This window comes from Excalfactoria chinensis, chromosome 13 (assembly GCF_039878825.1).
Source record: "Excalfactoria chinensis isolate bCotChi1 chromosome 13, bCotChi1.hap2, whole genome shotgun sequence".
In the NCBI taxonomy this organism is placed as follows: domain Eukaryota; kingdom Metazoa; phylum Chordata; class Aves; order Galliformes; family Phasianidae; genus Excalfactoria; species Excalfactoria chinensis.
The window spans coordinates 3,480,653-3,992,733 of record NC_092837.1 but is presented as its reverse complement, the minus strand read 5'-3'; the positions used below and the strand labels follow the sequence as shown (position 1 = coordinate 3,992,733).

Genomic DNA, 512,081 nt, shown 5'->3' with positions numbered 1-512,081 from the left:
TTCCTATGGCAGCGCTGACAGTTTGGTGCATTTGCTTTCCAGAATGTGGTGCATGAGCTTTAGCTAATGTGTGCGAGAGCAGGCGGCTTCTCTCAGCTCTGGGGGAGCATGAGGAGGAGACCTGCTGCTGCTTTCCTTACACATGCATGTATACATGGCACTGCAGTGTCCCAGCTGCTGCTCAGAGTGTTGGGCTGCCCCATGCTAAATGCTCCTCAGCTCTTCCCCAGGGAGGTATCAGCACTGCCATTGCTTCATGGCAGAGCTTGGGCGTGAAATCCAGTGATGAGGAGGTTTAGCAAGGAGAGGGAGACTGAAGATGGGAGGAGAGGATACAAGAAATCATGTTCATTAATGGGGTGATGTTGGGCTGCACTTCCCCACCTGCCTTCTGGTAACAGGAGAATGCAGAAGTTCTGAGCAGAGCTTTACTTTGCTGTTTGGCAGGTTTGTCTGTATGTAAATACGTACTTTTCCTTGTGGGAACTTCTGGCTGGTGGGGAAAAGCTTTAAGTTGCCAGGTCAGATCTGACAGAGTTAGCAGTGAGCAAAGCTGTTGGGACATGGAGCCTAACGGCCGGGCATTCCATCTTCCTGAGCATCATCCTCCGAGCTACAGCCAGCATCCACATTTCTGCTTGCCTTCTTTCCCTGTATCTCTTGTTCTGGCAGCCTGTTATTTGCAGCCTTCCCCGCTGCTTTGCTCCAGAGCTGTGCTGCTGAGTGAGCTGTGAGCTGTGCTCCCGTGGGCTGCTCCACCAGCACCATCCATCATCTGGGCCCATGTGGGGAAGAGAGTGGCTGCAGATTGGTGTGCAGGGGGATCTGAGTGCCCACGTCCATCAGAGTTTTGTGGGAAATAACAGCTCCAATTCCTGCTGGCATACTTTGGAAATCGTTTTAAATCACATACCAAAAATCAATGTGTTGCAAGACTCCCAGCACGTAGTTTTGAACCCATTAGGAGCAGATTTGTTCTAATTTGGAAAACCTTCCTATTTTAAAAATCTTTTGAGTGCATTTTGAAAACATTTTGAACATGTGTTATCTGCCAGGAGGGGAACAATTAGATCAAAGGGAAGATTACCTGGTGTTACTTTAATTGAGATGGATTGAATCGTTTGCTGAGGGGAGATATCTACAAAGCATATCTAAGAGCAGAAGCCAAAATGAGAACTGGTCTCAGCTGTTCTGCTCCCATTGACAAATGTGTATTTATGCAATGCATTCCTTCTCATATCTTGATCACACTGTGCACACACAGGGCGTGAGTTAATGCTGCTGGGAACTGCGGGGTGGTTATCTGTGAGCCTGTGTAAGCACAGGGATCAGCCTTTACTCTCATGTCCCATATGTGTTCAGGTGTACTTGTGTAGTTTTGTAGCTGTGTGAGGAGGAGAAGCATCCTCAATTGGATGCAGTGTGCCAATGTCTGGGGTAATTTGGGGTTCAGGAGCTGTAACTCAATGTGTGTGTCGCAGAGATGGAGTCTGTCCAAGAGGGACCTGTCGGGTGGGGTGTGATGGGGCACCTGCCGTGGAGATGGGGCCTGGTGGTAGGAAGCAGCACCTGGAAATGAGCACAGGGGAGAGCAGGGCAGAGGAGGGAGGTTTCTGCCTACAGGGTCTGTTGCTGGTGCTTCGTTTCACTATAGGTGGAGGATAGTTTATGTTGATCTGTATGATGTATGAACGGTGCTTTAGTTCATGCTTCCACGGTCAGCAGTTATAATTGTTAATGGCAGGTTCAGTTACAGTGCAGGACTGCACTAATTATAAGTCCTGGCATTTCATGGGTGGCAAACTCCCCATTAGCAGCAGGCTGTGGTTACACAGTGAATGTCTGCAGTGTTATATAGTTGTTATATAGTTGGAATATAGTTGTTTCCCTATTGCTCAGAATGGGAGTCACTTGTGAATGTTGTACAGCTTTCACCTTCATAAAATCAGGCAGTGAGTCATGAATGAATGGTGGGTTTTTTTAATGCTGTCCTTTTTGGAGGTTTAAGCTAAATCTAGTTTGTGTTCTTATAGGACAGGTTCTCTCACCTCAGCTTCTGTGGCTCAGTTTTCCCTGCTGGTGCTGCTATCCCAGCTGCAAGCACACATCACCTCCCGGTAGGGGCAGGTAGGGAAGAAGCATGGTCTGCCTCTAAGCTGTCTGCTGCCACCAGGCTTATCATCAGCTCCCCCCAGGCTGTATCATCTGTCTCTGAGCTGCTCCACTCCTTGTTTCAGCCTGTAAGTCGCTGGCAGCTGTTTGCTGTCATTAGAGCTTCTAACTCGAGCATGGGAGTGGCAGTGCTGAGATGCTGCTGAGTGGCATTTTGTCCAGCACTTGATATTTTGTCATGCGAGAGTTGTATGCACAAAGGTACACCGAGGGCTTTTGCTTCTAATTAAATCCTCACATGGAACCTGCAGAGCTGTTTGGATTGCAGAAACAGAACTGCAAAATATGTTTTTTTTTTAAAGTCTGTGTACTCTGGTAATACAGCCAGAGGCATTTGAGGCTGCATTGGCTGTCAGCTGTCCTTCTCTGATCCTTTCTTGTCTAAGGAAGGTAGTTGTTGAATGAAAACGCATGGGTTTTCAGTTGTGAAATTCATGTTTGCACCACTAATCACTTGAAAAATCTATCTCCAGACCTTCATTTGTTAGGAACAGCTGATTAGCTGCCCCTCTGTACGTTCTCCCTTTTAATAAAACAAGAGAAGGGCTATAATTAAGGAGCACTTACTTTCCTTTCCCTGTGACATTCTGGCAAATACTGCCTGGCAGGAGCAGGGCAGAAATGCCTTTGCACTGCTTGCACAAGCCTGAGCTGCACCTGGGTGGGGGGTGCAGATGCTTTGCCCCTCTTTGCACCAGCACAGACAGATATACTCTTGATTGCTGCTCTGTGGCTTCTGCAGCACGCCCTGTCCATGCTGAGCTGTCCTGGCAGGATATGGTCATCTTTCACCTGTTAGCAAACTGTGACATGAAGGTGACAGCCATGCAGAGCTGGACTCCAGGTTTCCCTGTGCATCTTCCTCCATGGCCTCCTGTTACTCATAGATGATGATGATGAAGGTGACTCAAAGGTCTTTCGTTATCTTTTGCTGTTCTCCTACCTAGCAGAAGGTAACACAGAGGTCAGCAGTTTGTGCTTTGGGGTTTTACCCTGGAGAGTTTTGGCTCGAATAGGAAAAGATTACTCATTTCTGTGGCCTTTCGAGTTTATTAAAATCCTAAAGATTCATCCTTCTCTGTAGTTCCTTCACTGTTCAAAAGTACCAAACACAATTTGGTGAGCAAGGCCATAGGTAGAAGGTTGTTTAGTGAACAAAGTTGAGGGCTTTGTTTTTTTCCTGTCCGTTTGTTCTGCTTTCCAAATAACCACATATCAACCATCTGACTCGGAAAACATTTTTAGCATGAAAAATTAATTAGATACAATCTAAGCATGATATGACCTTGATTTTCTCCAATGCCAAGAATAGTTTGTATGCAGGAGCTGCTGGGAAATATGTCAATAAGGTAATCACTCCTCTTAAAGTTTGTATGGAGTTAATCTTTTTCTCTCCCCCCAAAGCACACCGTACTCCTGAGCTGGAAGCTCTGTGCAGGCAGTGCCTGCATTGCCCAACTGGCACAGCCCAGCGTGTGCTTCAGGTGTCAGCCGTACAGCCTGCTGCCTTGGCCAAACAACGGAGGCTAATGGAGGCAGATTGGGGGGGTAATAGTTTTACAATGTGGACAAATAATTATTAAGAACTGAATCAATTCCATCAAGCCCTGAACTTGTGACTGAGCTGAAACTTTAACCCTGGTCTCTGGAGATAAAGACAAACTGTCAATACAATTAAAGAGGGAGATGTGGAAGGACCTCGGGTCATTTTTAATTCCTTCTTTTCAAAACCAAGAAAAGAACAGAAGTGGTTTTTTAATAAATTCACACTCTCAAAGAATTTTGCAACGTTCCAAGAGCAAATTACTTCCTAGGGAGATCTCTATATTGCAGTGATTTCCCTAAGAAGGATCAAGAATTTTTAAGCAATGTATTGCTGTGCCTCTAACTTAGGACACTTTCGAGACTAATGCATTTCTGTTGTTTTTCCTTTGTTGTTGTTGCTGTTTCCAGATGATGTGAAGGTGTTCAGCTGTACCTGAAAGCACACTGGGTAATGAGGCACGACAAAGCGCTTTAGTTCAGCCCTGCTCTACGCTATTGGATCAGTCGGCCATCTGGCTTGGGAAAGTGGAATCGTCTGGATTACTGAAGTGTGCAGATCTCTCTGGGAGCTGCAGTGGCCGCTGAATGTTTCTGGAGTGCCGTGCTCTACTCACATGTCCTTCACAGCAGCTTGCTGACAACTCTTGACATGAGACAGACACAAATCAATAGCTTGTTGTTAAATGTTAGTGAGATGGAATTTCAGGGAGCCCTCATGTTAATGTCATTTGGCACTTACGTGGAATGAACATCAGAGAAGGCAAAGCAGGCATGAATTTGGCTCCAAGAGTGATACGAAGGCGATCCTGGCGTCCCTGTAACTATCTGAGGTTGGTTGTGTCCCCACTGTGGTCAGTGCTGGGGTATTGCTGCTCCTGGGACTAGTTCCTTCCCAATGCCACACAAGTTATAATTTCTGGAGTCCTCACCATGCCAGAAGCATGGGATATCAAAAACTAAAGTTCTTCATAATGTGTGTGTGAATGGTTGAGTGCTTTCTGTGCAAGTTGGTTTTGATCTGTCCAGGCTGTGAGCTCCCCCTGACCTACTGAGATCAGAGACTTGGGGTGGGAATGCAACACCTTTTTCACTCTAGTTTTGAGCCTCTCTTTACTAATCGTAGCTCTTGGTTGTTGTCAAAACTGCAAGCTGACACTGGCTGTTCTCCTGCGTCTCACAGGTGCTCTCTGGAAAGTGGGTGGCTCTGCAGGAAGAGTAAACTCATCATGTTCCGGGGTCATTGGATTTGTGCGGTTACAGGTGGGTTTACAGTATATGTGTGTCAAGTCTGAGGCTTCCCAGAAGAGATCTGTGCATTGCCAATGGTGAGCACAGACATATGAGCAAAATCTCCAATTCTACCCAGACAAAAACCCCAGGGAGGCAAAGGAGGGGCCCAGTAAAGCCTCAGCTGTTTGGTAGCCTGCTATTTTCACTGGTAAAATCACATGGCTTTCTCAATGGAGACAAAGTTTATCCATTGATTTCCCTTACTTTGTAACTGTTGTTGTTTTTTTTAATTAAAAAATGACTCAAGTGAATGGAAACAAGTTGTTTGACCTAGAGGCTATAGCTGCTGAAAGTCCCTAATTCTCCCCCGTCCTCCTTTGCCTCCCCAATCAAAACTTTAATTTGCATTGTCCTTATTAGTAAACCTAAATTATGAGTTGTTAAGTCCTGGTTCTGGGCCATTGCATCACGTCTGTGTTCTTGCTAAATACTGTGAGAAGCTTCATCTTTGCTCTTTCCCAGTAAGGGAGTGGTGGAAAGAAGGAAGCAGAGGGAAACTGAGGGTCCTTGTAGAGCCAGCGGGGTTCTGAAGGCTGGCTGTGCTGCTCCAGCTAGAAATGGGCAACAAGATTTGAGATGGGACTAATCTGTTTCCTGTGTGTATTTGGGGATCTCAGGCTGGGTAAAACCTTTTTCTGTTCGTAATAGCTCCAGATGATGACATGTTTCCTGCCTTTGATCCTACAAGCCAAGTGCTCTATGCTGTATTCAGTGTGCTGGTGAGTGCAACTTAGGTGAGATTTGTGTCTTACCTACAGCTGTGGAGATTTGAGGCAATTTGTTGCTATACAAAGGAGATGTTCTCTGCATCTCTATCATTGTTCCTGTGAATATTTAAGCCTTTCCAGGCTTTTTGACCAGGGCTGGAAAGCATTTACTTCTGCAGGAGGGTGGCTGCTGTGAAGTTAAAACCAGGTAGTAGATTAATCTATATGCTGAACAGTAAAGAGGATGGTTTTTATATAGCCCCAACCATCTGCTTTGAACCATGTAATCAACCTACCAAAAATCCTCAGAAGCCTATGAAATTCAGCAGTTTATCTAGAAGCTAATGTGTTCAGGTAAGCTGATGTTTTATTTGCAGTGCTGACTGCAGCTGGCACTGGTACGTTGGGGACAGGATGTGGAAGAGTTGCCAGAAGTGGGTTTTTCACCAGCTTTGCTAGCTGTCCATTGTGTGGGACATACCTTTGGGCCGTGAAGAAGCATGTTGTGCTGATGCAGAGAGTCAGGGAGAGGACTTAGTGCAACAAAGGATGAGAGAAAAGGTAGATAAGCAATAAATCCTGCAGCTGTGGTGCAGAGCCTGGAGGCCATATGGAAACTGCTGTAAATATCAGCCAGAGACTGCTGGAAGGGCTGGGAAAGTCATGCCTGGGGAGGTTGTGCCTGGGGGCCACATTCTTTGAGTTCCTGTTCCATGCAAGGCTCATTCGGAGCCATCTGCAGCTTAGGAGCAGTACAGGCACATCAGTGCAGGTTTCCAGTAAGCAGATACCACCTGTCCTGGGGCTCAGCCTGCAGGAGCAGTGGTGTCCAGATGTGTTTCCAGGACAGGGCTCCAGTGTGTCCTTGACATTTCTGTGCCCAGGAATGAGCCTCCTCACCCAGACAAGAGGAGTGTGGAAAACCTCTGTGCTGCCCTTATGCCAGCTCTGTGTACTCGAGTGCTGTCATGCTGGCCCTGTGATGCTGCCTGCAGTACCTGCCCAGCCTGGTGTCCCTCACGTGGGGATGTGATATGCTGACACCCTGCAGAGATGCTCCTTTCTTTGCAGCTCTGCTCCTCTCCATCCCATCTCAGTGTGAGCAGGCGTGGTGCAGAGCAGCTGATAAAGCAGGCAGGGGCCTGTTGTGTCTGGGCAAATGTGTGAGGCCAAAAGCAGATGTTGTGCCTGTTGTCACCAAACAGACCTAATGAAAGTGTATGTATGTCAGTGCCCATGAGTTTCCTACCAGCTGCATCAACTGAATCGTAGTGGATTTGAAGGCTGATGCTACAGTGCATGGTAGAGGTATAGGGGAAAAAAAAGACCAGGAGAGCTTGTTTGGATGATGAGAATCCAGAGATTCTGCAATTTACCGGCATCTATGTTTTATATTTAATAATGTCAGGAGGATGGTTGTCAAATCTCATCTGCAGGAATATGTGTCAACCTTTTACACTGACTTTGTTTTACCTTTAAAGCAATCGAGCTGCTCCTCGAGGCAGGTATTACTTGCGTGCCACCTTTAGCACAATCAGATTAGCACCGTGTTTACTCTAAAAGCTGAAGCCTGGATAAAAGCTTAACGCTGAAATGAGATCGCACGCGTGGTGCACAAAGCCTGACCCTGCTCCCTCGCCCCATCTTGGAGAGGAGTGTGCTCCCCATATGGTGCTCCTGCTACGCCTGCTCTATTTCTGGCTTCAAACGCTGGAATTGCAATGGTCAGATTTTAAAATAAGGCTTTGATCCTACCAAGATGTCTGCTGCCTGCACCATGCATCTCTTTTGCTGGTAGTCCAGCCAGTGCTGTGCCACGCACTCTTCAGGCAATCCCTGCCAGTCCCTCCTAATGCTGCAGGTCCCACACTGGGCTCTTCTTCCTCTCCCTGTTCCACAGACCTATTTCTAACCATGCTGCTTTTCCTCCTCCTCTTCTGACAAGCCTGTGTGCCTGGATCTGCACATGCTTTGAATCTGATGCTGCTTATCCAGCTGGAAAGTGAAGGTGTTTATAGTCCAGGCAGTGAAGTGGGTCTTCACTTCTTGAAGTGCCACCTAGAGTCTGGATGTGGAAGTTGGGGGTCTGATCCACATCTCCTAAGTTTGGTTTGTTCCAGCCCTGCCACCTGCAGCTCTCTGTTCTCCTTGTGCTTTTGGCACTTGAGCCACTTTGATGCAAGTGCCTTTGAGCATTCTCTTGGGTGTCAGTGCCAACTGCAGGACACAGGCACAGGAGTTCTCCCAGTTTCCAGCAGTGGCAGCTGATATTTTTCCCAGACTCCCCAGTAACCAAGGGCAGATCAAACATGTGATAAAAGAAACTAAACAAACAGAAAATGATTCTTTTCCTTTCAATGTTAGAGGAAGGGATTGCAGCTCCTTGGATTCTTCCTTTGAAGTTTTAATTAGGCGTATTTATGATTGTGCACTGAGCACAGAGGGTTAGGAGAGGTGATCTCGAGGGGTCCCCATCCTCATCAGTTCTGTGATCCCACTTGTTTTTAAAGCCTTCTTAAATGAGCAGATTGAGTATTTTTTCATCTTTTCCACGGGTACAAGTCGCTGTTATTTCTTAGCACTAAAGGTTCTGTAACTCTTAATTATATTGACTGCTCATAATATTTCTCTGTTCACAACCTCTTTTGTTCCTAACTTGCTGTTGCTATTCCCAGTGCTTTTTGTACAGCTGCTGCCGATCTCCTCTGTGCAGAAATGTACGGAAAGTGTTTTTTTTCTGTTTAGTTTATTTGCTTTTTTGTTTTAAACACCAGCAGCCCCACTGAGCCTCCTGTCAGATCCCGAGCACCTCTACAACCTTAACAGATCGTGTATTTCCATTTCGGATTGAGGCCAGGAGCCAAACCTTCATGAGAAGAAAGCTAATCAACTCAAAATGAATTAGTCAGCAAAGTAAATGATAGGAACAACAACAACAAAAAAAGGCTTTTCCCTTTGAAATATTTGATTTGTCCTCTATGTCAGTGGAAAAAAGGCTTGAAGTTCAGCGGGGTGCTCAGGCTTACGTGATCGTTGGTGTTTTCTGGTATAAAGCCCCCAGTATCTCCATGCTTGGTCTGTTTGCATGATGGGAATAGGAAAGAAAGAATCTTTTTGTTATCGTTCATCAAAGGCTTCCAGTGCTGCTTTTTTTTTTTTTTTTCTTCTTTTAATTTAGTGTCAGAGCCTGTGTTTCCTGGAACATCGAGCACTAATTATCTCCCAATGTTTGATGACCTTTCAGTCAACTCAGATTTTCCTTTTGGATTCAATACTAATTCCGTGGCCATTTTTTTAGGGGTCTCAGCATGGCCTTTAATTAGAAGCTGCCAGTCCTGTGTTCCCGCTCAGCCCCAGATACTTCAGCTGTAGCACAGACAGACAATTAAATGTAATATCTGATGGGTTTGAATGCACACCTAAAGACAGGCAGAGTTTTAAGTGGTGTTTTACCTTTAAAAAAAAAAAGAGAAGCACTGGGAAGTACGGTGAAGGCCTCACGTGCCTCGTCTGGGGGCTTTCTGCGTTACAGACATGAGGTCTGACTCCAGTTGGCAGCAACTTCTGAGATGCTCAAAGGTTGTGGCTGCCCCTGCAGAATGCGGCCTTAGAATAATGTTTATGGTCACTAAGTCAGATGCCAGCTTTGAGGACTGCTGCAGTGTGACGTCCTGCAGTTCCTCCCTGCCTGACCCTGCAGTGAGCACCACCTCCTGACAAAGAGATGGAGATATTGTGGTGTCTGTGGGACTCACCCTGATGGGAGCCAGTCTAGGGAGAAAGCCTGGGCTGTGGTTTTGTGGGTATTTGGTGGTTGAAATGAATCCCAAGGAGAAGGAGTGCACATCCAAAAGGCAGCTGGAAGGGGGTGAGGGCTGCAGGGTGCTGTTAAATTCCTGCAGAGCCCCTTTAAATTGAAGGGGATGGCGACTAAGTAAGTTTGTTGAGGAGAACTTCAGAAGAATGGGAGAGACTGTTCTAGTTGGTTCCAGAGGGACAAAAGACAGCAGGAGGGCTGCTCTGGGATTTCCTTACTTGTTTCAATCTACAGCAAACTTCTTGAATTTTGTTCTTGTCTACCCTTATTTCTCATGTGTAAGAAAACAGTGGTTGCATTTATAAATCAAACCAAAGCACAGCAAACTCAGAAACCTCACATTTCAACACAACCATCTAACGTGGTTTAAATGGATTCCATTGGACAACTACTCGAGAAAATACGGCAGCATGATCACAAAAACAGCCACGGTGAGGTTTTTTTTACAAATTATGGTGATGTTCTGAGTTGGCTTCCAGGCAGAATTCAAATAAGGGCTCATCTGATAACACTATACCATCCTAAACATTTTATCCCCCAAGTAGTCATTTTGTTGCCTGACAGTGGTAGGTCTGTAGGTCTAGGGGGGGATATCAGTAGGTACCTACGGCAATGTAGCTGGTCTGAAATGAGATGGCAAATTTGGGTAAGCTGTTTCCTATGTGGGAACCCCGAACTTTGTCTGCTTCTTTTGACTGTAGTATCCATTCTTGGTTGGGAGAACAAATTCATGGTTCCTCTGACTGTTACAGCCAAAGCATCTAAATGAGCTAGCAAGTTTTCTGCACTAGGTGTGAGGGTGAAATGAATTCTGCACAGAGAATAGCTCCACAAAGGTGCCACTTCCATCACATTATGTAAATAGCCTGTGACTAATAGAGAAGCCTATGAAATGAAATAAAAGACATCAGTCAGTGCATTTGCATGGAAACCAAGCTGTATGCCAAAGGAACCTTGTTTAAAAATGAGCAATTGTAGACAAGATAATTCTAAGGTTGTCACTGTGGAGCATTTTTAAGTGGCTTATTAGCATGAAAGTGAAAGGACAGTGTCATTCTACATCTATGGAGTTTATGAGGTTCCACTGACTACATCTGCAACCTGTCTGACCTTTTGTTGTGAAGTTACTCAGAGCTTCGTTTTATATTAGCTCTACTATGAGAATATTACTCTAAATACCATTTGAAAATATTCCGTTGGAAGCAGGCTGGGTTCACACCTGAGTTGGAAGCAGGTGTTGTTTCCCTCTGCAGGATGTGCTGTGTTGGGGTTAATGTTTCTTTGATGCTGTTCTTGTCTAATTCCGTATGTTCCATGAAATATTTTGGAGCTGAGTCTAATAAGGGGCCGGGGCAGCCTGATCTAATGGGTGGCATCCAGCCCACAGCTGGGGCTTGGAACTGGGTGGTCTGTAAGGTCGCTTCCAACCCAAGCCATTCTGTGATTCTAATAAGAAGTGTTTCAGGGAAAATTGAACTTATGTTGAGTCTTGCTGATAACTGCAGCTATTTCTGCTTGTCCCTTCTCTGACAGAGTCCCTCTGCTGCTTCTAAAGTTCTCTGAGCTCTTTGTTGCTCAGTCTTCTCCATACATGTGCTGACAGCGTGTCCTGTGTTGATCGTGTCACTTCTGTCTTTGCTCTGAGGTGGGTTTTGCTTTGTTGTGGGGATGTGAATACAAAGGTTTCAATGGCTTTGATACATTTACAGCTGTGTGGAGACATAGCGTGGCAACTTCTTTTGTCATTGTAGCACCCCAGGAGTTTTTATCATTTATGGAAATAAATAGTGATAATGCAGGGAAATGTGGTGTGAAGGTTTTGGCTTAAGCAAGAAAAATCAAAAGACTTTTTCCCTGTTTAGATTCCAGTGAGTTAAAACACAATAATAGAGGCTCCTTTCATAGCAAATATGTACCAGCTGGGCTGCAGTGCAGCACTTGGAAAAGCTCTTGCACTATTTGTTCTGCAGATAATATTTTCTGAGTTACTGAAGGGGAACTTCCACTCTGACAAATTGCAAATCCCTGCAAAACACGTAGAAAAACAGCATTCCAAACACACTGCTGGTACCTGGGCACAAACTGGGAGGTGCCACAGTAAAAAGGTGCTCTGCCCTTGAGTCATGAATCCCTTTGAAACCTTCCTGTTTTGTGATCCCGTCCATCTTCACCACAAGGGATGGCAGTGCCATGAGCCCCAAAGGTGCTCTTTAGCTGTTTGCATTGGTTTTAGTTAAGCATTTATAATGCTGAGAGCTCTCAGTGTTTTAAATTCCTTTTCCCCTGGACAAAGCAAATATCTCACTTGTCACTGGTCTCTGTTCTTCTAATAAGTGAATATATGAAATGCTAAAGCAGTTTCCAGAGCTGTTTGCAAAAGAACTGTCCTACTAATATTATAAGCAATAATATTTAGCAGCTGGGCAATGTGACAGGTGATGTCTATTTGTCAGTAGTCAGGAGGAATCAAAGTATTTAAATAACGCACAGCAGTGGCACTGCTTTTGTACACATATGTCATTATAATCAGAAATCAGCCAAGTTCTTAAGCATGTCCTGATGCAGTTTTTCATTATTTAATCCCACATCACTGCTAAGAATGTCTTAGTACATTTGGATGGTGTTTGAGTTCAGGCACCCCCAGCTAGCTCCTTGTATATGATTCCATGTGTCTGCTCCCCTGCAGAAACTCCCTGTGTGACATTAGGTTACATCAAGTAACAATGGTCTGGCGAGCAAAGCTGTTATCTGATTCTCTTCCTATTAAAGTCAGTTCCCTCCTACTGATTTGTCTGGGAATGAGATATCGGGCTGCATACAAAGTCGGTGGATGTAGTGAGAGAATGTACTGCATGGAGGGTGATACCCTCAGGGCAGTGATGGTGCTCTGTTCAGTTAGCAGTGATTTTTGGAAGCACAGCATTAAAAGATACTTGATAACTGAAAGCTCAGAACTGAAATGGAGCATCAGCACTTGAATCAAATGAAAGTGTAAGGAAGAACAAGAAAGAAATCAAGGCAGAAGTGTTATTATTCACGTTGGGGTCTGAAGCGGTCTCACTGCTCAGAGAGCTTCCACCTGGTAATGAAGAACCTCTTATTCCAAGAATCAGATTGAAAAAATCTGATTGCTTAACCCTGATCAGGATGACAGGAATAGACAATGATGTCACAAAAAGCTATAGCAATCTTTTTTTTTCTTCTTCTTTAACTGTGTTATGTCAGAAATATGAACTGCCTCAGCACTTATGGAGGGACGGTCAGCAGAGCATCCATCAGTCCCGGCCTTATCAGGGTCACAGGAGTTCCTGCTGGCCCTCTGAACATGTAGTTTATACTAGCATTGATTCCACAGCTGTGTTTAAGCCACTAAAAACACTTCTCCTGTGAAGCTAAGCACACTTGGGCATGGCTGTGAGATGGCAACACTGGTATGGGAGACACTTGGGTCAAAATCACAGCTGGGCCTCATTCAAACCGTAAGTACTGAGATGTGTGCTACAGTGAGAAGAGAGAGCGTTCTTAACTCTTGTGTTGAATACTAAAAAAGTGGAGCATATTGTAAATGTCACATGCTGGTGAATCACTTCAGTCAGCAGCCCTGGAGCTGTAAATGGTGTGCTCAGGTCTGAGAAAGACTGTGGTAGAGATGTGTTCCAACCTCAGAGACGACTGGCTGGTCACCCAACCTCTGTTATCTGTGCTGCTGTAACTTGTTAGAGTCCTTTGAACTGTGAATGACTTGAAATGAGATGGTGTTCTGCATGGCACTGGGACCTCCACAAGAAGTGGAATTCCTGAATCAGATTTGCTCTCAGTTAAGCAAGTGAAATGGAGCTAATTAATCATTTCATTGCCTTGGAGTCTCACCCAGCAAAGAACCAATTCTATATCCCCACTTTGACCAGCTGCAAATACACACCAGCCCCTCTATTTCTGCACGACGTGTCTCAGTGTTGCTGGCTGGGTTACTGCTTTCTGCTTGGTTCAATGCCTGTTGTGCTGGGCAAGCAGATGGTGTGTATCAGTAGTGAAAGGAGCCCAGTGATTGAGCTGACTGAAGGTTGGAATTAATGGGAACCATTAATAGTGAGATACTCTCAACAGCTGATTATTAAGCTCATTATTCTACTAAGCATTTAGCCCTCTCCCGATTTTCCTTCTGTAATGCAGAAAGCAGATGTGTTTGAACTGTAGTTGTTTATGTGCTCTACTTCATGTGCTCTGTATTTGATCTAATTAGAAGAGAAGTGCTGTGTTACGCCAAAACTAATTTCTACCTGTCACTCAAATGCTCCATGTCAATAGTTCTGCCTTTCTCACTACTGCAACTATCACTGCTCTTATAACTTCAATGGGATCAGGCCCTAATAGGCTCAGTGGGAATCAGGAAGCAGTCGTCAACCAGGCATTTCTTGAACAAGAGAAAGCAAGTTGATTTCTAGGACACTGGGTTGTTGGACTAAAGTGAATCATTTAAACAACTGAACTGTAGCTGATTTTTGTGTTGGCACTGTCGCATGGGTGAAGAATAGGTGTCATTAATTTTTATGACCACACTGGAAAATGATTTTTTATTATGTTTCAATCTGAGAGAAGCTGAGTTCAATACTGCATCTTTAGGCTTCTATGCATTGCAGAACAGAAGAAGCTTCCAACCCTTCCGACTCTAAGGATTCTATGATTCTATAAGCTCTTTTCAAACACAGCAAACAAAAACAACTGCAAATACCTCAGGTGTGACCTCTTGTTATTGCAGGGATATGGGAAAGGTATTTCAGAAATTAAACAGAAAACTATTTTTCTGTTAAAAGAGAAACCCATAATCTGGATTGGCAGCAGAAACAATTTACTCTGAATTCATAGCATGTCTGTTTCATAATGGAGATTCTAAAAGGTCAGTTTTAGAGGCCAGCAATGATGGTAACGGAGAAAGCAATGATCTGTACTGGTGGTTTTAAGGAGAACGCGATGCTTTTAGGAGAAACACTAAATCCATCTTTGCTCTCGATCAGCAGAGCTCTGATGCAGATTTGCAGTGCAGCAAATAGTGCTTGTTTTAGTGCTCATTTAAAATAAAGGGGGAAAAAAATGGAAATTCCAACTCTGACATTTTCTCATGTGAAGGTACAGTTTGTAGGATGAACCGGTGTGAATGCAAAGCAAACTCCATGCTGGGGCTGAAAGGAAGGTGCTAGCAAAGGCTGAGGGTAACTTGAGGGGCCTTCCTCACAGTACAAACTACTTATAAATTGTTGTGCAAAGTAACCGTGTAGTGGCGATGGGGATGATGCAGGGCTGGAAAATTAAAAGGACGGAAATCAGTTTGTAGGAAGACGATGAAGTTGAGGAGTGATGTTTCACGGTTTACTTGGGGGTAGCCAGGTGTGTAGGAAGGACAGCTGCATCAATGGAAATACTTCTACAGTGATGTGGGAGTTGAGGATTAAAAAATTAAGACATTAATACTGTCGGTATTCACTGTTATTGTTCGTTAAGACTCTTGGAAATGGTTTATTAGCATTAATACCATCATACAGTACTTGTTAGCAGTACGCCTTTGGAAACATGATTCTGTCTGTGCTGAATTAAATAGCAAAGACCACCTCTAACTTCAGTTGGATGAGGTACCAGGATGGAGAGCTACAGGAAAAGGTCATCTGCAGCAAGACACACAACTTGACAAGGTGCTGCTGGGTTACTTTAGGCATTCACAGGAGGGTGGTGATTTAATTTCAGAGATCCCTTAGATACATCAGTTTGCAGATTGGAAAGGGCAATGTTTTCGTACTCCTCTTGTGATGCTGAACATCTGCAGTGACGAACTAGCCCTGTCAAATCCTTCTGAAAATTCTTGTTGAGAAACCCATAAAAGATGGGGTTGATACATGTTGAGATCATGGCCACGAGGTGGCACAGCGTAAATGCTAGGTTATGATTACAGCTCATCAGTGCCTCGTGGTTCCAGTCAAAAACAACATTGAATATATTGAGAGGCAACCAGCAAGCTGCAAAGGTCACAACAATTGATATCAACATCAGGTTAATCCTTTTGATTTCACTCAACCTGCTCTCGTTCTCTCTCATCCTATCTATTTTGCTATGTCTCCGCCGGAGGCATACGAATATCTTGAGATAGCAGATAAGAATAAACCCCAGCGGGAAGCAGTACTGGAAGAGCAGCAGACTTGTGGTGAAAATCAGTCGTTCGGTAATGGAAGGCCAGGCCTCGATGCAGGCGACTTTGTTCTTATAGAAATCGCTGTGGAAGGACAGGTGCTTGAAGGGTTCGTCAGTTAATTGGTGAAATATTAAAAAAGGAATGGATATGGTGAGGGAAAAAACCCAAATGAAAACAATTCCCCAGTAAGCATGTGAGGTATTAGGCTTCCAGCCACGAGGATTTACAATTAACTGGTATCTCTCAATAGCAATCAGTACAAGAGAGAAAATGGAGACTGTGACAGATATACTTTGTATGAAAGAGCTTATTTTACACATAGCTTCCCCAAATATCCAGTAATCCATTAAAGTGTATGCAGCTGTGACAGGAATACACACAATACAGATCAACACATCCGATAAGGAGAGGTTGGCGATCAAAATGTTTGTAACATTTTGAGCTTCTTTCTGTCTCTTTATTATAACCATCAGGCAAAGGTTTCCAAAAAGCCCCACTGTTGTAACTACTATGTAGGCTGTAATAAGCAAGAATACTGCAGGGAAGGAGGGCTGACATGTATCAAAGTTCAGAAACTGAGAATAGCTGCTGTTTGGGACAGTTTGATTAGGTAAAGTCTCTGCAGGATGCTGAATGGCTTTATCCATCGTGAAGCATTTCCCAGACAATGGATAAAACCTGGCTAGGAAGGTTTTGCTGTGTGTGTGTCCATCCCCTTACTACTTAGAAGATGTTTTTCTTGGAGCTCGGCAAGGAGACAGTTACTGTGATTAAATCTTTGTATTTGGTGTCCTTGAAGTTTAAAGCAAGTCTGATGTAATTACTGCACTGATGAGTTCTGAAAAGTAAACGTCCTGGTATTAGTGGGTTTGTGCAGAAAGGTGGGTGGAGGCTGATCCTCCTTTTCTGAGGCTCTGTACTGACTGTTAGAGAGCTGTGACTGCGATGTTTGAGAAACAGCGTGACAGCTCTGTTTAACACTGCATGAGCGTTTTCATACAAATCCTCTTTTACTAACAGTAGATAAATGTTGCTTTTCAAAATTAAATATTTCAAGATCTATCCCAGCCAAAGATTTAGCAAGGTTTGAGGAATTCCAGCGAGAGCAGTCTGTTGTGTTTTTGTTATCAGAAGAATGAAGAACTGGATCCTGCCATCACGTTGCTAGTTCAGACGTCACACGTTTTCTCTGCAACTACAAAGCAATGTGAGTTAATTCACCAAATCCCTCTGGTTTAATCCAGAATGATGTGCCTTGAGATTGAGTGGTGTTCAACACCTCTATGTCTGACATCTTAAAGGGAGTACCTTGTTTTGCTTACCTATTAGAGGTAGTGTGGCCTTTTCCCTCAATCTAATTTGAGGAAAGTGGTAACTATGCAAAGATCACATCTTAGTTACACACCTGATTGTTTCCTGTCTGTAGTTGCCAGAGATTGCTTTTCATTTCCCTGCACTCTTCATTGTTGTCCAATGATACCCATTTTCTGTAGTAAAGATAACACGTACTCCAGAGATACAGAATGGACTCTTTTCTCAGTTTTAACTCTTTTCTCAGTTGTCAGGCAAAGAATGTGATACAGTACAATTCTGTTATGAAACTAATAGTAATGGGAAGAATTAGCTTCAGCAGAAAATCTTGATGGGTCTGAATTTATCACTGAAGTAAAAAGTTAATCTGAAATCAAAGGCTCACCAGCTTTCTAGCCAGAAAAGGACTTTGTTTCCAACCTGGAGAAGGGAAAAAAAGAGGATGTTGAGAGTTAGTTTTGAAATTTGAGGATGGGTTTATATGTGCTATGCATGCAGCTTTCAGAACTCAGCCATTGACTCACCTTAATTCTTTCTTGAAGAAGGAATTATTGGAAAACTTGCTGAAAGAAAGTCAGTCATTATCCCTGGTAGTAAATACCATAGCTTTGTGAGCCCTGAGGAGAGAATGGGATGGAGAAGCACTGGAATATTAGAGGATGCACAAAGAGAGCAAGGGATGGGTGGACGTCTTATTATTATAGAAACAATTTTTATATGTAGAAGTTTCATCAACCTTTTTACAGAAATGATTGCTGCTATTTAACCACCAGGGAATGAAAACTGTTCGGTGCCTTGTGCAACATTAAGCACAAGTCCAAGAGTAAGCTGGAAAATATGATTTTATAACTGTTTCGTTTCCTACAGCTACCCAGAGAACACTGCATGTAAAGTTATATCCAGAACTGCTTTGTTCTTGTTCTTCTACTTGACATTAGTTTGTGTTCTTCACATTAAGAATTTGAAATTATTTGTTTAAAAAACAAACAAATAAGCCTTTGTAGGATCTGTTATCATTGTCTTTCTGATTAAAATGTACCTTAATAGTATATTTTACTGTAGTCATGTGAGAATGAGAAGTGGCTCTAGATCTATGTGCTATGTATGTTGTTTGATGTTCCAAATATGCCTTAATTTATAGTAGGGGTCTAACATTAAATCCAGAGTCATCTTAAACAGGGGGCCAGTTGGCCCTGCTTCTGCTGTAGTAAGGGAATGGCATAAGAGCTCCATCAACAAAGCATTAAGAGCCATTGAAGTCCAGGGGCTCAGTTGGACTCTGTAGTCTCTGGTGTCTGGAGCCCAGTAGGTCAGGAAAAGAGCTACATACCCTAATAGGTGTGTACTGACTTGGAAAAACTCCTGTTACCGAGTTCAGGCAAAAGTGAAGGGATTCTGAAGCTAGCACAAACAGGTGATGTGCCTTGGTAACAGCAGCAACGTATTTCCTGGGATGCACTGCAAACTGCTTCTCCCTAGAATAGCACTAATTACCTGGCTGGATTTATCATAGAGATGAATGCATGTGCTGGAAGGACAAGTAGCCTGTTGCCCTGATGAGCTTTGCTGCCACTTTCAGATGTGTGAGGATCCAAAGCCTGGCTGCTTTGTCCCAGTGGTGATGTTCCTCTTTGCACTGCCTACCGTGTTCACCTGGCTAGCCTGAGTGCTGCTGTTTAAGGAAAGATGAGGTGTTAGCAGGGTCTCTGGCTTTGAAAGAAGATATCCTGAAAGACAAGGTCTGCTCTTTCTTGCTATTTATGTCAGCAGGAGAAGCTGCAGGGACTAGGAGGCCATAAGGCTGAGACTTGTAATATTGTATGTGCTATTTGCTCCTCTCACTTACCCACGACTACAAAAGATAGTTTGGCAGTGAGTGTTGTATGTTCTCTCCCAGTAATTCATTGTGGACGTGGGAGCCCCCTTGGCAATGCCTACCATTAAGGACAAATCCCCATGCTGGCCTTCTGGGCAGCTCACTCAGTAGTTAGCTTTAGGCACTCCCACCATCCACACTGTCATTCTTCCTCAGAAAAAAAAAAAAGATGAATTTCTTTTCACTGTTTGCTTCATATTGTGAGTTAAACAGTGCTCACTTCAGCGCATGTCATTCTGAAAGGCAATTTAAGCATTTCCGTGACAATGAAACAATTATACCTGTCTTGTTTAAACATTTGGAGTATTCATAGTGTTAGAAAACTGAGTTACACCTGAACTCACTGCAGCTTGTTGAACGGCACTGTAATACATACCGGTATTTTTTTAAACTGGTAAATATCAGTGGGAGAAGCATCCCTGAACTGCAGCTGGGGAATCTGTTCTGTCACCTGCTTCAATCCCTAATCCCTGCATTTCAGATAAGATTCCCTCGCACAGACAGTGAGTGCACTGTAAGAAATGATAATGCACTTAGCTTGATTCTTTCATTCCTCTAGATGCAGAAATATTGCTGAAACATGCATAAGGAAAAAGTTAAAGCATTGTCTAAACTAAGAGTTTGTAAAAGACTTTTGAAGTATTTTCTTACCTAAAATGCATAGTTCCATCCCCTCAAAGTGACCAGTTAATATCTTGGTTGCAAACAGCATCTGTCCATTAGATTCCATAGTATTGCAATCTGAATGGAACTTTCCATTCAGTTTTAAATATAGGATGCACAGAATACAATTATGCTTTAGGAGATTTATCTAAGGAGCTTTTCACTCAGGTTTATAGATTCTCTGACTTCTTACCTGATGAAAAATTCAAGTCATATCCACACTGTCGTTAACAAAATTTCTTTTCCCTCTTTGAGTTGATTACAAAGCCAGCAAACACATCTCCTTGGTGTATAAAAGATTCCAAAGCAGAGCCATCTGCTGCTAAAGCTGTACTTAAACTCTCCTTTCTTCTCCTTCTGAAACAAACCACAGTTCCACAATTTCCAACTGTGATCAAATCCGCCAGTCTGCAGAAAGGCTGCTGAGGAGAAAAGCAAGCTCTGGAATCCAAGGAGAGGCAAACAGCAGTGAGCAGGGAGGAGAAAGGACCAGTAGTCATGGGGATGGCTTTTCCTCACTGCGTTGCTTCCCTCCGCCCAAACACCTTATCTTGCAATTTCATTTTCAATCATCTTGTTTGTTCTGTACTGCAAATGTTTTCCCTATGCTGGATTTCATACATAAACATTCACAGATGGTTTCTTGCTTTTTTAACTGAGAGGAGATATCAGTGTCTATTAAGTGCATTATTTGCTCTGTTGCAATTAAATTCATCATATTTTCCACTATAAGGTGCTATTTTAATTTCTACACCTGAGTTGTAACAATCTTCATGAAAAGCAAAGCACAACACTTTATACCAGCATGTACTGAAAAGGGGATTTATTATTACTACACTTCTTATTACTACTACTATTTTCCCAATAGAAGTCCACGATCACTTTATTTTTTAATATATAAGCATTCAGCAGTTGCCTATTACATATTTAGAGTGGACATTTATGGATCAGGAAATGAGCTTATCCTTCTCAGTACGTGGCATTTGGTAAACTGCTTTTTGGACCTGTCAGTTCCTACCTGGCTCCCTCTGCCCCCCAGTCCTGGTCTCTCATACTGAACTATCCAGTGACTCTCCAGAATTGGGAACAGCAGAGGCAGTAGGAAGTGCTCAGCACTTAGCATGTATTTGTGTGGGGACAGATTCATGAAAACTAGTTGAGGAGTCCCTGTTAAATTAGAGAAGTAGAAACTTGCAGATAAAACATTTGAGGATGCTGGTGTCTGTCGCACTGCTGCTGCTTTTAGGAGAGAGTTCTGAAAGCAGCAGGATTTTGGGGTAGGATGGATGCTGTACTAAGAGTTCAGGTTAGAACTGAAAATATTGTCAGTGGTCATGCTGCTGTGATTGTAGAAAGGAGAGCTGGAGGGGGCCCTTGGATCAGCCAGCTGAATCTTGTGTTCCTATTATGATTGTTTCTATTCGTGATGTATTTGCCTAACCTGTCTCGTGATCATCTGTGGTGATCCTAGGTGATGCATTCCAGGGCCTCATTTACTGCTGGGAAGATTCACTTAAAACCTTGCCGTGAAATATCCTTCACTTCAGCCCGTTGCTTTTTATTCCAAGAGTGGTTTCTGAATTCTGAGATTGCAGCCAAACTGCTGTGACTGTGCAATGTGAGTATACTTTTCTAGGACATGTCTAGCACTTGCTGGTTTGGGTTATGTCAAAACCATTACAAAATACTGCTTCTCCAAAGTGCTTTACAACTCCTGCTTCTGGCTGTGGTATAAGCCAGGAAATGAACCAAGACCTAAAAGTGAATTGTGCTAGATGTGTACCAGAACAAGCCATAAAAATGCATTGTTTGTTTATAAGTGATATGAGCCAGTAAAATTAAAAGAGGTTCTGATTCTATTTATAAATTTTAATCAAAAGTCAGATTGCTTATCTACATAGGCATCTGTTTCTAATACTGTGTGCAGCCCTCCATCTGTGGAAGGGCTGGACTGTTAACATGTGAACCCAATTATTATACAGTCGTGTCTATCTGCTACCTTCTGTGGGCTTAATTTGTTGTAACCTGTTGTGAGTTAGGTATGATTCGACATCAGAGGCTCATGGGTGTAGCTGCTCTTGGTTGCTGATGCTTGATGTCAAAGGTCCATACACTGAGCGGAATCTACGGTTGGGTACGAGGGGCCCAAGGTACATTGTTTTCATCCAAGTGCTGTAGCGTCTATTTGCAAACAAGGTTAATGGATAGCAGAATTGTATTTACTTTCTATAAATGATCACGGTATTTCTAAATTGCTCAATAAAAATGACGTGAAAATAGTCATTATCGGTGGACATCGATAGCTAACTGGAAGGCAGGACTGCAGGTAGTGAGTGTAACTTGAGTGAGCTGTAACTTGATAACAAACTACTGCAAATGCGTTGTGCTTGAGACTGTGACTGGGTTGGTAAAGACACAGTCAGGTGTAATTTTGGTTTCTCTGCCTCCATGAATTTTCAGTGGTTCAAGAATCTGGTAGGATTTTCAGTTTGATTTTATGAGTTTTATTGAGGTTTTCAATAACAGTTTGCAAAACAAACAAATGAACAAAAAAAAACCTCTAAAATAATAGTGTACTGAGTCTCGTTATACTGAATGTGAGTCATTACACTGATAACCACCTATCAGAATTATTCCAATTACATGGTATTATTGGAGTAATAATGCCAATTAGAACATCTTTGCAAGCTGCTGGTTATACTGTAGCTCGAGGCATAATCTTGGGTAAATGTTCCTGTGGTAGTTTTAAACCAGGCAGCATTTAACCCTCACAGGCACAGAGCCCAGGGCACTGTCATCTGAACCTGTCAGCCCATAGCTCAGCAGGGGCTCGTGTGTGCAGTGTAGTCTCATCTCGGTTAGAGTGAAGGCATGCTATTGCTATGATGTACAGACCATGAGGAGAATGGAAGATTGGAATCCATAATAAGTAGTATTTCCACCTCTGAGCTTGTGATAATGTCCGCAGTGTTGGTAACAGCCTGTTGCTGAGGAGTTCTTCAGTACGAGTTTGGCTATGAACTGCTTCAGTGACCTGTAATAACTCTGTAATAACAATAAGGATGTTTCTTCCTAGTAAGCATTACTCTTTGTAGAGCTTCAAAGGGGCACAGAGAAATAAACATAATGGGAACTCCTCAGTTCACGTTGCAAAGAATAAGACAGTGTGCTATGATGGAGGAAAGATCCAGGCCTTTCATGGTTTCCTACTTCATGGAGAGACCAAACCCTGAATCGGATCACCTCAGCTGATAGGTTACAATTTGACCAAAAAAGCAACATCTGATAATCAACTAAAAGCGCGCTGTAAATTTTTCTCCAAAGCCCATGCAGATAAAGGAGCACTGATGTATATATATCAGTTGAAACACTGATCCTTTATACGAGTTGTTTTTCCTAATTGGAGAAAAATCGTCACAAGGATTCACTCTCACGTCTATATGGCATTTAGGTTTCACTCCCTTTTGTTGCATAGTTCTAAAGCATAGCTTAGCAGTATCCCCGATTGCTCGTTCTGGTCCTTACCTCTCATTTAGGTCATTCCTAGGAAGAAAAGTCAACCATTTTAAAATCTACTTGATATTTACATGAGTTACTTATCACAGCAGGTCCATTTTAAAACTTGTGTCATGTCATGAACTTTCATCCCATTTCTGGACCTTCTCAGTTGGCGTGCAGCTGAGGCGGAGGTTGGTGCACTCTGCAGCTGAAAGGCTGGCATCTTCATTGTGTGGGTCGGCCATCTTTTCGTACTGAAATAGAGATAGGACATATGAGTAATTGAAAGAGGAGTGTGTGATTGCATTAATTTATATTTTATAATAGCTTCCCCTTTCCAAACTGTTTCAGTCCTTTGTAGCTTTTCAGAACTCCTCCAGCTCATGTTTTCCAAGAGGGATCTCTGCCCAAGGCTGCACTATTGGAATAGCAAGCACATTTGCTCGTTCCCGTTCGACAATCTTTTTATAACAACACTGTGAGCACCAAATCCTGCTGTTCTCATGCCATGAGTGTTTTTACTGTCCTAATTATTAATTAAGAAATACTTTAGTAATCAAAGGGAACTTTTTTCATCTCAGCCCGTTCCTATTTTCCTCTATGTTTCAAGCTGTAAGAACAATGTAGATTTTCTGAATTAAAGAATTGCTATTTGGGGCCTACAAAGCCTTACTTTTTATACACCTCCTCATTTTAAAATTCCTTTAATAGCAGGGTTAGGTACCTTACAGCTGATCTCAGGCAGGTACATATTGAGCTTCATAGTCTAGCTGCCCCTGCTGCTTTCTAACAAAGCTGAACGTCAGTCATGCAATAGAAAGACAAGGAAAGTGCCTGGTAAGGGTTCAGTGGAGCAAGAAAGAGATGCGGCCTAGGAATAGCTCAGGGAAAAAAGAAATCTAGTAGATTTTAACTGAAACACGAAACACAAAACAGAAGGGTTGCAGGTTTAGAAGATCTGAACATGACCAAAATTGCTGTTGGCTCCAGGTTTGATCCTTACTTACACAAAACTTATGATGCTGGTCTATCTTAGTCCAAGACCTAGCGAAGGATCTACCCTTTCACATCAGTCTCAGCATTGCTAGAGACTCTTTGATCCTTGATGCATTTTTTCTGGCTTTTTTCTGTATCTCCCTGATGTACTTTCATCCCATCACTCCAAATTCTGACCAGCTCTTACATAAACTTTTAGGAAAGAGAAGAAAGGAAATCATCCATTCTGACAGAAGAGAGGAAAGATGAAAGGGGAGAAGAGGAGAGGGCAGTAGTTAAAGAAAAATGGTGATGTAAGTCCAAAAACGGGGATCCAAGTACCACAATCTGATGACTTTGCCCTTCACAAAGATGAGTTTCTTTCTTTCAGCACAGTTCCTTTACGAAGTGCTCAGGGAAGGTTCTGTTCAGGAAGATGAACTTTTGGCAGTACTTGCTGAATAAACGGTTCTTGTGGGTTATTCTGTAGTTACCTTTTAATCTTGTTTGGCATTAAGTAATTAAAGCAGGGGGGCAAAGCGTTTTATTCCTCATCTGAATTTGCATGGAGCAGAAACTTCCATCCTAGGGAGTGTCCTGTTCAAACCTTAGATAGGTAAAAGACCCTTTAGTTTCCTCTCAGTGCATTTTAATCAGTCTTTTTCCATGGAAACCCCATTGCGACCAGTGGTAATTCATGACAGCCTCAAAAGAAAGATCACAGTCTTAATGTTTCTGCAGATCAAGGTAGGAAGAGCAGAACGGGATGAAAGACAAATATTTTGTTAAAACAAAAACCTTCTCAAGGAAGGTTGTATCTCTTTTATGAATTTCTTCACACTTGTAGCTTAATCAAAGAGCCAGGATGGGGGAGTTTCTGTTGCTGTTGCATGTCTTATCTAAAATTGCTTCCTATGAGCTGCGAAGGGCGTGCCTGGAGTGCTGATTGAGTGGGAGAGAAGCCTCTAAAAGTCTTACAGTCTCTCTGGCTTGAGCAGTCTAAAAGCCCTTGCCTGAATGTGTGTAGATCTCCAGGTGATCTGGGCAATTACAGCTGAGTCCCCTTGATTCCAGACCATTTCTGCCTATGCACGTTTAGAAGAATTTAGAGTGAGGTTTGTGTACAGCCAGGATATATCAAAATGATGGTCATGTAGTCTTCAAAGAGCACAGTGTCAGTGCAGAACACACTGCACGGAGGAATCCTGTGGGATTCAAAGCGCGTTCTGTCTGCTGAAAGGTGAAACCAGACCTCTGCCTAGAGGACTGCATTGCAATCATAGAAACAGGTATAACAAAGTTCATAACATATCTCATGGATGCGCTTTATTTGTTTTTAATAAGGAATGAACAACACCTTTTGGTTAGGGAAGCCAACAGCACTTCTAAATATGATGTTAAAGGGATTGAAACAACTTAAAGGGTATGAGTTTTATTATTTAATGTCTTATGTTAAAGCGACATTATAACTTGAAAGGCTTAATTAATACTGTTGGACTTAATATTGTTCTATTGCCCATTAAGCTCTTATCCAAAACTTCAGTCTTAGGAATTCGGACCCATGAAACAGAATGGCAGAAATATATTTCGTTAGTGATATAAGATTCTCTAACGGTTCCTTTAGTGGTGTATTTTGTGTCAGCTCTTGCCGAGCTCATGCGGTAACGTGGGAAGCTCAGCGCCTGAAAGGTACTCGGCTCATTCCCGTTTGTGATCTCTTAACCAGCGATGCCCTCTTGTGGTTGTGTGCTTACTGCTGGGATAATGAATGCCCGAAAACAACGTGGTTTTCCTTTCTAATATCCTAATAACTAACATATCAGACTAAACAACTTAAAGGCACAGAGCTCATACGGACATGTGTAGCAAGCAGCCTGGTATGCTGATGGAGGAAAGCATGAGTGCTATGGGAGTTGGAGAGGGCAGGTGGTAGTAACCAAGGTGGCTCAGGAGAACTGGCAGGTATGAAGAGCTGTGTGATGTATGGGCACATGGATGTGCAGCCCTCTGAATGCAGAGACCAACCCTGAAAGGATTGGGGCAAATACATGGGCTGTGTGGAATCACATTCATGGTGGTGCTTTCACAGTGCTCAGGACAGCAGGACGAATGACGTTAGGTTTGTGTGTAGTATCAGAGGAGGCACTTCTACCTGCAAGGGATGGATCTGTTTGTGTTGGTTTTCCTCTTTTGTTTTCATGTCATCAATCGATCAGACAGAAGTGCAAAAGGAGAGGATCGTCTGCATTTCAAGGCTGTCAAACATGGGTATTTAATATTCCTGTGCTGAGAAATAACCTTCTTAACTGGCTGTGCTATTTGGTAGAGCTAATTGGGCCCTTTCACAGAGGACAACGCTCTAGAAAATGATCTTGGTCTGTGGAATTCTTGTTGTAGATGAGGACAGATAGAAAACAGGGATCGGAGTGTGTGTGATATGTGGGGTTTGTGTGCCGCCGAGCAGCTCCTAACGCCTTTCTGGAGCCAAGATGTAGGAGCGAGGAGGCACTGGTGGGTCTGGAAAGAGGGAATGAGGATGGAAACGAGAGGAGAAAGGAAGAAGCCGCTTTAGAGATGGGGTGGCCGGGAACGTGCTGGTGGGAGCAGACACAAACGAGGGGAGGCAGCCAGGGAGCGAGGCTGAGCCGGACGCCCAGAGCGCCGCGGTGCTGCCGGTTCTCCCCTCCGCGCCCGCCCGTCCTGCAGCCCCTCAGAGCGGGGGCGCCCGGCGCGTGCCCAGCAGCCTCCCAACGGTCACGGCGTTTCAAACGCTCCCGCGCGATCCGACCCCTCCGCCCGCTGCTCCCGCCCGAGGGGGGCGGGGCCGCCGGGGAGAAAGCGCGCGCCGGACGCGAGGAGCCCATTGGCTGCCGCCCGCGGGGTTGGCGCTGCGGCGCGGCGCGGTTCGGCCCCTCCTCCTCCCCTCTCTCTGCGCGCGAAGGGGGCGCTCGGCACGCGAGGCCGTCACCGGGCCGCTCCATTGGCCGTCGGCCGCGTCTGTCACCGCCGAGCTGCGGCCTCTTCGCCGCCGCGCGGCAGAGGCCTCTCCTTCCGATTGGTCACCGCGCCCGTCGATCGCGTCCGAGTCTCCGCCCCCACACATAAGTCGCGGGCGGTTCCGGCCGCGCGTTCCTATTGGCCGCGCGGGCGCGGGGGGCGTGCGCGGGGGGCGGGGCTCCCGGCGCCCCCTTTGTGTGGGCACCAGTAGCCGGCCGAGCTCCCGAGCAGCAGCCGCCGCCATTTTGTGCGTGTCCGTGTTTTCCCCCACCCCCGCTCCCCTCTCCGCGGCGGCCGGGACGCCCCGCGCCTTCTGCCGGGCAGGAGAGGCGAAGCCAAGGCCTCGGCCGGGGCCTCGGGAGCCGTCGGGGGAGCCGCGAAGCCGCGCGGCGAGAGAAGGGGGGAAAGAAGCGGCAAAACGGAAAAGGGGGGGAACGAGCCTTCGGCGCTGCCCCCCGACGGGAGGAGGAGTCTCGGCGCCAGGCCCAGGCGCGGCACCGGTATGGAGAACTCGCAGCTCTGCAAGCTGTTCATCGGCGGCCTCAACGTGCAGACCACGGAGGCCGGGCTGCGGGAGCACTTCGCGGCCTACGGCACGCTGACCGACTGCGTGGTGGTGCTCAACCCGCAGACCAAGCGCTCCCGCTGCTTCGGCTTCGTCACGTACTCGGCGGTGGAGGAGGCGGACGCCGCCATGGCCGCCTCTCCTCACGCCGTGGACGGGAACTCGGTGGAGCTGAAGCGCGCCGTGTCCCGGGAGGACTCGGCCAAACCGGGCGCCCACGCCAAGGTGAAGAAGCTCTTCGTGGGCGGCCTGAAAGGGGACGTGGGCGAAGGGGACCTGGTGCAGCACTTCAGCCAGTTCGGCCCGGTGGAGAAGGCCGAGATCATCGCCGACAAGCAGAGCGGCAAGAAGCGCGGCTTCGGTTTCGTCTACTTCCAGAACCACGACGCGGCCGACAAAGCGGCCGTGGTGAAGTTCCACCCGATCCAGGGCCACCGCGTGGAGGTGAAGAAGGCCGTGCCCAAGGAGGACATCCAGGCGGGCGGCGGCGGCTCCGCGCGGCCCTCGCGGGGCGGCCGGGGAGGAGGACGGGGTCGGGGCGGCGGCGGATCCGGTAACCGGGACCACAACGGGCTGTCCAAGGGCGGCGGCGGCTACAACAGCTACGGCGGCTACGGCGGAGGGGGCGGCGGCGGTTACGGCGGCTACGGCGGCGGCTCCTACGGCGGCGGAGGGGGAGGCGACTACGGCAACGGGTACGGCGGGTTCGGCACCTACAGCCAGCACCAGTCCGCCTACGGCCCCATGAAGAGCGGCGGAGGAGGGGGCGGAGGGGGCGGCAACTGGGGGGGCCGCAGTAACAGTGGACCGTACAGAGGAGGTTACGGCGGGGGAGGGTACGGGGGCGGCTCGTTCTGAGCCGGAGCGCCCGAACCCATTGGGGGCGGCGCGCGGAGCCCCTCCCTTTGGGCCGGGGCGGCTTCTCGACGGTTTCTCCCTCGCCCGCCGAAGGGCAGCTCCTTTTAAATGCCTCCCCGCTGCGGGAGCAGCTCCTAAATGCCCCCTGGGGGCCGCCTCTGCCGCCCGTGCCGCTTCTTTCTCTCTGAAGATGGCCCGGGCCCCACACACACACATACTTTGTGTTACAGTCATTGATGGACTCTATTTTTTTATTATTACTTGGACCTCGGTCGTTTTTATACTAGCAACGAAAAATGTCTTGTTTTAATTTGCTTTTCTGGGGGGTTACGGGGTGGGAAGCGTCTTGTCGATCTGGAGTAACAACCGGGGAGGGCTGTGGGGAATTCCTTTGTTGTAAGGACTCGATACCTCCTGGTTACTGCGTTTTTTTCTACAAAGCCTACTCGGATCCCATGACTGAAGTTAACGTTTCTGTAAAGGAGGAGAAAAAAAAAAACACAGCAAAAACAAACAAAAAAAAATGGTTTTTACGTTTTTTATTTTTTAAATAAATCATTGTGTTCATTGATCTTTACATGTCTAATTATTCTTTTTCCTAGGATCCATTCCGTACGGTTTTAAGGCTTTTCTGGGTTTTCAGTGTTGCTCCGCTTTTCAATCTCTGTGTACTTAAAGTCAAGATTTTGATGCCAGTTAAAGGTCCTGACTGACTTGTTTCTTGGTTTCCAACCACTGGGCAGAGAAATTGTTGAAGCATCAGCCCGTGGATGTGCTCTGTTTTTAGCTACTTGTTCTCACTTTGCAGTTTGTGTGCATCCACCACCTTGTACCGGGCGGTTTGACGTACTGACACGGTTGGTCGGGGTTATTTTTTTTTCCTATAGGACTTTTCACATCAACGTCTGTACTGTGTTGCCAAGAAATAGTTTGTGTTACGCATGTGCTTCATTCATATAAAATGTTCCGAATTTCCGACTGCTTAGTTTCAAGTCCTCTTATTGGTTTGTCTCTGTACGGTTCCTTCCAGGAAAGGGTGGGCATTTATCCCTTAATTAAATGCACGCTGTTCTCATAGTTAACGGACTTCTCACTGAACTATTGTCCTACATGAAAGTTCCCCGAGATCTCTGGCAGCTCCACCTACTGGGGGATGGCAGCACGAGGAACGCTTTGCTAACCTTTGTACCAGACCTGAATCGATGCCGTTAGATGGTGTTGAGCGAAATGAAACCTGCATGTGAATAAAGATGGGCTCTGTGAGTATTGACGGGGGGGGGAAAAAAAACAAAGAAACAAAAAGGTTGCAATACTTGGCCTCAGCACATTTCTTTCCTTCATCATTGCAATTGCCCGTAGTATTTCAAAGAGTGATAATCTGGGCAAAGTGCTATGAAAAATGAGCCAGCTAAGTGTACCGGTGACTTAGGTGCCAGTTGTAAAGCAAAATTATTTGTGTAGTCTGCTTGATTAACAAATGTATATTTGTAGCCCTTTCACGCAATAGAATTAAAGTTTGTTGTTTATTAAAAAAAAAAAAAGCATAATGTTTTAGGGGAAAACCGCCTTCCTGCATAGAAATATAGAATAGCAACGTTTATGGGTTTATGGATATCAAATAAAGAATTGAATTCCTTATATGCTTGAGTGAGAGTATGTATGATATGGGACGTGGATTTATAAGTACAAAGTGATTCTGACTTGAGGTTTCTGAGCACTTAGTCTTTAATGCTGATGCTGTGCGGGTCTGTGTCTTACAGGCTGATCTTGATTAGCTCCAGGTGTGTGAGCCAGGTGTGTCATTCCTTGTGCCGCTGGGCTGGAAGGTTGTGCGTGAGAATTCAAGGTACTGTCAGTCTTGAACGTCAGCCTAACCTGACTCTGACTTTAGTTGCAGCATCTTTTGCATTGCTATAAGAAGCAATGCTGTCAGCTAAGCTCATTACCTGCTTAAGCATAAGCGAATAGGGCAACTTTCTGGTGTAGCTGGGATTTATGTGAAGAGCAGCGTTTCCTCTTGATTGAGGCACTTGTGGTTCTTCAGCAGTGCAACTGTTTCTCCTTGGCTTAGGTTCCAAGTAATTTGCTATTTGCTTTTATGTTGTGGGGTTTTCTTTAATGGTGGAAGTTCGTTAGGCTCAGTATTGCTGTTGAAAGTGTGCGACGCTTGAGAGAAGTGTTTGTGAAAGGCTGCAGCTGGTGAAGTGCCGGCTCAGCAGGACAGCTTCAGGTGCTTGGTGCTATTGCAGTTCTCTGTGCAGTCTACAGCCATGTTGGACTGTCATCCTTGAGCCCCCCTGGGAGCACAGCTTTCCTTTCAGCTTCCAAACTGAAGTGCCGTGTTCTGTGTCTTCTGTGAGTCTGGGTGCGTGAGCTGGGCTCTGAGCATGGACTGCCTTATTAACCTGATTTGGGGACCGCCTGCTTTTGAAAGAAGCATTGAATGCACTTCTGTGATGTGGTTTGTCATGTGGTTGGAGGGGTGGAGGTTTGCTCATCGGGCATAGCTTTGCGGTATTTTTCATGTTACGTGTCATAAAAGAACCTGTTGATAGTAGGAAATACATATATTTCAAGTGACAGCTTTGACAAGCAGTGTCCTGACTTAGAGGATTGTGCTGAAGCATGCCCTTTGGTTTTCGGTGTGTAATGCTGCTCTTGGAGGATTGATGTCATAGCATAAAAAGCAGATCCCAGAAGTGGTACCTGTGCTTGGGAGCGTGCAACCCAGTGCGTATCTCCAAGGGCTGTCAGCTGTGTTAGCTGCCATAGGCAGCGCATAGAATGTTGTGTGGTGAGCGAGATGAGGAGCTGGGCCTTGCTGTGCTCTGAGCTCAGCTCAAGGCAGTGAGAACTTCATTGTGAGCAGTGCTGGAACGTTGCAGAGGCTCATGTGAGCAATGGCTTAATAAGGAGCAGTAGTACTGGGGCGTGCCATGGAATGTTAATAGATGGACAGATCTGTGTTGGATAGCATTAAAGAAACGATGACTTAAAAGGGAATATATGGAAAAAGATTTTGAGTACTTTCCCTAGTAAATGTTGGTAAATCTTTGTTATGTATTTAATATTTAGTAGTTACCTGACCTCTAGATGGGCTCCTCTGCACAGAGGTGCATCAAAAACTAAGACAGAATGAAGGTATGTAGCTGGCATGCAAGAAAGCTTTGGACTGCTAAGTCACTCTGGGGTGCTTTTAGGGAAGAAGAAATGGAGTTACCTTCGTTTGCTGTTCCTTAATTAGTTCAGGAGTGCAGGTGTCTGAAATGAACTTGGTCGGTGAACTACAAGGCCACAGAGCGCTGCTGGTTCTGCCTGTGACCAACAGCACGAGAGCAGCATTTCCTGTTGAAGCTGAATGAAGTGTGGTAGTTTGAAGAAAACTTGGATGTTCTTTTTAAAGCCTGGATGAGCAACAAGGAATTCTCCCACACACAGCTGTGCAGGGGCTGCAGTACCGCACTGTGGCTGTGCTGCGATGTGTGCAGCTTTCAGTGCCTGCACAGATCAGTAGCGGTACACCTCTCTGTTCTGTTTGCTGATGGGAAGGTAGCTTAGAATTGAAGCAACAGCTGAGACCGCTTTGATGTGCATGGAACTTCATAGGTCACCAACTGTGCTACGGCTGTGATTGCTGGAAAGAACTCTGCCCTGCCCTTTGGGTTTAGAATGCTTCAGTGGACACTGCGTGCTCTCCAGAGCTGAAGCTTTCAGGTCTGTGTGGTGTCCTTAAGTAGCTGTAGGCATCGGGCTCCCAGCTGTGGGTACTGGGCTGTTTGGGACAAGGACGAGTGCTTAGGAGGTGCAACTGAACTGTATTGGATGCTTTGTGCACCTTGGAATGAATGGAGTTGGAAATACTGACAGTGGTTAAAAATGTGCTTTAAAGTTCTTAAATGCCTTATGGTGTGTTGTTTTTTTCTCCTCACAAAGTTGAATCCCTTCTGTAAAATGAACTTCACTGTCATTTAACATTAAAAGAGCACGGGTCTGCTATCCTGCCTTGCCAGCTGATACTCTTGTTGCAATATAATGCCATTCCTATTGGTGCTGCACAGGGTCTGAGCGGTGTCTGCATCTCCTTAGGATGACTTTTCTGCTTGTTATTATATTTCATTACACTAATCAAACAGTTGCACCTCTGTTTCTGCTTCACAACTCAAGAGCATCAGCAGGAGCTTTGACTCAGCCTGAGCCAGCACTGCTTGCTGCTCTTGATGGGCTTTTTTAGGTATCCTGAAGTATTCCTACTTGTATTATTTCTGGTACACGTGTGCATACAGACATGTACAGAACCTCTACTGCTCACCTTTAATGGGTATTTATTTCCAGTGCAGTGTGAGTGCTACTGCTGGCTGCTGTAAGGTTATGTCTTGCAGCAAAACGAATAAGCTTTTGGCTGTGTATTTTTGCTGAGGTGTTTTCTGACTTGCTCACATACGCGCTCTTAAAAGGAGCCGGCAGCATCGGGTGCTTCCCTCCTTGATGTTCCCTTGACAAATCCTCGTCTTCTCTGCTCCCAGAGCTCTTTCATTTCTGCTGTATGCAAAGGGGAGGAGATATGTACTCATGTTTGAACTGAGACCTCCGTATGGCTCTAGGAGTGCTTTAATCACACCTCTATTCCCCTTAGAAACATCTCACCCATCTCATGGGGTGGTGCGGTGGGAATGCTGTAACAAAGCAATAGTTTGATATAAGAGATGTTCTTCAGGTTCTTTTATTTCCCTAAGATCTTCTTTCTGCTGCATAGACTGAGCCCAGTTCAAAGGCTTAAACACTTCAGGTACATGGTAGAGAAGGGGGAAAAAAAAGAAGGAAAGAAATCAAGGTCTCTGTTCAGTCTTTGCCTGAACTAAGCTAAATGACACAACAGCGTTCTCCCGAGCGTTCCCCAGCACAGCTGATCTTAGCAACCAAGAGAGAAGTTGTGCTGAAAGCCTGTTCGGTGCTGTTGGCCATTGCTATTATAGAGCACATCGAACCTCCAACACTGGCTAGTCTCAGATTATAGCTCTGCAACCAACCAAAGCTCCTTAACTTTGGAAACGAGATGCCGAGCCGTGTCAGGTTAATAGTGCCATCTGTCTGCAGCATCTGGGTATTAACCCTCTTAGCCTGAAACGCAGTTTCATTCCCGAGTGCTTTCACAAATGGAAAACACGCTTCTGGTAAGAAAAGCTCTTCTTTAAAATCCAAACTGTGGTGTGTTCACCATAGATAACTTTGATACATGCTGCATTAATTAAACAGCTTTGGATATCTCATGTGCAATGCAGCAAGGAATCAACACCAGTTTAGAAAGCTAGCTGCACATGCAGCAAGGTGCAAGTTTGCTTACAACCATCAGTGTATCGCTGATGAACACTGCAGGAAAAACTTCCTAGCAGCAGAATAAGCTGATGCACCTGAACACATTTCTATACTTAAGTCTCCCTCCCCCAGCCATGCACCCCGATGAACAGATGATGACAAGGGAGGATGCTGTGCTTAGCTAGCTGCTGAATGAAGGCACTGCACTCTCAGCTGTGTTTGGAAATAGTTTACTCCTGTTTCATCTTCCAGGTCCCCCCTCCTTAAAGAAGCTGCTCCTTGGCTGGGTTGCAGACACCCTGTGTGCTCATCTAATATCCTTTCCAGGTTTTAGCAGCCCTTTAAGCTTACTGGGCTGTTTTGCTGTGTGATTTCATTTGGACTTGTTGAATTCTGTCCACTGTTGCTGGAATAACAATGTTCGTTTGACCTAGGAGCTCTCCTTTGAGTCCTGATGGCAAGTTCAGGGCTTCTCACCTGCAGGGTGGTTGTGGTTACAGTTGCTAATGCCTCTGGCATGGGATATTTTGTTAAGTGCATCCTACCAGGAAAAGTAATGCTAAATTTTCAGTGTTAGAATATTTTCATGGGTATGTATCCTCTTGAAAAAGAGAGCTCCCCATGAGCACAAGGGAGGGCTCAATTCTTCATAGCGAGTGAGCTGCAGCACATCACTGTGCATCTTTCCTTCTAGGCTCACTCATCTCTTATTTTCTTGAATTTAATTATATATATATATATTTTTTTTTTTTTTAATTTTTTTTTTTTTTTTTTCTGTGACTTTTGGGAGTTGTTATTGGGAAGTTTTTCTTCCACTTGCCCAGCACCAGCTGGGATCTGGGCTTCTGCTCTGAGGGATCACATTGGTTTTCAAACCTCTCTTGGCATGAATCAGCACCACGTGTGTTTTGGAAGTGTTGGGTTGGGTTTGTGTGCAGCTGATGGCAACGGGTGCTCTTGTTTACTGTGCACTCAGGAGCTAACAGAGAGCTGGGAACCATTATCTCTGGAAGGAAAGTTAAGAAGGAAGAGTTGGCCTAGAGCAGCTCTAGCACTAAAACATGTGCCAAAAAGTGGCAAGGAGCCGGTGCTCTGTACTATGTTCTCTAAGTGTGTGCTTTTCCTTCCCTGCAGGGTCCACGTCTTGGAGAGAGGATGAGAAGATGGAACCCTGAAAAGCACACCACGAATGTTCAGTAAGCGAACAGAAATCCCAGCAGGATCCCAGCTCCCATCTGGATATGATACAGAGACTGAGCAGAAAGAAAGGAAACATCTCAAGCAGGAGAACTAAGGACAATCTGTTATGTGCCAGGAAGCCACACTGCAGGAGACTGCTTTTTCAGTTCAGGTAAACCAGTGTGCCTGTGGGAAGCAATCTTGCCAGTTTTTTCACCTGTGGTATCTCTGTAGTTCACTCATTCTTACTAACACTGCAGTTTACTGTGTTTGAATACAGGTGTAATAGGCTGCATTTCTTGGCTTTGCAAAGAACAAAAAAGGAGATTTTTGAGCAAAATTCAAGAAGAGGGTGAGTTAATGGGTGTATAAGGAGTGATAAGGAACAGACCTTGATTAGCACAGGGAGCTCCTGAATTAGCATGGGCTCGTTTGTGCCAATCTCTGTGTTACAGTATACAAATATTAATTGAGCTATGTAGCACGTAGTTTCCTCTTATTATTGAAGGTAGTCATGAAGGAAGAAAGGGATATATTAAAAAGAACCACATTAAAACAATCTGTTTGCTTGGACCATAGCTTTAATTTTTGCTCAGGTTCACACGACCGCCCTGTAGTGAAAACAGGACGCTTCAGTTGGAATAGAAATGGGAGGCAAAACCAGTTAAGTGGAAGGACCTGGCAGTATTTTGGCCACCTGAATTCAGGCCTTTACCTTTGTTTGAGTGTCTACAACAGTTGTTTGTACAGCTTTCTTCCTGAATGTTATGTTTTCCCTTTTGTGCGCTCTATTCTAAACCACAGAATCTGTCTGCAAATCTTACAGCCAGTCTCTGACACAGACGTGAGGTGGTACGAGGCAGGAAGCTGGTGCTGCTGCTGACATCAGTGTTTTGTGCTACAGGAAAGAACAAGGAGGTTGTTTTTGCTAATGGTTACTGCTGGGCAGGCTGAGCAATCCAACAACTCCTGCTCCAGAAACGACAGCCTGGGGTGAAGGTGGCCAGTTGTTAACTGTTCTGAAGTTGGCAGCGTTATAATGAAGCTCTTGGAGTAAGAACTCTGTTCTTATAGGAATGGTGATTGAAGGAAAACCTGTTTCGTAAACTCGTATTTTGCTGGCACGTGGCAGACGGGAGCGGGGAAACGGCTCAGCTGCCAGTAGAGGGCTGCAGCGGGAGGAGGCAGCAGGCACAGCACCTGTGCTGGGAGCAGGACGCGGGGCTGGTGTGCGTGCTCTGCTTCTTGCTCACAGCATCCTTCAGGGAACGCTGCTCCGCGGTGACTCTTAAGCTTTCAGAACGCTGGTGATCGCAGCTCGGGGCAGGTCCGTGCCTAGGAGGTCTCCCAGAGCTGCTTCTTGAGCCCTGGGTCCTTCATCCAATTCTATGATCTATTTATTTATCCATCCTTTATAAAGTGAATAAATGACGTAGGCTGAGAAAACCCAACCCTGAAAAACTTACATGACTGCAGTGCTTTACTGCGCCCCTCACAGCTCTTCAGTGCAGAAGCCGTAGTGTTGTAAGGAAGCTGAATAATAACGTGATGGAGTGGATTACACAACTCAAAAGAAGAGCCGTAGTGTTGTAAGGAAGCTGAATAATAACGTGATGGAGTGGATTACACAACTCAAAAGAAGAGCTGCTGAATATAGGATTGGATATAGGGTATATCAGTTTTGGTATGGAACTTTGGAACCTGTGCACTGGTATATACATGGAAATGGGTGCATGGGGGGGGGGGGGGGGGGGGAAGGGCTACTGAATCACTCAGTGTTTGTGCAGTACTGGAACTGTTTGCACCTGTGGTTCATGGCTCCCGTCCTTTGCCTTGCAGAGCCAGAAGGGCTGTAATTTGTTTTACAGCCTTGTTGCAGGGAGAAGCGGAATGCCTTCTGCTGGGTTCTGGGCTGCACAGACCTTCCTGGCTTCTGCTGAAGCTCTGGAGTTTGGGCACTATTTGTGTGTGTGTGCTGGTGCCAGGCACAGAATCACGTTCCCAGAAACACCAGGTGCTTTCCTTACAAACTCGGGGTTAAACAACTTGCCAGGCTTTGGGCTGGGAGAAAGGCTTAGATCAGATTGGCAGGAGCTGTTTTTATTCCCTCCCTTCCTGGCATTTTTACTGAGCAGTTGCTCACCACTGTGGGCTCCCTGGCGATGCTCTGACCTCTCCTCATCTATCCCTGTGGCTCATTAGAGCTGTGGGGTTTGGTCATCTCCTGTAGATATGAAGATCATCACAGGGATCTGGGAAGGTTTTGGTGGGCCGGGGTGCGTGGCACAAACTGGCTGGGTGTTCTATGGACCTTTCAAAACAGTGTTGGTTATACAGGTGGCTGGGAGTAGATTATCCCAGGTAGCACTACATTTCTGCTACTAGGAATCCTTAGGAAATATCCCACGCATTGCATGCAGTTAATGCCTTTGGTTGGTTGTGAAGGGTCTGTGAGGATCTGGGTGCGTTAAATGGATCGACTGGGATCCTGAAAGGGAATCATTCCTTTTACCTGGTGTGTGAGGTGCGGCTTCACGGCCTCGTGCTTATGGGAGAACTGCCAGATGGTGTTTAAACAGCAGGGCTCCAACTCTCCTTCCCCATACGGCTCCGATAAAGTCCTTTGGCCTCCGGATGTTCCAGGTTCTCTTATCTGAAGAATGGGAACAAGGATTTCTAACAGGCTTTTTAACTCTGCGCAGGGTCCATTAGAATCTATGAAATCGTTATTGCTGATAGAACTGAAGATATATGGAATTTAACTTGGTAAGAAGGATGTGATTTGAGGAGAAATGTGAAAAGCTGAGGTGGTATTCATGGGGAGAGAGGTTGGCTTCTTGCAATAGGAATCACTGACACTTCTCCATACTGTTGCACAAGAACATATGGTGAATCCTAAAGTAACAAAGCAAGCAAATATCTCCTTGTCTTTATATCCTTAACTTCTAGGGCCTCGATATAGCACAGTAAGGTGGGTTATTTCACCCAGTGGGCTGCAGGCTTTGTGAGAGGACCAGCTCTCCTGAGAATAAGCCATCACCTGCATTATGGGCAGCGCAGCCGAAGGTGGATTGTAGCACTCCGGAGCTGCTCTTGTAGGAAGGACGGTAGGAAAGAGCAGTTCTGAGGGGAGTCCTGTTGTCGTTTGACTTCTGGCAGCGGGCGAGGAGCGCTGTGACAGGGCTGCTGTCAGTCACAGGAGGGGATCCCAGGTGCGACCGCCGGCTGCTGTACGCCCGCCGTGCGGCTGAGCGCGAGGCCCTTTTGGTGCCTGTCCCGCCCGGCTCGCACCGAACCGCCCTTTACGGCTCGCGAGGCCGCCGGCCGCACGGGGCAGCCCCTCCACGCGCTCCGAGCCGCGGCAGCCCCGAGCCGGGCGGAGCGGCAGGCCGCCCCCGCTGCCGCCGTTGCCCGGAGACGAGCAGCCAGCTCGCGGTGGGAGGAGGCAGCGAGGAGGCGGAGGAGGCCGAGAGGAGGCGGAGGGCGGCGCGGGTTGCGGCGGCAGTCGCTGCGGCGGGGCGCGGCGGGGACGCAACGCTCCGCAGCCGCCCAGAGGAAGCGGCCCCGGGGCGGGGGCGGCCGCTCGCAGCCATGCCGGGCCCGGGGCGCTGAGCCCGCCCCGCTGCCGCACAATGGAGGAGGAGAGGTGGGTGCCGCCGCCGAGCCTTTGTGGCCGGCCGAGCGGAGGGCTCCGGCGACAGCCCCGGGCCGGCCGAGCCGGGGGAAGCGGGTGCCCGGGCACGGAGGGGCGGGCCGGGGGTCGGGCGGATCGCGCTGACGGGAGGCAGCCCGGGGTCGGAGCCGTGGGCGCGGGGCTGCGCGGTGCGCCGTGGGACCCCGGCAGGCGGCTGGGGTCACGTCTGAGCCGTCCCCGCTGCCGGCTGTGCCGCCGGTGGGATGGGCGGCTTTTGGGGAGCCTTGGGGCTCGGCGCACCTTTGTGTACGTGGGAGCCGGCACGGGAGTCGGGCAGGAGCGGATGCTGAGCCGTCCTCGCGCCGCTGCTGGGCCGTGTGTATTCGATCTCTACAAGGTGACGGTGTAGCTCCGAGAGCTGAGCGCAGCGGTGCCCTCCGAGCCGTCCCGGTGCCCGCTGACCGCGTCAGGGGTTCCGCTCGGGGCTCCGAGGTGCTGCAGAGCCGTGCGGTGCTCGCCGTGCTGCGTTCTGCTCCTCCCAACGTCTGGGTGCCTTTCTCACACCAGAACCACACTTGCACGGCTTCAAACTACACGCGAAGCCGTTTCTCTTCTTCTCTTTTGTATTTCTCTTTTAAACAGGACGTGCCGGGTGCCCCTTCTCCAGCCTCCAGCCCTGCTGGTGTCCTTGCAGGGAGTGCGGGATGGGGAGGGGGCTTGGCCGGCTGGCAGGGTTCATCTCCAGGGCTTGGCACCGGTTGTGTTTAAATGTGGTACATTGAGAGACTGAAGTGGGGTCAGCCCCACGTTGTGGGGATTTCCCTCTGTTGAGGTGCAGCTCTGCAGTGTGTCCAAATTGCTCCCCAAGCTCTGGAGGGCGGCCCGGTACCCTTACCTAGCCCCATAACTGCAAGGCTTGGTGTGTTCAGCTGGCAGCACACAGCTCTCACCCGCCTCGTCTCTAAATGGCTTTAAAATGGAGCTCGCATTCCGTGTAAGGGTGTGAATGGTCAGGAATGGTCAGCTATGGATATAAATCCGGACATCGGTATCCAGGTGTTAATTGATTTCCAGTGCCTTGAAATCTTGTTAACTATTAGCCTAACGTTTGAGGGACTGCAGAGTGGTCATCTGGGTGCCCCAGGCCGTGCTCCTCCTTGGTACTACCACATTTTGCCTCTTCCCACGCGACTGCAATGGTCCTGTTGTGTGTGGGGGCCTCTTCTGGTGGTTCAGTGGGGAAGTCACCTGGAAAGCAGCTGGGTGCTTTGTCTTACCCTCTTTTCCAGACTATACAGTTTTAGGAGCATGAAGCATTGATTATCCCTATCGGAATGCTTTGGGAAGTAAAGAAGGATTACCCAAATTGCTGCTTTTAGTTCTGGTTTTTGGGAAGGGGAAGGAGGCAGACCCGAGGAACATGTGTGCAGGTAGCAGTGGGCTTTGCCTTTTGACAGGGATCGCTGGGGATGCTCTGTAGGACCACTCCAAAGCCGCTCTGCCTGCTCAGAACGAGTCCTGGGAGGTTTAAAGAGCTGACCTTGCTTGATGAGTGCCATTGCAGCGAGCGGGCTGGTTCTGCTTCCATTTTTGTACTTTTTGCGTTTCAACTCGAATATATGTCACGCAGATTAGGTCTTAAATTTTACACGCCGTGTCCTTCGTGACAGCAGAATTCCCCCTGGTTTTTAATTTTCCATTTTTGTAGCTCATGAGGAACGTGTTGTTGGTGCTTGTATCACCTCTGACTCTGGTCCCAAGCCGGCCTGGACTCAAACATCCTGCTCATAACTACATCTGGGTAGTACGTGTGCCCACGTCACTGCACATGGGCAGAAGCAGCCATGGGCAAGGGGGATTTAACCTGAAACCTGCACATCTGGCAACAAGTTCTCTCAGACCCCTGATTCTATTTTACTGCGCCGATAAGGGCTTTCATTTGATGGAGGAATTGCGTAATGGTGTCTGATCCAGCAAGGAGGTCTGAATCTAGATGGGAGAGATGTGTCTGAGTAAAGGCTGGATGTTTATTTGTTAGAGAAGTCTTACAACGTGTAATTTCAGATCTCTCTGGAAGTGGTAACCTTTTCATCGAGCTGGAGGCTCTTCATAGTATTTGTCTGAAAAATACCAAGAAAGCACATGGTATTCCTGTCACAGTTGAGTCATTTTGTGCTGCTTCCATTATTGTCAGTGAAGTTTTATTCTCGGTGGTTCCTGAAGTCTGCTTTTCCCCCAAGGTCTCTTTAGATATAAATTACTTTGGGGGGGAGGGTCTCCTGTATGCCTGTCATGTGTTTGTCTAAGCAAACGTCTCCATTCCCTCAAAAGCCATCCAGGTATTTGGACTCCTTCAGTCACGATTTTTACCATCTCTGTGTACACCTAAGGAAAAAACCAGGAATTGAGGTCTTATAAATATGTAACTACAGCACAACCTTTTCTTACCGCCTGTCTGCCTCAGGGGATGACGCTGTTGGCCATCACTGTGTTTGCTCCGTGATTCTGAGATCCATTTAAACTACTTTCCTTAAGAACATATGAATTTCCAGCTCTTCCTTTATCTTAATGGAGGCATTTTAGTTTGGAAGACCAGTAACTGCTGTTGGGTATCCTTCAGATTTTTAGATCAGAGCTATGTGGCACCTGTCAGAAACTTGAGAGTGACATTGCACAGTGATGTTCGTAGTGCATCCTGGAGAGAAAATGTGTAGCTAGCTTGTCACTCATCTTGTAAGACAAAAAGGCAGGAGGAGGGCAGCTCGCTGAGCCTGGAGAAAGCCAAGGTGCCAGCCGGGGGCTGCGGGGATGTGGCAGCACCCAGAGCCCCCCCAGCACTCACAGTGAGGACCCAGCAGGTCTCCAAAGGTTGGTGTCCCTGAGGAGGCCGGGTGCTGGAGCTGTCCTGCAGGAATATTAGCAGGAGCTCATCCTTTCCTGTTCCAAAGGAGAGCTCATTTGGAAACTGCTTCTCCTTTAGGGTGGCTCGACTAAAGCCAGCATTAGAATTGATTTTGGCAGAGGCATGATTTTTGTTCCTGTGGTTTACTAGCTCTCTACATGGCAATAACCTTGCAAGGGGACAGTTTAGCTCTAAGGGAGGCTTTTATTCTTTAGCACAATCTACAAAGACATCTGTAATTACTGCTGGTAACTACGGCAACCCAACTTTACGAGTGATGCCTGCGTGCGGCGGAGCTGTGGGTTATGGGATGTAAGTGCTCTCCGCAGGCTGGGATGTGGCCCAGCTCAGTCAGAGGAGCTGCTGAGCCTGAGCTGAGCCTGCTGAGCTTGGAGAGGAGGAAATGGCCATAAATAGTGCTCTGAGCTTCACTGGCACAGTGTGGGGCTCTGAAATTGGGGTACGTTTGTTCCATTTGGGGATGGCACCGGAAGGCCATGCAGAGGGATGGCAGCACGGTTGGCGTGCTCTGAAAGGAAGGACTGCATCGCTGGGCTCAGTCCTGCTGTGTCCCTAACGAGGGTGTTCATTTGGCTCAGGGAAATTAAATCATCTGTCCATTCACTCACTGCACGGCTTCGGGTGGCCCAGGGTGGGACAAATTGCTCCTGGCACCCGGCCTGCTGTATGCTGGATGGCAGCTCCTCCAGCAGCTTGGGGATGGGCAGGACCTGCATGGCCCGCTCTGCTGCGAGGACGTCGTTCTCTCCTTGGTTTTGCTGCCTTATTGAAATAACAGAGTAATTCTGAAGCGTAACAGCTCTCCGTGTAGTGGGAGAAGCAGGGTTACGTAAATGGGCTCTGTGGTCTCTGCAGCTCAGTCTTTTGAGGCAGGTTGTGTTTGCAGCAGTGTGAGGATCCTTGCGTTTTTGATGCTAGGAATGCGTTGGTGTTATCTGTGAGCTTGTGTGGGGGTGTGAAATCTTTCTCCTCTGTATTAATGGAGCAAAGTTCTGTGGAAGCTGACTCAGTTTCAGAGATGAGTTAAAGGCAATTGGCCATTAATTTTTTTAAACTTTTATTTCACATTAGTCATTTGGGAAGAGCTTTAAATAGCATACATTGATTTTACTTATTTACTTAAGCGAGTTGCTAGCTAGATAAAATGCAGTATTTTCCTATGATGAGCTCTTTGGTAAAATATGAAATTCACCCTTTCTAGTAATCCTGAGAATGTTCATCAGGATGCTTTAGAAAGAGCTGCTTTTCATGTTTTATAGGAAGATCTGGTTGGTCTTTTTCAAAAAGAACAAGGCTTTTGCTTTTAAAATACACAGACCAACGTGGTGCGGTGGAGGCTCGATGGAGGCGTGTTGTTCTGACCTTTACTTTGGTGTTCAGTGGAACTCACTGCGTCCTCTGATCTGCATCTCTTGCCTGCTGGGAAATAATGAATCTTTGGATGCTGGCATCGGAGTGCTAACAAATAAATCTCAGTGGTACGCTTCTCCGGATTAAAGAAGCTGTGTGATTTTTGTGTGCATCGCTTGGTTTGGGATCCTGCAGGGCTGGTCTCTGGCTGAAAGCAGCATCCAATGGGCACAGGTGTCCGCTCACCTCTTTCAGTTTCATTTTCCCTTTATTTGTTTGCTTCCTGAATGTACTTTTGCTTTGGAGACTGAAAGCTTGGAGAAGCCGCTCATGCTTTCACACCCCTGCTTGGCATGGCACAAGGGAAGGCTTGGCTGTTTGAAAAGCAAGGCTGACATTTTAAAGCTATGGTCAAACTTCACTAGGCCAGAGGTTTCAACAGAGGGTTTTGGTCAGTGCAGCTGAACATCCCAGTGGTGCTCAGAGTCTCCTTGCTGCAGTGGAGCTGGATGGGAGCTGAATGCTGTTGTGTGCTGTAGGCACACTGCTTTCCTCAGGGACACAAAACCCGGCTGTATCATTGCTGCCAGCCCTGTGAGTGCTGAATGTTTAACACGGGGTGCCCTCCCTTCTGGTTTGTCATCTGGCCATACTGGGCTACTGGGATGAAAACCACAAGAATGCCATGTTTGGTAAAGGGAACACGTAGCGGGCTGCAAATAGTTATAATTGTGTTTTGTCAGGGAAAAAATCACTGTGTTTGAAGATACGTATAATGTACAGGCATTGGCAGGGGTCAGTAGGCTGTTCTGGGGAATGACCCGACCCTCTTCGCTGGCTTTGTACCCTTCTTCAGAGGCTGTCTGTGGTACAGCCTGGATGTGCAGCTGTTGGTTTAACCTGCTGCAGCATGTTCTGTCCTGAAACAAGCACAGTAAGAAAAGTGACAAGGAGAAGGGTACGAAACCTGGAGCTGATGGGGACTGTCCTTTGGAAGGAAAGCTCCGAGCAGGGCTCCAGGCTGGTGATGGTGATGGGGTTACCTCCCAGGGCCAGCCATTCACTTGGAGCTGATATTCAACAAGGATGACCTTGCTCAGCTTGTTTTATTTGCTTTTGCCTGCCGGAAGGCTCGAGGTATGAGCTGTAGATTTAGTGGAACAGTGATAACTAAAATGCTGCTTTGTTTTACAGGTGGGAACCTTAAGCTGCAAGTGATTTTGTGCATTTTGGAATCATAGAGGTGGTGATATTGACCTTATGTCAATTCTGTGCAAGAGCCAACGCTCAGAACAAAGTAATGAGGACACGTATGTGCCTTAGGCACCTGTTGGCCTGGTTAAACACAACACAGAACTGGGTGCATCTGGTTTTACATTACCTATACAGCCTGTAGTTCTGCCGGGAAAGCCGAGTTTAGTAATTCTTTCTATACATTTCAGTGGCACTAAATAGACCTATTTCTAGAATGGAAATGGAACGTGGCTGCAGAGCTAATGCTTGGAAAATCTGCAGGTAGTTTTAATAGTCCTTTCCTATTTGCCTCTATGGAAGAAGATGTGTTGTATGCGTTGGTTTTTCAGATGAGATGTGAAAAGGTAAACTTCTCTTTCTCTGCAAAGTATGTCCATGGAACTCCTGCAACTCCCAGTGCTGGAGTCTGTTCCGATTCAGTCAGACAGTTATGTTCTGGCTTGGATTCCAGCTTACACTGCTTTCCTGGACTGCAGCCTGTAAGACTGGGCTTTGTCCTCGAGTGTTTGGCACTTCTTTTTCTTCCCTGCTGATTGGGTTGTTTGGCTTTCCACATCAGTGCAGAGGTAGCTGCATTTTGTGATGCTCTTCATATGGCAAGCCTGGTTAGACTAACAAGTGTGCAAGCAACTCCATGGATAATGCTCTGTGCTGCAGTTTTATGATACCTGTTGGTTTTGAAGCATTGCAGAATCAAACTCTGTGCTCTTGTTTTGTTCCTCTTTCCAGCGTTAAGCAGAGTTCCCGATCCTCTGAGGCAGGTGAAGATGAAAAGGACCAGCGCACAGTGACAGTCAACCCCTCACACATGAGAAAGGCATTCAAGGTCATGAATGAACTGCGGAGGTACATTTCTGACTTAATGGGCATCCTCTCTGGTTTAGCAGAAAGGTGATGATTGAAACAGAAGGGTTGCATGGAGGGTATTGATGAGCAAGTGGAAAGAAGCAGCTACAATATAGCTGTATTGTGGTGGGGTGCTGTGCCCATTCTCCCATTGCCTATCTTCCAGTCAGAAGGAAGCCAGCAGCAGCTCAAGTAGTTGAGTGATATCCTTCACTGTAGAGATGATAATTCATGTAGCGTTTTCCATTACTTACAGCAAATTTAGCTGTAAACTATGTTCTTTGCTGGGCTAATGGTCTGAAAACCAGTAACAGAACATTACAGACAGAAAGACACCTACACGTAATTACAGAGCAGGGATTATGAATGTACTGTTCTTATTCCGTTGAACCGGGGCTGTTGCTCAATCTGGGCTGAGCACTTCAAAGTAGGAAAAAAGCCCCACTAACAGCTCAGGTCTCTATGTGGAAATTAAAAAAAGTCCCATTGTCAGTTAAGAAGGAACACCCTGGTGTCTTTAAACAGCTGTGTGGGCATAGGGAGGATGGGGGCTGAGAAGATGTAAGCAAGCACAGTCCTTACCAAGCAGTTGCTGATGTTGCAGTAGTTAAACATGTGCTGGTTTTCAGCTGTTCTCCCATGAACCAGGCAGAGGTTCGGGGAGTATTTCTAACAGCAGATTCATCTGAGCTGTTTGCCATCCCAGCAGTCACAAGCTTTGAAAGAAGTCCTGTGAAAAAATACGTGTGGTACACATGAACGTGTGCTCCCTCTCTCCAGATGGCACGATGAAAGCAGATAACAGCCTTTACTCTTTCTGCGTACTCCAAAGAGGCTGCTGTCACACCTCTCTTCTGTGGATTTAGTAGTTTCCCAATGTCTGTTTTCTCCAGTGCAGAGAAGAGTTAGAAATGTCTCCTTCCACAGATGTCTCATGGGGATTCTCAGTTGCGTAAGGAGCAGAAAATGGAGATGTCCGTCCCTTGTAACAGTTAAATGAAGCAAAGTATGTTTTTTTTCTATTGGCATCCTTCTAGTCGTCTCTTTGTACTGAAAGCTAAAGATCTGAAAATAGAGGTTTGTGTGGCTATATTCAGAAATCTATTGTGCTCCTATTATTCCTTTGTTAATTGAAGCACAGTGGGAATAGCTGGAGACTGACAGTGTTTCTCAGTGCCTGCAGTCAGCTAGGTCCTGTGTGATGGTGAAGGGATGAAACATACAAGATAGAAAGCTGCCCTGAAGAACCTGGTTGACGTTTTCTTTTTCTAGGTACCCTCCTCAGCCCCTGCTGCTGTTCTGGAATATACAGTTCTCATCTCTATTACACTTGTGATCCATTAAGCTGTGGATAATCAGTGTTAATAGCTACCTTGAATAATTGTGCCTTAGGTCAAATGCACGGAGAAATCCCAAGCGGAGGGTCACCAAGAATCTTGCTGAGCCTTTAGCCTATTTGCAATATGTTGCTCACTTGGAATTTTCAGCTTTCAAATGTAAATTGAATTAACTTTAACGAGCGGTGCTTTAAATAACTATAGTCCATAGAGGAACTGAATGGGGCATCTTTTACATAAGTTGAAGGAAACGGAAGCTTCCCTTAAGAGCCGATTAAAAGAGCTCCCATTACTGCCCTCATCCCTTGCAAAGGAGGGTGAAGGTAGAACAAAGGTTGTCAGTTTCTACTTTCTTTCTGTTTTCCATCAGTAACCCTCCATTTCACAAATCATTTTGTTTACTTATTCCATGGAGTAGGAGGAGGAGACATGCCAAGACCATTGGGAGTTTTGTATGTATTTATTTGATATGTAGTTTCCGGGGAGAAAGCATGGCATTTTGATAAGCATTTCTGATGAGAAGGCTCCATCTAGATTTGCAGGCACTAAACTTGGCTTAACGTTTCAAAAGAACGCCTTTATTTTTGCATTTGTATGCTCAAACATCTTAAACCAACTTATTGGGAGGCTGAGCACTCCTCGATGTCTGCATCTCCAATCCTTGTGCAAACATTAACTAATGAATCCTCAAAGGACATACGTGGGGCTGCTAGGAAAGGTCACTGATTAATGAAGTGGCTTTTCTAAAGCCGTACAGTGATTCGGTGGGGAGCACAGAAGTTATTTGGTTGTGTTTGGAACCCGTTGTTTTATTCCTGTGACTCTTAATCCCAGCTAAGTCATGGGGTGGGAAAGTTCTCAGGCCCAGGGGTAAGCTGCAGGCCTGACTGCTGTCCCCTAAGGGCTCAGGTGCCTTGTTCCTGGCGGTAGGTCTTCTTGCTTCTTCAGACATAAAACATAGTTGTGTTTGTTTGTTTGTTTGTTTTCCTTACCAGTTCTGAAACAATCTTTGTCTCTTCTGGTGTTTTTCCAGCAAGCGACTGCTCTGTGATGTAGTGATTGTGGCAGAAACTGTGGAGATGGAAGCCCACCGCGTGGTCCTGGCAGCCTGCAGCCCTTACTTTTGTGCCATGTTTACAGGTACTCTGCAGCAGACCCTGCACTGGGGCACGGTAAATGGGCTTGGGGGTGGCATAAGGCTATGGGGGGGCATGCAGAATATCACTCACAGGAAGGTTCCTGTGGGGCTTGGCTTGCTGTGGGTGGCTTTTTATTCCTCAGCAAATGCTTGGGTCATGAAACCACACATTGTTAACATCAGGCACACGTGTTGTGCCCTGTTCACATCAAAGAAGCTGCTGGCACAGAAGTTGTAGTTTTGAGGCCCAGCCCTGCAGATGCTTATTCGTGGTCACGGATGTTTAATCTCCCATGGCACTTGTTGCTGCTGCCCGAAATAACACTGTGGTTCTCTTGATCCCAGTGTGCATTAGTAGCTCTGTGTTTTTACTTTGTTTTCTTGCAGGGTGCATTGTTACAGCCCAGTGTATTTTGGTAATGGCAGATGCAACCTCAGTGTGAAGGGAAGGAGGGGGCAGAATTCTTGCCCTGATCACCAGATCCCTATAGGCCATGGCTGTCAGTGGGCTGGACAGCAAGGAGAGCTGTGTTGGTCCCAAGGCAGGCACTGGCCAACTTATTTAGGTTCTTCTGGTAACGTTAGCATGATCAGGAGCACCTTAGCTTCCTTTCCTTTTCCTTGTCCTCCTTTCTAGGATAGGAACTGACATAACAAGGAAAATATATGCTGCAGAGAATGGTTGCCATGGTCTCAGAGCTACAGCTCTTTGGGGCGTTTGCATGTGCTTTGTACTCCTTGGTCTGTGGCCATGAAGAGTAGAGAGCCTTTTCCAGAGAGGTCCAAGAGGGTCAGCTGGGCACTGTGGATGCTTCTTGCTTTTACAGACCTTGGGGTTAGGCTTGGTTTTATTTGCCATACTAGAAGCAAAATGTGGAATATCTCAGGAAAAAGCCTCTTGTTTGTGCATCTTCCCTTCCATAATGGAGGGGGGATGAAACTTAACTGTGAACCAATGTCTGAGTTTTAGACAAGAAGTGAGGTTTGCCACGTGGCTTTATCTGTGTGGGAGCAAAGGTACGTGGCACTGCTGCTCTGTGGGGAGCCTTGGACTGGGTTCAGGGAGGGGAGTGTTTGTGATGCTGGTTCCTGAAAGGAAGGTTTAGAAGTAAAAAAATCACTGGAGAACCCTCTGATCCTTAGAGGTCACCTGAGCAGGAATGCAGTGGTGCAGAGCAGGGCTGGGGCTGCTCATGTTTCCACGTAGGAATTCTCCAGAAGTGTAATCCCTCATGCAGCAAGTTAACCAGTAATCAGGCCCCGCAGTCACGCGGTTGCTCAGTGTGCCCTGGGATGGGTGGCAGCCGTGGGGCCCCAGCACAGCCCTGCAGGCAGTGGATCGGGCAAGGACCAGTTGTCCATTCAGTTCTGGTCCCAAATTTCTATGGACTGGATCTTCTTGCAAAGCTGTGTCGGTTCAGTTTCCAAAGGGCAAATGTTTAAACTCTCAGCTTGGCTATTTGTTGGGATTTATTTTTCAGCTTTGTATTGCACATCAGCAGTGTGACTTGGCAGCTGCACCTCTGTGTGTGCATGCTTGCGGAATGGATGCAGGATGCAGGGGTGAGAGCAGCTTGGGTGCACCTAGAGTGCTAGAGTGGTTCAGGCACACAGTCCTTGTTGGCATCACAACTGGGGGTGATTGGTGACAATAATTTCCATCAGTTTGGGAAAACAAAACCACAATAATCATCTCAAGAAGGACTACAGATACTATGGAGGTGGGGCTGTTACTATGAGAAACGTGGGGGGATTTCAGCATTGCTGTGGGAGGAGATATCGATGCATCAATCACAGAATAGCTTGGGTTGGGAGGGACCTTCAAATTTCTCTGCTTCCAAGAACTTAGGGGCTGAAGTTTTGGGCCTTTGTCTTATTTTTTCCATTAGGACACGTGGCTGGAGGGCTCAGGTCCCATTCCCACTGCCCCTGCCCTGGGACACAGTGTGACCTTCTCTGTGGCTGTGGGATGGTATCGGAGCAGAGCCACTAGGAGATGTTAGCATGCAGGGCTGGCAGCTTGCTGGTGGGTGTAGAAGCCCACACAGCCTTTATTTTTGTTGGCTGTGTCATGTGAGTGCACAAAGACAGCCAGTGTTATCAGATCAGTCCCTCTGAGCTATTTCTGCATCAATCCTAGAGGAGAGTGTCCCAGCCCCTCTCCTGTCCCCTGGTCCCAATGGACACTGTCAGTGCAGCTCTGCTTTGCCCCTCACTTGTGGGATTTTGTCTGGGTCCTTCCAGGGAGCTCCAGCTCCACGTGGGCTGAGCTGAGCCCTCTCTTCTCTGGAGAGGTTTATATATATATATATATATATATATATAAATTATTTATTTATTTCACAGCATGGGGGGTAGTTTTAGGGCTGAGAGGTTTATTTCACCAATTAAAAAACCTGAGTTGTGTCCCTTTGTATATTTGTATTCATGGGCTTCTTTTAATAAAGCTGTTATCAATTAATATTAAAAATTGAAGTTGGAGCAAATATTTTTTCAGCACGTGTTTCCCTGGGGATGTTGTTGGCCCTTCTCATGCTTATGGTCTGACCCAGCTCCTGTTTTCTGCCTCCTTGTTGGTGTAAGTGAAGCCCCAAAGGTTTAGTGTCCAGGACCTGGGCTTTGCTCAGGCTCAGCCCCCTGTTTGCACCCTGCTCCATGCTGTGTGCTGTGTACTCAGTGTGCCTGGACACGTCCTGTGCTCCGTATGGAGCTGTAGGCTGTAATTACTTCTCATTTAGGCTGCAGAAACTATTTTTCCTCTTAATCCCACAGCAGTATTGAGTCACCACATTTCTTAGCGTAGTGGTTATTCATGCTCTGGTTTAAGAATTAACATTTCTTCAAGCTCTGTTTTGTTTAGATTTAGTTTTTCGTTTATCGTTTCCTTTCTGCTTTGGCGCTTGCTCTTTCTGTTCTGTGCTTCCTGGAGATCCCGCTGGTTAAGCCTGGGCTGGGTGATGTCATCCAGTGCATGAAGGCTGGAAGGACCCCAGAGGGTCCACTCTCCTTCCTACAGCACGCTTTCTGCACACTGAATGGACACTTGTTTCCTCCAGCAGGTTTCAGGTTATTCATCAAGGAGGGCAACACTACCTTGCCTTTATTTTGTGCAGCATGCCACAAAGTGCCTGAACGTAGCTGTTGCAGCTTTACTTATCTACCTTTATACATGTATTTATCATAAATAGTTGAATAAAATGAGCCCTGCTAAGGCTTGTCCGAAGTCTCTTTGATCCTGTCTCTATGATGAGACACAGCAGAGGGCCGTGTTGCTTTTTCAGTCCCCATCCATGTTTAAATACAGCTGAATTTGGCAGGTTGTTTTCCTGCAAAAAATCAACCTCTTTGTTCTTACTGGTGAGTTTTATCTTATATAGTGTCTTCTAACATTGAGATGCTCTTTAGGTGGCATTAAGAGGCTTCTGAGAATCTCAGTCTTCATCTTTAGATGGTCAGGAATAGTGTCAGGGCAGTCATTAGGTACCAGCAGGATGTGCTGGAGGTGGGGGGAACAATGGCCTGAAAAGAGCTCCTGCACAGCAAACTGACTGTCCTTTTAAAATCCATTTCAGGAGACATGTCTGAAAGCAAAGCTAAGAAGATCGAGATAAAAGACGTAGATGGGCAGACACTGAGGAAGCTGATTGATTACATCTACACAGCTGAGATAGAGGTCACGGAAGAGAACGTGCAGGTGAGTCTGCTTCAGCCACTCTGCTGGAAACCCAAGTCAGAAGCTGGCATCTCAAAGGCCTTTGGGGATGAGTGATCTCTTCAGGCTGTGGAAAGTAAAAGGTTGAACTTGAAAAAAGCTCTTTCCAGCCTTGTTTAGTCTTGAGGCAGTTTGCTGATTTGCCTGCACTTAAGTCTTATTGCATTTAGCTTTTGTATCTAGCTCTTGTAATGAGCTTAGGCATTTGCCTTCCAAGAAGCTGTGCTGCCCTGTGGGTCAGTCTGTCAAAGGTCAAAATACACTCAAACAAGCAGCGAGTCAAATGTGGCTGAAGGTCATGGCAGAGGAATCTGGCTGTTAGTTTTTAAGTTCTTCTGGGGAGTTTGAATAGTTTGGCAGAGCTTTGAGTGGAATATATTGTTAAAATGAGGGCATTCTTCCCTTCTTTGTGTGCATTCTGTCTTGCAGCTCTTTGAGGTAAATATTATTCTGGAAGTGGAAGGAGTAATTGAAAGGCAGCCTACAGACAAAGCAGGATGCTGAGGAAGAGTGTTTTGTTGTCTATGTCACATGGCTGTGGCTACTGGTAAAGCTTTTTCTTTGTGCTAGTATTTATGAGAAGAAAAGGGCTGTGCACTTAGCTGCCGATGTCTGGAGGGGTTGCTGGGAGCTTGTTGCTTGTTCCTCATTCCTCATTTTTGTTTGCAAGTGACAGTTGTAGCCTGGCGTCTTCCTGCTTGTGATTTGAGCATGGGATGGGATATCAGCAGTCATTGTCACTGGAGAGGGAGAGGAGAAATACCACGCTTCTGTTGACCTAATTGAGATAGCAAGGCTAGACTAGTTAGAAACCCGTTACTGCTTGAACGCAAGTTACTGCTGTGGATGGGACATGCTCGTCTGCTCCAGGGGCTGTGCTGTAGCATGTGGCTCTTCCTGCATGAATCTAACAGGTACTGTTAAACCAAGGAAGTCGATGCTCAAACCCGTTGCAGATCCCCTCCTGTATTGCAGTGTGTAGTTGAGCTTGTAGAGATCTGAGATATCGTATAACATCAGTGATTTATAGTGGGAAAGCGAGGTGAAGCTCCTTAGACTTCTGGTGTCCTCCATTGCTGGAGGAAAAATGGGATTTATGCACCATCAAGCTGGCATTTTCCTTGGGAAAATGTGAAGCCCCCATGTGCTTTCTGAAGCATCTGCTTTCCTTCCATACTGCTTGTTGGTAGGTGGCCAGAAGCACCCACTCAGCACATGGAATGGGCTGAGCTCAGGCTGCTGTTTGGTGTGCTGGAGCCATTCAGACTGCTGAATGGAGCTCGCTGCAAGTTACCATGCGTGCTCTAGCTTTTCTCCATGAGAGCATCACAGTGCTGCACAAGCAGCATGGCATCTGGGGCAGGCTGTGGTGCCAGCTCTGTCCTGCTCTGAGTTGGCAGGAGAAACCAGCCTCCTTAGCCCAGGTGTTGTATTTTCTGATCAAACAGAAAACTCAATCTTTTTTTCAGTAAAACCAAACAATATCCTGCCTTGCAGTGGCCTGGGGATGACAAGGAGTTGAAGTAAGAGCTATGCAGGTCTTCATATTCTGGCTCACATCTCTTGGACAGTAAGATCAAAAGTATGTTTAGTGAATACTAATCTTTAGGCATAGAGATTTTCCCAATCTAATAAAACAAGTTTTTTTTCTCTGTGATTTATTTAAATAACCACCTTGTGAGCAACTGTAGGCTAGAGTTAAATTAATTCATGAAGACTAAGAAATGAAGCTGATCTAGGGCAAGATTAACAGACTAATCTGAGTTTTATTATGTGTTAAAAACGTCTGTGCTTAAAATGTTTTATGGCATTTAATATCATTTTGTGAAGAAGCCCATCAACATTTTAAAGAGAAATTTCCATCCTGCCTGTGGGTATTCTGTTGCTGAGCAGATTGCTGTAAGTGGGTTAATGTCCACCCGTGGCCGCAGGAAGGTCAGCAGAAAAGAGTTTTCTGCTATTCCTTGGAAAGGTTCACAGCAGTGAAGGCAAAGCAATGAGAGGAAAATGGAAGAAGCGATTCCTGGATAAATGTGCCAGTTAACTTCATTACAGAAATGACAAGAAAAAAAGATTGCTAAATGGCATGAAAGAAGCAGATGCAGCCAGTGTATCAAACACATGAATAAATGGGAAGACCTTGTCAGTGGGCAAGAATGGCTTGGGTTGGAAAACACCTCAAAGATCATCTAGTTCCAACCCCCTGATTGTGAGCTGGGATGCCAACCACTATATCAGGCTGCCCAGGAGTCCATCAAGGCCTGGCCTTGGACACCTCCAGGGGTGAGGCATCCATAACCTCTCTGGGCAGCTTGTGCCTCACTGCCCTCTGTGAAGAATTTCTTCCTAACATCTAACCTAAACCTCCCCTCTTTCAGTTTAAAACACGGCTGAGAGCCAGCCTGACCAGCTTTATGTATTGGAACCTTATTTTCAGAGAGATCATGAGGTGATACAGGCAGCAGTGGGATGGCTCAGGGATCGCTGACAGTAGAAAGGTTTCTGTACTGAGCGTTTTGTCTCAGAACACATCTGGGATTTAAACTCTCACTTGTTTGGAAGGTGTGGAGCAGAGCAAGAATTTGTCTTCACTGCAGTTGTGCTGTAGGCTGTGGGAAATCCATCCAGGGATTTCTGCTTCTCTTCTGTTGGACCCCACGTAGAGGTTAGATGGAAATAGACCTGTATCATATGGATGACACATACTGTTCATTCGAACGTGCAGCACGATAAATTTGGGGGGAAAAAGCCGTGCAGTTAGTGCAGAAGTGAGGAAAACTGATAGGAGTGGATTAGGGAAATTCACTGATGTTCAGTGAAGCCCTTTTTGGGCTGCAGATGTCCAACAGAGTTGTCCATGGTGAATACTGCCCCTCTTTAGCACGTCATACCCGTTCTTACCGATGACACTTAATTACTTGCAGGCAGCCTGAGAATTACCCTCCCAATTAAGAAAGTCGTTACCATTAGGTTTGTAACGATTCCCTGGGAAAAGTCCTGATTAACCTGATTTCACAATTGAATGTTTACTGATGGAGCACAGAGTGCTGTATGCGTGGTGTGTCCTTGTCTGCTGCCACAGTCTGAGGCATGGCTCAGATGGAAAGGGAAATGAAGAGATGTCTGGAAATCGGTTTACTGGGGGAAATAGATGTTGAAAGTGCCAGCTTTGCAGACACAGCAATCATAATAAAAAATGACTTGAGAAAGGAGGAATAAAGCTTTGCTGGAATCAATAGCACTTCCTATTCAGAAGCGTGCTTCTGCACCTCAGGTTTCCCAAAGGACTTAAAGGCTTCAAAAGAAAGGAAGGAGAGTGTCTGAGGTAGATGCAGTTTCAATACAGTCGCAGTACAGGGGTGCTAAGTGGGTCATTTCATCTCCCTTCCTACTGTGTGCTTCAAAAGCGACAGTAGGTTCAAGCTGAGGGTAAGGCAGGCAGCCTTTCAGCTCAGCTTTAAGAAATGCAATGAACTGGGACTGTTTTCTCTCTGCTGCAAATGCTCCATGCTTGGCATTGCCCTCCCGGAGTGCTGCAGTCCTTCAGCTGCAGGCTGAGCTCTGCTGGCCTGGTGTCCATCCTATGCCTTCGGGATGTCTTTTAGGTTGGATTGTACGTGTGGCACTGGGGGCTGTGCTGGGAGCCCGGCAGGTGTTCCTCTGCTTCCTTATCTCACTTTTTACAGAGAAAAACAGCTCAGATATTCTGTGTGAAGTCAGAGAAGGTAGATCAGGAGGGAAGCTGCAAGCTGCTCCCCGTTTTCCCTCTTACCTTTATATCCCTTCTTATGCCTGTTCCTGGAGGTTTCTGGCTTCCTGATCCCACGTGTGTGCTGCTTTGGCTGTTTCACCCAGGTGGAGCATTTCAGCAGAGCACTGTTGCTCATACTCAGCAATACGTGGTAAAGGCTTGTTGCCTTCCTTACGCTGAAAAGCCATGTGACAGTAATGTCATTTTATCTCCGTGTTCCGTGTGCAGTGCAGAGCTATATGATGAAAACTGAGTGTTTAACCTGCCCTGCAGATGCAAAATCTGCTTGTTTCTCTGCTCATCACTTCCCCTTTGAGCTGTCTCCTGTTTGGACAGATGTGCGATTCCAGCTGTGGCTCGGGATGTGCTGCTGAGGATTACAGCCAGTACCCTTCCTGGCTTCCAATTTGACTAAATTGTCAAAGCAGCTTAAAAGCTTTAATGTCTCCCTTGCCTTGGGGAAGTGCTCCTCTCCCCATCTGCAGAGGAGGAATGTTGTGGGTTGCCTCTTGGCTGAGGTTACTTGCAAGCTAACTTTGGGCTCTGAAGTCCAGCATTAATGCCCTGAATGTTGAAAGAACCTTACAGCAGCACAGATTGCTTTTGATGTCTCTAAACTAGAAACATCTTTCAGCCAAAGGTTTATGAAAGTATTTAATGGCACCGACAGTGTTCTGTAGAATGTGAGGCTGGTGCAGAGTCTGTCGAGAGCACAGCTGGAGAAATAGATGGTTATTGCTGTTCAGTGTCACAGATGAGATTCTGGACATAATGTATTTAGCAAGGAAGTCAGTCTCAGTAGTATAACACACGATTTCGGTACAACTACAAAAGGCAGTTGGATTTGGTAAGGAGGTTGAACAGTATTTGCTCTCAATTGTTTGCAGTGGTTGGCATTCAAATACTAAGAGCTGAATTCAGACCCAAGTGAGTAACTTGCCTGGGTGTTAATGAGGCTGGAGTTGGGTCCTAGTGCATGATTAGGCAGGGCATTTCCTCCTGTTATTTCTAAAGGAAACAGACATTGTGCTAGCGGATATCCTTTGCTTGCTTTTCACCTTCCCTGGTAAAAAAACAAGTAGAGTGGTGAGATCTTCAGCTGGGAAATAAGAAAGAAAATCCACTCATCTGCTGATAATCCTTCATCCTTCAGCACCCCAAACATTTGAGCTCTGCAGCACACCTGCATTTGCATACTTAATAGGCAGAGAGTGTGTGGAGGAATCTTTGGTTGTGGGTAGTTTGTAGGCAGGTCAGGCGCTTGCCTTTCTGCTGATAGGAGATGGTTCAGCCAGATAGAAAGTTGCTCACAGCTAGGTTCCAAAGCCACAAGAGCATTGCTATCTTGATTTAATCAAAACCACAAACTAATCTCCTCCTGGCATCGAGAGGCTTGGGCCAAAATGGGCTCCCAGGTTAATTGTTTTCTTTTTCTATTTACTGTTGCCTGTTGGAGTGGCTGGTGGCAGCACTCAGATAACACAGAGCTGAGCTGGAAAGTGCCAGGGGCTTAAAAAACACCTGGGGCAGCCTATGAGTGTCTTGCCATGATGGGAAATAGGAGTATGGGGGGAGGTGAGCAGGGAGGGCTTCTTCCCTTCTCTGGCACTGAGATCCAGGGAGGTGAATGTTGCTGACCTACTTTTTTGTTGAGCAGCTACTTGATGCAGGGAGTTTTCATGGTGGGGTTTTTGTTGGTTTGTTTTTTGTGTGTGTGTGTGTGTTGGAAACAATTTTCCAGAAATCTGTGCTCAGATGGTGTGCACAGATGCTCAGTTTGAAGGCCACGTGCAAAGCAGAGCTGCGGAAGAGCTGGGATAAGAAATGTCTGCAGTTGCTGTAAGACGTAGGAAAGGAAGTACCTGATGTCACAGGCTACAAGATCTTGACCCACGTTGTTCTCTACTTCCTATCCTTGCTCACTGACCTCCAAGATGGTCTTTCCAGCGGATGTTACATTCTTGATCCATTTTTGTCTTCTTTTTCTGCCTTTGATTTTGTAGGTACAAAGCAGCACCTCATTTACAGATGAGCAGTGCTGAAGCGTCTGCGGCATCTTGTGGAGGGGTGAGATAGGGGCCAAGCTGTTGATTTGAATGGCTGACAACGTTTTTCCTGACAGCTCTGCTGTCACCAAAACCTGCTTGAGCTTGCTGCAATCCCTCTTCATATTGTGGGATAGTTTGGCACCTTGTAATGTCCACAGTGATGCCTCTCTGCCTGGAGAAGGGATTACGTTGAACTTTTGCAAGTTGGGCGTCAAATTTTCTCTGTTGCTAACTCTAGTTTTCCTTTCTTGTTGTTGCAGGTATTGCTGCCAGCTGCTAGTTTATTGCAATTAATGGATGTTAGAAAAAACTGCTGTGACTTTCTTCAGTCCCAGCTGCATCCCACAAACTGCCTTGGAATTCGAGCCTTCGCAGATGTGCATGCATGTACCGAGCTGCTGCAGCAGGCAAATGCTTATGCAGGTGAGCAAAAGGTCATCCCTTTGTCAAGTTAAACCTGCTTGCAGTCACAGCAATTTGTAGCTTGAGCAAGGTGTGCATATTCATCATGCTTCTCCTATCAGACTAAACTCTGTATCCCAGCTCAGAGTAGTTCCTTAGTAGGTTCCTCTTTAGCTCTCTGGCTTCCTGCTGAGCAGAGCTGGTGTCCCGTTACCCTCTCAAAGGGTGTGCTGCCTGTTGAGTGCAGCAAGTTGTGGTTGGGGGATTTGTGTGTTCTGTGAAAAATTGTCAGTGGGCAAAGCTAAATCTTGTGGGTGGGAATGGGGATGCTCATCTGAAACAAACTTGTGCAACTTGAGCCTCTGTTCTGCAGAGCAATGGCAGCTTATGCCGTGGGTAGGTGAACTCTTGTTTCTTTAATTCCTTGTTAGTGGGTGTTTGGTTGCAGTAAGTAGGTGCAGGCAGTGGCTTTCAGCGTTCCTCCTCTACATTGTAAATGTGAATTTGTTTCAAGCAGGCACGTGCTCTCAGCTCCCCTGCACTTTCCAGTCTCCTCTGGGAGAGTTGCCCTTGAATTTTGCTTGGGATTTCTCTGCTCAGTTTGTTTTTCTGCTTTTCTGTCTATTTATATAGGCAAAAATACACCTGCTCTCTCCCAGAGCACCTGCTCTGTCCTGCAACGTTTTCCTTGGTGTGGTTTTTGTCCCTAATTGGGCCATAAGTAGGCTCAGTGGGATAAAAACATGCCTACTGAGTCCTCCCCTATTCTCCTGCAAATAAAAGTAAAATCTTTTCAGCTGCTCTGGCTGTATTATCCCCTAGAGGAAAAGGTACCTTGGAAGGAATGGTTAATTGTGTAAAGGTTTGCTTGTAGTATCTCATTATCCTTGCTTCCAGGCCCTGTTTAATCTTTAATTCAACAAGCAGTGCGTTCACTGTATATTTATTTGGTTGTTTGGCAATTAGAAAGTCTGCTTTGTTGTTTTATTGGCCTTCATAAGTCCCAGTTAGTACAGTAGCCCATGTAATGTTAATGGAACTCCATTAATAAAAATGCCATTAAAATTCTTTTTGCCATGTTGTTTATGCAATGGCCTTAAACCAAGACAGAAGTCTCCAGGCTCCAGAGTCCATGTGTATGTGATCTCAGTTGCTTGGGCAGTGCTTGGTTCTGGCCAAAGGAGAACTTCAGTAGGCAGAGGAGCTGCCTTGATGGAAGCAGGCACGAGTTACTTTATTAAAATATGTAAATATTTTTACTTGCTTCCAACAAATAATAGAGTTCAAATATCTTTCTGCTTCCAGATGCCAATCCAGAATGAATAGTAGTTTGTGTCCAGCAGTCAGAGTGCACACAGATCACTGTGTCGGGAGTGTTTCCTGTTTTTCAAGTATTTAAGGCCAGAAGATCAGTAGATCTTGTATGTGATTTCCAGCATAACACAGAATATTAAGCGTTATCCGGATAGTGATATCTTTAGTCAGAACCTTTGGCTTAGCTGCTGAATTTTAGCGCCCATTGGGTTAAGTGGAGTCTGTGGCTGGGGAAACCAAATGTCCCCTGCAGCACTGGCATTGGGAAGGCGTGGTTTGGGTGAGTTCTGCAAGGAGATCCCCTCTGGAAGTTGTGCCAGCTTGTGTCCCTGTGGAGCTGCTTTTTGGCAGGCAAAGCTCTTTGCAGAGGTGAAAACAAGAAGCAGATCCCACTGCAAAGGGAGCTCTTTGGGTATGTGAGTGTGAGCTGCTCCAAGCTGAAGAGCTGTGTTTCAGTTGAAGGTAAATGGGATGTGGAAATGGCAGGATTAAATCGGTGTAAATTGTAAGAAATCATAGGAAAACTAAAATTGCCTGCAACTGGCTGATGGCCATTTTGACCTAGAAATTCTTTCCTAAAAAATGCCTTTTGGTTAGATGTAAAGCATGACAGATGTGATGATGATCCCTTTTGGATGTGTACTGCAAACTGAATTCTTCCAGTTTAGCATTACAGGCAGAGAATGTGAATTGCTGTATTTTAAGTGGCTCCCAAAGTTACAGCATGGAGAGATTTGGAGGCTTAAAGGAAGAAGAAACTTGTACAATTGCAGTCTAAGTGGAAGGAGGCAAAACTGCCCAGGAAGGTGGGTGATGAGGGTTTGGAGGAGGAAGGTGAAGTTTATGCATGCCCAGAAAAAATTAGAAGTTAGATGCAGAGAAGGAGAATTGATCCTATTCGTGTGTAGGGGATGAGGCTCCACTCTTGCCCATCTCTCTGTGTTCCCCTTTGCACACACAGATGGAGCTGGATGCTCTGGGTCCCCTCGCTGTTTGCTACTGACATGTATCTACCAAACTGACTGTATTTGGCTGATGCATGTTAGAAGTGGGCTTTGCTTTGAATACCTACACGTGTCAGGGACCCTTGCTGGAGTTTTCCAGCCCAAGTGTTGGGCAGGTTTGATTCTCGGTTGTTGAAAGGGTAAGAGTTGGCTCTCGGGGTCGCTGGGTTGTTTACTTTTCTTATGGAAGATATTAACACTTATCTCAGTTGCTACCAGTACTCATATTTGCCCCTGGAAGGAACTTTGTGGCTTTGCAGAACATTAAGTTCTAGTTTATGATTTATTGTTATTCATGAAAGAGTCTCGTGGGGCTTGTGTTACTTTAAACAGCATCACATTTCTCAACCTCCATGCAACTGTTTTCTTTTCCTTGTGCCACCATTCAGATGCAGTGTATTGTTTGTCTTGGTTGCTCAGAGCTGTAATAATAATGGTTCTTCTGAATGCTGCAGTCCTTTCGTTGACTGAAATCATTATAATTTTCTGTTCCCCTTTTTCATCTGTTGAACAGAGCAGCACTTTCCTGAAGTGATGCTAGGAGAAGAATTTCTTAGCCTTAGTCTGGACCAGGTTTGCAGTTTAATATCAAGTGACAAGCTCACAGTCTCCTCTGAAGAAAAGGTACAGTAAATTGTATAGCAATGTTTAAGAGTGTTGGAATGTTTCTAGATTTTACATTGGAAACTGTTCTCACATTATGCTCTTTAGGGGCCATTTTCCAATAGGGCTCATGAAAGGAAAATTAAAAATAGTGCAAATCCTTAAACCACATTTAAATGACCTTCAGTTGGTTGTTCTTTATAGAAAGTAATGATTCTCTGATCCGTATCTCTTCCAAAAGCCCTGGGGGACAGAACTGAATTCCAACCTCCCATCTGCTGTTGGTGTAAAGCTCATATTACCTGTTGTAAAACCTCAAAAATAGGTGAATTGCAGTAGGCCAGGGAGGAGTGTTGCCTTCTGCTGCACTTTGGACAGAACAAGGAAAAGAAACCCGCAACCAAAAAAGGATGGAATGTTTTCCTGACATTGTCAGTTGTTTTAATGGAAGAGAAATAAATGACTGTTGTGGTTGATGTTTTGTGGTCAAAATGTTGAACTCATCTCATGCAGTTTGCAGTGCTGGATAAGAGCGGGAGCAGTGGGTTATGGCACCTGGTTTGTTCCATGTGCAGCCCATTTTCAACCTGCAGCAGGGCTGTGTGTCCCAAGGACAGGGAAGAGGGGCTACAGGAGAGCTTGGGAGTTACCTGCCTTGGACCTTCAGGTCCTCTGGTGAATGCCTGTGTTTTGGTGGGGTTGGACCCTAGTGTGTTGGGCACTGCCATTCTGTCCTCCAGAGTTGCACACCCATCCACCAGTGCCGCAGATGTCCATCTACTTGGGTCCGTATGGGCCATGAAACTTGCCAGGAAACTTGCAGCACAGAAGGTGTAGATGTGCATAGACCTCATTCAGATCCCAGCCTGCACACCAGGAGCACGGAGGCGTTTCGGCAGCGTGCTGCTGCTGCTCACACAGGGCTGGAAGGGGAAAACAAACCACATGAGCTCCTGGCAGAATTGCTTTGCATGAGCCAAGCTGTGAGCAAAGAGAAGTGCGTGTTTAGTAACCATTTTTTTTCCAGTCTTTGCAGCATTGTTAAAAAGCTTTTATTGGCCTTCAGCCCAGAGAAATCAAAGTGCCCACTCCCTCATCTCCACTTTATACAGTCATGACCAGTATTTCTTTAGCTGGTTCTAAACGTTGAATGTGCAAATTGGTGGAAGGAAATAGAAGCATAAGCTGCATATTCCAAACAGCATGCTAATAACAGGAGATAAGCAGAGAACAGGGTTTGAACATGAATGTGAAATATGTGCTGGAGTCCAGAGAAGTGCTGAAAACTGAGTGCAGATGGGCATGCTGCTGCTTTGGATTAGCTTCAGTATGATGGATGAGCATGTGGACAAGCAGTTTTCCTGACCTTTCCTATCTGCTGATGTAATTGATATATCTGTACCTGTACATGCATGTACACCCGTGTGTAGGTAGGTAATTATTGTTCAGCAGCAAAATATAGTAGATAAGTACCTCAAATGCTTGAGAGCTAAGTAGTCCTAACAAAACTTCATGAGAGGTCTTCATGCTCCTGTACTTGATGTGTCCCACACGTCTGCCAGAGCATCACCACCTCTCATTGTCACAGCTGAGCCCTGGCACGGCCAGAAGGCAGCAAAGGGTAGGGAGAGCATTGCTGTTACAGTGCCTCAGGTCTGTGTGTTCTCTCTTTCTGCTACCCCTCAACTGATACTAATTGGCTTAATAGATTGTACTCCTTAACTCTTGGCATGCTTGCATCCCTTGGCTATCATGACTACAGAAAATTATTTGCAGCAGGGTAGTGTAGGTATGTGCCTACCTCTGTGTTGTTCACCAGCACTGAGGTGGTTAATTCCTCATACACTCTTGCTGCTTTACCTTCCTTTCAGAATGTTTTGCTGTCATGTCCCTCTGTACCTGGATTAAATGCTTCAGTGCCCTGTTGGGCTGGTGCAGAATAGGTTAATGCCAGCATGTTTGTGGGCTAAACATTGCTTTCTGCTCCTTCCATGCTCATTTGCAATTAAAAATCTCGTAACAACCTAGTTTCCATTTTAAATGCCTTGTAGCCAAAGTGAAATTGTTTGTTTGTTTATTTGCATTTGAAAACACTTGAAGCTTTTGCATTATTTTCTTCTGCTGTTAGCTGGGGTTTGATTACCGGGCTCCCTGTTGCTTGCTGAAATCCTATTGCAGCTTCCTGAATTCCAAGCAGTTCAGCAAGAGCATTTGTTGGCATAGGAAACGAGGCTCCTGCTTTACTGCTCACTTTGTTTTTTTTAAGAGCATAGTTGAGCAAAGAGGAGGAGACCCCTCTGCTCTGCCTCTCCTCTGTGTGAGGGTCTGTCAGTGCCTCCTGCAGATGCACTTACTGCAACAACTGGGGAGCAAGGCGGTGCCCTTGGTTCGTGTTATCAAGTTACTGACGTTGGGCCCAAACCAAAAGTTTCCTTGGGGAAGGATGGGAGAAAGAGAAAAGTCTCTTTGCAGATTGCCCTGACCACAGGGTGACCGTGGTGAGCAGGCACTGGACAAGGGCAGCTGTGCAGGGCGATGCTCCCAGAACCTCACCAGTAAGCAGAGTGGGGTCACAGCTGTAATTTTACAGTAGGTGCAAGCTGAGTGTCAGACTGTCATTTGGACACTGGGATGCTCCACTGCAGAGATCAATATCCTGCTGTATTACAGCTGAGACTGCACTCCTTGCTGTCCTGACTGCCCAGCATGCCCTTGTTTCCCTGTATCTGTCTTATCCGGGTATTTTTAGATCTGTCCTATGGGTTTCTCACTCTGGTGTGTTGATTAAGCAGAGAGGTGAGCGCAGCGACTTGCTGTTGGAGCTGGCTCCTCCAGGAAGGGTATTTGTTATCGGTGGTAATCGTTGTGGCTGATTTAATGAATAATGTCCAGTGCAAATGTCAGAAGGCCATTGAAGTTTCCTGGCTGCCTTCCAGGAGCTCTGTGCAAGAAGAGGTGTATGATTGTCCTGGACACATGCTCAGCTCAGGGAATGATACAGCACAGCGACATGGGAGGTGCTCGTTAGTGTGATGCTTAGCTCACCTCTTGGCTACTGAGGTGATGATGCTAGCTACAAGCTGTCCCCATTTCTTCTTCTGTTTGTCTGGTCGAGGTCTTGCATCTCCATCAATACTGCAAAATGCAGTGCTTCTGATGTGGGCAGGGTGACTGCAGGCTTGTTTGTTCTCTACATTCATTGTGTTTTTATCTGCGTAGGTCTTTGAAGCGGTTATTTCTTGGATAAATTACGAGAAGGAGTCTCGCTTAGAGCACATGGCTAAACTGATGGAGCATGTTCGCCTCCCCCTTTTGCCCAGAGATTACCTTGTACAGGTCAGTCTGCAAATAAGTAATGAATATTGCACTTAAGCTTCTTAATCGGTGGCTTGGCTGTTTGCTTCTGAGATGGCTAATTTGGCGTGAAGCGGAGTCTGTCAACAGAGGAATAAAAGGGAAAACTGGGTGGACTCTGAAATCTGTGTGTGTTTGTGTTCATGCATGCAGAAACCCTGTAAAATGTGACCTGTGCTCTGCCCAGCAGTGCTAGGAGCTGAGTTCCAGCCAGCCTTGGTGGAAGCATTTAGAAATAAATAAATTGGGATTTTTTTGCCCTGAAAAGACTCGGGCGGTGCTTGTACAAGGCTGCGTGGTTTTCTCAATGGTGTATGTGTGATAATTTTGGCTTAAGAAGAGTCCTGTGCGGGAGCAGACTCTGCGGAGGTGGGTTTGTGTGGTGGTAGGTGAGATGTGCGCTTAGTCTGACTTAGAGATTGTTCTTGACAGCTTAATCCCTTGGATCTGGGCCTCGATAATGAGATGAGAATCCCCAAAGAAGGGGTTGGGATGTGGGCTTTTAGACTGCTCTGCTTTCATCTTCTTTCTAAAAAGTCAATGCACCAGGAATGAAATTGATACACAGAAGATGAATGCATAACGTCTTTTTTCTTCCTTTTTAACTGTATCCTCTGATGCAGGAACAGATATGGCCTTTTCTTAAAAATTATGACTCAAAAAGAGGAATTACTCATTTTATATGCAGACTCCTGCTGAATTCTCCTCTGTTGAGATATTAGGTGTCTGACAGAGGGTGATAAAATAGAGGGAGAGCTGCTGCTCTTTAATGATTCTGGAAGAAAGGGAGCTTGGATGTGAATGTATTTGTTTCTTTGGAAAGAGCCGGAATTCTCTGCCTGTCTTCTGCATTTTTTGTGTCGGTGCTTTGGAAGAGAAATTCTGGTTTCTGTGTGCTCCTTGTGACCACTAAGCGCTTCGCTTTAAATCACCTCTCATGTGTGTGCATGCTCTCAGACAGTTGAAGAAGAAGCGTTAATCAAGAATAACAACACATGTAAAGACTTCCTTATCGAGGCCATGAAGTATCATTTGCTTCCTCTGGATCAAAGGCAATTGATCAAGAATCCCAGAACAAAGCCGAGGACTCCCGTCAGCCTGCCTAAGGTAAGCCAAGTTCCCTTCCAAACACAGGAGGGGAGATGTCACTGTGTCACCTCACACAATACTACTGGTGGCATTTTCTGTCTTTGAAAGGAGCACATGTGCTTTTAGGATACTTTCTAACTCTGAATTGTTTGCATTTCAATTGCTCTGAGCCTATCAGAGTGAGTCCCCTAGCTGGATGTGAGCTGTATTTCCTCTGCCTTGCGGCCAGTCCTCAATGCTTCTCTTGGGTGAGCAGAGCAGGGGAAGGAGCTGCTTGGGGAACGTGCCATGTCATCATAAAACTGGTGCTGCTGCAGACCAGGGGTTAGTGCAGGTGAAACGTTATTATCTGGTTCTGAGCAGAACTGCAGACACAAGCAGAAATCAGGTGGGGTCAGGTGTCAGTGCAATCAGTGAAGACACCAGGAGTTTACATCAGAAGAGCAGAAGTCATTGCTGCACAAGGAGAGCGTCTGTCACCTGTGTGACCGTCACTGTTCACAACTCTTCTGAGTTGCTTTACTGCCTCTCCTGGCGCTGTGCGTGCCCACTGTGGGTATGGAATGAAGTTCTGAGACAAACTCTCAGAGGAATCAGTATCTCTGTTCCAGGGACAACTCTCTGCTCTTAGAATGTTTTCTCATCCCTGAGTGCTCTGGGGGAGCTGCTGTGGCTTTGGAGCTATGGCCTGAGTGTCACTGACCGTGGACCGCAGGCAGCTGCTGGGAGCTCTGCTGGATGTGGCCCAGCACTGGAGCCTTGCTGAGGAAGATGGTCTCTGCTGCCTGTTGTTTGTCTGTCTCTGTAATCAGAAGGCAGGAAACAGTGGCACCCAGATGTGTAAGCAGGAAGTCTGAAGCAGATTCCAATAAACTTGGGGCAGCTACTGAATAAATAATCCTTGTTACTCCCTGCATTTATCCCAGTTGCATGCAATGCTTTCACCTCCGCTTTGTTAGTGAGGAGAAAATGACAACAGAAGCTGTTTGACCCATGCTCCAGAGATAAATGCAGTTGGTCATCGTGCCTCTCAGCAGAGTGCCTCTGAAGTTGGTGGAGCTTTTCAGTGATTGTAAGATTCCAGAAGTGCGGTTTATTATTTTTCTAAGTACAAATCATAGGGAGTCCAGTCTGTGAGTGGGATGTGAGATCTGTGCTATTCACATGTTCAGACTCTGGAAAGTCTCAAGGAATTGTAGTTCTGCAGAGCACGTCAGTGCGTTGTCTGTTCCTCCTGCAGGGGCCGAAAGGATGTGGGTAGAAGCTTTGGGGTCATGAAGGGCAGTGTGACCCTTGCTCAAGGATTAAAGAAGTTAATGAGCAGTGAGTCAGTGACTTCAGAGATTCTCAGCATCTACTAATAGCACAACCTATGAGTACCAACCCAGATCGTCTGTGGGGCTGTTAACCCTTTTCTTGTTGTTCTTTCTTTTTAATCTGTAAAGAAATGGGTGAAGGTGATGACTCCCAGCAATCTGGTTACTGGGAAACTTTCATCTCATCCGCTGGTCCTGCTGTGAAATCTCTTAAGTCTATAATCATGTGAGGCTCTGCAGCTTTCCATGAGAGGCTGCTGCACACTTAGTGGTCAGACTGCTAATTTAGGCTGAATTTACCTCCTGAGGTCACTGCTTTCTTCGTACTCATGTAATAATTTAGAGCACTGTCTAGCCCTGGACTCCCGTGGCAACTGTGACAGGAGTTGAGCTCGTTACCTGCTTGACCTCAAGTGATGTCTCATCCCCTCAGCTGCCCACAGGCGCCTTGCAGAGGCTGATGCCAGTATCATCTTCCCTTTAACTACATTTGAAGCCCCCTTATCTCACTCACTGCTCAGTGGCCTTGTAAAAATCAGATTGTCGTAGTGTTTGCTCCTGTGATAAGGGGAACAAATCCTCCCTCTTGATAGCAGTGGAGAGACAGAAGGAAACGTGTTCAGACCAAAGTGCAGGTAGAACTGTTTGTAAATGCCAGAGGTTTGGATGCTGCATGTGCATGTGGCTGTGGGCTGCCCTCCAGAGCTGAGGGCTGGCAGCAGGCAGGGCAGGTTCGTGAAGGACTGCACTGCATGTGGTCAGAGCATTTCTCAGGCTCCTGAGATCCACTGTTGATCAGCTTCACATAGATCTTCCCTGTGTGGAGTTTAATTACTAGATTTGCATCAACACATGTAGCAGCCAGAGGCTTTAATGAAGCTGACAACCTACTTCAGCAGCACTGGGTCTAAAGCCCTGCTTTCCCCGAGTGGCATCTTCCCTGCAGGTGACAATACAGCTGGCAGGTTTAATTTGTAAAGTGGCATTGACCATTTTTAGCACCGTCATGGATTAGTGACTGAACAGTGGGCTGGCTGTGGAAATTATGTTGGGATCTCCTTCGCTTAAGAATTCTTCAGCAACAAACCTTGCTGCACCCTGCTACAAATGAATTCTGTGTTTCGTGGGGAAATAGGGCAGGTTTCTGGCTTGGGAAATGGTGAGGAAGGAATTAATGGGGGTTGTCACATTTAGCATGCCTTAAAATGGGGATAAAGGTTTTCTTTTGAAGGATTGACTGAAGTCACTGCTTGCAGAGGCTTCTGGTGGGCTTGCAACTTTTGGCTGGCAGCTGCTATAGACTGGGGCGGGCTTTTGATTTCTGCTGCCCAGGCTGATGTCTGGGGTAGCCCAGCTCTCATTTTCCCCTTCCAGGTAATGATTGTGGTCGGTGGGCAAGCGCCCAAAGCCATCCGCAGTGTGGAGTGCTACGACTTTGAGGAGGAGCGGTGGGACCAGGTTGCTGAGCTTCCCTCCCGGAGATGTAGAGCAGGTAATGGGAAAGCTTGCTGCAACTTTAGTTGTGTCCAGCTCTTCAGGGCCAGATGGATGTGTCCTCGGTCATCACTTCAGCCTTCCTCTGAGCCTCCAGCCTCAAGCAGCTTTCGTTTTGCCATCCCTTCTCCTCTTTCCCTACATATATGCCCTTGGTGTTCAGCTGGATGCCCTGCTCTCTGCAGGAGTTTGCTCTCTGCTTGTCTGCCTCCCTTGGCTGCTGTCCCCACAAGTATCCAGTTTTCTGTGGTTTCCTAGTGAAAAAATCAGAGGAGCTCATGAAGCCCTCTTGCTCTGTTAAGGGTCAGTGGAGCTGAAAGGGCTCTGAAAGCTGGGAGCATTCTCCTGAAGATACAGGATAGATGTGAATGTGGATCCACCATTTGGTGTCCTCCGTGACTCCAAAAACAGTTTCATTCAGATTTGAATCCATCTGTGCCTTATGTTACTGTGCGTTTATGTGCATCCTTATGACATGTATTTTATCATTCTTGGCTCCACTGCTCTTAACCTGCAGAAAATGCTCAAGACTTGCCCACGTTCTGCTCTCCCCTGCTGTCTTAAGCATCCTGGCAGCCATGTGATGATTCTTGGTTCTTCAGCTGTTTGTAAAACCTCCATAAAATGTCTCTCCTCCTTTATCAGGTGTGGTGTTTATGGCTGGCAATGTTTATGCTGTCGGAGGCTTTAACGGATCGTTAAGGGTACGCACCGTTGATGTGTACGATGGCGTGAAGGACCAGTGGACATCCATAGCCAGCATGCAGGAAAGAAGAAGCACTTTGGGTGCAGCTGTGCTCAATGATCTCCTGTATGCAGTGGGCGGTTTTGATGGCAGCACCGGTAGGTGGCTGAACCTACCCTACCCAAAGCAGTGTTTTCAGAGACCCCAGCAGAGACTGCAGAGCCTTAGTGAGGTTCTAGAGCAATTCCTTTATAATTGTGTAGAGAAGGAGCCAGAGTCTGGGTGGGTGCATTGTGTGCAATACCAAACATGTGCACGTTCGGACCCTCCAGTAATTGCGGAGTATCTCACCCAGTTTCTTTAGTGATAGGGTTCTTTCAGTCTTGTTCTCTCCATGAACATACTGATTCTGGCCAACAAGGGATTTTTCCTGGTTTTAGTTGAAATTTGTACAGCAACATGAATGAAGTGTGAACAAGGCGTTTTATGGGGTATGCTTGTCCGGGAGTTATGTTGATAGAACTGCATGTTTAGCTTCACACCTGTGCTGTAGGGCTCTGCCACCTGGTTTAGCGGTTTCAGCTGGTGATGAGTACAGTGCAGAACGCTCTGGGGTAATTTTTAATCCTTTGCATAGACATTTGATAATACTTGAAAGGATATGAACCTTTGGGCTTGGGATCTGGACTCTGCTCCACCTTGGTGCCCCAGGGCAAGGGGCCACGTGGTGATTTTTCCAGCTGCTGGAGAAGTAGCGTTGATGTGGTGCACCCAGCTTGAAAGGGAAGGAACTGGAAAATGGGGTCACAGGAGTGTGGGGGGAATTGTGAGCTTGGGTGGAGGTGGAAGGCAGATGAAAGTGCAACACCAATCTTTTTCTCTTCTCTTTTTTTTTAATTAGAAAACCTGTGTATCCCCTTTTTAACTAGGTCTGGCATCAGTTGAGGCCTATAGCTATAAAACCAATGAGTGGTTTTTTGTGGCTCCCATGAACACAAGAAGAAGCAGTGTTGGAGTTGGAGTTGTGGAGGGTAAGAAAACCATCAGCCATTTCCATCAAGCAAATGTTTCAGTGTCAAACAGAATCCTGAGTGATTAAGTGCAATAGGAAGTAACTGCAGGACCTGTTCTCTACACTGTCTTCGATTGGTAAAGATTTATTTTATCAGACCTAATTGCTGCAGCGTTTTACTTCCTCCTTTATATATAAAGTGAAAAATTGTGTGCTGCTTTCCAAGAGCCTCAGACCTGTATCAGACCAAGAATGCTGTTAGGTGTGTGCAGGTTTCTCTGAATCCTTATTCTTTGTGTGTTGCTTCTGATGACAGCAAAGAGTGTTATGCAGTGCACTGTTGCCATTAGCAGACAGAAGAAATGTTCTCAGCAGAACAGGAGCAAGGTTTATCCCACAGCCCCAGGCTGGTGTTTTGGCAGGAATGTTGAAATCAGGCCTTCAGGCACACGCAGCATGATTTGCTCTGTGAACAGGGGCTGGTGATTATGAATGCTGATATTGGGGCAGCTCGGAAGTGGGGCAGGTGAGGTGAACAGAGCAGGTGGTGCAAAGGATCATGAAGCACCTGTTGGCACAGAGGTGCCAGCAGCCAGCTGGAGTGAGCTGGAACCAAGCAGCTTGGTTTGCAACTTAGCAACTTAGATAGGAACCTTTAGCAAAATCAGTTCTGAAGCAAGGGAAAGTTCTTGTTTGACCTTCTCTTAAACATGGTGTAGCAGTTTCCAATTAGTAGGCTGTGGAGCAGCCAGTGGCACAAAGCTTGTTGTGTACTGTGCTTTGAACTCAATTGGTTTGAATGGGAAACGTGTGAAGTGTGTTTGCAAGGAGAGGAGGATGGGGTGAAGTCAGAATGATGCGTGGGGGTTGTGCTAAATCTGCATATTTGTTAAAATAAGCATCTCATTCAGAACTGGCCCGTTCACATGCCTGTGGAGCGCTGGGCTCCTGATAGAGATGTGTTTTGCTAAAGAGGGTCATTTGAATTCCAAACAAATACTTAATATATACCTGAGAAATGTGTTTCTGTGGATGTTTTCTACTGGATGCTTATGAAATCATTTTGCTTTGCTTTGTTTAAAGTGAGAAAGTGTTGCAAGTGTTGGAGTTCACAATAGTAAATCAGTGTGTGATGGAGAAGGAGAGCTGATCACGATAGTGTAGGGAACAAACTGCAGCATGCAGTTAACCCCCAGTGCTCATCTGAATAGGGTGGAGATTGATCCAATGCCTGTGGGTGGTAAAAACATCTAAGAATTGATGCCTACCAGGGAACTTTTATCTTGTCCTGCCTTGTCTGGCACTCTTGCCTTGGTTGATTGAGTTACAACACATGGCTTCAAACAGCGGTCCACACAAGAGCTTGAGGAGGCTGTGAGTGAAGCTGTGGCCACAGAGGCAGGATTGCATCCTTACCCTTGGAGCCCTGAAATATCAAAGTATCAAGCATAAGACTGTAGATGATAGCTGCTGTTCAGAGGCTCGGATGACAAAGAAGTGCACAGGACAGACATACTGTCCTATTTTCCACCAGATTTTTGTGTCATGGTCTCTTAGCATGAGTAAACAGAGTGGCCTCAGCTGTATTAGAAGCTTTGGTTTGCCCTGGTTTGTCTTAGGATCTTCAAAATTGGGTCTACATTTCCATAGAGGTAGAATACTAAGAGGCTGTTGCAGATTTATTGCTCATGTGTAATTACTGTACAGTATTTATCTTTGTCAGCTCACCTTGCTGTGTGGCACCTGAACAGGAGGAAATGCTGATCAGAAGAATGCGCTTTGGTATTAACTCATCTCCTAGGCCAGCAAGTCATTCAGAAAACCCACAGGGCTTTGGGCTTCTAATGCAGCTGTTGTGTAGTGGTGGTTCCCTGTCTTGGCTGGCAGCTTTGAAAGCAAACAGGCCCACTGTCTGTGATCCTGCTTCAGATCCTTTTAGTAGGGATTGCTCCAGGCGTGCCAGCAGGCTCTGGCAATTCTACCAGGGCTTTCCTAGTCAGGATCTGATCTCAGTGGGGCTACCAGGCATGGTGGGAGCATCATACGTCAGTTGTAGCTCTGATGCTGATACCAACATGTATCTCTTGCAGGTAAGCTCTATGCTGTGGGGGGTTACGATGGAGCATCTCGCCAGTGCCTTAGTACTGTAGAGCAGTACAACCCGGCCACCAATGAATGGACCTACGTAGCTGACATGAGCACTCGGCGCAGCGGTGCAGGTACTCACTGTGTTTGTTCTTTTAAGAAATCACAGGGCTCTCCTCTCTTTGTGAAAGGAAAAGTGTGTTTTGGCAAGTGAAGTCTGTTATTTCCCTCCCCTCCCATGAGGGGAAAAGCCGTAACTGCTTGGAAGCTCTCAGCATCTCTCCTGACTTCATTATCATCTTTCAAATTGAAATTAATTTCTGTATTAGGGAAATAATATCCGTTGTTTCTACGTAGCTTCTCTAACAGATGCATCTCAGTTGTATGCTGAGAGTTGTCTTTCCAAACTGCCAGCTGCAGGCTCAGCTGGGCACTGGGAAGTCAAGCTGCACTGCCTCCTTGGTCCTGTTCTTAGGGGGCTGTCAGATGCATTTTCATTTTGGATCCCACCAACTCTCCCAGTGCAGCGCATCCTCTGCACTGGGTTACACATAGACCAAGTCAGGGTAACAGAATTCATCTCAGATGGCCAATGGTAAGCCAGGTTTTAGTGTACCTTTGCCTAGAGCTGATGATCTAGAAGAGCAGAGGAAAGGACAATTTAAAGGAAGTCTTGATGGCTTCTAACTCACATTAGGTCAGGTAGGCACTTGTCTTCTCTGTGGCTGTTCCTCTCCTACAGGGGTAGAAGCTCCTATCTGTTGCATTTAAAATAATCTTCAGATGAAGATTTCCTTCTGAGCTCAGTGGTTGCACACAGTCTTTCCTTTCTCACCCTAATGCACTTTCTTTAGCTCTTGCTGAGGCAAATACGGTCACATGCTATTGATTTTAATTTAGTTGAAGAGGTTTATAATACTGGTTTGATAATAAAACCTATCCCAAACCTATATGAAAACATTGAAAATCTCACGTTGTTGACAGTATATCAAAATAGAGCAAAAATGTGCCTAGCAACCTCGCAGCTTGCAGTTCCCAAACTGAGCCAAGCCCATCAAGTGGTCGGGACACAAACACTTGGCGTGCATCCCTCCAGCAAGCACCAGCTGCCACATCTTGAGCAGTGCTGTAGGGTGAGCTCTGGTACAGCTTGGGAGATGAGAACCTGAGCTCCCAGCATTGCTGTGCCCATGCTGACATCTAGCGGAGGTGAGGATGAGTGTCCTCAAATCCCTGCCATGACCCCGAAGCAGGCAGCAGGGCTGTGTTGGCAGCAGGGCTGTGTTGGCAGCAGGGCTGTGCTGGCAGCGTTCTGCTGGAGGAATGGCAGTCCCCTGGGCAGGGACAGCTCTTCCTGTGCCCCCCACCTCAACATATATGGAGGTATTTCAAGTGGAGAAGCTATGGTGTTCCCAGCCTTTTGACTCTCCTACTTGCTTAAATTAGCTTACTGACTTTTTTAGTTTGAAGTATAAATCTGTCATAACAGCTGAATGTGGTCAGATGGCAGGGTGTTGCAAAGCAGGTTGGATGGGCTCAGACATGGCAGGCTTTCCTTGCCAGCTGGGTGAGTTGCCACTTCTTCATTAACTGGGATGTGTCTCGAACAGTTCTGTGGTCAGATCTCTGTGCCTTTCTCTAAATCATCGACACAAGACCATCTTTAGGTCCTGGGGGCTGTCCTGCTGGCTAACGGCATGCTTAATGTGATGCAGTTCAGATTGGTGTTTGTTTTACTCCAGTTTGAAGTAGGAATGGTGAGGGGAACGGGGGAGACAAACCCAGAGGCAGCCTGAAGATTTGGAGTGAGCCATAGGTTGCTGAAAAGAGGAACGATGTCGAAGGGATGAAGGCACAAAGGCAGCAGGAAAAACAAAAATAGAGCTCCTGGAACTGAAAATCAGACTACGTGCAGAGAGACCAGTGGCAGGAAATATCAGGCGGACAGAGATAAAGAGGGGTGAGCTGCAGCAGTCTGTAGGCTTAGGTGAAGAGCTGACCAAGTGCTGGGTGATGCTGAAGCACACATAGCCCGCGTTCTGGAAGTGTCTTGGAGAGACACCCGTGCAGAATCCAGTAGCAGATCCAGGCACGTGCAGCCTTTCCTGTGTACAGCTGGCAATGCTGGGCTCTGTTTGGCAGGTGTTGGTGTTCTCAGCGGGCTGCTGTATGCGACGGGAGGGCACGATGGTCCCCTGGTCAGGAAGAGCGTGGAAGTCTACGATCCAGGAACAAACACCTGGAAGCAAGTAGCAGACATGAATATGTGCCGAAGAAATGCAGGTGAGCACAATAAGCCTGTCTTTGGTGCTTGGTTGCCTTTGTCTGTGATCTTTAATGTGGCTGTTGTTCTAGTAATAGAAGTATACGGTATTACAAACAAGTAATAAAACGGAAGATGAGGTGTCTTCTAGGGAATGAATCTAAAATGTGCTGTGGGAGAGAAGTTAGCCTGTTTAACTCTGTGCTCTGCTTTGAGGTGTGTGTGCAGTGAACGGTCTCCTCTATGTGGTGGGAGGAGATGATGGTTCGTGCAACTTGGCCTCTGTGGAATACTACAACCCCATCACAGACAAGTGGACGTTGCTGCCAACCAGTATGAGCACAGGGAGGAGTTACGCAGGTAAAGAAAGAAATACTTAAGTACTGGGGACAGCTGGGAACAGCTCGGGTCATTCATAAATGTAAGGGCTGTGCCTCCTGATGCTTTAATCTTTAATCTGTATGTCCTTTACTTGGTCTTCAGTATAGGATCCCGTCATGGATGCAGTAAGCAGCTCTCTGCTAGCTTGCTGCTGGTGTTAGTTCTTGCAGCATGGTCTTAGCTACAGGGCAACCAGGAGCTGCTCCTGTGATAACAGCATGTCTGTGCATTCTTAAAACAGGTGTTGCTGTGATTCACAAGCCATTGTGACACACAATCAAGCCATTGCAAGGAGCAGAAGTGAAGTGGATCCAGCTAGGTGGTGTTGGGAAGATGACTGACCTCCGACTTGACCCATCTCATTGCTGTTACCATCTTCATGTGACAAGTGCTATGTTACAAACATCATCTGCTCTGCAGTGGATTGCGAAGCGAAGGTCCTTCTGGGGACACGTTCCATGCTAGACATGAGGTGTTGCTTGTTGTCTGTGGTGCAATCAACTGTTTTTCTCAATGGCAAGTGTCCTGGGATAAACACGGTGCTTGAACTGCAGGCACTGAATTTCTTGTATGAAACAAAACTGCTACGTTTGGGCACGTGAGTATAAATGAACACTTCTGGATTTCTTCACTACTGACGCTCCGTACCCACTGTTGGTTGAACTATTTTCTCACTGTACCCAGAGGGCAGACCTTACTACTGACAGTGGAAACTTCTGAGTACCAACTGAGAAAAGCAGTCAGCAGGAACGGGCTGGAACAGGGTGCTCTGGCTTGAGTGTGACGCTGCCTGTCATACGTTTGTACATGCCACTGGACTACTGTATGTGTCCCCAAAATGCGTGTTGTACGGTGGAAATAAATACCATGTGATTTTTCTACTCGCCATGAATGCTGTTTCCTACACATGCTGGGCTATGCCTTCCCTGGGGCTGATATCTCAGCATCTCTATGACACAAAACCTCTCAGCCCCACAGAAAACATGCTGCTCTGGCAGGGTTCATTGCTCCTGTGAAACAAATACTGCTTGAATAGAAACTATTCCCTTCCCGTGCACCTCCCCAGTGCTGCCAGCTGTGCTGAAAGCCCCGGTTCTAACTCTGTCCAGCATCTCAATGCCATTTCATAATAGAGCGTTCAGATGTCAAAAGAAAGATCTTATGGTGCCACTAATGTAGAAAGTACCTACAGTGATGCCTGTCTGTCTGTCGGGCAGTGGTTAATGAGCATGGTAAAGAACGTGCAGTGTCTTAATGCTTCCAGAGTGTGGAGATGTCTCTAATCACCGTCATTGTAACTGTTAGTTTAATCTTCCCTGTACTGAAAGTGTTCTGCTGTCAGTACAAAGAATTTATATCATTATTCAAAACACAAATCTAGATAGAGCTGTGATGCAGTCATCTTGCTTACATCACAGATTCTCTTTTCTGTTTAAGAGGATGCTTGACTTGCAGATACCTCTGTTTGCCTCCTAGTAGCTCTGACATACGTTCTCCTGATGTGTTCTTTTTTTCACTCATTTTCCATGTGGATCAGCTGAGGTTCTTTCTGCTGGGGCAGCTGGCCTGCAGGACCATATCTGCTTGTGTTACTGTTGAACTCCAGCACTAAGTGCTGTTCTTTCCTGGTATCTTTCTCCATAGATCTGTCAAAAACACTCAAGGCAAACTTCTGCAGTAGAAAATTATCTAAAAATCAATTTCAGAGGGATCTAAGGCTTGTGCAGCTTTAGTAGGTGTATGTGTTAGTTCTGTAAATAAGCACATTCCAGTGTGTGAGTTGACATGGGCCTCGTACCATGAGCGCCTGCTCTCTCTGGGGGAAACAGTGCCTGCCTTTGCTGCTTCACCTCCTATAGAGGAGGGCTAACGATAATAATAAGTCCTTCCTATAATGTCCTTTATGTCTCATGTTGGGTTCTACAATTTGCCATGAAACGTGCCAAAATAATAACAGAACATGCTGCTCTTTTTGATGGCTGGTCTTATTGTAAAAGCTGTTGAGGTTGGTGGCAAAGTATCCCAGGCTGAAGCTGGCTTTGTATCAGAGTCCTGAGATGCATTGTGAGAGTGACATAAGCAAGGTGGTGCCTTGCCTTGGAGTGACTTTACCCCTAAAGTTGGTTGCCAGATGTGTGCCTTGCATGCAGCATCTGGGAATATGGCATAAATGAGATAGGCAAAGTTGTTTGGTCCATTATCATCCCTTATTGGATGGAGATCAGTCAATAGGATGGACATGTATTTGAGCATGCCTGTCTCTTGTTAGGTCTCAAATAAATGTAGGAAATGTGAAGCTAAAAAGCTTTGTTACAGCCAGCTGTAGCTGCCAAACTGATCTCAGTTGTAGCATTGCTGGAGCAAAGGCAAATGTTATCAAGACATAAGAGCTTTTTTAAATCTCAAACTCACAAAAAGTGCTGAAGAGATGCAAGTCTGAAGCTTGCTGGGTTGATTAGATGTTATGAATGGTGAATATACTTGAAAATGGTTAATTTTTTCTCCAATTTACATTGCTTCATAAACCTTCCTTGCTTAGAAGGCAAACAGCTTTTGGTGATTCTCTGTTCTAGTAAAATGGCATTTACTGATGCTGGTAAGACCTGCGGCCTGCTGGACAGGGTTAGGGTTTGGCTATTGCTGGTGCTCCTGGCTGCAGCCACAGCTCCTCCACCCCAACCGATCCCCCTTTCCTTCTCCAATGTTGCAGTGTTATGCAAGCCAAGTGACCTCGTTTTCCAGCTATGCAATATGAACAACTGTAACACACGAAGAACCAGCTGTATCCCCTCCCCTCAAAATGCTTTAGGAATTTGTTTGTCTTTGGTGTGTTGTGTGTTTGTATGATTCATCCTGAGCACCTGAGCCAGCCCCATTAAAGACTGCCTTTTCCTAGGGCTGAAAGCTTAGCATTAGTGCTAACAATTGTACTGTAAATATCTTTTTATAAGAGTTTTAAATGACGTTTGGATTGCTTTTTATGGCCGCTGATGACACCTGTGTTAAATTCCGGATGGGATTCTTACTCTCCTGTGCAGTTTTTTGCTGGCTGTGATGTGGGTGTGAATTTGTATGGATTCTGCACAAGAAATTTCACGTCGTAACCAAGATCTGGGGCAGCTCTTACGTTGGTTCTGACACAGTGCAAGGACAGCATTGGGCTCAACGTTCTGAAACAAAACCCGTTACCTCAGTCACCAGCACGCTGTTCCATTGCTGGCTGTTTGAAAACACTTCCCATGCTCTGATTTCACTTTGCTTTCTGGTCAGCGTGGTGGATGAGCTGCCTGCCTCGTGCTGTGAGCGCTGTCCGTGGGTGGAGGCGTGATGTGCCCATAGGCTGCCAGAACTCACTGAGTTATTACAGGAGGTTTTGGGTAAGCTTTACAAACTGAACTCGGGCAGCCTCCTTGCAATGGTCTGTTGGGAACATGAAGGCTTTCCTCAGCCCTTTGGGGGTCTCCGTGTGCTGAACCCTATGGAACATGGCACTGGGTTTCCACAAGCTGACTTGGCACAAACCTCGCGAGTCAAGCTGCTGAAGAGGCTCACACACTGCAGGCTCTGCAACGTAAAGCAGGATGGATTTGCCTCAAGCAATCTGCTGTTTAAACAAGTTTGAATCGAGTCCATCTTTTCCATTTGTGCCTAATAGATAAATTGGGGGTGATTAAAACCAATTTTCGGTTCATTCAGTTTCTCCAAATATTTTTTTTGGTACAGATGTGCACTGTGCTGTAATTACCATCAATTTACTCGGCAGCATTTGCATGACAACACCGCGAAAGCTTCATACTGTTCTCTCATTTACAGCCTTCGGAGACCACAATCCTTGCTATCCAGTGCTGTGTGGTGCCCGATTCATGAACCTGAGGTGGTGCTTCGGCAGGTAGCTGCAGCTCGTTTCTAACCTGTGGGATCCATCGCTCATAACCTGTAGCATTGGAGCAGTTTGCCCCCAGCTTTGCATTGTGCTCCTGCTTCCCATGCACGTACCTACAGCTCAAACAGCAGGGTTTGGGACTCTGGTAGATGCTATAGGCTGGAGATGAGTGTTTTTTTTCCCTTCTGCCTTTGTCTGCCTGGTTTTATAAATCATTTTCCTTGGCAGTGACAATGAAGAGGCAGTTGAGGCTTTTAATTTGTGTATTTTATGTATTAAAGGAAAACAAACAACACCCCACCAACCAACCCACCACCAACCAACCAACCTGAAGAACTGCAGTAGATTGTGAAGTTTTCCTGGGGCTGAAGTTCTTTGCTTGTGCAAAGCAGCCGCTGTTGGTTCCGTGGCTGACAGTATCACAATGAGTTGTGTCACCATTCGAGCTCATTCCTTAATTAAGAGTTTCTGAGCGTGTGTGAATGTGAGGGGTGGAGGATGCTGCAGATCAGCTCTCCTGATGGCTGCCTTGTGCAGGGCGATGAACGGTGCAGGAATGGCCTTCACTGGTGTATTTATGACAAAATCACCTTGTTCCCCGTGCTTTATTTGAATAAAAACTGGACTAATGAGACTCCTCTGGGTCTGCTTTGATTTCTTCATCTTCAGGCAGCGAGGAATGCGCTCCTTGCTCCACTTTGTGCCTTCCTTTCCTCTTTAGTTATACGCAAAGGCCTGGTTCTGTTTGGTGCCCTCTGACGTGGGTACAGCCCAGCTCCAACTGGATGCAGACACAGAGAAATGCTGCCCTGAGCTGTGTGGGGGTTAATACAAACTGTATTATCATGAGCAGTCCGGGTCTCTCACTCTTTGTGACCCTCATGGCCTCTGTTCAGCATCCTGCCCAGTCATTGCATGCATTTCTGCAGCCAGAAAGCTTCTCAATTGGCCCTTGAAGGAGCACGTAATTCCTGCCCCCAAGGTTCTGTTCCCTGAAGCATGAGGGGTTGCCCTGTTGTTTTTCAGTCTTTCTATTGTGATGTTTTCCTCTTTCTGCAATGATTTGTCTCACTGGATGAACGCTGAAGCGTGATGTAAAAGAGCTTCAATCATGTATGTGATGTCAGAGCTGCGCTGGGACAGGGACATGCCCTCACACTGGATTTGATGCTGAGGATTTTTAAGCTCAAGCCATTTCTACCAGCTTGTCCCATGCAGCTGCCAGAGCTGTGCAGGCAGCATCAGGAAAGTTACTCCTGTTGATAAGACACAGTTTATTGCATTGCAACCCGACGCCATGCAATAATGCAGACCCATTTCTCCCTGGGAATGAGCAGCTCCTTCCAGTCTGCTCCTCACTGCTCAACTTTCCTGATCCTGCCCATAGAAATCCCAGCTCCCAGCTGGAGGAGCAGCAGAATCCACGTGGAGGAAGGTTTTGTTTTCCTCTCCCAGAACGTTCTGCCTGTGGTTTGTGACGCAGAACCAACAGCTGTGGTGTGTGAAGCTGCCAGCATTGCAAGGCTCGGGTGCTTGCAAAGTCACCTTGCCTGCTCTGAGGCAGCACTGTGAGCATCCTGCCAGCTGCACTCTGCACCGTGGCCTAATTGGTGCTCAGCTCTTAAGGCATGGGGGAACACTGCATGCAGCCCCTCCCAGCCAAGTCAAGGAGAGCTGAATGAGCAACCAATTGGTGTGTTCTCATCCAAGCTGTAAATGCACTGATATCTAATGCTGTGCATAACCACACGTTGCTTTAACACATTGCTGTTGCATCCCAAACATGTGCCATGGGTTGGAGCACCAAAACTTCAACCCAGCACCCAAAACCTCCCTGGAAGCTGCACAGACCTGAAGTGATAACAGACCTCAGCTCTCTAGGGGAAAAATGCTGTAGATAAGATGCAGTCCATTTGTGGATCGATGGAGAACAGCCTGGGACACTTGTAACCAAGCAGGGTGAACGCGATTAGATCATGCTGGGAGTGTTAGATTTCAGCTAAGCTGACTTTTCAGGTTGAGGTGAGGTTTGTAGGTTTTAATGGCTGAGGCTTCCAGGATTTGGGGAACTCTCTGGTAGGGATCGTGTGGAATCTGATGATCCTTGGGGTCCCTTCTAACCCAAGTCATGATTCCGTGAGCATCACCATCATGAAGTGGGGAAACCACAGTCTGCTGGTCATCCCCAATTCTTTTCCGACCGCGTTTACTTTGGTAGGGAGCCACCTTACAAAAGAGAACTAAAAGGAATCGCCCCCAGATGAGAGCAGCACCTGTGTCTCACTCAGCTGTGCTCCATTGTTCCCAGCTGTGGGGTTGGGGGAGGGGGGCTCACTTTTAGCCGCTCTCCTTTGTCTCCCTGTGAGGTCTCGTGCTCGTTGTTGCTCCTCGTGGAGCCCCGAAGGAGCCGCAGCGGAGCAGCTCCTGGGCCACGTCGTGCGAGCGCTGAGCTGCGGGAGAAGGGGGTAAGTGTGGGGGTCCATGTTATGGGTCTATGTGGGGGTTGCGGCTCTCAGCGTTGTGTTCTCTGGCCGAGCAGCTCAGTGAACGAGGCGGGTGCGGCTGCTGAGCAAACGGGCGCGGAGTTTTGCTCGTGGCGGTGAGCTGCTCGTGCAACGCTTTGGTGCGGGATGGCGTTTTCTTTGGTTCTAAGTGCTCTCCACGAGGTGCTGCTCCTTTGCCTCAGTGCTGGAGTGCTTATTGGTGTTACAGTGTTAATGTTACGGCAATAAGGAGATAAGGGTTGGTGGAAGGAGCCCCGCAAGTGGGGAAGTAGAGCCGAGGAGGGGGCTGTCCTCGTGGCGGGGCACTCAGCGCTGAGCAACAGCACAGTCCTTAGCGGACAAAGCGGAGCGAAAGAGCTGTTTATTGGGGTGAGACCGTCGTGGAGAAGCAAAGCAGGAGGTAACGATGTTTGTCTTTGGTTCGTCTCGTCTCCAAGTTGCACGGAGGTAAAGCGAGGGCAGCTGCCCGCCCAGCGCCGCGGGGTCCGCGTGCCGCCGTACCGGGCTGCAAACCCACAACGGGGCTACGAAGACTGAGGGGGGTCTGGAGGGCGAAGGTGTGTGTGAGGAGCAGGTGGGGCCGCTCGGGTTGCGCACTGTGGAGCGGTCGGCCCCATAGCAGCTCCTGACGGGGGATACGGGGATACGAAGTCCTACACTTGTACGGTATGAAGCACGCGGCTTCCTCCTGCCCGGCGGAGCAGGAACGGGGATCCCTTTTGCCACAGCCGGTTTTCATCCCGAGGCGATGGGGCTTTGGCCCGGTGTGTGGCTGGTAACGCTGGATTCCACCGGCAGCTTTCCTGCGAGCTGTGTGCATGCTGTTGTTTGCAATGCCCGCGCATCCCCCGCTCCCCTCTGATGTAGTTAATTCTGCTGCCTTTGATGCACGCTGCGATTTGAAGGCAGGCTGAATAAACGCACTTTTTTGGGTCAGGTTCTCGGGATGCAGCGGTTCCGTCGTGCAGGAGGAGCGGTGCCGTGCCGGGTGCTGGGCTCTGGGGGTCAGCACAGCCACACGAATGAGCCCGCCTGGCAGCAACGCGTGTCCTCCTCGGAACGGTGCTTTCTCAGCCTGTGAAAGCACACGCGTGCGTTTTGTGCAGCTGCACGGTGCGGGCTCCTGAACTTTGTTTTGCATATAGATTGGGATCAGATGTGCTGTGATAGAAATCCTTCCTCAGCTGTTTTCCATCTTCGGTGCGCTAGAGCCCTGCCTTTGGAGTGGTGCATTTAAAAATACCTTGCAGGAGAGAAGCAGGGATTTCTAAGGGGACATTCCCTAAGCAGGGTGGGGATTGCAGCCTTAATTAAGCTAATACTGACTACCTGTGAACTCCCCATTGGTGGTTTACTCCATCTCATGGTTTCAGCCCCAGTATTGGGTATGTGAGAATTTCAGAGCTCTTAATACAAGTGCTGTGAGTCCCAGCTCTGCTGCTGAGCTCCATCTGGGGTGATCTGACTCCTGGTGTTGTACCCACAGCTGCTGCGGATTCACAAAATGATTGGGCCCAGGATGTGCATAATGTCTGATGTGCTGAAAGTCACAGGTCCTGTCATTGCTCCGGAGTCGCCCAAATTAGTAACAACTGCCACGTGCCTTCTTCCCTCCCAGCAAGGCCGACAGAAGCTGCTGTGCCGTTTATGGTGGTCTCACATTGTTCACATCTCCATCCCTCTCCCCAGCCACCCCAAGAGGAAGCGCTGCTGCCGGTCCTGCTGTCCTAAAGGCCTCTTGGGGTGTGATGGTGGGATCATGAGGCACAGGAACTGATGGCGATGGGGCTGGCACCAAGCACAAGGGCTGCCTGCTGGGCCAGGGAGATGGGTTGTCTTCTCCAGTTCTTTGCTGCCTTCTCTCATGGAGAAAGCGGGGGCTTATGGAGACAGTGAGGGACTTGGAGGTCTCATTTCAGGCAGAGTGAAACGAGTGCTCTCTAACTGCTGGGTGCTGGGATTTATATCTAATAGAGACCTAATTTAAAATGACGTTTCCGTGATGTTACCTACAAGCCGCTCAGTTTGGTAAATAACACTCAGAAATTCCTGCAGGTCACATAATGTGCTTCTGTAGAATGCGTGCAGGTGGTTGTGTGGCAAATAATGACTCCTGGCTGAACCTGGGGCCCCTCATTTGGTTTGATCTGTTTTTTTCCCCCCCCCTTCTTTAAATTCTGAAATACAAACTGAATAAAGAAGGCTCGAGGGGTCATTAGCATCTTACCTTGTCATTGTGCAGAAGCAGACCTTGCCCAGGAAGGGACTGATTGCCTGCGCTGTCGCTGCGTACTGATGAGCTGGAAAACCTTCTATTAGTTTATGGAGATGAGATTTAGGCTTACACAAAAGCTTGATGCCATGTCATGTTTTTAATTAGTTTTCTGAAGAGATACGTGAGGTGAGACATGCATCCACTGCCAGTTTGTCACGTGGCTGCAAAGGAGGGGAGGCCTTCGGTTCTGAAATGTGTATATTCTTGCAGATAACTCACTTTATATTTGCCATGTAAATGTATGGGGGCCTGATTTGCTTTAGTTTTACTTACCTGGAAAGCACCTCTCTTCTTTGGCTGGTCTGTTGCTTTTAGTGAGGAACTATCTAGGTGTGATCTCATGATAACAGATGAAATCAGTACCCAGTGCTCTTCTAAGATAAATATGCTGGAGGATGTGTCTGTATGGGGTGGTGCCTGGTGGTAGGGCTGGGGTACATCACAGCAGCTTGCTTCTCCCCAGCTTGGTTTAATGTCGGCCCCAACCAGCTGTGAGATCTCTAATTGGAACTGAGAAGGGCTCATTTGCAGCCCTGCAGTTACCAGAGGTTGGCTTTGTGAAGGGGCAGAGAGGAACTGAGCTGCTGCTGAGATCTCCCTGTGTTGAGGGAATCCATCTTCTGCGGTATCATAGAGAAATGTTATTTGAGTGAGGTCTTCCCTCAGGCAGGTATTTTAAGCTTTAAAAATAGGAATTGTAAACTTCTTTCCTTAAATGCATTTTAAATTCCACTTTCCATCCTATGTCTGAGCTCCAGCCCTGGAAGACAAAGCACACAAACGCTTCCATGCTCTTCTAATGCAGGTCATGTTTGTGCTATCGAATGAAGCTGTCTGTAGCCTGAAAGTACACATGAGCTGTGCGGGATGTAAGCTCTACAAATGTTAGCACTTGAGCCTGAAGGCCCATATTAAATCGGCCCCCATATTTGCATGTGTATTTACTGAATTCCTTCCTTTCCAGCTACTGAATCTTGCATTTCAGGGGGGTGCTGCTATGGTTTAGGTGTGCGCAGGTTGGCTGTGCTGCTTCTCACCTGCAGCGGGCATTGCATCATTTCTACATTGATGCTGTTGATTCAGGAAGAAGCTGAAAGGTTGCTTATAACCTCAGGTTTATTCATGTAGCAATCCTAGTGTTGGTACCTTCTCTGCCATGGTCGCCAAACCTCGAGCTGCATCACATCCAGCTGTTTTCTGTGTTGCATGTTTGCTTCTTAGTGGCTGAGGGTGCCCTGTAGAGATGTGAACTTGTTTGATAGTGTTATGATCACACAGGAGCTGTGTGAAAGCCTTTATCAGACCATTCATTTCTGCATGTCTGTTCCTTACAACCCCTGGGGGGATGCTTTGTGTCCAGAAGGTTTCACTTTGCTGTGGGAGGTTGGGCCTACACTGTCATCACCTCACCCAGCAGGCAGGTGTTGGGACGTGTGTTTTAAAGACAAATATCACAGCTCACCCATTTTCCTCTACTGTAACTCTAATGAGTGACAGCTCGACCTGTGTGTGCATCTTGGAGGGGCTACACCAGGTGTGGTCTGATGGCTTTGCTGTGTCTGTAGGTATCGCTTTTGTCACTCAGAGTTTCTCTCCAGCTCATAACCTTGGTGTCTGCTTTCCACTCCTCACTGCTGTGACTGGACCACCTCAGCCCCCTTCCATTGGGGTTTCTTTCTTTCACTCACTGAGGACTTAAAGGAAAACTGGACTCCTTGGTCCTCTTGTTGCAGCATTGCTTCAGCAGGGGCTGGGAAACCTCACCAGGGCTCTGGGTGTTGCTGAATGTTGTCTTTAGCTGTGCAATGTTTTGCACACAGAGGATGAAATTAATGAATCTGATGATAATGAAGGTGTAACTGAATGAGATGAGTGTTATGCCTAGAGGCTAATCATCAAGTAATTCAAGTGAGGCTGCAATTATAAGATTTGTGTGATAACATTGTTTACCGTTATACCAACCAAAATTCAGTCTGTAATAAAACGACAACAAATTAAGTTAGAGAGGAAAATGTAGGGGGAGGGAGGGATCTGTTCGACGAAGCAGGTGGGTTTTTAGTTCTATTTGCTTAGAAAAAGCCAGAAACAAAACTTCTGTGGGCTGCTGGAGAGACAGGGTCTCATCACTGCACAATCTTGGTGGCTTGTATCATCCCTTCTGGTGCTGCAGCAGTTGGGACGGGCTTCCAGTCATTGTCCAAGGTGGGTTTAGTGAAGCCGGGAAGGATCTGCTGGTGGTGACCCAACCCCAGCTCGTGGTGCAAAGCACTGCGATGCCGTCCTGTTCTCAGCCTGTATCCATCCTGTTCTCAGCCTGTATCCAGGATGACAGTGACATGGGATAATGATGTGGGAATGAGGCTGTTTTATTTGCATGTATCTCATGGCTTGTGTCAGTGGGGGTGAGGCCAGAATATTGGGAGCAAAGCTGGTGAAATAGGGACAGAACGCTTGGGGGCACACAGAACATTGCCAGGTGACAGAAGGGACACCATGGAGCGGTGTGTGCCGCGTGTTGGATTTCTATGGAAGGAGCCAAAAGGAAAGCAGAGATCTGCTTTGCAGAGCCATTTCCACCACGAGATGGCACTGATTGTGCAGGGAAGGAAAGCGAGGCTGCAAAAGGAGCTCAGCCCAGGGACCAGAGTGGGTTTAAAATAAAAACAGTGCTTCCAAATTAATAGCAGATGAGTATGAAACAAGCGTTTGTCACATGGATGTCTGGCATGGAATTGTATTATCCAAGAGCTTATTTCTGATGTGTCACATGAAATTGCTGCTCATCAGATGAGCTGGGAGCTACTGCTGATGGTGATGCAAGCACAGTTTTGCTTGCAAATGCCTTTCTGGTGTATGGGAGTGTGAGATTTGAGCAGGTTTCACTTATAGGTTCCATAAAGGCTATTTGGTTGTTAACTGGGAGCTAACAACGATTTGCCATTGTCTAACGCTTTTCTGATGTGTTGCCTAAGGTCTTTGCTGCAGTTTGTGGGATGCAGGTCCTCGCTTTGATGCTCTGTGCTTTGCACGTGTGTAAAAATCCATTTTCACTCTTTTTCCGGGCTTCCTTTGATCTCTCTGTGGCCTTTTGAGGTTTGTTTGAAGTACAAGAGCCACCCAAATACTCATGGTGCCACATAGATCTCTGCCTGTTGTCACTGCCTCACCCACATCCAGCCCCTTCTGCATGTGTTACTTCTAGTGATGGCAGACTATGTTGGTACTCCTTGGTCTTCTCCCTTAGAGGTGTCAGAGGTGTGAATTTCTTGGGGGGGAGGTATTTAAAGGCTGTAAGATCCCATTTGGTGCCCTACATCTGGGTAGGGGGAGGTTGTTCTCCAAGAAGCTGTTCTGGCTTTAAAAGCACAGGTTATCAAAATGTCATGCTGGTGAATGCAGCTCATGGCTTCATGAGACGATGGCAAGTTGTCCTGAGCTATATCAAGTGCTTGTTGTAGGTTCTCCTTTGCTGTGTTTTATAACTTGGAGCTGCCAAGGGGTTATTTTTTTTCAACTGCTGTGTTGTTACAGCTTTCATAGGGCTCAGAATTGCTGCTTTGTTTTCTTGTTCTTAGAAGAAGCAATGGGCTTTGGTGTCTTTGCTATGTGTGGGTAGAAGCATAAGGCAGTGAATACCCCAGCAATCCCACCTAACCTCACTAGCAAACTGAACAGTGCATGAAGCCACACTGAGCCCCCTTCAGCAGTGCTGTAACGTGTTCTCAGTTCCTCCTGCAGCTCCGGGGTCAGTTCTGAAGCATGAAGTGCCTCTGCCAGCGCTGTTATAGCAATGACTGTTGTGCTTCATCTTGCATGTTGTTCTCACATGGAAACCTGCTAAAGTCTAGTGGAGAGCTCCTGAACCTGGCTCACCATCACTGCCCGTGACAGTACTCAGACTGTGTTCTGCTTATCAGTGTGCAGGAACTTGTATGGGAGAAGCTGATGTTCACTTCTGGTGCCTGCTCCCCTCTCTCCAGCAAGCAGGAACATTTCTCTCCATTTTAAGTACCCCAGGAGGCTGCTTTTTTTCTTCTGATCTCAGAAATACGTGGCAGCTCCCAGTTTGTGTTACCTGCCTTCGGTGTGAAAGAAGCTGGAAATAGCCCTGTTGTTTTGCCTTTGGTTCTGCCTTCCATTTAAACTTAGTAATCATGTAGATGTAGAGCATTGCTGTATAATTTTCCCTGTTTGTGCCCACTGGATGGGTTTTTGCCCTTCTTGGTTTGAGGCCCTTTTCTTATCAATTTGTTTTAAGCATTTCTTTTCCTTTTTTTTTTAAAGAAAAGGCGATAAGGAAATAAAAAGGCAAACGATAGAATTGCAAGCTCAGTTCTCTTGGCATCAAAGCTTTGGTGTCTCTGACAGAAAGCCTGCAGGACTCTGGAGCCTGGTGTGTGACAGCACTGCCTCCAGCAGCTTCGTGCATTTACATTCATGGCAATGCAGTACCTGTTTATGTGCAGTTTGGGGGAAGAGTTTGCTTTATTTTTTTTGCAGCAGAGCTGCTCTGCTTTTTGGACAGCAGTTGCACAAACCTTGTCCCATGGCACAGTGACTCACTTTGGTTTTAGTGCAAGTCTTTACTAGTGGCTCTGGCAAAGGCAGGGGGCAGTGCTTGTGTTCCTGACCCTGTGTGTAGCTGTGCATCGCTGCTGGATAAGCAGCTGGAGATGAATGACCTCAAAATGTGCCTCTTGTCTGACAGTATAGAGCCCACATTGCCACCTGCCCGTCCACTGTACCATGAAATATATTGTTTGTATTAACTTCATAATGTTCCTATATTTGGATTGAGTGTAGTGTGGAGCAGAAGGTAATTTGACTTTTTTTTTTCCTTCAGCTCTACTTGTACAGCTATACCCTCATACATGATGCATGGCTAAAAATACATTCAGGTTTGAGTTGGCTAAACGTTGTCCCCTGGGTTAAAATCAGTTCTACTTAGAGCCTCATAACATGTTGGCTTCGTCCCTCTGTGTAAGATTTGCAGGGGTTCTGCAGGTGAATCTCCTCCTGCACTGGGGAAGTGAGTTGGGGGTTTTCTGGAAGTGTTTCTGGACTTGAGAGGGGGAAAAAAAAAGAGTCTTACCAAGCGTGGGTGCTGTGCTCACCTCACATTTTCTGGTCATGTAGGAAAAAAGATGGAAAAGGAGGCTTGGATGCTTGGGGTGTTGGTGTAGAACCCAAACAGACAGAAGTTCAGGTTTGGAATCAGTGCTCAGCTCTGCTAGCCATGAAAAGGAGCTGCAGTCCTTCAAAGGCTCCCAGCCCGTGGCTCTGCAGTGTTAGGCTTCCTCCCAGGAGCAGCCACACGTGAGTGTAGCATGGGTGGTGAATGGAGCTGGGTCACCACAAAGCTCTGCCAGGGCTGGTTTAGGCTGCAGGAGTTTGTTGAGTTCTTTCCCATGGTCGCTATTTTCCCAGGGCTTTTGGTAGTGAAACTCTGACCTGTTTAAGGGTTGAGAATGAATGGGGCTGCCTGCATGTGGATTTGTGGGGTCTGTGCTGCCTTTCTCTGTTGGTGGACGGTAAGGAAAGCTTTTCCATCAAATGAGAATGATCAAGCCCCTTGCTGATCAGCAAGGAAGCAATCTCAAATTCCTGGAACTGGCTTTAAAGTGAGAGATGGGCATATGCTGGCGATTACTTAAAGCCAAATTTATCTTACAGTGGGTCTGTTGGCAGTAACAGTTGTTGGGAGTTTTCCCCTCAAGTCAAACAGACTCATCAAATTAAATTCAGCTGTAGGCTGAAGCCCTCTGTTCAATACCTTCCTTTCCTCCGCCTCTGCTGCAAGTTCCAAACAAGCAGAGCATCCCTTGGCCAGCAGCCCTGCTCTGCAAACTTTCCTCTATGTGAGAACAAAAGCTGTGGTGAGCCTGGAGCGGTCCCCTCAGACAGCCAGCACGCGCAGAACAGGCAACAGATGCTGCTGGTTTTTTTGTAAGCCCCAAACTTCATTATGCTTGAAGCAGTCCCATAGGTGTAGGAAAAAAATAAAACCCAACACAAAACCAGCACCAACAACTTGATTCATAGGTTGAAATCATCACGGTTGGATTTTAAAGCAGCAGGATGTGTTTTTGGTGAGGGTCCCGCTCCTTGGCCATAGGAAGGTGTGGGGTTGGGTGTGATGCGTGAAGGGGCTGAGCTCCCCCTGGAGCATGGAGTGGGAATGGGGCAGCTGCTCCTGGAGTGCTCTCAGGAAGTCTGTCAGGCTGCGCTGTTAAAAAGCTATGCACAATCAGTGGAGTTTACATTGCTGTTTCTTTGTGGGTATGCCTTGTTTTCTCTGCTTAATTCCTATTGCAGCATCTGCCCTGCAACCCGAGTGACTGGGGAGCCTTGACCTTTTTGTGAGCCAGGCTTCCACCAGAGCCAGGAAGAACTCAAAACGTGAAAATTGCCTCTGAAGAAAGCACAAATTCTAAAGTTAATAACAATTTCTTGCTGTTGATGTGCATTTTGGCAGTGCCCAAAGCAGGAGGGTGCAGATGGAGGCCTGTGGGCCTTGCTGAGCTCCTGGTTCAGCTGGACCAGCAGCCCAGGGGCTGCTCTTACATAGCAGCTCCTGTATCTCTGCAAATCTTGTTTCAGATGCAGAGAGCTGGGGATAGGTTTTATTTTTTTTTTCCTGCATATGGAGACTAAAAGGTTTGTGTGCTATGTGCTCTGCTTATGCATTATGGAGGGGTAACGTTACAGCCTAGAGAGAAGATTACTTGGAACTGTGTTCTGCAGAGCATGGTAGCAATAATTAGAAAGCAAACCAGTCCCTGCAAGCCACCCGGATCTCCTGGCAGGAACCTCTCCTTTGGGGGCAGTGTGGCTGGAGCCTCGCTGGGAGGCGTTGCAGTGTACAGAGGGCTGAGCGCTGCCTGGTGTCTGTTAATAGGTGCTCTGTGCTGATTGTGAATCCACTTGTAAGGCACTTGTTTGCCCTGGGAGGTGCGTTAGGTACAGCCTTGGCACCGCTGTAGGAAAGCAAAAGCTGAGACAACAGTTGGACAAAGCTGGATCAGTCTTTTTAGTACCCTGGCATGATTTGTTACAGCTGAGTCCTTCCAGTAAATCCTTAAGGTTTTCAGCAGCTATAAGCTTTTTATAGCAAATCAGATTTTTGCACCCATCTGGTTGACTGGCTATAAACATACAGTTTGCAAGTTGGCTTGTTAGGCTTTCTCAGAATTAAAAGAAAAGGGGGGGAAAAAAGCTCACTGTGTGCAGTGGAGTGTTCATCTATAGCTGCCTGTGATGAGTTATGTCGCTCACAAATGAACACCAGTAACCAGGAAAAGTGGTTTGATTAAAAGGCAAAAAGCCTCCAACTCTGCAAAGCAGCAGGTTGGTGTATTGAGAACATCCAAGCAAGTCAAATCTGTGTTTCGTGTGCTGTGAAGGTGAGGAGGGCAATGTGTTGTTCAGGGTTATGGCTAATGGTAGGGTACTGGTGTGCATTCCCTATTGGAAGCTGGTTATGCTCTGCTTACTGCTCCTTGTACTCAGTTACTGATGCTTTTATTGTAGGTATTGTTCAATGTTGTTGGTATTTTGGATGTATTCAAGGGTCTAAAGCAATTTACCTATTATGGCTCTAGCAGCTTAGCTGTGGAACAGCCTCAGCAGCTTTAGGAGACCTCAGTGCTGGTTCAAGATGTGGCCCAGAGAGAATTTACAGCAAGTCTCATGGTATTCCATAAAACCAAACATTTCTTCAGTTTAAGGTATGGAAAAGGGCACATCTGCATTTCTGAGCAGTGCAGGGCAAGCAGGAAGGATCTGGGTTAGTGTCTGCCTCTGGGTGACGGCTGGTTCCAACCTCTCCTTGGTTGTGTACGTGACTTGAGAGCATTTGAAGCAGCAAATGTGAGATGATTCAACTTATTGTAAGAAGACTATTTCCACTGGGCATGCAGTGGGATGAATGGATGAATGCCTTAGTGGGAACCTCTGCCTTCCCTGTGCCCACCCACCCCACACAGGAAGGGGTCTATGGGGTGTAGAAACCAAGAGGCTACTATGTGAAATCTTTGCAAGGCAAACATGCTTTGACAACAGGGTCCTCAGCACCACAGAACTTTGCAGCCTGCTCAGCAGTTAAGGGGTTTTTGTAGCTAGTCAAATTTCTTCACCCATCTACTTGGGAAAGTGAATCCTTCTGGTGCACTTGTGACTTTTCATTACTGTTAAATAAAATATAAAGTCATTGCACCTTGCCCCACTGATTTATTCACCTGTGTCCACCTGTAATAAAGGTGTGCAGGTGCTCTGGATGTGTACATCACCACTTCCAGGCTGCTAATAATGCATCAGCATCGTTAATGATGAGTATAGGGGCAACACACCCCAACCAGAGCAGCCTCACTGGGCAGCTTTCCAGGTAGGTGTGTGTAGGATACATGATGCAGATGTTGTCTCTCGTGAGCAGTTAAATTTCCCTTGGTTGCACCCTCCTGAGGAAGAGAAGGAGAAATAGATTCACTGTTATGAACAGTCAGCCTTACCTCTGATTGCTGGAGTGCTTCCACTAGGGAGAGATTCAGTAAAAAAATCACTGCAACCATGTGAACGGAGATGTGAGGAGTTTGCCTAACATGTTCAGTGTGCTGAAGGGATCCTGTGCTGTGGGTGCCATTCCTGCTCCCTCTGCATCCCTCTCTGCATCCCTCTGCTGCTGGAGAATGGCAGCATGCAGCCCTGCTCCTGGAGGACGGCCTCAGTAACTTGTTCTAATTTTGTCTCATTGTCTGCAAGACCTGAGAAATTAAAAATGCTGGGCATGCTTTATTGCACTGAATAGAAACAGTCAACCCTCAGTGGGGAAGTTAATTAAAATGGCCAATGCATCATATTCCCAATCATCTGAGTGATGCTCGGTGCTCCCAGTGCTCTGATGTTCCTGGGTGTGCTGCTGGGATGGGGCTGTGGGGATGCAGCACGCGTGGGGTTGGGACATGCTGAGGTTCATCATGTGCTACAGCAAAAACCTTTGTTGTAAAGGCCACAGTGCCTGCGGTCTAATCCAGGGCTATAGTACAGAGTAACACTCAGCTAATGAAACTGCCTCAGATTAAACACTAATCCTTTTTTCTTCCTGTCTTTCTCTTTCACTGTGTCTAATTGCCTCCAAGTTTCCAGGTCCACCTGCTTGATGTTAAAAGGGCTTGATCTTGCTATGTATTTTCCTGTACCTTTCCCCGTCATCTTATCGCTGTGTTTTTTTCTTTCCCTTTGCAGGCATTTCTTACCTGATTGATGACTAAAGTGGGTTGTTACAAACCAATTTTACAGCTCATACATAAGCATTAATATCCACTGACACTTGCTTCAAATATCAATTCAGGCGACCGCTTGGCCTCCTTTCACCTCTTTGTCATTTTATTTGGGAGGTGTCTTCCCCACCCTGAGCCTGCTTGCACCTGAGCAGCTGCCACCTTCCCATTAAGCAATGGCAAAGTGTCTTTTGGGTCTTTGAAGTATATTGGGTTCCTTCACGTGAGGTGTAAGCAGAGGTGATGCCTGATACTGCTTGCCTTGGAAGTCTCAGGGCACGATCCAGGTGCTGAGGATGCTGCTTATTGGATACAGGGTTTTATTGCCAAGCTCTTATATGAGATGGTGGGAAATGATACAAATCCTTGAAAACAGTACTAAAAATCAGTGTTGTGATATGTAAACCTTCCCCCATCCACCATTGTCTCCCTTTAAATAAGCCTGCCATTATAAAGCAATAACTGAAGGCAAGGTCCTTTCATCAGCTGTGGGTGCTGCAGCCCTGTGCCACGGTGGTCTCCAGAATGGTGGTTCTCCTTCTGCAGGGGGGGATCTGCATAGGCTACAACTCTGCTCTATCTGTTTGTTTATAGGATTGAGATTAATGTAGCGTGGATGAGAAACGTGTTTATTTAGAGGATTGTGGCTAATGTAGTGTGTGCATTGTACATCAGTAAGCACTAATGACTCTTCCTCTGTGTGCAGCTTGGGGAGTGCTGGTGCCTGGTTCCCCAAAGAGGAAAGTTGGATTCTGGAGCTGCCAATTTTGGGGCTGTCACAGAGGCCAGAAGTCAGTGTTCCCACAGTAAGCAGTGACTTGGGGGAATAACACTAAACCTGCAGGGTGACCCTGATATGTGAGATCTATTTTTCCCCATAGTACCCTTCAGTTTTCAGGTGTTTCTGAGTGTCTGACAAATAACTGAGATCCTGGGTGTTTGGGAATGTTGACTGCTGTGATGCCAGCTGTGTTGTGGAAGATCTAAAAGGATCCCCATAACCAGTGGTGACCACCACTGCTACATAACCCTGTCTTGGCTGTATGTGCCTGGACCACTTGGTGCTGTGTGTGCAAAGCCCAGAGGCTGTCTATGGCAGGCCCCAAAAACCTGCACAAAAGTCATCAAAAATGAAACAAACACCGAATGATCTGGGGTAATAACCACAATAATGCAGGCAAGGAAAACTCACTGTAGTGTGTATTTGGGTACTAGGCTTTTCCTGTGGAAGCTTTGCTGCCTGTTGGTACCTCTTTGGGTCTCAGTCCTGCCTGGGGTGCTTAGATTTGTTGGTGGAAGAACCTACAAAGTGGAAATAGGCATCACTTGTCCCTTATGGTCTTCATGAAGCACTGTTGTACTTGGGGTTTTTGGTTTCATTGCAGATGAGCAGGGTATGACATGCTGTAGTGCTGCAGCTGGTTCTACCAGCGTGACCTCACTTGGGTTGTAGAGGAAGCATGGTGCAGGTAATGTAGCACTGGCCATGGTTTGGGAAGCAAGTGGGAAAGCTTCCTGCTGCAGCTTCCTTGGCAGCCTGGCAGGATCCAGAGGCATTGGCTGGGGATTGTGCTGCTTGCCAGCCCCAGAAGATCTGTGTCCTGGGCTTCTGTGCAACGTGTTATTTCCCATTAATATTTTATCAAGCAGAAGAAGCAAGTTTCTCTTTGAAGTTGCATGCTACTAAATCAGCTTCTTATTATAGCATTAAAATAGTGGCAGTTTTGCTTGGGGGAAAGGAAGGCAGGCAGCCCAGCTATAAATACTCTATCGGAGCAGTTAATAACTTTAGGAATAAGCAAGTGCTACAAACCAGAAATTTACTTTCTGTGCCCCCAGAGGCCAAACCTGCAGCAGCTCAGCCCCTGTGAGTCGGTTCTGTTATCCTTTGGAGCTTGGTGTGAGCCTCCAAGGGAGAGCGCTGGGTCTGGGTGGCGCTGTATCTTTGGGCACCATGGAAAGGAACAGAGGTTTGGGAATGGCGATGGGAATGTTAGACCTGAGGTTTTTCTATCTGTTACTGTAATGTGGGAATGTGTGTGTGTGTGTGTGTGTGTCTTTATCATGCAGTTACATCTTGCCCGGTTTAAAAGCTTGCCTGGGAAAAAAACCTTTCCTGGCAGACAATGAGGGAGGCACTTTGTCTGGCAAGTGTAATAAAAACTGACCAGCACATGGAATTGTAAAGATGAAAAGTGCTGTAAATGTGTCACTACCTGTTACGTGTGTTATATGAGAGGTTTGTAGCAATTGAGACAAGCTGCCCATGGGGAGGACACGGGGAATTTGGGGGAGAAAAAGGATTGTACTTAGAAGAAATGAGGTGTGCAGAGCTCCCTGTGTAGCACTTCTTGGAAATCTCTGTAATTAGTGGCAGGACAGCACAGCCTAAATGTGGAGCCATTTGATTGCTCTTTCCCAGACCAAAGCAGCCCCAATGGGATGGATCAGCTGCGGCTCTTCCTCCTGCATCTGTGTGAGTGTGGTGCTGGGCCTGAGTGCTGGGGTAGGCAGGAAAGCAATGCTAATGCTGTTAATGAAGCCCAGTTGTCCAAGTGGTGCTGTGCAATCAAATCTCTTTTGACGGTTTTAGCTGAAAACTTCATGCTGATCAGCTGATGGCAAGTTTAATTTCATCTCCTCTTTTTCTTCCCTCGGGATGCCTTGTCTGCCCCATTTCATTATCTCTCCACAATGTGCTCACTCAGGAAGGGCTTTTTTTAGTTGTTGTTGCTTTTTTTTTAACCATGTTAGCATAGCTGCTGGCCTCGGGTGGGTCCATCATTAATGGCTGTCATAGAGGCTGCATCTGAGATGGGCATGGGAAGAGCTCAGGTATGGGAGCTGGAGCTGCCCTGACCCCAGGAGAGCTCCGTGCCCCCCCAGCAGTCTCAGCAATGCTCCAGGAGCAGATCATGTCATCATGCTGGTTTCATGTATGTCTTCAAAGTCCCTCATGCTTAGAGCCAAAAGCTCAGCATCCCTTATCCCTTATCATATCTGCCTGATGTTTTACCCTTCACAAAAACAACGTGAATGAGGTAATTCCTTAAGTTAATGATTTTAAGGTGTTGATCAGAATTCTAGATGCCTCAATTTGCTTTCTGCTTTGAAATTCAGCTTAGTGAGCTGTGTACCTCCAGCTCCTCCGCTAGCAGTCGGCCTGAAGATCCCCTTTGAAGTGATGGGCTCTTTTATGGCTTTTTATCTGTTAATAATATTTATAATCTAATGGGGAACAACTTTCCGAATCTGTTTGAAATATTTCCAAGCTGCTTATCATGATGTAACATTTATAATCCAGCACTAATTCGCATTAGCCAGGGGTTGGATTTCAATTAATAGTTGCAATACTTGTTTATTTAGCTCATCCAAAGTATTTTTTTTACCTATACATGAAGGTTTGGTGATTGCCCTGCAGTTATGTGGGCAGCCTGTTCTTCACATGCGTGCTTCATCTGACTCCTTTGACCTCTTAGAGCACTTGGCCTATGTGTTTATTTTTTAGCTCTATATGCAGATCAGCTCCTCCTGATGTTTGGTCTCCTAATATTCCCAGTGTGCTGCTGAGATTCCTACTTGTGGGTTGGTTGTGTGTGTCATTTTTCTGGCGTTTTACATCCTCGTTTTTGCTTCATACCCATGTTAGCACTGGTTCCAGAAGGATAAATAAGCTGAGAGTGAGAACTGTTGGTCATAGGGGTGGATGGTCGGACTGGGTGTCTTGTGGGTCTTTTCCAACCTACCCAGTTGATGTGCCATTCTCAAGCTGCGGTGCTGTGCTCATAAAGCCAGCAGAAAGTTGCTATTACTGCTGTAAGGCATGTCCAAAATGGTGATTTTGGGGCATTTTTTTTCTGGAATTGAGTAATCTTGAAGTAAAGCACAGCCTCTATGGGCTCTATCCCAAAGTCTCCTCTGCTGCTTCCCAGCCCTGAGAGCAGCCACAGTGTGATGCCCCATCACAGTGCTCCCTCTATGTCTGTGCTCAGCCCTGGAGCTGGGCTGTGCAGAAGCAGCAATGTGGATGGCGGTGTGCCTGTGGGCTGAGTTCAAAGTGGTTCCTTTTGCCATTTCATCCCCTCAATTACTTGAGCAGGATTCGCTCGCTCTCCTGGCGCTTCTGTGTGTGCTGCACGAGTGCCCCGCAGTACGAGATACAAATAAACATCAAAGCGGGGGAAATGATTTGACTTCCTCATAATTTTGGATGCATCATTTTATATATATGTGTATATATATATACATATATATATATATATAATTCCTGGAGTTGCCTGTGGCTTGTATTAAAGTGCAAAACCTTTGAAATAGAGTGTCAGGAGTTTATCTTGTTGGAGGGGGGTGGAAAAAAAAGAACTTCATACTGATGTGATCGGATCCTGAAGTCTGGAGGCATGAAGGGAGGGGGGGGAAGAGCAGTTTGAGGATTTGGGTCATCATAGATTCACAGAATGGTTGGAAGGGACCTCACAGCCCCTCCACCCCCACCCTGTATGTGCTGGTTGCCCCCCCCCCCCCCCCCCCCCAGCTCAGGCTGCCCAGGGCTCATCCATGGCTTTGGGCACCCATAGGGATGGGGCAATCACATCTTTGGGCAGTGCCAGTGCCTTTCTGTTCTCTGAGTATAGAATTTCCTCCTAACATCTTATCCAAAACCCCTCTTTTACTTTAAAGCCATTCTTCCTGGTCCTGTTGCTATCAGACCATTTAAAAGTTTTGGTTCTCCTCTTGCTTATAAGCTCCTCTCAGATATTGAAAGCCTGCAATCATGGAATCATAGAATCACTGAGGTTGGAAAAGACCTCAAAGATCATCAAGTTGAACTGCAGCCTTAACCATAGTACCCCAACTCTAACAAACATCTGCTAAATCATATCTCTGAGCATCACATCCAGACAGCTCTTAAACACATCCAGGGATGGTGACTCAACCACCTCCCTGGGGAGCCTATTCCAGTGTTCAACTACCCTTTGTGTAAAGAAGTGTTTCCTAATGTCCAACCTAAACATACCCTGGCACAACTTGAGGCCATTTCTGCTTGTCCTGTTACCAGTGAGGAGAGACCTGCCCCACTCTCGCTGTAAGCACCCTTCAGATACTGGAAGAGAGCAATCAGGTCTCCCCTCAGCCTCCTTTTCCCCAGACTAAACAGCCCCAGCTCCGTCAGCCTCTCCTCATAGGGCTGATTTTCCAAGTCTTTCACAAGCCTTGTTGCCCTTCTCTGGACCTGCTCCAGTACCTCCATGTCTTTTTTGTACTGAGGTGCCCAAAACTTAACACAGTACTCGAGGTGAGGCCTCACCAATGCCGAGTACAGGGGCAGGATGACTTCCCCAGTCCTGCTCACCACATCATTCCTGATACAAGCCAGGATGCCATTGGCCTTCTTGGCCACCTGGGCACACTGCTGGCTCATATTCAGCTGACTGTCCATCAGCACACCAAGGTCCCTTTCCATCAGGCAGCTTTCCAGCCACACCTCCCTAAGCCTGTAGGGTTTCCTGGGGTTGTTGTGACCAACAACCAAGGAGAGGGGGTCCCTGCAGCCTTTTCTTCCTCAGGTGTAACAAGCCCAGCTCCCTCAGCCTCTCTATAGGCGAGGTGTTCAGCAGAGAGGGCAGGAGTTGTGTGGGGCTGGTAGCTGTGTGCTTCCACACAGCAGGAGAGGTGCAGAGCACTGGCTACCACACTGAGCACCAGGTGCCCAAATGTCAGGAAACTGCTGAGAAAAAAGGTGTATTTTGGAAGCTTTCCCTTGGGAGGAGGAACAGCAGAGTTGTTTGTGCCTGTGTAAAACTGGCAGTTGGCTGCTGGGGTTTGTTTTGCCTTTGGGTGCCTCCAGTCTGCAACTGTGCAGACTCCATATGAACGTACTGTGCATAATGTGTGAGATAGAGGCTTTTTTTTCCCCACCATGTATTTCACCCTGCTTGCTTTTCTTGAACGTATGAGAAAGCCTAAGAGACCTCTGGCAAACTGCAGCGTCTGTGTGCATTGTTCCTGCCCTTATGTACCAGTAGTGAGCACATCTCACCTCTCCTTGTGTGTCCCTGCAGCCTGTATAGAAACCTTGTGATGTGGAAGGATGACAACCCCGAGGTAGGTTAGCATCTGGGTGCAGATGAGATGTGGCATTCTGTCACCTCATGGTGCCCCAGGCTGCTCACAGCCCCTGCCTGCCCCAGTGCTGCTTCTGCATTCTGGTGGCTATCAGGTGTGTGTAATGCTCTGAGGTGTGTGTTTTCTCACCTATCGTGTTTGATTATCAGTAAAATGACACCTTGGAAGCATGCAGCCCTTCCACAAGGGCACCTTAAGAAGCTGAGCACCTTGGGGCACCCTGTGCACCGTCACACTCCTTGGAATGCCATTTACACCTGCTGATGTGCTGCTGGGCTCAGGTTATGTTCTGGCGCAGGGTACAGGCTTGTCTCCAGGCTTTGCATCTTTGCTGGCTCCCTCAATCCATGCACTGTTCCAGAGCAGCAACAGCTCTGATATTTTCTGGCTAGAGCTGCACAGAGCCGTCCAACGTGAGGTGTTTCATTACTCGAATGGCACTGGGGAAACACAGGGCTTAATGGCTTTGTGTCACTTGATCTAACGCTGTCCTGCTGGGTCCTGTAACATAACCTGCAGAAACGGCATTGAATTTGCAGCCTCCTGAAAACGTTCCTTATCCTGCTGGGACCGGCTGCTTCCCATTGCTTGGCAGGCTGCAGGAGGCAGCGTGCTGCTGCTCTTCTTGCTGGAGTTACTGGCTCCATCCTCCAGCACAGAGCAGAACATGGTGCGAATGCTCTCTGCAAGCAGCAGCCCACTCGGTAACATGTAATGTAACAGCTCCAGGAAAGAACAGCTTGGGATGCCCTGCTTTTCAGCTCAGCTTATTTGCTTGTTTGCTCGCTATTTTATTTTATTTTTTTAATTATTTTTATTTTTTTAGCTTGGGCAATTTGCATTTGAAATCTTGGTCATTAGCAGGAATTAGCAGGATTTGGCTGCTTGGCTTTCCTTAGGAAGCTTGTTTGCTTTGTACAGACCGTGTGCAATTATATATGAAATCTAAGGAACATGAAATTCACAGCAAGTTTGGACAGTGTGATACCTGCTGTGTTGGCAGCCCGGAGTCAATGTATTTTCAAGTAAATCTGGTGAGATCAGGTCCCAGTCTGAGCAGGCGTTTGGATTCCGGTGTTCCAGCCCAGATCTTTATGTTAGGAGGACCTTGGGCACCTCTCCATTAACATTGCCTCCCCTTTGCTCACTAAGGACCAGAAGGGTTATCGTTCTCCTCCAGCACTCCCATCAGCACTGACACCTTTCCCACTCCCCCTCCCCATCTCTTCCCTCATCTCCAAGTCTAGGGAATGATTCAGATAAAATGAAGTAGTTCTGGTAGCGTTACGTATTTCTCACAGCTCTGTATGCTATTTGCAGCAACGTAGTTAGCAAGATTGAATACGTTCTCCTTGCAAGATTCAGATCTGAATCTGGAAAAAGCAGTGTCTGTGTGTAGCCATGCACTGAATACTGAGATTGCAGCTGAGTGGGTATTTCTTCATTTCTTTATTTATTTTGTTGGGGGAAGGGGGTCATTTCGTGTTCATTCTGGCTGTGTGTGTTTCATAGTCCCCATTTCTCTCACCTTGCAGGTTTCTGAGTTTGGTTTTTCCTTCTTTTTGGCTTAGCCTGAAATGCAGAGTCTGGTGGCTTTAAAGGGTGGAAGGCCCTTGCTGTTCTTTCATGCTGAGCTGGGTGGTTTTAACAGCCAGAAGACTGCAAATAGCTCCAGGGATTTTTGTTTGGATTTGTTCACAAGGGTGCTGTGCTTAGAGATTTCATGCCTGCTTAGGAGCACCTTTGCTATCAAAAGCCAAAGGGACCGATGCTCCTAAGCCACTTAAAAGTGCAGAAAAATGTCACCCCGAGTCAGACGCAGATTTTGTTAAGGCCGTGCCATAAATATAAATGAAAACCCTGGGATGTGCCAGCATCTGCCAAGCAGATCTATGTGGAGGAAAGTCGGCCTCTTTCTTACATCTCCAGCATGAAATTCCTCCACATTGTCTCCTTTATAACAATAAATCTTTTTACCCAAGGGATTTCTCATGGACTCGGTCTAGCTTTCAGCTTCAGACTTCGGTGAGGGTCAAATCCAGCGCTGTGCTCCTCATCCTGAGCGCTGTCAGCCATCACTCAAACCTCTCATTTCTCTCTTGACTCAAAAAAAAAAGAGCCAAAAAAGTTTTCTCTTCCACATTTCTTTCAGCACAGTCCGCACTTTTCCTCTCATTTTTTGGGCTCTCTTGAGCTTTCAGAGTATTCTGGGAAATAATATGAGGAAAGATAAAGAGTTGATTTAGTGCTCAGAAAATATTGGAAGGAGATTTGTGCATGTGATTAGAATTCATTTGTTCTCTTCTTCTGCAGCAGAGGAGGGTTTGATGTAATAGCTAAGAACACATGTGGAAGAAGTTGCTGAAGAGGTTTTTTTTTTTTTGGTGTTGACAGACTATGAATTTAAAATTAGCGACTGCAAGTCATAGTTAAAGTTTTTTATAGGCTGGAGAGGGATTTGTCCGTGTGGATATGGAGATATTTCTTTGGAGTAGATATGGCTCCTGTCAGTAGGCACAAATCCATAGTGTGCAGTTGTGAGGAATCTGCAGGGAGGAGGAGAAGAGATTACCCAGCAGTTTTAATAAGTTTTTCTCCTCTTGATTGGCATCGAGCCCTTGTTCAGCTCTATTCTGCTTGGACTGAGGAGCAGCGAGGGGCTACAGCTTCCAAAGCTGAGTTCTGCCCAGGGCCCATCATCTCCAAAGCATCTTCTATACTAGCACAGCTGCCCAGGGAGGTGGTGGGGTCACTGTCCCTGTAGGTGTCTGGAACTATAGAGATGTGGCACTGAGGGATGTGGTTATGGGCATGGGGGGGATGCTGGGGTTGGACCTGAGGGTCTTAGTGGCCTGTGATTCTGAATTCATGTGCCTATAAGATGGAGTGGCTGGGAAAGCTGAGAAGCTCTTGTCCCATTTGTGGGGCATGGAAGGTGACTGGTATGCTGTATGGGAAAGGCCTCCTTGCTCTGTGTTGAGAACAATCCAAAGGCAGGGAAGATGGGAAGGGAGTCTAGGGTTGTGGGAACTGGGAAGAGAATGAGAAGAGTGAGCATTTAGAACAGGCAGGATCCATTTGGACAGCTATTCTTGTTAAGACTGTGATATAAAAATAAACTTGATTTGCTTCCTCACGTAATATTTCAGTGATATTAGGGTGGAATAAATCTTGAAACAGCTTATTGGAGAGTGCATAGAGTAAAGCTTGATCAAATTGTTTGTGTATAAAGAATGGCAGAGCATGTAGGAAATGGAGCTGTACTGAAGAAAAAATATGTTGGTGAGGGAAAACAGACGTGGTTCCAGCTCAGCAAAGCCTGTAAACGGTGCTTTCATTTCTCACTGCTGAACACGAAGGGGTTTGTAATGAGCCAGCAGAAGGAAGGAGCTGTCAGACCTTGGGGCTGCTGTAAACTGAGGGATGGGGACAGAGGGACTGGAGGGACCCAAGGGACGTGGCCATCACTGAACGACATCAATGGGGACAGAGCTGCTGTGAGCTGTGTGTCATCTCCGCTGTGTGGGTTTTGCTCCTGGGTGAACACACGGTGGTTCCCAAGGGGAGATGAGGGCAGGTAACATATTGCTGTCCTAGAAGTAAAAGCTGTGACAACGTACATGAACTGTCTGTCAAAGCAGAACTTCAGAGGCACTTAATAATGTTTTGTCGGTTCTCGTTTTTGATAGCTCTGAGAATAACAGAATTGGAGAAATGAAGGAAACCCAGAGACTGGCATTTGGAGTGGGATATTGTTAGCAGGGCACAGCATTTTTGGTCAGGATTTATGTACCGGGAGGGAGGGGGAGGAACAAAAGAGAGAATGTTACAAGCCAGATGAACTGTCAGACCTAAAAATGTCGTCATTCCAAAAGCAGCTGGAGAAAGTCAATAGAAGACAATTGACTTGAGATAGATTGTCAGAAAGATGTCAGCACTTGAGGTTCAGAGAGAGGCCTCTTGACAATGCAAACCTGTACTTTTCCTTGGTGAAAGTCTGTTAAGATTATTAGGTAATGTATTGATAGAAAGTTTATAGGGCGGCTTTGAAAATAAATGATGAAAGGAAAATGACGGGGAGCAGCTCTGCCAGAGGTAGGAAAGCTACTGTTCTGTAGCAAAATGGCCTCTGATAGGCAGGGAAAAATGGGAGGTAAGCAGATGAAACACATTTTTCTTGATTCCTACTTTTTTTTATGATCACGAGATACGGTGATGTGGAATGTAAAAGAAGTATCGTATAAATGTGTGATTCCTAACATAGTAACTGCTATGAAAGCTGAGGTGCACCAATGACTACTTTGGCAACAATAGAGCTTGTACTTCCAGAGAATCCTTTCACAATCTTTGCTTATAATGGGGGCTATTTATTCATGAGAGTTGCCCATTTGCTCTATTCCATGTATTGCAAAAAGAGCGAGAAGAGAAATGGTGCTTTACAATGTTTGCATTCAATAAGCCTACAGTGCTGCTGAAATCGAGGAGCAGCACACAGGATTCCTGGGCAACTATGATCTTGGGAGTCTGGGTGAACGATAAATCTGAGCCCTTTTTAATCCTTCAGCAGGCAGTTCTGGGAAAATGCCCTTGGAGTTTGCTGCTCCTGCCAAGCTGTGCTGAAGCCAGGATGTTGATGCCATTCAAATACTCAGTACGTTTCTGTGGATGCTGTGAATATTTGGGCTGGAGGAAGAATGGTTGAGATAATTGGTCTGCAATGAAAGGAAAATCAAGGATTATGGAAGGGAAACCAGCGCTCTTATCTCGATGCCTGAGCTTCAACAGCAAATAGGAAGTCTCCTACCTGACAGGTTGTGCTCAGCAAAAAGCTTCCTATACTTCCCTCTGAAATTATAATGCTCATAGGGTTGGGATGCTGTTCTGAGTGTGCTAAGTCCTAGGATCTGCATTTACCTGGGTTTGAATGCCTTAAAGCTACTTGATTGGGGTTTGGGGTTTGCTCAGCATCCATTTAACGTAGGTCTGTATGTGAAGTAAAATATGAAGTTTGAAGGGACTCAGTATGATTTATCTAACTCATGAAAAATGTAAAGAGGTTGAATTATATTAGAACCATCTATCACATTGCTGGCTGAAAAATTAAAGCGTGTTAATAGAATGTAAGTGGCTGCTTTCTCCCTGAATTTGCATTATGATTAGGCTGGCTGTCCCTGCAGTCTGCTCTACCATGTAAGGCTTTGGTGAGTGTGAACGTGAATGCACCAGATAGGTTGTTTCAGTGCTTTAGGAGCTGCAGAGAAGCACAGATGTGCACTGGTACGTGGCTGTCGTGGAATCTACCTGTGCTTGGTAGAGTGGCAGGGAAGGGGCCATGAGTGTTTGCTGTAGGGAGGGGACTGTCTGGAAGACTTGAAGGGTTTGGTTCAAGTTTGATGAACAGAGGTGTGGCAAATTGCAAGACAAAGGGAAACACAGAGTGCGTTCTCTGAAATACTGCAGCTGGTCAGTAATGATGGAAGGGTGAATGCAATTCCAGCAGTGAGCAAGAGAGGAGGAACTCTTAAGAGCCTTTCAAGAGTCCTTCCTGTTCGTGTGAAGGTTTTTCACCTGTTAATAAAAGATAAGGGAAGATAGGCAACGTAGTCGATAAATTCTGTATTTAAGGCTGCTTTCAAATTACAATTTTCAGTTGCGTATATGTGTGTGTATATGTATGAATACCCACTTCTTTTTCCTGAAGACTTTCGTGTTCACAGTTATTGCCCCTGTTGGGCAAGGTCTTTTTAGCACCTCCAGGCCAATTGTTTTAGGCTTATGTAAGAATAATTTTAGTAGCTGCTAAGTGCATCTTTCTTTTGAAACCACTGTTTTTCTACTCAGATGTTCACGATATGCTGCTTAATTCACAGTTCAACTCTTCCAAACCAAGCCAAATTAGTAACTCAGTAGTAGGGTATTTTCTTGGCTTTATCATCCCTACTTTGACCTCTCTTGTGCCTTGGTTGACTCTGGCTGTGATTTCAGGCTGCCGGGTATGGTAGGATGGTGTCTGAACAGTGGGGTTCCCATTAGAGCGTGGCTGAATGGTGCTGGGCTTCCTCTCCCCAGGCACTTCACCCAGCGCTCGCTGTGTGCTCGTGCTGAGCAGCATCAAGGCCAGGTTTTAATGGAGTTCTTGAAAACGTCATATAAGATGCAACTGCACAAATTACCAATTCAAAGGTTATGGATAGAAAAGAGCTGTTCAAGGAAAAACTACATCAGGTTTGAAATCTAGACTGACGAAGTGGCTTAAGAGGGCAAAATTTAATTAAATGCCTGGAGCCAGCCTGAACTGTCGGGAATAAATCTAAATTAAATATGATTACAAAGTGATCTAATAGAATGAGATAAGTTATACATAAATTAGACATAGCTTGCATGACAGAAACAAATCAACAGAAAGTCCTTGGGTGTATATCAGTCCCAGTACATTTTTATGACACAGATCAGAATAGGATGAGAATTCCTGACTGTACGGCAGAAAGGAACCTATAAATGTGATTGACAAATCTGCCAACAAAAGTTGAGTCTGTGCAAAGCACAGTTTCTGTATAACATGCTCTTAGTTGCTGAGAGGTTATAAATTATTACTGAAGGGCTGGATTGTTGCTCTGGTTCTTTTAATAGGAGGAATGATGATGTGTTTAAACAGAGATCGCTGGATATAGAAATTAGACTTAATTCCCAAAGTACACTTAATGGCTTTACCTTGCTTTCTGCCAGAGAAATGTAGCTTTCAACCACAAAGACTAAAAAAATAAGGGCAGGGATGGGGGGGGAGAAATTGCCTATTAAACTGGTATACTCTTTGTGATGAAGTCAGGTCACTATTATCAGAGTAATCCAAGGATCTGATCACTGATAAAAGCACTTCACGGCGCGTTTTTGTGGTACAAAAAGCAAACTGTAATTAATTTGTAGTCATCGCTTGAGAAGAGCCAATAAATAAATTAAGATGAGGTTGGACGCTTAGCAAGTTCTGTTGGTGGAAAGGCAAACTGAATCAAAAGGCTCCTCTTGGATGACAAACATCAGTGTTATTACAGCTGGCGAGAGCTGGCTCTTCCCCAATTAAAATGACTTCAAAGAGAATTCCAAGACTTCTGTTATGAGAAAAGTACCCTCAGAAGAAGGAATGTGTACAAACTTGGCAGTTCTTGTTGTGCAGCCCTTTGAATACTTAGCAGCAGTACGGGCTGGGTCTGGGGAGAGAATCAATAAAAAAAAGGGTTGGAGAGATCAGAAGTGTGCAACGTTGATTGTATGAGAGTGTTTTAAAAGGGAAATATGAACCAAACAAATGGCATGGCTGTCGGGAGGCAGATGGGGCTGCCAGTAGAAATGGGTCTCGTGGGGCTATGGAGGGTTACTGTCTGATTCTGGATGGTGAAAGAGCAGAGCTTGGTGGTATCAGCCTGTTTACTCCTGAACAGATGTCAGGATCAAAAAAGTGAGTGTTGTTGCTGAAATCCACCAGATAGGCTTTGGAGGTTGCCCAGAGGCAGGGCAGCCCGGAGCACCATGTGCTTTGTGAGGGTCCTTTGATGTTAGGAGCTGTGGGCACCGGGGTACCACGTGCTGTGTGACGGAAGAGGAGATCTTGTTCTGCTTCACTAAGGGAAACAGAATGTCTTAGTATGGATGGTGTAGCATATAACTGCTTCAAAGCTGGAAGAAAAAAACCTCCCTTGTTCTGGTCTGGAACTGCCCCGGTGCTTTCAGGAATCCATGCCATATTCCTTGGGTTTGCTGTATTCTTCACAAATATCCATACCTGGGCATTTTTTACAGCCTGAGTGGTACAGCACAGACTGTTTCAGTGTGATGGACTGGAACAAAGAACAAGACCTGTTTAGCTCTACATCCCAATGTAAGAGAGGCCAGATTTCTTGTAAAATCACAGTTCTTGCTGTCCGAGTTTTGTTAATTGGTCACAGAGCCTAATGCAGAGACTGATGATCAGCAAAATAAGACTGTCGAGTCCTTTCCATGCTGTCTCTTCTGGGTAAAAATGTTATGCTTCCTTTTATTTTGTAGCCCTTATCTTGCTTTTTTTTCTTAGTACGGCATGAACTGATGCTGGCACAGAAAAACATGACAGTTCCCTGAATCAGCAGTCAGAGCCTTAAGAATGAATAGGGCTTCTGTGGGAAATTTATTAGGCTCAGTAATAGAATTACAATGTTGGTGGATAAAATACAGCAGGACATAACCTTGTGCAGAGAAAACAAGGCAGTCGTCTTCTCAGTCCTCCACCTACTTTTCAAAGTTGACTCCATATAAACTCTAACATCTCTTTCCTGGCCATCCTTCTAGCTATTATTACTCTTATTTAAGACCTTTCTCTGTTTCACTGTGCCCCCATCTCTTCTACATCCTCAGGGAACCGGCTTTGCTCATGGCAGTGTTGTAGGAACACCATCCGTAACTGTCCTTGGCAGTGTTTTTAAATGGAGTTGTAACTCTGTGTCCTTTGCAGGAGGATGGGATCCAGGAGAGCTGGGCAGTCAGCAATTGCCAAGCTGTTTCCATTCTTTGCCTTCTCTCAAAGTTGTTTCCTTTTAGAAGAAAAAAGCCTCTTGGGCAAAGGAACCATAAATCACCCCCCTGGTAGATCAACCAGGTTTTAGCCTCTGGTTCTGTATGTGTCCAGCAAGCATGACATAACTTGTACTTTCCCTGCACAACTGGTTATACTGCAATGTTCAGTGTTGGGTGCAATCCCCAGTGGGTCACCCCAGCAGTGGGATGTGCTGCAGATGCAGGAATGGCACCCATGGGGCCAGTGGGCACTACTCACTGATGCTTTGGCTTGAGAATGTAGTTCTTCTCCTCCTCCGGGCAGGCACTCAGTACTGGAGCATTAACACTTTAACTCCCAGTGCACTACACGATGTTATGATGTGGAATAGCAGTAACCAAAAGTCATAAAGCCATGACATGCATACTGTAGGTATAAGAGGAACTTATTTACAGGATGTTATTCATTCTTACTATTTCCAGTAACTAATCCTACTGGCCAAGTTAACTGCCCTTAAGCCAGAGAAAAGCCAGGGTAAGTAATGGTTTCTTGTTGACATCTTTATTTTGCATTTCAGTCTACGTGGTTGCTCATCTCATGGACCTCCTAATTACTTTATTTGATATCCCTACCCTAGCCTGTAATTGTTCTGTAGTTTCATTAAAGAGAAGAAAATCAATGAGCCTCTCCTTTTAATCACAGGACAAGATCTTCTGCAGGGGAAGGGTCTCTGAGATACTGTTAGGTTGCTGCTTGGCTCAAGAGGGTACAAACTTCCAACTCATGCTCATTTGTCTCAGGTGCTCCCCTTTTTGGGAGTGGGGAAAAAGGGTGAAAGGCAAAAATGACATTCTGGTGGTGCCCTGACCCTTCATAAACTAAGGAGATAGTAGAGCCTGGGGTGCCCTGTGCTTACTGCTGCTGGGGAGGTTGCTCAGTTAACCCCCTCAATGGGCTGTGGAGGTGATGAGCACATTGCCTGCTCAGGGCATTGCTCATTGCTGGCCTGGATGTGACAGTGGCTTTGGGCATGATCTCCATTTTTATTGCTGATGTGCTTAAAAAAATAATAAAGAAATTAGTTCTATCTATGCTCACATTCATATCTCCCTTGTTGGCCATGACACATCTTGCCATGTTTTGCTGCTGCAGCACCCCAGTAAAATTGTGTTTCTTAATAAGAGAATTGCAGCACGGAGCTGGGGAGGTGCTGCAGAAAGGGAATAATTGCTTGCTCACCTGTCAAAGCAGAAAGTAAGTTTGGTTGTTGCTTCGAGCGCAGTTTTTGCTGCTTCTGTGCCGTGTTTGACTTGGATTTAATATTAAATAAATCAGAATTCATGGAAAAAGCTGCTGCTTTTTATGGCATTTAAATGGATTTTGAATACTGCACCAAACTGACAAAGCTGGGACCGAAGGTGGTGATTGCACAGCCTGCAGAGCTTCAGACTGTGTTTGAAAAGGATTCAGATAGATTCAAAACTTGGTTTTCAAATATTTGTATGTTTTCTCAGCCCTTCTTCCCTCCCTTCCCCTTTTTGAATATAACTTCAAATCTCGGAAATGTCCTGATGTCAATTTCAAACCTGTTTAAAGGCAGATTGCCAAATGTTTTTCTTGAGATAGCTTCTGACATCTCTGTTTACCTCTCTTGCTTGTGCTGTTTGTAGATGTGCGCGGCTCTCCTCCTCCTCGACCCACGGGGGCTTTTTTCCATTTATCAAACATTGATTTCTGTGCGTTTCTAGCTGAGCTTGAAATTAAGAGAGCTGTGCTGATAATTAAAATACAGGTGATCATTGCGATAGCCTCTTAATATGCAGATCAGTTCATACAAACAACCAGACAGATCGCTGGAGGTGTCATATACTGTTACTTGTATTTATTTGGTCTAATGGAAGAGTCTGCTCAAAGCAGTGGAGCTGGGGTGACCATCCATCCTCATACCCTGCGTCACTCCTTCTGGAGGAAAGCACTTGGCAGGTTTTACAGCAAGATGAGATCAGTCATAGAACTTCCCAACAGAAGAACAGTATGTCTGGGGATGTGGAGGGAAGGAAAAAAGATATCTATGGGGGGTGAGTGAGGGGTCTGCGAGCTGTCCCACTCACCCCACTAGATGTGCTCAGCCCACCAACAGCTGTGTGTGAAGTTTGGGGGCTGCACCTAGCTAAAGATTAATGCAGAAGTTCTGTACCTTGTGAGTCAAATCAGTTTCCCAAAGGTAACTGGGAATTGCACTGTGGCTATACTTTCTGTCCCCAAGATGGTGTCACCTCTCTACTTTAGCTTTGTTTCAAAGGGCCGTGACATTTCTTTTAACCAGCCCACCCTGGTGGTTAAGTGGTGAGCTTTCTGCTTTTGTGGGAGATCAAAATGAGAATATTATTTTAATGTTCCTCACTGCACCACCCACCAGTTCTCTGTCTATAAGATTTCATTAACTTTAATGATACAGTAAAACACACCAAGTGTAATAACGTGGTAATGATGGAAAGGGAGGAGCTGGAAGCAATGTGGAGCATTCCCGTTGTTAACGCCAAATTGCAAGACAGGAGGTTGGATTCGTTTTGGCACATGAAAGACCAGCACTGTAGGGCTGTGCAGTGCAGACCTCTGTATGCAGATTGTTTTGGCGTTCATTTGCTATACTTGTATAAGTGGACGTAATAGAAAGGCATATCAGCCAGCAGTGGGGATAGAGTGGCTGTGACTGAGCACTTGTACCCAACACGTGGGTAAGTGACTGCCTGTGTCTCAAAAGCAGATGAAAGGCAGGAGAAGCGTGCAGAATGGTGTAAGGTGGGAGCTGTAAGGCCGTGGTCCTTACATGGTTCCTCCCACGTGTAACAGGCAGCAATGCTCCTGGCTTATAACTTCCCTCAGTGGGGCATGAGTGCTGACTTATTCTTTTTCAGCATGTGGTTTGTTCAAACATCCAAGGCAAATGTGAAGTTATGTCATGCTCTCGAATAACCCTTGTGATTAAAGTTTTGTCATTACTCACATTTAACCTTTAATGCACCCTTGCCCTGAAATTGTCTGGCCCTACTGCAAAGCCATCACTGCTGTCCCCTAACTGTGTTTGTTCTTTTAAAGAAGATGAGTGGTAACTTATTTTTGCAAGAGAATTCCTTGCTTTCTGTGAGTGGGGAGTACAGTTTTGCAAGGCTGATTTAGCTTGTTTTCTTGTTTCAAGGACAGATATAATCCCGTATTTACAAAGTAATTACGTGGTCCTTCATGTCTAGTACTTAGTCTGCCCATGGAAACTATTCATCATGTAATTAAATGAACTGTTACCCTTTACAGCTTCTTAAAGAGTGCTCTAAACACGTGTGCTACTAAATACAGCTTTACCCAAAGAGTGGATGCTGGTTGAAGTGACCAACAGTTCTGCTGTGCTATAATGTTGTATTCTTGCTGTTGCTTTTCTTTGAAATTACATCAGGTGCATGAGCATTTAGCTAGACTTTGGGCTTTTTTTCATTAACTTGCATGCTGGGAATAGTTCTATCTGAAGCCAAGGATTACAAAACAATAATACTGCAACCTCCTGAAGGGCCCACATCACTCATATCTCTCCCATAATGTCCAAAGCCTTTGCCAGCTGTTTGGAGCATTCGGTGTAATTATAACGATTTTTCATTCATTTAGTAAAAGAGAAGGAGAAAACGGAGGCGAGAAACTGAAGTGACCTTTTGTGGTGAGCAGAAATGTGCCAATATTGAAACACAATTATCTGAAGTGCCTGTGGGTACCCGCTTCCTGTTGATAACCTGCGGTGCTAATTACCTGCAAGAATTCAGGACCGATGTTTGTGACTTGAATTAATAGGCACACGGGAAAGACAGGACTTGCGGTGGCAATGGTGAGAAAGGAATATGGAACAGCAAAGTGGAAAGGCCTTCAAGATGCTTTTTGGTTCTGGTTTCTGGCCATTCCATCTCCAGCTGTGGCTGAGCTGCACACCGAGTGCCTCATCCAGATATTGAATATTATCGTGCTCCTTTAACCTTCCCAGGGATGAGAAATGAGATTCGGCAGCTTTCCCACCTTCATCTGCCCGTAGCCTTTGCAGACCTGGGGGGCACAAGCAGGGTGGCCAGTTAATCAAAATACAAAGTACTGAAAAGGTCAAAATAGTAGTGCAGACTTAATATATTTTTCTAGGATGGGAGGCATTAATATTGTGCGTCTTCACAGAGCACAGTGTAATGTCAAGGACTGCAACGTCTGAGCAGAAAATAGGGGAAAAAAAAAAAGGCAACAGAGTCCCATGACAAAGATTTTAATTAGGATGAATAATGATACGAAGCTAACTGATATTTTATTAATTTATTTTTATGCGTCTAATTTTGGGAGATGCATGAAGTTCTGTTAATTGGACGAGAGGATATTTTGTTTTGCAAAAGAAAGCACTGATGATTTTCATAGTGTGTAATGGTAGAAACTTACTCTGCTTTTTTCTGGGGGAGGGGTAGGGGAAATGTGCCCATTGATCTGAGTGGAAGTAGAACAGCATTGCTTCTCCAGCATGAGGTGCCCATGACAGCTCTGTTCCTAAGCTCTCCTTTCTGGTCTTATATAGCTGAGCAAATTTGTGCATATACTGGTGATGAAGTACATTGGCGTTGCATCTTAAAAGAGTTTAGGTGGGATCAGGTTTTTCAGAGAGCTTAGGGGCCTACCAGGGTGTAAAATGTCAGCAAGCTGCAGTGAGAGCTTGAATCCTGCTGCTGCTGAGCCCCTGGCCGTGGAGGGCCCTGGAGGAGAGCACATAATGCAGGCAAACTTTGCCTTATTGCCATGCTGTAGCAGTGGCTTGGTTGCTTCCACGTAGCTGCTGAGGCACTGCAGAAGTGCTCTAAGCTTCAGAACCTCTCATGTGCCCCCCTGTTTTGGCTCCTGTGAGGGTAGGTAGTATCCATATGCAGCTATAGCAGAACAAAGGCACCTAATTCGTTACCTCCACCTGCTTCCTTAACCCAACCTGATCACATCCTGGGTGATGTTCCCAAGGTTCTTCAGCTATCCAAAGATTACTCAAGGAAGAGCATTTGGTGCTGTATCCTTCCTGAGCTAACCTGCTGTATTTTGGCTTCTGCTTGCTGGGGCAAGAGCCCTCATCCATCCCTGCAGAGGCAGCTGGTGGGTTGACCTGCTGTCCAGCCCCACTCCAGGATGCGCCTCGCTAAGGTCTCAGAACACGTTCTTCCTACTCCTCTCTCCTTTTCAGGATGTCTTGCTATTGGTTAGCCCAGGCAGGTAAATCTGAGGCTAAAGTAATTACCTTGTCTTTGTTTTGTAAGGTCCCTAGGCCCAATATTTTTTAATGACATTCCTCCCCTTTAATGGATATCAAATGACTCCTCGTGATGTCCGTTGTTTCTCCTCAGTGACGCTGGTGGCTGGTTACAGCTGGTTCAGACAATTCTGGGCAAACAGGCCTTTGAAAAGATAATTAACATTCAGAAAGGTCAGTTTTCCTTGCAGGTCTGCATGCTGATGCTCAGCTGTCTGCATGGGAGTTTAACTGCCCTTTATAACAAACACAGAGCTGCAAGCCCTAAGCACAGCCCAGTACGTTTGTGATAATCCTACGCAGGTATGGCTTTCAGTGCATAGCATACAGATATTGAGGTTTCGATTCTTTTCTTCCATTTCTTCTACCAGCCCTAACGTGTGAATCTGTCCCCTGGTTCACCCTGGGCAGCCTCCAAACTCACTCATGTCCCAAACATTTATCAGCTCTGTCTTGGTACCCTCCTCTATGATTTACTGGGGATGTGTACCCAAAGAAAACGTATCTGAAGGTCAGATGGGGAGAAGCTCCTTTGTAGCCTGTCAGGATAAGCAGTGGTTAATGCCTCCATTCAGCATGCTGAGTTTCTTGTGTGCATGTATCCGTACTCATGTTATTTGTACCTAAGGGTGGAGGTGTGGGAGTGAGCACTGATGCTGCACAACCTGTATGTGTTCTTTCCTGTGCTGGGGCTGCTGGAGGAGAGCTGTGTGTGTTCTTGTGATAGGATTTCTTCACCAGAACAGGTTTATGGAATTGCAAGGGCTGAAGATGGCGATTAGATGGCGTTTTTGCAGATAGCATCCTTCTATTTTGGCAGAAGAAAATGGCTTGGTCTTTTTTTATTGCATTTTTAAATGAGGTTGAGACAGACACAGATTTAACCCAAATTGCTGAGGTGGAAGAGTCCCAGGGCTGACTCCACAGACAAAGCAGCTTTCCTAGAGAAATCACTGCTTATACAATTATACAGCTGACCCAAATACGAGGGCCTCTGTTAGAAGGTGCAAATGGAAAACGTTCTGGATGTGTTTCCTAAAACTGAACCTGAATTGGGATTTCTTTTACCCTGAGGATGCTGTCTGAAAACAAACGCTTTCTTGCTCTTGCTGCATGACACCGAGATCCTGCGCTTTGTTTTCCAGTGTTCTGTGTTCATCTGCAACGTGTTTGTGAGAGGCCTCTCTGTGGTTGGGGGGGGAGGAAACAAGGGAAAGGCGCGTAGTTCTTAACATGGGCATTATGACAGCGGTTAAGGATCTTTATGTCTGTATCTTTGATTTTCTTACTCATCAGCATGTGCTTTCTTTAGACAAAAGTGCTTAATTCTGGGAATATGTGCTCTGTATACAGCTTGGCAAATGGACAGCAGCAGTGGTTTGGCAGAGGAGCATTAGGGTATGTAGTCACAACCCAGATGCAACTGCAAGTCAGATGCCCAGATGCAAGCCAGCTGCAGTCAGATGGCTGTTTTCTGAGTCCGATCATTAGCATGTGAACTTACACACTGCTGTGGAGGGCTCAGGATGTTTCCATTTGAAGCTGTCCAGTTGGTCCTACCAAGTGTGAGCGCTGTGGTGAGGGACTGTCATGTCAGAAACAGATGTAAAACCTGTTCTGTTTGAGCAGGACTGATTACGTTGTTAAAAATGTAAAATCTTGGCCCATTTCTAAACTCTGTCTTCCTTTAAACTGCTGCAGGAGGTGATCATTCAAAGCTGCTCAAATTGCATTGGTGACTTTGGGAAAGTCACCGTCAGCACCAGCCTGGCTGCTGCCTTGCAATATGTTACAGCATGAGTAGGTGTCAGCTCTCCAGCTTTATTACTGCTGATGCCTATTACTGTCTCTTGAAAATCTCCCTCCCACTGGTGGCTAATCGATGAGCTTGGCATTGCTCCACGGAGTTGTAGGTCAGCGGTAAAACTGCAACAATTAGCAAGCTTGCCTTTTGCGCCAAGTATTTGCAGCGTATTTTCCCACCCCCTCCCCAAATAGTCCGCTTATTGAACGCTTACGTTTTTGACACTAACAGATGGTTCCTAGTGGCTGGCATCTGCAAAATTTTCAAACAGATTGATGAAATTGATAATGACCAGTTTCTGCAACAGATGGCTTATAGACGGATTTTGGTGTAAACTGACAATGTTGCCTTTAAAGAGAAGTTTCCAATGAACCCACACGTTACAGCTATGATTACAACATTATTTAGACTCTGAAAAATGGATCTAGGCTTAGCATAAGCATTATGTAGTGTCTAAGACAAAGGTTAAGGAAGATTGATTAGATAATTAGCAGTGCTTTATTAGCTGCTCACCACATCTGCACGATGTTCTCACATAAACATTTCCTGCCTACAATTGCAATGGTGATGTTTTAATATTTATTATGCAGATAGGAGTGAGAGCTCCATTTATTTTATAAAATAGAGTTTCCTTGGATTCACAAACCCCATCCAGCCTCAAATTACTCATGGGAAAATCACAGACTGACATGCACGAGCCACAAGCCCCACCAGCCAACTGCTGTTGTGTTTTGAGCCTGTTCCTGCTGACGTGAGCTGAGCTATGTCTCACTCTTCAGTGATGATTTTGTGACTTGCATGGCATGAGTCTGGTTTTCCAGCACCTCAGCTGCTACAGATGCCTGAGATGTGGCTCCTGGTGTCTGCTGAGCTCTCAGGTATCTCTCTGTTGCAGTGTCAGGCTGCAGTTGCTCCTGGGTTTGCTGGCATCATGGCATGTTGGAGCAAACGGTCTTTTAGTTGGATCTCCTGTGCTTTGGGTGGATATTTACTTTAGTCCTGTCCCTGTAACTGTCTTTCCGGGCCATCACCCGTGTTTTAACGGGCCACATAATATGGCTTCTGTTGTTTGAGGTTGAGGGGTGCTGCTGACCTGTACTCCATGCACTCAGGCTCTCATCTTAACATGAGCAAGTTCATAAAGGCAGCCTCTGTGAGATACACGGATGAATGGCAATATCTAGAGCACCCTTGGTTCTCTTGGATATGTTTCACATTTCACATCACATTGTTTTGCTCTCCCTGAAACCGCTTCCAAAGTTTTGCTTTCCTCTTCAGAACTTGTTGCCAGTCATCATCACAGCCCATCAGCATGCACTGATCACCTCCTTGATGCATTTTCCAGAGGTGAGTCTGCCTCTTTCTCATAGAATTGTTATGGTTGGAAAAGACCCTTAAGTCCAACCCCAACCCACCTTACCTTGATCGAGGACCCTTGATGCCACGAAACAAATTATTCAAAAACTTGTTTGGATGCCTTAATTTGTGCTGAAGCTTTCAGAGGTCAGCAGTGCTGGAGCTGGGAGGGAGTCTATTGAGATGTGTGCAGTGTGTGCTCCTGGCAAATCCTCCTTGGCTAGGTGGAGAGCTGGGCTGGCTCCCCAAAAGCGCTTGGTTTGCACCTTGACTTGCAGATCCACTCATTGTTACCCTGGTGGCGCTTTTTCTCTCATCAAGAGAAATGAGATTCCATGGATGGAACTTTGGTGGTGGAAAAACTGGCACAGTGGGATGGTTAAAAAAGTTTTCTTCGTTGATGTTTGTTCGTGCAGTTGAGTCTTTCAACCTGAACACTCTTCCTGTAGGCAAAATTGAAATAGTTTAACTAAAAGGGGTGTAAAAAAACAAATGAAATTGGAGAATAATCCCGTAGGGAATAGCAGCTTAACCGAAATCAATTCCCCTGATTAAATTGGCCAAGAGAGGTTACCTGAGCTTGAGAAGCAAGGTGCATTACTTTAACTAGGAAATAGTGAAATAAACATCTTGTGAATGAACACGTGGTTTGCTGGTGTGTTACTGTGCCGAAGGACAGATAAAGAGGGTTTTTCTTTTTTCATTTTCTTTCTGGTGGTTTCTTTTTGTGTGTGTTCTTTCTCACCACAAAATGCTTTTTCAAACAGCTGCAGAAGTGCAGGGGAGCGGGGAGGGGTCCTGCAGGAGCCTGCTGCCTTCTTCCGCACTGCCTGCTTCAGAGTGGCAATTGCTCCAAGCTTTTCCTGAGGTATCCTCTGCTCTTGTTCAGATGCAGATGCTGTGATTGATGTGCAATTTCCACAGGATTTGAGTAAATCTGACAATTTGATATCGACCTGTAATGGCAACGGTAAACACAGGATTGAATCTGGCTGTGCGACTACTTGCTTCTGGTATCAGATAGCAAGGAATAATTGCCCGCCAAAGAAAGCAAAGTATTTAAATTCTCGGAGACCTTTAATCCTTTTTGTTCTGATTTTCTTTCTGTGATGTTTCTTCAGTGTAGAAAAACAAATAAAAATGTGCAGCTATAAATGTATCAAAATGCTGAGGCTCGTTTAATGATAAAAATGTTGCTTTCGCTGTCTGCTCTAGATTATTTTCAGTGCAAATCACTGTTCCTTGAATGTGTGCTGCTCATAATGATTCAAAAGCTATTACAGCTTCTGCTCTGAGGGATGATCTACTTCTGTAGCGATGCCCAGAGAAACGTTCTGCTTCCTAATCGTTGCTCAAAGTCAGCTAATTTGCTCTTCTTCTGGCATCAAGAAAAATGAGGCATGCTGGCTTTAGTTTTCAGTTATCTGGATTACTTGAGATAGAGTGAGGGAGATTGAAGCTGTCGCTGCGAACAGGAGGAGCTGCAGGTCCATCTTACCTGTGTGCCCCCTCCCCAGAATGACTGTGGCTGTGGCCATCTATAGCTTTCCTCTGGGATAAGAAAGCCCAGTGGGGACGTTCCTGATCTGCCTCTTCTGAGCACCAGCAGTGTGTCCCATCCTGGACCCTTTTGGGTTTCTTCTGTAACTCAGTTGCCTCCATCCTGGTTCCAGCCTAGGTATGGAGCATCACAACTGGTAGTGCACGTCTGCCTCCTGCAGTGCTGGGGTTGTGGGTTCCCAGTGCTAAAGACACATCTTCTCAGTCTGTTGTCTCTTTGATGAGGCTTAAAGGAAGCCTTGTTTTGTCACAGCTCCTGTACATCTGCATGTCTCCCTGTTCTTGTTTGACCACGTCAGTGCTGGTGAGGGATCTGAGCATAATCGCTGTGTAACGAGGAGGTGTCTCCTGGTGCTGCAGGTGAGGCATCTTGTTATCTGATTATGATAATTGTGCATGAGGATATGTTGGAAACCTTCTGATGTTCTGAGATAATTTTTTTCACTTGTAAAAATGGGAGAGGTTACACTGGACTTTACATCATCCACAAACCATTGCTCTATTGACATCTTTGTAGGGCCGGATTTAACAGCAGCTAAGTTCTTCTTCCTTCCCCTATTTCAAGTGTCCTATCTTTCCTTCTGCCCTTGTCAGAGAGGACTCCCAGACAGGGCCAGCCATGCCCAGAGACACTGCAGTTCTTCAGGAAGAATGAGCAAGCTCCTACCTGAAAGCACTCCATAGTATAGGAATAAAGCCCATCTTTATGGGCTTGCTGTATGTGTTTGCCCACGTGGCTGTGAGGTTGGAGCCATAGTGCAATGTCAACAGTAAGGTGCATCAGCTCAGCTGCAGAAAGATTTGGGACTGCAATAAAGGCTTGAGTCGTGCTGTTGTAACGAATATTGAGCTCTGTTCTGGGCTCCTAATAGGCACTTTAGAAGGGGACATATTAAAAGGGCCGCCAGTTCCCATTACTTTCAGATGATTTCAGGGAGTGCTTCTTGGCTATTACAATGAATAACAAAAATGAAATATTCATTCTATTTTTCTATTTGCCTTCTGTAACCTATTGGGTCCCCAGAGCACTGCGGAATTGAAGTGCATCTCTGATTGACAGCAGCAGGAAAGCAACAGAAAAGCCCTTTTTAAATTGCTTTAAGTGTGAGATTTATACATTTGAAAAGAAAAAAAAAAAGGTAAGGAATGTTGTTTCTTGTTGGTGAAGGAATGTTACAGTTTTTTCTCCATACAGCAGTGGTGAGTAGCAGCCCAGCAAACCAGAGCAGGTTGTAGAGGGCACCGTGCCCAGCCTTGGCTGTGGGTTGGAAATGAAGGTGAGAGCAAACAATTCTGGCAATTCTGATTTCTGTTTTCCAGGCATTGCTGGCAACCAGCTTCTCCAAGGGGCAGGGAAAGGTGCCTTTCCCCTGTAGTGTGTAATCAATTAATGCTATTGGCTGCACTGCTGGTAGTTCAGCAAAGGGTTTGCTTTAGATCCACAAGGGACGTGGTACTTAATTAGCAATTGATTATTAAGGGACTTGACCAACGAGTAAAAGCTTTTGAATATAAATGTACGTAACTTTGTTAATGTATAAAACGGGACTCGCAAGTTCTAAAACCTGCTCTAAGAGCTCTCCCTGGAGTGTAACACACCTTGCTTCCTGCAGCACCTGTGCCTGTTGGGGCTGTGCCCAGCATCCCAGCTGTCCTGGCAGCAGTCCCTGGCTACTGTGCAGATGGTGGTTCCCTGTAAGGGTCACAGGGACCTTTTGGGGGTGGGCTGTCACCCCCACACGCTGTGACAGCTGTAAGCACAGGCATCCATGGGGAGCTCCCTCATCCGGCACCCACCCTTTGCCCCAGCACCGCTTACCAGTTGCTGCTGCTTCTGCACCCCTTGCGCTATTCTGCTCCATGTGTCCCATTGTAGAGAGCTCTGTTGCTTCTCCTTTGCTTGTCTCACTCTGCTCACATCATGGCTTTATTGGCTATACATAGATAAATATATATATATATTTACTATTTCAGCTCCATGATTTTGTCTCTCAGGGCTGTGTTTAATACCGTCTTGCTTCTTTCCTTTTATGTCCCTTACGTCCTGAATTGCTCAGTATATCACCGAATATCATCCTGTCACTCTTTACCATCCCCATTTGCTACTGCTTCAAACTGCGTCTCCACCTAAGCAACAGATGGATAAATGACCCCAGGGCTTTGGTGCAGGCATGGGCTGTTTGGGAAGCCATGTTCCCTGGACATGAAGTAACCTTTTCTCACTGTGGACTACAGGATAATAAAGGAGGTACTTAGAGTAGAGTGGGGTCGAGGTTTCAGAAGGCAGCAGCGAATGGCTCATGGTATTGACTGTGTTATTTACAGTTTGTGGCTTCTCTCCTGGGCTGTGGGTGGGAAAGGGTGTTCAGGCTTTCTATTTTCTGAGTTATGGAGTGAAGAGGGTCAAAAGCAAGCGTTAATGGGATGATCCCATGACCTGGAGTAACACAATGAGAGTTCGGGTGCAAAATGACAAATTATCCTCTAAAACGTTGAGTGGATGTCACTGAGAGTAAATTGGGCACAGAAATTGATTTCAAGGCATTTGCCTCCCACGTCAAGGTAACGGCCTGGGGAACTCGCTTTGGCTGTCAGTGGTTTGGGGCACTGACTTCTCCCTCTGGGCTGCAAAGCAGCAGTGCTGTCTGCACACACCAGGGAAGTAATACCATCACTGAGGATATCCAGCAGCACCACTAAAACAAGGCAGAGTGGTTATTTACCTTCGTGTGTACTCACAATTTGCACCAGGAGCCATGGGTCATCCTCATTTGTTTCACCGTACCGTAATTCCCTCTGCAGTTTGATGCTGTGGCAAATGCATCTGGTTAATAGGTTTTCTTAAGCAGATAAAGTAGGTCATATGTTTTTAAATGGTGAAGGGAGTTTTCATTTGTTGGATGGTGCCTCCTGTTTGTTTTTTCCACTTAGGAAGATTTTCACCCCATAAACTGGATCCTAAAGCCACCTCACATTATGAATTTACCTCTGTAATCATAACGCAATCTTCATTATTTGTCTCATTCAACACAGCAGGCTTGAGCATCTATTTAGCACAATGAGGATAAATCTGTGCGTGCTGTTCACAAAATAGGTCGAACGTATTAAAAAGTATGCTCTAATGTCACCTAATCATCAAATGTGGGATTTGCTGTGTTAAGTATCCAGCCTACTTTGGGAGAGTAACTTTGGAGTGAAGAGTATTATCAAATATTGTGGTTGTGTCAATGGGGCTTTAGGGGGGGCACCCGGAGGAAGAAAAGATGGGATAATGTGAGCTGTAATGATTTGCTTTCTGGTGTTCTGCTGCCTGTCGGGGTGCTGGGCAGTGAGGTGTGGGCTCATCTGCTGTGTGCAGGGCATCAGAAACACCTGCAGCTGCCAGGACCCAGAGCTGTGCCGGCTGGTGTGATTTATATAGCTGCTGTGGGTGTTACCCTTTTGTCCTTCCAGACATACAGAAGCACTGTTATCTTCTGGAATTAGATACTGGGGGCAGAAGGAGAGGTGGTGTTGCTTGTGGTCGGTGAATGGCTCTTGCCTTGTCTCACCCTGTTGTTCCAATGCAGCTAAGAGCTGCTGGTGTCACTGATGCTGGCACCTTCCCCTGGCTGCATCCAGCAGTGTGCTTCTGCAGGTGCTTAATGCAGGAAACATCTCATTGACTCTGCATAGAGCAATAGGGTACATCACACTGTTGACTCTCCATCGTGCTGTAAAGTACATTGTGGTGTTGGCTCAAACAAGAAGCTTGCTCCTGGCTCCAGAGGGGCATGGAAATTATGGCCAGATGGACTGGCCCTACTGCAGCACTTCCATTTGAATGTGTATGATGTTTTGCTTTGGCTGTTGTGCAGTGGTACTATGAGTATCTGTTTGACCTTCTGAAATCCAGTGACATACTGGAACAAGTTAGCTGCTTGGCTCTTTTTCTGGTGTTGCTGAGTGTTAAAGTGCTTCAGTCAGAACTTGAGCTTGCAGCTGCAGTGATTCTCCCACCAGCAGATCTCATCTGCTCATCCCATTGCTGGCACTGGGAGCATGTTGTGCCTCTGCTCCCCAGCCAGGGGCATGGGAAGGGACCCCAGGGGGCTGCTTGGCTGGGGTGAGAGAGCTGGGGTCTGCTGAACAGGAGGGGATCAAAAATGAAGTCCCTTTCCATCTGTGAAAGCTTCATTCCATGTGTAAGGCAGAGCAGCACGGCCATTTCGCTTGTTCATGTGTGTGCAGTTTGCAGGAAAGCTTAGATCAAAAGCAAACTGAGCTCGTGTCACCAGGTTGGCATTTCTCCCCATGCAGAACCCTGCTGCATGGTGTCTGAGCAGCCACAGCTTTGGTCCATCCCATCCCTTGGCACTCAGGTGTGCTTGTACCCATGCCAATCCTGCAGCACTGGGCCAACAGCGATGCTGCCCCTTGGATAGCACCAAGGTGATGTCCTGCCCAGCTCTGCTCTCAGCACCTGCAGGTTGTGTGCAGTGTGAGGTGCAGGGCAGGTGCCAGGGGCTCATTGAGATAACCAAACATGAATAGGCATTTGAGTTTGCAGCAGTGGACGTCCCCAAATGGAACTGATGGAATTTCCTCTGCCTGCTAAGGAAAGCATGAAACAAATTATTTTCTGTCCGAAGTTTGTAGTAGAGCCATGAGGGACTTCTAATTGGAGAGTTAATGTGTATTTTCCAGTGATTAGGTAAACACGTATTTTTTGTTATTCATAATTGCTTTCATTGCATGGATTCAACTAATTACAAAAGCATCCCTTGTAGAAACCATTTACAATTTTAATTCCAATTATTTTTTGATAATTCAGAAACGTTTTTCCTACTATTCATCAGAAGGCAGGAAGTTAATCCATTCATTACCACGCTGAATGGCTGATTTGAAACCAAGCGTGGGTTACAAAGTCAGAATGAAGGTGATAGCCGGGGTCCTGCCACGCAGGAAGTTGAAAGGGAAATAGCTGCGAAAAGAACTCACTGCTGGAAGAAACAAATCAGCTGTGGAGCTGTAGAAGAAAAGCAGTGATACACCACAGATGTTGCCATGTTCTGTGAGCTCTTTGGTAATGGCAGGAGGTGAAAATCAGGGAAATGCATTTGCCCTAAAGATCTTCTCCTGAAATAGCTGTAGGTTCAGGATATCTGTGTAGTGGGCATCCCTGAGCTCCCCTGAATGTCATCTCAGAGTTAGGCTTGACGTGGCCCTGAGGGATGTTGGTCAGAGGGCATGGTGGGGTGGATGGGCTGATGGTTGGGCTGGGTGTAATCTCAGTGATCTTTTCCAGTGTTAATGATTCCATGGGGCTTCAGCTCTGCCCTAGGGAGCAGCCATGGCAGGAGGTGGCCTGGAGCTCATCATTGCTGTGAACTCAGAGCTGTGCTGGTGATCGCTGGGTGCTTTCTGTTATATAATGGCTTTGCTGTTAAGATCCTGGTTTGGGCTCAAAGCATAAAAAGACTGGAAGATTCCGAGGGCCTTCCTAAGCACTGCTGGATGGCAGCGAATCTCCTGTGATTCTTTCTGATCTGAAAATTACAGCTCAGGTCCTCCTGGTGTGCATCCCTGTAAGTAATGTGATTTCAGTGGAGCTGTGCTGATTTACAGCCCTGACTGGGACAAGAATATGTCCCCTTTTACCTAAATGACCTTCATTTAAATGAACCCCATCTAGAAATTAAGCATTCCATCTGATTTCCTATTTGAATGTATACGTTGCGTTCAGTTCTGTTACGCAAAGCTTCATCTCTAGGACACATGCAGCTTTTTTCTCTGAAAAGTGGTTACCCTCCTTAATATGCAGACATAAAAGAGACCACAAAATTTGCTTCCCACATTTGTACACTGAATTCCAATATTTAGAGCCCCACAAAACTAACGTACAGGATTTGCTGTGAAAAGCTTTGATTTCTGTATATAAACACTTTAAGAAATGCACTCTTACTCTCTTTTTACCTTTTCCAACCTTTTACTTAAGTGCACTTTTCTAAAGGCGGTTTTAACATTTGGAAATGGATTGCTGCCTGAAATGGTTTCAACAAGCCATGAATGTGGAGTTTAGGTCAAAAAATGGAATACGTTTTGGTTTCAAAATGCTGCTTGTCCCGTGGGGTTTCTCTCCATTGGCAGCTCCATACATTGTAGTGATGTGGTCTGGGAAAACATTCCCAGTCGGGGTTTCTGGGTAGAGCCCATTGGTGACACAGTGGTGGGCTGATGGTTGGACTGGATGGTCATTTCCACCCTTAATGATTTGATGGTTCTCTGGTCTGGGAGTTGTTTGTCCTGAGCCTGGGATGCCAGGGGAAGGGTTGGCAGGAGCACGACAGAGAGAACATCAGGGATGTGTGAGGGGCACCGTGTGTGGGTGCTTTGGGACAGACTTGGTGTTTGAGCTCTTTGGTGACATTACCTTCTGGTTTGATGCAACCACCATTTTCAGTGCTCTGAAAATATGTAGAAAGGGAAAAAGAGGAGAAAACAAAGCTAATTCTTTGAGGGCAGCCTTCACCTATTCTGGACTTAAAATATGGTTCGGTGAGCACCTACTGTCTCACCCACCCCAACATCCCTGCTGCTTCAGCTGGCTTCTTTTACTAGCCTGCAGAGAGGTGTCACATCTCCCTATTACTGCTATGGCAGTGCCCAGTGTGATGCAGCCCGATTTGCTTTTGCTGCTCAGAACAGTTGCTCGGAACCTTGTTCACATAAATCCCCCCTTGCAGCTCCGCTGGATGGAATAAATCAGATCATGGGAGCAAAATGCTCCGAGGATGCTGTGCTTCAGAGGCAGAATCCAGGCAGGAAAGCAGCTCTGGGCTGGAGTCCCTGCTGAGCTGCTGTTTCTGTGTCCCAGCACGATGCTTGCTTCCTGTAAAGGAGCCTTTGACCCACAGCATTCTAGGGAACAAATCCTCTCTTGTTCCTTTCCCTCTCTCTGCTGATGGATCAGGGCTAACACTAGAAAGTGATGGCCTCTGTCGCAGCAAGGAGATGGTAAATTGAAGCTGAGTATTGCAGGGTGTTTCTTGGGGGTTGCTGGAACTGTGGGAGGGAGATAGAGTGCCTCATCCCTCACAGATAATGAGCGTGGAGGGGAGGCAGGGCAATGGAACAACAAACCTGAGATTTTTTTCGACCGTGTCACAGAGATGTATAAAGCAACGGATGTGTTAATTGGCTTCCAAGGGCCAAAAGCAGTGCCCAGCTCTAGGTCAGGGATTGAGAACACTAAGAGAGTGGATATTGATGTATGTGTTCATCAGTGCTTTGGAGAGCTGCCATTGGTAGGCCAGACTGCCTGGGTGGATGACTGGAAATCCAGGTTGTGTGCCCCAGAGCAAAGCCTGCTGGATCTGTGCAGGGCTGTGTAGGATTGATGCCGCTTGGCAGTCTGTGCAGAGCCAACCTGGGCATGGGAGCCTGTAAAGCTCCTAATACAGGGATCAAGAGAAACCCTCAGTGCTGTGAATGAGCCAAGTGATCCAAGGGCAGCAGCTGGGGGTGCACTTGCTGCTCCCAGCAAAGCACAGACTGTGACAGGGCGACTCTTTGCTGGGAAGGTCCCGTTTGCTTTCTCCACAAACCCTGTGAGGAACAGCTCAGCCTGTGGACTTTTGCTTGCAGCAATGCTTTAGCATTAGGAGAGCTGCATGGAGAGAGCTCAGAGGGTTTCTGACAGGCTCTAAAACTCTCCTGGGATGAAACAGCACTGAGACCTGAACCAGTGTGGGTCTGATGAGCGCTGCTGTACAGGAGACCTGATTCACAGCACTTTGTTCCCTGCCCCTAAAGTCACTGTCATCTTAAAATTCTCAGCAAACATGAAAACAAATCATGCTGTCAAAAAATCATGCGCTAGAAACAAATTATGCTCTCTAAAAGCATCTTGGCAATATAATTGATAAACTGTGCGTGTGGGAGATAATTGAAAAAGTGGGGGGGGGGACGGGACACGCAGGATAGATGACTAAAATAGGAAAATAATGAACACGTGTAAATAAGAGCCACAAACAATAAATATAAATTACGGTGTGACAAACTGTAAATAATCAGAGCATTTCAGGCCTGAAATGTGATCCCTCTTCAGGGAAAACTTGCTTTGGTGAATCTGGAAAAGGCTGAGAGAGGAAAACAAGAAGAGATGTGGTTATCAGGGCTCTTGGAAATGGCAGGAATCATCCCTTGGATTCATTACTTGGTCCATTCAGTGGCCCTGTGGAAACGGGGCATGCTGTCAGCCCAACTCATACCTCACCCACCCTACAAATGCTGTGGCAGGGGTGTTGTCACCAGCACTTCTCACCCCATCATAGAGCAATGAAGAAAAGAGTGATGGTGTTTGTCTTCCCTTAGTTAGCTGCTTAGACAGGGTTCTAACTGGTGTCTCCTTCTTCTTTCTCCAGCATCTTGGGAATCCATGAGATATTCAGAAACAAATGGCTGCTGTCCTTAGCTTCCCCTGCAGACGCACATATCAAGATACCTGTGTAACATTTTAACTTATTCCCTTCTTTCCAGGGCTAAAATCCACTCCAGATCCACAGGATTAATTCTCAGCAGGACCTCCCTATGGTGTGGTGCTAAGGAGTGCTTTTGGATGAGGGTCAGCTGTGGTGCAGAGGCTGGAAAGCAGCCTGAGATCAATGCTGAGGTGTGGGAAGAACTTTGGGATGGATGAGGGCTGACAGTTCAGCTGCCTGGACTCATGGATGCCTCCTGAAAACCACGGTGAGGGACAGCACTTGGACTTTTCTTTGCTGTTTTAAAATATGGTCACTTTCTTAGGACATTTTCAGTTCATTCATATAGTACAATATGATAGAATCCCTATGTTGGAAAGGGCCTCTAAGATTCAGAAGTCACTATGCCCACTGACCCCAGGTGACCTCCATGGTTCTGGAACAGGACAGTGACCCACACCTCACTGGGCAGTCTGTGCTACTGCATCACTCACCTCTCTTTCTGAGAAGATATTTCTCCTAATATCCAGCCTGAACCTTCCCTGATGCAACTTAAAGCCACTGCTTCTTGTCCTGTTGCAGGTTACCTGGGAAAAGAGGCCAATCCCCATCTTGCTTGAAGAAGGATAACACACTTGAATGGAATAAAGCCCTGAGCATTGGGTGAAATTGCTGCGGGTTTGTGCCCACATAATGCAGGTGGGTCTGAGGACTCGTTTTCCTAGTGGGAAGATTTGAAGGGAAAGTATTTGCTGCTCAGATGATGGAAGGTGGTTTGGGAATCACCCTCAGGAGCAGTGCTAAAGGCAGAGCTCACATCTCTCCATCTTGCTGATGTTATCAGGTGGTAGAGATGCATCATACTCTGCAATGAGGGGCAAGAACAAGAAAAGAGATGCTATTAAAATGCAAACTGCTGCCAGTGGTTATTTCTATGGCTAGTCCTTTCGATTAAGCTGCACAGAATCCATCACGTTGTGCCTTATTTCAGCTGTGATTGCTCCCGAGGAAAGCTGCAGGTCACACTGCATCCTGCAGTGCCTTTGGGAAGAGCTCGGCGTGCAGAGCTGCAGATAAGAGGGGGAAGGCTGCTTGGCCAAGGCAGTGTACAGCCGTGCTGTCCGTGTGCTCAGCCAGGAGCTGTAGGATGTGCTGCCAGCTGAGTTGGCTGTGAGGCTGAGCGGTGATAGCTGGTCTGAAACAGCACTGAAGTTGCTTGGGGTGTAGCAGAGAGCGGGCAGCAGTTGTGAAATGCAGTGCAGATAAAGCAAGGTTCACCTGCCAAGTTGTGAGCCTCGGCAGCATCTCCAATGCCCTGGCAAGCTGATAATGCACTGTGCCCTGCAGAGCCAAAATGTCCTGGTGTGAATGTAACCCTACAAGCAGTGGTTCAGGACAGAGCCTTGGCCCAGATTAACAGAGGGTTTCATGAGACTCAATTAGCAAGGTTATTAATTAATCAATTATGTAAAACAGATGAGCGATCAGATATCCTGTTCTACAGTGATACAGCTCATTGTTCAAACTTAATTAACTCCAAGGCTTGGGGACAAAATTAAAAAAAGAAAGAAACAAAGGAAAGGAAACATCACCTACTGAAGCGAATGATTTCAAATGAGGATAGAAATCGGGCTTGAGAACAGACAGGACCATTAGTGCAATTTTGGGTGGTTTAACAAACTGTGATGTTCTACCACAGCACCCAGCTGAGCCAAACTGTTCTCTCTTGCTTGCCAAAAGAAATCTATTGCAATCCCTTTTGTGTCACCAGATGCACTCCCCATCCTTCAGTGCCGGCCATGGGGCAAGAGATGATTGGGGCACATTTGTACCCTGCTGCAACAGGAGTAGCATTGGCAGCCACCAAAAAGCTGCTGCCAAAAGCAGTGGAAGTATTGATCTTCTGTAACAGCCCTTTGTAACCTGCTGTATTTCAGTAGCCTGCGTTAATCTGTGGACGCCTACATCTTGTTACTGACTTGCTTTTATTTAATTTTACTTCAGGCTAGCAGCTATTTAGGTCGATTCCTTGCCACTTGTGATAAATTGATGTCATCCGTGATGGAGCAAATCTATGTTGGTATGTTCCTACTTGTGCTGACTTCTGCTTGACCGTATTTGTGTTAACTGAATTTGTGTTATTTAGCATAGAAAAGCCAGTATCAAAAACTGCAAATCTCTCACAAATCGCAAATAACATCAGATTAGGTAATTCGTTTTCAAAGCGTTAACCGACGTGTTTCTGAGCCTTTCCTCTAACGGTGTGCTCTGGAGTGGATTTTCCCATGTTCAAGAGCCAGATTACGAATGTATTGGCTGGGAAAGGAAGTAGAGTCATGCTCCAACAATGATTTTTATTGAGTAACTATAGATGAGGAATGACAGTTAGTACCTGGCAGAGACCCTGCGTGTTAAGTTTCTTTATGAACTCTCTCTCTCTCTCTTTCTCTGCCCAACTCTTTAATGTAGATTTGCAGGAATTTATAGTGAGCCCCGAAAGAAGTGGATACGTGAGACCAGTTGCTGCCAGACACCGTATTTCTTTCTAAATCTGGTGTCAGCAGTGGGGTTTCTTACAGCGGTACAGCTGTCCAGGTGCCTCCATAGGCATTTAATGCACGCTTTAGGGCTTCTTACATACCTCTGCCTCAGTACCAGGCTGATGGGGTGCTGGGAAATAACCGAACGTGCTCCCTGGCTGTGCTCTTCCCTTCCTCCCAGACTGCTACTGTGTGGTTTTTTGTTGTTGTTTTTTTTAATCCTTGCTTTCAGGGATTCATTTCAAGCACTCCATATTGCTCACAGGGGGACAGGAGCAACCTGGCTCATGGCAGAAAGCCGCCTCTGCACTTTGTGGGTTGTGATGGGCTGATCCTGAGCTGCTTAAGTCAGTGGGAATTTGCATTGCCCTGAAGAAAAGTAGGAACTTTTCAGAGAGCTCACCCACATCCCGTGGGGCTGCTCCTCTTCTTCTCACTTAACTAAATCTGGTTGTTTTACCCTTTATTTTTCCTTCTTCCATGGCAAGATAACGCCTGCTCTTCTCCCTGCCTCCCCCAGAAAGGCAGTGAGGGAGCTCAGAAAAGCAAAGGCTTCTTAATAGCACTCTGCCTCCTTTTAATCTAATTGGAGAGCTGCGCTGTGTGCAAAACTGTTTTGACATGATTTTTCTTTTTAATATCTCACCCTTTGACTGTCAGCATTTAAGGAAAAATGAAACTAATCATCAGCGAAGGCACTGATGCTAATGCTTCCTAGCTGGTTTGGCTCTCATCAGAAAGCTTTGCAAGAGAGAAAAAAAGACTGTGTGTGTGTAAGAATACATCTGGCAAGGGAGGTTTCTGAGAAGAAGTACGATCGTTAGCAAAATCATATTAGTAACATGAGAATAGTATTTGTATGTTGGGAAACAGGAGGAAAAAGGCTATTTCCTTGTAAAGGGTAATCTTGTAATTTGTCCTGTGTTCCCTTTTCCCAGTGGAACCAACACCCTTCAGTGCCTGGGCTGGTAGATTTTCCTGAGGATGGGAAGTGTGGTGTTTGGAAGAGGATGGACTCCGTTGTCCTCCAGGTAAGAGCCAGCCCTGCTCATCACTTCACCTTAAGTCCAGGCCCACCTCTTAGCATTGCTAGAGCAACAGGCACGCTGCTGTACCAATTGGCAAAGGCTGTGTTCCTTAGAAGGGAGTTAATGAGAACTGGTCCAGGATTCTACTCCAAAATGGAAGATGGCATCATGGAATAGCTGGAGATAGAACACCAAACCTTATCAGGGCACAGCAGGTGAGACAAGATAATCTGCTGTAAGTCTTTTACTGTCTGATATCCAAGGACAAATTCACACTTTTTAGCCCAGTACAGGTTGTTACAGAACAGATTTGCACCATATGGGTTGTATAACAGCAGCTCAACTTTGTATAAGGCAGGTAAACCATTCCCAGCAGTGGGCATCCCAAAGCAGGGAAGCAAAGACGTCAGGGGCTGACACAGGAAGGTGGTTCAGGGAGGCACTGCTGGGTTTCTGCTCAGGGAGGGCTGTGGTGATGCTGAACAGGGGGGCTCCAGTTCCTGCAATACAGAACCCAAAGAGGTTCAGCACCATTCACTTCTTAACCATTAAAATCTCATTAGCAGCCCATAGGTTTTTAAGCTTAGGAGTTTGTGTGTTTGCCTTTCAGCCCTCGGTGCCACAAAATCTGGCATGGCTCAATCACTTAAATGTGAAACATCAGACACTTCAAAGGGTCGCCCTGGGTTTGAAAACGGAAAGCTCTTATCTCCTCAGACAGGTACAGCAGCATGCTGGACAGCAGTGTGTGTTATCAATAGTAAAAACAAACCAGTGAACAACATCAATTTAATTCAAGTTTTCGGTGTGCTCCAGACAGATTCTGCTCTTAGAGGAGACAGCTCAGTCAGTGGTGTAAAGAAAGACGAGCTCTAAATCTGTTAGATCATCACTGTAATGATGTTGGCTGTTTAAAGTTAGTGAATAAAATGGAACTAAAATTTAATAGCAGTTATAAGGGAGAATGACTCACACCCCCCCCCAGTTGCAATCAATGCAATTCATTTATGCTGTATGTAATGGTGTGACTGGGTCTGTTCATAAAACTGCCCCAGATTCTTTCAGAAGGGACAAAGACGTGACAATTTGCAAACTGGGGAGGAAATAGCACTGAAAGTTTCCCCCACCCCTTCCTACAGCTCATTTCCTTAAAAAAGCTATTGGGATTTAATTGGAAAAGTTCTGCTTTTGGTACAATCATTGCTTTCAGTTTGGTTTCATTTCTGCTTCTAAAATACAGCTTTCCAGAGACCTTACATTAACTTCACAGATTACGGATGACATTGAACAGAGGTAAGAGGTATAAACCAAATATAAAAAGCCCATCCATTTCCATGCATGATTAAATGCTGACTCAAGGCGCTGCTGTATTTTTGATCCCCAAAGTTTAATAAAATTCAAGACAGGTAATCACAAGTCGCAGACAAATTAAAATTTATTGAGACAGACAAAAATGCAACTATTCCAGACTACAGTTAAGCATTTACAGTTAACCAAAGAAAGAGAGCAAAATGTTCACATTCCACTTAACTCCTTATGGAAAAAGCATTCAGAATTTACTATGCAGTTCTACTTACTATGATAGCCTACATCCATCTACAGTAGGGACATCAAACTGAAACACGTAATATTTGGATCTCTTCTTACAGATCTACACATTGAACAGTAACGGACATCAACAGCATTGAGAAAAAGTATAAAAAGACCAAAAACCACCTACTGTAGAAAGGGCTTTTTGATGTATAGTAACTGTACAAAGCAGTCTATGTATTAAAGGAACTTGAATGGCATACAGAAGGAACCGCAATAAAAGCCAACAAATGTAGGAAGCTAAGCTTGGGCGAGCCAGTGGTCTGTATTGAGTGATGACCTCAGATCTATGTCATTTGCTGCTCAAAGGGAAAAATGCTACAAAACCTCTAATATCAAAATATTCCCATGCCAGAAATGTACACTGAGACTAACAGACTAGGCTGGAGAGGCAAGGAGAAGCATTCACTAACAAACAGTGTTGTTTTAAATATAAACTTTACATTTTCAATATAAACTGTAGAATAAATATTAAATAAACAGTCTAATAGTTTAAAATAATAGTATGGAACAGCCTGGAAAAAAAGACAAAGAAAAGAAAAGGATTCTTTGTGTTCACAGCAAAGGCCAGTAATGACCCAAAAAACCCAACTGTGCTGAAATCTGAACTCAAGGAGATTTTGATTTAACCACAGTAGTTAAAAGGACACCTTGAACCATAAAGCAACACCTAACAGTATTTCATAGTCCCTAATATGAAAAGAAAATGAGATTAAAAATTGGTTTGTGTCTCTAAAAGAATGGGGCAACTCTGATTCCATTTTTCACAATGAGAAGATGTTTGAAAGGTCAGTGACTTGATGCAGATGGGAAGTTCTGCTTTGGGAAGAAGAAAAAAGAAAAAGGAATTAAATTAAGCTGTGAGCAAATTAAATCCTTTACAAAGCATGAAGAAGAAAAGGGTTTGATCTGACAAAGCGTTGGTTTTTAGTAGATTTCTTGGCTGTTTTTATTTTAAAGAACTAAAACACCTTAGAGTTATTGTCTCAATATACATATGTATGTATACATAAACTACAGGTCCCCCTAACACTGCACAGTGCTGGTGGATTTCAGCAGGGCTTTGTTAAATAACTTCACGCTATCTGAGGCAAAATGCAATCTGAGCTGCCATTCAAAGCACAGGGATCTGTTTGTTGTCTTCCTGGTAAGGCCCTGCCCTGTTATTTGATGTTATTTTCTTTACACTGTGATAGCTGCAGCCTACTGAACTACTCTGTAATAAAACTGTATTTATTTTTCCAATGCTGACTTGGAACTGTGAGACATGTAAGACTGTAGCTAGGATAGGATCAGTGAGGATGAGAATTGGATGCTTCTGGCACCTTTGCTCATGTAAACTGAAGGATGCCCCACATTGCTTTACAAAGCCTTATTTAACAGCTTTTGTTTGAGCAGCTGCAGATTTTGTACAAGAACCAGGAGGGCCGTAAGCTTGGACCTGGCATTCCTTGTGAGGGTTTGGACGGGCTGTGTCCTGGTGAGGTGTGGACCGAAGGGATGGACTGTGTGCCCTCTCAGTGATGCATGTGGCTGGAAGAGCCATTGCAAAGGGATGCAGGAATGTAGAGAAACAGGTAAGTGTGGAGAGTGAGACCACTCAGAGGGGTAAGCTGAAGGAAATTTGTTCCTAAGAGTTTTTCTACAATTAAAACGAAGCCAACAGTGCCCACCCCACCACCAGGCAGTCTGTGTGAGGATGCGCAGTGCTCTCCTTGGCTCTCCCCACTTAGAGGTCCTGAAAACAGCAAAAATAATGAAAGGTCACTGCAGTATGTTCCTGCATCAGAGAACTGCCACGGGAAAGGACACAGCAAATAATTTAATGTCAGTGTGCTGTGATACAATAGTAGAGCTATAAATACATGGCTGATGCTGAGGGGAGCAGAGATTGCATTTTAATACTATTCTTTTTGTATGTGCCTGTCAGGAGTGTGCAGTCTGTCACGCTGAGCAGGAGTTATGCTTTTGAAGCGCTCCCACATCAAGTTCCTTTTAAAACAGGCCAAATCCATATTAACTATTTAAATTAAAGAAATGGCAGCTTATTACTTTTGATGGTGAGTGGCTCCACAAACTGTACAGCCTTGCAGTGAGGGATTGCTTACCAGGCAGCCTAGTGGTGTGTCAGCCAGAATCACAGAATGGCCTGGGTTGGAAGGGACCTCAAGGGTCATGAATCTCCCAACTGCCCTGCCAGGCAGGGCCACCAACCTCCCCATTTACTAGACCAGGCTGCCCAGGGCCCCATCCAACCTGGCCTCAAAGACCTCCAGGGACAGGGCATCCACAGCCTGTCTGCGCAGCTGTTCAGTGCCTCATCACTCTCATAGTAAAGTACTTCCCCCTGATATCCAACCTAAATCTTAACTCCTTCTACTTTAAACCATTTTCCCCTTGTCCTGCAGTTATCTGCCCTTTCAAAGAGTTGACTGCCTTCCTGTTTATAGGTTCCCTTCAGGTACCGAAAGGCTGAAATGAGGTTACCCCGCAGCCTTTCCCCTCTTCTTTTCCTATGAAAGAAAGAGGACTGTTTCTGATATGATCCAGATAGCAATTTACGATACAAATTGTCTGTGATAACATCAGATGGGCTTCTAAGCCTTGTACGGGTTTGCTGAGCCCTTCTGTGATTCTTCTTTCATGAGATATGTGTCATAAGCTGTGCAACTGAGGATTAAGACATGAAATGTTTTTGGAACAAAACTCATTGCCCCTGTGGATAGAATGAAAATCTCCCAAACCAACAGAACAAAAGCTGGATTCCAAATAGTCGTTGCTGGAGAAAAAAAAAAGAAGCTGTCTTCCAAATTAAACAGACTATACAAAATTAAACTCGGTAGGGAGGGAATATTTGTGCCAGGTACTCTCAGATACAATTGCAGAGATATGATGTGAATTGCAATATTGTGCAAAACGTGAGTCCTCAGAACAATGGGCACTACCATATATAACCAATTTCATCATCCTTATCATCATCTTCATCTTCATCATCTTCATTAGCTGCTCTTACATGAATCTTCAGTTTCCCTTCTTTGTCCTTTTTTGTTGCTTCAGGTTCCTCTTCCAGATCATCCAGCAACACAACAGATCCACCACTGCCAAAATCCCCTGAGGTTTCTTGTTCCTCTTCTGAAATAGGTAAGTGGGAACAGCGTGACACCTCATGTGACACCAGATCACCTCGTACATCACTACCCTTGTCATTCAAGCCACTGGCATTTGCAATGTTACTTTTTTAATTAATTGGCTCAGTTGTTCATGATACAATCTATAAATTTCACTTTTCCTCCTGAACTGGGTTAAATTTATGTATTAATTTACTCTAAGAAATTTACTTGCATGAAAAACTGCATCACTCTGCTCCCAGATTCTCAACTGCTTTTAAGACTGACTCAGTTCACATGCATGCAGGCCAGAAAATAATTACTTACAAATACTTTTAACTCACCATGATTAAGTAGATCATGCTAAGCTAGAAATATTCTGTAAATCCATTTGATTTAAGTGCATAAAACACACTTTGCAAATACATCTACTGAGCCTAACAGCCACAATGAAGTTCTGGGCATCCCGGACTTTTTAGGTCTCTGACTTTTTTCTTCTGAAATTACAACAGCTGCATGTACAGCCATCACTCAAGCACACCAAAGCAATGCCACGGAAATCCTACTTGCCCAGCTAATTGGTGATTGTATATACCCCCCCCATGTTGTGCTGTCAGCAATTTTCTTGGGCTTGATTGCTAATTCATAGAAATTTGTAGCTAGGCCTTCCTTCCTCTGGAAGGAGATTGTCTGTGAAGTCCCCATTGATGTGTGTTCCAATGCACATACAGCAATATATTTAATAACCTTGCATAGCAGTCCCATAGCCTTAACTTACAATATCAACGACAAATCCCATGCTGGTAATAACAAAAAAACCATTTAAGACTGGCTACTGTGTGCTCCCTTCTGCTGTAGTCCCTCAGTCCGAAGGACAAATATACATAAGGACCCCATTTGTAACAGGAATTGGGAGCCACATAAGCACTTTGAACACAGTTACGTTTTGCTGTTGTCAGTTGTGTTATCGTACTCTGTCTTACAGCAAAGGCAAGCCTTACAATGATGTTAATTCCTTTGCTATCTGAGGAGAGCACATCATTACTCACCACAACTAACCGTCCCCTGCTTTCTCGAGCCAGCTATCTCATTGCCGTACTTATCAACACACCAGCACTGCCCTGTGCTGCCGTGGCACTGAGTGGCTTTGTAATAACCTTCCTCATTGCACCGTGGGATGAAAGCACCTGAATAAAACACAAGACATAACCAGTAATACAAGCCTCGGTAGGATTAAGCAGGTCTATGATGGCATGTGATATGATGAGCTTGTTGTTTGTTTATATGAAAAACTTCACAGTGTTGACAAGAGAACTCTCATGACTATCTGGTACCTAAAAGGGAACAGAAATTATACATGATTAACTGCCTTGAACCACCCTGGTCACTAAGCAGTGCATGGCTTTGTGACAACAGGCGGGGGTTGAAGGCATATGCTACTAAAGATTGGGTTCAGTCTGTCTCTAAACGATTAGCATTCCCGTGGTCTTGTTCAGATTTAACTCTGGGTTTTAAGCTTTTATTCACAACCAGAATATTACCCCAACTTCATTAATTCTGCATTTTCCTTCCATTTGCACTCCTTCACTGTTTATCATACAAGTCTTTCCACAGCACTGTAATTATCCCTGGAAGGTGTCTGCCATCTGCTTGCTATTCATACTCATCTCAAGCATTTCTGACTCACCGAGAGTTTCCGTGCATAAGAGAAATAATGCACAGAGGTTTACAGAGAGGAACAACAGGTACTGAAATCCCCGAATCTTCAGATTTGAAGCCTAAGGTTTATCTCACAGTAAAACCAACACAGTTCAGACTTGCAGAATGTGCTTCATTCTGGCTTCCAGACAGGTGAGCTCTCAGGAGAAACCTATTACTGCTCCCACCATTTGCAGCTGAGAGAGGAAATGCTCTTCCATACAAAAGACCTCTCTTGTCCTTCAAGATTATTCCTAGGGGAGGTCAATGCAGTCATTCTCCATTCTTTGCCAATAGCTTCAACTTGATACAAGGCAGAAACCCACCCTTGCCCCAAATCTCTTATCTCAATTGTCTGCTGAGAAAGTTATTTTCTCCTTTGTCAATGACAGCCACGATTTACTGGTCACACAGGAAGTTTTCAAACTAGTTCCATGTGTACAGCATCTCTTCAGACAGTTCCTGTGTCAAAGGGGCCATTTCCTCTACATTTCTCATAATAAAATAAGATCTTGCTGCCAAAATGCCGTGACATTTCCCATATAAAAGACATAAAAAAAGAAGTCCAACTCGCACGATACTATGATACTATGATGAAGTCGGTCAATCTATCTCATGTTTTTTATATAAAACAAATCCTTGAGTTTCCAAGCCTGCTGCTCTAAGGTTCTTTTCTAACGTTTAATTGCCAGTAACGTTGGTCTGAAAGATCAGAAGAGAAATCTCTGAGTGTCAGCAGAAATTTTTATATTATTTATTTCCAATCAGTTTTGGAGATCACTTTGGTGCAGGTGTTTTCAAACAACTTCAGAGCACGGCCTTGTGGTAAGTTTGCTTATAGGACCCATCACTGTGGCCATATACGAAAGTAAGCATAATGATGACTACTCATTTTTACTATTTATTAAAAAAACGTTTCATTCACCTCTGGAGGCTTTTATAACCTCATGCTGAATGTTCAATCCCTTATTTCAGTGTTAAAAAATATATATATATTCATATTTATGCTCATATCCTCTGTCTTTTCAATGCGTTTATCAGTCTATTCAAAGCCTTGGGAAAAGTGCTCAAGGATTGGTTTTCTGCTGGTGAGCTCCCCTGTTACATCAGCTGTACTTCTGGCTCCAGGGAACAACCAAGGGGGGGAGGAACCTACATAGCTCTTCAGAGTAGGAAGGGAATGGCCTCTGTATTTCTAAACTGTCTCATCCTCTCTCTTGTCCTTGGGCAACTCAACCTTTCCCTTTTCACAAAGTTTCACTACATTTCTTGTAAAGTATTCAAATATTCCAAGAGAACTGTAAAAGACAGAGATTTAAAAATGAAAATAGTCCAGGCTCAATGCGAAGATTGCTGCATGGAAAGGACCCTGGTGTCATGCTGTTTCCCAGCTATCAGGAAGAAGCCTGTGTGGGTGATAATCCAGTGAGGACAGAGCATCATTGGGAGCAAGTAGTGCACAAAAGGATGATTCATCCTGCAAATCCTACCCAAATCAGCCCCCGTGTGCACTATAAATTAGCTCTGCCTACAAGTTTTGGTTGGAATTTTTCAGTGGTACTGAACTTGATTGGGCACCTGGGAACACCCAAGCAATTTGGAAAGAAAAAGGAATTCCTATTTCCTTTCTGTTTCCTCTCCCTTCTGTGTTTCTTGCACAGCCATCTCTGTGGCCCCTTTGTGGAAGGGGCTGCAGTTTTACTATCTACCACTTCACCTTAGTTGCTCCCCACTGCCTGCCTGAGGCTAGGGAATCATGCTTCCTCTGTCTTTCTCTGCTCCACGCATTATTTAATTACTCCCTGCGAACTGGAACAGCACTGCTGCACCTATATCCTCTTTATGTCTTCTCCCCCCCCTCCCAGTTTTTCCTTATCTATATAACACTCTGCTTCCTTGGAGGACATGGAAAGAATAATTATATGCTAAAGATAGCGAAGCACACCGGTAAAAGCTAGACAGAATTAAGTGCCAGCTCCCTGTATTAGCTATTATGCCAGCTGAATTCACAGGGCTGAGATAGAAAAAAAAACAGTGATGGGAGCAGAAATTTATTACCTTAGTGATGTGGGAGAAACATTATCAGGATGCACAGTTGTATGCTCTAAAAGTACACTCTCTGCAGTTAATTGTACTCTAGATAAATCTGGTAGGAAAAGATGAATAGTGCTGTTTACTTTTTAATTCAGTCCCCTGGGATGCTCAGTTCTATTTGAAAGTCTCCAAATCCAACACATCTAATGGCAGTGGCTTTGAAGTACTTTGCTGCGAGTGTCATGTGTGTTGAAAAATATAGAGAGAACAAAATATCAAAAGTCATCATATTTTATCAATGGATCCAAATGAACAGAAATGTTCCTCATGCACCGTCCAGACTGTAAATGCTCTGTAAGTCAGAGACAGAGAAGGAAAAAGAATAACTAGAGATGAGTTTCCCTGAAAACACTCATCTCATTTCAGTCTCTGCTGTTGCTACAAGTGGTGGTTTTTGACATGTGTGTGTCTCATTTGCATGATTTTTCAGTGAAATGACATTTTTTTTTTCCCCCCCTCACTATATAAATAGCGATGGGATCAGATTAAAATCTCAGACAGGTGTCGTTATGCAGGCAGTCTCAAGGCAGGTGAAGCACAAAGCTCTTCTCTGTATTATTTTCTAGCTTGTCAAACATTCTGTGCCTGACACTCAGTTTGTTGAGCTTGCCCACTTTTACCCTTTATTTTTTCGGATGCGGTTGACTTGTATTTATTTGTGGTGAGGGACTGTTCTTGCTGTTCTAACACTGTCACTTGACTCTTATATTGTGATCTGCTTTCAGTGCTAAGCAGTACAACTGCCTTCATGTTGCCTACCTCCAGTACCATCATTATTTATCCCCTGTACTACAACAAACCCCTTATTTCAGCCTAGATGATGTGAACTGCATTAAGCAAATAACTGCAATGCATAAAATAAATATAGGACAGTGAAAGAATAAGCCCAGGTCCTAACAGGTAACTTTCAGGCGACTTGGAAATCATGAGACCCATGAGGCTGCCAACACACATCCTCTACCATGACACGCATTTGAATGAAAAAAAGCAAAACACTTACAGAATGTAGCACACATACAGAGTGATCAATCCTGCCTTCGCTCCCACAGTGATGCACAGCAGGAGCTGTAACTCTGAAACATCTTAATCCTTATGCAAACATGCTATGAAAAGATGATGGAACAAAACCATAGGCCCCATAGCCTTCGGGAATATTCCTATTTTAAACCACACAATCTAAGTTCACGATACCTGAACCTTGAACACTGAAACAAAGGGGGAAAAGAAAAGAAAAAAAAGTTGCTTACCTTTGGAAGGCCTGAAGTGCACAGGGATCCCCAGGCAGATGCCCTCACCTCCAATGCCAACCCTTAAATGAGGGCTGGGAAGGGGTGGATCCTGGCTTCACCCCCTCCAGTCACAGAGCTGCACTGCATGCACCCATGGGCTGGCCCTGCCCTCCCACCAGGTCCTCAATCGCTGGTTCAGGCTGTGACTTAGCATTTCAACTACAGGCTCCCAGTAGTTGGCAGAGAGGGAGACTGGCCACTACCAGGAGCTAGACTTGATGATCCCTTCTAACTCAGGATATTCTATGATTCTACCAGAGCTTAGTGCATCCCACCAGAATGCTCCATGCTCAAGATGATGTAAGTTCCTGTAATCACAGACTTGGTTTGAGTGTCATATACACAGAATACACCGAAATACTTTTAAACATTAGACAAAACTGAGCCCCACAGAACACACGCGTTGTGCCAGGACTGGAGGACGCCACGAACACACTGGCTATGAACCACTGCCCCTTCAGTCAAAGATGTGAGGATGAGTATCAAGCAGCCTCTGTGCTTAGTGCTGCCCTGCCAGTTGATGAGGGCAATATTAAGCTCTGCTCAGATGAGGTTTAATATTTCTGGTCAGCTGTAAATTAGTTCTGAACCTGTAGCCATGCTGACATCTGTTCTGTATGTTGCTATCTCACGATTTGTTTAATTTCATAGTGTCAGGTCTGAACTCTGTGGTGCACGTTCCTGATTCAAAACATTAGTCTCTAATTGAAAAACCATTACTGCATATAAAGTTACAATAATCACAGAAGCTTTAATTAGTTGAGTAAATGAATGGCAAGTAATCAAACTTACCCAGCAGACTTTTCCCTCTACTGAGCTTTTGAATTCTATTCATTTCATTCTGGCAAGGAAGACCTAAAATATAATGTATGAGAATCAGTTTCCAGATGGTACAGGACAGAATCTAATGACTGGATTCACTGCTGACATGAAATGTAGACTACGGTACACCTGGGAATGAACGAAGCCCATATGCTGGTACTGTACTGCAAAACAAATTTATGTCATTAGCTCTACTAATTAAAAAAAAAAAGTAATTGCAACACACTGTGTTTGAGAAAAGAGTTTGAGGGCCAGTTTCAGTGCTAAACTGCTTTTCCTTTCTTTTCACCATACTGACAAACTGCCAGGCCTCTGATTTTTCATTTGCTAATAGTTTCTGCATTGATAACAGAGTATGTTCTTAACCTTTCTATTAGCAATAGAGCCTATTTCTAAACTGTTTGCTGGCACTTAGTACTGCTTTGTTTTAATCATCAGGGAGCGTTAATATAGATCATCTGTGACATTAAACATTGTTACACAATGCCCTTTTACACCAGAGCTAGACTGACTACCAATTACCCTACAAAGAGGTCAATCAAGATTTGAACTCTGGGGGACCCAAACAGCTTCTCTTTGTACTGTAAGTTGTACAACTCACCACCTGGCTTCTGGAAGCAGTAACACCACTCATTGTTGGAAAGCTTTCCATCTTTGAAGGAGTCACAGGAGTTGAAGAGAGGTTTGACGCATGGCTCGTACTTATCGAGATAAATGGCACTGATCTCTGAGGGATCCAGCAGCAGGTCGTAGTTCATGTCAAGTTTGTTGAACATCCAGCCTAAGGAATCCTTACAGATTGGAAGGATGCTGGTGTCAAATCCTGTAAGAAGACAGGCAAATATCCCCAGCTGAATCCCAGCATGCTTGCTGCACAGCAATCACTGCTAAGACAAAGCCATCCTGATCATTTTTTGGTTGGACTCTGAATACTATCCTGTCTTGGTCAAACCAGAACAGAATTCTCAGACTGAACTGCTTCTACTCTGTTTTCCAGGCTGAGTCCAAATGCAGTTTAAATCCTGTTTCCCTGATCAACTTATTTCCTAGCATACTCTTCATCTTCCACCTCTCAATCAAGCTTTTCTCTCTTCAGAACCCTGCCTCTGGCAGTGAACAACAACATGCTTCAACCTGAATTGTGAGCTCTTGCAGGGAGTCATGGGGAAGAAAGGAGGAGGCATCTCTTTTGCTTGAACACCTCCAAAGGATGTCCATGCTTCAGTTGGGAGCTCCACAAGATCTTACACACCACATCGCATTGTCTGTCCTTGCCTACTCCAGGATAGTGCAGCAAAACAGGATTCTGCTCTTCCAGCACTTTGGAAACCATCACCATCATTCATTTTAATAGCCCAAAGCCTTAAAAGATTGCAACAGCAGCGGTACCACCGGAAGGCCAAGTCATGCATATGGATACCCACAATGTATGTGAGATGCATGTGTCAGTATTTTGCAGCCTCCACAAAACTGGTGGCATTGCCTACTTTCACAACCAAGACAGAACATTATAAATCCATGCTGTCACTGCATTTTTAATGCTTGGTGCAAACATGGATTAATTTCCAAATTATTTATGATGCAATAGAGTTCATTTGTTATCTAGTGCTAATAAATCTCAGAATAAGGATCTCAGTTTTAGCAAGGACACGCATACATTGGCTGAGGATTTATGTGCACAAGGCATACCTGAACCTCCTGCCCAGGCACCATGTGCTCACACTGCACAGCATGCCTGGGCACCATTCATTCTGCTATGGGCCACGTGAAGCAGCCTGATGGGCTTTTTCCTTTTGTTGCATCTCTCACTGAACGAGGTCAAGCTTAGCCTTCTGTGCTGTAAGTGTCAAGTCCCATTTCTAGACGCTGCTTTGTTAACGTGAAACCTAAGATGTTGCTGGAATCACGCTGACAGTTTGTCCAGACTCTGCAGCCTACCTGCTATTTTTAAGCATGAATCCAAAGGAGGGCAGCGCTTTGTGCTGGAAGCTGTGTGTTTTGTATGCAACTGCAGCTGAAGGTTGTCAGTGACATGGAGAACAATCAGAAGGGTTAACTAATGGGAAGGTTTATGTCATTTATAATACATGTTTCTCAGAGAAAAGAAGAGGGTAACACCATTTCCCCGGGGCTAGAGGCAGTGCAGGCAGGAAAGAGAGAGATCATGCTGAACATTTCATCACATTTTTGTGCTGTTATCTCCTCTAATGTTATCTAATTGAGTTTGAGCACAGTGAAAAAGAAAAAGGCTGTATGACTAGGGGTAGGGAGGCAGCCTGGTTGCCTTGCTGAAGCAATTAGGACTGTTCACTTCAATCATTTAATTCATCCGAAGAAGACAAGTAGGATTTGGTCACTGTGCAATCTCTTGTTGAGTGAACAGCCTTCAGAGCCCTGACTTGGCCTTAACAGAGCTCAAGAGGCACAGGGCTGGCTGGGTGGTGGGGATGCACGCTGCACCCCACAGAACAGCTTGAAGGTAGTCAACCAGACAAGGGATGAGATTTAGTTCTGTGGTGGAGGTGAGACTGCTACACGCTTCAGCTGGTCCATTCAACAGCTTCCAGGGAAGAAATAAGATTCTGCTGGCTGCTTCTTTCCTGCACAGATGCCCTCTCTGGTGACAGTCATTGTGCCATTCTGGGACACTTTAGTGAGTAGCTACAAGGTCTGTTGTGCAAGCAGTTCAACATGGCACATTTTGTCTAGCCCCATAGCTCTCTGGAGGCCATCTCCTAACTGGCAAGGATCAAGGTGGGGAGGAGGAGATGCTGGCATGAACTCGGTCCCCTTCAGTGTCTGTGGGTTACTTCTGCTCCCTACTGGAATCCTCAATCTGTGTGTACAACATGCACACAAGGATACCACCACAGCACACCCTCAGCACTGAGCTGTTGGAGCAGATCACTGGATGGTGAGCGATGTGAACATGAAGCTGCTCTGTAACATACCATCAGAGCTTGGATAAAAGATACTATCATGAAAGGTCACTTACGAAGACAGTGAATTACATTAGATGAAGAGGTTTTGATAGTAATTTCCTGTAAACAAGGGAGCTTTCACTCCTGCCACCAGAGTTCCAGATGAGGTTTATTAAGAGGCTGTGCTATTAAATAGTGCTGCATATTAGGCAGCACAGGTTGGAAGTCTTTAAATATTACAGCAGTAAGTGCAATAGAGAGCCCTCAGCTACAAGGTTATTATTAGTGAAAAGGCCAATCCTTTAATTGTCCTTCAGCATGTGGCTGAAGGTGAATAGCAGTGTCTACCTCCACTTCACACTATCTCTGGGTAAAAGCTGCTATCTGTGAACTGCTGGGTGCAGTGCAGTCCTAACCCAGCAATATGAAGGTTCTGCCTTAGCAAGGCAGCTTTTTTGGAAGGTGGTTCTCAGTGCTTCCCTGGGAGAGCACTGCGTGCTATCAGACTGAGACCAAGTGATGCTCAGCTCCTTTTTGGAGTCGTAGAACACACCTCTCAACAAATACGATGCAATATATGGGATGAAATAAACCATATACTGTAATGCTGTAGTCAGTTGAGTGCTCAGTTAGCAGGCTGAAATACTACCACAGCAGACCTGATCTATCAGCAGCATCAGCTCAGCCCTACACTTCCTATAGTGAAAAGCAAGAGAATGGAGAAGGCTTCATATCCCTGCTGCCAGCAGAGGCTGCCAACACAGATGCCAATTAGTGTCAATTGTGCTGGTTGCCCTCATTGGACACCTCATTGCTGGGACCTGGACTGAAACCATTGAACTTCCCATTCTCACTGACTGCACCCTAACAACCTTCAGTCACTACAGTTCTGGAAGGAATTCACACTGGTGACCTACATGAGAAAGTCTCAGCGACCCCTTAATTCTTGCAGTGCTCCACCTTCTCTGCATTAAAACAGAATTTAGAAAACTTTAAGGGAAAATCATAATTAAAAATAAACACACCTCATGGCACATAAAATTATTTTCCCTCTTCAAGAGCTGACTTACGTGAGCCAGATTTATTTTATTAAAGTATACTAGAGTTAAACCAGCAGGGGAATAATTAACCTAATTTCCCCTATCACTTAAAATAAAGGAAGGAGGAGATGAAACGTTTCCCAGAAAAGATCCTTTATATTGCATTAATCTCTAGTACAAGAAAAACAACTCCCACTCCAACTAAAGAAACTATCGAGATATAACTTGGGAATGTTATGAATTATCAACAGGCTCAGGAGCAATTTGAACCTGATCTTAGTACCTAATTAGTTTTATTATTTCTTGTTTCAAAGCATGTCCCCGAGTTACTGATATTATTTATTGAAGAGATTTCAGTTGCACAAAGACTGGAAGACAAAACTCCCTGACTGCAGTTTGTTGGGATCTCACAGATAGCACGTTGAATGAAGGCTGGAGATATGAAGCACAGTGACTCACCCTTACCCCCTTCTTTTCAGCTGAGTAATAACAACAACCCAACCCTTTTTTCTTCACCTAGGGGTGAAATTAATACACTCCAAGAGCTTATTTACACTCACAGTAACATCCTGAAAATTTAATGTAGCACAGAGAAATCTGCTGGATCACCTCCTCTAGGCAGCTGATGTGTCCAAGGCAACTTCGTCATTGCATCCCACCATCTGTTCTCTTACTGCCACAGGGGCATTCCCAAAATGGATTGCTTTGAGGGTATATGTATGTACCTTTAACATTCTACAAGCACAACCAAAACAGTTTGGTTTAATGAAGTGACTGGCGTGGTGAGCAAAGGAGGACATACAGAGCAGTAATAAAAGAGAACAAGGTGTGCATCAGTGTAGGTTTCCAGAGCCACGTGTGTCCTGTTTGTCACGATTCACAGGATGTATCTTTCAGTTTGGATATATGAACTCCATTTTGAATTTTGAGCCCTATTTAAGATGCCTTTCACCCTTACAAATGCCTAAAGCTGATGAAAGTTTCTTGATTGTTTTTTTTCCTCCAGTTGACACATATAAAATAAGAAAATACACCAAACTAAGCCAACAGTCTGAAAACAGACATTGTTGAAATCAAGTGTTTAAGATCATTAATGCAGTCTTTCATGGCAGTGCTGCCAGGAATACAACTGAACTGCAAAGAGGTAACAGCTCCTCTGTGAATCACAGCAAACACTGCTGAATTACCAGGAAAGTTTCTTACTGAAATTGCTTCAGCAAAAAAAACACCCACCACCTTTAGGGATAGAGCTGATCTTTGGCCTTTGGTAAGCTCCTCCTGAGCAGCTCAGGGGCCATCTGCATGAGAAGCAGCCTTTTGAAAGCCTGATGAAACAAGATTTCATGTGCTTCTGGGCATGAAGGACTCAGAAAAAGTTTCCTATCTCTGGCATCTTCTGTTGTTGGGGTCTGAAGGGGATTCACATCTTGAAGCTGTAATTGGCTGCACATCCAGTTGTCTTTTTGTGCTACTGTTCAGCTTCCTTTACATGATAAGAATGTTTAAGAAATATGTAGGACACATGCTTTTAAAGACACTGACCTAAAACACTATTCTAAGAAAGGAACTGATGAGAAAATAAGTCACAGTCTATGCAAACTTTTTCACCTACTTTTAAGATGCAGTTATGTGACATTAAGGAGACTTGCTTATAGTTCTGTGCATTACAGCCTGGGGTGCACTCTGTCACTTTAAGAAGAGCAATTTCTTGCTACACCATAATGTTATAACATGATGAAAAGTACAGCAATAATAGAAGGGTGGCACAATCCTAAGCTGCAGCAAATGAGCATAAGTCCCAGTACAGCAACCATAAATAGAGAAACAAAACAAGAAACATCTACTTACCTTCAGGAGGCCTCAAGTACACAGGAATCTCCAAGGAGATACCTTCATCTCCACTGCCAACCCTTAAATGAGGGCTGGGAAGGGGTGAATCCCAGCTCCACCCCTTCTAGGCACTCAGGTGCACTGCATGCACCTGAGCTCCCCTGGGTTGGCCCTGCCTTCCCACCAGGTGCTCCATCACCGCTTCAGCCCATGGCTTAGCATTTCTTCTACATACATGAACTCAAAAGTATTAGAAGAGTGGAAGTACAGACATGGACCAACAGCAAATGCTTATCCCAACCAACATGCTAGGTCAGCTCTGCTGCATGTTCAGCCTCTCCAGTTCCACACTACTGTGCAACTGGGTGTAAAGGTGAGAAGAGAAATAAAAAGAGCAGTTGACTGAATCCTTCAAACTGTGTGTGTGTGGACCCCCAGTTTTAAGCAGCTCACCCGAGAGTATGAGGGCAGTTGGCTGAAGGTGAGTCACACAGACAGATAAAACCTGAGCATCCTACTTTGTAACCCAAGGCCCCTGTGATTTGGGACATGTTGTTTAAAAGGATTAATGAGTCCTTACAGAAAATAAATTCACATCTGCTCTCTGATGAGGATGACCTCTTTTGCTGCTGTTATCTGAATCTTTCCCTGGTGGGTAAATGACATCAAAATCAGTCATGTTGGCTTAACCCACAGAGAGTAAATGTCCTCTAAAATGTTCATTTTCTTCATTTATTTAAAAAAAAAAAAAAACATCAAAGGAAGCAAAGATGCTGTTATTGAATACCTGGGACACAACAGATTCCAGCTTTCCACACCATTTAGCTACTCCATCTCTGTGGTTACTATGTGGGTATTATTGTTTTTCTTAGACAAGGCACTAGCAAGAAATTGTAAAATAGAATCTAAAATGGGTCTTTCTCAGCTTTAGTATAATCCTCTGTTTGCTGGTGTGCTGTATTTCTGGCACATGCCCCTGGGCACAGACGTGGGGACAAGCAGAGACCCTTGTCCATCCCCAAGAAGTGTCTAGGGACAGCTGCACTGATTTGGAGGGTCAGGGAGTTTTCTGTACAGACACAAACTATATAATGCCAGCTAACCTCAGGGCTTAAGGAACTCCCTGAGCAGCTTTATTTACCAGTATAGATGTGACCTCAGTATTCTCTGGTCCCAGTTATTTGCCTGGCTAACTTGTACAGGTCTCTCTGTCTCCGACTGCCAATTTTTAGAGTACTTAGGGCCAGAGAGAGAGCACAGAATAACTGCAGCTCCTTCAGACAACAGTGCAGCTGTTTATTTGCAGGATCAGCTCCCTTGTGAAACTGCTCACTTGCTGGCACCTGCCTGACATGACATTGTGGCACCAGCAGCTGTGATCAGCTCTTCCAGGCTGGGAAGCTGCCTGCAACATCAGTGTTAACTGGAAAGGTGTTTTCTTACTGCCTTGTGCCGTCTCCGAGCTCGTTGGCTTGATGACGCGGTTTGCGTCCTCATGAAGAGCACCGAACCAGTCTTTGAGTCGCGAAGCGAGACTCCTCAATTCCTTGTCCGTGCAAGCTGGAAAAAGAACAAATCAGACCCAGTCAAGAGAAACAGCGGAGAAACTGACAGCAGATATTCTGATGGAAAAAATACTGTTTAATTATGGTTGTAAACTCCTTCCAACTAAGAGCCCTGAAGTAAAAGAGAAGGTTGGGGAAAAGGATGCAAGTTAAAAAGAAAATGGAAATCACAGTGAATTAAAAGTTTTACTCGAGTTTGTCCTCGGTCTCTGATGTGATTTGCAATGGGAGCAGTGACACGAGCTATCTGCAGGTTTTCCATCAGAGCGATGTGACTGTTTAACTTAAATGTTTTCACCTTTTAGGATTTCAGAGAAAAATATCAGCCAGACAGATGGGGAGGAGGGACGTTCTCTCTCATCCCACTTGAACAAGATGCTCGGAGTAATTTATAACCACATTTGACTTAGCATAGTGCCATTATCACAGCTATAGGAAATACGTTTATTTCTTTATCTACATATAAAAGAAAGCTGTCACGCTGCTCTAGCCGTACTGCAAATGGGACTTTGCCTCCTCTGAAGGCTGTCAGTTCCATTTTCTTAACTGGGTAAAACAGTTCTTTTCCTTTTTTTACTGAGAAATATCTATTCTTTATTTCCAGAGTTTGTTTTTTTGCCAAGAGATTCATGTCCATCCAAAGCACATATTTTTAAGGCAGAAAGCTGCATTAGTCACCAGTTTGTGTCAGAAAAAAATATTGTTTTTGTATCATATTTAGTGTTTAAAATTTACATGCTCGGGCAATTCTGTTATTCCTGCTGTGCAGTACAAAGCAAGATTTTATGCCACGGAGGCAGATATCCTTCACAAGGCAAGGCACAATATGTCTTCTCCAATTCACTGCACCTCATCATATTCCTCCTTCTGCCTTCCTGGGGATCAGCTGAGTCCCACACTTGTCATCTCACGTGAAACTCACTGCTCCAATGATGGCCATGAACGTGCCAAAATCTCATGGCTGCCGTCAGTCTGCTCTCAGTAGTTTTGGGGTCAGAAGTAACAGGTACCGACACTTATAAGCGGCAGACAATAAATTTCTTTAAAGACTGCAAAAATTCAATGCCAAGTTCAGCTAAGATTCTTTACAGTTATTCTGTGTCCTCCATTGTGCTTTCCTCTGCACATGAAGGTATTATTTTCTGTTTCTTTTATTAATTTCAATGCTACCATGCATGGCTGAAAAGACCCTGCCTTTCTACCTCACCACACTATTCTATTCATTGCATTTGCGTATTCTCATAAGCCTCTAATCATTCCCTGTTTGTTTCAGGACTCAAAATTTGAGACACTTCATTCAGATGGCATCGGTTTGACATCATCAGGCCCAAACTCCAGCTGGATATCTACGAATCAGCACTGAGTATTTATTTCTGGTGCTAAAGCCCTTTGGTTATCAGGCACTGAGGAAGCAGAGCTCTGAGGAGCCCCAGATCTAAGATCCCCCTATATAAATTTGCATCAGCTTGAGTTATAAAGCATTTTTAAGGACACTCTTCATGAAAAATACAGTATAAAAGTGTACTATTTTACTATTAATAGAAGTTTCAAGTAACATTTCTCAGATGAGAAGAATAGGGTTGTAGGCGGAATGGATGTGATAATGAGTCCCTTGCTATTTGAAGATCTTTACGGAGAGAATATGTAGGTTGCAGACAATATGGATATTGGCATGACTTGAGGCACTGATTAAAAAATCTGGGATGAAGACAAACTCCAAGGGAAGAAGCTCTTCATAGCTCTGATCCAGCAACTGAAGTCTGTCCAGTCAACTGTCAACACCCATTTTAAAAGCTACTGCTGTGAGGAAGACACAGTGCAAGCATATGCAAATATGCATTTCCACTGTGGTGTGTATTTTCTTTGAGATAAGAGAATTTGGCTTCAATTCCTTCTCTGCACCTTTCAAATGGGAAAAAACACCAGACTTTATCCTTGTTAATGACATCACTGACAGTTCTGCCTTACCAGCCTGCTGCCATCACGTCCTCACGCAGTGCTAATTCTCATCCCTCACTGCTGATGTGCTTTGATGACATCTGTTGCGTAGCCCATGACTTTGACTGTGAGGAGCAGCCGGATCTGTCACTTCTCTGAGCGAAGGCAATGTGAATGTGTGAGGAGGATGCATGTGCTGCTGGATCCAACCAAATCCCTCAGACCTGAATCTGCAGCCGCTATGAATCATTCTAAATCATGGAGTGATTTAACAGCAAGCATTGAAAGTGCAGATTTATTCCCAAGGGTGAAGCAATTGTTCCAGTAGTTATTTATTCCTAACAAACCGAAAGCATTGTTGCTAAATACCCATTTTCATCAAGCAGAAAACATTAATGTGACCTGATGGAAAGCCATTAGCATGCTGTAAAAGCCTGGCTTTTTATAGGTATGCTTCCATTATGGACTTTTTCAGCACTGCAGATACTAATCTATACACATTGGTTGTGAAAATTAACAATACAGTATTTAATTTCAATCTTTCAGGGAGGGACTGAAGTGCTGAGTGCCACAAATCAACATTAAAGCTGAACTTACTTGTAGGAGCATAAGATTAAATCAATACAGAATGTTCTTTCACACCCATTTTTACTCCAGCCTAGCAATACAATACAGTAAACTCTCCAGCCATTTACAAAACAAGCCTTGTAATTCACACTGTAGGTAATTCTAAGCAAAACTTGATGGTGAGGAAGTACATTACTGCTTTAGTATCTGGATTGCTGCCATAATGTTCTGGTCCTGAATGACAAGCAAGAAGTCTATGATGTGGTTCAGAAAAGAAGTTACAGTGATACATTACTCTGTGCCTCACTATAAGCAAGCTATGCAACCAGCCTCACAGAGTGCGTGTAACCTGTTTTATATCATTTCATGTCTCGGTTCTCAGTCATCTCTCCAGCATGAATCTGTTGCCTTATCATTACCATTGAAATTGTTGTCATCATTCATACAGGCTCTACAATATTTTTACCAATTAAATGAGGACAGACTGGCCATTTGGGTTCACATTATTGTTTTTCAACACTAAATAGTCTCATGGGTAAAGACTGAGAAGGGAATTTCCTATTCCCTGGATGCCAACGTACAGCCTGTCAACATTCCCTGGGAGCTGGGCTCTATTCTGTGCTGCAGAAGAAAGAAAACTGCAAATGCAGACAAATCTTCAACAGAATGAAAATAAAAGCTTTGTAAAAGGCATATTTAGCTACAGAGGTCAGTGCCCTTTCTATGCAAAGGAAAACTGACCTGGTGGCAGAATTCAGCTTAGAGAACATGTCACTAATTCTGAGCCTCTGTCTTTATAAGATGCAAGTTTCCTGGTATGGAACATGTGAATAAGGAATGGAAAGTGCTACAAGAGAGCCCATTGTAACCCTAAGTCTGAAATTTCAGACATGGCTTAGCCTGAGCAGCAAGTGGGAACAGATGCATCAATAGAGGCTGGCCTTGATCGCTGTTTGGCTCCGAAGTAGAAAAATAGGAGCTGTATTTGTCAGACATATTAGTTGCAACAAGCAGTTCAGTCATTTGTGCTGCAAGCCTGGAGGACAAGTCCATTTAGCTTTGATTAAAATGTGTATTGTGAAATACAACACAAACCAGCATGACATTGCCCAACGCTGGTATTCTATTCCTCTGCTTAGAAATAGGACAGACATAGTGTCAATAATTCAAAAGAAAAAGAAGTCTTGCTTTTGCATTTTTGAAGACTATCTAAAATAACAGTCAAGTGCAAAGTAATATGGTAAAATGCATATAGGTTAAAACACTGTAATAAAACTATTGAAAAGGATTGATATAGGTGTATAGCAGTGCAGAAATTGACAGAAAATAATGGTCGTCTTTTGTACTAATTTTTATATTATCTTTGTAAAACAATATAGAAAATATAGCGATTTTAATTATGCTTTTCTCTCTACTGTGTAAGTCAACAACTTATTTAATCCATCTGTAATGGCTTCTAAATGTGTTTGGATTACTGGAGCAAGCTTTAAAACTGAAGTAAGAAAAGACTGTGCCAGCTTTCATGCATCAAAGTGGCTGTGCTCCCAGTCATGCAAAATACACAAAGCAGCAACTGCTGCTGCTGGAGCTGATTTGAAAGCAAACGTTGAGATAAATGCAGCACCATGCTAACACTCCAATCCAAATGTGGTACACACACATGCATATAACCTACACTCCTGTGTGTGACCTGTGGATGACTCCATGGGTTTTATCTGACATGTTCTGCTGATGCAATTGTGGCAGTAATGACCTGCACAAATAGTTCACCGTTCTTCATTAAAAGAGTGCCTTGATGGCTCAAAAATTGAAGGTCTTTTATTTGAAATTTCTCCTATGATCATCAATGCTTCATGACAAAGTTCTAGGTGGGTATATTACTCGTACTGTGCTTTTGGTATTCTGTGGCTATTCTTCCATAGGGATGACACCTATGCTGATAACCACCCCTGATCCTGCTGTCACTTGCTTTGCCTCATCTTATAAATAAAGCAGCAGATGCCACGATCCTGCAGTTCCGACTCTGAGATGATTACAGGAGCAGCTGAGTTATTGTGAAGACAAAATAGGCTTTGATCTGAAGCTCCCTTAAAACAGTACATTTAAAACACAAGGCTCAACTAGAACTGTATAAACAAAGATTGAGAGCTACAAAGCTCGCTCTCTAAAGCTGCAGGCAAAGTGTACATCTGTTTTCGTAGTACTTAATGCTAGTTCCTTTTGTGCTCGCATTAATGGTGACAACCCTGAGAAGTTCATCTTTGTTAGGTGCTTAGGAAAACTGGAGGTTCATTTTAAATACACCCAAAGTATGTTGGTGCTGGGGGTCACTCAGAACTGGTCAGGAAGCCGTGGGGGAGCTGCCTCCTTCCTGAGGTTTTGGCCATGTCAGCTACTAACTAAAGTAGCATCACCTGCATGGTTCTTAGCCTCCTGGGTTCCACCTGATAGCTCATCCTAATGTCCTCATTCAAATTCTGCTACGTTACCTGAATTTAGGAACAGACAGAATTATATCTGCTGAGAAAATAAACCTGTCTACTTGGAATGACTTTTCCAGTTCATGCTGTGCTTTGAGTGATAAAGTCGGTAGGCATCATCATCTCTCCTTATGCCTCTCTTCCTTCCACCCCATTTTACAGAGACTGTTCTGAACAAATGGCCTTTGTATGGAAGACATCATGCAACGCCATGGGTGAGCCCAACATCTTTGGTGCTGTCTCAAAGTGCTCCAGTTGCATTTAGTTGGGACCTGTCAAACACTGGCCCACCAATGTGTGCAAGTGGCTGTCCCTGCACTTAGAAAAACAGAATGTTGGTTTGACTTTAAAGCAGCATTGGTCACCTGCATCTTAGAGCCCATGGGAGGCTGCCATCAGTACCTGGCTTTACTACAAGCAGCTTTAGCAAGCACTGTGCTTTCAGGTGTTTGAATGACTAAATAAGGAAGTATGAGCAGAAACAAACCTGGCTGGGTTTAAAATGAGGTAACTGAATACATTTGAATATTAGATGGAAGTGTTTGGTATGAACCCTCCAAAGGCACAGCTGAAAGACTTAAAGACGACCTGAAGTTTTACTGATCCAGGAAGTTGTTTTGCTCTACTTTCTAGAGCTGAACAGAAATTTTAGATTCCAATCTCTGGTAAACTGTTCTGAGTTACAACAGTGTGAAATAGCTTGGGCTGATGATGATAAGGGTAGCTGCTGGTTTCCATAATGAAAATGGCCTTGAGCTTGAAAGTGAAAAACTCAGGTAGTAAAATTAGACATTTGACAGTATTTGTGAAGAAATGGGCAGATCTATTTATGTTCCATCAGAACGGGAAGGTGATAGCCAGGACAAAAATTAAAAGACTACATAGAGAGAAAAAATTCAAGATGGCATCAAAGAACATCTATGTTAGAGCTGAAGCACATGCAGCATTGCTCACAAATGGGTTGAAAATGAGGCTACGTGTGAAATTAAATGCAATTTTTACGGAGATTTGTGCAATCAGAAGAATCTAAGTTGGAAAACATAATGGCAGCAGATCATTTTTGTAAAGTGCCGTAGTAAACACGGATATTCATTAGTGAGAACATCCCTTTAACATGCGTGGATTTTTCAATGGCTCCTAGGATAAAACTGCTTACCTTAGTTCTGTTCTGCTCTCCTTACACTACTCCATCTCTGTAAATGTCTTCAAATTAAAATTAATGAGCTCTCTGATTTTATTATTGTTTTCCATAAAGTAAACATTTTCACCATTTGTTTCCCTCATTTTTTGCCCTTACTTTCCAGCATTTCTGCAGTAAATACCTAATTAAATACAATTCCTTCTTTCTGACCATAAATAATATATTTAATTGCAACCTATGTTTTTATGCTGGATATACAAATAGATTCACTTACAGTGCTTCTCCAATGAATTACTCACTTTCTTTGTCAACCATTAAAACAACTCAAGAGTAGCTTCTGTTTCAAGTTCTAGAAGTGCTAGTGAGAAGCTCTGATGTTTTTAAGGGGGGAAATGGATGTGTGGCTGTAGCATGTTGGACACCAGCAGGAGCCAGGGCTGACTGAAATGTGAAAACTGTGGAAGAAATGAAAAGGGAGGTGGAAAATGAGGCTTTGGGAAAGGTAAAAGTTCAAAAAAAACCATGTCCAGAAATCCAGAATTAGACTTCCAAGCAATCTTTGGTGTATGATTGTGACGCTTAATACGTCCATCTTAGGAAAGCAGCACACAAAGACATGTCAGGTAGGTGTGGGTATTACAGAGCTTCAGCATACACTACTGAGCAAACAACTGCAAACAAAAGCAAAGAGCAATAGGTTCAATCATTATTAGTCCATACAACCAGTGCAAAAAAGCATGTTAGATCTCCTGTTCACAAAAGGAACTAGATTTCAGGATCCATCTCCTTGGCACATCCCTGCCCACTCTGCCTTCCAGCCAAATCAGTGGAGAGCACGTTTCTGTCAGCAAATGCATAGCGATGGAAGGAAAGAACATATGACAACCTGTATTATGGTTATCACCGGACCTTTTAAGTAATTGTTATTTTTGTTTCCTTTCATGAGGAAATTTATTATTTTTATGGCTAGCAAGATCTAAATGCCACTGTGTCCTGGTCTGGTTGATGCCTATTCTGGAGGTAAAGCTCAAGCTAGAGAACTGTAAGGTAACAACCACTACTGCTATCATAGAAACCACGTACAGAATATCGTACAGAAATGTGAAAGCAGCACTCTGTTTTATAGCCTACGTTTATTTTACCACACAGCATTTCCAGAGGGCCAAAGAGCACACTGACTGCTCCTTGTGACCTGGCATTCATCTCAGACACTCCTGAGCCTCAGGGACACTGCCTAAATCTGCTTGTTGGACCCATGAATCTATTAGAAAGACACCCTTCTACCAGGTGTGACTGGCTGGTATTCCACTATACAAGAGAAAGCAACTAAGGAGATTCACTTCATTGTTGCAGAAGCCCACCATCCACCAGTTTCCTAAGGGACCTTTGCAAAGTGAAAGATAAATGCAATCTGTCTATGCTTAGGCAGGATGGAGAGAGAGACACTTGTGAGTCAGCGTATGCTGGCAGAAACTATTTTTCCCCCTCATTAACTTTTCTGCACATCAGCTGATTTTTATTTTACGCTGTTTATATCCTTGTACTTATTTTCCATGTTCCCCATTGAACGTTACCACATCTGATACCACCAGGGCTTCATTAATGCAAAATGTTGTCATGTGGTGAATTATTCTCAAATGAGAAAACACAGACAGCCCTAGAAGAGAAAATGAGGAGCTGTTGGACAGCATGGGGCTACAACTATTTGAAGATGTCGCTCGGGAATTCTTCCAGAAAATGGTTGGGAGAGCTGATTGAAATTCAATAAGAAAGTGCAAATGAGACAACACTGCTCCCCAGTGGGTTGCAAAGATCCCCTGGAAGGAAATCAGAGCTATCTCTGTACTACTGCACCTTACCAAGTCAAGAAATGCATACATCCAGCCAGGAAATACACAGCAGTAATGAAGTGTTCAGGGCAATAGGAAACAATGAAGCAAGGGAGTAATTTTAGTACAGAAACATATTTTTGAGAATCAAATTTGAATGGATTTTATATCTGAACAGGATATTTTTGGAACCGGTTTTACAGTAGGGAAGTGCCACCAGCTTCCCAGGAGAGAACTGCAACTGATACATCAGCAAACACACTTGTTTGAGTTGGCTCCATCAAATACAACACATTCACAAATGCACTCAGCAACATGGCTCTCACTGCATGAGATTTTGAAGGTGAATGAGGCGCACTGCTTGTTTGGCTTCTGGTCTGGTGGCTGCCTCATGTGTGCGAGCAACAGGTGATGTCCTCAGGTGCTGGGACCTCTGCTGGGTGTGCAAAGAGGGTGTCTTCTCTTCCAGAACTTAGTGTGGCTTAACTGCTAACAAGGTGTGTTCAGCTGAGCTGAAGCTTCAGCCTTGTGGTCTCTTCTCCTGGATTGAATCTGAGATATGAGATGAACATACTGAGAAGCACCTGGCCAGTCAGATGCTACGGGAATCAATAACTTCAAAAAGTGTGGAAAGCAGTTGCAGAAATCCCCAATAAGGTGTATTTTGAAGAATCACTTAAAGGAAAGTCAATTCTGTTCTCAGTCCTTCATATTCATTTGTGTGTGCTTAAAGGCTTTTAGAGGGAGGATTGAGTTTTGTGTATTCAAGGAGATGATTTATTGAAAACATCTTGATTTAAAGAAAAATATTTGCACTATTAAAATATTTAATAACACCTAAAAACGACGGTGAGGGAGATCCAAAACCATCCTACGGCATTATGAGAACTGTAAGCTGAGCAATTCTGAAAGGGATAAAAATGGCTTGTGTGAGAGGAATTTATTCCAAAATAATGTGACAGATTGGGAACTGTGGCTGAGAAAGCTTTGAGAGCGGCCGGGCTGACAGAGTGTATTGTAGGGTGGTTGTAAGCCTTTGTAGAAGCAATTACCATCATCTCCTCAAAGCACAGGCAGGTCTGTGAGCAAAAAAAATAAAGCAAAGGAGAAAAGGCTGTATGGGAGGAGAACTCTTTCTTGGGCCAGGTTACTTGCTGGTGGCTTAAGCAGAATTGAAAACAATCTGAATCTCATTTCAACTTTAGTTGTTCTGAAGAAAATTAAATAGCTGGAACTGCCCCTGCAGAAAGGAGGGGAATGCAGCTCCGGGAGGGGGCTGGTGGCACTCGGTTACATGTAAAGCTGGTGCGCTGCTTCCAGACCCACTGCCTGCCAGTCTTCATGGTGCTCTCCAGAACAATTATTCAATCAGAGCAGAAATGGAGCAATGCTCTCACAGTGTTTGCAATCAACAAATGTTGTAAAAGGCCCAAGCAGGCATCCCGAACAAGAGAAGGTTTGGTGCTCCTGATAAAATTTCACACATTAAGTTCCATTGTTTTACTGGAAGGTACAAACTGGCAAGGTGCTTTGTATGCTTAAGTTAAAAAGCATAAAACACAGAAAAGATTAAAAATAATTTCCAGTTTCATGCATTATAACTGATTATAGCCCGTATCTGTAAAGCTACATTCACCATATTTCTGCATGGAATGCAGTGCTAGCTAACATGGTTGCAGGGCAGCTGACAGCAGAGCTAGTTGTTGTGTGGCAAATAGATGGGTGCCCTCTGATTGATAAATTTGGTCTCCAAAGGATTCAGCAAGTTTGATAACGTTCCTTAAAAGTAATCTGTGGAATGACTTGAAGTACTGGTGTTAAATCTTGGACGAGCAAATCCGAAGGAGTAAAACTGTGTATGGAAAATACTAATTAATGGTATACAGCCTATATGTGAAGCTGGATAAATTTACCTATTAAGCCAATTAAGACTGTTCTGAATAATTTGATTTGAGGAAGCCTTAATGTTTCCCTCGATTATAATGCTAATCCTTCATCTGGAAAAGAACCACTTCAGCAGGTACACAGCATTTGCAATGGGCATTAACCGAGCAATATGATTTGCAGAGTAATCCATGGGGGCTGAGCCACTAACTGGAATAAACACTGTATCTGTGGTGCCAAACTATCCGTTTTGTTTCTGAAAACTGATGAAGTAAAACACAATGGTTAAATCCTGAACTAAACAACAGAAATTGCTTTCTTCACCTTTCTTCACTTCTCATTTTTTTACAGCTTGTGGAGGCAGTGCTGCCTCACTTGATAGCACTGTGGGTGCTATCAAGTCATTTGCTTTAGCGTGCATTTACAAATAGCTTGGGTATGAAGAGATGCTTTTTTTTCCCCCAGGGATGTAAAATTCATTCATTCCTAGCTTCTACTGAAGAGATGATGACCAATAACGAGGATGAAAAAGATTTGCATAAATATGCTTAGGAGCATTAAAATAAATATTTACAATAAAGAGATTTGATGAGGCTTATTCTCTGATTTCCTTTTTGCGGTGTGTGTTTATCTAGAGAAGCATCCATACTGAGATACAAATGTGCAAGATTGAAATTTTTCTTCAATAAACAGGTGTGCTGGTAAAATGTTGGGATGGAGTTGGTGGAGAAGATGTTGACTTGTCAGTGATGATGGACTTTGGCTCATTCCCATGAGGAAAGAAGTGAAAAGCAATGTTGTATTGTAGAATTGTGAAAGTCTTAGGATGCCTTTCCTGTCCCAGTGCTGTGAACAACACTCTAATCCATCAGGTCAGTAATTACCTACAGCTAGGAAGACCTGCTGTAGGTATTATCTCTTAGGAGAAATGCTGATGTGCATGGCAAAACACAGCACAAGTCAACTGAGGAGCTGAGAAAAAAATCTGCTGATACAATTTAATGCTGCTGATACAACCACTCCAATATCAAAACTATCAGTAAGTGAAAGTGTTTCCCTTAAGCTTGGCTGAACTACGTACGAATGACCTGCTGGAACATCAGAGTTTGGAAGTTTGATCACTATCTCATCAGGACTGTTCTACAACACAGTATTTCTTATTCCATTGCAGAGGTGAAATGCATAGAAAGAATTAAGTTATATGTAGGTTAAATGGACTAGTTGAGGTTTGCCCTCACATGAGGTAGAGGAGTGAAGATTTAAACTAACTGCCTGGTATTTCCTATGGTTAATTGGTTGTAAATTGGATTTAGAAGTCAACCCCATATTTTCCAACTAAGCTACTGTAGCCAAGGACTGTGCTCTTGTAACAGATAGTTCTTCATCCTGTTTCCACCTTATAAGTCTTTTAGTGTAAGAAATGTGAATCTGTACTTCTTTCTAACTGGAAATTCTCAAATATTTGTTGCAGATATTATCAGATTTGTCCATTTGCTATCGCTTTAAAAAACTAAATACACATGAAATTCGCTTATAATGTACAGAAAATCATACAGAATTAACTGGGGAATTTTTCTTCCCGAAACTCTCACCGACACAGACCAGAAGCCATCAAGAAACAAATGTGTGAATAAGGAAAACTGAGATTGGATTCAGCTCTTTAACAGCAGGTGAGAGACACACATTCACCTGTTGTGTGCATCAGAAAGGTATCACAGAGGCACTTCCCTACAAGTCATAGTGCAAAAGGAGCCTCCTTCAGCTGTTGAAAAGAAGGACGGTAAGGAGAAAAAATCACCCTTTGATTCACATGTACAACAGTCTACACAAGGCACTGCTGAAAGCCTGATTGTTTTGATGGACACTGAGACAAAAAAACAAACAAGCCAAAAAAAAAAAGGACTTATGTAAATTATAATGAAAAAACTCAAAGTATTTCTGAAGGGAACTCGGGAATTTACAGTAAATAATGCTTTCAAAGTAAATGGTAATCATTCTACACTGAAAGCTTATGATCTTACCATCTTTACTTCAGATCATATTAGCACTGTGCATCATTACAAGAATGTGTTCTTTGAAGCATGTGTACTCCATCTTCCTTCTACTCGTCATAAATACCATCTTTGTGAAAGCACAATTTGCCACTGTGCACACATATTTCTTTCTTACATTTAATTCATTTCCTAAGGAAATGTCACAGAGAAATCAATCTTGCCAGTCCAAGTTCACGAGGCCTGATTCATTTAACAAGTGATTTATCGACAACTGCGAGATAGAAAATAATGGAATGTTGTTATTAAGAGCAACGTTACTCATTTCCAAAAGTGCTAAAGAAAACCTCTATGATGTTAATATTCTTTCATGAACAAGTGATACTCCGTGAGAAGAGAGAACTTGGAATGGCTTCCAGTTCCTATTCTAGCTCCTTTTCTGTGCTCACAGCTAATATTATTACATAAATCCTGACCTTTGCTGCTGCTGGCTTCATTGAAAAACAACAGCTTGTAGAACAACAGAATTTAAATAAACCACAAAAGTGTCCTGCTACAGAAAATGTAACTTTGATCAGTACCCAAACATAACTGGTTCCAAAGAAAATGTGAAAGTTCAACCAAAACTGAGTACATAAGAGCAGACTGCAGCACAGCGTGCTCTATTAACGTCTTAATTGCCAACACAAGAAGTATTTATCTAAGTGGTGTCATTCATTGATAAAATACCATCTCCTCTCCCTTCTCTCTTTCCTTTCCTTTTTCACCTGGTGCCACAGAAAGCCCCATTTGCAGCCCTCCAGGCTGCATACACTGTGTGTTTTTTCATACCACTTCTTCCTCCGCATACAATGTAAATCTAGATTTTTTTAGTTGTTAAAAAAGACATCAAGAAAAGAACCAACTGTCCACAATACGCATTTATCTACATTCCATTCCCTGTACTGGAAAAGTAAGTAAATATCTTTATTACTTTCTATGAATAATCTCATTTTTAATGGCACGAATGACAAGTGATATACTTGGAGACCTAAGTATCAGTGCTGACTTCAGTTACAACTGTTTTTGCCTTCACGGCTCCCCAAGATCCTGACCAAAGGAAGAAGTTTTAGCTTAATATCTTCATCTTTTACTACGCAAGTAAAAATACAATGTTCAATCAATTAGAGGAAAAATACTTCATCGATAATCCGGTCAATTAATTGAACCACTCTAAATGGGAGCAGGCAAGCATATTTACAATGTGAGGAGCACTACAGGAAAATTATAAATTCACTTACATTACAATCAATTAATTAAAGATGGCTGATTCCCACTCTGTAATTATGTTCAATCATGGTCTATCAATACAATTTTCTGTCCATTCTCATTTTGTATCAAGCAAATGAGTTATATATAACTTAAGTGATTAAAGACTTAATGGACTGTCATGTGAGGTGCAATGTGTAAAGTAATGGGGGGAAAAAAAACCCAGCAAAATATTGGAAATGGAATAAGAGCGTGAAGGCAGCAATGTGGAGTGGTAACAGATCACCAATGATTAAAGCTGTGCTTCTATCACTGACTCCCTACAGAAAGCACTACAGTTTATAAAGATACAACTGGAATGAAAAAATTCAAACTCATGATTATCACAGCGGGATTCTACACTATGCCATCAAAATACAACAAAATGTGCCCTGAGCTGCGTTCTGCTCTCATATCTATCACGACCAGAGTGACAGAATGGGACCTTCAGTGAGGTAAACCCTTTGATGTCCGAAAGTCAGATGTTAAATCACCCAACTTTCAGTCTGATGACACCTGGAGAAGAGTCCAAGCCCTGATGTCGGCTGCTCACACTCCCACCACCCAGTACCTGCACACACCAAGCAGAGATGCTCTCCTAGCCAGAGGGAACTTGGCACAGAAACAGGTAGGAAATCTCACTTGTCCTTGAGGGCTGAGTCATTGGAGGAGGGTCCCCATCTGCTCCAGAACCACGCAGAGAAGCCTCACAGGGAGCTCAGCACATGGGGAGACCTCAAAAAAGGCCATTTTAATGGCCACAAAACAGCACTGGAACCTCCTTGGGCTGAATGACAAGGAAGGAGTTCTGATAGCAGCTTGCGCTGGTTCCCCATATAACACTTCAACCTACTGCTCAATATCTGAATCCCAGCACTGCGTAGTTGTGAGGTTGGTGCCTCAAATGAACCCAATGAGGCCCCTCTGGAAGAAATGCTATACACAAAGGAAAGTAACAGCTCATCCTTGGAAGTGTTCCTGTGCTGATTTTCTTTTTGAAAGAATAGAACAAATCCTTAGCCCTTTTCTTTGCATTCCTGAAGAAATTATCTGGGGAAAAGAAGGAAATAATTCCTAAAGATTTATAAAGTGCAACAAGTGAGGAATATTGAACACGCTGCCTAAAGCAGAGATGAAAACATGTAATATTTTGAAAACAGGTAATTGAACAAGATCTGAGATTTCCATAGGAATCCATATGAAAAGAAGAAAAATTAAAATGTTCTCAGTAAGATAATTTAAACCCAGAGCAATGCATTCCCTCAAGGTAATATAACTGCAGATACCATGATTTAATGGGGACCCTCAAAGTCTTTGTAACAGAGAAGCAGGAAAACCTGACAAATTCAATTGCACCATATTGCGCTGCCAGAATTATAAAGTGAAAATGTTAACTCAACCTACAAGGCCTTTTCACTGTTTAACATCACCTCAAAAGTAATTTCAAAGTCTCCAGCATCCTTATTTCATGAAAACAAGTCCATCTGTTTCCCTTCAACAGAGCTATGCTGGGCTGGATACCCAGGCAGTGTAAGTCAGGCACTGGTGTATTTACAGGGAACAGTCACAAGGTAGCAGCACGAAGCATCTGTCCAAAGAATTTCTTAAAGATGCTACAGAAATGCAGGTGATGCCATCAGTCACCAGGAGACCACTGTGAGTGTGGAGGAAACGTACCTTCCCACAGATACCTTCCAGTTCAAAATCCCTGCAAAAACACTGGGTTTGCTGGATTTACTGCAGGCGTGAGAGAGGTGTTATATGAGCCAACACCAGGGCACAGTGAGACCGGGGAGCAGAAGGTTTGGTGGGGTCATGGAGGGGAACCTTCTATCTAGCAGTGTGTCAGTGTACAATTTGGCTGCTCAGTTCCTGACCTGATGCACTCCCAGACAAGAAGTAATCATTTCCCCACTAACCCCTTCCAGAGCACTGTTTAGAAGGAAAAAGAAGGATGTATATGGATTTCCCATGTATTACACTGCATGTACAGTATGATGGAACACGTATGCATATGCAGTAATGTGGAATTCTTGAAAGTAAGTGGATTCATATTTTAGAAAATAAATGTGATTGATCGGTATGTCAAGAAAGATGACAGAGTAATTCTCGAGCAAAAGGAGAACTCACTGAGACCTTCAGTGCAGTTGTAGCTGAACTTACAAGAATTTTTCAACTTCAGTTTTTCAGTTCAAAGCTGGTGTTTTTTTGTCTTAATCTGCCAATCACATTTTTTTTCTAGAGGGATGCCAGTTTTCCAGATCCCAGTGAGCCTGCTTTTCATCTAGCTGCTTCTGTGGGAGTTGTATCTGTTGTACATCCACACCTTATATCATGTCTCAGAATAAAAGATCCAGTAACTGCAGCTTAGAAAACAATGCCCACTTTCCCACTTTTCTCACCCCTTGCACTCAGCGTCAGTTCACTTTCAGAGACTTTGGTATAATTTACTCAATTAAAAATAGACTTCTGTAAGCTGTCACTCTGCAAATGCCACAGGTGTTCCCATCATCACCGTTCCCATCATAAGAATGCATTTGTAAAACTCTGTTGAATTAAATCTCTCTAGTATAGGGATCACACTCTAAGCACTCTTTCAAAGTGCTTATTTTTTCTTATTACAATTCAGACAATTTGCAAAGATAATGCAGCCCAATCCTCACACTGCCCAAGCCATCCTGTTGCCATCACCCTTCCTCCAGCCTCCCCATTTTACTTCTGTTCATACCTCTGCGAAGCTTTCATTGACTTCTCTTCGTTACCAATGACAGCTTTTATTACCTAGTTGCTAAATTTTGAAACAAGTATCTTCACCTTTTCTTGTCGTACCTGTCAGAAACTCCCTGCAAACATCTGCAAAGTCGTGTCAGCATCCTCCTTAAAACTCAGCTTTAGCACAATGCCTTCACAGAGCCAGACAAATGCATGGCAATTAGGCACCGTGGTACTGACTGTAAGACTGCCCACACTGCTGACCCATATCACCACATTCTTAATTAACATTACCACTGCTCTTTCTTGTCTTTGATTTATGTAGCTTGCAAAAAATCATGTTTTTATAATGCCTATATGAAATGGACATAGCAGATGCCTGGGTCCTTTACTGTCTTAAGCAAGGAAGTTGTTAACAGTAGGCTGTTTTATAATAGAGAACTGTATAATCCCTTCCAGATGTATAAAATGTATTTTGCAAGGGTAAGAAAACTAATGTACCAATTTGGCACAGTGACAGAAAGAAAATCCACCAGCTGGGAAGGACGATGAAGGAGTAAAGGGAGAAAACAAAATTCAGAGCATCGATTACTTCCCTATAAACATGGATTAACTCTAGTGCTAACAGTGAAATGTTCTTTCTTATTTATCAGAAAGGCTGCACAGGACGCATTTCAGCCACCTGTATTTAGAACAGCCTCTGTGCAATTTCTGCTGTCAAACTTAGGGGACATAACAGGACACACCAAGGAGCACAGAATGGTGGATGGCAGTGTACCTGCTGAGGTCTTGGACTCTGATGATCTTTCAGCAATCACTTGCAAATACACTTCAAATTAGAACAACCAACTAAATCTTCCTAGCAACTCATTTTAATTACTTCCTTATTCCCATTTTGCACATGTATTTCTACTCCTCAAAGGGAAAGTCAACCTACTCCCAACAGTCCGCAGCTGTATACAAAAATAAGAAAACATATGGTACTCTAAGCAATAAAACTAACAAAGCTTGCTTTGCTTCAGATTTGTTTCCTATCTCTCTATGGCTTAAGCCCATTTAACTCTAATGTCATACAAAGCCATCCCCAAATTCCCTCATAACATTTCCCTTCCTACAAAACTCGTCAATCTCTAAACAGTGCTGGTGGGACTTCCTGCTGTGTGCATGATGGCAGTAGGCCAAGCAGCCAGGGAGCTGCTGAGCCCTTCCCTTAAGTCTCTGTTTTCAACTCATCTGTCAATCTTATCACAACACGTAGGAATCACAACCCCTGTGGACGCTGGTTTATAGGTCTGAAAGGGAGTCTGCCAAGCAAGTTGTATTGCTTTTGTTGAAAGTGCTCCCAGTGCCGCTCAACACAAGACAGGAAAATGGTTCTCGATAAACAGAATTCCTTTCTCTGGGTTTATTCATTTCAAAATTAGGAAAAATGATACTGAAGTCCTTAATGTAGATGTTCGAGCGCTTGCCTGCTCTGTGACCACTGTGAAAAACACAGCACTCCCCCATCTAACAACACTGGCATGGCATGTGCATAAGCACTTCCAGTTCTTTGCCACTGGATGTGACCTCCTCTCATTCATTTCATTGATGCTCAAATGCATTGCTAAGGGCAGCTGCAATTAATTCATACCTGCACGTTTAGGAAGCACTGCAGCCAAAAATGAGTGGTCTGATACAAAGCTCTACTAAATGAGAACTATATATGCGCTGCAAAGAGAGCAGTAAAAGCCACTTAGCCATGGATTAATACATAATGAATAAGTGACAATGACTTCAATATAGTGTTCCTGACCTGCTTCAACACTTCCTTTGTCTCTAATCTGTTGGGTTTTTTTAAGAAAGTTTTGCACTTGATTCCTTACCCATGCAGGCACTTAGCCATTTCTACTTGTATTATATTTGGATAATCATTATCACCTCTCCCCGTGATGGAAGCGTAAATTAAGGGTTCATCTTTTTCTGTTTCAAATGCTGAGAATGCAAGCTATGTGACTTTGGGCTCAGTAGAGCTCAACACATCTCATGGACCTTTACTCTGATAAGGCTTACTATGAATGAGAGAATTCAGTGAAGTGTGGTAGGTGTAATTAAAATTGTGTTATGCTGCTGATCCACAGGCAGATAAATTCTGTAAGCATTAAATTGCATTGGTTTGTTAGAAAAAAACTGGCTGTTCATTTCAGTATAAAGAATGACATCAACTTAGAGATTGTGAAACTATAAGTCTGAAAGGAATTACAGCAGTTCATGAGTTCCTCAGAATAAACACAGACCTGTGTGCTTTCCTACCAAGAGAATGAACACTTTATGCAGAGCACAGTGAACCAGTTTAATAACAATTACAAGTCAAAGGGATCTGCATGCCCAGCTTGCTGACTGGTGGTTACGTATTAATCCACTTTTCCTTCACCCAGTGTATAAACTCTTCTTAAAGGAAAAACACAGAGGTTTTCTGGGTGGGAATATCACAGGTTTAAAGTGAATGTTATCTATTCATTTTTTTATTTATCATTCAATGAAGCAAAGTCGATTAGTTGAAAACAAGCCTTGCATCAAATGTCATGATGTGGGCAGCTCTTCGCTTTGCTCTGGTTTTAAATAAAATTTCTGGCTATTCTCCTTGTGTATTAATCACAATATTTCACCACTGTTAATCACACTATGTTCCTCATGCAAGAACCCCATTTACTTGTCATACAGGCTTGCAAGTTCAAGCAGTCTGGCCCTTTTGGAACAGTTATCCTTTATCACGTTTATCAGTCCACAAAACACAAAGTAAGAAATCATCTGTTACAATCTTGTCTAACAAAATATTAACACATACTCTTTCACAGACAGCTGTAATTACTCACAGGGGCGTAGAGATAATGGGAAGACACAAACTGAAATGACTTGACACGAGTAAGCAAATTCTTAAATTAAAATCAGATAAAAGTCAGATAAAATGGCACCAGATTTTAAGCTGAAACCATGCAAAGGGTTTTTATTTAATGGGGACACCCTCATGCTGAAAAAACTTCAGTCTGTACTGAGGAGCATCCTTCTCTCATGTATCTAACAGTATGATAAAGAGAGTAAGATTCATTGCATGACCTCTTCCTGAGATTATTTATGGTTAGTGTGAGGAATAATATAGAACAAGGATTGAATAAGACTATATACATTAGGAAAATGAGGCTGAGAGGGCTGAGGAGCTGTAGGAGCTCAGATACGGATGAGAAGCAGATGGTCATTTTCCAGAGGAAATCTGTTTATGAAGTCCTGTGCCCACGAGAAGAGAGTTGGGAACAAACAAATGGATCTGATAAAAGAGCTTGTCTGTATGCGTAGAGGCTGTCTTAATTGAAGTTGTGGTGGCATACGACACTCAGAGTATGGGAAGATCCGTTACTTCCTAGGAGATCAAGTGATGTTTGGCTGGAACAGCAATACATGAGAAGGAGAGAGAGAACAGAAGATGACACTGAGAACAGAAAGGAGACTGAGGGGCAGAAGAGGACAGGAGCACAGCTTATGAATCAGGGTGCAGTAAGAAGGATGAGGAGGCACAGACTTTCCTTCTGTTTCACAGCCTGCCTGCAAATCACTGTGTTTTTTTTCATTCACCTTCCAAACAAAGTCATCAATTACATCTTTATGTATAATGTCAACAGTTCTTGAGAGACTCATCTAAAGCACTCCTCTATTCCCTCCGTTACTTCAGCTCCTACAGTTTTAGTAGCTAACGATACAGCAAGAAGCACAGAACTTTCCAACTTGGCAATGGAATGCAATTACAGTATTTTTCACTTCCAAACAAAGTGATAACTCTGGCAATTTCTTTACATCTTTCACGAAAATGAGAACATCAACAGGTACTTACTGTTGAAATCTCAATGCCTACTTTGCCCTTTTTTTTTTCCTATTGTGAGTTTTTCATAGACGTGCCAAATCTTGGAGGGAGCTTATCTTTCGTTCCCATTTATTCATCTCCTGGCAGATATCTGTCACTTCCTTAAGTATGTCATTTATTACTTGGGCTTTTAGAAATCTTTTCTGTAGATCTGTGTTTTTATTTCACTGCGCCTTCCCAGGATTCTTGTAGAGCACCAGTAAGTGCTTGTTTACTTGTGAAGATATTTATGGACAGGAAAAAAAAACATCTGCTTCTTTCAGGAGTGATGGTGGGCAGAGATAAGCCCAAAGCAATACTATATTCTCAAGGCATTCACAGAAAGTTAGCAGAATAAGTGGTTAGATGCTTCGGGGAAAAGCATCTTTGTCTCTTGTTTGGAATTAGGCTACAATGATAATCATCTTCTCCTTCTTATCTACATACTTAGGAGACATACAAACCCCTCGTGAGCCATCTCTGGAAAATGTTCCAACAGCTTCTTGTAGAGAATACAGAAGGATAAAATCCAGAGCATTAACATTTTCCAGGAGCAATCTGTTGCTTTGAAATCCACCTGCATCTACCAACTTTACTTTTCAAAACTGCTGACCACGAGGTATCACACAAACACCATAAGGCTGCTTGTCAAAATGATTTCTGTGACCATTCTGAAGGTAATACATTCCAGAGACAGAGGAAGACACAAAGGCTATCTCTGCAGTACTTGTCTGATTTGTTCACTTGAAAGCTATTCAATTCTAAAGGGCCCGTGAGTTCCTTTCAGATTATCGACATTACTGCACATGTTTTATTCTCATCCCCAGAATAAGCTAGGGAAGTCGTCAGCATTCAGCCCCTCCTTCTCACAGAAGTTAGCACAGTCCTAAGTAAAGTCCATAAGTAAAGAGGGTAACTCAGTAAGGCTGTTTTAGTAATGTAGTCCTGAATACAAACAGATGTGAGCATACATTTATGCTACATTCCAAAGCATGGTCAATCAAAACTTTGCTCAACATTTTTGTGTTTTCTCCAACAGAAGGCAGTATGGATGCCACCATACTGACTCCATCAATGGGAGAAATGGAAACAAAGACACAAAGGGTCTCCCAGGGAACCCAACATGGAGAAGAATTTGGTTTCCCTTATTCTTCATATTCAAGCCCAAGGAACAGACATTCTGGTGACACTGATCAGGGGCAGAGTGATGAAGGTTGGATGGTTAACGGACTGGATGATCTTTTAGGTCTTTTCCAACCTTGGTGATTCTATGAAGCTACTGGTTTGGTTGCCCTAAATTTACAAGTTCCTAATTCCTCCCTGTACTGAAGGTGTGTCCAAGCCCAAGGTGAGTGCCAACTTCTGCACGAACACTGCTCAGCTGTCACCCTGAGCTTGTGTGAATACTGGAAATGGGAAGCAGCACAATGCCACAATCACAGACTCAATGCAAAAAGCAGGATTCAAATAATTCCCACTTTTGCTGCAATCATTAACATAAAATCAATTTATGTTGTGACATTTTCAGTTCCCATTATGATCTCTGTCACAAGAGGAAGATTTTTAATCCTCTGTGAAGTCTGTAAGAGACAGCAGAATAATATGCACTTAAATGCATTATACATTTTCTAATACAACCTTTTCATGGTTCTTCAGTCTGACTGTCTGGTCACTCCCGTTCTTTGGCTGCCTTGGTAATCTGAGAGGAACAGGTGGAATGGCAAGTAAGCAAAACAGTGAATGTTTTAAAGGTTAATTTCACACTGCAAATGATTCTTTTATGGGTTATGTACACTCTGTTCATATTCTGCAATCCAGAGGGAAAAAAAAAAAACTGGGAAGAAAAATAAGTGGCAGATTACAGCTGTTCTCATGACAGTGATAAAAATAACTGGGAAGGGAGTAAGATGGCTGTGTGATGAGTACAAGTTTTATTTTGCCAATACTTCTTGTGTATTTGTTGTGTTGAACAATTTATTCTTTATAGAGCTTCATTTGCCCTTCACCCTTACAAGGTCTGAGAGCCTCAGAAGCAGAATTATTTTGAAGTGACCTAATACGAATCCCCTCCTGCTGTTGTGATAATTTTTTTCTCTGTATTGAGCTGAAAAAGTAATCAAAAGTGAACTTAGAACTGAGTACTTTGTAAAATAATGGCAGGTAATCCTCCTCTCCTCATTGTTTTCAGCTGTGGCATTAACTGCAAAGTAACCCAAGGTCATGTGAGAAAAGAGGGGACTGTAAATGCTGAGAAAAGCCAGGAGAAGCTGAATGTCTGCTCAAAGGAGTGCAGAGAACTGGGAATACGACCAGAGAGTTAAACCAGAGAGCAGCCTTTTAGAATCACAGAGTGGCCTGAGTTGAGAAGGACTACAAAGCTCATCCAGTTCCAACCCCCTGCTGTGTGCAGGGTCGCCTACCGGCAAACCAGGCTGCCGAGAGCCACATCCAGCCTGGCCTTGTATGCCTGCAGGGATGGGGCATCCACAGCCTCCTTGGGCAACCTGTTCCAGTGCATCACCACCCTGTGTGAAAAACTTCCTATAAGTTCCAACCTAAACCTCCCCTGTCTCACTATAAAACCATTTTCCCTTGCCCTATCACTGCCCACCCTTGTAAACAACCGTACCCCCTCCTGTTTATATACTCCCTTCAAATGTTAGAAGGCCACAATGAAGTTTCCCCAGAGCCTTCTCTTCTCTATGCTAAATATTCTCTTTTTGATGGCTGCCCTATCATTACTTCGCAGTTACCAGGCACAAGAATTCTTGCAGGAAATATGATGGGAGGGAGAATGAGAAAGGAGGCCAGCTGCAGGAACAACTCTGACACCAGGAGCCAAAACATTCTTTTAAGAGCTGGACAAAGAGTAACAAAATCACAAAGTGGTAACATACCTCCCCAGTTAACTCAAGGGTGTACAGAAATAATGGAACAGCACAACTGACATCAGAGGTATTAGCCAAAAATAAGAGCCTGCAATTGAAAGAACATGGCAAAGATGAGAAACTGACTCATGTTATAAGAAAGAAAACCCTTATGAGCGAGAGATGTGTGTATGGGAGAAAACTTTTAAATGGGAATATAGAAAAAATCCTGCTAAGCAAAGAGCACAGCTTTCCAAGAGCACAGAAGCTACTCTCTGTTCCACATGAAAATGGCAATAATCGGTACTGCTTTGTAGTCCCCAAAGCAACAAAGAGCTGCTAAAATTAATTGAACACTGAAGGAAGGCTGAAGTGCTTAATCAATCACCAGGGCTGTTTGTTGCCACTACACCACGCACAGAGATCACAATATAGAAATCCAAATTACAAAGCAAGGCTTTCGTAACATAAAGACACTGTACGTCAATTTTGGGGTATCCAGATTGTGGAATTGAAGACCCACTTCATCATCGTATCTGAAATCTGTTAGAAAGTTCACTTCATGCTGACCATTTCCTTCAGTTGCAGGTGCTCAGCACTTCTGCAAATGAGGCCTCAGAGTTTCAGATCAGGTACCTGGAAAATTAAAAGATGCAGCTTGTGGTCCTATGTGAAAAATCTTGCTCAGCAAGACGGGCAGTGTTACAAAGGAAATCAGTGCACCAGAATTCATTTCTCCAGGGCAGCACACATCAGCTGCTCTGCCTATGTGACTTTTTTCCCTCCCTGTATTTCTTATCCTGCCGCAATTTGCTGCCTCTTGTGCTCTGCAGCTTTGGACAAGTACAATATAACTACAGTCTCCTGTATCTGACCTGAAGCCAAAACAGGCGTGTTGGGTAGCAAATAAGAAAAGGATGCTGTCGACTAAACTGTAGACAAGCATGCAATTAGAAACTATATCATACTGCATACAGAAAAGTGGTTGAATTAATCCTGCCCCTTTCAGGTGTACTTTGAAAATCAAACAATTATCTGAGGATGATTTCAATTATCGAGGGTTTGCAAAACACACTCAGGAAGCTTCACAAGGTATTTTTCTTGACAGGTGTGAGAACATGTTCTTACATAATCCCCAGGTTGGAGACATTCAGGTGTGAGATGAAAAACAGCAATAAAAACCTTTGAATTCATGCACAAACCTTGGATTTGTTAATAGCATGTTTGCCCTTACCTACCATTATAGCAGTGGTTAACACATACCTCTAGGGTAGCTGAGAGAACAACCATCACATTATATACGTCATTCTGACTTTCTAAGATGGCTGTTTACAGAACCCTAAATATATATGCTAGCAATGGGAAGTGTCACACCACCTGTGATTTGGTGTGAAATGAACTGCTTTCAAATCCTCTTCTCTCAGAGCTGGCTTTATTCCTATCGAAAGGAAGAGGCCATCAGACAGAGTACTCCAGGACAGGGCCCTCTGCTGATATAAATCAGTACTGACTTCAACAGAGCTATGTGGATTTACAGCAGGCAGAAATCTTCACCAACTGATTGCCCAGAGAGCGTTAAAGCCACTGACAACCCTTACAACTTCTGACTGATTCTGGGTGCCTACCCATGAAGACATCACTAATATTCTGAAATTCAAAGTCTATTTGCAGTAACATAATCACAAAAATAATAACAAAGACTCCTATTAATATTAATTTCCTTTCATAACGTGGTCAAGTGTGATTTCTAAGATGCAGAAGGGAGAATCATCAGTGCAGCTTTTTGGAACTGATTGCCACATACTTCAACAGAGATCAGCAAGTGCTATTTCAGGAGTAATTTGCATCACATGCAGCCAATGCAAGAGCTGTCTCTGTCTCCTTGCTATGGAAGGACAGATTGTCACAACACTGACAGCACAGCGAGCAACTGTGAGCTCTCCTCGGGATATTCCAGCGTAGAGAAAGAGAAACAGAGATATGCTTTCATGTCCTCATGCTGGAGCAGACTCCTGCTGGCAAAGACAGTTGCACAGGCACGATCACCATGGGCAGAAAGGAAAGGAACATCAGGCATCTGAGATTTGGGCAGATAAACCATTGCCTGTGGGAAGAGGACATGAAGGAATAAAAGAACAGTAGATGGCCATCCCAGGTTCATTAAGTGCCTGATGATGGATAACAGCTGGTGCCCGGTGCTGTTAGGAGAACATACAGCTGTGCCACTTGAGAACATCCCTCCAACTTCCCATGATTTGTTGCTACTTAAAGCAGAGATGAATTAAAAACGCGAACAGGGGGGTGAAATGCAGATGCAATCTCTGAAATATCCCAGCAGTGAGAAGCCTTCAGGAGAAAGCAGAATTACAAACAAGCAAAATCATTGCTAACAGAAAACTACTGATATTGTGGGAAGATGCTGCAATTCCAAGGAGGAGAGGATGACTATTATTTTTACTATTATTACTATTATTATTTGGCATACAGTCTGTGCTGGAAAAATGGAGATTTGAGATGACTAAAGTGATTTACAAATTGAGATTGACAAGCTGAAGCACTGAAATGCTGAAATTAGGCACGTTCATTTCAAAGTGATGACTCTGTTTCAGGAACTGTCAGATTTCATTTTTAAAGAGTTTTTTTTAAAAGGTCTTTTTTGCTTTACCAAGAAGCATTACATCCTCAAATCCTGTCTTTCCAGTGTGGTCAGTAAACTGAAAAAATCAATTACTTGCACAGTACTGGTTTGGGGGATAAAGGCCAGAGGAGAAGAGTAGCATATACAAAAGTCAAGGGGGAATGAAATGGAGAGAAAAGCAAATATACAAGGAATTTGTCCATAGCACTGATAGTCTTACAGATAGCTGACTGCTACTGCTAATTTATATTTAGAGACTCCTGGGGAAAGAGGGAAGAAACTTTGCTGAAAGTGGGAAAGCTGGCAAGCATCACAGCCACGTACAGAGCCCAAGCACTCAGGCTTGGCAGGAGGGCAGATGGTTACTGCACAGGGCATTAACACCTCTCAGCAGAAGACAGCCATTCAAATTAGTGAGAGAGAAGGGGAGATGTTGGCCTCCAAAATCTGTACAGAAATTATAACCACGTGCTTGACATGGAGCCCCTGAAGCAAGTGAGGTGTCAGCACAGAGAAAAGGCCTGAACAGAAAGCAGTCCCCTGCCAGTTCAACTGAAACATCCCTCTGGAGTGGAGAGCAATTGTTGTTTTGGAAGGAGGCTGAGTCCAAAAATTAAAGGAAGGCTTTGTCCACTAGAGGTTTCCTCAAGTATGCCATACCAGTCATAGAAACAGTGTGCGTTTACCTATGCATATAACTGAATCCAATGTGAAACTGAAGCCATTAACAGTAGCAAAATACTCAGAGGGGTTTGGATGACACTGTTAAAGTTCTCACAACAGGCATGTTGGTATTTAATGGCAGCATGAGAAGCTGGAATAAAAACATATTCAAGTACCTACATTGGGCTACTTAAATGTATACACGTTATATGAGAACAGAGTAACATGAGGGTGCAAGCACTAATGGAATTTGTGAAGGACTTTTACAGCTAGGACAAATGGCATCCTTCCAACCTGATTCTTTACCCAAAACAAATAATTTTGCAGAGATTTGCATGTTGCTAACACAACCCAAATTACAGCTAACTTAGATTTCAGCTATGACCCTGAAGTAGCCAGTGAGTGACTATCCTTGTGCCTCACTACTCTGTGTAGGCATCTGTAGATTGCTTATCACTGTCACACTAATGCCACTCTTTACCCTTGCTATAATGCCTAGAACATGCACTCAAAACAGTCATCTGCAAAATAAAGCAAGTTAAACTTAACTTGGTATCTGAGTATTCAGGAAGAAGTCATTTGTAGAAGCCCGGGGCATTCTGTTCTATTAAAATAAAATTTCCTATAAGTATGTAATGTTGTAACATCTTTGGCCTACAGCATTAAGAGCAGCATTTTCAACAGAATGTGTACACCTGTGTGGTTCCTTTGTAAGCATCAGTCTAAATTCAAGACTGTTCCTTTATAGCCTTTCTAACAACCTAGTCATAAAACCAGCTGGCTGGCTTTCTTCTGGCTACTTTCTTTTCTCTTATTCACTGTGACCTAGAGCTAAGGACATTTTTCACACTGCAGACCCACAGAAAAGACTCTCATAATCTTGTTAAAGGCTGGCATACTTGACTTGCAATACAAAATCTTGCATTTGTCTCCTCCGGGAAATAAACCCTTTTTAAAAGGCTTTGAATTTCTAAAATGACTTAAACAAATACAATGGACACACCAGTAGAAGAGAATCAGTTTTCTACTTCCCACAAAAGTGTCTGCACCGAGGAGTCTGAATTTTATGTGCCCTTGTACAAACCCATCCACAGCTTTATTTTTTATTGCTCGTGTGTTCTCAAAGGAAGCCAATTTCTCTTTCAAGTATCAGTGGCTTCAGTAAGTTAGAGCATCCAATTTCTAGAGGAGGGTTTACTTTACCTCATCATTGAAACCCTGCTGTGGAATACAATCTGTTTTGAGAAGAGCAAAGAGGTGAAGGACACAAACAAATGACAATTACTCTAAAACTGTGAAGAGCTTGGATATGATGTTCTCTCACATCTGAATTAGGGCAAGAAAATATACTTGTCAAAAGATTGCCAGTGAAAATGCACTACCACTGGCCATGCTCAACTTTGTCTCACTGTCATCTGGAATGTGGGAACTATCTTTGTGGAGACCTGTCATGAGTGTTATGCCCAGAGATTTGTCTTGGGACCAATGCCCTTCCACATCTTTATCAACAACATAGACAGTAGGATCAAGTGCATTCTCAGCAAGTTTGCTCATGACACTGAATTGAATGGTGCAGGTGACACAACAGAAGCAATGGATGCCATCCACAGGGACTGGGCATGATTGAAAAATGGGCCCACATTCAACTAGTGAGGTTCAACAAGGCCAAGTACAAGGCATTGCAAGTACAAGGGCAATTGGAAGTCATCACCCTCTGCTCTACCCTCATGTGGCCCCATGTGGAGTACTGCATCCAGCTCTGGTGCCCCCAGCACAAAAAGGCACAGAGCTGTTGGTTGAAGTAACCCTGCCCATGGCAAGGTCATTTCCTCCCTAAGCTGTCCTTTGATTCTATTACAAAGGGATTATCTACAAAATTAAGATACAAATATTTACAAATTCAATCACAGCCTGTGACATCTACTGATAAAAATAATCCCCGAGCAAGCAGCCAAATATGAATGTATTTGAAGGTTTGCAGATCTTCACCATAAAATAACCTCTTTATAGGAAATTAAAGGCATTAGCCACTCTGTGGCTCTTCTAGAACACAACATAGAAGAGCAGACTGGCTTAAAGCACAAGATACTTCAATGTAATCTAGTTTGCCAAGGTCAGGAGGAGGAGCTTGTTTCTGAACCCTTGTTCTTAATAGATGTATCTTGCAATGTGAAATAGCACCACCACATATCAGGAGGCTCTCAATTTCTTTTGAAATGCAGAGACCTGCCAATGAATCTGCTTCTCAGAAGCTTAAATATATTATTTTCACTTGCATCTTCTTTAGTATCACTCTTTCATGCCTGTACTTCAATTGCACACAGCATCCTTCCTTTATTGAGGGCTGCAGTTAATCAGCTGGTCCCATAAAGCACCACATAAATTCTGCTTTATGAATTCTGTGTCACAAGAATGTGGCCAAATGCCTCGTGCCCTGAGACTCTGCAGTAACACATCACCTTTGTGCAGACAAAACTGCAGAACTCGTGGAAATTAGAGCAGCCCAAGAACAGAAACTCCTTAATCACCTTCACTATGGTAGCACTGGTAATGAAAAAGTATAATCTAGTGATATGTTTCGGGATAGATCTTAAATACAGTAAGAAAACGAGCCGGGTATGCAAATGGATTGATGTTTGCAAGGTTGCCTTTGCAACAGAAGAACCTCAGCAACGTGAAATACTGTCATGAGCTCGCATTTTCCAAATATCACACAGATCTCTTCCCTTTGTCAAATCTGTCACTCATTTATACCTCAAACCATATGACTAAACAGCATCTATAAAGTTATGTGCAAATACAGATTTTTTTTTAATGCAACGCATACTAAAAGAACTGCCTTCAAGCTATCTTTACCCTACCATTTAAATACCTATGTCAGGCAAACGCCTTCTCTAAAATAGCTGCAATGCATCTTTTCAACAGTGCAGTAAAGTTAACTTTGGGGAGATGGAACTTCTTACTGTACCAGGCACAGAGAAGTCAGTGATAGAAGTGGCTTTGCTCTAGACTGACATAGAGAAAGTAATAAAAAGCCCTTCCAAAACACGGTGCTGGGTGTTTCAAAACTATCTGTGTGAAGACACTTTGTGAAATGCGTTTGCTGGGAAATCAGTAAGGATGAGATTTGAAAACCTGAAGGATACTCCATCCATATCCATCAGTTCAGGGCTGTGGTTTGTAAGCACCGGTCTGAAAAGTTACATTAAATCTGAGTTTCTGTATTCTCAAAGCTTTAGTAATAACATTTCCTGTTAGTCTATAAAAAAAATGTTGAGTCTTTTAGTTCCTGTGCAAGACAAACTGTTCCCATCAGTGCTCACTCTACTGTTCCAGCCTGAACTCGACTCTGATGAACTCTGCTCATCCAAATCTACAACAGACTCCAGACAAGGCCTTACCAGTGCCCTCTAAAACCCTGTAAAACCAGGCCTTACCAGTGCCAATATTTCTGGAAGCACCTCTGCTGACACACCTGAGGATTACACCAGCCTTTTTTACACCTACACGTGGAGCTGTAATAACTACCTGTAGGTATTCTGTGATCTGCTGGTGCATAAGGTCATTCTTCTCCCTTACGCATTTCTAACCAAAGAGCTCTTAGATTAAAGCAGATGTTGAAATTATCAGACCCCAAGTGTATAATTACACACTTTGTGCTAATGAACTTCTTTCCATTTCTACTGCTCCAGTTCTCAAGGACATGCAATTGAAGATACAAAAAAGGAACCTTCTAAAAAGAAACATGAAACACCTCCTAGTATTGCTGCAATCAACTCCACTTCTTTTCATAAAGATGTAAACCAAACAGCACCTCCTCCCACCTGCTTCTTTATTGAAAAAATCTATTTTAATTACTCATTGCACTCTGGCTAACAGTATTCTCAAACACTGTTACTGTATGTGCTACATAGCAGCCACCATATGCCTTTCCTCCTCATGCAGTCAAAAAAAAATCAAAACAATTTAAAATCATATTTGCTAATAAAAATAGACTGTGCTTTAAGAAATTGGAAAAAGCTTCTTGTTTATGGGATTTTACTACATGAAGGGAAGCGGTTCACGTTTAACTTTCTGCACCAACCTTCACCTTGTACATTTATGGTTGTTAAGTGATGCTTGTACACATTAAACTTCAAGGATGACAGTGTTAAAACATAAAATTAAAGAGTACTTCATTGTACACTTCAGAACACTGTTGAGTTTTGTGCTTTTGGAATCTTCCTCCATTTCTCTGTGCCATACATCAACATGACTTACAAATGTTTCATCTACAGAAACTTCCTTCAACACCTTCCCAGCTCACGGGGCTCAGAAGGAAGGACTGCAGACAAAAGAAGGCTTTGCTCCATTACCAAAGGCCCAGCTCCCTGCACTTTGCATCTCTGGGTTCTTAATTTTATGGGTGGGACCAGCTATAACTATTGTAAGCAAAACTCAAAGGCTCCAGAGCTTCCCCATGACCTCAGTATTATCCAGACCCTGAAACTACAGAACAGGCTGCCCAGACCTGGAGAGAAGTTTCTGGCTTTTCATTTCAGCTCAATGTGCCTTAATCAGCAGCTAATTAAGCCCTTTGTGAAAAACCACAGAACAGAAAAGGCACCTTCAATACAGAACTGCTTTCCTGACCACACTTGAATACCAAACTGTGTCAAACAACGTGAATTATGCTTGAGCCTGAGTGAAGTGTTCCTTTTCCACAATGAGATACGACAGTTATAAACGACCATCCACCAAAATTGCTCAGCAAACCAAATTTCAGACAATTACTTGCTCCCCCCCTCCCCCCCAGTTTACAGTATCAAACGAAGCCTAATTTTTGGCTCAAATAACTTCTGAAAAGCCCACATCTCTGCTCCTTTATTTGCATCTCCAATTTTCTAAGAATATTTGCAGCCCATTCAAGAACTGAAATCCTAAACCCAAATTTGAATTGTGAAGGATCAACAAGATATCTACAGCATGCAATTCCCTGCCTGAAATGACTGTGACATTTCATTTTAGCTAAGTCTCATTTTTTCTGCTCAGAAGGATTGCCTGATAAGGGAGTATGGTCTGTGCCATAGACTATACTTGCAATTTAGGCACTAAGAATCTGCCTATTGTCTGTGTCTGTTAACTCCTACAGCCAGACTGTCATTGTCAAACAAACTCAGAAACAAGATGATATGTGAAATTGCCTTCAGACAAGCAAGATTAAGCCAAGAGCACAAATTACTTAATATGATAAAGTGATACCATTGCATAAAGTACATTCTTATAAAAGAAATAAATGTTTTTCCATAAACATTTTTCCATTAAACATACCCTTTTAAACAATCATGACAATGAATTCATCAATTCATCATGAATTAGAAACAATCATAAACAATCTGGCTCACTTTAGTGGGAACACGTTGTTATTATTACCTGGGGAGCTGGACTAGATGACATTTAAAGGTCCCTTCCAACTCAAATGATTCTGTGATTAGAAAATTGTAATTAAAACTAAGTAGGAAAATCATCATACAAATTAAATACATCTCTTGGACCGATCAGCCACTTTCAATGCTACTGTTAATTAGAAGTACTATAAAAGCATATCTCAACACTTGCAGGGAACCAAGGCTCTGCAGTTTAGCTCTGTAGAACAGACTGTCCATGCCATCACAAGATCTCCAGTTGCTGCACACAGACCAGTGTTATGCTGTAATCTGGACTGATTCCAGACTGCAGTTTGAGCATACAGCCCTAAAATACAGCACAGATACACGTATGTCCCAACATCGGGGACAGAAAGGTCCCACCCTGGTTGCCTGGAAGCTCTTCTAATACCAACATTTACTTCCTGCATTGTGGGGTATTTGTGGATGACAGACTGCTGTAATGGAGATGAATGTGATCCAAATCATTCAAAACTCAATAAGTCACAAATGCAGATCCTGCTGCACATTTCAGTCCATCCCTAAATGGCTGGGTTAGCAGAAAGCAGAAGATATTTTTCTGATTTACACACAGTCCATTAAACTGAACTACAAAAAAAAAAAAAAGCAGTTCTTCAGAGAAAAAAGAATGGACAGCTTTCCCTTTTGGGATAGCAAAAGCCATAAATATGTGAGCTTATACATTTGGAACGAAGTGATGATATTTCACATACCTCCCTTCCGCACTAGCAAACAAGAATTAGAAACAGAGAAACTCAGAGCTAATTTGACACAACACAGAGAAGTGCACAGCAAGTAATGAACTCTCAGGAGCAATCAAGGCTCAGGCCTACGTTTGTTTATACCACAGAATAACTTTACCAAAGGCAACCAATTCAACAGCACTGACAGAACTTGTCCAAATTCATACTGCAGTAACTGAAGGTGGAATGGAGTCCTTAAAGCAGCAAAGGGAAAACAAAACAGAAGATGAGCTTGAAATTTGAAAAGCCTTATTTTCTGCATGTTATTGAATATATTTGTTTTTATTTTATTCGGGAAGTTTTACCTTAAACTTGCAGTGATAAACCCTGTACTTTTTGTACCTGGTGGGTTTCCCAGAGATTTTACAGACTTCAAAATATTTGGGAATATCCCCCAAAAAAGCAGGAATTAATATTTGGGGGGGGAAAAAACAGAAAAAAAGGACTACATAAAACCAGTCTTATTTGTGATGAGAGGTGTGAGTGCTCTACTCATACCAGCGCACAAACACCTGCTGTTCCTATACAGCGTTTCAATTCAAAGAGTGATTGACTTCAATAGTTTTCAGTTGGCAACCTAAAATCACATTACTTCATCTGAAAACTGTTACTTGCTGGTGCTAAGCGTTTGCTGTGCCACCATTTTCTAACCTTTATTGTGAAATTAAAATTATTAGCCATTTCAGCATTTTGTTTAATTAGGTGTTCACAAAACTGATTACCCTGAGCTGTCTCAGTCTGCTTTCACTGTGATACAGCAGGTTTCGTACCTTCATGACAGACTACAAGAGCCTTTTAAAAACGCTGCTGTTTTTAGTATGATTACAGTTACTTATATACAGTTGCTGTCTCCCAGCATGGCCTGGGATCAATCTTCATTCAGCTATGATGAAGAGTTACATCTCGTGTCCTTGTTCAACCTCAAGAAATTAAGAAAGGAATTCTGACTCAACCCTACTCTATTGGCACATTATCTTGTTAAAGAGATGCATTTACTGAAAGCACAAATCCAGCTGACAGAAGTGCTGCTACTACAGCCAACATGTGTTTCAACAAGCACCTGAAAGTAGCTAAGTGAACAACCTGCTGCTTCTCACACACTGCTTCCTCCTTTCCATCTCACTCCTAGCTGTTCTGACGTCACTTTTGCCTCTAAAGAGGTTGTCTGTTATATTTTAGAGGTTGCTGTAATTTGATCAAATCCATGGAAGATGATGCTAAGGAAGTGACAGCAAGTCAATGGATGTACTGTTTCTAACTTGTTATCTGTCTGGGACCTGGCATGAACAGCATTTCCATGCTGAGTTCCAAAACCTGAGAGCCAGACCAAAATGTAAAACAGCTCCCACAGGGTCAATTCTTTCACCACTTCATGTCAAAACAAGCTTCATACATACACTTAAGAGATTTCTGCATATGATGATAGAAAGCATTAAAAGTATTTTATCTTATTCTCTTCCATAAAGTATTTATCACCTAGCAGGAAAAAACAGCATTCAGTTATAGAACCATATAGCAACCTGGTTCAACACCAAATGCAAGGTTATTCTATGTTTGAACCTCAATTAACTCCTCAAGCCTAACACAGTGTTCATGACAAGCAATTCTGTGGAACACAAGCTATGATGAGAAGTGCAACAGTCTGAATAAAAGTATTTCTATTATGTAAGCAATCCACACATGCAATTCAATACAAGTGTGTAGAGTGAGCAGTACTTTAAAGCCCAAGAATAATTGCTCCAACTGGAAAGTGACTTCTGATTTTATGTTTGCAAACCCTTAGTGCACTTTCTTTGAGGAGATTTGATCCCCTGAACTACACCATTACAACTGGTTGGGTCTAGATCCCAAAATACAGCACCTAGAAATGTAAATATTATAACTGATGAAATGGTTCTACAACTCCCATTGTGTGCAGGCCATATCATAGAATCACAGAGTTGGGCTGCAAGGAACCTCTACAGACCCTACAGTAGGTGACTCAGCCTGTCGTTATAAATAGGAAAAACAGAATATGAAATCTAAAGGTAACTGAAAGCATTATCTTACAGATGATGTTATCTTCAAATTCAGTCAGGTGACCTCATTCAAAAGACAGTGGACCTCTCTATTTGAGCAGTAACTCCTGAGTATAAGCATTTGTGTTGACCAGACTCAATACACAGCACAAGTTAGTTTTTTAATTAAGTCACTTGTTTTTTACTGAATTTCATATAGAGATGCACGTTTTCAGTTATCACTACAGGAACAAGCACAGCTTATCAGAAATAAATTATTGAAAATAAATTCCTAAGACCTGAAAAAATGCATAGGTTTAAAATGATGCTTTCATTTCTACCTTAAATCTATGTCAATACCTTCACTCCCATTTCTTCTTTCCTGGTGTGACTAATGTCTTTTTCTAACTGATGGCACTTTTTCTTACTGATTACGTTGTTGTTTTTTTTCAACCTTTTCTTTCAGATCAGTTTTCCTACCTTACAAATATAGAATCAAAGCCCTGTCTCTTCCTCAGAAAAAAAGGAATATTTAAATCTGCACCAACTGGAAGTGAAGACCATTACTTCCAACCAGCACAATGAATTCCTATGTAAGCTGGTGATCTTTTCTCCCTGAAAATACAGATGTACCATCTAGTTTCAGGGCAGAAGTTGGCTATAACTTGCACATAGGAGTATACCACACCTTTTGCTCTTCCACTCTTGTTGTTTTCATAGAAGTATTCAAAAGGAAACCTTACAAAGCGATAGGTTTCTAAGTTGATCTATGTGATTTCAGACTCAGACTGCCTTCTTCATGGAAGTATCATACTTTTGAGGTGCAAACAGTTGGGCCCAGTGATCTCTCAAGCCAACCACCTATAAGGGCATCACCAACTTCCCGAGTTTCAGTAAGAGGATTTCCATTTGATAGGTTCTTCCTCAGTTACTCTAAGTTTAGTTCTGCATACAAATGTTTGCACAGAACATGTTCTCCTTCGCAGACTTAGGAGGAGGTCTGCAATATATACCACTCACATAGCAGCAGAATGAAAATGTTCACATTCACTTTAATAGCTTCCACACAATTTTACCCTGCTTCTCCTTTTTAAGCATATTTAACTTTCAGAATATGCACTAATAAAACTCTCCTACAAAAATACAAGTATCCTTATAAAGTATGCATATGTAGAATGTGCAGTCCTTCCCCCCATAAGCGACTGCTTTTCACTGGTGCACATAAGAGATGCATATGAGATGAAGAAGCAGAACAAAATATCCCCAGCCACCACTGCACTGCTCTTTCTTCTGACCCTGGCGAGAACTTGATTTTGCTGCCTCAGTCTTGAAGCTACTTGGTTTTGCTTCTGATGGGGGTGGGGGATGGTAACAGCCATCTACGGAGAGCAAGGATATCATTTCTTGCCTGCATTTCCTTGTCTTTTAATCAAATATTAATTGGGTGCAGCCACCTCACTACACACAGAAAATATCTATCAGAAATGTAAAAAGTTAATCTTCTATGCCTCCAGGAGCAGCAAAATAAAGACTAATCTCCTTGTGTGAAAATAATAGTAATAATAATAGTCATTATTTACAGATAGCAACTAACTCAGTTTCGGCATCCTGTTAACAAGGTAGAAGAATTAATTGCAGCATTCATACTGAGAACTTTAAAGTAAAAAATCAGATCCTGCTATGTTTAGAGCTGATAAACCTACTCATCACCAGAGCCCATGACAGGGACATGGCAACATCCGGAATATGCATCGATGTCTGTTTCACATTCTTATCTCTGTTCTACACTGAAAAACTACTCCTTGGTTTGAGTAAATATTATTGCCCCTCTGTAAAGCAGAGAAAAAATCTCCCAGAGTTAACAAGAGACAGTTTTGAAATTCTCCGTAGTCTTAGTTTTAGAATGCAATTGTCTTATTGTTCCTTCAGTCTGAGACTCAGACAGTCCACTTAGATATCTACCTAGAAATCTACTATTGGAAGCCTCTTTGTTCCAAGCCATAAAAAGAAACAAACTGTTAGATGGAACCCAAGAAACCAATTTCAACTCAACCACATTCACGACTCACACTTCACCTTCGGAAACTTTAAAATGATGCACTCTCCAGTCACAAAAACTGAATACAAGAAACTTTAAACCGAAACAGTTGCTGAAACTGGCTATGTAAGGAAAGTCTTAGTTCTAAGACTTGAAGTTCTTTTAGTTGTCAGTCATTCATGCACAAGAAGTCATACAACTCATTTGGGAAATTAGAATGGTTTCTCTGAATGAACTGCATGCATTGAGAACACTTTTTAATGGGGAATGGAACATAAGACTTTCTCATCCATCACCCCCAATAGGGCTGTTAAGTAAACGTTAAGATTCAGAACCTAAACTATAACCTAAACAAGGCAGATTCTTGACTGAGCTTGCCAAGTCCTATGTCTGTAATTAAAAGTGCTCTCCTGGCTCCCTTTAGAAATTTAAACAACAGTCAGTATAATTGAATATGCTTTTTTTTTTTTCCTATTGAACTTAGAATTCCTTTATCAAGATAACAGCGCTTCCTTAGAATTTGCCTTGGGCATTTCCGCAAGGTCAAGAAGACATAATACACCGATAGGGATAAACCCAGTTTGAATTATTGCATCCATTCATGCTCTAGTAGCTCTGTAACCCTGGTAGCAACAAATCAAAACTAGTGTGTTTGGGGATATAACACTCAGCATTTTAGAAAACATAGAAAGAGGGCACGGTCAGAAAGCAACCTGAAATGCTGTTGCACCATTGTCACCTTATCTCAGCTACTATGCTGTTAGTACCTGCAACAAACAGGAGTCATGCACTTGTTCTGGAAGAAGATAGAAGCACTGTATTGCAATTAAGAATTCACACTTGCCAAGAGTTGCCACCTTGGTGCACAATGTTGCCTTTTTGATGAATACACTGCAAAAGAGAAAAATCTCCCTTGCCAGCACAGTCTGAAGAACTCAAACTACTTGTTTCTTCTGTGAGTCCTTTATTAGTGGAGGGGTTTTAGAAGCTTTAGTTGGTATCAAATGAAGCTGTACTTGATGGGAACTCTAATGCTACAGAACTTTTGAAAGAGGTACCTAAAAACTTCTTTTCAACAGACAAGACTTTGTGTCTTAAATAACTGCTGCCACAGAGGCGCCACTAAGAATTAGTTATCAGTCTTTCTTTTGTTGAAATTACAGCCTCATTCATTTTAAGGCATTAGATACGAGGACACATCTGCTCCAAAAGGGCAGCTATCCTCGGTGCAGGTTACAGCTCAACCTTTGCCATTGGGTAGCTGAGTTGGAAATCAGTGGCTTGCACGGAAGCATACTGTAAAGCTGGGACAGTGCTGTGAATAATGAAGCATATCAAGTGTTTCAATAAACCAAAGGAACCTAAAGGCATTTCAAAAAGAGAGGAGACGTTAAGGCTTGTCTTACTGTCTGAAATCTTCCATTAGTACCCTCAGAGACCTGCTCCCTGCATCTCAGACAACCGACTTAAAATCACATTTGAGAAAATAAAGAATAATTCTGCCATCTCTTCAAACATTTGGCTTCATGATGGAAAGCTCATATTCTTGGTGGGGTTTAATTTTTTGCTAAAGATTACTCAGGTGTATTTTCTGCTAGCATTTGTTATTAATGTCTCTGTAATACCAGTCACCACTATAAAAGGAATTCCACTTATTTTTAAATGCAATTACTAGTCTTGATTTTCATCCTCACGGCAGAGATGGTTTTGAAGGAGCCCAGGGAGGAGGAAGGAATACGACTCAGACACTGCAGTCAATTGTTACCTCTGAGCACATACACTTAGTTTGCTTTTCTTTTGATGCTGCTGCCAGTTTTATTCACAGGCATACGAAAAAAAAGGTCACGACATTTAGAATTACAGTGCGCTGGAAATTAAATGTTCCTTTACATTTTTAATTTCTGAAAGTAATTTATTATGGAATAATATTTGAATATGATTGAATGAATGTGTGAAGATTAACGTGAACTGCCTTCAAACTGGAAGTTCGGAAGCACATATATTTAACCTCGTTGTATAATAGGCATTAAAAAGTTTATGCAGTAGCTCTAAGAACTGCATTTCCATTTTGCTGGAAGCATTTGCACTGTAATTCTCCTTAGTGTTTTTCCACTGACATATCTGTATGGAGCATGAGGTTTAGCTCTCTATCATTTTCTACTTCAGATTATTCTGTATTTGAATGGACTGAACTAAATAAGAAGTAGAAACAAAGTCCTAATTGTTGACTTTTTAAAAAAATCTTTATATAAGAAATCCATCTGCTGAGTTTTATACAAATTCAGCAATATTGATACAGAGTACTGTAAGAGGAAAAGAGAAATTTGGGGTCAAGTCTAGAGAAAGCATTACAACACCAAGTGACCTAAATACTACCAGGAGCACCAGACTGGAGGTCTGAGGAAGGGGACACCACTCCATTCTGCTGGGACCAAAGTGGCTGCAGGTAACTGAGATGCTCTGCCATCAAATGCATTCCACCTCTTTCACATCACCTCAGGTACTACTCAGGGCCTGCTTCTCCAAAACCAGGTGACACTACTTGCTGAACAAAATCGTACTAAACCCATTTTGTAGACAACTTTTTCCACTGACAATTGTTATATAAACCTGAGGAAGACAGTCTGTCAACAGGCTGCAAGGGGCAGACATCATATAAACTCCTCCTTCAATCCAATCTGCAGTCAGAGCCCCCACCTGCATCACGGCTCCGCGCCCCCAGGCTGCATCTGAGGGCCAAACTCTATCAAAGGTAGGATTTCGGCACCCAGCCCAGGTATACAGGCACACATGCATGTGCACACACTCCCACACCTGTACAATTGGCCTTGCTTATGAAAATATAACCAAACTCATGACCAGTTCCTCTGCACGCTTGATGCAGGAGATAACTAGTGTATTGTTTTGACTGTTTCCACACACATCTGATAGGGATTTCCCTTACTTCCCAGGTGACTGTGCTCCTCCAAGCATTCCCTTCATTCCATGCTGAAGTGGCAGAAATGAAGCATTTAACATCCTTGGCCCTACTGCTATCACCAGGGCAATGGCATGAGTACTGTTAGCCCAAGAGGGACCTCTTGAAAATGCCTTCAGGAAAGTTGCTCCACAGATCACCCAATCCATTAAATTAATGCTTTGTTGGCTGGAGTTAGTTTTTGAGTCAAGCAAAACAAAAACTCCGGTTTTAGAATATATATACCCTGTCAAATTGCATTTATCAAGATAAGGGTTATTAGAATCTTTTTTCTTGTGTGAATGAAACTGTAAGCTTAAAATGTCACTGAAGATTTATTAATCTGATACTCTTTCTGATAAGAGCAACACAGAGGGCATACAGGGAGAAGAAAAGTATGTTTTTGACAGACTGCAAGGAGGAGAAAATATGTATAAGGCAATTTATCAGTGCGTATTCTGTAACCAAAGATTCAAGTCACATAAAGCAATATTATTTATATATTGATTTCAGAACCTTGCCATCTAAAATACTTCATTTAAGTCTCAAAGCTAGGCAAACAGGAGTGTGATTTTCAAGAAATGAAGCAAACCTGAATTTTCAAGATTTAGGCTGCAGAATCACTGCAAATGCTCCAAAAACCAACTCCTTTTCCCTTCTAGATTGCCTTTCCTGTAACGGGTTGGAACTCTCAGACAGAACCTGGCTGTGGTACTGCTGTTGCAGTTGGGCTTTCAGTGCTTCCCTTTGGATGAGGTTGCCCCAAGACAGCTCGTGCTTACTTCTCCCTAGGGAGGTCAATTAGCTCACAGAGTTTACAGACCTAAACACAGAGCTCAGTGGAAAGCTGGCAGAGAAAATATTTGTGCTGAGATACCAGCCTTCAGTTCTATGTAACATCATTTGCAGTGCGCTTGTTGAGGCAACATACATATACATATATATCTCTCTTATATAAAACCAGATAAACATAGCATGCAACTTCTAATGGTTACATCAACAACAATAAGGCTAATAATAACACGGATCCCATGTTATCAACAAGAGTGAACACATGCCCATGCAGCCTTAAATGACTTTCTGAATAACACAGGCTACTGATAAATGTATCTATATTTACTTACACACAAAGCAATAACCATCAAATAGTTTTATTTTTGTCTTCTATGATTCAGAATTTCATTCAAAATATTTCCACACAGTAAATGAAAACGATGAGCCAGAACTCAGTTTTCCTATGAGACCCTCTCAGGTAGGCGCCAGTTTGGCAGAAGCTGATTGAAAGCATTACATGCTTACAAAAAAAGGTTTGTTGTACTTTTACTTTTCCCTCAAAAAGTCTTCCATGTGAAACGTACCAGTTGTAAAATACCTGTATTTTGCTTTCACTGAGAACATAACAGGAAACAGCTTAGCAGTTATTTCATCACCAGCTCGACTCACCTGTCTTTTCCATCTTGTGCTTTGGACTTTCAGGCCCTGGGAGGCACGGGCAGGGCCCTTCGCACCGAGCTGTGATGGTTTTGCCAGAGGTACATGCATGAAACTCCAACTTGCACTGAAATCATAAAAAAAAGCAAGAATATGTTTTGAATTGGGACAAGATATAAAAGCAGCAGCTGTGGATTAAATGAAGAAATTGGATCCAGCCATAACAGCATTGGACAGATTGCAAAACTTCAATCTCTATTGAAAAATGCCATTGTTTTTATTACCACAGATAGCAACAATAATAGCTACTTCCTATGCAGCCTTTTGCATGACATTTCTAAATGTGCACCATAAAGTGTTATTATTCCCTGTTTAAATGTATGGAATCTGCAGCACAAGCAGCCTGAAACAACTCCTTCCAGGTCACTGAGAGATCAATGGCAAGGATGGGAAAGAAATGCAAACCTTCAGAATCCCAGCTGCTTCCTATGCTGCATCACCTTTCTTCAGGCATGAGCTCTTCAAAGGGGATCTTTCACTCATCACCTGCACATTGCTTGGTACTAATACCAAATTTCTGTTTGGTCTTTTGGGATCTGGGAACAGCCAATTTTTGCTGAGAGCAGCAGGCCAGGCCTAGAAGCACCCATGGAAAGACACCAATCCTCGCAACAGTGAACTGAATGAAAGCAGCTTGAATTTAAAGCAAATGCTTCATTGAGAGATGCAGATATTGAGGATGAGACTGGTCCTTCCACATCTGCTGCTCTCAACAAGGATGAAATTCTAAGTGACTCCAACCAATAATTACAAACTGCCTAGAATTACATACCAATAATTACAAACCATCCCTAGAATTAACTGTTCAGTATGCAGTGAACTCCAGAAATACAGGAAAACTAAAATAACCAAAGACTGAAAATTGAACTAGAATCACAGAAGAAGAAGCCTCCAAGATTATCAGGCCCAACTGCCAGCCTATTACCACCACAGAGGAGTGCAACACGGTCCCCTATAACTACATACTATTGCTTGTTCCTCTCCCTTCCCTAAAACCTCAGCAGATGGGATTTGCAGCACTGCATCCAGACCATTCAGGACAGCAGGACATGTGCAGTATTGGACAAATGAGACAATTCAGGAGAATTAATATTGCAGAAGCACGCTAGTTAAAAAGCCCTGATTTATAGCACTCTGGCTATTCAAAGCCTTTGCACTTTGCATTACGTATGTTTGAGTGCTGACTTTCCTCTAAGAGCTCTGTGCCTGTGTAGCTGCCCTCTTTGCAGTTAACTGCCTCAAGGATACTTTCTCCAGCCCGAGCCCAGCAGCACGATCACTGGAGACCAGACTAATGTACTAATAAAGCAGAGAACAAGAGGACAGCACACAGAAGCAGAAACGTGCCAAGCATTCTCTTTGGCTCAATACCTACTGAACTCAATTCAATCCCATTTTCTTTTTTTTCCCCCTTCTTCAAGTACTGATTTTAACACAACAGAGCCTGAGGGCTTTTAATAAGAGGAGGGAGCAGTGCCTGCAGCCCTGAGGCTGCACCGCTCCCTGCAGAGACTGCCTCCTGCCAGGGGAAATTGGGAGTGCTGGGCTCCAAAATCCTTTGATAAGTCCGAGTTTTATTACAGATTAATTCTTTTCCATTGAAAATTAGATCAGCATGCTCGCACAGTGTGACACCGTGTGTTTTGAAATGTAAAGCTTCTTAAAGGGCCGAGGGACACATCCCACAGGACCGCGGCATTACTCGATGAGGTTGCAGTGGGCAACCAGAGCTCTAACAGCAAGAGCCACTGAACACAATCACAGCATCATCTGCTGTTATTTTGGTACAGTGGAAGCCAAGAGAAGAGAACAGGATGTTGTTACAAGATAAATGCCTCCTGCTTCGAAAATACTGCAAATGTCTTGGCTTTGGCTCTGTTTATTTTTGTTAAAAGGGGCTCATCTTTGCCCAGGCTTTAATCTAGCAGCAGGAGCCCATTATCCTCTGCCTACATCCTATTCTGTTGACATTATCTCCCAGCCATTCTGAACTTCAATGCACCCTGTTGGCTGCATGCTCTGTGTGATGTTCTGCCCTTCCAATTTAGGAAGAGCACAGACACAAACATGGGCAAGCTTAGCTTGCACTTATATTCCTAGCAGTTCCTGCAAGAAATAAGTACGTACTTTTCATCTGTCTGCTCCATAAGCACATTTGCTTAATCTACGCTGTTTGCACAGCACATACACACACCAGAAAGTAAATCAGAAGGAAAAGAGACCAGGAGAAAGGAGAATGCTCTGCATGCACAGTTCTGAAGATGACAACTTCTTCTGCAGCTCATTCTGATAGTCACTGTGTTATTGAGAACACAGCCATAAATCTTCCTGCAGCTGGAGTCGATGATTTAATCCCTTACAGAACATCAATTAGTTACATATTTTATTATGCATAATAAATGTAAATTATGTATCTAAGCACTTGCAATTATACTTTAAACACCACCTTTAAGATGCTAAGGCCTGTTGCAAACTCATTAGCATATACAGTCAAGGGAAAAAAAAAGAGCTGTATACTCAAACAGCAAGGCAGGTTTTTCCTCATCCTTACAATTGATATCACAGCTATCAAAAAACTCAAAGCCAACCTCCAAACATCAACAAACCAAAGAAAAAGCCCACCCCATCCTGATTACAAAAGGCAAGCTTCCTGATCTGAACGTGCAGGATAAGTACAAGACCTGAGCCTGAAGATCACAATGAGACATCCACGTGGGTATGTTGTTTTGCCTATGATTAACAACACTGCATTTCCACCTAATTGGAATGCTCATTTGTGTATGTATTTATGGAACTGATCTGCTAGGCCAGTGCTGGGGAAAGAAGATGGAAGAACTCTATAGTTTTAGTATATTAGAATAATTGCTTTTCAACACAGAATCAACTTACATAACTATCATCTCCTTTCCCAAAGGAAAACATGGAAAAACCATACTTTTCACATTTACTGAAATAACCTATGCCAGAACAGCTCGCATGAATAGCTTCACAGTGTTTAGGCAATGTCATTAAATCCAGAATTAGTGATTCCCAGAGGAACAATGGCCACAGAAAATATCTTATTGAGCATCAATGAAACTTCCAGATTACTCTAAGCCAAGATCTATGGGACAGGAGACTCCCAGCTTTCCTCAAAACACGGAAGCCACACTTCTAATAACAATATGCCCTCATTCTTCTTGCAACCCTCCTTCTCTCTCACACACACACTGAATACAAGGTATAGGACAGGACACTGACAAGCAAACCAATCCATCATCAACCTCAAAGCCAAACAGACACTACAAGCTTTGCAAACATATACACGAAGCTCACTGCAGTGATCCTACACACTAATCATTAGGAGCAGTCCCACAGTTTAGGGCTCATCCCTCCGATTCCAAGGATCCAGCCTGATGTGATATAAATGGTCTGACCTGAGTCTCTGCTAAGCGTGCCAAGCTTTACATTTCTCTGCCACCTCCCCGGTGTTTGAACTGCATTTGTTTACTATGAACCCCAAGGCCCACATAAACATCTCTAAACTATTTTACTGCAAATGGAAAAGCAGATCTGTTATTTGTTGCTAAACACATATGGATATCAATAAAATATATGAGGGGAGAAACAGTTGAACGTATTCATGGAAAATTCATAAATTAATTTATTCAACTAAGATGCGGGAAATTATTGCAGAGAGCGTTTTGGCTAAAGTGTTCCCTTGAGAGCTGACTACTCATATAATGATTCCCTCTTTATTGTCAGTGAATCTACAGCAATGTGTTTTGCATAAGCATTCACATCTGAGGGAGAAAGAAAATAGCTACATAAAATTTATTCCCAGCTATTTTATTCTTGTCTGTCAGTCTCCATCCTGTGGTCCCTGCTGGAGGAGAATCTGGGTATTTCTTTATGATGCAATAAAACAACATATCTGTCTCTCTTTATGCTGGCTTTTAAGCTTTGGCAGCCAGGTTCGGATCTAACCTGCACATAAGTGATATTGCCAAATAAGTTTCTGTGGTCTTTCACACAAGGGTGTATATTTGACTAATGAACATCTGCAAGGACAGTTTAGTGCCACCATCATACCACACTAATACCTTGAAGAGCTTTGCTCCACAACAGAAGGAACTTGACTATTTGCTTAAAATGCAGCAGCAGAGGGGTGAAGCAGAGGACAGCAGAGCTGAGGCAGGCAGGCAGCTGCTGGCCACGGGGAGCTGGCATGGAGCAGCACAACAAACCATGCCTTACACTGAGCAGTGTGCCCTACCATGGCCTGCGGTGGGGCCAGGATGGAGACTGACAGCTCCCTCTGTAATGATAGAGCTGTACATTTCATCACCGTGATTTTAATTACAGTGCACTCAGGGTAAACACAGTCTGACTGTAAGTCTGAGGGCACCGTTTAGCAGGAATGTAGATGCAGCTGCAAGTTTCAGGGTCACTCCCTCATATATCTCTATCACTCTGGGATAGATTACATGGCTAAGGCTGCTGCTGGTTGTAGGAACACAGAACTGAGAAGCAGAGTGCTTTGCTCAGCTCAGCACCATAACTACCACAGAGGAGGCTGAGAGAGCACACTGTGCTGCTCAGCAGAGAACCTGAGACTCTGATTTGATCATAACATAAAAAAAGTTATAACAAAAGCTACCACTTCCAATTTCTTGTAGTTATGCTGATAAAGGAGAAAATGTTAACTTCCAAACTTATATTGCTTCTGTCATTAACTGAAGTGTGAATTAAAAAAGGAGAGAAGAGATAGAAGCATATTTTCTTTGCTGCAAGCAACCAGCAGACAATATACATAATGGAGATAAACTCCTGCGCCATCTCTTTCTCTGAAGACAGACAAGATTGGAATAGGAGGTTAAATTTTATAGGATACTAATTAAAATGTATGTTAAAACCTGAAATATTACATCTTCTGAATAGCAGCAGCTCTAAAACCATATTGCTGAGCAGAGCTCTTGCTTGGAAGGCTCCGCAGCTTCGTACATTTCCACAGGGAATTATCTCCATGCTGTGTTTGTTTTACGGTGCATCTTTTGTTCACGCACAATACAACTCTGCCAAACTTCACATACAAAAGCTCATCATTTTCTACCTTATCTTTCACCTGCCACCAGCAGAAGCTAAAGCTTCCTGAAATTACAGCATATGTATTTTTTAATCTAGATTTTCTTTGTATCTGTAGTAGTTCTTACCTATCTGTCTTAGCAGGTAATTAGAATCCATTGGAATTTAGACATCTATTTGAGAGGGGCTGTTTGTTTACATGTTTTAGAGCAGTGCTTGCCATTGCTTCCTTAGCTAGGGCTCTTATCGCTATTTGCTTCATAAGCCTCTGTTTCTCATTCCCATCATGAAGAAAGAATTACTATATTTGGAGCACCTTAGTCCAAGAGACTTATTTTACTAAGAAAAGAACCAAAATAACTTGGGATAAGTTCAGTATATTTTCTTCAGCTACAGAGACATGCCATACGATACACAGCCATTGCATCCTGCTGAACATATGCAGTTAATGGGAATCCTGCACACTTCCAAGCTCTGTGAAGCCTGGAATCCGCAAACCAGCTGCCTAGTTGGGCAGTGGGAAGGCAGCAAAGTCAGTTTACAAACCTGAATGCACGTGGCTAACACCAGCATCCTCACACACCTCTCTAACTCATGACTCTGTGGTCCCATAGCACTCTTCCCCACAGCTGTTGGAAGAGCAAACTCGCTGCTGTATGTACTCTTGCTCCAGCATGGAGCCGTCTGGTGTTACTGTCATAAAAGGGAGGATGGAAAAACCCCAATCATTTGTTTTCTGTTACAAGATACACCAGGCTAACATACAGCAGTTTGCCTTTGCAATAAAAGCCATACAAAGATATCTTAAAAACTGTTATTTTCATTAGGAGCTCTGTGCTCCTTATGAGAGCACATAGCTGCTGCTATTAACCAGAGTTAAACATGCATGCCAGTGGTGGAATAAAGTCTAACACAAACAACCTATTGTGTAAATATACACTGAGCCATTTTTAAAACATACGCTGCTTTAAACCTTGAAGGAGCTGTTACAGCTCACTGGCTCACTCAGAAATCCTCATTTCTGCAAGAAATGACACGAGGAACCTCATTGTATATCAGGTAAACTGCAAATATTTGAGAGGGTTTCTCATTGCACACTTGCTGACAGGTTGGTGGTTCATAGCCTGCTGGTACAAGAGAACAGGCTCCAGGTGTGGGATCAGGAAGAAAGAGGCCAAGGTTCCCACATATGGACATTAACCAGGCTGAGCAAATTGATGCAGCTGAATGCAGTAAAGCCAAAAGGTCACACGAAGCAAAGTTTGGAGGACCACAAATTGCTCCACGCTCCACAGCTCTGCAGCCCTGAAGATCTAAGGAGGGAGAGATGCAGAACTTTGCCCTCAGGGTGAAATTAACCACAGAGCAGAAGGAAAGTGAGACCTGGACAACCTTTAAATACCACTCTAAGTCAGGAGGTCACATCAATCGTGCCGCCAACTGCAGGTGCTCTAAGCACAGGGCTGAGTCCCTAAAATCATGCTTGTCAATTTTAAGACTATAAAAATATAACATTGGCGGTCAGCTATTCTTTTTTTTCGTGTGTCAAATTCCAGCCACAGGCAATAAGTAAGTTCCAGGTTTTCACTTCCTACAACATTAAACGTAAGCAACTGACTACCAACTCCTGAGCAACCAGATGACAGAAGGGTCATCTTCCAGGAGGAGACATTTTCCCCCAGCTAGGGCTTCAGAAAACAGTTGAGTTGCAAGAGGCAGCTTCTCATGTAATTATATATGGCATTAATTTCATATTTCGTGGTTTCCCACTATAATTAGAAATGGCTTAAACTTGAATCAGCAGAAGAGCAGGAGGCACCTCCTGGTTTCCATCAATTAAAGTCAAGGATTTGTTTTAGAATGCAATGAGCCTGAGTGCCAATGCACATGGGGTCAGTGCAGGGTGAGCTCTGCACCTGAGATGAGATCATGCTCTTCTTCCTTGCTTTCATATCAGTGCACAAGAGGTCCTTAAAAGAGACGTGTGACTTCTTCAGAGAACTTTCAGCATGAAGAACTCCCATGCAGAGGCAAACTAAACTCCATCCCTGAACCACCATCAACACGCTTCTAAAGGACAATTTGGCTGACCTTCCATACTTGTAATTGGACTCCCAGTAGCCAAAAGCTTCGCATTTAAATGTTATTCTGCTGGCTAACACTAACCTAGGGAAAAACTACAGAGTCTGGCAACACATTTCCCAAGTTGATACATGAAGACTCAGACTTATTTCAGTGTTTGAGTGGCAGGGCTGGAAACCAAGGAAATTACGTACTATTGCAAAGCACCCTTACAGACAGAAAACAATCAGCTAATTTGGAGACTTCTGGACAGATCACAAAGGACAAAATTCTGATACAAAACAAACTGCCCTGAGAAACAGCTAGCAAATCAGCTCAATGTGAAATAAGAATGTTAAAAATGCAATAAATTGCATCAGCTAGATAGGGTGTGTAAGGCCACAGCACTGGATAGAGGACATTCAAAGGACCATTTATTACTATAGAGCAACAACAAATAACTGCTATTTTGTGAACAAAATACAATAGTTCTGCACACTAAAATCTAGCATGTCATTTCAAAATCAACTTTGTTTATGCATGTAATTTAGATGCCAGATCTGGAATAATGGAGGTTGAGGTAGGGAAGGCTCAGTTGGCTCATGATGCTGAAAGAACTTCATGTCCTTATTGGAGCAGCAGGGGACAAGTAGCTCTGGGAAGGGAAGCAGAAGAGTAAATTCATAAATGGAAAGATTTGTGCAATGCTGATTTTTGACTTTTCCCTCATTCGTTGAAGAGGTTTGCACAAGTTACAAGGCAGATAAAGACAAAGCACTCCTGTCACAACGAACAGCCAAGTCAAAAGAAAAATACTCATTTCCCCTTCTCCCTGAGATTTAACACATACCAGCCTGGGCTAAACCTGCAGATTACTCTGCCTCTCCTCACTCTTCCTCCTGGTCACTATCATGCAGTGACAACTACAAGGTATGCACTCACTTTCTTTCCCCTTCCCTCAGCTAAGCCACCTTCTTAGACTGAAATCCAGACACTTCTGGTGGCTCTTCAGTACAGTATCAACTATCAGGGTCACACCTGCTCTCTGAACACTCTCAGGAACTGAAGTGCTTTGGAGATGTTGCAGACATCCATCCCCAAGAAGCAGCACTGCACCTGAGCTTCCCTCTGCAGCAGCTCCAGTGACTCAGGGTCTCCACAGGATGCTTTGCTGCACACACAGTCATTCTGTACACCTGGTAATTACTGCCATGAACTGCCTTTGGAGATGCTAATCGTGTAGTCAGGAATATTTGCCGGACCAGAATTTAAATGGAAATGTAGGCAGCGCTGTTGGCTAACAAATGTATCTTACAGCCCATATTCTATATTCACATATAGAAGTATTTGTCTTCTCTTCCTGCAGGATTTCCATGATAGCTCACTAATGATGGGCACTTGCTAGCTGTGCACAGCAGTTTTTTGGTTCGTTGCTTTCCAGTATACCAGTCTGTAACATCCCAAGGAGTGGACTTCAAACTCACTTTTCCACTGCATTTGTTCTCTTATTTCTATCTATATTTTATATTACTTTTCTCTCTGTGAAATGATTCTCTATTCTAACTCTTCACAATTACAAGCTGAGAGTTCACAGCTAATAGCATTATTCAAAGAGGAAAGAAGCTACTTATTTTTCTTAATAGACCAAAGCCATCTTAGTTTAAACAAAGAAAATCACAGGAAAACAATTGGAGATTTGGACCAATCGATGCTGCTTGAAGTATACTCGCCACGTAATTGAGATGCATTCTCATTCTGCAGCCATTTACTGATCACATGAGAATGATGATATGTCATTTTTACTTGCTTCAAATTACTAAAGGCAATTTAATTTCTCTTATGGAGACAATGCATCAGATAACACAAACATAATCAAAAGGTAATGATCTGCAGCTCTACACACATACGGATACTCCAGTTACCAGTTAAACAACTGCCTACATATGGCAGAAGGAAAGCAACGCAATACATTCAGACCCCCACACACAGGGCTTCCCAACTCAGACAGTAACATTTTTAAACAGAACAGTTTAGCCATGCAACTCTATCAATCCAGATTTCAGATAAGGCAATGCTTCATACATTCAGCCACTCTCACATCCACCTGCCCATACCTGGGCTGAAGCAGCAGCATCAGGTAGCTAGTAAAGCAAAGGCATGTTCCTTAAGGCTTTTACTCAGTTTGCATGCTGGCAGTATTTTAGTATCTCTAAAAATCTCATAGACAAATCTCCCCATCAATTAGTTAATTCAGTCGCATCATGTAGCTTAAAGCAAGGAGTTAAGTAGCGGCATTAGGTTCGAGTCCCATAGCTGCAAATACATTGCAAAACACTCTTTAAGATACGTGATACATTTGATGGGAATATTCTGAGTAATAGATACGCATGGGCTGATAATAGTTCAGAAGTACCTTTTCACCTTCCCTCTGAAGTACTTCTACAGGTAAGTCAAAGAAAACTGCACCAGCTCTGGCTCCTGAAGCACTGGTGAATCAGTCTTGAGCCTTCACAGCATGCATGCTCAGCTCTCACATGACGTACCATTGTCTTCTAATCAAACACTGTCTTTACATGCAAGAAGTGAAGGTCAACCTGGGTTATTTTCTGATCACAAGTTACATCACTAATAATAAATGTTAACAGACCAAGACTTCTCCAGGAGTTACCACGCTGCTTCCCAGTTAAATCTATCAAGTTCAAAGTTCACAGTAAACTCGTTCAGGTTTTAACAACCATGATATGACCCTTGCAGTGTCCATGCCTTGTTTCTGGATGTACAAAATGTATCCTATTGACTAAACATTCATATCTAAGAATTTATGTTGCTTCGTAAAAAATGGAGCAAATCTTCATTCTGCAGTGCCACTCCTGTCTGCTTTCAGAACAGGAAAAATAAATTAAGTCCTAAGAATGACAACCTATTTTTAATTGACTCAGAATTTCTATTTTCTGAAGAAAAAAAATAACACAAAGTAAAAGCCCCAGTGGTAAAAAGCGCTGAAACAAAACATTTGGCAGTCACTAGCAAAGAAGCTTAGGGAATATATCTCCGAGCATAGCAACCAACGAAGAGTAAGCTGGCTTCAGCTTTGAAGTTAAAGCTTTCAGCAATGCTTTCTGATTTCTAAAGACAACAATAGAAACAACAAGAAAAAAATCAAAGAAATAAAAGCAAACCCCAGGCCTAGTTCATTGCTCAGTGAATGGATGGGTTGTGAATGACGCCCATGCAAAGAAAGCAGAATTAGTTTGTTTGCTCAGAAATCAAGTAACCACAGCTAATCCTATTGCAGTATTATCCTATTTTGGCCCTTAATAAATCTGCTTTAAATTAAAGATGTGCCCATGCCAAAAACAAACAAAAAAAAAACACCAAACAAACAAAAAAAAACCCAACCCAAACCCACCTCCTTTGATGTTTTAAATGGCTCAAACCATTTGCTGGTTAAAGCTCAAAACGTGAATTCTGAAAGCAGAAAAATTAGTTATTTCCCAGTGCTAAGAGGGAGACACCTCTCTGAAAGTTCACAGGATTTATAGTAACAACTTTCAAGCAAGCATTAGCACATCCTCTGCCTGAACAAGGAGGGTTAGGATTCTGGAGTCTAATACCCTACAGAGCTGATCTCCAGAAGCAGCTAATGCCCATCCAACAGCACCTCTCACACCACCTGCATTCTGGAACAAGGAATTTTACATTTTAAGTATGGAAAAAAAACAACTAAGGTTTAAGGTATGAAAAAAACTGAAATTTATGCAAATATTATTATTCTGTAAGCTAGTAATTAGCTATAAGTGATGATAAATATTCTCGTTCCATCTTCCTGTCAAGAGGACAGCTTTCAACAATTGAACTTTGGCAGATGATTCATAATGCAAATAAGGGATGTTTTTCCCTGCATTTCAACTTTGCCTGCAGTTGGAAGGAGTTCAATAATAGCAGCCATACACATCAAACATCCAAACAAAGTGATCAGGCCATCCCTAAGGCACAGGTAACTGCCACCAGAGACACAGGAGTGCAGCTAATTGAGGGCTTTTTAAGCTCCAACCATCATATGCCGATTTGATTTGGCAGCCAAAACTGTGATTCTAATCAAGTCAGAAAAGGAGCCCTGTGATTACCATCATCAAGAATGTCAGCTTTCCCCTACAGAAAAAAAAACAACAGTATTTGCAATCCCTATTTATTGCTAATTTCTCTGTAGGAGTTCTGTAGTTAAATGCAAAAGAGTTCACACATAGGACAATCAGCTGCATAAAGAACAGAAAGTGACTGAAACTTCGCTGTGTTACACTTGGATCTTCCTCCAAGAAAATTTCTCATGGCCTTCAAGAGGCCTGGGAACGTTGGGGAATTTCCCTGCATTTTTTTCCTTTCTTCTGATGGAGGTGTCTGTAGATGCCATGGTTAAGTACAAGAATGCCATATAGCTCATTGAACCTTGGTTCCTCAGTCTGCATAATTCCACTGGCTCAACAAAGGTAGCAGTGGGAAGAAGCCATCCGGCACAACGTGGCCACCACGCTTGCCTTCATTTCCCTTCTCTTTCCTCAGCTATGACACCACTGATCCTACAGAACCTGAATCAGGCAGATCTAGGAATCCTTTTAACTTCAAAGTAAACAGGACAGAAGACCCATCTCAAACACTTCAGGTGACATAATTCAGCCCCATGGGAACCTGCCTTCTGGGTCCTACTGCACCATGACTTGATGGACAGCAGTAAGTAAGGCAGAACTGCTGAAGAGTTTCCATTTTTAATTATATACTCGCTGTAGAACAAAACAAATACTCCTATTTCAGACAAGCTGAATAACAACTTACTCTGATTTCTTGCAGCTTTCACCTGGAGCAGTACATATTATTTCCTTCCTTGCATTCCTCTGAATTCTCATTAACCTTTCTGTCAAGGTTGCATTAAACATGTCTTGTTAATTCACCACGTTCTTTGAGAAATCTGACATGGAAATGACAAATGCTTATCTGAAAAAACCACTTCTGGTTTAATGAAGTGCATAACAAGGAACGCAAAATTCTAGTTCATGGTACAGGATGAATTTGAGCTTTAATACTTCAGTGAGTTCAGTGCCAAGAGCTGTTCAAGCATCTGTCCTTAAGGGAGAAGAAGAAAAGGCCACAGATCCTGGAGAGACCAGAAGACCCTTAATGACTTCCCCCCAGAGTTGGAGCACTTTCCTTATTCCATGGCAGTCCTCTAAACTATGTGCACCTCCTAAATAAAAGCCTTTTACAGTTAACATACACCGCCCTTACTCTCATACCTTCCATAGGCCAAGACACTGAGTTTCTTAAGAACATCTCTTACCTTGAGGGCATTCCTACAAGTTAGTCACAACACAAGGTAATGCAATATTATGAACTTTCATATCCAGGTAGTTTCTTTTTGTGAGGAACATTTCCACCTTGCATAAACACCAGGCAGTTAACAAAGCATTTGTTAGTCCTCAAAAAGATCCCGAAGCAGTTTAATTGACTGGTATTGATGTACTACAGCTATCCTATTAAATATATTCTGAAAAATATTCAGTAAGACAATTATGCAATGAAATTAGCATTTATATGGTTTCTTTCATCTACAAAGGAGTCCAAGTCCCATGTATTTATAAGAGTATAAATAATACCACTGCTGAAGTGCAGCCAATTCTACAGCAAAAATATCAAACGCTCTGTACCAGCACATGACATGATGTGTTGTATGAAGATACTTAAAAAGCAGAGAGATGACAATACCCAATTATTCAGATTAAGAGTACTGAACACACTAACACAGGGGCAGACTTTTATTTACCTGCTCAGTTCACTGCAGCAGGACTTTAAGCCTCCTGATAATACGTTTGCTTTTCTTACACAAATTACTTTGCTTGGCCAACATGCTTCCAGTGTGGCCACAGACCACCTGTCAGAATGCACTGCTTGCTTTATAAACAAATCAACCAACATAGCAGTCCTCCAGGATCTCACTGGTTCTGATTACATAAACTGGTAGGAATCAAGTGTAATTGGTGTACCTTGGGAAGCAGACTTTTTATTGGCTTAGCCTCGCAGTGAAAAAGACTGAGTAGATTTAGATCAGAAAAATAAAACTGGTGTCTTTTAGCAGAAAAAACAATTGAAAACAAATTATTTCAAGTTGGGAAAGCCTACAACCAATGAGTTCTGTAAAAACAAAGAGAAACCCAAAAAAACCTTCCCCAAAGCTGCTAACAGCAAAGACACAGCGCTGTGGCCTATACTGCAATAGCCTGAAAAACAGTAAGAGTTGTTTGCTTATTTCTGACAGCTGAAGGTAATAAGGCACAGCAGCTGGTCAAAACACGCTTCAGTTTTTCCTCCAACAAGCCAACTTTAAACTAAGTTTGCTCATATGATTTTCTTAATGTAAAACTGCAGAAGCTGTTATACATTCTGAACAGTAACACAGCAGCAGAATTAGAAATATTAATATATTCGCTGCCTCCAGAGGGCCGCTGTGTATATAAGGCTTGTGACACAGATATTATTTTCTAAGGTAAATCCTTCAAGAATTAGTAAGACTTATTAGTAAAACTGAGATGTTACCTCCCAAAGAATTCCCAGACTCCAAAGGCTAGAAGTGTTTTCCTGAAATATGTACAATGACCTCATAAATATTAATAGATCCCTCACACAGGAAAACACCACCAATTCCAGCTTGTGTGTAACACTGCAGGATTGAGCAAAACAGAATACAAGAACATTCCTGCAACCACTTTTGCCCATAGAAGCTAGGATAAAAATGCAGTTTAGAAGTCATATTTGCAGGCTTCAAAAGTCCGTAAGGAATGGTTAGGGAACATATTTGTGCTTCCTGCACACTCTGGTAACACTGTAAAACACTGCTGCATTCAGTGATGACTGTGATTATGGAAACAGTTTATGAAAGCAGTATTAAGCCTCAAATCCATTCCTTGCAGTTGAAAGAGCTGTATGAGGTTTTATCACAACAGTACCCAAATTGTCCAGAGGATGTCACCTTTGAAATGCAAAGAATCAAGGTACCTTTGCCCAAGCCCTGCCCTTCTGATTGAAGCTCCACACACAGCCACTGCTCAGAGAAGAGGCTGGAAAATCAGGTCCTCCAGACAGCCTTGGCTGAATACCACAACAGCTCCAGATGGACAATACAACATCACCTTTTTTCCCCCACCTGGATCTGAGTGAAAGATTAGACTGTTCCAGTTGCCCCTGACAAGGCTGCTTGTCTAGTGAAGCCATCAGCCTATACTTTGGCTATCATCATGCCCTAGCCAAGACCTTCAAAATACTCACAATACAAGCTGTCAGGAGTGCTACATTTCCTTGTCACTTCCTAAGTATGACTGATTAGCCATGATCAAGGCTAAACTCACAATCAGCAGCAAGGGCACTTAACATGAATTATACAGCTGGCTTTCCTTCCTAGACTCATGGCTACTCTAAGGAATATGCTTTCCCTGCACATGCTTCTCATTTTTATATCCACACCATATTCAATTCTATCAGCAGTTTCCCAGAGCTGGCTGTAAGGAGAGAAGTGACTGCCAGTGTGGAGGAAGTACAAGGCCTAGAGAATGCCAGAATCTGGGAGGTGGTGAGAGCATCCTCCAGGATACAGCCCATAGCTGAAGATGTGAAACAAGAGAGCCAGAGATGAACAACGAGCAGAAAAATCCAGACAGCTCCTTCAGCAGGGAAAAGACAATGCCTCAAACACAGCAAATAAAGCAATAAATCCCATGGAGTAATCTGCCACCCTGAAAGCACAGCACATATGCAATCTTAAAAGAGTTTTTTGCCCAAGGGAAGGAGATACTGGAGTTTCAGTGTCAGCTCATGTCTCAGGTTCTCTTCTAAAGATATCTTTAAGTTGGTCACTCAATTTACTGGTAAGCTGTAAGATTTGATAATACAGTAAAGCTGCCAGTACTTTTCGTCTGAACAAGAATTAGATGATAACGTTTCAGACGCTGATGTACCGTGTATGACTCACATCAACGTAGAGATAATCAGTGATAATGAAGAGAGATTTTCCCTTATCTTTCTACAGAAATTTATAAACTTCCCTACAGACAGTTACTTAAGCAGTCAGGCTTATTCAAAGCTTCCTCATTCTGTGAGTTCTATGTAGACTACATGGGGTCTCATTCTTCCAGTGGTGACAAAGTTTATGACAGTACATCAGGAGAAAAACATTAAATGATTTTTACTTAATTTTGACATCATTTCCATTTTCATCAAATTCTAGCACACATAGAAGGAAAAAAAAGTAACTTTCCATTGAGTGCTTACTAATGGAAGCTTTCTAAGTTAAGCTAATAGAAGAGTACTATGTAGCATCCCCATCTAACCACAGTATTAAGCATCAACATCTACACAGTCCCTATCAAAGTTGAATAGCATTTGCATATGAAGACCCAAAAGGTTGACTTTCACAGTAGTCAAAAGGCATGTCAGAGACGTAACTGCCAGTGACGTAACTCAGCTTGGAAATAAAACATCAGGCATATCAGATAAGCATTCAAAGTAAACAGAAGATTTAAAACGTGCTTTCAGATTTAAGGAAAAGTGTGGTCTTTAAATTACTGCTCTGGAATTTACTGGCTTAAAATGAAAGACCTTATGGCATCCCATCAAAGAGTTACATAACTCAAAGTGCCTTCTTTGCTCAGCGTTGCCTGCACAAGATATATTTAAGTAATAAAACACACTTCCAATACTAACTCTCCTATACAGGCTCTGTGATGACAGATTTCAGATGATGTCTCTGTACAGGCTAGCATTCCTCTTCCATTTTCATTAGAAACTTCTTTTTTCCTTGGTGTTTTCCACCATTTATTTGTTCATTTGAACTGAATGGCTTTTGATACTAACTTCAGAAGATTCTGGCCATGATGAACATCCTACAATCACAGGTCTGGTATCCTGCACAAACATACCATATTCCCAGCTAATGCAGTGCATCAGCTGAAGCAGCTTCTCACTTCAGTCCCCCTGCAATTTAAATTGGCTACATAAGATCAGTAAACGTCTTCAATCTTCCAAGCTTCTGACTGTACCTTACGGCATTTAGCCCCCTGGGCAGCAGGTAGGTACCTCTCGCCTCTCTTGAAAATGCTAAACAAGACTAGAATTGGAATTTCTGGCAGGTAGTTTCCATTTGTGTGAAAGGCAAGATACTTCTAGAATAACTTGAGAATCTGAAGCTAAAAGGGAAAAAATCCATTAACAAGTTGAAGCCTTGATCTATGGGAAGATTTTAGTACTTTGCCTACTTTAATTTGCGCTTAATGAAACTTGTTTTCCCCTCCCATTCCCCCTCCACCACTACATCCACAACCCCCAGTAAGAACACCTGCAGATGAAATTATTTTGCACTTTTCACAGAATCTGGTTTTATAACTTCACTTATTCTGCTTGAAGTTTATTAACTGTCCAAGTGTTGCTTTTTCCTTGCAGTGATGTCATTTCCACAGATAATTAATTCCATTGACTAATTCTATTTGTTACTCTTAGAGAACATTATTTCCGAGGCTGCTAAGAGAAGTAATAACAATTCATGCCATTTTTGTGACCTTTCATTTACAGCTCTATTTTAGTTAGGTCAAAATAAAAAGGTTACTCATAAAAACGGAGAGGTTCTTGATTATCATCTGTGTCAAGATGCCTTGAAAGGAATTACTGATGCACTGAATCTCAATCAAAGGGTGAAGATGAAGTGTGCCTTAAGCCATGCCCAAATAGGAGTAAAGGTTTGGACAATTTTTACACTTCCTTTTAATGTCCTATTTATTTCACTGGAGTCACATCTCACTCCCATGTGCTATTAAAGGACCACTTCTATCCTCAGCTTTACCTGCAGGTTTTATCACAACTACACTCAATGATATTAAAAGATAAAGTTACAGCACAGATTTGTGACAACCAGATGCTGCAAACCCAATCACGGCCATAGGGGGAGTATGTAGAATCCATGTGAAGCATCATGTTGATCCTTTTCTTTACCTGGCAAAAACTGGTGAAAGTAATGGGGCAAAGACATTGGAAATAGGAATTATGGGTGCCAGTATTTCACATGGGACATTGAGGCTGCAGGACAATTGTCAAGAACCTTGAGTGCACAGCCACAGCCACACAAAGACAGGACAAAAGTTATTCCGTGTCTGAGTCCCAGTGGTTCCAGTCCATACCCAGAGCACTCGGATGTGCTGGATATGAGCAGTGGAAGGAATGGAATCAAACAGATCATGGTGCTGCCATCTGCTGCCCCAGGACAAGATCTATCAGCAGAGGTCCTGCAGGGCAAGCTCTGGGAGGTGGGCAGAACCCACATTAGAACAGCATCCTACAATGTTTTCTTGTCTTTCCTGTCCTGCACAGAAATTGGATAAGAAAGCTTGTGGAACAGCCAGGGCTGCCCCTCCTCTGAAATCCTCTACTCCTCTATTATTAATTCCTTGCAGTTTAGAACTCGCTCTCGTTAATGAAATGCAAATGAACAGAAAACTCTGTCTAGACACTGACTGAAGAAAAGCATCTCCATTCAACTTCTGAAGCTTTTAAAAGGCATTTTTACCTTTCCGTGCTACCCGAGGAAACTTTTCTTTAGAAGACATTTCAGCACTCCCTCTTCCCCCTTCAACTGCTCACTTTTAAAAACTCTTTTTTGACCTGAGAAGGCAGGTGTCTAAAAGTCTTTTCAGATGCCTGCTCTATCAGTCTGCAGAAATTCCTACTGAGGTCACACAACCAGCATTACTGAAATCTAAACTAGGAAGCTTCCCTTTCTCCTTTATTTCCCCCACCTGCTCATTATAATCTACAAGAAAGAAGTGAATAACAGCTATCTAGACCTAAAGTGACCCATTTCACGTTCTTTTCTCCATCTGAACAAGTAACAACAATGGAAGACAAAAGACTGTATTAACAGGAAAATATCCTCCACTGCCATACATTCGGAACAAAATACATCTTTTTCCCTAAGCACAGGAAAAAAAAATCAATACGAATATGCTTGGATCAAAGCCTGCTTTCACTAGGATTACACTGCAATGAAGTAGAGGAATCTTGTATTTTTTTTTTTTTGACAAACTGTGATCCTTTCTCCCTACATATTTATTCATAGAAGCAACACATTACAGTGAAAGAAGGAGAAGCAGATATCATTGGAAAACTGTCTAAGTTATATGGAAATAAGAATTAATGGGTGTAACTACAAAGAGCCTAAACTATTTTCACTACTTTTGTCTATAAAGTTTCTCACTGATGAACAGCAGGAAGAAGGCAACTAGTCAAGCTCTCCATTTCTGTTTTATTTCAGGGAACAAACCTCTCAGTGGATCAGAGGAGCCCACATGTATCATCTAATTGACAATGACTGTGTACAGGTCCAGTATGTAGAAATTATTCTGCAAGCAATGGAACTACAGCAGTCTCTTTTCCCCATGAGTTTGCCCCTTACATCGCCCCATTCACATTGGAATAGCATCACCACTTTCCTCTCTCCCTCCCAGCTACTCCCCACCCACCTCCCAAACTCTGCAGATGATCATCACAACGCTTGCGAGGTTATCCCCGCACCCCAGACTCCTTTCCTGCCATTTCCTGGGGATAACACCGACACAACTTCTTTTCCATGCCAACTACACTTAATGTGACACCTTACTGTGTTACTGTTTCAAACCCAGTTTATTTGCACATCTAAACACCACAGAATTCCCAAATACCATAAATGCATTCGCTTGCACACTTCACACCATGTTGATGACACACAGAGTAACTTCAGCCTGAAGATGCATTTTCTGGTCTGTGCTACAGAGGCACATTCAAGCACGATGCATAAAATAAAGAAAATACACAGAAATCCCATTATTGTTAATGGAGACTATATGCATTGCACCTCCCACATGCTTTAAAAATGATGCCCCACAGAATCACTTTAAATAACCCATATTCTACACAGCATGAACCTGTTATCTAAAAACTATTCTTTTGCTTGCTCTATTATAAAGGGACAAGAGAGAGTTTACAGAGAAAAAGCCTCACAGCTTCAGCCTCTCTGACTTACAAGCCTTTATTTCTTTTGCATACTACAAATATAAAGCAGTCTGCATCACTCCAATAATCTAATTTTTCCATCCACCTTCATTAACATTGCTGGCTGAAGCCAATTACAAATGCCTTAAGGCTCCTAGCCTCATAAGCATCGTGTGACAGGTCAGATTTTATTGTTTGCTCCATCCATCACTACTGACACAGTAATTCAAAGTACACAAGACACAGTCTACTTGCTTTCTTCTTCCTCCCTGTGCACATGCTGCAATTTTAATGTAGAAGCTTATTAAGAAGTACATCGTCTTCTGTCATTCTGTGCTGGATTCAACCACATATTTAAAAAGAAAAGGCCCCAAGTTATGCTTTTCCTCTAACCACGTCTAATGCTCTCTCCTTTGGGGTTAATGTGCTCAAGCAAGTCATTGCTGGTGATGTGCTAGAGCAACAAATGCATTTTATAGTGGCCTAATGTAATGTGGAAACAAGTATTCAAAAAATGAGAATTCAGACACAGAACCACCACCAAGAAAAACATCTGAGCGACCTGCAACTGAGGTGCCTACTTATAAAACAAGTTATATTCCAGCGTCTTCCAGCCTAACAATGGGTACCCAACTTCACTACTTGAGATGTTAATGTGATTCAGCCACATTAAAACATGAGCTGAAGTCTGAATTAAAAACACTCCATAAAAGTTGTTTTTCCAAGTTTTTAGAATACTGAGCAGCCAACTGCATATATTCAGACTTCTAAATTATATATATATATATATATCATATTCATATGATTTGATTATTGGTAATAGTTATCATAGTGCTTAAAATAAGCACTGATCATTGCCTTCAGTACAGTAGAACCATGCAACCAGCAAGGAGAAACTCAACAAGGTTAACATTAGGTGTTTCAAAGAGTTGGCCTCTTTCAACAAAAGTCTTTGCTGTATAAATAAAGTAATCCAAGTGACACACAAGAATCTAGATTAAAATTTCAGCATACTACAAATTTCTCTAACAAAAGCTAGAGATTACTCTTAGTGTTTCATGATGGCTTGATGAAGAGCATTTAGAACATGCGTGACTAAACAAAATAATGCAAACCACCTCATATTCGTACACCTTCTGTTCCTCTTCTAACCTGAAATAAGTGAGATGTGAACACGAGCAGCCACATTATCATATGGCAGTTCTAAATACTAAACTCCAGCATTATTTATGGTAAATGAAATTAATATACCCATTCTAAAGATACTTTTAAGTGATGAATCCTATCAACTGAACTGCAATACATTTAAAATGAGTTCCATAAAAGCAGCATAGCAAACTCTACAAACTGTGGTTCTTTGGCTTATTTGGAGATTATCCTGTGGGAGCACAGATGAAACTCAGGGCAACAACAACAAAATCCTGCTCTTCTGTAGCACACACACAAAAACGGAGTTCTTTCAGTTACTTTACAGAGTTATACAAGTGTTATTAGAGCCATTTGGGAAAATGGACTCATAAAGAATTTAAGGCAGTTGGATGTGAGAGAAGCAGCTTTATGCCATCTGAAGCACCATCTCCTCCTTGCACTCAGTGATGCTGAGTGTTCGCTCAGAAATCTGAAGGTTATTCTCCTCTGCACAGGTTCTTATGCATTCTTCTCAGCATGGTATTTACACTCCCCTACTGCAGTTACATATGAAAAATGGTTTGATTTGTTTCTAAGAGAATTCATAAATATTTTCTATAAATTCATTACCAACAGGAAAAAGGAATTAGTCAATCACCATTTGCAGAATTGCTTGAAAGCTTCTCCCCAGCTGCTAAAAGGACAGCAGCAAGCACAGCCTCTGACGGAGCACTGTGCCCTGAGCCACAGTAATTTCTTATTCACTTATCAAATCCTCTAACCTTGCAGTATGACCAAGTAATCTTTACCCATAAGAACTGCCCAGAGCTCTTTTCCTCTATTTGTTGATTCAGAAGACCCGAGATTATTTTAGCTGCTCTCACAATTCATACCATGCCAGGTGAAAACTTCTGTGAACGTGTACATATTCTTGGGATTTAGTTGTTAAGCTGTCTCAGAAGTAGCCACAATGCACAGATCAGCAGTTATCTGAACCTGGTTGCTCTGAGTTATTACATGGTAGAGGATTGTTTAGAACTTTGAATTTTCTATCCAACACCATTAAAAAGCAGAAGCTTCTCTACCTTAACATAAAACCAAGTGGGATTTGAAAGGAAGCTCAGGAATTTTCTCCATTGCATGCTTATTTGACATAGAAATACCTTTGACAACAGGCTAAGCAGCACAGCTGGAATGATGAAGAGACCTGTGGCACCAGAACACATCAAATCCATCTATGAATAAGCAGTTAAAACTGGAGACAGCAGCTCAGCTTAGATCCCAGAGCAGGACTTTGTTTGCTTATTCGTGACAACACATTTGAGTCTACCAGTTCCTAACCTTGAGAGGATAACAATATTGGTTGCAAATAACTACACCAGTTTTTATCTTGACAGCACACATCACCAGAAGTCTTTTTAAAAGGACACACATCACTGTAGCTTGCCCCCACAAAAACTTGGGAATAGAGCTTTGCAGGAGTGATTTACTGTAGTCTCCCACAAATGCTCAGCACTCAGGACATGAATTTCCACATCTAATTCGACACCAGGGAAACTCAGACTAAGAGGTGAAGGGATAAATTTTCCAAGTCACAGATGGTGCTTAAATACCATCTGTGCCTTTCAAAATCCACCCTTGGGTAATCTGATGAAAGCCATCCCATCCTTCCTCATGTAAGAGCTGAGATCAACCTCACTGCCAGCTCTCTGCTCCTACCCTGAGACAAATACATAAATAAACAATGGGATGTCCTCGGATAGATAGCACTTCTTCAGGCAACATGGCTCAATTCATGCTTCAGGCTGAATGAACTTCACAGCTGCAGTACACTGCTCCATGTCTTACCTTCCAAAGGACAAGGTCTGGTATCTAAGACTTGTTTACGCACTAACAAGGTCACATCACTTTTGGTTTGTGTCTCACTGCCCCAGGTCATGGGCAGAGGAAAGGTCTTCCTTGCTGGGAGTACAAAGTCCAGCTGTGACCTAGACAAGGGAATTCCTCACTCTGCTGATGACCAGAGATCTTACTGCTTGCCAATCTGCATATCTCACCTTCCATCAGGAGCAGCATTAGCTGTATTCTCAGAAATGCTGAGTACAAAACACAAGCAGGGTAACCTGTGCAGAAACCACAGCTGAACAGCAGCACACCACGCTTAAGGGATGGGTAAACCCAGCCAGTATTTGGATTATGAAAAATCTGACCATACTGCACTATATTCTCAACATTTAGATGCTACAAATGCTCATTTATTGTTCTTGAATGCAGACTCCTCCTAGTTAAACGTAGCAGTTCTCACAATGGGTACATTTAACTAATAGTAGCTGGTTATTTTGGCCATTATTTTGTCTCCCATTTCAACATTGCTGTAAAATTATTTCTCTTGCATATCTCTTAATATCAAATTTGTTACCTGATGTTTTGACAACAGGAGGTGATTTTTCCCACTTTCAAACAAAGGCACGATCACAGATTTAATTAGTTTGCAATGATTTAATTAAAATTTGCAGAACAACAATGTACCTAATTAGAAGCACAGTAATTATACCAATGTACCTTCCCATCTTTGAAGGCTACATTAGTTATTGAGGTGGTATGTTTTGTAATTTAAGATCATTCTTATTTTCATTTTCTGATTAGTTAAGTGCAGTCACTGTCATGTTCAGGTAATTGCTTTATTAACTAGCTTAATTAAACTTCCTGTAAAACTGACAGCTACACAGTTATTCTTAATGTGTTGCTGACAAAAACATTAACTAATTACACAGTGCTCTTTACAGAGCTTACTTACCTCACAAGCTTAATCCATTAGTGCCTTAAAGAGCTTTGAACACTGACTGCAATACGCTATAGAAATGTTTCATATTATTGGAGTATTAAACGGAGCTCTTTATATCCAGGAAACAAGCAACCTCTCTTTACAAGTTTATGAGAGTGGAGAGGGTGTATTATGTAAAGCAAGAACTCAAGCAGGAAGAGGACTCAGACTTTAGTCTAACCTAAAGCACTTATAGTTCAAAGTTGACATAAAGAGGCTGATGGACTTTTTCTAACACTTTCAGAAATATAATATTCTGCAAGTCTAACAGGCACCAGGACCCCCTGGATCAAGTGGTCTATGAGAACTGAGGAGCTACCAACCACATCTTCCACCTGCATTCAGCGTTTGCCATAACCAAACACGGAGATGTCTGACACAACTTAAGAATCACACCTCCCATAAAACACATTTGTTATATGGAAAACAAACCAACAGGAAAAAACACAGACCTTAATTCCCTTCAACTTCAGTACTTCATGAAGCTGATAAAGTAACCTGGATCAGCAACAGAGGCAAGTTTTGAAATGCTTCAGGAACAGAAAGTTTTAATACCTAAACGATGCAGAGACTTTGAAGCTGTACAACTCTTACAGATGAAAACTAAATAGAATTGGTTTTAATGAGGCTTTTTCTTTAATAAATGGATTTTCAAGAAAATCTGCTACACTGGTAGATACCTGGACCCAACGCTAACACAGGATGTTAAAGTGAGTGAGAAATGTGACTCCATTTCATGCTTTTCATATGCACTATCAGTTGCTCAGTGTCTCTAGAGATGACCAGCAGTAACACCATGTCCCAGGAATGGTGTTCAAAAATACGCCACTGTTGGGCCTACAACATTTCCCTTGCTGCCATGGGAATGGCTGTCTTTAAAGAATCCTAATCCCTTTAGTCAGTGGGGACAGGCACAGATAGTCCCCTGAATCTTTTGTGCTGTAATTAACAGAAGTAAAATGCTTTCTTTCAGAACACCATCTCTAGAGAAAGCACCAGAACATAGTGAGGCAGCCTGAGGATCAGCAAACAGTGCAAACCAACGGAATGATAATGCCTTTACTATGTCACTATACAGTCTGTGCAACTGGAAGATTTTACTATCAGGCAGGAACCACTGAGACATCATTTGGAAGAATAACAATTAAAAACGCATTCTAGGTTCCTTTCCTGGAACTGAACCCTTCACGATTTAAGTTTTCATGAAAAAACTGAACAGTTCAAACCAGAAGCCCTCCACCTTCCACATGCTTCATCAAAGATCATTTGGGATCAAGTTCTGCAGACTTAATTTTGCTTTAAAGGTCTGAAATTAAACTTTGAAGAAACAGATCTTGTGGTAAAAAATAATAATAATAAAAGACTGAGATAGCAGCGATGAAGGCAAGATGCACATAAATGACTTAAACAGAAAGACCAGATATGCAGCAAAGACTATTTACTACAGACTTGTTTATCTTCTATTCTCTAGAGTTCAGAGGTAAAAAGGTGATTTCAAAACAAGCTCAGTTTTAACCCTTAATGCCAATTCTGTGTTACAAAAATAAATATCCGGGAGTATTAAAGAGTAGTTTATTTAACAGGCAACTTAGAACCATTTAGTGGACACTGTATGTGCAAGAACATTTGTGCTCCTTTGGCTATGCAAATCCTTCAGCCAGAACAGGGGACAGGCTTAAATGAATTAGTGATAGCAGCGTTTTATATCTTCATCTGTTAATGGATGAAGTAGTCAAGCTGCCCAGCTGAGAATGGAGTATAACAGTGCAGGTAACATCGCACCGGTGTCATAGCAGACCATTCTCCCCTCTAGATCTTTTAGCTTGCCTGGATATTTCAGAGTCTCTGTTTTGAATTTTAAAGGGAAGTCTTACCGTCAATTTTACCTTGGATGTGGGAAGAGAAGAAAAATTCAGAGGCACTCTCTAAACATGACTTCCAATGCCTGAAGCACTGTTTATGGAACATTCATCTAAGACATGGAAGGCTTTATTTGATAATAAGAGATCTGGACTGCTGAATGACTGCAAAGACAGTTTCTTTCATTGAATCAAACCCTAAGGTGATCATATTTTTAGTATAACAATGAACCAATTTATCCCTGCTGGGTTATGGGAATTTTCTTTTTTATGGTACCATATACACTGCATCTGGCCCACAAGAGCATTAAAAGAGATGTAAACAAATTGCTGTATGTTAACAACACAGTCTGAGAAAGAAATAAAACCAAGAACTGCCCCTCCCAGAACAATGACACAGCCATGAAGCTTTAACACTTAAGGGCCAAATCTAAAAACAGGAACTACCCTGAAACCTTCTTGAGTGGGCAAGACATTTTGGCCAAACAAATTGCTGTTGTGTCATCAGCACTGGAAGTATTGCACATCACTAGCAAGAAAAAGCTATGTCGAGAAACACAAATCACAACAGCCGTAAGATCCCAGTTTGTCATTCATGTAAAAAAATGTCAATTTATCAGCACTTCTTGCACAGGAAAGAGCTGAAGCAGACTCTGATTTAACACCGCCTATTAGCTAAAACCATTACGTCTTTATATCCCAGCCTGAACAGCCACAGCTGAAAGGTCTGCAGGGCACAGGCAGAACTTACCTTGGAGGTGTATGTATGTCCATCAGAGCCGCAGACAGGGCTGGCATGCATGGTGGGGCACGGCTTGCATTTCACCATGTTAGCTGGTCCAGCCCAGTGCTTCTGGGCTAAGTTTCCTTTCTTTTGTCGAATGCTGTAAAGCAAAGAGACATCAGGATTTTTGAACACACTTGTGTGAAACAGAAGAATGAAAGCTTCTCTGAAGAAAGCACAGCCTGGTTTTAACACAGCATTCATTTAAATCGAGTAAATTAAATATAGCTCCCAACCATGCTTCTTAAACACGGCACATTCTTGCAGACAACCTGAAAGTCATAAATTGTTATGCACCATTAGATTAGCAATGCTTGGCAGACTCATTCGGATATCTCCAAACAACTTCACTTCTGCATACAGCATTCTGTTAAACCACACCGTGCTTCCTGTGAACCATACAAGCACTGCTAAAGCAGGTGGGCTTTCCATTGAGTTACCAAATTCAAGCCCGTAACTTACGGCCAAGGCAGCTCCATAGATGCCTAACACTTCTCCTTTTCAGGGAACAGAAAGCTATTCAAAGCATTTATGAAAACAAATTATTGTTAAGGTTCAGATTAAAAGCAGGTGGGAACAATTTGAGAGGAAAACTGTTTCAGAAAGATTACATTATGGTTATAAAAATTTACAGAAAGATAGAAATCAATTAACTTTCTACATGCAGTAGCATTCTTAATATCCCAACTTCTGTACAGCTGCTATGCTCAGATCAATGGCAGTGCCACCAGGAATATCAGAGTGACAGAGAGCACCTCCAATTCTACACAAGCATTTGTACCACAATCTACTTGATTACCACATTCAAAATGAGTATGAAACAACGTCTGCTTCAAAAACGACTGCAAACCACTTGGAATTGATTCTGATTAATGGCTCATTTTCCTATATTAATGGACTACTTGGCTGATGCACCATTTACTAATTATCATCAGCATACTGTTGTAAGCTGATTAAAGTTTGCTTTATAAACCACAAACCAAAGTTGCAATACAGATACGCTTTGGCCATGAACACTCGTCCCTCACTTGAAAACATTCACAAGGAAAGGGAAAGCATCGCATCAACTTTGCTGGAGACTTAAGAAACGTAACTGCCATCTGTTCCTATACTACAGTTAAAAAACAATAAGATACAACGATTCAGCTAGAAATCTATTTCAATGCACTGCTGAATAACCTTATCGCAGTTTTAGAAAAATATATACAGATATTTTAAAGCAATTTCACCACAGCTTGCAATTTGCAACACAATACTGACGGATGTAATGACACATTCAGTTGCTAAAATAATAAAAATTCTATTCTTTCATCTCGGTTCAAGTTTTCTCCTCGTCTAACCTTTGTCACAGAGATGACTAGTTCTGTAAAGAAGATTACATCCACGGAAGGAACCCAATCATGATATCACAAACTATGAAAATAGAAACGAAAGTATTGAAGACTAAATTCCCTTGTTATTTTGAAGACGTTTTCTTAATCCACAGAGTACCATCCCTCCTTCAGATGCACTCTGCCTTGCTGAGTTACCAGCACATCGCATACTGAACACCAGGGATGCGGGGTTGCTTAGCTCTAAAACCAGACACGTTCTCTATGGAACTGGGGATGTACAAACCACTTCTTTAGTTTTTCTATTAGTAATTCTGACTTGTTTGTAGTCCCCTTGCCTCCAACAGTGCCCCTTCACTAAGAGTCAAAATATGTTTGGATGTAGTAAGGGACACTGAGCAGTCAGTGGAGACAGAGGACACAAAGTGCTGCTCTCCCTCTGGGGCCTTTGATTGCCACAATCTCAAAAGAGAAGTCTTTCTTTTGAGCAATTTCACATAAAATTTAGGTCACAAAAAACAGCTAAGAAATGCTAAACTTCAAACATCTGTGTAATGCTGTAATCATAGAAAGGCCTGTGTTGAAAAGGACCGTAACAATCATCTAGTTCATCCTCCCTGCTATGTGCAGGGTTACCAACCACCAGACCAGGCTGCCCAGAGCCACATCCAGCCTGTCTTTACGATGGAAAGTACAGTGACAGTAGTGAGATGGCATAATCCTAAGCTGCATCAAATGAGGACAAGGCTCAGTAGAGCAGCCATAGGCATAGAAACAAAAGAAGAAAATCTGCTTACCTTTGGAAAGTCTCAGGTACACAGGGACCCCCTGGGAGATACCCTCACCTCCACTGCCTACCCTTATATGAGGACTGGGAAGGGGTGGATGCTGGCTCCACCCCTTCCAGTCACTCATTGGCACTGCATGCACCTGGGCTGGCTCCACCTTCCCACCAGGTGCTCCATCACTGCTTTAGGTCACAATAGCATTTCTGCTACAGACTGTCAAAGCCATTAACCACAAAACATCCAGGATGAAGATGAGTGACTGAACTAACAAGTACCTCATCAAAATTAAATGCAGATCGAAGTTCTTCACTAAACTGACTCAAAGCTCAGAAGTGATTTGTTAGACAAGCCCAAAATACATCACACAGCATTTGTGGACCAAGGTATGTCCATTACACCCTTCAAAGACATGCCTGCCCCAGGAAGCTCAGCCTGTCCTGCACAGAACTACAGCCTCCACTTCCCAGCTCCTGCTTTGATCACTTCAACCTTGGTACTACAAAGTCAGTGTTTACTACAAGATCTTTAGAGAGCCAGACATGTTTTCCACTCTTCCATCCTCACTTAAAATAATAACGAAAAAGTAATTAAAGGCCGTCCAGTTTGTGTTATTGCAGCAAAGAATAAAATCTGGCCTTTTCCATCACTTTATTGAGAATAAAGAGAACAAATACAGCTTCAGGGCTCAGCTCTGTTCCTGTCCTGAAATCAATGGTGAGCCATGCAAGTGACTGCTAACCCTAATCACACCCTAACTACACCTGAACTTGAAGCACTTCATTTACAGACCTGGAAGGGCACAGCACTGCTTCTCCCCATTTCACCATCAGAATCGTCCTTTGATATTAAGAGGAAACTTATTCTCTCAAAACAAAGGAGTATTTAATAACAAGAAGAATTCACAGTGGCGTATGTCCCAAGGCATTTTGTTCCTTCCAAAGGAAAAACTCAAGTTAGCAAAGTTAACAGCAAGGGATTACTGCAAGAAATCTGCAACGATTGCTACCACCTGGGCTTGTGATTTAGTTGGCAGTGCAGCCCAGTGGCCATTTTGGTTGCAAGAAACAGTTTTGGTTTCCAAAGTTTATAAAGCCTCAAGCTTTATTCTTTTAAAGCCACAGTTCTGCCAAAAACATCAGCACAAAATATCACCGTATTTGAAGAAAGCCACAAATTGTTTTTCTCAGCTTGGTTGAGTAAGCAATAGCTGAAAGTTTTCAGTGGATGCCCAGATCTCCCTCCTCGCCTTCATTGCCAAACGCAGGTAAGCAGCCATATCCAAGAGAAGGTCGTTTTCTTCTACCAAAAGTAAACCTGCTTGGTTTGTTTTTTTTTTCCTGGAGTGCCATTTTGAGAGGCAGGATAAGAGCTCGGGAAGCTGTTTAAGCCTCTAACCCCCAACAACACATCGAACAGCAAAACAAACAAATTAAAACCTAGACAAGAACGTTGGCTGCCACGCGCAGGCAGCCTGCAAATCCCTTCTCAATGGAAGGGCACATTCACACACTCCGGGAGCATGTTTTGCTATGCTAATCAGCTTGTTTTAGAGTAAATATGTCAGGAGCAAGGCAGGCCAAAACAAATTAAACCCCGGTTGTTTGGGTTTGTTTTGTTCTTCCTGACAACTTAACCAACTTTAATCCCGCTTCATGACTCAGAGTTGAAAAGATCCACTACAAATCACTGCAAAGTAACCACTGTGCAGAGAGAACAAATCAGGAGCAAAAGTCCACCACGTTTCTAAGAACAACCAAACCAAGCATTCATCATCTTCTAGAAGGTGGATGTGATTGCATTGCCCGAGCTTTAATATGAACAGAAAAGCATTGCCTGCCTTCACTTCTCAGGCTGATGAACCGCAAAATATAAGATTTAAGGAGCAGTTAAGCTTTACAGAACTTAGTATCTCAAAATTTTACTGCATAAAGAATTTTTAGCATCTGAAAACACTCATGCTTCAGCACAAGGAAAAAGTAGATTGACTCAGCTCCATTACTCACTATACAGACATAATGCTTACCACATGCTGTGAAAATATAGGGGAACCACATCTGCTTTGCTCACGCAGAGAAGATGAAGCGTGCAGTAAGACTTCCAGACGTCCTCATTCCAATCCCAGACAAGCACACTGCTCAGCCTTCCCCTAAACCACAAAACCTACACTCCAACCCTGGCCATCTAAACTCGAACTTCTGCTGTAGAAAAGACCAGCTCAGGAAAGCTGACTCCACCCAGCACTTATTGCTTCCAGGTGCGTCTGGGGAGCTAGAAGCCAAGCCCCAATTACAGCTGAATTGTGCAGCTGGCAGCCCTGCTAATTGTGGAGCCCCGTCACACCTGGCAGGCAGTTGCAGCTCTTGCTGCTGGGACAGTCTGCTAGTGGGGTTTGAACTCTGCCTTCAGCAGAAGTTTGTCTAACTGAATGAACGTTGCACTTTGGGTTTCAGTTTTGAAAGTAATGTTACAAAAAGCCAAATTCCTGCTTGCTGCTTATGGTTCTCGTTTTTGCCTGTAACGATTCTTAGTGTGTATGGATAGGAAAAGCCCTCAGCCAGGCCATGACCAAAATGGAGGCTGTTGCTAAAAAGGCTTTCCAAGGGAGCCTGCTTTGAGTCAGAAAACATTTCATGTTTCATCATCATTTAATTTGCATTTACTTACATTTACTTTTGCACTTCAAGCAGGCCCCAGCACCACGAATATTCTCAAATTTCTTTGCCATGAAATATCCAGGGAAAATTCAATTTTTACGTAATATTTTTATGGGGAATATTTTGTCTTTTAAGGTCATGCTCAGGAAGGGATCAACAAACAGCAGCGTGACTGCAGTATGGTTGAGCAAAAGAAGGATAAGGGGATTTTTCACCACACCCTTCAAATTGTTGCACTAAGTTCATTTTCTTAGCAGCTACTGAACTAATTCATAGACTTGGATTCATTGATTTGAGAAGGCAGTGATCTCGTAGCCCTGTATCTCGTTTCTCCTGTTGATGGACTACAGGTGTGCTGGATGTTGCATGGTATAACTATGCAACATATAAAGAGATGAAAGGAAAGGTAGTGCCTTATAGATTTGATACAGCGCATCTCAATTTAGAATATCAGTTTTTAATTGTGAGACCAAAGTTTTTAAGAGAAAAGGAGCATCCTGTGTTTTAGTAAGCTGCACGTTTTAGCTACATAAGCTAATGACGGCAAGTCAGAAAGAAGTCAGAAATTTTAAGATGGCAAAGTATATCAATTTTTGTGCTTCAATAAATGTGTCATTTCACTGCCAGCTAAAAACAGCCAAAATATCAACAGATTATACAAGCAAGACCGATTCTGTGCTTTTATGTAATTACATTTGATCTTCCAAGTGCAAATTCAATTCCAGCTGTCAATGAACTTTAATATTAATAAAGAAATAAAATGCACAAGATTTCATGCTTTTCATCCAGAATGCCTCATACTGTTGTACCTATACTTCTTCTCTCATATTTTTCATACAAATATAAAGTTTAAAATGGAGCTTATTTACTAAATCTACAGAACTCACTTCTTTTTTTCGCCCCCCAAATTTACAACATTAAGATTATGTTGCTCCTGTTCAAGAGTGGTTATTCCCAGAGGCATGTACAACATATTAGCAGGTAAAACAGTGATGATTTTAGTCCACTCATAAATCAGGCTCCCTTGAACATGGGCTGGCAGGTTTTTGTTTTGAAAGCACTGCCAAAGTTTTGGGAGGAAGGAGATGGTAGATCATATATTCTTCCTTTGGACTTTAGAATCATAGAATCACAGAGTAGCCTGGGTTGCAAAGGACCACAATGCTCATCTCGTTTTAACCCCCTTGCTATGTGCAAGGTTGCCAACCACCAGACCAGGCTGCCCAGAGCCACATCCAGCCTGATTTTATTGGACAAGAAAAATACACTTCTTTACACAGAGGAGTTTTTGTTTAATGAATTTTCAAAGGTCAGCTGCAAATAACAGTGTAAAATTTCTCAAGGAAAAATAAACAAGTAACACAGTTTCTTCTAACAGAAAGTGTCAGGTAAAACGAAATAGAGAGATTGGTGCTGTCTCTACTGATTCTTGAAGTCACTGTTTTTGTGTTGCTACACAAGCAAAGAATTTAGCTCAGTACATGTCCACATCACTCACAGCGCTCACCTCTCTCTGTTTCTGCTTCCTTCAGTAATACAGCTAATTACTTCTGTTCCTATCTGAATAATATTGAGATGGTCCAGAATTTTTTTGACTAAAAAGGCCTTAATTGGAAAATATCAACTGGACAAAACCCAATTATATCATGGTGATTAATTGGAATTACTGAATGTTACGTGACACTGCCACTGGACATGGTGTGCCAGCTTATCACAAGTGTAATGCATGCGGATGCCCCATTCCAAGAGGCATTCAGAGCTAGGCTGGTCTGGTGGTTGGTGACCCTGCAAACAGCAGGAGGGTTGAATTGAGATGATCACTGTGGTCCTTTTCAACCCAGGCCATTCTGTGATTCTGTGATTCTCCTCATAGCCTTTGTGTGACCAGGAATTATGGCCATGGAGACGGCTCTCAACATTTGGACTCACTTTATCTTTCTTTCTTTTTAGCCCTCCCATCAATGGCATCCATGCCATACAGTAATGCCATACATGACATACAACCACATACTGTAATAGACTTAAAACCGTCAGTGCCAAGTATCTGTGCTTCCTGAGAAGCTGGAAGAAGCTCTAACAGAGCACACTCACATGGATGGCTTCCTGAAGCTTGAGCAATTCACTGCCTGTACCTTCCCTATGCCTTGTGCACAGTTTGTTCTTGTCTCCCTGAAGGAAGTTTATCACAGTAAAGATAAACCCTGTAGTGTCTGGCTATTTCTGCCTCTCCTTTATATAAGCTGTTTCTCTTGTTCTTGAGGAAAAGAATGGCAGAGCTGGAATTTGCTAGCTTAAATGGCAATGCTCTCTTCCCTCTTTGTATCATTTCTGTGTTCTGTTTATTGGAGCTAAGAGTTTGGCCTCATTTCTGCAGCTTTTATCTATTTGTGCAAGGTCTGTATATACCCTGAGCCACAACCAAATTCCCCTTGTATTCAACATATGCAAATAAAGCAAGCTACCCTCATTACCCTGAAAAAAAAATGTCACTAAGCTTTTGAATTAGACGTAATCTCCTTATTTAATACAAACACTGCAAAATGAGAATGGACATATGCATAAAGTCATTTTTCTACTTGGCAGTTGTACTTTCATATAGAAATAATCACAACATCTAGGGCTGCCTTGGCTTTTCATAGTCATCCTGTTGGACTCAGAGGCTACTGCTTTCCTTGATTTCATCATTCAAAGAAATAATTTCTATCTGATTGTACTAAGGCTTTTGATTACTTTTTCTTGCTGCCTTTGTATCTCCCAGACATGGGTGTTTCCCTGGTAGATGTGTGAAGATTCTTAATGGGTTGGTGGTGACTGAGTGCCTTTTTGGCAAAGCAGAATGAGGTTTATGCGAAACTTTCTCTTACAGTAAACAGGAGGTTAACGTGCTTCCTGTGCTTTCAAACAGTGACAGCAATGAGATTATATCAGGAATTAAGTCTGTCCATTGCTGGAGAGCACCAGGAGCCATAGGACTTTCTCAGACAGAGGGCTGTACTTGGAAGATAGAATTGGAGATGAAAAGTTTAGGGACAATCCCATCTGTTGAGATGAAAGTGCACCTGTAGGAAAAGCATCATTCTGATGAAATGCAAAACATATTTCCAGAGGAGGAAGAAGAATCCAAGAAGATATAAGGAAGATTCAAGCCTTTACTTCTAACCACGAGTCAGAAAGCAGTATAAAGTTAAGCACAGAGGAAGCAATGCACAGGGAGGAACATGGCAGCTACACATAGGGAGGGATGTCCGTTTTGTTATAGCAAGACATTTTGCAAGAAAAAGTCCTGACATGTTTTGGAGGTGAAAAAACCCTGAACATTTTTTCATGCATCCTTCCAGGCCCAGCGAGCAACCAACTCTTGAAAGAGATCAAAGGGTCTTGCAGCCCAGGGTGCTCAAGGTTGTTGGTTCTGCAAGATGAAGGAAATTTTATTCTTGGCAGTTATTAGAGGACCAGAGAATTTCGGAAGGCTGACATAGATTCAGAGGTCCAAAAGGGCCAGAAAAACCACAGCCTGTTAGGCTGGCTGCTGTATGCAGTGCTTTCACTGGATCTGTGAGAAGCCTCCTGTCTGCAGCTGCTTCAGCAAAGCCCTTCAGACAGCAGCAAGGTCTGTGTCTAGACAGCTTTAATGTGGCATTTAAATAGGGACAGTATTAAGAGGTCAAGACAGCTGGTTCTGTACAGTATCAGGACTGGTCAGTACTTGCATCCTTGTGAGATGTTAGTACATGGCCTTACTTGTTCCTGCACTAAAAATTGTGAGATTAAGTAGTTATTAAGGTCATTAAGAGTTGTATGTGGATTTCTGCCTTTAAGCATTTTAATACATTAAAAAGGTGTTTAAAAAGTCTCCTGCCTTCTTGGCTAACAGATTATTTCGTCCACAAGCAATTTCCTTTTTAATCTCAATTTTTAATGATTTGCAACTTTTTACCTAATCCGTGTGTTCCACAGCTGCACAGATATTGAAGCTGGAAGGCACTCAAAGGAACAGACATAAAACAAGAAATCCACACAATCATAAAATCCTGGTGTTTTTAAAGTCATTTTTGTCTCTGGAATAAATAACACAGCTTCTAAACTCTGCCTCTGTTCTCATGAATTTTCATAAGAAAATTATTTTTCTTTTCATCGTTATTTTTATACTAACATTAAAAGGATTTTCAGACACCAAACTATGTAAAAATGAAATGAAGTGCTTTGAATTCCAAGAGGAGGAGGGGACATAGCAGGAAGTTCATAATTAAAGCTGGAATCTTCTCTACCTCTCCTTGGTTAGCAGGAATCTTCAGCAGCCACTTCTGAACCCTGGATTCTGCACGCTGTGTGTAGCCCTGGTACTTTGCACAGTGTGCTTCGAGTTGAAGCATGCAGCAGATTTAGTATCTTTTTGGCACTGACTTTCTTTCTTTGACAGCCTATGTGGGTTTTCTTCCCTGCTACTAGGAAAGAACACTTTCTAAGAGGATGCGGTATCTTTTCTCTGCCCAATGTGTGATTATTTTGATATTAAAATATTGTATTGATCAAGTCTGCCTCCTTCTGCTGGTGGATCTTGCCAAGATCTCCGAGGGAGCTGAATTGCTGATGGCATGTGAGATTAATCTTAGCTGTCACATTTGGTTGGGAAGAAAAGCTAATCCTTCCTCACTGTGTCATATTTCATTCAATTAGACACCTTCAACATTGTTTTCACCAAATCTGAAGAGCAGTCGCTTTCCACCATTTCTCTCCCACTGCTCATGTTTCAAGTTACAGTGGTGGGCGAGCAGAAAGGTGCAAGTTACTTAGGAAGGCCAAAATTCATGGCAGGTCTCTTGGCAGCATTTGTCTGCTGAATGCCCCAGAGATCTCAGACTCGCAGGCTTTAACACTGTCCTCTTTCTAGGCCAAGTGCAGGCAACCAAAAAGTCTAACACCACCAGACCCCAAAGTCTTGCATCTCTGCACACATTGCTAGTTGGCAGGCCCACTCCGGGATCTGTATCAGCTCCATGTCTTTCAGTGCAGTTTATGACCTGGCCTTATTTTTTAGCAATGGTAGTATTTCAATCACAGGCAGCATATACCTCCACATCAAACAGTCCTACTGCCCAAAGAGCCTGAGAGGGTGGGTTTCTTTTTCTTTCCTGAATCATAAAGGTTCCAAAATCTCGTCACTTTGCAACTACAGGGGGAAAATCAATGACATTCTTCCCCCTTCCCCTCCCCCCCCACCACCTCCACACGAAGCATCTTTAGACACTCAGCTGTGTTCTGCTTCATTATGTTGATTCTGCTTTTCCTAAGGCGAAGAACATGCAATCCTCACCAAATTGACATGTTGCTGGTAGGGATGAGAAAGCAAATGCATTTTAAAAATATAGTAATATTCTTTGCCCTTAAGGCACCAAACCAAATGTTTCTTTTTAAAAATGACTGCATTGTACTTCTGTTGTGTGAATACTTGCTAACAGTGTAACAAACAATCAGTTACAAGCTGTGCTAACAAAATATTTGCCCCTTCTGACACATTTTATTATGAGAGAGGCTTATTAAATTCACGAGAAGCCTACAGCAGATTAAACTCTTGAGGATTTTTACAATTAGCATACATTACCTAATATTTCATATATGGTTTTTGAATAGAATTGGCCTGTCAAACAACAGCCAATTAGAAAGAAAAAAAATCAATCCCACAGCCACCTCCAGAGTGTAGTCAAAATCCACTATTCAAGGTCGGTTCAGAAAATCACCAGAATGCAGTTTCCTATGTCAGAATAAAATGAACGTTAGTGAAATGTATGCTAACCAAACCAGTTATAAATATTATAAGGAGCTGGGTAATTTTAAAATCCCATCCTTCTTAGCATCTAAATAGGCTAATGCTCCTGTTGCTTATTCAGCACTGCGGATTTGCAGAGCTCTGTACTATGAATGTCTAAAAATTCTGCTGAATTTCTCAACGTATTCAGTGCTCTCTGTCTGGTTCTTTGATGGTGGAGATTGAGCTCATAATATCTTCATCATTCCCAGCTTCTCAAATGAGGCCATCAAGAACATTACCCATCTTATATCAGACTGTATCTTAATGAAAGGCGACTAGAGCTTCAGGAAAGTCCCAAACCAATAGAAAGAATTTACATAATCATATTAATTTATGATACTAACTGAATGCACATGATCCAGTCTAGGGACAGCACGTGCCAAAACACACCTTTAGGTAAAGTTTGAAGATGAACACAATCGACATACTTGCAGAAGCTGTGAGATACACATTTCATGAGCTACTTCTACTGAGTTATTAATGCTTTCTCTTTACTGTGACCTTAAACCATGAAGCCTATCAACCATGCATTACAACCATCCATTCTTCCCGTGTTCCTCAAATATTTAACTCCAAAGGTTCCTGTACTCACGGGGGCTCAGGCTGCCACTAAGTTGCAATGTAGACATATATTTACCCATGAAAGTTTCAGCATTTTGTAGCAGATTTCTCAAAAGCATCCTATATCATCTGAGTCTCAAACTGTGAAATAATTAGATATATAGCATTACATTACCCGGTACTTATATGGGTTTTGTACAAAAAAAATAAGAATATTTAAATATTAATTGCTAATTTATTTAAGAGGAATCAATTTAGTGCTGATTATGTTGTTGGCTGGAAATGTGCCACTTTACTTCGAATCACTCCTTCCCACCTGAATTTCACTTCTGTTTGTCTTGCTGTGATCCAACACACATCAATGTACTTTCCACTCTGATTTTGTCCCCATCTGTCCTTTGTGACTTAACTTTTGAGAGACCAATGGGCTGCGCAAGGGTCCACATTTCTTCACATCTACCATTTCATTTGGTTTAATCCTGACGTAACAGTCTCCATAAGAAATGGCTGCTCTTGAGCACATTTCTTTCTGTGCTAAGCTCCCATTTCTGAGCACTCAGATAGATTTCACAACAGCTTATCTCCATCGTCCTCATACTAAGTATTGAATCCTTGTACCCTGTTCTTGTTCTTTCTCCCCATCATTTCCTGTGCTGCCCTGGTAGAAAGCTAAGGACTGCACTCATATTTTTTGGTAGTACTTTTTCCCCCCTGTGTTCTTGCATTTCCTCATAAAGCACTTTCATTCTTTCAACATCTCCTGGCTGTCATTTGCCTTCTGCCTCGCACACTCTGCCTCTCTCCTCCAGCCCTATTTTCTCAAGATCTGGCTGACTTGTTTAAGGAGAATTTTATAAAATTGTTAACAACTGTAGTGCTCTTTCCTACTCACTCTTTCATTTAACCATTTTTATTCCAGTCCTTCAGCCTAACTGCCCTGCTCTGACCTCCTCCCAGCTGATCTCCTTTCACTTTTCCACTCATAGCCTCACTAAACCTCAGAAATATGGTCCCTCAGTGAAGAAGTTATTTCTTCACTTACTCTAAACTATTCTTTCCATCTCTGCTAGGGAGTGCCATATTAAGTATTATATTCTCTCTAGGTGGTCTCTCAGGGTCATTTTGATGCTTTGCCTCTAAGAATCCAATCTTCTTATCTTTCTACACTTCTACCTGGGAAGTCTGAGAGGCTTTGTAGGCTCTCTCTGGTTTATTCTTCCATCTATTTTTCCTATTATTGTGATTCCTTCTCAGGAGTGCCCTGTCCACATCAGAAGCTCACTATGTCAAAACTAAGCATGGAATTGTTCTTCTCACAATGACTTCTCTGCCCTTTTGATCGCCGTGGTTCGCTGCTTCGGAGCTGCCCCTGGCAGAGCTGAGGCTGTTTATCGAGGGGTGTCCAGGGGATTCGCTCGGCTTTTCCCTCATCCATCCGAGGTAGGAGCAGCCCGGCAGCTCAAGAGAGAGCGGCCCACGTGGAGGGGGCGTTCCCAGGCTACACGTGGAGGGGGCGTTGCCAAGGCAACGGTTCTCCACCCTCGCCCTCTTCTTCTTTAAAAGGCCTTGAGGAGGGCAGGGGCTTCGCCCCTGCCCACACGGAAGAAGAGAAGCAACCTAGTCTCTGTGAAGGGTAAAGGTAAGTGCAGGTCTACCTGTCAGCATTCTAATACCAGGTCGTGGGCAGCACCACCACTAACAGGGTCCAGACAGAGCTACTTGTCAAAACTTGGTAAAACTTTTCTGATTTTGCTAGTGGGGTCTTCTGGGTTGCTATGGCTCCCTCCCGGAGGAAGGTAACTGCCAGGAAAGATGTGGAAACCCAGACAGAGGTCCCCAGCACAGGTAGGAGGAAGGCTGCTGCCAGGAGGAGTGTGAAGACCCAGACCGAGGTCCACAAGCGGCACGCTAGCGTGCAAGTCACAGGCTGCAGTGAGTGTCACAGCCTGGCCCTTGAAGTGCCAGTCGATGGCAGCTGTGCCTGTTTCAGGTGTGACCAGATAAATGATCTGCTTAGTATGGTGGTCTGCCTGAAGGAAGAGGTCGAGAGGTTGAGGTCCATTAAAGATAGTGAAAATGAAATCGACTGGTGGTGCCAGGCCCTATTGGCCTCGGGATCCCGGAACATAGCTGAGGCTCCCCAAGGAGCATGTCCCCCCCGGTTGCCTCACAAACAGGTTATAGAAAGGAGTATGCAGACAGATGGTGCTCCTGCCACAGTGCGCCCTCAGCCTTCCCCTACACCTAGCAATTCAAATGAAGAGCTAAGGGGTGTGGGACTGTTGGCGGAGCCTCTGTCCTACAGTAGCCGATCGGACCAAAATAGTTTGAGAGAAAAGGATGGGTGGAAACAAATACCAGCTAGGCGTGCTGGGTATCCCCGCCCACGACCATGCTCGGTTCCCCAGGTGCCTCTGCAAAATAGGTTTGAGGCCCTGGAACCCGTGGAAGAGGTGAGCGTGGATGTTGAGGCAGGCCCATCTGTGAGGGAGCCTCGGGGTAAGCGGTCACACCCACGCCTCAAGACTTCCTCCACGAGGAAGGATAGAAGGGTAGTTGTCATAGGTGACTCCCTTCTGCGAGGAACAGAAGGCCCTATATGCCGACCCGACCCTACACACAGAGAAGTGTGCTGCCTCCCTGGGGCGCGAGTCAGGGACATTGCTGGGAGACTTCCCAATCTGATCCGGCCTACTGACTACTATCCCCTGCTGATAATTCAGGCTGGCAGTGAGGAAGTCAGTAGGAAAAGCCTGAAGGTCATAAAAGATGACTTCAGGAGACTGGGGAGGGTAGTTGACAGTACAGGTGTACAAGTGGTTATTACATCTGTACCTTCAGTGACAGGGAGGGATACTGAGTTGGGCCTAAAAACCCACCTCTTAAACAAATGGATAAGGAGTTGGTGCCGACATAGGAGTTTTGGGTTTTTTGATCATGGGAGAATTTACTCGGCTCCTGGCATGACAGCTGCAGATGGAAGCGGCCTGTCTCCAAGGGGTAGGAGGGTTCTAGCCGAGGAACTGTCAGGACTAATTGACAGGTGTTTAAACTAGGTACGAAGGGGGAAGGGGACAAAATGAGGGCCGCTGGGTCTGAGGTGGCAGTTCAAGGCTTAAAGCAGAGCGTGTTGGGTGCTGACAAAGGGGTTCAAAGGCATGGAGAGAGGTGGGGAGATGCTCCTTCTCTCAAGTGCCTGTATACTAATGCGCGAAGCATGGGGAATAAACAGGAAGAATTGGAGTTTTGTGTGCGATCGCATGGCTATGATCTCATTGCGATCACAGAGACGTGGTGGGACAGCTCGCATGACTGGAATGTTGTCATGGAGGGCTATGTCCTTTTTAGGAAAGATCGGCTAGCAAGGCGGGGTGGTGGAGTTGCTCTTTATGTGAGAGAGCAGCTAGAATGTATTGAACTCCACCTGGGGGAGAGTGATGTAGCAGTCGAGAGCTTGTGGGTGAGAATCAAGGGCCAGGCTGGTAAGGGGGACACTGTAGTGGGTGTGTACTACAGGCCTCCTGATCAGGAAGAGGAGGTTGATGAGGCCTTCCGTAGCCAACTGGAAGTAGCATCACGCTCCCGGGCGTTGGTACTTTTGGGGGATTTCAATTATCCAGATATTTGCTGGACGACCAATATGGCCAAGCATGCGCGGTCCAGACAATTCTTGCAGTGTATTGAAGATAACTTTCTAATGCAGATGGTCGAGGTACCGACGCGGGGCGGGGTGCTGCTGGACCTTATTCTCACCAACAAGGAAGGACTCGTTAAGGAAGTAAAAGTCGGGGGTAACTTGGGTTGTAGCGACCATGAGATGGTGGAGTTCGAGATCCTGAGCGGAGGAAGCAAAACAAAAAGTAGGATTGCTACCCTGGACTTCAGGAGAGCCAACTTTGATCTCCTCCGGGACTTACTTGGGGCCATCCCATGGGCCAGGGTGCTAGAAGGCAAGGGGGCCTGTGAGAGCTGGTTAGCATTCAAACGGCTCCTCTTCCAGGCTCAGGATCGGTGCGTCCCTGTAACTAAGAAGTCAGGAAAAGGTGCCAGGAGACCTGCGTGGATGAGTAAGGTACTCATGTGCAAGCTCCGCAGAAAGAAGAAAGTACACGATATGTGGAAAAAGGGTCTGGCCACTTGGGAACAATATAAGAATGTAGTCAGGGACTGCCGAGATGTGACCAGGAAGGCTAAAGCCCACCTGGAGCTGAATCTAGCTAAGGAGATAAAGGATAATAAAAAAGGGTTTTTTAAGTACGTTAACAGCAAAAGGAAGGCTAGGGAGAATGTGGGCCCCATACTAAGTGAGGGGGGTGTTCTGGTAACGGGGGATGCTGAGAAGGCGGAAATACTGAACGCCTTCTTTGCCTCTGTCTTTAGTGAAAGGGCTCTCCCCCAGGAATCCCAGTCCCCGGTGGTTGATGAGAGAATCTGGGGAATGGGAGATTTCCCTTTAGTCAGGGAAGAGGTGGTCCGTGAGTGCTTAGGAAACATTAATGTCCATAAATCCATGGGACCTGATGGGGTGCACCCGCGGGTGCTGAGAGAGCTGGCGGAGGTTATTGCTAAGCCGCTCTCTGTAATTTTTCAAAGGTCTTGGAGAACTGGGGAGGTGCCTGAAGACTGGAGGATGGCCAATGTCACCCCAGTCTTCAAAAAGGGCAAGAAGGATGACCCGGGTAATTATAGGCCAGTCAGCCTCACCTCTGTCCCAGGGAAGGTGATGGAACAGCTTGTGCTGGATGCCATCTCCAGACAACTGGGAGAAAAGGAGGTTATCAGGAGTACTCAGCATGGGTTCACCAAGGGGAGGTCGTGCTCGACCAACCTGGTGGCCTTTTATGAAGATGTCACTAGCTGGGTGGACGGGGGGAGAGCGGTAGATGTAGTCTACCTTGATTTCAGTAAGGCTTTTGATACGGTCCCCCATGACATCCTTATAACAAAGCTGAGCAAGTATGGGATAGATGAGTGGACGGTGAAGTGGATCGAGAATTGGCTGACTGGCAGAGTGCAGAGGGTTGTCGTTGGCGGTGCGGTGTCTGGCTGGAGGCCTGTGACTAGTGGTGTCCCCCAGGGGTCTGTGCTGGGTCCAGTCTTGTTCAACATCTTCATCAACGACCTTGATGAGGGGATAGTGGCCACCCTCAGCAAGTTTGCTGATGACACGAAGCTGGGAGGATTGGCTGACACGCCTGAAGGCTGTGCGGCCATTCAGAGAGACCTGGACAGGCTGGAGAGCTGGGCAGTAAGAAACCGGATGAGGTTTAACATAAGCAAGTGTAGAGTCTTGCATCTCGGTAGAAATAATTGCATACACCAGTACAGGTTGGGGGAAGACCTGCTGGAAAGGAGCTCTGCTGAGAGGGACCTGGGCGTCCTGGTGGACGACAGGTTGGCCATGAGCCAGCAGTGTGCCCTTGTAGCCAAAAAGGCCAATGGCATTCTGGGGTGCATTAAAAAGAGCGTAGCCAGCAGGTCAAGGGAGGTGATCCTCCCCCTCTTCTCTGCCCTGGTGAGGCCTCATCTGGAATACTGTGTCCAGTTCTGGGCTCCCCAGTACAAAAAAGACAGGGATCTCTTGGAAAGAGTCCAGCGGAGGGCCACAAAGATGGTGAAGGGCCTGGACCATCTCCCCTACGAGGAGAGACTTAGGGAACTGGGTCTGTTTAGCCTTGAGAAAAGAAGGCTGAGAGGGGACTTGATCCAGGTTTATAAATACCTGGGGTGTGGGAGCTATAGTGGCGAGGCTGGTCTCTTTTCAGTAGTGCGTGGGGACAGGACTAGGGGCAACGGGCTGAAACTCCAGCATAGGAAGTTCCGCACGAATGTGCGCAAGAACTTCTTTACGGTGAGGGTGACGGAGCACTGGAACAGGCTGCCCAGGGAGGTGGTGGAGTCTCCTTCTCTGGAGATATTCAAGACACGCCTGGACGCCTACCTGTGCGACGTGGTATAGGGAGCCTGCTTTGGCAGGGGGGTTGGACTCGATGATCTATAGAGGTCCCTTCCAACCCCTATAATTCTGTGATTCTGTGATTCTATTTTTTAATCAATTTCTCCATCATTATATTTATCACCTGAACCTTCAGTCATTTCCCTCCTTTCCCATATGCAAACCTGTGATTAACAATTTACAGTTTATTTTGCATTGGTCATAATCCTAAGGTGTCGGTGACAAACCTATACCACACTCAGCTATGAACTGGGCAGGGTTTACATTTTAGCACTCATCATATTGCTGATGTGCTGTCAAGTGAGTGGGTGAAACTCATTATGAAACAAGTAACTCTCATTATGTTTCACCAAAAAACTGGCATATGAGTTTCTGAAAGGATGATGAACCTCAGTTCTACAGGCAGCTGGTTAAAAATAAAGCAAAAAACTTCTGAGCTAACAAAGGAACTAATTAAAACACTCTCAGACGTCTGAGCTCTTTCTTTGCTAAGCTAAAATATTGTAGCAAATGAAAAATTTATACACAGATAAAACGCAGCAGCTCAAGAAATTAACTATGGATGAGGTGCTAAGTGGGAATGACCACAGTGTAATTCAATTTGTCACACGTGGGTTTCAGGTAAACTGGATTAGCTAAGACTTGAAAAATCTGTCAAAGGACTTGAGAGAGATTTAAAGCCTGATGATTACTCAGAATAATGGCACACAGCATTAAAACATACAGCAACAAAGAACTGACTAATTCATATAACGAAACTACAAAATGTCCTTTCTGTTCAACATGGACCATCAATTGAGATGCCAACAAGGTACAAAGAAAGAACTTACAAAGAAGAGGAATGAAAAAGCAAGGGACATACAAGCTTCCCGTACTTCATTCTGTTGAGCCACCATCTGAATAAGGAAACAGACTGGATGCTATGCTAAAAGAGCAGGTTTGTTTTCCTCATGGCATTTTAAACTCTTTTTAACTAACTCTCTTCTCTTGGCTTCTTAACTCGTTAAACAAAGGAACAAAAATCTTACATTGTGCTTTATTATTGAGTTACAATAACAAATCTAGCATGTGCAGACACTATTTGTTATTAACTTTATACATTTAGGAAACACAAAGACAATTCTCTTCAGCAGCTGCATAGAAACAGATGAATACTACAAAGACAGTATTGACATAAGCCATAACAAGGCGTGCAATAACAGTGTATCGGTACAAACAAGGTAGTTTGTGAGGCATAATGCATGGTGTGCTACTGCCAAGTAACTGTGGGTTGGAAAGAGCCTTTCTCCCACCAAATGATGTTAGAAAACTCCAACTCAAGCTTAAAGGTTTGAAGATTAACTGAAGAAAAAAAAAAAAAAAAGCTTGTATCAATCTGAGTGAACCTTTTACTGATTTCCTTCAAAATTTAGTTTTTATATTAAGGTTATAAAATGCTAAAAACATCCAAGTATGAGAAGAAACAAGAATAAAGTTTCTCACCAAGAGAGAACTCTCATGGATTGATGTAAAGAGAAAGATTCCATCACACTTAGTCTTTATGTTTATGAAGCCTCCTGTGTTTTTTGCAGTTGGAAGTTTCAAAATCATCTGAAAATTTTAAGGCTGCCATCTTTATCAGTGACAATTTAAATGTTAGTTCAGAACAAAACCAGGTGACTTTCAATTTATACCATTGAGGTAATTTACAAACAAAAACAGTTCTTAGAGTGATCGCAATCCCAGGCATTCACAAGACTTGTGAGATCTTTTTTTGTGGATGTTGCAGGACAAGCAGCAGCTCCTTTTAATGCTCGGAAGCATTTGCTTTTCCCAGAAAAGTATGAAGAGAGATAATGATAGAAATTAACCTATTTGTCAGTATGCAAAGATAGTTCTGAAAAAACCCAACCCTCCAAACCCCTCTGGGAAAGTAAAGACGAGGCAAATTGTGAGCTATTGGGAATGTCTGCTTTGCAATACCAACGTACAAGAGATATTAATCTGAGAAAATGGGGAAGAAACAAGACTGGGATTTTATTGTTAATAGTTGGCATTTGACAGAGATCAGTGAATACCCAGGCCAAGAATTTCATTTTTTCTGAAATCATAATCCAATGTTCTTCATCTCTAAGTGCAGAAATAAAATATGAAAAAAGAAATGCAAGATCACTTCTAAATAATGAAAACAAGAATCAAAATGTCTCGAGATGCTTTTCCAGGAGCAAAGCCACAGGCTGTCTCTTGAGATAATCATAGAAGAAAACAATGTCTTATTTCTCTAGCTGCAAAAGATAATTGAATACTCAAATCATTTGTGGGTAACTTTATGATACAGACTGTTGACAATCTTTAGATAAAATGAGTTTGTCATGCCATCAAGACAGAAGGTACTGATTAAATCAGTCTGATTTTACTAACTCCTCAAAGGATGTACAATGGAAAGTCTTGGGAATGGATTGTGTTTACTCTTCCATTAACAACAGCAGTATAGACTCAGCAGAGCTGGGGTCTCAGGTGAATGTCATTATCATCAGGCTACTGAGTTAATTTTGTGTAATTAATTAAATATTCATTTGGTCAGACACGGACTGATACCAATTTGACAGTCCGGCAACTAGGGCAGTCACCTAGGCTAATGAGACGAAATCCCTTCTGTAATTAACATGGAGAGAAAGGAATAAAAACTACAGACTATGAGGGAAAGTTATAAAACTTAAACCAATAGCCACTTATCAGAAGAACCAGAAGACACTTCTACCTGAAAAAGAAGGCTTGAATCTCTCTTACACATTCTACATTTGAGGTCTACTCCAACCTACTTACTCTTCTGAGCTAAGACACGTTCTTGTCAAAAACAGTTCTGTACGTTCCAGAAGTGTTTTGTTGAATTGACAGGGAAACCATTTTGTCGGAAAACTCTAGAACATGTCTACTCCATACTTATGGCTGAAAAGCCATGTTTGTTTTATGCCCATTTCTGTTCCCCCTTTCTCAAAATGTGCCAATGTGAGAAAAAAACCCAACGCCTCAGCAGGGAGCTTAGCTGTGCAAACTGAGGTGACATAGACTGTACAGATAATACTACAAAATTAAGAACTAATCCATGAACAAAGGGAGCCTATCCACCTCATGGTGCACCACATTCATTAAAAATAAACATTACACTTCTAAGAACTGTATCTAATTGCAATATTTCATTTCATAAAGCTGGCAGTTGCACACTGACAGCAGTACAAGTTATCACTTCCACCTCCCGCCCTCCATTTGCTAGTAAAAGTAGGAAATAAATGCCTGGATTCTGCTAGAAACTTTGCCTTTTCAAATTGAAACCAAACAACATGTATTTATTTACAATGAACCTTTTAAAATGTCATTGTTAAAGCAGAGAACATAAATCCAATAATTGATAGCACAATGGAGGCTTGATAATTTCCACTTAACTAATCTGCAGACCTGCTAGTCTTTCTGCCCCTGCTCCTCCACAATAATTTAAGAGCACAGTTCTGCAGAATTGTTTCTTGGTAATTACACTTCATTAATGTTACACAATCTATCATGATATATTTGCTGTTTACTTATTTATTTTAGACAGCTCTACATTATAGCCAGCGAGGTGGCTTAGAATGAATATATAGCCCTTGATAAATGATAAGCAATCTCATGGACTTCCTATTCACAGCCTTCAGACCATCAGTTCCACCAATCCAAATCCTGAGGGCTGCAGTCCTGAAGCAATAACTCTTCTTAGTGTTAAGGAGCCATGAAGTGGCTTGTTCTGTGATAAAATCTGGTCTTTTGACTACCGGCATTGAGAATTTAGCACTGACTTTCACAGCAGATTCCAGAGAGGAAGAATAAGAGAAAGAAGTGAGACAACGAAAGAGAACTTCCTTTTCCTTATTAGTTTCCAAGGTTCAAGTATACCTTCTTTTGAATTATTAGAGAAAGTTTTGCATTGGTGATATGATCTCCTGATTACAAGGCATATTGGTATAGTGTTTCCTTCCTTGAGTCCCTTAAAAAATGGTCTGAACTCTAAGAAGTGTGAAATGTTACACAGACATATAAAGATTTTTCCCTCCCCACATTTTAAGATACTTGAGATGCTCACAGGAACGACAATGTCATACATTGAAGTATAGTCTAAATCTAGAGGTACAAGCATTATATAAATGCTTCTGGCATTACTCTTTTCTGCCTGAAAAGTTAATAGCACAGCACTGCCTTTCCATTATAAATTTATAAGCAGAACAGTAACGTCTGACTAGACATATTCAGAGAAGCAAAACATTTTGGGTTGATTTCCAGCATCATTAGTACTCTCACTGTACAGAGCTTTAAAGAGATTGTACTTCGGTGGCTCATGTCCATAAATAATGTCAGTCATGGTTCACTGGTTGAATTAATCTGATGTAAAATGACTAAATTGAAAATCTGTAGGTTGAGCTCTTGATGAGTTCTGGCAGAGCTCTAAGAAGGCGATCATAAGCTTATTAATGAAAGCAGAGTGATAGAAATTGAAATATTAAAGAAGCGGGATGTAATAGATTAAAAGTTAATTTTCATAACGCAACTTGTACCAACTAAGAAAATGAATGATGCAAAAAGCTTATTTTTTTACTGTTTTCATATAGTGTTTCTTTCCAAAGTAAGCTATTAGACAGAACTGCATGGCTTTGGAAGGGATAAAAATCATGAGTCTACCTTCTTTCAACTTCTATAAGCTGTCACCCATGTCTTCATTGCTTATCTATTGCAAACCAATGTAAGAAAGGTTTTAGCAGTAGTTTTAAGCAACATTTGACTCAAAAATGAAAGTCAAAATACTTGCTGATGAATTCCTGAGTGTGGTCACGGGTGTGAGTTGATCATTTTTCCTAGGGAGATTTGGTGCCTGAGATGACGGAGGACCATTAGGTGTTGAATAAGATGTGAAATTCAGCAGGTCTCTGCTGATAATCCACATCCACATTTAGATGGGCTGTTTTCCTTCCTGACAGAGTGGAAAGCCATGAACTGTGCACTGTGAGACGCATGAAAGAACTCTGGCCTAAGTGCTTTATGAGCAATAAAGATCAGTGTTTGCTAAGTTTAAAAGTTAAGTCTGCATCATATTTAAGACACGATTGTAAAAAGCAAAACTGACCAGCATCAAAAGAAACATGGCATTCTTTAAGATCCACTTTTAAAACTTCATACAAAATATATTGTTTGTAATATTCGCTGCAATTGGACATGTAGTGCCATTTATCAAAAGGCAGATTTTAAAATGCAGTACATTTAATACATTTTCAAATATAATGGCACGTTGGAAATTGAAGAAAAGCTTTAATAAAACTCTTTTGCTGCAAATAGTCCCGATCTTAGAAAAACGTGCCTTTTTTTAGCACTAAAAAGACTTTTCTATGGAACACATTCATGTCCTGGGGCTTCTGCAGAAAAACCAGCAATAAATTTAGAATCTCCAGTAAACAGATTACAGTATAAATGGAGAATAATTTTCAGAGCATTGGAGGTCATTTGTAAACATTAAATAATAATTTCTGACTCACTGGAGAACTCAACAGATTGAAGATAAGGAGAAGCAGTAAAATTATACAAATTCATTAAATAGTACAGATTTGCTTCCAGCAATTCCATGGTTAAGATTTTTAGCATGTAGAAAATAGAGAGAGATTAAGTAAAGAAATATAAACTACTGGGATACGATAAACTTTATATACTGGGCTGTGGTAAACCAAGAAAACTACAGAATCCAGGTCCTCTGAGGATTAATATAGTCATAGAGAAAGACAGCCAGCAGCTCAAGTTAAATCGAAACCTACAAGGTTTACAAGGTCAGTGGTCAAATATGGTACTGCTGACAGGTATGTTGACAGCTTGTACAGCTGTCCTTTTGTGTCCCACAGCTGAATAGTTTCCTGTTTGCATTTTAATGATAGTGACGATAATGAAGACGCCTTACAGTTGTTTGAGTAAGTATTGAAAATCCAAGAATTGCCCAGCTACTCCATATTCAAAGCTAATATTTTCTTACAGGGCCAGGATACACAGACAGTGATTCCCACTAAACTTTATTTGCTTGCTCATTAGTCACGTGTTGTCAAATCTCTTGACATTTGCCAAGCAGATGACATTTATACAACTACTATTTTCATTTCTTGCTCACTCCAAACTGCATAAGGAGCTTTTCAGACAAAAGAGACAATGTCTCTCATGCTGTATATAGCTGACAGTCCTGGTCGGTAGTAAACAAATGCCACAAGGGAGGTGATGGAGCTTTTAGCTCAGCCTTCCTCCAGATAACTCACGTACAGCATAGACTGACCTTCTAAAAAAACTTAGTTGGAGCCTGAGACTTTCAGAAGTCTTCCTGGGAGACAAGAGCATTTGTAGGCTAGATTAGCTTTGGATGCTAACTCTTGACAAGCTGCATCAGGAGGACTGTGTATATAATTCTGCAGCCAATAAAATAACCCAGTGAGACAGTAAAACTTTTGAAGAACAAACATTATATTGCCCTTATTTTACTCTTCATATATTTATGATTTCCTGCTAGCTTTGTCCTCTATGAATCTGCTGCACAGACACCTATTCTGATGTTCACTTCCAGACAGGCCTTTCACACCATCACACACTTAAGTTTCATAGTAGTTAGAGCTCTAAACACTGAATTTTATACATAGTTTACATGTAATGCTTAGTTAGATATAGCCTCTTTATGTCAGACTCACTCCCCATCCTCCTTTTCTCATGATGATAAAAAAATGTGCTGCATAGAGAAAAGAAATTTTGGGTATTGGATGTAGAGGAAATCACCTTAAAAAGAACGATCCTGCAGCAAGTGGAATCAAGATGAATATACCTCAAAGTACAATGCAGTCAGTGACAAAAACATTCAATCTGATCTCCGAAACTCTTGAGAAGGAAATAAATTTGGACCAGCAGTGTTGTGAAGTTAAAGCATCTGGAATTGTGTTGGGCTCATTAAAGCCAGTGAAAGATTTCCAATGAATTCACTAAGCATAGGATTTTACTCTTTTTTTAATTTATTTTATATTATTATTATTATTATTATTTTTCAGCAGAGTAACAGCCATTAGCAGAAAAACATGGGATTACAGATATTCTTCTCTAATAGGATTTCTTCAAGAATGAACTTCATAAAGATCAGGTTAAATAGAAGCCTTAGTCAGCAATAAGGGAAACACACTGGGTTTGGAGATCTCCTAGATGCCTTCAGTGTTTCTGTAGTTTCCTCACTGAGAATGTGGGAGACGAAGTTACAGTCTCAGTGCTGAAAACTGTAGGTTCCACAGATTTCATGGATAGCAAAGGAATAATAGAGATGAGCCTAAGGAATTTACTTTAGTTTAAATTAAGCGTAATGTTTCTATTTGGGGTCAAACAAATGCAAAATGCTATGTAGAAATCCTGGAAAAAGCCAATTCAACATAAATTTACACAAGTCTAGGCTCAAAATCCATTTGGAGATACACAGAACCTGAAAGCCAGAATTATTATTCAGAATGCTCAGCAAAAGGCCCAAATGCAATATGGACTTCCAAACTGCAGATATGGTACATGGCCCACAGAAGGAGATTTAAAGCAGGGATGAATGGAACAGGCAGTTAAAGAGGAGATTGATTTAAGAAATTAAGAATAAAGTCTCAATAATCAGTAACTCAGAGGGAATATTACATCTAAGGATGTGTGAAGACTTTAAATATCAAGATGATGAAGTGATAATTTGGGGTTTTATTTCTATACTGAACTCAGCAGTCAAACCCAATTAGCTCTGTTATGGAGGAAAACAGTCATAAGGAAGCTCTCTTTATGAGGAGCAAAAAGTAAGAACATTTGCTTAGTCTAGCAAAACCAGAGAAGATGATTATTTCAAAATAAATATTGAGGAACCACTTAGGAAAACTCCAGAAATTTTAGCTGTCTTTGAATAAATTTAGGATAAAAATTAGTAGGTGTTTGATCAAAAGGACTGATGCTACGGATTCTTCCTGCTGGAGTAGAGTGGCAATAAATCTTTTCATCTGAAGATAGAACTTGGTAGGCTAATGAAAAAGTTTATATGATACCATTGCAGAGGGACTGAACTTAATGAACCAAGAAGTCACTTCCGGTGTGTCTTTATATACTGCTGAAAGGAACTATGATGAAAAGGAATATCAGAAAGCAATATTCAATCTATCCAATAACATTGGCTTTGAATGCACAAAATAAAATATTTACAAATGTTAATTAAAGTGTGAAAGATAATTGGTTATTTTCTTATTCTACCGCAGCCTAACCAGTAGCCAATCTCTTAAAAACAAACAAACAAACAAACAAACAAAACACACACAAAACAACACCACAACAACAAACCTCTGCTAAATCATATCCCTGAGTACCACATCCAAACGTCTCTTAAACACATCCAGGGATGGCGATTCAACCACCTCCCTGGGGAGCCCATTCCAGTACCTAACCACCCTTTCTGTAAAGAAGTTCTTCCTAATATCCAACCTAAACTTGCCCTGGCGCAACTTGAGGCCATTTCCCCTCGTCCTGTCACATGTCACTAGTGAGAAGAGACCTGCCCCACTCTCACTGTAAGAACCTTTCAGGTACTGGCAGACGGCAATAAGGTCTCCCCTCAGCCTCCTCTTCCTCAGACTAAACAGCCCCAGCTTCCTTAGCCTCTCCTCATAGGGCTGATTCTCCAAGCCTTCATGAGCCTCGTTGCTCTTCTCTGGACCTGCTCCAGTACCTCCATGTCTTTCTTGTGCTGAGGTGTCCAAAACTGGACAGTAAAGCCATGCAACAGATTTAGAAATGTGAATCTTTCAAATGTGAATCTTTCTAATTCAAGGCTGAGGTCCTGGAAGCTCCTCACTCATTTGTCCAGGAGCTCCATTTGGTTTTAGCACCCAGGCAGAGATGTGCTAATTCCAGAAGCAGTGCAGTCTAACGGAGAGGAGACCACAACTGTGTCCACGATTCCCTCTGTTGTTTTTGGGCAAATAACTTCATTCACTCTGCTTATATTTCCCTATCCCTATGGAGATGATGCTTTCACAGGGTTGTTCTAAAGGTAACATCCATACATGGCCGGGATGCGCTCAGTTTACTACAACTGAGCTGCTGAGCACTGGCTGAGGACACGGTGTGCGTTCTGTTAATTAATCAGATCCAGTCTGTGCCAGTGCAAGGCTTCCCCACACAAGATGTTGGCTTTAGGAGGCTGTTGCCAGGTGGGGGTCGGACTCTTCTCCCAGCTAACAGCGATGGGACCAGAGGGAACGGCTTCACATGGCAGCAGGGGAGGTCCCCGTTGGATGTCAGGAAGAACATCTGTGCTGAAAGAGCGGTCGGGCACCGGCACAGCTGCCCTGGGAGCTGGGGGAGTCAGCGTCCATGGAGGCGCTCCAGAAGCGTGGGGATGTGGCCCTGAGGGACGTGGGCAGCTGGGGGGTGGTCAGTGGGACTCGGTGATCGTAGAGGTCTTTGCCAACCAGAGAGATTCTGTGATTCTGTGAGTCGTTTATTGCAGTGAGTGGTACAACTATCAGCGGGCAACAGCCCACAGGCAGAGCCTGGAGAACATCACGGCAAGACGTAAACGCTCGACTGGGACACTGCTGGAGCCACAGGCCCCGTAGCGTTCAGGTGGGGCCAGGAGGGTGGATGTGCCGCCCGGTGCCTTCGGCAGCACCAACACGCCGGGTTCCAGCAGGGCTGCGTCCGGCACCGGGCCCCTCACTGTGCGCTGGCTGCAAGAGACGCCTCCTCCCTGCAGCCCCTTCTTCTACAACTGCAGCACCATTCCCTCATGGCCAAGGGCATCTAGACGTGGTGCATGACCACCCACAACGGCGCTGGGCGGAGCTCGACCAGGCGACACCGAGCTGAGCCTGCAGCTGTGCTGCTGTTACCGTGCCACCCTCTGTGACGCCATCACACCTCACAGGGCTGAGGGCACCCAAGAATGACATCAAATGGAACGGCCATTGTGACGCGCGGGCTGAGGAACAGGGCTGAGGCTGCGGGGCTCAGTCCGAGCTCAGTGCGACTTGGTGAGGTGAGCAGGGAGGAAGGGGCTGCCTGAGGCTGCCCAGGGAGGGAGGCCGGTTCCCCAGCGCTCGGGGGCCTGAGCCGCCAACTCAGCCTCGTCCCTCTTCTCCCATAGGTTTGCACGCAGAGGACGAGGACCATCAGCGATGGGACAGAAACTCTGCACTTGGTTTCGGTCGACGCGCACGGCGTGTGCGGAGACACAGGAGGCTGCCGGCTCGGAAGAGCCAGGTGAGAGCCAAGTATCCCTGCATGCACGGCCTGTGGTCCTGCCCCTCAGCTGGCACAGCCGGCACAGAGCAGCCCAGGGGGCACCTGGCCCTGCAAGGTGCTCACTGCTGTTACTCTCTCCTCTCCAGCATGCGTGCTCTGTGGCCGAGTGGACGAGTATTCGACCATACTTGGACGCAGACGCGAGGGAGATGGATTCTACTTCCATAGTTTCTGTGTGGTGAGTTCCCTCCTGACTCCTTCCTCCAAGTAATGGTCCTCTCCTTTCTGCCACAACAAGGTCACACTCTTTCCTCTTGTACAGGTATTTGCCAGTGGTCTTTGTCTACCAGGAACAGATAACAGAAGTGCCTGTTTTCGTTTTGAAGACTTGAGACGCACAGTGAGGGAGGCAGAGCAGAGGGTGAGCACTGAACCGGAACAGGGAGCTTGGTGCCAGCAGAGCTTAGCCTGGTCCCAAGAAAGCAATCCCAGCCCCTCCTCCCAGCTCCAGGAGACATTCCTGCTCTTGCAGACCAGCCCTGTTCACCAGGCAGCTCTGCAGAGTGCCACCCAGCCCTGCCCACATCCTGCGCCCTGCCCAGAGGTGCGGGGCCCGCTGCGTCGGCCCTGAGCCTGCAGCTGATGGGGGCTGCTCTGCTCTTTCCAGCTCTGCTTCGTCTGTGGCAGTTCGGGGGCCACCATTATCTGCGCAGACCTGGACTGTGAGCGGAGCTTCCACCTCCCCTGTGCCTCAGAGGGTCAGTGTGTCACCCAGCACTTCAACCGCTACAGGTAAGAGCTGCCAGGTGCGGCCTGTGGCCTCCAACCCTGCTGTCAGCACCAGCCACAGCAGCGAGGAACGCGCTGTGAACCTCCCAGCAGAGCAGCCTGACAGAGCCAGAGCCAAGGCCTGGGGCTCCTTCCCGGTCCTCTGCCCTCCTCGCAGCCCTTCTCACCTCGCCCGTCCCTTCCATCTTCCCCCAGGGCCTTCTGCTGGGAGCACCGCCCGCAGCAGGCAGTGCAGGCAGCACCGGAGCTGAACACGACCTGCATCATTTGCATGGAACCCGTAGATGACAGCAGGTCGTACGGCACCATGGTGTGCCCAGCCTGCCAACACGCCTGGTTCCACCGGGCCTGCATCCAGGTAGGAGCCCTCCCCTCGACCTGCGGCACCGCAGGCGCTCAGCAGCACCAGGCCTGGCTCACACCCACACTGCTTGTGTTTCTGCTGCAGGAACAGGCACTAAGCGCAGGGATTTACTGCTTCCAGTGCCCCCTGTGCCGAGACTGGAACTCACTTATTCCAGAAATGCTCACTATGGGGATCCGAATCCCATTCAGGTTGGTGTCCTTCAGACAGCTCTTGAGATGCCTGGCCCTTGGCAGCCATTAACATGGGCCACAGCATCATTGGGAAGTTGGAACCAGCGATAAGGTGGAAGGGGATGGATGGATTTCATGGGTTAGTTTCAGTTCTGGGCCAGTGAGTGCTCATCACATTCCCTCCCTTCTCTGGCAGAAATCCAACATGGGAGGACAACAATGCCTATGCAGCACTGGGAGATCGGCACCGACGCTGCGATGCCAGCGACTGCCTTTACCCCCTTGGCAGGGAGCAGTTAGGAGAGGGGTGAGTGAGCTCAGCTGCCCTCTGGGGCTCTGCGTGGCATCGCAGCCTCACCACAGGCTGGGGGAGCACAGACTGAGCACCAGAGCTGTGCCGGGCACTCCCTGGCTCAGGGCACGTTGTGCTCACGGCCACAACCCGTTGCTTTCCACAGGCCCTGGCAGCTGCTCCTCTGCAGCTCCTGTGCTGCACAAGGCACACACCGACTCTGCTCCAACTTGAGTCAGGACACAACCAGCTGGGAGTGCGACAGCTGTGCTGGAGAGGGCACCGGTAAGAGGCAAACAGCCGCGTGCTGCTGGGCTGGGCCAGGCGAGGCCTGGCAGCGGCTGCTCAGAGCGGCCTTGCTCAAATCCCTCCAGCCCGGGACAAACGGGAGCCAGTTCCACCCCGTGGCTGGAATTCCATCCTGCTCACCTTCCTGCCTCCCCTTACAGCCTCCGGCACCAGCTCAGCTCTTGCTGGCCTCAGCAACACCAGCCAGCAGGGACTGCAGCCATCGGAGAGCTCTGTGTCACCAGAGAGCAGCAGCTCCGGCACCTCCAGCCAGGCACCATCAGGGCCAGATCACCGTTCCTGTGTGCCTGAGAGCAGCGGCCTGTCCATCCAGAGCAGGACGGACCGCAGGAGAATCCCTGCACGTCTGCGCCGGGATGAAAACATCTTGAATGAGTCCCGGGGACGCCGTGGGAGAACCCACAGTGCTGCTCTGATGGCCGAGAGCAGCACAGACTCTACCAACCTCAGGTGCAGGCAGGGACAGCGGGCCCGGACAAGAAGCCGCTCTCCGTTGCGGCGCCGGGCCCCAGAATCTGCGAGCCGGCCCCAGAGACACCGTGGGAGCGGGCCGACGGCAACCCCAGGTGCTCAGAGCTGCACCCGCAGCTCCAGCACACCGGCAGCACCGGGGTCCTCCAGGGCTTCCCCAGCGGCCGATGGAAGCCCATCCAGACATCCGGGGCGGGCCCGCACTCGCAGCCGCTCGCCTCTCCATCGCCGGGCTGCGGACACCGACAGCCAGCCCCGAAGACGCCGCACCAGCCGGTCCAGGCGGCGAGGGCCAGCCCAGGGGCGGAGCTACTCCCGGGTACCACGTCGGGCCCAGCACATCACCGGCCGGCCCTGCTGAAGCCGTGAGAGCTGCCGTCTTCACGCTCCAATACAATCTCCAACCCCAAACCCTAACCCTAATCCTATCCAATATCACCTGAATCCATCTCAATAAAACTTCATTCCCTTATGCCACTGTCAGTTTGGTTCTTCTCTGCCTTTCCCGAGGTGGGCAGCTTTAGGGCCTGGATCCACGGGCTTCCCTTCCCCAGCACCCAACCCATTCCTTCCTCCCCGCAGCCCGGTTCATGCTGAGCTGGGTTCTGGCCCCGACTCCAGCGGGGCGCAACGTTTCCAACGCACACCGTGGAGGAGGCCAGGCTGGCAGCTGCAGCCCCGTTCTGGGGCACACATCTTCCTCACACTCTAGAAACCTCCCAGGCTGCTGCTTGTGCACCGTTCTGTATTTTCAGCATAGATCGGGGAAGTCCAAGTCCCCCATGGGAACAAATTCTGCCAGCTGCTCATAGAGCGCCTCGTCCATTGATTCATCCTGGTTAGGTGGTCTATAACAGACCGCCACAAGGTTGTCAGCTTGGTTGGCTTTCCCCTTGATCCACATGGACTCAACCTTATTATTCCCAGGCCCAAACTCAGCAACACACTCTTATAGAGCCCTTATGCCCCTTCTTCCTTGCCTCACAGTTTGCCTGATGCACAATGGCTTCCAGCTCCTCCTGCTTGTTGCCCATGCTTTGTGCATTGGTGTAGAGGACTCAGCTGAGTCACTGGCCTCCCCCCCAAACCCATCATTGCTCCCTCAGGCTCATCTAGCAAACCTCGTTTCATCCCTTTCCCCCTTCATACCTAGTTTAAAGCCCAGCTCCTAGGCTAGGGATCCACTTTTCCTTTTGAGACAGATGGAACCCATCTGCAGCCATCAGGCCAGGTGCCAATTAAATCACCTCGTGTCACAAAAACCCTGGAATTCCTGCAATTGCACCAGCCTCTCATCCACATATTTATGAGATGGGTTTTCCTGGTCCTCTTACAAGGCAAGAGGATGCAAGTGCCAGTCTGCCTTGGACTGAAGTGGTAGCTGATGCTGCACAGAAGAAAGGAATGCTCTCTCATAGAATGTCACAATTCTGGGTAATCACTGCAGAGATGAACTACGATAGTCTAACTGGAAAAGAGCTTCCAGGCAGCTTTATAAGAGTAGAAAAATGGTTGTTTGGGTCACAGAGGTGGGATTCTGAGAATCTGAGAGGTAAACTCTTATAGAATCATAGAATCATAGAATTACTCAGGTTGGAAAAGACCTTGACGATCATCAAGTCCAACCGCAGCCCAACCAGTAGCCTACCTCTAAAAAAAAAAAAAACAAAATCAAAACAAACAAACAAACAACAACAAAAAAACCGCAACAACAACAAACCTCTGCTAAATCATATCCCTCAGTACCACATCCAAACGTCTCTTAAACACATCCAGGGATGGCGATTCAACCACCTCCCTGGGGAGCCCATTCCAGTACCTAACCACCCTTTCTGTAAAGAAGTTCTTCCTAATATCCAACCTGAACTTGCCCTGGCGCAACTTGAGGCCATTTCCCCTCATCCTGTCACAAGTCAGTAGTGAGAAGAGACCTGCCCCACTCTCACTGTAAGAACCTTTCAGGTACTGGAAGACAATGATAAGGTCTCCCCTCAGCCTCCTCTTCCTCAGACTAAACAGCCCCAGCTTCCTTAGTCTCTCCTCGTAGGGCTGATTCTCCAAGCCCTTAATGAGCCTCGTTGCCCTTCTCTGGACCTGCTCCAGTACCTCCATGTCTTTCTTGTGCTGAGGTGTTCAAAACTGGACACAGTACTTGAGGTGAGGCCTCACCAATGCTGAGCACAGGGGCAGGATGACTTCCTTAGTCCTGCTCACCACACCATTCTTAATACAAGCCAGGATGCCATTGGCCCTCATGGCCACCTGAGCACACTGCTGGCTCATATTCAGCCAACTGTCCATCAGCACACCAAGGTCCCTTTCCGTCTGGGAGCTTTCCAGCCACACCTCCCCAAGCCTGTAGGGTTGCCTGGGGTTGTTGTGACCAAAATGCAGGACTTGACACTTGGCCCTGTTGAAGCTCATTCCGTTAACCTTGGCCCATCGATCAAGTCTATTCAGGTCTCTCTGTAGTGCCCTTCTCCCCTCAGGCAGATCAACACTCCCTCCCAGCTTAGTGTCATCTGCGAACTTACTGAGGGTGCACTCAACATAGCAGAGGTATCCAGAGGTATCGGTCTGTTTTTTTAATGAATGCTCTGATATTGTTCTAAAAGGAGCTATGCAGCAGGAGAATGTCTCAATGACCCTTGTATTTCCTCTTGTACTTGCAGCATCCTCACAGTAAAGTAGAGCACAGTATGACAGGAGTTGAAGAGTCAAAGACAATGAATGACCTCAGCAGTAAGACATCCACCTCAACAGCCATGTGCTCCGTGACTGTGAATGAAGAAAGAAAAACCCCTGTTGACAGCAGGAACAAGTTCATCTATTGCCATTGCCAAAGCTGACAATGAGGAGGTCTACACTCTCTCAAAGCAATTATAAAAGAGCTGTGTGCTATCTTATATTTAAAAAATGTATCTTGTCCTATAGGAGACAGTCACCTTGCACCACCCTAATGAGCCTTAAAGCTGATAAAGCATGACTAGCCATGAGTTAACAGTTCTGGGAAGAGAAATACAGAGTGGCTAATTGGCTTTGTGATGCAGAAAGGCTGTTGGTGACAATCCTCTTGTCAGATGCTGAACGATTTCCACAGGACATATCTGTGCTCTGCTTGCACATGCTTCAGGAAATTTGCAGTTTTCTATGGAAGTCTGAAACATCAAAATGCATAAATGCAAAACAAGGAAAATGCTTCAGTCTCTCAGTATTTGACTTCAGCTTTAAAGATGAATGCAATACTTTAAGAATCAAGAAAAGTGGAGGTCTCTATATGTAGCCATTCCTTCCAAATGCTGGCCAAAGGTCTTACCTTTACTTATGTGCGTTGAAATAGTCCAAACTCAACAGTGTATCAAGAGCTGGAGAAAGTCAGAAACCAGCCAAGTAGGTACATGAAGTCTTGTCTGTTGAATGGAGAGGTCATGGACAGCTTTCTCCAGAAAATAATAACCTGGGGGAGCTTTGTACAGAAACTGCTGGCAGTGATGCAGTCAGCCTCATGATTCAGAAGAGTTCTCATCTTGTCTAATGAAAGCCAGTCCCTCCACAGACTCCCTATGGTCTCTTCAGTTAAAAGCAATCTATCCTAGGCACAGACGAAACTGAGAAATGGACCACTTGGAGAATGAGACCTACAGTTTAAAGATTATCCTGTTTAGTAGAGTAATAGGTGCTTTTAAAACTAGTGAGTGCTGTGCCAATATTTAAGCATCTTTGGACTGGATCCCAGGTTGTTAAAGATAAGCGACTGCCCAGGAGGAAAAGCTGTTGACCTCTGGGAGTTCATACTTAAATCAAAATTTTCACAATAAAAACTAATAATAATTAAAAAAAGCTTTAATAGGGAATAAAGGATAGTAGCAGACTCTTACACTGTTCTCCCTTAATATTCAGCGATTCCCTTGAGCATTTGTAGACTGGTGGGGCATCATGCCACGTGCTTTCTGTCTTATTAATGGGCAACGTAGCCCACATAAGAAAACATTCCTGATTTTCACACAGCTATAACTTCTCTGCTGCAAAATCCAAGGTCTTCCATCTGTAGCAGAGCCATTCCTGTGATGACAGGCAGTCCAGAGATGAAATATTTTACAAAGCTTTCAGATTTTCACCAAAGACTTGTACACATCACTTGCACACCACTGGCACATCACTCTAGGAGATGTACTTTGCTCTGACCTCAAAGGCCCCATTCTCTTTTGATTTTCCTGGATTCTCATTTATTTTTCTGGATAAACACCATGAGCTGCAGTTAAACCGTGCAATGTACCATGAGTGAATAGATACTGGAAAGAATACAAGACTTCACAGAGTAATGCAAAATAATTTGTAAATTACAAAAATAAAGGGGAAAAAAAAAAAAAAAGAAAAGAAAAAAAAATCCACAGGAAAAAACCCCAAACACTTTCTCCATTCTGTTCACCTCCAAAACTTATATTGATAGAGGATGAAATTAATTCTCCGAGGCTCTGTCCGAGGTACCCGAGGTACGAAGACTAAATTTTGGCATTTTCCCCTGTATGATGTATTTGTTGAAAAAAACCTAACGCGATATGATGGTTTTTATGAGCATGTGTTAAATCAAATATTTCTATGTTTTTTCTTCTGAGACAAAAATCTATACGAGTAGATTAGGAAAATCAATGTGCAGCATTAAAGGTGGATAAAATGTTAAAATGTCTTGCATGGAAACATACTTTTTTTTTTCAGGGAAAATTAAATTTAATGACTCCAAAGCAGTTTGCAGACAGAAGTAAATATTGTTGCGTTGCTACATGGGAACAAAACCCAACAAATTTGGCATAGTGTGTTTTATGTTTTCTAAAAGAACAGTCAAATACTTTTATTTTCGCCCTAGACTGAACAGCTGTCTTCTATTCATTCTGAAAATGAGAATCAACAAGAGTCTATTTGGAGCTCACAAGAAAACCACAGCTGTGAATTCACCCTAAAACTTAAAAAAAACCAACCCAACATGAACAATAAATTGGATATTTATGGTGTCCAGGGCATATGTTTACTTCTTAATCCTCACAATGACTTTATCACTGAGAAGTATTATCCGGAATTACTATGAGGAGTCCCACATCTTATCATTAAAGTTACAGATTGATCACTGAGGAGCCTTGTTTCTCCAGGCAGGACTTGGTGTCCCAGAACACAACATTTGGCACAGCACCTACCCAAGATGGATGAATGCACTGCATCCTACTGCAGTGACTCTGAAAATAGCTGCACTTTTCATCAGCTAAGGTTTAGTGTTAATTGAAAGAACAGCAATGTTATGGCAAGATTTCTAAACTTTCTACATAGTTTTGACTGTTTGGTATCTGCTGGTTTCCTAAGAAGTGTCAAGATTTCAACTAAATAGGGGAGAATGGTGTTTATTAGCGAGATACATCCTCTCCTGGCCCACTTCAGCATAAGCTGAAAGAAAAGTAGTGTTGTGAAGAGTAGTTGGAAATAGTCTTACTTTGCTTTTGGAACATTTGGAAGTAATAAAAGCTTAGTAGAAAAGCTAATTGGATAGCCTCCATGGAGAAAAGGAAAGCCAAATCATCATGAATAAACTACAGAATAGTCCTGCCCTAATATTGTCTGAGTTCTGTGTCCTACTGTTTGAGAAAATGCCCAGTAAAACACACCCATTAAAACCGACACACTTGCAGGAGTGTGAACAGTGTTACACTTTAAAATTCCCTTTGGGAAATGCTTTTTTTCCTGATCTGTACTTAAAACACAAATGAACAACAATTATTTTCTGAATCAGCATGAAAATGAAAAGAGAGAAAAAAAAATAAAGCTATAATCACAGCGCGGCTAAACAGGGAACAAACTGGTTATTAGTACATCTAGAGCTAATTAATCATCTCCCAGGTCTGATTCTGTTACAGCACATCATATGGATTGCTCATGCGTTCAGGCTTTGATACACATTACCACATAAATCATTCAGAATTAAATGCCACGAGCTAAGGAACAAGCCCTCCCTCCCTTCGGTCAGGCCACTGGAAATGTGGGAGTCAGGTTTGCAGTGCAGGAAGACATCACCCCCAGAGGAGCATTTGGTGCCGTGCCAGCACCTCGTTAGCATCGAGCAGTGCTGGCAGAGCATGAAAGCAAGAGAAAATACAGTCAAGCACAAGTCAGAGAGCAGATCAAACAGCAGGGTAAGGGTTTACAAGCTCTATTTAGCACATTTTAAAGGGCAACTGTTGGTCTACTGTACAGACATCAAGGAATAGCGCTGTTTAAAATTCCCGCATAGGCACACAATTCTACAATACCTAAAAGTGCATTTGTTGTTGGCAAAGATTTGTTCTGCAATACTCCCAAGCAGTTTGTGAAAGCAGGTGGGCCACTGATGTTCCTGCAATTAGTAATATTCTTCCCTTCTGAATTGGATACAACCTGAAGCACACAGCACAGAGCAGCAGTAGTAAAACATGCTCAGTTTCACATATGAGGATCTTATGCAGGACCTGTTTTTGACAGGGCCTTCCTTAACCAGAAATGGAGTATCAACAGCAGGTATTGTGCAGAAAGACAGGGAGATTTGCCTGCTCACTGTGGCTGAGTGAAGCTGCCAACACTGACGTGTTGGTCACAATAAGGCTTTGATGTGAAATTTAGAAGAACAGATGTTTTATCTGGGAACTTGTCCAGATCTTAAAAAAAAAAAGAATAAAGAGTGAAGAACTCAATAGTGGCCTCTTTTGTCAGCAGCAGTGGCATCAAAAGGACTGAGGAGATACTGAGTAAATAGCTGCATTTCTAAGTCACAGCAGAGAAGTAGAGGTATTGCATGATTAGCTCGGTGACTGACATACACTGCAGCCATGAACTAATTGCTGATTGCCAGTTAAATGGACTGAACAAAGCAGTTAGCCCCAGCCATGTTCATATGGCCACTGTTTTTCATCTCTGCTCACTCTGTTCTTTCCCAAAAACCCAAGAGTGCCATCTCTCCTTAAAGGCAGTTATACTAGCAAAGCCAGCTGAGATGAATGGCATGAAGGTTTACAGGACTGCAAATGCATGACAGATCTTTGAGAGATATTAACTACTGCATTACATGCAAAATTGATCTAACAAAGACTCTTCCTCGTTGATCATGTCCAAACTGAAAGGAGTTTTAATCCACACAAAAGATTTAGCAAATCTCTATCATTAGCCCAAGAGTTATTAAGCATATAAGAGAATTCCTTCAAATTTATCTTCTTTGCCTTTTCTCTAAATGACATCACCAATTTGTACTGTAAACGCCTTAGAGGATGTGCTGTCAAAACTCTATTATCTGTCTGAAATACCTCTCAAATGCCTTCTCTCTAGTCTTCAAGCACCAAGGCTGCACATGTGGATGGGAGGGAAGGAGGAGGCTGCCCAGAAGGGCTCAGACAGCCTTTGGGGCTCCTCAATAACTTCTTGGTACCCCTGGGGCAAAGCCACCTCAATGAACTGCTCACCTGCGCTGAACTGCTCTCCATGGACCCATCCTATGTTCCCAACCAGCAGGGCCAGTGGGTCTAGCTTTTGTGTCATTAAAGCCTTGGCACTGTTTGTGAAATACATGGTCTTTGTGCTGCCAGATGCAGTGAGCTATGCCCTAAAGCCCTACAGACCAAGTCAGACATCATGCAGCCAGGGTCTCAGTACACAATAACAAGTTTCCATTTAACTCAATATTTTTTTACATTATTACTGTATTCCTGAAGTAGCTTTAAAAAGTGTGTATTCTAGCAAAAAGGAAATGAAACAGTAATAACATTGTGTTGTCACAGGTGATTTCAAAGTTAGCTGCACTGTGCCTGGAAAAATACAGTTTCCTTGGGCTGCAACTATTCAGTGGGCCAGGTAATCAGGTGATGCAAATCGGTGGAGTTCTGTCTGGATGCCTCAGCAGTAATGCAAGATGTTGCTCTCCTGATTGCTTTTTGCTGAGCCTACATGCTTTGTAAAGCCACTACAGCAAGTTGATAATGATGCATGAAATGGAAAATCCTTCTGTGTGCACCCAAATGCTCAGTGGATGGGCAAAGCAATCACAGTGCCGCTCTGTTATTCGGTGGCTCATAGTACATGTGTGCCCACACTAATGTATGATTTCAAAGAGGTCTAAATCTACCTTTTATAATGCATTTATTCCCGATTAACACATCCTTTAATATGACTGGAGACAGATGTACAACAGTATTCAGATCAGGCGCTGAATAAAGAACACAAAGTTGTGGGACTGAAGATGAAAATGTTCAGTGGTGTCACCCCGCTGAGTTAGATAGCAGGGAACTTGGCCTGGCTATGTACCTCATTGACATGTCAACCCCTTGAGGCAATGGTGGCTGGATATTTTGAGAACAAAACCACTTGGAGCATATGTGCCACTATCACACTCCAGCAGTAGTTCTTTTCGTTCTACAAAACTTGCTGGAAATTGTTTGGACAATTTTCAAAGTAAGTTCTCAAGGCTTTTTTATTCACCTCCATAGACACGGTGCTACTCAAAGGTTATCTGAAATAGCTGCAGGCAGTGAAGGAATCATAGAGAGATCACATGAAACACAGCCTGGTTTCTGGAGAATAGGGATATTCAGCTCCTCCTCTATAGCATTACTGTGCACCATTTTGACCACTCCTGGGACATTAAATACTGAAAATAGCTCAGACAGCATTCGGCTCAACATTTATACCTGTGTATCATGAAGACTCCTATCTAATGCAAGTGCTTTAAATCCATCTCAACTCAAAAATGTAAGATAAGTAATGCCAAAAATGTCATCAGAATGTAAGCTCTGCATGCAATACACCCCCTAAAATCCTTCCAGAGATCATTCCATATGGAAAACTGAAGATTGAATGTACTGCCTCATGCATATTACACTATTAACTTTGTTTTGTGAATCTAAGATAATGTGTATAGATATCTTTTCCACTGGATTAGCTTCCTCAACCAAGTAGTAGTGAAGTAAGAAGAGATGTAGCACTGTCAGAGGGCAATCAGATCAACCTGAATTTAGTTCTGCTTAAAGAGTTATGGAACTGCAATAACATCAAGGGACGTGAGCTGTTACAGGAAAAATTTTGCTTCCCTCTTAAAAAGGGAAAGAAATTGGAGTCAGGTTCCCAAATTATTTACTGAAATGTACTAAAAGCAACACATTTGTCTAAATATACAGACAAACCAATCACATAGTTACAGCAGTACAGATCTTATTTGACAGCTGTTGGCAAGACAGAAGGGTTTATTTCTCAGTTTTTCTGTCTCTTGGACTGACTCTGGAGATACTCAAGCCTAGTTTCCTTACAGCTTGTTCTAATTCCAATGAAGGGCAATGTTAATTTGTTTCCTCTGAATTTCTTTTTAATATCCTCCATGCTTGATAGGCTTCTCTTTGTTCATTTATAACTTCTCTCAGTGAAGTTCTGTGGTCTAATTTGAACATATTGGCCAAAGCTCTTAACACATTAACTTATTCCTTTTGCTCTCAATTCAGTCATTCAACAACACAGTGTGGAGCTTTCTGTAATTATGTGACTTCCCAGGGAGATACTCTGCAAAATTCCACCAACATTTTTTGCTTTCTTACCAAATTTAAGCAGAAGCTCAATTATTTAATTAATTAATTTAAGTGCATCTGTAATAATCTCTTTTTAATTGCTTCTCATTTTGCTTGTTCCCATCATTCCGGGTATATGAAGCCATATAACCATCAAACAATGTAGTTCCCTTACCTGTGTACCAGCTGCTTGCGGCTCACACAGGTGGCAGTTTCATAGTCATGAGTGACACACACTTTATGTGGGCTGCACTTCACCTTCAAACACGGATCTTTGGATGGATCAAGAGCTATAAAAAACCAAACGCAGAGGAAAAAAAGTTAGAAGTACATATGAAGTTATCTCATGGCTGACAGATTACAAGTGTTTGGAATGAATACTCCCATATCTGCCTGAGGAAATACTTGGCCACTTTGCAGTATGTGCCATTGTTTGCAGACTGTAAGGTAAATGGAGATGTGTAAGTAGAAGTAAAGAGGGAATATTTCAAGATTCTTATTACTGAATAGTGTTCTGATGATAACTTGGTATTAAAAAATAATAATCGACATTGTACTTCAGCAAGAAGTTCTGGTATAATAATCTTTTGTTACACTCTTTATTTCCCAGAAATGTTAGGATGGAATAAAAGACAGCCACGAGTAACAATAATACCAATAAAATCATCCTGGACTTTCATACAACTGTTATCAGCAGCGGTTCTGCTGGAAGTGGGATTAGTGAGCGTGATGAGTTTCTATTTCAGAGCAAATATGTCCAAGTTGTTGTCTTTGTTCGTGCTCCCCAAGGAAAATTCTTCCTCCAAAGTCGCTCCTTATTCTCTATCCTACATTACCCAATGCTCCACCACTTGGTGGTTGCACTCCAGCTTTGGTCTGAAGCCTTTATTCCTAGAGGAGCAACCTCTGCTGCTTTGTCTCTATCTCCAGTGTGGGCTTTAAGGAGTGAGTAATGCCATACCCTAAAGACAGTGCAAAACAGATGTAAAGGACTGCAGATACAACTTAATTACCCAAACTGGCACTCGGCTGGAACACAAGGATGAACACAAACACACGCGTGCGCTCACACTGCTTATGTGAAAAGCTTATTTGGAGATTGAAACATTCTGAGGACTTCTTCATTTGTTTCTCCATACACAAAAATCTCTCTTAACACTCGATGAAGAAATTAGCACACGCTGTGTTACACTGAGTCTTGCTGGAGCTGTACACATACTCTCCCTCTCCTCGTGTAAGTGAAGGTATTAAGCATGTATCAGAGGACTCAGGTGGTAAAATTAGGATTTGTTTTAGGATTATCCTCTTTAGCACTCACAGCGAGAGAGATGGAACTCAGTGGAGGCAGGAGCTGCTCCTCTGCAGAGGGGAATAGCTGGTGCATGAGGCACTGGTTCAGCCCTCTAGCATTCTTCTGGTCCCAAGAGAAGCTCAATAGTGCAGACAGTATTTGCTGTCTTACGTGCAAACTGAGCTGCTCCTGCCAAGTTTCTATAGACTGCTGCCTTAAATGAGTGCTGATTTGGTAATCTTTCAAATGAAAAAAGAGGAGGGATACAGTGCTGTACTGGATACCACTTCAATTACAGCACTGATCCCACCAGGGAAAATCACTTATAAATACTTTTCTGCAATCAAGTCCTATTTGAAAGGATATCTATCTAAATTTATTCTCTAACGAAAGGATGCTTCTAAAGACCAGCAGTAAGTTGTATCTGCCAGGAGGAATTACAAATATTCCAAAAAGGGTTATGAGAATAGGCAGAAGGGAAGTCACAGCCGTACACAGAAATTTCACCCCAAAGTGATTTTAAAATAAGCTTTTTTGGATATTATTTTGCCATAGACTCAACTTGCTGTTCATCTGGAAGGTGTCTTTAAAAGCCATTTTCCTCCCCCCTTTCCTTCCCACGAAATGGGTCATTTTTTTGAATTGGGTAACTCAGTTTCATTTTTGGAACCATGCAAAGATCTTACTGCAAGTGAGGATGACTCATCATGCTCAGAGAAACTTTAAAGGATGCTACTTGAAGTACAAGAAGTTTCAGTTTGCTAAGTGCCCAATTTCTTTATGTGATGGCAAATATATACCCAACAAGCAGATAATTCTTCTGTTTCTCTTGCAGTGCTGAAGTCTTGCAGCTGTTCTATGTTGGTTTAAACAGCAGTAGCTACAAGCTCCCACCACATTAACACCCATCACACATTTTCAATGGGCAGTTGAGTATCACTGGTGTACACGTATTTAGAATGCTTTTGGCAAAAGGCATGCAGAAATTGCAAAAACAGAAGCATTAAAAGCTTTTCTTCCTTTAAGAAAAAAAAGAAATAATCAAAATTGATAGAAAAGTGAGCAAGGAAGGAGAACAGACCATCTGTGTCCTGTACCACAAGTAACCCATCAACAACACACAATGAGTTGCTATGGGGTAAATACAGAGAGAGAGTGTGATAAGGCAGCTTGTCCAACTGAAAGACCAGCAGAGATGGAAAATTCAGGGGTGCTTTGCTTTTGGTTTTTGGTGTCTTTTGTAACAGCCTGTGTGGCACATGAGGAGAAGCACTGATCCTGGTCCCAGCTCACCAGCCCCCATCCGCTGCTCACTGCATCCCCAGAACAATGGTGAGTAAGAATACGATCTTAATCCTTTTAATTCATCTCTCACTGGAGACTGAAATAAAGACTGAGGTGGATATCTATAAGAAAAACATTAACAAGCAGAACTTGGTTAGCCACTGGTCTTGCATTAGCGCACATGCATGTTGTCTGCTTTTGCTGGTGACACATCCTAGATGAAAAATACTGCATCAGTGCTGCAGTCGTACAAGTCAAACCCATGGTGCAGATAGGGAAGGTCTGCTTATTGTCATCCTAACCTTGAAAAGCTGCTTGGCCAATAAAAAAATTGTCCCACTCAAAAGGACAAACCTTGTTTGAAGAGCAGCAATGGTAAAGGATGTGGTTGGAAACACTTGTATCTATTTCCTTTAAAATCAGGCCTAAGAACTTTCAACCTCAGTGTCTTGCTTCTAAAACATGAAAATAAGAGTAGCAATAATGCTGGCAATAAGAATAAATAAGGCTTTTAAGCACTTGTTAGATGAATTATTTCACTCCTGACTGATAATCTCATGGAGATCCTTAAATGGAACACACTGTGAAGGTGCAATTAATCTTCTTTATAAGCAACCAGTACAAGGAACTTTATTAAATGCAAGCAAAACCGTGGACTTTGTCAGTAGACAGCAGAAAACCCCCACAATCTAGATTATCATTTTTTGAGATTTCTTTCATTTATGCAGAATCTATTGCATATAAAATATATATGATCTATTTGCATATAAAAGGTCAAAAAAGGGATTGATATGTCTGCTAAGTTTCTCAACACGTTAAATAAGTTTGGGAGGTTGTTCTACTGTTTAGCCAGACAAGCCCTAAGGAGAGAAGTCTTAATAAGAAGCAATTTCTGAAATATGCTAATCAAAGATCATGCCTTGTTAATCAGATTTCTACATGACTGGGAGCAGATGCTCATCATCTACAGAAGAAAAAACCCTTGGGAGTAAGATGAAACATAACAACCATATTTGTCACCACAGTTCTTTGTGTCCTAAAGCAATGAGTACAAAGTTTTTGAAAACCAAGAGCCAGAAGTAGAAATAAAGAAACAAAAGTGGAAAGATGAGCAAGGAAAACGAAAGCGAAGCTGTTTTATAGATGTTATTTTATCAGCTTTAAAAGTCACACCCATCCCTTTTCTATGAAGTTACTCAGGTTTGTGGGCAAGAATGACAAAAACATCTTATGCCTACTTGCACTATGTGTGAATATTTCCCAGTTTTCCTTTATGCTGAGACTGCAGGAGAAGGTGCTCTGGTTAGTTAATCTGACCTAATGCTGGCTGAGGATTGGTCCAAACTTTTACGGGGGAATACGTATTCAAACAGTACTGGAATTAAAGGTTTTACATGAACACAAATACTTTGATGAAATCTCAGCTCAGTCCCTCTATCGTTCTGTGAGTCCAGGCTCCATGGCTTCCTGTCCTGATCTTTCCCATTTTATCTAAATCCCTGCACATCTGACCTCCAAAGGTATACATCCATCCCAGAGGACAGCTGGCTGAAATATAGGGAAATACAGCACTGCATGTCTCTTGGTACGAACATTTTATGGAAGTTTTTCATCCCCTGAAAATCGCTGGCTTTTTATTTTAGCTCAGAAGTTTTACAATTTATCACTTCTATTAACAAGATGTTTCTGCTACCAATATTTGTTTTCTGGAGCTTCTCTGTCCTGGTATCTTGAACCCTGAAATCTCTTCCTATCTGGAATGGCAGAAGCAAAGAAATACTTAGATGGCTAAAGTTTCTACTTCAACGGTTGCAACAATTTGTAGGAAAACTGTACTTTCTAGTTCTGGTCGCTGTACAAGTCAGCTGATGGCAATGCAAAAGGGAAAAGCTTTCACCTGTATGCAATGACCCAAAACCGATGCCAGGCCCATTTACACAAGATGCAGGGATCAGAATTCCTGCTATTAAGAGGCAGAAGATTTGCTTTCCTTTTTTAAGTTAAGCTTTTAATTATGCATAGCAACATGAGAGATCTCTTCAAATTATGTTAAAATTCTCTGGTCCCATTATAGACATATTAGAATAATTGGGAAAAAATAAACTGGAAGATTGCATCAGATCGTTAACAACCTCCTAATGGCACATTGGCAGCTTTTTCCGATGCTGAAAGGACTATGAACACCAGTTGCATCCCAAATCCTTTTCCTTGCTGCTTCTGCAGAGACCAGAGGGCATTTGCGTCTGAACTGTACACACTTTTCTCTCTCCTCTGTGTGCCCTCCAGCAGAGCCTGTGAGTCAGCAACATAAATCAGTGTTGGACAAAGACCTAGCAACAGCGTTTGAGATACTTTTCTATTGCATTTCACATTTGTATATATTACCACTATAAAAGAAGACTTATGACTTGCAGGAAACTCCTTAGTTCAGATAATGGCTGTACAGGGAGAAGTTGCTGTTTAAGGCCATGCTGTAGCTGTGGGTCACGTGTTAATCGCAATAAATTTATTTTTCACTCATTTGACTTTAGAAGGGTGATAACAAATAAATACTCTCAGAGCGTTACAGCAATGGATGTGCAATCCTGCAGAAACTGTACGACTCGTTCCCAGCAAGATTTATGAGCTTGATTTTGTTTTTATGACCATTTGTTTGGGGGAAGAGAATAATTTGAAACTCGTGGCTGTTTAGTGGAGCTGAAACAAACTACACAATCAAAAAGAAATGGCATTATGTAAATATCGGGGGTTTTTTTGTTTTCAAAACTGCCTAACAATAAGTACTATCATCACTCAATGACAAAAATACTTCTGCGTAATGAAATGTCAAAAGCAGTTGCTTTTATGAAATCCCCTTGAAACCATTCTCAGTACATGAGAAGAACTTCTGTTGAGAAAGGTACGATGAACTGGAAAATGGAACCTGCTGTCTTCAACATGGAGATCCTGGGGCATATTGTTAAGACAAAAGAGACTGATAATATAACAAAGCCTTTCAATTAAATGATGCGTTACATTATAGGTGTGTATTCCAATGTCATTATGTGTTAATTGATTCCAGCTAGGTGTGCAATCAGCAGCAAGGGCCTGGCAGTGAGAAAGCTGTGGAGGACAGCAGGTCAGGGCAGGAAGGAAGGCTGACCCTCACCTGGCTTTCTCCACACACAGCATGAAGCTCACAGTGAACTTCAGATCCAAGAGGAAAAGTTTCAAATCAGTATTTTGTCCCTAACAAAGAGAAAATGTAATCAAAGCATCTAAGCAGTGACTTGCAGGAATTATTCTGTTCTTCAGGAAAACCATCCTACAGCAAATGTACAAGGAACCATGAAGCCAGCTTAAGCATAGATTAATAAAAAACTCTCCAACCTTTGCCCTTGACTTTTCCTTGGAAATCAGCATGTTTTCAACACATGATAGCTAACATATGGCTAAAACAACTTTTGATTTTAACATTTCAGCTGCTCCACAGATTTACCTTCAGTTCAGCTTTAAAGCAGATGATGACCTTGTGCTTTTTTCTGCCCATAACCTTACAAAAATAATATTTTCCTATTTTACAGGTTAGTAAGTGGCCTCATTGAGTAGCTTAAGACTACTTTGTTTGTTGGAGCTGAGTGTAACACTGCTTCTCAGAACTGCTACTGCTAATTCTGGTTCCAAAAAGCGTTTCTTAATAACAGAACATGAACCCTCCCATCAATTGCAGACGATTATCAATTTTTAAATTCTGCTTCTGCAAATCTTGGCATAAATCAGTGTGCTTCATTAGAGAGAAAACTGGTGTTAACCCTCCTCCACCTCTAGGGGAGAACATGTCTTCAATTAACAGGCAGATATTTAAGTCCCTCTTTCTCTCTTTCATGTTCTCTCTCCATGTAATTACTCAGAGCAATTTGCATACATAAATCAATTCAGTTGAAAATTAATTACGGTGGACCTGCATGTTTCAGACATGTATGAGAGTTATTTTCAGTAAATAAGATTTCTCAAGGCAGTTTAACGGTACCATCCTAAACTGTTGTCACTGTGTAGTATTTTTGTATAGTTTTGGCTTGGGGAACCCTAACATGGGAGAGGCCGAAGATGTTGGTACAGCAGACAAAAACGTCAGCTTTCATTTTTACAAGCACTTCCAACAGTCTTTCCTTATAACCGACATCTAATTTCTTTTGACATTTGTAAGGGCTGTGCAGGTCAAAAGGTGCTCTAGAGGACTCTACAGATTTCCTTTGCAAAGCAAAGCAAAGAATCTGAGAGGTACAAATTTCCTTGAAAAATATACAGAAGTCTGATGCTGTGAAAATAAGTGAAGAAAGAAAAGTGTGAGCCAAGAAATGTGCTTCCATTGGTGGATATAATGATCAGTCACAGGCATCAATGTAGTTATTTGGTTAGTAACTAGTAAAGAGACATGTAAAGACTAGTAAAGACCAGAATTGGTTTTCTAAAGAATCATAAACAAGAAGGTTTGATTTTCTGGCAATGAATAGTTATGATTTATATCTCAATATACTGCAAGTATATCTCAAATATTTCTCCACACTGGGACAGGTTTTTAATATCTCACATCCTTAGGTTTGTTTAGCTAATGCATTCACCTTTCCAACACCTTCTTTGGAATCTGAAAAACCAACCCAGCACATATCCACTGGACCAAAAAAAAAGCTGTCAAATCCAGCTACAAACTTGTTCTCTTTTCCAGATATCACAGGGTGCACTTTGTACAAGAAACTCTCCAGCCTCTAGGGCACAGGTTCAACCAACACACAAGCAGAGACCACTCACACTGGTTTGATAAAGCATAACCTGGCATCATTGCAATAACATCGCTCTAAGTTCCAATCACTTTTGCTGTATGATGATGTTTGCTTGGCTGAATCAGAGACGAGGGCGTTTCTGCATAAGGAGAAAGTGAAGGCAAAATAGACCTAAAAAAAAACACAGACAGAAGGACATCATTCAGATGTCCCATTCAATTTTTAATTCCAGGAAGTACTAAGGTACAAAAATAACCCCATTCTCAGGGGCTCATGGAGCTTCCATAGATATTTAATGACAGGAGATCTATGGATTTGGTCTCAGTGTCCCAAGAGCCCCTGGAGTGATGCAGCATGAAGCTTCCTGGGATAGCACTGGGGAGCTTTAGATTGTTCTAATCTTTAGTTGGTAGAACATGAGAAAATGAAAAACCTCTGCTTCCACCTTGCAGGGAGGACTCAGTTCTATAATAATGGAACCTCAGCACAGGAGCAGAATTAAAAGCATGGCTGTTTCCTTTGCTCAGCCTCAGCTCTGTTCTTGTTTTACAGAGATCCCATATAATGATGCAGCCCAGCATCTCAACACCAGGCATCCTGCTACTCGCTCTAAATGATCTCCACTCTACCGGCTTCCCACTGCTCTGCCAAAACAGGTATAGCTGTTCCTGTAGGAAAGCTATTAATGAGTCTGCCTCCTCTTTGGTGCCTCCAAGCACACCTGTACCACTTCTGGACCAAAAGATGCTTGCTCATGCTTACAATTTTCTAGCAAATGACTGTGAGGCCAAGAGAGAGGAGGCACATGGATATCCACACTGGTACAACTCGTAAACTGTGAAATAATTGTTAAGTCAAATTTTACTTTTGTGTGATGCTAAGGCTGCATTTTCCCTGTGTGTGATCAAGTTTGGGTCGCATGATATTAGATGATCCTCAATCTCCAGATCCTGGTACCACAATACAACTTTATTTCTCTCTCCAGAAGCCAGTAAGACTTAACTCTCATTGCTACTGGGGAAATATTAAAAACATAAACTGGGAAGATTTAAAATTTGTAACAATAATCAAAACCATAGAAATCTACAAAAAAAAAAAAAAAAAGAGAAGATATTTAAGATGTGTGTAGTTGACAACCCTGCGGGTAACTCTGAAATATCAGGTACAATTCATTCCACAAATTGACCTAGGCCATTTTTGCTTTTAGTTACACCGGAGTAAATCATTTATTCAGTATGATTTCATTTAATACAAATTATTTTACTCCAAGGCCAACTGAAAATAAAACAGTTCGTGCCTTCTTCTGAAAGTAATATCCTGAATTATTCATGCACAGTTAGAGACACACCTTTCCCATTTCAGATGAATACAAACAAGTATTTGGATTTGCTCGGGGGGAGAAGTTGCACTGTATTTCACAAAACATTTCCTCACCAGCACTGAAGCAGACATAATCTATGCTTTAACTGAAGCAATAAAATAATGGGAAAAAAACATCAGGATTTGATTTGGATAGATAGTTTCTGAGATACTGAACCCTCTTCCAACTTTGATTAAAAACTATAATGCATTGTAATACTGTGACATGAGAGTAGAAAAAAATTCACAAAATATAATTGAAATAAATATTTCTATATAGAGAACTCTTCTTTCCGGAAAGCCATCTCCTACCAATCAAATGTTATCATTCCTCAATATACATTTTATGTCACTAAATCTCATGAATAACAACTAAAAATATACTCATTAACATATATGTAATGCAGAAGCAAATTCTGAATATTGCTGGAAATAACAAAAAATAGGGATCAAAGGATTGCTTTTATGAATCAGTATTCGAGTAGGCACAGTTATAATTATTTCCTAACACAGTGTTACAGAGAAGTAGGCTCCTAACAGGAATTCTGGGTATGGAAACCTGACAAGGTCACTCTGTCTGTCAACAGACGGAATGTCAGTGCAATAGAGGTACAGCAGTTCCCAGCCAGGCACCCTGGCTATCTCCACATGCTCGTATTTAAACACTCAAATAGATAACGTGTTCAGCGAGAAAATGAGAAAATCCCTACGTGTTCTATTTGTCATACGCTAAGATATGCGAAACAGCATTTGACATCAAACATTATCAACTACTGAATGTAAAATACAGGATTGCATTGTGTGTTTATAAGGTACAGTACTGTTAGCACTGTTTGAAACAGAGTGTCCTGGAAGAATGACCAACTTTACTCTTGTTCTTAGCACATGCCCTCATGTGCAGCGGATGGCCCAGTCATTGGGCAAGAAGGAAAGGACAACCTTATGTTGTTTTCTTGTACTAAATGATCATTATGGCCCTTTTCAACTCAGACCATTATATGATTCTGGGGCAAATAAGTTAGCCCCTCTGTGCTGCCTTCTGTTTTCTAGCATTTAAAATAGGGACAGTAATACTGACCTGTTTTACAAATAACCCAGGGACTTTTGGAAGGCATGGCTGAATATGACTGATTTGTAATGTAATCATTTTAAAGCAGCTAAATTCTGCAGAACTAAAAGCCGTTTCATGTTCATTTATGACAGTCTGATTGTCGCCATGGAAACATGGGCAAAACATCATTTCTGCATCAGCACAGGAAGATTTGTTTCCATATTATATTAGTTTTAGTGTGCACTGAGAAAAACAAATGCAAAAATAAGAGATTTTTCAAAGATGGATTTCATTATGAAAAGAGTGTTTTCAGTCCTATTACACGCGAGTTGTCAGGGATGTCAACCTGATACCACAGGGGAAAGCCTTGCAAGACAAGCAACATTCTGCAGAATATCCCTGGATTGGGGATAAAAATAGAAGTTTAGAGGTGTAGTATTTACTGTGAGAACAAATCACCAGAACCAGGAAGTTACAGGCATTTTAGCCATGAGCCAAACAAACAAAAAGCCTGTGGAACGAAGGCTGCTGGTGCTGCTCGTGGTTGGTACATCATCCAGCAATCTGCACAGCAGAGAATACAGCAGCATAAATTATCTAGGGCCTGCCTAGCATAGCTGATTGTTATGTAATGTTTTATTACTTTTGAGAGGAATAACCTGAGCAGGAAAAGATCAAGCTCCTGTTTGGACAGTTGCTTAGTTATATAAATTGATATCCAGAAGGAAATAGAATGGGAAATAAAGGGAGAAATGCCTATCCTGTATGGTTCTAAAGTACAGTAAATATGAACAGAGCAAAGAAAATTCCTTCATCTAGCATGAGTTAACAGAAACCAGCTTTATGAAAAAGCAATGCATATGTAATACAATTTCTCACTCTACACTGCAAGAGGAATTCTCTAATGTGAAACAAATAAAGATGAAAATTCATGAACTACAAAATCCTTTTTGAGAATTAACTCAGCGTTGTGGTTATTTACCAGCAATAGCTGGGATTGTGCCAAAAGCAGAAATTTGGGGACTGAGAGCTTCTTAACAACAGGAGCATGGTGACTTTTGTGCACAGAATAAAATAAAAGGTAAAATAAGCAGCTGACCTCAGAAGAGGAAAAGCAAATTGTCAGATGGGCTGGAAGACAAAGTGGCCACATCTTAAAGCATTTGCACCTCAATTTAAAGTGGATTGTGGTAGGACAGCAATCGAAAATATGAAGTTGTAGGACTCGTGCATCCTAGAAAATCAACACATACAGAAGGATGGAAGGAAGAGACCCAAACCATTGCATTGTTTCCACAAGTTTTTTTCTTGCTCTGCTTTAAGTGTGGGGAGTGATGATGAACCTTTAATTCACAGAGCCTACAGTTCCTTTCTTGGTATTGAGACTTCAACATTAATTGTCAACAACAACACATCACCCACACAGAGCTGCTGCTGAATCAACACACTTTGTGTCTCACTTTTTTATGGTCCTCTGGCAAATGCATACAATGCCAAAATTCTACTCTTATTATTGCATTCTGAGACAAGTCAGTATGTCGTTCGATAAGCATTTGCTGTTTATTTTTGGAGAAAGCACAAAACCAGCATTTAGAAGGTTTTAAATGAATTCACAGTTCAGTCAGAATGCTTCCTTTCAAAAAAATACCAGCCCTATACACTCATGAAGGCATCATCTGATAAAACAGAAATTCCATTTCCTTTGCCTAATACTCAGCTAAAATAATTCTGAAGAAAGATCCTTTACAAAGAATTAAACTTGGAGCAGTTGCTTGTGGACACTCAAGTAACTGCCTGGAATAACTAAAATGTTATTTTGTCCTTTTCCCACTGAGAAAGAGCCCAGGTCGCCTCAGGCAATACAACAGCAAATTTTGTAACTTTGCACACAGCATGGTAGCTAAAATACACTTCTACAACAGAGGAACAACTGTTCATAAGAGAATTGCTTGCTTTCTGAATTACATAGGCAAGAAATGCCATCAAAAAGAGTAAGCTTTCTGAGTTGCAAAGTAACACTGAATTATTCAAGGTTCGTGATGTACATACTACTTTTTATTAGGAGAAAGATAAAATACAGAGTCCTAATAAAAAAAGAGCCATACATATCAGTAACCTTGAATAAATCAAACAGAAAGTAACAATGGAATTGGAAAATGAGTTTTACTTCCTTCAGGGAATGTATATGTGTGTGTGTGTGTGTGTGTGTATCTATGTATATGTATATATGTGTGTGTATATATGTATGTATGTATGTATACATGTATGTATATATATATATATATACATGTATGTGTGTATATATATACATATATACATGTATGCATATATACATATACATACACACACACACACACATATATATACATGTATATGTATAAATATGTAATATTTCCTGAATCAATTTGCCTGATCTATCTGCATTTCTGGAGGCACTGCCCCAAATTTGGGACACTAATATTATGAAGAGCAAGAAACAGTGTTACAGTGTCTTAGGGATGGGAGATGGGGTGAACACTAGCAGGAACCTTGCTGTAATTCTAAATGGATTAACTCAGTCTTTATCTGAAAAGATGTAAATGTTACCAGTACGTGCTATCCCTTCTCGACTTTATAATTCCCTTTCAGTAGAGAACACTGAAGAGAATAAGTACTGGATTTCCAAATGAAAGGAAATGATGCTTTTCTAGTTTCAAACAAGATCCTTATAGAAAAACGACATTCAGAAGATTGCAAGACATTAACCATGACCTTCACATTCAGGAGAAAAAAACAATTTATACAAATGTGCCATGATGTTAAAGGAAGACAAACTATATTTCAGGTTGATTTATGTATCCCACTGCTTCTTCTGATGAATATTCTAATCAGCAAATCAAGATTTCAGTAAGGTTACATCACCACAAAGAGTTGTTCTCTGCAATGAAAAGAAAGGGCTGAGAAAGCTGAGCAGTAAGACAAAATGACATCATGCTAAACTTGGAAGCAGAGATTTGATGTTTCAATTCAGGATATTTAATTCAACTATGTATGTAATCATGCATTGCTCTTTCACAGAAGTATACATGCCTACAAAAATATGAAGATGTTCAAAAACATAATGAAAGGAAATACCAGTATCTGAATGCATTATTCGGTGTGCATGCCTGGTATAACGGAACTACCAGGATATATCATAAGAAATCTGATTAAACTACGGTAAGAGCCATTGTACTAACGTGCAAGTTCTAATGAGGAAATTCATTTCTCTCTTCCTCATATAGTATCAATTTCATGCCCGATAGGTTTTTAAATGGACCACAAATCCTCTTTCTTTCTTCTTTTTTTTTCCTTTTTTTTCCTTAAATCCAAAGCAATGCTACAATATGAGGGCTTTTAATGCGAGCTCCACAGTCAACAACAGACAAGATATTAAAAGACTCCTTGCACATAGAAGAATATATGAAACACGGTCATTAGTATGTGTGCAGCCTATACTATAGGCTCTCACTATTTGCTAATACATGGACATTTTTTACAGGGCTTGGAAAACACCTTGGAATTGTGTGGCATCAAAGTGGCAGCACCATTTCCCCCATCAGTAGATTGCCTCAGTATCTCTACTTTGAAGTTTCCTATCAAGCTAATTAATTTAGCAATTCCTCAGGCTGTGGAAAGATTTGAAACTCAGCATGTTCTGCTGCTGGTAATTTGTTAGTGTGTCTAAATTTCACAGTTCTTAACTACGTTTTCAGGTGGATTTCCAGATCATTTCATTTTATAATGAAACAGGACAAAACTGAAAGGCCGGACCTAGAAGGGCTTGACTGATCCTCACTATTTACATGGCTTGAGAAAGAAAGTGAAAACTTGGAACACTCGTAACTACAGACACAGAAGACTGATGTGCATCGTTACCTGCAGTAGGCTGTCATATTTTTGTAGTGAAATAAAACGCTGATTAGTCTCTCTTTTCTGTAAGAGATCATCATGCTTAAAGTCCCAGAGTGCTGGTTCTCTAAAATGCTGTTTATGTACAACTTTCTAACGTGCAGCCTTAAAGAACCCCATAGAAATTTCAACATCCTTGCAGAGCCATTACCTGTATGTCTAAGTGCCTGTTCCAGAGAACCTGAACATTAAAAATTCCCATGTTCTTACAGATACTTCTCCTTTAATGATGAGATTCACAGACCAGAGGAAACTTTGGTCTCTTTGGGATCAGAATTTCACATTTTGTTAAATGATGTCTTTTAGTCTGAGGAAGAGGAGGCTGAGGGGAGACCTTATTGCTGTCTTCCAGTACCTGAAAGGTTCTTACAGTGAGAGTGGGGCAGGTCTCTTCTCACTACTGACTTGTGACAGGACGAGGGGAAATGGCCTCAAGTTGCGCCAGGGCAAGTTTAGGTTGGATATTAGAAAGAACTTCTTTACAGAAAGGGTGGTTAGGTACTGGAATGGGCTCCCCAAGGAGGTGGTTGAATCGCCATCCCTGGATGTGTTTAAGAGCCGCTTGGATGTGGTACTCAGGGATATGATTTAGCAGAGGTTTGTTGTTGTGGTATTGTTTTGTGGTTGTTTTTTAAGAGATAGGCTACTGGTTAGGCTGCGGTTGGACTTGATGATCTTCAAGGTCTTTTCCAACCTGAGTAATTCTATGATTCTATGATTCTATGATTGCTATCACGGGACTGATAAGAAGGCAGGAAAACTTGAAGTCTACTTAAACAGCAGCTTTGATCACTTAAAGTGCTTCCATTTCACTGTTAATGTATTTGGGGAAAAAAAAAATCACAAGCTAAAAAGAAATCAACGTAAATACAAGACTAGACATAAAATTTCTTGCCACTCCGGTGATGGATTGGCAACATATATTATCATACTATGTTCTATAAAAGCAAATGGAAGACAAATATTAGGAACGTATGGGCCCATGACCCTACATCTGCCTGCTGTTAAATTTCCTGTGTCTTCACTGCTCGTACTTGAAAGTGCTTTCAGAACTAGAATCTTTCATTCTTTCCCTTTACAGCAGTCTCCACGAAATGAATAATTCTCATCCACTTATTCGCTTAAAGTGCTGAATGCTGGGACTTGCAACTGGGTAATTAGCTAAGAAATAATACTGAATTTATTGTTTAGGCTCTCAATTATACCAAATTAATGTAAAGATGACACTGCACGTTCATATAGGAGATATACAAAACCAGCATAATAAGAACAGTTAAATAAGGATCAAATGAGTATCTTAATATCATATGAATTTATCCAAAGATTTCTATTAAGCTCATCTGATAGGATTTTGAATTCAGAGAATTCTGTATTATAAGGTAGCACTGACAAACATGCCTTTCTTCTTAGCTTTGAATTTATTACTCTAAAAATTGATGAAATGTATCGAAACCAGCTGGTCAGTTGAATGCATCACTGAAAATCCATATGATTCAGATCAACAGGTTGCCTAGGAAATTAGGTGGAAATGAAAGGAATAAGCTGCATTTACTGATGGGATATACATCACAGTGTAGAAGTAACACTGATAAGGTAGAAGGGAGAGATGCAATGTCAACCAGAAGGCAGTACTCAGATAAGAGCATATGCTCACAGCAGCTCTTGGGAAAGGAATGTGGGCTTGGAGAAGCATTTTGAAAATTGGATTTGCAAAGCTGGCATCACACACAAAAGGCATGATAGCACTGCATAGAGCTATTCCAGTTTAGGTGTGACAGATAAAGCCAGACTACTACTATGAAACCCCTTGAATTCCTATGTATTTAGCTGTAATCTCGCCAATGAGTATACAGTTTATCATCCTGATGTAGGGCACAAAGAATGAATTCCCTCATTAATACAAATAGAACTTTCAGTTCCTAGCAACTCATAATATGAGGGTCTGTAAGAACGTGCAGCTGGTCACGCTCAATTAACTGAGCTGCTACACTGAGCACTTCTTAGGTTATGGCCCTAATAAGCATTCTTGTGATCAGTCTTTACATTTGGTATGGTACAGAATTTTATGTTTAAAATGCAAAATGCTGTGTTTAGAACATTCCCTAACTCGCATATATTAATCAGGTGTTCTCACATTAAGTATTAGCTTGCAAACAATAAGCTTATTCATTCAATGCTCTGGTGAAACAGAGAAATGTCAACTACTGCATATTCCAATCTACAGTTGAAGTTACATTAAGAAGGAAAAAAAGGAATAAAATTAAAAATAATTAAAAAAAAAAAAAAGGAGCAAGCTTGGAGTCTATGGCATTGCACGTCTATGTGACATTAGAGGATAATTGCATCTCAACAACCTCCCTTGCCTACAGCTTCCTACTTTCAGTCCCCCATCATCTGCCCCATGACATCTGAGTTCTGCTCATGAACACTGTACTGGACATCAATTCCAAGATGGCAGGATTTGGCATTCAAAGTCAGAAACTTTTAAATTGTTGACACACTCAAATAAAAGATAATAAATACCAAGGAGAGTATTTTAAGTGACGATGAACATGCTGAACATATCCCTGAACTGGGAGAAGTTATCTCTGTAACCAATTCAAACTCTTATTCCAGGTGAGTGGCTGAATATGTGTGTTGGGAAATCTGTTGTGTGGAAAGGCATTACACACGGCTCTCAGTGTAGGGGCTGCTAATGGTGAGAGTAATTGCCATTTAAGTAATACATTTCCAAACTGAAGCATTTCTTGTAATAGACGACAATTTGAAGTGCTTGATGTTTATTACACATCAGGGAGTACAGTCCCCTAATACATTCTGTTCCACATTTCCTTATAAACTACATAATTCGAAGGGGAAAAAATATGCAAGATCCTCCATTTGAGAGACTAAAACAAAAAATGAAAACATTTATATAACTTAAATCTGACTCACGTACATTTGCACTGTTGAAAATTCTCAAGTGTTTGAGAACCTCCAGCTGGGAAATGGCACTGATGCAGAAATGTCAAGACTTCAACATAGCAGGTCGGAAACCATCTCACTTCACATTACATTCCAACACTGTAGATATCTGAAACTTAGCTACTCTTCTGACTTGCTTTTAGCTTTGACAGATAACTTAAGATGAGAGGAATTACACCCCAGAGTACCTATTTGCTTGTACCAATGAGAAACTGAAAGCAGACAACAAGATCTACATTAACAGACACAGAGATGTAGATAACTGAATCCCTGTTATTGTGATGTGCCCTCCTGATAATGCAATTATCTGGAGGAGTAAATATGGGATGACTTCGGTTGGTTCCTATATTATTAAGGTAATGCTATCAAAAGTATTTTGTTGTTAGCAATGTTACTGTGGAAAAATAAAGAACATCTTGAAGGAGGTTCACATAATGATTTGTGAAGAACCCAGAAATGCTATCCTTCAGTCATTATTTTGGGGCAGTTTTTAAAGTATTTCCCTTGGATGGGGAGGCAGAGATGGGTGTGCTATCTGCAGTTAGTCATCAAAAGAAGTTTCAAAAGCACTCAGAATGCACGCTTTGAATGCAGTCTGCAATACATCAACAAGTACCATCCTTACTGAAAAAGCAGCACGCTCAGCCACGTACCTGAAGTCTAAGGACCTATCCCTGGGTATCTCCTGAGGCTGGAGGCTTAAGAGCCTGGTAAGCAGCACTGCAGATTCCCTATTTAAAATATGTTATGGTGACTTTCTTAAGATAAGCTTTTATACTTCACTTATCTGTCAGAGCCGGTGGCTTGATTTGACAGATAGAGCCTAATATCATTAGCACTTCAGGATGATTTTAAATGGCTTTGGAAATCCTTCAAGAACCCGGTGGAACTGCTTGAGCTTCACTTGAGCTAGTGGAAGAATGAAAGCATGAGGTTTATCAGTCTTAGGTAGGGAAATGCAGAGAATAAAGGTAGACACAGAGTTCTGCCATCTCTGGCTGCCAGTTCTGTGCTAGTTCACTGAAAAGGGATTCTCTGTCAGTGAGTTAGTAAAACTGTAAGCTGCACTCTATTTGCAAAAGTTGGAAGCTTCTATATGCAACTGAATATGAGGAAGAACTCATTCTCAAGAAGAGTGGCCTCTGCTGGCTATTTGAAGGACCAGCATTGACAGAATTAAGGACAGGATTATTTTATTTGTGCTGTATACAAGAAAAATCCCTGTATTTTCACAGAAATATGAATAGAGCCCCAAATGTGATGTAGTAAATCTTAGAAGAGATGCAGGCTACACTCCTCACCTCTGAGCTCCCTGCTAATCTATTGCAGAGATGTACCAGGAAACAATTTCAGAGCATACTGCGTCTCGCTCTGTCAGCCAAGCGAAGAATAGTACAGTGCTGCCAGACAGCACAGGGGCTCGGGAGAACCAAAATAACCACAGGAAAATTTCCTGCAATTGCAATGTTTAGTGGATTTGGGAAGAAATTCCCCACCCATAGACAGAACTCAAGCAAGAAAAGAGACAGATCAGATCTGCATTGCATTCCCTATAAGAATCAGGTAAAAGAACTGGTATTGACTGGTAAAAAGAATAATGCCATTCAAATGGCATTAACAAGTCATAGCAAGGTCTCAGTACGATTCGTTTTAAGCACATCAGCTACAGGAAGCAACAGCAACAAAACACTGTGTTGCTGAATCCATAAGCAGACAATTTATGCTCTTAGATATACTGTGATTGCACATGTATTTAATATTTGGGGTGATCAATGCCCTTTGCAAATCAAAGCTGAAAACTCTAATGTTTTTCAAACTCAATATGTAATCAATTTCCAAATCTCTTTCTCCCTCTGTCATGAAATGCTGTTGTTTTCAGGCAATTATACCTTCAAAACTGTGCAAGACAGAGAAATCTGCCTTCCCACAGCTATTCCTGAAGTCATCATTGTATCACAATATTTTATGACCACTGCTGGGAGAAGAATCTCCACGCCTTGTGGCAGACAAGATCACCTCCTCGATACCACAGCTCATTATTGGTCGGTCACCTCAATTTTAAACAAAAGAAAAAGAATTAAAAGTGATCGTATAGCACTCTGAATACTGAAGGTATAAATTCATTCTTTCTCTTGTTTTATTTTTCTTTATTTGCTTGTTTCACATAGAAAAGAGTTTTTAATGGCATGAATGATCTCCTCTGGGAAAACAAACAGCGTAAGTAAAATGCAAAATGATTTTTAGTTTGTTATTCTAATAGCAACAAAAACGTGATTACTGCTGAAGGAGATTGGTGCCCTTCTAAATCCTCTGACATTTATGCAAATACCCCCATTGGGTTGTGGTTTTCCTTCTGTGGAGGAAATCTTTCATATCACTGTGCAAAAGCAGAGTTTGCACTCCCACTGAGCAGGTTAAAGGTTTTGCCAAGTGCGGCATTAAAGCTGGAGTATCTCAAGGAACACAGCATATGTAAAAGGCAGATGGAAGCAATCTGAAGGCCACCTGAAATATCTCAAAGCAGCAAGTGGCACATATGTATTTATCTTTCTATGCATAGTATGAAAAAGAACCGTACCAGGGCTACCTGATATGCCCATGGAAAATATCAATTAGCAGGAGAAGTGCCGGGCTTTTGTTTCAGGGGAATGTGTGACCAACCTGAATGCCATAGATTTTGGGAGATACTCACTACTTCTGGATGTCTAACTACCTCAGCCGCTTTGCACAGCCTTCATACAGATTAACACGGAGGGAAGCAATATGGCTTACCATAATGCAGTTTCACACTCTCCGTGTAAATTTCCCTGCTGCTTAATTTGGCTCATCAGCCACTGTTCTCCTGCCTCCTTCTCTGCACTGCTGTACGGTTCCATTAAGTCTCCACAGTAATCTATAACAATTGAGTCTGAAGTGAGGCTATTAAGAAAAGACAAAAGCATCTTGCTTCATAGCTCTCTATAAATGAAAAACATATTCCTAATTTCACATTGGAATTTCATTTATTTTAGGCTTATGAAAGGCTCTTACTCTCTAATGATACAAATGGGTGATATATTTCTGTTTTCATTGAGTTTCCGATGTTGAATTTTTCTTCAGCACTGGGTTTGGAATTATTATTTTCTCATATGTTCCACTGAGGATATTTGGTCTTTATTTGTAAGTAAATACAACAATAAGTGAGGAGATAATAATAGTTGGTACAGTGAAGAAGTCTGCCTAGCAGTAGGGCTGTCTGTCTGAGTATTCTGGATTATACAAAACCTTGAAAGGTTATAATTGAATGTCACTCAACTTATGACAGATTTCACATTGATAAAAAGGGCATGATAATTAATCACTTGCTTTATTAGAAAGATATGATTCTTTACAAAGATTAAAAATGAGAACAGCAGCTGATAATCTGTTAGATCCTCAAGAAGGCAGCTCTGTGAATGTAAGAGACAATAACTGCAAGTTACGCCAGCTGCAGAATACAGATGAACTTTAAGGAAAAGGGCAGTGTTAGCATCAGGGAGGAGAATGCTGGAATAAAATGCAGCCCAAAAGTATCCTGTGTTGATCTAAAGGAACACAGTAATTAGGTTTGTGGAATGAAAACCTCAAGAGAAAACCCCAACCTCATGGCAAAACCTTTCCAACATTTGTCTTTCTAATATCATTAGTTTTCTGTTCCTTAACTGAAGGATCCGTAGAGCTTACTGCTGGACTATTATCTGCTTAATTAACAATATATTTGATTTCAAGATACACTACAATTTCCTTCTCATCACCTTCCATCATCTCTCTATGATAGATTATGCACAAAACTCAAGCAAAATACAAAAGATACTTGAAAACAAGAAGGTACTTTGAAACTCTACAGGACAGAACACACAGCAAGACTAGAAACAACTTCCGGCTCTGCAAATGTGTCTTCCCCTCACACATGGGGAAGAAATGCAATGGGAATGTCATTGGGATATTAATGACAGAAAACTGCTTCAGTTCACACTTTCTCCTGACTGAGCCTCATTAGCTTTGTCTGCCCACCCATGCATTATCTCCTCATAATTTCTTACTAATTATCTTCAACATCAAAGCTTTTGGGTAGCTTTAATACTTACATACTTCAAATTACATTTTATTTAACAGCAGGCTCTTGGATAGATAAAATATAGCAGAAAAAATAGCCTATTGTTAAACCACTGGAGCATGCTGTGCTGTTCAGGACACTGGCAATAATGACCGAAATATTAAAGCACCAACTGCTGGCATTGCCTACAAGGGAGTGTGAAGCATGCGTGAAGGATGGCGGATGGCACCTACCCCGAGTTGGAGGGCTCAGCCTTTATTCAGGTGAGAATGTGAACTAATAACACAGTTGCAAAGCTGTTAGTTACTTAGATCCTCTTTTTGATTCAGTATTCCAAACCTTTGATGTCTTTGTCAAGACAGAGTCCTAACAAATGTGCTGAAATCATGAAACGGATGGTTCATTGAAACTGCTCATTCTCTGTAGTCTTTATTATCAGGCTTAGCAACTACAAACAGTCCTGCAATAGGTGGGCATATTGCCACCTCTCCTGCTGCTGAAGCTATTCCACTGTTAGCAGTGCACCACCTGCCCAAACATGGGACCCCTGCTGTCTGACAGCACGGCCAGCTCTGAAGAGCCAGCCGGGCACAGGAAAAGACGGAGATGACATGAGAACAGATCTCTGTTGCCACTGAAAGAAAAAGAGCCCAATTGCTGCATCCTCTGTTGTAGCTGGTAAACAAACGCCGAAAATGGTTTTCTCAGCACGACAGGGCACTGTCAGCGCACCAGATTTTTGTGCTGCCCTGTATATACTGGCTTTCATAAGAAAGGATTAGGATTAAAGCTTACATAAACACTTCTTACTCTCAAGGAAAGAGCACAGACAAGACTTCTCACTACAGCCAAGTGGAGTTTTCTCCTGCATTGTTCCAGCAGACTCTCCAGGAATTAAGAATATCAGACGACTTCTGGTTCCATTTGTGCCAGATGCCCTTCTCCGATCATACATAACATTCATGCACATAAACACAAGCTCAAAGTCAGAAAAATAGCAATTTTTTTTTTAAAAACCACTCTCAGAATTTCTGACTTTAGCTGCTCTATGGAAACCAACATGCAAAAGTACAAAATAAATACTTTCTTCCTTTTCTTCTTTTTCATACTGCCCAATCCTTAACAGAACTGCGCAGTCACCACTGCTGGGAAGAGATGAAGCTAATAACTTAATGAGGTCTCTAAAGGATTACACATTTATGCAGACAGGAAAAATACCTAAATCACTCAAAATTAATCGCACAAAGCTTAAATAATTCAAGGCTTAAAACTACATCTGCCAAAGGTCAGAAGAAGACCTTAGAACAAGATCTATGCAGCCATGATGGTCGACTGTGAAAGCAGTTGTGAATGGCACTTGGTCTGTTCACACCCTCTCTTCACATGGAGCCTACTGGCACCTCAAACCACTTACTGACATCTCAAGGTTTCATGTGTGCTCTGGCTACAGAGTGTATGTAACTGCTGAGAATTTACTGGGTTCTGATGGTGGCTTTGAGGTGGCCTTCAAAGGACTATGTTCCGCCTGTAGCAAAATCCTGCCTATTGGCCAAATGCACAGCTTGTACAGATCTTTCCCATGCATTTGGCTCAAGCCATTGTGAGAAAGGGGACACTGGGTTAGATGGTGCCATTCAGAAAATAAATTCCTGTTTTTCTGTGTTCATTTTTCCCACCATGCATGCAATAGATCTCTGCTGTCTTATAAACCAAACGACAAGCTTTGCCAGGTGTCTGACTTATTCAAAGGGTTAACAATCCTTGCAGAAACAGTAAAGCGAGAAAAAATAACAAGTAACAAATACCACTGGGCCTATAAATAATGACAAGAACAGACAGCAACTCCAGTAACAGTTCAACAACCTGCTCAGGCATCAAATATCTATGAAATGGGAAAAGAACCCCCATCTCTTGCAATGTTGAGCCAAAGGACAACAACCACTGCTTCCCATCTGGGCCTAAACTGAACTGTTTCTACAGATGCATCAATACACCAGTATTGCTCTGTGTTTCTACGTTAAAACTGTGAGTCATTCTCTTCCATAAGCTTGTAACCCAACAAGAAAAAAAAACCAAGGCATGCACTGGTTGTTTGCAGCCATATGTGCGACACAGCCAGTCCAACTATAGCCTGTACTGAATGCCTGTTATTTTTGAGAGACTTGGCTGGAAGTGTGGCCCACCAGATATCTGCAGTTAATTAATAACATTCTCTTTAACTTTCATCTTCTCGGCTTTTCATCTGTGGATGTTATACTGATGGACCTATAGACACAAGCAGTGTTACAATGGCTTAAATACTTGTTTTAAAACATAGTGGGAGGAGGAGGTTCACTTATTCGTGAAGTTAATTTCAGTAGACAGAGTATTTAAACAAAATAGTTTCTTTTGAAGTACAGATTGACAGATCAAGGAAACATAATTACTGAACAAAATCTCACTGAAAAGCAGTGCAGCTTACATAAGCTCATTAGAACACTCTATTGCTATTTATTTAGCCTCTGAGTAGAAGTTTTATAAAGGATAAATGCAGTTATTCCAAACAGTTCAATGACTTGAATGCCTGGGCAATGCATTTGATGCATTTTTAAATGAATAAGATATGGCCTAACTTCCATTTATCTAAACATAAAACCCTGAGCTACTGCTAAAGATCATGGTCAAAAAATAGTTTATTGTATTACTTGCCTGTGCTTAGTGGTTTATTATATATATCCGGTATTCTCAAGTAAAAAACATTGTAATGTCATCTTGCTGTATAGACCTTGTCATACTAAAAATGAAACACATAGTAATGAGAAAAATATTTTAGCCAGTCTATCATTTGAGACAAACTGGAGTCCAATAACATGGATTAGTATGAAGTCTGCTAATCGGTAAATCATGCCAAGAAAAGCAATATAAATAACCCTCTCCCTTAGGCTGCCTTTAATATCTTTAATGTAAGATACAGTTACAATACTGTCTTTAAGGCTAACTGGTTTTGTTTTATTTGTGTTATCTGGTTGGTGTTGTAAGAAATACTATTTATTTCCTGTAAATCTGTCCATCTTATTGCCAAATGCTTAAAGAACACCTCATGAAAAGTATATCAAGAGAGTTAAAAAAGGCTAAGAAAAATTTAGATTAGATGTAAGGAATAAATTCTTCACTATGAGGTTGGTGAGGAGCAGGAACAGGTTGACTGTAGAAGCTGTTGATGTCCCATCCTTGAATCATGGCTGGGCTGGATGGGGCTGTGGACACCTGGTGTAGTGGGAGCTGTCCCTGGCCATGACTGGGGTTTTAAACTGGGTGGTCTTTAAGGTCCCTTCCAACCCAAAACATTGTGTCATTGATCACCCCAAGCTCTTCTGTTTCCACGTCTACTGCAGCACTATGTTGTATTATTGGCATGGCTGTCATATCAAACTCACTTAGCTACGGTGCATTTCAGAACTACTTGTTGTGGCTTGTGTTCATAGTCATTCTTCAAAAAAGCTCACTGAATGTCATTAAACGTGTTAGTAGAAGCTATTTGGTGTTGTAGTTGTGAAAACAGATGTCTAGAGACTGCTGCGTTACAAACCATGAGTGAAATGACAAATGCATCTTTTTTACAGAGTAGAAATCTCTGTAAAAGATATAAGAAAACATGACTCCGTACCTGTCATGGTTTTGTGCTGTCAATATTCTACATCATGACATCATGTGCGGTATGAACTGTTTTGGTGGTATAAGAAAGTGTAACAGAGGGTATGTGGAAGTGTAACAGAGGGTATGTGGAAGTGTAACAGAGGGTATGTGGAAGTGTAACAAAGGGTATGTGGAAGTGTAACAAAGGGTATGTGGAAGTGTAACAGAGGGTATGTGGAAGTGTGGAAGGTTCATGCTCCAGATCTGTGGAATGGCAGCATCCCGAGTACTCAGCTCTTGGAGGAAACTACATATCCCAGGGGACAACGCGGCCAGAGACGAATCACCAGAGGAGGAGGACACACATATAATCTCGCTCCCAGGCTGGAATGTCCCTCTTTTCGCCCTGTCTATCGCTTTGGAGCGCTCCATCCCTGCTGTCTCGCTCTATCAGCAACGTTCCAGCCTGTCGCCTAGAGATTGCAGTAGGCCCCCGGTTCTCCGGGACTCTTTTTCTCTCTTTCTTTTTCTCTGCCTTGTTTGATATAGTAGTTGTAGTTATACTGTATCATATTGTGTCTCGTATTTAGTAAAATAAGTTCTTTCCTTAGATTGCTGCCGTTGTTTTTGTTCATTTCCCCCTTCTAGGGGCAGCAGCCTCTATCACGGATAAATCTAGATAACCCGATTACAGTACCAGAAAAGCAATGACAACTGCCCAGTCAGAAGAGTAAAAGGACACGGCCAACAATTCATGCCATACCCAGCATGAGACACCGTGCCCTTGTCCTCCACATGTGCAGAGAACCCCTATGGCAGGTGAGCAGGTGAAACTCTTCTGCAGGGGCAGAACAGGAGTATTGGAGAGGTCTTCCTGAAACTGCACTACCTGCAAGGGATTCAGATAGTGCCATAAGGAGACAGGCTTTTCCTGAAAAATCTGATGTTACTCATAGTAACAGCCATTGCATTAACAGAATCTTTGAAAAAGAGTTGTCAAAAACTGTTTGCCAAGTCCCACAGCACAACAAAAGGTGCCACTACTTAGGAAATACTATTTAGGTGTTCAATGCCATACCAGTACTGTTCAAATGAAGAGACAGACATTGGGAAGGAAACAGAGCAAAAACAATAATAATAAAAAACACTAAAAAAGAAAAAGAAAAGAGGGAAATAAAACAGAAATGTTTTACTAAAAGAAGTCATCATAACCAGCAATGCAATAAAGAATGTAATTGCTTTTTGGCTTATAGAATCACATCTCCAGACAAATGTTTATGTAGCACTATGGGGCTAGAATAATTTGCCTCCAAGGATTACCCAGATACATACTGACTGTTTGCTGTATATGCCTAATTAACGTAACATTCTTTAAAGTAGACTGATCATTTTCCAATTCAAACACAGCTTCGGTCCTGCCAAGAGGTTCTTTACAAGCTTCGTGATTGCAAACTGTCCCAGATGGAACAAAGATCAATTATGCTGGCATTTAAATCAGAGCAAAGTTTTTCCTTTCCCTTTTCTTTCTTTATTTTTTTGTTTAAATATAATTTAAAATGTGCCTGGTCCTGCACTTTTTATTCATGCACAGCTTCCACTGAACTCAAGATGCTATGTTAATGCCCACTGTAAGTTATATGCTTACACTAGGGATACGTGTGGTCTGGAGAACCACGCTCATGAAAAATACTGCAAAATTAGCCCCAGAAGGATCTTGCCAACACTGCTGTTTAAGCAGCAAATGTAAATTCTGTTCATATTCAGGAGAGAATGAAAGAAAATACAAAAGGTAACTAGGAAATAGGCACTTGAATAGGAAGAAGTACTATAGGCAAAATCACAGTGTCCTTCACTCAGCTCCCAGACTTGTGCATATCTCCTTGATTTGTTTATTGACAATGCACAGAGTATGGAATAGTAATGTAACTCAAGTGGCACTAGCAGGATGAAATGGCAGTGAAAAGTAGCTCAGCAATCTCTATGAACTGAAAGAATGCTAAATAAAAAATCATGCAATAATATGTTGTGGGAAAGCTGGTAAGGGAAGGAAGACTGATGTTGCATTTAAGGAACTGGACTACATCCCCTGAAATTGGGTTCTGTCTTGAGGGATAATCAGACTTATTGACACGGTAACTGAACCTCACATCTGCGTAGGTAGTATTATCATTTCGGCCTACATCAAAAATACTGCATGAAAAGTGTGACAGACTGCAAAGCATCCATGTATTACACTGAGAGATAATGCAATCTCAACGTTTTCTAATTAGCTTTGAGAGTTAATAGCCCAAACTGGAAGTACCGCAGGTTTCTCTATTAGGATGGCTCTAATGAAAGTCCAAAAAAATGGAAAAATAGTATGTTTTTTTTTTCCTTAGAAATGAAGTGAATCAAACAACAGGAGGACATGCATTCCTTCATCAAAACCAATGCCCAAATTCCTGCATTTGAACCCACCCCTGGTTGTACAGACAAGCTACTGGGCGGGATTGCACAGTGGTTTCCATTTACTCTCCAAGTCCATTTTGCATATTAGGCACAAGGAGAGGCAGATGCTAAATCTGCAGTTTACACTGAATTTCACCCTCATTTTTCCATTACAGTTGACTGTTTGGTGATGGCATCTAGCTGTGCCAGTCGCAGATTGTAACACAATTGCTCTGAGAGCTACGAAAAACTGCTCAAAGGAGGCTTGGCAATTAAAACTAATTAAAAAAGCATGAAGAGAACTTTTCAACAAGCAGTTTCATTTCTTTGAAATAGGAACGTTCTGTGGAAAAAAGATCCAAGGTTTTAACAGTCCTTAAGTCAAGTATGTTCCAATGTGTAATAATTCCTTTACAAATAAATCAATCATAAATAACTATTTCATGCAATTCTACGTGTGTTTTATATTGTCCTACAGCATAATATTTACATCATAATAAAAACAAATGAAGGGCTATTAGAACAATTATTTTTTTCCAAGTAAACATATTTGATAGGAGTTTTGAGCTGTTTTCCTATTGATTCATGTTGCTGTCTTTTAAAAATACCAAAGATTTCCACAGAAGCTGAGTTCTGTTTCCTGGCAATTTATACAGATTCTCCAAGTTATGATTGCATAGGGAAAACCATAAACGATCAGTAAAAGGCATTGATTTGTGTTTGACATATTCATCCTGTTCTGCAGGAATAAGGAAACCAGAATGAGAGAAGGCAGCTGCCTTACAAACCGTCACACATTTTCCCCTCCATCAGGATCCTAATTCCCTGAAGATAACTGCATTTTATCACTAACACACTGGAAGTCCGCGGTCGAAAGCCAACTCTGAGATGCGTGTTTTTCTGTCAGTTCTTTCCTTTGTTCACCAGTACCTGCGTGCTGCCCGCAGTGGCCCTTTGGCTGTGCTAAAATTCTATCTGAATTCTCCTCCATTCATCCACTGGTGACAGCATTCTGCTTTGCAAATGCCTAGTGAAGTAAATGAATTCTCTTGTGGAAATGAATGGTATGTTCTGTACCCAACAGAATAACACGGAATGCATTTAAAACAGAAAATCAATTTGTATGATCTGCTTGAGAATTTCTATCCAGTTATGCCCAGGCAATACTGAATGGACAGATAAATATGTAAGCTGAAACTTTACACGGTCATCATCACATGCACATATTTTAGAAAATGTATATTCAGTTACTTGAGCACCTCATCACTGTTTGATTACTCCTCTGGAATAAGCTCAAATATTCCCATTTCATTGCTTACTGTGTATGTATGTCCATGTGCTGCAGCTGTGCAGCCCACTTCCCTGCCACATCATGTACATCATGATGGAAAATGGTTCAACCCAAGTATGTTAGTGCTTTTGGTGCTTGTAGCTCCAACAGGCAGAGCTGGCTAGAAAGTCTCCATCTACATTTTCACAAAGAGCTCAGACAGCCCCAAGATACTGATAAACTACACAGGTAGCCTAAATGGCATAAACCAGCAAAGAAATTCCTGCATTCCATACATCAAGGATTGCTTTGATTTTTAAGAAAAACACAAGCTATGAAAATAATAGGTTGGGTGACATTCAAGACCTTCTCTTACATCTGGGTTCGTGTTTCCTGAGTTCCACATCTCTGCCGAAAAGGAGACTCTAAAAATGTCACAGGTTGAAATGATTGTATTGGAACATAATGGAGACAAGAAAGGCAAAACAACCACGTGTCCCTTGCTCTCGCAAACTGAGTAGCTGCTAATCAACAGCCACCTGATGCTCAAGGGTCTAAACTACAGATCTAATCTGTAAATCCATGCATGAAGAACATTCATCAACTGTAAAGCATTCAAACTTGCTGGACAATTGTCTTCCCAAAACAAACCATACAGCAATCTAAGGCTTGAAAGCCTTGAGACCTGAAAGCCTTGAGACCTGAAAATACAATGTATTTTCAAGAAAAAAACCCCGCTACTCATGTCCCACTAAGCTTTCTGTTTAAAGAGTATTTGAAACCAAGTGGAAATACAAGCATGTATTTCCTACTGTATGCCAGAGTGATGCCCAAAACGTTTGTCATTACAGTAGGATCTTGCTTGCTTGCTTTCTCAAACATTTAATAGAATGTTACCATTTTCCTATTACAGCAAAAATGCTATTTAAGAGTGCCTATAGTGTAAATGACAGAATCGTGGTTTTTATTTTAATGAAGAAGATATTTGAATACATTTTAATTAATATTAGTGCTTTTGACATAGCTGTCATACAATAAAAAAATCACAAAAACTGCAACTCCAACACTCACATGTAAATGATAGAACATTGTATGTGCTAATGAAAGGCTTCAAATCCACATAGAGATATTTAAATATATTGTGGTTAATGCCCAACTGAGGGGTGAAGAGGGAGGCCATTACCTGTTCCCTTTCAATCCTGTTACCCCAGCAGCATTACTGTCACACTCTGGAAGGGAATTAAAAGGCTGCTGTCACTTGGCAGCAAATGTGTTTCCTTGCAGAATTTGCTTTTACTGTTTTGACTAAATGTAAGATCCATAAAGATGATGAACTGGTCTCCCATCCTTGAACACTGAGATCATCTGTGGATCACACAACTGAATATATAAACTTACAGCAAAGCCACTTAATGCTTCTTGACAATCTTCCTAACTGAAATGGACTTTAAAAAGGGATAAGCAAAGAAAGAAAGCTTTCTAATAGAAATATTTACATGATAAAAACAGCATGCCTATATGTTGTGGTGAATGGTTTAAGTTTTAAAAGAGGCTACACTTGAATAAAGTACCTCTCATTGTTTATTATTTATTGTTTATATGCCCAGATCTTCCATCAGGTATACCAGTATTTTGGAAAAGGCTCTGCCCATAGATCTAAAAAGAACCAACTCACTGTAACACAAATGGTACCTTCTGAAGCTTCACAACTTCAACAAATAAAAAAGCAAAGAGAAATGTATCTCTTGCAAAAGCAACACATTTACCTATTACACCTCCGTATAAAACTAGTGGCTCACTCAATCGCTTTGGTACAGTGATAAATGTACTAAACAGAACTTCTGACTTCACAAGAAATCAGCCCGACTTCTTAACTGGAAGGAAATGATCGGGTTCCTTCAATAAGATGTTTATAACGCAGGGAGCACCTTCTTTTAAGAAAGATCTTTGCATGGTGAGGATTGAATCACATGCCCCTCTCTGTGCATACACAGCAGAGCAGGCAGCATCATTTCTTGGTAGTCTGGGATTGTAGCTTTACTATTATGTTCTATTTCAAGGACAGCTCTTTTATTTTTCCTTTAATTTTACTATAAGAGCCAGAACTCTTTCTCATTCTCAGCTATTTCAGTGTAAATTGAAAGCAAAGCCTTGAAACTCAGTAGCGATATGGGGGGATTTACTGTTTTATAACTGGGATCAGAAAAGGGGCCCTAAACTTTCTACATTATCGTGGAATGGTTTTATAGGAGGGAAAGATTTCTTTGAGGATAAAATGGGAAAATTAATCAAAAAGGATTACAGCCAGAAAAATCCTACACTTACAATCACTTACAATGAGCAACAGCGTAACCAACTTGTCTTACCATAGCCATATTCCACTAATCCATTCACTAATTTACTTAAGGAAGAAGTGGAAAATAATTGGAGAGCTCGCCAGATCCCAAAAGCATATTGGTGCAGGAGAAAAGTAACCCACTGAGAGTTTTAAAAAGCCTTTTTGGCCAAACCATAATGTTACACCAAAAATTGTTCTTTTGTGACACACTGATATGGGATTTCAATATGGGAAGTGCAGCTAGCTAAGTGTGGGATACTCTGGTGAGCACATGCTTGCTCCTCTGACTCTGCAATGGTGCTCAGTAAGTATCACTGGCAACTTTGAGTGATGGAGGAAAGCAGCAGCACGCTGCTGAGACCTCATAGTGTCTATTGAAAAGACTCAAGGAAAAGCACAGCCTGAATACAGGCGGTTGAGTAGCTATCCTCACTGGTGCTAAATGTAAGGAAAGCAAAAAGTCACAAACTTGCTCAACTTTCCCTCTCTTTTGCTCTCAGCAAAACTGGTGAGAGAACCAAACATTGTGAAAAAGCAGTATCAGAGAAGAAAAGAAGATGAAACACTGAAATTAAGGCAGACTTTCCCAATTTTTTCAGACACGATTTTATCATGCCACCAACAAACAAGCAAACACCTCTCCATTTTCAGCCCCCCCAAAAAGACAGGTCAAAAAAATGGCTCAATGGTGCAGCCTGTCAGAAACTAGTTGTGTATTTCATAAAGATGGATATATTTGCACCAACCAACATTTGAACCACTGACCTCAGCATTTATAGTTTTTATGTCTGGAAGAAAGGAACAAGAAATTGGTCTCCAAAATTGTTCTGTTAACATCCTAACCCTGGGAAAGTATGTCAGAAACGTCTCTATTATCAGACTATATTATAAATGAAAATATGCTTCAGCAATACTCTCCCTCCCTGCCTCACTCCCTCTCTTCCTTTCTAATCTAGACCTATTGTATGTTTCATTCTTTTACCAAAAACCTCAAAGCTTTAGGGAAAAATCTAAACAGTTTAAGATGAGGAAAAGCACTTTGAAATGTTACAGAAATGTCTCTTCCTTTGGATTACTGATGATAGAATCATTCTAAAATCATTTAATAGAAGTAGTAAATGAAGAGCATTACTACAGGCAGAGGATATAAAACTATTTTCGTAACAATCTGCTCAGCCAAGTACCAAGAGACTCTTTATTCCTACCTGGTGAAACAGCTTACAGGATGCTGGGTTTGACTGAACCTGACTGAATGCATATTACTTTATACCAAATGCATTTAAAGAAATTAATGTTGAAGTCAGTTAAAGGATATGTAAAAAAGCCATAAATATTTTGAGAGATCACCGTAAACATGGAAGTGGCAAAGTACAAATAGAATTTGAATTTTCATCCATCATGTGTTTGTCATTTTGCCTTTGCTACTCGAGCAGAGTAAAACCACAAAATACAATTGATTTTTAACTATCCTTCACTTTCAGACCAATAAGAATTTCTTAACTGGGGAGCAAAGAAATTGTGTCTGAAGGCAGCAGGTTTATGATTTATGGTCCTCTTTCCCAGGCTCCTTTAAAGCAACATATGAAATCCTGGGAGTGGCTGTGGATTGCCTACCTGAAAGCCACTATGTTAAAGAAACACATCATGCATGGAAATCAGGATTGAAAAAAATCGATTCTAACAGGACTAAAAATACAAAAACACTAATTGTAGAGACCTAATCATTACACTCCTGATTTGGTACTAACATATTACAATTTCTGTTTTCTTGTTACTGAAATATTTGACATCCATCTTTTCCTCCTTGTAATCTGCCTGCAAAACTTCCATGGGAAAACTGATTTGAAGCTTACTTCCTGTTCCAGGACTAGTATCTCTACTAGTATCTGAACATATTAGTAGTTATAGTGACAGAATTCTTCCTTTTTCTCCCTTATGACGCATTGAAGGAAAAACCCATACAGACATTTGCTAGGGCAAGGAGAAAGGTTTCATTTTCCTTTTTCTCCATATTGGGACAAGGCAAAGGTTGGTCAACCACAAATACTTTACATGTTAATTTTTACTGGTAGATTGTTTCAAACCAGTAAGAAATAAATCTAAAGACATGCCAGAACTGACGAAGTACTGACAGGTATTTGAATTGTGCTCATAAATATAAAGACACACAATTTTTTCCTGTTTCTATTCTGTGCCCTCAAAGAACTTCTCTGGAGTTAGCACCCTCCATATTCACACATATTACTACACATACCTGCTTCATAAGGAGAGTAAAATATTATATAATAGGTGAATGGGAAGCTCTCTCTCAGAAAATACCTTTTGTCTTTTTATCTAGGAAAGGAATATTAAGCATGGATATCACAACCAACTTACCTTCTCAACATTTTATCATACTCCCTTTAAGTCTTACTGTCACAAAACAGATGAAAACATACAGATTGTGATAAAAGTCCTCATTACACTTATTTCAGACAAGTCTTCCTCCACTGGGTTTGTGTGGGTGCTACATTTAAGCCTTTGCATTACACAAAACCAAGCGTGTACGCTGCAGACAATTTAATGCAATAATTTTGGCAAACCTTCCTTCTGATGAGAAGGAAATGTTATACTTGGCACTATGGTGATGGTGTTCAGAGAGTCCTGTATCTTTGGCATAGATTCCTTTCCTGTCTGACTAATTAAATCTCATGAAACTGCCTGTTTTGGTAGATAATTTAGGATTCTATTTGTAGTCATTGTAGTATTAGGAATTTCATGAGAAATGTAACCACTGAGCTATGTGGGAAAGGATTTATTTGCTCATGCAGCTTGGAAGCTTGCTTGCAAGTAACTGATTTGTCTAGTGGAAACATTTTCACCCTAATGGGTCCTTTAGATGGCATTTCGTGGGAGATTCTCAGCTTGCTGGCTTGACTGGCTTCCACTTTTTTGTTCTTCTTTTCCTGCCTGCCCATCAGCTCCTCGCCTCCTCAAATACTGCAATGCTGAAGGCAGAGATATCTCTGCAGATAAATTTATTGACAAGACACGCTCTCACTGGATATCATCTGATGCCTTCTATGGAATTCTTATGTGCTCAGTAATTGTATACAGTGAGATTTCTTTGGTTCCTTATAACTTTCTAATTTGCTCTTAGCAATTAATTTCTGATTTGACTTCCCCACTTGCCCAGCCATGATATGTTAAAACTCCCTGTAAGAAAATTTGGAATCACTCTCTTTTCAAGTCTGTAATTTTATTTCTGTATCATTTCAATAGAGATCCCTGCTCTGGACTCATATTAATATAATACATTCATATAATATAAATGCTTGCAACATCTACATTTCTCTCCTGCTAGACTGATCCCGATTGACATTCTTCAGCATCTCTGTTGATATCTAGAATGTAGTAAAATAAATTGCTAACACTGTCATTGATAGTATTTTCCGTGTCTGTAAGTCTGATTTCTTTTGCTGCTGTTAAAGCAAGTGGTCTTAAGTTGGGTATTTCTCATTATCATGGTATTTTCCACCCTACCCACAGGTATTCCACTGCCTTTCATCTCCTAGTTGTATGCTTCTATTCTGACAACAGCTTTGTTTCAATTCTCTGTTTCTTGAAAATTCCCTAACATGATGAATTATGTGTCCTCTCCTCTCATTCACTGTGAGCCTGCTCACTGGTTTTTCTAAATGTTTGTAGGTTTTGATGGACTTGGGAGACGTTCTCTGAACACTGATGTGATCTCCTTTGTTCTTATTACTAGTCTATCAGGAACTAACCCATCTTATAAGATGTGATAATCGCATGAGCCAAGCACTTCATACTGCTGTGCTCAGTAGCACATTCTTGTTTATTCAAATAGTCGATTGCATAGGTTGAGTGTTTTGTGATATTTCTGTGCTTTGCAAACATCCCTGGAGTGCTCCTAGAGCTACGTGTGCATCCCTTTGTTTGCTGCTAACTAATTTCTGGTGTGGTCTGTGTAAAAGTACATCTACTCACGTTTTATTTGACTTTTCATGCAACCCCCCGCTGTGATCTGAAGAATATTCAAGAGTAAACACATTTCATGTCCATCTGCTCGAAGATTTGAGTTTGGTATTTTTCTGTGAATACTGTTAGATCTTTCTGCTTTGTTTGTTTATAGGCATCTGTAGGAGTGGCCCTGCTCTTAATGTGTTGTTCTCCCCTCAAGCATAAGAAGGAAGGATCAAAGCAATGCAACATTTAGGCTCTGTCTTCTCTCCCACAGATTTTTTTTTCTCAATGTTAGCAGGCATGGCATTATCCTACTCCCCTATCAAGTACTGCCCAAAATAATATCTCTGTTGAAAGAAGCAAATTGCTTCTAGAGGGAAGCATTTTAAACCCATCAACAAGTTTCCTGTGGCACACATATCCTAGGTGTTATGCTGTTTTTAATGACCATATGCTGGTTATTTGTCTGCTAATTAACCATTTACTTCTTGCAATTCTAACACTGCGATTGAACATTTTCTTTGAGTGTTGGGTTTATACCTATTGACAGAACACATACCATAGCCAAAAAAATCCATTATCCTTCATCTATCACTGTCAAGAAAGCAGCCGGCTACAAATGATCTGGCAAAATCACTTTAAGCTCATCTCTTTTTATTTGTTGTTAATTTCTTAGACCAAAACCATATGGTAACAGAATGGAGTTTGTTCTCTTCCAAAGTGAAATCAGAGAGGAGAGGTAGTGAACAAAATCCTCTAAAAATCTGTGGAAGCCACTAATGCATATTTATACCTCTCAAAGTGTTACGTCCTAACATGAGGCTGTCTGTCAGATATCACTAGATGTGGTGATTGCTCATCTCTCCGCATATAACAAAAGAAAATCTTGACTTCAGGACACAAAGGCTGTCAAGCAAACTGATTGCATTAAAAGAAAATCAATGCTAGAAATATGGAAATGATCGCAAGGCATCTATGGAATCTTCCAGAGAGAATGAGAGCAACCATTCCCAGCCTAAAATTGAGAAGTGGTCTAGCTGGACTAAAATATTACTTGCACTGGGTTCAGTACAATTTGTAGCAAGCATGTTTAGGGGTTATTAAGTGCACGGATATAAGCAGATCATCATGAGTGTGGTGTTCAGATTTTCCCACAACAGTCATTCAGAGTTGTACCTGAGGCAGAACAACCTGGCTAACAGAGGAAATTGCAGCATTAAACCTGAAATTCCAATTTGAGTTGGTTTATAGCAACAATCTGGTACACTGGGTCCTCCCCCTTGCTCCTACTGACTTCTTCAGCTCTCAGCTGCCCACCTGCATGCTGGGCTACACAAGGTTTCCAAGTTCACATACATTCACAGTCACTACCAGAGTCTTGAGTGCAGACAGAGAATTTCTCTTTGCTCAAGTTTTTAGCTGCTAAACCCTACTTGTAGCCCTACTTCCAGAACACATTTATATAGAAAAACTTGGGGAATCTGCCTGGAAAGCTGGAGCTGCATGCTTAAGAAGTACTCTTAATGTCATGCTCATAATGAATGAGCTCAAGATCTTGTACAAGTACCTTGTAATAACTCAGTACTTCACCCATAGGCCCAAATGTTATAAAGCATGCAAAGCTCCTCAATTTGAGCTGAAAAAAATATTCAGCAGTTATTTCTACAAAATTCTGCACAAAAAAAGATACTTCTATCTCAATACAAAATCCTGCACACACACACAAAAAAATACCTCTATCTCAATACTGCAGTTTAATCAATATTAGCACACCATCAGCACTGCTAATAAAATCCTTCTGCCTTCCTCTTCAGCTTCTTTTCCATTCTATTTTCCGAATCCAGTTTTGGACACATGAATTACGTTCATTATGTGAGCAGAGACAACAGTCTCCTGATTTTACACACTGCGCTTTGTACTCGTGTGAGCAAAACCTACTGGGTTTTTGACTGGAAAAGCAACAAAAGAGAAGTTGTACATTCCCTTAAAAGTTAAAGAAAGAAAGAAGTCAAGAAATGCTGGACATGGTCCAAGTAAGGTAATGGATTAAGAAAGCAGTAATGAGGATTTGAAAATACAACACCGAGATGTACAAACATCACCGAGAAAGGCAGAAGCGTTCAGCAGGCTTAAAAATATTGATGTACTGAGACACAGCAAAGCAGAAAGAGGCTTTACATCTCTAATAAAAATGTATAACTTGATTCTGCCTCAAAGTTTAAAAAAAAAGAAGGGTAGCTCTTTAACAATCCAGAGTTCCCCTGTGAGGGCTCTGACGTTCCAGAAGGTTACCTGCATATACTGGCAAACAAGAATTTCACAAAAGCATTATAAATCTCTTTACTGTATTCTCTGCTGGGGAAGCTCACAGGAGCGAGCATTACTTCACCTGGGGTCCTGAAACCCACTAATAAAGGATTCTACAAAATGCTCTATAAACTGATGGGAGTGCACGGATGCAAAAGGTAACAGTGAGTGTTATCAATGTTGTGCATCTGCCCCATGGGGTGTCTCAACCAAATAACTGCAAGCAAACATTTTTCTGGATTTAATCATCAGCAGTTTGAAGTGTCACATCTCTGATCATCTGAATACAACACATTAATGCATTTCTGCCAATTTTCCCCTTTTCATAGCTCAGACACTTTAAAATAAATTAATCACAAGTAGCAATGATACAGTATAGAAACATGGAAAAACTGCCATGTGTTGGCATCATTAAGACATCTCCCAAATAAAGTAAGCTTCCTCTGCAGGGAATGCAGTTGTGACAATAATGTCTAGGGAAGGAGCAATAAGTACATGTTAACACAGCTCCTCTTTTTATAAACACTGACTCAGAAATGGACATATTCTACCTTGTAAAATAGCATCTTAGAAGAAACAGAAAAAATAATTGTTTTATTTGATTTTAGTTGTAAATAATGGCTAAAAAGTCACTAGGCTTGTATAATACACACACAGTAAAGAAAGCTGAGCAGCTCATTTCTCACTCACTCACTTTCCAAGGCTTACCCTCCCACCCCTCTATGAAAGAAACTCCCATTGAAGGCAACAGGAACTTGAAATGCAAAGGCAGAATGATACTGACGCACAAGGGATTCCTGAATCTAAAGTCATGAGAAAGCATACAGCTTTTGAACTTAAAGAACTAACAGAAGATGTATTAACTTTCTTAAAAGTTGAACGTGCCATGGTATGACTTTTATAATCCAACATAGATAGGATCTGAAACCAAGAACGCAGAGATCAATGTGAATCTTTTTTATTTCCACTCTTACCTGATTAGGCTCACAGCAGTTCATTTGATACTAGATATGAAGCCACTTACAAGGTTAATTTATGTCCCTCTTTTTTTTTCTCCCCCTCCAAAGTGTACGTGCTGTGAAGTCTATAATGCTATGAAATAGAAATTGCTTCACAATAAACAGACCACCAGATTATAAGAGATTCTCAAATAATTCTGCAGAGGTAATATCAATTCTAGTAATACTCCTTATACCTGAAATGTTGGATATTTCAACTACTGGTAATGCTTCTAAAATTGGAATGAACTTTTTAAGTGTATCCACTCTAACATTTATCTTCCACTATCAATACAGGATGCTGTGAAGTATTTTGCTACGTGGGGCAAACAACAGTCAGATGAGCTAAAAGTGACTCTGCAGCATATAGGTGATAGAATGCACCTATGTGTGCATTATCTGATTTCAGGTCAGCCAGTCACTTTAGATGGGTGAGAAATGGGTTAGGCTGCAAAACCTCTGAAAATAAAATGTCCAGCAACATCCACAGGCTGAGGAGTGAAAACAGAAGGGTGCATGCTAGAATTATAACTGTGCACAAAAGGAAATAAAACTAACAATGCTGAGGATTTCTCAAGAACCCCATCAGTTGCTGCATGCATTTCTGTTCCATTATACTTTACTTCAGAGTCAATAAGATTCTACTACATAATGCTTCTCTAAGGAGATTGATGGATGTGTTCCATGCTAATTTCTTCCTGGGCTAGTAAGCCTTTATTTACCACACAGAGGCAAAACTGCTGGCTAGCAGACTAGCAGAAATGCCAGCACATATTATAAAATGTCATTACGTTGCAGACCAAATTAAGCTGTTGACCAAATTAAACTGTCAAGCATGTGTCCCATCTATGTCTTGCTATTGTTTAGTGCTGAAGTAACACCGCATGGGTATCAAAGTGTAGTTTAAGTAACTGACACATGAAGACCATGTGCCTATGTGAGGGACACTGAAGATTTTCCTCACACACTGAACTAGCAAAAGTAAAAGCAATATTTGATGGTGTTTTTTTATTACCATAAACACAATTCACTTCAACAGTAAAGTCAGGCTCCTGGGTTCTGACCAGTTGGCTAATTATCCTGCCGAACACAGCAAACATTACCCTGAATCAGCATCGTGTTCCTGTGGATCTGTGAAGCTCTTACATCTGCTCATTTCCTACAGACTGCTGGGCAGGCTTAAAGCCTCTGGAGGTTCAGTCCTCAAAGACGATACCCGAGTAACTGGTAACAGCTAAACAAAGAACCAGTCCCCACTGCACCCCCAATCACCAACAATCAGAAACCTCCCAGCCAGTATAAAATACCCTGAAATGAACACTAAGATCTGACATGTTTGTTTGTTTGTTTGTTGTTTATAAAGCTAGTCTATCCTCACAGCAGGAACTTTTTGCTAATTGGCATGATTCAGTTAAATGAGGAGGTATTCTGAGATGAAGAGATAGATCAGCTGTTTGGATAAGGGAACAGGGAGCAGGCTTATAAACCATGGAAATGAGGAAAAGAGCTGTCATGCTCTGGAGATTACAGTGAAAAATGATCTTGGGAAATGGGAGGAATGAATAAGGCAACAGTCAGTACATACAAATAGAAAGTAGTACCATTAGAAGGGAAAAATCAAAGATATAAGAACAAAAAGGGGACTGACTAGGTGGGAAAGATCCCAGAGAGGCAATGGACTGCAGACTGAATAGGAATCAAAACTGTGAAGCAGTTGCAAAAGAAAAGTAAACTGTTTTTAATGGAGAGAGAAGGAAGGTCTTAACTAAAACATGGGAGATAATTATTCTGCTCTATTAAACACCGTTGATGTCTTCAGTTGGAATATGGTCCTATCTGGGGAAAAGTATAAACAAGACATACAGAAGAGGATAAGATGAGGATTAGAGTTCAGGAGGGAATAGTAAAATTGATAAAAATTGGAATATGACTTGTAAGGGAATGAAGAAAGGAAACACATAGCACTGGTTTGAGAAAGAAAAGAGTCAGCAGGGAATCATGATATGTCTTGAAATGAGCAAATGCTTGTCATTATGAAAAAGTTATCCTTGAAGATTTTTCTCCACATCTCCAGGACAGAACAAGGAACAACAGACTTAAATGTCAGCACAGGGATTTTGATGGAGTATTGGGGGAAGCTTTAGGAGGAATCAGACTTGTTCAGAAGTTTATGATTAGCCTGGACAAGCAATCAGAGTGATATGGCCTCTTCAGATATGACCTCTTGAGACCTCTGTTGGGGATAAGTCCAGCAGATGGGAGAGAGCAGGGGGGGAAAGCATTCCTTGCTCACTCTGGAAGATTACAGACTGCTACTGAATCTCTCTGCCTAGGGGAGGGAATGGGAAAGACTGTCCCTTTGCTCACTGAGAAAGAATATGAAAAGCAGGGAGTGAAGGTAAAGTCTTTATTTCTGGTCAGTTGCTAATTTCACATGCTAGAAGTTTTAATAATGGGAAAGATGTCATGAATTGCCTGAATTATTAAGATATTGGGTTCCAAATTCTCACAATAACAGCACAGCAAGGACTGTGCTGGTTGTCCTTGATGAGTAAAATTCTATCCTGCTTATGTGTGAACTTGACACATCCTCAGCTTTGCTTTCCCAGCAATATTTAGATGAATTTTAACATTAAAAGTGAGAAAGAGGCACTGAGAAATGCATGAGGAATTTTTAAGGGCCTTTACACGCAGTCAATGTATGAGAGTTGCATTAGGAATAATTTTTTTATATAACTGACTCCAGCTATAAAAACAACCAAGGCTTTTCGTGCAATAACTTTTCTAATTAACTGTTTTTCTTGAAATTAGTTACTGTTCCACTGTGTGGGCATATTAAAGTAAAAACAATAACAGATCCTTATAGGAGGAATTAATTACAATGGCAATAGCACTATATCCATCAACAGAAAACAAATCTAGTGACAACCTAATAAAGATAGGCATTCCTCATTTCAGACAAGGTTTGGAGAGACAAATTATGGTGAATAAGAGAGAAAACAAAACTTTGAGAGAAACTGTAGAAGATGTATTTTGCAACCAAAGGAATGCATTAAAATAACATGAAAATGACCACTTTTCTGTTTCTCTATGAGTAAATAAGGCAGATTGGAAAAATGATCATTCCCATCAGGATGCTGAGAGAAGATATTACAAATAGATTAAACTGCTCTTGTCTTTGTGTTTGAATACAGAGACAACAAAAAAGTAATTTCAGTTGAGAGAGGCTCAAGGTAAGCAACAGTAATCTTCAGTTCCATTTTCATTCTGGCAGGTCTCCTCATTGACGGTTTGTGCTTAATTGCTTCTCTAGTTACCTAGTTGAGCATAACTGTGAGAGATCACATTTGAACAAGCTCACTTTGTTTGCTTAACTCCTGCAGAATCAACCTCATTTTTGGCCCTGGAATAACCAGTCCTGGCTTATAAAAGAAAATGTCAACTTTTTAGCTCCCTCTTTAAAAAACAAAGAAATAAAATCAAACCTTAGTACTCCTGGTATTACTATATACTGACTTCATATATAAATGTGGTATTTCTTCTGTGCCTTTTGTTCATGACTCCCAGCTGCCTTACAGTTGCAGAAGCATCTTTCTGTTCCATGGCCTTAACTTTTCTTCTGATGACTTTAAACAGTAGAGAAAACAACAACTACTGCTCTCAGAACGTGGGATCTAACCTGATCTGTCGTATCACACACCTACTCCCACAGAAAGTTACTGAGAAAACATAAATGAGAGAAATCAGCACTGCTGATGTGGAACATATCAGCACTTCCACATGCATGAGAAGGATCCAAACTGAAGCAATAAGAAAAGTTATAATAGTTAGGACACAGAGAGCAAAGTAATAGAATGAAAGACAAGGCACAAAAGGCAGAGAGAACTGTATATTTCATAGAAGCCAGGAAAAAAGGCAGCAGAACAGGCAATAAAATTTTTGAATAAAAGAAGCCAAAACCTAAACCTCATTCAAAAAAATCAATGTGCTTAAGGAAGTGCTATTCTGAGATCCGATAGGACTTTCATCTCTCAATTGGTTCACTCAAAGTAACTACTGTTCACCACAAGTTTCAATAGTAGCTCAACTTAATGGATTTCAGTGCCATAAAGATTGTACAGAAGAAAGTCAAAATAGTCTAACAAAGAAACTAGGATTAGTTAAAAAATAAAAAATATTAAAAAGAAAAAGAAGCTTAAATAATGAGAAATGGGCAAGGCTGGATTTGGCTCAAGGCAGTCTGGTCTAGTGGTTGGCAAGTCTGACCATGGCAGGAGAGCTAAAACTAAATGATCTTTAAGGCCCTTTTCAATCCAGGCCATTCTATGGTGTTCTATGAAATGTTACAAACAAATGGAAGGCAAAAATGAATACAGACAAAACCAACAATGAAGAGAAAGAACATGTAGAGAGACTGCTGTACTGACAGTTTATTTCATTTGACTTTCCTAAGGAATAGGCTTTTAGGAGGCTAATAGCAATTAAACCAAGGTTTTGTGGTGAGAGCAATGGAAAGAGCTACAGGAAACTCCAGCAGCATCAGGCTGTTATCCAGTAGAATATTCCCATATCTTTGTCTTATGCCTACAGACATAGTGGCACCACCAAGGAGACAGGAACTTCTAGGATTCTCTAGGTACTTCTAGAATCATTCGTTCAACATCAGTGACAAAATATATATGCTAATCTATCATTTCTGGTACAGATAATAGGAACAAAAAAGTATGTTAACAGCCTGGTTTCAATTCATCATCATAGACTTTAAGACAAAGAAAGCATCTCTGTTGAAATTCTGCCTCTGGTATGATAAATTCTTATGGTCTATGTTGATATAGTGATTCACCATTAGAAAATATTGGGCCTGTGGATTTCAGGTCCCACAGGATTACACATGAAGTGTCAAAAAATGTCATTTTTTTTTCTCATCAAGTCACAGAAATTAGTAGCTGAAGGGTATAAAAAATGCAATAGATTTTAATTTGAATGAAACACTGGATAGAATTTACATCATCAGACTTGAAAGTTTTATAAAAGTTCGCTTTGCCATAAGGAAGAATCCAAAGACACAAAGCCAAAGAGCTGAAGGACAATCAGCACTGATTAATAATGAAGACACTACAAGAATATGAGGCAAAGAGGAAGTTTTCATCCCCAGTGAGGTTTGGTTTATGTCGACCAGTAAAGGACAGGATTGGTATGTGGCAGAGGAGAAAATTAAGCCGTTAAATCATAATGGATTCATCAATGACTGTTTCACAACAACCTGGAGGAATTCTTGCTCCTTTCTTGCCCACTGTTCAGTCTGCTCCCTCCTTTCTGTTAGCTCATAATTATCGAATACTGAACAGTGATTCTCTTGAATCTGCTACCTGGGGAAGTTAAGGTGGCAGAACCTTAGAAAGATGATGGACTACAGTTTCTGCAAACCTCTTTTTTTTCCCCAGCTATGGGCATGGCATGCAGGCTCTTGTTCATTGCTGTCGAAACAGCACAGTTAATGGTGGTGACTGTTGAAAAACTGTTTTTCAGTTGAGTGTTTGTTAACTGTGCTCTTTGTGTTGATTGCAGTTTGTATGGAAATGAGCAGGAGGCATCACTTTTGGAGCGATAAACCCTCCCTGGTAATCCCCATGCATCTTTCATCTATCTCTCTCTGCTGTTATATTCTAAAGGAATTCTCTAATAAAATGTAATAATTTAATGCACTGATGGTAATGCTGATTCAATTTTCTGCTTGCATAAATATCGCCTAAATCTATATTATAAAAAAAAATATCACTGGCCCTAGGTGCAAAAATCTGCACTTCCAATACTTTATGTACCCAGAATTAATGGTCCAGTAACAACAGTTATTTGATAAACTGATCAGTCATGGCTTATCTTCACTACCATAATATAGTATAGGCATCCACAAGTAAAAGCATTAAAAAAGGAAAGATCTGTTGGTTCTGAGCATGGATTAAAGGATTATTTAACCAGATGAAAGCAATGAGGGTGAAATTATTTCAAACGATGTGTACACGCTGCTTGCTTCAAAGATTCTGGTGAAGAACACCAGGAATGCAAACACCGAGTTGTGTTATTCATGGAGGGCACTATCCTGGCAAAAATCCAAACCACTCAGTGTTAGTGTACAGATAGATCGCTCCCTGTCCCACTATAGAAACACCATTTGATCAACCTGAGAGAGGCTAGCAAGATTAGCCAATAATATCTGAGGAAATTCCCATAGCACTGAAGGAGAATCTAACCACAAGCCTTCGTACAAGGAAAAGGCTGCTAAATACACACAACTGTTTGTCGTGCCAACGCTAAAAGTTTCAATTCAAACTGGGGCTGTTTAGCGTGAGGAAAAGTAGGCTGAGAGGAGACCTCATTGCTCTCTTCCAATATCTGAAAGGTGCTAACAGTGAGAGCAGGGTTGGTCTCTTCTCACTGGTGACAGGATGAGGGGAAATGGCTTCAAATTGCACCAGGGTAAGTTTAGGTTGGATATCAGGAAAAACTCCTTTACAGAAGGGGTTTCTGAGCCCTGGAATGGCCTCCCCAGGGAGGTAGTTGAGTCACCATCCCTGAATGTGTCTGAAAACTGTTTGGATGTGGTGCTCAGGGACATGATTTGGCGGAGGGTTGTTACTTAGGGTAGTATGGTTAAGCTGTGGCTGGACTCAACGATCTTTAAGGTCTTTTCCAACCTTAGCAATTCTGTGATTCTCTGAAACATGCAAACTGCAAAAACAGAAGTTGAAATTATGAATTTCTCATGGTAAAAATAGGAGAATTCCAGAAGAAACTGCTGAGCAGGATGTGGAGTGTGCGGCACAGGAGATCTTTATGAACAATGCGAACAAACGTTTGTTAGGAATGATGCAGACATAGTGGATGCTCCAGAGAGAAGAGGATTAACAAACTCCTTGAAAGTCTCTTGAAATAATGTCTTCCAAAGCTCTCCAAGCTTAGTGGATTGAGAAAGTGATGAACTAATTATTTATGTGAAAAAGTTCTGATGGGATGATGTATCTACTGAACTAACATTTGGCTGGATTTATAGTTTGTTCCGTGCCATTTTCATCTCTAGTAGATGAGGTGTGAAATTGCTTCAGTAGAAAGGCACAGTACATAAATGTGTTCGAATTTAGAAGAACAGGACAGGACTAAGACTCTCAAAGTTTGGGATCATGCTGACATCAGAGCCACTTCTGGATATCCACATATCCTTAAGACATATTTGCTGTGGAAGACCTTTCTGTCAGATCTGGTCAAGTCCTTGCTTTTAAAATGCTATTTACTGACATTTCTCAATCTCTGTTATGAAGATATCCCATAGAAAAAGCACTGAATAGCAAAACCCCAAAAATGGGATGAGTACATAACAGTTTGCTTCATGTGCTTCATTAGCTTTGAAACCTCTTTAAAAACTATAGCTTTATAGCTTGTAAGCTTTTTAACAATAAAGCCAAACACCTCAGACTCCACCTTATCACCTACTTATTCCAAATCTGTTTTTCCACACACATGCAAGAGACAACAAGGTTACCACGTTACCAATCACTACTAAGAAATGAGCATTCAGCAGAACTGACAAGGAGATCTGATGTATGGTTGTGATTATTTGCGCTAAGGGACAAGAGATGAGTAGCTGACTTTCCAGTCCTTCCAAGATTTTAGACATTTCTGTCAAGGTTATCAACATTCCTTTTACAGTTTTGCTCTTCCCTTGCCAGGAATAAGTAAAATCCACTCATTTAAAAGCCTCAAAAAGGAGAAACTATTTTGCTCCATATTGGCTCAATTATTTGCAATATTTATGATAAATGTATGAATAGGAAAATTCATGTGAAAATAACTACTGGCCATTTGTATCAGAATGACAGAAAAAGATACTGAAAAAGAGAAATGCACAATGAATGTGCGTTTCCCATCCAAGTAATGCAAGCCTAAGCTGGATTCAAATCACTGTAATATCACTAAGGAGCCTGCGTGCAACTGAGGGCAGAATTTGACACCGATGTAATTCTGCCTTTGTGTTCCACCTCTTAGTGATCCGTTTTAAATCTATTTGTCATACGCTTCTTCCAACTCTATGAGCTTAAAGGAATTCTTAGTACTTCCTCCTCTACTTGTGATGGAGGGGAAAAAAAAAAAGGATGCAAAGGAATTAATGAATTCAGATTTAATGCCCAAATTTAATTGCCAGGACAGGGCAATTACATTATAGTCCATTAAAACAAAATCCATTCACCACACATCCACACCCTAGGCTCTTTATACATTTCAGACATGTCACGTAAATTCACAGCACTCAGTGGAAAACAAATGCTACTATTATTTTTTATTAAAATACTAGTTAATTCACAGCTACCATAATTGAAATAGAAAACAAAACGTTGTTATTAGCTCCCCACTACAAACCATATGAAGATTTTAATGAACCTTTTATTTAGGTAGCATACTGAAAATTAATTTCTCAGACTAGAAGTTCTTATTGTTGATGAAATTGCCTACCTATAAGAATAACCTTCTATAATTATTCCATAATTATTCCATGCCTTAAAAAAAACATGATGGAGAATAATTCACTTTAATCATTTCCTTTGGAAACATCATATGGTACCAATGTAATGGACAAACACATGGAGGGAGATAATAAAACTGAGTTTAATGTCCACATTCCCTCCAAAAAAGTTAAAATAGTTCTTATAAGAAATACTTTTGTTCCAGACATACATTTAAATCTTCCCTTCTTGGCCTCTCCTCCCTGCAGAATGCAAAGTCTCCACCTTGTGCTGCACTGCTTCAGCCATCTACTGAAATGCCATCCCTTCCTTCACTGAATGCTAACTAGGGGTGAACCTCGTATCTTTTAGTCTGGAGAGCGCTGCTTCCTTATTTGAATTCAAAATAATAATTTTTAATTTAAAAGCTGCAGAGAGATCACAAAAATCCAGTTCTTTCAGAAGAGCAAGCAAAAGACACTTCCCTTCCTGCTAGATTGACAAAACAGAGAGCATACTAATGGGCAGGTGAAAATCAGCGATGCCAAAGGACTGTCACACACAAAATCCATTATTAAACTATCTGATTCTGTTTCAAAGCGTTAAGCATCACCTGTTGCATACTTCATCTCCCCTTCGCTCAGCTCTCTTCCTCAGCTCAAAGATAAAGTGACAGTATCTCAAATTCTCATCTCCTTTGGCCTTCACCCCAAAACACTGTTTTTTTCCCACTATGTATTTGTCAGATCCTTAGTTACGAAATCCTCAAATATTCTGCGCTGTTCACAAAGATGATGCAAATAAATAGACAAAGTATGGCCATTTTCTTGTTCCAAACAACAGAATGAAGCTTTAATACTCTTAGCTAACTCCAAAGCTTCCTATATACTGTCTAATCTGAAAAACTCCTTTCAATGTGTACTACAGACTCTTTGGACAGTTACTGCAGACTAGGCAACTGGCTTTCAGGTAACCAGGCGGATGCGACTGATACAAGCAGGTCTATTTTCAATTCATATAAACAGCTGCATCCATCAGAAAGTTCATCTTCAATGCAATTTTAAAAGCCGAGCTACCCACGCTAGGCGTTGGCAGTGGTTCCATACATCAAGCATGCTACACACAAACGTGCCACACGATGCTGACAGGCAATGAAATTTCCCATACAAAATCAAGGGAGAGGACAGTAATAGAAACTGAAAGAAGATAAAATGTTTTGTGTAGGTAGTAGAACACCAGCTGATAGCAATTCCTCTTTCAAGCCACTGTATACTTAATTTATTTATGGGCATTGGAAAAATGGTATCGGCACAGTCCTGTGTAGGAAAATACACTCACAGTGCCACTCAATGGAAAAGTAGCTCAGAAGGAGATATGTAAAGAAAATGAAAAATGCTTGCTGAAATATCAAGTCACATTTTGCTAACAGCAGAACGAGAAAACCAGAAGCAGTTAGGCAAATAAGACTGAGAACAATTACATACAGCTTACACTGAGAACACAGCAAATGGAAGAACTAGACAAAACTACGATGCCTCCAGAGGAACACACGTGATTATTGGGCCAATTGTATTTCAGGCAAAATGGAGAAAAAAATGCAGGAGAGGAGGGAAAGAAATACATTGGCACAGGAGGATGAATATTTTACAGTTCTCCTAATATTACAGATACAAGGTAGCCATGGCTGATAACACTGAAAGTGGAAAAGTTGTCACAGACATCAGAAATTACTGCATGACGCTCTCCTTTGAGATAGCTAAATATTATTGGCATTTTGAGGATGAACTGGTCCTGTGGGTCAGAGAGAATTTACTATAACCATAAAAACAATTGGCACTGAAGTTCATGATGGAATTAACAAATCGTGGCTAGATTTTTATTTATTTTTTAAATCTAAGACAACTTTCTTACATAGCTTCATGGTCTAATGAGAGAGAAGTCAGCATTTTTTGCCCTACATTTTACCACTATGCACAACAGGACTTCTTCCCTTTCTCAGTTTTAAAGGCATTTAGAGTCAAAGTCAACAAATCCTCATTTCTTGGTTTTAAATATGAAAGACCATTGCAAAGGTCCTCACCGAACACAAACAAGCTCAGATGCTGTAGTCTTTGCAGCAGATACACTTCTGTTCTTACAGACTGGTTGCACGCATTTGCTGATATATGCTTTTAAATTCGGAACTGCATGAAGATACTGAAATATCACATTAAAATAATTATAGTAAAGGTTCCTTACATTGCACTAAAGATTGCTGCAATGTGCAATGATCCCTAGGATTGCTTATCTGTATGTTCATTTATTACAGAGTTCTGTTTATCTGTTGCCAAGAATTAGATGGTAGGTAAGAAACTAAGTGAATCAATTGCTCCATTTATATCCTGAAGCTTTCCAAGGAACAGTAAGTTCTCATAGATTTGATTCTATTTTTCTGTCTTTTGGTTAAAGTGAACACAATAGTTCCTCATTTTGGGGAGGCAATTCATCTGGATGCCTCCCTCTCATATGGCTACAGAGGCACTGCAAGGATGCACATATATAACAATGATGCTAGACAACATGCCCTAGATAAAATAGATCAAATCCTCCAACAGAGGTTTCATGAAGGACAGTGCAAGACAAATTCTCACTTTCAGATATAGCTTTCCTGACCTTATGTTTTGAAGACGATGTATGGAAAGTCGAAACACTGAATAACAAGACCTTTAAAGAAAGCTGCTAGCCAATAACTGACAGCATGAAGATACACATTAATCACAAAATCCATTGATACCTTGCAAGCAGAGGACACAAAGAGAAAAGACAGAGTGTGATTGAATGACTAAACAATGCCAACCAATGTGATAGTTGTTTTTACCACTATTTTTAGGGAATTTTTTAGTGCTGAACAACACACAAAGACATACCTTTTTTTTTTTTAAGTATTCATCTTGATATGTAATGCTGAGGTATCATTTTTACCTTAAGGTAACTTTTGAAATGACTAAGGATTGCAAAGCTAGAGTGCAAGTAGCCAGCTTTCATCAAGTTATTAGTATTTTATGCAAACATGTTTAATCTCAAGCAATAAGAACAGGAAGCAAAATAGCTGTGATTCAATTAATGTCCTGGTGACCTGCACATATAGGCCTATAGCAGAAGGAGATTTAATTCCTAACTATACGCGCATTGTCATGTTTTTTGTAATAGATTGAACAGAAATAGCTAAATGATTTTCACCCAAATCTGAATCATTAGGGTTCAAGCATGGTCTTTGCTTGCTCAGAAGAAACCACTAATACCCCATCCCAGAATCACCTACAGGATTTCCTCCTGTAGTAGAAAGCAAGTGAGATAGGAAGATGTAGTTGAGAAGAACAGACTTTTGCCAGTCCCTGTATACATTTATGGGGGTTTGCAAGCCTGTGATGACTGTGGTTAATAGCTGTCTTGAAGCTTATGCACATTATTCCCATTAAACAAAAACCCGAATTTTTTGCAGATGGTGCCAAAATGTCTGTCAAAGATACCTGTTCATCTGTTTTCCCCCTTCCTTGCTTTTACTGGAAATCTATTTTAAGGAAGACCTTGTTCAGCATTTCTTCTGTGTTCTTTCAGTGAAATTAACTGGCTTCCATTAATCACCACGCAACCACAGAATCACAGCGCTAGAATGGCAGTTCTGAGAAGGTTGTTGCTTCCATTTCTCTTCCCTGTAGCTAGATCACCTGTATCGTTATCCACAAGACATTTGTCTAACGTATTTCAGAAGACCTTCAAACACAGACGCTACAGACTTTAAAATACCTCTCACAATGCTTAACTATTCTTGTCATTATTAAGGCAAAAATTCATCTTTGCGGTAACGTGGCTCCTTGTTCTATCCCCAATGGATACACTGTGCACCTTTCCACTGCTTTGCTATTGAAAATAGGATTATTTCTCACCCCCTAAAGCCATCACCTTCAGTCTTTCTTCATCAGGTATATTTTCTGCAACACTCATCATTGGCTACTTTTCTGTGGGTCCCTTCCAATTGATTCACTGTATTCTTGAAGGCTGGTAATCAAATCTGGACAATGCATTCCAGCCAAAGCCTTACTGGTGTTTACTAAAGATTACTCCTAGTTTCATGTGCCAATGCAACATTTTGCTTCCTTTGCAACAGAACAACGGTGTTGACTGATAGCCAATTTATAATCCAGTGTAATCCCCTATCTTTTTCTATGGCTATCAGTTAGAATTTATGACTGTCCAATTATAATTCATCTATTTTTTGTGCAGCTGGTTATTCTCACCCAGCTTAGAACTTTACATCTGTCCTGACTGAACTTCATCCTTTGTTTTCAGACCATTTACTTAATGTCTTGAGGCCATCCTGGATTTTATTACTGTTTTAATATGTGCACAGCTTCTCCCAGCTTGGCTACATTTCTAAATTTAATAAGAATACTAATTTCAACATCTGTAATTTAATGAAAGAGGTGAACAATGCTGGACTCACAATAGATCACTGTATTCAATTCATCCTTCCAGCTTAACACAGAACACTGAAAACTACAACCAGAATGTAGCTTTCCAACACTCTGTAGCCACCTCACAATTATTTCTTTTAGAAAATTCTTCGTAAGCTTGTTTATAAGACAGCAATGTAAACCAATGCCAAAAGCCTTATTAAAGCCAAGATACATGACAACACAAGTTTATCCTTGCGTCTCAAGGCCTGTAAATGTCACAGGAAGAGTAATAGATTTTGTTTGACATTCACACCGGCTTTATTCATCCCCTTATCTTCTTGATGTTAACAAGCATTTGCTTTAATATTTACTTTGGTGCTTTTTTTCAGGATTTCAGTATCAAGTCACGAGATAAAATTACCATTTTTCTCCTTTTTTCCCAGTTGAAAAATAGGTATGTTAAAATAGGTACGTTACTGGTGCTTTCCGAGGCTTCCACAACTCCATGTTTTCAAAGATAACTTTTAGTACTTCCAAAATTATTTCAGCCAATTCACTTAACCCTTAGATCAATCCCAAGTGATTTGCAGACATCTAATTTACTCAAGCCTGTTCTTCCTCTAATCCATAGTCTTAAACTTCAGCAGAGGATATTAATTGTGATACCCATCTGATTGCAGCTGACCTTTTAAGTTAAAGGTAAAGCGAAGACAAGTTACAATGCTTTATCCCTTCCCAGCACTGCCTTTATATAGGCTTCTCCTAACACTTGGCTGCAATTCATTAGTTTGATTTTTCTCTACCTTCTAATACACTCACAGATAATTGTTAATCTGAAATCCTTTCCAAACACCTCATTTTGTACCTGGCTTTTCTGTGTTTGGTGCCATAGCTTTTGTTCCTTTAAGAGTTCGACCTAGTTTCACTTTCTGTAGACAAACCCTTGCCACTGAAGTCACAAAGAACCTTATCATTAACCAAATCCTTGGTATTCAGATAGTTTGCTTTTGTGCCCCTTGCATTAAGGAAATGTCAATTATCCTAATAATTACTCCCCTCAAACATATTCCTTTCAAAGGCTGTTTACTGAAATCTGATTGTGAAACTGCATATTTTACTCAGATTCTGTCTTCCTAAAAAGTTTGAATTTTATCTTTTAATGCCCACTCTCTGCCTTCTGTCTTTTCTCTCCCCAGGAATGTCTCTTTTTGATTAGAATCAAATGATGGTTACTATTGACTCACAACTGTATCAGCACGTTTAAATTCTGTGCAAATTACTTTTGTGTATGGGATGGCAGAGCAAGAGATTTAAACCAAATAATGTCAAAGCAGGAGGCTGAACAAGACACAACCAAAATATCAACCCACTGCTGCTTACAAAGAGATGTCAATGAGAGCAGGACTGGGCCATATGATATTCCCAAAGATGCATTTACTTCAATAGGACCAAAACAAGCACAAGGGGAAAGCACAAATTTCCTTGAAAAATTATCTGCTTCACAGGCAGTGAAGTAGATTTTAAAAGAAAGTCAGCGCCATTATTGACCAAACTAACAAGTGTTCCCAACGTGCTAATAAAATTCTAGACAAGCAACCTATTGATCATTGAGTTCAAAGCACATCAGCTATAATACTACACAAATGGGGATCCCATCTCCGTCACTTTCAATGCTGTATTTAATGAGAAAAAATGGGTTGCATACAAGCTTGTAAGAAATTTAATATTACACTTCTATTACACGAAGACGTGCATCTGCTTGGAGGATATAAGCAGCCAAATTTGCTTGAAATACATCAGAGAGAAGATGTATATTTCATATGCGGTATCTCAGCTATTGTGTTCTGTTGATTCAGTTAGCATGTTTTAGAATTCTACTGATTTACTGAAGATTTACAAGCATAATTCATGTGCAGTTGTCCTATGAATAAGCTTCTAAAACTAATTCAAATACAGTCAAAAAATAAATTGCAAAATAAGTTATTTAGTTGAAATGTGCCATCTGAGGCACAGTAATGGAAAACATTTATTATAAAGCTAACATATATTTGTGCTAGAGATGCGTACTGTACTAAACTCTGCAAGAAATTTATTCAGGCTTTTCTGAAAGAACATCTTAACGGGGCTAAAAGAAAATTACATGTTCAAAAGTAATTGTAGGTTCTATGATTTTCATCCAGCATCACAGGCTTACCATTATTGTCTTTTTGCTTTTGGAAGGCTTATGAATTTTAGGCCAACTTTATTGTGCACAGCTGCAGGAAGCCAGAGGGTTTCTGGAGTCTGGACTAGCCAGTCAGATACTAGAAAGAATTCAGTTCAATTCAATGCAGAAGGAGTGGGAATATGAATAGCAATACATCTGTCTCTAGAAATAAAGTCCTGCATTCAACAAATTCACTTCCATGGGGCTACTGAACTGTGAAAGTCACAGGTTATGCTACAGTGGAGGCCACAGTCCACTGAAAAGCGGTGTTTCCTCTTTAAAAGTGAGGGTATTTTTCCAGTTCAGCCTTTCATTAGTGCTCATAAAAGGGAATTCTTTTTGAAGTGATAAAGTCTTTGTGCTTGTAGTTATTAATGATAGTCAGGTCTACATGTGCATATCCGACATCAGAGTCAGTCATAGGTAAGTCCTGTTGAGGCAGATGAGGATTTTGACAGTACAGCAGAACAGGGATTTGGGATTTTTTTTTCCACCACAGACAGACAATGTCCAAAATGAAAGCCTTGAGAATCAGAGCAAAGGCTCCCCAGGCTTCTCAGATGTTAAGGAAAAGGACTGGGAATAAAGACAGTGAAAATAAAGATAAGCATGGGAAACACAGGGGAATGTCCCAACTATTTCTGAAAATGGGAAGGGTGAGACTTGCACTAAACCAAACAGACATTATGACAATTTAAGAGTTCTTGGTGCATACTTGGGGGAAAACAGTTCAATAGAATTGTGGTTTTTTCTTCTCCAAGTGTGCTTTGTTGTTAATAATTATGGCCTACAAATTCTGGATTCACAGCTTGTGGATCTGTACTGCAAAGTGCATCCCATCTCTTCTACTGTTCCTATCTTTAGGGCAAAAACACTCGATGAAATAAGAAAGTCATATAGCAGGCAAATTTGTCCCCAGTCATACGATGTCAAACCCAGCGTAATGTACTCTTTACTCACATTTCTTACCATAAAAATTAACAGCATTCATTTGTCTACCAATAATTCAACTGTTGAGAGGTGGCTTTTAGTAGAGATGTTTAGCAATTTAAAACACACACAACAGTTTTCGCTTACAACAATGCATGAATTTTGTGGTGAGTCTGTCAAGGAGAAGAACGTCAGACATTTCATTACTGTACCAAAATCTCTGACTTGAGAGTGCTATGCTAAACTTTTTCCCTGATTCCCTCAAAATCAATGGAGACTGGGAAAATATGTCAACTCAGCTGTCAAGCCGCTTAAGAACTCTGAAATGACCTTGTCAAAAATTACAAAAAAATAGAAGAACCCAACAGAAAATCCCCACGCAATCCTTTGATTCATATTTTAAAAACCATGGCTAACCTGCCCCTTCCACTCTCCTGCTTTCTGACTTCAGCAGCTCTGACAGAATTGAGTTCAATATTAATGACTACCAATCATTTTCAGGCTATACGTTCATCTTTCTTCTGCAACCCAAATGCCTTGTTAGCTTGGCTTGGTCAGTAAGATGCTCACCTTTGTACTGGTTTCTCCTACTTTCAAGATGAAAACAAATCTGAGCTAGTGGCAAGGCTAAAAATAAATTCTGATTACTCAGGTACTGCCTACGTGCAGTTGAAGCAATGAAGCTGAATCCCCTTGAGAAGCCATGTTATGCAAAGATACCTTGTGCAACTCTCTAGGGCTTGTTCCAGTGAAAACCATGTATGCTTTCTTCCAAAACAAAGTGTTTTTTTTTCCTTGTGACATAGATGCAGACATCTCTCTGCATCACAGGCAGAAAGAAGACAGCTAGATTGCAGTGTATTGTTTTTAAATGCATAATTAAGTACTTCAATCTGCTGAATAAAGAAAGCTTTTAATTTTAGAAAGGAGTATCGCATTGGTTGGTCCCAGTTTGCCTCTTCTTTAAAAGATGCAAATGAACTACAAGCCTAGAAGTAGAACTCTGCTGACTTCCAAGACTTCTGTCTATAGTTCATTTTTAAAGCCGTTCAACACATTTTGCATCACCTGGCTGCCTTTAAGAGATCACTTCTAGCAGGTAACTAACCATCTACAGCCTTCACAGTGATTCCACTCTTTGGTTTCCATTTGATTTTAAAACATGAATTTGGAATCTAGAAATATATTTTCAATGTGAAAGTACTGCAGACCTGTTCCAAAGAGAGGGCATTGCACTAAATTACCTTTAGTCTACAGAGGTGACACTCATAGCCTGCATAGCCCAGGAGAGAGGCAGCAGGCTGTTTTCCTTCACGCACCAGAGGAGTTTTTTCTCTCCCCAGTCATTCTAAGAACCACCTTTTTGTGGTGAGCTGAAATTCTGCCTTTTGAATCTCTCTCAAAAACAACTGTATGGAGAACACAGACCCACCGCTGAGCACAGTGCTACGATTCTGTACCATGGGATCGGCACACAAGCTCAGGATTAAAGAATCTGAAAGAATACACACAGAAAAAAAGGTTTTCTATCTCCAGAATCACAGAAAAAAAACATAGATGGTATTAACACCCAACACAGAAAATAACATCAGGGCAGGGAGGATGGAGAAGAAAAGACTAAATACAGAACACTGTCTTGGCACCTCCTATTTAAATGGTATGCTGTCTACATATACACAGTATATCCATATGTGTGCATGTATAAATCCTTACATTGATATGTTGAGGATTAGTCTGGTCAGTATCTGGATCTACCTCAGATCTAGAAGGATTTCTAGAATCCTTAGAAAGGTATGACTGGCTATTTTAACATTCTTGCCAGGGCAAATGTTACCATGGCCAGGAGAAGCAGTGGCCTCTCTGTCAAAATGAATGATCTATGGCCAAATAAAATCTGTTCGTAAGATTCAAATGAGACAAAAGCAGAGCAGGAATATCCATTTAGGGCAGATTATCTTCCTCAGACAGCACTGCCTTGTCTTCACTCTGCCTTCTGAAGAAAGGCTATCCATAGTCAGGGAGATACTTCACACTGAAAGAGTAATGATCCTTTTCTTCGTAAAGAGACAGGAATCTTTATCAGGTGTACGATTGTTTGTATCGCTTCAAGGTATCCGTGTGTGATTTCAGACTCTAAAATGATTTGTGTTTTTGCCCCGAGTCAGAAATCTCAGTAACACAATGAACAAGACAGTTTTAGAGCATGTCAGCTCAAAATCTCTTTGCAATATTTTGCCAGGATTTACCTTTTTGTTTTTTACCTCTTGGGAATACAGAAGGTCATAAGAACTCTGAAAGTGGTGGGAGCATAAGTTCCATTGAAAGTCAATAGGATTTGTAATCCTAAATCCCTCTAATGCCTTTGAAAATCCCTCTGTGGATATATACCTTGACAAAAACATCATCTTCCCCTTTCCTTTGAAACTGAAGTTCCATTTCAGTAAAGACAGAGGACCAGTGCTCTTCAGCTTTAATATGTGTATGTCCCCAGAAACGTTCCTGGGAACTATGAGGACATAATAATACATTGCTTGAAATATAGCAATGAAATGTAGAAATCCATGTAAAGTTAATTTTTCAAAAGTAACTGTGTGTCCTCAGAGACTCCAATGGATATTTCCTTCCTAAGAATTACAGCCATTGTAGAGACTCAAGTCTGGTTGACAAAACTACTCCCTTTTATGTCTAGTTTGTGAAATAAATGACTGCTGATGCTCAAATTGAAAGCAAATAAAGAAAGCATTAGTGTTTCATCTGCTCCAGTGGTCTACCATTTATTTACCCCTTCATTCATTTGTTCCTTTTCTTCCTTAGTTGATTCACTTTTTCATCTCACTGTGTGTAAATATTGCTTTAAAATTACTTGTGGTTCTGTTTTGCTAGTTGATTTGCAATTTCCTTCCATTCCTCATGGGGCTTAAGATACTTTTGCTCTTTTTTTGTGGCTTTTCTTTTTAATTTTTATTTTTAAACAAAATAGAAAAAAAAAACCAAAAAACCCTACCTTCCTGCTTAATAATTTGCCAGAGCAGCTTGCATGCAGGAATATCTGTCCTGAATATAAAAGCACATCAACTATACATACAAATAAATTTGAGGATAGATATGGAAGCCTTGTGCTCCTTTTCAATGCCACACTACTTTGAAAGCAGTATCCAAGAGAGACAGGACTACGAAAGGGATCCACATCACTGAAATTCATTTGCATTGTAGTTGCTGTATATATTACCACTTCTTTTGAAATGGGTTTAGGATAACATCTGGTAAAAATAAAAAAAAATCCCAACAAAATAATACTATAAATTCCAGAGCTCTGTAGTTGGATAAAATAATGGAGTACAGAGGAATATTTTGAAGAAAATTCTAGGACACTGCCATTATTAGAGGCATAATGTTCAATATTGCATGAAAGCTAGCTGAAGAAATGCAGGATCCTAAATATGCCTCAGGGACGGGGAAAAAGCCCACTATCCACCTGTGTTCTTACAGCTGTAATACCCTCACGTCACACGTGTCCTCAAGCACTCAACCACATTATACAAAGTTCAATGAACATCACAGACAGGCAAAACGAGCAACTGTCAAAAGGCAAACAGAGAAGGGAACGAATCTGCACTTTATGCAGCGTGCCGTCATCTTCCATAAATCAAACAGGTATTAATTGGTTCTACCAGACCAAAAGAAACTGTGCAAATGTTAACATTTATCTTGAAAAAGCAAACAAGAAATAACCACAAATCACCCCTCTAGAAAGCTCTATGAAATAATGAAATACACAGCACACAAACCTGAATATTCACTCACTGAAGCAGCTCCAGTACGGAACTATAACCAGTGTTACAGAAAGGTGGTATCAGAGTGACATTCATAACAAATAGCCGAGTTAAAACAACACTGATGAAAAGGACAAAATCATTGCATGCTATTGGCCTGCACAACGTCTGTACCCAGCTACAAGAGGATGAACCAATGACTTTTTTACATGGATGTGACACCAACTACCCAATACAATCCACCATCTCCAGCAACATCAGGGCTACTACCATTTCCAGTGATGTCAATCTACGACATTTAGAATGAATGTCTTTTACCACACTGAAAATCTTGTTGCTAGCAGAGAACAGTCAACATGAAACTACCTGAAATACCATTTAAACTGTAAATTAAAGTAGTCCTTCCTGCCATGGCTGTTGTTTCAATGCTACTCTGGACACAGCAATTAAAATGGTTTTTTATTTCTTTTTCCCCCATCTTCTGTTGATAGTCTGGAAATTGCTGGTGCTGTGCTATAACTTAGCATATCACCATGACAAAGGCAGTGCTAAAAGTCATTGACAGACTCTGAATCAGCGGTATCTATTCCATTCTCTTCTCTTTTGAAAATCAGCTCTATAATTCACACGTTACAACTGGCTTCAAAGAAGTGTCCTCTTGAGTGTTAGGAAATGCAGTAATTACATTTATGACATTTGCTTAACACGTTTTTAACATGAAAGAATAGTTACGTGAGCATACCTGCTTCAAATTGCATTTTTTACTGAGATTCATGGTTATAGAGTATGTATATAGGTATCATCATTGAAAATAAGCTGGAATGGATGTGGATTAAAAAACACAGCTAAAAAATACAGAAATGAGTCAAACCCTTATATATAAAACACCTCAAGCTGTGACTAAATTGGGAGTGAGATGTGAGTATGAATATAGCTCTTCACGAGTGCATGGGACAGACGGAACAAGAAAAGCATAAAGTATATGGGGATATCAAAAAATGACAGAAAACAACCACAAAGTTCTGACTTTACCTTGATCAAAAGGCTTGTTTGGATTCCAGTTTCTGACATAATCATCCTAAATGGGGAGAGGAAAAAAAAAAAAAAGGAAAATCAGGAAAGATATAAGTAAGCTTTTTGGTACAGTTTTACATAACCAAACTACAAAAGAATCAGCTCAGCCCATCTTTTGATTATAACACACTCAGCCCAAATCAGATGAAGCTATTAACAGGTTATGCTCTGAAGAGCAGTAAATGCAAGCTAAAAATTGAAGAATAAAAAACCCCTTGCATTCAGTACATCAAATCTTCCAACCACTTTTCAAAATATACCCTTAATTATAATTTACTTCCTGATTACTGTTACTTCATATCAGCCAACAACTTTTGATAACAAAGATAATGTGACATGATGCATGCCAGCAAAGTGTAAAAGACCAGCACAGAAGAGTCTGAAATGCACATATTATTTGGACAGACATAAATCTCACCACTGTGAACATTCAGATATACAGCAGCAATATCAGATGCACTACACTTTAATTGTAATAACACCCACAAACATTTGCAGTGACTGCTTTTGTAAATGTTATCTTTTAGGGCTCCTTAAAGCAGATGTAAGGATAGGATTCCACAATAAGTCTTTGGGTTCTGTTTTACATAATTCAGACCGTACTGTAAAGCCAAGAAGGTGGGAACTCTCAGGGCAATTGGTCAAATGGTTGTTGTTGCAAACAAGGGTTTTTCTTCCAGCCTTTCTACAGACCCTTCTGTGTGCCTGATTAATTTGCACTCTATGTACTGAGCAAATATTTACCTGAAAGCAGTTTCACTCGCTTCAGAGACCCACCAACCCCACACTCTGGAGAACTGGGACTCAAGCCCAACTGCAATATTCATTTTACTCATAATATTCAGCTTATTCTGTATATCTCACTTGTGTCCTCTGTAAGAGGAAGCGATAACAACAGAATAACGTATTTCAAGTGAGGAAGCATGGAACATTTCCATAACACTGTTGTATTTTCCTGCATATTAATCTTTATTTCCTTTTTAATATTTCCAATGTTCTACAATCTTTTCTTGATGGCTGCCTCTGCAGAGATGTCTTTACCAATTAGAATGGCATTTTGATTTCTTTTTCCTGCCAAGAAGGTAACTGAAAAACCCATCAGTGTGAGTAAGATGCCTAAATTATTTTTTCCATAGGGCTTTGCTTACCATTTATCTCCAGTTAACTGAACTTCACATGCTCCCTTGCTATCCTATCAACACAGCTTGGAACAATTTGGAGACTGGAAGTCACTTTGTCTTGCTTTCTAGGTTCAGAACAGCCCACAGAGCTGCTGCAAGCAGAGCAAGATGTCCTCACTGTATGCTGTGCCTTCTAGCAGTGCATTCCCTGGTGAGGGCTGTGGCTGGGAAGCACAAACACAGCATGGAGAAGAGTGGGCTGCTGTCCTGCAACTCGGATGGCAGGAAATGGGAAATGCCACCTGCAACAAGGGGACTGGCTGCACCGCTGGATGATTCTCACAAGAAACAGTTATTTCCTTTCTCAAAGTATATTTTTGCTAAATGCCTGTGCTGACTTCATGAACTGTGGTGATATTGCACAGTAACAGTAAAGAATATTTTTCATAACTCATTGCAACACAATGCTTTGTAATTGGTTATGATGCACTGCTAAATTCACTGAGCATTAATAACTTTTCTGAATAAGGTTATTGTTCTGTTTTAAGACTTTTGAGCAGAATACATCTTTCAGGAAACACGATTATTTACTTACTAATTCCCTGTGTACAGTTTCTCTTCTAGGCGTTGCTTTGCTGCTTGGTTTTCAGCATCAGAAACTGTTAAATAATTCAAATCCTAAGAAAGATTTCTTATACTGCCGGCATATGGAGCCAGTTTTGAAATGAGGTTTGGAAAGGAAGTTTATCTCACTTTCAGTTTCAAAGGAGTATTTTACAGAAAATACACCTTGCTCAAAAAGCAAAAGAAGAAAAGAACCAACCCACAACAAAGCACCCATCTCTTGTGTAACGCCATTCGTTCCCCTTTTCACCTTTTGCATTCTGTTTTGAAAATTCAAGCTATATTTATTTTGGAATATGCCTGTAACTACAGGATTTAATGTAATGAAGTACATGAGAAAAGATACGGGGAAAAAACGCCACAAAGCTAAAGAGTGGAACTGAAAAAATCTTTGATATTTTACATACATAGAAGTCATTAGTATCATTAGTATGTATAGGAGTAAATAATGACTATTCATACATTAAAGCAAGTTGATCAAATGCACTTTAAAACAACTTATGCCAGCAAGAAATCAGATAATACGGCACTAGAGCTTCAGTTCAGCATGGATGCCAGTGAGAAATGCAGCTGAATGTTTACAGCGCTGTAAAGGTGAAATTCACCCTGAAGATATGGCTGAGCAGAAAATCTCCACCTCATTTAAACACCACCTAAAGTTCCGACTTCAAAAACAGACGGGGCTCTCTGCTTAGACACGGCAGGAATTCCCACCTTTACTAGAAATGACTTTTGTTAGCAGGAGAGACTGTTACATCCCCAAACGAATACCATCATGTCGCTGTAATTTCCTTTAACAGAAGAGAAATGCCCAGGTATAGCAATATATGGTACTCTAAATATGTATGCTGTTAAATATAAAAAGTAATAAATGCAAGAAACTTGATTAAAGAGCTTAATATTCATATTCAATAAAACACCGTAATACAAAAAGTGACTACACAAAGCTGTTTTGGAACTTCCTAATGGGAAAGCTATAAATGTGCTTAAGACACCTTACACCTGTTGCAACATACAAACCTACTCTCTTGGTTTAATATTAACATGTTAATAAACCAAAATTAACATATTAATAACCAGCATGTATTAATATGCTCTATTCAGAACTATCGATAGTTGGTAATCAGAGTTAAAAATGTAATATGCATTAAGATATTTATGAAATACTGATATTTACAAGTTAAAAGTGGGAACCTACCTCAACTTCCTGAATACGGAAGCATTACAAATGAGAGAAGAAAGAAAGAAATTAAACAATGTAAATTACGACATTCGCTAATTATATCCTGAGCACCCTTTAAAATACGAACTCCCTTGTTTCAGATGACCTTTGCCTTCACATGAAATCCTTATTCTCTTCTGCCCTTCCACCTTGGCTGTCATGGCCCAGTTTGCAGCTGCTGCACTATTAGCATGTTTGTCTCCTACCAACCAACAAGAAAGGTGCTTTCATTTCCTTCTGGCTGACCAAAGCAGCAGGAGGTGTATTTCCCTCATACTCATCTGTTACGTGTCTGCTATAGCAGGTAACTATTCTTTTCCCATAACTGACTTCAAAGGCTGTTCAATGGACGCATGGATCCATTTCAGTACAAGTAACAGCAACAGACTAGTATTTCTGATGAACAAATATTCAAAAATATCTCTCTCCTTTGCACAGAATTCATACTTTGAGGGTTTTGCTTATGGTTCAGTGACTGTATATGACTAAATAAATCCTTTAATTAGCCAAAGGGACTCTGCACACCTAAATTCATGCATGAGAAGAGACGAATTGATATTGCAAACCCAATCCGGATCTGACTGCTTTAGCTCAGCCCAGCTTTATAGAAATGTGATATATTAGCATGGCCTCTGTACACACCTGAAAATAAATGTCAACCACAAACTCTAGAATTTTCTCGTCCCTCTCACAGAGCACAAATATACTGAAGGGTACAGAGAAGGAGCTTTGCTGCCAGTGCTGTGTCCCTGATGGCCCCAGCTTCACATCAGAGATAAATACTCAGCGTCACCTTTTGTCAACCTAGTCCCAACCATCAATTCATGAGGAAATACTGAGTTATGTTTCATTCCCACTGCGTGCAGGATGAGACTTTTGGCCTTTCTGCCACTTTGTAAGTTTAGTAGTTCACTGGCTGCCCAGGACTGACACTGACCAGAGGCAGCAATGCAGATAACCCAAGTTGGTACACAGGCAATAATTCACTGCTTGCTGGTCAGCTTTAGGCGTTACCTGATCTAATTTCTTCCACAAGACATGGGACAGGAGCTGTCTTTTCAGTTCTGAATCTATGAACTGATTAGCAATGCAGAGCTCTATTTCAAGGTTTGATGCTCAGAAGTTTAATAAAGATATAAATTATCATCATAGGAAATGAAAAATCAGTATAAAAACAAACACAGACTGATAGATTCAGATCTGGGTTCTTTATTGCATTATTCTTATTTTGATTCGCACAGTCATAAGATGAGATGAAACAAGTTTCTGAGTCATTTAAAACCATTTCACTGTAGTTTGTACAATAAATTATTGTTTCCTAACAAGACCAAAATATTCTTTTATTATTCAGCACTTAGGTGTCAAATCCATCCAACTTCGACTGATATGCCATCAAAGAAGTAAATCAAGATAATCATCATATGTTAAACTAAGCATGCAAAGAATGTATTAGAAAATGCTAGTTTAATGCTCACGATGCTGTCAGGCCTCACTGCTTTACACAATATCCCAAAGATATCATCCGAGATTTATACACACTTTTATGAAGATTTCACCCAAGGACACTGAATATACAGGTGAATTCAGCCTTGAAGTGCCAGTTACCTTTGCAAACTGGCTGGATTTATGATAGTTCTTTCTCCTCTATATTGAGATAATTATTTTCAGTCAGAAAACACGTAAGGAAGTTACAACAAGAAAGACCAGACATACGTGGCAAAATTAATGCACCCCATGGGTAAAAAGAAAGAAAGAAAGAAAGAAAAAAAAAAAATCATATGGAAATCATCTAATGATCCTATTGTTTCTGTAAATAGAATGTAAAAATTGGCAGAAGAAAAACATGCCACGGGGCAACTACCGAACAGCCGATAGCTGTCATTTGCAAAATGAAGCCTTGAAATAGACCTGTGAGATACACTGCCTTATAAGTTATAAGTTAGAAGAGCTGTCAAGTAGAAACCGACCGTAACACCAGTGCATCACACAACTACCATTCTGCCCTATCACCCTCCATTTCTCTACAGTAACAGTAAAAACATCCAACAACACCCCCTCCCCCCCCCCCCCCCCAAAAAAAAAAACAAAACAACCCCACAACTGCAACAACACAACCTTTTTGGGTTTCTAGTTCTCCCAAAGATTAAGAACTTTCAGCGTTATTCCCACCAAACTTTCCCCACTGTCACTTTTTGGTTTAGTTATTGCTGAACACCGTATATTTTGGATGAGTTAATGAAGCACAGTTAATTTCGCAGAGGCACTCTATACTTACTTTAGTCACTTGTCTAAAAGAACCTCTTACAAGATGCGCTTGTTTATAAATAGAAGCCAACATTAGCTAAATGGGTGCATAAATATTTATATTTTACCGCTTTAATTAAACTTCTATTTACAAATCAAGTAGAAATGAAATGCCAGCTGAAAAACCTCCACAACAAATCCCCCTCAGTTTGTATCTCTCAGAGTGAGCTGGGTTCAGTTTGCTCACCCAAGGCCTGGGAAGATCAGCTTGACCCAAAGGAGCCAGTCAGAGAAACATACAAAAAATGTACAAAATTATGTACAAAAAAGCAAAGCCCCAAGTTCTGACAGATAGCCTTGTAGAGGAAATCTTCATTTCCAGCTCCTCCCAGCCAACAAGAGCTTACATTTCTAAGTATCTCCAGGAGAGACATTTATTAATGCTGCTTTGCAGCCTGTTTAGTATTTTCCTCTTCCATCCTCCATCTATGATTAAACCTTTTACCCTCATAAAGACCAGCTGGGAAAAGTTGTAATTACCAGCTCATTACTTTTTTAAAATTAGCTCCAGAAAGATGCAGCTGCATTTTCTGCCTCTCTACCTTGCGGTACAGAAGATCATTCCAACATTGAGCAGAGTGAAAGCACCAGCTGCTGCTTGCTAAGTCAACCCAGCCTGTATCATAAACATCTCCCCAAGGCCTATTGCCTGTTTTAAGGCAAATAGTTTGTGTCAGCATATTACAAGTTAGTTGTTTGTTTATTTAAGAGGAAGATAAAATATCTGACCCCCCCAATACGTCAGTGAATAAAGATTGCCAACAGCAGCTAGTGCCCGGAGTCTGCATTAGTGTCAAGAACTGACTCCAGGATCCTGAGCATGCCAGCACACCTCTAGCTGGCTGTGAGCTCTTGTTTTGTGTCTCTCCTGGGAAAAGTCAATCAATCAGGATGCTTTTTCTTAGTGAAATAGCAGTGGATATTTTGACTTGGCAGGAAATATCCCTTTAGTGATAGATTTCCCAGAAAGGCCCAAAGTGTTGGGGTTTACGCTTGTGAAAATGAAAGAAATCTTCCCAGGCTGTGCCCAGACACTTTAACACATGATGTGAAAGGTCTGAGCATATCAGCACTCTTCTAGAGTACTGTAGCAAAGTCATCAACAAAAATATCATTACTTGCTTTAGCAAGAAAGCAAGGCTGGATTACGGGGATCACATTGGGCTCATAAATTATGCTAACTAAATTAATATTGATTTATTAATAACAATACAAAATACATAAATACATATCCAAATAAATCCTTAGTGTAGAAAAGATTCATGACCAGGTATTATGCTCTTGTCTGTTCCATTCTCAACACACGGACTTTTTGTTAAGCTACCACTAACATGCAGAACTGCTTCTGATTAGTGTGACCCAGAATGTTACATTCTTCTTTCTAAATCAAAGTGGCTTTTTGTTTTGTACTCTGCATTAGGAAACAAGATTTACCACTCCTGTCCAACTGCAGGACGTTGCCAGCAGCTTTCATAGGTCAAAACTTCAGAAATTAAAAAAATAAAAATTGAAAATAATTGTCAAATAAGTTACCATTAAGTCAATGTCAGCATGGATAACAACTCATTGTTTAGAACTCAACCACGTGGCCTTTTATGCAGAAAACTTCCCCAGCTGCTCTCCTGGTTTGCTTTTTTTCTTTCCTACCCCTTTTCCTTGTTTCTTTCTTTTGAAGGACAAATATAGTAAGAATTGGAAATATTTCTTTTTTTAAACAAAATCGCTTTTGTTTATCCATTAGAGTGGTGCCAAAGGGTATGTCTACAATGACGAGGGCAAACAGATGCTCATCTACTCTGCTTGTGCTTCAAGCAGGATGAATGAGGGCCAGCTGTGAGCCAGAAGCTCTATCGCTGCTTTAGCGCAGCACTGTGCCAGCACTCACAGCTGATAGATTTGGGTGGCTGGAACAAATCATCCAACTGTCTGCTCCAGCTTGTGTTGAAATACCTAAAAATGAAAACATTGCCTTGGCTTGATTACTCTTTGCTGGTCCTTTTAATAGTTAAACTTTAGAAATACATTATCACTTCTGCCTGAACTCCTCCTCTCATTAGCATGTGTTAAAAAGCCTCTTTTCCCTGTCTAAAGTTAAATATTTTTTAGCAACCTTACTTTCATCAAGCTTCTCACACCTCTACGCATCCCACAGACATGCCAGCTTACTGGAAGCTGTAAAGACAAAACTCAGGAGTCCTCATTGATCCCCTGAACTGCCAACAAATACAGCTTCAAGACCAGACTCAAAAATAGAACATTTATTTGCACTTTTTGTTGCAAATTCACAATAGTTATTCCCTACACATAGTGCCTCAGCCACACAGAGCCATCTTACAGGCACAGCAGAGCCCTTTTTTAATGCTCTCTCCAGCCCTAAGTTCCCTTTCCCTGACCTTAGTGGAGGGCCTCCAATCTGGCTATCTGCAGAAGCAGCAAGGGGAAGGAGGAACTAGGGCTGGAGGGAAGACAGGCTGACTTCTAGCAGGGCCTGAGGATAAGAGGTCATGTAGTGATGATTTAGCATCCCAGCTAGAAGAATTTCCTCAGGCAATCAGATCCTGTGGCAATCTGTGGGGAAGCTCAATAGAAACCGACTACATAAATTAGTAAGACCTTATTCCCTCCAACGTTTGTTTCCACGTGCTGGGGGAGCTCCCTTGGTTGCTCCCTGATGCCTACTGCATGTGCATGCAAACCTCTGTTTAACCATAACTCCATATCTATCTCTGACAACAAACACGTTTGATTCAGCTTCTGAACACCCGTCAGGGCTCCCACTGCTAGCAAGTAACCTACATTTAAAATCACTTACTCAGAAACGGGGATGTGTGGGAGGGAATGTGTAGGTGGTAAAAAGCAGGCAAGTAAAAAGAAGAGGCCAGCAGCAGAATTCTGGGACTAGGAGGAGTGATGTATCACAGGATGCCAAGGCAGCAGGAGATTGAAATTGGGGCAGCTGGGCGTGGATAATCACCAGAAAGCTCCCAGCAAGAGAGCGAAGCCCAGTGCTACAGGGCAGAAAAGCTGAGTGCCCTATTGGGAGGCCAAGGAACATATGTCAGTAAAATAAACTTGAGGTCCACCTGTTAAAGCACTTCTTAGCACTTCTATTATCTGCCTTGGAATTTACGTAACACAGTTAGAAGACAAGTCTGCCACTGAACATATGTCAATGAAGTTACACTTTTCAGAGGACAGAGAGAACACAGCCAAGACCAGCAAGGTTTTCACTTCATAGAAAATACATACATCCTCTTTGCTATGAGTCCTGTGCAGGTCCACACAGGTCAAACTGTGAGAAGACACTTAAATTCTGCAGCTGCTTCAGCATAGATGGAGAAATGCCCCTAACCCTTAACTTAACCTAACCCTTAACTCCCACTTCCTCAGACAGCAGCACCCAGCTCAGCAGGAAGCAAGGAGCAGAGCCACAGACTGCAGAAGTATATTCCTCTTCCTCCCAGGTGAAACTCCTTAAAGCAGCTTCATTTCTCATTTGTGAGCTACCACTGTGCATGAATCAACAACGGGGTAGACATGATAAGTCACTGAATCTAGTGATGCTCGTATGGTTCCAACAAATACAAACTACAAATGCCCTCTGTGTGAAGTCAATATAGATCTCCATTGCTTTATACAAGTCAAAATCTTGACTCCAGCATTGTTTTCTCACCTACTCATTTGTTTGCTTTCCACTAACCAAAGCCGCTGTGCTCTACATTGAGCTGTCGCCATGAATACGGTTTAAGAACAATTCCCTACCAACCCCCCACATAATGACTCTGCTAAATAAATCATACCCTCAATGGGTGTAATATTTAAAACATACATTTGGAAGGAAAGATTCTAAACTCTTTCTGCATTTGGATTTTCATTCAAAGACTCAAATTACATACTTAGAAAGCAATTGTTTTCAGGCAGCTTGCAAACCAAGCACATTAAGCTTGAAGGTTATAAAGCCATTGGCAATGTTACTTCACTTTCAGTATATGTGCTGCTTTGAGAGCACATTTAGAGAAGCTGTTTGTGACAGATTCACTGGGTCTTTTTTAGCAGAACATTTGGGGTTAGTATCTGGATAATAATGTTCTCATAAAGAAACCCTAATACTACCGCTTCTTTCACAGTGATATCTGCTGCTTTACGGTGATTAGCAATTTGCATAATGCTTAAATACATTTATTCCTTGTTTTATTTTACAAAGTCTTTGAAGATCTGTTGAATCACGTGATTTTGTTTTTATTCTTTCAATGTCCTAATATGGGAATAAACTCAGTATGAGATAAAATGACAATTCTTTGGAAATCAATGTCATAAAAGTTATCCCAGCGGTTGAAACATACGTGGGAACAACAGCAGTTGTACAAAATCTGCTCATCTAACTTCGCCACTCAGCCACACCATTTTCTCAGATGTAAAGAGATAGTTAAACTAGTTATTATGTCCTTACTCTTTCAAGTTGCTTCTTTAAATGCGTGACTAATGACTGTCGGGAGAATGCATGAATTATACCGAATTATGAGCAATGAACTGTCCCTGGATGCACATATGCATTTGTTTTTATTTCATTTGTAGCCTCGAGCAAAATCCAGCTCCAAGTACTTTTGAAGCTCTTTACAAAAGGTAAAATCAAACTATTCACACTGTTGTTGAAAAGGGCAACTTTGCAGCTCAGCTTTTAGTCAGTATTTGAAATTTCTTAGATTTGGATCAGGAAAACACAGCAATGGTCAACCAGTTACTGACTGTGTGAGGCATCTGTGGACATTTCCAGATCAGAAACCCCATGAGCCATTACAAATTGTGCGCCTTCCATTCCAGTTCATGATATGGTTTTGTTAATTGTCTCTGGGATTTTATCCATTTGACAACAAAAGAGAAAACACCAAAAAACACCATGCAAATCTGACAAGCTCAAAAGAAAGTGGTCCTTGCAGCTCTTTGCATGCAATAAAGTTTTCTGTGTGAGTTGGATGTGGTTGACTCAGTAGAAGTCCCTGCTGCCTCTGTTGTGTTATGGATGCGCTTGTGTTATCTCTACCCATTTCCTAAAATATTGTAGGAGGTGCAAGAACGTAACATTTATTTTACTGCCCATAATTCATTAATTCATCACACCAATGAAGTGAGCCATCATTCTGTGTACTGAGAAACTAATGTATTGACTCAGAGGAAAAGTAACAATGACAAAATGTTACCTTTCATAAAATGATTGCTAAGCACCATCTAATTGAACAATAACATCTTGGTGATGATGCTTTTGTGGGAATAGTATTTGAAAAGATGTAGCTCAAATAATCAACCAAAAAGAGTAGGAAAAGAAAAGACTTAAGGAGTAAAATATTCTGGTTCTTGAAAAAGATAGCTAAATTGCAGTGGTGGTTTTGGTGTAATTTAAATGCTAAAACTGTTCATGTTCCATATGGTTTGATCTTGTTTTACTTCAGCCAAAGATGACAGCACCTGATTACCCACGCGATCTATGCATCATTTTTTCCTCTCAAGAAGTCCACAGAACATTGTCCAAAGTCAAATTACAATCCATCTGTAACATTTGAAGCCACAAAAGTTAGAATTGCACTTGCAATGACATGGATGGTCTAGTAGTTTAATTTGCACACTTCTGTTTGCTACTAAGAGTCCAAACCAATGAGAACATCCTCATTACTGGAAAAGGACTTTACTGCACTTGATCACTGCAACTATCCTGGTGTCTTTCAATAATTTAATTTCATGATGTGTTCTAACCTTTCACTTTGAGGTAAGCCCACTAAGTTCACAGCAATAGTACCTTCAAGACAAAACTCCAAGCATTATGACAGCTATACTAAGCTTACTAAGCTCCTGTTTCCATTTTGCTTCCCAGTAATGACAAACAAGAGTGAACAGAAAGATTCAAATACAATGCACCTGTGTCATGTGACTGCAGAAACTTTGGCCGTTTTATTTATGCTTTCAGTGGTTCTCAAATCATCATTAAAGGTTTTCAGTTGTTTACATAAGAAATTCATGCAGCACGACCCCTGGAAACAATATTCAGTGTGAACATGGTCAAAAGTTGGCACATGTAGAGCTGCTGAGAAAAGGACACGGTAAATATATGCAATATGTATTATATTAGGTTTCCATAGCTCTGAGCATGATGATGAAGCAACCTGTCAAGTTAAGATCTTTGGCAAAATTAAGAAAACTAAGCGAGCTTTCATTTTTTAACCTAGCATGCTCCTTGGACCAAGGAAAGACATCTGCAAGATTCTCCTGTAGGGAGATAGAGTGCACTCTTGAACTTGCCAGAGCACACACATCTGTGCTTCAGTGATAAATGGTCAATGCATACTGCCGCATGGCATGGAATGAACAATGACACGAGAAAGTAAGAGGTAGCAAAACATTATTTTGCAATCGCAGAAACCTTCTAACCAAGCAGCCACGGCTCAAGAGAATTTGTAGCTTCCAGATATCAAAAAAGCTTTTTTGAACTGTTCTGCTGCAAGCAGAAGCATATTCCCGATCCCTAGACATTACTGTTCATCTCTCTGAAAGGCATTAAGACATGAAATGTGTCAAAAGCAAACCAAATAGACATTTTGATAAAGAGCAGTACCTGAAAAAGCAGCGTTTAGAAACACGTGAAGAGTGTTGAAGATCTTTAGGACTTCTTAAGTCACAGCACAACATTTGAATTTCTATTAGCCGTAATTTTACACCTGAGGTCTAGTACAACTACTTGTATAATTCTACCAACTGAGAAAATAGTTCTAATGTGCTCTGCAACTAATCTACAAACCTCAGAGATTTGCAATCAGAGGAAATATATATATTAAAGAACAGCCTCAGAATTTTTAAGTACATGTGTTGAGGATCTCAAGAAACATGCTCTAATTGAACACCCCATGATCCAACAGACAGATAACATGCATTTCTATGAATTTCACTGGACTATTAAAGTAAGGAAATCTCAACATTTATTTCTTTTAAAATTTTATTTTTATTAAAAATTAATTTATTCTTCTGCTTTCTATTAAAGGCCATGTACATTTTAAACTGACCTCTTTCCTGGTTCCATGCAGTATACTACAGAAAGTTTTGAGGCAGATATTCCACAGCTGATCTACCCAGCTGTAGCTTCTGAAACTAAAAAACACCTGTTTCTTTTTGTCATTAATGACTGAATTCATGAACATGTGCCTTAAGTTTTGAGTATTAGCAAAAAGGTTCCTCACCAGAGGGTGGCTGGGCACTGGAACAGAATGCCCAGGGCAGCAGTCATGGCCCAAAGCAGCTGGAGTTTAAGTAGTGTATGAATGATGCTCTCAGATATAGGGTTTGAATTTTGGACGGCCCTGCATAGAGCCAGGAGCTGGAATAATGGTACTTGTGGGTCCCTTCCAGCTCAGGGATTTCTATGATTGTATGATTAAGTGCTCTTCATAAACAATTTTTCACACTGCTAAACCAAAGCCTCAACTTTATTCATGTGTCACAAGAAGTAGCATGCTCTGAAAACCTGCAGGAAAGCGTTTTGCTTGTAAAATATTAATGCGGATTTATTTAGTAAATACCATTATTCACTCATGGTAAGACCAGAGATTTTGAGTAATGCTTCTACTTGTTTTGATACGTGCAAAAATGTGACACAAGACTTCATCCTAACATTTAAGAAATATTTGCTATTGGAGATTGATTGACATAGACTCGCTATTATCTTTGCATAGCCCAAATACCATAATTTCCCAAATCGTTAGAAATCACAGTTAAATCTTCTGCTCCCACTCAAGGCAGAATTCTCTGCTGTTGTGACTCAGGAAGGAGATTTCCTCAGCTGCAGTTGGGGTTGGGAAATAAGGAGGTTGGTTCTCTTGGTTGTGTAAACCAGGATGAGCGGGGCTCAAACAGTATTGAAAAATCCTAATAAGCATCAGCATCTTAAAAATACATCCACACAAATATGATTTAAACAGCTAATTAAAACATAGGAATCCCTGCCCTGAAGCTAATTCTTAGCAGTTGTATGTTCAGGTCATTCCAATTGTTCACCCCTTTATCTAAGGAAGCAAATACCATAAAACATAAGTGGTAATCACGCGTTAACAGGGAAACACTAAACTGAAATATTTACCATTACTATGGAAAAAAAACCAATAACTTCAGCAACTGGGGACTTGGCTGGCATAATTGAATTAAAGAAAGTCAGGAATGTGAATGCTCGGCTGCAGTAATGTTCATTTAGATTATTACCTTGCTTGGCATTATGATTTCTAAAACTGTATCTTGGCAGATTCCAGGAACACTGTCAAGCTATTTGTCAGTTCAGTCAAAGATATTATGAGCTGCCAGAATATCTGAACAGAGGCAAACTCATTTTCACAGAAGTATTTTGAGAAGTGTTTGCAAGGGAAATTGCAACTTGAAATCAAGAGAGAAAAATACAGCCTAATGAAAATACCCCAGAGAACTTTAATACTAGCTTAAGGAAAGAGAAAATATGCTTTGAGTAAGACTTTCCTACGTGTCCTAGTTTGTCTAGTCTTCTGAAGGTGATGGTTAGCCACACAGAGGCACTAACACTGCCACTGTTTTACAATGAGTGTTTGGAAGGAAACTGAGTTCTCTGCACCAGCCTGGGTCTGCAACCACTCTTTTCACCTTAGAATCTTGAAATCAGTTAGCTAAAAGGAAATGCTCTTACAGTGTTTCCTAACAGTGAACACAGAACAATGGCAGAAAAGCACAGCAGTATGTGACAGGGGAAGGATTACACCCTTCTTCAGCTGTGATTTGCACAAGCAGGTTTACAGATGTATGTTCTGGAAGGAAAGAACACATACTAATCCTCCTGCAGCACAGATTCAGACATCAACGTCAACAAGCAGCACGGTGCCTTAGGAGAGGATTTGCAGAATGAAATCATTTGTGCTGAGGACCCAACATCTGCTTTACACGTGAAGTCTACCCTTTGCCTCAGACGAGCTCCACTCTGATCCACTGAACTCATCTGTCGATCATCAGGTAGGTGTATCTCAAAGCAAGCCTGTTTCTTCCTATCATCCTCAACAATTCCATTTTACTCACACTGCAGTGTGAACAACAACACAGTAACTAGAGGCAGACTTGTTTCCAAAGCATAATTTGATGCTAATAAAGACATGCCCTGCATGCTATTTTTAAGACCTTCGAAATCAAAATAGATCCTGTTTAAACACAGGATGGTTGAGCGCTCCAGATTATGTGAGCTGGACTGTAGTCTGAACAATATGACTAACTGAAAATGTTTAATCCAGTTTAATCCAGAAAGTGAAGTATAACAATAGCAAGAAGGCAAGCAAGGACCTCAAAAAACAGCTGTCAACATACAATGACCCAGACTTTTAAAACCATTATTTTCCTTATAGCATCCCCTCCTCAGAGATTCCACCTGTGGTAATCACCTCTGAGAAGGACTGGTAGAGCCTGAGAGTTGCTGGGAACTATTGTACATCTGTAACCACCTTTTCAAAAACCAAGATTCATTGATTGTGACAACAGCCAGGAAGAACTTGAAGGGAACGCCGAGTCTCACATCTGCTCAGAAGGATGAACAAACATACACAGTGCACCAACATCCCTGCACAATGCAGCACTGCTTCATTTAGCCGTTACACTCAGTACATTCCTCTTTTCCCGATCTCTACAAATAGCTGAAAAATACAGCCTTTCATTTTTGTAATAAATAAATAAATACAACAACAGCAACCAGTATGTCAGTATATGTGGGTGTACCACATAACCGTTCTTACCATTCCCTGTGATGTTCTGTCACTACCAGGTGTGACCCCACAGAGGACTCTCCCAACCTACCACATCTGTGCAGTTGTTTCTAATTGCATCCCTTTCCCTCTATTCAAATTTGCCTCTTGGTTTACAGCTTATTGCGCGTACTTCTACACTGTTAATGTAAAATTCCTGTCTCAGAACATCATCAAAATCTCCAAATAACGTCCCTGCCAAAGGCAAAAAGTCATCATCTGTAAGTTTTCATAATTCTGCTTTTTAAGACCTTCAGCATCTTCTGAGCTCTTTGAATTTACCATTCTCCTCCTGAAGGTCTGTACCGCCACTAAAGAGAACTGCACAATTACCTGTATCTCTCTTATTTCTTTCTGAAAGGTTCAGTGGTTCTACATTTTACAAACACTGTAGAAGATTTCCCTCTGATTGCTGACAACTCCCGCAGCAGAATGAGTGTTTATGGAAGACTGTTAGCGGCTGCTTTTGTTCTGTGCCTATTACTTCACCTCCAGTATGAAGATCCCTCAAGGATTTCTCATTACCTATGCTTGGCTCTGTGGTTTTGTATTCAGTCAAACTAAAATATCCTCTATTCTCACTAGTCATATTTCTTTGCACTTCATACTGGCTTTCACCCACAGTAATTTGTTTCTTTTTTTCTTAGCAGAATTAGTATTTACAGCCTCATTTTCAGGATACGCACCCAATTTTATTACTTCCTCTAATTAGGACCTTAGCCTGGCTTTTCCACTTGCAATTGGCATTGCCAAACTGTTCTTTGACTTACTATCTTCTACTCTGGCATTTTTTCAGCTTATTTTAGGAAAACAGCTCCTATTCTGCTTTCTATTTGACTTCTGGCTGTTTTCTAGATACTATGATTTTTCACTGTCTGTTCTGATGCATTTGATGGATTCTCAGTAGTGTTGCTGTCTTCTGTTTGTCCTTGATATCTTTAATTACCCGTTGTCCTTTGTTTACTTTGTGCTCACTAGGACACATTATATTTTTGACTATAATTATATAAATCTCAACTATCGTAACTAAAATGAGCAGATTTTGTATGGATGTAGAAGTGATGGAATCAAAAGAAGAATATGGACTGAAAAATTATTTCCTAATACATTTTTATACATGTAACAGAAATCATACTTGAGAATTGACACCACTCCCTCCTAAGCTAAAGCATGAAAGATTCCTTTCTGACTATATTGGCCATCAGCAGCGACAGCACTGACAAAAGCACTGCTTTGTGATTTGCTGATGCTGTAGAGAAAACCATCAAGCAGCATTATGTCTGGTGCAAGTCTGTCAATAAAGGAAAAGTTCCAAGGAATTTCCTGAGAAAGCTATTTATTATTTTGATGACAGTCAGAGAACCTCATCTTTTTTTTTTAATCCTCCTGACAATTTCTAATTCTTCATGATTTTTTTTGACATTCGGATGTGTATTGACCAGCTGCATATCATAACCGCTGTCATAACCATCAGCTAGGCGATGGATTGTCTTCTACATTGCAAATGTAGAAAATCTTAGACTGATCGTAAAACAAATCCAGGCCAGACTGTTTATCTGCTTGAAGACTTAATCACCCTGTGGTTGTATGGAAACAGAACCTACATTCAGAAGGTGTGGTGGTCACTACAACGTGAGGAGACTGAGAGCGGGTATCAAGGCAAAGAGTGGAGCTGGGGATACGGTGTGGGGCAGGAACAGATCAGTAAAGGACTGAGTGTAAAATGCTACAGGTAAAATTATGTGGGAAGGCAAGAAGTGTCGAGGGCTCAAGGTTGTTGAAATGTCAAATGTGTCAGGATGCCTCAAGGCTGAAGGCAGAGAGCAGGTGAGATGTAAAGATATGCACATATAGCTCACGGCCAATATCAGGTCAGGACTCCCAGAAAGGCAGGACTGGGCTCTGCTGGCCCTAGCAGCAAGCGAAGCAGAGGCACTGATGAAAATAGTGAAGGAGAAAGTTCTCTGATATTTACTCAAAACTTCTGGCCATATATTTTTATGGGCCAATTACTGTGATGTGAACCAGCCTGTAAACTGTTGCCAATATAGCACTTACTTGCCCATAGATGGAACAGTAAACTTTGAAGAAAGGTGACTTTGTCGATGTAGAAATTGATGATTTTGCCCAAGAGGCAGCAGCTTGCTTTTGTCTATTATCTGTCTCATCTCTGCGTTCTGTGCTTTGCTCTCTGCTGGCCTGCTCTGTTCTGCCAAGCAGACCAAATTCCTCTCTCCTGGGTGAACAAAGTTTCCCTGCTTCAGGCTGTCACTTTCTCCGTCTCTCCCCCAATTATTTAAAAACATCTAATCCTTTTACATTGCTTGCAATTGGGAAACAGTCACTCAGGAGAAGCTTATCCCTACAAAAATAACCCATTCAAGTTTCAGTGGCTAAGACGATTGAATTAAAATGCTGGTGAATCATAATACACCACAGCACTCTCTGGATCCCAGAGAGGTCCCTTCCTTCTCGATAGAGAAAGGTCAAAATTTGCTTGGGTCTTTGGAGCAGAGCTGCCACCTCCGAGCAGTGAGATACTGCATGAATCTCTTCAGCTCAGAAGACTGATAGCTGAAATATGTTTTTATTAACACCATATATATTCACCTGGCTGTCACAGAGTTTCCTTTGCTTCTCTGGAATGCATAGTAAAAAAGCATGAGATGGAAGCAGAAAGGAGCAAGGCTGGATATACATGGAACAAGAATATGCTTCCAAAGCAAGAATCACTCTATGCTGTGTTATATATCAACATTATTCATTTGTAAATTCATCAGTTAAAACACACAGTCTTACTTAATTTCCCTTTTAAAATGTGAGCTACACTTTTGTATGCTAACCAAGCTCTTAACATTTCTGCAATGGCTTAGAAGAACACTGTTGTAAACAACCAATGCACCTGCATAACAGATTGGCACGGTGATCAGTTCTACACTTCAAAGTGGTTTGAAAATGAAGAAAATAGTGGCTGTGATGTAAGGCAAGTATGATTATATTAGGTAAAGTCTGCAGGTTTTAATAGGAAATTTTTGCCGTAAGTATTTTTTGCCTTTAAAAAACAACCCAAAAGTAGCAGAATACATTTTTTTCCCTATTAAAACCTCTGAGGGTTTTTATACGCATGTTTTGTCGGGAGTGGGTTACTCATGCAATAAGGCTCCACCTGAGTTTCAAACAGCCTTCCTGCTCCAGCAGCCCAGTGCAGTGCTCCACCGGGATGGCTCTGATTAGCTGTGCCCTGCTGCTGCAGTGAAATGCTGCAGAATGGTTGATGGATATGTACAGGGTGGGAATGAAGACAGCTTCTGCAGCCATCCATAAACTCAACGCATTTAAATTGCTAGCTGTCTGCTGAGAGAAGCACCAGAGGTGGGGGGGTAAAAAAAAAAGAGAAAAGCTTTTTTAAAGATAAGCTTGGCTTTATCATCTGGCATGGCAAAGTAAAGGACTGGATCCTAACACAAAGCTGAATATTGCAACCAATAGCAATTAAAGTATACAATTCCCAATGCGTGCGCACACAAAAACATACATACACAAAGTGACAGCATCAGGTTTTCTTTCCTCTGGAGCATACACACTTCATCAGCAAACTCAGATATAATTTTCTGATGTCTGCTACCCTACCATGAGCGTGAAAAGAGAATTTGCTTAAAGGAAATATACCGGAACAGGCAACACTGAATATATTGCACTGCAAAGTTCAAACAGAAGCTAATGGCTCCTGTAGAACAGATTTGCTGAAATTCTGACAGCCAGGTAAGGTGACCAAACCTCGACTGCACGCAAGTTGAGACCGCTGCTACCAACTGAAAAGCAGACACTGAGACATCTGAGTACACTGCAAAGTGATGCAAAAACATTTCTCAATGGCGCATCCATAGGTTCAGTATAACGAAAAAGAAATCTATGACTAATTCTTAAGTTAACCCCAAGTGTTACACTCCGTTTTTATCACTATTTTTTAATTCCATAGCAAATACAGAGCTATTCTTTCAATAACATGTACTCTAACAAAACAAAGCTTCACACGGTTCTGAGCAACCTGGTCCAACATCACAGGAAATAAAAGCAAGTCAGATAGCACTGACCTCTTTTCAAATCAAGTCACAGTTGTGTTCATCTATTGTGACCATTGATTATAACATTCAGATGACAAGCAGTGAAGAGTTAAGAGTGGTTTCAATCAGATCTGGCCTAAAAGAACAGAGGCAATCTAATAAGGTCAAACTCAAAATCAGACACAACTTGAACCACGTGAAATTGTCTAGAAAACCCAAATACGATCTTGGGAAACAAAGACAGCAGTTGCAGAAGCCAAAAAATAAAGCTATGGGGTTGAAGTGAAAAAACCTACTACCCATGCAGTGGAAAAGGAAGTAATTATCAGCAGAGTAACAGAGACCGATAATTTAGGCTTTTTAGAGAAGGGTCTCTTTTTCAACTGACGTAAAGAACCTCCATTCCTGACTTGAGATCCGCAATTGCTTGCAATATAATGAAACAAATACATAATGATTTCAGAGAAGAATTCAGCTCCTCTTGTCAAAGGTGTATGCAGGAAATCAGACTGAAGTATTATAACCGGCTCCCATGATTGTGGAGTCTATGAGTACCAAAAAAGCTGGAACGTTTTTCATGAACAAAAATGGAAAAATTGACCTTTTAAGATCATTGTTAAAATGACTGGCTGCCTCATTATGCAGAAGCACTACGGTCTGTAGCTTTATTTGAAAGTTTACCTTATTATTGAAAGACTCTGTTATGTCACAGCTGTCTTGCATATTTTAAAGGCGTATGGTAGCAGTTTCCCTGCGAGCAGAGCTTGGCTGAAAGACGACCCTGTAATTTCAGGATTTTAGTCTCATGCTCAGAAACAATATATGTACTGCAGCCCAAACCTTTACAGTGATATCCAGTTCCAATCTAAGCATTTCACATGCTCAAGAAGGACCTGTGTATCTGCTGGTTAATTCTCACTGCTTACAAGCATTATTACTAATCTGAGCGTGTCTAGTTTGGATTTCTAAGCATCAACTGAGACTATTTGGTGTCACACATATTAATGAAGAATATCTCATTTTGGTAGAAAAACATTAGAGAGAAACTAGCAATCTTCTCTCAGAATCCTACCACTGAGCTCTGCACGCATTTGCACTGAGTTCAACATTAGCTGATTCATCTGGAAGAAACTCTGACAAATACAGTGTATTTTGGAATGGACACAACAATCAATATTGATGTTGGCAGCTTCTCTCGAGCACAGCCATCAATACATAGCACAGAAGCTGTGGAGACTTGCTAGTTTGCAACAGCCTGGCTGCTAACTGGGCTTGAACATAAGCAAAAGTCAGCTGTTTGCAAACAGGTTTTCCAAATGGGTTCTCTATTCCCTTTGCAATGGTTTTCAAGCTGAGTTGTCTTCTGTTTTCCTTGTTTTTTGGAGTGCTGTTGCACTTCATGCACACACTTATACATTCTTGACCCCAGTTCAAGGTGGGGGTGAGGAGGAGGGGATCATTGCTAACAGAGAATATCATACTTAAGAGACAGTAACTTGCATCCAATTTTAAACCATTTGATCAAATTTTCTTGGATAACATTTAGATCAGATACAAACTGCAGAGGTTTAGCCTTTCTGTTACATAATCTGTCAGTCTCTGCTTCCTTTAGACAGAATAAAGATAAATGCCTCCTTGACTTCCTGCTTTGTACCCTCTAGACAGACAAATCATGGGTGAACATATTGAACACTGGAGCTGTTGTGTCCTGCTGAGGACGTGTGGATCACTTCTTCTGCTTCTTCTGATCTGCTATAGAAACCTATCATACAATAATCATTTTTGAGCTCAATCCCAGTGTGAGGTGGGAGCTCAGAGTAATTTACTGTATCTGCATTAGGTTTTTCTTTCATCAGCCTTTTATACAGCTCACTGGAAAAAAAACTAATACCTATAAACTTAGTAGAAATGTATTTCTGCTGAGGTTATGTTACTCTTACTCAAATGTAGAAATGAATAATTAAATCTCTCTCTTGAATAAGTATTCATTGTATAATAAACCCTAAACATAATAAATCCACACCATAAACTGAACTAATTAAATTAAAGATGCTTCTTCCCTAATGTAAAACAGATACACAAGCACTGAGATGGCACAGTGGAGTTCATAATGCAAACGCCTATGCAGATTAGCTAAAACAGATGGACAGATTTATGGATATTAACAGTAGTGAAACAGAATAACCAGAGGCTTTAACTTTTAGAGTAAGTCCTTCATTTTATTTATTTATTATGTGCTGTGCTGAGAGCTCTGGGTGGAACAGCTGTAATTTTGTATTACAGTGAGAGCATTTCATTCCTTCAGAGTTGGTGGCACCTTCTAAAATACTGCCAACAGGTTTGTATACACTGCAAGAGGTCGTGTTTGCAAATGTTACAGGACAACATGGTAACCTTACATGCTTCCTTAATGCCAAGACTGCTCATTGTTTCTGGGAGGGGCAATTTTACAGCATTGGATTCTAGTAACGGTATCCATCAGCTCAAAATGGGCATTCATGTTCTCTGTCATCATGGGTAATGAAGCATAGGTAGAAAGCTTTTTCTTTGCTTAAAACTGTGTCTTGGCTCCTAGTGAATAATCATTCTCTATCACATAGAAAATACATAATGTAACACTCAGCATAATATTTCTTTGTAACTAAAGAGAGAGATACATAAGCAAACTCTGCCTAAGTCTCACAAAGTATCCGTAAACAACATTCATTATCTCATTAACACAAGCAAACAGCAGCTCTTTCTTATTGGGAAGTGGCCAAAATAAGCACAAGATGCCAGGGAAACTGATCCTCCATATCTTCTCAGTAATTCTCTTCAATGCATCATGAATCCACATGCTGCTTAGAATTACGTGTGCATTATTGCTATTCTGCACATTCATTTCTATTCATGCCTCAGTGCTGCAGGAAGAATACTGAAGGGAGTGCCAGTGTTACTGAACAGGGAACTTTGGACCTCATGGTGCTGCGATGAGTGGGTAGGAAACTTTGACACTGCTCATATATGCCAGTGATGGGATCAAGATAACATTTCCAAGACAACGTACTTCTAAAATTCCGTCAGGATTCAGGCCATTTCTGGCTCTGAATTTTTGACAGAACTTCTTTTTGTTGTTTCAAGATCAGCAAAAAGGAAGTACACAAAAATCCACAAAGCAGGATCCAGTTTAAGCAACATCCTTAAGAATTTCAAGTGGACAGGATGACAATGACAGCTAATTTTTGTCACCAATCTCACACTGATTAGCTTGTACCTCTCCAAGAACAATGAAAATCATGTGCTTGAATGTTGCTCATGACACAGTACTCAAGCAGCAGATGTGGCTAAAGATGTAGATGGATCTTAAGATGATGACAAAGACTCGTTGAAGTGGTAACAGTAGGCAAATTAGCAAAGGATCCTGCTAAGGAGTGTCTTAGGATGCTGAACAAAACTACAGAAGTAAACCTGATAGGTCTGAATGACGCACCCCCAGATATGGCTGTATTTCAGCAGAAACCTTCTGAAGCATTTAATAAAGAACGAAAAATTAAATTTTCTTTTCTCAAATAAATGTTAGAACCACAATAAATAAGGGGAGAAATGAACCTTTGTCATTACCCATATAACATCCTGTTTCTTTTAGTGGGAATTAGCAGTGGTAGCTGGATGGCTGGACTGGGTGATCACAGAGGTCTTTTCCAACCTTGATGATTCTATGATTCACTAAAAAAGGGATGTCAAGAGGGCTTGTTATTACTTTCTTTTCCCTCAAATCATATGTATTATTTTTATGCCAACTTCCTAAATTAGCAGTGTTCTTGTATAGCTGTTCAAAACCATCAAGTAACAACCACCACCACAACAGCATTTCCACAAGAAGAACAAGGAGCTCTGCATATTTCACTTGCTCCTACAAATCAAAAGCAGTCATAGAAATGTCAGTGGGTGGGTGTGGGGTGGGGAGATTTGGGTAGAGACCAAGCACAAAAATAACGCAGCTTGATTTAACTGTGGTAGGAAGCTGTAAAGGTAGAGAAGTGGGCTGAACAGAAAACAGATTACAACTTCATCTCCAGGTATTCTCTTTGATATACATAATCCATTTCTTCCTCATAAATCAGACTTTTCAAAAGCAGGCAGGACATCCATTTATATACTTTCATGAATGCTGTCTCCCTCACTGATACCTTTTCCACCTGGAAGCACCAGCCAGTGTCAGTACTGACACATCAGTGTTCCATTGCTGACATTGGTGCCACTTTTAAAAGGGAACCATATTCACCACATACCTTGCACTGTAACAGATTCACGTGGCTCGATCAACAGCTCTAAATACATTTATTATTATTACTGCTTTACTGTTGCTTCCCTTCCTGCTAATTTCCCCTATTTAAAATGCTGAATAGAAGTGAAACAATGCATGTACAAGAGAGAAAAAAGCAATCCCACTTCCAGACATCAATGCATACTGGTGAATAAATAACTGTAATAATGGGCACCTTATATATTCCTAATGGTTCTTATTAATCAAATATTGTTTGTATTAAAAAGAGAAAACAACTGCATCCAAATTAATTTGCCAATATTGTAACCATTAATAATAAGCTAGAGCGAAGACTTTTGCAATGCAATTATGTTACCAAAGTGATGCTGTTACAAAAACATAACCTGATAGAGCTGATACAAAGAGTGAAACAAGACGCATCTCCACTGAATATATAAATGTATTTGTGGAGGTGCTGAGTCCTCTAAACATGATTCCTTAGAATGACATACATTTATAGTCCACACAACAGCTCAGATGCTCCATGGTGTCACAGTGATACTACTGAGAGATACATATGACAATTTATATAATTAAGGGCTTTGTTTTATTTAGATGGACAGGCAGTTTGTTGCACATCTTCAGTATTTCTGTTGTGGATTAACATCCTGTAAGTTCACCTCCAGAGATCACTTCTGCACTGTGTGAATCAGCTGGATCTCCCATTCAACACAAAACACCTGGGGACAATTATAACAGTGAATCTGGGCCTTTCTAATGCAACAACAGGATCCATAGCAGCAGACAGTCCAGCCTTTTACTTTATGTAATTGGTTTAAGAGCAGAAATAGGCTTCAGCAGGTATGAGAAATAATTTTCCCATCTAAACTAATTTTTTAGCATTGTTTCCAAAAGATACACTGTTTATGCATTCTTTCAGGGTTAGAGGTTCTGTATAAGTCTATAAATCCCCTTCACCACCAACTCTGAACATACTGACTGATTTTACATCAGTGTAATAGAAGGGTAGAGAGTGTTAGAGCTATCAGCATCTCATGCCCATATCAAGGAGTAAACTGGAGTTTCAGTGCTAAAATCACAACAAAGGATCTTGACCAACTGAAGCTAAGATATCATGGGGAGCATATATCACTTGCTAGGCCTGCTGTTGTCTGTTTTCATTCATACTGCTGTAGTTGTGATAAAAGGCAGTGCCAGCATGGAAATACTGTATCAGTTTGAAGCACCACACATTGAGCTGCTGCAGGTAGCAGCTGCCAGAATCGAAGATAAGCAGTGTCATATAGGTCTGAAAATAATTTCTATACAGAAATTGAAAACACAAGTTAAAAAACTGTTGCGCTCTGAGTATGTAGGCTGAATTCTTGTTATCTCCATGTCAGGGAGTGTGTTAGCTTCTTCTGTCTTCAAGGATCTTCTATAGTCATGTTTTGTTGTTGCTGGTGTTTTTCAATTGTCTCTTTTTTTGGGAGTGGGTGGGGGTGAGGAAGGGGTGGCTATGATGGATTTTTTTCTTCTTTGCCTGTTTGTAACAAAAAAGATTAGAAAGGAGATAACATTCCACTAAGGAATGGATTTTGTCACCTTTCAGCATTCCAGAACTTCTCAGAAAGCAGAATTCTATTCAGGCTGGGTAATAGCAGTGAGGCAAAGAAGAAAAACAACAGAACAGAACAAAATCCTGGGGTGGTGAGGAGGGGAAAGTATTACATTCTGAATGTACACCAATAATTCAGACTGTGGAGTCTTTGGCTTTTCTGGTTGGTTGGCTGGCTCAGCAGCTGAAGCAAAGATGTAAAAGATACTCGGGGCGAGCACCCATTCATATTCCTGTTTATGGTTAAGGCATGCTCTGAAGGCTGCAGACCCTCACTTTGCCATGGTAATAGAAGTTTATTTTTGAAATATGTTCAGTTTGAGTAAATACTGAATGATGGGCAGAAAATCTGCCCACTGTTAGTTGGAAAGAAGAGATGGAAGGTGGCCCAAGCATATCCTAACACAGTCGTTCACTGATATTTAAACATATTTATAGGAAACGTAACAATATTAACTAAGTAATCAGAGAACACACATGACATAATGTATCACAAGATATTTTGTGTTGTCTAGCGATATGAAGGTTACTACTCTGCAACTGGAAGATCAGTTTTAGATGGGTATGTCATATCTTTGCTTAGGAGCATTCTCAGTTTAGAAAGCCTAGATCAGAAAATATTTTCTTTTGAAATAGTCCAGTAAAGTAGAATAAATGTAAACACATACTGGCCAAACAATGCATCAGCCCAACATAGCACAGGCACATGCAATTCTATTCACTAGCAGAGCTGAGAAGTTCAGTTTGCTATTCATCTGCACAGCTTACAGAGAATGAAAGTGAAAACATGATCTAACGTGAACCCATGCAATGTTTGGGCTCCACTGGTGGCACTGGAGACACTCAGACACCTCTACCAAGTATGCAATGCAGAGTATTTGCTACATATGCAAGTTACCAGCATCTCTGTTGCTGTTAAACAGAAATTGTTCTCAGAATTGACATACACTGTCCAACTAAACATGCCAGGGAGGACATTGGCTCAGTCCCTGGAGGAGGCACCATAAATACCTGTTGGGATTCTAGAAGAACAGAACATAACACACAGTATCAACAAATACTCAAACAATACACAAGCTGTCTTTAAGTGAGAGTTATTTCTGCCTTTGAAAGTGATTTCCTTCACGTGTTTCTGCATGCGCAGCCATCCATGGACAACTACTACATCTGGTCAAAATTAATAGGATCACTTAGAGTTTTAAGTAATGAGAAACATGAGGTGCTGCTGCAAATTATTGCTATCCTGCTCTATGTATTTTAATATATTAAATAATACATTTCATACATCAATAATACATTTTCTACATTAATAATGTATTAATGTATAAATGTATGTGCCAAAGTTAATACTGTATTGTGTTAGACCCCTCACATTTATAAAATAGACTTAATCTTGCAGTACACGAACAGAACTTATGCTGTTTTTAGCTGAGAAGTGCAACATGTAATGGAAATTACTGTGAAACTGTTCCACAGCTTTTAAGGTTGCAGCTGAAATGCTGAATCAAAGGGTCAAATGCTGTTGAAATCCCCAGGGAAACCTCATTTTAGTAAGGACAATATTCCTTCTAAGAAACAACAACAGATGATTTGATGTACAACCTTATTTCAGAGATAAGTTGAGTTTTATTTCTCCTGCCTATTACATCATTATGCTTCTTCTATGAGCAGCAACTGACTGGTTTGGTTTCAATTCATAGCAATCTTAGATACTGTTTGTTTCAGGTTACCCAGCTTCAAGCATTAGGCTCCTGAAGTATATCATCTTCCCAAAAGAGTGAGCATGGAGATGGGGACTTCACACATGAGTTCATGTAACAATCAGTCCCAAAACAGGTATTTTCCCATCACATATTCTGCACTGGGATGTGTGGGAAGGAGCAGTTTTACACTACCAAAGTCACACTCCATATTTTCTTTCTCTCCTTCCTTAAAAACATGGTCATGTTCTCCTACAGAGGTCTGAGATTTATGGCCCTTCCCGTCCACTGTTTTTCCCTTGATCAATTTTGAATTATATAGCAACAAAGCTCTAACAGAGCAACTTATAACAACAGGGTCACAACGAACCTGCAGCCATGACTTCAAGCCACTCCTTCAGCCAAATACGGAAAGGAAGATTTCACCCCTCTTCCTACATGTCTTGAATTCAATGGGATTGAACATCTTACTCAGCCCCTCTGCTGAAGTTGAAAATTCTTTATTATGATGACTTTAAATCCCCTGAAAAGGATTAAACAGTAGAACAGACTTTTCTCAGCAAAAATTACACCTGTAGACCTCAGACCCCCTTCTCTGCTGCTTTGAACAAAGCAAGATTTGGCTCACAGCCTTCCTGAGCACCTGACTTTTATTTGTTTCCTGGGGCTGCCTACCCCCATGAACGTGTTGCCTGCCTGGCATCTCCCCTTAGACCAAATTTGATCAGCTCTAACAGAACACCCTTTCTTATTTACATTTACGTTATAGGGTCTGTACCTCTAATTAGAACATCCCAAGAACAAACCATAATTCATCCTATTTATATTATCCAGAAAGAGTGTATGTTATAAAAAGCTAAAAAGGAAATGCATCAACAACTTGAAATGCTTACTGGCAGTACATTCTAATATTTGTTTGGTATATATTTCCCAGCAATATGGCCATCTGCATAGAAGGGAATTATTAGAGAGGAAAGTAACATACCATACTAGAACCTTCCTCAGACTTTCACCCTGCAGTTGTCCTTCCTAAAGATATATTTTTAATTTATAAGAAGAAATATTTTGTTATCCAAAAACCAACTCTTCTGGCTTTTAGTCTATGTTTAGTAATAAACTCCTTTTCACCCCCAAAATACAACTCAATCCTGTACATGACTTAGTTTAAATGAACTGAGAATTCACACAAATGATTTATCATTGTGAAGGGGAAGACAACACCAATGCTACCAGCGTGGTTTCATTGCATGGAGTTCAATTAGAATAGTTCATAGGAGGATCTCTTATTGAAGCTAGGTGACCCAAGGTTGGTATTGATTGTATATTTATTGATGTGGTTCTCTCCTTGACAGTTGTTCAGAGAAACATAAGAATAAACAGAAAACTGCACACACACAGAGACCTATAGAGAGAAGGCCCACCTTAGTGCTGCCAAGTGAGCATTATTTATTAAGCTTCATCACCTCTCAGGAATGACCTTGTTACCAGGGGTAGAATCTCCTCAGAAGTCATCACTGATAATTCAATTTTCTATTTCTCAGGTATTAGGTTTAAAGAATGTACTTTACATGCTATCTTCAAGTTTCAAAACCATTAATGCTGCAAACATTACTCAGCACATTCCAACACTGGAAGTATTGCTTTAACACTGCACTGCTTTAACACTTAACAACTCAGAAAGTTTATTCAATAATTTTATTGATTGCGTCTGATGTGATTCCTACATGTAAAGGATGAATGTTTGCTTACAGCTCTTGTGACTTTAAAGACAGCTCTGTATTCACAAGCCTCATTCTAAATGCCCCCTGCTTCTAAACTAACTCTAAGGAAAACCTCGAGATCTTACTTCCAACTGAAAAAATAAATAGATCTGTTAAATGTTATCAATCCAAAAATACGAGGAGAAAAGCTATGAAGCAAAGCCATACACTAAGTTTAAGGTAACAATTTCTGAATTCTTAACTTTTGTCACTTTATTTTGAACTTCAAGGAGGTCAAGATTCCAGTGGCCATAACTATGTGAGAAGCCTTTCAACACACAGTTCTATAATTGGCCATCTCTGAAAAACAGAATGGACTGAAAATATTTTTCCTGAAATCCAAGACAGTTCACTCAAAAGAGATGCTTTTTGCTCGCAATCCTGTCAAAATCAGCATCGATTGAAGTGAACACAAATATAATTCTTCTCCTTTTTCTGCCTATTGAATATAATGCAGTAAGTATGCAACAGACTCTCAGTGCACCCAAGAAAGATACAAACATCCTAACTCAGAAAAGTTTTTGGTTTGCTTATTACACAACAGCCATATCAACAGAGATAAGGAATAATTAGAAAGAAAAACAACACAGCTTCTTCCTTTCTAGGAAATAAACTATCCCAATAACTGCTAAATCAGATGTGCTCTACGACAGTTTGTTTGCAAGCAGTCAGAGAACAACATGTTACAACCAAACTGCTTACACATGAGTGTAGCCACATTCACAATCCCTAACCCCAGTATTGAAGGTCTTCTAGAGAATTACATATATATTTTTAAAGTTTTTAATCAGGTACTAGGGAACTATAGCATGTTTAGCTTTAAAACTACTTGGATGAACAAATCTGTGTGCTTTCAAAATATGAAGATGTACCAATGTATTAATATTGATGTTTTGTGAAGGACAATAGAGCAGATCCAGTTTAAATCTTTCTTAAAGGCAAATAAGTCCGACATAGCTAATTGTTAAGATGGGTGATTTCAATATAATTGAATGGAAAGTGAGCAGTTAGGCATTTACAACTTGAATAACCTTCCCAAAAATCAATACTCCTTTTAAACTTGCCTCCCAGCCAGATCTGATATTTCACATCCTGAAAAGCGATAACAAAAAAAGAGCAAGAGCATATTTGTCTCCACATAGGATCCATATTAAATGCACGCGTGGCTAAAAAGTGTTATGAAATATTATTTTGGGGAACTTCTCTAAACAAAGTCCAAGTCCATATTTCCTTGGGGAACAGAACGAACAACACAATTCCTGCTTGCATGCATATACGGGGCTGCCAAAGAAGGACTGATTGTCTTGATGTCTGATAGTAAAGATCAATAGTTTCTTTTAAAGGAGACAGAGCTGTGGAAGGTATTGGCTCCAAGTAGTTTATTGGTTTGTGTTCATTCCTTTGTTTAATGGCAACTCTCAGAGTCACCTAGGCAATTATTCTTCAAGTTGACTTTCAAGTAACGTACTTTCTCATCACATGGGCTTTTTGAAATAGTGCTCACAAGCTCTATCCCCCTCTCCCAAAGTGTTTAAAATATGGGTGATGTTACATGCTTCAGCATCGGAAGATGACACTTAAGAGGAGTTATGCTATAAGGAAACACTGCAATTTAGTTTCAGCCTCTACAGCCATCCTTTATCTCTGGACTTAACTACTTATTGGAAACGTGTTAGATTTGTGTTGCTGACTTTTGAATGTCAAAAGAGTTAGTAACCAATTTCAGCTCAGATAAACATCCAAAAGTCTGTAGGCTCATCTCAAGGTATCTGAGCCACCTAAAACTCTGGAGTTTACTACAGTGGTCAGGAAATCTATATTCCATTATGTGACTGCAACCCACAGTTATCAAGTGCTGCAGGCAGCTTCTTTTGCTCCCTAGTTTGTACAGTATTGAAATACAAATTAGAACATCCTCTGTATATGTTCCCCCATGTTCTTCTCTGCACCTGTTTCGCAGGGAAGATTTTCTTTTTCAAATAGAACACTAAATTATGCAAAACTTCTGGGAGTAGATGGAGCACAAAACCATTGCATCACTCTTCCTTCAGTAAAACCAATCCTTAATCTGAAAATCCAACCAAAAACTCTTGGGCAACCATGAACCAGCTTGCTTTCTTCCCTGGATGTTTGATGTTGTAACAGGATGACAGGCCATACCAATGTCAGCTGGTTTTGCTGTAGCAGACTGGACTGAATTCTGCTCTCTGTTACTCAGGTGTCACATTGGAGTGCAAAATGTAGCCTCCTATGCCCACTACATGAAAACACATTTAGGGAAAGCTGTCAGCTCTAATTCCAATGTGCCTCACAGTAATACTGTATGGGACTCAACTGATTATGCCATAGCACTCCTTGGCCTTAGATACAGCATTGTATGCCTTTCCTATTTTTATATTTCTGTAGATCAGTTGCCAAAAATTGCAAAACCTTGAAGTTTGACTTCTTGACAACTTCACATTTATAATCACGTCTTAGAAATATAGAATACATGATCATGACTAAAACAAAGCTAGGATTAAATATAGCATCAGAGGCTTGTCAAGGACTTGTGGCTGTGAGGATTCAGCTATAGTGACTTGAAACCATGGTGACTGCAAGATAAGCAAGCTTGTGTTCTCCTAGTGGGGGAGGAATGGTAAGATAGAAGACACGGTGCTTTACTTTCATTTATATTTAGTCATTAGGTGTAGAAACTGTAACAAGAATAGCAGATAATATCTTGAACTAACCAAGCAAGCAAATAAAAACCCCAAACCTTTGGAAAACAGTAGCTATTCTCAGGCAGACTTTCTTTATCCGTATCTACCTAGGAATCAAGCATGCATCCAATTGACATCACATTACATTTTTTGCATCAGTCATTGCTCTAGAACTGCCCATTTCTTCACACAGCTGTTTGTTTCACACGCCACTAAGAGATGCCTTTAAGGAGAGGCCATACCACCAGGTCAGATGAAATGGTCACTAATTTACAGGACAGGAAGCAAAGCACTGTTATGGAAATAAAGGTATGTAAGCGCCATGTAGCAGTTGAGATGCTATTATCAGAGACACAGCCTTCAGCAAATATCCTCTCTTACACTGTGTATTCTTTTTACTGAGATATTCCAGTGCTGCTCTCCCATCACAGTCATTTCTTCTCAACTATACTTAACTGTGTGCCTCCAAGTTCTCGAGAACAAACTTAGCTGTGCTCAATCATCGCTGTGGCTATGTGCAGTTCCTCAGAAGACTTAGATTCTACATTAAGTCATTAAAAAAAGTCATCAAATTTAAAGTGTTATGTGTTGATGCAGGAATATAATATAGACCAGGATGCTGGCTTTGCTTTGTTCATGGATTACCAGACATCAGTTGTTTTCTTATGCTGAGTAAACACAACAGATTAGGCTAAATTCCTTGCTAGAGCTACATTTACTTAGTCACTTTAATTTGACATGAGTTGCAGTTGTCACAGAAAGAGAAAGATTTTAGAGCTCTATCAGACTGAAAAGCCATCTTTAACCCAGGCAGCCTAGTTTTCAGATGGAGTAATCCTTGGCTCTGGCCTCCAACGCTGCCAGATCAACACTTGGGCTGCACAGGTCTGGAGTGAATTTTCAGCACCAAGTAGAGAATATTTGACAATAAAGCAATCAAGTAGCCATGGCCGGAGTCCCACTCCCGTTAAGTACCAATGTATTACACCAAACTGGAAACATCATTTCCACTATGGGCACACTATGACAATCAAAAGCAAATGAGTTAGCATTGTTAAGGTAGCTATCACCTCGAAGTAAATAACGGATAACTGGACTGCATGCTCATTCCTACAGATTAACCCCACATTGCTTTTGGGTCTACTAACTGGAACAATTACCAAACCAGCCACAGGTGCATGCTATTTCTGGAGGCCCGATTTAAAGATAAAATCTTAATTTCTGTTTCATGCATCTTTGCTTACTCATATTCCACGTGGCAAGGGAACTAAACCAATGTTCATAATTTTTCAAAATCCTATGAAATTTCACAGAAATGGTCGTGTATTAATTTCTTCTCTTTCTATGGCTTTTTTTTCTTTTCCCCTCTCCACAATCCAATGTCAATAAGCAGTCACTTACTGGAGAAATAAATGCTTTGGTTTCTCTAAGTGAATGAGACTACCTTGGTAGTCCACCACTGTATTACTCTAAGCGTCATGTTGGCACCACTGCCAGGTGCCCTTCCTGTGCCTGGAACAAATACATCTCCCATCAGATGAAAGCAGTCCACTTCAACATAGGGGAGAAATGCTATGTTTATTAAAATGGTGTCAAGTACGCTTGATCAACTGCCAGAGAACAGCTTTATCATCTGAGTGACAAATATTGCTAACAGCTGCAAGGGGAAACTACTTAAATATTCCCCAAGGAATACATCTTCTATGAGGCTGCCCACTCTAGTTATAAAAACTGTTCTACATTATTTATTTCCTAGACTGGGCTTCTTCCAAACAAAAAAGCGAACAAAAGGGTAAGCAATAATGGGAAGGAAGCCACAGCGGGTTCTGGAATCTATTCTACTTCATTCTACTTCGATACTTTTTTAGTACAATTGCTAAGTGATATCCAAAAGAAATACTTTAAACATATATTTTATGTCATTTTTGATTTTTACTATGGCTTCACACTGCTTTGTTATCTGCTCTGGTCCCTTCATTTCTCCCCCCTAATTTCCTTCCCACTTTGCAGTCCTACCTGGAAAAGAAAATCACAAGTGAGAGGAATGAAAGCTGTTTTCTATTCTTATTTTTCCTGGTGCAGTATTTTGTGATAATTAGGTAGTGAATTTTTGACGTGAGAAGAGCCAAGAAGAGCAAACCAGATCAAACATAGCTGTTGTGGATATATCAAAGGGGCATATGTTTACTGAATATACAACCTAGTCCTGCTCATTAGACACAAGGTTTAAAGACGTTTCATTACTAGAATAAGAATCAGTCCTGATTATGCGTGAAAGATTTGGTTCTACTTAAGAAAAACTGCGCACAAGAGGAAAACAGATTAATGCATTTAAGACCTTAAAGATCATTGAGTCCAACAACAACCTAACCATACTACCCTAACTCTAACAGCCCTCCACTAAATCATGGCCCTGAGCAGCACATCCAGACAGATTTTAAGCACATCCAGGGATGGTGACTCAACCACCTCTCTGGGGAGCCCATTCCAGTGCTTAACAACCTTTTCTGAAGAGAAACTTTTCCTGAAATCCAACCTAAAACTCCCCCGGCACAACTTGAGGCCATTTCCCCTCATCCTGTCACCAATGAGATGAGACCAGCCCTGCTCTGCTGCAATCACCTTTCAGGTATTTTAAGAAACCTCTCCAAAGTGTAAAAGAGACAAGCATGAAACAACAGCTTTTCAGAATTTAGACACCATGATAAAGCAGAACACCTGTATACCACCACAGATTGGATAAGATGAAGGTCAGGAACCCTAGGGAGTTATGTAGTTGAAATATAAAAGAAAGCCACACAGCACATAGTACATAGTGAGATACATCAGCCTAGCTAGCATCCAATTAACATAATTAGTAGTATTACTACACAGCACAAATAGTGTGAAACAACACTATGAACACGTTTTCTGCTCATGTGGTGGTTTCAATCTAATGAACACTTAAATTCCACAATGCTGTTCTCGCTCCCCCTCCCCTAAAAGAAGAGCAGGAGAAAATATGATGGAAAAGGGCTGAAAGGGTTGCATTAATGATGGGGAGATCACTCACCAATACTGTCATGGGCAAAACAGACCCAACATAAGGAAGTACATGTAGTTTACTGCCTATTACTCACAGATTAGAGTACTGAGAAACTAAAAAACTTCTAACTCGCCTACCCTCTTCTACCTCCTAAATGCAAATAACAGGCAGCCTACAGATGCAGGGAATTGATCTGATACACTGAGTCAACAATCCATCATTGGGCAGAAACACTCAAAGCCTGCAGCATCTCCAAGGGCAGCACCAGGTCATGTGCGTTGTGAGAGATCAGGAATGGCAGAGCAACCTAGCTTCAGAAGAACAATCCCATCTGCAGTTTTCAGAGAACACAGTGTATGCACAAGAAAGGGGCAGACCTATCTGTTAGCTGAGAGAACATAGGACTTTTCTCATCTTCACAAAGTCATTTGGTTAATCCAGCAGTATCTGCTTTTTTACTCCCTCAAAAACTTGTCATCGTTAGTTTCTAATCACAAGGACTTGATCCTGATTACTTCTGAAAATCCTGAAGGACAAAGCACTGCATGGTTCACTGCACTCGATTCAAGGATGGAGAAATTGATATGCCCTTAAATGTGAAAATGTTTAAGCAGCTGAACTACATCAGATGGGTAAACCAGTAACCACGTTAGAACATCTGCATTTACACTGCAATTATGAAGAGACATCTAACCTTGACATTTTTAATCTGTTATCCTAAATTTCTTGTGAAGATTTCACTGACACTGCTGCCTTACCCAACAATTTCACTGTACTTTCACATTATTTTTTAAATCAAACGTGTTTCCAAATATGATCCTTAATTTTGAAGTTTTCTATGTGGTTTTTACTCTCGCAGTCCCCGTTTATCACATTCACAGACTTAGTTGTATTCAGTTTCTCCACCTCACTGTTACCACACTTCTATAGTATAATCTTTCCTTATTTGTTGACCTTTCAATAGAATCACCCTCTGAGACTTCCCACACCTCCTCCTAAAAATCCACTTCCAAGAAACCTGTGTCTTGTCCAACATAATTTAAGAGATTTTTATAGTCACATGGAAAATCCTGTATAAAGTACCCTGCTCAAGTTTTATCTACCTGCCAAATGATTCTTTCCTGATCTATTAATGACTTAATACTTAGGCTCCTTTTACAAGAGTGAGATGAAGCCTCTTTACTGTCAGTTTCAGTCTCTGTGCCATCCTGCTAACAAGTTACATGTAAGTAAGCCAGCACTCAAAGATTGATTACAGTAGCAAAGAAACATTACTTTGCTGTTTTATAACCTCCCTTCCCACAAGAAGGTCAATGAATAAAGATGAGCTTCCCACTGTGCTCTTAGCTTAAATATAGAAAGCCAAGAATCAGTTGATGGATGACCCTCTCATGAGATCACTCATCCCTTGGCCTCCAAGAGCTTCAGAAAGGATGTAGAAAAACATACAGAACCATGAGAGAAGACACACCAGACTGCTCTGGAAAGCAAAACTGGTTCAGAACTTGAAAACCTTAGGCCAGCATTTGGGAAACATTCCAGGCTGCTGCCATTTGTGAAGGTCCAAAGCTGACCCCACTCTTCTCAGCACTTTGCGCTTCCCCTCTTTCCTTTCTTCCATAACAGAGTTGAGCTCTTAGCAAACACCAGAATAATTCCTTATGTCAACCTTGATGAACAACAATCCACCCTCCCACCCCCCTTTTCTTTTTTAATTTATAATTTAACCCCACAGTTAAAATCCATAACGAAGTAGATTTCATTTTACATACATGTCATTCACATTAGAACACCTGTTTTTCCCCAGTAGTCCTTCAACTTTTCAACATGTATTTTGACATTTTTCCTTTACAGCATATTTTTACAGTGCAGCTAAATTTATCTCTAAGTGATGAAAAGGGTTTCTTTCTGCTCACTTTTGATGTTACACCAATCAGAATATGAGATGCTTCTGGAGATCTTTTTCAAGAAAATTTACTAGGGGAGATCAAGCAGTTAAAACACATCCAGCTGCCTTAAACTCCAGTTTAACAGGCATTCAGTGGAGCCCTAAGAAGAATTATATGTTCACAAAACCTGCAGTACAGGAACATGCAGGACTACTTTTGGAAGCATCATTTCAGGAACTAAAACTACTCACAAGCTGAGCTGGTCCCAAAGATAAACTCAAACTTAACTTGCTTGGGAGTCTATACTGTAAGTTTTATATAAAAAAATATTTGTTGGGGAATTTGTTAAAATTAAGAAATAAAAAATAAAAGGAAGTTTTTTCTGAGTAGCGGAGAATATAACTGCAGGAAAATGGTACACTAAGTCTGTTTCAGAATGAGGCACTTCCAGATCCTTTTGCTCAGCCTCAACAAGGCTGGAGTTGCAAAGGAGAGCACATGAGGCCACGCACCCGGTAACTCTTCAAAAATGATGAGGGAGGAGGGAGAAGAATTAAACATACAAAATTCAGCTCCTGTAGGTGGATTACATTAACACTTTTTGACGTTTCAATAGATTCCATTCCATGGTTGGGGTGTTGGGGTTTTTTTTAATCTCATAAAAGCAGTGAATAGTGTGACTGTCTTGTAGGTCTAAAAGTTTAAAACAGCTGGAACAGGAATAGAAAAGCAAGAAAGAGGGGTTTTCACAATGGCGTGCAGAAGGAATGATTTTCTTGAGGATGTCAGACATCTCATCCTTTTCCTTTTCAATCCAGGGACATATTTCCACAGAAACAAGAGCATCAGCACAACCAAACGTGTGCTGAAAATGTAAAGGAAGACAAAAGTCAAACAACTGCCCACTCCTCAGTAAACTTAAAATATATTTAGCAGGGCATTAGCAGTACAACTACTTATTTAAAACTGCAGATACTACTTGAAACTGGAATTAATCACAGAAAAAATGCTTTTCTTTTTCTGCCAATAAAGTGAATTCAACAGTTTTTTAAAAGCATAAATTAGCGACCAGTTCATCCCAAAACATGCATTTGTTACCTGCAGGTAACACATACAGCAAATGGAGATTCCCTGCTGGGACAGAAAGGCGCATGATCTGAGTCACAGACATTCCCAGGGAAGCCTTACTTCATCATTTCTGCCATAAAAAATAGCTCCTCAGAAAATCACCAGTATAAGGGACTGTGCCAATTGAGAAAAACAAGCTCAAACAGAACAGCATCCATTTAAAATGTTTTATAAATAGAAATAAAGTATTGCAATTGTGAACACTTCATGTTCACAGTAATTGTGCCTTATATCTCCAAGCCTCAACCTAAGCACTGACCCACCACACAGGACTGCTCAAGGGGTGCCCAATCTTCACAACTCCTCAGCTAGAGATCTAGAATTCTTTATAATGTTTCTTTGAAAACACAGCTTCACCTCGAGCCATTTCCCCCATCCATAAAGAAACAAGAAAAGAAAAAAGAAAATAGCATCTGCCATTTTGTCATTGATTCTCTTTTAGAAACTGTGCACTTTATTAATCTCTGTCAAGCATTTGGAAGCAGATGTTCATATGTCCCAACAATCCAATCCAACTCCGCAGGCGGTACGAATTCTTCTCCAGTGCCAGGGTGACATACTGTGCTGCTCATAGGTCAGCTCATCAGCAGTGAAATAAAGAACTGCCAGAGCTAATAAAATTTAAGCTGTCTACCTGAATGAAGTATGCTGCGCACACCAGTGGGAATTGGTGCACTAAACATTCTCTGCAGCATATAGAAGCCTGACTTTAAACTCATTCCAACTTAAACGTTTCCATTCTAATGAACTTGCTTCTGTTTACAAATCAGTTTTTTGCTTTGCAGTCATACTGTGGCACAGGAAAACACGACATCCTAAGAAAGCAAAACTTGTAGTCGTGTAATTTAAGAATAAAAATATGCAAAGCTATATTTTGCCATTAGATATATGCATACACTTCCCAGAATATAGTGTTTGTTGTTTTGTTTTTGTTTTTTGTTTTTAATAATCTCCATTCAATTGATAGTTTGGGCTGAAAATGGGTCAGTCGTAACTGGATACATGAAACTGGCCAAACATTAACTGGTTGTCTTATTCAGTACAGAGAATAAAAGGAGATAGAGCTCTGCTAACAGAGGGCAGAAGAGGCCTTCAGTAAGAGAAGGTAGCAGCTGGAGAACTGCTGACAGCATGTGAAACGTATGTTAAGTATGAAGAGCCTAAGAACTACCTGAGTGACTCTGAGAAATGCAATGCCAGATACAGCCTGCAGTGAAGGGGGAAAAAAACTAAAACTGAGAGGAAGTTTATTTTGTCTGCATTTTTCTTTGTAGTCCTCCTGCTTCAGCGCAGCCAAAGGTCAATGCTATCAGCAGGTAATGATGAAAAGTTGTTGTTTCTTAAAACTCTCCCACAGTATTAGCGAATGATTTTGCTTGAGAACAGCAAGGAGAGGATGGAGCTGCAGCTGTAACAGAAGCTACAGATTCTCCCTTTAATCTGATCCTTTTTTATTAATAATTAGTTCTTTTTGATCTGCTTACTGGACCAGAGTATGCAAGGTTTAGGTTGAATGAAAAACCCAGGGGAGTTTCAGCTGCAGCTAATGCAATTTTCCCCTCTTCAGAGCCTAAGCACAAACCCAATCGCTCTCTTGAGTTCCTTAAGTTCTCACCCACCTATGAAACCACATTTGACACCTTCATCCTTACATTCTTCTCACATAACACATTCATTTCTCGAGTCTTACAACCTATGTTATTTTTACTTAGGTTTTTTTTCCCCCATTCTAACATGCATCAAAACACACAAATGGTTTTTACATGCATAAATATCATCTTTAATTTGCATATCAAAATAACGTGGGTAACATGGTTAACAGGCAATTAAGTAGTAATAAGTGGAAGGAAATGTAAGTGAACCAGAAACCGTATTAATTTGTTCATGGACACTGAATTCTTCAGTGGGTCTCTGGAATTATTTCAGGAGTGAAAGCTAAGGAACGTAACAGGATCATGGAAACAGCAAATAAATTAACAGCAGCAAAGGAAACCAATGCTGACTTGGGAAATATAGCAAAATGGACACAGCACCTTCTCCAGTAAACACATAACATGTACAGGCTGCAAGTAAGGGACAACAAGCACACTGTCAACTATCAGCTTGCAGCTGAGGAGAATTCTTCATAACATGCTGTATTTAAGTAGCACCCACGCTTTAGCTGCACAAACACCAAACTATTCTGTTTCAGTCAGCATCAACAGCTCAAATCAGAGTTTCCAGGAAGATCAGGAGCTCAGCTGATTAAGTTCAAACAAGCTCCAGTGTAATCAATGGACACTCCCCAGGAAGAACTCTACAGCTGTTCTTTGCTAGGACAATTAAGTACACTGTGTTTTAGCTACTCTAAACAAACATTAACTCATTAACACTGCCTTGATACTTGAGTGAAAGTGCAAGCAGTATCACTGGCTGTTTTAAATGAGAGCTATTAGTTGGCCAGTTTCTTCCACTGCATTTTGACATCATACACAATCCTAAATGTATCTCTACATCGTTCTCAGACTTGTCTTGAGCTCTGAGTCTGCTTCTGCACTGACATATTATGATTGCCTGGAATGTATGTGTAACCACAGACAGGATTTGGTTTCATGACACCTATAAATGCCTTTTCCTATGAAAGCAGGCAATCCCTCCTCACTTGCTATAAACGAATGCTTAATCAGAACATTGGGTCAAAGGGATATGAGATTTTAAGTTTATTAAAATAAAGCCATCTCTAACATTCAACTTAATTGATATCAAATTGTAATTTACTACATTTTAAGCAGTAAAACTATTATTCATGTAATCAGAAATATTTTCCTGATTCCATTTATTCAGTTTTCAAACATGTATTATAACTGACCTTATTAAATATGCCGAAGCACCACTTGCACAAAATCATACAAAAGCACAGATCCTCAGCTGAACCTTCGAGCAGCACTTACAAGAATGAATCAGTGCTAATTGCTTCACATTTATAATCTCTGAAATCACAGCATGGGCAAAAAGCCCTCAAACAAACAGCTGTGTAGGTCACAGCATGGGAGAGGCTCAGTCACCACAATTGGAAAGTCTCAAAACTGAGAGCTTCTTGGTTGGTTTTTATAAACTCATCTTCTGCACACAAATCTTTGGCCAAATAATCTGAGGTTGCAAACAACGTGTTCTTAATCATCACCTCTATGACTACCCTAAATTATTCATTCATCAGGACAACGAAAAGAAAAATCACCACATTATCATCCAGAGCTGCATCCTCCATAATGTAAACATTCCTAAACTGCACATCTTCTTGGGAAATTTTTCTGTGCTGAGTACCCTGATGTTGTGGGTTTGTGGAGAGGATTGTTTTTAAAGAAGTGAGTCATTTAAAGGTATATTAAATAAAAACCAAGAGGAGTAAAATTCAACAAATCCTATAGAAACACATCCTTTTTCTTCTGTAGACAGAAATAAATTACATAACTTGATAGTCTACAACTTTATCCTTGTACAATCAGTGACCTTTTCAAAGGGGTGGTCATAAACATCCTTCAAACTCAATTGGAGAGTGCTTTCAAACTGCTTTTTACAAAGCGTAAGGTGGTTTCATGTAATTGTCTCTTAGACTTGCAGCCTTTAGCTACTAAGGTCACCTCGTATAGGCTCCAGAAGAAACAATCTGAGTTCTATGCCTTTGGAGTGACACCAGTTAACGTCAGGAAATGATTTTGTTTTGATTTTTTTTTTCTGCAGCTGAATATTATTTATGAAGTGAATATTTGAGAACTACATCTAAGGTTATTTACTCAAGCACAGAAGAATTGGGCTTTGGGAATCAAAACTATCCAAAACATTAATTTCTTAACGGATAAAATAATAAATAATAACCACCTCAGAAATATCTTTTCACAGCCTACAGGACAGTAGAGTCATGCTAATTTTGCCTGTAAGAACCCAGTATGTAGATGTTAATGCAATGCATGAAGACCTTGATTTGAAGGAGATGGAGCACTTGCCACTCCCTCTCATTAAGTGGCACGTGGGACCCTAATCACTTCTAATAATCATGTCCCCACAGTGCAACTCTCCTCTTCACTTTCCTTATGAGGGAAGGTAATAATGAAGGACATCTATTAACTTTGAACTAAAGTGAAGGACTTCTCTGAGAACAGTGCTTGGTCACGGCAAGTATGGCATGTGCAATGCACCACCCTTCCTTCTGTTGCTGGACTAAGAAAATAATCAAGAACTCAAATATAACCCAAATTTATTATTATTCTCTTCTATCAAAAAGGATAGAACAATAGAAGGCAGTTGTGTTTGTGGTATGAGCTCAAGAGAAGATGAACATCTCAATGAATATACCATTAAATGAACAGTGACAGTCACAAGAGAAGTATGGCACAATGGGGGTGAATGGGGCTCAGAAAGCCAATCTTAGTTTTCTTTCCCCTTTTGCTCCTGTTTTTCCTGTTTTATGAAGGGATAACGATGTAGTGAAAAGCACTTTAGGATGAAGTGATGAACTGAAGCGATTTTTAAACTGAGGTTTATAATTTTGCCTTAAGATTAATCATTAAATGAAAAAAGTGCTATGTTAACTGACAGTTCTTACTGCTCTCAAACTCTGACTTACACAATGCAGCATGTAACCCTTCTAGGGAATCACAACTAACTTCATTTTTTATTTATAACAGGAAAGCAAACTGCCCAAGATTATAAAACCAGGACAGATCACTACTGAATTCTCACTTCTAAGTGAATCAGATAATCAGAAGCAAGTCTTAAGTTGATCCCATAGTTCCAGTAGCAATGAGCACTAATAGCAAAATAGATGCGGAATGGAAAAAACAAAAGACGAGGAATAAGAACAAAACCAATTCAAAGCAAGAGAAAAAATTCTACTCAGAAGCATCATCTCTGCTCAATGGCACTTACTCAGTAAAGAATATGGCAGGAAAATAAGCTGCAGTAATAGAGACACCAGCATTCATAACATGCATCTTTTTTGGCATGTCGCTGAAATGGTGAAGTCACCAGTGCATTAAGAAAGGCTTCAAATGAGTGATGCCATCTTTCTCCATCATATAGAAACCCATTATATTCTTTTCAGCAATAATGAAATTTCTCTCATAATGATTTTTCCTTACTCTTGAGAACATAATTTCTGTCGATAAAATGTTTCCCTGAAGAATCATTGCCAAAACAGTTTTTCCTCAGCTACCTTTGTAAGTACATTTACCACAGTAATGTTTTCCTAGAAAGGTTCATTTTAGATTAAGTTTATAATCACAAACAGCTGTCAAGTGTATTCAGTCTTCAGGAAATACAGAGAATATAATAAGCTACTTCAAAGTCTGGGCATCTTTTCTCCCCTTCCTATTCAAGCTGTAGTTCATAACACACATGGTGTTGGACAGGTAGACTGCTGGAAAATGTTCTATTAAAAACATACTTTGATAAAAGGCAGTTGCTTCAAAATGACATCTGCTGTCCTTAAAGAAATGCAAATATTTTGCTTTGCTACAAAGTTTGGATGAAATCCTTCAATTCACAGCTAGAGAAGTCTTCATTAACGAAAGAGAAAAAAAAAGCAGGAGAATACATTCCATTTGGTTCTAAGAATTAAGGAAATAAGAGGTGGTATGTTTGGAAAGCAAATTGTACTGAGATTTTGACTGAAACAGTATTTCCAGATATACCACTTACCATCTCAGAAATATCTAAGAAACGTGATAAGAAATATTCCTCGTGCCAATTACCGGCATTCTTAAGTAAGGGCAGAAAAATAATTCATCGACAAAGATTAAAAACAATGTCAGTATAAGGATCTTTCCTGGAGAAGCCCCATGTTTCCAAAGGTGTTTTGTCACTTTTGTTTTTTAACCAGTTACAGGCTTTCTGTTCAACAGCCCTAACACCGTGAAACACACACACACACACACACACACACACATAGAAGCTGGGGCTCTGTATAGAATTTAAGTGCTAACTGCCCCTGGAGCTACAATAGATTTGTTCCTAACTGAATGAAACAGACTTAATTTGTGACTTAAAAAGGAGACGGAGCAGTTGACACATGAGGCCAGGTACCATGACAGGTGTTTCAAGCTACCAGAAATATTCTTGTTCTGCTGCCAATAGAAAGGCCAAGCCACTGCTGTCTGCTGCACAACACGCCAAGAGCTTGCAGGACTTCCCAGGGTAGCTTTCCAAGCACCCTAAAGACAGCCATCCCATCCACTTTTAGAGATGCTCATTAATTAAGTTAGCTATTTTTATATTTTATTTATTTATCTATTATTATTTTGTCAAACTACTAAATAGGAAGACTGTTCAATCAACACAAAAGGCCCACATATTCGTGCTGCTGCCACCAATGACCTTCCAGTCTGAATACATGAGGACTTAAGACTGGGCTTCTGAAGCCAGACTTAAACAGCAGACATGCTGCTTCAGTCGCATTCAGAGATCTAACCATAAAACTCCGGGTAGTTGTGAAGGAGGAAAAAAGAAACAAGCAAAAATAACCCCAGGAGATCTAACAGTGCTTTATTACAAGTTTGCTGAGCTCTTGAAACAGTAATAAATACAAAAATCACAAAAGCATATGGCCTCATCCCTGCAGCTTTCCAATTCCTAAAACATAACTTTCTAGCAGTTTATCATGTACCCATATTTTAACTTGCTGTATACCAAAGGAAAATGCATAGGGCCTGTGTTTAACTACTAAAAATAGAAACAATGCAGAAAGGCCCAGCAGGCAAGGAAGAAAATTTTTAATATGGATCTTTGTCCAGAAGCGTCTCTGAGCTCTATTAAATTTGAGAGCTCTTGTTTTGCAGGCCTCAGCAGGAAGCTAATATCACCCTTTCATCACAACAAGGATACACTGTGCGTTTGAAACTGTTTGCATTATCCTGAATATATGTTAATCTCCTTGAACATAAAATAGATCAAACACACACACATTCATCTGTACCTCAAAGAAAGAATTCCCAGACTATAAGGGTAAGTGTTTCCGAGGCTTTAATGAACAAGAAGAGAGACTTAATGTTCAAAAGATGTTGCTAAAATGGCAATGCCTTTTCATGCTTTCTTTTCATGAAGCTGCTTGCAGGGCAAAAAGCTTCCTTTGCAATGGTTTCTAACCCTTCTATGATGTCTCAGATTCCCCCCTCCTGCACCCCATTCCTCATTTGACTTAATTCTATTAATTATCTCCTAGGTCTGACTTTCCTCTTGCTAAAAACACAATCCACAGAGTCAAACTATGCCAAAAAATGGGCAGACATATCACAGTCTTCAAATAGCACAGTTCATTTTAAGCTTAAGGGGTTCAATGAATGAGTGTATTTCCAAAACCTACTCAATACTGTCAGTAAGCACAAAGAACAATAGCAAAGTAACATGAAATTGCACATGGAAGACACAGAACTTCATTTCTTCTGTTGATCAGTTTGTATAGGAGGACACAAAAGAGAAATCAATTTTATTTCTCATGTGGCAGTTTTCTCAATGCAATGGAATACAGCAAAGAAAATCTTTAACTACTATAGGAGAGGGAATTTCAAAGGCTCTTGCAAGTACTGCAGTACAACCCTAATAGCAGATATAGTGCAGCTTGTGATGACTGGGGACAGCAGCCTGCTCTGCATTTCCACGGTGTCCTCAGATTTACTCTTCTTCCCTGTTATGGGAATAGCCTCCTACCTACTGCTGTGTTTGCAGCAATGTGCTTAAACTCAACTTGCAGTTTTCTAAATTGCCCATTGAGCAACATACAGCAAGGTTGTTTTATGCTTTGCTTGTAGCACAGGCTGCAATTAAATCAACAATTCAAGTTTAATTAGACACGAGACGAATACAATTTTAGAAATACTGCAGAGAAGCTGCATGCATCATCTACTGGAAAAACATGCAAATTATTATAGCTTTCTTACTGGACTCTTAAAAAGAGTCTACCTTAAAAATGCTACTTTTTATAAATACACCCCTCTACTTTTACAAGAGCTCTTGTAAAATGAACCGTACTTCGTATTCTCCCTTTCCATCAAAAGGAAGATTTAAGAGGGACTGGAATGATGGTCCATGAGGAATGAGACTGGGCTGGTAATGCACATTTTGAGAGCTGAGTTCAGGAAATTAGCTAAGAACAGTTGAATCGCCTCTAGCCCCATAGAAACACACACAAATAGATGCCGAACAATGATAATTTTACTGCATCAGCGATATTCTGCGCTAAGTATATTTATTGGGTCACATGTGACAAAAAAGCCCACAGATCTGATTTATAAGTGACTACAGACCACTTAAAAACATAGCAAGTTTACAGCTAGTTATATTACTCTATCATCTGATCTAACTGATATTTCTTTGGATTTAAATTATCTATCATATGTTTTCCAGGTGCTTTGGTACCAATTCATTCATCTTCTGTCAGCAGCCAGGTAAGTCACTTGTTATACATACTGCATTAAAAAAAGTATAATTGTGGTAGGCAAAGAATAGGAGAATTGCATGTAGTTTCTAAGTCACCCAGAGGCTATTCAAGATATAGAAGAATTGCACGCAAGCGTTAGGATGATTTTCAAAGGTATTTTGTTCCGTTACATGTAACCAACAGTCAGCTGTTGCAAACCTGTTCACAGAGACAGAGATACTTCTGTGACTTAAAGAGTCTATTGAGGCATACGTTGTGTGTGGATGGAGAGAGAAATAAGTCAGCATCTTATGAGGCAGAAAAAGATTATAAATTGGAAAATAAAGGTTTTGACTAAATTACCATTTTTTAACGTGCTTTTAAGATGCTTTAAATGTATCTTTATATCCAGAAATCAAAACTCGGAGAGCAGGTTCACACCTTGCTTGTTTTCCAGTAACTTTCACATGCACTGCAATACAAGCATTGGGGCACAGAGCTGTCATTGCAGCCAGCAGCTTTGAGAGGAGAGCTGGAAGCTTCCAACTGCACACCAGATGTCTCCTGAAGGAGGGAAGTCTCCCTCCCTCTAGTTTTCCTCTTTTTCATTCTGTCCAGTTAAAAATAAGGTTTACCCATCAAAATAATGGAGTCTGCAGATATATATATTTGTGATATCAAAACCAAACTAGAGACCCATTGGAAGGTTCTTTATATTCAAAGAAGAGCAGTTCTAAAGGAATCATAAGATTAATATCTCTTAGAAAATGAAATGTGTGAGCCTCCTTGTGACTTGTCAGTTCCAAACTTTCTCTATATGATGTTGCAAAACAAAAGATGAAATTGATACAACCGAGTGACTCCAGGAAACAAACATTAAAAAGATAATCATCTTCTGCAAGGATCGTGTACTGCTACATATGCCATATTGTGTCTTCAGGCACTCAGAGTGGCTCTAGTGCAACTAATTTATCTCTGAAATCATAGAAAGCAGTTTTAGATAAAACCAAACCAAAGGAAACAAAACCCCTTTAAGATGGTTTCTTTTAGTGGTTGTTTTTCCAGTTTTATTTAAGTTTGAACGAGCAGCTTGAAATGATCTGTAAAAACAGATCCAGATGCACTGATTTGGGAATGTACCAGTACAGGGGTGTCTGATAAAATACAATAAGCTGTTATTGCTAAAATCTGTCTTTTGGGGGTGAACATGAAAGCGTACAGTGATTTGTTAGAAGGTATGTAATGTCCTAGTGAGAAGTAAACTACCTTTTCAATGTCACTATTAAAGTTAGCAGGTCAAGTCTGACGATTTCAACAGCGTTTGCATTTACTGGATTACAGAACACTACTTTATTAGCCAACTTGGGGACCTGATGTGTCAAAACTTATTTTCAAGTTCATTATGTCAGAAAATTGCTCCTCCCAAAGCATTCAGAGCAAACTCCTACCACACTGATGAACAATCATTTTGTCTTGAAATTCCAGTTCTCCAGATGGCACAGAAATATGGAACATAACTATAGAACTTCTTACTTACAAAGCTTGCAAACAGAAAGATTATAACATTAATGAGTTCCAGTTCTCACCACCTTCATTCTTTTTATTTGTGCAAACAGCTTCTCATTTCTGATCCGTTCTTTTAATTACTCAAAAATTCATAGAAGCATCACAAGGATCTTTTTTCCCCCAAAATGATTTTACCATATAAATGAGGAAAAGCCAGCCGGTATGATTTCCAGTTTTACAGCTACTCTGCTTTCACAATTAAAGCAAGCATTATCTGAACAAAGTAGTTATCTAATACATTCAGTAAGTAGCTTGACCATAGACTGTACCTTCTAATTAATACTGGCATGAAAAACAAGGGAAAGGATGATAAGTGGCAGTGGGAAAGGAAAAAGGGAAATGCAGACATTTTTGTACTCAGACTTCAGTTTTCATCCTCCAAGGCAAGGTTATGTCTTGCCCTCCAGATCTGTATTCTCCTTTTAGTACTGCTGACCCTGTGCCCTGCACTCCTACCTGTACCTGCATATGCATACAGTATGACCATCTTTAAAACTTCAAGTTGCTTTTGGCTTCCAGAAACACTCAGTAAAAAACACTGCACTGCTTCTTGCTCCAGCCTATACATGACAATAGTGAAGCCCACTTCTGAGCTACAGATAAAGACTGTCAGATGGCACACTAACTACTGACTGAACCCTACACCTGATTTCCATCTGTGCTATAGAATAGAAAACGAAATCAATTTTTACATACCAAGTTGTTGCAAGAAAAACCAAGGGTAACCAGGGCATGACAGTGAGAATGCTCTACTGATACTCTATTCCCTTTACAGTTCCTTTTCTCCAAGACAGGCTTCCTTTCACAGCTTTCTTGCACCAGATCTCTTCCTCCCACAAGGGACGGCATACATCCACATTCTTTCGTATTTCTCAGTGGAGAGCTATGCTTCTTTGCCCCCTATTGCAAAAATACTAGATTCTCTTTCAAACTGGAGATACTGCAGTGTATTAGATATCAAAGGTTATTAGAATCACAACCCAGCAATAGTCTTCTCATGCTGCTCTGGCTGCCTCTTGAGTGCACCAGCTGCACTCATTTACATTCTGTAGAACCTACATGTCTTTTCAGCCTTTAGTTAGTGATAATTATGTCAGATGATCCAACAAAAATAACAATTATGTCCAACAATCCCATAAAGTTTCATGTTTATCCACAAATATTTTCTTCTTGAAAGTCCCAAAATAAGACAGGTAGACACCACCATATACTTCCAGGACATATATAACTGAATCCTCACTTGGTGCAGCAGTTTAAGGGCTCACTCATTGTCTACACATTCAGAAGGTATTAGCAGATTATGTGAAGTTCAGAAGATATCTGAATGCTGTAATCCAAATGCCCCAGAATGCCACAGTTCAGTTATGACAAAAGAATTTGAAAGAAAGTCTGAAAGTCCACGAAGAATGCTCAGCAAAGAAAGAATAAAGGAGCACACTACTTGAACAAAACCAACACGTGTTCTTTGGCCAGAGTGAACATGAGAATAATTTTATACCTTCAGAGTACCTGTGACCTTAAACCTCTTCATGTGTATACTCTTCCACTAACTGGATCTTTCCCCAAGCTGAAGTGAAGAGCTCGTGATCTGAGATCCTGCTTAGGAGATGGAGATACATCCACTTTTCATACCTGGTGTTCTATCTCAAACTAGCTATTTATTACAGATCCTTTAGGGTTTATTTGTATGAACTAAACCTGGAGAAGTTTGGTAGAAAAATATGTGATTGTTACAAGAAAAATGAAAACCTGAGGCAAATCAATAACCGTTACTTCATCAGATTTCATCCACATAAAGTAACAGCAGGAAGTTCTCTTCTAATTTCTGATAATAGTCTTTTGTAAATTGCACAGTGTTTGGCTACGATTGATAGCAAGTAGGTTTCATGATCTCAAGAAGTTACATTTATGACAACTTAGGGAGATTAGAGAGCTACGTTTTTCAGTTATGGCTTCCAAATGCTGGCCAAACTTAAAGAGACAAATTATGGATTATTCATAAAATGTATCTTTGGGCCACTTCTGCCATGTCATGAGGTAAAGATCATTATGGAAGGGATAGATGAGGAGCACTTCTAACCAAGTCAGGGTTGCGCAATATTCTGTGGACATGGTAACCATCTCCTCTCACATCCAACCTATCAGTAGAAGCATTTGCTTTGTTACAAAGAATTCAATGTTCTCAGATGAACACAAGACAATCAGACCATTAAAGTGTAAAAAGCATTCAAGGTACAGCATGGTTTTAATTGAGTTTGTGCATCTTGAGAATCTCTATTAAACTCTATAGTGAAAAAGAAGCATTACAAAAATGACATCAAACGAAGCATTTCTTTCTGGCATCAACCATCTTCATAAATATGAAGTTCACTTTATACTATTTTTCGGAGCCCAGCCTTGTCATTCATTGCATTAGTATTGCTGCAGTTATTATAAAACGATCCTTTGATTTTTATATGCTGATGGAAATGAAGAGCTACAAGCATTACAGAAGAGAGTTGCTGAAATACTTTTAGAACAACCTATTAACGTCATTGGTACAACGATACAGTGAAGATTTCCCGCAAAAATGAGAAGCATGAAAAACCTGGGACATCTCATAAACCTACAATGTATTGATTTTTAGTATGAATCAGAGAAATACATCTTCATAGTGATAAGAAATAGGAGCTACCATCAAATCACAGATGTTGCAATTGGTTTCTTTGGAATTGTAAAAAATAGTTTAACATGTCAAATTCTAGAGCACTGTGATTTTAATATTACAATGCTAATAAATTCTGGCCATCTACAGAGTATAGCCTAAAACATACAATAAAAACAGTATTTGAAGAACTGCACACATTATAAGAAAATTACAGCTCTGCATGCCAGGCATGTTGACTTGGTAGGATTTGGGTCTATTTTAATACAAAAGCTCTTGTTCCATGAAGGACTGTATGTTCCTTGAGGGTGTGAAAACAAGCTTGGTGCTTAGAATGACTGTATCAGAAAATATCTTAATACAGATGTGAAGGGCTGAATTGATCTCAGTTAGTTGTCTAGGTTTCCTTTAATCAATAGGTGGAAGTAGATACCATTCATCTCACTTTAATGTAGCTATACAAATTAGGTCAAATGAATTGTAGCTGAAGAATTAATTGTCTGCTTCACTCTGGTGGCTGCAAAACAAGTCCAATCAGTTGAATCGAATGCAACTGTAGTATAGTTAGCTTAAGCTGGATAAGAGGAATCATATTTAAAATGTACCTTTCGTTCCTTTAAAGGTCAACAGCTTAGCAGATTTCTATAATGAAGAAAATGAATACTGAAATAATATCACACCCCACAGTAAAGACGGCAATGCCAACTCAGAGCAGGATTCTCAGTAACCTTCCCATAGAAGTTGCTCCTGAGAAATAAAATCCATCCCCCTCTTTGAAAACAAAAAAACAAAAACAGTTTATAGGTGACTTTGTCCTGCTGAGCCAACATATGGTACTTCAGTTTAATCATGGCAGGTGTTCCTACAGGAACCCTGATTATTTCAGCAAACTGTGGAATGATAAACAGGAACCTGAAGAATAATGAGAAATAAATATAGAAAGGAAAGGTCGGGGAAAAGTCCTACCATATTTAATACCTGAGATTTTGGCTTTCAGATAAACTGAATTCTCCAGAGACAGACAGTCAGTCACTCCTGGCCCAAGGAAACCATTCTATACCACCATGCCAAACAGTGCTCGTCTTTGAGAATCTCAAAGTGCAGTCCCACAGGTGTGGGGAAACACTGTTCTGACTTCACAGGTGCTTGAATAGTAAGATGAGCTACACAGAAATGTAGTGACTTTGGTCACACAGGAGACCTGAAGGGATTTGAAATTAAAGTCGGTTTCTCAAATCCTAAATCTAACCTTCTTGATAGCACTATACTTCCTTGTGATACAGTCACAGCCATAGTGTCACAACTGAAACGCCTGAATATTTGTCTTTGTCATGGCACGTCCCCCATTATAGCTCTGAAAATGCCAAGAGAGTGAGATAAAGATTTGTACCTATGCAGATGTGATGGATGACTTAAACACACAGTACAAGTGACACAGAACCTGCTCCTGCTCTGGCCCTCAGATGACAGCCATGTGCTCTCACTTGCTCTAGTATCCTTCAGTCTAGTCAAGGGTAAGGATGGTAGATGGTAAGTTACAGCCTGGTTATGATTTTGTATACAGGCTGATTAATCAGGCTCTATGTGGGAGAAATTGATTTCACTTAGATGGAAAACTCTTAACACAGTAGCAGCTGTGTTGTACATAAAACAGCATGACTAGGCAAGCATCTGTGGGTACATAAGAGCCAAATAATACCCTTTAGCTTACACTGTATAAATCAAACCATGTCACTATTATATGACTAATGTTATAATGAGGTATTTATATTTAATGCTCAGTTTAACTGATATAATAAGATATTCTGAACAAAAAGCAGTGCAACCCAGTAAGGGACAATTGAAAATTAAGAAATAAAATAGATTTTTCATCATTTAAATTAAAACCTTCACTGTTTATTTTAAGCACTTTCCTTCATCAGTGATAGTGCAGAGGTAAGATAGATCTAATATAGGGAGGCTGTTAAGTTAGTGTACCCATTTAAATCTTGTGCTGATTCCAGCATACAAGGCTGTGCATCTCCATGGAATCAGTTCTGAGTCAATGAGGAGGGACCAACAAGGATCACTGAGTATAATGCCTTGCTCCACACAGGAACACGTATGTGTGAGAAGCAGCACTGTATTAATGGGGTGACTTATAACCCAGCCTTTTTCTGGTCTCTATGCCCATCCTAACAGAAACTTTATAGGTGTTTCATTTTCCTGGTTTGCAACAGCAAACGCTCAACCCAAAATTGTTCTCAAGTAATACACAAGAAAGTATTTCCTGCTCAACAGGCTAGAGTCTATTCTTTCACTCCGGCAATATAAAACAAAGTAAAACAACACTAATAAGTAGCAACTCCCAGTAGAGATGTAGAAACCATTCAATTTGTAATGGCATTACTAAAAACCTAAGAAATGAATTTACTCAGCATGCAGTAGCTTCAAAACTTACATTCACTGCAGCTCACAGAGCTGGGGATCTTTCAACCTCAGTAAGGGTAATGAGGCATCAAGATACATGTACAAGGCTCGATTTTAAAAGATGTTTCACCATAGCTGACACCTTCCAAAGGAGGAATCCAGCTACTGGTTAAGCAAGTCAATTGTTTTTGAGTCTTTATGTGGCCAAACCCATTTTCCTTTGTTGTTACAAGGGCACTACAATAGTCACTGCTGCTAAGCTATGGTTAATGAGACATGCATCGGGGCAGCATCACAAGAACCAATCAAGAAACTCTCCAGAGGAGGCGCCCAGTACCCATGACAACTGTGCTGCTCTGCTCATCACCCTGACAGCTATTACCTCCACCCAAAATCAGTTATTTTGGTATCTTTATAGTCATGCCCTCCTACTGCTCATCCAAAGCATGTATTTCAATTAATTCCAAGCATCACACATACACATCGCTTTCCCTAGTTCTCTGCATTATTTCATGAAGTCCTTCAGCCAACAGCCCAGCTGTTTCATGTTCATCACCCTTATTCTTCCACACCCACCACAGTTACCTTCCCTGCTATCAAGAACAACCAAGCACGCAGGTATCAGTTTGGAAGCTTGGTGAATGGTCACCTTAAAGGCACACCATGTGTGTAGGCAGCAGGCCATCCACTAGCTCATACTGCTCTGCTTGGGTCACATTAGTTTGTCTTCAAATACATTGTTAGAGTTCGCTCCTAGAAGTTTACTGTAGGAAAATTGTGTAAACCTAAAAATTTAGGCATCATTCACAATGATGGAAACATTGGTACAACATGCACAAACCCGTCTTTGTGATATCACTGCCATTAGCACCATAATTGCAAGTGGCACAGCCCAGGAGAGGCCTTGATAATATTGAAGTTTATACAAGAACTGAAATAATACGGCCAACAAGCAGGACACATTTATGCTCCCTCTCTCTAATTCAGCTACTAATATCAGAACTGTTGACCGAGAAACATTTAATTACAGTTACTCCAGAACTGTGCTCTTTTATTTGTGTTTTTTTTCACTGACCACAGTTAGAGCAGCTCTAAGTATATGCAATAGTAGTATTATTTGTAGCACCCATTTTGAATCTATTTGAATATCCCCCCCAGAGGAGTAGCTCAGAATTATATCTTAAGGCCTAGCAGTTAAACAGAATCTTTTCTTCCCTGCTTTGTTTGCTGAACCAGCTTCACATGGTTTTACAGAGATGATGCACCATAAATCTGAAAGAACTGCACTACTATTGCATAAAGAAAAACATAAAAGAAGCAAACAGCCTAATACTTAAGAGGCATATTTTAGACGAGCATCAAGCTTAGAAAATGACAGCCACGATCACTGAAAAAGAACACCATGTCTCAACTCCCACAGAGCACAGCTCAGCAGGAGTCTCATGCATCACAGCTGTTCTAGCAGCCACTCAGTAGGGACAACAAATTTCAGTTCTAAGTGACCATCAGCAGCTTATGAAATTTCTGCTTCCTTCATCTCGCCAGAAAGATGGATCACCCATGGATCTTCTAGGTCTCTGCTATCCAGAGCCTTCTTCTGTAACAGAATACACAGAGTTCTGATGCTGACAACAGTCTGTATTTAAAACATTGAAGCATTCAGTACCACCTGACAGACATTTCAGTTTGGCAGTTATAAAGTAGAGTGACAGGAGAAAAAACAAAAAACACCAACCAAGATCCTTTGGAATGTTTCTCTATCAGAATGCGAAGCAAGGAAACATTTTATCATTTGAGAAGGATCCTTGGGAGGTCTGCAGTCCAGCCTCCTCATCACAGCACAAATGCACAACTGCCTTCATAAGTCTGCCAGTGGATGTCCAATATATCCAAAAAAAGGCTATTATTGTATGAGTCTATACTGCACTCCCAATTTTGGGGACTGCCCTCAAGGTCCATTACTGTCACAATATGCTTACAGCCATTTGTTCTAAAACTGTTCCCAGACATCTGCATTCAACCATCCCCATATCTGTTCCTTACAGGATTCGGGAACTGCTGCTTATTTTTGTCTGACAGAATTCTGCCCTGGGTTCCAGTGGACAGGATCTTTCCAGTCTTTCATGGGACATGGTTATTTCTGAACTACGTATGAACAATAAAAGCTCCAAAACACATTCTAATGGCTTTGAATGGTCAGGAGACTGAGCTACGATCATATAGCACTTCTGCAAGTTTCCCTTTCACAAGCATCTTTTCTAAACAAATCAGTCCACAGAATTGACTCTCATTTGTTTTACTAAAGGCAAATAATCTCCCAATGTTAAGTGACAAAATACCTCAGAGAACTTCTCCGTCAGTTACCTCATCAAGCTTGGTCATGAGCAATATTCTACTCTAGTGCTTTGTTCAGGTGAAACATAATGCATTGCTTCACCCAAGAGAGTAACATTTATTTCTAATGTTTCTATTGATCATCATTTCTTGTTATTTCCCTGAATGCTGCTAAAATACACAGTACAGGGAAAACACTCCAATGCTCAGGATACGCCAGTCTTAATATACTACATTACATGCTGATCGATATTTTCCTTTTAGGCACTGCTGAAGAACATGCACTACCTTTCAGGAATTTATACAACTTAACAGGATTAAAAGATAGAGCCTAGGTTATTATGGATGTTCTATTCACAAAAGCTTCAGCTTTTCCTGTGCTTTCAAAGATTTTCCTGCTGTTATTTAAGTGATGCTACTTGTCTGATGACCTCGCACACAAATTTTGATGATGCTTTCCCTCTATGCTACCAAGGAATCCATATTAATAATGAAAAAGTATGATTGCAGGAAAGCCACAAACATGCAACAATGATAAAGTGCGTTGCAATTTCAGTCTTTGGGTTTTTTGAACTGCTGAAAGATACCTGGCTCACTTAATTCTGCTGATGTTGGATTATTGGAGTTACAGCAGCAAATGTTTGGCTTTCTTCTTTCTCTCATACATACCTTCAGTAAATACCTTTAATGTTAAAGAACTAACTCCTTGTAACAGTATTCTAGTCTAACACTTCATGATTCTATCCATTTCATCATTTTGATGAAGGCACAATAGCTTAAAAACAAGGATAGTGAATTAGGCTGAAACTAATTGTCATTTAGTGGATTGGCTTGTGGAGAAACTGTAGGATGGAATAAGCAGGCTAGAATTGGATTTATTTGCATGAAGTTTAGAACAGATTCTTCCTCTCTCCCCAAAATCTGCAAAACATTCAAGAAATGAAATAAAGAGAAAGGAAGTTATGCTCACTAAGAAACACTGCAAAATACAGTGGTTAATTTCTAACATGAGATACTACTCCTCAACAGACATCTGCATTCATTTACTGTATTCCCACAAATCTAGACATTTCCAACCCCATAAGTCACAATAAATCACAGCAACACGTTCAAACAAACAATCACTGAATTCAATGACCTCTTGAAAGACATTAATCACTAATTTCAGATATGACTTGAAACAGAAAACTTGAATAGAAATTGAAGAATCATACCCAGGTCACTCAATTCCCAGTGGTAATAACAGGATAATGCCTAATTCATATATCATTGGAAAAGACAGACTTACAAATCAAAATATGCTGGTATTAATTTTCACCATTATACAAATAGTCAATGACATTTTATCAAATTGCATCTTCTTTCTGTATTCATCTTTTTTACTCTACAGTTTGTTCTGGAAACCAAAACAGTAGAACACTTTTCAGAAACAACTTCTGAACAGAAGGGGATAATGAGAATGCTAAATACCTGTATTTTAAACAGCATCTCGCAAGGTCACTGTGTAAGATGAGCTTTGATCAGTCTGAATATCAGTTCCAGCCAGCAAACACTGAAACTTGGTGTGCAAGTGGAAATTCTCAAGAGCTGGTCAGCATCAGAGCTGTTATATTTACATTGTTTCTTAAATTGACCCAATTCCTTCTTTAATATCTATCTGGAGTGCTCTCCATGCCTCTTAATTTTTCATTACAGCAAGAGATTTGTAATGATCGCTTGACAAACACAACACTTCCCACAGGCATCACAACAAATCTTTTACTGCTTGACAGAATTACCACGTAAATGACAAGACGCGAGCACAATGACTTTAAATCACTGGAAGGAAAAGCATTAATTGCAGTTACATGAAGAACGTGCAGGATTCCTGTCCTCAAAACTTGCTTGCAGCTGGGTCAGCAAAGCCTCCACTAACCGAAGGCTGAAATATAGAGCTGATCACGTCGCAGAGACCTGAATTCTATTCCTGACTCTGTCCTTCACTCAGGAAAGTGTCAAAAAACAAAGTTATATCACTCTGCTTCACATTCCTGAAATGGAGACATGCTTTGTTGCTCCTAAGTGAGCACGAGATATCAGAGCAATGACCACCAATTACACTGGTATCATTAAGGGTCTCAAACACATTTTCCCTTCACTGGACATGTTAATACAACACATAACACTGCAAGAACAGCAGGAAAGTCTTGCAATCCCATCCAAGAGCAGGATCAAAGTGCTGGATTTTCTACCCATTCATTTGGTTAAGATACTGAAAACAAAAAGGATTTGAGGAGAATACCTGAAGGTCCACATAAACAAAACCGTGGTCCCACTCTTTAAATTTCATGTAGCAGCTTCACTGAAAAGAACAAATCCTTTGGATTTTACACAGACTTCTGTATCTTAATCTCATTGTCTCAGTGATGTGAATTTAAACACCATAAGCCAGGAAGTCATACAAATCTGGAGTTCAAGTTGTCAGCAAAGGAATTTCAAAGAGGTGAGCAGATTTCATATGAGAGGCGGTTGTTTGCCTTCTAGTTTCTGAACATTTGCAATTCATCTTACATTTCCTATTTTTTCCTCAGAGTTTTGAGGGTAGAAACAAACTCAGAATCCAGATGAGTTGACCTGCTCCCAGCAAGTGCTTTTTAAGCAAAGTCAATACCACCAGATATTTCCTAAAGCAAACAAGTTTTTATACTAAATGGAACCCTCACACTCAGATACCTGAAGGTCTGCTTCACTTACTACCAAACTTGTGCAACAGAAGTTTCTATTTAATAAAACCACCACTGGAGTTCTGACAAGGAACGATGCCTGTAGGGCATCCCATCTTCCTCTTGGCCTTCTGTAACAACAGTTAACTTTAGCATCATACAGAACTTTGTAAGTATACTAAACAGCCTACTAATTAGCAGTGCTAAATTGGTCTCCGTGGCTCCTTGTTCTATCAAGTACACTGTGCCGAGTTCCCCCAGGAGAGCAATACCAGCACTGCTGGGCTGTTGTGGCTGGAGATAAACAGCAGGCTGTGTGCAGGCATGAGCTCACTGCCTGAGCCAGGAGCTGACATCAGGTCAGGCAAGTGTATTAGCACTGTCAACAGATTCAAGCTGATAAACCCAGCATCTCCAAGCAGGGTTAACCTACACCTCATGGCTTTGAGCTGATCTAAAACACAGCCAGGAGGACTCCCCATAACTGTTCAGAATTTACTGTGTAAACTTTCCCATTTGCAGGCTTCTAGGGCTCAGGTGTCTTAGTAAAACCACAACAAGCGAATCAAACTCAAAGGACTTCATAATTCACTCAAAATAATAATAAAATTTTTTTAAAAAAGTAAAGAATGAGTAAAATGGCCCTCTAGATAATGTTTCTTCATGTTGCCATTCAGATCTCCTACTTGTCTATTTAAAAGGAACCTGAGGTCATTGTGCAATGAGGTGAATTCACAAACTTGAGTCTGGGCAAATGTACGTAATACTTTGGGGTGAATATTGTTTCGACTGATGTAGTCTTTGCTGGATACTATCAGGCTTATGGCACAGAAACCACGTCCCTCCTCAGCTTGTACAGAACAACAGATCAACGTTTTATAAGCACATTCCTGAGCCTTTATAAGTTGCACTAAGAAATACTTGGATCTTGTTCCTGGTCCATTTATTGCTGTTCCTATCATTATCTTCATCAAAAGCTGACTCTAATTAAGTTCTTAGTGTATTTTTTCTAGCTGTAAAATATCACCCCAGATCAATTATTTGTGACAAGCCACTCTGAGCTGCAAAACTAGCAAATATGTAGCGTATTATGCATCATTATATTAAGACTTCTGAACATTAAAAAATGTAAGGCAGTTAAATCTGACTGCTTTGACACCAAGTATCTCTAGTGGTTACTACTGAACCAAAGTTAAAATCCATCAGACTGCTGACAGGAAAGGTTTCATTTCATTGCATGTGTCCCACTTTCTGGTGCAGGGTACACAGTGTCAAACTAAAGGACAGACATGAAAGGGCATCTATTCCCAGTTCTAGAAAGCCTTGACAATGATGCAAGTAAAAACCAAATACAGTAACATCCATGCATCATGTGACTATCAGATCAGGCCTTAAAACAGAAGCAAAATGAGGACAAAAGAATATATATATATATATATATCCCTCATTCCAGACTAAAAGGAATAAACTTCCCTTACTGCAAGCAGTCTGATAGACATCTCATTTTTTCTTCCCCCCCTCCTCCTTTTCCAGCCAAGTCCGGCAGCATTTAGTCTCTCTGGCAACCAGACCCACATGAAACCACTGAAGTATGAGTCAGACAGCAAATCCCACCCCAGCTTCCTACTCATATACAGCAAAATCCACCTCCAGCAGCAGTGACAACTATCACTGGGAAACCTGTAGTCTGGAAACACTGAAACCTTTCAATAAGCAGAACCCATGGGAAAGCAGGCCAGTTCTGTCAGTCCAACTCAATGATTTCTCCTCAAAAACATTTGCAGCTAAAGCTGTGTAATATAACCCAAGTCCTGGCTTTTGGGAGGGACTTCATAGTGGTAAGAATCTGATTTCACTGTTTCTATAGTAGCACACTGTGCAGACTCCTCCCCAGATGCACTTCACACCATCACCACCCTCCAGGAATCACTGACAGACACATGAAGACAGATGCTCTGCAATCTATTGATACAGAACCATTCCTGAACACCTCTACATCACCTAGAAAAAACAGTGCTGCCTGAAGTCAAATCCTGCTTTCATACAGCTACCCTAAATTCAGTGAGAGCTATGCCAGGAAGAGGAGCTGAAAACACATTGAGCCCTTTCATTAACTTAGGAAAAAAAGAAGTGGGAAGAACTGTGCTAAATTTGAGCTCTTTTTGTGAGCTATGAGCTCTACCTCCTCTCTTATCTTCCTGCTCCCCAGCACCCTTGAGAGTTTTCATCACCAGGTCAGAGGGCAACATTCATTAATGACCAAAGATGTTGAAGGTTTCTCAATTAAGTGTAATTATACTTAATTTTTCAGTACAGAGAGACATTACTCATGCACACAACACTTTGAGAAAATGCATATAAACACAAAGCCAGATTAAAAAACCTTCACAATAAGCCAGCTGATTTCAAGCTTCTCAAACCACATAAAGCTCAGCACTTAGATTTGATGGAAAAAGGAGAGTTGGCACATGATTCATCATAACTGACAAAGTTTTTTTCCACCATTACCCAGGCAAATGTATCAACAAGTGCCACAAAATAGTCTCCACAGTAAAAGTCTGTAGGAAGATCCCTTCAAAGTGCAGGAAATGCTTCCTGGTACTGGACAGCAGGGCTCTGCATTACGAGAAGTGTCACTCATGCCCCCTTACCTGATGTTTAAAGGTTAAATATTTACACCCAGAACCAACACAGTAAAACAGGACAAGAGTGTAACAAATCAATAGCAACCTTAGATAACAGAGTAATTATATGAATGACAAAAAACACCACATCTCTGGCAAATTTTCAATGCTTGAGCAAAATAACATGGCAGTGAGATCAAACAGTGTCATTGCTCAAACACAGCCATTTCCATCACACCAGCTGCTGCCAGCAGCATCACTAGTCACGTACATAAAGGAAAGGAGGAAAATCTGAGCGAGGGATTTTAACACTCTCACACAAGAAAAACTCAATCCGGGTTTTTCCAGAAGACAAGAATTAAATTTTCTTTCCTGGTCAGCTTTTTATTGTTTTTGTTATTTGTTTTATTTTTCAGTCATATACTCAACAAGGTAAAAATATCACCGAGTATTTTTGTGCATTTCTCAACATGTGAACTCATCATAATCATGATTTATATGAATCATTCCCATTACAGAATTCATTTCAGAGACATACCATACACACTTGTATCCCCATAGTTTTACTTCAAGAGAATTAGGATATGCTTTTACTGCATATATCTGAATACAACACAATGTAGGAAACTTGGAAACAAAGCTTCAAATCTGCCATACCAACCTCTTCCAGTGAAAACTTATGAGATCTGTGAAATAGGGATAATCTTTGAAGCCATTATTTTGGATGTATTTCAACAATCGACTGCATCAACTGCTATAGGGAAAATATCAAACAGAGGAATACCAATGTATCAAAAAGTTGACTTTAATATTCTTGCCCAGTTGGTATGCAATACGAGGTAGTACAAAACACTGTATTTCAGGCACTTTAGATGGGCTGTCAGATGAAATACTAACAGCAAAAATTGCCATATCAAATGCAATATCACAGGGAATAAAATCAATTAGAGAAGACTGCCTGTATCTGGAATTACTCTGAACTACAGTATCAGAAGAGACGCAGATTGATTGAGTAGAGATACCACAGCTCACTTAGATTAGAGCTGCAAAATTAAACAGACTAAAACAGCTAAATCATGATCAAGGTAACACTCCCTTATGGCATACATTATACACAAAGCAAGATCTCCAGGCCATTTCAGGTTCCTCTCACCTTCACATTTAGAAGCTTCTACTATTTCCAAGAGTTTTGAGCTTGTACTGGGCATCATTTCCCACACATTAACAAAGTGCTGTAGCATGCAGGATGCCTTCCTCCATATATAGCTGACTTGTACAACTACCTAGCCACAGAGCTCCAGGCATTCATGCTCACATTGTTACAAAACACAATAATTAGATGGATATCTGTCATCTGCATCTACTGTGGATTAGAATAAGACTCTATTACAAGGTTCTACTGGGTTACAACTGAGTTACAAGGTTCTACTGGGCAGTGGGGACAGCACAGTGCCCAACACAAAAGCTGTCCCAAAGAGGAAAAGGGAAATAAACATTTGATTCTACCCTGATTCTTGAAGTCTTTACCTTTATACCTGTGAGTGGACTCTGCCACAGATAGGATACTAGGTTAGGCTGACATTTGGTCTCAGCCAGTATGACTGCTGGAAGTGAAAAGCGTTCATTTTAACAACCTACATGCAAGATTGTGAAGGTAAATAAACTGAGCACACAGAAACACAGAACGGACACATACACAAACATACAGTCCTTTCTTTGAAGGTTAATATCATCTCCAAAGGCAACAGATGCTATTTCCTGCAAGTGATTCATTCCTGAATTTTTGTTTATTCCCTGGGAGAGGACGGGAAAATCAGCCTGATGTTGTCATTTCATCACATGTTGCAGTAAGCCAACCAACAGCTCTTCTGCTGAAGCATTCTGACAAGCACACAGCACTAACAGAGTTGTCATCAAACACATACGCTCTTCTCCATCTTTTGTGGAGAGATTTTATATACTCTATTAATATACTGAAGACTATGAGTTGAAGAGTAACGATAATTAGGTTTAAAATTTATTTATCGGCTCTTCAAATGTGTAACTTGGCAGAGCTTCAATGGCTGAGTGCAGATGAGTCACCAAAGAAAACCAAACAGGTTTTAGTCAACGTTTCATTTTCACCTGCTCCAGCTCCTTCTTAAAAACAAAAAGTGTTCTGCACTTCTATCTGCTGAAAGTACTCCAGAAAGGCACTTTCAATTAAAACTTGTGAAAATTTACTACAATGTACAGCAATGGACTGAATAATTTCAGTTGGCATGGAAGTTAGCAAAGGAGATTAAAGATCGGAAAATAATGAAACAGGAAATGAAAAGAAGTTACTGGAATTAGAATAAAGGGCAAAGGGATAGAAAAAGACAAATACTTAAAAGAGAGATGAAATTATGTTTAACTCAGGAAGGAGAAATATATTTAAGATGAAAGAGTTATTATCAGACAAAAAACTAAGACAACGAACCAGTCTATGAAGAAGAAAATTGAAAGACATAAAGCAAAGAGAATAAGCAAATTAGTGAATCCAAAACTCAAGAAGAGAGAAGGAAAACTGCTATTATCAAATGTATTATCTTGCCTTTTTAGCCAAGCCTCTTGTTGAGAAATTTAAGTAATGAAGGGGAAAATGGATATAAGAAAGGTAAAAATTGAAATGAACCACATAATTCTCAGCATAGAGAATCACAGAATTACAGAGTGCTACAAAGTAAACATCTGAACGTCCCAGAAGACGGTGAAATTTTATATGCTGAAACTGCCCTTTACTCAGAGTCCCTGATTCATAATGCATGCAAATTGACACACAGAATTACAACCACATATTCCTGATTCTCTGTGGGCAGCAAAGTGATCTTTCCCTATTAGATGTGCTGTTATTGCAGCAGAAGCAGCGATGGTTGAATATACTTATGCAGGTCTGAATCCGTGACTAATACTCGTTTTATTACACTTGCCTAAGAGAAACAATTGTTGACTTTCTATTAAAAAGTTTATCTTCTCTGGATTTCCCCTACATCCCCTCCATATTTGTTTAAGCTGAATCAGAAATAGAAACTCACTCAACCCTATAGGTGAAGGCCCCTTTGCCTCAGACCAAGTTTGTATGTAACCACTTTTTGCTCTGCAGAGTAGAGGAGCCCAGTTGTGATGACTGCCATTAACGGAGAACAGCGACTTCAAATGAAAAAGGAAACCAAGATCATCTGACACATTGTATTGATCTTCATATCTGTTTGGAGACATGAAAGTATTAAAAAGAACAAAAATCCATAAAAATAAAGCAGTTTAAGTGGCAACTAAAAATTGACCATTTGTAAAAACTGAATTTAAAATATTTTCTTCCCAAAGAACAGAAAAAAATTCAACCAATTGAGAAACATCTGATTTGTTTTTGTTTTTTTAATATATAATAATTTGACCACAGCAGACAATTCAGAGCTACCAGTAACAGCTCAATGGGAAGGCAGCAGTACACAGCAGTAGGGCACACATTAAATAAGAGTTGTGCCACTAAACAATTGCTGAATAATAATTTGGATGATTTCCCTGTTTTCTGACTTGCAATTGTCTTTTTGTGTCTGCACCTACACATTTGGACTTAAGGCTACTGTGTCAGGCAGCTAAAGGCTGAAAATATTGTAGAAAAATAGGCTTCTTTTCATTGTTTTCTTCTCTCCAAAAGGAAAGAGGCTTTAAGTTAATGACTGAGGTTCAACATTTTGATGGGAAAATAATGGCCCCACTGAACAGAAATTGGAAATTCTGGTCCCAGAGAAGTCAGTCAATCTGAAACAACAGACGTTCCAAAACTACAAATAACAAACATCTACAGCTGGCTAAAAAGTTTGAAAACTCATGGAGAGGTTTGAGTTCAAAAACAGGAATTTTATTTCATCTTGATCAGCAACATGGGCAAGAGAGCTGCACATCAGAAACAGAAGCATTCGACCATGAAACAAGAACACAGGCAACTATTAAGAGTGGTTTAGTTTTGTTTAAGGTGAAAGCTTAAAAGGACCAAGATGTCAAAAGTCTTCTTGAAAATAATAGCTAATCCCCGTCAGTGACTAATATTTCAGTGCTGCCAGCACTCAGAATTCAACAACACTGAAATGGAAAAGAAAATTCAGTCACCTTGTCATTCTGAAATGGACCTATAATGAAAGCCATGGAGGTGGGTTCAGGGAGTACTACCGAGCCCGCTCAAACAGAAGACAAGCTCAATTTTAAGACAAATTAAAATCCAAAATAAAACTGATCTGACAAAATATATCGTGTGAATTTTTGTAACCCACAAAGTAAAATGCACAACCATGATCCACAATGTCCCATCTCAGTCATTTACTCAGAATTGTCAGCACTTTCTATTGCTTATTTCAGGGTCTGCCCACAACCTTACAGGTTCACACTGTGATTCTGTCATATTCTGAGCCTTACAGGGTCACTTCGGGTTAACCCGTGTGTGTAAGACCAGCTGCTACATTTCATCCTGCAGACAGCAGCACTTTAAAGGTAGGTAAAGTGTGTCATGATTTCAAAGTCTTAGAAAGCAAAGCAGTCGCTGGAGGATTTTCCAAAATATTGTTTATTGGATTTAAACACATCTGGGTTTTTTTGGTAACTGGTCTATATTTTATGGCAGTAAACACAAACAAGTTCTCTGATGTAAACAAAATCTCTCTGCAAGGACTGAATATGTTACTTTAAAATTAATAGTTTTTCAGTGAAAACAGCTTTTGAAATTTCCAGTTGTGCAACTACATATTGCGGTTCAAAACATCAGCCACCAGATAAAGAAATGCATCATTAAATGTGAATCCCACCAACATCCATGAAAATTCCAATACAAGATTCCAACACGAGATCAATAAGAAAAATTAACAGAATATAAAAGAATAGGAAGAGAACTCATTTTCCCGTCACTTCACAGTGGGTGGAGCACAATTGCTTGCTTGAACAGCTTACTGGGATCTACCAAAAGTCTCCTGGTTACACTGGGTCTGAGCACAGAGAGAAAAACAAGCACACAAAAGGCATTGGCTGCAGGATGGTCAATAGCTGAAGTGTAAGAACCTCAAGGATTTTCTTGGAAATAAAAGTGATACACCTCACACTGAACTTTGTCAGGCTCTCAGAGACACTGTTTCAATGGGCAAGAGATCAGATAAGGAGGAACCATGGTTTTCCAGGAAGAAGATAAGAGAACCTGGGGGAAGATTTATTATGAATTTCTGAAATATGATGAAGCACTATCTTCAATCTGAACATGATAAAGCTTTATCAGTGCAAGCACTTAACTTCATTATAAACAGCGATTTGTACAAAGCTTCAGGCATGGTACTGAAGACATAACATACCAACGTTGTCCACCTAGCACTTGTGGCTACAGAAATTAGCATAATATTGCAGAGGTTCTGTCATTTTATGGCAGTGGCATTTTCTCTTCAGGTACTGTGACCCTGCGGTGGACAGTGCAGGAATATACACCAGCTCTCAACGACCCAGACGTAAGATCAGAATCAGACTGACCACAACACCATAACTTTGGTGGAAGGAAGTTCATGCTGCTGTGATTTACTGGATAGCAATATTTAGAAGCAAAATGGATAATGGAAAAAGATAGGAAAGATAACTACGACAAGGGAGGTGAGAAGGATTAACACTGATAAACTGCAGAAAAGAGGAAAGACAACCATGATGACAGAGTGAGGAAACAGTAAGCAGAATAAGATTAAGGAACGCAAAGTCAGCCAGGAGACCACATGGAGATGTAGACTATGTTCCAGTCAGCTGCTACGATACAAAGACAAAGCAACAGAGAATAAGAAATAGATGGAGAAGGGTAAGGAAAAAACAGCTGTACCGAGGGTCAAACATTAGTTCTCTGGATGAGAATGTGGTCCATACTTGTAATCTAGACACAGGAATGAATGGCTTCAGACAACAGAGAATTTAAGTCCTGATCACCTTCCCTCAAAATGTCACACAGCCTCACAGAGTTTGCACACAAGTACACAAAAAAGACTTTTAGGATGACATCCTCTGGGGTAGAACATTCCTGCAAAGTTTATTGGTTGTTGGCTTTTTGTTTTTTCCAGAAGTAAAGCTTATAGCCAGGAGAACACATGGCTTCATCATTCCGCATGTGAAAGGAGGTGAAAAGAACCTCCCCCCCTCACTGGGCAAGTGAGTCAAAAATAAAAATGCTCCCAAGCAAGTGACAGCTTCTTAGCTCATCTTTGCATCTTACAATGACAGTTGTTTGTATGACTCAGATGGATGATTCAACCAACTGCTGTCCTTTCAGCTCACTGAGGAAAGTGGGGACACAGAAGGACAGAAGACATTTATTTTTGAGTATGTCTGCTAACAACTTTTTATAGGAGAAATCCTTTAGAGTTCTTTTTTTCCTTGAGAACTGAGGTCCTTCTTAAAGTCGACTTCAGCGATAAGAGCAAGTGGTTTCCAGCCAATCATCAGAGAACGCAGCAAGTCTAAAGGAGCAAAAAGGACATACTTGGAAAACACTGTGTGGCAATGCTTGGTCAAGTCTTACGCAAGCAACAGAAGTCAAGTCCTTGTTTGAAGAGAGCTCTAGAGACCCATAGTTATGATGGTTTTGAGACAGCTCTGTCTAGTGGCTTATTAATTATTAAAGAAGCTAAGATCTCTTCCTCTCCTCTTTAGACTGTTCAAATTAGCCAAGAGACCAGCTGGACAAGTGGACAATTCACATCAACAGCCTGCAGACATCTTATCTATCCTCTTTTCATCCATAATGAATCCAGATCCTGTAACCCAAGATGCTTTGATTCCACTAAGACTTCCTTACCTAAGGCATGTACCAGCTTTATTATGAATTAAATCTCAGGAAGCACACCATCTACCCTTATGTAGTCAATGAATATTTAAAGACTATATATTTCAAATAACATCAGTGAGGTGTTTTAGTGTTTCCAAAGGGAGAAAACGTAACCTGAAGGATAAGCCCTACTAGCAGCAGCCCTCTCAGGAATACTAGCTTAACCTTGCACAGAACAGGAAGATATCCTATTTGTTTTACCAGAGACACTTAGCTTAAGTATGAAACAGTCACCAAACTGAGTACAAATCAGAGAATTGGTCACCAGACATAATAAAGATCCCTTTCAATTAGATCAAGAAAATCAGGATCCTTCCCCCAGAGCACCTATATTACACAGCTGCAACAAGCAGAAATCCCAGAACTCTTCTGGGATACAACTGTCAGAAATCCCAAATGATTTAGTGGCCTAGTCCACTTAACGTGCACCATATCCAGGCCAAGTACCAACACTCTCTCAGGCATCAACCCAGGAGCGGTGCCAGTTGTTTAGGGATGAAAGCAGCATCAGCTGGATACTTTTTAACACTAGCTGGTAGTTTGCCATTTCATTTATTAAGCAAGGCTGACCAAGATTTTTAGTCTAACATTTGCCTATTGGTTTTATTATCCAAATTATAGCAATATCTCCCATGGCTTCACTTTAGGGAATTTCCTGTGAATTTCTGAAACACTAAGGTGTGTCTATGGAAAACAGCCTTTTTCTTATATTCAGTAAGGTATGATCAAGACTTTAGAGACTATAAATCCACGTATCTCACTCTTATTTCAGAAAGTAAACACTGAAAACAAAAGTAAAGCCATTTAATCCAAATGATACAGCAGAAAGAAAGGAACAGCTACTTTGTACCTTTCCAGCTTTTCTTTTTTGCACACTGCATACCCTTAAACTGAGCACAGAATTGAAATCACTGACAGATTTACATGGAGAGGTGAACTAGAAGACAGATAAAAGCCAAGACAGTTGATGTATTCTGTGTAGGCATAAGAAGAACAACACAACCCATCTCTTACCCATGCAGTCTGTGTATAGGCCCAATAAAAACAGTTATGCTCAGAAATGGTGAACAGATAAAGGGCTTTCACTGCTGCTGGCACATAGCAAAGGAGGGAAGAAAGAACTGCATGATCACAGCAGGGTGTAAATGCTGCATGGTTTAAGTTGAACCATACATTTGCCTTGCCAGAAAGCTCAGGAAGATAAAACATCCCTCCAAATCAGGAATTGAACCTACAAACAGTGTTTGAGAACAAAGTGGTCAACAATTCTCATTTCCCCTCCCCCCAGAAAGGAACACTTTTTGGGCAGTAAATGTTTTGCTTTCCCTCCTGTTATTCCCCTAAAGTGTTAGCAGAGCTGTTTACTCCCCGACTTCAGATTTCATCTGGCTTTCTATAACATCATGCCAGGCATATTTTTCGTGTTCTGCTGCTGAAGAGAGTAACTTAATGATACTTCTAAAACGAACAAGTCAGGTTTCCAACCTTTTGTAACTTCTTGTGGTATGTCTCCCATGCTATATCAAAGTACTTGGAGCCAGTCAATAAATACAGTCCTAAATACTACTCTGCTGGGACACTCAAGATGTCTTCGTTTCTTCCTTATTTCTTACAGTCACATCGATACAAGTTATAGCCTAATGTGAAAGGAACAATTCTGCAACTCAGCAGGTAACAGTAAACTCCGTCATTACAGGGAATGCTATATAATTCTTCAGCCTTTCAAGACAGTTGAAGCTGCAAGTAGCAAAGCTGCAGCAGCATCAGATCCTGGTTGATAAATCTTGCTATTCCATCCTTTCTGATATGAAGGAACATCTACCTCTGAAGCCAAGAACTTGTGACTAGAAGCTATTGCTGCGGTGCTTCTGGGAAGAGATTCCCTTAGACTGCAGAAAGCGGCCTACAGGCTCCAGCAGAATACAGCTTTCTGCCAGCGCTCCCCAGGGCTGACACAAGGCAGATGCACAGTCAGGTGAAACTGGGAAAGAAACCAGGTGAGGAAAAGCTGACTATTAAGCAGCTGTTACTACTGAAGAACGAGAAAAAAAAACAACAAGGTGTTGCAGTTGCTCAGAGCTGCCACTGTGATACATGAAAACAAAACAGCAAAAAAACAAATAAAACATTAAGTAATTAAAGAACCTGTCAATTGAACTGAATAAAAAGAAACAGTTCAATGAAGAAAACAAAGGAGCTGGACGTTGTGCCCACAGAGAAGTGAGATGGCAAACACATGAAAACGTGAGCATTCGTACTGGAAACATCCCAAGAGTCAGTTTTACACAAAAATTGGAGATAAAGTTATCTAGGCAGAGGCAGAGCTGCCTACTTATCCCATGAAGCACTCACTGTGAGAAGATACAGGGAGCTTATGATGGAATAAGAAAATACAGTACACGACACATTGAAATTTATAGTTCAGAATATGGAGAAGAAACGCAAGCTATCAAACATCATTTCACTGGATGTTACAGATACTGCCTGAAGTACACAGCACACTTTTAGAGGTAATAGCAATTCCAAACAGAGGAAATGGCACTACTGTTTTTACAGAAAACAGTATTTTACGTCCACATTCATGCAGTCTGCAGGTATAAAGAAGGATATAAAATAGTTTCAGAGACAAAGAGACTGCCCAATTCACCGTGACAAAGGTAAACACAGGTCATCTCACAGAGATAAACATTTTAACAGGGCTTCATTTATCCTTAAAGGTTTGGTCTCCAAGTTGGCTGGTTGCAATAACCCATTCAGTACCTTCGGGAGAGAGAAATATCATGTTTTTCCTTCATTGATGAAAAGTATATTTATAGTATTTTCCTCTAGCAGCCTTCTGTTGTTCCCCTTGCTTTTGCTTTCCAGAAAACCAACTGTTTTTAACTTCTGAATTCAGAGAAACATATTATTTAGGTAATCAATCAGTTCTTACATCTGAGATCTCATCATTCCGAGCTTTACCTCGTATAAATCTCAGAGCTTGTGCCTGCAGGTCTACCTCTGCTTTCCAAAAAGATTACATGGACCAAAAAAAATCACTTTCTTTTGCCCTCTGGCTTTCAACGTGAAACAAGTGTCATGGTGAAACGTTGACAAAATCTTCTCATGTTTCCTAGCTTTGAAAAACTGCAGCACAACTCTGAAGCTGAAAATACACCAGCAAAATACAACAAGTTTTTATGATAATAAGCTACAGTACGATGCTTTCCAACATTTTAGCAGGTGACGCAATTGTACACATCTGCATGGAAATAAGGACAGGAAGAAAATCTTACAGACGTTTCATTCTATTTGCTTTCGACATGAAGACACAGCACAATTCATTTATGCAGAACAATAATAGTTTGAAAATCATCCTCATACTGCATGAGAAATGAGCATCCAGGAGATGTTTGAAATGTCCTGCCCTATAGAGGTCCTACACACACACTGAACTTCACCAGCTGTTACAAAGATCTTTCTTTACTCTCAGCTGTATTAGAGCACCATCCAAGGGAACTGAGTAACTGCTTCACAAATGAACTTGCAGCAGTGCATGATCATTCATTCAGCGGATGTTTTGTTTTAAACCAAGATTTTGCCATCTGTTCCTCTGTTAATTACGAATGCTACAGATATCCACAAATACACCGCAAGGAAAACACGCGGTAAAGCACATGTATCTCACCCACAATGCATCTGTGTTGTATATCACATTAAAACCAACAGCACTTACCGCACAACAAGTCCCACAATAGGAAGACCACAGAGGCAGATGTTCACAGCTTCTCATCTGACAATGAGCCAACTATGGCTTCTTGGAGTCCAAAACGTTTTATGTATACTCAGCAAGAGAATCTTCACAACCATGCCCAGAATCACAAACACTTTGTAAGTAGGGGCTACCAGAAGCTCACAAGGACAGTTGCTACCCAGGCGTGGGCCACCAGGACACTCAGCAGCAGCTAACAGCTTGCAGATGTATCCTCTCCAAATCCCTTCCTATTCTTTTCTCCCTCCAACCTCAGCAATATCATCAACCTAAGTTTTTGGAAAGCTGTACGTACCTAGTATTTAAAGACAAAACATTAACTTCACATCAGGAAGGTTGGTTAGTCTTGCTTCACATAGAAAATACGGATGAAGTTTCTCCCTGATAAACCCTCAATGAAGCTCATGTTACCAAACTAGGAATTAATTTAACCCACTAAACACTGCTGTCAGATGCTGGCAAGAATTCCCAAGGGAAACTGTCAAGCTTTATCTCTCTGTATTCAAGCACAGTATTCAGATCAGTAGAAGAGCACAGTTCTGGGACTACACGACACAAACTTGGTTGTTAGATCTGGCACTAGGTTGATGGATAACTCTGAAGCAAGCTTTATCCTCTGCTTCCACACCTTTCTAATCTTGATCTCCAACTTGGTATGCTTAACCACGTCAAAAAATTGCTTTGGGAATCTGCGTGGGAAAGAATGCCACAAAAGAGCAGATGTAACAGAACGCCAGGAACTGGCCTTTCCACAGACAATGGGGAGTAATGGGGTTCTTTCAGGAACTGGAACTGCCCAAAACACAGTAGTCTTGGATGAAGTGATAACTCAGAGCAATTTATTTAATGAACATTTGTAGGTACAGTTACATTTTCAGCTAAAAAAGATTACTAATACGCATCCCTGCATCCCCTGCAATAAGATGGAGAGGGAACATACTGGAATAATATAGAAAAGCAATTCTTTTTGGTACCAGTGTAGGGAAGTTCAATTAAAATATCTTCTTATGTTTTTGGGATGACAGCACAGGAAAACGTGAAAGCAGCCATAGCAGCTACAGGGGGGTGAAAATACATACAGAAGTAGAACCACTGTCACTACATTTCTGAAGCATCTAAAATTTACTTCTACTAATATTAAACAATTACCATTAAATTGTACCGAGGATCTCGACGTTCCTAGCACAAACAGGAACACTACTCTGAAAACAATTTTCTCTACTCTGTCCTTTGAGAAAGTAGCTGAGCATCCTCCTGCTGCAGCCAGGTTTCTTAACACTGCAATAATCATTTTCAGCATCCATGGGGAAGAAGTTAAAGCATCTCCTTGCTCCTGCCTGCACACCCACTCCCAGATCAGAGACTGCAGCTTCCTCTATTGCTTTGATCTTCTGTTCACATTAAAGTTGCCCAACCATTGCAACAAGAGGAGAAAGGCACAGAGGATGGTATAAAAGCGCTAGGAGACAATGCTAAGATAAATATCTGAATAGCCAAGGAAACTCGAGCACAGAAAGGTGAGGACTGTTCTCCAAGATAAAACGCACATAAAACTATTAGTGGGATATTCTATGAAATTGCTAATTAAACTGTGTACATATACAGACAGATTTCCCAATTGGACAGTTCCAAAATCACCCGTACAGACAGAGGCAATGATTCTTGCCTGTCAGTTCCAGTATTTGCCAGAATCCAATGGTATGCCAGGATATGTGGAAGCTTCTTGAAAACCAGCCTGAAATAGTTACTTCAACTGCAATTTTTAAACATGCCTTTTTCTACCTGCCTAGGAGAAAGCAATCAGCTAAGTGGATTTATGACGTTAAGTTCATTAAGAGGACAGCCAAAAATCACAATTAATTGAAGTCCCCTTGTATCTATTTAATGAGAATGACTTTCTGTTACCCTGGATTACAAACCAAGCTGCAGAAGTGACAGATAAAGACCATTCTGGCTGCTGCCAAAGCCTGTCTTTGGTAGCTTAGCAATTACTTATCTGTAAACTTTATTTTGAATCATATCTTCACCTTGAAACTCATTAAGTATTAGACATTCAGTCCAAATATGTAATTCAATTTCAGCTGCCAGCCTGCAAGAGCTAATCCACAAATGATAACCACAGGTGTTAATCTACCTGATGATAGATTATTCAGAACTAAGGGCTGATATCTTAGCTGCAAAAAGGTCCCACAAAAAGCTGAAACAAAGCGGCAGACATACAGAAAGTCACATTGGAGACAGCAGCGTCACCTTAACTTGGCTGTGTCAACTCCACTTCCTTGTTTTGGAATCTGTCAGATAAGTACTTTCTAGACTGAAGATGTTTAATTCATGCTTGAAATAATTGAATGGCCTTTGAATAAACACATTATGAAAAATAAAACCAGGTCTCATACCTCAGACGCAGTATTTGACAGAAAGCAGTAGAATCCCAGAACGATTACTCTAAAAACTGGTAAAGCATAGCAGGGAAAGTTTCAAATACGCAGGATTTCATAGCAAGGACATGATTTGTTACTGCAGTCCATGGAAAATATAGGAGTTATAAGTTGAAACACAGAAACTAACATCATTGTTTTTCACTGATCTGTTGAGCTGTACAGTCACAGGTCACTCTGGGCAAGGTGGATACATGTCAACTCATCACAAAAAGGTAGGCTCTCTGTACCTCCCAAGTTAATTATTCTGACATAAACGCCATTATTATTCCCCTTTCCACTGCAGAAGGAAAGTGTCAAGTTTGAGATGCGCATTCTCAGTAAGCATATGTTCTGCTCACAAAGAAGCAAAATTGCTTCTGACAGGTCCTTAACAATACCAGGCAAAGTATTTGCAGGTAGGCCAACTGTCACATACAGAAAGATGTACTCACCCCAGTGGTGAAAGGGCTCTCTATCTACACAGCACACCCTCTCAGGAAGCAGCCCAGGTCCAGGCATACCCTCCCTTCAGTGGCATCTATGAGCCCGCTCTGGGTCCAGCCCTTCTAGTCACATGCAGAGCACAGGTGCAAACAATTTGCCTGGGCCAGCTGGACCCCTTCACCAGGTGCTCAATCACCAGTTCAAGGCCGGACCTAACAGCTCCCCTAAAGCATGTCCATTCTGTTTGTAAGAAGCAGACAGTGAATTACATTTGCACAAATCTGGTCTCATATTCTGCTACTCTTTTAAACTTCATACATTTTAGGCAGATGCATCTCAGCTGTACTTTGCAATTACATTTATATTCCAGCCTTGCCTCTCTGTTGAATAAGGATTGCCTTAAGAGAGAAAGTATGCTAGTGCCTGAGTGAACTTGTAAATCACGTTTCAACTCTGTTGCTCTTCAGTCCAGATCTGCCAGAATCCAGGCACACAGCCCTCACCTTCGATTAAATCTAAAGGTAGTCATGGAATGATAATCTCCTAGGAAGCAAGTCTGAGGTGCCCACGTCCTGTTACATAACCCGGCCACTTTACTGACAGGATGCATTCATCCATTAGGTATTCCTTAAGTGTACTGTAACCCTCCTTTATGACTGTCTTACAACGTAACTTGCAGGGCCTGAATGGTTTCAGCAGGAATAAATTTATCGATCACTAATACCACAAGGAAAATCTGTCATTGCATTTGAGGTGAAGAAAATAAAAAATGCAATAGTGTAGTAATAAATTGTGGGTGAGATGGTACTTGGTTTATCCTGTAGACCTAAACAAAGAAGAAGAAAATGCCATCCCAAATGAAGTAGCTTCCCCTTAGCATTGAGTGTAATGGGTGTTATCTTGGAATAGGTCCTTGGTAGTGAGATCACACTGAAAGCATGAACCTGTTGTGAAAGTGACAACTAAATCCCACAACATCTGATACTTGACTGTCTGAGATATCTACTGGAATAAAAACTATGCAGACAGGGAGAAAAACAACCATCTTCAAGGGGGTTTAATCTAAGTGTGGTGGGAACGAAAACTCAAAGGCCTCTGGAGTTCCAAAATCCAAAAAATCCAAGCTTTCTTATTACAGCTGATTATGTCATAATCTATTAACATACAAGCCCTGTTTTGAAACAGAACTCAATGACTTTAGAACCATAAATCCGAGCGAATTAATGTCCTTTTCTACTAAAATCAAGAATAAAGTTATTTTTGTTAGCAGTTTTCTACTTTCTATCTCAACTTCGTACAAACTTGCTTTTGGTATTCCTCTCTCTAAACACTTTCTGAAGCAAATCTACCTTTATGGAATTAGCTTTGCAACATGTATCATATCTTCCTATGACACTGTGAGCCATTTGACTCATCAACTTTGTAAAAATTCATTTCTCTTCCATTTCAGTGATGAGGAGTGCTCACAATATTCCTAATTAAAGAATTCTTTATATGCTTTGTATGATTCCATTTCTTTGTCAGAACCAAAATCCTTTCATTTCATGCATTTTTACAGTATATTTCCTCTCTTCAGAGGAGCACTACTTTTGTTACTTAGAATAACTCTGAAAATCAATAAAAGCACACAGATTTTCCCTCTCATCTTTTTCAAGCTAAGCTGCCAGGACCCAGAATAAATTCATTTTAGCTCTCAGTTCCATGACCTTCTGCTTTGTACTTTAAAATTTCATTTCATTTCTGTTACTTGAGTTCTCAAGGTCTTCAAGTCCTACCTGCTTGGTATTCCAATCCTTCTGCACATTGGCCAGGCTTTCCAACTCTGCTATCAAATTTCACTGTCACATGTTCCAAATCATGGGCTAAACAAATGAAAGTGGTTAAGTAGAACAAGAAGAAAAGCAGGTGCAGAAGCACGAAGAAGCCAGAACAAAGTTCCTGAATCCATTGGTGCCAATGCTGGAACAGCATATCTCCTTCAATTCCTGGCCCTGTATTTGCTTTACCACCTCACACTGACCTCACTCTGCACTTCTGCACAGGTATGAGGATGAAATCAATCAGCTCAGACAGGTGCTATACATGAATAAAGGCCAAAATCATTTCTTCATCGAACTGTATCAGAGGCTGGTGGTCTATGTCAACAGAAACCTAATATATAATCTAATATCTTACAAATAACAGCTCATAGTTATATGCAACTATTTACCTACAATAAATTTGTGGAATTATATCTCTATCTACCTATCTATCTATATATATGTATTTCCCATCTTGTTTATTAGGCTAGCACAGCCTGAAGACATCTCAGGACATACAATGTATAGGAGTATTAATGTGATAGCCTGAACTGAAACTGCAAGCAATAAAATTCAAAGAAATGGCTTAGTTAATGCTTGGACATGGTCTAGCAACCTTCCATACATAAACATGTACCGAAACCAGTACATGTTAGTATTCTTCACTTTCAGCCTCACAAAAATTCCTCATATGGTTTGTATTACATCCTCTAAGTTCTTTTATTTTCTTCTCTATTTTTGCAGTTTAATCCATAGCTAGTTGAACTTACTACCTCATTTATGTAAGCATTAATAACGTAATAGACATAAACCCAAGCAGAATTAACAGAATTAGTGCGTTCACATAATCTTGATGAAGATACGTCTAACCCTAGGAGGAGTTTTATTTTGTGCGGAGCCTCTATGAACACAATGAGATGCTGCTGTATGACCTCTTAAGTGTATACAGATTCACTTCATATTCAGGTGCTAAATTTGCACTCAAGCTCCTCTTAAACCAACTAATCTCTCATGATAGATTTGACTGAATGATGGAGGCCTAAGCATTCCTTTTCATAGCATCAAAAGCCCATGAGTGGGAAAATGGGGTAGAAGGCAAGAATATCAAGTTCAGACCATACTTAAAGCATATCAATAGTGAGACATCACACTACTGTTGAAACTTGATGGCTGGACCATCTACAAGGTTTTCAAGAGCAAGTGCTTCACAACACATCCATCCCACGATCCTAAGTACTCATTAACAGGCTGTGCTTGTTTTAAAATTGAAGCAAGTAAATATTGCATAAATGGTTGTCAGGCCACATGAAAAGATCATATTGTGAAGTTGGTTTTTTTTAGAGAGATCCTTTGTGGCCTTTTGAAAATGTTACAGAGCACCATTACATTGTGAAACTCAGTCAGATTGAAAAGTTTAGCCTGACTATGTGGATATAACAGATTTAAAGCGAGGTTTACTTTTTGCTGCCTTTTCACATGGCTGCTGGGCTGTGAGGTGTAACTACCATGCTGTCTTTGCCCAACAGAAATACACGTCCTACAGAAAACAAAGAGAAAAGCCACAAACAAATTGTCCTCTCAAATCAGACCATATCAGACCATACCTCAACATGGCTGAGCAACCAATTGATTTTTGAAAGTAACTGAAAAAGATGAGGGAACCCCAGTTTAAAATCTTATATTCAGTTGTGTTCTATATGTTAAGAAACCACCTGGCAGAGCAACATTAATGCAGATCTACATGCAACACAAACACGTGCACACTACATGCAACAAACAGTTTAAAGTGGCCACGTCTACAGCAATCAAATCTGAGCTCCATACGTGCAGCATTTCTCCTACTGTGCATAAGGATGCAGTTATGTAGATACTTGTGCACATTACATATATTATGTGAGCTAAAACTAGGAAAGCTGCTAAAGGCAGTTATGATTGTTACTGCAACGTTGCTTCTGCTGCTTTGTAGGGTATGGCCAAGGCCCTCTGCTCTGTAGCAGCTGTTTAGTCTAAGCCAAGGAGGCATTAGCTGAAAGGCCATTTCCAAACTCCGGATTCTTGCACAAATGAGAATTTCATCCAGTAATGATGCATAGTTACAGTTTGAGAATGAAGGGAAGATAGGAAAACTGTTTCCCTGCAATTCAACAGTTATAAACGTAATACTAATCTATGCCATACATAGAGGTTAGTTAATTCTGCCACGTGTCTTCTCACAAAGCACTCTGTACGCAGTCTACCCCAAGATATCTCAGTCATGAAGCAAGAACTGCATTTCTTCCAATAACATCTCTGCGTTGCTGCAAGAAGCGTGCTGTCATTATTGCATCTTCCGTGCTGGCAGAAAGTGTACATATGCATGGCTTCATCTCTGTGCACAGAAGCTCTCACAGAAGATGATGATACACTAAAATTACTTTGGTTGAAAATATGTTATTAAAAGTTTAATTATGTATGCAAGCTTATATATTTTCTCTTTGAAAATGCTTAGAGGATGATTAGCAGTCTCTATTAATTTGCCACATAAAATGTTTCATGGGTAATCATACACAGTTATAACATGCTAGTTTTGAAGTAATTAAATAGAACTATTAAAAGAGCTGAATAGAAAGTTATGCATGATTTTGTATCACTTGCTTCTGCTTGGCAGAGGACTGGCTTAAGAGCTCTTCCTATGGGAGGGAACTTCGAGGCTTTACAGATTTCATTCCTATTTTTAAAAACTCTAAAAATGACTTTTCCAGCTGTGAAACCTTAAAACATGAAAGAATTAATATTAATGAATTGAGAATCATAGAATGGCTTAAGTGGGAAGAGACCTTAATGATCACCCAGCTCCAGAACCCCTGCTGAGGACAGGGTTGCCAACTACCTCTTCCTAAGAAGAGCAATCATGTCTGTGACAATCACACTTGGGAAAGGGGATCACAAGAGAAGTTGCAAGAACTCCAGCTTTCTTTAAATTTATCTATTTAAGCCATAAAAGGAAACAAATCTTTGAGTTCAATGAGTCTAATTTAATACAAAGTCCCAAACCGGAAGGAAAGTGTTGGAAGATGTGAAGAGACTCCTGCTATATTTTTTGTCCCTAATTAAAAATATTTTGCGATGAATTTGGAAGTTGTTCTTTCAATTTATGATTTTCAGGTGGTGCAAAATCATCACATCAAGTTGGATATAGGAACTAACATCCTCTCCTCTGCTGGCTTTTCCAGGAATCTATTACATGAGAACTTCAGTAGTCCCAAGAGGCGAATGTCATCACAGAGACTGCATGCAAATACACGTTCTGATATAACTACTGGTGCCATAGGTCTATACTTTGCTACATTGAAATTCAGTGTGCTTTTTCAGACACAGAACTACAGAAAAATACAGAGAGAATAAGCTAAGCAAAGCCAGGTAACATTTAACTACAACAACTTAAGCTTCCTTTTTGCATTGTATTGTTAAGACTAAGGAGAAAACTGCGTGACATCCAACTTTAACTTTCCAATATATTACAGAGCACCTGAGCTCCCTAAATGAGAATAAATAAATAGCAGACCACTGACATAGCAAACTTACACAACAGCGTTAACAGAACTGCCAGCCACTTACACACTCTTCCCTGTCCTACAGGCACACTGCAGCCAAGGTACACAAATCCCATCCAGCATTTAACCCCAGGCTGCCCCTGATCAGCAAAAGCAACGTTTCCCCTATCCAGCCTTAGGAACACGGAGCAGGCCTTTTTGTGTGCACTCCAACAAAGCTGCTTCAACAGACAGACAACGAAAGCAAAAGGAGCTCCAGAAACGTTGCACGCATCACGGCGTTGCATTTCCCATTCTCTGTCCTTATATCCCGACGTATCCAAACTAGTGAAATTCAAAGCTCCCTGTTAAGCAAGTGATTTGTTTTCAACAGATACATCTAGCGATGCATACTGAAGTTACGCTTATTTTCTAGGCTGAAAAGCGCCGAGCCAAAGCACTGCATCCTTCAAACATACACCGCTGCCCAAATCTCCACGATCTGAATGGACAATAAAATACTTTCTGACAAACCTACAGGCAGAAAAAAAAATCAAAACCCAACAGCAACCTTCGGTGTTTACCACCTTGTGGCTCGAGCCGGTAAATATTCCCTTCTCACAAACACATTCTTTCATCATTTACACTCAACGAGCCCCTCATGCAGCAGGCACTGAAACTTCTCTCAAAGTTCCTCCCCGAAGGAGAGCCGGAGAGCGTTATGCTTCCATAAGACTGACGTGGAGCCCCATGCATACCGAGCGATGGGGGAACCAAGAACGACAGGACTGCCTGCCCAGCTTCCAGACGGCTCCGAGCATCCTCAGCACAAGCAGCAGCACAAGCTGCATCTCTCCCCCACTCACACCTTCTAAAAGCCAGCAGCCACACACCACTGAAGACGTACAAACGAAGCGAACACGAAGTATGCGGCAAACAAAGCCGTACTTACATCCCGGAATTTGTTCCAGTACTTGTCTTTATCGTACTGCGAAACGGTGCTCAGCCATTTGTCATTGTCCAGGAAATTGCCGTGATTGCTGCTCCCCGTGACGATCTCAGGATGCCGGCTCTCCACTTGCAGGAAGCACCAGGCAGCGATGACCAACACCCCCGACATCTGCAAGCAGAGGAGAGGAGCGGGGCGTCGCGGGGGCTGCTTTCTCGAGCGGGGAAGTTTGAGGAGACCCGGCTCCGGGCTTCGCTCCCCTCGCCTTTCTCGGTAACTTCTGGCTGCGGAGACGGCAGCTCCGCTGAGACCCACCCAACCGCCCGGCCCTGAAGGGAGGGGAGCAGCGGCGAGAGCGCAGACGGAGCGCGTTACCCCGGGCCGGGCACACGCGCCAACCAAGGGCAAAGAACGCGCTGCCGAACCTCAGCAAAGCCTCCCGCGGGGGCAGCTCCGCGAACTTTGCACGCCGCGGCGTTGCAGGATCCCCTACCTCCGCGCGCTGCTGCGAGACGGAGCTCCGCGCGCCGCCGCCGCCTTCTCTTCTTCGTGCGGCTGCCGCTGCTCGGGCGGCGGTCAGAGAGGCGGCCGGTGGGAGAGCCGGCAGCTCCCGCCAGGCTCCGTCAGCGGCTGCGGGCGTGTGCGGGCGGATGCGTGCGCGAGGTCCGCGGCAGCAGCCGAGGTCTGGTGCCATCTGCGGGCAGAGCGGCGGCGGTGCGGCAGGGAGGGAGGGGCGTTGAGACGCCTCCCGCGTGCGTAACGGCCGTTGTAAGGGTGGCTGGGATGAAGACCCCCGTCTCGCATGAGGAGGGGGATCGAGCTGCCCGCGGTGCGCCCAGCGAAGCACCTGCCGGGTGTGTTGGCAGGGAAGTGGGGCAGCTCCGCCTCAGAAGATCCAGGTCTCGTGAAGAGGCAGCGGGATGGTAACAGCCTGGGGACCCGCATCTTGCTACACTCTAAAGTGTGCCAGGGCCATGAAATCGGCCTTAAAAACAAACAAACCAGCAAAGAAAGCCCAGCAAACACCAGCTGCAAAAAGCCTTGGGTAGTACGTGGCTGTTTGTGTCAACGGCCCCGTAATGTCCAGAAGTAAGGGCATCTCAAAGGCAGGACAGTTGCCCCAGACTTCTAAATTCCCTCTCCTACAACACCAAGGGGTTTCTGCTCCCACACCACATGCAGAAGGTGGGCTTTGTGCCACTCGTTGCTGCAGTATCCATCCACGAAAGCATGTGAGGTAGGCACTCCTTGGCTCCTACTGCTGAGTCTTTGTAGGGATAGGGAATACAGAAGTTGTTGTAAGAATATTGCTTTCTGTCTCCCAGGAAGCTGAACATGGGCTTAATTTTACTTTTTCAAACAGTTCGGTTAGTTTGTGTAGTGCTGTTATTATTTTTAATAATACAGGAAAGGGTCAAGTTTATTAATCTGCTGCTGCTGTATCTGTGCACTGAACCCAGAACAGTTTTGTTCCTAGGTTTGATTTGAAATACAGTTCCTAAATAACACGTAACCACAATCAAAGCCTCTGGGGCTGAAAAAAAACAATGAATGTTTATTAATTTTAACAGCAGAGAACAAGTATATACCCAGATAAGTGCCCCCCATTGCATTTTCCCCCCGATGCACATAGACTCTAATGAAAGCTACATGCCTGCAGGAGGTCAAAACATAACCCAATAAAAACAACAAATAGAAGAAAATCCAAACCAAAGCCCTGCAGACTTGGATGTAAATCTGTGCCTAACTGCCTTGCTCTGCTTTCCCTTCTGCATTGTACCATACCATTTTTTCTAAAGGCTGTCCAGCATTGCACCCTAAGATCCTTCCATTATACACAGACGTTCCTACATAAGCATTAGTTTCAGCGACAGGTAAGGATTAAAGAGTTTTCTACTGGCAGGGTGATCACAAGCTTTCTCCTTTCTTTCTTATACACAGATATAAGCTATATGCGGCTTTAGGCTACATACGGCTCTATTTGACTCACATGGACATCGCTGCACTGGAGCAATAAAGTAAAATAAATAATGAAACAACAAAATCAACTCAACCCAACCCAACCCAATCCAATCCAATCCGAACCGTCTTGTTTGCTACTCGCAAATACTCAAGGGTTGTTATGGACAAGGGACTATATCAGTGCTTACTAGTTTTATGTGGATACACTTGCTATTCCTTTCGTGATCCCACTGGAGGTTACACTAATTTAATCCTCCGCTGACTGTTTCTTCATACCATGTATTGCCAGATCAGGTTTGTGTAGAGCAGCAGAACGTTGTTCCTACTAAATCTGTAGGAGTGCTACTTTTCTGTATTTCCATCAGATCAGTCCTTTAAAACAGCAGCACAGCCGGTCAAATTGAGTCCTTTGGTGACTTTGGTACAGTTGACTTTGCTTAGTATTAATCAGGTTAATATGCTTACCATTCAAAGACCTGAATGGTAAACTACAGAATCGTTGCATATAAAGTAATTACGGTCTTACATACAGTATTTGTGTCAGAAACGCATCTTCATTCACTTAGTTACTTCAAGGCTAATCTTTCTTGATCCAGCAGAACACAGACTTTCTGTTGCACTCTGATGGGAACCTCTATCTCCTCACTGCAACGTTTCACCTCCAACCTGTTTATTATCCTTTACTAGAACCGAAATCCTAGTACAAGAATGTAAGAACTCTCTATAGTGGATAATAGTGGATAATTCAGCTTGTTGGGTATTTTGGATGTAAAAACTTCTTTGATTCCAAGTTAGCAGTACTGACGAGTTAACGCACTTACGGCTGTAAGAAGTGCCACAATATTGATTTGGGATATTATTTGCTAAGTCATTTGAGCTGTGTAAATCATTTGATCAGAAGCTGTAATTACAGCCATGCCTTGCCACACTCCCCGTGCTGCAGCATGTTCAGGCTTTAATCTGGAAACAATCTGGTGCAGAAAGCATTTCACACACACGGGATAAAGGACCAGATCTCAGTTCCAGCTATGTTTCCCATGCAGAGCAGTGCTATAGTTGTCTTACTTAATAGGGCACTTCGGGACTTTCAGTTAATACAGAAAGCCTTCAGCACCAGTATTGCAGACAACATAAATAAAGCAGGATGACTTCCCCTTAGACTAAATAAAGGATGCCTGGAAAATGAAGCCAGACACTCTTTTGTACCCTTAAGCCATACCGAACTCATCCCACATCACAGCCAGTAGCAAGCAACTGTCTACCCAGTAAAGTAAAGCCAGCAGCAAGAGCATACACGTGTCATGTAAAGGGTTCTACCTCCCCCAGTTATCTTTGCATGACAACAAGACTCACTGTTTCACCATCTTGATTGTTTCCTTACCTCTTCAGGCAGTGGCTGCAGACTTTGTTGTAGAGCCCTGAAAATCTGTGGAGGTTTATTGATGGGTTTTCCCCACCTCTTGTAAGGAGCATTTCTTCATCTTTGCTTGTTTTTAAAGCATTCACTCAAGAAAGAAAATCTTTACAGTAAGAAAGGTTTAAATTGCATTTCTGCGCTTTACTCTGTACCTTCACTACTGCATTAGGAAAATTTTGCTCTTGTAATTTAAGTGGATTTAAAAATATATCACTTTAAAAGTACACGCAGTGGCACAGACCTTGATTTAACACACCTTCGTATCTCCCGTATACCGCTGTATCTTTTTAACAGATAAGGGATTTATTTCCTCCCATGTCTCTCAGGACTGCAGATTCAGCTTTGTTAGCTCTGCTGGGCAATTGTGCAGAAAAACTAGTTTAACCTGTGCAGTAAGTGATCATTGCCTTATACAAAGCTACTGAGACACTTGTCCATTTTACAATAGACTGCAATTTAGAAATACCACAAATGCAGGTTCTCATTTGACCTCTTTATTTGCCTCTGCTCCTGACTTCTTTTCTATAGAAAACAGCCATATTTTATAGTGATGGATTCTGGAATTCTGCAAGACTTTGCTAAATGCTTGAAACAAGTATGTTGCAAGTATGTCAGCAGGCAGGAAAATTATGGTTTTCTAGCAGACAAAGTGACACTGGCTACTTTGAAGATGCTGCAGTTGGTGCAATCCTCTGTTTGTGTCCTGAACCGCTTAACCCCAACATCAGTGATTCCAGTACAAGAGAAAACATCCACTGATTGGAAAAACCCCATAGCGTGTTCTGCAACCTATTTTCTAGCACATATTAGTTATAATATCCCAGAGTAACATGAAGTACTGGCCAGTCCTGGGAAAAATAAAAGACATTCATCATTTATGGTAGAGGTGAATTAGAAACATAACGACTCAAGCAAAACAACAGTACAAATAATGGATAAATAAAGTGCTTGGGAGTGGTCTTGGGGGGCTGAGTTGTTGCCTCCTTGCAGAGCTATCTTGCCTAAAGCTGTCTAGAAGAGAAAAATACTTTTAAAACTGAAAAGACTTGAATTCTCACACACACAAAAAAAAAGTATAATCAAAATCAAAACTACATTGAAATTGAAAGACAAGATTGAGGCCGGTGCAGGCAATGTTTAAGTTCTGTCTTCTGAGGCTAATCCTTCACAATTTCCTCTGTCATCCGTAAAAAGAAACAGGTTCTTCTGAATGATGCCTCAGAGCAGAAGTCTATCCTAGGCACTGTGGGTTGTTTGCTGAAGGTTGTTATTGACTCCACAAAGAACTTGCAAAAATAAAGAAGAGGTACAGCTGTGATTACTGTCTTCGGGATGTGCACATGTATATAAAGAAAAGCACAGCACTAAACGTTATCCCACATGTATCAGTCTGTTCAAGTCCTCTCAGTTTGGCCAAGTCGTATCAGAACATTTACCAATTTAATGACTGTATTTTTATATTTAACAGATGGTTTCACTTTCTTATCTTTCTAGCGGGGATTGTCATCATGGCAAAAGCCATCTTATGTTATTTCACAGAGTACCTTGTAAAATAGAAGCCTTATTTTATAGTGTCTTTTATTACTACTGGAACTTTTACAAGGGATTCCATCACAAAAATTGGTTAGCATAAATATCATAGTGAAGAAATCTCACCATTAAATGCCAGAGTTAACTCTGCCCATGCAATCTTCATTTTCAGGTGGTAGAAGTCACTGGAATTAAATTTGTCCTCAGACTTCATACTCACCTGGAAAGAAAGACTGGTATGAAGTTTTACATCTCTGCTCAGCCTGAAAACTACGACAAGATTTGCCATTGCCAGGCAACCTTAGAAAGTTCCATAAACCATCTCTAAAGCACAGGAACAGAAATAGACGGTTGAAGATCATGTGGAATGTCACACTGACTTGTCCAGTGTTTAGCATGCTGAGACTGTTTTGAACATCTGTGAGATGCCACAGTACCAAATGATAATAAATAACTCCATTAACACAGATTTCAGGGATTAAATTTGTATGGAAGTTGGAGCATCATTAATAGCTGAAATACCAACATTAAATTTGCAGTCATGTGGAAGTTAAAGAGATCTCAGGTGTATTTGTTCTAACCCCATGGTATTCTTTTCTTCTTCTTTCTTAACTATTCCTATTGCTCCTATTTTTCATATCTTTATTTTCTTTTCTCTCTACTGAAGGCTTATGAAGTCTTCATATTTTGAGCTCCTCTTCTTTATGACCATTTCTTTCACAATTCCCTTTCTCCCTTCTGTTACTTCACTCTTACTGTCCCCCTTTTCTCTTGCTTATATAAATACATACTGAGATCTGTAAAACAAGCAGCAGCTTTCCTGGAGATTACGAATTCAGACTGAAAGAAGTGCTGCCTGATGGACAATGAGTCCCCAACTGCCCTACAACTTCATAGGCCAGGTCTGGTGTCAGCCCAGTTACGTATGGTTCACATCAGACATGAATTTGCTGACTAGAGTGAAAAGAATGAGAAAGGAGGATTTATTGAACCAAGCAATCGTCTGGCTCCTGCTAAACCCTCTTTTCATTAAAGAAGATAAAACAGAAGTATTGATGTATAAAGATGAAGACAATAAAGATGAGCCACAAAGGAGCTGTAATGGTTTGCATACTCATAAACCCTTCACAGCCTTCGTGACTCCAGTGTTTTCCTATGGGGGATAATGTTAAGAATGTGCTGGAATGCAATGCTCTCAGATAATGTAGAGAAACAATTTTCTTTCTCCCTTCCACCACACTGTAGTCATGAAGCTTAAGCTCTCTAGGGAAGCTGACAGTTCTCCTCTCCAATAACTTGAATCCTTGTGGGGGAAAAAAAATGCTGTTTTACACCATCGCCAAATCACTTGAAGTTAGTGTGTATAGACTGGAGTGTTCTGACGGGGAGGGAAGAGAGCCATTTTGTGCTGCAATAGTTGAGAGACAAAAGATGCAAAGTAAGGTCAGCATTTGCATCTGCCAGCATCCACAATGGCAGTAGGACCAATGAGGAATATGGACTGTGTGGTGCAGGTGCAGCAGTTGGGTTCTGGGTGTTTTCTCAGAGTCAGCTTCAGGCCTTAGAATACTGAAGGTAACACAGACTTGGCTATTGGCTCAAATCCACCACAGGCTGTGTATTGCTGTGTCTGTCACAGCTCAACATTCCTGCTGCTATGAACAGGCAATTCAGTGATGTGGAGAATTAGACTTGAAGTAGGTCCTTGCACTAAGGACACTGTTCTGTGAAGGACCATGGGCTGGTCAGAAAACAGACAAAAATTTAAAAGAATTCTGGACATCTTCCCCTTTTTTAAGCAACTTCTGAATTATGATAGCATGAATATAACAACAAAGAAACTCCAAACCCTAAAAGTACACTTAGGGGGAAGAATTAAAAGGGGGGAAGATTCTTTACCCATAGTGACACTTGCTTGATATGTGGAGGGTGCAAAACGTCACCCTGTGTCAGCGAGCACTGAACAGGCAAAAAGGAAGGCAGACAGACAGCACTTTATATCTCACAGTAACTGCTTTTGAAGTGCTTGATGTGCTTTCAGTTAACTCTGGCCAAATTTGAAACTGTATTAAAGGAATCTGAGGAGTACTTCACTCTGCATGGACATGAAAAATGAGTGTTAAGTTATTAAATGCAGAGCACAAAAAGAAGAGAAAGAAGAGAAGAATTCATCCATGGTCTAATGTAGCCCAAGGAGATGCAGTTCTAAGGTGTGTGAGAGGGACTGAATCCATCAAGGGAGGAGGGGACCAACACACAACTGGGAACAGAGCTCTGGCAGGGAAACTGCATAAGACCCTGAATTCAACCCAGACACAGCAATCAGAGTCTGCTAAATGAAATTCACACTACGATGTAATTTATAGAAGGTAGGCAGCGCTTTGATTCCACATGGAGCAAAAATAACCCACTGATATTTCAAGAATGGATGCTTGGGGCCACAGACATACACAGAACTAAATGTCAAAGTCCACAAAAAAGAAGTACATGAGGTAGCACACAGTACCATATGTTTGAGCTAAAATTTTGCAGATGTTTGGAAAGAAATGCAATAATAGCACCTATGTGATTTCACATGCCCTAACAGAACATGTGCTACATCAAAAACCATGACAGAGTCATTAGCAGCTGGGAAAAATTCTTCATAGGAACAGTGCATTACACTGCAGCAGAAGATAAATGGACTATCTGCCTGAGAGGAACTGAGATGTATTAATTTTAGGTAGGATTCTGGTGCACAAAATGACAAGATGACCAAAATGGTATTTTTAGCAAGATCAAAAACAGATGAAGAAACAAAAACACTGATCAAACTGAGTGGCTGTGTCTGAAGGCGTTTTAGTTGGGAGCTCACGCGTTCTGCTAGGAGTGCTAACCAAATCTACAAGGACATGAAGATGAGAAAAGAAACTGATCGCTCCTTTTGTCTGATTCCTGCTCTTGAGGATTCATAGTCACTCAGAAAACAAGAAATCCCAAACAAGTGAGGAGGGTATGTGAATATCTTCAGGGGATAAATGACAGTTCAAGTAGTAGAAGAGTTCCTCTCACTTTAATGCAGAGATTAAAAAAAAAGAAATGGACAGGATGAAAAGAAGTAAAATGCATTGCTCATTGGTTCAGCCCAAGGACAGGATTGCCCGAGATGGGAAAAATAAAACTGTTTCCTTATGAACAGACTCTGAGGAACGATTCACATAAACTGGGAAAGTTTTTCACCAAGGGACAGTAATGCCTGAAACAATAAACCTTTCTTCTCTGCGCATCATCAGGCTTTGAAAGAGGTCTGTAGGGAAGGAAACAAAGTGTAAGCAGAGGAGATGACTTTTACCAACTCTGTGTAGATTGATTAGATAATTTCTTGAAGTCTTCCTGGCCCTCTGTCTTTGATTCATTGTTCTTATTTACTCAACATCCCTTCCAAGAAAGAGGTGTGAGAAGCAGATCATCTTTATAACATAATATGAGCTCCTCATACTGGTGCTTATAGGGCTGATGAAATGAGAATAGCACTGCTCTGTATGGAACTGGTTCTGAGCTTGCAGATTTATCCTGAATTGATAATCTTATCAAAGAGTAACCAGTTTTGAAGTCTGGGACACGAGGATAAACAAAGCGGTTCTCAGATGTTTTCAGACACTTGTTGGTTCTCTTACTCTGGAGGCCACTACAGTGCAAGAACCCGGTAGCAATAAGCTCAGATAAAAAAGGAATTTTTCATCTCAACCAAAGGTTTAATATTTCTCATAAGTACTTTGGGAGCCTACAGTCAGCTCAAATTGAGTATAGACAACTTATTGCCATTGCTGGAGGGCCTGGCAAATAACCGATTATTTTTCCTCATCTACAAGTATGGGATTCTTGGCTGCATGAAGAGAGAAGTGCAACAGAGCAAAGTGCTGAGCTTGATTACATACGGGTTCCCCTAAATTCAGTTCACACAAAACAAACCATGTGACCTCAGATGAAGTACGACTTGCACGCTCCAAAGCTACAGGTGAGATCCCCCTGAAGAAAGGAATTAATTCCACAAGCACAATTCAGGCCTGCATGTTTCAGACTCACATACTGTTGTTAAGGAGACTATTACATTATTGAAGGGTCAACAAGAGTAGTCACTAAAGCTGCATAGGAAAATGTGCGAGGATGTACACAAGCGTGAAGTGTAATAGTCTGGGAGATGGACTGAAGCCTGGCCTCAGATGAAGCACAAACCATACAACGTTGTCATGTAGGCCAGTAATAGACACCATGCTGCCTGAAAGAGCCTATTAGGAGACAATCATCATCATACTGATGCCACATAAAAGGAGCTGCCTGTCCTCTGCTGTCATCTTCAACAGAAGGATTTAACAGTGATGGCTTGAAAAGAGCTATATTATATTCTGTCCCTCTCTGCAGCTTTCTTGCAAGATGCTACAATTAAACAGATGATCCTGTGTCTCAATTTATTTTTTTAGACATGTAAATTCTGACAAGCTCGATAGGCTGTTTACTATGTGCAATTTTAAGCTACCAATTTTAAACGAGACTTCAGAATCCTGACCACTATATCTTATTATTTGTAGAACAAACCATCACCAAGTGCAAGTGCCAAAAGAACCACAAACCCATTGAGACACACTGGAGTTGTTTCCACACTCCACAGTACAATTTATAAATAGTTCTAGCAAAAGATAAGTCATCATTTTATTCAACAGTAGACAGAAAACCTGATGCTTGTATGGTCAAAAGCTAAAACTGAAGTTGTAGGCACAAAGCTAAGAAGTCACAAGAAGATGGTGTTAAACCAGCACTATGGCTTGGGTCCCATTTATCCACAGCACTCAACTGAGACATCTCTGCCACTAAATCCCCCGAAGAAGAAAATAAGAGCACTAAAATCTGACTTTTTCTTTACATTTGTAATTTGGTTTCCTTTATTAGTGATAAATGCAAACTCTTATATTTCATCCCCAAATACAACAACTGTGTAGTTAATTCCAAATATTTACATCTTGGTTTATGCCCAGTAAATATACATCAACAAATTCAGCAGGAGCAAAATGCTAAGATTACATGGGAAAGCAATAAGTCATTTATTTTTTTCCTAAACCTGGTGGGAAAAGTGCAGTTCCTTCAAATGGTGGTAAATCTGCATCAGGTGCACTAACATTACAGCATCGGACCATGAGTTATCACAGGAAAATCATTACTTGCCACCTTTGTAAATAAAGATAAGGAGTGAAACAGGGCAAAATATAAGGAATAAGCAAAATTTCTGGAGAGAGAAAGATATTAAGACTCAGCACTCAAAAATCAAAGACCTCGAGGTTTCCCCGCGGAACACTTACGGTTTATGCTCGTGGTTTTCATTCAACTTGCACTTCTATTAAATAAAGATTAGATATTAATTTTGCTTTTTTTGCAGAGACTTTGTATAAAAACTTCAGAGAATTCAGTGCCTCTGTGCTGAAAAAAAGATTTTAGAAGTTTCTGTTGAGTTAAACAGTGTGAATATTCCGTCAGTTTTGCATTTATTGGCCTGAATGTGTCTGCTTTTATTTATACCTCTTCATAGAATAATTCATTCAGTTATTTGCATGATTACTCAAAAGGGGATGTCTGGAAGAGCAATGAGACCAAGGCCAAAGCTCAGCCTTCACAGTCTGGCCTATCTGGAAATGTTCTTCTAGATTGCCTGACAGGCAAAAATATGAAGTATTTGACAGAATGGTGATGCAGATCTGGTAGCAGGGTAAGCTAGGGTGGAAAGAACACTGCAGAGATATAATCTAGGGAGTACTTTTCCTGCTCTGTTTGTGGTGGAACATGTAAACGGTACATCTGTAGTAGGTGTAGTTACAAGAGTTGGTGTATGGAAGTTAATGGTTGAAGAAAAAGCTGTAAATATTTATTCAAGCATTTGAGGCACTGCCCATTGAAAAGTAGGTAGTGAGAAATCAAGTGTGAGTGTTAGGATTGTCTTCTTTAGAACTTCTGATTACCTGGTGAAAGGCACGTGCAGCCCAGGCCTGAAACTGGTATATGATACAACTCAGGGAGTGATCAAGAAAGTGAAATACAAAATGGACATAATGTGAGGTTTTACACCAATGATGAAAAATGGGGGGAAAAGGGTCCTAAAGACAAGAATCTGCAGTATTTTAGTTAATTCTACCAAAAAAAGAAAAACAAAAAAAGGCCGTTTTAGAAATGCTCCACTGTCTATTTTCACTACGTACTGGAATAACTTGTATCTTCCTAAAAGCAAAGTACATGTTCTTGGAAGACAGGTTTTAAAATGTTCCTTACATCAATCGTAAATATTACGAAATGGGCACTAGATTCTTTGATGAAGAAAAATAGAGCATGAAAGAAAATAATTCATAGGCAATGTAACAAATTAATACCTTGTTTGAAGTCTATCAAGAATTATGAGTTAAAATTATATTTCAAATTCAGTTTAGAAAACTGTCTTATAAAATGAAGTTTAAGATAATTAAAATGAATCAATTTGAGTTCTCGAGGGCCCAATTTTTAAGAGTTTTTAAAACTCAAATCATTCCATAAGAATGAAGAAGGGTTTGAAGGTGGTAGCACCACCACCCAGCACCTAGATCTTTGGAAACTATAGGAAAAGTACTGACCACTTTCTCTCCTGCATGGATGAATCAGGGTCTAGGGAAGGAGAGAGACAGGAAGAGCTCTGGCTTAATAAATATAGCATGAATATAAATAAGTGTTGTCTAGCACTAGGATCTAATAGACTGCAGTCAACTCCCAAAGGAAACATTGCTTGAGACTCTTAAGAACAGGATGATTAAGGCGTTGGTGAATATACACAGGGGAGCTATCCTGCAGTGGCAGAGAAATGGGTTAGAAGACAAAACAGGTAATTTCTAGCAACTTCAAGGCATGGAATTCCATCCTCAGCAGCCATTCAGAAAACTCCAGAGAGGAAAGGTTATTTCCTATGTACATAAAATAATCTTGTATGGGAAGAAGAAACTCCTGTATTCAGCATATAAATGCACACAGTTGTTTGATCTTAATGCAGAATGTAAATAAACAGTGACAGAGATGCTTAAGATATACACATAGTAGCTGACAAGGAATTGCCCTCACTGTATCTGAATACAAAATAGGATGTGGCTGTCTCTGTATTACATTCCTTTCGATTTTCAAGTTTTTCTACAGCCTTTATAGGCTGAACAATTGTTGTAATTTATTTACTTTTAGCACTGACCAATGCCAAGGATGCATTTACATCTGATCCTTTAATCCAAATGGATTTCTTTAACAATTATAATCTGCGTTTAAAATAAAAAGTTTCGATATTGTGACATTCAAAAAACAACCAAAGGTTTTCACTGGTTATAAGCAGTGAGGAAATAATGTATTATTCAAGCTCCAGAGCTCGCTTAATGCAAGATCAATTTTGTTAAGTGTTGCTTAGCAATGGATTATGAGTGCAGATTCTGAATATTAATGCAAGATGGGTATGGCAGCAGTTCCTGTGAACTTATAAAAGGGAAGGATTTTCCTGGGGAACCACAGGCAGATGAATACCTACAGAGTTCCATAAACAATGAGGCCTCATGTCTTCTGCATCCCTTGCATCATTTATTGGCAACCAAAACACATAGCAGGAACCTTTGGATCATCTCTGTTGTTTTCCAGGTATGCCCCCAAAATGTTGGCAGTTTGCACACAATCCCTGGGGCAGGCAGCAAGACTCTACAGTGACACAGTATCAAATCCAAACAGCAGTGTCCAGTTTTGGTAACAGCCCATGAGTTTCAGGGAGATGTGAGAGTTTGATAATGCTTTGTATCCATAATGCAATATGTCAGTGCATTTATATCCATTATATATAAGAATTTTACGTCCTTATAGAAAATGGTGATGTAGTTCTTCCTCATAATTAGTTCAAAGACTTTTTACATCTTGGCATTTGGGTGTCGTTGTCATTTTTGTCACTGTTATAATATTAAGTACCCACCACCTCATGCAGAAAAATCCTGTATAAATTTTATCCTGCATTTTACTTTTATGTGGTCTGTAGATGAGATGGGAAGTGGGAGAGACTCTGGGAATCGTGAACTGATGGAGAGCAATTCAGGCACAGGAGCTGCAGATCCACAGCAGATTTGCACCTGAAATCAAACTTTCAGGGCTGGTTTGCTGTGATTGAGATTCCTTTCACAAACCGAATCTACTGTCATGCATTTGAGAACAGTCTGCTCTGATAACGCTTTAAAAAAGCACTAACAATGTTTCTTTGTTCTAAATATAGACCCTTCTATATTAAAGGTTGCAGTACAGTTTGTAATACACATTGCAACTTTAACTACAGCTTTGGCAAACCCTGGGGATGGCAGAATATCATTCTGACCTGCTAAATGAGATACATTCTCTGTTTTTATAATAAGAAGTTATTTGAATTTCTTGGGTTTTGTGGGTTTTTTTCCTACATGAAACAGCAAGCATTTTTATATTACACTATTATTAAAAGTTCCTGCATATTTTTCTCACCCTGATTTTATTAACTACTATTTATTTTGCCTGTTCACAAACTTGATCATGTAGAATAAAGCATATTTAGACCTTTGTTCTGGAAGACATCGAATTTATCTCACTTCTCCCAGCATCTGTCTGCATGACTCTGTTGGGACTCTGATGTTATTTTCCTAGATCTGTCTCCTGTAATGACATAAATTTACAAGAGCAAATTTATTTGACTCAGATTGCTGTCCACTTTTTGCGAACAGGTTCTGCCTAACAAAATAATAGCTTTTCAAGTGTATTTCTTCTTTATTCTCAACCTTCCGTGTGATTTGAGTCATCTTACTCGTGTGTTTTTCTCCCCTCAGACTCAGTTTTATTTCCTACATCTCACTTTCTTTAAATGTAATTTTAAATGAATTACCAATGTTTTCATGTATCTCTTTAGGGAACTGAGAAGAAAAATATACGGATTTGTAGGTGTGAGATGATCCTTGCATTGCTTTCAAGTAATAATTAGACTGTAAACTTTGCAGGACAAGGACAGGCTCATAGTCTACATCTGTTAGAGCAATGTGTTCCAGAATCTGACCGTTGTCTTCAGCCATAATGTAAAAAATAATTGCTAGCATTTATATCGTAACATCAGCTAGGGATTTCACAGTTCATACATAAAATATGAGACGGTTCTCTCTAGATCCTTAATAGCAGGAGTTAGTTCAGCATAGTGCTTAAACATAGATGTGACCTTGTGAGTAAACCTATGGGGAACTTAGAAAATCCTTTGGTATTGCATTGAAGTTCTTCCTCTCTAACTTGGTAGGGTGTTTAAGAATCCAAAAAGAGAAACAGGCCTTTAAAATACATTCGGCAAACAGCCATATTGATAGTAACTTTGTTCTTTAGCAGGGAAGAGAATAACTTGCTCTTCAATTCTGGAAACTGTTTACTAATAGTAAAAATCAGACAAACATGATACGGTATTGCAATCCAACCATTAGTGATGAACTTATTCCAAATTCTGCTTTGCCAAAATGTTGAGCAATTTGTGCTCAGGAACTGAACAAAGCTGGCTGCCCAGCTTCAGAGAAACTTGACTGCTCATGACCAAGACATTCTGACTACTCAGGTTTAGGTAAACAGCAGAAATCTGCCAGGCTGCTTTTTCCTACTTTCCTGATCGGTAAACTCTAGATAGCATCTATTTTCTCTTCCACTGTCATGCACTTACATATGGGGCTGTTCTTTCTGTTGTTCTGTTGCCAGAGAGATGATTCATTCACTTGTTGAACGACAAATGTTTGCAATGAAATGATCACCTACCTACAGCACAGTTCCTGACTTCCAAATTCAGCCCTGCTCTACAATTAGCATTCCCTGCCTCTTTAGTTCCAGCAGTGATTGCTGTGATACAGCTACGTACAGTAAATTTAATAAACCTGGGCCAAAGCAATGCTGAATATGACTACGGGCCAGGCTGTGCACCTACAAAAAATCCAGTCAGCTCTAATTCTGGAATTCATATTTACAGTGTGAGACACTTTATTCCAGAAAGCAGCCTCCCTGAAGTCACTGTCTGTACTCCTGTGGTGAATATTGCTAAGTGAATATGAAAAGGGCTTGATTTTTCTTTAAAAGGTATGCAAGTAGCTGAGACAGATAGTGAAAAAACAGTCTCTAAAATTACTAAATGCTACGACCTTTAAATATACCTGTCAAATTAAGAGTGCATCACATTAAACTTGCACATAATCAGACTGGATTGCAGGGTCAAACCTGTTATTCAGCCTGCAGTCTGCAACAATTCTGTTCAGAATTTCATCTCAGTGTATGAGACGTATGTATTTCATTGCACCCATTGGCCAGAGAGCTTCATTACACAGAGCTGCCACTCTCAGTGCTCCCTCATCACACTCCATGCTTTCATCTTATTTCTGTTAACCCGGTAACTTGATGTATATAAACAGCTTTCAGAACCAGAATGAATCAGTGCCAGTTCCATTCTTTACCAACACGCTGCTGTAACAAATGCCCTAGTATATACGGTCCGTGCCTAACAAATCGATGTTATGTTTTGCCCTTTTTCATCTTAGATGGAGAACCACGTTTTGTTGTTGTTCTTTTTTTCTGAGTCATTTGCTTTACACGTTCCTGCAGTTCTCATGTATTGAAGTGTTGGTATACACCTCTACACCCCAGAAGTAATAAATGAAACAGGTTTGTTCTGCACAGAAACTGAGGAACTTTTTGACTGCTTTCAGGAGGAGCTACTTCCAGTCTCAGACTGGCTGCTGAGAAGAAGTGATTAATTAGCACATAAATCACATGAAATGTGCTGTGCACTTGTCTTATGTCAGAGTAGGTGCTTAGAGCCAACCTTTTATTCAGCCATGTCCAAATCCACAGTGATCCTTTAACATCAAGGAGAAGGTATTAAGTAATCCTTCATCAAGTCGTCACGTCTTCATCAAGGCTTGAAGAGAAGGCACCAAGCTAAATCCCAGTGACACTGGTTAGTGGAGGGGCTTCTGCTAAATCAGATCCTCTGCTGTATGAATACGGATTTGGTAGCTTACAGCTATATCTTGCAGTAATGAAGGCTAATTCAGGAAGAAACTCTCCCGTACCACAAGAATGCCTTTTCTATTAGAGGATAATCTTTAGAAGAGTCTCATTATCCCTGAGCTGCTGAAGGAATAGGTGCAAGAAACAAGGCTGGATGCTTTCAGTGAGGAAAAGAATTAAAAGATTCCTTTCTTGAAGGGAACAAGCCATCTATTATACCATTACTCCAGGCTGGATTATCAGCGTGTATAAGAAGTCACAATATATAATTAAAATCAATAGAGGTATGCTGATTTACATCTAGTAAGGATCTAGTCTGCTTCAAGCATCCAAATCCCAGGTGGAGCTAGGAGGTAATTTAGATAAGAACCGCCAGCTTCTCTAAGAGCTGACATAACTGATTTCTGAGGAAAGATATGCAGAGCTTTTCTAAAGGATGTCTCACAATATTCAGGGCACAGTATGATAGGAAGGCTCTGTCACCTGTAAGAATTTGTTTCCTTAGAAAGGGAGTGTATCAAGAGGGGAAAAAAGAGGGATGAAACTGAATGATAGGCAAAATTCAGAAGGGATAAATTAAAAGGAATGAGAGTAAATGTTTTCAGCAGCTACAGTGGAATAGCGTGGAATAGTTTTGCTAAGGATAAAATGAAAATATGTGGTTATGACAGCATGAAACTAGATGCAGGTACATTAAACTTTAATGGGAATTTTCTACCTTCCCTTTATCATATGGAATTCTATATGATACAGTATTTTGCTTACAAAGTATTCTTATCCAGACTGGTACCAGTAGCTGCTAACAGGATTGAAAGTGCATTTTCAAGTTTTGCTTGGATTGTTTTGCAGGTAGACCCTGTAGTTAAGCCCAGAGGAGATAAAGAAGCAAATATTGGCTAATGCTCATTAATCTCTCTTCATAGAATAAAAGAATCATAGAGTGACCTGGGTTGAAAAGGACCACAGTGCTCATCCAGTTCCAACCCCCTGCTACGTTCAGGGTTGCCAGCCACCAGCCCAGGCTGCCCGGAGCCACATCCAGCCTGGCCTTGAATGCCTCTAGGGATTGGGCATCCACAACCTCCTTGGGCAACCTGTTCCCGTGCATCACCACCTTCTGGGTGAAAAACTTCCTCCTAAGATCCAACATAAACCTCCCCTGTCTCAGTTTAAAACCATTCCCCCTTGTCCTACCACCCTCATAAACAATCATTCCCCCTCCTGTTTAAATGCTCCCATCAAGTACTGGAAGATGGCAATGAGGTCTCCCTGGATCTGAGTGGATTTCTCTGGACCTGCTCCAAGAGCTCCACATCCTTCCTGTGCTGGGGGCCCCAGGCCTGGTCACGGTGCTGCAGATGGGGCCTCACAAGTGCCAAGTAGAGGGGGACACTCTCCCTGCTGGCCACCACTTTTTTAATGCAGCCCAAAGCACAGTTGACCTTCCGGGCTGCAAGCACACACTGCTGGCTCATATCCAGCTTCTCGTCCACCAGGACCCCCAGATCCCTCCCCGCAGGGCTGCTCTCAAGGAGATCTTCCCCCAGTTTGTATAAATACCTGGGATTGTCCCAACCCAAGTGCAGCACCCTGTACTTGTCCTCATTGAACCTCTTTAGGTTCACATTGGCCCACTTCTCCAGCCCGTCCAGGTCCCTCTGGATGGCTTCCCTTCCTTCCAATGTATCGAGAGCACCACTCTGCTTGGTATCATCCGCAAACTTGCTGAGGGTGCACTCAATGTCATTGTTTGCATCACTGATGAAGATGTTGAAGAGCACCGGTCCCAGCACTGACCCCTGAGGGACACCACTCCTGACCGGTCTCCACCCTGGCACAGAACCATTGATCACAACCCTTTGGCTGTGTCCAGCCAGACAGTTCCTAATCCACTGTACAGTTCATCCTTCAAATCTACACCTCTCCAATTTAGAGAGAAGGATGTGGTGAGGGACCATGTCAAAGGCTTTGCAGAACTCTTGATACGAGTGTTTCATTGCCATTGCTACAAAAAGCAAATTGCTGAAAGGTGAGAGTGCACACTACCTCAGCACACATCCAAAATGCTGTATTTGTTAGAAACTTGAGCAAGAAAATATAATGTTTTGTTTTTTCTACCTGATGCTACAGGGGCTGAGGAAATGGAAAGCAAACTCCAAACATTTATTTGTGCATCTTTACCATCATCACACCGTTAGAGCCAGTAAAGAAAAAGAAAGTGTGAAATCTCACCTCAAGTCCTTGATTCCCCATTGCTATTTCTCATCAGAGAGACATGTGGATGGGAGTGATAAGGAATAGGATATAAATCACATCAGCTCTGTAATTAAACAATTGAAATGGGTATATCTGAAAAGCAATTGCAGCTTCATGGCAAGCATGGAGTTAAACAGAAAAGAGAAGTTATAAAGGGAGATGGACAAAAGTCAGAAGAGAAAAATGTTAAACTGAATTGAGATTTAACTAGAAGTGGTGAGATAAAAGCAAGATATGGACCTGGCTGTATAAATCCAGTAGTTACTTGAAACAGAATGCCTGAGAGTGTTTTACTAGAATTGGACTTTTAATATAAAAGCAGGGGCTATTTAATAAGTATTCCTCCTAAAGACTCAAAGTGTCCTCTGTCTGTGTAGGCTGCATTCCAAGGTTATTGGAAGAACTGTTGCTCTGGGCTGAACTCAATTTAGCACATGCTTTTTGTGTGGCGAGTGGATGTGAAAGGGGCTCAGAAACACAAATCTCTGCGTTCTGAATGTGAAATGAACTTTTGTTGAAGATCTTGCAAACCTCAGCTCCAGCTGCACAGTGCTGCTACAGCCAAGCAAGAAAGGATGATGCATTTGTGTCTATTTGAACTTTTTATTCATCATTAGATCCTGCAGCCATACACCAAACAGGATGATATAAGAAACTGAGCCCTTGTATATTTAATGACTTTAGTATGCTGTTTAACATGAGATTTTACAAGTGTAAAACCTCTTAATGTAAGAAAATACAGTATGCCCAAGAGATTTTTAATCATGGTTATGATCAGTGAAACTTCCAGCTCTGCAGACATAAGGTGAGAAAGGCCATGAACTGGAAGTCACAACTCATTGCTAGGATCCACAGCAATAAATGCCATTTCTCTACAAAGGCAAAAAATCAAATCTCAGCATCGTCAGAACACCTGGTATGGCACATGGATGAGACAATTGGCAGGAAGGCCTATCACATACCTGCCCTACAATATTTGCACGCATTTCTCTAACAGGAGATCAAACTCTTCTCCCAGCCCTGTTAGCTTTTGTTCAGATTGCTCAAGAACCAGAGATGTAAAGAGGATGACAATGAAATGGTTACCACCATACTGTGCCATCTAGTGGTATTCTTGCTCCAGTTAAACTCTCCCACATAGGGAAGTTCTGTGACCCATCACAGATGGCATCAGTTCAACCAAATAAGAATTCACCACAGAAGAGACAGAGGAGGACATTTGATGTTGGCCCAGTGCACAACATACACACTAACAAGCTGTTCAGAATTAAAACTTGCTCTTATCTTTACACACACTGTCATTAGCAAAGAAAAGACCAGTTTGATATTATCTAGAAATCAATTACATGAAAAAGAAAAAAGTGAAAATTGAATTGTTTAAATACTCTTGACAACCACTTGGATTAAAGGTTAATGTGTTTCACATGTACTCCATTCCCCCCGCTCTGTCTCTTCCCCCAGGAACACCCAGAGCATATGTAGTATTTTTCCTTGTTTTACCTTTGCCAGAAAACGAGAGGGGAATGATGGGCAAAGTTCCCCTAATGCGACAACAAAGGCAGTATCTGATGCTTTTAGCTTATCCCAGAGTTGTGGTTATTGTTTACTTAGCTCACTAGGGTCTATAGCTTATTGACATTATAGTCTCCTGTTCACCTCAAGCACACATCCTAATCAACTCTTGTTACAGTCAAGTAAGTGGCTGGAGGCAGCTCCCCTGAAAATTCATTGGTTTTAGATCCGTTTCTATATAATCAGAGCTCCTGTGTCAACACTTATAGGAAGATTGTTTCAGCAGCTAAGTTGTTGTGGAGCTGGTATATTGCTTCCTGATCAAATCTCACAAAATCAGAATTACCCCCGTGGCCAAGAGTGTCTGGTAGGAAACTAGGAGTGCAGCAGATCTTGCACAGGTTTTGTCTTCAACTGCTCTTTCCTGGCTCTTGGTCTAGGACTATCAGGTCATTTTCTCCAGCCTTTGCCTTGAGCAGATGCTCCTGTCCAGTTGCACACATTTCTGAGATGCTTCATATGGAAGGGGCCCAGAGGATTACGATGTAATACTGCCTGGAGTCAACAGGGATCAACATTATAGTATACAAGCTAGGATTTGTATGTGCTGCATAAGCTATAAGAACAATCTCTTTTCCTTTCTCCCAAGCTTTCCAAGATATTCCTTCTCCTGTAGACATTGATCTTTGAATAGCTTTCCTGTGCCAACTCCTGTAAAAAACAGTCCAGTTCTGCTACAGAGTGTGTGCAAGTTGTGTAGATGAGTAACCCATCAGCTTGTAGGTACTGTGTTAACTATGTAGAGAATAACATGGAATTATGAGGCAGTCACACTCATGATTGTTAGAGCCCAAGGTAATAGACGTGATTACCTACCACACTTCTGAGCATGCACCAATCTCTGCGTTAACACACCTGAAGGTATTTTCTGTAGGACTGGTGCATCTCAGTGTTTAGATCAATAAAAAGGTTCTTACATTCAGTACTTGTGTTTTTTTATGCGTGAAATTGTACTGAGCTTCCTTTGCTTTGCCTTTGTGTACACACATTATAAAGAGAGAGAATATTCACTGGAATTTTAAGTACTTCATTCACTACAGTTAACTTATGGAAATCCAAACTAGGCAGCACTGGGGAAAAACTTCAAATTCTGAGAGTTTCAAATCAAAAGGAGATTCCTGTGTTAGGAGTCTGCTGGAAGAATTCAATGTGTGGAAGCAGAACAAAGAAACTCTTGCCTGAGAAAACAAATGACACAAAAGAACAGTGGTGTTCTGTGAGATAATTCCTTCACCCAGCTGCAGACTGTGACTAGAACCAGAAGGGCTCACTGCATATATTAAGGCACAGTCTAGATACTGACACACAAATGTCAACATTAAGTGGAAACAGAAGGGCATGAGATAATGAAGTGAAGGTGGGCAGGTGAATCCCTGAGAAGCAGGAAGGAAACAGTGATCAATCACAGCAAAAGTGCAACATCAGAGTGAGAGGGGTGTGCAAAATTGACTTTTCCCTGAGTCCCAACAAGAGGGAAAATATAAATGAGAGGAAACAAACCTTTCCAGGTGCCCTGCAGGGATGTCATTGTGTCATTGATTCAAAATGTCATTTGGTTTCTGCACAGAATTCAGTGCACAAATGAGCAAGATGGTTCAAATGAAAGGTGGCGTGGTTACTAGGAATGATATCAGGGAAGGATCTGATGTTTTACATTGCCTTTGTTATTTGTTTTCATTGGCATGTAAACTGGTAACGTGGCCCTGAGCCTCTGACTTGCTTTCCTTGGCTCTCTTGACTCACTTTTCCCAAGTCCGATGCTTCAGTTACAGATAGATATCAGCTGTAGACTTCAGACTTCCCTCCCAAACAGGCTTGGTATCACACTGTAGAAATACACTCCCTTTTCTCTCTGAGCCCAGGGTCAATCCAGGAAGCTTAAATCAGCCACCATTGAAGCAGCCCTTCTGACTTCAGGTTGCAGGGAGCTATGCACGCAGACCTGAGTGAGGTGCAGTGGAGAGAGACCCAGCCTTCTGTGCTGCTCCAGAAGCCATGAACTGAAACTATATGCTATTATTTAATAACCAAAGGAGGAAAGATAAGACAGGAGGGTATAACTCAAAACTGAACTACAATGTTCAGGGAATATGTACCCTTTAAACTCTCAGCTTTGTTTTGCCAATGTAGAGCATAGAAATAGTCATGTCAGCGGCAGGTAAAGCTGCAGGGAGGATGCACATTCTGTTCCATGGCAGCTTTCAAGATTAGACAGTTTTATTTCACCATGAGCAGGAACAGGACCAAACCTTGTGAAAGCTGTCATGTAAAAAAGAGAGCATTCAGTTGATGATCAAAAACATTTCATTTCTGGACAGTACATAAATGCAGCCTTCTAGTAAGGGCTTGTCTTCCCTGTAGGTGATTGAGTATAACTTCCTGTCTGTTTATTCACAGTATGGCTCTTCTACTTCTGTTGTTGTTGTTATTGTCCTGGAGCACTTTGTAAGCTGTCAGAAAGTAAACCCAAATCTTTTTCCTTGCATCTCAGGGTGACCTAACAAGCTACTCTTCAAACTGTTTTCTCTTCCCATGTCACAGTTTTCACTCCATTCTGTACTATTCAGGGTTTCTGTTACATTTAGGTATTGTTGTTTGTATCGCTTGCTAGCAGAACACATATTGCAGCTGGTTATTCTCAGCACAGGAGTGCACAGCCATGAAACTCAGCGGATACACTTATCCATTCCACATAGGCCTGTAGCACAGCAGGCGTATTCCCATCCAGGTTGCAGCAGAGGGGCACTGAAATCTGAGCAGTACCCATGGGGTCACACTGAGAGTTGCCCCAGTGCTGCTGGAAAGTTGGGCATCTTTTTTGTCTTCACTTTGAAATGAAGAAATGAATTACAAAGTCTCAGTGGTGTGAGTAGCTGAGCTGTTTCCTCAGAAAAGTGCAAATCTTGATTAGAAAAACAAAAACTTCAAACAATGCACCCAGTTAAAAGGCTCGGGCTGTTTGGCAAGTTATAAATATTCTTGGAGAGTCATCAGCATCTTTCAAAAGCAGGAAAAGTTTTGCTTTGTTAGAATTGCTGTTGCACATATAGAGCAAAGCATCAAAAAGAAAGAGGTCTGGCAATGTTTCTTAGAGCTGAATTATTTACATGAAAGGCTTGTGAAATTAGATCCTTACACTGTAATCAAAATACTCTTTACGATAGTATGAAACGAGATGCTTTCATGGTGTGTATAAGTCATTCCTGTATTTTGTCTTTGTATCCCATCTCCTTTAATCTCATAGCATGATGTGGACATCAGATGAATCTACAAGCCTTTTAGCTCTGCAGAGGCATTGCCTGGGAAAAAAAAGAGCCTGTGATGATGTGTGTATTGGAAATAGAAAGGGATATACTAATACAGAATTCTGTTTTCCTTTGATCATTTTCTTTGTTTCACAATGATTTCAACTCCATTTCTAAACAGTGGTATAACACAGTACAGAAATATAACCTGAACCTTTGTTAGCTGGACCATATTTTACTCCTCAATATGCATCCTAAAGGTAAGGTATAGATGGGCTGTGCAGCAGAAGGCTGCAGCATTAGATCTGCATCATTTAGATCATCATTTGATATCCACCCAAATCTCTTATAGACATGTAGGAAACTACCAAATACCAACCCGGAGTGCCTGGTTTTTAGGAACAGAAATCAGGGGAAGGTTTTAATTGGCAAAACTGCAGCCCTTAATTTGTTTGTAAGAAATGACCTAGAGGACTTTGGATCATCTTGGTTTGCATTTCACTGTATTTTTCTCCTCCTCAAGCATCTTTGCAAGCTTTCCCCTCAGTCTGCAGGATTCATATAGCTCTCAAGCAAGCTGAATGTAAGCATATTCAAACAGTAAACCAGAAGAAGGGGTTGGACCATCAGAACACTTGACCTTCTGCAATGAAATCCCTTCAGCTGGAACACTGGAAGCCCAGAATGCACTGGTTTTCAAGGCCCAGCTAAAATTGACTTTACATTGAGTCTGAATACAGACTTCCAGGAGTTTTAGGGTTCTCCGATGACGAAGACTGAGTGTTGGAGAACCGACCACTGCTGTGCATTGACCAAATGTTTGTTGTACAACTGGTCAGAACTAGCACAGGTTTATTTTTTGATGCAGTTTAATGATAGATTGTGGATTTCTCAGTTGTGGAAGCTGTCAGAAAACCCTTTTCACTTGGCTGAACACAGAATTGTAGGCAGACGGGGATGAGATGTGTGGTATGATTATTTTGACTTTTTCATTTTCTTTCTTTTTTTTTAACTTTAATCACAAAATGTGAAGTTTTACTACTGAACATCTGAGAAATAAGTAGATACATTTCTTGCGACAAATATTACATGAAAGCTTTTCCAAAATCGGGACAGGCTCGTGTTGATGTTTTGTGGTTTGGGAGTTTTTTAAAGCATTTTCTGAACTTTCTGAAGAGTGAGAAAGTCCGCTTTGTTCATCTTCTGCAGAGTCATCACATCTGCACATCTAGACTGTGCATTTGTTTTCTTACATATGACAACTTCAAACATCTAATGAATCATATAATCCATGATGGCTCTGGTGAATTACTGAGAAGTCATGACTCTGAATACATAAAGGAACAGGAGGGATTATTTTTCTATCTTGAATTTGCTTACAAGGACAATTGCTCATTATTTTTTAAAAATCTGTCTGCAAGCATTTGCATTTTACAAAACTAAGGGGTCTTTTCAATGGGCCACCATCATCCATCATGTCAGCCGTAGCACGCAATATTTGCATTCATTGTTTCGAGGTGATAATTAAAGGGAATATTTGTAATTGCATTTATTTACACTTGCGTTATTTGTGGGAGAATGATGGCAACTGGGCTGAATGCAACCCGCTTAAATTTATGGTGCTCAAAATGTCGTGCATTTTATTCACATTGTAGTGCTGGTATTGGGTGGAAAAGAAGGATTCTCTGTTCTCTGTCAATGAAGATGAAAGCAGTAAGAAAATAATTCCTCCGGTCCAAAAGGCAACAAGACGCGTTCAGCCTAAGACAATCAAAACCCTTCCCCCAGAGGTAGCATTTTTAACACAGAGGTGTTTCTGCCCACCTATTTCACAAGGAATTAAATTGCACCTTGCTAGTAGCTAAACCACTGACAGCTTCCTCACAGCGGAAAGTAATTTTCACGTTTCAGCCCTTTGACAGAGTTTCTTAACGTTTGTATTTGTCATAATTTTCTTCTGTCAGAAACAGACGCTCAACACAGTTTGAAAATTTAACAATTAATTCAACCCATTTTGGAAAACTGGTATCTCCAGTTTAAAGTTACTATCGGTCACTTAAACAAACTGGTTTGTATTAAGTTTCCTCATCCCTCGCTTCATATGATGAGATATTAGTAGTGGAAGCAGAGGACTATAGACCTTATTCTTTATAAATCCTATGAAACAGTTAAAGCAGAGCAATTCTGAATGCTACAGCATGATCCAAAATCTTGTAATCACAATGCCAAAGGCTATCAAGCATGTTCTTGACAGAAATGTAAGCTCTAATTTCCATTGCGATAAAAAATAGTAGCCACTCTGAGGAATATGCAGAGATTAAAATAATCTCACTGCATTAATCATCTCACTTTGTTATCTAATTTTGCTTAGTGCCATTAAGTAGATACTTGGTTTCGGTTCATCCAAGAAATCAACACTATCTGCTACTTACTCAACTGCAAAGAATCAGGTAATGGGTTCCCAGAAGTGTTTTGTAAGAGGAGCATGGATGATCTTAGCAAGGTGATTTATATTGGGCTGTTTACCATTGTTAATTCTGAGGTCAGTAAAGCAAAGAGACATGAGATCTAGGCTCAGAAAACATATTAGAAAAGCAGACAACTAAATCTGCTTTTGCATCTTTAGTACTTATCCCCTTTATGCAGGCAGAGCTTGAGCCTAGCTTAGTGAGACTCAGATGCTGCTGGTGAATCCTTCTGTTATCCACGACATCTTCAAACATTAAGCTGTGAAATATCTTCCCTATCCAGCCCTTTCTTACAAAACCAGCAAAAAGCATGATTAATTATCATCCTTTTTACACTGAATCCATTATCATCTTTAGGAATAATTGCTCCCCTAGAAGTGATTCTGTAAATAGCAATACGTTACTTGGCAAAGAGAGACACAGCCTCAGCAAATTTATTCCGAGCAACAGCAACCCAAGAAAGCAGTGCAGGCATCTCTAAGTCACACAAGAACAAGTGAAAAATGCATAAAGGTAAAATGTTACCTTTAGCAAGTTTTAAAGCATCACCATTGCTTTATCTGAAGGTCTACTAAGATCCACATTGAATTCAGTATGAAGTCTGTATTAGATACTGGAAGTCCACCAAACAGGAATCAAACAAGTATGGTTGTTTTCAAGTAGACAGCCTGTGAGTATTCAGGTTTGCATGCTTTGAACTGGCTCTTTGGGGTGTGCAGAATCTCAGGAAGATATTTAGCTTTACTTCTTCAGGAGGTACGAGATTTGAGTGCAAGAGAAATCAGGCTTCACAATATAAATGCCTGTAAGGTGCTATAATATTTTAGACCTTCAAAAAGAGGGAAAAAAAAGCCAGGCTCTTTATTGTACAGCTCTCACTACTCTTAAATGCAGCATTGATCACAACATCAGAAGCCCTTCTGATATCTGTTTTGCCTTTCCCCAAAAGTGTTTGTGAAAAATTTGGCATCAGCTGCAACTCAGGCCTAATTGCAAAGGAATGCTCAGTTTGCTCAGATCTGACTTTACAAAACCTGAAAAAGCAGAATCCTGATTAGGTCTGGAATTCGATAGCGCTCACCTTTCAATATGAAATCATTGAATTTGGAGCTGAATCTTTCGCTTTGCCTCTTTTTATCTATTCAAGGTAGGTCTTATTACTGTTGGTTTGTGTTTCTTTGTTCAAGATTTAGCTTGTTAGATTTTGTTCCTTTTCACATGTCTGGAAAAGCTTCAATTAATTATTTTTGGAAGAAGCTTTTCTGCTTCACCTCTTTTTAATGGACTTTTTAGAAGAAAAAAAAAAAAGTAAAAATAGAGTAAATAGTAGGGATTGAATCTGGTTTGTGTAAAAGGCGAGAAGAACCAATAATATTCCAATTCTCAGCCCTTCCTCCACTGTCGAAGTATCTGCAAACCACTGCAAAGCTAAAAAAGCAAAACAAGAAAAACAGAAGTTTGGGAAACTCCTTAACCTATTTTAAGATAAGAGACTGGGTGGCTTTGAAGGGTTGGCAAAATAAAACCTTGCAGCCGATACATCAGAGGGCTGGTATATGCACATGGGAGAAGGGTCACATCCAGGAACAGATATGTATGGACATGTCCCAGGTGTGTAGGAACACCACAATCATGACTTGCAGAATCAGGATTCTCTTTCAGTCTCTCTTGTGCCAGTTATTTCAGTTTCGATGCTGTTCTTATGGAAGAATTGGGAGCTCTATTGTGTATTGCAATGGGGAAAGTTTTAAATGTGTGGAGGTAAAAGGACAAGAAATATTTTTCCTTGACAACCTGTGTGCCCATGGAGATGTTTGTCTCTGTGGTGGGGCCATTTCTGGGGCTGGAGTCAATGACACCTCCTGGATCTCAGCACAGGAACAGACAACTGTCCCCACTAAAGAAAAAGAAGGACCTGGGGAAGCCCCATCCTGACAACAGAAGTGGTAACATCCTTCCAACATCCTTCTCTAAAGAACCAGGCACAGCAAACAGAGGGTGTTTCATCACTTTTGTACCATCTAAACCAGGAGATATCAAAGCTTTGAGTTCAACACAACTTCACATTTCAAGTAGCCTACACTGAGGCAACAACAGCAAGGCCTTTTTAATAAATAGCAGAGCCATCTTACCAGCAGAGTATTTGCCTGGTAATTCAGAAGGCAACCTTAAAGCACTGATTATCTGGGAGCTGAAGTAGTGTCTTTTTCATTTCCTCCATGATGGGACTTCTTGCTCAGCAGACGGCTTTGTCAGTCCCATTCTCACTGAGCTTTTCTTCCAGCTCTGCAGCAGCCCATCTGCCAGAGTTATTATTCTATTGTCACAAAGGAAATAACATTTCTCTTCTGGGCATGGCAAGGCATAGCTAGTTTTTAAAGCTACCTCCTTGTTTTAATGACAATATATTTCCTAGTCTAGCGCTACAGAAAGGTTGCAAAAGCAATGAACAATAATGCAGCACGATATGCTGTAAATACACATTATTCAGTTTTAAGGAGCAAACAGAAATACTAAACATTATCTTGAGAAACAAACAATGGCTCTTTTTAATACTGACATATCTTCCTCAGCAAAAACAAAAATGCCATGTTTATTAGAAAATCACATTTTTCATGTGAGAAAGGACATCTCCAGCAATTCTTTACTTTCCAGACCATGCCTATATCATATCCTCATAGGAAAATATTGAAATAATTTTATGGGAGTCTTCTTTTTCACATTATGTACTTAGCTTCCAAAAGTATATAATAGTAAAGACAAAAGAAAATCATACCCCACTATCTGAAATGTTAAATTACAGTATTTGAAATCTATGACAAAAACTATTTGCTATCTGCTACAATTTACTTAAAATAGCTCCGAAATGATCCAGTTCCATCAGGCCATCATACAGACCTTGCTCCACGGATGGGCAGTTTAGAAATGCATGGCTCTGGTCTGACTAAAAGAGCTACGCCTTCTATTGGAAAGCTAAAGGGAGAGAAAACGGGAGCCACCGCTTCTTTGAATGAGCTTGAATGGGCAAAATGTATGAAATATACATATGTTTCAGCAGCATACAGCCTGCAGTGGGATCACATCAGGTCCTTTCCCACTCCGGCTGTTTGCCCTCAGGCAGCCTGTCCTTATGGCTGCAAAGCCACCTTCTGCCAAGAGGCAACACTGACCTCCCTGTGGCAGTGCCCTCCTGACAAAGCGAGCTCTTACTCCCTCCCAGATACTTCTCTTTACAGGTGAAGTCTGTAGTGCTGCACAGCCCCAGACCAGGCTCCCTGCAGTCGCATCCCCCAGGGCTGTGCCTTCCCTTTCTGCCAGGGACAGGAAGCAGTGACTTTGCCCAATGGGATCCATCCTGGGCCTTGCTTTATTGCCTTTCATCACTCACGCCTATAAATCGTCTCAACAAATAACCCCATGGCCTTACTGCCAGCTTTTCCACTTCTGCCTGGGTAGCTGCTTCAGACAGCTTTTCTAATTGTCTCCTTGAACATGACAGAAAGGTGTAATTAGGTGTTGGTGCTGGAGCTGGAGCTGGGCAGGCTGTGTGTATCCCAGCACACAGGAGCAGACTGCCCTGGACATCCTCTGTTAAGGGCCAAATTAAAACTCCTCACAACCTACTGGTTCTTGTAGGGGTTGTATAGAGAATCTGACCCATATATTTCTACCTATTAACTCTCTGAAGCAATGATGCACATGTTAAGAAAAAAAAATCTCATAGTACACTAGCAAGAGATAAAAACACAGGTTATATGAATATATTTCTTTAAGTAATGCACACAAACAAGAAACCACGGTACATCAACTCCATGCTCCACGTGTTTCAATTTTCTGTAAAGAACTTTTGAGTTGTAGAAACAAATTCAAGTACGTTTTAACTCCAGAAATAGCTGAGATGCATCCTTTGGGCAGGATGAGGCGGAATCAGCACAACCCAGTATTTTCTGTAGGAAGTAATGGTGTTACACACTGCTCAAGCACTGTCCTCATTAAACTACTGGAAATATGGGTTCAGATCCCAGTTGTACATCAACCACCTGAGAAGGCAGATTCTTCAGCTCAATGAGAAACACGCAGTGACCTGCAAAGGTTCCTTTCAGTGATTCTTCTCTGTGACATCCGCCTCAAAGCAGAGATCCTTGGCACGCCAGTGCTGGCAAAGGGAGGCCTGAAATATGTTTCCCTTGCAAATAAAAGCAATCTTTAGCAGGCCAGTCATCTTTAGCAGGCAGTTTATAAGCTGGATATTACAGTTAAAATATTGATCTCAGATATTTTGCAATGTCTCCAGTGTTTCTGGATCAACAGGGATAAATCTTGATGTTAGAAAAATAGAGCCCATCCTTGCTGGAATCTGTATTTCTTCTCAATCCCTCATACTACGGTAACCAAGAGTGGCAGAGCTGATTTACCCTTAGGTTAGCTAACTTCTTTCATCCTATCTTCCCAAAAATAGCTGTATGAACTTAAATTCCATTGTTTGTGTGATCAGGGACCAAATACAGTATATTACAGTGTTTCCTTTGTAAGGTAATAATAAAAGCATTGCAGCTTCGTGCAACGTTGTGACATCAACTGTATGCAAATAATGTATGTTTTCATATACTTGTCTTGAATATTATATTGCAACTCAAAATTGTTACTGAAACAGAGCTTAATCAGGCAATAAGATTTGTATCTCTGTATTCTCCCTTATGAACCCTTCTGGAATCATTGTTTTATTACATTAGCTGAGCTCCTTATTTTTTAATATGAGGTAGGACAGGATTTCCCCACTTCAAAGGTAAATTAAGACTGAGGAAGCGAGTGAGACTCTAGGAATCAGGTTATTAAAGTGTTTACATTTGCAAAGCAAAGGGCCTAGTGAGGATTTTCAGGAGTGCTGAAGAAAGCTTTTAAATTCCCAGTGGACTTCAGTCCGTTTTCCTGGGGACATCTCTGCAGGGACTGATCTAAGCTCTTCCTTTCCATAGGATAACGAGGCCACAGAATCATAGAATCTGTAAAGCTGGAGCCAGTCTGCTGCATTTGGCATGATGCTCAGCCTCCACTGAGGTGCTGAGATCTAAGGTACATGTACTCAGTGTACATGTAGGGTACATGTACCCTATGCCTTGCCCTGTGACAGGTTCTTCTGACAGCTGGGAATTCTGTCTGGTCTGTCTGAGCCCTTTGGGCAAAGGCTCTCTAATTCCTTATCACTCATCCATTCTTGTAGTCAACTCAGCAAGTAAACTACAGAAAACCTACAGAGATCTTCTATAGACTGCAACACGTGAACAATAACTTAACCCTCTAGTCTTCTACCTAACAGCTTCCACAACCTTAATATTGTGTCTGTATGTAAGATTTTAGAGAGTTGTTTGAAAAATGAAGGAGCAATTGGTAGATTTCAGATTCACGTTTGGACACAGCTCTTAGGTATATCGCCTCCTGGTTTGGGTGAAAACCTCTCCTGTTAATGAAGTCCTGTCAACAAAGTCATTGGTACAGCCCAGCTGACTGTAGGAAAAAGCAAGACTAATTTGTCTTTGTTTAACTATAAGTAGTTTGAAACCAGACTCATTTTTGCTTTTCTAAACCTCTGTTCCTTCCTGCTGCAAAAATTTCCCTGAGGTCAATGCAATGCATTCTCTGACATTCTGATTCAACCTCCTGAACTTCTCTGCTCAGCCCTTTCTTTTGTTACATTGGGAATACCTACAGCTAAGCAGAGGAAGGAACCTCTCCCAAAAGAGCAGGGTTACTCTTCAATTGCTGTTGACACTGCAGGTTGCAAATCAGAGAGCTGCTCTCCTCTGGGAGCTTAGCATGTGAAAGAAAGGTCATGCATGGTGAAGTCGACCAATAGAGAAAAATGTATGTCTGTGTGTTCAAAACATGCTAGGAGAGTCTTTGAGAATGTATGGCTTCATTAAAAAAAATAAGAAGGAAAAGGTGTGTAGATTGTTAGAGACAGTGAGTGGGTACCTTGAGATAAAGATATTCACTTCCAGAGCTTTTTTTTTTCCCTTGGACAAATGAGGAGTTCTGGTCCTGTCTTTGCACTGCGTCCCTCAGAGACTCTCATGCAAAAAAAAAATGAGTGTGATGAGAAGAATTTTTTTCCTTTTTTTTTTTTTTTTCTTTCTTCTATCCTTTTTTTTTTTTTTTTTTTTCTCTCTCTCTTTTTCCACCGATGAAGTCTTCGGGGATTCAAGATACAGAATTGAATGAGAATACCGAGAGCTTCCCAGGAGAAGCACAGAGGAGGCTGCTCAGCTCTTTGTTACTTCTGGCTTTTTCTCCGCACTGCCCCGGTTTGCAAAGAGCCCTTCTGATTACATGGAGGGGATATATACACACATACACAAAGTGGGGAGGATGAGGTATCTCCATGAATTTGCAACAACTACACAAACATTTCACTTATTTTTTTTCCTTTCAAATGAGATGCATCTCACATTTCAGTGTTAAACAGAAGAACAGTATACGAAGTTATTTTGCCTCAGCATGCCACGCTTTCTGTAGCCATCTATTCATCTCTGATATTTTGAATTCATTCCAGTCATTGAAGTCATAGCCAGGTGATCACAGGTTGGTCCCTTTTCAAGGAGTTTCATATTTTCATGCTTTGAAAATGGATTGCAGCTGGTGCCAGGCATCCACTACCACATGCATGCCTATGAAATGAATGTCTCAGAGAGAGAAGAGTCCATAAGGCTCACTGCTGACCCAGGGCTGATTTCTATGGGACTGAGGCTCTTTGGAAACTTTTAGCTAACAACTTCAGAGTGCTATAAAGGCCACCTGGAAAACAAAGGAGAACAAAAGCCCAGCAGACTTCTCTGTGAGGAGAGAGCTTTGGGAGCACAAAGACCTTTGTACTGGAAGTTATTGGTGTAAGCAGTCTGGCTGGGAAGGCTGCAGTTTGGCCCTAAGCTGATTTAGTGTCTGCCTGCTGCTGAGTGGGATGGCCTCAAGCTCCGTGGCTCCATGCAGCCTCACAAGAAGCAAAGTGTGTGGGGAAGGAGGAAGAATTCTGAGCTGGTAGCAGCTGGCTCTTCACCATGACTTAGGTGTTAATCTAAAGCACACGTCTCATCTCTGAGAGTAAGAGTGCAGGGAAGGCACAGAAACATCTTTGGAAGTGACATGGCAAGCTTTCACATTTGCTCAGAAAGGCACAGAGTAGCTCTTGAGCTGTCAGTTCTTGTAGCATTGCTCAGATTTCAAAATATTCCACACTTTCCTTAAAAGTTGTGGATCCCTAAACTTCTTCAGAGCCACAATTCTCATTATTTTCAAATAATGAAACCCCTAAGATCATCTGGTCCAACCATCCAGCTGCCACCAACACTGCCCACTGAACCATGTCCCCAGGTGCTACATCTCCACAGTTCTTGAACACCTCTGGGAACAGTAACTCCATCACCTCCCTGGGCAGCTGTGCCAATACCTTACTGCTTTGGAGGATTTCTTCCTAATTTCCAGTCTGAACCTTCCCTGGTGCAACTTGAGGCCATTACCTCTCATCCTATTGCTTTTACCTTGGAGAAGAGGCTGACCACCAATTCACAACAACCTCCTTTCAGGGAGTTGTAAAGAGTGATAAGGTCTGCCCTGAGCATCCTCATCTCCAGAGCGAACCATCCCAGTTTCCTCAGCTGCTCTTCATAAGACTTGTGCTCCACACCCCTCACCAACTTCACTGCCCTTCTCATGCATCATCCATAATGAGCTCTGAGATGCTGCACACTGAAAAGGCTGCGTATAACTGCAGAGGACCAACATATACCAGCTGACTAATTTTTGGCATCTGTGACTTCTGCTAAAGAAATAATTGGTTTTCAGGCCAAGAGTGTATAATTTGGTGAGACATTATAAGTACGTACAATAACAGCAGCAAACTTTAAATCACTAAATATTTGGAGAACTTCTAGCAAATATACTCTCCTGGCTACAGTGATTACCTACTTGATGCAGTGTTTGCATACTTGCCTGTTTTTAGTATCACCCTTTGTCTGCTCAGTGTAATACAATGTTAAATCATTTTTCAGTGTAATCATACAAAGGACAATTGTCTGCTGTTTGAGCTGCAGCAGCTAAAGCTAAGCTGAATTACAGAGAGTAAGAAAAAGGACCAAATAAGAAGTAACTCCCCAGGAGTGTTTGCCAGTGTAGGTGATTGTCTCGTTGGTAACCAGGAGTGGCTCCAAGGTCAGCAGCAAGGTGAGGTCCCAACACTTCCCATGAAGCTGCTTAGAGCAGGGTACATTCCTCAGGTGTCCAGTCTGCTCCCAGCAGAGGAAAGACAGAGAAAGGGGGAAGGCAAGGATATGTGGAGGGCTTCTCTGGATGACTCCTTCCCACAGTTCTCTGAGTGTCTTTGTTCTATCTGTGGTCCCCAGCTCCAGGTTCACTGTAATGATGCATAGGTTACACAGCTAGCAGTACAGCTACCATCCTGCAGCAACTTACAGAACTGCTGCAAAAATGAATAGGAGCTCTGTGGGGCATTTTATATATATATATATATATATATATATATATATATATATATATATATAGTTACATCAGCTGAACACACATTTTGAGGCTCAATTTAAATGACAGAGTCCCACTTATCAAACCTTGTTTATTTGACAGGCTTTGGCTCAACCATTTTGCGTATGTTTTGGCTCTTGGATACAGCTCTGATTATAGCTTTTGGGTCTGAGATTGCTGGACAGTAACGTTCTGGTGACAAAATGATCAGCGTTGATATGTTTGAAGCATGGTTCACTGTGTGAATTACTGCACTGTCTCAAATTTTGCCACACTAAATAGACCACACTTCCTGAAACTTCTGCAGTCATTTGCACTTACACAAGGTAGATGTTAAAATATTGAAAAATATTTTGTTTTCTCATCCAAATAACTTCATAAAATTGGAATATACAGGTTCCTACTTCCAGTATGGGTGCAATGGGAGTTTTTATGTACTTTTTTTCCCATCAAAACACTCATTAATGCTTCTTACGTGTCCATTCCCATCAAATGATCTCACTGAATCTTAGAAACAACAAGATTTTACCTTTGTTTAAAAATGTATCTTCATCCCAAACGGGCAAATAGAGGTTTTTTGTCTCATTAACCTGACAGAAGCTGTCCGTGATATTGCTTTTCCTTTCCTCATATATAGCAGTCTATATTATGGATATCTTAATTCAAGAAGCAGATGGACCAGAAGAACAGCATCAAACACATTCTGAAGCAGTGATGAAAGACACTCCCTGACGATGTGTACTATACAGCAAAAATAAGCAATTGCCTAAATAACACCATAGCACCAAACTCCAATTGTTACTAAGAAATTAACTAGTTGACTCGCTGGAATAAGCAGTACGGGGACCTGTTTGCCAGTGAGAATGGATATGGTATACAGTAAATACCAATTATCGGCTCAATATTTAATTTTTGTATTGTAATTTTTTCTGATTTGCTTCTTTCAAGTGTTCTCCATTACTGAGCTAATCTAAAGTATCCAGGAAGGACTCGAATAGCAGAGGGATCCTAAATGCTCTGCTCTGTTTTCATGCTTGTTTCCCTTCTAGCACACAGCGCAATGACTTTCTGCACACTGAAACATCTCATGTAAGAGAATCTTTGAGGAGCAACACAACCTTTCCAAAGTGCCTTCAAACATGCATGCTGAGCAGCATGCAGATTAAGCTCAGAGTTTGGCAGTGATGCTGGTAATACACCCAATCCTCTCACGTTACCCCTGTCCTGAGAATACTTCCAGCCCAAGTTTGTTCTGAGCATTAAATTGGCCTTGAGATGAAACAGCTGGCTGCATTTCCTTGGAGGGAGGCCAGCTGGCTATTAAGGAAGGCAATGGATAGCCTAAGCAATATTCCTGATCTTGTCCTTTTATCTGGTGTCCCATGACACAAAAAATGATCTCTTTCTGGAAGCTGCGTTGCAGTGTGTGAATATATTAGATATGCTGGTTAAGCCATTTCTCCTCTTTCCCCAGCTCAATAGCCCTCATTCCTATTGTTAAAGCAATTTAAAAAGCTGCTTTAAAGAACTACAACCCCAAGTAAAACCTTCAGGACTGCAAGGGTTGTACTTGCAGAATACCCAGGCAAGCTGAATGCTGCCATAAAACAAAAAAAATGAGCAAGAAGGTGATTAAGAACAGGAGCTTTGTTCTGTCAGCATTGGCTGGTGAAGCAATGTGTGCATCCCCACAGCGTGCAATGCCACATCATCATCTCCTACTCACTTTTCTCCTAATTCCACCACAGCTGGGTCATTTTGTCTCAATTTCTTTCAACAGTGAGATCCACAATTAAGAAATAAAGGTGTGAAGAAAACCATTTCATTTAAGCTAGCGCAAAAATACACAAATGAATGAGTATTCCTTCAGAATTTTTGACCTTTTCTGCTTTTCTTCAGATTCAGAATAAAATACCATCTCAAGTGATTGCAGTCTCTAATGAGACAGAACTGCTGTCCTCTTCACGGCTCCTTGCAGCTGATTCAACAAGTAATTACGTATGACGGCAGCATTTTAGAAGAAGGCAGTTTGAAAAGCTGCGATTCTTCTCTCACCACCTCGGAGTCATCCATGGTTAAAAAAATTATTCTTTTAACAAGCGGAGTAGTTTGGTGTTTATTGAAACCCAGAGATCAGTGGGTTTGGTTACCATGTCATGCCTCTGGGGGCCACACACTGCTGTAAAATAGAATCAATCCCACAAGCTGTGCGCTGATAGGGCAGATAAGAATTTTAACCTTTCAGGAAAAAAGAAAGTCCTCCTCCTCCCCCTCCCGGCTTCCCTCAAGAATCTACTTAATCATATTTTGAAATCTAATAGGTTTTGGAAGTGATAACAGTAGTCTGGGCTGCAGCAATAGAAAGAAACGGATTGTTCTAACCTTTTGCAAGAGTGAATGCAAAGAGCGATTAATTTGTGAGGCTTTCTGGGGTTAGAGATGAAATCCCTGCTCCCTTGAAGTCTACTGTTTCAGCTCCTATGGAGAGTACACAGCAAGGATCACAATCCAGCTCCTGTTTTATTCATAGAATAAGCAACCTGAAGTTATGCTATCACCAAATAAGCTGTCCCCACATAGAGAAGAAAAATAATAAATAGTTGTGTGGTACAACTCAAATGGAAGGCGAGAGCTTAATACAGAGATGGACCAAGTTCCTGCCCCATGTTTTGCAGCAGATCAGAGAAGATAATCACCATGGACTGCCTGGTTTTAGAGTCAGGCCATGAACAGAGGAACCCACTCATAGAGAGCCCCTGGAGGGTTGGAGTACAAGCACTCTGGAGCTCATGTAACAGCAGAACAAACAAGATGCAAATCACTGCTTTGAGCAGCTCATTCCCATACCTGTTTTCATTTCCACCAAAGGACACTCCACATCAGTGGCTTTGATCTAGCAGACTTGTGATAACTTTGACTATCCTTGGTTCTGTTGTTGGGGGTTACCTTACATTGACTGTGTCCACCTGGTTGTGAAGTTCCCATTAATGCAGTGTGTGTTACAGAACATGCATAATTTGAGCTGGGGAGAAAGAGAGGAGGGAGGTTTGTGGGGAGGGGCCAATGCAGAGCAGGGGAGGAATTGGTGGTGAGCAAATCTTCTTTCTGGGACAGGTGGGGTCAGCAGAACTCCAATCACTCTTCAACATCATGGATTTTCGTGAATTGAAACAGGGGTGCCATTTTTAGCATCACGACTCCTGTGTGTTCCATACAGCCCAGAACAGATTCATTTTCTACACTGTGAAGTGTTCTGCATCCTCTTCTATTTTGCTTTAACGTAGCACTGTGCTATGGGATTCTGACAGTTTTCCTGTTCAAGTAGCTGGAAATTTATGCCAGACATAAAAAACAACGAAAGTGAGCACCCTTGATTATAGATGTACAAAAATATCACCCATTTTACTGAGAAAAAGCCTAGAATAAATGTATTCATCTCTTTGCTTCAGGTGGATCTTTAACCTTCACATCTCATTTTGATCCGTTCTGCTATAACTGCTGTATATCCTTTGAGAGAGATTCTTCACATCCTGGAACAGTCAGAACTTCTCAGTGCTGAGAAGACAGGCAGAAGATACAGCAAAATGATTTTAAAAGCTTGGGAACTTTTAAATTCTAATGCAAAAGAGTTTTCCTATTGAACACACACACACATGGCAATGCAATCCATTTGTACACGCTTTCCCAGTAACTGAGGCATCATAGCAACCTGTATATCACCTATGCCCATGTGAGCAAATCTGCTGTCATTTCCACTGAAGAGACATTTCTGGGTTTTCTGGGCTTCCTTAATGCTGGCTGTGTTTAAGAGCTCAGGATTATGACGTGCCACAAAACGTTTTGATGATGAATATTTACTTTACAACTCGTTTTAACTTTTTTTGGCTGACACAAAGCAGATCTGATCACAAACACCCCGGGTGATGAGTGCAGCTGCAAGCCTTTATTTATTTATTTATTTTTGGTCCAGCAGCTCCGTAGTTTCTAGATCTAATCCCCCATAGAAAATAAAATGTCACTGAAGACTGGAATGACTTCAGGCCTTTCTTTTTCCTCTGCAAACAGTTATAGTGATCAAAGAGCCACGGGATGGGAGGATTTAAATGTATCAGATATCCATCTCATCTGACACTGTCCATTTCCCTAGATATTGGCCCGAGTTGAATTGAGTCAAGTTCTTATCTAGGAAGCCTCAAATTTTAGGACTGTGAAATTTGCCTTCCGCAGCTTTACTGAAGGAATGACCCAACACATTGCCCATGAAGTGCTCTCTCATGATTTTAATGCAGATTTGCAAAACGATTTTACATCAGTGGGAGATGAGGTGCAGTGAGCAGGAGAGCGCAGGAGGCAATCCACGTGGGCTTTGGGTGTTATTACTGCAATCTGAAGAAGCACTGCTGGCTCATTAATTCCTAGTGCACTCTTAATCTTGGATGCTCACTTGTTCTGTGATCCTGCTAGGTCTCCATTTAACACTGCCCTCTTTAATATTCCTCCTTTCAGCTTGTTTTTGCTGGAATGCTGCTGCTCTCTAGCTTTCAAAAGCTCCTTGTATCCCCCTCCTATTTTTTTTTCTAGTTTTACAAGTGCTTTCTTTGCACATTTCTCTCCTTTCCTATTAAACGGAAAGTCTACTATCAATGCCCGAGTGAAAGATGGTGCATGAAACATCACCAGTTGTTTCAGGACATCCACAAGGCCTCAAACTTTGGGTGCTGTGCCCACCATTACCAGAACAGGTGTTAAAATTCAGTGTAAGGCTATACGAGGTTCAGCCAGCTCAAGAAATGAACATTTCAAACTGCAGCTCTGGTTGTGACATTTATTACCTGGGTGGGGTGGATGCACTTCTGTTCCTCTGCAGGAGGGGCTCCCCCATGTAGCTCTACATGCTCAGAGTCACAGGGATGACTCTGAAACCATTGGGATCTAAAGGGGTTTGATCAATGAGCTGACTTTTATTTCACAGATCTAAAGGCAACTTCAGAAGCCGTGTCCAGAAGAGAGGCCTTGTTCTTTACAAACCACACGTATCACCAAAGCAGGGCTCTTTGATCTGGATCACTGTGCAAAGGTTTCTCCCGACCTTTTTTCCCCACACAAAAGCACCTCTTGGGACAAGGTTCCAGTAGAGTTCAGTTCATATTCTCAGACCTTTCTTGTAAGCTCCTCCACCCCTGATGCACATTGTGATTGTATGAGTTATCTGAGAGCAGTATTCAGCTTTTCCCACCCCCTACCAGTGAGAAGACAAGTTTAGTTCTATATCCAATATCTTACTATCAGTTCCTCTAGGCCCAGGGAGAGTTGTAATTAGAATAATCAACTGCATTGTACAGCTTCCAAAATACCCTGGTCTGACAGTGTCCACAATGTGAGCAGAGGGTTAATAGCCTCAAGTGGGACTACTGCACAGAACTTAACCTGCCTTTTACCTGCATACAAGGATATAAATCCTCCATAAGTGAAAGGGGAGATGCTGCATGAGCTCCCTTCTCAATAAACAAGAAACCGTGGACATACATCCCTGTCTGAGCTTTGTAGCACTCAGTATGCTATGAAAAGGCACGTGAGACTGGGACCAAGTGGTGATATAAAATGAGGAATCCCTATATGAACCATGTGAAGCAGTTCAATCATTAGCTAGATTTCTCCTTCCTCAGTGCCATCTGTGAACATAGTGATTCAGAGTTTAGCACACAGATCTATTTATTGTTGTCTCGAATTAACTTAAGCAGGAAGCAAGACCACTGACAAAAGACCACTTACAATAACATACTCTCTACTGACCAAAGGCTCCCACTGCTCCCAGTATTCCCACAGCCAAATGCAACGTGAGTCTCCAGGCACGTGCAGATTTCGGCAAAGACATGAATGGAAAAATTCATTTACAACTTGGAAGTTTTTAAACGGGCAACAGTGCCCCCCTCTGGGTTCTTGCCCAATTGCTTCCTGTTTAATCTCAGGGGCTGTGAGCACGTGTGTGTGTTGCTGCTAATTTTCCACCCTTCATTTGTTTAGAAAGAATCACGAATGCAGCATGAAGCAACAGTGAGGAAACAAAACCAAAAGATATCTGTGTACTACACAGGCCTTATTAAACCCCACTTCATTGCATTCCAAGTGCAAAATAAAAATATCCAATAATAAATGAAAAATAGGTACAGAGTATTTCTTATCTGACATACGTATTTGTGCAGATTTCCAGACTTTAACATAGAGCTCAAGGCATCCTAATGCCAGGATATCTGGGCTGTGATTTGGGGCGTTTATGCCATATGTTAAGGTAGGGAAAAATTCCCATTAATCTCCCACAGTTTTCATGTCAAAAAGTACCTTGGAGCCCTTCCTCAATTGACATCCCCCTCATCTGGTTCATTGCCATTGGGTTTCTCCTGTAGTCTGTGTCTTTCTGAGTAACTGTGAAATTCAGTCCAGCTTTACCTTCAGGTTTAACCTTCAGAGTTAAACCCAGGCCATGATAAAAACATAGAGCTTGCTTAAAAATGCTTCTAAAATGAACTTGTAATTCACATCTCAGTTTTTGAAGTTTTCAAAGCTTAATTATTCACAGCAGTGACAGATATCTCTTTCACTAACTGTCAAGCAGCAGAATTGATCCTATCTGTGTATTCAGTGTAACTGGAAGACCAACAAACAATGGGGAGACAGTGACAGAACAGCTGCCAACAATGAATAACAATCAGAAACAAACAGAATGTGGACATCTATGAAGGATTAATATAACATTTGATGAACACAGCTGAGATTTAGTGAGAAATAATCACTGACACCTGTTTTCAAATACAGGATGCTGTATTTGAAAGGTGAATTGGCCACAGCTACAGCCAGCTGCAGGCATCCATCTGAGGGAGGGTGGAAGGATCATCTGGGGAAAGAAAAGTGAGGATTGCTCAAGTTATAAGAACTGGGGACTGGTGGTTGTTTTTACTGTCATGTTTTGGAGGCCAAGATGAAATGAAAACTGGGCGTTTCTGCCTTGTGTGGGAACAAAATCAAAACCAGAACTGTGACACCAGGAATGACTGATCTGCAGTAAGCAATACATACATCTTCCCAACTGTTTTGCTTTGGACAGAACTAGTTTGCATGGTTTGCATATTTCCTGAAACTCTGTGAGAAAGAACACTTTTCTGTTCTGATGAACACCTGCTCATTTTCAAGAACAAATAAAGTATATCTGTCAAAAACTGATATGCATGCCTACAATAAAAGCAAGTGGCACTGCTAGACTGAACTATAGAGTCCAGAGATTTGTCAGCTTTGCTTTTGAAGGACAGACCCCATCCCTGTTCTGCATAGAAGAAGGGTTCAGGCTGTCAGCTTCAGGTGTGCTTCCAGCTCCCCAAAGCCCATCCCAACCATCACCCAGGCACCGCCTAACGTCTAAGAAGGTTTAGGAAAGAAGAAAACTAAACTCAGATAGGGAAGTTTCACAGCCACTCGTGCTTCTGGGATTTTCAGTGTTTTTGTAAATCCTTCCCAGTTTCACAGTCAGAAATCTACCCAAGTACAAATGAATCCAATGTATTTCCAACACTGACTGGACAGAAGGAAAAAAAAAACAGAGTTCAGCTGAGATCTGACCAAGAATATTTCCTCTGCTGTGTCTGCACTTGATCATAACGACACGTCTCCGTTGGTAGCTTTCTCTGCCTCCTGAGTCACACCTCCTCTAGTCAGCAGAGGTCACTGCAGCAACGGAGACATCGCAGACTGTGACAAGTCATACAAATCAGCTTATTGAGGGCTTTCTATCTCTACTTGGAGGTAAAATTGGCTGATTTGCTAATAATAATTAAGAAGCATTAGAAGTAAGAGTGTTTTTGGCGCTGGAGTCTTTTCCATGCTAAAAAATTCTAGGACAACATTACGTAATGGTTACTACAAAGAGTGAAAAAGAAGATAGAGGAAAGATAGAAATGAGGGTAAGAAAGACAGACAGACAGATATACAAACACTCGATTCAGCAACGCCTTGGTGTCGGGGGATGCTGATCTTTGGTGGTCGTCCGAGGTGTGATGGTCAGTTGGTGACAATAATGAACTCACTTGTTTTCTTACTTATAGTGCTGAGAGGCACAGCCTGCTCTTTAGAGTGACAGCTTCTGGCTTCGGGGATCTCAGCAGGAGTCTTTTGTTCCTGTTATCCAGGCCTTGCAAATTCAAATCAGCGGAGATAGAGAAGTAAAGAGACGCCAGCTTGTATCTTGCCTTCACAGGATACAATGGTATCGTCTCCGAACTTCTTGTATTTACTCCTAAGCCAAGCCTTCAGCCAGAAAACATTGCCGGGCCTTCCCATTCAAAGGTAAAGAGCTTCTGGCTCTGCCCAAAGGAATGCTTTTGACTGTGAAACTGTCCACAAAACGTTGCTGATTGTCTCACGTTCATTTGAGACAATGTGCTCCCTACCAGTCTCAGACAGTGCTGATGCTTCTGCGCGGAGCAGCTTTCACACCGCAGGTTGGAGAAAGGACCTATTTTTAACTCCAGGTATTACACGGGGATGTTAAATGCTGATGATGGAGGGGACAGCACACAATTAGCTTGAAGCCAGACACGGGTGTTCTTGTAAAGGCAGCTCTTGTACCTTGTGTCACTTACAAATGGAATCGTGGCTAAAAATATGCAGCAATGAGATAAAAATATAGTGTGCAAAAAAAATCACAGAGCTAATCAAAAGGTCCACGGGAATATGGCAAGTCACTGCTGTGTTTCTACATCTGCTCAGAATCACCTTAATCAGATAATAAAAAATGATACCCTTTAATAGCCTTCTGTGGGTGGCTTTAACACTATCCAAAAAGACTCCAGCAGGTGCAGTAGGGCTTCGGGGTGGTAGGAGAGCTGCAGAACGGTTCTTAGAGCAGGACTGCATCCTACAGGCTGCTCTGCGACCCACACCGAGAACAGAGCGCAGTGTGACTGCACGGAGGCTCACACGTGCAGGGTTTGCCCTCGCACCGATCTCTGGAACAAGGAGTGCTGCTGAAGCAGATCTGCTGCTGTACAAATGTCTGTATGAGAGCCCACAGGAGCCTGAGTTGAAATGCCCGCACCTCCTCATCTATCAGGCAGAATGATGGGGCATGTTATTTATTAGTTTTAGGTGTTTTTTGTTTGTTTTTCTTTCCCTCTGCAGAAACCCAGAGCTGTTGAGCTCTGCTATGTTTCTATTAACTACCAAGGACACATTCTTTTGCCACGTTCTAGTGCTCCTGCCCCGAGGGATGGAGCCGGGTGAGCTGCCTCCGGGCAAAGAGAGCTCTTTAAATGCAGCGGCAATGCAGTAGAGGGCAGCAGCACCGCACAGAGCGGGGAGCGGCAGGACGGAGCCTTCCTGATGGCTGCTGCTACGGGCACGGGGCGGGGAAATATTGCAAAGGGAACAGTAGAATAAAACATTCGAAGTCCAGTTGGGCATGAAAGCCTCTTGATTTCTACACGCCCAACTTATGGCCACTGGTCACAGCATACGTCGTAACAGAGTGATGGAGGGTATAAAATCCATAGACCTATAAAAATAACGGGGGTGATTAAATGCTGCAGCCCACTGATTCACAGGATCATTAAGACCTCTCAGATCCCTAAGCACAACTCCAACCCATCCCACCATGCCCACCAACCATATCCCCAAGTGCCACATCTCTGTGGTTCTGGAGCACCCCCAGGGGCAGTGACCCCCACCTCCCTGGGTGGCTGTGCCGCCGCATCACCACTCTTTCAGAGCAGAAATGTTTCCTAATATCCAATCCAATTCTCCCAGGCTCCTTCTGTTTGGAGCAGGATGATAATTGCTCCAAATTATCAAAGGACTTCATAACAAAGATGGGATAGAAAAGAACAATTGCAGCAGGAACTGATATATCAATATGCATTTAACCATTCTAGTGCCTGAAGCATTTGTGACTGTCTAATTCTATTCCATACTGGGCACAAGTACAGCAAAATGCAGTTTCTTTTCCAAGGCGATGTTCAGTTCATCACCTAAATCCCCACTTCTACCATACTCTAAATTACCTACACTGACCAATATCATTCATCAGGTTTGACCATGGGTTGCAGCAGAGATGAACTGAAAAAGCACAGTGCTGCTTCTCACAGTGGAAATACCCGAGGAAGCAAAACCGACTGTCTTGTACTAATTCATTCTGTTGTAATGATTGCAAGTTGTCTTACAGGAAAACAGAAAATAGAGAAGCTTTAATTGTCTGTATCTGAAAATACATGCAGGCAAATAGGCCATGCATTGATTTTAGTTGATTAGGAAGCAAATGAATTCCCATTAATAGGAAGAAGTATTAGGGACTTGTGGGCAGTTTACACAAAGAGATGCAAGTAGGTGATGCTGCCAGATGGAAGGAAGGGCAGTGGTGACAACTTTGACTTAATTGTTTAAATTATGTAGAAGTTTGCAAAAGCAAATGCTAAAACATTCCATTATAAACAAATACTCATCTTGCCTTTGGTCATTCAATATTCAACTTCAGCAATAAACAATTAACATTCTCCTTCTGAGTTTGACGATTTGTAATAATGCATTTAATTACTCCTTAGGGTCTGTTGAAAGCTCACAGCACACACAGTGGCTTTCCTTAGTGCTCATATACACAAAGCTGCATGCTGATTGCGCAGGCAGCCTCTGACCAACACTATTTACATTTTTACAAGTGAAAATCTTACACTTAATGATCAGCAGTCACACTGTGATCTTAATTGCGGTGGTCAGTGCCGATCAGTTTGGAGCCTTTTCACTGAATGAAGTCAAGACGGCTCTTACGAGTGCTGGGTACGTGTTTGGCACATTGATTCCTTGCTGCAAATAATACATTCCAGTAAAATGTTCCCTCTTTCCCTTTAGGAAGAACAAACTGTGCTGGGTGTGCAACCACACAGTGCAGCAAGGGGCCTGGGAGGCAGTTACCCTATGGGCTGACCTCAGCTTCATACAGAGAAGCCTCTTTTCAAGACATAAAAATAAATTACATCCCCCCAAAGCTCTTCAAATATATATAGAAGTAGAATCCTGGGAATACATGGAGAGCACTGACAATGACTTTATTTTCTACCACTGTGTTCAAGACTGCAGTCTCAACCAGTTGCAATCCCTGGACAGACAAGTTCCTGGCAGAGTACCCCTGAATCATTTTGGCTGTATCTTTGTTATATATATGTATATATTTTGGCACACATGGATACTGCCAGCAAGTGATTCTTCAATTTGTAGGCAGAATTGTTATTGCTGTCCCAGGCCTGAGTGCCAGCAGTGATAAAGTGGTGTGAGATCATTGCTTCCCCTTGCCAGTGATTATGAACATGTGGATTCCACAGTTGTTATTAAATGAGATCACAAACCTTGTTTTATTTTCTCCCTTTTCCTGTTTTCAGGAGACTATATTACAGCATGCCCTCTCTAGACTGTGCAGCAACAAGAATCACCTGCAGTTTCCATTGCAAGACATTCTATTTGGGAAATAAATCCACTTTGGTTTCAGGTACAGAGCAGATCTGTGGTACTCAGGCCCTTGAGTTGTGCTGTATGAAGCCAGAAGTGATTTGTGACATTTTATTCAGCTCAGGAGAGCAGTGTTACAGCAATGCAATCAGCAGGACCTGTGCTGGAAGGCTCTGAGTTAAATGGGAACAGTGTGGGAACAGCGATTTCTGTAGCACTGAACTCCGAGCTCTCTTTGCTGCTGGTTCCTTAGGGTATCACACTGTGTGTATGTCCATGGCTCTCAGGATCCAATGTGTGCACCAACCTGGAAGCCTGCAATCCTATTTATTTCCATGTAACATGCAGATATGCAAGAGTTTGCAATATGGTAATATTCTCGCTGAACCTTTCTCCTTGGAAATCTAGAGAGGCAGACAGCAAAGCCATCATATCTCAGCTCTAAGCCTGACTATACATTAGTTCACCTTTTTTTCTTGGTAAATTTTGTTCCAGCCTTGAGCTATCCTTTCATTTCTTTTCTTACGGGATTTCTCAGACTTCCCGGAATGTCATGAACATTTGCTTTTGCTCACCTGTAATTATTACTCATCTCATCTTTTCAGGATGGGTAGCTGTCTTCTATTAGCATCAGCTGTGCTAAAAAGGAATAACTAAACTATGTGTAAGCCACACTTTGAGGATGTGACGTCAATATGAATTTTGGGTTTAAAAGCAGAGTTGGAACAAAATATTACCTTTATAACCTAATGTTGGCTGCACTGTTTTGCACTTAAGATCTGCAAACTGGGCAGTTCTGTGGGGACGGTCTTTGTTAAAGTGAAAACATGGAAGCTTGCATAGAAGAGGTTAAGGATATATTATCTTCAAGCAGACTTCGCTTGGGTTTCTGCAGGTTACACCCTATTTTTCAGACAGACCTGTTGTAATGTCACTGTTTTTCAGTGTGGAGACCACAGAACAAAATCGTCCTACTTTAATATTTTTGTTCTCCCTCAAAGGCTTTTGTTTCTTCTCCAAGGCTTGCAAGAATAAAAGTTTGAACAGCAAAGTCCTACATTAAGGGCATTTCACTTTTCTTGGCAAGTTCTGAGGACAAGGCTGGGTGCACGTGGTGAAACAGGAAAGGTAAAGCTGCCCAGGTCTGGGAGAAAAAGCTATCAGAGCGTGATGAGGAACAAGAAATGAAAAGGTTGACAAAAAGCAGAATTTTTCTTATTCTTCTCTAAGAAGAATGAGACCTGGAGACTACGATTAATCTCCATGTCTCTTGATTTTATGCAGCTATCATTTATTGAAAGGAGAACTTAGTCTTCCATTAATAAAATGAGGGTCTACATTCTCAGAAAACCACTTCATAAATTCTGTGATTGTGAAAGCTGGGCCCATTTTGTTGTTGCTGCTGTTAATTAACCAGCAGCACAAAGAGCATATTTTAAAACTGCTACTTAATCTCAAAATGAAATCAGGTCAATAATTTGCTTTTTTATTTCCTGAAAGTGCTTTTTGCTTCCTCAAATGAATCACATTTGATAAAGATGATGTTATCAAGAGATAACAATTTTCTGCACATTTTGTGGAAATGGACAGCTGTGAAGGGAAGGGACTTGTGAATATCTCCACTATGGGAAGTGTGACAGAAACACACCACTTGGATATCAGAAAACCCAAATGAAGACTCTTTCAACCAGCCAAGTGCAGTGAAGAATTGCAGTCAGGATTGGAGTTTTATTACATGTTAGAGAATTCACCCCTCAGGCACCTGTGGTTTTCTTTTTCTTTTCTATTTTCTTTTTTCTTTTTTTTTTTTGGATGGATATTGTCTCTGTAGTCTAAGGAGAGCAGGAAGTATGCTGAAGCTTTGGTTAAATTCTGCCAAGGAAAGTCTCCCTGACTGTGTGAGCCCAGCACAGTGCTGCTGCCTTCCTGCAAAACAATCAATAACTTGCTTGAAGGAAAGTTCCTCAATGCCAAATTTCTTCATCTTCCTATTGCCCAGAGCTGTCTTGTTGATGCAGCTGTGATATCCATCATCATTAGAGAAAGGGAACATCCACTCCTGAACTTCAGAAAGAAATGATCATTTTTTCAAATGGAACAATCAAATGGGGGTCCCCTGTGCTAAGGGCCACCCAGGCAGCCTGTGCTCAGCACTGCCCATTTGTAGGGCTGGTGTGGCTTCAGAACACACGCAGGCACACAGTTGTTGAGTTGCAGTTAAAAAATGTTCCCCTTTATGAGGCCCTCCTAGCAGGCATGATTTTCCATGTTCCTCAGGTATACATTCTGCTGGCAAAATGACTGTCCATAGAGACAAAGACCAGGAGATTTGTAATGGCACAGGACTGCAGAGTTGGGCATTTCTGCATTTTGCTACCTGCAGGGTGCTTACAACTGAAGGCACTTTCAGCATGGAAGAAGGGAACAGCAAATTTACTCTTCTCTGGACCCCTGAGTTATTCTTCCATCTCCTGTCTGGCAGAAGATACCATCCATGTTAAGAGATGTCAGAAACAGAGCTTGAAAATCAGTTGCAGCTTTTATTTTGTTTGATGGCACCAAGCAGCCAATTTTCAGAGCTGGTTTCAGATTCAAAGAGATGTTTTAATTCCCTAGAAATAAAAGTGTGTTCTCGGCTCCTCACAAATTAGGTGACATCTCCAATAGCCCAATTTCCTTCTGTGCCAGGAAGTCACAGTGCTAACCCAGACTTTTCCCCTGTGGGAGACACAAAGGTGTCTGTAGAAGTGCTCTCTGCTCAGTTGGTACTCACATGCTCAGGAGCTTTGAACAGCATCTGTTTCTCCTGACAAGCTGTGATTTGCTCATTGCCCCAAAGAGATGCACGGTTATGTAGCGGTGATATGAGGGTGACTACGCAGAAAACAAGGAAGAGAGATGAGAGGCCTTGCTGATGCTTGTAACACATCCTCACTCTCTCAGATTTCTGTCTGGAGGACTGCCAGAGTAGGGAAAGAAAACAGGGAGGCATGTGGAGAGCGAGGGGAAGGACATTAACACAAAGCTAATTATACTGGATTTCCACAAGGAGAGTCACAGTCTGCTTCAGCAAGCACACTGACAGAAGGTGGATAAAGAGAAATTGGGGATAACCACATGTTTCACCCCTGCCCTAGGATGTGGATGACCATTGTTAACAGAATGAAGTAGCAGGTTTTCCTTTAAAAGGCCAAGTCTGTCATGAAATCAGAGGAAATAAGGGCTGAAAGCCACCACGAGGATGCTTTGTCCATGTCAAGGCAGGATCAGCTGCTCTAGCAGCACTGCTGGCAGAGACTCAGGAAGATGCCATAGTGCATGTCCCCAGGTAGGGGTTGTCAGCACTCAGCTCTGCTCATCCCTGAAACTCTTTCCTGAACCAGCACTGCCTTTACTGTATGTAGCTCAGACGCCTCATTTAAATGCCAGGGAATTTCATGCCTTGGCAAAAGTTCTCATAAGCAGGAACTGACTTGTGGGCATAAGTGCTTGAAATCCTCCTGAAGCACATAGTGCTGAGCCTGGGTCTAAATTAATTCCGGCATCTCCACCCTTCAGTCTCTTCTCACTGACATCTACCTTTTTCAGATGACTGTGGCAGTGAACTCTAACTGCACACCGCAGTGTATGACATTTGGATGGGAAATAAAGCCTACTGGTCAAGTAGTAGAAATCATTTCAACATTTAGTTCAGTTTCCCAAATAACATCTGTAAAACAAATCTGTTATTGCCATAAAATACATACGCCAGTAATTTGATAAGCTCTCTGAAAAGACACCATCATTTGCTATCACAAAGATAATTGCAGCTAGCTAACTTGTTACACCAAAGCATGGCTTTATCAACCTCTGTGCTAGAAGCTGCACAGCTTTCCACTGCTTCCTGACTCATTGCTCACAGCTCAGCTCCCACCTGGTCGTCATGCCTGACATGTGGTTAAAGAAGTACAGTAGAAGTCCTTCATTTTGAGTCATCTCAATGAACTTCAGTCTTCTGATATCTTTAGGTCTCAGGGCAAATGGATTATAATTATATTCAAGGCCAATATGCTTTTTCTTCTGTGACAGAACTGCGGGAGTAGGAAGGGACCTCAAGAGATCACTGAGTCCAGCCCCCCTGCAGGTACCTCACAATAGGTCACAAAGGTGTCACTAGCTGTAATTTGCTGTGAGAGAAATCTTCTCTCTTCCTCTGCATTCTTTAATTTCTTGTTAAAACCTGAGAAGGTGCATTGCCAGGATGTAACAGACACGCTTCAGTTCCTCAGATCTGGCTGCCAGGTGGTTTGCAAGCCTTTCGGGAAATTTAAACACCAAATCAGGATGGTGCATATGAGAATGTGTGTATTAAAGGTTAATCAGAGATTTGGTGTTTGGTTTATTAACAGCGTTGCTTTTTCTGTTCAATGTAATCTTTTGTAGTTGGCAACTCTGCCTGTAGAAGGGAGGTTGAACTTCATGTTTCTCAGGGTCCAACCCAAGCCATTCTATGGCACTATTGTATTGGTAGAAAGGTCTACCACAGGCAGAAGTAAATACATTGGGTAACAGTCCATCTTCTCTATGGCACTGGAAGTGTAAAAAGCAGTCAAGAAAAAAGGGTGCATTTTTATTACGGTGCCCCTGCCTTTTGTCATCAGAAGAGACATTATACTCTTGAACTACAAATGGACAGTGAGTTCATCAGGTTAGGTGCTGAATTGTACCAGAAAGCACAAAAGCTGCAGAGTACACAGTGCACTAAGAGGCACTACAAATGTGATTAAAAATACCATGATAAATGTCCTTTTCACGAGTGTTATATTTTCTTGTAATTTGATAAGGAATGCCCACAAACTGCAACTTTTAAGATGCTCGTATTAACGTGCACTCTCCCTTGTGTACCTTATGGCTGCATTTGCAGAGATGACCAACAAGATGATCAGGCTTTAGCAGACGTTTGGTTATGACAAGTCATGGCTATCTCCTGAAGAAATAAATAACATCAGATGGCGCTCTATCTCCTGGCTTTGAGAGGCAAATAGGACACAGAACATTCTGCTCTGCTTCCAGCATTTAATAGGACTTTCAGGGGAGGGCTGAACATGTTCAGCCTTTTCTTTTTTGGCAAGTGATTCTCCATTACGGGGATTCTTAAATATCTTCATCATTGCTCATTTTTAAGGCTAGATGCATAAAATCACAAAGCTCTGCCCCGCTTAGCTAAAATATTTCCTAGGGCTCTTGATCTTTTCAAGTAATCCTGGGCTGATTTAGAGCTCCCTATAAAAGTTAAGCAGCATTTCAAAGTTTCATGTGGATGTGTCACCAGAGAAATGATTCGGTTTTGTCCACAGCTTGCTCTTTGCCACCCTTGAGCCTTGATTATAAAAATACCCATTTGCATCAACTCATTCCTGCGTGATGAGAATGAAGGGAAACGTTCAGCCAAGTCTCTCTGCATCTTTGGTGCTCTCGTTTTCAGAAAGCTTCTGTGTTCCTCGACTTCTGACACATGTATCGTGAAGCACTGAGAGGTCACAGCAGCAAGGTAACTCAGACACTAACACCCACTCTGTTAGAAAAAGCTCCTTTTCAAGCTTATCTCTCTAGGCAGCATTTTCTCAACATTTTGCACTTGGGGTCAACACTGCTGACTCCACCAGGGTCACTCCTGACTTGCATTTTCCAAGATAGGAACCAGAAACAACCCTTAGTTGTAGATTTATGGGCCAGTGCTCAGAGTAACAACAATATTTTGCAAAGCTACTGATGACAATCACATACATCAAAATAGTGTGATGAATAACTCATTAGTATCTCTTCCTTTGCTTCTCTTGTGTACACTGAAGTTTTTATAACCCCGGGCCCAGCATACTGATCCTTCACATCTGATTTTAAAAGCCTCATTTTCCCTTTGCTCTGTTGGATATGTGGGCTGGATATGGATGGGAACTGAATTGCGTCCATATGTGCAATAAGCAAAACCTTTTGTGCTTGCAGTGTCACACTCCACAGACATACCCACTAAGAACTGCTGTTTGATTGGAAATATAAGTACACAGAGTCATAGAATGGTTTGGGTTGGAAGGGACCCTTAAGATCATCTAGTTCCATCTCTCTTCTATAAGCAGGAACATCTCCCTCTAGACCAGGATGCTCATTTTACAAGTGTTAGGGCTCTGCTTCCATAGATTCTGAGCATTCTGAACAACTAGATTCCTGGTAGGTTTTTTAAAAATGCTCAGAAATAGTAAGTGTCTAACGACCCAAATATTAACCTATCATATTACAATGCTAACCTGGACCAAGTTCACGGCGTTGTGAGGACAATAAACTTTTATCACCACATAGGAAGTGCTGCTTCTCAATGAGCACAAACTGTGCCACACAGTGCCAGGAGCAGCAGCAGGATACACAGTGGGTAGCACACAAACAAATGTGATGTAGAGCCCTCATGCAAGAACTTTTCAAATCTGGGGGCATTCTGAGTTTTGTTTCAATTTTATTAATTGAAGACATGAGGAAAAAAGACCCAAACCTCCCTGAAGTCTTTCTCCATGAGAATTTCCATCAGCATTGCTATTGTTGATGATTTCTTTATCAGTAATAACTATTTTTTTTTTTCTATAGTGAAACATCTCAAACATGCTCTAATTGCCAGCTGCTCGCTATTACAGGCTGTGTTCTCTTCATCTGAATTCTGACATAAAATAGCTCCAGGTACACAAATTGAAAAGAAAAAATCATACCAATAAAGCTGTTAGTTCTAATGTTTCTACATTCTGATACCTCCTGAGATAGCATTCTACAGTTAAAATGTGTAATATACAGAGATCTCAGCCTGCCTTATCACATTCTTTTCTTCTTAGCATAGAAGGGAACTATAGATCTGACATATACAGAAGGTTAAGGAATGTTAAACAAGCAAAGCAGCACTTACGGTAGAAAACAGACATTGTAGGCTGCAAGCTGCTCTGCTTCTACACTCATTTGAGCATCCTAATAACTTCAAGTAATAATCACTTATATTACAAAATGGTGAGTTGTTTTTTTAAATGATAACCGGATGCTGAATAAATGGAGTTCATGTTAGGCATGTAATTATTTTACTCACCGAATCCCATTAACTAGAAATAGCTGTGTACCTGTACCCATTTACGGGGTCATTGTCAGGCTCCACTTGCCAAAATGAGTGCATTAAACATTTTATCCTTAGATACCCTCCAACCACTATTTCAAAGCAACATCTTAAGATCCCCATGTAGGAGCCTATTAACAGTGCATGAGTTAATTACTGAAGAACCCAGCTAGGAGATGCAGATGTCTCTCTCTCAGTAGTTTCATTCTCCATTCAAGTTTAGGTACCCGCTGTACCAAACTTACACAAGCTACAGCAGCCTCCACAGGCACTGTGCTCAGAGCCCATACCCTGTCAGTATCAAAACACAAAGAGGAGAGAAAGATGAGCACTTGCTGGAGACAGCCTGGCTCTGTACAGGAAACTCTAAGCAGCTCCAGGAGCACAAAGCCAAGGCAGGGAGCAACCTCAAACACTGCAGGAGGTATCGGGCTCTCCTCATCTTCTGCAAGTTAGATCAAATCTTCGACAAGATCAGATAGTGCTTACAATTATCATCCAGAGCACAATTAAAATTATTCTCTGTCTTTTTTTCCAATTATATCTAATGATTAGACTCCAAACTTCAAAACGAAGTGAGGAATGAAGATATATTATTAAGCGCATCAGTAAGTGTACATGACAGCTAGAGGGAACGTTTGGGTACAAGTGGGGAAGAAACTTTGGATTATTTTCTGGTAGAATTGTTCCTTCGTTTCAAACAGTTCTTCCATGAGGGCAGAAAATTGATTCCAGACACCGACTGGAAGCTCTGTGGCATGTTACTGGAACTGCACACATTGCTGCTGTGTAAATATTCAGCATATGCATAAGAACAACAAGCAAGACTGCCAAATGTATTAACAGTCTCAGGCATAACAGCGCACAGTGTGCAGGGAGATTAATGACCTGGGGCACAGCACCATCTTCCCGAGGGAGCAAAGGAGCACTGAAGGAGGAATGCAAACAAATCGTATCGTTTGCTTAAACCCTGATCTGGCACTAAATCACCCTGGGTCAAGGTTCCTTCAGTCCGTGAGCAGCGACAGGTGCAGATCCTCTATTGATTCCCTTTCATCCTGGCAAGGTCAGAGCACACCAAGCCCTTCATTTTTGTACCATTTTTGAATATACTGCAAAATACACAAACAAGAAATTCAGAGGAAAACTGCAAGCCAGAAGAAATTATTGCAGATGATCATTAAAACTTGCAGATGATCATTAAAACATTCTAATCTGCACAATATAATCCTTACATTCATATTTTTCCTGGCAGAAAACATTAAAACCGACACACAAATACACCAAATTTAGCTGTAAATGCTTTTTAGTAAAATTATTGTAATATTTACACTGAAAGTCAACATCTCACCAGCCATCTGCGAATGCCTGGAAGTAGCTGCACATCCAAATGCTGATGGCTCACACTGTCTGCTAATAATACACACAGGCCCCTGTCATCTCACACTTGATGGCAAAGCAGCTGGCTTTAGCCATAAAACTCAGAAAATGAAGTGATGCAGCCAAAAGCAAGGAAAGAGATAGGAGCACTTCCAGTCCCAGCAGATTGCTCTGTGAAATCTGCCACACAAGGTTCATACAGTGCACAAGAACCACGTGCACAACAGTCTATTCAGGACACACAGAAATTCACTGTTGCCGATAACGTGGGTTATTAATTCTTCTATAGTGTCACTTAGGGTTGTCAAGATTTGGTGCTCCCAAGCAAGAGCAACCAACAGGAGGGAGATCCCACTGTAGGCACAGCCAGTCCATACCAGCTGCATGGGCAGAATAAATGCTGCCACTTACCATACTAACAAACTGAGAAAGTTGTTATGCAGCACCCTTCCTATTTAATGTGAGAAATTTCTCTTTTTATTTTCTGGCATATTCTCATACTGTTACTGTCAGTTTGTTTCATTAGATTGAGATCTGCTTTTGTTTCTTCGCTGCTAGAGGAAATGGATGTGGAATAAAACTTCTAATCTAAATATTTCCTCAAATATCAAGAAGACTCAAACCTGGATTGAAGCTTTCTATCTCAGGCCCTTTATTAAATGCAAATTATTCTCGTTAAAAGTAGTATTCTGAAGACATATCTCCAGACATACTACTGACTTGATCAAGCCTCCTGCTGAACAAGGCTATAAATATTACTATAAATATTCATGAACTTCATGTAAATAACATCTCCCACAGTGCTGCTGCTGCTACACAGGTGGAGTGTGTAAAATTCTTTTCTCCTAGAGAGTTGGTCCACTTCTTTGTTGCAGAGAAAGGAGTGAGCCATGAAGAAATACTGTGGTTTCCTAAGAGTGAGGGCAGTGCTGACTCTTGTTCCAGCTTTGCCTACAAATGGGTGAGATTCATCTCCTCACTTCCCTGCCAGCTGCAACCCCAGCTTGTGTCATGGTTTTGTGCTGTCATTATTCATATTGACAGCACAAAACCATGACAGCTTGAAAACAGAGTAATTTTTGGCATAGCTCAATAGCAAGTTGGGTACACAGTCAAGAATGTCTTTACCTTTCCAAACCAGTCACTGACCATGGCCTTGATGCTGTGTGATGCCATGGTCAGAGAAGGCAGTATATTTCTTCTCCAGGTGAATTGCCTCAGCTTCTGCATGTCAGATTGGTGTTAAGCAGACAGCTGGCCGAGTCCCAGAGTTATATCTTGAAATAATAACAGGGCTGCAGATGAAGGAAGTCACCGCTCAGTGACAAGAAATCTAATGCAGAGTGAAGGGCGCCTAGAGGTTTTCCAGAACACTGAATTCAGCACAATTAAGACCTCTAAAAGGGAAGATTCAGGCCAGACAGCTCTTACTCTGTCTCTTTTTCCTTGAACAGACAATGACTGCTGGGAAGTATTTCATATCTCTGTGATCTGCTCACAGTGAAGGAACACCTCCCATTGCCTCCAACCCAGCTCTGCTCAGGAGGTCACGGCAGTCACTGCTCTACCTGCAGCACCCAACTTTTGTCACATGACTGAGGCAGTTCCTGAGTCATTAGAACTGCAATTTTTATCTTTTCTTTGTAATTGTATTGTGTCCTCCTTTAAAGGGCTCAGCAGGAGGGAATAAGATCTCTTTGGGAAAGGAGAAAGAGGGAACTGGAAGAAAAAGCCACCATTAATAGCTCACACCACGGAACTGCTCTGAACCATTCTCCACAGAGGAAAGCAGTGGTCACAAATATCTCATCTGAAACTAAAATCTGAACTGTGAATTGGGTAAAGAATGTTGTTTTTATTTGAGATGTTGCTTTGTTTGTAAATAAAGCAAACAATGAGTGAAGGTTGCCCTTTTTAATTTGTGCTCCAGTCTTGCTTTGGGGGCAGTGAGTCTAAATGCAAAGCTCTTTGAATCCTCCCCATACATTATAAGTTTCCTTATTGATCACTGGGCAGAATAAATATCCATGAGTCACCTGCATACATCAAGCGATAACTCATTGGTGATTTACACTTCATTTTTTTTTTTGTTTCTTTCTTTTTTTCAGTTCAAAATTATCCTTTAAATATTCAGGAGTCTGCTGTAAAATAGTATTTACCTACATCACTCCTATGCACATCACTGAGGCATCTTATTTTAGGGATTTGAAAATACATATACACACAGAGAGGAAAGAAGTGAATAATTATCATGGTGATTACCAGAAATGAGAAGCCAGGCTCATGAATGATGGCCAAGGTGCACAACAAGCTGAAGAATCAGCATAAGGCATAGAGAAGAAATAGCAGCAATCCCAGTTCACCTATGTGAGCTCAGTGTTTATCCAGTTTTCTACAGCCTGAGAGACAGGATACACCTGATGGAAAGTGGGTTTTGAAAACAGTCTGATCAGAAAATCATTGGGTCCCACTTTCTTCCTTGTAATCAGAGTTGTGATTGTGGCTGTGCTTGTTTATCTACAGCTCAGACACTGGAGCTGCTCAGCCCAATGAGTACCAGTGGACTACATGAAAGTTAGCATAGGTGCTTTATGCCTACGACTTTTAAGTCATAAATTACTGCATGAAACTGAGAGTAGCTGCAGATTTAGATGGGAATCTTCTGTAAAACACCCATTCTGCATATGGCATGGCTCAACACATCGGTGTGCTCCCTGCCCACATCAAAGTCCTCAGACAGTTTATAGTGCAGCCATGATCAAAACCCAGAGAGAAGTGGAATAGACAGAGTTGCAATGTTTCATCAGCATTTAGCCACTTGTGAGTATCTGCTGGCTTATCTGGCCCTCAGAGTGAAATCCCAGCATAGCTCAGCACTTACCTATGCAATTTACTTTAAACATCCAACAATTCAAATACATTCATAAAAATTACAGAGTTCCTGAACAAATCAATCAAATTACTATTTCCTTTACAGTTTTCTACATAAAAAGCAATTGCAACACTTGGCCCAGAGGGGATAATCCTGGTAAATCCATCAATCTGAGCAAAAGGAAGGTTGGAATACCTTACATGAAAGGTACATTGGTAGTATCACTCCTGAGCCAGACTGAAGAGCTTTCTCACTACTAAAATCATCAAGGTTGGAAGGGACCTCCAAGATCATCCAGTGGATTTGTCCACCTATCACCAATATTTCCCCACTAAACCACAACCATCTGAACATTTCCTGACAGCACAGTCCAACCCAAGGCTTTGTAATGAGTAATGCTACAAACAAGTCAAAGAGAAGGAAGTATCCGGGTGTGACAATACCATCTTCACACAGGAAAACAAAGAACCATGAAAGCTTTCCCTTCTCAATTGCTGGTAGCCTTAAACATAAAACAAGACATGGAAAAGCATAGCTGTGAATTATATTGTACTTAACAGCTACCTGGGATGCAGATGAGGCATTGAGAACAGGCTGACATGGGACAGAGAGGTCAAACTGAGCTGTGGTCTTCTCCATTGCTTCTCCCCTTATTGCTGAGTAAACTGAATTTTATTTACTTTTAAGTGACTGCCCAAGATTGCACACATTTGTCTTTTTGTTCCCTGGAAGAGAGGAATTGCTCTCCTCAACGCTCCTGTACTGTACTTTAAAAGCAGTGACTTTTTAAGCACTGGGCTTATTTCTTTCCTCTTCTTTCTGTTGCAGGAGGACTGGGTGGTATGTTCTCTTATTTTTCTTTATTTCACCCAAAATCTGCCAATCTAATACCTTTTACCACCAGAGACTGAAGTTCTACAGTCTGTGGTGCTTTCAGTGTGCTCAGAGCTAAAAATTCTTCTGCTAGAGGGGAGAAAATATATAACAGTGGTTTTGAGCAGTTTACTTTTTGGTCAATTTGACATGTTTGTCTTTTCTGTCTTCGGGCATTGTCAGCAGGAAAAAGCAAGCTGAGAGGAGGCTTGCAAGTCACTGATTTCATAAGCTCACTCAAGGAAGAGAAAGATGTACTGAAGACAAACAAGAAGAGATGCCTCCTCATGCCCCATCACACCTTGAAAGAGGTGCAAATACGAAGCTCTGCCCTCCATTACACCCACCTCAGACAGGTGGGCATGATAGTGACAACTGTCCCTGTCAGAGAGCAGCTGAGGTCTCCCAGCATAGCTCTGACCTCATGGAACTGCAAAGCATTTCTCACCAACATGAAGACTTGCATCATTCCTCCGACAGTCTCTGCTTTCCCGAAACTATGAACATGTGTTTCAGGGGAGTAACAGGGTCGCTTGGCTTTGAAAGGAAGCATAAGAGAAATGGAGCGTTGCTAAGCATTTTGTGGAAAACTGAATAGTGAACAGAATGGCTAATGTGATGTCTGTGCTTTTTCAGGCTCAGTCAACACCAACAATCACATATGTGAACTCTGATCAAATTAGATATTGAGTGCCTGAAAAGTCTACGATAACTAATGTCCCTCTTCATTTATCCTTTGCTCTCAGCATCTTTACATTGTAAGAGTAAGAAAATCCCAGGCATTTGCTTGGTTTTGTAAAGCTGGTGGGAATAGTACAGAATAACTACATGGTGTTGTCACGAAAGGTCCAGTTCTCTGTTTGTACATTGTTGGTCTCCTGCAAGTTCAGAGGGCTTTCAGCTTTCACAGGTTTTACTATAAACAGACCAAGGAAATTCAGCACATCACATTCATGACCTTTTCTTTATGATTAGGGATAACTTGATGTTAAAACACATTAAAACCTGATAAAGTTGTTTCTTAGATCCACTGTTTTTCTAGCAACAAGATTTTCTAGTGTAATGCAGGTTAGTTTATACTGTCCTTATTTATTCTTTAGTGGTGTATACAAGAGCAAATGCAACTTTTACCAATAAAAGTACATCCTGGCGTAGATATCACTATCAGACATGTGAATCTTTTTAATATGATGTAAATTGCGATTCATGTTCTGCTCCCAAATCTGTGATTGTAATTTAGGTCACATTTTCCCTATGAACTTACCAAGATGTGTCCTGTTTTTGGGACATGGTCATGTCCATGTTTAGGAACATGGGTGAAAAATCTGATTGTATAGTAAGTATGATGTATGAATGTAGGACACCAGAGCAGTGCTACTGCTCTTACAAGGCATTTTCTACCATGTTACACAGTTACTTCCCCGCAGTTGAAAGCCCACATCTTTTTTCGGACTTTAGTTCTAAAATATTGCTTTGGTGACTCATTTGTTGTTAGCACTAAATTGTACATGCTGCTAAAATAGAATTGACAGGAAAAAAAGCTGCCATATCTTACGGGTGTCTGTATTAATTATTTGCACTCTTCAGGTTCAAAATACCAAGTCTACACTGTGGTATATTTGGCTGCAGGACATTGTAACTCTTATTTTTCTTTATCCTCCCTTCTATTTCTGTCTCCCAGTGCAACTCACCAGCAGTAATGGCTCACTAGCATCAATTCAGTTAGAACTAAAGCTTGATCACCTGCACACACTCCTTTCTGCAGAAACATACAGAGCTCAGCCTCTCTCCCTCACAGAGACAGAAAGAACACCCATCTATCTGCCAATTCTCTCTGCAGCGTTACAATGAAATCTCTCATTTTGGGATTGCTATTTTTGAAACTTTGCACTGGTTTCCATACATTAAATAATGCACATGACTGAAGGAAAGTCACCTACTGCTCGACTGCATGCAAAAGATTTCTGATGCAGGTGATGAGCAGGCAGCACTGCTTCCCCTCAGGCATTGCACCCTCACTTCTGGCCCTGGTACCCTCTGCATACCCTGGAGCCATTTACCAGGAAGCGGCATTACTTCTGAATGCAAAACGTGTCCTGGGAACCACACTGCCCACTCAGGAGTATCTTGACGTTTCCAATTACTTTACATCACCCTCTGAATAGCAAATTTAAAATAATAATATGCAAATGAGGAGTATCAACGTGCAACACCTGAATAGACAAAAGGTCTGAGTCTCGAGACAAATGAAACTGAAGCAGAATGGTTTCCTAGCCCAAAGGGGTTTTTCCCACTCAGTAGAGCTTTCTCAAAACAAAACAGAAGCAATTTGTACAACTTGTCTGTGGAAACAACACACAGACGTTGAGGGGTGAGGTTCTGCTACCATCAGCTTAAACAGCACAGACACCAGCTGGAAACCACAGTGCTGGAATGGAACCTCCCTGCAAATCAGTCCTTTTCCTTCTCATACACAAAAAGTTATCAAACCACTTTACATGGATAGATAGATGCAATCAATGCATGCAGCCCACTGCAAACCTTTGATTAATATAAGGTGAAATAGCAACCAATTACTTTGGGGTAAGAATGAATGAACCAGCCTTGCAATTATGATTTAAGGGGATACCTTGAAGCCAGTTTAATGGGAAACCAATGAATTTATTGTAGACTTTACACAGCAAAATTCCCAACAGTGTCAATGGGAGCTAAGCTGATTGCTAGAGCAAACCTCTTCTCCAAAACGAACTGCAAAGTCCATTACTTATGCAATGGAAAGTATACAGCACAAAATCACAATATCACTTGATTAACTTTTCAATTTATGCTAAATAAATTTCTTATATGCAGTGTGAAATATATTCTGCAAGGGGCTGGGAGGGCACTGTTAAATTTCCAACTTAAATTCACTGCTCTGAGATGGGTGGATCATCTCATTTGACACCAATTTGTAGGCCTGAGTCACTCTCTACATACAGCTTATCCTGCTTTGACCCGCAGGCTTCTACCCCAGAGGGCACCTATGGTGCCAGAGCTTTTGTTGGCAGCAATGCCACGTCAGACCATGCAGTCTTTTGCCACCCAAAGCCCACAGGAGCCAAAACAGTGGGTGGCCATAACAACTTCACAGAACAGTGGCTGCTTCCTTGCTGCTATGATTATTATTGCCTTTTATGTCTTACTAGAAAGCAGAATTTGTGCTCTTTTATTATACTTGGGAACACACTGTGCTACAGAGAGAAACTGCTGCCTCAGGTATCTCTGTCTAAAAGTAAAGAAGGAGATGGAGACACAAGATCTCCGAAGAAGGGCATCAGAATAGTTGATTATAGTAAGAGGTAGTTTCAGCATGCCTACTGCTATACATAGTAAGTATATACACTTGGAGCCTAGTCCCCCAAATCACACAGATTATGATGTATTTCATTTTAATAGGAAAATGTGAGAGAAACCGAGAGTATTTTTAAGATGGCTGAGTGTTTCTCTTGTATGAGAAAAAGAAAAGATACCTGAAAGAAGCTGAAAAAGACAGTGGGCACATGAACAGAACTGGTAATAGGCTACAGCTTTCTGTTCGGGCAGATTCCCATTCCAGATAACTGCAATCTGTACTATACCTCCACAACGAGCTCTCAAAGTGCAGGTGTTTAACCTCGACCCTTTCAAATTGGGTCAGAGTTTTACTCTATTATTTCCACATAGAAGGCACCAACAAATCAGTCAGACAAGCTCCTGGTATTCTCCTTTCCTCTGGGAGTTATGGGGATAAATACAAACACTACTGACTGTTCTCCTTTTCTGCAACAGCTTTCTTGACTTGTTACCTCAGAGAAAAACTCCTCTTGCCCAGGTTATCACACTCAAACACTGCCGTCTGCATTGGAACAAGGCTAAGGCTACAGCCATAGTCAGACACCACTGCAAGGCTCCTGTCCCACCATGCACCTCTTCAGCTGGACTGACAAGTTCCTTAAGAGTCCAACTCCACCTCACATAGTCAGGAGAGATGAATATTTGTTTATTTCCAAGGAAAGGGTTGTCATGGCAGAGCTGCCTGTGAGCCACCCACAAGAAGAAAAATTAAGCTGTGTGTTGTCAGAGCGAAGTGAGCCATGACTTACTGCCACAGCACCACTGTTAGGAAGCAATCATGGGATGCTTATAAGTCCATGAGAGTTACGATGCTTTGAGTACATTTTAAATAGCATTTTCCCACTGCAACATTTAACCCAGCCTTTGTTTACTCAGCTAGAACACCATTGCAAGTGCTTTGCTCTGCATGAGTGCTTTCTGTTGTATGAATTATTTTGATTCACTGGAGATGATTCCTTGGTTAGTGCATTATAACTGATGGTACAAAGCTAAGGGAAGAACGAGATCCTGCTTGATTATTGTTCTAGAGAGGACTGTGTATCAGAATGGAATTCATACATGCAATTGGTATTATTATCTCTTTGCCAGGTAGATGTAGAATTTAATGTCTCTATAACAGCTCACAAATCTCTTATCACCACAGACAATTAAACAAAATATTCTATTATATTGCGGGAAAAATGCCAGCAAGATTATCTGTTGAAAAGCTTATCTGATGAAATCTTCTATTGTGTCCTGAGATGATTCTTATTACTCAGACAGTTGTATTACATGTAAGCTTTACATATGTATTTTTACAGCCTTTCATTGGTTACCTGATAAATGAACATAGTCATACTGAATGCTTTTATAGAGGAAGGACAGGACAGTAAACCCACCGAGAATATTCTGAAGTGTTGTTTTAAGTGTGCTCATCTTTCAGCTAAAAATTGTACTTTCTCTTCCTCCAGCTTTAACTAAAGTGTCAGTGGAACTGTAGAGAACAAATCAGAATCTGATCTGGAGGGCTGAGATCAGTAAGTTCAACCCCAGCCCACCCCCACCATGCCCATGCCCATGTCCCTCAGTGCCACATCCCTATGGCTCTTGAACAAATCCAGGGACAGTGACCCCACCACCCCCCTGGGCAGCTGTGCCACTGCATCACCACTTTTCCTGAGAACAAATTGTTCCAAATACCCAACCTGAAATGGAGAGCCCTCCAGACAAAAAAACAGCATGGATGGACCAGGAGGGGAGAATAAAACTTTCTCAAAGTCATCTTGGCTAACCCTTCCTGAGCTGCTCCAACACTAAGTGCTTCTGCCTCAAGAAGATACATGTAGGGCTGAAACCCTAAGGGAAAGCTTCCCGTTTCTCATACTCCTAGAATTATATTAACTCTCAAATTACTTCTACTGTGATGATGTGATGGGAGAGGAAGGACTGTACTATGAAAATACAAAATAGCCTGTGTCCGTTACAGATCAGTTAATAATGTATACAGTGCCTGCAACATTCATACATCTATAGATTTATAATTCTGCTTCAAAATGAGGAACAAGGATAACATTAATTTTTATTACTGTGTCAAGAGAAAGTAATTACTTAAAGGGTTTTGCTTTAATATTCTTGGGGCTTGCTGAAGTCTGAATTACACCAAGAGGGCAACTTTTAAAATCAAAATGCTTCCTGGGAAAGAGGTATTTTGAAACACTGGACTTTTTGTAGCTAGAGAGCAGACTGGGACTGCATGCAAAAATTACACCTCTTTTCTGAGTTTTCCTCAGAGTTTTGTTGTCCTATTTGTAAGACCTGGAATTTGCTCTGAACAGCCCTGGGGGCACTGGCAACATTTGCTAGCAATAGACAGCAACTGAAATCAGCCTCCTCTCCTCCACAGAAGTGCATGCATTTTTTCCAGGAGTGGAAACAGGAACTGAGATGTTGTGGAACCCTCTTTTTTAAGAGTTTCGCTTGGTGCTTCAAACTGATCCAGATTTTTTGCTCGCTCACTACAGCCATTCAGAGCAGAGGCCACGAAGGTGGACGTTGCAATGCTTTCAGAGTTTGCTCTAGAAAAGACAGGGCTCAGCAGGGAGAGAGTAAAGGCATGGAACCACCCCCTGTGCACCACCTGTCCACTCAACTTTGCCCTACCAACCACTTCTCGTTTCATTGCTCACTTTGCAAAGAGGATGCTCCTGCTCTTTGTATTCAGAGTGAGTGGGATGAGAAATCTCTGTGACAAGCAGGAGGAGTGGGACACCTCCCTGCCCCAAGCCCATTTGGCTGCAGCAGCACTGGCTAAACTGGTGCTGCACTGGTGCCAGAGCAAGGTGAGAACAGAACTAGCAAGGACAATTTCAGTCTGTTGAGCTATGTTTTAATCACGTATCTCTAACAAATGTCAGGAAAACTTGCACGGCTCAATCTCTGCAAACTGTTTTGGATATCCATCTCAGAAAGTCAGTTTTTGCTGTTATCACTGGGGCAAAGAAACAGGATGGCTCAGTGGCACATGAAGCATCAGACTGGCAGGATGAAAAGATCGATGGCTGGGAAGCATATCCCACTCTGTTATTTCCCTCTGAAGGGTAATGGTGCTTCTGGCACAACATACATTGCTGTCACCCATCAGAGCTGCATGCTGCACATACTCCAGCCGTGCTTCCCTCCAGGGAAGGGCACCAGATCATTGCAAGGATTTCCATGCAGGAATACTTTATTGCCTCCAAAGTGCTTAAGCAGTTCATTGCCAGCCCTAGAATCTGCTTTTAATGGCAGTCTCTGTCTTGCTAATTGTCACTGACAGAGCACTACCATATCCCTTAGAACTCTCACGCAAGGCTCAACACAGCATCCCTGTCCCCCCCACCAATCAAAACAGCTCTGGGGCACTGGACACCCCTTCATCAAGCTGGAAAAAGAGATGTTCCCTTATCCCCTGCAGGTTGCAACCTGCAGACACTTATGGACATGGAACATGAGTGGTCAGACAATCTTATAACTAATTTCTTTCAGTTTCCAGATAATTCTGGAGTGTTTGGATTTTTGTTTTATTTTGTTTTGCTTTGTTTTTTCTCTTCACTAAGCTTTGGGAAATTGTGCCCATCTGTTTTTGAAAGTGCCCAAGGTCACTGTTGTGCTCCTGTCACCATCACTGCTGGGTGATGCTCCAACACCCAGGAGACTGTGAGAAGAGATGCAGTGAGCAGAGAGCTGAATAGAAACTCTCCATAAGGATGGCCCCTGCAGGCTTTGTATTTCAAATTTTGGATTAAAACAAAGACCTGCCTGACAAAGCGTGGAATGCAGCTAACATTACTGAGGTCCTTCATGGTTCCTGGATGAGCTGAGCACTCCCTTCTTCCCACTTTTATCCCCCACTTACAATGCAAAGGTTGCAATTCTTTCTCACCGATCTCTAAATATAAAGTCCCTCTTTGTGAAAATTTCTCAGCCTGCCAAATAGGAGAAAAAACATCAAACTCAAACACATTAAGAAACATTTTCAAAAGGTTAAAAATATTGTGATTTCAGAACTATCATCTCAGTGGCTGATAAAATGTGATTGCCAAAATCTTGGCAGCAGACGCTACTTAACCTATCTTTCCCATCACCACCAGCTTCACTCCAGAGCTGAGGCTTCTGACCATAAAGTATCTTACTTTGCCAAGTTCTTAGAGCAGAAAAGAAAGTGTTTCTGTTGATGTTCCAGTTCTGCTCGTGGCTGAAGAATGAGCATGATTTTGACTTTACAGAGGTACAAGCACGTTACATACTTTTAATATTACTCACAGGACTGAACTGCAGGAAGAAAAAGCTGAATGTTTGTTTTCCTATTCCAAAAAGAAACACTGAAATCAGGAACTTTCTCACTCATTCCTTTGTATCACCACCAGAAATGAAGTAAGTGGCTTTGCACATATGACAGAAGTGAATTTGGCTTTAGAGATGAATTTTAAAACTTTCCTGAGGAAAATCGGTGACAGAAGAAACTGGAGCAGAGCTTTTCTCACATTTTCAAACTGAGACAAAGGTGGTGAAGTGAACAATATTTACTCTGCTGTTATTGGTGCAGATTAAACCAAACACAGAATAAAAACAGACCCCTTCAGATGTATTATCCCCCTCCTCTCAACACTCACTTCATTTGAATGTTCTCTTGGGGTCAACACCAGTTCCATAAATGAGCATTTGAGCTCACCCAGAACTGACAGCTGAGTGTGTTTATTTGAGCCTGCATTTCTATCTGGTAAACAGGACTTCTACCATAACTGAAAGCAGCACAGCAATTTATTATTATTATTTGTTGCTAAATGTACTGAAGAACTGCAGCCATGGTGGCTGAAAACCATCATTGCTCTGTATTCAGTAATGGATTTCCCTTTATCTAAAAAGGAGATGTGAAAAAGACAAAAGCACCTGAGCAATTCTGATGGGTTTTTACTGGCTGAAGTAAGGATAATCCACAAGATTTTGTCTTCTTCTTTACAAAGAGATATTCTGAAAGGAGATTTTTTTTTTCTCCTCATGGAGATGTAAATGTCTTCAAGAGGAAAAAAGCCCTAAAATAAGCCTGCAGGAACTTCTGTACAAAACACTGGAAGAAAATAACAGTGGCAGTTTATCCATCATTGGGTCTAGAATTAAAAACAGAACCTAAACAAGGATTTTGGCAGATCAGGCAGCACTTTCAGGAGTGGGCTCTTGTATTTCTTGTGATGCCAGTTTTTCCCCTCACCCAGCAGCCAGAACTTCATCCAATAAACACTCCTCAAACCACACAGGAGATATGTTCTGTTAAAAGATCAGTTCCGTGATGGCGCTGTGTGGATAGCTTCGTTTAGTGCTAATGTAAATTGGTCACATGAAATGCAGTTTTAAGATGAACTAATGCAAAGACCTTGGCATTATAAAATATGTTTTTGGGGGAAGGATGATTTTCTATTCTTTTTTTCATAGCAATCAGGCCACACAATTGTAACCAGTCTTCATGTTGCCTCCAGTTTCTACCACTTTGTTTTCCTAGTGTTCCCTGGCAAATCAGCTACAGAGGAGCACACGGCACGAAGGTTTGGCAGGCAGCAGAAGAGTTTTTAAATGCTAGAAATAGGCTGAGTTCTCCCAGGAGAGGTACACGCCTTAAATTCCCCAACTGTTTCCAATCCGTTGGGTGTCTCAGCCTGGCAGCGTATTGCACAGCTGGCAGGATCCCAGGCAGAGCTCAGCTATTCAGCTATCCCAGTACTTTTTCAGCATGAGCAAAGATCTTTTTAATGAGAGATGTCAGGTGCCAAAATCAGGTGATTACTGGTTATAAAACTATTAGCCTGGAAAAGTGTCCAGCCTTTGTGTCGCTCATCTCTAAATGACCCACTTTGAGTACATCATTCATCATTGTACAGAGATAGTCTTTGTTACTAGAAACAAAGCGTAGACTTTTAATATTCATCAAGGATGAAACCAGCCCATAAAAGTAAAAGCATTTTAATTTGAGGTGCTTGATTGTGTGGCTTTTGCTTTTCAAAGATGACACAGTGCACTGCAAAACCCCCTCTGTGTGGGTGTTTTTCGATTAATGTGCAGTAGCTTAAGGGAGGAAACGATCTGTCCTCTGATATATTAACATCCTTCTAAGTGGGACTGGAAAGACCTACAGGAGAGAGAAACCTTTTGCCAATACCATGAATTATTTAGTTTCTGGGGTATAGCACACATTTATTAGATTACAATTGGTTTGCTTTTGCCAAGAGGAGGCTGTTTATCATTACCACCTCTGCACTGGCACAGTTGATAGGAGTGATTTAAGGAAAGCAACATCTGTTTCAAGCTGGTTCTCTTCTGCTCTGGTTGTGCAATCTATAGGGAAAGGATGGTCCCATCTACTTTAGTACTTACAGAACTGAATGCTATATAGGTTGTTAATAAGCACCAAATATTCAGCGCAACAATGGAGTTACTGTGTAGCATCACAAACACATTTTTACACTTCCAATATGGAAATCCGAGTTAGTTAACAATGACCATTCAAGTAATTTCCTGTTCAGAACTTACTGCTGGTCCAAAGTAAGTGGAATCAGATACAAATCAGGTTACTAACGAGCTCTGAAAACAGCGGGGATCACAAGTGCAGCAAGTTCATACCACGTGAGAATAGAGGATACTCAGGAGATTTACTGGGTAAAGGAGTCCTTTCCCTTATGGTTTATCTCAGCTAGGTAGCTTGGAAAGCAAGTTGTCATGTCTGAATGCTTATGATGAGTTATGCTCAGTCATGTATTGGAAACATACAGGAACTCTGAGGAATTGAAAATTGATTTAGGACGGATTCTTATTGTTCTACTTCAGAATTTTAAATTGTGAAGTGAGCAGACAATTCAGGCAATTCAACATGCAGCTTGCTTGTATTCCAGAATGTTCATTCTCTTTTCACATTTAATACACTGAAACATGTGCACAATCGTGCTGAGCAGAGTAATTGAAAAATAAACAGACAGAATTACTCACAACAGCAATATTTTAAATTCAAATAAGTCTCATAACAACATATGGCATTTAGGACGCAGTCTAACAAAACATTTGTAGCTCTCATATGGAAGCAGGTGCCTAGTTCTTTCTGTACTGCTGGATCTGCACCTGTATTGTCTGAGGTGCAATGCAAGCCTGTTGCTGCATTAGGGGTAGCCCTTCCCAAACTGAGATTTCATATCAACAGCTTTATTCTCTTGATTGAATCTAATGCATGCGCAATATTGAAACATCATTACTTGCCCTCCTTTCCTATGGCAAAGCTGGCAACTTCCAAATGAATTATTGGGTTGATTTCTAGAGTAGAATTTCTTTATGCACACATCTGTTTATGCATTAGATCAGGAAACAGGAAGGTTGTAATCTAACAATATATGGTGTGAATGACAATGACCAAATTTCCTTTTCCTTACAGTGTATGATACCTTTTGAGCAAGAGTGCAAGAGCTGCTGTTATCAGACAGCATATATATAGCCTCCAAATATCTAGGAGATAAAGCACTAGCACAGCCCAGTGCTACATGCCTAATGTATGGACAGAACCTGGAGCAGTGGTTCTACCTACGCTGCATGGTTTCTGGAGTCAACTCAGAGGACTGACCCAGCTCTCAAAGTACTGCATGAGTTGGACTAGCTTCCTGCAAGCACCTCACAGAGATGATTAAAGGCGCTGTGCCAGCTGAAGAGTGCAACTTTGCCCAAATGGGTCAGCTCCCTAAAACCATCACCCCCTCTCCCCCTCTGCCTCCCCAAGGTGGGGCCTCACAAAGGCAAAGTAGAGCGGGAAATCACCTCCCTCTCCCTGCTGGCCACCTTTCTTTGATACAACCTAAGATAGAAGAACCACAGTTCTGAATTCTTGGATTTCTTATGCATATGGGAATTAAACTGAAAGTGTTAATTACATTCCCTTTAGTGACAGGTGGCATTCTTCTGTCATTCCTTATTCCTTTACCACCTGTCATTTAATCTATTTGTGGAAAAGTCTTTAACAGTAATGCTTCTTGGCTGGGAAACAATGAGATGTAGAGTAGAAAACTGATGCTCTTCATTACAGTAATTTTCAACCTGTCTGACAGCAATAGGAATTCAATTACAGTCCTCCAGTGGCAATAAGCTCTGTGCACTAGATCTTAATTGTTCAACCATTAGTTTGCAATTTGCATTTGTACTGTAGTGACAGCTGACTGTTTCCATCAGTAGTAGACATTTATATTCACTAAAAAACAAATATATCAGTAGATCTAGCTCAGCAAGGAAGCTTTCCATAATGATAGAAAACAAGTTACTTACTGAAATTATTGCAATAGTCTGCAGCTTTGGAGTCTGACAGACCATTACTGAGCAGAGATGCAAGTATACCATTTGAGAAGCAATAATATATAGTTCCCAGTTGTTCACATTTTGATTCCCTTAACCCCCCTAAGTTGAAAAAACTCAAAAGAGATTTAATAGAAAAACATTATCAGGTATAATCTGAACATATGATAGATTCCCAGAGCACAGATTTGAATTTGCATGTCTACAAACACAAGTAAGTGTATACTTGTGAGGGCGGGCAAGTGTACAGGGATAGTGCACATATACAGGTTGGAGAGGCAGAGGCATGTGTAAAATATCTCACAGCACAAAACAGCTCTTAAGAAACTGGGATCGGAGTCTGTTTCATCACAGAATCATAGAGTCTTTAAGGTTGGAAAAGACCACTAAGATCACATAGGTCATATTTGGTGGTTCTCTCAGGCAGAGACAACCAGCACAGGGCAGGTTTGTAGTATAGAAATAGCCCACTGTTGAGCATCTACTTGCTGGCCAGCACATCAACTCTCCCAGTAACATCAGCCGTACAATAAAAAGCACCTTGCTAAAAGAAAAAGCTGCTAAACAAAGTTTTGCCATCACAGTGCTGTTACTAATGGGTTAAGCAGTTCTTTTTCCCAGAACCTTATGGATACAGCCTGGCACCTTGGTTTTGGAGCACGCAGTAGGGCTTGGCCAATTACCATGGGTGCAGCCCAGGTACAAACACCAGCTTCTTGCTAATTCCCCACTACCAACCACAGCCAAATGAGGTGAACCTTTGCTGATGGTTGCAGCAAGAAACCTCTCATCATGAGAGAACTTTCATACATCACTGACACAGCCTTCTTAATTCATTAGCCCATCCACCTTCATTCCTCTAAGTTTATATTGACATCTATTTGCAACCGTCGCCACAAAGTGAGGTGGGAAAACATGATTATTCTATCAGAAGATGAGAGGAGATTGGACCGGCACAGGTACAAGCAGTACTGAGAAACTACACAACTGCAAAGGGAATTTCAAGACAGCAAAAGCAGAAGGTTAGGACTGAAGTTCAGTAACTGAACAACTTGAGGGAATTGGGCAAAATAGCCACCCATGTATCACCTTGATTTGGCAACTTGCATCAATCTTCACCACTTTTTTATTATTTTAAACATGTTATTAAGAGCTATGGAAAATAACGACAAGTTGGTGTTGTGTCCTGCAGGCAGCTGCCTTCCCCTGATGGATTGCTGCTGCCTCTCACTGCACTAATCACCCCAAGGCCTGCAGGAGAACAAGGGGACCATTCTTGTGGCAGGAAATATCAGGCTAAAAATCCATCTACTTTCATGCAAATAACAACCTGAGTCTAACATTTCCAAGACATTATCCAGCACAAACCTCCCAGCCTAAATATCCTTGGACAATCTGTAATGAATCTCAGGCTTTATCTATCAATATGTCAAGGAATGAGACTGCTCACAACACTCCTTTGGAAGAAACTTTCCACTTTCCTTCACCATGGCTTTCCCCATTGTGGGCATTATTCAGATTCTTGGCATTATTTCTCACTTGTGTTCTCTGGTATCCTAAATCTAAATAGGAATTTGTTGCTGACTGCTTTTATCTAGTGGAAAAATGCTGCATCTGCAAACGTAGGAAAAAGCATCAGAAAAAAAATGTAGATCACTGTTTTCCTTTGACTTTTCCCTATTGGGAAGATAAAAAAAAATAAATAAATAAAATTGTTCAGAGCAGTCAAATGTAAACTGTTTGAGTTGACTAAGCTGAATGACAGCAGCTGTCTTGACCAGTGCAGATCTAAGTTGCAACCATGCCTCAGAAGCATCACATTTAGATATGCCATCTGCCTGTTTTTCCTTCAAAGGCCAGGCAAGCCACAGCACTGTCCCTGCAGTGATTTCTAAGGTCAACACCTTGTTTTGCATTATGAGATTACCCTCATCTTAATCTACATTTTGCTGTTAATTAGGCTGCAAGGACTCTGTTCAGTCAGCAGTTTGCAGGAGCAAGCTGAGTAGTACCTGTGTGTTCAAGGAGACTTTCTTATGGAGAAGAGGAATTTCAGCACACCAATACCAAGCAGAACATCATTCCTGTCTTACAGTAGGATGGAAATAAGTTATTCGCAGTACACTGCCCAGAAGGATGAACTGTTTAAAGGCTGTGAGCAATGCTGGTAAAATATTATTGACAACACTGATTATAACAATCCTGCAAAGCCTCCCTTTAGTTTCTTACTTACAAGAGCAGCACAGATGTGAGTCTTTATGAGCAAGCAGTATTCCAGATGAGCAATGAGATACTGCATAATCACTACGAGAGTGCTGCGAGAGAATTCAAAGCTCTAAAGGGGCTGTTTTGATCTACATAACTGCTTCAGAAAAGGTAAATCTCCATCAATACGTGATATGTAACTCCTCCAGAACATGTCAGGTGTTATTGTCAGCTCTCAGCTGCGTGCTCTGAGCCTGAGGATAGCGAGGAGTTGTAATGAGCACACTAGCAGAAGCGCTGAAAGCTGTAACACCTGAAATCAATGGTGCATGTACCATTCAAGCAGGTCTGGTGAAGTAGCAGCAAATGTTATTTCAAGTCTTATTACAGCTTCGTATGCAACATTTTCTCAAACTGATTTTGTCAAACAAGTCTTTCACGCATCTCCCCCTCCCTATATACAATTAATCCATATTACTATTCAACATATGCACAGAGTTTGTTTGAATTTGCTTTGTGTTCCTTAAAAAGTCTCTTTTCTCCTTTCTTCTACAAAAGACAAAACAAAACAAAAAAATTCCTAAATTCAAGTTTGCCATTTAAGAAGACATGGCAAAAGTGGTGTCTGTATTTTCTCCTTTGCATAAACATAGCTTTGCAGCAAATGTCGACTGCAGTGAGTTTGACTGTAGAAGATATCACCGTGATTCATCATGCATATATGTTTACTAAATGTTACGGATAGAGGAAAATAGGCCATAAATACTGCTTTAAGTTTTAAATCACCAATTTTTCTGGGGGAAAAAATAAAATAAAATAAAATAAAAAATAAAATAAAAAATCTTTCAAGTAGTAGTGTTAGAAATTCTGATGTTAAACAGTCATGTGCTTCATGCAATGAGCTTATATTGATGGGACAGTAAATCTCCTAAATAATGTGGGTCCAGCAAAGAATATGTTCCAAACTGCAGAAATGGGCAGATATCAGTGTCTTATCCTGATCTGAGCCCACAGAAGGCTCAGAAGCTCAGGCTCAGGATTCAAAGGCCATTTCCCAGACTGTTAGGAACAAGGAAACATCACCTAGACTTTGTTTCATTTAAGTGAAATAGGCTTCAACAGAAAAAGTACTTTTTAAACATGAATTCTGCTTCATCTGCTGCATTGCAATGCTGAAGTGGGGCATTGTTTTCCACGGCAGCTGAGGTTTTGCTCCAGGCACAGCCCTTGCCCAGAAGAGGCTGCAGGAGCATCACAGGCAGCTCGCCAACCCAGCAGGGCTATGCTAATGCCAGAGCTGACAGTGCCAGTATGCAAGAAGATGCTCGTGTTGAGGCTTTTTTTTCCTCCTCTTTATTAATGTATGTATGGACAAATCCCCAAGCCATCAGTGTGGACTCTGGGAGTTCAGAGAAAGGATGTGAGGCTTCTTCAACATCCAGGTTTTTCTCTTTCCCTTTGCTTACCCCTGCAACAGCAGAACGCATATCTGGATCAAAATGATCTGCCAGGGTCTCGTTGGCATGCTGGGGAGGCTTCTGAACGAGAAAACAGCAGCTGATGGACCACCACAGTTAGGTGCACAGCATGTGTTAGACAGAGAAGCAGCCATAATACACACACATGTCCCAGGATCAGACTGACACAGCACAGTAGGAGTGGTACAGCCAAACACCAAACAAGAACAGGAGCCAGGCTCATTGAATATTTACATGTAGTCATCTCCTACACTGCATAGCTCACTCAAATACATTTCAGGAAATGGCCTAATCCAAGCACACTCCTTGGGAAGTCCCTCTAAATGAGTTCATTAAGACCTTGTTGTGTGGCTGTACCCATTTTACTCAAATCCTCTCTCCTATTTCAGTCTAGATGGGAAAATAAAGCATTTTCATCAGATTCCTCCAACTGAGACAGGTAGTGAAGTTTGCCTCTATGGAGGAAAAACTCCATCCCCAGTCTTGTTTGTCTCCAAGCCAAGAAGATTTGGTTACAAGCCTCCAGGTTGAATTTGGGGACTGGAAACAACATAATCACATTACTACTCCTTGCCTGACATGATGATTGCATGGGAAAGGAAAACATTCTATGACAGGAACCAGTGTTTAAGAACATGGTATAAGGTAGGGGGAGCTTCACTGACAGTGTTAGAAACACCTTCTTTGGAAGATAGGAGATATCCCACACTAAAAGTTCTACCTAGCTTTTGCAGCAAGTAGAAAATATCATCTTGATGTTTGACTCCTGACTACATACTACATATGCAGCAGGCATCATGGCTCTTTGTATATTTGACCAGTATTAATAAGGCACAATATTCACATTACCATTCTGGATTAGATGCTAACTTGTAACAGGATAAGGAAATCCCAAACCGAGCTTAAGAAAAAAAAAAAAAAAAAAAAAAAAAAGTTTTTTTTTTTAATTAAATCTTCAGATTGGCTATGGAAACATATAAAACTTACAGTGGCATTAACATAACAGGGAAAAAACCCTAATGTAATTGCAATATAATTTTCAGTAATTTACTTCTAAAATATTTTAAGAAATAAAGTAACAGAAGCCACTTTCTTTCTAGACTACAGTTCTCTGCAGTCTACTTGTACATTCACATCACTGAACAGCATCCAGAATCTCCTGCCCTACTGGAAGAGATGTTAAAATAAGCAGACATGCACGGTAAACTTACAAACCCTAGAGGAATGGAGGCTTGAGCTTACTTCCATGAAAGCATTAACTAACACTTCAGAGATGTGAAAGTTTCATCATTGCATCTTTTTCGAACACTAAACTTCAGAACAAAGTAAAGCTTGCATTGAATCTGCAAATAGTTGTACATCAGCACAGAAAATACAAATGTTCAGTATTGCATCTTGCCTTCAGTAATAAGGCAGCAAAGATACAGGATATGGGGGGAAAAAACTGAGTGTTTAATGATGCAAGACTCAGAAGGGAAGATGGGGAAAGCTAGCTAATGCCAAGATCATCTTTCTCTCATGAGGATATGTAGGTAAAAAATGATTACTGCTGTTTCATTACAAAGACAAAAGGCTAAAAGAGATGGTCTCCTGTTACCAATAGTTTCTTCCATTCATTGCAGCCTCCAGCAGTTTTAATTAACATGTTAGCCTTCTGCAGCTTATCATTTTCTAATGTCAGATTATTTCCATGTAATATTTCTTGTTCAAGTGAGAAGTCATTTGTGTCTTAAAAAAATACGCTATGGAAAATGCAATGGAAATGAAGTCATATAGCAGAAAGGAAACAGTAATAAAATACTGGGTATCACTGGCAAGTAGTCCATGAATACAAGTCAGACTAGCAAGGAAATAGCTTTAAGTAGTATAATCAAAATCTTGCCAGCAGCAAACAGAAGAACACCCCTCTTCTCTATGAGATGCTTTGCCTGGAGAAGGAAAAGGAAATATTCCTGTAAACAAAGGTGGTATTGACAATCTCCTCAGCACCAGGGGAGGAGATCTGGCTTCTGTTCATGGCTTTCCATTAAATTATCTCCTTAAACTCAATATCTCAATCCTTATCACACAGATGGCTCTATGGCCTGGGTCAAGAGAACATAAAGATTGCCTCATGCTCCAAGAGAGATCCGGTTCACTCACAGCACAAATTCAGCCATAAATGCAAACCTTGTCTCTGTAATGCAGAGCTTTCCTAGGATTTGTCACCAGGCAGCAGGGTGAGTCCCACAGGAACAAAATGCGAGCAGAGATCTTCCTCATCATCTTCTGCTCTAATGCGGTGGGGCCAATGTGATTGTGAGAAATGGAGCAAGTTGGTCACTTAGCAGTTACAGAGCACTCTGCTGCATATCAAGTTCCTCCACGTGGGAGCAGGCTGTGAGAAGACATGACCTGCACCAGCACCCTTGAGCTCAGTGCTTGCAAGTAGTCATAGCAATGTGATGGAGAGTGTCTAAAGGGAGGGCAGAAAAGGACAGAAATTGAGCCAGAGGTACAGGGAAGAAACAGCTGGCAGCTGAGAGAAGGGAAATCCAGTACAACTTGGAGGTATTGCCAAGTGTAGGTTGGAAGGACAACCAGCAGGTCAAGCTGGCCACACATAATCAGTTCTATCAGACTTACTGCAATTAGTACACATTTTGCTGTCTGTGAGCTCCTCCACTTGTATGCTTCCCAGTTCTTTCCTATTCCCAGTGCACTATGCATCATAAAGGATCATGTCAGCCAGCAGAGAGGAAACTGGCTTCATTTCCAAGGGCTTTGGTGCTAGATCACCTCATTAGCAAAAGATGGACAAACCTAGAGGTTGTACAGACAACAGCATAAAATTGAGGCAGATGGAGGAGGACTGACTTATTAGAGAAGATTAAAGGAGCTCAATCTGCATAGCTTGGTTCAGTGGCAGTGTCAACGCAGCACAGACAGATTTTTTAGGGCATGAAAATGAAAAATGTGGATTTAGATAGTAAAAAATGCCGAACCAGAATGAGAAAGGTGAAAATAAAGAGACAAGAAACTATGGTGGATTCAGAGTTAGTCTGTACAGAACAAGGTTTGTGTCTACTGTAGGAATGTTTAACTAGTTCAGCGCATTATGCTGCTGATGAATTTGGCCTTCAGGAAAGCTGAGATGAAGATTTGTTTTAACACTGCATAGAAAAGTCTTTAAGTTAGTTGGTAAAATAGTAGCTGAGCATATACGTATAGATCTCTTCCATGCAAAGAAAACTACTGTATATATGTCTGGAGGCATCCAAGCTGAAGCATGAGACTGTTCCCTGACAGTCCCAACATTCTACCTCTCAGCTGAGGTTTGGCTTAGTGCCTTCCTGTCTGCTTCTATTCAACAGTTCAAGGTGAGCATCAAATAAAAATTCATCCCTGGCTCCATTCCATGCATTTCTAGTTCAATTTACGAGGATTTGGATCAAAGCCTTTTAAAACAAAGGGAAAAGCTCTCATCACTTAGAGAGTTTCAGGTTGGCTCTAAGGCTGTTTCTCTAATTGAACAATGTAGAGATGAATGCTGGAGTTATTCACCAGTTTGGATTTTTCCTGGAGGTCAGGGCGCCATGGCACAGGAAGAATCCCAATCTCTGCCAACTCCACATTTAACATTAAAATCTCAGACAAATGATTTTGAAATGATTACAAGAAGCCAGCCCTCAGAAAATATCTCAAATTCATGGCAAGCCTGCATTATCAAGTATTCATTTTTAGCGCATCTATTCTATTTAAGAACATCACCGTCAGTTTATGGGGCTTTTCTGCAGAAAGAATGGATACCTTGCTTTTCCATTTATAAATGGATAGCATTTATTGAGCTTTTAGCAGACTGCTGGCATTAAAACACTGCAGCATGCATCATATATCATAAAATGTGTGATCAAAGGGGACTGGCTCCTACTAAAGTTTCTTTTCTTCTAATCTTCCTTCCTCAGGCAAAAACCTGCATGAATAGATAAGGTAGTCCCTGGAGATGGATGAAACTTTGATACCAAAGATAATGTCCCTTACACTGATCTTCATTCAAGTTTCTCAAAATTTATACATTGTGATTAAAGGAAAACAAAGCCTTACTTTCTTCCAATATCCAAGTATATTTTGCTAATATATAAGGGTAGAATTGTATTTATTTATTTTTTAATGTAAGAAAAACTTCTTACAAAGAAAAACTACCAAATCCTGAAATGTTTTACAGTGGAAAAAATCATGTAGGGTTGGGAAATGACCTTGTTTTGCAATGTGCACACAAGAAGCTAGTAAAATATACAAAGCAGCAAGGATGGCCTCTGTAGCATATTATAACATGCAGCCTAAATACCCCACTATGAAAAACTGTTCATAAAACATCTGATGTTCTCAATAGAGGTGGCCAAAGTGCTCTTCTTGCTGTTTGCTGAGAAGTTAGAGGATGAACATTATAGACCTTTCTTTACTTCCTTGTGGCTTTAAGAGATCTAAACCAGGCCAGAAGCTGTAAGGACGTATTTTGAGAAGCAGCTGGAAGATTTAACGCTCTTTTAAAGATGGAGACACAAGGGACAAAACCATTGGACTTCAAATCCCTGCCAGCAACTTCAATGAATAAATAAATACGTGCCATTTTGCTGTTACCATACCAACCTGAGCCAAGGGTGGTATCATTTTTTCCTACATGCAGAAAAAAAGCCACCTACTTAAAATAATTACATAATTAACTAGGTGCAAATACCTCTATTTGTCTCATGAGTTGTACAAAGTTTTTCTTGAAGGAAAGCCTCAAAGTCAGTATTTTAGAGGAAATTTTCTCTAGAAGTAAATAGATGTAGGAGAGAAGGGATTTTGGACTGTGAGATTTCTGATACTGAGCAGTGCAAGGCTGGAATGAGCCTCACAAACCCTGCACAGAGGCTCTCTGATGGCTCATGGCCAGCCTCCAGACTGCAATCACACACAAATATATGCACAAAGTTATTTGAATACATATATGAACATGCACATGTCTATCAACTAGATTACTATATCATTTCCTTGAACAAATCAGTCTCTTTCTCTCTGCATGCTGCAAGCCCTGCAAGCGCACTGTGAACCATAGGGAGAGAGCAGATTTCTGCTGACATCTTCAATAGCTTTCTGGCTCAGCAGGTTTAGTCTTTGAAGGCTCATCTATATTATTTCAATAGTCTTTCCTGCACATCACCAGGCAGACAGCAAACTCTTCTGCTGGCACGAAAGATGTGGCTTTAGTGTAGTTCTTGCAGCTTTAGGCTTTGTGCAGGGACCGACATGACTCTGGATACAAGCTGCAGCAAAGCCAGCTCTCATCAAGTATTTCAAATTCTGGTGAGGTGCTGAAGTATGTTATAATGGAAAATGGAAGAGAAGTGTACCTTGGGGTGGTGTTTTGGGAAAACAAAGAGCTCTTTACTTTTTGTGGGCTCAGATTAACTGGCTGCAAGGAGAGCTGTTTGTATAAGAGGATTTGGACTAATTACATAAAGTATAAAAATAAAAGTGTTTATAAAATAATAGATTTGAAAGCCAGAAGGTTAATATGTACACTGATTCTGAACCTTTCACCGTCATGAATTCCCACAGAGAAAAACAGTCAGGGCGCCTAGTAAAGCCCCCGTGTGATTATGGAAATGATCACTCAGCTTTGAATTGATTAAGAGTTCCCTTCTGCACTAGTGTAAAAGGACTGGTGAAGTAAATAGCAAAATCAATAATCAAGAAACACGGTCTCATTTTTTGTCATTAAGGAAACAGACAGAATCTATCTGCAATTGGTTGCTAGAAATCAGAGGGGTGATTGCAGCCTGCCTACGTTTTGGCCCTTCCAGCTCAATCCTATGCAGGTGTCAAGGAATGATTCCTACATACACTTGATTTAACCCTTGCACTCTGCACATACCTTCTCTTGATATACACCATTTACAGACCTTAGGACTTCGCAGCTTACTGAACTCATTAACCACTGAAGTCAGAAATATGCTTCCTATAAGCACTCAGTATCCTTTTGTTGGAATTCGTGTTGGCCGGTTTTGCACTACCAATCCCATGGTGGGAACCAGGTGGCACACAGTGCTCTGGTGGCAGAGTTTGGCCATGTGTGATTTTATAGCTCTGTGTAACAGAGACATCTACGAGAAGCAAACACATCCCTGAGGGAATGAACAGGGTCAAGAGGAGATGTGATAAAAGCCTGCTCCTTTTACAGCAGGCTGAGGAAAGCCATTTCAGCTGCCACATCAAAGGAAGAAATATGTTCCCTTTTCCAGCAGGTGCTCAGGATGAGTACACAGAGATGGGATGGCTGCAGCAACACCACAGGCAGCTCCAGACTCTGAAGGGGACACATAACTTCAGATCACACAGCAGGGCAGTTCCACAGAATTTTTGAGGAGTATTTCAAGTACTAAACTAGGAGTGATAAATCAAAATCTTGAAGTCTGAGCAACATGAAACCTCACAAGCTGTTATAAGGCGTTATAGACTATATGGTTTTTGAGATGTGCTTAACTTGTGCTCCAAAGCACCTTGAAAAAGATTTGAAATTACTGACTTTGATAAAATCAATCTGAAACATGGAATACCTCAATATCTCACAATAAGGGCTCAATATCTCCACAAAACCTTGCTTTCACCAAGACTGCACTTTAGAGAAACTAAAGATTCCCATGTAGGAAGTTCTAACTCAAGCTGACAAATAGCACCTATCACATGTATATTCTTAGATGACCATTCTGCTTTGCTCATATTGAAGTATTTTTCCCCTTCTCAGCCTTCAGAGAATCAGGACCAGTTCTTGAAATATCGATCCTACTTAATAAGAACCTCCCCCTCCAGCTTCAAAATTCAAAATACATTTAGCTTAGAGAGCTGATTTCCCTAATGGTTCCAACCCCATAGGCAAAGATTGTGGAATAAAACTTCTGTTGCAGTGATCCACACTTTAACATAGGAGGAATATAGGGAAAGCAAGGTAATGGCAGACGTGCATGCAGTTCTGTGGAATGAATGCCAGTGGGACTTGGGGAGGCAATGTGGATGTTTTTTCACAGCCTCCCATTTTCGCTTTGTTTTCAAGTCACAGATGAACAACTGCATGATACCCAACAGGAATTAAAGCTCCTTGGAGTATGATTTTTGATGATGGAGTTGGGGGGATGAATACAGAAGTGCTCAGCTGCTCTTCCCATCTGGCTATCGCTGCAGATCTATTCCTCAAAGTAGAAACAAAAGGTACAGTACAGAACATGGTGTATTATAAAAGAAAAGCTAAACTCCACCTTCAGTTCTGCATTGAGTGATGTTACACTGAGGCCCCATAATCACAGCCTAATGGGATCTCCCACTGGTGGGCCATGTCTGCTAAGGGAATTCCCACAAATCAGAGGCAGTGTCCTTGATGCGGTCCCCAAGTAACAGTGGAAAATAAACAAGTATTTTTAGGATGGAGTCCAAAGCCTACTGCTGTTCTAATCTTGTTTTGAAAAGTGTTCCACATTAGACAGTTTAAACCAAGCTGCAAAGTCATAAAGCAACCATAAAACCAGCCATAAAGACAGAAGCTTTTAACAAGGGCGGTGTTTTATGAAGTTGGCCAGCCCTTCACTTGCAGCTGAAATCCACCAGATGGCTCAGAAAAGAGGCTTGCTTTACAAAAACTAAGATTTCAGGCTCCCAGGGTTAAGATACTGACTGGTGGAATAAATAAAGCCATCTGAAAAACCACAGCATTGCTTCACCACCACCTCAACAAACCTGCTCGCTGCTGGCACTCTGCTAAAAGGAGCATGTCTTGCAAAATGCAGTTTGCAAATCTGTCCTTGGTCATGTAACTTCTCTTTTTGAAGCCATTTGCACAGAATATCATAATTGGTAGAGAATACACTGTAGGAAAAATATGGAGAAACCTGGGGAATTTCTCTCCTGAGAGATGTTATTTTGACTAAACAAAATATGTAAATGACTGTATAATTTCTCATATAGTTTCATATAGTTTAATTAGAATTTTGGATTGAAAAACTAGCAAAGAAACTTCTGTAACTTGGATGTGGAACTTTTCCTTTAGAAAAGGAGGTGTCAGAACACCTCATGAGGAGTATTTTCCATATGCAAACCATTTAAATTAATTAAACATATGGAATATTATTTTATGGTGGTTATCAGCAGTTACGAATCACGGCTTTGATTCTTAGCAACAAAAACAAAACCAACAGTGTGACAGGGAAAGAGAATCCATCTTATTGCAAAAGCTTAAGCCACGGAATAGACAGAATGAAGGATAGATAAAGAAGGGATTCGTTTGTTTGTATCTTTTGGATGACAAAATGCCTCACTTAGTGTAAGGGATGAAACAACAGAAATGATAAGTGGGAAAAAAGACGAGTATATCTAAGAGTTCATATCTAAGAGTTCTGAAACACTGCATGGACTTAAATCCTTTGTGGCTGATGAGTGCATATGGAGTCACCTCTTTCAATAACAGGACAGCATCAGGAAAACCTATAATACTAATTTAGAGAACAAATTGGTAATGAATGTGAAATAGGAAGATATGCAAATATTAAAAAAAAAAAAAAAAAAAAAAAAAAAAAAAAAAAAAAAGACTACAAACCAACCAAAAACCAAAAAGCAGGCAGCAGCAGCTGTGGCCCTTGAGGCTGTTTTGCATGAAACAGAAAAATAAAACCCCAAAGCCTAAAAATGCTCTGCACTGGTAGAGGATAGCAGACATTCTTCAGTCTGCACCCTTCTTGTTGTGGATCCAGAAATTCACAATATGTTTCTTGAAAATAAACAAAAAAAGATGGGATTATACTGAGCTGTTTGGGTCCTGTTAACTTCACAAAAGCAAATTTTGCTCGTATCTCGTCTTTTCTAGTCACAGACAAGTCCTCACATTTATAATGAACAAGTGTTTTTATTCAAAATGTGCTTTATTGATTAGCCACTTTATTCAAGAGCATCATCAGAAACTCATCTACTTATTAATTTCAGCCGTATAAGTTATCTCCGCACTCTCCCCTAGGCACCAGTTCTTCCTCAGGCATATCTGTCATTTCTGTCGAGTACCTCCAATTAATTGGCAAGAGAAACTGGGAAGAACTGAATGTGGAAAAATGACTTTGGCATGCATTTATGTATTACATCAGGTTATGGGAATGTGGACACTGTCTTTAAGAAATAAAATGCAATGCAAAGAAAATATTAAAAAGACAGCATAACACATTGCAAAACTAGACAGAGGGACTCACACGATGACAGTGAGAGCAGAAACTTAAAAAGCATCAAATAAATGAGAGATGATATTGGTATCATAGAATTGCTTAGCTCTCTGGGCATCTAGAGTTGGGAGTGATGTTTAGAGTTCATCTGCACTGGGATGAGGTGGTAACTTTTGGCTGTTTTGTGTTTCTGTTATACTAGATATTCTTCAGGTCCCTTCCAGCCCAAGCTATTCTACAATTCTAAGAACATTTTATGTATCTGCAATGAGCAGAATGAACAGTGTATTAAAGTAAACACTATTACAAGGTACACTCAGGGCTGCACAGAGATTTGTTCAAATATAATCCCCAGCTGAACTACATGCACCGAGCATGCAGCCAGGTCAATACTATCCCACTTGAGATCATTCACCGCAGTTCATAAAACTGAAGTCAGGTACAAGACCTGACATCAAGTGAAATTCAGTGCTTGTCTCATGACACCAACTCTTGCAGACACAAAGGCAGAGACACATAAGACTGAAAGACCAAGAAGACAGACTTTCTGGCCTTTAATGGCTGCTTGCATTTGATGTTTATTTCCAGCCTGAGTCAGGCTCCTGCACCTAATCCACATTTGAAAATGCCACTCAGACCCATGATAATAGATTAAAATGCTGAAGCAGGGTTTTTTAATTTTCAAGATCCCACTGGGGTCAAGATTTTTTATTTTTGAAATACAGACAACTTATATTTGCATAAAATGGATCTAGGATGTCACAGCTTGGAGGCCTAAATTGTGGCAGCACAGGAAGGTGGCCCTCTAAAACACTTGATGGATGCAAAAATGTAAGACAGTTGACAGCTGGATAACAATCTTTCTCTTGTGCAGTATCATTGTATCATCACCAGCTGCTTCGTGAAGTAGCTTTTAGAAATGGCAGTGCATTGCAAATGTTGTACCACTTACCAGGCTGTTAACTCTATGAATGACTTGCTTATTTGTGCCCCAATAAGTACTGGAACATGCAGAATAAAATCAATAAGATCACTGAACTGATCTATGATTGTGAGTATTCTTCCACTAAATCCAGGAAGTTACGAAAAAGGAAAGCAAAATAATTTAAAAAGCCTCCTATAAGTCTCCTAATCACTTTTTTTTCCACTATTTAATACAGCCTCCAGCAGCTCTCATTTCAGAACCTCATTCCTCAAAGCCTTTTCCTTCTTTCAAAAACCATACCTGAACATAACTGATTGATTGAGAAGATGTGAGCAACATCTCCAAGGAGATGATCACCCAGAAATGCAGTAGCCTACCTCCCCCTGCCAAGCTTGCACCTTCAAGTTGAAAGCAATTTTGTACTTGTACCATCAAACCTCCACAGCAGCAGCTCCCAACTGCTGAAGTGCAGAAGTAGCAGATGCAGAGAGGATTTTATTGCCACCATCTTCTTTAACATCACACTTTGTTTCCTTAAAGTTATATTTCTTTAGTAAACACAGCACAACAATAGCCTGAAATTAAACCAACTTCACATTCCTACATTTGTTTTCATGAAAGAAACCCTAAATACTCCCAGAGAATAAACTCAGCAAGGAAGCACTTCATAAATCTGCTTCTCTAACTAGCCTATATTACTTGTCACCATTAAACACATACTTTTCCTTTGATAAACAAAATATTATTAGAAATGCCTACACTTCCAGACACCAAATGAACAGGTAAAGCATTCAAGCAATTTGTCTTTCTCAAGAAAAATGTTCCAGAGCTTCCTTTGGCACTTGCAATAATTTAGTAACATTTATATTTACAACACACAACACATTAGCACTCCTATGAGCCAGAGAACTCTGCATTTAATTTGTTAAAAAACTGTCAAATTACAGTGTCACATTAGTTACTGTCTCCTCCCCCCCACCCAGCATTTTAAATCAAGTCTAGTAAGAACTCTGCTTAAAAGAAATACACACTTGGCTATTCTTAATATGAGCAGACCCCAGGCTAGCACTTGGAATGAGGTATGCCTTTCTCAAAAGCAAAAGCCCTGCAAAAACCAAAATACCTGTGAACTCAAGCTTTATTAGAACATAAATCACAATAATTTACTTTTTAAGCAGGGCAATTTCAAGAGCAACTAGGTTAGAAAAGAAAAATGGTTTCCAGACAGCGCTGGACTGCTCACCTGGTCTGTGCAGATGTGTTGGTGTCTCCAGGCTCAGGGACAGGCCTCATCCAGGACAGCTGTCTTGTCAAAATTACTTGCAGGTGAATCTTCTACCTCTAAAAGCTGCTTTGTTTCATGGGATATTTTGTGCCTTAAGATCTCTGATTTGTAATATCAAATATATATACACAGGAAAAGGATCTGGGGGTAATGGTTGATGCTTGGCTGACTGTGAGCCAGGAGAGGCCCCAGGTGTCCAAGATGGCGGATGGCGTCCTGGCGTGTGTCAGCAGCAGTGCAGGCAGCAGGAGGTGAACATCCATCTGTTCCAGCAATGGTAAGGCCGCACCTCAGGTGCTGTGTTCAGTGTTGGGCCCCTCACTGCAAGAAGGATATGGAGGCCCTGGAGCATGTTCAGAGAGGGGAATGGAGCTGTGAGGGGTCTGGAGCAAAAGTGTAATGGAAAGAAGCTGTGGGGTCGTTTAGTCTGGAGAAGGCCCAGGGCAGACTCTATAACCCGCTGTAAGGAGGTTGTGGTGAGGTGCGAGTAGGCCTCTGCTCCCACATAGCTAGGGATAGGACAAGAGGGAATGGCCTCAAGTTGTGTCAGAGGAGGTTCAGGTTGGGTATTAGGAAAAAGTTACTCTCTAAAAGAGCAGTCAGGCATTGGTACAGCCTGCCCAGGGAGGTGGTGGGGTCACCATCCTTGGAGGTGTTCAAGAACTGAGGATATGTGGCACTCGGGGATGTGGTTGGATGGGCAGCAAGGTGTTTTAAGAACACAAGGCCGTCCATAGCACTGCTTTGAAGGCTTAATTCAGAAACTTGCTAGTGTGGGGAAGCACTGGATTTTTGAAGGTAACTTTGCAATAAATGTCAGTGTGTGAATTTATGGTGAAAATTCAATAATTCAACTTAAAATGAATGCTCTATTGCACAATCTGCAGTATAGCAGCATGCCGTAATATTGCAAATGGCAATTCCCAAAATGTAATTTTATATCTTATTCCTACTACATCTTAGAGACAGTTAAAAAAAAAAAAAAAAAGAAAAAAAAAAAAAGAACCTTAATGGCAAGTCCATGTTATTTTGCATTTATTAGAGGGAAGAGGGCTGCAGGGCAGGAAAAGCTGTTTGGAGGCTGGCATTTAAGTCAAAGGCATTTTCCAAGCTGCAACAGCCTGTTCAGTGCCTGCAGCTGGCAGGTGACCAAGTAACCAATGCTTTCAGTGACCTATGTAGCTGCAGGAAAAAAAAAAAAAGCAACTAAACACGTGAGATTTAGACAGTAATGTGGCATTCTGCTTCATAGTCTCGCTCAAGAAACAATTGAAATATATATTTAAATTCTATCATTTAACATTTTAATTAAGCATGTGCTTAAGTATTCGGTTGTCTAGCAAAAGCCACCTGACTTGTAGTTCTTGTAATTAGAAACTGCTCTGAATGGACACCACCTTTTAGGTGGGAAGGATTTTGTAACAGTGTGGTCCGGATACAGTTTGGTTTTGGGGTGGAGAAGAGAATAAGTTGTGATAAACACACACATAAACAACTAATTGAATTAAGCTCTTCTGTACCTCAAAGGAAGCCATTAAAGAGGTTCTCCCACTGATTTTAGTGTTCATATGATTGTAATACTGCCTTTTCTTTCATACTGGATCAAACCAAGATAGTCAGCCTTGGGCTTTTTCCCATTGACACAAGTGGTTCCTAGTGTTGCTGATACTGTAGAGCTCTCTGACACATGGAGCACAAAATGCCTGAGCCCCTCTGTTCTGGCTGACTGTCAAGCATGGGGAACCCGTGGGGTTTGCATTTTCCTGATGTACAATCAGAGTCACCAGGTTGGGAACAGATGGTTATACCATGGTAAAATTACTAGAACAAGATGTAAACAGTTTCATCCAAGCTAAATTCTGTTTCTGCATGCAAAGGCAAAAGGAAAAACTGGAATACAGCCTGGTTTGTTTCGTTTAGAGCATTTTTCAAAGGTTTCCCTTGCAGTGATTGCACCTATTCCATCATCCCATGCAGATTTTAGAGGAAGGGTAAGCGTATTATTTCCTAAGAGGCAAATACAAGTAATAAACAGACATAGTTCTGGGCAGGATGGTAATTCTTCAAAGAGAGGACTGAAGGTGACTCTGCTTTTTTCACATTGCCCTTATGATGATGTCAACCAGGTTTATGGTTTTAGCAACAAAACTGCCAAGTTGTTACAGAGAAAGTTAGAAGGTGGAGAAATGTGATTCTAACAATTCATTCCTTGGACCCAAATTCACCACAACATTTGTCTGACTTGTAATGGAGCATAAAGAAAATTTCACTGTGTGAAATAAGCCTAAATACTGTTCCCTGGCTGATCAAACACTACGGCAAGAAAGAGGTGGATGAAATACTCCAGCACCCAAAAATGTCATCTATCACAAACACGACTGTTTGCATTTTGAAAAGCTTTTGACTTGGTCAACCTTTGATTGCTGCTTCTTTAATTGCCTTAATTGGGCACTTTCCTCTGGTGTGTGTTGGTGTCTCTCCTTGCTGCCAAGGCGAGGAAAGCTTGTCATCTTCCTGGGAACAAATGTTTATTCTGTGCTGCCCCAGAGCACACCATCACACCATTTTTGTCTGAGTTTTCTTTTCCTTTTTTTTTTTTTTCCTGATCCTTGATACCCATCTGGTTGATTATTTCATGCTTTCAGTTCCTACAAGAGGCACAGTGGATGACAACGTGCTTAGATCTTCATAATATAAAAATAAAAGAAAATCCACTATAACTAAAGCAAAAGGTTCAGAATGGATTGCACTGAAATGCAAGGCTCACTGCCTGAAAATGGAACTTGGAGACTGGGAAACGTAATGGTGTCTCTGTAGGTCAGTCTCTTACTTTTCTGCTTTCTTTGCTCTTTGTGATGGTATAGAATCGAAAAGTAATGTAATGTTTTACTCGCCTAGGATCTTGATTTAATATTCACTTACAGGAGCCATTTCATCATTTCACAATGGAAAGGACAGAGGAATGAATAAATAAATGGTCTTTTCTGCTCTGACCTATTATATTTTGCTGAAGGCTGCCACAGGCTTCCAATCCCTAGAAACTCTTTTCTGGGGCATTGCCAAACCTATAAGCATGTGGAGACACTAATTAAATGTTAAAGCTTTACTTGCAAAACAGGGACATGAAAATAAGTAACAATTCACCTTTCTTTAGGACATTCTTCAATGTTATTCAGCCATACTTTCTATGGTATTAGGGACTGAGGTATTTGGTTCCATTTCAAAAAGCAAGTGCAAAGCCAGAAGACAGTTTCTGCTAAAATAACATTTACCAAACATGTTTTATTTCTTTGTTGTATTTTATGAAGATTCTGCAATACTCTCTGTGCTCTCAAAATGTTAAGGTATTTCCAAATAGCTTCAGCTCTAATTATCATTATGAATGAATATTCAGAAAGGCACAAACTCTCATCTCTTTGACATTAAAAATGAACTTATATGACAGGAAAGATCTCAGTCAGCTGAAATTTAATGCCTGACTTCTTTTATTTTCCCCTAAAATTAGTCAACTGTTTTTTCCCTCTCCATATTTTCTACCTTTTTCTATTACATAATATGTTTTTTATTTTTTTTCCCTGGATAAAACCCTCCTCATCCAACGTGCAGACATCCAAAGGAAGGCTCATGCTTTCAGTGGGAGTTGCTGGTCCTTCTGAGACACGCAGTATTACCGTGCAGCCTTTGGTGCTGAGGTGGAATTGCAAATACTGCTGTCTCAGGCTCAGAACAGAGCCTGAAGGGAAGTTAAAAATGCAGTAATTCCAAGAAGTGAAGGGGAAGTGGTTGCTGCAGCAAACCCTGTGCAGGTCTCCAGCCCTGCAGCCAGCATGCCTTGGGCTCACCCACTGCACTTCGCACTGATACTCCTCACATTGATCCATTGCTAATGAGAGGTGCTGGACAACCCAAATTACCAAAGGATCCCATGGCTGAGTTCAAATTCCAGATTTCAATTACAAATAGGAGCAGACTGTTGGGGGAATCTGTACTTTTTGTCCGTCCCTTGCATCTGCAGCAAACTTCTCAGCATTCCAGGCCCACAAGTTCGTATCAAATCTTGAGGGCAAAGGAAAGATCTGTTTGATGTAATCATTTACTTTTCTCCCCTCTAAAATGCAGACTTACTTTTCTAGAAGTAGAACATTCTGCTTCATAATTTATTTTTATTATTTCTTGCACGGCTGTGAGAGCAATCTTTACAGTTCTCTGTTCTTCATCACTGCCCAATTAGCTACACTGGACTGAAATAGCTGTTACCAAACACTGCACTTTTCCTCATCTTTTGGAGGCTGTTGGAACCATATTTTTGCATAAATATTTACTATGTTTAATGGTGGTTTAAAAGAGAAAAGGACGTTTGCTGAGCATTTCTACTATTTTTCCCTCCCTGCCTTTGTCTGGTGCTTACCCAACCAACCTTTTCACAAAGCAGAGCACTGGGAATTGGTCCCTGTGATGAATCACCCTGTCTCACAATGCTCAAAAGCCCTTCAGTGCCATTAAATCAGCCTGATTATCTGGATTTTCTGATATATGGTTCCATGCTTCAGCTGAATATAGGTGAAGTCAATAAAGACATCTTAGATGTACTGCATCAGCAAAGGTGAGGTGGGGGATGGAGTTGGAGCTACTTACACTTGTGGCTCTGAAATACAAATCTGGGAGGATTCTGATTCTTTTTTACAGGCAGTTTGAGCAGTTCATGAGTCAGAACTGAGAGGATGAGTCTTCTGGAATATAACTCCTCAGCTTATTCCTAAATTAAAGTATCCTCCCTTAAGAAAAAAGCCCACTGTATCTATTTAAAAGAGATAAGTGCATTTGTCTCTTAAGTAATTTCTCTTTTCTTCTGCTTACCATTCCATAATTCACAACATGTGCTCACTTGAGCACTGTGTATTTGTTTGTCAGTGGAAGATGGGGTAGGAGCTTGGGCCTCTTCTTGTGGTAGATTTAAAGACAGGAGAGTTCCTGAGATCTTCAGTACTGAATTGGAATGATTACACAACATGAAATATTAAGATTTCTCTAACATAATTTATCAGGTTCCCGGATGATAATTTGAAATGACAGGTTTACACCTGCAAAAGTACACAGAGCTCCACTGAGTACACTACAAGTCTGTGCTACTGGAGAGGTCAGAAGCTGTTTGCAAGGAGGAATCCAGGATCTCTCATGAGACACAGAAAGAGGAGGAGAGGTGCTTGTCTGCAGCGAAAGTGTTTCAAGGGATGGAACATCTCCCCTGCACACAGGTTGCACAGAGAGCTGGTGGTGCCATGTCCCTGCTGACAAGCCAGGTCAGGCTGAAGGGGTCTCGCACCTGAAGGTGCTGTGGGTTAATTGCAGGGAGTGGGACCAGATGGCCTTTAAAGGTCCCTTCCAACGCAAATGATCCTATGATTCTATGAAATATTGCCTCTATTCTTTTCTCTTTGCATTAAATTAAATAAAATCAGACCTGACACATAGCAGGGACTTATTCTGTGTTCACACTAAAATGCACACCTGAACTGATCAGTTTTATTACTGCTTTAGCAGTACATTTTAAAACGTGGTCATACAAAACACTCCACTGCTGGAACTGCTTAGGAAAGTGTTTTCAAGAGTGAAGGAAAACAGGCAAGTGAAGGAATAAGCTATTAACAGAGGAGTCCTGGAGAGGAATGTACTAATTAAAATTGGAGGAATTACTTCAGATGAAGTGGTTTTCTTTCCAGAGAAATGAGTATTCTCTTAAGGAAACTGATGAGGAGTTGTTAAAAAGAAATACAGCTCATCTTGTTTTGTGATGTTTTTATTTCTAATACAGTCCCCTTCAAGCAATTTTCAGAAGCTTTTATATTTTATGGAACAAAGATAAAATCTCAAAATGGGCAGAAGCACAAGAAGTAATATAAAGGCAAGGATGGAGTTACTTTGTGATTTTGATATATACGTGAAATAGAAAAATAAATCCCCCCCTGTTTTTTCTGTGAAGGCCATGTTTCTCAGGAGGGCATGCCACGCTCCTAATTCATATACTCCTCTCTCAGACAGGAAATGGTGCTCACAGTATGCAACCAACAAATAAATTATACTAAATCACACATGTTCCCAGCTTTTTGCTATTTTAACAGCTGAATTTCATTGAGTCCCAATTTACACCCATGGGGAAATGAAGAACAGAAAGTCCAGAGGAGGAAAGCAGTGGTTCCCCACAGTGTTGGACTGAACATCATCAGAAATGCTGTTTCTGTGAGCTCCTGTTTCACCCTGTGGGGCTGACGATGAAGAAAGAATGCCTTTTGGGAACAGCGTATATTTAAGCTGCAAACCAGATGAGGAAAAAAGAAAAAAAAAAAAAAAAAAGTAAAGAAAGAAAGAAAAAAAAGCAAGAAAAGAAGGAATACTAAATGTAGAGATGTAGAGTCTGGTCTGATTGTCTGATTGCAGGGCAACGTCTGATGTATATGGAGAGCTGGTGTGCTCAGCATCGCCTAATCCGCCTCTGGATGGTGCTGCTATTTCAGCTCATTTAGATATGTTGGGAAGTGACACTTAACATCGTGGATCTTTCTAGAGGCATTCTCTTCTCCCACCAGTTCCCACAGCAGTCCCCCATTAAATAGCAGGGGTTGGGGATGGACCTTCCTGAAGCTGTGTCAAAGCAAGCACCTTACTGTGTGCTTTGCTACATCCTGTACAGAGATCTTGACCCCAGAATGCTTGTAAGTGAGCATTTTGAAGAAGGCATATTAATGATGCTCTGAATTGCAAGAGAAAAAGTCCTTAACTGGGACAGAAAGACGTCTCACAGGAAGATGGTGCTGAATGTGAGCAATCTCTTCTGGAAGATCATCCTGAGCTGCATAAAAGGCCAAACCACTGCAAAGGAGCAAGAGTGAAAATATTCTTCCTTCCTCTCATGATATTTCATCTATGTGTGAGGGACTGTCATAGACACTCTTTGATCATCTCCTTTGTCAGTTTCAAACTGGTAGGGTCAAGAAAAAGCTTATGTAGAAAGACTTGGTAGCGAAAAATTAATTGAGGCTTTGTCTTACCTGCAGCTGCTGAATTTTGGTGATGTTTCACAGTCTTTTCTTTTCTTTTCTTTTCTTTTCTTTTCTTTTCTTTTCTTTTCTTTTCTTTTCTTTTCTTTTCTTTTCTTTTCTTTTCTTTTCTTTTCTTTTCTTTTCTTTTCTTTTCTTTTCTTTTCTTTTCTTTTCTTTTCTTTTCTTTTCTCTTCTCTTCTCTTCTTTTCTTTTCTTTTCTTTTCTATGACACAACTGTACAGATTATGGATAATAGCAAGAAAAATACAGCTCCTGACATACTTTTGTCAGAGGCTGAGACCAGGTGATTGACAGAACTGCTAACTGCAATCAGAAATTACATACTGCAAATGAGGTTTTTGCCTGGTTTTACATATCACTACAGCCATTATTCACTGGAGAAAAAACCCAACAAATGTATGGTGAGAGCATTGAGACAGAGAAGAAATTGAAAATGAAAACCTTTGAGAAGCATAAGCAGAAAGACAAACAGCTTTGAAAGGAGATTGCTAAACTCCATCACAGTTTATTTTCCAAGTGAGCTCAGTATATCTTCCTTAAAGTAATAACTGATATACAAGACAAAACAGCAAGAATAACAATAACGATGGCAGCTAGAATAATGAACATTCTCTATTGTACCTCAAATGAGGAAGTGTGCTTTTTAAAAAGAAAGCTACATAAAAAAATATTGCCATTACTTTTTTTTTTTTTTTTTTTTTTTTTTTTTTTTTTTTTTATGAATAAGTGGAGTAATGGGAAAAATTACTGCTAATTTATGAAAGAGAGATAAGGATAGAGAAGGCACTGAGCAACTCAAAATCCAGCTTGGTTAGTGACTGAAAATGTGAGTGGGAAAAGAAACTGAAGGTCTCTTACTGGCCCTGAGCTGCTTTTTGACACAAAGCAGATTGATGGGGAAATGTACCATTGCACAGAAAAAAAAACAACCGCTTTTCAGGAGGATAAATATAAGATTGCTAAAGAATGTACGGTTCACATTAACTAATTGTGGAGTAGGTGCCACACTATACAGGTGTGTAAGATAACAGCTCTGGGGTTGGATGTCTGTTGGAGTGATACCAGAGACCCTGGCCTGCAAATAAAATGTTTTGGACCTTTCTGAAACTGCTGGAACTGGATGTTCGCAAACCCAGATCTTCTGTCTGACATAGACCTAGGGTATATAAAACAGGCACCAATTATTTTGTGATTGACAGAACTGATTGTGTGTGATGGGACTGGTGGCTATTGCCAACCTGCTCTGAGAACCTTGGGTGAATTGAGATCCCATTGAGATCTGAGAAGCTTAAATACAGCTTAAATGCATCCATACTTATCAAAAAAGGCTTTGTTTTTAAGTCTTGACAAGCATTCAGATGCAGGATTTTCTTCCAGTTTACAATCTTGTGATTTCTGTGTTGAGGTTAAGAAGATGTTGTGAGGTAACACCAATTTTGTTTGTCTCTCTGTTGTTCTTGGATTTCCTTTTTGCACCGTAGGTCAGTCTAACTCCAGTTTGTATTTAGATTAAAAGGAACAGTTCACGTGAAAAAACAACAAAACAGACCTGAAACAAAGTAAAAGGCACAAAACTGTGAATTCTACTTTATATTTATCTCTTGTCACAGCTTGCATTTTGCACCTTGTGCTGTGCTATTGCACCTAACTGCCTCCAGCACTGTTACAGTGAGGCATGAACAGAGCTATGTGCTGGTGGCCTCTGTGCCAAATGCTCCGAGGCACAGTAAGTGTCCGAGTCCATTAGAGCAGTGAGCCACGCACCCATAGAATTGCTCTGTCTGTGGTCATAAACTTCACTGGTGTTCCAGAGCTGTGAAATGACTGTTTCTTTTACCTGTATAGTTGGCAGAAATACCACAGTGGATATAAAACATTTAGACATGATCTCCAGCAAGCAGTAAAGTCCCACAGATTTTATTGATATAGATGCTGCTGCCTGCAAGACAGCCTCTGGGTTTGGAAGTCCTTTCTGGTCATTATTTTTTAATTTCCCTTCAATCTTTCTCTAATTTTAAGGTGAAACATCACCTGTTTTTCTTTGTGGAAGATAGAGTGTGAAAAATGGGCCAGCTGAAGTGTGAGCCTTGGGTCTGGCTGCAGGATTCACATCACCTGCCCCAGACATCCAGGTTTTGGTGTCCGCTACAGAGTGTGACCTTGCTCAGGTAATGAACCTATGTGGAAGCCCGGATACTACCTTACAGAATCTGTAAGCTCACAAAGCTATGACAATACAGATCAATAGGAAAAACATAGTCCACGTGCAGAGTAGCTAGGGTCTGTCACTGTACGTGTGCAAGAGCTGAGGGATGCACCTTTGTGCAACTTATGAACTTTTAAGCCCTTGAACATACAACCTTAAAAATGCAGTAGCTTGTCTCGTGCAAAGGTGGCTGTAAACAAGTTGCTTCTTTTCTTGTTCTGTCTGTCCACAATTACTTCCAAGTTGTGCTTTCAGCTTTAACACATGCATGGCAAAACTGTTTGTTTGTTTCTAAGGCTTGTCTTTTGGTTTGCTGAGAATTGTGGAAGCTATTATTGAATGGTTAAAACAAGTCCATGACTCATGTTTGTCATTAGAGCTAAACTACTGTATGCTCTCGTTATGAAAAGTGAAAATATTGTGCTAACTTATTCAAATATGGCTGTCTTAGCAGCTATTCTGGATCTTGCAAACTCCTTACATTTTGTTTGTTGGGAACAGCTACATTAATAGAAATGATAACTGCCAATAAGCTGCGAATGCACACTTTCTAGCTACAGATCTTAGAGTTCCTGTATGATCTCTCTGAGACTTAGGATAACTCAGCCCGGGACTTCATGGAAGGTATTATTCAATGCTGATACCAGGAGTGGGGAGATCTCAGCAGGTGTTCGCTGTGGCAGATCTTTAATCTGAGAACTGCTATTTAGAGTTTGAGTGGCAGGTTTAAGTGAATGAGTGAGACTCAGTCTGTGGTTCTACTGATACAGACAAGCTGTGTGTTCATCATTTCAGCTCGAGATAAAGATTGCCCATTTAATACATACCAGTATTTTACCTATGAAATACTGCCCTGATAGTCTGTTCTACACCTGCATTAGGGAATCAATCAGAGGCCCTTCATGCTAGTAAATTAAGTCTATATGAATAGCTTGTCCACTTCACACTACCTTTCATTCATGTGGTAATTTGCTGTCCTCCTTTTACACTGTTCTCCTTAGCCACCTCCTTCCCACATAGCTTCTGAGCACTTTTCCCTTTAACTCCTCCCCCCACCTTTTTCCCCACAGTCTTTATTCATTGTGCAGTGCTGACTGTACTTCATTAATAAATGTTCCACACAACGTCCCTCTTTCCACAATACAAAATTACTGTTAATCAGTCTGTCAGTGATACTCATTACCCATAAACAGATGCATGCCGCAGCACTGAAAACAATCTGTTTTGCTCTCACTTAAGATCCTTCTAGATCTTAAACAGAAGACAAAAAACAGATCAACATGCTCCATGCTTTGACAAACAAGAGAAAGAAAGGAAAAATGGATCATCATAGGCCCTAGGAATTTTCCATTTGGAAGCCTTATCCCAGTATTGATGATAAAGAATGTGCAGTGGTCAGAGGATAGGAGGAAAAATACTCATTTCTTTATTTTGAAACATCCTCACCTTCCAATATTCAGCAACAAAAACTATTGGCCTTTCCTTTCCATGTCTTCAGCTGTCCTAAAGCATAGTTAAGATAAAAAGGAGGATTATGAAATGATGGGATTGGAAAGCAGAATTAAAACAGATGTAACAATGAAACCCAGAGAAAATTAAAGAGAAATGAAGGTTGCATGGAGGCTTTGCACCACTAGCTCATTTTCTCCTCTGTAATTGTTTTGTCTATCTCTCTTGTTAAATCACTGCTCATATAAAAGTTATGCTTTTATGTGAGTTATAACTTTTATTGTGTAAAAGCTATACTCTAGATAATGCAAATGCCTGGATTCGTTAATAGAGACAGGGAAAGAGTTATTCACCCACAAATGGACTTTCATAGCTAGAAAGGGATCATTTCTTACTGGCAACTTCGAGGTAAAGACTTCACACATAAAGTTTTAGACTTGGAATTAGATTAACTTCCTTCTAAGAAATTAGATTAACTTCCTTCTCCTAAATTTAACATTGGTTCTCTTCATGAGCATTAAAAAATAAATAATAATAATAAATCTCCTTGTTCTTGAAGCAAAAGCTTTGCATTTTAAGGTTTCAAGTAGGCATATATTTAAATCTTAAAATCTATTCTTTGTAAAAAGTCTTCAAATACAAATATCAATCACCTACCCTGTAAGGTTCATAGTGATTGATAGCATCAATGAACCAAGCCTTGATGAACTTCAGTCTCCCAAGTTCTCCAGCTGGCAGACATGGAGTCAAGGTTGTATCTATTCCCTGCTTCTTGTGTTCTGTTGCTCCTCAGAAGCCCTGGTGAGGAGTTCTGCATTACTCTTTCACATGGGGATAATGCATGGAGATGCAGAAAGAGGCCGTGCTATCTCAGGTAGTAACCTGACCTGCAGATCTTTTCTTTTACAATTTAAAGAAGGATTTAGTTTGTCTGAGTGGAGGTAACGGTGTTCAAAATTGAAAGGAGATACGTAAGATTTCAAGAACGTTGTTTGGTCTAATGTTTATCATGAAATGTGAATGAAGGCTGGGTTCTGCTAACTGAATTAACGTCTCTGTTTCAAATGCATTTGTTTTACTTAGAAGAGGTGTAATGCATAAGGTTATTCACTAAACTGATGAAAAGAGGAAAATTTTAAAGTGGATTAGTGTGAAGTTCTAATCTTTGCATGCATGCAGGCATAAATTTAATAATGAGCAAATTAATGTTTAATACAGTGAGTTGCGTGATCTTTACCGTTGGAATAAAAAGTTACTAATGTTAGTGCTGAAGAATCAATGTTGAAAATTGAAAAACATGACAAAACTAATCTACTTTAATATTTCTCTGTTTTTGCTTAACTATTGTAAATCGGTTCATTATAAATCCTGCTCAATTGGATCCATAACAAATAAAGACACCCTTTAATAAATAAAGAATATTGCTGGAGGCCTCCAGAGGAGTTTCCTGAATATTACTGACTCTTAAGCAAACTGTTCTATGTGGATGAAATCTTTCTGATATGGGTAGTGTTAATTCTTAAGCATTGGGAAGGTTCGAGGAAAAGAAAACAAATGAACAACATGAACAAAAATGAAACCAGCACTCTCATCAAAGTGCTTTATTAGCTTTATGGGAATATTTTATGGGTGCTTATCTACAGACCTGAGGTACAGTTCCCCCCCATTCCATTTGAAAGTAACTTTCTATTCCTTTAAAGTACAGTATTTGGCTCAATTGCTCTTTGTGTCAAAAAATTACAGTGCAATTATACAGGCTGTCTTCACAGCTAAAGTTATGGATTCTGATGGTCCTTTACTCTGCTTGGTGTGTTGTCCATTGAACTCACCTATGGCAGCATCTCTCTGTCTCATCCAATATCTCTCCTCCCTTCAAAAGAAACGGGTTAGTTTATATATTAATCTATATTCCTGGACTTATTTCTGCTACCATGTGATTGCATTTATTCAAGAGACTCAATAGCTTTTTCCTCATAAAAATGTCTCTGTTCCTCTGTATCAATAAATAGAAACTGAAATTTAAATATTAAATTCTAGATTGATTCCATTTTACTAGTCTCATTCTTTGATAATACAGTTTTTCCTCAAAGACCATCCCCTAATGAATTGAATGCCCTCATAAGTCACAACAAATCTGTCCCTGGCCATTTCACACACATTTCTTACCTAATATCAACCAGATTGCTGTCTTCAAAATCAAAAGTCCTCCTTGAATTTCTCAGAAGGTACAACAAATGACTCTGACCTGCAGAACAATAGAAAGGAGATTTAGACTGATTTCAGAGAGGTTTTTCTGGAGAGGTTTAATCCAGGAAATGATGGCACCCATATTCTGTGGTTTAAGGTGAAGACAACATTAGTTACATGTTTAAGTAATATCAATAAAAATATAATTCATCCAATCTAGGTCTTAATAGCAAGAGGAAAATAGATTAGAAAAAATTCTTTGTATGAAACAGGAATCAGCTTAATTTCATGCTGAAAATATATACTCTTAATTCACATACAGAGTACTTAACACTGAGCACACTACATACACATATCTGTGTGCAGGTGTTCTGGAGGGAAACAAGTAAGCTCAGACAAAATGCTGAACTATTCCCTGGGTGTAAAATGTTTCTAGAGCTGTTCTGGCTTCTGCATTGATATCATTAATGCGTTCCGTGGAGTGTATTGCTGGAGAGCTGAGAACCACAGCAGCCTGTGTGAGCTGGAAGAGCAGTAACAAACACTGCCTGTGCCATTTCAGAGCTATCCTGCTCAGTGCAAAGAGCTCAGAATGAGTTGTGAGTGGAGAGAAGTTGATTGAAATGTCAAAGTGCCCAGAGCCCTATGGAGCTCCCGCAGAAGAGACTCTCTCAGCAGAGGATGGGTTTGTCAAAGGAGTCCTGCTGTGTGAAATATGCAGCTATACCTTGTGATGAGTAACCATGTGTTAGGTTCGCCAACATTCATCTTGCTGCTCAGATTGTGACACATTAGCAGGGAAAATTGCTCTAAAGCCAAACTGCCAAATGGCAAGTCTATTAAAATCAATGTCTCTATATGGAGAGATTGTCTTGCTTTATGATCTTTGAAGTCCATGGAGGAGACGGCAGTGGTTGTGAACTGGAGAAAAGAAATCCATATGCAGAATGAAGATACACATACAGGAGAAGGCACAGGCATCATGTGAAGCAGAATAAAACCTCTGACTGTGCTTAGGTCTTTTTGCAATTTGTGGTGCGAGCAATAAAACTACATATCTGGTAATAGACTGTGTCTGATTTCTAAAGAAGTAAAAGAGTTGATGCCTGAATTTGCTTCAGTGACCCTAAATAATGCAACAAATTGGAGTTTGATCTTCTGGCTGAATGTACTCTTTGCTGTGAATTTAAAAATATGTTTTCTTAGTTTCCTTTTATATAAAAAATAGAAGCAATCTTGACATTGATCTAACAAGTAATACAAACATGCATATGTATTTTCTTGCCTGGTGGTTGATTGAGCTTTGCAGCCAGGAAATAGTTGGGTGCACTGAGAAGCTGGAATCACACCTTGCGTTCAGCTTGTCTCTGATGAACTCAGTACTTCTAAAAGGAATATGCTTATTTTTATTTGTCTGGGGCTTTCCTCACCACTATTTATCAAGTCTTTGTAGCAGGATGTGTAGTAGTGCCACTTCCACCAAGAACAGACAGAAAAATCTGTTCACAAAGAAGGTGTCATCCATGAGAACGGGACAAAAGTCTTGGGAGCTAGAGAAGCAGGGTACATACAATAGCAGTGCACTAAGTGTTTGAGCGATTGGAGGAGAATGGGTTTCATCTTTTCTTCTCTAATAGATGTTGGTTCATCACAAAGGCAGGGGAAACAATGAGACCGTTGGGCTCTCCAGAAAGGCTCACTGTCAGCCCCATTCAGTAGAGATAATCACTCATGAAAACAACTAGTTGTGTGAGAATAGGTGCTGGACAGTCATGAATTTTTCTCTTTTGTAGCATTGGTGCTGCATTGCAACAGGCCTTGTAAATTATTAAATGCAAGAGGATGTAGGAAGGAAAGCACGGTCAGGGGAAGCAAGTAAGGAGGTCTGTGTGTGTAGCAGGAGAGGGTATAAAAGAAGTGCATTTCCATATTTGCCTCTGGCTGACAAAGAGGCAGCCGGGGTTCTCAATTGCTTAGAGCAAAACATGTACATGACATCATGATAACCCAAGTTAGGGTGAAGCAGAAGTTTTCTATAAATTCATCTCTCTCCAGTCAGGCTGTGGGCTTTCCAACATTATTCCGTCAGCAGCAAAATTCATTACCAACCTGACTGCTCAAGCTGCAAGCTGTCACCGTAACAAATTGTTCTTCACTTGGCACCTCCGCTACAAGTGTTCTGGAGGAATGAACTGCGATGTTTTTGTGGTATCACTTTGGCATTCAAGGAAAACTTGATAACAACTTAGTACAGGAGGAAAGTGTCTGTCACAGAAATGAAAATGTGAATTACAAATGCAGAGGCTAGCTGTAAATGTTTAGCTTTGCTCTTGCTAGTATATAGGTGAAAAAGCCTATGCCACTGCAGATTATACTGGCATCTTGTTGGGAAGTTAGAGCTCACATTTGGTCTGGGTAAAATGTAGAAAACATTAATTAATCTTCTAATATGTAGAAATACTCCCTGTCCAGAGCACTCATCCCAGCAAACAGTTCCGCATCTTCAAACCTCGCCAAAATTCGCTTTACCCAAATGAATGTTTTTGTATGGCAGGAGAGATGGATTTTAAAAAAAGTATGAAAACATAAAGTGGAAGACAATGGCCATGTATTTCTGGACGCGTGCTTTTATTTTCTCTGTCTAACTGCTTTTAAATGCTTCTAAACAAAGCTAAAACATATTTGCCTCCCCTTTGCCTTCACATTGCTGTAACCAGCAAGCTTCTCTAAGTTTTGAGCTTAGCTTGGCTAAGCGACATGCCCCAGTGTGGATGCCTTTCTGAAGTCATCAAAGCATCCTGGATCAGCCAAAATTTGCTTGAGAACTCTTGAAAGAGAACTGTCTCAGGAGCTTTCAAAAGTTTCTGGCTTCCAATCACACTGGAAATGCCATGGAAACAACACTTGTAGCAGTCCAGTTCCTGGCTTGGCATTTGGAAAGAAAGAAAAAATGACAAATTGAAAAAAAAATATAATAAAATTAAAACTCAGTAAATATTCAAGTGTGGTTTTAAGGAAATTCTGAAGTAGTTCTGCATTTAGTCAAATCCGATTTTTCTTTTATTTTTTTTCCCTTTGTGTTCCAGTGCCCACGCTGTGTTATTCTACTTCAGATTTAGAATTTCAGAAGTGTTCAGTGTTGCCCTAAATCTGTTTTCTTTAAAGCCAGTGGGAAGAGTCTGTGTTTCAGTGGGAGATGAGTACTTTTTAAATGACTGACTACATTTTTGATCAAAAGCACTTCCATCCAGCGTTCCCAAAGCAATGTGCACAGGTGACGGCTGTGTTTCACCATGCTGCCTGTGAGAAGGGCAGGGAGTGGAGGGTGTTCTTTGGAAGTGATGACTACCTAAAGCTGATAAGGATTCTGTCCCCTCTTAGCATTGAATAGATGAGGACATCAAGGCTTGGCCAATTCATGCACCTGATTGTCAAAGCTCCTGAGAATCTACAGCTTGAGCTGAAAGTCATAAAGTTGCAAGCTTTCCTCAGCGTTTCAGAAAGAAGTAAGACCGTAATAAATCTAAATTGAGAGAGTCTGCATTTTCAAGAAGGGGAATTGTTCTATTTGATAAGTATTGAAAGATTCTTTATCTCAGTATGAAAGCTGCACATTTCTCCACTAGAGCTTCCTTCTTCCCACATACCTTACCAGTGCTGCTTGCAGAATGGAACTGGCATAATCTTTAAGCAAAGCAGTATATTCTTCACATAGCTGTGAAATTTTTAATATCTTCTGGGCATGAAGAAGGCAGAATCGTACAGGAATACTGTCTCTCCAAAGAACAGCAGGGTACTTCAGACTTGGCCCAACACTTACTTACAAGAAAGGCACTGTTTGGTGCAGGATCGCCCAGGTACCTTGGCTCCAGAAAAGGAAAGCAAGGTAGTGGGCTCCTTGACTTTGGTGTTGCTCAGGCTGGCAACAGCTACAAACCTGTTTGAAGAAAAAAGACACCTTCAGTCTAATTGCTTTGGGAAATGCTATGTTTTCGGGCATCATGACCCAGAAGAAGTGCTTTATGGCTGGAGGATAGTTTTATGGTGGTAGTGGAAAGCCAGCATTTATGTAAAGGAAACAGTTTTCAGTATGAGTGATTCCAACAGTGTTTGGGAGAGACTTGGATGTCGTAAATTAGAGCCCTGAGTGATTTGACAGAAGTTCTCGCTGTGCACTCAGGACTATTGCTGCAGATCAGCTGACATGGTGTAACTTGTTCTGTTGGCTTACCCTCTAATTGATCTATCCTCTAAGCAGGTCCTGAGTTAGACCCTCTGGCAGTATTGGTCGGCCCCATACCACATACACTGTGTAAGTGCATCATGACCTAAGCTACAATTCCCAATTTATACTGATTTGATTTTACATTTACTTTTCCAATCTGAAAAGCCAACTCAGTTACAAGCCATTTTTTTTTTTTAGCATGACACCCTGATCCAGCAGCGACAGAAAAGCTTTTACAGCAGATTGAGGTTTAAACGATTTAAATAGCTAGAAAGGAACAAATATGAGTTGAAAGGAAACTAAAAGAGTTGAGGTAAGAAATGTTACATGGTACATAATACTACCTAGAGGGAAGGGGTGCTATTCAGAAAGGTATGGACAGGCTTGAGAGGTGGGTCCATGTCAACCTCATGAAGTTAACAATGCCAAGTGCAAGATCCTGCAGCTGGTTCAGGGCAATCCCAAGCACAGAGGTTGGGTGGAGAATGGCTTGAGAGCAGCCCAGGGAGAAGGATTTGGAGGGTGTCAGTAGCTGAAAGATTTAACAGGAGCTGGCAATGTGCCTGTCTATAGCAGAGAGGTTGGAAATAGATGATCTTGAAGGTCCCTTCCAACCCAAACCATTCTATGATTCTATGATCTGACTTATCTGAAGCATTTAGGTTTTCTGAATAATAGATAAAACAGTGCCTAAAGTCCCTTTGCCTCACTTTCTGACATTTCTCTCTGAGGGTGAATCTGCATAATAGTTGCTTGCTCACAGGACATGCCATACTTCAGGGTTCCTTAACTGGGACCTTCACTTTATGCTGGACTAACATTCCTTCTTGCTTAATGTTGGCTGTATTCATGATTTATAAGACCCGACCTTCAGTTGGCAAAATTATGTATAAAAATATGTATGTGCTATTTTTCACAATATTTAATGCTGTTGGAGATGGTGCTACTCCGAAGTATAATGCTGGGTTTGTAGAAGGTTGACTTGTACTTTACATACTCTTTTTTATTTATAACCTGATGCAAACTAGGCAAATAAATGCAAGTGTGTGTGTTTATATTTATATATTTATGCAGAGTTTTATACAGGTATATCTGTATATGACATTTGAAATTATAATTTTGAACGTAAAATTTTAACATTGGGTTTACCTTTCTTTGGGGTCATCTTTTCCAGAAAGGTTGTATTCACTTTTGAATTACTAATTCATTTTCTCAATTGAATAAAAACTCTTGGAAACATGTATATGTAAATTTCCATGGGAAAGGTCATGACAATTTGTCAAAATATTCAGCTTGCATTTATTCCTTCCTCCCCTTCCCCTCTTTTTTTTTTTTTTTTTCCTTTTGATCAAATAAATATCATGTGGAGGGAGAAAGAAGATAAAAGAATCATTCATGTTATGATATTACAAACCATTAATTTCTGGTATGAAGTTATCCTATGTTTTGGAACCAAATCTGTTTTTCTCCTTAAAAAGCACATTTCAGTCTTCAAAAATAATACGTGCTGTACCAGGCGAAATCCTGCTTGGCAATATTGCATGTGTGATCTGTCTTGCACACTAGTGGCCATATGCTCTTGGAGAAATAGCAAATCTTCAAAACAGTTTCAGACAACTCAGGAACTGCGGTAAACATAGGAAATAATTTTAATTGAAGCAATACTGAGATGTCCAAGCTGTTATGGACTGTGCGTGCAAGAAAGGCTGGGATTACTTTCTACTGTGTTAAAAATGAGAACTGTTAAAATTCTATGATATGATATCATGATATGATATCATACAGGTTTGTGCATCTGATTACCTTCATTTCAGCTGATATTGCTCAGTCATCAGATGAATTTGTAATCTTGTTCCAATCTACCCCAGCTGATGAGAAGCTCTGTCCTGGAAGTCTCTAACTCCTCATATGCTGAGTTCCAATGATATGAAATGCTCAGTGATGACAAGAACTTAACATCATGAAGGACCAAGCCCATCATCCCACAGGTATCCACAGCACAGAATTTCAAGCATGCTGCATCCACAAAATAAGGACATAAAATATTCTCAAAATGTATAGGATTGAGTTTTCTGAATACTGTCAGGCTCTCTTCTGCAGTTTTTCAGTTATTAGTTGTAGCAACTAGGAAAGGCATGGAGATTTATTCCGGCATAGATCCAAGAAGTGCAAATGTAAATATATAAATAAATAAAATGAATAAAGTTAATGTAGGAAGAATCCAAAAGAGCAGACATGGTAACAAGACTACAGCCCTGCATATTCTACAAACTCTATCCTCTGGTGATGCCTCCTGGAATATGATATAGCTTCTCAAGCTGCTTTCTTTCCAGCTGTGTTGGAGACAAGGCCTACAATGCAGAATTATTTACATTATGTAGGGAAATGTCTTGGCCCAGTCTGTGATGGGTGGTGATTGACATGGAACCTGTTTTGGTTCTATTCTTAAAACTATATTTGGGTGATTTATTCAGAATGAATGTTTCAAATCAATACTCAACATGTCCATTGTATTTTGAAAGCCTCCATGTTTCACATTGCTAGCAACAGAAGCACAAGATTATTCAACTTGGTAAGCTCTTTTCTAAGAAGCCTTACTTTGGGATATCTAGGACTGACCATGAGAGTGAGCTCTTTGCTCTTAGGGCTTAACCATATATTTACTTTTTTACAATTGACCCTCAAAAAGCACAGGTCACCTTTCCTTGAAAGAACATACACCATATGTGGCAAAAAAAAAAAGAGAAAAAATCTCATCATTTAGTCCTATAATTGTTTATTTAAAGGAAAACATTTTTCTTTGAAACACATTTCACTATTTTTCAGGCAGATTGAGTTGTTAATTGTTGGCAAACTCAGTGTGTGCTGTGTGGGTGAGTGTGTTTCTGAAAACAGAGGTCTTATTTGAAACATTAAATTCCAAAGCAATTTGCACAGGAGGAAGAGAAACGTACCATGAGGAGATTAAGGATTAAGTTGTTGCCCCATCAAATGTTTCAGCTGAATTAGTCATGGGAGATATGCATAAATCAACTTACTGACCAGCGTGCTCCTTGCGGACAAAATTCCTTATAGACAACTGTTCTTTAATGCTGAGCATGAATGGTCAGCAGAAGAAAAATTGCATTGCAAGTCCTTTAAAGCACTGGATCAAAGGAAGAAACATTCAAATGCTTCCCCTCTTTGAAACTCACGTGTAACAAACACCTAATGGAGATGCTGCTGTTTTTCTTTCATATCTACCTTTAAAAATTTTGCTTGGTTGGTCAAGTTGGCTATCAGCACCTCTTGGTGAACTGAAGGTTTTGACAGATGATCATTTACAGAGGGTGAACACAGTTTTAGAGGCTCTGGTGTTCCATCATTCAGCCTCTCAAATACTGAGGAAGAAGGAGCCTACTCAGATAATAAACATGACAGCAGCAGACAAATGTGCTCACTATTAAAGCGCAGAGCACTCAGTGATGCATTTGCAGCCACATTGGGATGGACACAAGCTGAGATGGCTGATACAGACTATATAAATAAGGTTCATTCTTAGCAGATGTGCTTTGATAAAAATTCCAGCTTCCTGTTACCTCAGGTACTGATCACAGTTGTGTAGCTGTAGTTGGATAGCAGATCAAGAAGTAATTCCTTCCATGGTCATTTTAACATGGAAGTTTAAGGAATGTCCCTTGCTTCTGTTTACCAGCTGCTCTGCTGAACTGATACTGAAATCTGTGCTGTTTCAGGTCATCATTTGTTATTCTGGCAGGTCCTCTGTGTGTAATTTATTCCATTCTTTACCATTTAGCTTTGCAAACCGACTTTTTTGTTTTCCAGTGTGCACTACTGCAAACACAGGCAAGAAACAGAGGTCTTTTCCTTGCTGGTTTATTTCTATCAGTGTGCCCAAGGCATGAGCAGGTGGAGAACTTTTAATCATTTTCTCAGTCTTTGTCAAAGAGGACTGAAACAATTTAACTCTGTGCACAAGACACGTCTTCTGAAGGGCTAACCAAGCAGGAGCACCAGCATTACGAAGATGTGAACCAACTCATCTCTTACACAGCAGTGAGAGATTTTAACCCAAAATCAGACGTAAACTTTCTACTGTGGTATTATTGCACAAACAGTTTGACAGCTGACTGGCTGCACTTGAAAGACATGCTATTTAACACTCAAACTGAATAGAAAACTGACTTGAAAGAATGAGAGCTACAGACATGGGGCTCAAGGGTGCTCCAAAATTCTTTGGACAACTGGGAAGATCAGCAAAAAGTCAAGGCTGTAGTACTCATCCCCTGATGAGAAAATGGCTTTACTATTAGTCATTGTATGTTAATCATATTCAGTTAAAAAAAGCCTGTAGTGAAAATCAGAGGACAAACTCATATTTCTTCATTGTAGACGTTATTTAGAGCACAGTCTTTATGCAACAAGCACAGCTGAAGCAATTGGAGCATGGAACTACATGAGATTATTTTTTGGTTACAGGATGCTTATCTTTATCATTTGATTTTCTTGTGAACATAAGATATTTTCATGTATCACTGTTAGCAGTAAGCCTCTCTGACAATCAATAATACCTCAAGACAATTTTGGAGTGGCTAGATATGGAATTTCAATATTACACCGCTAGCTGGATCAGGATGAAAATTGCTGCTGGGCTCATGACTGTTTCTTTGTTATCATAATGGCCATTTCCAAGGTTTTTGCTGCTCCAAAATCCATTTGGTTGTTCAAGAAGTGCTGGGATTTAATTCATTATGAAGTCTGAATTTTGCATTCGTCTGTGGAGGCCATTGAAAATCAATTTCTCGAAGCCTGGCATGGGATTCAGTATTGAAAGTCCAGATTTATGCTCTATTGAACCATGTCTTTATGCAGATTAAGGGTGTAGAATAACAATTAAGTGTCTGCTTGCACAGGAAATGGTTACCTCACTGGGGAGGGGTGAACGAAGCTGTAGGTAGCCCCCATTTCATGTTCCTCAGATTCTCAAGAACTTCCTCCTGAGTTAAGTCTTCAGGCCTTATGGATGGGAGAGTATCAGGGAGAGACCCGTCAAAATCAAGGTGTCGTTAAAAATAACATTTCAGGCTGAAAAACAGAAAATAGTCTCAAATCCACTGATAGATGCAGTCTGGGTTTTTATTTTTTCATGAGCAAAGTGTCCCTGATGCCTTTATATAGCTGCCAACAGAGATCAAGTTAAGCACAAGTGTCAGGAAGTGTCTTTTAATCTTTCCAACAATGTTCTTGTGTCAGAGTCAGGGATGAGCAGATCACACGGGTCCCTCTGTGGTCCCAGGGTACAAAGAGTCTCAAGGGCTCCTCCTTCATCATGTGCTCAGGACAGCAATGAAAGATGAAATGAGCAGTCTCCAATGTGTGTGAGCGAGTTTATACCTCAAAAAGAACTTATTATCATGTAAGGGTGTTTCAACATCAATGTGTTGTGCTGGTCATGATTGCAAATGAAGTTCTTGTCATCATGCCATCACATTGAGGTAAATATGTCATTGGATCCTCAGTGTACGTGCAACTACAATGTAACAGGAAAGGTATTTATGTGCAAAAAACTGAATAAGAATAATAATGAAAGAAGGCAGGAGAGAATGTGGCACGGGAGTGAAGACATACACATGGTTGAAAGAGAGCTACAATAAGAAGTCTGCTCGTGTTTTTGTTCCTATGGGTTTACAAAGGAGTTGATGTCTTTCTCCTGGCAGGTGTGTGTGCCTTTCTGGAAAAAAACATTGGACAGGATTGGTAACTAGCTGGATTTGTCTCTGCAAATGATGTCAGTGCTGTGGGTTCTGGTGGAGTTCTGAATGGGTCACTCCATCAAATCTGGCTTTAGACACAAATGTTTAAAATCTACTCACATCTCCTGAAAGGGGCAGACAAAGCATTACGAAACCAATCGCGTAACTATTCTTTTGTGAGATTAAAAGCAAGGAGCGAGAGGCAAGGCCAGAGGGACACTCAGAATGGCTAATGCAATTTATATCTCACTCACTCCGTTTTGCTGTCTTACTAATTTATTTTAAGATGTTTCCTGAACCTGTCATCTAGATTTAGCATGCAGTTCACCTTTCAGACAAAAAAGGAATTTTCCACTGCTGCTGGAACAGTGGGAGAGCAGATGGCTGAGAGCTGAGGAAGGCAGCAGCTCCTGGTGCAGGGCAGAGGGTCGCGTGCGACAGCATCCCCAGAGCCAGCATCTCTCTGGGGACAGGAGAGGGGCTCCTCTCTGCTTCTGGTTCATTAATGCTTAACGAATTGTTGAAATTGCCTTGGAAAGGCATTGCTTATGCCATTAAAATGAAGATAAGTATGGCTGCTTAGTGTTAATCTTGTAAAGTCTCTTGTCCTGGAAAAGAAAATACATATATCACGAGTGTATCTGAGATGAAATTTTAATTGGAGCAGAGCACACAAACTAAGAAATGAAGTGCTCTTCTGGAGGTGCCTCTTGGTCTTCGGTGTGGATTTATTTATTCCAAACTACACATAAGTCAGAATAATACTGGGTTATCCCCATGTAGCCCTATTTAAGAGTCACATTGCCTTGAATATTCCACGTCCTGCAGTATAATGTGGCCATGATAGAAGGAAGAGTTTTAGGAGGTACTGATGAGAGAGATAGATTTGTTAGCTGATAAGTTTTGTAACCCACTGGCATCATGTTGTGTCCCTGAGGTAAGTGATGGGATTTCTCGTTTGTGCTGTGTCCTTCTGCTTCTTGTCCATCCCTAATTTACACTCCCTTCCCTCCAGGGCCAAACAGATGTGTCAGTTCTGATGCCAAATGGAAAAAAGTAGGTCCAAGAGGAAAGTAAAAGTGGAAAAAGCACTTGTTTGACGATACGAAAATAAAGTTCTTGAGATTTTCTTCATTGGTAATTTGTTTGCACTTAGTTAAAATGCTTCTTTCTTCTTTTGCAAAGATTGGAGACAAGTTGAATCATTTGTTCTGTTTTCACTGTGGTGTTCTTGAAGTCTTCTGACCTTTCAATTTTTTGTTGACTTATTTCCCCCCTTTTTGGTTTGATTCAACTTTTAAAATGCTTTCATTTCAAGGACTTTGAAACTTCACAACCCACTGGAGGCAAACTGAACCTTCCTCTCATAAAACAAAGCAGTGATGTCATTCATTCTTCTGTTGGTATCCATCTCCCTCTTTCTAACCTATTCTCAGTTAAACCTGAATTCACACAAAACTATCTGTTCTGTCTGTATTCTGATTTCATTTAATAGGTTGGTTTTAACTGCGCTACCTTGTTTATGGAGCTGTGAAAAACTTCACTGTAAGGCGGAAAGGGAAACAGCCCACAGAATGTTAAGAGAAGGAAAGGAAAATATTTAGTTCAGGATATCTCCATAATGTTTCTCAGGGGGATGTTGACTTTGTCCTGAAAAAGTGGCTCCACTCATTCAACCATTCTGAGCCTTCTCATGAAGAGTACTTGGATATTATTTAGTCTTTGGCAAGTGAATGCATGGAGGAGAAAAAATGGGAAAATACAGCTATTCCTACCTATTAGATTGCTCCTCTGGTGCAAGATAAACTCTGCTGTTTGCATCTCCTGAACCATTATCTTCCTCGCTTCTGGGGGAAGGTTTAGTGGGAATTATACTGATTTTTGAGGATACTTCCAGGAGGCTGATTTCTGTTGGGTGGCAGCTTGTGTGGGAAACACTTCACACCTTGAAGCTCAAATGTTCCACAACAAAATGAAAATAAGAAAAATGGAAAATCAGCCATGATGGAAAAACATCTTGTAAACACAAATAATTGGAAGGAAAGCCTGAAATGCAGGGATAGAAACTGCTTTCTGTTGGTTTTTGTAAATAATAAAAGTGGCCATAACATCTCTTGGTTACTTTCTTTATCTTGCAGGGAACAAACAGTGGTGGCAGATTTTTTCATCTGGTCCTGGGGAGGTATTTCCAATGGAAGTGCATCTTTGGAGAAAGAACTTAAATAATAAAATTATATGCTTGGCTTAAATAGGCTTAAATTGGCTTGCCTCAATTATTTTAACTTTGAGACATTGAACTGAGATCATTATCTGGGTGGGAAATCTCATACTCAGACTTACATGACGAGCAGAGCATCCAGTACCTGGGTATAGGTTAGCATGGCATCTCCTGTGATCTGCTCACCTTCCTTGTCGCTTTAACAGAGTGCAGCCATGCTGTTAGCTTAGTGTTGTATCATCACCTCTCCCCTTCTTCCAAGAGAAGGTTCATTTTAATCACTGCAGAAGTATTAACTGTGATAAGAGGGACTTGTAGTCTATTAATTTTTTCTCCATAGTAGGTTGCCATCACTAATAAGCATTGCAGGCAGTTCATGCAGTGCTAGCTGCAGTTGCCAGCTCTTTCTCTGATAAAATCTTGTTTTAGAAACTCCAACTTAGTGAACTCCCAAGTATTTCGTAGTAAATTATCCACATAGAGCTAGGAAGAGTTTTGATCTTTATTGCCGAAACTGCAACATATCACAAAATTATATCAGTATAAAGGAAATTTAACTGGGAATTAAAGCCAGTCATTTCCTATTATGGAGATTGCTATGAAAAACTAGAGAGTGAAGGATGAGTCATAACTTTAGGATCTACAACTTCATCGTGATCCACTTTTCTATCCCAACACCACCAAACGCCTTGATGTCCAGTGCATTGCATGGTTTGGGATGAATCTAAATTTCCAGACATTTTCAATGTCTGAGGCTCTTTCTGTTTTGCACTATGGAATGAGGGAATGTCATAATGAAATCCCTTTTTTTTTTTTTTTTCATTGAAAAATATAGTTACATTACCAAGTTCAGCCTTTGCAGGTGTGAAAAGGCTATCTTACTTTTTCATCACATTGCTACATTAGTTGTAATCTGTATCCAAAATCCAGTATTGAAAACATCTTCCTGGATATTAACTGACTTTCTTGCTAGAAATGAAGGGCACAAAAGCCTAGTAATCCTTCCTCCTTTTTCTAATGAAGCTGCAGCATTTCCTTTCATTGCTTTTTCTTTTTTTCCCCTCTTTTTATTCAGCAGTTGTGGTGGAGCTGCAAGTTCTCCCCTTTAGGGCTCTGCTGAAGGCTGCAGCAGTTAAGTAGTTCAGTAATATTGCTTGATAATATATAATGAACTCTACTTTTGAGAGAAATAGCACACATTTTGTACATGATAATTCAGAGGAAGATGGTTTTTATATTTCTTTCATTATAAATGAAACTATTCAACAATTTTGATCTTAAAACAGGAACAAGAGCAACAAAAAATGACTCCACACAAAGGGAATATGAAGTTATAAGCCTGAAATGAAAACTGTCTTGGTTAATCAATCTGCTAGGGTAAATTCCAGAGCTGAAAGAAGATGAGTGAATTACAGCTTACATTAAAGTTTCTCTATTGTCTATTTCACATTAGTGAGATATAGTGGAACTTAATAGAGTTTGAAGCATGTTTGTAAAATACTACTAGATGTACCTAATTTAAATGAGCTTTTAAAACTTCAGCAATGCAGAGCTATATGAGAAGAACTGTACCAACTCTGTCACCTTCCTACACCCTCTCCCTGGATTAAGCACCCCTGCCTGACTCTCGTGTTTGCCTACGCACAGAGGATTAAATTTACTTTGCCTAGTCAGATGTACCATGGTCAGCTTCATTTTATAATTGAATTTTCTCTAATGCATTTTCTATGCTCATTAAGCCCCCCCAAAATTAGTGGGAGTTATCATACACTAAACCAAGCAGATGAATAACCGAGTGCTTGAAAGGCTCCACGGCAGTTACTTTGGACCTCCACTAAAAGCTGATATTTTCTTTAGTTGCAGTGCCCAGGGAAGTGGAGAAAAACTACTGTGATTTGCTATTTAGATGCTATAAAATGGAAGTGAGATAAAGGCAGGTCTTTGCAGAAAATACTTTGGGTAAGACATACTGGTTTAACAACATTAGTCACGGCACATTTACTTATATATTTGTAGTTTTGAAAGGCTTTCTGTAAACTTTGAACATAAATACAAACATTGCAGTTACTCATATAGGAAAACAGATTATTGCACTCCATCAAAGGATCTGTGGGTTCATCAGTGACAGAGATCAGCTTTTCGGATCAGCTCTTCACATCTCCAGCAGGAATCCATTGGGAGGTACAGAAACCATCTGCATCCTAAGCATTTCATTCAAGTCTGCATGTCAGATATTTACTACAAGGTCTTCTTTGACTCTGCATGGTATTATCAGTGATCAGGAAGCTCAGATCATTGTAGGAAGTGTTAAATATCTCATTTCAAAATCAGTCTGGAAACCTTCCCAAAGATGCATCTGCTCTTCTAATTTAGCACAGGGGAGAAGAAATTGTGAGTAAAATTAAAGCTGGAGTAAACTCTAAGCATCCTCCTACATATTGATGTTGCTGTGATAGAAAATATATGTAAAGATGGAAAAAGCTCCAATAGTTGTTCTGCTCTTAACCTTAAATTGTAACTGATGGCACAAAAGAGATCAGTCTTTTTCAATAATTTGTGTGTGATAGAAGTGTTAGATAATTTCTGAGCCTTCAGAGGCTCTGCTACTCGGTATAGCCATGGATGCTCAATAGCAATCCAAGATACTGTACTATAAAACAAAGTATTTTACAGTGTACTATAAAACAATAGACCTGTGACTGATGCAATAAGCCTTAACCAGTGAACCTGAGCCTGAGGTCTGGCTGCAGAGTATCCAGAAGAAGCAGGGGAAAAGATGCAGCGAGAGCTCATGCCTAGCTTTACAGGCTTGCTGCCAAGGTGTCATTTGAACTTGCTTTACCTACCTGCTCCAGAGAGACTTGCTCCAGGTTGGGGAGGGACTTAGGGAAAAGTCCTGCCCTGGGGTCTTATTGCTTTGCTCTGACATGGTCTTTCCTTAGCAACACACAAGCACTTTTCCTGAAATTCTATCTATTTCCATTGAGGACACACTTTATGTCCCTCTTCTCACTCTTTATTTTCTCTGTCTCAATGTCCTTGACTCATTTCTTGTTTCCTTTCCTTGAGACTTCCTTGCTCACCAGTAAATCACCTCTCTGCATCCCCCCTGCTCTCTGATTCCCTTTTCAGCCTAACCTATTAGGTATGGCTTGGAACAAACTGATGTGCTCCCTTGGAGGAGGAAATACATGAAAGATGCACTGCAGGTAGCTTAGGTTGTGGTGGTTAGTGGCATAACATCAGGATTATAGCTAATAAATCCTGGAGGCTGGCTGCTCCTGACTGTGCCCAGTACAACTTCCATTATTTTCTTTGCTTTATTTTTCTGCATCATCTAGCACATAACATTCAAAACATATTATTATAACTTAATGCTCTTTAATGTATTTGTAAAAGAAAAAAGGCTGGTTGTATGTGTTTTTGTTTTCCTTTCATCTTGGGAAGAGGACTCTTAAAATCAGTTTATGCTCAAAATGTTTGAGATGCCGAATTAGATGAAAATAGTCTGTGCTGTAGGAACAATCCTGGGGAAGTGATCCAAGGAGATCACTGTTTGGGCGTAACTTTGTTGGGCTGATTGATGATACAGTTTGCACTTACAGCCCTGTTTTGTGCTTTGTACACCTCTCTTAATACTACTCGTTTCTCATCCAGCTTATTTCTAAATGCTTCTGCTGCTGTTGAATTTAATGAAGTTGTGGAGGGAAATTAGTGTAAGCAAGCTCTGATTTTTATTTCTTTCTTAATCTATTTTTTTTGCAAACCAACTTTCCCCACAGTGTTATGCAGCTATTTAAAACAGGAGAATGTAATCTCCTTTTCACTGCATTGACTGTGTGTCGTGGAAGGGAATTGCACTATATGTCAGACAAGTGGTATAACTAGTTACAAGCCTGTAATCAAGCTCTAGAATATTAAAGCAGTTCTATGCATTTTCTACCTCAGTGACCCCAAAAATCAGTTATGGTTGCATGTGGTAAATGCTGTTAGACAAAAGAGGTCAATTACAGCTTAGCTTCACAGAAACTGTTAGAGCTGTAGTCAGGTAAGTCAGAAAAAATTATCAGTAACAGGTCTTGAAAGTGGACTATTCCCTAATGGCAGCTACAACGGCACTATTGCTGCTTGCAAGCTAGAATCTAATCCTGTCTTTTCAGCAATAGAGATACAACTCAGTAGAGCAGTGTTTTCATGAACCAAGCGCTGTAACCATCAGTATTCTCTGTAACCCTGTCCCTCTTTGTCATAGACATGTAGCATGCAGTATGAGCATCTTTAGAATGTAGACAATATACGAGCCAAGGCAAAGTAGGAACTCAGCACTGCAGTGCAATTTACTGGCACTTAGAAATCGTATTTCCATCTGATGTAATTTTCATTTGAACTTTAGAACCTGCTGTATTTTTCCCCTTCGGTTTTATTCTGTGATTTATCCTTAAGTCATACTTCTGCTCCTTTTGGGTTCTTCCTGTGCATGTAGTTCCTTTGGGAGCAGCTGCAAATGAAAGGCAGATTGGATGTGTCTGTTTTCTTGTTTTTGCAACAAAGAGTGAGGCTGCACAGAAATGCTTTTATTCAGATCACCACGCTCAGAGTGCTTTTGTTTGTTTTCTTGGCTTGAAGTGCTACTTCCATTTTCACTTTTCTGCTAGAGTGAGAAAACAGTGAGCGCAAATGGTAGAGCAAGGGTTGGTGTCATGGAAAAATAACTATTTATTTGCCCAAGTTATTTGAAAACTTTCAAACACCGTATCCTTGTAAGAAAAGAAATCAGTGAACTCTAGAATATATATTAATCACCTACACTGTAGCTCTTGTTGGTGGCTCGATATGTTTTTGCTAGTAATTAGGTACTTTCTTTAAGCACCTAATGAATTCTTGTTATATTTAATCCTGGTTCACAGTTGGGTGGGGAACATCACAGAGGACAAATCAGGAGAGAAGGGCTGTCTGTAAGCACAATTTCTTGATGTTCATCTCAGAACTGGAGGTTCTTGACCAAAACATTGAGAACACATTTTGTAGAACAAAAGAGCAGACCCGAAAATTGTGAAAATTATCTCTTTGAGGTAAATACCTTTATCACAACAATAAGTCTAAAGCTTTCCAGCAAAGCTCCATAAATGCTGGTTTTGTACCCAAACACAACATTTTTTTTCTGGTCTTGGACCATGGAACGCAGAGGCTCATTTTTTATTTTTATTTATTTATTTATTTATTTTCTGGGAAACTGCATTGCTTGCAGATGGACAGAGAGAACATGTTATCCCTTGTTTAAGAGCCAGTTGGTCTGGATTTGCTACTCGGGTCTCTTTGGTATTCAATTTGTCTTTCCTTTGGTGGAATCATTTGTAATTATTGCCATATTTTCTCCAGTTGCTATAACGATGTGGTCTTTTCACAGTTTACATTTAATGTCCCATGATATCAAGAATACACAACAAATCTTCATACCCTATCTCTTTTAAATATTTAACTTTCATTTTGTGTCTATGAATTATTACATTCAGAATAACCATTGGAAGATCCCCAAAAAAATCATCATACAATTTTCCACTTCAAAAATTTCATTTTCCAAGACACCTTTTTCTTTACATTCTTTTTCCTTCTCTTCCCTGTATCTTTTAGCTACTTAAATCCAGCTGTTCACCTTTCTCTGGTTCATAAACTTTTCTGTTTCTTTGATGAGTGAATGCCATCGTCATCTTGGAATGGCCAAAATGGAAGAATTATGAATCACTACTGCTGAAATGAATGTCATAAAGAATTGTCTCCTTGCATGTTAACTTGTTTTATAGAGCCTATGGGAATACCTAAGAATAGAGGAAATGTTCTCCACTTGGTTCAGCCCAAGCATTTAAAGCCTGCCTTGCATTAGCCTGCTGAAAGCAAACCTTGGCTCTTGTGCATGCCTCACATCCCATATGGACACAGGGCTTTCTCTGGTGTGTCTCATGTTGACCTCTGTCCCATCCATCTGTGGTCCTACCTGAGTGAGGTCTGAGCACAGATTGCCTGGATTTAAGGGCTATCAGTTCCCTCTGTTAGCAAGACTTTTTGCTGCTTAATGCTGGAAGGATTTTGTCTCCAGTGAGCCTCTTCCCCTTTTCACTGCTGTTACTGCTGCTGCCACATCCCCTTCCCACAGAAGTGCAAAGCCAAAGCTGGAAAATAGGCAGAAGTCTGCAAACTCCTCCTAATCTCCAAGTGTGGGAGCGGGGTCCAGGCAGCATTCCAAATTTTCACTCATGCTGTCTGTGTAATCTATGAGAGGATTATGACCTACTTCAGACCTTATGGACAAGTGGGCATGCCTCATCTCCTCTCGTTTCCTTCTAACATGTATCTTGAGATGATAAAAAAAAGATCATTTTATTCTTTAATTGTGGTAGGCCATCAGAACCCTTAAATCTAAATGTATATTGTTCACACCTGTGCTTTCTCTATTTTAAAAATAATCTGTGCATGTACTACTTAGAAAAATATTATACAAATAAATTAGAACAGCCTTAATTAAACAATTTAGTGTTTGCCTAGTCAATGTGATTAACTTTTTGTCCCAGTAACCCCTTAAATGATAGCACTAACAAATAGTGCATCTTAAAATTAAATGAAATGCTCCTTTGATTACATTAAAGATAATGCATTTTAGAGCTATTCCTTTAGGAGCTTTTTCTCGCCTTTGACAGCACTGATCAATTTGCTGTGTCTTTCCCTCCAGGAGTAATCTTTAAATCTCCTCAAGTCATTGTTTGATCAACGTGCATTTGCAATTGGGTGACTGGAGCAGTCTGAGTTGTCATGTTAATGTAAAGGTCCTATGGGAAAGAGAAAGAAAAGAGAATGTACTTATGCTCAGGGTAATAAATTGATCTGAGTACGTGGGTAATTACACACAGGTAGAAAAAAAGTGAAAGTCTTCGAGGAAAAACTGTTCTTAAAAGTCTTGATAAAGATCTGTTTCAGCTTTCATTTTTCCAGGAAAACCAAGTCATGACTTAATGCTACCTACAGGTGTTTGCAGGTGAAAAATGACTCCAGGATAGCAAGGGCAAGACACAGAATTCAATTATCTCACAAATTATAGCTTATTTGTGAAGTGTCCTCTGTAGGAGGAGACCATGAAGGATTGCCAGCATCAGCCCCTTGAGCTGTGTAGGTCAGGTTGGGTCCCCTCCAGTACAGGCAGCCTGTTTGCTGGGGGAAACTCTCCACTCACCTGAGAGGAGGTAAGGAGGTAAGGAAGAAGCAATAGCACTGCTGTCCTCAGCTTTGGGAGAGGAAATGCTTCATTTGTGGGTGACATTAATTCATTTAGCAAAATTGCAGAAATATGGATTGCTTCCAGTCCAAGCAAGTGTGAGTAAATTTGCTTTTATACTGCATTACCTGAATTTGAACCCAGACCCTTCTCAAATCCCATACCAGGGAGCAGACCGATGCGCTGTGTGCTTACTTACAGTGGAAATGATAGCTGTAGTGAGAAGCGATTTTCTGGGCAAAGGACGTATGGTATAAGTTAGGAAAAGAAAGGAAATAAAGTTGATGCAATTTTGCCATTGTATCTTTTGCTAGTACTTGTAAAAACAGCTTCAACTTAGAGAGATTTTTGGCATTTCTAAAACAAATTATAGAAGGTGTGTCTTGAAATTGTTTACTAAACTTGAAATTCTGTCTCATGATTTGTCTTTTCTTTTTGCCTTTCCCCAAAGATACCTGAGAAGTAACTGAGATAAGGGGTTCCAAATGTGTGTGTGGAGGGGGGGCAGAATGTTAATAATGGGAGTGGAACTGTGGGAAAAGGATGTATAGGAGATTTGTCTTATCCCATATTTACACCTCATTTCCACTTTTCAAGATGAATAGAAATTAATTTTTCTGGGTGTTTTCATGGGCATTTAGAACCAAAGAAGAGCAGGAGGGAAGCAGTGTGGTTGTTCTCATGCATAAGCCAGTAAAGCCAGGAAGAGCAGGAGGATGTTGGGGTATTTGGGGCAGCTGGGGCAACTGCAGGCTTGACTTAGCAGGTTTTCACATAGGTGACTCTGGGAAGCTCAGAGTAAGCACAGCAGTATTCCTACTGCTGAGCAATAAATGACCAATTTTTGTATACACACTCCTGGAAGCAGCCTCACAGTCTTCTGTCAATGCTGCTGTTGCAAATGGGCAAGAGACCAAAGCATTTCAATGACAGCCAGAGAATGAACTGCTGAAGAGCAAGAATGATACTTGCCTGACAATGTCTTTTAATTCAGATGATAGTGCAATAGTATTAATGCTATCCAGAAGGCAGGATGGGATTTCCCACAGCTGCAAATCTTGATGAAAATATCAGGGGAAAGAAAACCAAAAGCAAAACAACTGAACTAGCTCTTCTCTCTCTCATCCCTTCATATCCTTTTTGTTCTGCCTAGAAAAAGACTGTAGAAAAAAGGTCTTATATGTGATTTGGGGACCAGGTTCAACAGCAGGAGCATTTTCTACAACATAAGTGCTTTGAGAGACCTTTTGGGGGTTATGATAGCACAATGCTAGTGTGAAGACACGTCAGCCTTCACTTTTCACCTCTGTTAGGAACCTGAAGTGACTGGTTTAAAAGCCTTGAGGTGAAACGGGCTCAGATCTGTGGCTCTCAAGCAATGTTGAGTAGCTGTGCCAACTCTTGGTCACTGTTCAAGGCTGAAAGAGGATAACAGGTCCATATAATATCCAGTAATATTGGAAATGTATATATATATATGTTATATTATTAAATATTATTTGTTATATTATATATATATTTGTGATTATTTCTTATTTCTTAATTTTGCACATGTCCTTTCCTTTTCCATTACCCATTCTTTTAAATTTATTACCAAGTAAAAAACAAACAAACAACTATGGCAGATATTTTCAGATTATCCCAAATCTGATAATTTAGGTAAGCTTATACAATATCTAGTAAATGATAGGGTTCGTATCAGTTCAGTTCACCTTAATTAAGATTGCTTAAATGCTGTAAACCTTGTTTTGAGACTTTTTGCACTGGGGCTACTGCTTCTTTACATGATGAACTTTAAATGGAGCCAATTCTCCCTTTCCCACTTTCTATGTGGATTTGCAGCTTTGAAAGTTGTTAGAAATTAGTGGTTCCAGATGACTTGCCAGCTTCTTGTAATTCAAATGTGTAGTTTCTGAAAGTGACTTTCCTCCTGTATCATTTAAGATATGTTTTGCTATGTTCGGAAGGAAAGGCAGAACAATTTCATTTATAATTAGAATTTACTTTGTGAAGGGTCATTTTAAAATATTAAATACAAAGAATATTTCATTTGGGCTGGAGCTTAATGCGTGTGATGAAGAGCCAGAAGTGGTTCATTGATTTAGTGCCAATATATTCATTGACAAGACAAGCTGTTGCTTTACGCAATCAGTTGCGTTATTTTATGTGACTGACACGCATGAACTTGAATTGATAGTAAGAAGAAGAAATCAATCACTTTCCTTATTTTTAAGCCTCCCAACTCATGACTGTTTGAAGGCTCAGTTCACCTTGGGACACCCTGCATAAAGATTGAGAGAGCATGAGTTTAAAATTAATGTAAAGAACTATGAAGTATACAGCCATAAAAACTACTTTACTCAGTGTAGTCACGTTCTGTAATAGATCACCGCTGGTTTATGCACCTTTTTCATAGGAGATAAATTGCAGCTATTAGCTAAAAGATAGTTTCAATAGCTTTTAACCTATGTAGTAATTAAGTGGAAAAAAAATAGATTGCTACAATGATGTTAACGTTTAGATACTGTTTGTCAGTAAAATTCTCAGAGTCAGGTTGTTCTCACAGAAAAAAATTAATTTCTAAAAATTAAGTGCAACATACTCAAATATGTTTAATCTTAGAAAATCTCAGTACCTGTTTCTCACTATATACAACATATCCATTCTTATTAACGTTACAATCCAACTTGTAAGTTAGAGGATCATTTTGGAATTTAATTTTTCCTGAATTTTTTGAGATTATGTACTTATTGGCTCTTTGCATGGACACCAATGTAACCATGATGTTTACAGAATTCTGGTGTTAGCTGCAAGGATAGGAGCTTGCTTTCTCCTTTCAAACCACACTCCCCATCCTCACTGCCCTGGCACTGGGCCACAGTCCTGCAATGCAAGGCAAGTAGTGCCTTCCTCATTAAGTGAACCAATGAGACCGTTGAAATTTTAGATATAAAATAATCTATTTGTAGTAATTACTGACATTAAATATTACAGTGAAATGTCAGCAATATACTTTTTTGGGGGAGAGGAGGGAATTAAAAGCATATTAGGGAAAAGTAAGGCAATTTGAGCTGGTATGTGTTATACAATTACTTCAAAGCACAAAGGACTTCCCAGCAATAGTGCATAGTGAGCGGGACATGAGAATGGAATTTAAGATGCCAAATAAAAGCCCTTAACAACTCCTTGTAGCTTCATTTTGAATTTACAGACAGTCTGAGGGATGAGAAGTTAAGAAGTATTAAGGCTGTAGCTTGACAGATACTGAGGATTTGAAATCTAAAGCTTGAAGTTCCCATAAATCTTTCTATTAAGCTCTTAGACAAGTTCCAGAAATCCAGGCAATAGGATCTGCAGTTATTTATGTGCTACCTGACAGTAGGTAATAAAAGCGTCCTACTTTCTTGGAGGTATGTACAAATGTAAATTGTTTTGAGACATCTCTAATTTACACATTTGGTTTTCTGATGTGTATTTCAATTTTCCACATTTTCATTAAATGAGCATCATTGCCTGAAGGGAGAAAAGCGCCTGTAAAATCCTACAAGGCTTTGTATATCAAGATGTGCTTTCTGGATGCAACTCAACCTAATTATTCATGCTCTCTGACATTGTTCAATACAATACACAGGAGCTTCAAAAGTAGGAAAAATTGCACAATTTGGGCACTTGAAAGCAATTTCTGCATTAACTTTAGGTTCCTCGTGCTGTGAGATATTTACATGAATGGCAACATTCAAGCAGATGAGTAATTCTGTTTAAATCCTGATACTCTGATAAACATTCAATAAGAGCTTTTCACTGAAGGGGAAAAAACAGATTTTTTAAATGAAGTACACATTTTTTCTTCATGTATGTGTCCTCTCATTAATTCCTCTCCTTACTTGGAGACTGTAACACAGATGAAATTTTGATTACCAGATGCTGCCTATTGACAAGAGATTGCAAGTTCTGCCCTGAATGCATTACTCTGTGATGCAGGAAGGCTGAGAGAACTGAGACTGAAGAGGAATTGCGGTAATTGTTCAACCAGCTTGAATATTGCATTGCAGTATTGGAGTGATCATCATGAAAGGATATACTGAATATTCCTGTGGGAGAGCGGCTTTAGAAAAGGCTTATTCTTCATAACTCACATCTGAAGTGTTTCTTTTGCCTCTGCCACACAGGGAATGATTATTTCCCTGTACCTGGACATAAGGAACACAGAGGCTGGGTAAACATTTTCTCCCATCAATTCACTGAGTTTGATATTTTATACTGAAATTTTCCAAGTTACTTATGAGATTTTTCCAATAGGATTTAGTCACATCGTTCCTATTAAATTACAAAACAAATCCCTGGAATAATTTATTGACTTTCAAAATCACAGCCCTGGTGCTGTAAAATAAGTAATAATTTCACTCAGTTGGGTACATCAGTTCCCTATACAGCACATATTTTTCTTACCTGGAAATGGAAAATGTGGTGTATTTTCTAAAATTCTTTTTATGAAAGAAAAGAGAAAAAAATGGACATGCTAATGGGTTTGAATCTCATATATATACTAAATATTCTTAAAGCAGTGCAGGTGTCTACATCAAATAAAAACTGTACATTGCTAAGATGACAACATGTTTTCAATGCCTGTTTATAAGATTTAAGTCCCTAGTTTTCAAGAGTAGTTTCAAGTGGTCAGTTGTGCATTGACATTGTGTACAGTAATCCTCTGCAAGTAGAAATCATTCAGGAATGACTTTAGATTGGCATAAAACAAATCTGTTTTAATAGTTGAATCCAGTCACTGCAGGAGGCTTCCCTCAGTGCTGCATCATTACGTCAGATGGGTAATGCAATTTACAGAAACTAT

General features: G+C 41.7%; 5 protein-coding genes across 6 annotated transcripts; 3 read left to right on the top strand and 2 right to left on the bottom strand.

The window, feature by feature from the left end:
• Positions 1-15,234: 15,234 nt before the first annotated feature.
• Positions 15,235-16,359, bottom strand: LOC140258365 (neuropeptide Y receptor type 6-like). Its single transcript, XM_072348571.1, has one exon. It carries the CDS (start codon positions 16,357-16,359, stop codon positions 15,235-15,237), a length of 1,125 nt encoding a protein of 374 aa, XP_072204672.1.
• Positions 16,360-27,253: 10,894 nt separating this feature from the next.
• Positions 27,254-29,433, top strand: HNRNPA0 (heterogeneous nuclear ribonucleoprotein A0). The gene has a single exon (XM_072348564.1). The coding sequence runs from the start codon at positions 27,535-27,537 to the stop codon at positions 28,453-28,455; it is 921 nt and encodes a 306-aa protein (XP_072204665.1). The 5' UTR covers positions 27,254-27,534; the 3' UTR covers positions 28,456-29,433.
• A 9,016-nt stretch (positions 29,434-38,449) lies between these two features.
• KLHL3 (kelch like family member 3) lies at positions 38,450-74,821 on the top strand. 2 transcript variants are annotated; one of them, XM_072348159.1, is made up of 15 exons: positions 38,450-38,593; positions 44,838-44,954; positions 47,325-47,431; positions 51,002-51,123; positions 57,201-57,363; positions 60,175-60,284; positions 63,483-63,599; positions 64,575-64,724; positions 67,397-67,514; positions 68,162-68,359; positions 69,131-69,232; positions 71,304-71,432; positions 73,441-73,581; positions 73,778-73,921; positions 74,184-74,821. In XM_072348159.1, exons 1-15 carry the CDS (start codon positions 38,580-38,582, stop codon positions 74,210-74,212), a joined length of 1,761 nt encoding a protein of 586 aa, XP_072204260.1. In that variant the 5' UTR covers positions 38,450-38,579; the 3' UTR covers positions 74,213-74,821. The 2 variants fall into 2 exon arrangements, with proteins under 2 accessions (XP_072204260.1, XP_072204261.1); XM_072348160.1 differs by lacking the exons at positions 38,450-38,593; positions 44,838-44,954 and having other exon boundaries at positions 47,329-47,463.
• A 55,177-nt stretch (positions 74,822-129,998) lies between these two features.
• Positions 129,999-391,042, bottom strand: SPOCK1 (SPARC (osteonectin), cwcv and kazal like domains proteoglycan 1). Its single transcript, XM_072348664.1, has 11 exons — positions 390,792-391,042; positions 390,302-390,469; positions 310,667-310,712; positions 252,335-252,449; positions 212,804-212,936; positions 187,012-187,126; positions 146,416-146,532; positions 139,783-140,004; positions 139,152-139,214; positions 134,328-134,465; positions 129,999-133,303 (listed from the first exon to the last, which is right to left on the bottom strand). The coding sequence occupies exons 1-11, from the start codon at positions 390,990-390,992 to the stop codon at positions 133,113-133,115; spliced, it is 1,509 nt and encodes a 502-aa protein (XP_072204765.1). The 5' UTR covers positions 390,993-391,042; the 3' UTR covers positions 129,999-133,112.
• On the top strand, positions 225,755-242,960 carry LOC140258088 (uncharacterized). Its single transcript, XM_072348036.1, has 10 exons — positions 225,755-226,478; positions 231,041-231,155; positions 240,104-240,219; positions 240,348-240,439; positions 240,869-240,993; positions 241,186-241,348; positions 241,439-241,545; positions 241,724-241,834; positions 241,986-242,104; positions 242,269-242,960. The coding sequence occupies exons 1-10, from the start codon at positions 225,755-225,757 to the stop codon at positions 242,958-242,960; spliced, it is 2,364 nt and encodes a 787-aa protein (XP_072204137.1).
• Positions 391,043-512,081: the final 121,039 nt, after the last annotated feature.

What these genes read in the sequence shown, in the direction of transcription:
- LOC140258365 (XM_072348571.1), bottom strand. Translation starts at nt 16,359, where the DNA reads ATGGATAAAGCCATTCAGCATCCTGCAGAGACTTTACCTAATCAAACT.
- HNRNPA0 (XM_072348564.1), top strand. Translation starts at nt 27,535, where the DNA reads ATGGAGAACTCGCAGCTCTGCAAGCTGTTCATCGGCGGCCTCAACGTG.
- KLHL3 (XM_072348159.1), top strand. An exon ending in CTTTTGTGCCATGTTTACAG is followed by an intron (nt 47,432 to 51,001) that starts GTACTCTGCAGC and finishes AATCCATTTCAG; the next exon opens with GAGACATGTCTGAAAGCAAA. An exon ending in CACTCGGCGCAGCGGTGCAG is followed by an intron (nt 71,433 to 73,440) that starts GTACTCACTGTG and finishes TCTGTTTGGCAG; the next exon opens with GTGTTGGTGTTCTCAGCGGG.
- LOC140258088 (XM_072348036.1), top strand. Translation starts at nt 225,755, where the DNA reads ATGGCTCCCTCCCGGAGGAAGGTAACTGCCAGGAAAGATGTGGAAACC. An exon ending in TCCACCGGGCCTGCATCCAG is followed by an intron (nt 241,349 to 241,438) that starts GTAGGAGCCCTC and finishes TTTCTGCTGCAG; the next exon opens with GAACAGGCACTAAGCGCAGG. An exon ending in CTGTGCTGGAGAGGGCACCG is followed by an intron (nt 242,105 to 242,268) that starts GTAAGAGGCAAA and finishes CTCCCCTTACAG; the next exon opens with CCTCCGGCACCAGCTCAGCT.
- SPOCK1 (XM_072348664.1), bottom strand. Translation starts at nt 390,992, where the DNA reads ATGGCACCAGACCTCGGCTGCTGCCGCGGACCTCGCGCACGCATCCGC. An exon ending in AAACAAGCCTTTTGATCAAG is followed by an intron (nt 252,450 to 310,666) that starts GTAAAGTCAGAA and finishes GGTTTTTTATAG; the next exon opens with CTCTTGATCCATCCAAAGAT. An exon ending in CGCAAGCAGCTGGTACACAG is followed by an intron (nt 212,937 to 252,334) that starts GTAAGGGAACTA and finishes TTTGCTTTACAG; the next exon opens with CATTCGACAAAAGAAAGGAA.